The sequence below is a fragment of the Spermophilus citellus genome (assembly GCF_964194105.1).
Source record: "Spermophilus citellus genome assembly, chromosome: 1".
NCBI lineage: Eukaryota > Metazoa > Chordata > Mammalia > Rodentia > Sciuridae > Spermophilus > Spermophilus citellus.
Genome location: NC_138182.1, coordinates 163260797 through 163837512, shown reverse-complemented (window position 1 = coordinate 163837512; position 576716 = coordinate 163260797). Strand labels below are relative to the sequence as shown.

The window sequence follows — 576716 nt, the reverse complement described above, 5'->3', positions numbered from 1 at the left end:
ACATCTGGTTCTTTCAGAGTCCATTATGTGCAATAATTTATGGCAAATAATTCATATCCCAGCTCAAAAGTGTGTACCCTTGCCTTGTTCCAAGAATATCCCTGTACCAAAAATACACAGAAATAAATTGTCTTTGGATTGTGCAACAACCTAATGATTTGGGATTCTGTTTCCAAAAACTTATGAATGACAGGGTTTTAGAATTAAATTTAAATGGGCACAAAACAAAGGACAAACTTCAATAGGAACTCATCAGTCAAAATTAAACAATTTTGAAATGTTCTGAAGAAATATAGAAATTTTGGAGTGAATATCTAATTCAGCTAAATCTCAATATGTTGTTCTACTGATTTCTTTGTTGAGGAAATATATTTCACAAGAGATCACAGAGAAAGGGAAGGGTGGAAACTAAGTAATGTGAGAGTCTATTGGTGTTAGTATGCAAGCAGGACATGCAAGCCTTCCCTCTGAATTTGCAGAGCATGCAATGGAAACATGATCAGAAATCATGCTACTATGTTTCCCACTTCTTAAAGTTTCAGTTTGTTTGAATGAGCAAGACTTTTTCCTCTACCATGCTTGGACTTCTAACCTACCACATCTGTGAGATAATGTATGGGTGTTGCTTAAATATTTAAGTTTGTGATAATTATTACACAGCAATGGAAAACTAACACTACCTAAAACCCAAGCATTTTATTTCATATTTAAATTATGTCAGTATGGAATGGGTCTAAAGAATTTTGTTTTATACAGCAAAATCCACAGATGGGATGTAAAATGTCAAGTGTAGAAAGGATCTTCTGAAGGTAGACCTAGGTATTGGTAGAGCAGAAAGTAATTGTGGGGTGGAGTTTGGGCAGTTCAAAGAAAGCAGAGGTGAAGGAAGAAATGTGTTATGGAAGGTAACTGGAGAAAACCTTGATTACTTAAACATACTTGCCCTATGCCTCTTGGTAGAGTTGAGTGTGTGAAAGCCAGTTTACAACTGCAAGTTCACTAACAAAATTCAGCATTCCTAACAAAAGTAGTAGTTAGCTCCAGGATTATATACAGAATCCAGAGTATGAACACACTCCAAGAAAACATAATATCTTGATGCCGATTTTGGTCTTTAGATAAAGTGGTTACATCAGGGTTGAAAGTTCCTGTTCTGTAGTACATCATTCTGAATTTAAGACAAAAATATTTTTATTGTGCTAGTTTATTTTTCATTTGATTCTCATCCTCCATTCTTCAACTTCATATTATAAACCAAGAGAGTAAATAACTTAAATTTCCTCCAGAATTAAATTCTTTGCAGCTAGAATTATTTAGGACGCTTTGGATCAATATACTCATTTAATTTTGATCATGATTTGGCCAACTCTGAACTTCATAATGTTCTTATATTATAAAATTTCTTCATATCATAAAATTTACATAACACTGTAGGATTTATCCTGTATTGTTGGATCACACAGACAGGAATTGGCAGATCCAAGCTTCCAATCTTAGTCTGGCTCTACTGCCATAGTACTCCCTTTTTATTCAAGGAATATGTTATATAATACATCTCCTTTAGCATCACTATGAAATTCTGGAAGGATCTTTATTTTAATTTTTTTTTAATTAAAGATACCATTTTGACAGTAATTTTCTCTCAAATAGAATTAGAAGACACACATCCATGTGGGTGTGATGGAATGCCCACTATAGTTAGAGGAAGACCACTCTGTGTAGGATCCCTTATTTAGATCACTAACCAGGCCAAAGAAGTAGTTATTCTCAAACTTTTAAAAATTTTTGGACAATAGCCCTTTGGGTGGTTCAGAATCTCCACCTATTATATCTAGTCCCTCTATCTAGTAAAAATTTTAAGATGTATTTCAAGTCCATTCGAAGGAAAATATACTACACTTTGGGAATCATTGTTTTAAGAGAAATCATTTAATCTTGTTAGAAAGAGGATACAGTACCAATGACAATCCTCACAGAACTAGGAAAAAAAATCAGTCCAAAATTCACTTGGAAGAATGAAAAAACAGAATAACCAAAGCATTTGTGAGCCAAAAAAGCAATGCTGGAGGCATCACAATACCTGACTCCAAATTATACTACAGAGCTACATAGAGTACCAGAAACTGCATGGTACTGGCTTAAAAACAGACACGTACACCAGTGGTACAGATTCGAAGGCACAGACAAACTCATCTACAGTCATTTGATTCCTGATAAAGGTACAAAAAACACACTGAGGAAAGACAGCCTTTTTAACAAATGGTGCTGGAACAAACTGGCTATTCATATTTAGAAGAATGTAACTATACCCTTGGCTCTCACTCTGCACAAAAATTGAATTCAAAATGGATCAGAAACCTAAGAATTAGACCAGAAACTATGCAATTCCTAGAAGAAAATGTAGGGTAAACACTCCAACATAGAGGCAGGTCAATGACTTCCTCAATGGGACCTTCCTCGGGAAATAATGCCAAGAGTTAATAAATGGGACAGCACCAAATTAAAAAGCTTCCGCATAGGAAAGGAAACGAGGATGTGAAGAGAGAACCCATAGAATGGGAGAAAATGTTTTCTAGCTACTTTTCTGACAGAGGATTAATATCTATTCTCTATAGAACTCAAAAAACTTAACGCCAAAAAACCCCCAATTAATAAATGAGCAAATGAATTAGACAACTTCTCAAAAGAGGAAATATAAAGTCCCAACAAGTATATGGAAAAAATGTTCATCATTGTTAGCAATTAGGGAAATGTAAATCAAAACTACACTGAGATTTCATCTCATACCAATCACAATGGCCATCATCAAGAATACAACAACAATAAATGCTGGAGAATAGGTGAGAGAAAAGGAAACACTGTTATACCATTATGGAAATCAATATGGAGGTTTCTCAAAAGACTAGGCATGAAACTACCATATGACAGTTCTAACACTCCTCAGTATTTATCCTAAAGAATTAAAGTCATCATAATACAGTGATTCATGCATATCCATATTTATAGCAGCATGATTCATAATACCTAAACCATGGAACCAGCCTAGGTGTCCATCAGTGGATGAATGGATAAAGAAAATGTGCTATGTATACACAATGGAGTTTTATTCAGCCATACAGAAAAATGAAATGATGCAATTTGTAAGAAAATAGATGAAACTAGAGAACATTATGTTAAGTGAATAAGCCAAACTCAGAATAACAAAGATTGTATGTTTTCTCTTATAAGTGAATGCTAGAGAGGAAAAAGGAAAAGAAAGGAGTGGGGGAGGGTAATCTCTTGAAAAGCATTGGGAGTTCCATAAAACAGAGGAAAGAGACCAGGGAGTGGGAAGTGCTGGGGAGTGATATTAGTCTAATTATCCAAATTATATTGATGTATTGTGTGCTTGTATGAATATGTAACAACAAATCCCACCATCACTTACAACTATAATGCACCAATAAAAAACCTGGAAAACAAAAGGGTAAGGATAATATAGTGGGTAGCATGCTAAGTCAATGCTGAATCAAACATATGTAAGATGGTCTACAATGCCACAGAAATGCATGTACAAGATTAAGAAAACTAGCCAAAAGTTAGGGTTCTGTACTATCATAGGACTTCTTAATATCTGCATAATTACTTGCCCAGCCTTGAGGTTGACTGAGTCATCTAATTTTGTCATTTCACTTTAGCAACTGGGTGTTGAACTAAAAAGTTCTTGTATTAAATTGGAGAGGTGATATGGCTTGAACATTGCTAAATACTATTCTTGTATGCCTTGTTCCTCAGTCATCTCTTATATAATTTCTAAGCAATGGAGTCCATCTAGGAAATCACAGCTCTGTGGCTCATAGACTATAATACTACCCCCACTTGGTTTCTGATATATCAAAGGCCATCTAGGAAAATCAACCATGACTGCCTTTTCTTGATATCTGCTTTGAACTGTCAGACCTGAAACACTTTTAATTGCTAGAACTTTTTGATCAATTACCAAGACCTAGGAATTATGTTTTCAGTACACTATCTAATTTTACCACAATTCTATTAGGGAGATACTATAATTACACTTTCCTGATAAGGAAATAAGATAAGGACATTTGTTGAGAATTACACTGCCAGAGAGAAGTGGAGCCAGAATTTTAAACCGAATCAGTCTCCATTACCCTGGACCTTACAAAGTATGCTGAATTGCTTCTCATTCTGGTAAATGTAGTGTTTCTCCATAGTAAGTTATTAATAGACCCTTTTAAAGGAGAAAGCAAGTCCCCTAAACTCCCAAGGTGTACTTAAATTATTTTTAGAATACTACTACTTAAACCAAACATAAAACTAGGAGTGAACTCTAGTTTATAGTACTTTTGCAGTTATCAAGCCAAATATGAAATTAATTTTAAAAATAACTCTAAAAACAATACAATTCAATAAGCAGTCTTAATTTAGTGTTAGAGAAAAAGTTGTCAATGCTGGGGATAATAGTAGATGAATATATATTTCTATTTGTTTTATTTGTATCCAAGTATACTTTTATTATTTTGAAAACAATATTTATTATAATTAATTCTGTTGATATTTTTTCTTCTAAATTATTAAGCTTCAGCCATTGATACATTGTTTTAAAATGCCAGAGTACATTCTAAAAACACCCTTTGCTGAGTTATTTCCCATTATTTCTATACTACTGTATTTTCTGATAATGACTTGTGGCGAGTGGCAGTAGTGAAGATGGGATCCATGTAACACGTCCCCTTGGGAGTGTGTGTGCTCTGTTGACTGTGAAAGGTGAGCTCTGCATGCCCTTATCTGCTGAGTACTCAATTTCTTGGTCTTTTTCTTTCAGAACAGCTAAGGCCCCTCTTTAAAATTACTTGCTGTGATGTTACTGTCCTTTTCTTGTGCTACTCTAATAGTGAACCCAAATGCAAATTCAGGAACTAAAACCAAACCTTTGAGGTCAGCTCTGTTACTTAAAATAATAATTCTAGACCAACACATGATGGCTCAGATTATGATCTAGCACTCTTGCTCAGTGTCAATTCACCCATGACAAAAAGTTTCTTTAGGTTTAATAAGTCATTGCACAGGGCTTTGAGGTCTATCATTCAGCAGTGACACCGAACACTTGGAAATAATGTACAGGGTTATTATCATACCTTGAGAAATAATAAAACACACACACACACACACACACACACACACACACACACACACATACACACCCTAGATCAACTTTACCTAGAGAGGATGTATGGAGGCTCCTTTGTCTGTTTTGAGGGATATAAGAAGAGCTTCTACCCCCCAAAAAGCTCCCCTCCCATTGCCTTGCAGATTCACCTTCTATAAGATCAGAATCCTCTCTTCTTGTTATATCTATCCCTAGCCTGGTGGATTTTATTTTAAAAGCAAATGCTCTTGGGCAGAAGGGGGATACCTCAGCCATAGTGCTACAGTAAAAAAGATTTTATGTTACAATTTGCCTCTTGTGGTGGAATCACAAGAAAACAAAACAAAAAAAAATGTTAGTTTTCTGGGTAGAAAAGCCCCCCTTCCCCACCCCCCCAAAAAAGAACAAGAGTAAACCATCTGGGAAAATTTTGTCCATTTGGCTATGTTTTTACTATTTTGCAGCCCATGCTGCAATCAAATGTGATCTTTGAGTGTCTGATAGTCTTGATTTTATTGAAATTTTAGTTATTCCCAGTAGCACTATAAAAACGGGAAGGAAGTAAAATCTCTAGTTTGAACAAGGTTATATGACTATCCAAAATTTTTAGAGGTGCTTCCTGAAACTCATGACTGCTGTTGGTCTTCGGTCTCTTTTATGACAGTGCCATTTGTTGACAAGGAAAGAGACAGAGGCTACTCTCTATTTCTTTGTGTTTCTTACCCAGCTCTCAGAACATTCGGGGGAGCTCTCAGGTACCAGCACTTGCTCTCTGTGATTCAGAGAAGATGAAGTTGGAAGGTAACAATTACTGCAGGGCCCCTTCTATGAACTTGGCTTCGTTCTGCTCCTCAGCCATTTACTGCAAGTCAGGAAACCTATCCTGTGTCCTGGGATTGAGTAACCCAGAAGCCTCCAAGTCATAATATTTTCTAGATCACACTCTGTCTTTACCATTTCTTCACTAGCATCTCAATCCTGATTCCTATGTAAGTGAAATAATCCAGAAACAGAAAAACTATTGAGATTTAGTCATCCCAATGGTGGCTTTTTTTTTTTAAAGAGAGAGTGAGAGAGAGAGAATTTTTTTAATATTTATTTTTTAGTATTTGGCAGACACAACATCTTTGTTTGTATGTAGTGCTGAGGATGGAACCCGGGCTGCACGCATGCCAGGCGAGCATGCTACCGCTTGAGCCACATCCCCAGCCCAATAGTGGCTTTCTAAAGACACTAGCCCACTAGTTCCTGCCTTATGGTTTCATGAAACTGATCTGGTTCCTGTCCTTAATGAGACTTTTCCCCTCATTTCTGTAAATGACTCTGTACTCTTCCAATCACTAAGAATTTTTTTTTAAAAAAACTTTCTCCATAACATCTCCTTATTATACTTTTTCAAGAAACTTTCAGTAAATAAATTCTTGCTTTTTCAGGGTTTGGAAAGTGACTTACATTTCTTTGGAAAGTTGTTTCTATGCTAGAAAGGATCTGAAAGTGGGAGCACATAGAAATAATTTAATTTGGACTACATTTCTTACTGTGAGTTGTTCTTTCTACTGGCACAAAGGTGGTTAGGAGGAAGAGTACCTGGGAGAGGTTAGAGTGGGGAAGATTCTCTTAATACATGCGGTACCTCTGCCCAGGACATTGCATTCTACTGAATATTGTAAACATGCTCCTACCTCATCTCAAATTATATTTGGTGTTAGGAATATTTCAGTTTTACTCATGTTGCATAGATTCAGCTGCCAACACAGGCCTAGGCAATTGTATCTTCATGCTCTAGGCTTCAGCCACTCTGTCTTGCAGTCACTTGGGGAACTAACTCAAGGATACCAGCACCCCAGGAGGGACACACAGCAGCGTCCATTGACAATACATATGGTTGTGAATTTAGTTAATCAGATTAATGTTCTTCTTCACAATTTAGGGATCATAGAGGAGAGTGTTTTGGAATTTGGAGCATTGGAATGCAGTATAAAGTCTCTGAGCATCTGGAGACATGGAGAGTGTGGTATTAGGAGACCCAGAGGATTCCCCTAGAGAACTAGCCCTGTGAAAGTTCCTTTTACATCATTGGCCTTGAATAGCAATGAGCCACAAAAGAGCTACATTTCTTTCTGTAAGTCTGCAAAGGGCAACCAGTGATTTCACTCGTTAGTGATGGTTTTCAGAAATGTGCATCTTGTAGTGATTAGCACATGAAATCATTAAACTCACTCATTCTTGTGGGCTAAACTTAGAAGTGGAAAAAAGAAACATACTCTTAAAATTTTTAAGGCTCAGAAAAGCTTCCCGAGAAGGCCATTTTCCATTTTAGTGAGGGGAAAAATTACAAAGGATGCCAGTTAAAAAATTCATAAAGTCTGCATTATTCTCAGTGGAAAAATTCCTCTGAAAAAGGGAAGAGGTTGGTATTCAAAAGTATAGTCACCAACATTTTTATAGAACCTTTCCAAGAAATGAGACCAGGCCTCTCCCAGAGTGGAAAATGTTTTGAAGAAACAAAAGGTTATTGGTTTTTATGATGTATATATAAGAATATGGATACCATTAGGATCAAAAGTAGGGGTGTTTTAGGTAAAAGGATGTGTTTTACCACTTACTTATATTGGTTATTTGAGAGCCTTCCACAGACATGATGAGAAATCCAATCTGTATGGGCAGTCATCCATTTAAGTGGTCTTGAGAACAGTCAAGACATAACTTCCTGGCCTTGGTATCTCGAGAATTGTGCAGAAATGATTATAATACTCTTTGGTTGTACATTATATCATGTGAAAAATAGCCACAATTATGGCTATTTGGTGTCATAAACTCAAGTTGAAATAGGGTAATAATTCCCCATGTAAACAGATCAAGACAGGTAAGACTGAGGGATTAACTCTTTCTTGCTTGAAGTCTTTCATTGAAAAATAACCATAGTACTTTCTGACATTCCCCTACCCCATATCAGTAGATAAGCCCTTTTTAGACCTTACTTGGCATGAGATCCAGTGGAGTATTTTATTAGTTATCACCTTATAAGGTCTTAGTGAAAATAAGTAAATATCTACCAAATCTAAGATCTGGACATATCTTCAGCAATAATTTGTGACATTGCCTTCTCTGTGATTATAAAAGATTTAAGACCCAGGGAGAGAAAAAGGCATACCCAAGGTCACATGATGCTAAATGGTAGAATTGGAGACTTGGGCTAGATCTTTATAGATTTTTTTTTTGCCATTTTGTCCTATGCATTGAATCTTAAACTATTTAATGCCACTTTTTACATGGAATCTGAAATTGATTTCAAGTATGATACAAAATTGGAATTGAAGGACACTCTGACATGGTCTTTTGCTGACTGAGTATCATCTATCAAACAAGAAGAGCTATATAATAGCTAATGACTCTTATCTTTGGAGAGCTTCATCCAGTGGAATATTACCAGTAACATCATGATTTTGTGATTACATGTTCCAAAGTAGTCCCTCCCACTGCTGTTGTGCAACAACAGGCCCTCTTGAGGGCCCTATCTAGAAAGTACTTTTGAAGGGGCTCCCTTTTTACAGCTAGCATTTTAAAATGTTACAGTGAGAGTAGAACTATTTTCCCTTCCTTTTATCCTAAGTCAAATATACTTATGGAGAAGTTAATTACATTAGCTTCAGAATGCATTAATATTTTTCTTTTATAAACATAAGCTCAGATCTACATGGAAAAATATTTGCTCCTTGTGAAAAATATAACAGTGTTGAGAAATGGATATAAACTAGGAATATCTTTTTACTCCTAGCTTTCTTTTTTTTTTTCTAAGATACAATCCCATCTAATCCTGACAGGCACTTGAGTGCTTTGACATGAACAGAATTATCATTCTTAGAGGTTTCTCTAGAGAGATATTTGAAGAGGTTTCTTTAATGCTAACTTCTAATTCCTCCCCTTGTATATCTACTCTATTGATTTATTCAGATCAGGGGTCAAATAGGTGGTTAGTTGCTTCTCCATCTGTTGCACCCACTCTTGTAACATCTTGGGAGAATGGGTTATGCCAAACGTTGGAGACAGACTAGGGAACAAAGCCAAGTGAGGTTTTTACTGTCCAAGACTTTATGTTCTATTATGACAACATAAATAATCAGGGACATTTTAAATAGTGATATGAGACCAGAGAAAATAAAACAGGGGCTTCTGTGAAACATTGCCACTGAGGCCAGAATGAAAAGAAGAAGATGACCAAAAAAAAAAAAAAAATCTGGGGTAAAAGGATTCTGGTGGAGGAAGTAGCAAGTGTAGAGACCCCTGGGTGACAGTGCTTCCTAAATTACAGTTATTGAAAAAGCTGCTGAGCACAGGGGAGTGTATCATAAGACAAGGATAAGTCAAGTCACACTAGGTGTAGACCATGGTAACAATTTTTAAAATATATTCTGAGAGCAGAGAGGCTGTTGGGAGGGTTCAGCAAAGTGGGCATTTTGGCATGTTAGAAAGTGAAGGCATGTGTTCCTTAGACACACCGGGAGGGTGGTTCTGCTTTCTCCCTTGGTACATGAGTTTTACTTTGTGGAACTGGGTTCAAGAACTGGGTAAGTTTGATGTCTGTCTATATTACTGTAAATAAAAATGTAGATAGTCCATAAGTTAGGCTGAAAAATAACACCCATAAAGATATCAGGTCTTAATTCCCTGTAAGTTTTAAATATTACCTTATTTGGTAAAGGAATCTTTGCAAATGGATTAAGTATCTGAAGAATGGAGAGATGATCCTGGATTATCTGGGTGGTACCTAAATGCCCTCCCAAGTGTCCTTATAAGAGAGGTTCAGAGAGATTTGACATGTGCTGAGGAAAAGGCAGTGGGAAGATGGAGCAGAGTGGAAGATGCTGGCCTTGGAGATAACAATGCAGCCACAAGCAAAAGGATGCTGGCAGCCACCAGGAGCTGCAAGAGACAAGGAACACATTTTCCCTAGAGACCTCAGAGAATTTAGATGTGCTGATGTGCTAATTCCAGTTCATTGATACTCACTCTGGCTATCTGGCTTCAAGAATCATGAGAGCATAAATTGTTTTTGTTCCAAGCCATTGCAGTTTGTGTTAACTTATTACAGTAGCCACAGGAAACTGATACAGATCATGTAAATATTTCTGGAATGGCGACTTAAGACCAAAGTATACATTGAGCTTTTCTGCTTTATTCAAACAGGACATGTGGTAGCTGTATGCAATTATCCTGTTGGGGATTCTGGAGACCAAAGAAAATCAATATAAGCAGGAAGCAATTGTCTCTGCCCTTCGGACACCTAAATTCCAATATGATTCTGCATTCTCTTCTACCTCTAATACACTAGACACATGAGGTATTGTTTCAAGTAAAGCATCTGACCCATGCATTTAAAAAAAGATCCCACTGATTGCTGTGTAGAAGGTTTTAAAAGAGAACAATAATGGAAGTACTTAAAAGGTTATATTGGGTTTTCCAGTGAGAAATACTGATGGCTTGGACCAAGGAGGTGGCACTGAAGGGAGAGAGGAATAGGTGGACTTAATATGTTTCTCATATTAACAGGAATTGCTGAAGATTGAATTTTTGGAGGCAGGGAAAGAAATGGATCAGATTTGACTCTTAGATTTTTGTATTACTATTGACTGAGGTAGAGAAAAGTGGGGGAGGGCAAGTGGAAGGGAAAATCGAGAGTTATGCTTGACAGAGTAGGATTGTGGCACCCGTGAGAAGCTGTTGCCGCTTTTCCTTTCAGCCGTATTTGACTAGCAAGTTCTGAAATCTCATGAGGGCTCTGGTTCTTTTTTTCTACCTGTCTCCATATACACTCCTTACCTTCAGGAATTCAGATAATGTCAAATATTCATTTCTTATAAACAAAGGTTACTGATCTCAGAGAGCTTTTTAACTAATACGTGGGGCTCACATGTTAATATTCAGGATCAAATCTGAAAAGAAAATGTATTAACCGGGAACAAGTAAAGTCTTTATGTTCTGAAGTTAAAGGAACAAACTCTACGCCCTTCAGAGTTTAGGGAAGACATAGTGTCTATAGGCTGAAACACTAGGAAAAACTTCCCAGAGAAACAAACTTGATTTTGGAACGAGAAGAGTTGGAATATATCCAATCCCTTACAACAAGATTAGCGTGATTATTGACACTATTTTCAGCAGGGTTTTGGTGATATTGCTTCAATTAGAAGTTAATCCCTCAAGTTCCATTTCAGGAAATTATTATATTTGAAAGCATTTAGGAAAAATTAAACTTCTTTTGAGCATCAGGTGTGTAGAGAAAGAATTAACCTATTTTTTCAAAGGCATCTTAAGATTTAAATTAGAATAATAATTAACATGACTTAAATTGACAAAGCTATGATGTATAGGAGGAATTTTTAAATTGTAGAAGGTGATATAATGAGTGAGGAAAAACTTGTGTTCATTCATGAATGATTGTATTTATGCATTTGAGGACCATATGAGAACATATGAAAACAGGCATGAAATAATAAGGTACAGAATGGATCAGGTTGAAACTGAAGTGAAATATATGAAATTGGAGATTTTTGAATTATACATGAATACATATGTGTATGTGTATGATGCACTAATTAAATAATAATAATGGAAGGAAGAGCAGTAAGGTAGAGGAAATAGATCAGAGAAAAGAAGAAGAGATTGAAAGGGAAGATACTGGGGAAGGAGATTGAGAAAATTATGTGTACGTAGAAATATGTCATAATGAATCCCACTATTATGTATAATTATACTGAACCAATAAATTTTTTTTAAAAAGCAATTTGCTCCAAACCTAAAGACAGACAAGAAAACATAAACCCAAAGAACAATGTAATAAAGTTTTGTTTTATTTCGGAACAAAAAGAAATATTTTAAAGGCATCAGCACAGGCTACCAAAGTCTTATGGAGAAACAGGAAAAAGCAAAGTGGACAGTTATGTACACTCATGAAGACCAAAACAAGGTGAGTCAAGGACACAGTTGTAGTTTAAGCCAATGAAGGCTGAACCTCTCCTATTTGTCCATGAACTAGGCCTCTCTTTTCATGAGAGTGACAATAAGAAAATTCACATGGAAATAAAGTAAACTCTAACGAGAGGCAAAGCCTCCTTCTTGGTGAAAATTCCAGGGTGGATATTTGGGGGAGATTGGGGTTACAAAGTTATCTTTTGGGTTGAGATGGTCTGTGTAGGGGATATACCTTTTATTTCCCCCACAGATGTTGCTCAAAGTCTTTGTAAATGATACATGTCTCCATTGTCTCACCTCTTCTGTCTGATCTTTATTTATCTTACCTCTAACTTACCTTTTCCCCACTATCTGGGAGGAGTTTTGGACTGGGAATTACAACCTGAGAGTATTAGGGTACACCCAGAGACAGGAGTGAATATAGGATAGGACAGGGAGCCAGAGTAATGATTATTACATTTATAACAAAAGGAAATTAGCCTGTCAATGGCCAAACTTCAAAGACTTGTTATTTCTCAGATCTGTCTTTCCAAACTTCCATGTTTCTCATGTCACCAGTGTTTCTCTGGTTCCAGAAGGATCAGGAAAATAAAACTTCAACATCAAATAGCACAGTCACATATTTCAAACTTGAAAGTGATCATCTTTATATCTGCAGGCATCCTATAGGTTAGCAGGTTGTTAACCTGATTGTTTTGTGTTTCTTCCTGATTTTTTTTTCCCAAAAGGAAAAGTTTAAACAAGGAGATCCTCAATCTCGACTAAAATTTAGCATTTCCTCACAGTTAAGAAAAGCAGAGAAATTCAGTCTTCTCAATATCCATTGGAAATCAAATTATTCGACTGAATTAATATTCCAGATCCTTGAGATCCGTTATCTGTGATAGACTCGTTACCTCATCTCAGTCTTTGAAGTCCTTTTAGGATCTCCATAGTGGGATTAATAGAAAGTCAGACTCTAAGGTTTACAAGTAAAAATTATATAAACCCGGTATGAATTCCTAAAACAAGTATTTATGTAAATACATACTGGGATTAAATAGGAAAAAAAGGCAATTTAGCACAATTTAAATACCCAGGAAAACACAGCTTACAGGTCAGTATAGCCAGACAACTGAGAAGTGCAACCATTCACGAAAGTCATCAGCACAGAATGGACTTTGGATAAAGACTAGCCCTTTGGTGCTTATCTATGGTCCCCAAGCTAACAGTGGTTTTTACATTTTAAGTGGTTGAAAGAAACAGAAAGAATACTATTTTGTGACACATTATAAATGATTTGAAATTCAAATTTCAGTGCCCACAAGTTTATTGGAACCCATCCACACTCTTTCATTTACGTATTGTCTGTGGCTGCTTTCACACCACAATGACAGAGTTGAGTGGTGGTGATAGAGACCATCTGTCCCCCCAACCAAAAATACTTACTTTCTGGCCCTTTACTGAAAATAAGCCTTATCATCGCATATCAAAGAGAAAGATAATAAACTGAAAAACACAACCTGAAGCAGAATTACTGGAACATACAGAACATGAATTTAAAATGGCTATAAGAAGTATCTGTTTAAGGAGATAAGGGAAGCTGTAAGCAATATGAAAAAGAACAATGAGTTATATTTTGAAATAATTAGAAATCTTCAGGATGGAATACATAATAGTTGAAATAAAGAGCATTAACACATGGTACTGTGGCACAGGTAGACAGAGCTTGAGAATCAATAAGTGAAGCTCACAATTTGGTTAACCAAGATAAGTATTTCTTTCATTTACTAATTTTAGAAAGAATACAATGATTTCCAGTTATCAACTGAATGTGACCAATTTGTTTATTTTAATAAGCATTTTGAACACATGAATTTAAAGGTATCAGTGTTTTTTAATCCATCACAATTATCATTCATATTAAAGTTCAAGTTTTCTCATCTTTTCCCAGTAGAAGCTCCTATATTTTGGCTCCCAAGTCTTTCAACATGATTCATATTATCTCTGGGTGCTTTCTCACTATCTTGTATGGCAAGATGTTTCAGGATCATCTCTGCCCATTTCCTGCTCTTGGCTTGGTATCGACTGTTCCCCAGGAAGTTCTGATTTCTCCTTGTGGGAACTATGATGTCAGGACTGTGATATGGGTACTAGGAATATTCAGTGCTATTGGGTTAGTCATTTTTTTCTATGCTTTCTCAGGAGTCAGAACTATAATGTTTTTGTGTGTGTGTGTGTTCACATATAAAACAGCTCATAAAGTGATATTTGATTCTCCCAATTCAAATTTAAGACTGTAGGATTCTGGTCTAATATCCTTTATGTTCCATGTGGATCTATTTGTTCTTCACTGAAAATATTCTAGAAATGCTCAATTGTTTTATCCCATATATACTGAGCTATCTCAGAATAACAATTATTACAACAATCAATATGACTAATGAAGATATATTCTCTCTCTCTCTCTCTCTCTCTCTCTCTCTCCTGGTTTTATTATATTTTATACAATTGTACTATATCTTCACTCTCAGAGAACATAGGTATTATATTACATACTTTCAAGATGGTATTTTTAGAGCAGTTTTAGGTTCATAGCAAAATTGAGAGGAAGGTATAGAGACCTCCCATATAATTTCTACTCTCACACATATAATATATTCTCCTTCATTGTCAACATTCACCAAAAGTGGAGCATTTGTTACAATTGATGAAGCTATTTTGACACATGATAATTACCCAAATCCCATAGTTTAACTGAAGGTTTATTCTTGGTTTTGGGAATTATATGGGTTTAGACAAATGTATAATGGCATGTGTCCATCATTATGTTTTACATGAAATATTTTCATTGCCTTAATTATCTTCTATGCTCAGCTTATTCATCTTTTTCTTCATATCTAACCCCTGATAACCTCTGATCATTTTCCTCCCCATTGTTTTACCTTTTCCATGACGTCTTCTAGTTGGAATCATACAGTACACACCTTTTAAGATTGGTTTCATTTACTTTCCAATATTCCTTCTAGGTCCCTTCATGCATTCCCAACCAGCAATGGATGAGAGTCCCCATTCACTTTTTCCCAGGTTTTGGGGGATGTCAGGAGTCCAGATTTTGGCCGTTCCACTACTGTGCAGTGGTACTGTGTTGTTTTGATTTGCATTTCTCTGATGACATACAATATGAAACATCTTTTCATATGCTTATTTGCCCCTTATATAACTTTTCTGAGGAGGTGTCTGTTAAAAAGACTTTTCCATTTTTAGATTTGGTAGGTAGAGTTTTTATTGTCGAACTTTGATAAATTCTTAGTATTTTCTGGGTAACAATCCCTTTTCAGTCGTATATTTTTCAAGTCTGTGTTTGTCATCTCAATCTCTTGACATTACGATTCACAGAACGGAAATTTTAAATTTTGGTAAATTCCAGCTTATCAATTATTTTTTCAGGGATCATGCTCTTTTTGTCAGATCTAAAAGTCATCATCATACCCCAGGCCCCCTAGGTTTTCTCCTTTGTTATGTCCTAGGAGTTTTATAATTTTTCATTTTAAATCCAGGTCTATAATTCTATTGAGTTAATTTTTGTGACGTGTTCAAGGTCTGTTTAGATTCATTTTTTGCATGTGTTGTAGGAAAGGCCCAAAATGGTTATAGTTAGGCTCCCTTGCCAAGACTTCTGGCAGGCTATGTTTTTAGCATGTAGTCAAGGTGATAAACACTCTGATTAAGTGTATGTAATCAAGGTCATAAACATTCTACTGATGTAACCTGTTGGCACTGCTCCTTATTTTGTCTGGCCTGCATATGAAAAAGGCCTATGGAAGGACTCAGAGGGCAAAACTAGAACTGGTCGGGGGCTAAAGCTGGAGTTGGGGGCTGGCTAGAAGATGCCGCTACCTCTGAATAAAGCATGACTACTCTCCCAACTTCGTCTCACAGTTTCTTCCACCTGCAGAGATCCTGAATCTGTTTCCCAGAGTCCGAGCCTCCACCCTGACATTTCTCTACTTGTTCTGGCATCATTAATTAAAAGGACTAACTTTGCTCTGTTGTATTGCTTTTGTTCCTCTGTTAAAAATCAGTTGACTCTATTTAAGGGGTCCTATTTCTGGCCTTCTTTACTTTGTTCCATTGATTTGTTTTTCCCTCCAATGTCATACTGTCTTGATTACTGTAACTTTATAGTATGTCTTGGCATTGGGTAATGTTGGTCATCTAACTTTGCTCTTCTTTCTCAATATTATCTTGGTTCTTTTGGGTCTTTTGCCTCTTCGTGTAAACTGTATGTCATAGTTTAGATCTGAAATATTCTCCAAAAACTCACATGTTGAAGGCTTTTTTCTCAAGACAACAATGTTCACAGGGAGGGACTTTGGAAAGTGATCATCCATTCTAACTTCAGCAATAGATTAATCCATTGAGGGACTTATAATTTAGTGGACTATTTGGATGTGGTGGAAATTTAGAAGGTGAGGTCTAGTTAGAGGAAGTAAGTCCTTGGGGACATGACCTTGACGGTACTTGCTTATGCTTCTTCTGTCTCCTCTCCCTCCCTTCTTTCTCCTTCTCCCCCTTCCTTCCTGGACACCATGAGGCTTTTCTCTGCCATGTCCTTCTATGTGTTTTTTCTTCCTTATTATAGATCCAGGTGATAATAGACTGGAACCCCTGTAAATAAGAGCAAAAAATAAAATTTTCTTCCTTCTAAGTTATTTTCTAAGTTATTTCCTTCTAAGTTTTTTCTTCCTTATTATAGATCCAGGTGATAATAGACTGGAACCCCTGTAAATAAGAGCAAAAAATAAAATTTTCTTCCTTCTAAGTTATTTTCTCAGGTATTTTGTCACAGCAATAGAAATCTGACTAATACACCTTAAAATCAGTTTGTTGATATCCACAGAATAACTTGCTAGGATATTGATTGAGATTGCATTGAATTTATATATCACATTGAGGAGAATTGACACCATGAATAGTACTCAGTCTTCTTATCTATAATCATGACTATCTCTATTTTTAAATTAGATTTATGATTTTCCTCATTGATCTTGTACATATTTTGTTAGATTTATGCTATTTTCACCCTCATTTATGATTAGTAATATATTTGATACTTACCTCCAGACTTTTTGTTCATGTCTCTAGATACTTAGATTATGCTCACTTCTTTCTATAGTCAATTCCTCAGGAAGGATTATTACAGAAATAGTATCATCTTAATGGGAATAGTACTACCTGGGTTCATGATGTTGATAGAGGATTACTATCAAATTCTGATGCTCATAAAAATTTCATTTTCATTTGAAACTCCTTGTTCTTTTAACCCAGTTAACAAAAGATTTTTAAAATCTTTTATTTGTTCTTATTAGTTATACATGATTGTAGAATATATTTTGACTTGCATATATGGAATATAACTTCTCGTTCTTCTGATTGTACATGATGTAGAATTGCATTGGTTGTGTAATCATATATGCACATTGGAAAGATAATAGAACAAATGATTTTATAAATACTTTTTCTTTAAATTCCATAGTTTTACAGTTAAATGTTTATCATTTTGAGTCTTTTGTTCTTTTGACTACCAAACTCATGTGTACACATATTTCAGAAAGTTTTCCCTTGAATTAAATTTTTATTTACTTAAAACATTTTTTAATTCACACACACTTTTATATATGTATGGGATACAATATGCTGCGTGTGTGTGTGTATGTGTGTAGTAGTAGTAGTAGTAGTAGTAGTGATCCAATTGCTGCTTAATTATTGATCTAATCACCTCAAACAGCCACCTCAATTATTGTTCCTTTGTGGTGAACAGTTTCCAAATTCTTATAGATATTTTATAATATACGGCACATTTGTGTCATCTTATTTTGTCATAGAACACCAGAACTTATTCCTGCTAATAGTACCTTCAAACCTGTCCTCCTCTCCCTCCCTAGCCTCTGTTAACCATCATTCTACTCTCAATGTCTATGAAAACAACTCTTTTAGATTCTACACATGAGTAGGATCCTGTGGTATTTGTCTTTCTGTGCCTGGCTTATTTCAGTTATCATTCTGTCTTACAGGTTCACCCACATTGTCACAAAAATACAGGCTCTTTTTCCTTTTTAAAAATGATTGAATAGAATATAAATACTGTGTAGATCATTTTGTGTAGGTACAATATTTTCTTTATGTATTCATATGTCAATAGGTTGGTTTTGCATCTTGGCTATTGTGTATAGGACTGCTGTAAACATGGTAGTGCAGGTGTCAATTTAACACTGTTTTCCTTTCCTCTGTGTGTATTCATTATGAGATTGCTGGATCATATGGTTGTTCTGTTGTTTCCATAATAGCTGTACTAATTTGCATTCCCACTAATGGGGTATAAAGGTTCTTATTGCTTCACATCCTTGGCAACACTTATTTTTTTTCCTCTTTGATAATTACCAATAAATTAAACTTTTTAGTATTCTGTTCCTTTACTTTTGTTTTCTTCTCCTTTAAGGACTTCTGTTATCTAGATGTTGTATCTTCTTTACCTATCTTTTGATATTTTCATTTTCTCTCAAATTCTTTTCCTTATTTCTTATTTTATACTTTACATTGTTTTCCTCATCTCTTATCTATCTTAAAACTTACCTATTATTTTAAATTTGCTGTTCTATTCATTCTACTTTATGCTTTATTTCTAAAATGCACTTTGCTTTTATTTTTTTCCTGTATTCTGTCATCTCAATTCTGAGTTTTACAAAATCAAATATATGTCCCATTTCATATCTTTTGTCATTGTCCTAATTTTAAAATAGTATGCTGGAATTTTATTTTTGCAAATGTTTTTGATGTGTATTTCAGTTGTAAGAATGCTACTGTGGTCTTTATTTCCTCCTCCTATGACCTACCCTGAAATTTATCTTAAGCTTCTCTTCTTGTTTTTCTAAAATTTTCTCCTTATTTCCTCCCATTTTGTGACTATTGGTAGTTACAAATTTTGTGACTATTGGTAGTAACCCCCATCCATTTGTATTTGTGGATTACTAGGGATACTGCATTTCTTAGTTTTGTTGTAAAAGTTTTTCACCAGTTTAACAATTTCATATTTGAACTTAATCTAACTTTAGAAGATAGGAAAGAATAGTAAAATAAAACACAAAGTAATCAATAAAAAGAAAGCATGAATTACAGAAAAAAGCCAAAAATATTAGGTAGATATAGCAAACCAATATTCTATTCTTTGGAAAAACCAATGAAGTTTTTTTTTTTTTTAATGTCATAAACACAGCATGATGAATTGGCTGGGCAACAACAGCATATTTAATTTGAAAGCCTAAGCAAAAGAGTATTTTCTGGTGAATATAAAACATAAAACCTATCTTGAAATCATAGAAAACTAAATAGACCAATGTGCAGAAGAGGATTAACAAAGGAGATCTGAAGCTTCCATCTTTAGAAGGATCTGTTTACAGCCTGGCTCTTGGCCAGTGTCTGAGATCTTGGCCCTTGACCCATTCATTCCCTGCACTAACACGAAACTTTTCTTTACTGATCAGGGTGGTTCACTATGCTTTACACTGTTAATGCAATCACTCTGATTTATGCTGGACACCTGCTCTCCTCCTGGGAATCTGGAATTTTGGAATGTGCTAGGGACAGGCACCAGGAATGTGATCAGGCCCCAGTAGAAACCTTGGGTGCTGAGCCTATAATGAGCTTCTTAGGAAGAAACACTGCACACTTGTCACTGCATATTTAATTTCTTAGTGCCCTTACAAGACACAGGGAAGCATGTGTGTGGATGTCTCCTGACTATCCCATGTCTTTTCCCCTTGCTGATGATCATTTGTTGTAATGAGCCTTAGCTATGGCCACAATTTTCCTTTGAGTTCTCTGAGTGAATTACACCACCAATAAGCTTAAAATACATTAAAAATATGTCAAATTTTTACACTGTTAATAATGTATCTCAAGCAGATAGTTTCAAGAGTATGCTCTGCCAAATCTTTAAAATACCAGGCTTATAAATTTTCTCATTGAAATCCTGTTGTCTTATTGTTTTGTTTCTTGATAGATGGATTTTTCAACAGTATATAGATTTGTCATATTGTTCTATGCTTTTATTTGTTTTTTTCTCTACTTCTGATTGTTGTTAAGCACAGGAGATTCATGACTCATAATTGGTATATCTTTTTATATTTTTTTTCCTCTCATGGTACTGGGTATTGAACCCAGGATCTTGCACATGCTAGGCAAGTACTCTGCCACTGAGCTACATTCTCAACCCATTTGAGCTACATCATCAATTCATTCTGGGAACTCACAATATCTCTTTATATAACACATGTGTCCAAATTAGGTTTTCCAGATTCGTATTTTCACATTTATAGTCTTGTGCAAATATTACTCAAATTTTTGAGTTTCAGTTATTTCATGTGCAAGTATTAAAATATGATAGAGTATTCCCAGGTAATACGATAGAGTATATAATATACTAAGAGTCATCTATAAGGATGATATGATGATTAAATTAAATAATGCACTTAAACTATACTGTCACCATGACTGGTATGTGGAATTCACACGAATGTTAGATAAAGCTATACAGTGCATATTTTAATCCAGTAGCAGTTATTTTGATGTCTGATATTTGGAATAATTTTGACCTTTTAAGAGTTACTCTGAAATTAATTCATTCAGGGCTGGGATTGTGTTTAGTGGTAGAGCACTTGCCTTGCACACGTGAGGCCCTGGGTTCAATCCTCAGCATCACATAAAAATAAATAAATAAAAATAAAGATATTGTGTCCATCAACAATTAAAAGAATTTTACAAAAGAAATCGATTTATTCAGATAAATGCAAACCAAAACTTCATTGATATTTCATCTCCAGATAGAATGACAATCATCAAGAATACAAATAATAATAAATGCTCATGAGGATACAAGGAAAAGAAACATTTATACATTTTTTGTGGAAATTTAAATTAGAACAACAACTATGGAAATCAGTTTGGAGGAGTCCATTCCTCAGAAGTCTAGGAATGGACCCACCATATGACCCAGTTATTCCTCTTGTTGATATTTATCCAAAAAGTGCTAAAATCAGCATTCTATAGCTATACATGCATATCAATGCTTATATCCATATAAGTCACAATAACCAAGTTATGGGCTAGCCAATGTGTCCATAACAGATGAATGGATAAAGAAAATATGATACACACACACACACACAATAGAGTTTTACTCAGTCATTTAAAAGAGAGTAAAATTATGTCATTTTCTGGTAAATGAATGGAACTGAAGAACTTCATGCTAAGTGAAATAAGCCAAACTCAGAAAATCAAGTATTAAAAGTTTTCTTTCATATGTGGAAGCTAGAAAGAAATAAGGAATAAAAAGGGAATCTTACAGAAATAGAAGGGAAACTAGTAGAATAGAAGAGGATCTAGGATGAGGGAAAAACCAAGATACTAGGGAATGAAATTGACCAAATTATGCTATGTGCATGTTCAAAATGAATACCAATTTATGTATAATTATAACATACTAATTTTAAAAAAAAGTAGACCAGTAGAGTAGGGAAATGGGGAGGGGGGAGGGCAGAGAAAGGGAAGGTATTGGGTAATTAAATGACCAAATTATATGTTTTTATGAATATGTCACAGTGAATACAACTGTTATATATGATTGTAGTCACAATTGAAAATATTCTAAAAAGGAGTTTCTCTGAAATTAATTTACTCATTCATTAATTCATATTGATTATCCATTTTAATCATTATAAATGCCACCGCCTCTTCTGGCCCACAAGTCTATAAAAAATTAGATAGGTGTGATTTAACTCTTGCAAAACGTGTGTTCTAGTAGTATTAAAGCACACATTAATAAACTTATATTTTTCTGGCAACACCTAAAATATTTCTTTACTTCAGCCAAGTCAAGACTTTCTCTTTTCCCTCTCTCCCCTTGCCCCTCTCTCTCTATTGTGGTACTAGGGATTGAACCCAGGAGATGCCCTACCATGAGGTACACCCTCAGCCCATATTTTGTATTTATATTTTGAGACAAAGCCTAACTAAGTTGCCCAGATTGGCTTTGAGCTTGTGATCCTCCTGTCTCGGCCTCCCCGGTTGCTGAAATTTCAGGTATGCACTACCCTACCGCACCTGGTAGCAGTTTTTGATTTTGTTTTAACATCTCTCCACTCATCTTTACCTTGTCCCCTCACCTTTGGCTCATTTTCCATGTTAACATACTTTGGAAATTTTGTTTCAGAGTGTGATTCTTCTTGTTTATAAATAAAATTTTTAGACTTAGCAGTACTGTAGCTTTTTTAAAGACATGTCCATCTTTTTTTTAATATTTATTTTTAAGTTTTATGTGGACACAATATCTTTATTTTACATTTATATGGTGCTGAGGATCGAACCCAGCGCCTGGTGCATGCTAGGCGAGTGCTCTACCACTGAGCCACAACCCCAGCCCCGATGTCCATCTTTAAACTCAGACAAATGAGTGGTTTCCGGTTGGGGACTACTATGAATAGCATTTGTTTATAATTCTTTCTCTGAATATACATTTTTATTTTTCTGGTATAAATTTTTAGAAGTATAATTATTAGATTTTATGATAAGGGTGTGTTTAGATTGTAAGAAACTGTTGTACTTTTCATTTTTTCTTTTTTTTTAAAGAATGGCTTTGCCATTTTACATTCCCACCAGCAATATACATTTCTTCACATTCTTTTTTTTTATGACAGCGGAATGCATTACAATTCTTATTACACACATAGAGCACAATTTTTCATATCTCTGGTTGTATACACAGTATATTCACACCAATTTGTGTCTTTATACCTGTACTTTGGATAATAATGATCATCACATTCCACCATTATTAATAACCCCATGCCCCCTCCCTTTGCCTCTAATAACTCTGCCTATCTAGAGTTTATCTATTCCTCCCATGCTCCCCATCCCTATCCCACTATGAATCAACCTCCTTATATCAAAGAAAACATTCGGCCTTTGGTTTTTGGGGATTGGCTAACTTCACTTAGCATTATCTTCTCTAATTCCAACCATTTACCTTCAAATGCCATGATTTTATTCTCTTTTATCACTGAGTAATATTCTACTGTGTATATATGCCACATTTTTTTATCCATTCATCTATTAAAGGGCATCTAGGTTGGTTCCACAGTTTAGCTATTGTAAATTGTGCTGCTATAAATTTTGATGAGGCTGTGTCCCTGTAGTATGCTGTTTTTAAGTCCTTTGGGTTTAGACTGAGGAGAGGGAAGCTGGGTCAAATGATGGCTCCATTCCCAATTTTCCAAGAAATCTCCATACTGCTTTCCATATTGGCTGCATCAATTTGCAGTCCCACCAGCAGTGTATGAGTGTGCCTTTTCCCCCACATCCTCGCTAACAATTATTGTTGTTTGTCTTCATAATAGCTGCCATTCTGACTGGAGTAATACAAAATCTTAGAGTGGTTTTGATGTGCATTTCTCTAATGGATACTTATGTTGAGCATTTTTTCATCATCATGTATTTGTTGATTGATTGTACATCATCTTCTGAGAAGTGTCTGTTCAGGTCCTTGGCCCATTTATTGATTGGGCTATTTGTTGTTTTTTTTTTTTTTTTGTGTGTGTGTGTGTGTTTCTTCACATTCTTGACAATATTTGTAGTTACTACTGTATTTTATTTTAGCTATTTCAATAGGTATATAGTAATGTATAATTTGGGTTACGATTTGCACTTCTTTAATGACAAACAATGTTGAACTTCTCTGCAATCCATCCTCTTCAATGAAATATCTATTTTACCCTTTTCCTAATTTGATTATATGGTTTTTACTGGAGAGTGCTGAGAGTCCTTTATTTTAGATACAAATCCTTTGTTGAGTATGTGGTTTGCAAATATTTCCTCAACTATTCATTACCTTGACTAAGTCCTTTGCAAAGTGTTGAGAGCCACAGCCAAAGGGGCCCCAGCAAACTTCCAGCTGATTGGCTCACTGTGGCCCCAGCAAACTTCCAACTGCCAGCTGATTGGCTCCTCTGTGGTGATGCTCATTGGGCTGTTTTCCCGCTCTTTCAGACCATGGAGCTGCTCATTGGGGGACTCTTTTGGCTCTGCCCACATGACCCAACCAATCGGTCCCAAGAGCAGGAGGAGTGGGGGTGTTGAGAGGCTTGTGGGAAGCCAGTGGTGGCAGTTGGGCTCTGAGGGAATTCCTGAAGAGCTCCTGTGGTGCAGCGTGTGTTCTAAAAATAAAGTTCGTTTCTGCTTGACAAGTGGAAATTTTCATGAGATCTACTTAGCAGTTTTTCCATTTATGAATTGTGTTTTTGGTCTCAAGTCTAAGAACTCTTTTTTAAAATCAATGTCCAGTTGTTAAATTTTTATACTTTTGGGGTATACAAAAAGTGTCCATAGTGTACAGCTTAATGAATTTTCACCAGCTGATATGTGCATATTAATAAGCACCCAGACCAAGAACTAGACTGTCCAGGCTCCCCTGTGTTCCCTTCATACTCCATCAATGGGGAAGTTTTCCTGTTTGGAGACTTTATGTTAAAAGAATTATGTGGGTTTGTACATGCATATATTTTTTAATGTCCTTCATTCAACTTTGCTTTTGAGAGCCACTTATACTTGTCTGTGTGTTTCTGAGTCATTGCATAACTATAATATAACTACACCTTGATTAATTGACCCAAATGTTGAAATACATGTGGGTTTTTTTCCAACTTGGGATGATTATGAATAGTGATGCTGTGATTATTTTGCAAATGCATTTTGATGAATAGATGTGATCATTTCTGTTGTTATCTATACCTAGTAATAGCATTGTTGGGTTTTACAATCAGCCTATACACTTAGCTTTAGTAGATACTACTACAGAGTTTTCCAAAAATGAAGTTCGAATTGCTTCACCTTCTGGTCTACACTCAGCATTTTCAACCTTTTTGCTTTTAGCCATTTCTATTGGAAATGTGTTTTATTGTTACTATTTAAAGTACTCTTAAACTTTAAATTTTAAAATAATTTCAAAATTCTCAGAAAAGTTCTAAACTTTGTAAAGAGAACTTCCTAGATTTTCTAACTATTAGATTTCCGATACACTATATACAGAAATATGTTGTTTTGACCCATTTGAGCATAGACTGCAGATGGCCCTTCTGTACCCTAAATCTGTCAGTTTTTATTTCCTAGAAACAACAACTTATGTAAACATAGTACAATGATAAGAACTCAAACATTAACATGAATACCTCTTTATTACCCCATCTAAAGCTGTCCTCAGATTGTGCGGATTGTCATACACTGGTTCTGTGTGTGCAGAACCTTTTCTCTGGCTTGGGAAGCTCCCCACTTGTCAATGTCTTGTTCCTGTTAGACTAGTCATCTTTCTGTTCCTGAAATATGTCAAGCCCACACCAATCTTAGGGCTGTATACTGGCTGGTCCTTCCCACTTAAGTCTTCTTATTTTCTCAATATCCCAGAGTTGTCACCTCCTAGTCACTTAAATCTGGACTTAATAATGTTGCCTCCACAGAGAAACCTTCCATAGTCACCTGAGAGACATCATTCTCTTATATTTTCCTGTCTTAATTCTCTGCATTGTGCTTTTCACTAGTTGATATGCTGTTAGTGTGTCATCTCCCTCCACTGAAGTGAAAAATCTGTGACAGGAGGAAATTCAGCATTCGTATCCTCGACTACATTTCATTGCTTAGGGCAATGACCAGAGCATAGTAGGTAATCAATATGATTGTGTCATGAAATGAATGAACTGATGGATATTATCCATAAATATCACATCCCAAACTTTTCTCATGTATCATTTTTCCTTTTGTAATAGTGTGCCTGAAATGCTTGAAATAGATTTACAAGATTTCATATTTTCAAGAACCACTAATAAAATGATCTTCAGATCAAGTAACTGCAATACAGAAGGTGGATATAATAGTGTGTAAAGGTATAGTATATTCAAGGCTGGACAGTGGGGATTGGTTCAACCTGCCAATTGATGGCAATGCTATAAAATTGCTATGCTGCAGAGCGTCCAGGTAAGGCAAGATAAAACCTGAATGCAGGGTAAATACAGCTTGCTCTCTGATCATAGATCATACTTCCTGCAAGTAATCCTCCTATTCTTAATATATAATTTGGCTACATAATTGGGTTTTAGAATTATAATCAGCAGCTTTAAAAAAAATTTTAATTTACTTATCTTCAGTCAACTCTTACCTTTCTTGTTTTGAACCTGTGTAGTTGATAAAATGTTCTAGAATATTCAATTTATTTGGATAATATCATGGTTAAATTTACTACTCAAATATAATTATGGAGAGACATTTTCAGGGTCATGTACAGTTATAATTGTGTTCACTGACAGATGTGCAGTACTATGATATTCATTTATTCAGACAGACTATGTTTTCAAGCACAGGTGATCCCTTCTTAGTCACTCTAGAAAAGTGCTAAGGGTTAAATGTTTTGCTCAGTTAATACAGCAGTCTGAAAGTCAAATCCATGGGGAGGTCACCTGGATTTGACTTTCAGCAAGGCTTCACTGGAAATTGCTAGAGTATTTTAGGTTATACTCTCGATTAGGACCTGGAGTCAAAGTTGCTCTAGTTAATGTATTTTCCCATTATTCACTTAGAGTGTAACATTTTCTGATCTACTAAACCCAGTCACCCTGTGAAAACTCTGCTCTATTTTTTTTTCCTTTAGAATATGAAGCTTTCCCCCAGCTTCGTTGTTCTCAATTCTTGTGTACAACAGAATCACCTAGAGAGAACCACACTATTGATGGGTCTGGAGTAAGACTTGAAATTTATATTTTTAACATACTCTCAGATGATTCTTAATAGTATTGAGAAATTTTCAGATCATAATCAGGGTTCAGGAGTGGCCAGATACACTCAGAGACAACTAAGAAATGTATTGGGGGGAAAGGATTCATCTCTCTATAAGCCCTGTTCAGAAGATTTGGGTTTCGGATTGGTACCTTGCCTGGGCTCATTAGCTCATGGTCCTGTCAGCCATTACAACTGCACTGAAGATTCTTTTAACTTACTCTGGGATCAAAAAGAGCCAAAGCTATTAAAAGGGATAAACAACTAGTAGACCCAAGAATCAACCAGAAGAACTATGATATTAAGAAAGGATGGCATTTCAGAAAGAGTTTCTTACAGTAAGCTCCCTGTTCTATATAATGCTCCCTGTTTAGAGAAGCTTGCAAAGGAGGCACTTGGGAGTAGCTTCCTTTGTGGGGGGAGAGAGACAGACAGACAGACAGATAGAAACAGAGAACTGTCACATCAGGGTTTAAGTTGCTGCACTTTTCTCTGTTTTTATTTCACCTACCAGATCTAACATTTTCTACTATCCATACCTTCTTCAGTATGGCTAATGTTTTCCTGTGAAACTTTAGTGAGCATAGGAGATGGATATTTATAAAAGGCTGTGAGAATCTCATAAGAAAATTACTGTACCAGACAGAGCTTGATGTAAAATGGAGTAATAAAAAGTATTTACTCTGAGCACTTTTGAGTCCCTGGGGTCTCATTGTGAAGGACTCAGGAACTAGGCTTTTTGGAAGCCTGGACTCCTTAAGTACTTTCCAGTGGGGAGAGGTGTGTGCTCACCTCCACTCTCCTCTCCCTAAGATTGCACACTGCCATAATTCTGTCAGCATCCTGCAGTTTCAGGAGGCAGGTTTTAAAGAGCCATAAGAAAATGGTGTGTGGATGAGATTATGGGTGTGTATCAAGCAAGGGCAGGAAGATGTGTCGAGGAGAGCCCTAGGAGTAAAACTACCTAGGTTCCAGCATCTGCCTACTGATAGTAGTGTTTGCTCTTTTGCTCATTTCCACATATGTGAAAACAGTAGGTTGATGACAGTGAAGGTAGAAGCTAGTCGTCCCAGGACATCTTTTATCTGGCTTCCATAATTTTTCCTTCATTTTCTTGTCTCTTCCCCAACTTTTAAATTGATTCTTCTTCTTCCTCCAGCAGATAAACTCAACTCTAAATATTGAGTTGTTCAAATTCTCTTAGGAACTGGAGGGTGATGGTAGTGCCAGACCTGGTTTCTACATGGTGCCTGCCTTCCATTAGGGACACGTCCTGCTCTGCACAATCTTCATTTCTCCCTGCTGGCTCCCAATACCAATAACCTACTCTCATTGCACTATTTTTTTGTTTTGTTTTGTATGGTGAAATACAATTTTCCACCCATGTCGTCTCTATAAAAAAGGTAGAAATAAAAGGTAAAAAAAAAAAAAAGGCAAGTTGAGGGAGAAGATATCAGAGTGGGTTACTGCTGGACTAAAAGCCTTTCAGGCTGCCCTCATCTCCACTAAATGAAACACTTCTGTTTTTCTCAAACAAATGTCACGAGCACGTCAAATTGGTCTTTTGCACATAGTGCATGATAGACATGTGCAGTGCCATTCTAAAGTATGAAATAAATCCTGTGGCTCAAAATTTATGAGCAAATTTGGTGTGATCTTCTCTGCCCATTACCATGCAGCAGGGCTCAACATCTCTCCTGCTGTGCTACTTTGTGTACTCTGAATGAAACATTCTTGGCATCTTCTTCTGTTCCTGTGTTCTTTGCCTTTGCTTCTATTCTTTCACTGAGTAGCAAAGTAATATGTGATAAGTTATTTAACTTTCAACTGAAACAAAATGTGAATGAATTTCTGATGGTACACTTAAAATCTACCAAGTTTCTTTGTTATATCAATTCAATTCTAGAGTAAGCAGTGACTTACCATCTATTATCTTCCAGGATTTGTGTTCAGTCCATATCATAGGGAAAGGAAGAGGGTAGCCCCTGATTCACAGGCTAGTGAGAATGAGAGGTAAGAAAACAGGTACTAGGTAGAGTGAAGTCCAAGGCCCTGTCAAGACCTGGAGTTATGAGCACTGAACATGTAGAGCTGGGTTATTAAACTTGCTGATCAAGGGGGAGCACCACCCTGAGAGAGCTTTAGGGCCTGACTCTCCAAGGGGAGATTTGGGGAAATCTCTTGGAAAAGTGCCATAGTAAGGGAGGAAGGGCATGGATTTGTCTTAGGGCACAAATTATTAAATGAAATCTGGATCAGTCTGGGGAGGTGGCCAGTGCCTGAATTTATTTATATTTCCCTACCAATCCATCAGAGACCATGAAGAAGTTACAGCCCTCTTTGGTTATTACACTTAATTTGTCAAGCATTCTCTTCTTTGATAAGTGGCAAATTTGGAGCAGTATCCAATTTTCTAATAATGGCTTGCAGATCTAATTAATTATTTTAATATAGTGTGCTGTTAGGAAGGTGTTTCCTGTGTAGCAATTTAGGTTCACTTTCAAAAGCCATTCCTCCACTTCTTTCCTGTTAGTACCCGTTCCCTGCACAATCGTGCATGTTAGCCACCCACATTTCCAGGGCCTGTACTTGAATCAGTAAAGCCAATCTCAGTGGTCCTTTTTTATTTTCAAATGATTGGTATAGACACAAACATAGATCAAAATTTAGACTGAGACCTAACTGGGAATCTGCTAGAAGCTTAGAAACATTTTGTTGCTGAAACAGTGAGACCCAAAGGACAGGGAAGAACTGGCACCTGTTTCTCTACTGTACAGCTTCATGAGGAGGGGACTTCTGGAGCTGCCACAGCATATGATAAGCAGGAAAAGAGCTTTTTGGAGGAACAGGTCCATTTGCTGTGTGGCGGGGGGTGGGGGGGGTGGGGGGGGGGCAGGAGACAGTGTGCAAAAACTGTAAAGAACTTGAATCCTGGATGGTATTTTTCACTTGCCCTATTTTGGAAAAATCTTCTAATTAGGGAGGAAAACGAATCCCATACTAATTCAGCGGAGTTGATGGTTCTCATTTTTGGAGGCCAAAAATCATCCTGTTATTCAGACACACTAGCCAGGTGGCCAGCACCTGTATTTATTTAGCCTTTGATAGCAGGATTTTGCTTCTTGTCTTAGAAGTCTTGTATTGACAACTATTTTTTTCTCATCTATTTTTTGAAAGAGAAAATTTAAGAGCTAAAAACAAATTTATAAGTCCAGCTTCTAATTTCAATTTCTTTTTGGGATCTGATGAGGCAGAAAACATAACTAAAAATCCTAATTATTGAAATTGTTTATTTTTTCACATTAACAAACTAGGACCCAAAGAGTTTCAGAGGGTTGTTCATGATCTCACCACAGTAGCAGACCTAGAGTTCAGTTTCCCGTGTTTTCTTCACTCTCTCCAGTGTCTATTTTATTTCATCCATAGTTTTCAGTATTAAGTCATCCTGCGACTAATGCTGCTTTAAGTCAGGAAGGTCCACTTGTTCACTCAACCAAGCTCTGCTCCTCTTTGTGTACCCACATATGGCCACTGTCAGTCTCCGTAATACTAGGAAAGCAAACATGTATTTGACCCTACACAAAGCCTTTTGGAATTTTGAAAAGTAACAGTTGAATCATTCTGAATAAGGGTCAAGTACTGACATCTCAGAGTCCAATGTTGACTGGTCTGTATTAGTAGCTGAAGTAGTACACCAGGAAATTATCCAAATAAGCCCCCCCCCCCCAAAAAAAAAAACCAAACTTGGCTTTCATATGTTTAATATTATAGATTTAGAGGTTTGTTTATTTTTTTTTTTTCAATGTCATGTATGATTAGAATCCTTGATGCAACCGTATGCTTTCATCTTCCTGGGAGAGCTGTTTTGTAGATTCTTCTAAAATGTCAAATAACATTTTAAATGTTATTTAAAATCTAAATGCCCAATAACACAAAGCAGGTTGGGCTCAGCTAGGACGCAGGAGGCAGGATTCCACTATGTGATTTCTGAGCTTCAGGCTCAACTCTGAAGTTGGGGCTATTCAGTTTCAGTCTGATTCATCACTGGTTCAAGTTTCATGGAGGTCCCAGCCAGCCCTTAGAAGCAGCTGCTGTACTCAGAAAGCAAAGAGGTTTTGCTTCTGACCTCTGTCATCTTTCCTGCTGATCTGCTGACTAATTGCTTCATCCACAAACCCATGTAACATTCCATCATTACCTCATTTGCTAGGGTTCAGTGTTTTTCAGAGGGGACTGGAGTAAAAAAGGTTATGGAGGACAATACGGGTGTGAGTTAATTGAATTGTGCACATATTTAACATTGAGATACTAGAGCAACCTAATTTAAGCCTTCATTTGTTCAAATGGATAAGATGTTCATTAAGTTTAAAGAGGTGCTTTGAATTTCACTGGAGGCTCAATTTCCTTGTCTAGAGATGTCTATTTGAATACCAACTTGCCAACTGTTGTGACAGCTTGATGACTGACCTAGTGTGTGTGTAGGACTGGGGGACAGGGGTAGGGTGCAGCACAAAGGGGTAGTTCTGGACTCAGAGGTTGCCACCTTTGGAACGTTTCTAGCTCAGAACTGCAATTTTTTTCCCCCATAAAATAATCATTCAGCAGTTTGTAATGGAACAAGCAACATGTGTTATTTGGTCAAAGTGGACCTTAAAACTTACAATTTAATTTGATGAAAAAATTTGAGTCTTATCACTGATGGATTCTCCACTTTCTTCCTTAGTCATCTGGCAAAGGCATTTGTAAGACAGAAGATGAGAAGGTGTCACATTTTACCTTTTCCTCCTTGTTTTCCAACATGGAATTACCTATTTTTTTTTTCTTTCTGGCTGTAAATGGTAGTGAGTGGTTTGCCTTTAAGAATTAAATCTTAAATTCTTTTCCTTCCCTATGCACAATAAACCACTGGTTTTCTACAGTTATGCTAATATTTATATAGAGACTATAAAATCAAAATTTGGGGGGTTTTGCCTTATTTTTATTTTAATTTTTTTTTTTTTTTGTCATACAGGTTCTGATACCCAGGGAGATAGTGGTGATGGTTGAAAGCAGTCAGCTTTTATCAAGTCTAAACCTTGTTCTAGAAATTCTGGGTTAAATACTATCTTTAAGGAAGAATAATGGGAAATTATTGTGAGTTAAGAGGAAAGAATAAGAGATATTTTTTCTGTGATATTCATGACATCCTAGCACCTTAAATGAATGCGATTGGGCTCAACAAACAGGGTTTTTATTTTACAAAATATATAATAAAGGATCACTTTTTTAATATTTATTTTTTAGTTTTCAGCAGACACAACACCTTTTTTTTTTTTGTATGTGGTGCTGAGGATGGAACCCGGGCCACACGCATGCCAGGCAAGCATGCTACCACTTGAGCCACATCCCCAGCCCCATGGCATCCTTGCACCTTAAATGAATGTGATTGGGCTCAACAAACAGGGTTTTTATTATACAAAATATATAATAAATAATCACTTTTTATAAATGATCATTGTCTGATCAATTTTTTCAAAGAGAAAAAAAATCTATCCTTATCTTCCTAATGACCCAAATATCCTACTGGGTACATTTCTCACCTTGTACAACATTCCCGTCTTACATTCCCATGTTTAGACAACATGTTTAGTTCTTTCAGGGAACTAGATGCTGTCAAACACATTACTGCATATTCGCTGTGTGCTTTTCGTCTCCTCCCTCCCTTCACTCTTCTTCCTTCCTTTCTTCCTTCTCATTAGTTCATTCATTGATTCACTCATCAGTATTGAGTATATTCTATTTTCAAGGTACCAGGCTACATGCTATTTGGAATAAATAAGCACAAGAAGACCAGGGTCTACTAAAGAAGGTGACATTTGTATTAGTATCATTATATGGCTCTTTGGAAAGTGGCATTGGCCATGAAATGTGTGGTATTGGCTATGGAGGGCCAACAGAAATCTGGAGGACAGAGAGGCCTCTTCCAGTGGAAATGATCAGGGAAGCATTTGTATCTTAGAAGTCTAAAAGTTTATGTTTGGAAAAATAAAATAAAATTGATCTGAATGAGAAACCCACAAGGGGCTGGACTTTCATATCCTGATGATCTGAGAGCAACTTGTCTTCTCCTTCCTTCTTGAATTCATAAAGGAATGTTTAACTTTCTGTTATCTTATTCAGATGGAACCTTGGTTGTCTTCATCTATATACAAAGAGATTTGTTTTGCTGCCCTCTTTTCTTCCATAGATAATTGAATGACTGCAAAACCAATCCCAGGAATTCTATAGAGAATCTTTTAAGAATTTTTTCATAACTATTGAAATTTCTGTTGACTGGAACAAAGAATCTGAGAGCCCCGGGGACTTGAGAGATTATTATCCAGGTTAACTACCCCACTTCACAGACGAAGAAACTGAGAACCAAATGGCAAAAGAAAGTGGATCTCTTGTAAATACCTGAATTACTGGCAGGGCATGGACTGGAACCAAGATTTGCTGTCTACCCTTTCCACCCTATGCATCAAAAAGTGATTTGGGCTAAGTTAGTATGAGCAATATATCATGTGCAAACTGGGAGGAAATCTGGTGGTAAGATCATTATAAAAGCAGTTATGCAGAAGGAGTAGACATTTTTTGGTGGAAGCCTTGTCCTTTTTAATATTTTCTTGATATCTATTCTTCCATATCATTGCCATGCTTGAGAAATGGAGGTGACTTCTGTCATGTAAGTGACACCCTTCCTTTTGGCTGCTGGACACACTTGCTTCTCAGTATCACTGGGTAATGACCACACTCATACTTCTCCTTTTATTCAAGGTCTAAATTTTGATTATGAAAACTTATTCTTTGGGGTTTATTTCAATAAGATCATGGTTAGATTCAGAGCAGCAATCTCTCACCTCTCTCTGTGAATATATGTATACACATATGTAATGTGAATGTGCTTTTAATGTTCAGAGCATAGTTGTTTCACTTGACAAAGAATTAATTAAGCAGCTATTTTCTAAAATGATTGCATTATTCAAAAACGTATTTCCATTCACAACACACAGTGAATGCTTGCTGTTGTGTGGTGATACAGAACAAAGAACGGGGGGTGAAAAAATAAAAATTAGAATATATATATTTTATATGGGACATATATTTTTGTTTCTGCTGGTCTGAAAATATATTGATTCTGGTTTGAGAACACATAGAGTAATTGTGTCCACTCTCATCATATCAAAAGAGGCCTTGGCCCAGAGAATGCATTGAGTATTTAGTACAGGAAATTAAGAGTAGTAAAATACAACAAAGAGACAATGAACTTAGCACCAAGTGAGTATCTAATATATGCGTGGAATTGTTGATAGGCACTACAGTAATTTTGCCAATTTAAATACAAAGTCTTCCTCAAAGATACAAATGTCTGTATAAAGTGGGAGAAAATATCAAACCAGTCTCTGACTTTTGGAAAATCTAAGTAAGACATAAAATTGCTCTGTACATAGTAAGTGCTTAGTAAATGCTTTTCTTTCTTTCTTTCTTTCTTTCTTTCTTTCTTTCTTTCTTTCTTAACTAAAATCTACTTTTTTTCTGGGTGATGTGATCTTAACTAGTCATTTCTTTACCCCAAATGGCCCATTCTAGTCACTATGACTGAGGATTCTAAAATTCTGACCCACCCTTTTTGGCTATGATCTGTGTAACTGCTGGAATCTCAGTTTTTCTATTTACTGAATTTTTTTCTCTTTCCCAGCTACCAGCTTAGCTTGGCTGCTATTTCTAATCTAATGTATTAATCCCATTTTAATTTATTCAACCTGTTGTTCTTCCCAAAACCCTTTTCTGTGCCTCTTAGAACACTGTCACTTCTAGTTTACCAAGCCCCATCTCTTTGTTTATAGATTTCTTTATAGCCTGCTTCTTTACCAAGTTGATTTTGCCTTTCCTACACATCTCTTCCTCTATTTGCCCCTGAGCATATGATATCTGCCCATAATGTAAAATAAAAGTTCCAATTAGTCAATTATTGTCATAGCTGATTATCACTATGGTGATTCCTCTATATTTTTATGCAGTTTCTAATAAAGTGGCTAGGGACAAGATTTAATGTTTCAGAAGTTTCAATTGTGTGGATAAGCAGAGGGAAATGAATAGTTTCCAAAGCAATTAGTGTGAATCATAGTAAGTTACTTAGAGGTCCTTACTGTGCATCTTGATTTCTATCTAATGTAAAATACCTTAAGTATGAAGGCCTGGATCAAACTCCATTCTCAGAAGGGTACAAGTGTTTCTGAGGCCAAAATTCCTTCTCAGAATAATTAGTGACCCCATATGGTATCAAACTCAGTCCCTATCTTAGAGTATTCTGGTTTATGAAGTTTTTGTACTATAATTCATAAATGACATATACAGCACTAACTATAAGTTGTTGGAAATTTTTCATGTTGTGCCTGTTCTAATAATCTTGGGATAGGAAAGTTTAGTCAAAGGCAGACCCCTTGATGAAAATACTGGTAAATTTTACCAGTATGATGTTTAATCTGATGAGAATTTTCCCTATGTATATTGCATAGAGAGATCCTACTGGAGTTAAGAAAAAGCAGAATTCTCTCTTAGTCATTGCCCTTTCATTCTCAGACTTACATCATCATTCTTAAAAGAACTTACGCTAAAGGTGAAGCAGTCCTGTTCAAGGGAATGTGTAATGCAGGGAGCTTTTCTCACTCTTGAGTCATCTGGATTACTGTGAAGGCCAATGCTCCTCATGGAGGAGTAAAGGAGGGAATGATAAAAGCCAGCATCATTGCCCAGGTGACCCTGGACCATAGCTTTGTCTTTAATTCTCCAGACTTCCAAAAAATCCATCTTTACAGAGTATTCTATTTCTGAATTGATTTTCAATAAGATTAAATCTTTATCAGCTCACATGCAGTTTTTATTTCTATGATTGCCTATTTTTCTTTTTCTTTCTTGTTCTTGCCTGCCTGCCCTCCCTTCCTTCTTCAGTTGTGGGCTAAGTCTTGAGATTGCTCAGACTCATTACTTTCATTGGTCTATGAAGATCCTCCTATCTTTATCCTCCTATGCTTTCAGTTGCAACCAACCTGTCAGTGTTTTTGGTATATCCTTTACTTGTACAAAATTATTTAAAAATAAATCTTTTGTTTGTGTATATAGGTCTGGTAGCCTTCAAACTGCTTCCCTGTTTTTAATTCAGGTTTGAGTGTTTATGATTCTAGTTCATTGCTTCTAATCAGTGCATAGTATCTCATAAAACGCCTCCACATAGTATCTACTCCCCGGTGACAAATACCTAAATTGCCTATAACTTTCTAATTACATAAATAATGCCACAAGGAATATTTTATACTATTGGCATGAATCACAGAAAGCATGTACTAGGAGCTGTAATACCTAAAGAAGAAAACCTGTCTTAATACAATAGTCTTAGGTTACAGGGCATAGATCTCAGAATGGGACAATTAATTTCAAGGGCCAGGTGTGGTGATGCACACTTGTAATCCTGGTGGCTTAAGAGGCTAAGGCAGGAGTATTTTTGAGTTCAAAGCCAGCCTCAGCAACTTAGCGAGGCACTAAGCAACTCAGTGAGACCCTGTCTCTAAATAAAATGCAAAATAGGGCTGGGATGTGGCTCAGTGGTTGCATGCCTCTGAGTTCAATCTCCAGTTCCAAAAAAAAAAAAAAACAAAAAAAAAAAAACAAAAAACAAATCTCATTCTGTGGAATCTATATTTCCTGTGTGTGGGGTCAGTGAAATCTCTGTTCATTTGTGATAAGGTAATGACTTAACAGATTTATTTAAAGAAATTTTCTTTATCTGTTTTTAAAAAAATATTTTTTAGTTGTCAATGTATCTTTATTTGTATGCGGTGTTGAGAGTCGAATCCTGTGCTTCACACATGCCAGGCAAGTGCTCTTCCACTGAGTCATGACCCTTGCCCGTTTTACTTTTTTTTTTTAAACTTCTTAATTTATTTGTTCTAATCAGTTATACATGACCACAGAATGCTCTTTCATTCATTATACACAAATAGAACACAATTTTTCACTTCTCTGGTTGTACACAAAGTAGGGTCACAGCATTAACTGATTTCTTTAAATCCCCTGAGCCAGCATGTCTTAGTCTTTGCCTAAGGGTTCTCTGAGTATGTTCAGGTGTATCTTCAATACTAAGGCAATTGCAAGTTTGTCCTCCTCTCCCTTCCTGCTTGTGCAGGCCCTTGCTGTCAGTTGGAAGATTGCTGGGTGCCTTCTTGGGTCTTTCCTGTTCATATGCATAGTTCTACAGGTGTATGTGGCCTTCTAGAACCTCTCAGAGTCCTAGACCATCCTTTTACATTTTGGTGAGGCTCTTGTTTGCCCAACTGGTATTATGTCCTTAGGAAGCTGCATTATTAACCAATTGTAGCTCATTGTTTCTCATAAACACCCCAGGGATGTATCTTCTCCCTCAGAGTAAGGTTCAAGTCAGGTCAAAACCGACTGGTGACCTGCAGATGGAGTTTATCCAGGGACAGGGGAGACATAACAAATAGTGACAATGCTCTAGCAATAGGTCTCTTTGAGAATCTACAAACCTATTTTGTCTCCTTCTGTTGGTAGCGAGGTGGTTGGCTTTTTACAACTGTGGCTTTGAGTTTGCTGGGGTTTGAGGTTGTCCAAACTGGGCGGAGAGGCAAAGCGAAAATGGCACAAACCACACCATTTTTTCTTTTACTGAGGTTTTGAAGTTGCAAGCCTTTGGTTAATTTCCAGAAGCTTGTAAATTTTCAAATATTTTCACTGATTTTATGCAAGAGTGCACTTACAGAGGCCTTCGTTCCATCTTCAAGACGTCCGAGCTCTTCCGTTTTTATCTTAACAATATAAATAACTTCATCGACTCCATGTTTCTTTCATATCAGAGACTGGAGCCAAATTCCAATAGGGAACCACATGATGACGCAAATGAGAAAGGTGAGCTTGTGACAGGGATCCAAGGAGTGGTGGTGGGTACCACAGGCCCATCTCAAGAAGCGTTCACTTCTCAAGTCTAGCCTCTTGACCTCCGTTGGGGAACAGGGACCAAATACTGGAAGATTTTTCCAGTTTATCAAAATAAGCAAGACTTCCAGGTTTCTTATTTTTTTTTTAAGGAAATATCTATTACTTTTTTACATTGCTGAAACCAAATACCACATTCCTGGGAGTTTGATTTCACAGCAGGTGCCTATTTTATTAGGAATTGTTTTCAGATTGTTTTTGTTTCCTATAGAAAATATTAAGCCACATAGTTTTCCTCATGATAATTGTCTGCATTTACTATGTGGGGAAGTTTTTTTTAAAAAAATAAACCTCATAGAAGTTTTATTCTTATATTGAATAAGGACAGGTCTCTTCTTCTGGAGATTTCTAACAGGGAGGTAGGAGTTGCTCCTAGGTAAATTTCCCTTCCCATCATTGCCTCCAAGTTCCTCAGTATGGCCTGAATGTGCAGACCTGAGCAAGATTAGGTGTGTCTCATCAACAAAGTCTTTACACAGTGTAAGTCTGGAAGGGGTCAGCAAATGAAAGATGCTTTGATTCGGAATGGGTCTTTTTTTTTTTTCCAAAATGTTTACTTGTTCTTTTTAGTTATACATGACAGTAGAGTCTATTTTGACATATTTATACAAACACAGAGTATATCTTATTATAACTAGGATCCCGGTCTTGCGGATGTACACAATGTTGAGATTCACTGTGGTGTATTCACATATGTACACGAGTGTACGCTTTTGACAATTATTTGCCAATTTCAGACAAAGCTCTGCCTGTTGAAATACTCAATGTTCAACGGCAGCCATAACCAAGGACCAGGCCTCTTGCAAAGAAAAATAGACTTGGCAGGGAGGATCAGCTTTCTTCGTCTTCCAGTAGGACTTCATTTGAACCATCTCAAACCTGACAGATTTTCTTGGGTCTCTCTCCATTGCTTTTTTCTGAGAAAAGAAAAACATAGTGCTTTGTTTGCCTAACTCTGAAATGTGACAGTTTCTCCCTGAAATTCATGAGTATTCTGCAAAGACACGCAGTTGATTTTCACTCTAGGAAAACTAACATGGATCATCTTCTGTCCTACTTTTCCTACATTAAGGAATTCCTCTGCATGAATCTTTATTAATCATGGTCAATACTGTTGCTCTTTGTCAAACCTTCTCCAGCACTCTACGGAGACATTGTAAAATAGGATTTGCTCCCAGTTTTCTTCCCTATCAGAGATTTATGCTTCTCTCTCCAGAATGCATAGCTTTAATGCTAAAGCAATATTTCTTTGTGACTGACCCAGAATTAAACTCTAAGAAAGAATCTTGCCAGAAAGTCAAATACAGCTGGGCAGCTTGGGGAAATCTGTACCTCTTTTCCTCTCCTAGTCCTCATTGGCAGTGATCAATTTACTGCTCAGCTTTAGCAAAGATCAGTTGGATGTTAAAGCCTGTTGATTTTGAAATGCATAAGAAGCATGAAATGACTGAGGAAGAAGAGAGTTTGAAGAACAACTATTTTATTTAATTTGTGAACAATAAGATTAAAGGTTGAATAAAGAATTTGCCATTCTGAATTGTGGAAAGAGCCAGAAAATAAAAATTATTGTAAAATTATAAATTGGATATCTGAAGCATAACTTTGAGAGAAATATTCTATTTTCTTAAATAAGCCCCCCCTCCTTAAAAGGAGAAATAAAAGTTATGTCCAGAGAACAAGAAGACCAACCAAAGACTGAGAGAAACTATTTCTAAATAGCATATTGATAAAGCACTGTTGCTACAGTTTGGATTTTTAAATGTCCTTCAAAGATCTTTCTGTAGAGGGCTGCATCCCCAGGATGACACTATTGGGAGCTGGTGGAGCCCAGTGGGAGGTTGTTGGGTGGTTGGAGGGATTGTGGGACTCTGCCCCTTCTCTCTCTTTCTGCTTCCTGGCGATGAGGTGAGTGGTTTTGCTCCACCATGTACTCCCACCATGAGGTGCTGCCTTGCCAAGAGCCCAAAGCAAGGGCAAAGTGATCATGGACTGGAACCTCAAAACTGAGCCAGAGTTAATGCTCTCTCTTTACAAGTTGATTATCTCAGGTATTTTACAGTGACAGAAAACTGACTAACATTATCCAGAATATAGAAAGAACTCTTAAAACTCAATAAGATATTGAACAACTGAATTAAAAATGGGCAAAAGATCTGAACAGACACCTCATCAAGGAAAACATACAGATGGAAAATAAACATTTAAGAAGATATGCAACATCTTTTGTCATTAGGGAAATGCAAATAAAACAGTGAGATACCACTACTATTTCAGAATGGCCAAAATTTGAAACACTGATATCTCTAAATGCTAGCAAGTATGTAGAACAACAGGAATTCCAATTCACTGATGGTAGGAATGCAAAATGTCACTCTGAAAGATAGTTTGGCAGTTTCTTAAAAACTAAAGGTACTCTTAACATTCAGTCCAGCAAGTGCACCCCTTGGTGTTTACCCAAAAGAGTCAAAAACTTCTATCCACATGAAAACCTTCACACAGATGTTTGTTCATGGCAAAACTTGGAAGCCATCAAGATGTCTTTGAGTGCATGAATTGATAAATTAAACTGTTGTTACCTACATAGGGAGTGTTATTCAGCATTAAAAAAGGAATAAAATATTAAGACATGAAAATACACGGATTAATCATAGAAGCATATTATTAACTGAAAGAAGATGATCTGAAAAATTGCATGCTGTATAATTCCAACTAGATAACATCCTGGAAAGGACAGTTCTCTGGACAGTAAAAGATCATGGGTTTCCAGGGTTTAGAGCAAAAGAGGGATTAATAGTCTGAGTGATGAGAATTTTTAGGGCAGTGAAACTATTCTGTATAATAATGTTATAGGTACAGGACATTTGAAATTTGACTAAACTCACAGAATCTATGATACTAGGAGTGAACCCTGATGTAAGCTGTGGACTTTAAGTGAGGATGATGTGTTAGTATGGGTTCATCAGCTAGAGCACAGGTACCAATCTGGTGGGGAATATTGACAGTGGGGAGGGATGAGTTGGAGGAAGGCAGGAGGGCTACAGAAACTCTGAACGTTCTGTTCAGTTTTTGCTATGCACCTAAAACTGCTCTAAAAAATAAGGGTTATTAAAAACAAACCTCAACATGTAGCCCTGAGCCATATTGTTATATTAGTTTTAAAAAAATGGGGAGAGCTATTATCAAGATTGCAATGATCATCTCAAAACTCACTTGTAGCTTTATCCTAAATTTGTTTGGGTTAAGGCTCAGTGAAAACTGAAATAGTAAACATAATGGAGCAAATGGTCAGGAAATGAGATAAGCACATTCTGAATGGGAAAGATACTAAGTCCTTCTCCCTTGTGGCATTTGAAAAGGTTCCTCTTCTCTCCTTTCCCTCTTTAAATGTGAGTGCATTCATCATTCTCTTTTATTTCTTCACATTTTCCACCCATGTATTTTTTATCAAGGTACTGGTGCCAAGAACAAAAGCATTAATCTATCGGTAGTCTGATGTGGGACAATTAATTAAAGCTTTTAAGTTAGGATCAATTTCTCAAAGCTCTACATTCAACAATGGACTCTTTACTGCAGTGATGTTTCCAAAGTCTAGAACTTTGTATTTAAAAAGGAAAAAAAAAATAATTACATGTCTAGCTTCTGATTATAATCTGGGGCTATCACAATGGGGGAATAACAATTCTAGATGAGGATAGACAAACCTCCTCTGTGAATGTTTCATTTTCCTCCTTTAGTGAGCACAAACCTGCAACTATATCCTTTTATATTTTATAACTTGGAAGCAGCAGCATTGTATGAAGTTTGAAACCCCCCCGGCCTGATTATTTTCAAAGTCAGAAGCATACCAGTGTGTTCTTTTGTGACCCCCGAGATGAAATGCATTTGCTGCTCCTCTTAGACTTGCCCTACCTGTCACTCTAGCTATACTTGAGGGCTGGGGTTCCAGGAAGTTCATTCCTGTCTCATTCAAAGTCAGCCAAACTATGACAAAAAAAAAAAAAAAAAAAAAATGAGATCAACTCCAGTGTCAAAATACCCAGGAGAGGACTGAGATTCCTTGATATATTTGCCTCTCTAGCATAAAGAACTTAAGACAGGTTTGGGGGTGTTCTAGTCACAGGGTTTTGTAGACTATAACCAGACTGGAAAGAGGTATCAATTTCATCATGTTTCCAGATGTTTGGGTGATTCGAGATATTTTTTGAAGTTTTATAATTATTTTTTGCTTTGTATTTAGGTAAGTTGTTGTACTCAGTCATAGTTGAGGACTTGGTTGCATTTGTCTCTCCAGTGGGCAGCTACCTTCTATGTTGCATTGGCAGTTTAAGAAAGCCTAAGTCTTCAGCTGTCAGCATTCAGCTGCTAATGCTTTCTCGAGGTTACTTTCGCCTATTCCCTGGGAGATGGCTCCCATGTTACAGCTAGTAAAAATGTCCAAATTTGCTTAACAAAATAAGTCTATAGAAAATCTTGGGTAAATGACTTCCTAGATGGGTTGAGTGTCTTTGTTTATCTATGACTGGATATATACCATTTCTGATGATCACTCATGGAATAGAAGAAAGCTTAAGAAAAATATGAAAATCCTTACCTAGTTCACAAAAGAAATATATATATATATATAATGTATAATTTGTCATTACTATAACAAGATATCTGCTCTGAATAATTTTGATAGAGAAAATAGGTTAATTTTGGCTCCTGGTTCTGATTTAAGCTTAAGGGGTCACTTCTGCTAACGGTCTTCCTGCTGGCAGAATCCCAAATAATGCAGGGCATTACATAGAAGAGACAGGGAGTACCGTATGTGTGTATCTCCACTTCCCTCTCTCCCACTTCTTATAAAGCCACCAGTATTCAACTATATGGGCTTCAGCCTGATGACATTATCTGATCCTAATTTCCTCCCAAAGATCACCTCTAACCACCACAGGTGGATTAAGTTGCCACCCTTTTAACACCTCATGATGGGAAATAAACACCAGTAGGAGTTTGGGAGGAAACATAACCATACTCAAACCACAGTATTAGACCTCCCTCACATTTTCCTAGCATCTAGTCCTACATCACTAAAACAATTTTAAAATAATATCATTACTAATATTTTAACAAAATATAAAATAAAAAATGAAGATCATATTATCAAGGGACCAGCTAGACGGAGGTCTATGAGATTTTTATAAGGAGGAGATACATTCTTGCTGGTGCTTTATTCTGTGACTAAATGATACTCTCTTTTAATATCTCATTTTCAGCAGTTGGAAAACCTTATCTCTTACCTTTTCACCCAATCTCCTACTGTGAATCTAGCACTTGGAGTACACAGGAAAAAAGTAATAAAGTAATGAGATAACATAACTCTGTGTCCTCACCCAGCCCTCAGTATTAGACTTTTTTTTTTTTTCTTGGTTCCTGGTAAGATTCTTGCCCACAGTGACTGAAATCCAGGGAAACTCCCATACTCATTCTGCTCAAATGTGTTTGCTGTTGGCCACCCACGGCAGTTGCTCCCCTTTCTTCTTGATGATATATGTGCTGCTGAATGGAAGAAAGAAATGAATTGGGTATTAGGATTGGAGCCATAGTTTTTACAAAGCTCCTAAGTCGCAAAATTAAAAGTGAAAACCATTTTCTTCAGTTTCTGAACTATGGAAAGAATCTTGATGCTTGAAAAAAAAAATGTGTGTTTGGAATAATGTTAGGAAAAATTGATTTGATTCCTTTTAAATCAGTAGTCTTTTCTCTCCCTACTTGCTCCTATGGAATATGTCTGTGAACCCAATGGGTTTCCCCATTCTTAGCCCACTTTCAAGAATAGAGGGCATTTGCATAATACTGAAGTATGGTCCTTTTTTGTTTTTTCTCTTTAGAACTCCCACTCTGTGCACTTTCTCTCTCTCTCCCCTCCTTTCCTGCCCTAAGAGGGTGGTCTTGATAGACAGATTGAAGAATCCCATGGGGTAACTCCCACAGCCTTGAGACTTGTTATAAAAAAGAACAGAAAAAGGAAGGAGTGGCTGATGGAGAAAATAACTTCATAGTAATAGGATCCTACTTTTTGCCAAATGTACTCATCCTCTATCTCAGCCCTCCTCAGGGAGCCTCCTTAACTGTTCTCACTCTGGATCTATCGGATACCGCTTTTTCTGAATGTACAAAATAGTTCAGAAACTGAAGAAAATATTTTTCACTTTTTCTGAATGTATAGAAAGAGTGGATTAAAACTAATAAAGGTGGACCAAACACAGCTCATTTGTCATCTCTTCAAGGAAACATTTCCCAAACTTTCAGACTGAAAACTCCACTGGACATCCTGGCCCTTGGCATGTACCTCTGATATACACAATCTCCATTGCACTAAAGTGACCTGATATGCCTGTCATTTTATATTGCTGTGCTCCCAGTCCCTAGGGCTTTGTGCACTTCAGGTACTGCTCAACTGTAGGCAACCTGTTCACATTTGCAGTCATCTTAGTGTTGCATATTCTTCTCATGCTTTTCAGGCAGGTGGCAATGAAACATTTCGAGGAAGGGGTAGCATTTTCTGTTTCCTAAAAAGATGGTATTAGTTCTGGTGTGACAGGGCTGATCTTTTTCATGGCTTGCCCTTAGAGACAGTACAGAATGTGACAATGAAATGAAATTTCAGCAAAAGGTTGTAGGATAAATACACGAATGAACATATGGTGCTCTCTGTAATGTTTTTCAAATCAGATTACGGTATCAAGGTTTTCTTAGCATTCCAAGTCAATGTTCTGCTCTTACTACTATTTCTTTTTCCCAGTGTCTGTGTGGACCTACCCCTTTGCAGTTTTATGCAGTTCTGAGGGTGGCTGAATATTGTCTCAAGCTTTGGTTCTTTTTCATCATCTTCATTTATCACCTTCCTGGACCAACCATGCATCCACAACCAAAGGCCATAAATCGAACTGGCTTTTGGCATTGTTAAAAACAGACCCAGTTTGGCCTTGAGTTTCCCTCTTAATTTTTTTTTTTAACTTGGAAGACAATATATTTATTTCACACATAAGGTTAACTCCATTTGAGAGAATACAAATCTCATTAAAAGTAAGAGTAATGGGGGCTGGGGCTGTAGCTCAGTGGTAGAGTCCCTGCCTCACATGTCTAAGGCACTGGGTTCCATCCTCAGCACCACATAAAAAATAAATAAAGATATTGTGTTCATCCACAACTAAAAAAATTTTTTTAAAGTAAGAGAAATGCCAAATGTAATCATCAATAAAATGTTTGTTTGTTAGAAGAAAATCAATTAAGGTTCCCTTGGACCCATTAAAGGTAGTGCTGTTTTAATTAGGTTCAGTCAACAGGATTGATTAGGAGTCAATGAGAAGCTTTGGTGGAGTGAATTCATGGGCAGTACATTTGGCTGTCTTTCAAAACTGTGTTATGAATTTGAATATAAACTTAACATTTTTTAAAAGTTATATTTTTTCATTGTATAACTGCAAATTGTGGCATTTAACAAAAACAATGTCTTTTTAAAGTACATACTAAATACTAAATAAGTATATATGATTACCAGTAAGTATATGTTCTCAATTAATTAAAATTTATTTTGCACAGAAAATTAAAAGTTAATATGACATGTCTTAAAGTAATAACTATGCTGTTTCTTGCTATTGGGAAGAAATTTCTTGTATTAGTTTTTTTAATGATAAAAGAAATATCTGGCTATTATGAGAAGTAAAGTAATATTAACAAGTATGAAGAATTAAATAACTGCTTTGACCTCCTTGAGATAATTGTGTTCCTTGTGCCGTTATTCTTACTCTTTCAGGCTTAAATCTAGACATAGGTTTGTTTATAAAAATGAGTTTCTATTGTGCATGTTATTCTATTTGCCATGTATAATAGAGAATGCTTAGAAATCCAACTTATTCTTTTTCTAAACCATTTTAAAATGATTCTAAATGTGATATATACATATGTTAAACTGCATACTTATAGGGTACCATGAGATATTTTGATATGTATATACACTGTGTAGTGCTTAAGTCAGGTTACACATACCCATTTCCTCAGGCATTTATCATTTCTTTATTATAACAAAACTCAGTGTCTTCTGGATTTTTGAAATATACAGCACATTAGCATTATCTAAAGTCACCCTACTGTGCAATAGCACACACCAGAACTCCCTGCTCCCATATAATTATGACATGCACCTATCGATCAACCTTTCTCCATCCTATTCTCCTTTGTCTTGTCTTTTTCCATGCCTGTCCTTCCCCTATAGAATTGGTATGTCATAATTCATGTAGCCATTTTCTTACTATTGTCTCCTCAGACTGCCAGTCTGAGTAATGATTTAGTGACTATTCTTCTTATATGTTGGTACTTTTTTTTTTCCTCCAAGAACCTCTACAGTAGAATGTCTGGGTAAAAAGAAAACAAAGTTATATTTAGATTTTTTTTAAATACCCCATAGAAATAATTTCTGGAAAGATTATAATAGTAGTTTTCAGACTGTTTCATTTCTTGACAGTATAGCCTAGATTACTTGAAAATAGAGGCCACTATTTTTAAAAAAATGTCTTTTACAACAGCACAAAATGTGAACCTAACCTCCATGGTGGGGTTCTTTACCAGTCTACATTTACTGTTGTTTTTATAAGGAACCACGTTATCTAGAAATGAAGAAATAATCTTAAGTTTTACCATCACGATTTAAGATACATAATTTTACCTCAATGCATGCCAAAAATAAGGCTCAGCATTTATAAGATTCAGAAAAATAGTTTAAAAATATTAGCCAGGTATACTGGCACATGCCTGCAATCCCAGTCACTCAAGAGGCTGAGACAGGAGGATCACAAGTTCAAGTCTGGCCTCAACAACTGAGGCTGTAACTAACTGAGTAAGACCCTGCATCAAAATAAATAAATACATAAAAAGGGCTGTGGATGTAACATAGTGGTATATCACCCTAGTTACCAAATAATAATAATAAAATAAAAATAGTAAACACTGTACCTGATTCCAAAACATAATGTATTACATCAGCATTCATCATCAGTAAGTAGTTCTGTCTGTAGGAACTCACCATGTGCCTCATGATTAATCTTACTAAACGTGAGCTCTTTGAGCCTTCTGTATAGCATCAGGGGCAGAATGCATTGGTGGATTGCATGATAAGTGAGTTATAGTTAAGTGGTGTTTCAGAAAGCACAATTCACTCACCTCTGGTTGTCTGCAAAATTATTTTGGCAGTAAAAACATATTCTTAATTTTAAATGTACTAGAATCTTATTTAATATAAACTAGAAAAAATTAACTAGAGTATCAAATTCATAATTGCAGATATAGTCATGTACCATATAACAATGTTTCAGTTAACATGGATTGCAAATACTGTGGTGGTCCCATTAGGTTCTATTGCCTAGTGAGATTATAGCTGTCTAAGTTTGTATAAATACATTCTGTGATGTTTGTGCACAGTGAAATCACTTAATGATGCATTTCCAAGACTGTATTCCTGTTGTTATGCAATGCATGACTACATATAAGTAGGTAGATGTATATTTGTGTATATATGTATATGTACACACAGGTACATATTCATGTACGTGTGTGTGTATATATATACACACACAAAATATTTTGCTTTATTCAGAATTAGTGATTTTTTAAGCTTAAAATTGAAAGTAAAATACGAAGTTATGTGTTAGTTTTTTTAATGATAAAAGAAATATCTGGCTCTTTGTGTGTGTGTGCGTGCGCGCGCACATAAAATTACTGGTAATATGCTTATTTTTTTTCAAATTTAGCAAATATTAAATCTTTATCATTATCCAGATGTTGTTCCAAGTGCTATAGATAAAATAATATCTCTAGTCTAGCAAAAGTTATGAAACTGTACATAAATACCTAAAGTCTGAGAAAAACTGTATGAAAATATACAGTCTTATTTTATTTTCAATTACAAAATTAAATCTAATTTCTAAGAACATTTTATTACTTATCAACTCTACCAAAGAAAACAGCAATCTTTTTGTTTTAATCTCTTTATTCCCAGTACAATACGTGATATAGTGTCCCACAATTGATCTCTTGTCCCCTAAACAATGTTAAGTGTATTTCTTGCTGTTGTCACAGGAATGGCTGGTGAACAGGCTGGCCGGTCACCCTCCTCCAGGCTTTCATTCAGGGACGCGGCTGGGGGAGCTCTGTGTCTTCCACACAGAACTTGCAGCCAGCCCTGGGAGTTGTCTTCCTTCCTGGCAACTGAGACAGGAAAGGGTGTGGTGCCAGAGTGGAGGTGGCTTTGCAATCCAAGCCTGACTCTGACATGTGGATCTTCCCCTTGGGAATGTGTACTCAGTCCTTGGGCAAGAACTCACCCAGGAGGCCTTGGCTAACTTCTAGAAAGCCTGCAACAGTAGGTGAGCAGTGGCCATGGGAGAAAGGGACAGCCAGCCGTTTCTGCCACTGTGGGTCCCAAATGTGAAGATAGCCTTCAGAGTCAGTCTATCACTCCCCAGTCCTGAAAGAGTTACCAAGGTCCCCCGGGGCTTACACATCTAAGAAATGACACAATACATGTAGCGTGGCCCAGGATGCTCTGGAAACACGTTATAATAAACACAAATGTATACTCCAAGTTGTCCTAGGGTCACTGTCCCATCTTTCCACAGCCAGACATCTCAAATGATGGTGCTCCATCTCTGCCTCTCTATGCTCCCCTTCTACACTCTTCTTTAACCTGTGCATACTGCTTTCTACTTCTACCACCTGTCCTCTTACTCCATTCTCAAACCCATGAGGATCTTCTCATCGTGAAATCTACTGGCTTCTTCCCAGCACTTTCATTCTTTTCTCTTTTTACATTATTGACTCTTCTTTCTCTTATTAGTTTTGTAGGAAATGCTGTTTTTGTTTCCATAATACCAAGAATAGCAAATAGAATGTAACACCACACACACTAAGGACTGTTCTCTGTATTACACAAATATTTATTCACCCAACTTTCATAACAACCTTATGGTGTAAACATATCAAGAACTTCATTTTATAAATGAACAAAACAAAGCATAGAGAGGTTAAGTGATATGTTCAAGGTCACGCAGCATACCTGAGGTTTGAACTCAGGCAGGCAGTCTTTGGATTCTGTGCTCTCATCCTCTGTGTTATGCTGATTCTGTACTTCATTTCTATTTTGAGCTAAAATCTGCTAAATCATGGAAATTTAAGCAGAGCTAATTTATAGTGTACTCATTTAGTTCCGATTTTCCTGGTGAAATCACAGTTCTCCGACTTCTCCTTCTCTAGATTTCACACAAGTTTCTATGGAGTCCTGCATAAATTTAAGCACAGAGGGAACGGTGAGCATCTGGTTCTCATGTTCACCAGTTCATGCTGATGCTGGACATTACTCTGAATGTCCACAGTCATGGTTATCCCTCCACACTGCTGTCTACATGGCATCTCTCTTCCTGGGCTGCCACTTCTCAGTATCCTGTCCATGGAACACACCCTGCAGATGCTCAGGGCTGTCTCTGTGCAGTTGGTTCAGACTGGCCTCTCTTGACCCACCTCCCTTTTAGGGTCCTGCACCACACAGTGCTTGGACAACTCTGCAGGGCTGGCTACCTTAGAGGACCTGCCACGCAGGCTTCCCTTCACAGATTCTGATTCTAACTGGAAGTTGGTTGGGTTTCCCATGACTTAGATGAAGCAGCACTGCATCTAAAACCCCATGGCATCCAGCTCTCCCAATCTGCCCCTTAGGAAGTTCTCTTCTCCTCCTCTGAACTTTTTCCCCCTTTTCTCTTTTGCCTTGTTTTTCATCCTGCACTTCCTATCCCAATCTTTGTTAGTGGATCCTCTCCTTTTTCCTTGACTACTTTTGCCCCTCCTCCCTCCTTTCCTAATGTGTGTCTGTCCTAATTTCTTCTCTTGTTTCGATGAATCTCTTATCGTCTCTGTTTCCATTTCAACTTTTATCTCTTTGTGACTCTAAGATTTGAAACCAACCTTCCTTCCTTCCTTCCTTCCTTCCTTCCTTCCTTCCTTCCTTCCTTCCTTCCTTCCCTCCTTTCTTTCTTTGGCTGTCCTGGGGATTGCATTCTATTACCAAGCTACACCCAGTCCTTTTTATATTTTATGTTGAGACAAGGTCTCACTACGTTGCCCTAGCTGGCCTTGAATTGCCATCCTTCTGCCTCAGCCTCCCAGTTAGCTGGAACTATAGGTGTGTGCCACCGTGTCTGGCTAAATCTCTATTCTTTATCTTTCTACAAGACTCCAATCCCAAGTCCTAATTGCATACTGGATGCCTTCACCTGGATTCCATTAATTGACATTAAATTGACATCAAACTGACCATCTTGTAAAAAATCGGAGACAAGTTCCAGTTCTTGTTCACTGATGTATTTTCAGGATAATAACTTATATTCTAGTTTCCATGCATCCTGTGTACTGGTTGAATAGACAAGCAAATGCTTTATGAAAAGCCTCATGACATCTGTGTTGCTCTTCTGTACCAGCACCCTATTATCCTGTAGCATCCACTTCTTGTCCCTCACCATTCAAAGTGACCATTACAGATAAAAGTAAGATTATATAGTTAGTCTGCTTTTGCTTGATTGATTTTCTGAATTTGGTCATTTCTATCTTATTAATTTTTCATTGCTAACTTATTTTCCCAATTGAATTTTTGTCAGGGATTATCTCACTAATTTTCAAGAAATCTACCTTCATAACTTCTTGGGGGATTATAAATTGGGTGCTTCCTGGTTTGTGCTCTCCCCCTACCGAAGGCTCAGAGCAACCTCCTTTTCTAGATAGTGATTTTGAAAAATTGCCCAGAAAATAGAACCATGACTGTGTGTATGTATACACATTCACACACACACACACACACACACACACACACACACACACTCACACTCAAACATACACACACACACAAGAAACTGTATCATGTGATTATTGAGCCTGAGAAGTCCCAAGAACTGCAGTTGACAAGCTAATGGTATAGTTTAAAGTCCAAGTACAAAGGCTTGAGAACCAGAAGAGCCAATGGTCCAAGTTCTAATAAGAATTCCAAGGCAGAAGAAGACTGCTGTTCTTCCTTGAAGATGGTCAGCGGGTAGTGGGGAGAGTGAAAATATGAATTAATTCTCCATTACTCATCCCTTTTGTTCTATTCAGCTACTCATCTGATTGGATGGGCTCACTTATATTATGGAAGGTATTTGCTTTACTTGGTCTATTGATCCAAATGTTGATCTCATCCACATCACTCATAGACACACCCAGAATGATATTTAACAAGATATATGAATCTCATGACCTAGTTAAATTGACACATAAAATTAACCATAACAGTAAGTAAATCTATGAATGCGTCATGATGCAAGGAAATAGCCCAATGTGTCATTGATTTAACATGGTGGTTGTATTTGGTTCATATTTATTCTTGTATTATGAGAAATGACACTTTTTGTTTATTCCTTATATTATTTATGGACATTTGGTTAGTTCCATTTTTAAAATATAAAATCATGAACAGGGCTACCACAATTAACCCTTGATAATCCTCTTGTCTAATTAAACACTTCAGTTCTTCCTATTGGAACATCCCAAAGAATCACAATTTGACTACTTGTATCTGCAGTATGGTGAGCAAGGTTGCTGAACTGCTTGTTCCCTGTGACGATTTTTCCTGAGGCAAAGCTCTGCCAAGTTCCTTGAATTAGAAGACCACATTCTTCTGGCCTGGTGAAGTGGAGTCTGAGGAAATAGAACTTCCTATGAAAGGAACCACAGGAAAGGGCAGTGTGAGGGGAGTGTGGTACTGTTTACAAGCCCAGTTCAAAAGAAAAGAATGAGTAGGAGAATCATAGAAAGAACCAGACTTTGTAGGAAAATTTACCTCATTTCTCTGAATCTCAGTTTCTCCATCTCCCAGGTGGTGATGATGATGTTCATTATTTGTGAGGATTATTGAAGGAATTTTTTTTTTTTTTTTGTCACACATCTGCCTTTATTTGAGCAGTAAGTGGGACACTTCTAGCAACAGTAAAAAAATTAATTTACAAAAGCAGGGATTTAGTGAAGCCACTTGACGGGTACCCTTGGGAGCTCACACGTAGATGCCGACCCAGAGAAGGAGGAAGAGGACTCCATAGCCCATAAAGAGTGAGGCCACCAAGGAGATGAGGAGCTCTTTGTAGATATCCCGTGTGTACTTGGTGGAGGTAACCTCGTAAACGAAGAACCAGGCGGTGAAGAACATGCCAATAGCCAGAAGCACCACAGTCAGATGGGGGAAGACAGCTGGATTTACTGGGCTGGTGTATCTGCTCATGGCCTCGAGCTCCATTTTGCCCGGCACACGGTAATCCGCCACTCTGCCACCGGAAGAACACGTCGGCAGGCGCAGGCGCCCGGCTCGGCCGGAAGGAAGGAATTAATTAATAAATATAGTGTTGTTGAATATAAAGGTGTTCCCATAAAATAGTCCATTTTTGTACCTTTGGGTCTATTTCCGAAAGAAACAATTTATGTTAAAACAACTTAGATTATGGTTAGAGTAAGGTAGAGTCATTCTCTATATGTATGGTCATATCTTGGTAAAAATAAGTTTTGTACAGAATTATAGTCACCACCCAGAATTTCTATAAGCAGAATTCAAATCATTTTCTTAGAGATGTTTGTGTCTGCTTGCTAGAAAGAATCCTAGATGCTATCTGTTTTATTGGGGTGGCAAGTTCACAACCATAAAAAGTTGAGGAAGTCATTAATAATCCTTCTTTATAAAACATCTCTGCCACAGTGGCTCCAGACTGGAGGAGTGATGGCCATATTTGCCCCTATAAAGAGGTTGTCAGAGTTAAATGGGCCACTTGCATTTAATCCTGTGCCCCTTTTTGCTTCCCTCAGTCTGACAGTGGGCATTATGTTTAATGGCTGAGTAAAGGATTGCTTTTCCTTCCAATCTGACTGGCAAAGAAAACACATGGAGTTAATGCTTTGTTATGCCAAGGGGACCACATATCAGGGAAACTGACACTTGGGACCTTTAAACTCTGATCTTTAAGCTTTTAATACTGTCTGATGAATATAGCTTTGTATTCTGGAAATTTTGTTCACTCAGAAGTCAGTACATTATTTCTTAAAACTAAAAAAATTATGTAATTGTATTTTCTCAATATGGTTTGAAACTGGTCACATTCCCCTTCCTATTCATAATGGCGGGAATTTATTTTGTCTTTTTTGCATCCTTTGGGTTCTTTTGAGGGTAAAAGAAATAAAGGAAAAGCATAGAAACACACACATGTACATATAGGCACACAGAAGAATTACATGGCATTATGGAAATGGAAAACTAGGTAACTGTGGACACCCCTCCCCATTGGCTATGCAATCTTGAATACATGAGTTAATTTGTGTCCATTCCCTTTTCTTTTACAGAAGGAATTCAGAAAATAAAATTAAAAGTAGATGCTATTTAATGTGTTGGTACTATGCATGGCACAAATAAGCATTTAATTAATAAAAATTATTAATACTGTGAAATTACTGAAAATTACACTGTAATGCTAACATATTTATAAAATCATGATTATTTTCACATAACAATTTGAAAATTTGGGTTAAAGCAACTTCTTTCTCTAGGTGGAAATTTGTAAATTAAATACTATATTCCTATTGGTTTACAGTAAAATTTTGTAGAATACCTTCTTTAATAATTGGTTAATATGTTGTTTTTTTCTTAGCACATCCTCATTTTTGAATTCCCCTTTTCAGTATAGGGCCTAATTATATATTGTATACCAGCACTTCAGTGAAGCAGGAAGTTTTAGTTAGAGCAGAAAATATTCTTGTAATGCATACTATCATCTTACATCTGCTACATTTACCTAAAGCAAGGCACACCGCAGCTTCTTGCAATCATTTTCTTTTACCCTCATTTATACTTAAAGCTATGGCATCAAACATGAATGTATTAAAGTATTTCTTGTAGTTTTTCTTAGCATACTATCATTCATGTAAGGGAGATACAGTTTTGCTTCCCTTAAAATGTCATTTTTCTCTCAAAGATTTTACAAGCTATTAAAATTTGGAGTGAGAAGGTGGGAAGTAAACAATGGAAGGAACCAAGTATATTTTTTTATTTAAAAGATAAATAAGCAGAATCTCTGATTGCTCTTCCTGTGAATGATCTAGAAGACATATTTCTAAAGATCTGAAAAAGTAATGTATATAAGTAAGCTCAGGATAATATGTAATTTGGAAAATAGTTTCACCTAAATATCATTTATGTCTTGTTTTTAATTAAGTGTAATAAGTGAGTCAACTACAAAGGAATATATGTTTTGTTAATACATTTTTATGTTTATTATTTTTACTAGCACAAAATAATTTAATAATTTTTAAATTTTGGGGTATATTAAAAAGATTTTCCAACCATCTATATTTATTCTGGCCTTGTGGAGAGTATAACAAAATAACCTAATTAAGATAAATGAGTTTTTTAAAAAGTAATCAAGGAGATTTCAATGCCTATGGGTCTTTAGTCTGATCATCATTACAAATTTTACTCTAATACATAAGAGTTTGGGCTAAAGATACTACACTTAATCCAAGAGATTAGATTCCTATCCTCAGAAGGGTCAAGTAAACTGAAGTGTTAGGAATGGTATTGCTAGTTTAATGGCTAGGAGAAACTTCAAAGTTTTTTTTTAAATTATGTAGTATCTGTAATAGTTCTGATAACATTAAAAATCAAAATATTATCTCTGTCTTTGGTTTACCACAAAAGGAGAAAGGTTGTAACGAAGGCATATTTCCATCAAGGTTCTTTGGCAAATAAAGTAATTGACATCAAAGCCTTGTAAAATATTAGTGTATACAGGAGTATTAATCCCTGTTTGAAAAGTTATTTGTACTTAGGTCTTCCATTCCCTGGGCCTCCATGACTTCATGTGAATCTTTATTATAGCATGTTTCACATTTCTATAACTGAATGGTCATTATTTGTGAGTTTATTTGTTAGATTCTCAGCTCTTTGAAAGAGATGTTTCATTTCTTTGTCTGTGAATATTCATCCTTCACTCTAAACCTCATTCCATCAGTATTAAATGAATGAATGACATTAGAAAATAAAGGATTTCTGGTGCACTATTTTTGTGCCTACTATGGTGATGAGATGTCATGGCACATTGAATACTTGTTCTTTTATATTCCCCATGCCCCTCAAAGGAATGGTGTAAGGTGTGTTGGTACTTGACCTTAATGACCGGAAGCAATAAGTTATCATCAGGGAGTTAGAGGATTTACATAGGAAATCAATCAAAAAAGGGTAAGGAGGCAGAAAATATTTTAAGACATCCTGGTCCAGGGTTCCATGGCAGCTGTGTATTTCCTGGTGAATTTCAAAAATTCATCCATTTTTGACAGAGCATTGTGAGTTTGTCATTCTTGACTTCACACATTCACGGATTGTTGAAAGGAGTCATGAAGGTTATTCAGCACAATCTAGTACAGAAGAAGAAATGGAGGCTGAGTGAGCTCATGTTTCATGTCAATCTAATAGTAGAACTTGACTCGATTACTTATCTGCTGTGCTCCAAGTTCATCTAACTTGACCTCATAGTTTCCGTATAATTGTTTTTATTTGCTAAGGTCAAATGATCACCTCTGAGGACCAGTGGATATTTCTCTAACACAGAAGAGCCTTGAAAGTTGACACTTTCTTTAGATAAACACACATTCCTTTCACCTTTCCCATGGATAAGAAAATAGGAAGAGGAGCAAGCGATGAGCCCCTGCTAGAGAGGCTCATCTCTGCTAGGCTGCTTCTTGCTAGAAAGGCATATGAGAGTAGGGATGCTTTATAAACCCAGCTCCTTAAATCAGAAATGGAGAATTCAAGATCCAGATGGGACATTAATATGTACTTGCTGGTACATTTCAGTGACATGATCATGGGATTCTCCTGAGCGTTATCAAAGGAACACAGTTCATAAAGCTTAAGAGAACTCTGGTAACTCTCCGATTCTGTTGTTTCATTTTTAGGGAAGAATGTTTCTGTCTGTACTCAAGGTTGTGTTCTATGGTTTCTGCGTCTGTCTCTGTTGCTTGTCTGCTTTGAAGTGGAAAGTGAGTGTTCTGTAATAGATATCAGAAGAAAAATTGGGCTTGCACTTAGCTCAGGGACTTCTCTACTTCGTTTATGTGCAATGAATGGATAGAATTAGTGTTCTCAGAAGAAATCATCACACAGTCTACCACTGAACTCTTATCTACTGGGCTCGAATGTTTTTCCCCCATAGCTTCAACTTATGATTAAGGTTCCTCTCACCTGATTCTGTGAAAGTCACTGCAGTATAAAGTGACAGGTAAACTTACCTTGCCAGCCCCGCACTGAGGAAGGTCTCAGCCATAGGCTTCTCAGACACAGGGGTGATTATTTGAAATTACAAAGTGCTGCAGTGGATTGCCTCCTCCCTGCGTCCAGGTCCTTTGCCATATGACTTGCTGGTATCCTTCTACCAAAGATGTGGGGTATGGTGTTTTTTGTTTGTTTGTTTGTTTGTTTACACCATGTGGTTTTCTTTTGTCATAGAAGGCCAATGGGCATGGCATGACCAAAAGCCTGGAAAATATCCATTTGGTCTTGTTTTGTGCCACCACCACAAGAAGCAGCATGAGAAGGAGCATGTGAGAGAGATGACACAGTCAACCAGCTTCAATTAGCTACCTACCTACCAGCCAATATGCAGACGTGTGAACTACACAAATACTTACTGTATGCAGCTGATGTGTGTAGTTGTTTATTATACAACATTATTATGGCTATAGTTAACTGCTAGAAAAGTGTTTCTTTAATTAGAATAACCATTAAATTTTTATCCAAAGTGGAAAGCTTTGAAAGTAAAAGAGCTACTATTAAGAATTACTTGGGAAAACACTTGTAAACCGGGGCTGTCCTATGTAAGTCACGATGTGTGACCTGAAGATCAATTCGACACCTGTAGATCTCCTAAGCCTCTGTTACTCCCGGAAGATAACTTGATATGTCAGAATTTAATAGAGCATGCTGATTTATTTTTAACCTATCTATTTTACCTAATTTGTTAAAATGAATGCAATGCTTGTTTAGGAACAAAGTTGACTTTAGGTGGTTTACACTTGATTAGGGAAGATAAGAGAGGGATAAAACTTTTGTCATGTGTGGATTTTATAATCACTGTTATGACTTGTTATGGCAACCATGTCCATGCATGTAGATATTTGAAATTCAACTAGGGTATATTAGTCCATGTTCCGATGCCAGTAATACAATACCACAGACTGGCTGAACTGGCCGAGTTATAAAGAAAGGAGGTTCTGGAGGCCCTAGGTCAAAGGGCCACAGCGGTGAAGACCTTATTGCTGGCAGAATCCCAAAGCAGTTCTGAGCATCACAATACAAATGGTGGGGTTAATCTCTCAGAAACAGCAAAGATCTACTCTTCTATGTAGTAGATGTACATAGACACATCTATGTGTGTATGTATCTTGTATGGTGAACTCCTGCTTTTGTTCCATTTTGGTGATCAGTAAAGTACTACATGGAGTTAAGAAAATTCAAGCCAGGATCTGCAGCCTGGCTAGTTGTCTTAAACTTTTTTAATTAAAGTAAATATATACATAGGAAATTATACAAACAAATGAACTATCACCAGGTGAACACACACATGCACACCACATGGTAAAAAAAAAAAAAAAAAATTCCCCACATCTTTGGTGGAAGGATCCAGCAAGTCTTATGACAAAGGACCTGGACACACTGCAGCACTTTGTAATTTCAAATAATCACCCCTGTGTCTGAGAAGCCTAAGGCTGAGATCTCTCTCAATGGAGGCTGCCAAAGTGGATTTTAGTGTTTGAATGGCCAAACTCGCCACACAGTCAGGCCACCACACACAGGTCTGACAAAAGCCTGACACTGATGAATTGCATCAGTATTAGGAAACAACCAAGAATGAGGACTTTCTGCTTGCTAGACATGCATACCCCTTCTTTTGTTAAATTGTAATTCAATGAACAGTTAGTTCTAACACTCTTTCAAGTAGGGTTAAGAACAACTGTGGGTCAGTATTTAAGATGGCAATCCCTGAGAACCCTCTTCTATCTTCAGGGCTGATGTCATAGGAAATAAATAGATTACCCACCATGCCCTTCTTATTAGTATACAATTCCTCCTGATAAGCACTGTCATGACTTCTATTCCCATGAATTATTTTTGAAGGCTATGTAAAAGAATAATACACTGCATGGTATTTTGTGGAGGGTCTCGGCATCAACTGTTTTGTAATCATCAGTGTTGTTGTATGTAGCTGTCTTTTAAAATTTTGGTAGTATATCATTGTATGGGTATACCATAATTTAACAATTCTATTGATTGACATTTGATTTGCTTCTGATTTTAAACTAGAATAAATAATATTGCTATGTGTATTCTTGCAAATATATTTTAGTACAGCTGTGTCTGTATTTCTGTTGAGTATATGCCTAGAAATGGAATTGCTTAGTCCTCGGGCACTATCATGTTTAAGTAGATACTGAGAAAAGTTTTTTCCAAAGTGTTTATATCAATTGCTATTCCCAAAGCTAGTGGGTGAGCATTCCACTGATGTGCATATTCTTCAGCATTTGGTGTTGTCAGTATTTTTATTATTGCCAATATTGTAAGTATATAGTAGTAACATTGCATTTTAAGTTTCTAGTTACTTGTTGAATCAGATGATTTAGGATCTTTTAAAAAATGTACTGTCCATTTGAATATGCTCTTTTGCAAAGTGTCTATTCATATGTTTTTATATTGCTATTGGAATCTCAATCTTATTCACTTGGAGGAAATCTTTATAAATTCAGTAAATGAACTCTTTGTTGTTTATAGATTACAGCAAATCCCCCTCTCCCTCCCTGCCTTTCTCCCTCCCTCCCTTTCTTCCTCCCTCCCCTTCTCCCTCCCTCCCCCTGCCCACTCGAGCGCGCTCTCTCTCTCTCTCTCTCTCTTGCCTTTTCACAGTCTTAATGATATCTTTTAATGAACAGAATTTTTAAATTTTAGTATAGTTCAGTATAGCAATTTTTTCCTTTATGGGTATAACTTTATTCTGTTTATGGGTTTTTGGTAATTTAGTTTGAGAATGTTCTCCAATATAATCTTCTATATGCTTCATTATTTTTTATTTCATTATTTAAAAAAATTGAAACCTGATAAACTAATTACTTCTTCAGTAGCATCTTGAATATTCTTGGACTTCTTTATTTGCACACAAACTTAAGAATTAGCTTGTCTCCAAAAATACCTGCTTGATTTTAACTGAGATTGCAATCACACTTTAGGCCATGTTGAGAGCAAGGGCTGACAATGACCCTTAAAGTCACAAGTTACCTAATTCATGGACAGGTCTCTCTCTCCAATTGTGAAAGTACTTTATTAGTTAAAGGTCTTATGTAAGTTTTTATGCACTTACTTTAGGTATTTGATGTTTGGGGTACTAGTATAAATTGTATGTAATTTTTTTAGTTGTAGATGGACACAATATCTTTATTTTATTTATTCATTTATTTTATATGGTGCTGAGGATTAAACCCAGTGCCTCACACATGCTAGACAAGCATTCAACCACTGAGCTACAACTGCAGCCCTAATTTTATGTATTTTAAATTTTTATTTTTTAATTATTTCTGGTATAGTGTATAATTAATTATTGATATATCCATCTTGTAATGAGAAATTCTGCTCAGTACACTTATTAATTTACTTATTTGTCAGCATTTTGAAAAATTGTGTATATATAATTATGTAATTTACAGAAAATGGAATGATTTTTCTCTGGTCTGATTCTTTTATCCTTCGTCTTCCTTTCTTGATTATTACAGGGAGCAGGACTCCAGTGCAAAGCTTAATGTGAATGGTATTAATGGGCATTCCTATATCATTCCCAATCTTACAAGAAAACTTTTTACTGTTTCTTATCAAGTCTGATTTTGGTATGGGTGTGTGTGTGTGTGTGTGTGTGTGTGTGTGCACGCATTTTGCCTTTTTCAAATCAAGAAATTTCCCTTTTGTTTCTAGATTGCTAGTATTCCTTTAAAAATTAATACCAATGGATGTTGAATTTTATCAAAGCTTCATTTGCATCAAGATATGTTTTTCCTCCTTTATTCTGTTAATGAGATGAATTACATTATTTTCAAATGTTGAACCACCTTTTGTATAAGCCCAAACTGTTCAAGACATAATACACTTTTTATAAACTACAGAACTTGATATTTTTATTTTAAAAAATCGCCTATAATTATTATTTCAACCTATACTTTTTCTTCCCTTGAGTATTTTTGTTAAGCTTTGGAATCAAGGTTATGCCACCCTCACAAGTACATTGGGAAGTTTTTCCTCTTTCTATTCTCTGGAAAGGTTTAACATTTGTGGTAACTTTTCTTTAAATACGTAGTGAATTAGCTGATAAATCCATCATGATCTGGAGCTCTCTTCAAGATTTTTTCTTGATAGTAGGTTCAATTCCCTAGGAATTATACAGCATTTAATTTTTCTGAATCTTCTCATGAAAGTTCAGTAAAAAATATTTCTAAAGAAGTTTCATTTAGTCTCAATTTTGATGTGTATTGGCAGAATCTTCCTAAGATTGCCTTATCTTTTTAATATTTGCAGTATCTGACCTGTAACCTCCTTTTAAAATTCTGTAATGTTGTTGATTTTTTTTCATTCTCTCATATTTTTTAGATAGTGTTCACCTTGGATTTGTCCATTGGATGTATTTTCAAAGAACCATTTTTCAACTTTGATTCTCTTGTGATTTTGGTGGCCCATTTCATTTCTTTCCACTCTTATTTATAACTCTTACTGCCTAAAATTGTCTTTAGGTTTAATTTGCATTGTTTTGTCTAACATCTTAAGTTGGATGCCAATAATATTGATTTTATAGTATTTTTCCCTTATAAAATATATTAATATATGAAAATTATGTCAGGTTATAAATGAGAAGTTCTAACTGCCTTTCTGAAATACCTTTAGTTATATAATCTAGATTTCACTCTTTTAAAAATCTTAATTCATTTCCCATGTTTTAGTTCCATTGTTACTACTTTTCTGATTCATGGTTTGTTTAGTAATGCTTTGATTAACCCCCAAATATTTGGAGATTTTTTTGCCAGTTACATTTTTAAAAAGTTATTGTTCTCTTAAATCCCCTGTGTTCAGAGAGCAATCATTTGCCACTTCTATATACTCTGTGAATAGCATAAGATCAATTTTTAATGTTCTGTGTATTCTTGCACATAATATCTATTTTTAAGTGGTTTAGATACTTGATTATGTCTTGTTTATTCATTGTATTGCTCAAATATTTTCTATCTTGATAGAATGGTTTTTCCTTTGTACTTGATTGCAGTATCTATTCAGGGAAATGTGTTCAAATATCTAAATATAAACAGAAATTTATTTTTCTGTTTTAACTCTGCCCAATTTTGTTTTATATATTTTGATGCTCTCTCTTTTTTTGGTATTTTTTTTTTGTTGTTGTTGTTCTAGTTGTAGAGGGACACAATACCTTTATTTAATTTATTTATTTTTTTTGTGGTGCTGAGGATCACATGTGCAAGGCAAATGCTCTGCCACTGAGCTACAACCTCAGCCCTTGATGCTCTCTTAATAAAGACATACAAACTTAGAAAGACTAAATCTTCCTGGTGAGTTGGCTCTTCTGTCATGATACATGTTCTCTATTAATGCTTTCCCCTTAACTGTACTTTGCATTACCTTTTTTGTTTAGTGTTCTTAATGGTATCTTTTCCCTTTAATTTCAAATGTTCTGTATCCTTGTATTTTTAAGTGGTTTTTTTTTTTTTGGTAGAAGCACAGAGCTGAGTTTACTGTTTTTAAACAATCTTTTGATCTTGTAAAAATTTGAGTATTTATTAATTTATATTTGATGTAATTACTGACGTGTGGTTTTGATTCTTCTTAATCACTCTGTATTTGACAATGTTTTCATCTTTGTTCTTTTCTCACCTTATCTAGATGAATTTTTCACTGTTCCTTTATCCTCTGTTCACTTATTATTTGTATGTGTTGTTTTTTTTCTTTTAAGAGCTATTCCTCTTATTATAATGGATGCCTTTGGTCAATGTTAATTGTAAATTCATAGTTTTATTTCTTCCCTGAGAATATAGGAATCCTAAAATTTCTAACTATCATTTTTTGACTTATACTATTGATCAGGTTTATGAATTAATTAAATGTATATTTTTAAACTCCATAGTATATTATTGCTAATGTTTTCTTCTGCCAGTATTTATTTATATTCCCCATGCATTCATCCTTTGGGTTGTTCTTCCTTTCTTTATCTCTGAGATTCTCTGTGGGATAATTTTTTTCTTCTAAGGAAATCCTTATGTTGTTTCTTTGATAATATTTTCTAGAGAAATAAAATTTGTTATCTTTTATATTTATTTAATGGGGAAAATGTCTGCCGGTTATGGAAAATCAGGTGTGCAGTTCGAGCTTCTCTGTTTCTATTGAAGTCAGCTCTTAATTCTACTTTTGTTGCTTTGAAGGCAATGTGTCTTTTATTCTTCCAGCTTTTTTAAATAATCTGTCAAAATTTTTATTTTGACACTTTATATTATGTGTTTTAGTAGGATTTTTTGTATGTATTAATCATGTTTGGAGTTCATAGTCTTCTTAAATTTATTAATCGAATCACATCGGTTACACATCCACATTTTTACATAAAGCCATATTAGTAACTGTTGTATTCTGCTACCTTTCCTAACCGATGTGATTCTGCAATCTTTGTAATGTTTTGAACAACCAATAAAAAAAAGAAAACATCGATTAATAAATTTATTTATTTTTCTTGGTTTTGAAACTTTTTTATATTTTTTATAAAATATATTGATATTTTACAATATTTATTCTGTTCCATTTTCTTTTCTCTTTTTGTCTGTGATTCTAAGTATATGTATATTATATTTTTTCACTGAATCTTTCTTACAGTCCTTGTCTCTAAATCTTTTTTTGTGTTATGTTCTTCTGTGTTTTCATCTTTTACTTACAAATTTTGATCCAACATATTTCTCTGACCTTTCTTCCAGTTCACTAAATCTCCCTTTTACAATGTCTAATCTGCTTTTAATTTTATTACTTGAATTCTTAATTTTCAGGTTTTAGGATTTTTAATTAGTTCTCTCCTTTCTGAAAAAAATCATCCTTCAATTTTTGAACATACATAGTTAATTTAAAATCTATATCTCATGCTACTATTATGAAGGTCTCATATGTTGTTCTTCTTAGCTTATAAAATGTTTAATTTTTAGATCAGGTTCAGTGTGTAATTCTAAGAAATTATTTAGAGACAAGATGGAGCCTAAGATTTTTGTTTTCTATTTTTTCATCTTTGCAGAAGGCTTACTTTTGTTTCTCACAGACATTAGATCATCTTAATCTAACAGGGATTAGAAATGATTACTCTGGGCTTTAGACTCTGAAACAGGGTTGATCTCTGGTTCATCCTCTCTTCCTTTGTATGCTCTGAACTCAAATTCACAGAATTCAGAGAGAATCTGAGCAAAAGCAAGCACAGTTATCTCGTTTTCCTTTCATATATGGACCTTTAGTTCTTAATCCTTTTTCTTTTTATAAAGCCCTGTGAGGCCTTAAAATTGGTGTTCAATGATACTCTTTTCTAGCTGCGGTTTCCTCCTCTACTATTACTGGCAATGAAACTCTGTGTCTAATCAGATTTGACGGAGAGGACATTGACCTGGATATGATGAAGAAGCAGGACTTGGTTCACTAATTTGTCTAAAATAAAACGCTCAGTCTGGGGAGAAAAAGGAAAAACAATGTCTATTAGAGCCAGATGATGGTGCACCCTCTGTAGACAGAAACTTGAACTTTGATGAATAGTGAAACTCTTAGGATTGTGGCATGGGGAATGAAATTATTTAAGTGGCATGTTAGAAAGATGAATCTGACAGGATACTTCCCTGCCTGTACTGATGTCACAGAATATTATATTTGATGTCAAGAAAAGACCTTAGCATCACAGAAAGAAGTACATTGTATTTTAGATACCACCTGTGTTGGTTCCTGCACAAATCTCATTTCCTTAGGCATCCGTTATTTTAGAATCAGAAATCAGAAATAATTTTGAGTGATGGGCTATTCTCAATATTTAGATGGTTTTGAAAGTAAAGTGGCCAATGGGGATAGGGGCCATTTTCTTCCTCACAAATTAGAAATCTAAAGGGTCCTAAATTGATTTTATACTTCAGCTGTAGATCTGATTCTTGGATTCCTGCAGATATCTGCAAAATGTTTACTTTTCGTATTTTTAAAAGTTGATTGAATTTGATGCTTAGTGCCTCTTCCTTATGGCAGATTGTAAAGTCATTATTTACATTGCACATATCCCTTTTTTCATCTGGGAAACTTCAGTGCTTTTGAACTAAGAATTCAGAGCCATAAGGAACTTTAGAAATCATCTTAGTTCAAACTCCTTAATTTACAGGTCTGGAACCAAAGCCCAGATTATTTATGGGAATCCTCCAAAGTCACACAGCTGGCTAGTGGCAAATCTGACCATATAACCAATGTAATTTGGATGCTAATCTTCTAGAGAATATTTTATTCCAAAAGAAATTTTAGTAGGCTTAGGTGAAATGCAACTCTAAATGTATATTTAGAAAGTTAAGTGGCAGATGACTAGTTTGCTGACAGGAAAATACTAATTTTCAAAATTCCTGTATTGAATTCTTAATATAGAGACCAGAGCTGTGTTCCAGGGTCCCCTGAAAATAAATATGTATAACATTGTTTTATGTTTCATTTGTTTCTGGTAATAACAGTTTTCTTTCAGTTCTCAAAGGAGTCTATGAATGAGAAAAGGTTAAGAACCACAACTTATCCATCTTAGTGGTTGGTTGGAATTAAAATCTAGTATTCATTAATTCAGTAGTGTTAATGCAATACCTGCTCATTGCTGGATACTCTGTTGGAGGCTATATGTGCAGAGGAAAAGTAATGTAGCTTCAGTCAAAAAGGGTCCCACTTTCTATTTGCAGAGGTATACATATGTGATGTGACAAATAATTGATAAATACTACTAGTTAGATTATCTGATTTCCAGTTCATTTATTTGTCAGATCAGTATCACTGTGAATGCCAGCATAGAAACCAGAGCAATTGTACAATTAATATCATTCTAAGGTTTCTACACAGATTTCAATTCATGCACATATATCTGACATTATCTAGATACATTTTACTTGAACTCTGGAATGGTTACTATATATGGGGCCATATCATATCTACATCTAGATTTGACATGCACCAGAATGTCAGACACAGGTAATTCCTAATGAATGATTGCCAACCTTTGTCAATATTTCCTTAATATGGACCCATGGATCCATGGATCTCATCACTTACTGAGTTAAATGGAAATTAGAAAATCAGATGATTTTTGCTAAGGGGTAATTGAATAATTTTTCTCTATATGTACTGTAGCAATAAAGAAGTTAATCCCTTTAATAGTTAATCACAAAATCAAATCATCATTTAGCAAACAACAAAAAAGTATTTTTAACTACACCAAATACATTTCTTAAATCAAATCTGCAGTGCCAGTAGCTGTCAACTTGTTTGGATTGCAAAGTATCCAAAATTACTAGCTTTATGAAGATAACAAAAATAACATTAAAACCCAAACACTTCTAAGGCTCTTCACTATTGACTGAGGAAAAAAAATAGAATGGAGGAATATACCAATAGTAAATATGGGTTTAATAACTAGAATCCATGAAATTGCAAATCAATTTCTCTGAATAAAAGTGACATTTTTCTTTATCCTTAAGGATAAAATGTATGTGGCAAAAAAAAAAAACATAAAATCTCTGCTGGTGCTTTTAGTGAAAATGTGTTCTCAAGAATGGCATTGGACTCATGATACTATAGTTTTTTTTTTTTTGAACAGAGTCTTCTGGCTTATTAAATCATCAAAGAGCAGGTATAACATAGGGAGAAAAAAATTGTGTGCTACCAAACCTCATAGCATTTTGTAGAACTAAAAACCAGTACCCTATTCCCTGGTTGTCATTTAACACCATAGAAATAAAGAGCAGCTGCTCTGATCTACCTTTATTTTGAGTTCAGTATGAGCCTGGCTCATATAACAAACCACCATTGGGTAGTACTGTGAATTCAAGGATGAAAAAGGCACAGACCACTCATTATTAAGGCTGAAAGTCTGGTAAAATCTCCACTGATACTGAACAAAAATAACATTAAAGCCCAGTGTCCAGTAGAGATAAATTTATTTCCTCAACCACATCATTGTATTAACTACAGCATCATTACATTTTCAAACATAAAATTTAATAAAGTGTAATTTGTAAAACAAATCCATTTAAGTATACAGTTTTATAAGTTGACATGTGTGTACACTTGTACAACCATTGCCCCAATGAAGATATAGAAAAATTCTATCACCCAAGTTTTTTTTTTCATATTCCTTTGCAGTTAGTACCTCTCCTTCCTCCCTGCCCCAGGCAACCATTGGTCTGGTTTTATCCATGTGGATTAATTTTGTCTCTTATTGATGGAGCTATAACATGGACTCTTTTGTGGCTGGCTTCTGTTGCTCAGCTCTGTGAACATTAATGTACAGATGTTTTATGGGCATATGTATTCACTTTTCTTGGATAAATACTTAGCAGTAGACCTTCTGGTCATTTGATAAGCACATGTTTATAAGAAAATATCAAGGCATTTTCCAAAGTTATTGTGTATATATATGTGTGTATATACAGGCATGCATACAGTATTTATGTCTATACACACATACATGTGTAAGTGTATATGTATACTCCTTCTAGTCTGTGACATCTTTTCCATTTTATTAATAATGTCTTGAATGCCAGAATTTTTTTATAAAGCCCAATTTACCATTTTTTAATTTCATATTTCATGCCTTTCAAGTTTTTTCAGGAAGTCTTTGCCTACCGTAAGGTTAGAAAGATTTATAATCTCTTCTAGCAGCTTTTTAGTTTCATTTCTGATGTTTGAGTATATGCTTCATCTCTGGTTAATGTACATGGTATGAAATAAGGGTCAATTTAATTATTAAATTTAATTATTTATTATTATTTTTATTATTATTTTTTAGTATGGATATCCACTTACTTGGCCACATTTGTTGAAAACATTATCCTTTCCTCATTTAATTATTGATATGAATGCATGTACACAGAGAATAAATATTCTCTGAACATTTATTTATTGTATGTATACCTAATATTTATGATCTATGTTCTGTGCCCTGTTGTATATATTTTGTACAAATAGTATAGTGATTTCAAGTGAGCCTTGAAATCAGGTACTTTGAGTCCTCCAGCTCTGTTCTTTTCAAGGTTGTTTTGGCTATACTAGGTTGTTGCATTTCCATGTACATTTTGTGTCAACTTATCCATTTCTACAAAATACCTGCTGGTATTTTGATGTGGTAGCATTGGATCTATAAATTAACATCATAAGAATTAACAGCACATTATTGAGTCGACCAATGCACGAACATAGTATGCTTGCAAAATTGGGAACTAGGAAAAATTGAGTGTCCTGAGCAGTTTCACATTCAGTTGATGACAGAGATGCAGGAAATCAAGCCCAGGAGACAACCAATGCATGGCTGCATCCAGTAGTCAGTCCAATGCCTGCAAATGTGAGTGTCCCATAATATGCCTTCCACTTAGTTTGTGTCTTATTAGATGTTTAGTCAGCTCCTGTCTTTCAAAGATCACTTGTCCTCCTCAGAGTATTTATCCTCACTTCCTTGAACCACCTACAAAAATACCTTTTTTCAATTACAATGAAAGTATGTCTCTCTATGCAGTCCTGTGCTATCTGATGTTTAAGTGAAGCAAATCTCCTACCAAATGGAAGGCTTCGGGCAATAGTGGGATCAGAATGTCTCCTCCATGATCTCAACTTGATCCCAAAATGGATCAACTGGAGAAAGTTGGTGAACAAATAGTAATGCTCCTGTGTATTATCATAGTGTGCCACAATCTATGTAGACTTTTCAGGCTTTGGTTCATTTGTTTCTCTTTTTGATGGAGGAGTCAGAGATGTAGGAAGAGAAGAAACATGGACTACAAACTCCATAATACAGAAAAGCAGTTTTCTTCTTTTTTCATGGCTAAACTTGACAATTTTCACTCAAATACTTTTTTTCTTTAATTCACCTTGTGAATTATTTCTTAGCATCCCAGAGGATCTTGCCTCTTCACCTTTAACTTCAGGAGGCTCTAGCTTAGCCAGGGAAGAAATTTATGTAACTTCTGTGACTTTGGAAGAGATTCAGTAAATCAAGTACTTCCCTCAGCCTCTGATTTAATATCTGAGAAGGTAATCCTTAAGTCTATCAAACACGAAAAATAAGTAAATATACTATCAAATTACCCAGAGCCTTAATGCTGTTACTCTACATAAAGAGACACTATGACATATTCCAAATAAACACAAATCTGACTCCTAAGACTTGGAGGATAAGGAGGCATGGAGTCTTCTGTAGGAAGTTGGGGGGTGGGCAGTGAAGCAGAAAATTTAATAATTCTGTATGCTGCAAAATTTCTTAAAAATTCTCTGGACCATGGTATTTCCCCAAGTCCCAGGTAGCACAGTAGATTCTCCTTTTTGTCTTCCATCTTTTAATTTCTCTCTTGACTTTTTCTTGTTCTCCAGATGCCCTTAATTCTTTTCTTAGAACAATCTGCTCCTTCTTTAAACTTGCTTCTTCATTCCTGTTTCTCCTCCTTGCTTTTGGAAATACATATATGGACCCACAGCCAGACTGTCCCTAGCACTCTTAGAAGGTGAAGAGAGAATATTGATATTTTGTTGCTATTGTCTCTGCCACAAATGTCCCATAAGTTAATTGATGTTTTATCTATGAAATCTTATAATGGAAGAATTCTGCTGCACATAGTGAAGAAGTTGAATAGGACAAAAGAAAGATGGCCCATCAGATCTGAGGCTTCTGGTATGCAGGGATCTGTGAGGAGCCTGGTCTTGGACTCAACTTAGGGTTGTTGCACCTCACAGGAACTGTACCCATAGATAAGCTTCAGCAGCTTCAAGACTGGCTTTGTCACCTGTAATGTGGCCATCATTTATCCAATGAGTACTTGCCCTGTCCTGCACTCCGGAAGATCATGCACTCAGAAATTTTTAAGATTGATGTCTGAGAAAGCTAGTGGTACGGTTGAGTAGAGGGATGTTTTATGAGCATAATTAGAATAGTTTCATCAACACTATTGTAAAGAAAAGAACAAAATGTCAGGGAGACCAGCCAATAGAGCAATATACCCTTCTTGGGTAGGCTGTGATGGGTTTTCAACTAGTAATGATTTTTTTTTCTTTAGATCATGAAAGGTACAGATGTAATTACCAGGAGGGAAATGCAGTTTCTGTTCAAGAGGCATAAATTCAAATGCCTTTAGGGGCAGATGAGTGATACAAATATGCAAAAATGAAGGGTGATATGCAGAATATTAAAAGGGCCTGTGGCAAATTGGAAAATATGTGCTTGTTTAAAGCCACTCAAGCTCAAAATAATGTCTTTTGAAACTCTTATGACCAAATAAACAAAAATATTCAGGTAGAATAGAATTTTGTTTTCAACCTGTAATAATAGTGAATTCTGCGAGGGTGGTATGGTGGAGGGTTAGGGAAAAGTCCAGGAGAGAATGCTTGGGGTGTAGGCTCAGGCAGCCTGCACAGGGAAAGGCCAGGGTGGAAAGGACTGTTGGGATTACCTGTGAAGGGCTTTCCCTGTTGGTTGGAGTGTGGAACGTGTCCAGTAGACAGAAGGTAGGCAATTGAGTTCTTCACGTAGGTCAAGTGACATTTTAAGGTTTATAGGGTAATTTTTCAGCCCTGAGAGAGCAAGGGGAGTAGATTTTTTGGGGGGCCAGGAGTTGAAAGACAAATTGCATAAAGCACAATGAGAGCCAGATGAGGCCCAAACCAAAATAATATCAAGGAAGAAGGGGAGGGTACCTGGTGAAAGAAGAGACTCAGGTGTAGGATGAAGCAGATCTCACTTCTGAGTGACTGAAAGCAACTTGTACCCGGTGCAATATGGGCAGATGTGATTGATGTGATATCGACCACAGTTGGGGTCAGCACTGGAGAACCTGGTACTCACATCTTCTGTTGTTACAGCCTCGTGCTCAGAAGATTGAGAAACCATGTGATTAGATATCTCTGTGGCTGATTTCTATTTTGCAGAGAACAGGGCCTGATCCAATCTCAGCCCAGCCATTTCATGTCCCTCTGAGTACACGAACTCCTGCTGCTGCATGGATGGCATCTTCTGAGGGCATTTAGTTTTCTTCACTAAGAGAAAAAATAAAAAAAGAGCACACATTTTTATCTGCAGAAATGTTACTCTGTTAAAAAAAAAAGAAAGAAAAAAAAGGAGGAGAAGAAGGAGAAGAAAACACTAATACGTCTTACAACTTCTAACAAGAATCTGTTAGGCTGCTGCTATGGCAACCTCCAAAGAACATATTCAAACCCCCCACCCTGAACCCAAATCTATATACCTGACAGTCACCCTCCTAGTGAGGCTGTCTCTCTTACATTACACCCACTAAGTGAAGATCCAAAGCAAAGAGACAGAAAATAACATCTTCTAACAATCTGCTTGTCATTTAGAAAAAGCTCACTGTATAAATGTCATGGAAACAAGCTGTTCTTGCAGAAAGAAAAGAAGAAAGCCCTGCCTCACTTGCTTCCCTTTCAATTTTAATCTTCCTAATAAAAGGGTAACACAAAGCAAATGTTAAGTGTTTGAAAGCAAATACCCCTGGAGCTTGGCCATGGTGTGGTTCAGCCGCATTCAGCTGCCTGGTAGACTGCAACAGCAGGCGCTTTGGATCCAGCTCTCTAAGGTGAAGATCAACTGACTGCTCAAGACATCCAGACGACACCAAGAACTCAAAACAGAGGCTGAGAAGAGACAATGAGGATTTTTCTTCTAGTCAGTGTCAAGGATCCTTGCTAAGAGACTGACTTCAAGGCCAAGAAATCTCTGTTCAATTAACAAACATTCAGGGGCATGTAAAATGTGCAGTTCAGTGTGTTTTAATTTTTTGAGGGATGCCCAGACAAAGAAGGCCCTGGTCTCTGTTATGGATGAGAGGTCTTGCATGGTCTCAGCTGAAGAAGGCAGGGTGTGTTAAGCCCTCAAATAGAGTGCTATCTATGCAAGCAGTCAGAGCACAGAGGAAGCAGCTTTTCTTTTTACCTGGGATTAACAGGGAAAGCTCCTGAGGAAGTGGCATTTGAACTGAGCCCCAGAGGAGAGAGAGGATCCTCACAACAGTGTTAGGAGAGGTGAAGGGAATTTCAGGGAATGCATTGAATAAAAAGAAAGATAAAGAATATTAAGGAAAATATTGGGGCAAAATCATTAAAAGACTCGAATAGCATAAGCCCAATCTTATTTGGACTGGAGTGGAGATTCAGATATATCTAGGTATATTTCCTGAACCAGTATCCATACTCCAGAATACGCTGATGCACTTGGGGATGAAGAGAGCTTCCTGGGGAAGAAACTCAAGTTGCTCATTTGCTTAGGGTTGACCCAGACAAATGTGTCTAGCCAAGGTGTGAGGCCAGAGAATCCACAAAGAAACTAAATTGTAGAAAGCAACTGGAAAGCCTCAGGAAGAGAAACTTGCAGAAAGTGAAAAATTGCACATGATGAGTTAGACTCAGCATGAAGGTCTGAGGAGCAGAGGCCAGTGAAAGATCGGAAGCCTCAGAGCTCCAACTGTAGCTTGCAACCCAAGGAACCCTAACTGACTCTTCTAAAAGTAACAGTAGAGCTGCCCATTTCCTGTTTACTACAAAAAATTAAGGCTCTATTTGTGGTCAAGAAGGGAGCTATCCCAAAACAACCAGCAAGAAGCTGGAAAAGGTGATAGTCCCCCCCCCCCCCGCCCCCAGGGGAGGAGGAAAGCTGTGCATGGTGGCATTGAAGCAAACAGCAACCAGCAAGAGACTCCTCCCAAGGGGACTAGAAGGCTGGGAAGGATCCTGAATGGAATCGCTTACTCTGACCTTATCGAGAGGGTAAATTGCATAAAACTGGAGAACTGTAGGCTCAACACATGGACACACAAGCTGATGGAATATAAGGAATATTTTGAGCTATGTAATGAATTTCTGGTGGATTCCAGGGACAGGTTTTCAGAGTATTCGGCAGCAGCCTCGTTCGGATGATGCTGGGACTTGAAAAGCGTTATCTTGGGATGGGGAGATATTGGAACAAGCAGATTAGTCGTGCTTTTGCCATAGAGTGGGGAAAACGTGAGGCCTTGGGCTAGGCAGGTTGGAGGCTATGGGCAAAGGAGGGAGGGAGCAACAGGAATCGGTTCACTGAAGAAGGAAAGACTAGGTACCAGTTTGGTTGGCTGACTGAGCATGGCTTTAAAAGAAACAAGGATGAGTTAAAATTTATTATGATCATTTAATAGTCAAGAAAACACAGCACTGAATGAATGGGTTTTGGAGTTGGCTGGATTTTATCCTGCCTGGGTCACTTTTCAGCAACAGACCTTGGATGTCTCTTAACTTTCCTGAGTATGTTTTCTAAACTGTAAATGGGAGAGAATAATGTTATACGTTAATGATGTCTATGTTAGGTTTAGTTCTTGCATTAAGTGATTTATTTTATGTAACAGTTAAAAAGACATTTTCCATGAAGAGGAACCAATCTGTAGACAAAACTGATGAACTTGTTTTAAACAAATAATAAAAATAAATTACTTTTTTGTATTGCAATAAGTACAGTTTTTGGAAGACAGGAAACTTTATGATAAGATTTGATTTTGATATAAGATGTGTGCCATGCTAATATTCTATTGTAGTATTTCTCATTGAGTAAGAACTGAATTTTTGAACTACCAGCAATATTTAATGAATTATTCTCATTTTAATGTCACTTCAATGTGTACAAGCATAAGCTAGAGATAAATTCCATGTGCTTATGGTTCTTTTGCAAATATGAAGCTAAAGCAAATTTGTAAATGACATATAATTAAAAATATAAAATCAGGAAACTCAAATTATAAACATGAAAGAAACATAACAAATGATGCTAAAGTTATATCACCAGTGTTAGATATAATAGTAAAAGTTTTAAGCCACTCATTTGCTTCTGTATTCAGTCTGCTTCTTGTTTTTACTTTCGACAAACCAATATCAGAGATAATAGTTCAATTATGTTTGGGCCTATTTGTAAAATTGTGTTACATCAAACAGTATGAAAAACTTCAACTAGTTGGCTAACTCAGGAAAATAAACTCACTTTAACATACTTTGCCAATGAGGAAACTTTAAATTCCAAATTTAATAAAATGTTATGAGTAACTGCAGACCTGTTCTTCTCCTCAAAGATAAGGATAAAATTGCAGTGGCATTGGAAATTGATATTTATATTTAATTCAATTGCTATTATGAGAAAGAACAAACTCCTCCATTGCTAATTTACTATTACTAATGAAATAGTACTTAAGATAAAATTTACCAAAAAAATACTGCATTCAACATGAATATTTATATATGATCTTTAAAGAAATTTTTTTTGGTATATTTATACTTTAGTTGGCCATGTGGTTGATCAATTCTGCTCTGCTCTATTGCAAACCTTTTACGTACTATGCTGAAATATCTTTTGGACTTTTTGGACAAGAATATAATTACAAACTTTCATGCAAATGTGGGCCTTGAAATTATTTCACAGTTTTATTTATAATTTTTAGTGATATTCTCCAGATGACATAGAAAAACTTTAGTGGTGAGTAAAAATTTCAGTCTGTAGAACTATAATTTCAGCTAAATTGAGGATTCCCAGTGCCTTAGTCCATTTGTTGTTGCTGTAACATAATACTTGAGGCTCAGAGACTTTTAAAGAAAAGAGGTTTATTCTGGCTCATAGTTTTAGAGTTGTGGAAGTCCAAGATCCAGGAGCCACATATATTGTAAGGCTCTTGAGCTTCTCTCAGAATGGCAGGAAAAATGGAGGGGTAATTCGGCTCCTGAGGAAGAAACATTGTTACTCTGTGTAAAGTGCTCTGTATCCTCTCTAATTTATAACCTTAAGGCCTTAAGTGTCCAAACTTTCAGAACCACGTCAATGTCTTTGTCATAGGGGAAACATACTACAGCTCTTAATCTGGCTTGGAAAGCTTTGCTTGGGTCTGGCACATAGATCATTGTGCTATTCCATTGCCAAAGTATGGTGTGAAGAACGCTGTGAGATTGTGTCAGGCTATATGCTTAGACATAACATGCAAACATTTTGTCTGTTTCTACACCATGACAGATGTGGAAGATTCTAGGGACTTACCATCACCCTGAGTTCTTCCTGGGATTGGGACACAAATCCATTTTACTCTCTGCGTTTCTCTCTGGGGTTACTGCTGTTAACTGCCTGGGTCTTGACTTGGGGAAGCAGCAGATCACAAGGTTCATTGTTCAGGAACTATGATTTTCTGCCCTTTGTTTCCACCTGATTTTTCTTCCATAAGTGTTACAGGGAACTTAAAAAAATATTATTTTAATTGGCTTAAGTAAAATTGCAGAGAGGAGGATAAGAATATAGCTCAACAAAAACTAAGATTGACAATTTTTCTTTTTGAATTTATAAAGTGGAGAGCTGTATTTGGCTTGGTCCAAGTGACCATTACACTGTGTCATTTATCCCTCTATTTGAATCATTTTTATCTTAAAAAAAGAATAAATTTATGTGTAAAAATAGTTTACATCTTCTATTAAATTTATTTTTATATTTGATATTTTAGTGCTATTGCAAATTATTTCTCCAATTATTTTAAGCCTATTTGTTGCTAATATGTAGAATAGATTTTTTTTTTTAATATTAGTCTCTATGCAGCAAACTTGTATTTCTCATTAATTTTATAATTGTGCTTATTTCAAGCTACTTATGTGCATAATCACATTGTCACAATATATTATTAAAACAATACTGTTTTTTTTTTAATTTGGATTTCCCTGATTGTTAATGATGGTGAACATTTTTTCATGTATTTGTTAGCCATTTGTATTTCTTTCTTTCTTTCTTTCTTTCTTTTTTTTTTTTTTTTTTGGAGAAGTGTCCGTTTAATTCATCTACCTGTTTATTAATTAGGTTATTTGATTTTTTTTGGTGTTTTTTGAGCTCTTTATATATTCTGGATATTAATCCTCTGTCAGAAGAGTAGCTAGTAAAGATTTCCTCCCATTCTGTGGGTTCTCCTATCACATTGTTAATTTTTTCTTTTGCTGTGCAGAAGAAGCTTTTTAATTTGTTGCTGTCCCATTAGTTCTTGAGCTTTAGGAAAGTTATTGAGAAAGTCATTGTCTGTGTCTATATGCTGGAGTGTTGATCCCAGATTTTCTTCTAGGAATTGCATAGTTTTTGGTCTAATTCCTAGTTCTTTAATTCACTTTGAGTTGATTTTTGCACAGGGTGAGAGCTAAGGGTCTCACCCAGAACCATTTGTTAAAAAGACTGTCTTTTCTCCAGTATATGTTTTGGGGTCAGATGACAGTAAATATGTAGGTTTGTCTCTGTGCCTTCTATTCTGTATCATTGATCTATGTGTCTGTTTTTATACTATTACTACGCAATTTTTGTTAGTATAGTTTTGTAGTATAATTTCAAGTCAGGTATTGTGATGCCTCCAGCATTGCTTTTTCAGCTTCAAATTGCTTTGGCTATTCTGGGTCTTTCATACTTCCAAATGAATTTTAGGACTGTTTTTTTTTTTCTAGTTCTGTGGAACATGTCATTGGTATTTTATGGGGATTGCATTGAACCTGTATATTGCTTTTGCTAGTATGCCCATTTAGCAATATTAATTCTGCCTATTTATGAACATGGAAAATATTTCCAGATTCTTTAGACCTTATTTCTCTCTTCAAAGTTCTATAGTTTCCATTGTAGTGCTCTTTCACCTCCTTGGTTAGATTTATTCCTAGGTATTTATTTATTTATTTGAGGCTATTGTGAATGAAATTGTTTTCCTGATTTCTTTCTTAGAAAAATTCATTGTTGGTGTATAGGAAAACTATTGGTTTTTGTATGTTGACTTTGTAAACTGCTACTTTGCCAAATTTGTTTATTTGTTTGGTGAAATTTTTTTGGATAGAATGAAGGTAATTTTATACAATATTTTAGTGCACCTGCCTTTTAGTATGACCTGTCACATGAGATCATGTGTAATATTTTCCACTTGTGGCATGATGTTGTCATTTGAAACACTTTGAAATTTTGAGCATTTTGAATTTTGGAGTTTCATATATGGATGTTCAGCTTTAGTGAGCATCTTATTTAATGGTAAGATGTTAAAATTTCACTAGATCCAAAGATGAACAAGGATATCTATTGTCATTACATCTAATGAGTTTTTTTCCTGCACTGAGATTTCATTTCACATCAGTCAAATGGTAGTCATTAGAATATAAATAATAATAAATGCCAGAGAGGATGTTGAGAAAAATGGACACTTTTACACTCTTGATGGTATTATAAATCAGTACAATCATTATAAAAATCATAATGGAGGCTCCTCAAAAGACTAGGCTGGAACCACCATAAACCCAGCTATACCACTCCTTGGTATTTACCCTAAAGAGTTAAAGTCATCCTCTGACAGTGACATGCATACCCATGTCCAGAGCAACAGAATTCACAATTGCCAAACTACGCAACCAGCCTAGGTTTCCCTCAACAGATGAATGGCTGAAGAAGATGTGGCTTGTATACAAAGTGGAGTTTCATTCAGTCATAAAGAAAAATGAAATCATGTCATTTGCAGGAACATGGATGGAACTGGAGACCAATATGTTAAATGAAATAAGCCAAACTCAGAAGGTCGTGTGTGTCTGCTCATATGTGGAAACTAGAGAGAAAAAAAGGAAAAGAAAGGTGTGTGTAGCGGGGGCAGATTTCACAAAAACCAAAGGTAGATCAGTGAAGGGAAGGGGCCAGGAGTGGGAGGAGAGAAGTGAGGGAGAGGGATGCTAGGGAGTGATATTGGCTGAAGTACATCATCACACTGTAGGTATGTATGAACATGACCATAAGTCCAATTACCACCATGTACGTCCACTAATGAAAAATGTGGGAGAAAACAGCTACCTTCGTGCTCTGTGTATGAAGTGTGTATGAAACAAATAATTTTGTATTTAGACTTGGATCCTATTCCCAAAATATCTCATTACATGTTTGCAAATATTAAAAAAATTAAAAATCCAAACCCCAAACACTCTTTTCCAAGCATTTTGGTTAAAGAATATTCAATCTCTAATTTTTTTGGTAGATTCCTTTTAGCCAATTAGGGAATACTTTTTTCTCCCTACCTTGTCAAAGTTATTTTAATAGATTGATGAATGAATGCTTAATTTCATTAAACTCTTTCTATGACTTCATTGAAATTATCATATATTCTTTATTCTGTTACTATGATGAATTACTTTGGTTGAATTTCCATTGTTAAACTAACCTTGGTAATTCTTAACAGGCCTAGGTAGATGAATGTATAGATAAGTACATACATGCATAATTTATTTACTGTTTCAACATACTGTTTTATAATTTTAGAGTCACACTGCAGCTGGTGACAATTTTGTATTTGTAAAATATAGGTAGATTGGTTTTTATATGGAGGGTTTGGTGTCATCAGCAAATGAATTGAAAAACATTTTTTATTTTTATTTTTTATATTACCTATTTAAATATTTGTTGAAAATTCATTGTTTATGTGACCCTGGAATTTTCTGTGCAGAGGTTTCTAATTATAAATTTAATTTCTTTAGTAATATTAAACGCTTCATCTTGCTCACTCTACTTTTTTCATTCTTGGTAAGTTATATTTTGTCCAGGAAATTTTCTATTTTATAAATTTTCAGATTTATTGCTTATATGTTACGCTAGTATCCCTTAGTGTCTTTTAATGTTTGTGGGTATCTTTCAGGATGTCTCTTTGACCACTAGTTTCATTAACCATTTTGTTTGGTCTTAGTCCTACTAAGGTTTTGTTAATTTTATAAATCTGTTCTAAGAACCAACTTTTGTCCCTGAGGACCCTCTATATTTTGTTTTCTGATTCATTTATGACATTTGACTCTTCTTGTATGCCCATTTAAAACCATGTATTTCCCTCTAGGCTTGGCATTACCCTCACACCACAGTGTTTCTAGGTCATTTCCAAGGAGTTGTATGAAGAGCAGGGTTCTATGGCCACAGAGGGAACCGCAGTCCCTGTGTAAAGACTCTGAGGGAGGAAAGAGCTCCATGAGGTCTAAGAAGTGAAAGAAGGCAATGAAGAAAAGGGTTGGAATGTCAGGTAAAGCACAGACTAAAAGGCAAGGAAAATTAGGGAACTCCAAGGTGATTTTAAAGAGAAGGCCCAGAAGGCTGTATGACATAAAGAATGGGAACTTCTGTTCTAAAAGTAATTGGATTCCAGCAGAGGCGAATGGAGAGATGAGGGAGGAATATTATTCAAGACTAAAGCATGAGTTTTTCAGAATTGCTGACATGTATGATTTCTTCAATTAGAAGAGGAGGGAGGGAGGAACTCTAGACAAATTATAATGACATTACAGATTATTTTCAACTCATAATTGAAAGCCAGTGAGAAAGGAAATCATTTAAAAAAAAACTAATGAAAATTTTCCTAATTATAAAAACATAAGACAGAAAGTAACAAACTTTTATTCAGCATGTATAAAGGAGTTTCTATAAATCAGTAGAAAAATAAGCAGTGCGTATCAAAGTTGCTAAAAGTACTGTTCAGAGAAATATAAATTAGAACTACATTGAGATACTTACCATCTACTATGATGGCTAATGATAAAAAGACCAATATTACTAAGCATTGCTGATGAAGTGGAGCAATTGGAACTCTGTGCACTAAGTGTGGGACTAGAAATACGTACAACTACATAATTACTTCAGTGACAATCTGAATATACTTGCCTGCCCTATTCCTCAATAATTTTACTCCTACATGAATATCTAAAGTACTGGGTGCATATGTTCTCTAAAACATATACATATAAAAGGATATTCATGGTTGCATTATTTTTACTAGTTGAACATTGAAAATAACCTAAATGGAGATTAACAGTAGAAAGGATAAATTGTGATTTAAGCATACAAAGAGGAAAAAGCAATAGATGATACAAAATGACAGATCTCACAGATGACATGCTATATGAAAAATGCAATACATATATACTACATGATTTTACTGACATAAAACTCAAAATGACCTAATCTCTTTGTTATTAGCAGTCAGAATAATGGTTACTTTTGGGGAAAAGAAGTATTAGTGTTTGTAATATTGTTACCTTTTTCTCGTTTGATGTGTATGTGCATATATATGAATATACATATTATGTGAATATATATAAAATACTAAAATATCAAATAAACATGAAAAATTGTTCCACTTCACAAAAACCATCACCAGGAGACACAACTTCACACCTATCAGATGGTCAGAGTGAAACAGCTTGTCATTACTAACAGTTGGCAATGACACAATGAGTGTGAACGGTTTTCTTCCATGGATAGGATGCAAATAGTTTCCATTACTTTGGAAAACAATTTCACCAAATGAATATATTTGAAGATATGCAAATTTTATCATACAGCATTTCAATCTTAGGTATATATAAATAATCTAGGACAATGATACTCAAAATGTGATATAGACATCATTCTGCAAACTGGTATGACCAGTCCATGAAGAAATGAGCAAAAATTGTGAGTAAGTGTTTAGAAACTTTGATAGTAACTTGACACTGCATGTTACCCGTTTAGCATTTTACAGGGATATCGGTGTATGGCCAATTGGAAAACAAACATTTGGTTCTTCCCCACAGTGGTTTTAGAAGCACTGCCCTAGACCAGTTCTCAGCCTTCTCATGTGAACACAGAGACACAGACAATGTTAATAGTTTAAGGCACAGCAGAATAAATGAGCATCGGTGCTCCTTGTGGTCTTAGTAACTCTGTAGACTCTCCCTTGCCTCAGTCCCTAGCTGGCCATCTTCAAGCCCAAGAGGGGTGACTCTCTTAAGTGGCAAAGTAGTTACAACATTGGTTGACAAAGTGCTCTCACAATCCCCACACATGTGCACGTGCCAAGATGATGTGCACAAGAATTTTCGTATGAGCATCATACACAACAATGAAAATACTGAAACTGTCTTAAATCTTTTGGAAAGATAACTGTATTATATAAACTATCTCAACTACACACACAAGTATTTTTAAATTTCACTTTTGAGTCAAAAAGGGCATTAACAGAAAATATATAAAGTGTTAAATTAATTTAGAAATAAAAATAGAGGATGTATATTATAAAAGTATAAAGGAAAGCATAATGAAGATAAATACTAAGAATAATGTTGGGCAGGGGAGGGAGATGGAATGAGGCGGAAATGCAATAACAGGGGAGTAAAAAGGATTTTGAATGTAGTTATGGAGTTTTACTTATTAAGGCGGCTTGTAGGTAGAGTATTGTTTTTAGATGTTTCAGTATTATGAAAAAGAGCAAAAAAGTTTTAAGAGTTCCAGAGTCCAATAATTTGGCTACAGGAGAGTCCTAGCAGAGCCTCCATCACTGAAGGTTTCAAATGCTTGGGTGATTGGAACACAAATGAGAGGCAGAGATGGAAAAATCCTGATTCTAACACCAGTGGGTCATTGCCTGTAAAGGAAACCCTTTCCATTGTTGGAAAGCTGTAATTTAGAGTAAAAATTTACCTTCTAGGTCCCTGACCACATTGATTGAAATCATTCTTCCTTCCATCACAGCCCCCCAGGTATTTGAAGACGATGATTTTGACTCCCATTAGTCTTCTTTTTCAGACTGCCTTTACTCTGAAAGCCTCCTCTGTAACTGATTGAGTGGGTTGAGTCACATTCTACTTCACAGAGAAACCTGCTGTTGGTTTTGAAATGAAGTGAGTTCCCCCCCACCCCTGCCACCACACTTGTCTGCCTCTGCACCCAGCCTCACAGCCCTCTTTCTGGATGTTAGCACAAACAATTTCTCTAACCAAGGCTAATCCTTTCTTTCATACTTTGAGTCCATCCTCTCTCATTTTCTCATTTGATACTTTTTTAGTATGTTTTGCCCTTTTTTAAAATTTTGTTTTCATTAATACCAGTAATACATGAACACATTTTCCTTAAAGAAAAACCAAATGATAAAGTGATGGTCTTCCTTGGCCACTATGACTATATTTTCACTTTTGCCCAGAAGTAAACAAGGTTACATTTTTTTATTATATTCTGTCAGATATTTCTGGGCACTTGTGCATATTTATATGGATGCATAAAATGTACTGTATTGTGTATTACGTTACATATGTGGGCTAATAAGTAATTAAAAAAACAACTCATGCCATGTCTTGGAGAGCTTTCCATGGTGATATATAAACGCAACCCACCCGTTGTTCATGTTTTTGCTGAAGAACTGTTCTCATTAAATGATGTATCCCTATGGATGGCCCTTTATTTGTTGGTGACTTTGTTTTGATATAATTTCAACTGTACAGAAATATTCTAGTTCAGATTGCCTTTCACCCCAACTCTCTAGTGGTTAACCTTTTTCTATATTGCCCCATCAGTTTCCCTCCTTCCCGCTCCCCTCTCCCCCTCCCTCCTTCTCTCCCTCTTTGTCTCTTTCCCACCCCCTCAGCCTGTGGCTTTTTCACAAACCATTTGAGGATGAGTTGAAGATGTTATGCTTCTTCATGATAAATTCTTGGTTGTGTATTTCTTATCTTTTATAATTATACTTTAGTTAGCAAAATAAAAAAAATTAAGATTGATATAGAACTATTACCTAGTCCATAGTCATATTCGAATTTTGCCAACTGCCCTTGTAATGTCCTTTATATGTGTATTTTCCTGGCCCAGGGTCTAAACCAGAAAGATGACTTGCATTTAGTTATCATATTTATTTAATCTCCTGTAATAGAGAATATTGCCTCAATTTCTCAATTTTTCTGTATCTTTTCTAGCACTGACATTTTGGAAGAGCATATGTTAGTTAGAAAACAAACTTACTGGGTTTTTTTTTTTTTTTGGTCTATCAATTGGATTATCTGATATTTCTTCCTTAGTAGATTTGAGTTGTTCATTTATTTATTTTAGGAGGCAGGAATATAACCTATGTGATGTGTCCTTACTGTAAGTATCAGGAGATGAATGATATTGGTCTACAACATTATTAGTGATATTATTTTTTTGTCCTTAGTTGAGGCTGTGCTCACTAAATTTCTCTTTTCCTTTTTTATAAAAAACAGTAAAATTGTCATTAACACTTTGTAATTGGTTTAAAATATATTGTGAGATCTTTCAAGATGATATTAATATCTATCCTGTTCCCCACAAAAGTTCACCACTGTGAAGGTTTTCCTTCTTTTATTGATCAAGAATGGATACATGGATTGTTTCATTCAGTGGGATATAAACTGGTAATATCATTATATTTTGATAACTCAGATCGTCTCATATTTGGCTGACGTGTTTTGAATGTCTTCACCATTCTTTAAATTTCTTTTGTTTCTGGCATAGGAAGATGTTCCCGGCTTGTGTTGAAAGTCCCTGTCCTTGTCCTAAACTCAGCAATTTATCCAAGGAGAAAGTTCACGAAGAATCCAAGATCTAAGCCCTAGATTTGGGATTTTCTTGCTTCTAGGGCTTCCTAGCAGACAGAATTGGAACACAAACACACACACGGATGTTCACATAAAACATTTGCCTTTATTTCTGTAAGTTCCTACTGATGCCCCCAGTTCCAACTTACCACCGCAGGGTCCTTCCTAATTCGTGCTCGTTCCACATTTCTAACTCCTTTTTCCAACAGAGGGAAACCTGTTTCCATTGTTTTCTTATATTTTTAATTTACTCAACCCTACCATGCACAGAAAGTCATTTCAGAACCACAGTACTGGGGGAAAAAACCAAACACTAGATCCTAATAAATTTCTTTAGATTGAAGGGTTATTTAAAGAAAGTTTTATAAACTAGGTCATGTTGTACTAATATTAATTTCTTGTCTTGATAATTATTCTGATAATATGATTTAAGCATTAGAAGTGAAGTAAGGGATGTAAGGAAACCCTTTGCAACTTTTCTCTGAGTCTATGATTAGCTCAAAATAAAAATGTGACAAAAGTTGCTGAAGTTGTTTCTACTTCTCTCCCTCCTTGCCAAACACAGATTTGATGTGGTTTAATTTTTCCCTTGAAACACAGTCATATTTGTTTAATTTTATTTTGTGTTTATTTTAGAGTCTCCCCATATTCTTATTGATATAATATTTTGAACATATAAAATATTAACATAAAAAGCAAATATATATATATATATATATATATATATGTATATACATATATATATACATATATATATATATATATATATATGTATATATATATATACATATATATATATATGTATATATATATATATATATATATATATATGTATATATATATATACATATATATATATATGTATATATATATATATACATATATATATATATATGTATATATATATATATACATATATATATATATACATATATATATATATGATTAAAACTACACTCAGAAAATGGTTACCTGCTGTCATAATTTTGATTTGGTCTCTCTGCCAAGAATTTATATGTCGAATACTTGGTGCTAAATGTGTCAGTATTAAGAGGTGGGGGGGGACATTTAAGAAGTGGAGTTTAGTGCAAGGTTCATGTGGGGACATTACCCTCAGAAGGGATTAAAGCTGGTCTCAGGAACTATCATGGGTCTCACAAGAATGACTTGTTATCAAAGAGCTTGACTCCTGAATCTCTCTCATCACATTGTTTCCCAAATTAAACAGATAGATTTTCTTCCCTTGTTTCTCCTTACTTTTACAAAAACCTATTTTTTTCCTTGTTTACATTTATCAATAAGTTCTAGAAGTCATTCCCTGATTGTGGAGTTCTTCTTTTTTGTTTTGTGTAGCCATGTAATATGCCATTTTAAACAAACTTTAAAAATACAGGCTTGATCCATTTTGAGTTGAGTTTTGTGCTTGGGGAGAGATAGGGGTTTAATTTCATTTTGTTGCATATGGATTTCCAGTTTTCCCAGCACCATTTGTTGAAGAAGCTATCTTTTCTCCAATGTATGTTTGGGGCACCTTTGTCTATTATAGGATAATTGTAATTTTGTGGGTTAGTCTCTGTGTCCTCTATTCTGTACCATTGGTCTACCAGTCTGTTTTGATGCCAATACCATGCTGTTTTTGTTACAATTGCTCTGTAGTATAATTTAAGGTCTAGTATAATAATGTCACCTGGTTTACTCTTCCTGCTAAGAATTGCTTTAGCTGTTCTGGGTCTCTTATTTTTCCAGATGAATTTCATGATTGCTTTTTCTATTTCTATGAGAAATGTCATTGGTATTTTGATCAGAATTGCATTAAATATTTATAATGCTTTTGGAAGTATGGTCATTTTGATAATATTGATTCTGCCTATCCATGAACAAGGTAGATCTTTCCATCTTCTAATGTCTTCTTTGACTTCTTTCTTTAGGGTTCTGTAATTTTCATTATATAGATCTTTCACCTCTTTTGTTAAATTGATTTCCAATTTTTTTGAGGCTATTGTAAATTGGGTAGTTTTTCTCATTTGCATTCTGAGGATTTATCACTGATAATGGATCAAGGGCTTATGAATAAAACCAGAGACCCTGTGTCTCCTGTGTCTAATAGAAGAAAAATTGGCCTTAATTTCCATCATGTGGGATTAGGTCCTCAACTTCCTTAATAAGACTCCTTTGGTGCAAGAATTAAAATTAAGAATCAATAAATGGGATGGACTCAAACTAAAAGGTTTATTCTCAGCAAAAGAAACAATCTGTGAGGTGAATAGAGAGCCTACATCTTGGGAGCAAATTTTTACCCCTCACACATCAGATAGAGCACTAATTTCTAGGGTATATAAAGAACTCAAAAAGTTAAACACCAAAAAAAAAACAAATAATCCAATCAGTAAGTGGGCTGAGGACCTGAACAGATACTTCTCAGATGATGATATACAATTAATCAACAAGTATATGAAAAAATGTTCATCATCGCTAGCAATTAGAGAAATGCAAATCAAAACTAAGATTTCATCTCACTCCAGTTAGAATGGCAGCTATTGTGAAGACAAACAACAATAAGTGTTGGTGAGGATGTGGGGAAAAAGGTACACTCATACACTGCTGGTAGGATTGCAAACTGGTGCAGCCAATATGGAAAGCAGTATGGAGGTTTCTTAGAAAATTGGAAATGGAACCACCATTTGACCCAGCTATCCCTCTCTTCAGTTTATACTCAAAGTATTTAAGAACAGTATACTACGGGGACACAGCCACATCAATGTTTATAGCAGCACAATTCACAATAGCTAAACTGTGGAACCAACCCTTCAATAGATGAATGAATAAAAAAATGTGACATATATACAAAATAGAATATTACTCAGCAGTAAAAGAGAATAAAATCATGGCATTTGCAGGTAAATGGATGGAGTTAGAGAAGATAATGCTAAGTGAAGTTAGCCAATCCCTCCCCCCAAAAAAACCAAATGCTGGATGTTTTCTTTGATATAAGGAGGCTGATTCATAGTGGGATAGGAAGAGGGAACATGGGAAGAATAGATGAACTCAAGATAGGGGAGAGGGAGGGGGTATGGGGTTATTAATGATGGTGGAACGTGATGATCATTATTATCCAAAGTACATGTATGAAGACACGAATTGGTGTGAATACACTTTGTATACAACCGGAGATATGAAAAAATTGTGCTCTATATGTGTAATAAGAATTGTAACACATTCCACTCTCATATATAAATAAAGAGTTTTTGTAGAAAAGGCAAAAAAATAGACGCATGTACATTGTATCTATTGATTTGCAGTTATAGGTAGTATTGTAATGAATGACCCTTTGTGTATATGCATTTATAATGTTGAAATTGTAACTTCAGAGTGAAATGTAGAGGAGAGATATCAGGGTTAAAAATGAATCTAATAATTTTCTTTCTTTCTTTCTTTCTGGTAGGGGGATCAAACTCAGGGGCACTCAACCACTGAGTCACATCCCCAGCCCTATTTTGTATTTTATTGATAGGCAGGCTCTCACTGAGTTGCTTAGCACCTCACTTTTGCCAAGACTGGCTTTGAACTTGTGATCCTCTTGCCTCAGTCTCCCATTTGCTGGGATTACAGACATGCACCACTGTGCCTTGCTCAATGTAGTTTTAATTTATATTCCTTGAGTTCTGAATAAATTTTTTTTGTATGTTTAAGAATTATTTTTGTGTAGATGGTGTAAATCATCTGATGTTTCACCATTTTCCTATTTTCTTTCAGGATTTTAGAATGTTTCCCTCTCAATTTTAAGAATTTTTTTAAATTTTAAGAATTTTAGTCCTTTATCTGTGATAAGCATGGCAAAAAATTTTCCCAGTTTACCAGCTGTTTCAAGCTTGGCTTATTGTACCTTCTTCTATTATTATTGTAAATGTTCTTTTATTTTTATGTACTCTGCCTTCCAGAAAGCCTCTCACTATCCCTGGGTTTCAGAGAAATTCACTCACATTCTCTTCTACTACTTGAGTAGTTTTAAATCTTCAAGTTTGAAGCTCTGGGCCATGTGGAATTTAATCTTTCTTATGGTGTGAAGCATGAGTCTCTTTTCAAATTGCTATCCAATTGTCCCAGCCCATTTATTATAAAGTACATCTGTGCCCCCAATTATTTGAAATGCCACCTGTATCATATTATAACTTTCCAGATGTACTTGGCTCTACTTCTAGACCTTTATTCTGCTCCGCTGATTGTTATATTATTGTGCTGGTACCACAATGTTTTAATTATGAGGGTTTTATATCCTATTTCAATTATTTTGCTGGCAAGAAGCCCATCACCCATAGTTTTTTAAAAAACTAAAAAAAAATATTATTGTTCTTTCCATATTCACTTTGGTTTAAACCTGCTTAACTTCATTTACAAAATTTAATTGGGATTATATTAAATTAATTAATCAACCAGGGAGAACTGATATTTTTCTGATGTTAATTTATCCAACCCAAGGGAAACAGATGTTGGAGTCTCCTTTTATGTCTTTTAGAGATGTTTTAAATTTTTACTTACACAGCCCATTTATTGTTAAGTTTATTCCTGACTTTAAAAGAAGAAAAATTGTAACTTGATTGTTTTTCACCATTGTGTGTCTTCCAGTTAGTTAGTGCTTGTGTACATAATAGGTATTGATCTGTGAATATTATTTTTAATTAAATTCATTAGTTTGTTGAATTTTTATGTTGTTTGAATTAATATTATCATTGATTCTATGGAACTTTCCAAGTATTCATTAATATGATTTTACAGTAGAGATATGATAGATTTACTTTTTATTCCAACTTTTATGCCTTTAATGAGCTCATCTCAGTGCATTGTTAATACTTCCTGTAGATGTTAGTGAGCATTTTTGCTTTATTACTGATCTTAATGATAAATCGCAATTTGTTCATTACTAACAAATAGGTCTTAAGAATATTTCTAGATGAGTAACATTAGCTGTTCCAAAATACTTTAAAATTGCTAATTAATTTATAACAACAAATTAATCAATTTCCTTATTTATGAACATTTATATTGTTCCCCCCCCTCCTTTTTCGTGGTCTTAATATTAAAAGCATGTCTGCACTGAAAATTCAACATGCCAGTGTGATTCCCAGTGTCGGTGTTACTCTAAAGCAGAGACTGAGGAATGCCATTCTGTGGATGTTTACTAGAGAAAAAAAAATTGTTATCTCCTCCCAGCTCCATGTATGTATTCATTTTTTCAGTTCCTCATACTATGGCCTGGGGCTCAGAAACACTTTGGCTCAGTGATGTCTCTCCTGAAATTCCAATTTGTTATTATACTTTTTGCTATTATACTTTATAAGAACTTTTAAAGAGAGTGAAATCAAGAGATATGCCCTGGAGGTTCACTGTGTGCAGTACACAGATCCCTCCAAAAGCCCTGGCTGAGAGCACTGTTCCTCTGGGATAGAGCTTTGACAGGAAGACTCCACAGAGGCCTTAAAGGGTTGTGGGAGATACTGGCCTGTCATTTAATATTGTCCATGGTTGTGAAATAATGCAGCAGGAGAGAAATACTTCCATTTGTCCAATCACCTTGTTGTCTGATGTTGTGGTTTACTTACCTACCTGTCTCTTCAAGCACCCAACATGTTCTTTTCTGATGTTTTCCTTTCCTCTTTTATCAGAGTCCTGGAACCTCCATTTGATGGTGAGCAGATACTGATCATCTGGGAGTGGACAGATACAGAGGGTTTCACGTGCCAACAGTTTGTGAGTTTTTTTTTTTTTCCTCCCAAGACAAGGAAGTACTATTATTTATTGTTTTTCAGGTTTGAAAAGAAATTTGAGAATTTTTCAGAGCAAATATATGCATGTAAATTTGAATGGGTTGCTCCAGATTGCTCTGAACCCTTCTTACTTTTCTGTTGTGTGTTTCTCTGATGATCAATACCACTGGCATCCTTCATGGATTCATTGCCTATTTATGTTACTTCTTTAGTGAGTTGCCTGTTGAAATCCTTTGCTATTTTTCTACCAGACTTTTTTTGTCTTTTACTTATATACGGGACAACATATGCATATGCAGTGAGTGAAATCAAGAGATATGCCCTTGAGGTTCACTATATGCAGTACACAGGGTCCCTGCAAAAGCCCTGCCTGATAGCACCGTTCCTCTTGCATAGAGATCTATGTAGATATTTCTATTACATATCTAAGTATAAACCTTATATCTAGCTATCTATACATATTCTGAATACAAAATGCCTTTCTGTTGTATATTATTTAAACATTTTTCTCCCACTTTTTAAATTTTATACTTTAAAAAATGTTTCTAATTTTGTCAAAAGCAAATGTTTCACTCTTTGCCCTTAGGACTTGCTTGGTCTACCTTTTCAAAAGAAGGTCTGTCATACTGAAGTCACAAAAAGAATCCTCCTAAGTATATGTGTGTGTGTGTGTGTGTGTGTGTGTGTGTGTGTGTGTAGCTTTGATTGTAACCTAACTGGGGCAATTATATTTCTAGTGTGAATTTTAAGCATGAAGTTGCATTACTCAGGGGCTCCACCACAGTGTTGAATAGTAGTAACAAAGGGGGCCATCCTCATTCTTATCATTAATGAGAAGGCATCCAATGTTTCCTTGTTGCTTATCATCTGGTAGACATGCTTTATCAAATAAGTTTCTCTTATAAGATTACTATAATTTTTTTTAATGAATGAGTGTTGAATTTTAAGGTATATATTTAGCCCCAATGACTGAGGCAGGGAGATTGCAAGTTCTGGGCCAGCCTTGGCAATTTAGTGAGACCCTTTCTCAATATATACAAAGGGGTGGGGATGTAGAGTAGGAGATCACCCCTGGGTTAAAGTGGCTATTGTATGGTTGGTTGTGTTGCCTCTCTTTATTCTGTTTATGAGGGGATATTATTTGCATTTAATATTTTTGTAATCCTGATTAAAACATTTTATTCATGATGTACTGTTATTTTAATATAGTGCTAGATGTAATTCTCAAATATTATATTGAATATTTGTTTTATGTAATTTTTAATATTGATTGGCCTATGTCTTTCTCATCAGCTTTCCTTGATCAGTTATGGTGTTAGGGTCATATTCCTGCTAAAATAAGTTGGTTTACCTTGTGTTATTTTAATGCTCAGGGAGAATTTATATAAATACAAATTATTTGTTCCTTCAATGCATCTGGTCTGAGCGCTTTTTGAATTTTTACGCCATTTCTATTTCCTTTATATTTGTTTCTCTACTTATGCTTCTTCTAGTTCTTGGGCCAATTTTAGAAACATTTATTTTTCTTGAAAAAAAAAACTTGATTTTTGCCTTGGTTGACCCTCTAAGTGGAAGAGGCCTTAAAGTTTCCCATAATAATTATGTGTTTCATTTTATTTCTGAAAGTTTTGATTTATATGCTTTGCTGTTTAGTGCATACAATTCACCCAGCTTTTTCTTCTATATAATTGAACTCTTATCAATCTATGCCAGTATTTTTGTGTCTTCCTGTTTTTCCCTTGAATTATATTAGTCTAAAATGAACATTGTAACTACTTCTGTGTTTAGTTTACCAGCCTAAATTCTCTCCTGTAATTTGAGTTTTAAATTGTCCTATCATTTTACTTTATAAGTCTTTTGTAAAAGTATATATAGATGTTGTATTTTTTAACCCAAATTTCTATTTTCTACCTTTAAAGGTATACCTTCAACAACTGATATTTATTTTTTAATGTTTTTTTTCTTAGTGTGTCATAGTTATAAATATGAGTGGAATTCATTTTGACATATTTATACAAGCATATAATATAATTGTCTCTAATTTAGTCCCCAGTGTTTCCCCTTTCCCTCTCTTCCTCCTTCCCCTTGAGACCCTTATTCTACTTTTTTGGACTTCCTTCTACTAATTTATTATTTTTTATTGGTGCATTATAAAGATATGCATAAAAGTGGAATTCATTATGATATATTCATATATACACATAGCATAGTTTGGTCAATTTCATTCTGAAGTTCTTCTCTTTTCTCACCCTTCCTTTATGGTTCACCCTTCTATTTTCATGGGATTACCTCACTTTTTCCCCCAGTGTTAGGGATCAAAACCAGGACCTCATACATGCCAGGCAAATGATCTGCCATTGAGTCTATCCCTAGCCCCTGCTCCCCTCCTCGCACTTAAAAAAAATTATTTGTTTCTCTCTACCTTCTGCATATGAGGACATTTGGCCCTCTGCTTTCTGAGTCTAGCTTATTTCACTTAGCATGATGTTCTCCAGTTCCATCCATTTGCTGAAAATGCCATAATTTCATTCTCCTTTATGGTTGAGTAGAAACTCCATTGTGTATATATACCATATTTTCTTTCTTTTTTAAAAATTTTATAGAATTTATTTTAACAGAGATTTATGAATTGGGCAATGTGAGATTATAAATGGTTCAGGGTTTCACCAAGAGGGTGCCAGGGGAAAATTTTATAAGGTGTTTGTGGAAGCAAGACAAAGAGTACTAATGAAAGTGGAAAGTCTTAGATAGAGGTTAGTTGGTGGTTTCTGGTTGATAGTTTCTATTTTAAGGTTAGTTGGAAGTTTCTGGTGGTTTAAGTTTAAGTTTTGTTTTATTGTTTACTCTGAGTTGAGTTTCAGTTTACTAATAGAAAACCAAGGAATGGGAGTCATTTCAGTCTAAAGGGATCCCAGTTAATTTTTAAAAAATACTTTAAGAAAGTATGCTTCAGTCAAGTCTTGAATTGATGAAGAGGTATGTTTGGAAATGGTCCTTAAAGTATTGAGATTCAGCTTCAATGATTATTTGTTGGGTCTGTTTAGCATATACAGAATTCTTTTTTTAAAAAAATTTATCATTTAATTCAATTATAGAGACTATAGGGGAATATGGCATGCATTCCATTTTGAATTAACTTGTACAGTGTGAGAGAGTAGGGTCTAGTTTTATTCTTCTACATATGGATATACAGTTTCTCCAGCACCATTTGTTAAAAAGATTGTCTTTTCTCCAGTGTACGTTTTTGGCATCTTTGTCAAGGATCAGGTGACTCTAGATATGTGGGTTTGTCTCTGTATCTTCTGTTGTTTCCCACTGGTTTTTGTGTTTGTTTTTATGCTAATAAAAGTTCCACTATCGCATTTTTTTTTCCTCAGAATTGCTTTGGCTATTCTGGGTTTTTTTCCAAATGAATTTAAGGACTGTTTTGTTTTTGTAGTTCTGTGAAGAATGTCATTGGTATTTTGAGGGTGATGGGTGCTGATGACATGATTTCATAGGTGATTAGCATACCAGAAGACTTCTAGAGCTAATAAACAAATTCAGCAAAGTAGCAGGATATGAGATCAACGTTATAAATCAATAGCTTTTTTATACTCCAACAACAAATCTGATAAGAAAGAAATAAGAAAAACCATTCTATTTGGGATAGCCTTAAAAACAAACAAACAAACAAAAAAAAAAAAACACAAAACCCCAAACTTGGAAATAGATGTAACCAATTAGGTGAAAGAAGTCTGTGATGAAAACTGTAGAACCCTGAAAAAAAGAAATTGAAGAAGATCTCATAATATAGAAAAACCTCCCATGTTTGGAAAGGCAAAATTAATATTTTGAAAATTGCCATATACCAGGAGCAATCAACCATTGTTATTTCTTATCAGCCCACTGTGTTTTAACTTATTTTAGAATTCTTGCTTTTTGCTTTCTTGTTTGATTTTATCCTTTCTTGTCAGAATTTGTCTTTAAAAAGTCATTTTTAGTTTTTTTAAGTCAAGAATAACACATTACTTCATTCTCCTCTTTTATGTATAAATAAGTTTTCATTAAATGCCTTTGCCAAGGGATTTTTCCTATAAAAAAAGGTGATCTAATTTTTTATGCAATATTCTGCTTTTTGCTATATTTTCAAGTCTTCTTTATTATCTATACAAAAGAAATATCCATTAATGTGACTGACTCTAGAAGAGCAGGGAGAGGAATCTCATAAACTTACACAGGAGCCACTTGGGCTGTTTCCCAGTCACTAGGAGCTGTCCACCTGATTTCCCCCATACCACCCGCTTTAACAGCCAGGTAAGACCTTTGTCACCAGCATTCTGTTAAGTCAACTTGAAATCCTCAGACTCCCTGAAATAAGTTAAGAACATGTATAAAAAACACAAAATGAAGCTTTCAAAGTCAAATTGAGAGGATGCCAATATGTCCTCATAATATATATTTTTGCCTTATAATCTAAAAAATATTGGTTCATATAAAGGCCTTTAATCTGCTCATTTAGCTTCCTCTCTGAGGCACTATGATCTTATTCAACAGCAAGATAGATTAATTTTGGACTTATATTCTCAGAGTCCAAAAAGATACAAACGTTCAACCTAATAATCCCATAAGGAGTAAACAAAAGTGAGAGTAAATGAAATAGAGGAAGAGGCTGCAGGATGACTGGGAATTGCACACAACCCCTTTATATATGTAAGACTCAGAGATAGGCATGTGGCTATGCTAGCCCACCCTTCAGGGATTGGTAGATAGGCAGCACAGAAAAAAATTCAGGTCTTTTAGACAGAATCATGTCATTTTAGAATAGTATGGCCAGAAGGATTTTTGGTGCACATTATACCAAATACCTTATACTAAAGTCATTTTGTTTCTTCCTTTGCAGCAAAGATGCAGTTGAGACAACTTTATTTTAGTATGTCCTATCATCCCTCATCCACAGTTAGAGGAGACCTAGTGGCTACAATGTCCTTAGTGAGTGAGGTGTGGGGCCTGGGTGGCTAAGGGTTCATCATCCCACCCAGCTTCAGCAGAGCAATCAAGTGGCATGAATTCAGTACGTGGTGGCAACCCACGGTTGTTCCATGACCTGTTGACTTGTGACTCCCACAGTATTCCGATACAGGTGCACTTTCCCTTTGAGTTCTCAAATGTTTCTTTCTTTTTCTTTTCCTTTTTTTTTTTAAACCCTAGCAGAGGGCACTAGGTGTACTGCCCTCAAACTTTTTAAAAAATATTTATTTTTTAGTTATAGGTGGACACAATATCTTTATTTTATTTTAATGTAGTACTGAGGATGGAACCCAGTGCCTCACGCATATTAGGTGAGTGCTCTACCTCTGAGCCACAACCCCAGCCCCCTCAATTTTTTTTTAAGTGATAAGATTGACTAACAAGAAATGTCTTGTTTATAGGTGTATGGTGGGGGTGGATAATAGGAAGCTCAAGGGAAATTATTTATTGGGTTCAAGAGACATGAACTTATTTCCTATGTCTAACAAAGGTCTCACTTCAGTGTCCTCATCTATAAAGTGAAAATAAACACAGGGACACAGGGTTTTTGACAGAATTTAAGAATTAAATGACACATTTCTCCAGCAGAATAGAAAAGAGTTGGGTTATGGAGAGAAGCTGAGCTGCCTTCCAGAGGAGGAGCAGGGGTTACCAGTGGTGGAAAAACTGGGGAGGTGTCCCTCTGTTCAGCTTTCTGCCTGGACACTACCTGACCACTATCTCCTTTATATTCACCTTTGTGCTGGATCCCAAAGTAAGAATGTTTCTAGTATATTACTCCTGGTACTGCTAAAAAAAAATAAGAGCAACCCAGTAATCTCTAACCAATTGTGAAGTACTTCTCCCTACTACACACATGACGTCTAGGGAGCACAAACACTGGGGCACAAACACTGAAGTTCTTCTCCCTACGACACACATGACCATCTGGGGAGCACAAACACATGGACAGAAGGGCATTTTGGGGATGGAGTGGGGAATTCTAAGCATTTCTAAAAGAGGAAATTGGGAGCGTCTGTGAAACTGTAATCTGTTTCCTGTTTCTGGGACCACTGCCTGACAGCAGAGCTGGAAGCATCCTCGACAGGGTGAGTTGTTTTGTTTTGTTTTGTTTTGTTCTCTTGCCTAGCCTAACAACTTGAAAAAGATCATGTTCCTCAGGAACTTCAGCAGGGACAGTGGGAAGAAGTTCTTCACTTCATGTTCCTTGTTCCATGATGCTCCAATCTTACATCTACTAGGATTTTGTTTGCCAAATGACCACTTCAACATTTTTTCTTAGTGGGTTGACTGGGTTATTTAGTTTAGGCACACAATTATCAGTGTGTGTTACATACACCCAGGAAGTTGGTGGCGGCCAGGATGTACAGAGTGGATTTGGAACCAAGTGGAAAAGGAACCAAGCCCTTTGGTCCAACTCTTAGGTGACTTTTCCAGCATTTCCATCCTGAGTCATGTTTGAACAGATTTTGTGGAATGGTAAGGAAGTAGAAGAGAGTCGGTCACAACCACAAGGATGAAGTACTGATACTCTAGGTTACATTAAGCAAAAAAGCACTGGTAGCACCAAGAAATGAATGAGCTAATCCAAAGTCCAGTAACTTGTTTCAACAATCAACTAGACAGGTGAAGGTGGAAATTTATACTGCTGGATGTGAAGAGTGATAAGACAAGCAGATAGTGGAAGTGTTGATGTGTGTGCTGCCTGACACTGAAATAGTAATGAAAAATAACTACCATCCTTTGGTAAGACAGACAGATGCTAGGCTTTGCAGAGCCCTGTGGTATCTGTGATTTTTTTTTTTTTTACACTCTTTATGGATACGGTGGAAAGGCTCGGATGGATTAATGTTGTTCACGTGCACAGAGCTGATGAGTGGCAGAGTGAAGTTCTATACCCTGGTCTGACTCTTTTTTTTTTTTTTTTTCATTTTGCCATGCTATTTGTCAAGACTAGGCAGAGTTAAAAGATAGAAGTCTAGAATTTTAATTCATCTCTTAAAGCTTCATATTAACCTTAGCCAATAGTTTTTGTCTCCCAATTCCCAACTCTGTCTCCCAACTCTGTTTACAAACAGGATGATTTGGTTATCACAGATATTTTGGTGGAGAGCCTCTTGGAAAAATAACCACAAAGACAGCAGAAAGTAGGGAAGAAAACACAAGAAGTTTCCGAAATTTAACACCCATTATACATCTGGTTTATCTTCTTTCAGAGCATGGGGCCTTCTTGCTACAGACTTAGACGCTGTGTATAAATAGGGAAATGAAGAAAGTTGTTGAGGAAGGGGGTACCATTGTAATTTAAAATGGTCTGTGAAAGCAATTTGGCTTGGGTTGGCTGTACAGGAACAGGTCAGGGTGTGGCAGGCCAACAGGAGACAAACAGAACTCAATTATTATTAGGTAGTTTGAAAAACAAATTGCTCATAAGAGAAAGGCATATACCACCACAAGTGAGCAGTCATCTAAGTAGCCCTCAGAGGACTCTGCCTAATGCTCAAGGCTATTTGGAAGACTTGATAACTTTAAAGTGGAGTTTATTCAGCAAATTGCTGACCAGAATTTCTATGTGATGATCTCTTCTTCCTTCTCTTTCAAATTGTATTATTTCACATTTTAAAAACAGAAATGAAAGGCGTATTTACAAGTCTTCATATGCTTATGCATAGAGAAACAGAAAAAGTAAGATAAATTGTGAAGGACAAAAGAATACCTTATCCTAAATGAGCTACAATTAAGAGGAAGAGAATAAATGCAAGGTAGTGAAATCTAAATAAAAAAAAATTCTTTTTTCTCTTGCTCAACAAGAAGAGGAACATATTATTCTTTGTTAGTGTCCTTGGGTGATAGTGCTAATTGATCAGTAAGATGATAATTAAGCTTACCTATGTATGCTTTGCTTTTTAGTCACAACAGAGACTGAATATGTAAGAATTAACTGCATCAATTATAACAACAAATTATTCCTTTCATAATTTCTCTCTTCTTTACCTCCAATGTTTGCACCAAATACTTGATATATTCTTATATGTGACCCAAAATATATAAAAGGAAAATTTCACTGTATAATAAAGTAGAAATTCTGATGAAGCAGGACTTGGATGTTCCTTTAACCCAGCGATATGAATCTATAAGCAGTGTTCTGATTATTTTTCTTTTACTTATTATTAAGAGACTTTCCAGGCCTTGTCCTTATCCAACACAAAGTGTTTGAATGAGCATGAGTTTCAGCCACTCTGGATACCTCGTAAATGGTAAGAACTTCTCATGCATTCAAAAGCAATTACAGTTTATATCCTTGATCTTGAAATGTTTGTTTGATTTGTACACCAGTTATGAGGAATAGTTGGGAAAATGATTTTCTCCATTAAACTGAGCAGAGTGAATTAAATATATCATTCATTTGTGCTAAAGAATAAAATACTTGATCATGCTAGCAGTTTGCACTGTTTTAAGATTGACAGCAAAAGGGTAAGTTATAAAATAGGGCAGAATACACAAGCTGCTTAAATGGGTTTTTCTGAACATGAAGGAGGAATAGTTCTTTAGGTTTAAACCAATGCAAGCTGGTTTCCCTAAGAGCTGCCCAAATGTTAGGATGCATTAACCTTAGCACAGTACCACAGATCAGCTCTTTCTGTAGACTCTGAAGAAACACCATAATGTTAGGAATTTCCACATGGCTCTCACCTCAACATGCTTCTCCCAAATTTACTGGATTCTTGAGTAAATTTGCAAAAGCAATAATGCCCCAGTTCCCTTTTACACCAACGAACCAACCATGACTAACCAAGTATGAAAACTTGTGAAATTTACCATATGCCACTTACTTGTACCAATATGTAAGTGCAGACCAAGAAGGAACCATATGCTAGAATGTGTTATGCTCATGTATGTTTATGATGCTGATGTATGCAAATATGTAAATATAAAGATCACATGTACCTCCAAGTACTTGGAGAGCATCCTGGGTCCTTTGTAATAAATGAATACATGGCAAGATATGCACTCATTAATTTAGACGTACAATTCAGTAACATGAATTCCAGATAGCAGTGTACTGATATTTCTTCATATAAATTTGCTGATAAACTAGGAATAAAATAATTATTGAAAGCATCTCTGCCCTTTGATTGAATATGTTCTGATAAAATGGCCTGACTTTCCATATCATTTGGATGAAAACTGTATTAAAAGTGAGACACTATAAACTCAAGAATAAGAAGAAAGAAGCTGGGTTGGGCCAAATGACTGTGGTTCTAATATGGAAAACTTTCATGAAGAAGATATGGAAAGGATTGAAAGTCCTTTTTCACCCCCTCAAACCAGCCCAACTTTTAGAAATATAAATTGTCAGCATGCATCAGAGATAATCATTTTACCTTCTAAATATGTGAAGCTTCAGAAATGTCAAGTGACCAAACAAGTATGTGCAGAAATTAACTTTTTTATTATATATCATATAATGTAGTAGTAAAGTTTGTTTGAAGTGCATGAATAAAAAGTTAGTGAAATTACAGGAGGAACAATCTATATAGCAATAATAGGTGCATTCCCTGTGCATCTGAAAGAAAAAAAAAAGAGTTTTCACTCATTTTGGCCTAAAACTTAGTGTTCAGGTTCCCAGGATTCTGACAACAGAACCCGGATAACGCTGATTAGAACCATAGGGGCTTTACAATAAAAGCTAAAATATTGACCATATGATGGCAAAAAGTCTTATTTTGTGGTTAACTTATTCTCTTCTAGCTACTCTCTGATGAAGTTGGTGGTGCTGTAGAGGAGGACCGCCGCCTCCTGGACGAGGACCGGGACCGCTCAGCGTTGTAGGTGACGTGCTTGTCGTAGTTCTCCATCTGAGCCTCAATGAAGTCTCTCTGCTGCTGTCTGATGGTCTGGCTGAGGAGCCCAGGGAGGGCGTGGATGCTGCCAATCAAAGTCTCTAATTTGGTTTCCAGGGTAACAATCCTCTTCTCAAAGTCTTCGCTCCTTTCATTTAAGTCGGAAATCATGTCATACATGATATTCTGGGTCTGAAAAACAGGATGGAAAAGAAATTAGAAACATAACTAAGAGGCTTATAGACTTGCCCTAGAAGTAATCTGCAAAGTCCTGGAGCTTTAGGGTTGGTCTCTTGGTGGTGACATCTGGTGTAACAAGGTGTCACTGAACTGAATGGTTACTTTGCAAAGAAAATTCCATATGTTGCTCAATGCTGAGATTTAGAAATTGATTAACATTGAAAACATTAATATTGAAATTTGTTAAATTAATTAGACAATTAATTTGGTTCAGTTTCAGAAAATGTAGTGCAGCTACAGACTATGATTTTAGGTGGTGTGAAGACAGATGAAGTTGTTTCAAATTTATGTGTGTGTTTTAAGGGTTGTCACAAAAGTTAGCACATCAAATGCATTTTGGCACATGTAATAATAAGGCAAGGCCAATCTTTCAAAAGACTAGCAGATTTAAGGAATAATAAAAGTACAGATGATTTGGAATGTAAAAAGATTTTGAGGGTGGAATATAGATAAAGCTCAGGATTTATCTGAAGAAGTGATTTAGTAAATTAAAGCAATAAATTCCTAAATACATTTTGTTGTCTCGCGGTCCAAATCATAGACCACTCTTCATTGATTCAAATAGATTTTTTTTTTTATTTACAGAAAAATTTAGAATAAATAATAAATTCTCAAAATAAAAGTTCAGGGAGATACTGAAGTTGCCAGTCTACCTGTGGGAATGTCTTAATTGGAGCTAAGTATTCAATTCATAAGTCTGATTCCTACTTATATTTTCTGATGTAGCCAAGAGATGGGACTCCAGGGTTGATCACCTCAGAGGGAAGGACAGAGATGTTAAACTTGTCTGTTAATCCTTTGTCCCAATCTTCCTTCCTTTTGCTTCATCTCACCTTACAATATATCTTCTTGTCTTGCTTAACAACCTCTTAAAGATGATAAGTGAACCCCATTAAATGGGGGAACTATTCAGAACACAGACACCTTGTTTAGTTCTGCTGTGGAGACAGCCTGCCTTAGCTGTATTTTCACTGCATACAACAAGTGAACACTATCCATTTGATCAAAAAATTCTGAATCCTATGGCATGTACAGTCCTGTCATCATAAGAATGGCACTAATGAAATAATTGGAAATGGCATCTTGCCTTATAGATGTACTCTTGAAGTCCAATTACTTCTCTACGTCACATTTCCGAAGGGTCTATTTTATTTATTTATTTAAAGAATACCCAGTTTTTATCATTTAACCTAGGAGTGATGCAAGAACCTGCCCCAAAGGATAATCAACGATGTCTTTCTACCTGCCACTCTGTGCCACCCAGCTTAATTACAAGCTTGCTCTCCCCAGGTAAGTTAAATACCTCACTTATGTTCACCTATTTATAGTAGGTGCTACTGATATACATGAAAAGGAATATAATTTAGATGCATTATTTAGTGACATGAGGCCAAAGGTGTAATTGTTATAGATTATACTTAAGGCTATAGAAAGAACATAGCTGATTGTCAAATGTAAAACAGAACATACAGATCTAATCGAAAGTTGCCTATTTCAAAGCATTTGTGGTAAAAGGCTAAAAATGCATATGTTATTCTATTATCTCTTTTAGAATTACCTCAAAAGGATACAGTGTATTGATTATTGATATTCATTTTTTTGAGAGTGGATTTTACTGGGGGAAGAACAATTAAAAATTCAGATAAATCTTTTAAATGGAATAGAAAGACTAGATAATTATTACCATACTTTTTAAAAAGTATGATTGATATAATGTGATGTAGAAAGACCCATAAAAAGGTCCATTTTTTAACTTTTAGGATGCAATTTTTGGGAGTCTTTTTAAAGTTTCAATTTTACATTCTTAGGAGTTTGTTTAAAATATATAAAATTTTATTGTTGAGTTCTATTTAACCCTGAACCTCATAGTCACATGTGAGATGAAATTCTGCTCTCACAGAGAAGAGGTTTAAGAATTACAGATGTATTCGTTTTCACTTGTGAAACTATGGTGCCTCTAAATTCACTACAAGTAGGAAAGACTTTAGAATGGGGGTTGAATAATGTATATGGAAAGACAGCATATTAAATAAAAGTTTTAGAAGAGTGCTTTTACGATGATGGACCTTCAATTCTGAGTGGTTTGTTGGTTTGATGAATTAATTAAATTTGTGGTAGGATCCTTGCAAAGTATAGTAGTCAAGAGATGGGACTGTGAGGGCCAAGTACCCTGAGGCTTACCTTTGCCAGATCCACCAAGGTATTTGCTTGGTCATTTAGCTTCCTCTGCTCCATTTTCACACTTCTTAATCTAAAAGACAGAATCTGAAGTCAGAAAAGTTCTCTTCTTTCTTGAGGTATCTTATGGCTTCCAAAGAGCATGCACAAAATTGACAAGAGCAAATAACTGCATGGATAATGCCTTGTATTTGGGGGTAAAGACCATACTGGTTATGTGTCTGGTACAATGAGAAGCATGCTTCCCCAACACGGCAAAAAAGAAAGGAGAGAGCAAGAGATGAGATGTCCTCAGGACAACTATTACCAGGTAAGTTGAATTCAGAAAGGCTCATAAGGATTTAACCATATGAGAAAAAGCCAAAACATTCCTTAAAGCCCCAGTATCGTGACAAATAGACATAGGAAGAAATATGCAAAGCAACTGGAATTTCATCAATGTTGGAGCAATGAGCACCTTCCTATGCCTACGTGACTAGATACAGGTATTAACCCTGTTTAGTCTGAAATGAATTGGGTTAGGTATTTGAACCTGATGAAAACACAGTGATAAGTGAGATTCTTATTAACAAAAATAAAACTTTTATTCAACCAGCAGCAAGATAACTCAAAACACATAATTCTCTTATTCTTCATTGTATTTCACTAGATGATTATCTTAAACTGCCATTGAATTTGAAGGGAGGCCAGACCATTTCCTTGGAAGAACCTCTCTTAATTTTTATTGTAGATAAAAAAGTTACAACAAAGTATCTGCTGGATAGACTCTCTATTTGTAAGGTTACTTTCAACTACTTTAAAATATCATTGTATGTATCAAGTCAAAAGGCCACTCTTTCAAAAAACTATCCTTCTCAACGAGAAATGACTATTCTTTATTTATTGTATTATAACAAAGACTTATTCTATGTTTACTATGTCCAAGAAATTAATATTCTTTTCCAAGAGGAAAAGTGATTTATTGTTCTTTAAGCAAACATTTCAAAGCCTTGCTCCAAAAAGGGAAATGGGTCCTTCTATGCTACTTCATGAAAATGGGGGCAGGGGGATCCACATCAGCCTTATTTTGCTTGATGATGGATCACTTTAAAAAGTAGAGTTTTAATGCTCAAGAAAGCATTTTGCTATTTTTCAATTTAAGGTATAGTAATTACATGGCAGGAATAAAAATTCACAGGGCAAGATTTTACTGCCAGGGAGATTTTTGTAGCACGTGTTCATCATACTCAGTGATTTTGTTCTGAAGCCTGGATACTCAATATGTCAGCAAATCTGCTTTGCAGTGAAGATTTGGTTCCTCTGCCAGCAAGTTTGACTGACACCTACCTCCAACACAATCTTTAACAATCTAAAACAGTTTAAATTTATAACTTGTCATTGAGACTGTGTTTATTAGAATGCTTGGAACAAAGTTCACTGGCTTTGTGCATTATAGACATGGAATAAAGTTCTAGTCTAAGAGAAATTTACAAATGTACTTAAATCCAATATATGATTGAGAAAGGTTTGATACAATTCTTGATGTAAACCTTTTAAAAGAAGCAGAAAAACAAAACCACTTTAAATATCTATGGGTCATTACAGAGAAGCTGGAGAAAGCAGCTATGTCAGATGGGGGCTCTGTCCTCACTGGCTCTAATTTGACTTCCAGTTTCTTCATGTATGAAATGAAATATGTTAGATGAGAATAGCGTTCCTGGAGTGTTGGATTTATACCAACAGAGTTGTTAATAGATGACTTTAAGTAACACTTAAACAATATTAAAACAGGGGGAGAGACAGTTATTCTCTTTAATTCTCTTCCAGGTCTTGATTGTGGCAAGACAAATGTCTGAGGCTGGTCCTGTCCTGTCTTAATGGCCTGATACCTGCTCAGAGATTTCTAGCCCATGGCTAGAAACTAATACAAGAATTTCAATTGCCAATTGATTATACCTTTACCTCTCTTTGCTCTGTGTGTGTGTGTGTGTGTGTGTGTGTGTGTGTGTGTGTGTTTAAATGAGAGATTTTGTGTGTGTGATGCTGAAGATTGAACCCAGGGCCTCATGCATGCCAGTTAGGTGCTCTACCACTGAGCTACATCACAGCCCTACAATAGGATTCATATCAAGTTTTCTTTCAAGTAATAGTACAGGTAGACTAGAGTTTGGGGCTTTAGACCAGATGCCTCCAGCAATTTGCCAATAGAAGTCATCTTGAACTCTGAAAATCAGGTGGGTGGTGGCTCCTTAGCTGAAGTGGGCATTTCGCCTTAAGTCAATGGAGCCTAATTTACTTCTCTTGCATTACTAAAGTATGTCTGACAGTAGAATTTTGCCCATTTTATTTTTTGCTAATCTGGAAAGCTGAAATAGAGTAGCCCTGTTTGATTGGAATTCCTTTAGCTTTCTGAACTTAAATTATCTTGTCTGCTTTTTATGCAGCCTGTAATGTAGGAGAGCAGTTGGAAAAAGACCTGCTTAAGCTGCAGCTGCCAGAATAAAAGGTAACATGCAGATATGTATTATACTTTTTGTCCCCACAAAAAAAAAGAATAAGAAACATGTTGATTTCTTCCTTGTGAACTTCACTTATCACAGGAAAATATCATGATTTTGGATCACATTTCCATAGCAGCAATCAGACTACTAAAATTCACAAATAAAGGATCCGCTGGGTGCATGCAGCCAGTAGAAAATTCTGCAAATGTTGAAAGGAGTGGCTCACACAACTTACTTCCGAGCTCTATTTTCATTTTGTTGAAATAAAAAGACAAAACAAAAGAAAAGAAACTGTAAAATATTCTGGAACAAAATAATACAATGAGGTGTTCAGTTGTGCACAGGGGGCTCGATTCATTAGCTGGAAGATCCTGTTATGATTCTGTAGGATTTGGACATACTGGCCAAAGAGAAAAACACTATTCAATTACATCACCATCCTTCTTCATCACTACCATAATTCCCCCACTTGAAAGTGCATGATTTCCTCTTGAATCAGAGTTCAGAAGGAAGAGCATGCATAAGGTCAGCTTGGCCTCTTGCTACTCGTTGTTCAAATAAGTGATAGAAAACATTTTTTGCCTAATAGGATAAGGTTAAAGGGACAATGACATTATAATGTGATTCCTTTTTCCCCAGAGGGGAATAGATCTTTTCCAAATTGGAGCCCCTCTGTTGTGTAAATCATGTACACTGGATTTTTTGGCTCCGAGACAAGTCCAAGTTGATGGATGGATCCATGGTCAAGGTAGAAGAATGAAAAATTTAAAGCTGCTACCAGAAAAAGGGTTAAAAGACAAAGAGAACATTTCATAGCACCAAGTGAAAAATCCAAGAGAGATACTGAAGAGTGATTAAAACAAGGGGAGGAACTGGGAGAGTTCATCATCCATCAGAGACAAGAGTGGTCATATGCTGGAGTAGAGAGGCCATAAAGTTTGGAAAAGAGAAAGAGTTGAGCTAGAGGGGAACAAGCAGAAGGTGGAAGAGCTTCTGAAAAAGCTCTCAGGGCAACTCAGAAACTAGGAGAGGCCAGGAGAGCTCCATCAAATGAATTTAATTTTTTTTTTTCTTCAACTAGTAAGATCTGATTTCACCCAGTGTGGACTGATGAGGCTGCAGGTCTCACTGGATCTGGACTGTGGGCAGTGAAGGCCACGCCCTGAGGAATCGAGCCCTGTGTGCTTTCCTTTGTGACTTCACTCCCCAACTTCTAATACAAAATTAAAATGAAAACTGATTATTTATGATTAGAATAAGGTAGCCAAACCCAACCCCTTTGTAAATGTACTTTTCCCCAAAGCATAGGAAAACCAATAACCACCAAGCTAATTCGCACAAATCAGAACATATTTGAATTGACTGAAGCTTATCTCTAGAACAGAAAGAATGAGAAATGCCTGCAGAAGCGGAATCACAGGGATTCCTCTATCACTCTACCCAAAGTATCTTGCTAAAGGGCTCCAAATAGCACAGCACCCTTAAGATAGGGTAGATGTGCTACTTCCTAAAATTAGCTTCCCCGAAGAACTTTTAAAAAAATCTTTTATTATAAAAAATTTTCAAACTTACACAAAGTTGAAAAAGAATTTTACAGTCAATATCCATATATTCTCAAGTTTTTGTGTGAAGAGTACTCAACATTCAAAGCCTATGACAATATATAACATTTTACAAAAACTGTTGCAGCAGTTTTTGTGGATTTGTTATTTGAAAATATCAACAGCATCAAAGCCAGATCACATTTAATAGGTTACACAACAGAAAGGAACACAAAATCCTGAAGAAAAGGGATTTTCACTTAACACACAGACCAACCACACATGTTTGATCCCATGTCATCTCACATCCCTGGACACATATCTTCTCATACATACAAAGATAAGTTGTTTTTTTTAAATGTACTCTAATAGGTGAGTATCAAGTAGTAAAAAGAAATCTCCATGTGAAGCCCTTGTGTGAATGCTGGGGTTACTGGGTTGTGTGGTTTTAGGTGGACATGACTAACAGTCGTGCCTGGTGAGTCCTTTGGGGAAGAGGTCTATCCTCTGACAGAGGAGGGAGCTCAGCATCTCTTGGGGGTTCCATCTCTTAGGTCTAGACTTCAAGGAGTCCAGATGTCTAGCTATGCACTGCTAGGTGGCGGTTCTAGCTTAGTAAGCAACTGAACCTGGGGAGCTCTCTTGTGAGCCAGATCTAATGTAAGTACTTCTCTGTGTTTTCCCTCTGACTTGAAGTCTTAAAATTCCAGCCCTGTTTTTTCCTTACAATAGGGGAAAGGCATAGTTGTGTGTCTAGTCAAGTCACAGAGCTGAAGGAGAAATATCATCCTCTTTTAGAAAGTGTGTTGGTGGCAATAAGGGAAGAAGCATGAGTGAGTAGCTGTGAATAGTAATGAGAACCAGCTACGCTACCATATGTGCAGTTCCCTCTACTTCAAATCTCAGATGAGTACTTCAGTTTTATGTTCATTAAGGCAGGCAGAATCTACAAAACAAGTACACACATGTGCATAACACAGACATAAGGATCACGATTTAAGCAGGACAGTTAGATGGATAGGTGAAAGGGTGGGAAATGAAAGCTTAGTGATTCTTCAGAGAATGTTATGTATGAATTAACTAAATATGTAAAATAAAAATGCCAGCTTTAGAGCTTTCTTGTCTGTTTCTCATGGTATATATAGCCAAAAGGCCTAGTATTTACCATCCTTTCCATGATTACCCTGGCGTAGGTTTCATGAGGAAGTCACTTTTTTGAGCCATAACTGTGACCCTGTGTGCACTTCCCCAAACAGAAAGGGCATTATGTTAACAGCAAGTCTGCAGAGCATCAGAGTCGGGCCCCACTGAGTCGTACTTACGGTGAAGATGCTGTCAGCCTGGAGGAGAGAGACCCTGGGTTTCCAAATTATCATCGAATCTTACGAGGTACAGAGTTTTGCCTTCAAAGTCTATCACAGCTATATGATATAGTAGTGAAATGGCATGAAGGACTTAAAGTGAATAATGGTATCCTGAATAAAGTCAGAATAATGATACAGAACCACAGAAACCATAGGAACTTTAAAGTCTCTAATGAACATGTAGCATATAAATAAATAATCCCCAAATTTCTGATTAAGAATTCGTTAAATATTCAAGTATTAAACAATTATCTACACTGTAGTGATATAAAGAGCTTTGACAATATGTTGAAAATCCAGATAGATCATATAATGTCTATTGCAGTAGACACAAGCTTAGCATCCTGCAGCAAATTGTATGAATAACTACATAAAATTAAGAAACACGTTTTAACAGAAATTATTGATTCTAAAGAGAAACTGAGAAGACATTTGAATGAGTGGATATTCTACTAATAAATTATTATTAATCATAAAAGGAACTAAAACTTTTTTCCCAGGATTTCAGTGATGGGATTATTAAAATGCCAGCAGATGTCTTTTGGGGGAAGAAACCTGACAATGTTTTATCATTCCTCATGAAAAAAGAATAACTAAGTGCAAGAATCATGCCAAAGATTAAAAAAAAAAAAGATGAAAGTGGTACTTACTGATGAATAGCTTGCAAGAATTTTCGTTGATGTTTTCTTACTTTTGCATGATCTATCTTTTTTACTAGCTTTGTATTTTTGTAAATTAGCCATGTTTCCCTGAGTACATTGGCAGCTGCGTTTTTCACCTGTTTAGAAAAACAAACGACAAAGAAGCAATTGATAAATCCCAGGGCAGAATTCTTTGCAACTTTGCTGAAGGTCATATTCTTCCTCTCGAGGATCATGGTAAGCTTTATTTAGTACTTAGTACTCAAAAGAGTACTTTTCTTGAATATGTGCCTTTTTAAAGCGTCTGTGTCAGGGAATAATACTTAAATATGAAGGAGAGACTACTGATCTTCTTCTATACTGAATTCTGTCCTGCTGCATCAAGAAACTTTTTTATTCAACTTTTTTTAAGTCGGAGGTGCTGATTCTCCCAGTCTGTATTGCAATTGTTCTATGTTCTTCATTTCCCTAGAGAGAAGGAAAATGCCAGAAGGCCAAGGTTAATCCTGCCCTTTGCAAGCTCACTTGGTATTTCTGGCTGCGTACTTTGGTAAGGGCACATTTCCACGGCTGAAATGTCTGTGTAGACTTGGAGTTTATAGCCTCCCAGAGTAACTGAGCAGTTTGTACGCTTGTTAGCACACTTCGATGAATTGACAAAGACCCTGTGCTGTCCTGATTGTGTTTGAAATTTAAGTATACTGCAATTCAAGTGGATGGCACAAACATAAAGGATGAAAGCATTGTAGTAACTGTGGAAACTGCAGCAGATAAATGGTGTATCCATTCACTTGCTTTCTTGATTAAAATCTTTAAAAAAAAAATCCTGGAAGCTGATAAAGGCCTGGTCAGGACAGACATTGTCCTCTTTCTTGCTCATACTGTAGGCTCTGGTGACCCAGAGCTTCCACTTGGGCTTATTGCTAATCAATCAGTTATTCTACAAGTTGCTTCATTTAATTCTTTTGAGTAACAGACAAAGGATATTTCACAGAGAAGCCATAGGCTAGTAAGGTGTGAAGGGGTAGAAAGAAATCTTCCAAGAAAGGCAATGAGGCGGACTGGAAATAGGAGTTAAGATTGAAAAATGGATCCTAAATTCTGGAGTTTGCACTATGTCAGGTTGCAGTTACTAGGGACCCTCTTTAGGACTTTCGATTTTTGTAACATGAGAAAGCTAGAAATAATGATTACAAAAGTCCTCTCATTCCTTTGATTTACAATAAGAAAAAATCTTAAAATTACACTAAACCTACGAGACCAACTTGATATACATTTTTACTTTTGCAAGGAAAGCATCAGGTTTTATGACTGACTGTACTGGTAAGTTTTCTTTTTGAGTGATGTTGCAGGGCTAAAACCCATCTCTTTCCAGTAAAACTCCTTTTAGGAGTGACTCTGGTTCATAATGCATTTCCTCTGAATATTTAGACTGTGCATGGAACACTTCCTCATTCCAATGGAAACATGCGGAGCACCATTAGTGCATAAAAGTAATGGCACCACTCTGCACGATAAAGTTAAAAGGACTGTGAGTAAATTCTTGGTTTCATCTTAGTGCTATGGAAACACCTTCATCAGCGTGGGAGCTGCCTTCCTGACAGCTCTTCAATCTGATGCTCATCCTCATCCTCATCAAAGGTAAGGGATGGGTGTAGCATGAGTCATTGAGGTTTGAGGATCTTGAATGTACAGAGCAAGAGGTGGGAAGAAACTGGACAGCAGTCCCTGGGTGGGGGACAGCTCTTCTAAGAAGCACAAGTTCCCAGCTCTTCAGAGCGGCTGTAGAAGGCTGGAAGATTGGTGAGGGCCCCTGATGGATGTTCCCTCCCTGATTTTACAAATTGGAGGAACAGAGAGGGAGTGTAGATCTCAGATTGGTCAGGCAGCAGGAAAACCAGGCAAAACACCTGGATTAAAACACAGCAGTTTGGGCTGGGGATGTGGCTCAAGTGGTAGTGCGCTCGCCTGGCATGCGTATGGCCCAGGTTTGATCCTCAGCACCACATACAAACAAAGATGTTGTGTCCGCTGATAACTAAAAAATAAATATAAAAAAAGAGATTCATTCTCATTCTCTCTCTCTCTCTTAAAAAAAAAAAAAAAAAACAGCAGTTAAATTTGGTTGGATTCCCATCTACAAATAGCAAATCTCAAATTACTTCTAAAGTCTGTAAACTTTTAAAAAGGTAAATCGCAGCTTATCTCTGATGCATTTTAAATAATTGATTCTTTCTCTTGGGATAGGGGTTCCTTTCAGCCATTCCCCACCATCTCACACCTGGGTGGGTGATGCCCTCAAGTCTCATATTGCAGGATTTGCATTTACTTAAGCACTCTAGTAGCTGACAAGCTTAAAAGAAAATGACTCCTCATCTAAAAACAAACAAACAAAAAAACACACACATCCCTACAGCTCCTTTTAAAAACTTTGAAATATGTGAATTTACTTTGAGATACCCCTTTTCTAACCCCCTAATAGGTTTTCAAATGCAGGAATGAAGCATCATGTTTAACTGCTACTTTTCAACAGAAAAGCCACAAAATGATGTGTGCCAGAATCAAAACAAACAAAACCACTCTGCCTGTTCCTAAGATGTGTTCCTAATGGTAGGTCTCCTTGTCTCAGAATTGAAAGGAACAGAGGGTAGTGAGAAGACAGGATTGAAAGCATCTCTAAGCTTTGCAGGTTTGAATAACAGCCAGTTGCTATGCAAAAGCATTATAGAAACTTCCAGGAAAAACTGAGAGAAAAGTAGGTCCTCGAATTCTGCATAAGAAGGAAGTTGATTTTGAGGGAAAGTTTCTTCTTTCTCAATTAAGAGCCCTGCCATAAAGTCATCTAATTATGTGACCCTGGGGCTTTTGTAAACTCTCAGAGGGCAGGGGTCAGGTGGCCTGAGTACAGTGTTTTCGGCATAGCTGGCATTAAATAAATGTCTAAGCTATGAATTGAGCATGATAGCAATATGTAATTTATATACAGAAACATCTAATCATGAATGACACACTTATTGGCCAGAGGATCCTTAGGATAAGAAGAGTAGTAGCTCAGTGGTAAAGCACTTGCCTCACATGTGTGAGGCACTGGGTTCGAACCTCAGCACCACATAAAAATAAATAAAAATACTGTGTGTTCATCTACAACGTAAAAAAAAAAAAAAAAAAAGATTTAACAATTTTGGAGAAGCCATCTAGGTTCAAAATGAATCAGTGAATTTTCATTATGAACTGAATAAGGGTATATTGAACCCCTATACCATGACAATTGGTATGAGGGGATTCAGAGATCTAAGAAAGTGTAGTATGTAGAAGGCAGATCAGTGTAGCAGGGGGAGAGAGGAAGGACAGGAAAAGGCAGGAATAGCACGATGGAATTACATTTATGAATATAATAGTGAATTTCACCTTTATTATAAAGCATTGATTTAAAAAAAAAAACAAAAACTACAACTAGAAGAAAGACTAGGAGAGTAGAGGAAAGGAACAGGAGGAGGGAAAGTAGAAGCACTAGGGATTGTAATGGAGCAAACTATATTCCATGTGTATATGATGTCAGAATGAACTCTACTACTACTATGTAACTATGATGCAGTAATGAAAACATTAAAATGCAGTGCAGAGCTAGTTTCAACAGTGCTTACCATGCTATGTCTTTATTGAGGAAATCTCACAATTCTAAAACAAATTAATTGGGCAAAACTATGTGAAATGAACTGAATTCATTCATATTTTTCAAAAAACAAGAAAAGTGAGGGTAAGGACCTTTGTTAGTAGGTCTCTCTTCTCTTTTGATGGATGGTCCTGTAAATATAAGAACATTTACTCTGCATCTCTAATACTCAACTCTAAATAAAATCTTCTACCAGAAAATTTCTGAAAGGCATATTAATGATAAGGTATTTGATAATAATTTGAAAAAAGAAAGGCTCTAAAAGAAATGATACTTCAGAATAATACTCACCCAGATACCTTAAAACAACTCTCATAAAGGCCATGAAATGTGGTTGCTTCACAGATAATTATAATAAAAACTATAACAGTAATTCATAAACCACCAAAGCACTTAGAGCAGGCAGACTTTAAACTGAAACTTTGATACAAAGCAATCTGATATAGGTAATGGAAGAAGCATTGTCAAAATCCTTTCCTTGTATTTTTCCTTGCTTTTCACTACTTAAAGTTTTCTAGCCAATCCCTAAAAAACAAATACCAAATGTCTTATTTGATATAATGAGAGCAACTAAGAACAGAGCAGGGAGGAAGAGCAGGAAGAAAAGATTAACATTAAACAGAGACATGAGGTGGTAGGGAAAGGGAGAGAAAAGGGAAATTGCATGGAAACGGAGGGAGACCCTCATTGTTATACAAAATTACATATAAGAAGTTGTGAGGGGAATGGGAAAATAAACAAGGAGAGAAATGAATTACAGTAGATGGGGTAGAGAGAGAAGATGGGAGGGGAGGGGGGATAGTAGAGGATAGGAAAGGTAGCAGAATACAACAGTTACTAATAGGGCATTATGTAAAAATGTGGATGTGTAACCGATGTAATTCTGCAATCTGTATTTGGGGTAAAAATGGGAGTTCATAACCCACTTGAATCTAATGTATGAAATATGATATGTCAAGAGGTTTGTAATGTTTTGAACAACCAATAAAAAAAAAGAAAAATAAATAAATAAAAATAGAATATTTCTTAAGATGGTTTCTGGTCAACCCCCCCCCCCCAAACAAAAAAAAGTTTTCTGTTTATTTTTCTTTCTCCTGCCTCTCTCCTCAGAGGCCTTTTCCACATAAGACTTGCACTCTTTGCAAGTTGGAAGGCAGTACACCGGGTGCCATCTGCCCTCTGTTATTTGCTCCCCTCCCCTGTCTCGGTTCTCCTTAGGAGCAGGTACCTGGAGCCTAAGGGAATGCTGTCACTGTGGAACAGGCAGAGCCCAAGGATCTGCTCTTTGCTTTTTCAACCCATTGGGCTGCAAAACCAAGGACAATAGAAAAGCTGCATAGAGTAAGTAGTGGAGAATTTGCTAAGAGACACTCAGGGAACAACAGGATGTAACTCTCATAGTGTTTGTATTATGGATCTTATGATTCTTCTTAACAAGATTGGAAACGTCCTCGGAGGATATTATTATGCATAGTTATCTTGCTGCTATGGGTCATCCAGCAACTTTAAAAATTATGTCAGCATTCTCAACTTGTTTTCAAGTTTCTTTTCAACAGAAGATATTCTGTTGGGACTAAAATTCCAAGATTTCCTCTTTGGTTCATACCTGAATGAGTAGTAATAATAATATAAAGATACAGCATGGTGAGCACTGCATCTGTAAAGTGATAAACTTTACTCAGTAGCTTGTCCTGTCTTTCTAAATGAGGTGACAAATTTTTGGAATCATGCTTTCATGTGAAATCTTTAGATTAATCTGGGTTTATGAACCTCTTGGCCATTTAAAAAAAAATTTAGTAGTAGATGGACACAACATTTTATTTACTTATTTTTATGTGGTGCTAAGGATCAAACACAATGCCTCATGCATGCAAGGCATGCGCTCTACTACTGAACTGCAATCTCAGCCCCTTCTTGACCATTTTTGAATTATAAAGTGTCATGTAAATTTTCAGAAATACACCATCTCCCTTAATGCTGGTGCATAATGAATAGTGTGTTTTACCTTCAAATGTAGTGTTTTATGTGGTTCGTGTCGTACAGAGAAATGATTTCTTTATAAAATTGTTCCCTTGAAAATTTGTGTACGGTAAATAATTTTTCATGGAAATTTTTCAAGCCTTCCTGTGTGTGCCCTTACTGAATTGAACAGTTACATTTGTTCCTGGGAAAGTAACTATTATTTTAATATTCATATATTTTCTTTATAGCATTACATTCAGATTTCAGAATATCTATTACTATTAGCCTGTTCAATTATGAAAAATATTATTTTAGGGAATATTTGTATTTTTAACCTCTCTGTAAACTATAAGTGGTTTGCCAGTCGTTATTTACTCTTGGATGTTCCTCAGAAATCATTCATAAATTATCATTCAATATTAGAATTTTTATTCAGAAAGTTAAAATTATAAATGGGTCTGTTTAGAATTTACATAAATAACCAAATGGAATTGAGTTCCAAGTAAATGATACTCATTAAGTTGATGACTTAGTATAAAAGAACGGAGAGGACTGTAAAAGGGCTTTTTCATATATTGTGTTGAGTGTCATAAACCAGAAATTTATCTTTGATTTCAGTGCTATTTCAACATTTATACTTATTGACATCTTGTCTATAAAAATTGATCTGTCAGCAAGCCTGCTTGCTAGAGAGATTTGAGTACTAAGAATTGCTGCTTCACTTTTAAGAAGTAATGAGATGCCAGGCATAGTGGCACATGCTTGTAATCTCAGTGGCTCAGGAGGCTGAGGCAGGAGGGTTATGAGTTCCAAGCCAGCCTCGGCAACTTAGTGAGATCTTGTCTCTAAATAAAATATAAAAAGGACTGAGGATGTGGCTCAGTGGTTAAGTGCCCCTGGATTCTATTCCTGGTTAAAAAAAAAAAAAAAAGTAATGAGATAACAGAAGTTTGAAAGAATGTGAGGTTTGAAGTTAGAATAGTACCTCTTGCTGAAAAAGCTTTCTACAGGCAATCTGACATCTGACACTCCATGCAACATTAAAGAAGTTTATCTAAAGTATACCAGAACTTACAACAAAACACTGTAACATCAGAAAACTGGTCAGTTTGTAGAAAGGAGTTTGTTCATTAAAACCTAAAGGAAGGTAATTTATATCCTGGATCCATAATCCTTTAGAGGAGGCCCACGAGCAACATGAAGAAAAGCCCAATTGCATTAATTCTCTGACTCCTAGAATATAATATCTTAGCTCCTCAATGTTGGCAGTGAACACAGAACCCCAACCATATTTTGTACACAGTATATTTTGACCACTGAATATGTAGTATTACAAAGGAGAAAAGTTATAATAAATTCATTGGATTCAAAGAATATTTGTTCAGAAATTTTGTCCCAGTCTCCTCTTTTGAGATGTCAGAGCCTTGGGGAATAACAAGTTGAGGTGACAGTTCTTAACTATAAGTGCTTTTGTCCCTTTAGGAAGGTCAGAGGTTAGAGGCAGTGCTACTGGCATCTAGTTAATGCCAGATGTGCTGATAAACATACAAAATGCATAGGATAGTTTTTGTTGAGAAGATTTACAGGATAAATGAATGGGCTATATGGTGTTTTTAGGTATTTTTCTGCCTAATATCTTAAATGTGGCATTAATTTTTGAGAAAATGCATAACCTTTATAATAACAATTTTATGGAGTACACAGGTACTTCAGTGAAGTGTTCTTTGGATATGGAAAAACTTATGACTCTTATGCAACATGTAGTACAGAACCCTATGGACCAAGCACATGATGAAATTTGGATTGGATGTGGACTAATAATCTCTTTCGTCCTCTATTCAGCCCCTCATTTACCTCTCTCCTTCCAGGTATTCTAGAAACGTTCATGAATTTTGAGAAAGGAATGAGAAATTGGAAGAAAATGAGAGGAAATCATGGGGTGGGGATACAATCTGAAGTGGTAAGTCTAAACTGAAACTACAGCATCTGCAATTTAGAGACTTTGATTGTTGAGTACAAATGTGAACCTACTACAATAAAGTCTCACACTAGTGTCTGAAAGGTAAGACTTAGCATTAGCAAAGCAATTGGAATTCATGTTTCCATTTCACAAATGTAAACTGTATAAATGAGTATTTACATGAAAATGACTGCTCTACTAGAAAGTATTTACCAAATGAAACAAGACCACTTTTTAAAAATTTGAGATGGGTTGGCCAGGTTGGCCTCCAGTTCCTGAGCTTAAGTAATCCTCTTGCCTCAGCCTCTCCAGTAGCTGGGACAACAGGTAACTGCCTTGTGCTCATTTAAACAAAGATTCCTTTTATATCTACAACTAAAATCGAGCATGAGTGAAACCCTGAAAGTTGGAACTGTGTTTGAAAAAGCTATTGATTCCTTTATGGATAAAGTTACAAAATGACAATGAATTTTGTTCTTTCAATGACAGTTGTTTTCCACTTTAGGCAATGATGACTACTATAAAATAATTTTATTTTTGACTTTGATGTTTCATGTGATTATTAAGAAAGGCTAAGAATTTACTCTAATAAAGTGTCCCCCCACAAAGCTTTCTAACTTGATGTAATCAGAGAGAGAGAGAAATAGTACCTCTCTCATAAGGCTGTTGTGTGGAGGAAAGAAATTCGCACTTGACTTAAAAAGAGGTTATTCTAAAATGTGAACAAATGGAATTGATTTCCAGAAATGCCTCAACTTTCAAAACATGTCATTTCAACCTCAGATGTCAAAAGCCATATTTCCCAACACTGAATCGGTGTGGTAATATTTCCTGGAAGGATAGGTGGGTGATAACTTACTCTTTTCGTCAGCTGAGTATCCATCATGAAATTGTGCACGTGCTTTTCTGCTTTGGTAAGTTCTAGCTTTCTTGCCACTACAGCTACCACCAGGGCTGTGCAACCCGCACCCTGAAAACAAGAAGAAAACCCGGAAGAGTTACTACAGCCTTAGCCACAGTGGAAAATGTTTTGTAGCAAATGTATTAAGTTCCTCAACATATTCTTTGGTGCCTTCTGTAAGTATCAGAGGAAAGTATGTGGTTAATGAATGGAAGTGAAACTTTAAATGGAGGGTTAAAAACCCAGTTCAGCTACTACCAGATGAAATTAATGGCCAAAAGGGAAACTGGCTACATTTTCAGATTTCTTTTCAAAAATATAGTAAATACATCATATCCTTAATAATAATGAGTTAAGTTAGCATAAATGCATGGAGTAGAAATAGATTTTTCCTTAAAGAACAATGCTCCATAATCATCTCCCAAGATGAGACCTGCAGGCTTGCGGCCAATCAACTGCAGTACAGCAGGAAGGAAAGAGACAGATGATCTCAGCGTGTACATAACCTCAGACTGCTCAAGTGTCAGTGATCTGAACCCGGACAATGGAGATATGTGAAGTCATGCAGGTAAGGGATAACCATCCTAATATTTTGGAGGTTTAACTAGTACCAGGAATAGCATGATTCACCTTCAGTTCGGAAAAAATCATCAGTGTTACTTTTCGAATTATAGGCCACTTAGCTGATCTCTTGAGGAAGGAGGCATGACACTGCATGGTACCCCACAGGTTATAGCCCTGCCTTTCTAGAGTCAAGGAGCACTTGTTGTGAGGGTCAGAGGTAAGGTAAAGATCATGGCGGCACCGCTATCTGACCACTCACTCTTGGCCCGGCCAACGGAGGGGCTACCTCAGAGGCCTGGGAAGTCATCCCTCCAGACAGAATCTTAACCCTGAGAAGACAACAGAGCAGTCGAGAGTGCCAAGACAGTCTCAGTGGACACAGAATAAAGGGCACAGGCAGGAGTGTGCAGGGGAGAAGCATTAGTAGCATGTTTCAATATTGAGGGATTTTTCAATAGACTCAAATCTCTTTAAACTGGTTTTTAATATTTGGCCACTTTATGTTGGCCAAAAGGGTAGAAAGGCAGCTAGGTAAGAGTCTCAAATTCCCAAAGATAACCTGGCTTTCCCAATTACCATTACATCTAATAATGATCATCATCATCACTAGTTCACATATCAACTCTGTGCCTTCACAATGCAGTGGTCAACATTCTAAATATCCAGTATTGAGAAATGGCTACATGAACTTACAGCCTACCCATAAAATATTATGGGTATTTAAACACAATGATGTATTTAACACAATGATGACTGTGTTAAATTTTTATTTCTAAAACATTTAATGTCTAAAAGGCAAGTTTGAAAATCATACATACAATACGCTACTGGTTTTGTTTTTTAAAAAAGACAATCCACACTGGAGACAGAAAAAAACTAGAAAGAAAGAAGCCCACCTTCGAAGAGGTTACCTCTAAGTAGTTGTGATACTTATTTTGTTCTTTTCTGGAGCTCATATCTTCTATAATCAACACATTATTTATGTAAGAATGTAATTATACACTTAAAAAGTGACAACCCTTTATGCTTTAGGAAAACTTTTAACTTAACCTTTGCATATCTTTATGTTAAAATTCAACCTAGAAAAACTATCTTTCTTCATGAATCATATTTTACATATACTTTTAATGTATAATAAGTTATGATATTTTCATTTGTATTTGAATATCTCTTCTCTTTCCATCTTATATGAAAAAATCTGTATCCTCAGAAATGAAATGCTACTAATCGTATGATCAGAGAAAGAGGCTAGAGGTATTTAGAAATTATCTGTTTAACCTTGTGATTTTAGAGATAATACAACTAAAGCAGAGTTAGTATTTATCCAGTTATTAGCCTTGATTTCTTACCTATCTCATGATATTTACAATATTATTGATGAGTAAATTTCCATATCCAGGATGCATTATGAGGCACTGTATTTCAAAACAAGATTCAAATTTACTTTATCTGATAAAATCTTAAAATATAAATATTTAAACATTGAGAAATAGGTTAGTTAACTGTCGCAACCTTTAAATCAATTGTTCTCAACTTTGTGAACTAGAGTCACTTAGAGTATTTGTAAGAATCGTATGGCCAAGAGTATGTGCACAGTGAATAAATCCCAGACATCTGTATTTTTTTTTAAGTGATTCCAACATAGAGTAACTCTTTAGATGAAGGAGGATATCTCTACAAACAGTATTCAAAGAAGAGAATGAAGTTCTTAGTGGGTATTTTACTTATGAAGACATTCAAAATGGGGAAAATAAAGGTAGGGTATGTGATAGTTATCCTAATATTTTGTGCTCTGGGCAGACAATAAAAGCGAGGTTATTTTTAAACATGTACCAAAATCTAGTCGTGGTACATGACTCAGTGGCCACCATGCTCACTTACTGTAGGGGGCAGCATTTGACAAATGCAGGATCATCACCTGTTGAGGCACGCTCCCAGACATTTCTCAGTGCAGCAGAGATTGTAAAAACCTGAGGGGGCTCCTAACTGCTAGAGAGATAGCTATGAGAGGGCAGTTGGCACAAGAAGTTGAATATTGTTCTCCCCTGGCAGGTGTCCACTGCTGAGATCCTTCTGGAAAGAAACCAAAATCCTAACAGGAGTGGAAAATCACTGGTACCAAGAGCCTTTGGAATTTAATTTTGTGTTTATTCTTGGGCTCTTGTTCTTCCCTTGCTGAGTCTTCTCTCACCCACCAGACGACTTATGCATTAAAATGATTACCTTTGGTGCAAATGGGAGATGAAAGCAAGTCCAACAATTTAGTAATTGTTAAAACAATTGCCTACATATTTCACTCCATTATCCTAACTGTACCCCTTTAAAAGTTGTGCCTCCAGAGACACTTAGAAACCTCTTTCTGTTCAAATGCAAAGCCCTTCACTCCTTATCTTTAAGCCTTACTTTAATTAAGGAAATCATAGACTTACATCTCTCTAGGTTCTTAATATATCATAAGAGGATTTGATATGTATAGAATTATGTCTCAAAAAAGGAACCTTTAGAGTTATGCAAAATGAAACTGGCTTACTTCCAAAAGCTTTCTAGGTTCAAGGTAAATTCCTGCCAACACATTAGTGGTTACAGTCATTTCAGTAATGGCATAATGTTATTGTCCACTCAGCATCTATTTCCAGGATCATTCTGTTTCATCAAGTGAATAAGAATGAAAGTAAGCAGGCTTTTACAACATTTTCTCCCAAGCTTGTCACCACCACAATCCATGTAGAAACAGTTGGGACTAACATATGTTACTCTTTGGAATGAAGAGCCCTGTATGCCTTTAGTAAGATGAGTCATATTCCTTTCACCAAAGTTAGAAAATATATCCTGGCAACTTTTCTCCCAGTTCATTTGTGTTCTTAAGGAAGACTAAAAGCAAGTCCCTAACCTGCCACTTTAAGATGCTTGGGTACCTAAAAACCAAGTGAAGGGAAGTGTTTATGTAGCCAGAATACGCAAAGCAAAGGTTTAGGGTTTCCTTCATTTATCATCTTTCCTTCCAACAAGGTAGATGTTAAAAGAAGGGGCAATACCTTGCTTTAGGAAAGGTAACTGATAACAAGTATTGGTACTGTTTGTGACCCTAAGTGAGGTCAGACAGATGACAGCCTAAGTTCTGGTTCAACCCCAACACCTGGAGAGTTCCAGATGCTGCCAAATTAAGATGTCTGTTTTTCTATGGTAAGAGCACAGAAAGTGCAAACCATGTTGATGCCTAGAATGAAAAAGAAGTGGCCTATTTATCCTTAAGATCATTTATCACCTAATGGTTGAAAAAATCCAATGGTGATATAGTTATATGGATCCTGCAACTACTTCCAAGAATCATTTTGAAGGAACATTTTTGGAATCAAGCTTTAATACCTTAAGAATATAAACTTATGAAAGATAAAAATTTCTTCAACAGTATGCTGGGGAAAGTTTTTTCTTTTAATTATTTTTAGTTGTAGATGGACACAATACCTTTATTTTGTTTGTTTATTCTTATCTGGTGCTGAGGATGGAACCCAGTGCCTCACATGAGCAAGGCAAGCGCTCTACCACTGGGCCACAACCCCAGCCCCTGGGGAAAAGTTTTGATTATTTCCTTATACAGATTCAAAGAATAAGGAAATTTATAATCTTTTGAAATTTCAGAATTCTATGTACCAGAGAGAAGGGCTCTGATAAAAACGATTTTCAAAATATTCAACCTAAATTATCTTTCTGATGGTTGTATAACAGCTCCTAAAAATTCAAACTGTAGTTCAGTAGTCAACTTCTTAGACTAAATAGACTATGAGAGAATTAAAATTTATAAAAAATAGTTAATTAATAAAACAGCTTTAATATAAATTTTCATTTTTACATATCAGTTCATCCTCCAAAAGGAGGATGAGTATTTCAAAACACTACCTATTTTTCTGTCCCAGGGGTTGACTGACTCAATATCCTAGAACCATAAATACATTTTTATTGCACTTGTCTGACATAAATAATTATACTTTCATAAAAATATGTAAAACAGTCAATTCTGGCAAATAGAATTCTATAAAACACTCAGCTTTAGTATTACCTCCCATTGGAGTTCTGCAAGGTTTCTTTTGGTCATGAAAACAATTGCCTCTATCAAAAATGTCCTTCCTTGAGTCCCTTCAAATAAAAACTGCTATTTGCTCCTGGAGGGCAGAGGTCAATTTCAAATGTCCTCATCCTAAGGAAGAAGGGAGGAAGTGTGTGGTGTTTGCCTGAAGGCCAGGGACCTACAAAACCCAAGTCTTCATGATGGTGATTTGCTGGTTCAGCTCATTGTTGAACTTTGGGGGCTGGAAAGAAGGAAGTACTGCATAAGACTGGTCATCAACAATGAGTCATCCTGGGTTTAAATCTCATTATTGGAAATGGTGCCAATGTGACTGCAGGTACTTTAGAGACAGGAAGGGCAGCTCTGCTAACTAAAAGTGCTGATGGCTTAGAAAAAGGAGATGGAACTGTGGAGTCATTGAGCTAATAAGCACTAGAGGGTCACAACCACTTCTAGCTATGCATGTTTGAACCTCCTTTCTTCTGAAAGGAGGTCCCAATAACGCACAGGTGGGGGATACTGTCTTCTACTCATCCATCCCACCTGCAGTGTTGCACAAAATAGAAAACTATTCTAAGAATATAAAGATATACTCTCCTCTGTGGGCCTTTAATTGAGGAGATTCAATGAAACACCAGAAAGAACCCCAAACCAAATATAAGGCCTCTTTAAAATTATTTGATATCAAATACCCTATGTAAAATGATACAACATGGGAAAAAGTGATCCTGCAGTATTTTTGTCATTCACATAAGTGCACTCTTAGTACTTCTCTGTCTAGAGGCAGGAGACAAAACCTTCAAATGGAAAGTGATACCTTAGGTTTAGCCCTCTTTAATTTACTGTCATTTCTCCTTATGACTTTTAGCTAATTCATTGCTGGTTCTGGACTAAGGGCTCAGTGCAACTAACCTTCAGGAGGAAAGCTACTAACCAACAACTGACTGAATCTCTGTACAACGTGAGGCCAAGATTCCTCAACAAGGGCAGATTTGCTGCTGATGAAATTATCATCAACTGTTTTTAAGGAAAAGACAAGGTTTTTGTCTGGAGTTGACTTTTTACTTCCTTAATAAAAATTTTTAAATTTATGCGATTCTCAAATTGTTATAAACTGGGAAACCTTTATACTTTGCTTTTGTTTATACAGAATTACTAGTAGGAGAGAAGAAATGTCTTTGAACTGACCTCACTTGTGCTGCTTTAGCAAAGTCTAGGGGTTTACAGATCATCATTAGAGAACTGCCTATCAGATAATAACCTGCATCCCCAGGAACAGAGATTACTCCATATTTAAAGACAATCATGCCCAAAAAATTACTAATTCAAACTCAAAAGAACCAACAAAAAAGTTGCCATAATTTACAGAAATAGAAAACCAAAAGTTACACATGAATGACTTTGCAATTTATAATACGAGGTAAGAAGTCCTTACCAAGGAGGTTCCATTTCCTGAAATAATCATCCATGTTCATAAGAAAGAGAAGACACATAGCTTTCAGAATGTGTTATATTTGTATAGATACAGAATGGCAGATTGGATAGATGCTAAATAAAACATTTACCTTCTCTATTGTAAAATTGGATATCCTGAGAAACTAGCACATATGACCTAGCAATGTTATTTGCTTACTGCCTTCAACCAAAAAAAGGAAGCCATTTAGTATTCATCCCACTGGTTATGAGACACCCACATCAGGAAATTCTCAGTCCTTTCTCCAATAGAGGAAGGGTAGGAGAAAATGTAATTTCAACCTGAATTGTTTTCTCTTGAAGGGTAATGAGTGATTTTTTTCTTCCTATTGGGCAATTCCTTGATTGTGTGTTTTTAAAATAATATCCAGGAGACAGGAAGAGATCTCTGTCTCTGAAGCTCTAATTCCTAAGTAAATCCTGGAAAAAGGAAATTTCTACTTGTTTGATCTATCACATTTCATTTGATTTTTTTTTTTTTTTCAGTGCTGGGGGCTGAACCCAGGGCTTTGCAAATGCTGCTAGGCAAGTGCTCTACCACTGAGCTTCACTCCCAGTCCCAACATTTGAATTCCTATTACAGTATTTCAATAACCAAGCTCCCCCAATTTTAGTAGTTTCAAATCATCTGTGTCTAACATTGTAAATACAATCTAAACATTGTAAGGAAACTGTGATTGTCTGAAATTGTGAATCTAAGATAATGAGAGGCTATTTTTTGATAATGCGATATTTTTTCCTCCCAGAAATATTATAGAAAACCATTTCTCCTCGTGGTTTAACAATATATTTCACAATATATTTCTGCCCAGGACACTGCAGATTAATCTTAATCTAATGTCCCAGAAATATGGCCCATGACAAAAATTTAGCTATTTAAAAACTTTTACAGTCTAATTTTGAATTTTAACCAATGAAATGTGAAGATCTAAGATGATGACATGCAATTATTCATCAATTTCAATTAGCTTTCTGAAGAAAGCAGGCATTGCTAATTTCCTTTTCTGTACATTTTTGAAATGGGAACTCTTATAGGTGTCAGTATTTAGTTAACTGTACTTCAAAACAAAAAACCACATAAAAAGATAAATGCAGAAAAAGAAAATTCAAACATGAAAGCATAAAAAGCATAGTACTTCAGAGATAATATACAAGATGATTTGGAGATGCCCCTGTGCTCTCAGAAATGTTGTAAATTGTATTCCTTTTTCACAGTTTATTAAAGGCCAGAGCTGAGAATGGGGAGAGAGACAGATGACTCAAGGGAAGTCTGACAATAAGTATTTGACTTAAATATGCACTGCAAATGTCTAAGGAGAACAGGAAAATAAACACTGAAGTAAGAACAAGTCATTTCTGGCTTAAGATAATGCAAAAGTGAATTTATACCTCCTAAAATGAAAAGAAAACAAAGGCAAAGCACAATTGTCTGAAAAAACAGAATCACATTTCAAATATTCAGGAAACTTCTATAAGTACTATGGGGAAAAAATGCCTTCTTTTAGGAATCTATATTGTCATCCAACATTTTCCATACTAGTGTCTAGCAGACTTCCATGCATCCCTCTCAATTCCTAGGGAATTTATGCAAGACATAATCAACTCTCAGAAGCTCATCCCAGAAGACTGCCCAGTAGCCTAACTCCATAGGGATTTGCTGTGTGCAGGGAAATAGATACACAATCCAACTCTACATACGTTTCAACTAGATTACTCAAAGACTAGTAGCTTTCTGTGTATGCAAGTAAACCACTTTTGATCAGGTCACTTAAGAAATAAGTCCATTCTTTATGAGGGAGAAGAAATGGACAGTTTTACTATAGGCCTCGAAAACAGAAAGAAAGTTCCTGTAAATTTCATTACATATAATAAAGAATGTTTATGATTCCTATTTTTAAAAGTAAAGATAAATAGTGAACCTAAGCAAGGAAGCAGTTCAAGGAGGTAAACAAAAGATTTTTGCTGTAGGATGAGACTTTGAAGGAACCATTCTTGAGTCTTTAGGGACAAAGAAATATTGAGGAAAGAAAAAAGGATCACAAGGTACTATATCCAGGCAAGATTAATCACAAATTTGGTGTTGATCCCAAAGTGAATAAGCCCATTTGCTTGAATCCTCAGACACATCTGATTCAAGAATAAAAGTGGGTACATCTTGTTAGAAAAAACTTCCTTAGTGGTCCTTTCTAAGAAGTACTATTACCAGTTTTTTTTTTTTAAATAAATAGCACTATTCATGTCCCCTATGGGCTTGTTATGGGGCCTTCCCAAAATATAGCTATGCACATTTTATTTCCCAAAGTGTTGTACTATATAAAAAATACCAGTATTTGAGAAAAAATGGGGAAGTAATACAAGAGTAAGCATCAAATGGAGCATACCAGGTATAATGAAAACAAATTAAAGTTCACTATAATTTACAAAACCACTGTTTTCTTTTATAAGATGAAAATATGAAATTATGCCCCTAAGTTATATTTTTCACAACTGGGACTTGAAATGGTCTTCTTGTTACTACAGGTGACTTTAATATTGGTCCTGGATTTTTATTTTCACAACTTGCTCCCTTATCCCTGTTGCCAATCTACCCGTGTCATGGGTCCTCGGCCCTTCCAGACAGCTATAAACTCTTGGAACACTCTTCCTGGGAAGGTGCTGTGAGGGTGTGCCCTCCACACTAGACACTTCCAATGATCCTCTTGTTCTCTCTTCCTTACCAGTGGATGGACACAGCACAGGTGGTGAGCAGGGGTGACAAAATTTGGGAATTCTGGTCATTTCCACCCTAGGGAGCTCATAGTTCTGCTTCATATTTTAATGTAGGTAGAACCCAAACAAGCATCAACCAATGACTCCTTGATGAAACCAAACTTTAAAAGGAGATGAGAAACAAAGAGAAACCTAGATTGGTGAAAATAATGCACTGCTCATTTGAAACTACCTGTAGCTTAAATATCTACGGACGCTCACACACGTTTATAATAACAACTTGCTAGCTCCCATTTCATGTACCTGAAACTAACAGAGCAAAGCAGCTGTGATTAACTGACAGTGTGTGAGGGTGGAGAATGGCTAGAGTTTGGTAGGCATCCCAGAAGAACAAGGGCATGATCCTTACTATCAGCACCGAGCCTTCCTCACCTGTTCTAGAGACCTGACTTGTCAAGACCCCATCCTTGTCCCCCAGTCTCCTAAACAGTTCAGGATTTTCTTCTTCGGATACTTGTCACATGTGTAAATAACAATTATTTGTCAATTATTTTTTAAAATATAGGGCTTCCCCTTTGAGCTCTATGAAAGCAGGTCAGGGACAGTTCATTTTCTTTTGCAGTATTCCCAGTATAGGTCCCTAGACCAGTGCCTGTCACTCAACAATATTTGTTAAAATAATAAATATTATAATTATATAATTCCTAACCCTTCAATGCATCCAAAGACAGTTATCGTGGTCCACATTATACAGATGAGTAAAGGTCAGTTCACATAGCTGGTAGGAAATGGCGGAACCCAGACTAAAGAAACTGCATACTCTGAAGCCAAAGGTTAAAGATAAGTTTGTTCATCAGTTCAGTGCTCAACCCACAGAGCAATCTAACAGCTCTATCTTCAACAGAAATCCATGAGAAGAATTAAGATGGAATCTACTGACTTTCTCTCCCTTCCAACACAAATCTGATTTAAATATACATATTTCCTGCTGTTTGGAAAAAGAGTAGCTCACGATGACTTAAGTACATGGACTAAATGGTTGAAGGGCCTTCTTGAGTGTAAATGAAGGAGACACGAAATAAAAACATACTTACCATAATTCCAGTAAGCAAACAGACTCCTTTTCCACAGTATGTGTTGGGTACCATGTCACCATAACCAATGGAGAGAAAAGTTATTGATATCAACCACATAGCTCCAAGGAAGTTGCTAGTAACATCCTGTTGATCATGGTACCTGAAACAGCAAACAAAATCAGTTCTTTATAATTCATCTATAGCCAAGGACAATTTGACTCAATTCGATGAAGTCACTGTATCTTCTACACACTACTCTATTTAGAAATTTTCAAAGCTGGTAATATAAATAAAATTGAGGTTCCATCTAAGCAATCTGAAAAACATCAGAAAGTGCTTCACCTTTAAAAATAATCTGAAAGAAAAATTACAAAATACAAAAACTGTTTTTCTTACCAGTGTAACATGATATATGCACATTAATCTTTGCACCCTCCTCTGGCCTCTGCCAACATCTCATTTCTCCTGGAGGCCTAGCTGATGTGCCAGACCCACATGGCAAAATGCAATCGCCCAATATCACACCACACCTTAGTAGCAAAGGGCACCATGCTGATCCCTTTGCTACCTTGATTTCCCTGACAGAGGCCAACTCCTCATCAGCCTACAAAATAAATACAGGTTTATTATTATAAATTCTCTATTATTATAGAGACTTTTCTGGCTATTCCTTTCCCAACCTCTCTTCTGTGCTCCCTCAGTATCCAGTGTTCCCCTTTATTACAATACTGTATGGTAAATGTCCATCCACCAGGAGGTCCTTCTTCACTGCCATCCTCGAAGACAGAAACTGAATCTCTGGTCATATAGCCCCTCCCCCACAAACAGAGCTAAATAGAAGTTATTGTGTTACCAGCGGCACACAAGAATTTATAGTGGAGAAAAAAGGGAGAGAGAGGGATACAATTTATCCTTACTCTGCTTTGAGGCATCAAGTTTTTCTGATGAAGAAAAAGGTTTTTATTATATAAGAAACAACCATCACACTTTGCTTGAAATCACATCATCAAACCTTATGCCTATCATACTGCTGTCCATCATGTGTACATAGAACAAGACAGGCCATGAAAGTGGTGGCTCTGGAAGAATCTTTTCTGGCTGCACATTATCTGTAGTCATGGGCCCCTGCAAACCCTCTTTGATTTCCATGACAATCAGACCCCAAACTTAAGTCAGGAGAGGAGATTTCTTGCTCTTCACTCACCTCCTCCTAAGAAAAACCCTTCCTTCCCCTCTCTCAGACACCACTTGGAAGGCTTTACTTTCCTTGCTCTACAAAAGTTGGTTGGTACTCATTTCCCCTGGCTTTATTCATTCAGTCCTGCCTTTTGACTCAAATATGTCTCTGCTGCCAAGATTGAGATAGCAAGGAAGCTGTTTCTGGCCAGGGCCTTAGGAATGATCCCATCTACAATTTCACTGGGCATGGCAATCTCTGTACACCCATTTTTCATCTTATGCTCCTGCTTCCATAACCCAAAGTACAGGAGGTTCATGAAGTATAAGCCTTCTTCCATGATATCAGTGGATCTTACTCTCTGACTTGGATACAAAGAAGACACATGCTGATCACTTTCCACTTTTTCCTTCTTCCACAGAGGGAAGAGAGAAGCTAAGAAATGCTGTTTCCTGTTACTCTGGACTAGAGAAAGAGAAGCTCCCAGCTGGTGCTAGTGGAGAGAGGGCAACCACTGTGTATCCTAAAATAAAAACTGTGCATGAACAGGCAACCAGCCCTTACTGAGGAACGTTCTACAAGTTTCTGTGGGCAGGAGGGTAGACACCTCAACTATTCTAAAGAACAGCCATGTTGACCTAGTTTCAGAGTACCCTTTTGCCCAGAACGTCTGGGAGGAGATGCCCACAAGGAGGCCACAATGTATTCATAGCATCCCAGCAGGATAGGCAAATGCACTTCCCGAGTATCTTTTCTGTATAATGTGCACATCGCGGTGAGCTGATGCTACTGGTGCTATGCTTAGCTGTAACATGAGCTAAGAAGCTTCTGTGGACTTCTATGCTTCAAAACAAGATCCTTAGAAGCAAGCTTTGAATGCTGTTATGGGGACTCTCAAATAAAGATTCCTTACCATGTGTGGCCTTAAACAGGGACTGTGTTACCCTAGCATTGGGATGGGTTTGACAGGAGAGGGGAGGCAACAGAGTTCATTTCCTATTCTCTTTTTGATTGTGAAATAAAGTTTCTTTTAAACAAGGCCACAATTAACAGACAGAGCTGATATACCTAAGAGAGCTCATTCCCTGAGACCTATTATGTACACATACATCATATTTATTGAGTGCTCACTAGGTGCTCAGCGCCTGGCTCATTTTTCCCTTTAACAGGTTACGTTTTACCACATGGACAATCTTAGGCTGAAACAGCTACATTCTTACCCTCCATTTATTGACAAACTGTCCTTAGATTCTCTCAACACGTACAAATGTGTTGAGAGAAATATTTATTTGGAGTTATTTTCACACTGCTGCTGGGAGTGACCAGAACACTACAACCTGATAGGCACGTGGTTTTCCTTAGGTAGAGTCACTAACAACAAAGAGGAAACCTCATTCTCATACTATAAACCAAGGTCTCTAGAGGATGGCTTCCTAAGTAGGCCTGCAAAGAAATCTCATCCTTGGAATGAAAATTCCATGCAACACTTTCACTAGAACCTTCAGCAAACTAACTCTTCTTCAGTTGTTCATCTTGAATAAATACACATCTTCAAGGTACAAGTAAATCTCTCCCATCCTCATTTGGCTCTCAGCCAAATGCTCTGAAGTATTCTTTCACTGTTTCGTTCAGTCAATATTTATGATATGCTAAGCACATTACAGTGTTTCACAAACTGTGATCCCACACTGAAGGGCCTAATTAGACACAAATATATTTCTAGGAGTTGGTATTTTATGGCTATATACAGGATAATTCCATGGTAAATTATCCTTTTTAAACTTATGAAATAATAAACCTCTTGGAAAAATTGCTCAAAATGGAAAAATAGCATCTCACACTAATGTTTATGTTACCTTCAGACATACTTTGTTGTGAATAGTTAAGATGAGGTAAGTAAGAACCAATTTAGATACTATTAGAATATTTACCTGATTTCTTTCTTGGGGATTCAGAAAGAAATATTAGACTTATCAACATGATGACATTATTGCTTAGCACATCTCCAGGTTTTGAGACAATGCCAGATTCACACCCTTGTGAATGATTAACATGTGCAATTTAAGGTTAAAGAACTTTCTTTTCTATTTAATTTTTTATTTGTTTTAATTATACATAACAGTATAATGTATTTATGCACTTTGATATATCATACAAAGATGGGATATAATTTCTCATTTTTCTGAGTGTACATGTTGTAATGACCAATGTGATTCTACAATATGTACACAAAGAACTTTCTAAACATTTCTCATAGTAGAAGTTCATGCCACAGAATTACTGAGACAATTCTAACCTTCTCTACAAGGAAACTGTTTTGAGAAGGACATGAAGAAATAATTCATGTGGCATGCTTTTAAAATAAAGACTTTGGGGTTTCAGCAGAAGACTACTTGAACTGTTTTCCAAAACTCAATGCTTTGGAAAAATCGTGAGATCAAAGCCAGGTATGGTGGCATACACCTGTAATCCCAGTGACTCTGGAGGCTAAGGCAGGAGGATCACAAGTTTGAGGCCAATCTCAGAAACTTCATGAGTCTCTAAGTAACTTAGCAAGACCTTGTTTCAGAAGAAAGAAAAAAAAAAAAAGGACTGGAGATTGGCTCAGTGGTAAAGCAACCCTGGTTCAATCCTTGGCACGGGAAAAAAAAGCAACCAAGATTGTAAGATCAGCTTTAACGTTTTAAAAAAGGAAAATGTTTCTTTTCTTAGTTTCTATTCCTTATTCATTTCTCCATTCACTGCTGACTGTGGGTCTAGCACTGTTTTTTTAGATCACAAATATGCCAACATAATGTTAAATACAACATTTGTGGAAGTTCGCAGGGGTTATCTTTCCAAGGCAGTCACTGTCTCTTTCCCTGTGCATGCTCTGCCCTGCACTCTTGCCTCCCCTCTGCAGCCCCCAGCATGATGGCTGGCAATCATGCTGGTCTCTTTCACAGATCTCCCCTGAACATGCATTTCCTTCTGCCTCAGCACCTTTTCCTGTCTTTCTAGCCCTAAATCTTACTTGGGTCCCCCTTTTCCAGACTGCACATAGATTCCGGTCAGCATGGTACTCTAGGCCTGTCCATTCCTTGTATCCCCAGAGCACCCTGCAGATAGCTATAGCACCGTTCAGTGAATGCTAATTTGTGTCATAAGATATGTAATATATAGTTTGATCATCAAACACGCACTGAGGATCAAAATTATGAAGAATTTGAAGACAAAGCTTGTGCCTTATTCAATGTTGTATCATCACACAGTGTTTAGAAAAATATTAAAGGGAGCTAGTGTTCATTAAACTAATTAGCATGACAATGTGAAGTGTATTCTTGATCTGATTTTTCCCTAGGCCACGTGCTTCAGGATCTATGTATAGGAATACAAAAAGCAGATTAAAAATGACTTGTCCATCAGTCAACATGAATTGCATTTGTCATGTATATCCTAAGATCTGTGTTCAATTTATATTTTTACAGTTGTAGAGAACATTTCAATAGTGGAGGTGACAAACTTTGTTCATTAATACTTCTTTATTAAACTTATTATTAACACTAGAAATGGCAAAATGTCTTATTTCAAAAGTCAACTCTGGTCTCAAATTTCATCCTTAATTATATAGTTAAAAGTATTATGGCTATTTAAATGCATGTGAGCAATCCACTATCAATTCCTTCCCAAATCCATCTCTCTCTCTCCTGAAATGTCAGTATAATTGTACTAAGATACTTTTAAGAAGTATAAAACTACAGCAACAAAGGGAAAGGAAAGGAGACATTGGAGAATGAGAAACACATATTTACATGAATGACAGTGCATCTTGCTTTCATCCAACATGGAGCAATAGGGGACTAGATTATACCTTCTCTTGAAACAACTTTAAGTAATAGAGAAAACATTTGGAATAATAGTTAATAAGATATTGATCATCTAGCAACAGAGGGCAATGATTCCCAAGAGATGGTAAACTAAAGTGAGCCACATCATTGTTCCAGGTTAATGCCTAAAGAGAATATACACAGTGCAGCTCAGTGAACCAAACCAGGTGAAACTCAGAAGTCTCCCTGTGTTGAAAGATAGATCTGGGAATCCAAGGAGGCCAAGAATTCATAGGCCAAAAAGCAGAGAAGAATAATCCCGGAGGGGACAGCGCACACTATATAGATCTGCAGAGGGGTGTCCTTTGTTATTCATCCAAGGATTGAAGGATTTGTATGTAAAACTACCCCAAACTGGAGAAGTGGAAATAATATACATAATGTGATACAGTACACTTGAATAGCAAATGGTATAATATCAAGTGAAAATAAGACTGTGTTAACTTAGGCAAAGTATGCCTAAGTGTATAGGCATGCTATAAACACTAAAGAGCCATTAAATTAAGACATCAAAAAATAATAACTGATAATACAATAAAAGATATTATCATATATTTTAAATGTCTGGTAAAACTGAAAATAGAAGAAATACAAGAAATTGAAGGGAAGACAAGAACAAAAGACAGAAGAGACAAATGAAGCAGAGAGCAAGAGGACCCCATGATGTATAATTGCATTAAATATAAATGGCTGAAATAACTCCCCAATAGAAGGCACAGATTGATAAAGAACCCCTGGAAGTTTCATTGTAGAAGCCATGCATTACATGATGAAAAAATTAGGTTCGAGGTTGAAAACAAGAGGACAGATTAAAGCCCAAGTATATGGAATAATGGATCCTCAGGTCTTCCCTAGTATTGCCAGACACGTAACAAGAGACAGAAGGCTAATTCTCTGGAGATGGGATGGAGATGCAGGATAAGGGCAGAAGAGATGTTTGAGGCTGAAAGCAGGGGATTTGAGTTCAGATTTCTAAACTAAGCAGCAGCAATCTTACATTTTTTTCCATGATACCATCTCTGACACTATATTAGAGAACTTGTTAATTCAGAGAAAGAATATTCTAAATAGCTTCAGAGGAAACACAATTTTGCATTAATAAGGATTATGCATTATCAAGGATACCCTAACAAAAATCTCAGCTTTTGCTCCTCATTGAGTTTTACCAGACATTAAGCTAGCCCTTCTCCCATTTAGAGGTTCCAAATGGCTTCCAATTTACCACTCTTGGATATGAAAGAACAACAAAGGACTGGCACACATTTTTGATTCCAATAGGAAAAAATAGAGACCATAAATAAATAGGAAAGAAAGAAGGAAAGAGAGGAGGGTGGAAATAGAAAAAAAAAAAACTTGAGATATGCATAGTGATGGGGTGTCACCTGAACTTTGAAAGCTATATCATGAAAGGTCTAAGGGAAAATGCCACATCCAGAAAACAGGATGGGGCTGGGGGAGGGGGGAACTGGAGTAAAACTCAAACTATCAGTGAAAACATAACCATAATACAATGAGATTATAAGTCATCAGAAATCTCCCAGGAAGTAGAACAAAAAGATAAAGAGAAGGGAAAAAGGAGAAGATATGTTTTCAGAGACTCAACACAGAGGACCCCAGCAACTGTCTTTCCAGAAGGAGAATATAGAAAGTGGAAGGAATAAAATGAAAATATTCTTTGATTTATTTGACAGGAAAACTGGAAAGCAGGTGTCTTCTCTAAAGGGAAGATTCTCAGAGAATCTGCACACGGAATAAGAAAAGACCTTGGGCTGGGGATGTGGCTCAAGTGGTAGCGTGCTCGCCTGGCGTGCATGTGGCCCAGGTTTGATCCTCAGCACCACATACAAACAAAGATGTTGTGTCTGGCAATAACTTAAAAAAAAATATTAAACTTCATTCTCTCTCTCTCTCTCAAAAAAAAAAAAAAAGACCTAAACCAGGATGAATCAATGTCAAATTTTAAATATCAGGAATATGGAGAGGATATTTAAAAAGTTTCAAAGAGGGAAAAATAGAGCAGAGCTAAATATTAAGATAATAACTTCTAACATATTTAACTAGGATGGGTGTTGAGGAGCGGGAAGCAGAGGCAATCAATATCTCCTAATTTTGTAGACGGGAGGGATGGAGAATATGGAAGGAAAACTGAACAGATGAACCTCACTCAGGTCCTCTCTTTGCTTGGCTTGCCCACAGGTGTAGTTGTTTTTCTATGTGGTAACCTTGCCTGAGACAGGGTAACTCCCCCAGGGAAGGAGGTACACCTATGACTCTCATCCCATGGTGAAGCATCACCACACCAGGCAGCCCTTTGGCTCTATACCAAGTGGCACTGTCTAAATCTGCTTAATGTCAGTAATGATGCTGAAATTCCATGTCCACCCAGTTGCAGACCTGAGATGGAAAAAGAGTACAATTGATCTCTTTCCAAATCATAACTATATGCATATAGTTTTGATTTAAAGTAAAAGCAAATAAAATAAGTGACTCAATGAAAACCTATAAGCATAAAAAGTAGTTCAAAGAAGGCACATATATGAGTTCAGAGGAGAAAAGTGCTGAGTGCCAATGACTCAGAAAGAAGAAGTAGTATAAATCTCTTACTTGCCACTTCTCTGTATCAAAGATGTTCACCTATAGCTATAACAATGTCATCCATAGTCCTGCCTGTAACCAATTAAGCAAGAACTCTACGGTGGTGTAATGATGTAGGGATTAAAAAAAATGTTTCCCAGGTGATTTCAATGTGCTATCAAGTTTCAAAAATCATCAGTTAGCTTTATTTTAGAAGTAACTTCTTATCTAATATGTTGCATATGTACCATCCCATATGTGCCTTTTTTTGGACTTCTTTTTATGCTTACAGATTTTAGTTCATTTAATAATATTTTATTTGCTTTTACTTTAAATCGACAGTTTATGTACATAATTATGATTTGGAAAGACATAATTTATTCTCACATCTCTGAGTCTGCAACTGGGTGGACATAGAATTTCAGCTTCATTACTAACATTAAGCAGATTTAGACAACACTACTCATTCAATAACATGTGGACTATTTGCCTATATAAAGGAAAATTTTGAGGCAATAAGAATACGTAGATAATATGAAATGGTAGGCATTCACAAGAAGCTTAAAAATCTAATAAGGAGAAAATTGATTGCAAGGAATAATAAGGTAATACTCAAGTTGTAATAAATGTAAAACAGATGTCAGGATATTGTGAGAAAAATATATGTAACATATTGAAACTAATGACATGAGCATCTAATAAAAATGATGCCTGAAACTAGTTTAAATTAAAACAAAACGTGCCAGATGTGGTGACACATGGCTGTAATTCCAGTGGCTCAGGAGGCTGAAGCAGGAGGATTGCAAGTTCAAAGCCAGCCTCAGCAACTTAGCGAGGCCATAACTTAGCAAGAACCTGACTCAAAAAAAAAAAAAAAAAAATGCTGGCTCAGTGGTTAAGTACTGCTGGGTTCAATCCTTGGTTCAAAATTAAAATAAAACAAAAAATAAACAAAATAAAAATGTAAAATCCAGTAATTCCAAAAAGCTTTAATAAAAACCTGAGTGAAGGTGCTCTAAATGTGAATGCTATAATCTTATGTATATAACCAACCCAGAAGGAAATAGCTTACTCAAAGTCCTTCAAACTAGAGAACAAGAACTTTCCCAATCCGCAGGACTTTCTCAATTTCCTCCTGGTATTTCCACTTCTCTGCTCATCACTGAATCAAGAAATATGCACTTGGCTTTAGGATCTTGAGGATGCTGATATAGCCTTTTGTTAGTAACAGTAAGTTACCAGGGAAAAGCAGCAGAGATAGACAGCATAATGTTACCTCTAAAGCCCAACTTTAATTTAGGTCTGAGCTGGTTTGAATTTTCATAAATTATGTAACTCTTTGTTAATCTAAAGTGAATTCTTTTCCTTTTATTTTGCTCTCTTGACTTTGCAAAAACCTTGGAATTCTTTTAATCTTCTCTTTTGATTTAGAAAAAAAGAAGCCACATTCTTTTTTCCTCTAGCTCCCTCTCTCCCTGTGTGTGGTGGGGCAGGGTTCTACAAAATGTCTGATTCCTTTCCTTGTGTTAACCTTGGCTAATGAGAGTTTCATTCATTCACACTTAGGGTAGAGGCCATCAGTGGATATGTGCTAAGAGAATAAGCTTTTAGTAAAGCTCAAACTTCCTAAGAGGAAGAGGGTGGAGACAGAACATATGGATATTCAAACTTGAAGAATTATATTTATGCTTCCCTGAAAAGATGACAAAGATGTTTTGTTGTCTGACTCTAATGTTCTTTTATATATTTTCATTTATATTGTAGTAGGTGATTTTGGCAATGACTACTTACCTGTCAATAAATTAACAGTCTTAGATCTTATATCTATATAATTTTTTGACTATGTTAAAAGTCTTTAGAAAGACAGATGGTATCACATTAACATCCTTTTAACAGACAGGAAAAGACAAGCCAAGGCTCACTGTCATTCAGATTCTCTTTGATTGAGGCATTTAGTGAAACATGATCAGCTCTGGGAGAGAGCTTCTGGGGCCAAGAGCCATGGTGGCGAGTCTGGCACCTCGCAGTGAAGATGGAGAAGGTAGTATACATATCCAACAGGACAGAGTTTTCTAGACTGAGAATGTCATTTAAGCAGTGGTTTTCAAGCCCTGCAGACTTAAAGCCCTCTTTAATGATCTTGAAAGGAAATTTAAATAGTACAATGTATGCTTTATAAAACGAAAAAATCAACTTAAAAAAATCAATATTATACCTTAACTGTACAATTATGAGGTAAAATTGAAGTAACTTATTTAATCATGTATTTCAATATCTAAACACTTCATCCAGCAAGACTAAACTTAAAAAAAAAAGCAGCAGTGAATTGCTTATACCCATATGTAGAAGCATTTTAATGTAATTAAGTCTGTGAAAGTATGTAATTCATATGCCACAGGGACTGATTTTTTTTTTAACTTCTGGGCTAATTCTAAATAGATCAAATGCTGATTTCCCCCAATTTACATACTAAAAACATTCAAATGTCTATTACTACTGAGAAAAAATAGTTTATGTTCATATTTAAAATGGATTGAGGTCTAAGGTAAGAATATTATAAACAAGTTTTTCATATTCAAAATACCTAGCAGATCATTACAAGGTCAAGTGAGCTACAGAACAGCTTGTTGGGTAAGAATGTCCCATGTATAACAGAACAGAGCTGCTGGGTGCATACTGGCATGCCTCTGATCCCAGCAGCTCAGGAGGCTGAGGCAGGAGGATTGTGAGTTCAAAGCCAGCCTCAGCAATTTAGTGACACCCTAAGCAATTCAGTGATACCCTAACAAAACAAAACAAAACAAAACAAAAAATGGGTTGGGGATGTGGCTCAGTGGTTAAGCACCACTGGGTTCAATCCCTGATACCAAGAAGGAAAAAAAAAAAAAAAGAAAGAAAGACAAACAGAACAGTGCATCTCTGGCCCTACCAAGCAACAATCAATCAATCAATCAATAATCAATCACAAATTTCCAAATGTCTCCTGAGAGCAGTACTACCCCCATTGAGAATTACAGGTCTAGCTGGATCAGAAAATCTGGAGCTAGTTTCATATAACACAGCTAGACAGCAGTGAAACTACAAATCCTTGAGATGCAGCAGAAATGCCTAATAGGAATTACGTTCTCAAGCCCCTTATGCTCTGTGAGCACTCAAGGAAATACCAAATTTCAGAGTAATGTTTTAACTAGGACAAGCATTTCTGACCAAGTTTTTCTTCCTTCCTATTTCTTTCCTACCTTCCACACCAGTACTTATTTTAATTTTTTGGGACAACCTCCATTTATTCAAGCTCCTACTCTGTGCCAGAGACCTTGCACATACTGTGACTCCTACAAGGGAACCTGTACCCAGGCAGAGATGAGCCCATAATTTGCATGGGCAATGATTTCCTTCCCCAAAGTGAGTTTTTTAAAAACACTTAATCTTGTTCATGTCTGCTACTTGTCAGGCTCTGCTGACAGCAGAAGGCGCATGTCCACAGGGGCCTGGTAGGTGCTATTTTTATTCCCACTGTGGATTTTCTATAATCCAGAAGAGAATTCTCCAACTCTCAGAGGTGAGGAGCAGCATTGTGGGCAGTCACTAGGTGGCAGTGCCACACCAGTTTATCCCCATTGTCACTGGAGTTCACTGACCAGTTCCAGGGCTGGGAGGGGACAGAGTGGGAATGTCCTGCAGTGAAAGCCCCCTTCCGGACACCCTGAAAACAGGTGGTGTTCCACAGGAGAAACCACAGTCAAAGCTGAAGCGAAACACGGGGGCCACACCTACACAGCAGCCTGGGGTATTACACAGAATCTGGGAGGCTCCTGTCTGTGTGTGTGGAGGGGTGTCTGTCTGGATGCTGAATCCCTTTTAGATCCACTCTAAGGTAGATCTGAAGGAGCAGCTTGCCTCCACATTTCACCCACATGGGATTTTCTAGGTCAAAGACCAGACTCTGTCTCCCAAATCTATAAGAAAAAAATTTTTTTTTTTTTTAATCCCTGTGGATGTTTCAAACTAGGCCATGTTGGAAATAAAGCAGCATTTGAGGATATACAAGTCAGGGTCTTGTTTGCTGACTCTAAGATAGGGCAAGGAAAGACAGAACTGAATTCAGAGGTGCTATTCTACCTCTTGGTGCTTGTGACCAGAACAATGAATATGAGTCTCTAGTCCTTACTTTCCTCTAAGATGCAAAACAGACCATCTACCTCAACAAGTGGCTGAACACTTAGATAACAAGTGTAATGTAAGTACCACTTCATCACTAGAGAAGAGAAACTGCATTTTTACTGAGCATATCCTTTTTGATTCTGCAAAAGTAAGCACAAAGAAAAGCCATAACGTTTGAGAGCATACCTTCTTGTACTCAGGTGAGCTGACATATCTGAGGGCTATTACCAAAATATTTACCATTATAGTCGGTGAGCAAGACGACTAGTACACCTAACATGTACAACAGCAAATGAGGAATGAGTGGGAGCTATCAGAGCAGGGCAAAGGCAGCACAAGGTGAGGGCAGATCAATCACAAAGTAAGCCAAATAGGAAGAACAAGGATGTCCACACAAGAAATCCAAATGGAACCAGCCTAGGTGCCCATCAACAGACAAATGGATAAAAAAAAATGTGCACACACAATGGAATTTTATTCAATCATAAAAAAAGAATGAAATTATGTCATTTGCTAGTAAATGGATGGAACTGGAGAACATCATGCTAAGTGAAATAAGCCAGACTCACAAAGTCAAGGATCATATGTTTTCTCTCATATGTGAATGCTAGAGAGAAAAAAAGGGAAAAATGTGTTGGGGGGGGTGGGGGACTCATGAAAATAGAAGGGAGGCTGGGCGCACATTGGTGTAAGGCTCTAATCCCAGTTGTTTTGGAGGTTACAGCAGGAAGATTACAAATTCAAAGCCAGCTTCAGCAACAGCGAGGCGCTAAGCAACTCACTGAGACTCTGTCTTTAACTAAAATGCAAAATACAGCTCAGGATGTGGCTCAGTGGCTCAGTGCCCCTGAGTTCAATCCCTGGTATCCAAAAATAAAGAAGAAAGAAAATAGAAGGGAGACTAGTACAGTGGAGGAAAGAGAGGGAAGAGGGGATGGAAAGGTAAATTACTAGGGAATGAAATAGGTCAAATGTATTATGTGTCTATGGGACTATATCACAATGGATTCTGGTATTGTGGATAATTATAATACACCAATGAAAAACTTAAAAAAGAAAAAGAAAGAAATGGCTCACAGCCTTTCTATGCTATCCTATTCTATCCTACTTCCTTCTCAGCTGCCTCCTCCCACCAACACCAGATTTCTATTCTTAAGGCGGCAGGAAAGGGAGAAAGATACAATTATGTATTCAGTATCATTAATTCCTGATACTAACTTTCTGACTAGGCTCTTAAATTTGGGGCTCACTGTCAAATGAAAAGAATATGCTCCACTTGTTGCCAAAAGATCGGTCCTTGACTTTTTGCTGACCCAATAATGAGGACACAGTTCTGAGAAAAAGAAAAAAAAGATGGTTTATTGCTTTGCTAGCAAAGGAGAAACACAGGGGACTCCGTGTCCCACAGGCTGTGATTCTGCCCATCAGCAGCAACAGGGGCCTTTCAAAGAGGTGATTCAAAGGCTACATGGCACCTGTTTTGTGTTGAAGTTGTAATTCACTTGTTAATTTGGTAAATAGTCATTTCTGAGATCTTCTGGTGCCATCCCCAAAGTCTGGATTATTTCCTTCCTAAAGTGGGTGAGTGCTCAAGGACAGATAACTCTGTGTAGGATGGGGAAGAAACGTAATCCAGTTTCCCCTGCGATTAGGGACAGGAGAGATTAGGGAGGAATCAGGAGACAAGAAGAGATAGAAACATGTCCATTTAAAAACCAAGGAGCAGCAGCAGAGCAGCAAGGGCTATATTCAAAGCCGAACGTGGACCACTGTTACACACTCATCCAATTCCACTCAGCTCTGAGGTGCCACTGTTACAGGAGGCAGTCATCATGAATTGATTCTAAATGTTTAATTTTCAAAATACAGCAAATGAAAGTTCCTATGTAGAATTGAGGATGACAAGAAGTTTTAGCCTGAAGCACTTCACAGCTTCAGGCATTGCTCCTAGGGAAGCAGAACATTCCTGAATGTCACTGCTTTGTTCCTCAGAGGGAGATAAGAAGCAGAGTCAGAAAACTGAGCCACCAAAAAGCCAGAGAGCTAAGAGTTGTCAGGGACACTTGGTTGAAGGTGACTCCAGCAGGGCTGAGGAGAAGGATCACAGATTTTCTGAGAAGGTCATTTTCAAGGTTTTCCAGTTAGATTTGCCTACTTCAATTCTGAAAATTAGATTTGGAGTGTCTGTTAATTGTACCTTGCTTGACTAGGCCCGGGCAACTAAAGTATAGATTGCAATGCCAAAATGTCATGAACCCAAAGAAAACACAGGAAGGTCCATGAAAGAGGAGCACAACAGTGAACAGACCCAGACTCAACCCACCACCACTGAGGACCCATAAATCCTTGCTCAATAAGTTACCCTTGCAGAAATCTGCAGTGCAAGGAATATGTTTTGTTAAATCCAGAAAAATATCTTTATAAGGCAGAAAAGAGCAGAGATGAAAGAAAGAGAACAGGCTAACCAGAGAGGAAGAGCAAGGGGCTAGAAGTTAAGGAGAGAATAAACAGACAATAGAACTAACTGCAAGTAAAAATTTTAAAAAAATACATAAATGATCAAAGAAAATGAACTATGAAAACTCAAAAAGCTTCTAATCTAGCCAGCCTACTCATTACTTAAAAAGTCAGCCTCATTTTCCAGCACCATGCACAAATGCTTCACATGGCTTTCACCAGTTCCAACTAACATTTCTGACTACTCCAGAAAAAGAAAAATGAGAAAGAAAAAAACAATTCAAATTTTTTTCATTATTCTTTAATTTTAAATATTTTGGGAATTTAAAATGGTAGTCAAAAATGTTTCCTGGTTGAAAGTCTTTACATGCAAGAATCGAGGAGTGTACACTTGGTAGAGTGGGCTACACACGCTCACCAAAGCACACTGGTAAGATGACTGCCAAGGTCAAACACAGCATCTATTTCCCCAAAAAGGATCACAATTATGGCTTGCCAACTGAGTGAGATCAACTTCTTTTGCACAGGAAATTCAGGAAACAATGCCAGGAGTATCTCAAAAGGAAGTTTGGATTTAGATTGCCCTCTACACTTTGACTGTTTTGCAGGTAACCCAAGGCCATCAAAGGTCAGTATTACAAAAATCAAGCAGTCAGTGAACCCAGAAGCTGGACCTCAGTTGTGCAATGCTCGTGGGTCATCTGCAGTACAAGCACACGGCAATGAGGATCTTAATTTCTACTCCTGTCCAACTATACTGCACAAATGTGAAGCCACCATGCCCAGAGACATTTTCTATTAAAATGACAAAATTAGGTGATGTCACTCAAAACCTTATCCAAACACAACAGCTGGATCTAAAAGCAGAGAATTCCATATGTGGTGAATTTTGATGATGAAGTCCTAGTTATGCAGGTTAAAGTCAAAAGGATCAGCATCAGTTTTCTCTTCCACTCTATCAAATCAGGCTAAGAATTATTATGTGCACAGCTTGGTAATCACAGGGGTACTCTAGGGGATATAAATAAGTATTTGTGTATTTCAGGCAGCTTATAGAAAATACATGACCTAGAAACATTAAAATTAGAATAGGAAGTATGAACTACATTACAGCACAGTCCAATAGAACTTTCCGAAAAAAAAAAAAAAATAAAAACACCCGGTATCTGTGATGTTTTACACTAGTAACATGTGTCTATTGAGCACTTGAAATGTTGCTAGTACAAATGAGGAAACAAATTTTTAAATTTTATTTCATTTAAATAAATTTAAAATTAAAAGTCCTATATAGTTATTGGCCATGTTGGACAGTGAGATCCGAGAGATCAAATCATGGCACAAGAGGTGCAGAACATATTATCAGCATATCCTAATAACATAGCGATTGTAATTCAGCTATAAGGTTCACTCTGGGCTGCCCTCTACCAAAGTGAGATGGAATAAAGGAATGTGATACATTCCCTGACTTCCAGGATATTTATTTATTTAGATACCAGAGATTGAACTCAGGGACACTCAACCACTGAGCCACATCCCCAGCCCTTTTTATTTTTTATTCTGAGGCAGGGTCTCACTAGGTTGCTTAAGGTCTAGCTAATTTGCTGGGGCTGGCTTCGAACCTACGATCTTCCTGCCTCAGCCTCCCGAGCCAGAGATCACAGGCATGCGCAACTATTGATATTTGACACAATATTTAGTGCTCTGGTGTCATATGATTGCTTATTTTGTTGTTATGCTTCTTGGATAAAGAAGAGAAAGCAAGTATTTTAAAGAAATGAATTTTGAGTCATTTTGTATATTAATTCAGTCAGAGATGCAGTAGTCCTGTGCTTCTTGGGAAAACTGTACCATTTGGTCCTGGGGCCAGAAGAGGCAGCCAAGTACTTTTATCCAAAGGTTCTGTCATCCACCAGAAGTGAGGGATTATCTTAAAGAGAGCAGGCATGCACAGCACCTCTGTTCCTCCTCTAGAGCCCATGTTGGTCACTTCCATACTGTGGGTGGATCCACAAACAGATTTTTTTGCAGACTGGGTTGCTATTGGGAAGAACACTTTCCAGACCAACCTGAAAACCAACTTCTCCCATTACCTAGTATTCACACTCTGCCCACCTGGCCTCTCCCTGAAAAACTAACTGCTGTGGTGCTTTAATTCACATATTTACAAGATAACATTACATATTATTCAGTTATAGGTCTATCAGTAGCAAAATACAGGGAAAAAGGCATGCAATGAGTAGAGATGATCTTTCTATTACTTTGTAGTTTTTGATTTATGTCAAAATTATTTCAAAGCACACGTTTCCATGGTGTAAAATTCATGTTTTAAAGTACAGTGTGAAGAGAAAAGCAGCCCACAATGTCCTACTTTTGCTGTTTGATTTAATTAACATGTTTGTTTTCTTAAGCTGTATAGCTGTATAATTTACTTAAAGTAATATTTTTACTAAGTCTCTTGCTGATGTAAAGGCAGGTGAACATTTATGAAAGGGTTGACTTCAAACACTGAAGTCAGATCTCAGTAATAATTGCCACATTTTTTTCCTTAGTAAATGCAGATAAGGTACAATAGATATTTTTGTTTTTAGTATATTAAAGATTTATTTCATTCCCAATTTAAATACACACATTATTAATATAAGGGGCACTTATCCTGGAATCATTTGGCAGATGTCTTTTTATAAAATTTTGTCCAGGACAGATCTTATAAACAAACACACATTATACACACACACACACACACACACACACACACACACACAACCTGTATTATGACTGTATGCAGAATTGTAATCTATCATATACAATCCACAAATGTCTGAACTTTGTTTTCTGAGAGACTATGAAGGACACTGGGTGGCCTTGATTTGGTGGCTTAGAAACAGAATAGAATGCATAAATAATGAAGACCTACACTGTGTAAGTCACTGTGTACTGTGGAATTTGGGCACAAGGAGGAAAATTATATCTGGGGCTCTTTGCGGGGTGGCTAAGAAGAACAGTGGCATTCCACAGTGGTGTCTGCTCTCCTGACTCACATGGAAAGACAGGAAGTGCAGTGTTCAGCAAGACAGTCAGGTGCACTCAGGGCTTGTGGGTGCAGAAGTCAGACCTCAGCATGTGCCCCATCTCTCATCAGCACCATTGATGTGGACCTTCCATATCTTCCCACTGGTGAAGCTGGTATCTCCGAGCATCAAGCAGCCTCAAATCAGACAAGCCACAGTCACATTTACCTATGTCTCATCCCTAAAATCAAGGCACTATGATGATCTGGGGCCTCCACTTTCAAACATTCAAGCTGAGCCACTCTTCTCAGTCTGGCTACTGCTTGATTCTTCAGTCTTAGCTCCAGCTGAAGTAATTTGGATCCATGGGGTGGGTGTTGCTCTCATTCCTATGGGGCTTTCGCTCACCCTTCTCTCACATAACTTAATCCATCCCCTTTTAGCCTGGCTTCTAGTTCTTGATATTCTACCTTTAAAGTCATTTCTTAACTCTTTCCCCCTCCTTCTTCGAAGAGTGGGGTAGCTGCTGTCTCACTCCACATGGATTGGAATTAGCCTTACTGCCACTGTCCTGAGGGGCAGCCTCTTTGTTTTACTCATTTGCTTCAGGCCACTGCTAGAGAGGACCATGACTATGACATGGTAGGTACTCCAAAAATAGAATTCTAGTGAATGTGTAGCTGAGGAAATTTCCATTTCCGATGTTTTATAACAGGGGGGAGATGATGGAGGTTGAGTCTGTTGCAAGAGATATCTTACCAGTTGACAGGCTTCCTTGTCTCTGGCCTGGGTCTACAACCTCCTCCTCCCTGTTCCCTAAGTCACTGTACCTTACAACCTTGAATAGGATCTCACTGCTTAGAAACAGGAGTCAATCTCTTTAGCATAAGACAGATAAGGTACAATGGATATGATCATTAACAATTTGGTTCTGGCCCAACTCTGCTGCTTTTGCCTGCTGGCTCCTAACTGTCCTTACTTACGTCTCCATCTTCAAAACTTTTCCCCTCTGAGAAGTATTCTCTATTCCCTTAAGCATGCATCCATAGTACTTCATAGCACTTATGTTAAATTATAATTTATTTTGTTATTTGTCTCTTCCAGTGGTCATTGAGCACACAAGGAGTAAACATCTCCAAAATCTCATTGACGGACTCAATATTTGGTTCCCAGTAGGAGCCTAGTAAATGTTTGTACAGTGAATTACCAGAAGTCAAAATCCTGTAAGGCTAATCAGTAAAGAAACCTCAATTTTGGAAGTTAATTGCTTTAAATAGGAACAGAAAAGCAGTATAAATCAAACTTAACACAGTTGTATTTTTGTCATGTAGCCAAATAGAAAGATAAATAAATTTCCTAGAATATTCATGCCCATGGTCTTATTTATAGATTTTTATTGTTTTGTACTGTCATATGTTCCAGTGTGGATTGCTTATGTGAGTCTCAACTGGAACAAATCAACAAATTCAAAATTTAAAATTCAAAGAAACCTGGATTTTATATTAATTTTAGCTCAATAACTCCAATCAAGTTGGTTCAAAATTATTTTTCTCCCTAAGACTAAAGAAAAATTTTCACAACCTGTAGGATATTCTTAAAGCATTTATTAATTTGCAGTTGTGTTGTTTTTGTTGTTGTTGTTTTGGGGTACCAGGGATTGAACTCAGGGGCACTCGACTACTGAGCCACATCTCCAGCCCTGTTTTGTATTTATTTAGAGACAGGGTCTCACTGAGTTGCTTAGCACTTCACCTTTGCTGAGGCTGGCTTTAAACTTGCCATCCTCTTGTCTCAGCCTCCTGAGCTGCTAGGATCACAGGTGTGCATCACCACACCCAGTTGTTCTTTTAAAATATTCCTCAGCTTTTGACTTTAGAAGAAATATATTTCTTTTATAATGTTAATGAAGTAGCACCTAAAAATTCTAAAGTTTTTTTCCTACATGTGACAATGAAAATTCTGTGACAAAATGTTGGAAACAATCTAAAAGACCTCTGCACTGAAATAGAAAGCAAACTTTAAAACCTCTGTTGTTACTGTATTAAATTCCCACGGTCACTGCCATGCATGTAGTCATAGACAGACAGGAACATTCCTCAACTCTAAAGGTTCTGATACTTTCAGTATCCACCAGACTAAAGATACACAGGGCTCTGCAGAAAGTGAAGACATTGCAAAGACTGAGATTATATGTTTACCTACTTTTAATGGCAATCAACAAAATAACCCATTATAGAAACCAGATGTATTGGCAAGATAAAGATAAATGGTAGAGACCCCCTGCCCCAACCCCCCCAAATAACAAATTCTAAAGCTAAATATCACTTTTCATGTCACTTTCAGTTTAGAGAACAAAAATTGGAATGCACTATGACTAAAACTTACATTTTTTTCCCCCGATGTTCTTTCTCTGAATAGTCATTGCTATTCCCTGAGACTTTTGACTAGCAAACGGATCTTAGAAGTCATCCAGTTCAAACTTCTCATTTAATAGCCAAAGAAACTTAAGCTTAGAAATGTGAATGGACTGTCCAAGGTTACAAGGCTTATCATGAGCAGACAGCAGTCAGAGCCCATGTCTTGACTTTGCAATGCATATTCAAGGTTTACCATCTTAGTAAATCTGAAGCTCACAGACTGGCATCTGGGTTTTAATATTTGCCACCCATGGATCTATTTCATGTGCCTTCACAGATTATTTCTACTATAAAATTTTTTAAAAGTTTCTAAAATCAGTACCCTTCATTAAACTGCTTTCCCGAGAGCCCTTGAGGGCAGAAAAATAATTTTAGCAAAATCCATTTATTCATAGAAAATTAAATATTTTATACAATGGATAATTTGAGATCCTTGTGTTCTTCTTCTTTTTTAACTCTTCAATCTGATTTAGACTCAGGAAGCAAGACATTCCTTACATAATCCCAATGAAGCAACTCCTAATGATTCTAAAGTTCTTTCTTCATGAGAACAATGAACATTGTGTGACCAAATGCCGAAAATAACCTACAAGACTTCCACTGAAGCAGAAGAATTTAAATCAACTGTTAGTACTGTATTAAAGACCCCTCGCCCCGCATTCTCAAGCATTTAAATAACCAGTCATTTCCTGCAGAAAACACCTTTGCAATCTTTTATGCTGGCATTCAGGACCCTCTAAATAAGGCTCTGATGCAGCCCTGTAACCTCATCTTGGCATGCTATGTTAACAAACAAGAATTACTGTGTCTTCTTTTCCACCCTCTTCACATCTGTCAGCTCACAATGTTTCATATTTAAGTGTTCAGAGACACTTATTTCATCCTGCCATGCATTTTCTGTCCCTCTCTGTGGACCTGTCAATACTAGAAAACATCTCTCATATCCCTCTAGACTGAAAATCCTCGAGGCAGGTCTATGGCCAGGTCTTTCATAATTTGCCATTCTTAAGCCCCAACAGCATGTGGCGACGTATGTGACAGAGACCAGGTGCTCACAGAGCTTTACTAAATGGCAGAGAAGAGACAACTGAATCCCAGGGCAGAAACTGGAGCACTTTGTTGTGTTACTGAGGAAACTGAGGTGCAGGTTGGAGAATGGACTTGTCACAGCTCAGCCCACATGTAGATTCCTGATAACGCAGTTCCAAAGAACCAGTCAACTGCATCAAACCAGTTTTCATTACTTATATTTTTTTCTTCCTAAAATTCACTATGTAAATGTCCTTGCCTTCCTAATTGGAGTGCATTGAAGATACTGTTTTCTAATACCAATGAACATTGCACATCCTCCCTCTCTCTAAACACACATGCACGTGTGCACACACACAGATACACACACACACTCTCATCCTGCTGTAATACTGACTGTGGTTTCTAATGAAGTCACTTTTTTACTGGTGGATTTATTCTATTGTCAGATTGTCACTAACTGCTGTTATCCTCACTCCAGTAGCTTTCTCCTCTTTTTAATTTGCAACTATTTGAGAAATGGGACTCTTGAGTCGCACTACAATAGTGTCTAATGACAAGCAGAAAGCGTTCACTGAGACCGCCAATTATTTTTTCTATGAAGACAGCAGATCAGCTTTAAAGCTGATATTTTTGGCTACTCATTCACAGCCTTGATTCGGTTTGAGTTGGGTCCCAGAGGGACAGACTATTGGATAATAGATTTCAGGGTGCAAATTGAGGTGACCCCAGGCCAACTGCCTTTTTTACTAAGTTCTTGTTTTAGATGTATGGTTATATTAGTAACTCATTATAGAGAGACACCTGTGTGTACTGCCACGGTAGCACATCTGGGACAACCTGCTGAGTTTAGGAAAAAGAAATTAAAAAAAAATTATGAGATCATAAGAATGATTCTACTTTTGTTTTGGAAAACATTTCTTTTATGTTGTTACACAGTTTGGAAAGATATAACCCCATGTTTTTAAGGAGTTTTCCTAGGAAGAGGGTGGTGATTGCTAGGGAGTATGAAAGGCTAACAAAGGGGTGTTTTGGGTTTAAATTTAGTTAACTCTGGAATTCTGATTTCTAACTTCTCTGTACTGCGGTGTGAGAAATGGACTACACACTGATGCTAATTCTATGGGATCTACTGAAAACTATTTTATGGTTATCACATAGGGTCAATTACTATAAAAAAATCTGTGCATGCTAGCACTTCTGGCTTGGAATATGCACAATAGATGAAGCTTGTGAACCATGTTTCAGATCATCTACTAATACTGCTAACAGTTTTGCCTGTATGATACATTAAATGAATGCTGAGTTGCATGGGTCTCTAATTATAATCATGTGTCCGTTTCTCTTTTTCTTTGCTCATTGTTTGATTTTATAAACTTTGAGGTTACATCATTACACACACACACACACACACACACACACACACAAGTTCACACTATCTTTTTGGTGAATTGAACTTTTACATTATGTAATGATCTATTTTATTTCTAATAAAATTTTTGCCTTAAAGACTGTTTTTATTTGGTATTAACAGTAGGAGCAACCTTCTCCTCCTCCTTCTTTCTTTTTTGTGGTTGCTGAGGATTGAACCCAAGGTCTCAACTGAGCAATACTCCCAGCCCAGCAACCTTCTTTTGATTAGTAGTTGCTTCTTGTATCTTTTCCCAATCTTCTATTTTCAACCCGTTCACGTACTTGTGTTTTAGATATATCTCTTGCAAACTTTCTACAGGTAGAATTTAAAATTAGTAACATCATTTATTGGGATCATTACTAACTGGGTTTATTTTTATCACGTCTTTGAAAATTTCTAATAGTTCTATTTCTTATATGCTCCTTCCCTACCACACATTTTCTCCTATCTTCTATACATTTGGATGTCATACATTCCACTTTTTGATATTTACTGATTATCCTTATAACTTTTACCAAGACATATTTTATACTTACAATTCAATCACCCCTCTTCCCTCCAAACAGTGTGTGGCCTTTAAGCAGGCTTTAAATTGAATCATACTGGCAACCTCACCTGTTACCCAACACTTTAGTTCAACCTTATTCATTGTCCAACACACTCACTGCTATTGTTTTGCACAACATGGTAGTGTGGTCTACATTTACCCACGAGGCTACATCTCTTTTGTCCTTGTATTGCAGATGTTGGAGATCCCTCCTGGGACCTTGTCCTACTCTCTGCAGGAAATCCTTCAGAAATCCCTGTTGGTAGCAAATACTCTCACCTTTTCCTTAATTAATGCCTCTATTTTATCCTTGTTTTAAAATGAAAGTTAGGCAGGTACAGAATCCTAGATTGAAAGCTAATTTCTCCCAGCAGTTTGAAGCTGTGCCACTGTATTTCACTTCTGCTAGTGTGTGTGTGTGTGTGTGTGTGTGTGTGTGTGTGTGTGTGGTGTGTGTATGTTGAGATGTTTACCTAAATAGAAAGAGCAAATAAGTTTATCTTTTACTCTTTCTGACTCCCTCTAAGTTCAAGTATCTACATGCAGATTTCTTTTGTTAGGCTTCTAGAATCACACTTATATCTCAGCAATTTAAAAAAAAAAAACTCCAAGACATACATCCACTTATTTTTGTTTGTTTGTTATTTTCTTCTTCTGGAAGTCCAATCTGAAGTACTTAATCCATCTCAATTTATTCATGAGTCTCTTTCTATTTTCTGCAGATAAGGAATTGTGACAAATAATAAATATTTCTTCTATCTTTCAGTTTACTATTTTTCTTGAAGTCTAATTTTTCTATGTGTCTAATGTGCTACTTAGCCTTTCCACTAAGATTCCTCTTCGCTTCTTTTAATTCCCCCCCCCCGTCCTTAATATATATTTCTGTTTCATGCTTTTCATTTGATCTTTCTATAATCATGTTAGGCATAAATGTTTTCCATATTTTGTATATTTCTGTGCTAAGAAGCACACTATTCAATTTTTTTTTAAAGAGAGAGTGAGAGAGGAGAGAGAAAGAGAGAAAGAGAAAGAGAGAGAGAGAGAGAGAGAGAGAGAGAGAGAGAGAGAGAGAGAGAGAGAGACACTATTCAATTTTTCCATTTGTTCCACTGCTTACTTTCATGTTGACTCGAATCCTCATGTACTTTGGGGTCCTGAATGGCTAGAGTGGGGGGGGAAGGCTTATGTCTTATGTCAAGAAAGATCAGACTGACTTGAGTTGACACATGTCCGTTCAGAGAGATCTGTGTTTGCTTCTTCCAAGTGATTCAGGTTGCTACCCATCAGGGATTTCAATGTTGATTTCTCAACTTGTAGTTATATAAATTCAAGACTATGTAGGAGTGGGCCTTTGCCACTCTCTACCTCTCAAACCCATTAAGCGCACACTTTACCCAGGCTGGGAGACAGGTGCAGTTTTGTTTGTTTCGTTGGTTTCCTTCTGTGCTCGTAGATTGTATATTTGAAGCTGTGTTTTTCAAACTGCTGTCAAGTCCCATTAGTAGTGAAATCAATTCGGTGCTATGGTTCTCAACCTTGGCTGTACATTAGAATCACCCAGGGAACTTTTACAACCCAAGATCAATTAAATCTGAATTGCTAAGGGTGGGGCACAGGCAAGTATACTTTTATAGTATCCAGGTGACCTGATGAACAGCCACAACTGAGAACCAGCATTTTACAGCAAGATGGAATGTAATATAATGAACCAAAGAGTAAGTTAACACGAATCCTGAGTAAGAACTGTGCACACTGCTATGAAACCTGCTAAACAATGGTATGTGTGACTAAATATCATGTTCAAATATAGATTGTGTTCTTTACTGGGGTGGGGGGGGAGTTAAGCCTCTTGGTTACCAAGATTAGCATCTGTTCTCAGAGTAGCGGAAAATTGGGAGCCAACTTATTACCTGCATCCCAGCTACCATACACACATGCATACTTTTACGGATGGAAGCTGTCTTTCTTGGATGTTCAGCTAGGCATTTCCATCTTATCCAGTAACTTTAGGGTTTTGTAAAAGGTTATCAGGCTACCAAGTCTACTATATCACTCAATATGGAATTCCGATTTCTTCAGGTACTTTTTTTCTTTGATTGTTACTAAAAACTACACCCTATAATGTCTAAGTTAATTTTACAACAAAAATGTGTTGGGATTATACTCTCCTGATACTAACATATTCTACAATGGCACCACAGAACAATGGCACCACAGAACATGACCTGTGCCATTACCAACACATCACTGTGGCATCTGGACTGCTTTCTCTTATTTCCCTTTCTGAAAACTTCTATTGCTTTCATGAACTGGGCAACCAAAACTACAAAGTCCTGATCCTAGACTATTATATGTATCTGAGAAAGAGATTCTTCAAGATTAGGACTTTGAAATTTTGGTTGCCCAGTTCATGAAAGTAATAGGAGTTTTCAGAAAGGGAAATAAGAGAAAACAGCCAAAATTCAAAAAGAAGAACCAAGACTGAATTTCTTTGTGACCAGGTGGTAAAATCTGATGATTGGTGGATACAATGATTACATGCTAGGACCTGACATTCGATGACACTACCATTCCTCCCAATAATCTGGGACAGGAGTCTGCATCATAGAGAGTGTTTGTAGTTGTTGCTGTTGTAGGCATGGCTAAACTTCCCCTGGGAACTAGGGGGCACCTTCCCAAAGATCTTCTAGATAAATATATATATTTTTTAAAGCAAGGAAAGAGATTAGGGAATCTAGTTGTTAAGCCCTTTCTTATCCTGTCCTCAGGACATCAAAAGATGTAACAGAAATATGTTTTTCTATTTCTGCCATGTCCCATCTCTGGAATCCTACACTTTCTCCTATCTTAATCCTCCTAAATGCCACCGACCCACCCAAAATTCCATCCAGCCACATGGAATGAGGGGAATTAGTCCATAGAGCAGTTCATCTAAACCAGACTGGTTCTAAGCATCCATGTAAAACATTCACCCTCCCTTTATGTTACCGTTGGGGCACTTGTACATTTTCAACCATAAATACAGTAAATGTTTTCTATTGGGATCATTATGTCACACGCAGACCACAACATTCACATGTGGCAGATTGCTGGCAATCTGTTTTCTCTCTCCAAGGAAGTAAACAGCTGCACAGTCACTTCAGTAAGACTGAAAAGGAGACAAAGGTGAAAGGAAAATATATTAATGGATTTATTGAGGTAAGATGAGGCTTTGTGTTTAATGTGGTCTAACTGGTCAAAACATTTAAATACATTATTATGCTCTAAAAGTAGATGTAAATTTTTTACAATAGGTAAAAAAGCAAAGATAACTACTAAAAAAGAAATGTGTAAGAAAAAAAAGAAGAAAGACAGAAAACTAAAAAAAAAAAACCAAACAAGTAAGCTTAAGAGAGCCAAACTTTTTCTGACCACTCAGGAAAAGCCTTATCAGAAGGCACCGGAATTATATAGCATTTTCAGAGGCCCCCAAACCTGTAAACACAATATGGTTTTCTTTTCCACTTTTAGCTCTTTCCATATTTAATCTGAAAGGTTCACTGTTTTGAAGGAATAAGCGGATGTTTTAGAAGAGTTATTTAACTGTAATTCACATGCCTTCCCTACATAAAGCCAGTATGGTAACAGCATATCAGTGAGGATTTTTAAAATTTCACTAAGTAATTCCTACCTTCATCCCTGCCCTCTCTACCTCGGTCTCCTCTCTCCATACTATCCCCTTCACTTTTTCCCTCTACAGCAGACACTGTTTTAAGTTTATACTGTCTCTCCATTGTTCTGGGAAGACGTCCATTTAATTCTATGTACCAAATTTACTATGTTGTAAATGATCTCTTGGATAATTCTGATGCTATATAGATCTAATTCTATTGTGTCTGTGCCAGTTTTTCTTCTTGATAGCTTTCCATGGATAAAAGACTTATATTTAAAGCTGAACTTTTCTTATAACACATGCACATATAGACATATAACCGTTTGAGCTGTGCAATGTAGGATACTTGTTGAAAATGGTTACTTCCATTCAACTAAAATAATAATAATAACAACAACAATAACATTAACAATTATTATCATTGGTACTGGGGATTGAACCCAGGGGTGCTTAACCACTGAGCCACATCCCCAGTCCTATTTTGTATTTTATTTTAGAGACAGGATCTCTCTGAGATGCTCAGTGCCTTGCTTTTTGCTGAGGCTGGCTTTGAACTTGCAGTTCTCCTGTCTCAATATCCCAAGCCACTGGGATTACAGGCATGTGCCACCATGCCAGGCCTAACTAAAATTAAATAAAATAAAAAAATTAAATTCTTTGATAACAGTAGCTGCATTTCAAATGCTCAATAACCATATATGGCTAGTGGAAAACAGATTGGACAGTCCAAAAGAACACTGTCATGGCTACAGAAAGTTCTGTAGCATACATGCAAGTAAAGCCAAGATTGTTCAATTTAAATTGTTCTCTGTCCTCCTAATTTTATAATAGTTTGATGGCTTCATTAAGGGAAAGAAGAGAATCACGGTAGCAGTTATTATCACATCCATATACACTAGAGTCTAAAACAGTGTTACAGACGATTCTCAAAGGTGATAAAAATATTTCCTAAGTCTACTACTCCGATGAAACAACTAAAATCTAAGAAATACTATAAAAGCCAATGTGAAGTATTATATCCACTTTGATAGCTATAACCCAAAGCTGACAGAGGCTATGCTTAAGGGCAATTTCTTATTTTAGTTAGAGGATGATAAGCTGCAGGGCATCGTTTCATATTTCAAGTATAAAGCAGTGACCTTGACCGCTCCCTTAGAGTAGGAAGGGTGAAAAACAGCTCTGCAGGGCAAAGGTGAAAGGATGAAGCATCAAGCTACACTGCTGGCCAGTTCCAGGTCTTCAGAGATAAGAACCCAAACTAGGGAAAACAGGGACTAGCTGAACCTAAGGAAATTCTTATAAAGAAGTTTAATAACCAAAATAATAGGTTCAATGCTCATTAACCAGTCTAGTGGGATGAATTGTACCATCTTGAAGATAACCCAAAATAAAGACAATTTCTTCAGCGAAGAAGGACTAAGTCTTTATGTTCATTTAAAAATTTTTAAATGAAAACACCTTACAACGATTTTGTGAAATATGAAATATCATCCACTGCTGAAAGTGTGGAAAAGAAGGCTTAAGTGAGAGTCTATAAAGCATAACTACCTAAATAAAATTACAAGTATCTAACATGAGTTTCTGGGGTAAAATAAAAAAGCAGAGAAGTCAATGATGCTTATACTTGGGTTTGATCAAACTAGACTTTATTCTTGCAAAAGAAATTGCCAAAAGTTAAACATATAACACATGATGGAACGCTATACGATAATTAAAAGCAATGTCTCTAGACTTGGAGTTTGGAAGTCATCACTCCCATTCTCACAATAAAAAAAAAAAAGGATGCAAAACTGAAAGTCAACAATTTTTAGATTGAGCAGAGACTTCTGCCAAAACCAGAGACATAGTTAGACACGGAAAACCATAGCTCACCTGGAGAGAAAACCACCCAGAAGCCAGCCTCAGGTAGTAACACCTGAGAGCCTGAGGAGGAACTAGCTTGAGGGGAAAAGTCCTAGGACCTGGGCCTGGAGTGAGGGCTGGCATCATGCTTCTGAGTTTTAGGTCCAAAGCCTCATTAAGATCTCAGGATAAAGATCATAGAAAAATCTCCTCTTGCTAGCAGAGAGAAGAGTAACCATTTTAGGATAAGCCCAGAACATTTTGTTCTGTTTGAGAAAAGCCTGCCTCAAAGGAAATCATTTTATCCAAGCCGAAGGGGGGTTTTACAGAGTCTAACCAACAGAGGAGAGGGAAATACAGGGATCCAGGCACCTATCCCCACTCTCTCCTAGATCTGCCAGGAGGAGGAAGGCAAGCACCCAGCTCCTGTCCCCTCTAGCCTTCAGGCTTCACTAAAAGGAGGGGAGAAAGCTGAGAAGTACCAGGAAAGGTTACAGCCCAGGGCAAGTGTGTTTACTAAAAGCTGAGACTGATCCCAGGCCTAGAGGAGGTGTCCCCTCCACCCCTACTTTCCACAGGGCTCCAATATAACACCAGGGGATCACAACAGACTCATCACTGAGAGGGAAAAACCCAGGAGTCTTTAATTCTGTATCCAACAAAAGTATCCTTCAAAAATGTACAAGTAACTTTCTCAGGTAAACACAAGCTGAGGGAATTTGTTATCAATTTGTTCCTCACAAGACATCCAAAGAAAGGTTTTCAAAAAAAGAAAAGCTATAGGTCAGAATCTTTGATCCACAAAAAGGAGAGCATTAGAGAAAGGATGAGTGAAAGTTGAACTTCAAAAGGTCCATTTTTCTTATTCTTAATTGATCTAAATAGTAAAAATTTGTTCAAAATGATAGTAGTAACAATATACTTGGTGGTTATAGGTTATGGATAAAGTAACCACAGAAGTGATAGAAGGAATGAGAGGGAAGAACTAGGAACACAATTTACAGTTATCTGTATTACCCAGTGAACCAATATAATGTTACTTGAAAGTGGATTTGAATGAATTATAAATGTATATTTCAAATTCTAAGATAACAATTAAAAAATCATTAGAGGAATTGGTATACTAAAAAGAGAAAAAAAAGAGAAAAAGTATAAGATTTGAAAAAAGATAAAGAGGCCATGAATAGAAAACAAAGACAAATAAGACGGAGAATAATCCAACTATATTCACTTTAAATGGCAATAGTCTAACACACCAGTTAAATGATAGAGACTGTCAAAGTGGATCAAAAGCACAGGCCAAACTATATGTTATCCACAAAAGGCCCACTTTAAATATATATATATATATATATATATATATATATATATATATATATATATATATGGAAAGAGAGAGAGAGAGAGAGAGAGAGAGAGAGAGAGAGAGAGAGAGAGAGAGATATTAAGAGTAAGGGAATGAAGAACAAGAATGAGAACAATAATCTTAAGAAACAATTTCAGACAGATCAGACCTCAGAGGAAGGAAAATTATCGGGTATGAACAAAGGCATTACATATTGATAAAAGGGTAAGTATTCCAAGAAGACACCAAGTTTTTATTGTGTATGGGCATAACCACAGAGCATCAAATAGGTGAGGCAAAAACTGATGTGCCTGCAAGGAGAGTGGACAAATCCACTGTTACAGCTCAAGAATTCATGCCTCTCTATCAGGTGACTGGCAAGTCCAGCAGGCAGAAAATCAGCAACAACATAGTTAATAGAACAGTACCATTAATCAACTGGATTTAATTAACATTTATAGAATACTTTACATAGCCACAGCAGAATACATTATCTTCTTATGGTAACTCAGACTGTTCATCAAGATAGACCTGGGCCATTAAACACATCTTAAAAATTTAAACAAATGTTTGCACTCAGTCCACAATGGAATTTCTGAAATCAAGCACACAAATATATCTGTTAAATCCAATTCTTTTGATATGGATATTAAATAAATAACTTCAAAATAGTGTGGGTCATAGAAAAGTATCAAGAGAAATTTTAAAATATTTTGAGCTAAGTGAAAATGAAACCTAAACTTATCAAAATCTGTGATATGCAGTGAAAGCAATACTTAGAGGAAAATTTTTAGCACTGAATGCAAATATTAGAAAAGAAGAAAGTTCTAAAATCAATCTCCTAAAATTTTACCTTAGTAAAGTATAAGAAGAGGAGCAAGTTTAGTCCAAAGAAAGAAAGGACAAAAAATTAGAGCAGAAATCAATGAAATTGTCTAATCCATTAATCTTCTATTTCCACTCCTCTTGTGTGTTAGCATCTGCATATCAGAAAGAAGTTTCAATCTTTGGTTTTTTTTGTATTGGCTTATTTCACTTAGCATGATAGTCTCTAGATCCATCCATTTACCAGAAAATGTCATGAAGTCATTCGTCTTTATGGTGAGTAATACTCCTTTGTGTATATATATACCACATTTTCTTTATCTATTCATCTGTTAAGGGCATCTAGGTTGGTTCCATAGTCTAGCTATTGTGAATTGAGCTGCTAAAAACATTGATGTGATTGCATCACTGTAGTATGCGGACTTTAAGTCTTTGGGTATATACCAAGGAGTGGTATACTTGGGTCAAATGGTGGTTCCATATCTAGTTTTCTGAGGAATCTTCATATTGATTTCCAGAGTGGTTGCACCAATTTGTAGTCCCACTAGCAATGTATGAGTGTACAAATGTCAACAGAGAAAATCAACAAAACCAAAAGTTGCCCTTTGAAAAGATCAATAAAACTGATAAATCTCACACCAGGAAAATAAAGGGGAAAAGAGGGAAAACAAGAACTATGAACCTCAGAAATAAATGAGGAGTGATCACCACTGATTCAATAGACATTAAAAAGAACAATAAAGACAAAATTTGAATAAAACTATGTTCCCAAATTTGAAAACTTAGGTGAAATGATCACTCCTTGAATATAATCTGCCAAAAACAATACAAGAAAAAATATATTATGTAAATTGGGTTGTATCTACTAAAGAAATTCAAAAAATGAGTACAAACCATCCAAAACAGAAAGCACCAAGTTTGCTGATGAATTTTCTTAAAAATTAAGGAAAAGATCATACCAATTTTCTGTTCTGTCCTCTAAAGATAGAAGCAGATGAAGCTCATTCTGTGAGGCGAGAATGACCCTAGTACTGAACCCAAAGAAAGTGAAACTACTTGTGAATATGATTCCAAAAATTCAAAAAACCAAACAAAACAAGCACCACAACCAATACCACATATAACATCATACCTTCCTGCTATGATAAGAAACAAATCAAAGATGTTCCTTCCCTCTCACTTCTCCCATTCAGCAACACATTAGATATTCTAGCTAATACAATAAGAAAAGAAAAATAAATAAAAGCTAAACAGATTGGGAAGAAAAAACAAATCATAGAAGGCATGGTTTTCTACATAGAAGAATTCCTCTAAATAAATAAAAGCACTAGACTAATAAGTCATAATGAAAAAGTGCAGGATACCAAGTTAATATGCAAAAGTCAATTTTTTTCCTACATACCATCCATGATCAAGTAGAATGTGAAATTAAAAACATAATATTGACAGTGTGGTGATGGTGAAAGAATAGACAAATAGATCAATGGAACAGAATGGACAGGGAAGAAAATAGACTGAAATGAGTATATCAACTGATCTTTGACAAAGGAGTAGAGTCAAATCAATATTGAAAGGAATAGTCTTTTAAACAAAAGATGCTGGAACATCTCCATGGAAAAAATGTAGATACAGACTTTACATCTTTAATACACATAAAATTCCAAATGGAGGGCTGGGGTTGTGGCTTATTGGTACAGTGCTTGCCTCACATGTGCGAGACTCTGGGTTCGATCCTCAGCACCACATAAAAATAAATAAATAAAATAAAGGTATTGTGTCCAACTACAACTAAAAAAAATTCCAAATGGATCATAGACCTTAATGTAAAATGCAAAAGCATAAAACTCCTAGAAAATATCATAGATATCACATTAAGTTTAGAAAGAAAAATCACATGATCATATTAGTAGATGCAGGAAAGTGACCTAAAAAACAAACAAACCAAAAAGAAAAGAAAAGAAAAAAACAAGGTCTTGACAAAGCCTCTTTAGGTACAATTGCAAAGGCACAGTACACAAAAGTGTCAAAAACCTATGCTGGACTTCATTAAAATTAAAAATTGTGCTCTGTTAAAGACACTGTTCAGGGAATGAAAATACAAGCCATAACTGGGAGAAAATATTTACAAGACATATATATTTGATAAAGAACTGCTCAAAATCTGAAATATTGACACCACCAAATGCTGGCAAGGAAATAGAGTCACATCTCCCACACTGATGGTGAAAGTGCAAAATGGTTCAGCCACTATGAAAGATAAGGTTTGTCCCTTTCTTACAAAAGAAAATCTACACTTACCATACGACCCACAAATCATGCTCTCACGTTTTACCCAAATGAGTTGAAAACTTACATTCATATAAAACCTACATATGAATGTTTATAGGTGCTCTGTTCATAACTGCCAAAACTCAGAAGCAACCAAGATATCCTTCACTAGGTGAATGACTAATGTTCCATTGTACCAGATCTTCTTTCATCAAAAAGTCATCAGCTATCAAGTCATCATAAATGGAAGAACCTTAAATGGATATTACAAGTGAAGGAAGCCAATCCAAACAGGCTGTGTACTGTATGATTCTAACTATGACATTCAAGAACAGGCAAAACTATGACGAACAGTAAAAAGATCAGTGGTTGCCAGGGGTTTGGGAAAAGAAAGGGAAGGATGAATAGGTAGCTTATGGAATTTTTAGAGAGCTTATGCTTTTTTGCATTATACTATAACAGTGTATATATGTCATTGTAACATTATCAAAATGCACAAAATGTATAACAGTGAAAATGAGTCCTAAGAACACTATGGTTTCACTTGATAATGATGTGTTAGTGTTGTTTCACTGCCTTTAACAAGTGTACCACAAGGATCTGGTTTGAAAGTGGGGGAAACCTGTGGGGGGAGAGGGGGAGGGATGGAAGGTACATGTTGGAATTCTAATTTCTGCTACTTTGCTCTGAACCTAAGAGTACTCTAAAAATGAAATCTGTTAAATATAGAAATAGGGCTGAGGGTGTAGCTCAGTGGCAAAGTGTTTGCCTAGCATGTGCAAGGCCCTGGGTTCAATTCTCAATACCACACACACAAAATGAACACACAAACAAAAAAATCTTTAAATATAGAAATAATGCTTCTATGATACAGGTAATAAAAATATCATGAACTCAATGAAGGAAAGGCATTACGTTAAGCAGTGGGAAGGAATGATATGATGAACTAAATGGGTACAGTCCATAACTCAAAGAGCTTACAGTCTTGTAAGCTCTTGTTTTGATGAGAAAGGCAGTCACCAAAACAAAATGCCATGCAAATCAACATACAGCTGTAAACCATAACCAGTATTTTCAAGAAATGTCTCATGAAGAATAATTTAGATAGGGAATAAGAGTAGGTGACAGTAAAGACCTGGCAATGTGACTTAAGGAAGCAGCATTAAGTCTGGGACCTAAAGGAGGAGTGGGGCTTAACTTTGAGAAGATGGATGAAAGACTGTATGAAGATGCTCAACATGGCACAGCCCCATCCTGGGGAAAAGAAAAGTATGGTCAATGCAGGTAGTGGAATATTCCAGAACCACAGTTAGTAGGCTGTAAATAGCAACACAGATGAATTTCAACATAGTGTTGGAAAGAAACTGAATGAGATCTATTACACAATACCATTAATGGAACCTAAAAACACATGCACTCACAAAAATGCCATATATCTTTCAAAGACAGACAAATCTCAACGCATATGCAAGTTCAGTAGCTACATTCATAGGAAAAGGCAGGGGGAGAGTAGGTAAGGGATTTTAAGAGAAAAATATAAAAACTAATGAGGACTAATAAAGATGGTCTGAACTCAGTTTACAAATGAGATACAGAAAAAAAAAAGAAAAAGATAATACAGGAAGGGCAATGGTCTACCAACAGAAACTGAGGCACCAAAACAAAAAAGGCCTTTTGGGGGGTCCTTAAGGAGCTAAATCCAGCCAAAGACTGTGGAGGCAGATGAAGTTGTGGAGGGGAAGAGAGTGGCCAAAGACTAGAGAGGTGAGGAAAGCAAAGGCCAGCCCAGTGTCTCCCCAAGACTCACTAAGGGCTGTTGATTGTGTCCCAGGTACAAAATGTTGGCAAATAAAAAGAATAACAAACAGAAGTATTTTTTTAATTTCAACAAGTCAGTAGTATTAACATTGATTTATATCCTGCTAAAATACTTTTAGTGATCTTGTGAAGATTTACATGTGTCTTAAAAATACTTTTATAATCAATATGTTCTACTTTTATAGACATAAAATTAAGTTATTCTTAAAACATGTTTTCCTTACAATGTTGAAGACTAGTATTTTCTAGTATCAACAGAATTATACTTCAGGCATAACTATTCTACTAGTATAATAGCATGTTACAAATATGTTTGAAAGAACTAGAATTTCCATTTAAAAGATGGAACAAATTCATTTAGTGCTTGTCCCTTTAAAGCATTTATTACATTTTATATTCGTTATTAAAGCACATAGTTTCATTATTCTAATATAAAAATTCTCATAAAGCTGAGAGTAAAATGAAAAACCCCAGTCTAACAAAAATTGCTTTGTGATATTGAGACTGAATACAGATTAAAGTGCTATCACCTTTTCATTGAATAAATATGAAAGATATAAAGAAACAGGAAGAGAATAATCATTGACCCTTGAATGAAATGAAATGAGTATGGCTTACTCCTAACTTGAGACAGAAATAGGCCTGAGGTGTTACCTTCATTTTTATCTTCTCATGCATATATTGCTCTTTCCTAAGAGCAAACACCCATTACGATGTGTTTCAATTTCCCCAAAGATAAAGGCACATAAAATCTAAAGTCTGAAATAGCACCTTTAAATGAATGTTACCAGTTTATCTACACATCTATATGATGGATTGACTCTGTCACTAGGCTATGCTAAGCAGGCAAAGAAGCATCACAAAAAGATTTAACAGGATAAAATGCTTACAATCCGGGTCATTGAGTCCATCTTCCACCTTATCAATAAGTATCCCAAACCCAATTTTCCATGATTTTCTAAGAAAGAGTCTTCTTTAACTGGAGAAGACCCCATTTCCTGAAAGCTGTGAGATTATTTCAGGAGAAATCAGCATGTACATACGTGAGAAATCAGCATGCTCATACATGAGAAGTGCCTTTCTATAGTTCTTTTATTATCAATTGGAGTAAATACTTCAGAGTAGAGATTTTGTAAACCCAGAGACTTTAATAAACAAGACTGGGACTGTTTTGATGGGGATTTACCAGCCAGGAAATACCTACATATCCACCTGGGCTCTCACTATCATCTGAGATCCACCAGCTCAGGAGGACCTACCCTCACACTGGCCAGTCCCCAAATGAGCCCCATATTATTTCTCTCTCTTCTCTTCATCCTCCCCTGCAGTGTGAGCACCCATATTGCCTCCACATTTCCAATGCTTTTTGTCAATGTTAAAATTAGGACATACTTCAAAGCAATGCCAAGTTTCTGAAAGTACCTGGTAAGCAGAAAAGAGAAAACTTGGTGAGTCAGAGGTTGGGGAAGTTCCAGGTTTGCTCTCGGAAGGGGAAAAGGAACAGGTGAGGAGGGAAGGAGTCAGGGAAATACCGTGTGTGCAATAGGGACAGAAATGACTACTGGTGTTGCATGACAGAAGGTGGGTATGTCCCCACTGGGTCATCTAGAAGGAATCATTAAAGTTTCCTGTCCTACAATGAGCAAACATTCTTATGCGTCTGTGAAATGTGACACTTTCTACTTCTCTACGTCTTGTTATGCTTCGTCACATGGAAATATTAAAGGTTAATTTTATATGCTTCCATTAGAGAATCTGCCTAAAAAGTAAGGAAATGATTGGAAAGATAAAACTACAAACTCAAAAATCCCCCACTACTGGACATGACATGCTGCCAATATGCAGCTGACTCCGCCGCCTATGTAATAACACTGAATACACAGGTCTAAACAAATTTATTTGGGTACTGTTCATCATTTTCTAACAGCAGGAAAAATGAGTAAATTTTTTAAAACTTCATTCAAATAAATGAACTCAGATCTTAGATGACCACATAGATTTTAGATATTTACATTCAGCACAAATTTTTTAAAAAATCGGGAGAGATAGAAAGCCAGACAAGAAGCCTAAGAAGACATCAATGAATTCTACCAAGCATTTCAAGAAGAATTAATACCAATTCCAATTAATACAAACACTTCCAAAAAAGACAAGAGGAGTATTTCCTAATTCATTCTATGAGCCAATATCATGCCCAAATCAAAGATATCACTGAAAAAAAATACAGACCAATATTTCTCATGAATATGGACATACAAACTTAGAAACTAGCTACCTAACCCAACAACAAATAGAAGGAATCCCACCTGACCAATGGGATCTCTCATATGAACATCTTGACAGAAACAAAAACTATTTGACAAAATCCAATACCCTTTCATAATAGAAATACTCCATAAACCAAGAATGTAGGGGAACTTCCAAAAACCTGAAAAAGGCCAACTATGAAAACTCACAGCAAACATTACAGTAAAAGACTGAATATACTCCCTCTTGAGATCTGCAACAAGACAAGGTTGTTTACTCTTGCCACTTCTAATCAACACAGCTTAAGTTTTAGCCATACAAATTGGTCAAAAATGAATAAGTAAAAGGCATTCATATTAGAAAGGAAGAAATGAAAATGTCTATTTTCACACATTTTCATATATAAAAAAATCTTAAAATGGCCACTAAAAAATTAGAATTAGTAAAGAATTTGAACAAGGTGAAAGGATTCAAGATTAATATGTGAAAAATAGATCGTATATTTAGAATGAAAAATCTGAAAATAAAATTAAGAAAACAATTCCACTTAAAAATAGCATTATGACTTTCTCTTGTCTATTTGCCCTAAGACATCCAGTACTATGTTGAACAAGAGTGGTGAGAGTGACACCTTGTCTCATTCAAGATCTTAGAAGAAATTCTTTCAGGTTTCTCCCATGCATTAGGTGTTGGTTGTGGCTTTGTTATAACTTTTATTCTGTTCAAGTATGTCCCTTTAATACCTGATTTGTTCAGTTGTTATCATGAAGGGATGGTGACTTCTATTAAATATTTTTTCTCCCCAAATAGATTTACCATACATATCCAACTTTTGCACTTCTTGGTATATATCCAAAGGAAATGAATTCAGAATATAAAAGAGATACCTGCACACCACTTATTGTATGTATTCATGATTGCTAAATTTCCCATCAAGCAATGAATGCAGAAATGTGGTGTGTGTGTGTGTTTGTGTGTGTGTGTGTGTGTAAACTTTTATAACACACAGTGAAATATTATTTGGCCTTAAAAAGGATATCCTATAAGTTTCAGCAAAATTAATGGAACTGGAGAACATTATGTTAGGTGAGATAAGTCAGACACAGAAAAACAAATACCCCATGTTCTCTCTCATTCATGGAAGCTACAGAAAGTCTATCTGTATGTACAATGGTGACTATTAGAGGTTGAAAAGTGGGAAGAGGGGAAGCAGACAGAAGAAGGCAGGATAACAGTACCAAAACACAAAGTATTAAGTTCTAGTGTTCTATAGCACAGTGGGGTGACTATAGTTCAGAGTAACCTATTTTATATTTTATGAATGACTAGAGAAAAGCCCAAAGACTCCAAACATAAACTAATGAAAAGGAAATGAAAATGTTAATTATCCTGATTTGATCATTACATATTATAAACATGCAGATTATCACACTGCATTCATCAATATGTACAATTAAAGTAACAATGAAATAATTAAAATAGCATCATGATAAATGCTTGAGTAGATAACAGGCTTCTCTGATTTAAATATTATACATAATGTGTGTGTGAGTGTGTGTGTGTGTGTGTATGTATAAACATCATATGGTACCCATAAATATGTACAATTTTTATGTGTCAACTAATAAAATAAAATAACTAATTTTAAGGTAGCATCAAAGATAATAAAATATTCAAGAATAAATTTTAAAAGAGAAGCAAAAAACAGACTCTGAAAAGTAGAAACACTGATTTTAAAAATTCAGATCTAAATAATTTGAAAGACACACAATGTTTGTGAATCAGAAGATTAACATTGTTTAAAGGGCGATATTACCCAAATCAGTCTGCAGACTTAATGCAATTCTTATCAAAATCTCAGCTGTCCTTTGTAGAAACAAGTTGACCCTAAAATTCATACGGAACTGCAAGTGTACCAGAATGGCCAAAAACAATCTTGAAACAAAGAATAAAATTGTAGACTTACACCTCCCAATTTCAAAACTTACTACAAAGCAACAATAATTAAGACAAAGTGTTACAATACTGGCCTAAGGACAGATATAGAGATCAATGGAACAGAATCGAGAATCCAGTAATAAACCCATAGATCTATGGCCAATTAATTTTTGCTGAGGGTACCCAAACCATTCAAATGGGAAAAAAGATTCCTTTAACACATGGTGCTGAGACCACTGGATAGCCACTTAAAAAAGAATGCATTTAGAACCTTATCTCACATGATATCTAAAAACCAATTCAAAATGGATGAAAGAAACAGGTGTGGTGGCTTGGAAGGCTGAGGCAGGAGGATCACAGCTCCAAAGCCAGCTTCAGCAATTTAGCAAGACTATAAGCAACCTAGTGAGACCCTGTGTCAAAAGAAAAAATAAAAAGGGCTAGGATGTGGCTCAGTAGTTAAGTACCCTTGGGTTCAATCCCTAGTTAAAAAAAAAAAAAAGGAAAAGAAAAGACAAAGACATAATGGAAGAACTAAAACAAAAAAGTCGGGGATCCAACATGGCCGCCGGCAAGGAAGCAGCAATTCCAATGTCTCCACATCAACGGGATCAGAAAGACCCATTGGAACAGCTGCAGTCTACCTACTGAGGAACTTCTAGCAAAATTCCGTTAAGAGGGGACCTGCCAGGAATTGGTAGGTTTATTAGAAGTGTCAGTTTGTCCCAGACAAGTGGATCTTGGCCGGCCACGCGGGCGCAGAGGTCCAGTCCCGCAGCCACCAGCTGCTTCTGCAAGCGGCCGGCGGCCCAGAGCGGCACGGCCTGCCCGAACCCGCAGAGGGCACCCGCCATCCCGCCGTCCCGGGGAGGCCCTGCTCTCGCTCTGCGAACGGCCACCCTGCCTGCCAGGCTCTTAGCCATGCGGCTGCAGCTGCCCGGCTCTACAGGTGGCCCCCTGGCGGGTGCAGAGGTCCAATCCCGCAGCCACCAGCCGCTTCTGCAAGTGGCCGGCGGCCCGGAGCGGCGCGGCCCGCGCGAACCGGCAGACGGCACCCGCCAGCCCGGCCCTCCCCGGAGGCCCCGCTCTCGCTCAGCGAATGGCCACCCCGCCTGCCCGGATCTTAGCCACGCGGCCGCAGCTGCCCAGCTCTACAGGCAGCCCCCGGCGGCCCGACGCAGAGAGAAGTGTCCCCGCCTGGCCCAGCAGACAGCCCGTGCCCTCCCGGCTCTACTAACAGCCCCGCCCACCCGGTGAACGGCTCCCCCCACCCCGGCCCCAGAGACAGCGTGAAGGGAATCTAACTAACTCTTTACGAAATAGCGAACTGGGAACTAAAACCAGAGATTGTGTCAGACCAGAGACAAGCCAGTTCCACCCCTCCCTTCGGACACTCCGGCAAGGAGCCAGGGGCCCGCCATAGCAGAGAGGGGAAGTCACCAAAGTTCGGCCAAAGAGATTCCTTCCCAGCGGAATCTACTTTAGCAGGTGTGTGACTCCCACCCACATCAGATACAAACAACCAGGAAACTTCAAAATCTCTCCATGGGCGTGACCATAAGGGCCAAAGGACTCTCGACCCCCAACTCCCCCTACTGCCAGTGACGTGGGCGTGACTGTAGGGGCAGAGGGAAGCAGAGAAGACTCCTCACCCCCAACTCCCCCAACCGCGAACTGAGAGGGTGTGACGGTAGGGGCGGAGGGAAACAGAGGACACTCCAGGCCCCCAACTCCTCCTACCGCCAGCAGAGTGTTTGTGACTATAGGGGCTGAGGGAAGTAGAGAGGATCCTCGACCCCCAACTCCTATTACCACCAGCAGCGACACCAATGGTCTTAGCTGCCAGATTCCGAAGGTGTGCCCACCAAAGGGGTCTGGAAAAATTAAACAATTGACTCCCAGACCACAGCTCCACAGCACTGGGGCTTAGATGAATGACAGAGAGAGTGCTCAGTAGTTAGGGAAATAGAGCACTCGGTGGGGCTAAAAGTGTAACCAAATCCTTGGGGAACTGCCTCCGGTGAGCAGGACCTGGCTGGCTGGCAGGAGGAAGGGGAGGAGGGGCCGTAGAAGTGAAACGGCTCTGGACCAACAGGATTGAGAGACTCCCAGGAACCGCCTTACAGGGATTGCTGTTGACACATTGAGGGCAAAACTCAGCCCAGAGGCTTTGCCTACAAGAAGAGAAGAAAATGGATCTCTAAGACCTAATTTTATTTCCTATTTCATTTTATTTTTTTCTCTCCCTTTTCCCTCTCTCTCTCCCCTTCCAAGTTTTACTGCTCTTTCCATTCTCCTCTATGCTATCTATCTCCCTCTCCTTCTTTCTTTTCAAGAGCACCTACCTTCTCCTTCCCCACAACTTTCATCCCAAGCATTACGTCCTCCATTTCGCGTAACTGTCTAAATGCAAATAGGTGTGCGCCCTCCCCCCGCGCCTGCAAGGTAGGCGGACCTGCAACCCACCAGCAGGTCAGGCCCAGCAACCTGGGAGTGGCAGAGCCGCCCCACGCGCCTGCAAGGTAGGCGGACCTGCGACCCACCAGCAGACCAGGCCCAGCGGCCTGTGGAGGGGCAGAGCTGCCCCCTCCCCCCACGCCAACAAGGTAGGTGGAACTGTGACAACCAACAGAACAGACTCGGTGGCCTGCGGAGGGACAGAGCTGCCAACCACGCCTGTAAAGTAGGCGGAACTGCGACCCACCAGCAGAATAGGCCCAGCAACCCGCGGAGGGGCAGAGTAGCCCCACGCGCCTGCAAGGTAGGCGGACCTGCGACCCACCAGCAGATCAGGCCCAGCGGCCTGCTGAGGGGCAGAGCCGCGCCCTCCACCCGCACCTGCAAGGTAGGTGGACCTGCGACCCACTGGCAGGTCAGGCCCAGCCACCTGCGGAGTGGCAGAGCCACCCCACGTGCCTGCAAGGTAGGCAGACCTGCGACCCACCAGCAGACCAGGCCCAGCGGTCTGCTGAGGGGCAGAGCTACCCCCTCCCCCCACACCAGCAAGGTAGGTGGAACTGTGACCACCAACAGAACAGGCTCAGTGGCCTGCGGAGGGGCAGAGCTGCCAACAACTCCTACAAAGTAGGCGGACCTGCGACCCACCAGCAGAGTAGGCCCAGCAACCCACGAAGGGACAGAGCCACCCCACGCACCTGCAAGGTAGGCGGATCTGCGACCCACCAGCAGAGCAGGCCCAGCGGCCTGCTGAGGGGCAGAGCTGCCGCCTCCCCCTGCGCCAGCAAGGTAAGCGGAACTGTGACCATCAACAGAACAGGCCCAGTGGCCCACGGAGGGGCAGAGCTGCCAACCACGCCTGCAAGGTAGGCGGACCTGCGACCCACCGGCAGAATAGGCCCAGGAACCCGCAGAGGGGCAGAAACACCCCACTTGCCTGCAAGGTAGGCGAACCAGCGACCCACCAACAGAACAGTCCCAGTGGCCTGCAGAAGGGCAGAGCCGCCTCCCGCGCCTGCAAGATAGGCGGACCTGTGACCCACCAGCAGAACAGGCCCAGTGGCGTGCGGAGGGGCAGAGCTGCCCACCCCCCCGCGCCTGCAAGGTAGGCGGAACTGTGACCACTGACAGAACAGGCCCAGCGACCCGCAGAGGGGCAGAGCCGCCGCCCGCGCCTGCAAGGTAGGTGGACCTGCGACCCACTGGCAGAACAGGCCCAGTGGCCTTCGGAGGGGCAGAGCCGCTGCCCGCGACTGCAAACGAGGCGGAACTGCGACCACCGACAGGAGAGGCCTAGCGGCCCGCAGAGGGGCAGAGCCACCACCTGCGCCTGCAAGGTAGGCGCACCTGCTACCAACCAGCAGAACAGGCCCAGCGGCCTGCCGATGTGGTAGGCACATTGCCCCAATTGGAGGAGGAGCAGAGCCCCTGCCCGCACCTGCGCGGGAGACTTTGCAACTATACAAGAGTAATACAAATATATAGGGGGAAAATTCAATAACACAACAGTCTCAGTAAGCAGAAAGAAACGGGAAGAGTATGAAGAGACAAGGAAAGAAAGCACCACAAGCAATGCAAGTCAACTCAACGTTAGAAGAGGTAATATCTGCAGCAGATAAAATGTCAGATAAAGAATTCAGGAGATACATGCTTCAGATGATCTGGAGTCTCAAGGAAGACATTAGACAGCAAAATCAGACAATGAGAGATCTCTTTAACAATGAATTACATAAACAAATCCAGGAAGCAAAAGATCAACTATACAGGGAGATAGAGGTTATAAAAAACAAACAGAAATCCTAGAAATGCAGGAAGCAATAAACCAACGTAAAAACTCAACTGAGAATACTACCAGCAGAGTAGAACACTTAGAAGATAGAACATCAGACAATGAAGACAAAGTATTTCAACTTGAAAAGAACATAGACAGCTAAGCAAGACTGTTAAGAAACTATGAGCAGAACATCCAAGAAATATGGGATAACATTAAAAGACCAAACTTAAGAGTCATTGGGATACAGGAAGGCACAGAGCTCCAAACCAAAGGAATGAGCAATCTATTCAATGAAATAATTTGAGAAAACTTCCCAGACTTGAAGAACGAGACAGAATCCAAAAACCTAGAAGCCTACAGGACGCCGAATGTGCAAAATCACAAGAGATCCACACCTAGACACATTATAACGAAGATGCCCAACATACAGAATAAGGAGAGAATTTTAAAAGCTACAAGAGAAAGGAAGCAGATTACATTTAGGGGTAAACCAATCAGGATAACAGCTGATCTTTCAACACAGACTCTGAAAGCTAGAAGATCCTGGAATAACATATTTCAAACACTGAAAGAAAATGGGTTCCAACCAAGAATCGTGTATCCGGCGAAAGTAAGCTTCAGGATGGAAGATGAAATTAAAACCTTCCACGATAAACAAAAGTTAAAAGAATTTGCAGCTAGAAAACCATCTCTTCAAAAAAATCCTTGGCAAAACATTACAGGAAGAGGAAATGAAAAATAACAATGAAAACCAACAGTGGGAGGTAGGACAGTAAAGGGGGGAAAATAATCAAAGAGGAAAACAAATCAGGTTTAGTAACATTAATAAACAAATATGGCTGGAAGAACAAACCATATCTCAATAATAACCCTAAATGTTAATGGCTTAAACTCACCAATTAAGAGACACAGGCTAGTTGAATGGATCACAAAACAAGACCCAACAATATCCTTCCTACAGGAGACGCATTTGATAGGAAAAGATATACATAGACTGAAGGTGAAAGGTTGGGAAAAATCATATCATTCATATGTACTGCGGAAACAAGCAGGAATGTCCATACTCATATCAAATAAAATAGATTTCAAGCCAAAGTTAATCAAAAGGGATAAAGAGGGACACTACATACTGCTTTGTTGATTGGGATATTTGTTATCTTATTGTCTAATTTTTTGAGTTCTTTGTATACTCTGGATATTAGGGCTCTATCTGAAGTGTGAGGAGTAAAAATTTGTTCCCAGGATGTAGGCTCCCTATTTACCTCTCTTATTGTTTCTCTTGCTGAGAAAAAACTTTTTAGTTTAAGTAAGTCCCATTTTTTGATTCTTGTTATTAACTCTTGTGCTATGGGTGTCCTATTAAGGAATTTGGAGCCCGACCCCACAATATGTAGATCGGAGCCAACTTTTTCTTCTATCAGACGCAGAGTCTCTGATTTGATATCAAGCTCCTTGATCCATTTTGAGTTAACTTTTGTGCATGGCGAGAGAAAGGGATTCAGTTTCATTTTGTTGCATATGGATTTCCAGTTTTCCCAACACCATTTGTTGAAGATGCTATCCTTCCTCCATTGCATGCTTTTAGCCCCTTTATCAAATATAAGATAGTTGTAACTTTGTGGATTAGTCTCTGTGTCCTCTATTCTATACCATTGGTCCACCCGCCTGTTTTGGTACCAGTACCATGCTGTTTTTGTCACTATTGCTCTGTAATATAGTTTGAAATCTGGTATCGCTATACCACCCGATTCAAACTTCCTGCTTAGAATTGCTTTTGCTATTCTGGGTCTTTTATTTTTCCATATGAATTTCATGATTGCTTTATCTATTTCTACAAGAAATGCCGTTGGAATTTTGATTGGCATTGCATTAAACCTATAGAGAACTTGTGGTTATATCGCTATTTTGATGATGTTAGTTCTGCCTATCCATGAACAGGGTATATTTTTCCATCTTCTAAGATCTTCTTCTACTTCTCTCTTTAGGGTTCTGTAGTTTTCATTGTATAAATCTTTCACCTCTTTTGTTAGGCTGATTCCCAAGTATTTTATTTTTTTTTTTTGAGGATATTGTGAATGGAGTGTTTTTCCCCATTTCCGTTTCAGAAGTTTTGTTGCTGATATACAGAAATGCCTTTGATTTATGCGTGCTGATTTTATATCCTGCCACTTTGCTGAATTCATTTATTAACTCTAATAGTTTCTTTGTAGACCCTTTTGGGTCTTCTAGGTATAGAATCATGTCATCTGCAAATAGTGATAATTTAAGTTCTTCTTTTCCAATTTTTATGCCTTTAATTTCTTTCGTCTGTCTAATTGCTCTGGCCAGTGTTTCGAGAACTATATTGAATAGAAGTGGTGATAGAGGGCATCCCTGTCTTGTTCCGGACTTTAGAGGGAATGCCTTCAACTTTTGTCCATTCAGAATGATGCTAGCCTGAGGCTTAGCATAGAGAGCTTTTACAATGTCAAGGTAAGTTCCTGTTATCCCTAGTTTTTCTAATGTTTTGAACATAAAGGGATGCTGTACTTTGTCGAATGCTTTCTCTGCATCTATCGAGATGATCATATGGTTCTTATCTTTAAGTCTATTGATGTGGTGAATAACATTTATTGATTTCTGTATGTTGAACCATCCTTGCATCCCAGGGATGAATCCTACTTGATCATGGTGCACAATTTTTTTCATGTGGTTTTGTATTCGATTCGCCAGAATTTTATTGAGGATTTTTGCATCTAGGTTCATTAGAGATATTGGTCTGTAGTTTTCTTTCTTTGAGGTGTCTTTGTCTTGTTTCGGAATCAGGGTGATGTTGGCCTCATAGAATAAATTTGGAAGAGCTCCCTCTTTTTCTATTTCCTGAAATAACTTGAAAAGTATTGGTATTAATTCTTCTTTAAAGGTTTTGTAAAACTCCGTTGTATACCCATCCGGTCCTGGGCTTTTCTTGGTTGGTAGTCTTTTGATGGCTCTTCAATTTCATCCATTGATATTGGTCTGTTCAAATTGTGTGTATCCTCCTGACTCAGTCTGGGCAAATCATATGACTTAAGAAATTTATCGATGTCTTCACTATCTTCTATTTTATTGGAATATAGGTTTTCAAAATAATTTCTAATTGTCTTCTGTATTTCTGTAGCATCTGTTGTGATATTGCCTTTTTCATCCCGTATGTCAGTAATTTGAGTTCTCTCTCTTCTTCTCTTCATTAGCATGGCTAAAGGTCTGTCGATCTTATTTATTTTTTCAAAGAACCAACTTTTAGTTTTGTTAATTTTTCAATAGTTTCTTTTGTTTCAATTTCATTGATTTCCACTCTGATTTTAATTATTTCTTGCCTTCTGCTACATTTTCTGTTGTTTTGCTCTTCCTTTTCTAGGGCTTTGAGATGAAGTGTGAGCTCATTTATTTGTTGGTTTTTTCTTTTTTTGAGGAATGACCACCAGGCGATGAATTTTCCTCTTAAAACTGCTTTCATTGTGTCCCATAGATTCCGATATGTTGTGTCTGTATTTTCATTTATCTCTAAGAATTTTTTTATTTCTTCCTTTATGTCTTCTGTAACCCATTGATCATTCAGTAACATATTGTTCATTTTCCATGTGATGTAGGATTTTTCCTTCCTTCTTTTATCATTGATTTCCAGTTTCATTCCATTATGATCAGATAAAATTCATGGTATTATCTCCACCCCTTTATATTTACTGAGGGTTGCCCTATGGCATAATATATGGTCTATTTTTGAGAAGGATCCATGTGCTGCTGAGAAAAAAGTATATCCATTTGATGATGGTTGATATATTCTATATATGTCAGTTAAGTCTAGGTTATTGATTGTGGTATTGAGTTCTATAGTTTCTTTATTCAACTTTTGTTTGGAGGATCTGTCCAATGGTGAGAGAGGTGTGTTGAAGTCACCCATAATTATTGTGTTGTGGTGTATTTGATTCTTGAACTTGAGGAGAATTTGTTTTATGAATGTTGCAGCACCATTATTTGGTGCATAAATATTGATAATTGTTATGTCTTGTTGGTGAATGGTTTCTTTTAACAGTATATAATGACCTTCTTTATCCCTTTTGATTAACTTAGTATTGAAGTCGATTTTATTTGATATGAGGATGGACACCCCTGCTTGCTTACGAGGACCGTGTGCGTGGTATATTTTTTCCCATCCTTTCACCTTCAGCCTGTGTATGTCTTTTCCAATCAGATGTGTCTCCTAGAGGCGGCATATTGTTGGATTTGTTTTTTAATCCATGATACCAGCCTATGTCGCTTTATTGGAGAGTTTAAGCCATTAATATTCAGAGTTACTATTGATATATGGTTTGTACTTCCATCCATGTTTAAGCGTTTATCCTTTTTTTAAAAAATTTAGTTTGTTTCTCCATGATTATCTTTCCCCTCGCCCTCTGTCTTTACTGAGGCACTTCCCACTGATGGTTTTGGTTATTGTTTTTCATTTCTTCCTCGTGTAGTGTTTTGCTCAAAATGCTTTGCAATGCTGGTTTTCTGGCTGCAAATTCTTTTAACTTGTGTTTATCTTGAAAGATTTTTATTTCGTTGTCATACCTGAAGCTTAATTTTGCTGGATACAGAATTCTTGGTTGGCATCCATTGTCTTTCAGTGTTTGAAATACATTGTTCCATGACCTTCTTGCTTTCAGTGTCTGTGATGAAAAATCCGTTGTTAACCTTATTGGTTTACCCCTGAATGTAATCTGTCTCCTTTCTCTTATAGCTTTTAATATTTTCTCTTTGTTCTGTATATTGGATATCTTCATAACAGTGTGTCTTGGCGTTAAGGTTTCCCCGATGTGTAGAGAGGGAAGGCTAGGGGATTACACACCTGTAGCCGCAGGTTTCAATGAAGTTATCTCCTCCGCGGCAGTCTGATGACGTCAGTTCTCTGCCATGGTGGTGTCTCTTGCAAATGGTGACAGTTCGTTTCCCTTTGCTGGGCGACCAATGCAACGGGTGGGTCCTTACTGTCTCTCCAAAGCCCCGTTTCAAACCTGTGGCCACTACTTATGAAGGCTCGGTAGGCATTTACCTCCGTAGGATGAGAAGGGCTGACCAGTTGTTTCAGCCGGATGGATTAGTGCTGAGTCACAGCTGTTTGTCTGCGGGAAGCAGGCGAATGGGAGCTTGAATTCAGCCGATCCGGGCTCAGTGTGTGTTCTGAGAGGCCCAGACTCTTCGCCCCAGATCCACGTCAGCTCAGCATTGCCTAGTGATCCTGAGCAAACAGATTTAGGTTGTTTACGACTCCCTATGCCCACACAGCTGAAGAGGTCAGAGACTTGATCTCTCCGCACCCGCCGCCATGTTGGAATCGAGCTTAAATTCTTGAGGGAAACAAGAATTTTAAATACATAATACTAAATATACTTATATAAAATAAATAACATACTTTTCAGCAAAATAGTAATGTACTTTTTTCATGCACAAAAGGCCCAACTCAGTCTTTCATAAAAATACAAATCTTTACCTAAATCTCCTTAAATCACAAAATGGTGCTTTTAGATATAGAGAGTAAAACCTGCAGAATTCATCCATTGAGTAAAATGTTTTGGAGCGTTTACAAGCTGTCAAGCAGTATTCTAGGAACTAGGGATACGGCAATCACTACAACCATGTCCTGTCCCTTATGGAGCTTGCATACTGCTGGGAGACAGACAATAACACACACATATAATGTATTAGATCCTCTTTCTAAAAATACTACAGAATTATGTGATCTCCATGAGTGATTTATGCTCTTAGGGCCTAAAGTCTTTTATTTGTAAAATGGGGATAATCACAGAGCTAGGCCTTAGGGTTTGTTTTAGTCAGCTTTTTTGTTACTGTGACGAAAAGACCTGACCAGAACCAAATTAGGGGAGGAAACATATATTCAAGGGCTCATGGTTTCAGAGGCCTCAGTCTTATATACAGCCAGCTCCATCATGGTGGAAGAGTATAGCAGAGGGAAGCAGCTCACATTATGTATCAGAAAACAGAATCTCCAACTCTCCAGATTCAAAATATATACTTCACAGTTGTGCCCACAATGAACCATTTCCTCCAGCCACGCCCACCTGCCCCCAGCCACCACTCAATTAATCCCATCAGGAATTCATTTGCTGATTAGATTAAGGCTGTAATCTAATAATTTCTCTGCCAAATCTTCTTGCATTGTCTCACTTGTGAGCTGTGGAGGACACCATGCATCTAAACCATACAGGGTTATTACAAAGTTAATAAATTAATATTTGTACAACACTAGAACAATATTTTTAAAATACTAGAACAATGCCTGGCATACAGCATGATGGGCATTTTGTTATAGTAAATGTCAGGTAATAATTGCTACAAAGGAAAATACTGCAAAGTAAGGGGGACAGACACAAGATGCATTCAGGAAGGGGGAGGAAGGAACTTAAATAGTGGAAGCATTTGATCCAGGAGCTGGGTTGAGAGAAAGGGCCTAACTGGGGTGGCCATTACAGGTGAGGGATACACAAAGGTCTTAAGGCTGGGGCAGGATTGACAGGCATGAAGAAAGGAGGAGGTCATCAGTGAGAAGCAGCCAGAGAAAACTCCAGTAACAGAAGTCACAAGAGTGTTCTGATTAGGAAAACATTTTTAAAGGATCTCTCACTGTTGGGTGGGGATCTGAGCATAGAAGAAGGGTGGTCACAGGATGCCTAGGAAGAAGGCAATTATAAGAATAATTATTTACAACTTATTTCACCTTAAGAATAAGAAATGGTGATGACTTGGACAAGTCTGGCAGCCAAGGAGGTATTGATAAGTGGTTGGGTTCAGGCTATAATTCTGTAGGACAACCAAAAGAATTTGCAATGAATAAAAATTCAAAGTAAGCCCTGTTGGCATGTTTACGTGTTTTTCCTCCAGCTATCATGTAAGGTTTAGGTACACCAGAGGACGTAGAGAATTTGATTTAAAACAAAGCTGTTTTTCTTTTTCTTTTTTTTTTCCAGGTAGGTAGGTAGGTATGATGAAAAGAAGGGGTGCAAATGTGTTGAGGATGTGTGCAAGAGAGAGATTATCACTGTAGACCATGGAAATTCATTGGGAAAGTCAATCGACTGGAGCTTCCCATCAGGATGGAAATATTTTTAAAATAGCAGGAGGTGGCCAGAAATTAGGATGCTTGAGATAGAGATTTTGATAGTCTGGAGAATTATTACTCAAACTATGGTCCCTGAACCAGCAGTCTCAGTATTATCTAAGAGCCTGTAAGAAATGCAGAATCTTGGGCCCCACCCAGGACCTACTAAATTGAAATGGCATTTTAACAAGTGCCCCAGGAGGTCTCTATGCACAGAAAAGGTGTGAAGCACTAATCTAGAGTGGCTGGTGGAGTAGAGGACAAGCAGTGAGTATTGTAAGTGGGTACTGAAAATATCCACTATGATGACCACAGCAGTAAGATGCATACAGTAAATGTGCAACATATAAGGTGAAGTGGTCTGGAGGAAAGCAGAGAATTGTAATAGGAGGAGCATCTAAACTAAATGTTGCAAAAGGGCTGGGGTCTTTGAGTAGGGAGAGAGGATCATGAGTCTGGAACCCATGAAATGAGGAAAAGAAAGTATACCAGCAGCATCTGCAACAAAGTTGTAAGTGAGGTGCACAGGGAAAAAGAGTTGCCACCTGAGAAACCTTCTGGAAAAGCAGTGTCCTCAGAGGCAGCCAGTGTGGGTTACAGAGTGTAACACTAACACACCACCCGACCCACAGTTGTCAAGGTGCCAAAAACATCATAGAGGGCAGGTTTTGTTTCTTTGGGTTCTCTTGACAGTTCAAACATGCTTTGCAAATATCTGAGTCTCTAAATGTGGAATGCTTTAAATGTATGCAAAGGTTTATCTAAATCATTTTCTTGTGGTTGAGAGATAGCAATATATGTTTACAGCTTCAAAGACACTAGTAAAAGTCTTTTCAAGTCGTTAAATAAAGATGACACAAATCTTTACATAATGTCTTCAAAAGATCATATTTTAATAAGTCCTTATAGAGCATGTTAAAAATATTAACTTACTGAATTTTTATAATACCTTCAGAGGGCAGGTGCTATTTTACCGCCCACTTCACAGAAGAGTAAAGAGAGGCACAGGGAAGTCTGAGTAAGTTTCTCAAGACCCCACAACTGGTAGACAGAAGAGCTGGTATCCAAAGCTAGGCTGCTGCTCCAGGATTGGATCTGTGCTCTGTACCACTGACTGCCTCTCTTCTACTCAATATATAAAAGATGCTTTATGGAAAAAAAAAACTTTCATATCACTCAGAGATTCAAGGGCTTAAAAAACCTTAAGCAAATTGTATTTTCTTTCATGGTAAACTTAATGTCATTCCAGACAGATGAGAAGTCAATCTTATTTTTGAAAACACTTAGAGAAGACAGTGCCATGACTACCCTTGATAATTAATTTCACCATCAGATGCTTCCAACTGCCACCAGGCTCTTCTTCACACTAAGATAAGCCTGAAACTTTGCTATTGCAATTGAAGCCCACTCTCCTTTTGCAATTGTCTGAAGACAAGCCTGCTAGGCTCTGAAATTTTAAATCTGTTCCACTTCAGGACACTTTCCTCCCTCTTTTTTCCTTCATATCCTAGAATTTTCCTGTGCTGAATCATCACATTCCAAAATAACCTAACTAATGGTCTCCTAATCCTTACTTAACCAGAGTATCATTGTCAGGAACATCAAAAGGTATTGAGGTGGGAGCATCGTTAGGTGACTTGAATGGAAAATTCAGGTGAGCCTTTGAGGACAAGTGCCAAGGAGATGTCCTGTTCTTGGGTCTCAGTCTCAGGAAACAGAATCCAGAGTTTCAGGCTAAATATACATGAAGGACCTGAAACTGCTAGACTGTTCTTAGAAATTGCCTCCACCTGTGTCATTAACCATCAATGACATGAACCTGTACAGTGAGCACAATAATTCAATGATTTGAATTTTGAAATTTGGCAGCTCCTACCTTTGGGGCTTGGGTGCTGAGACACTAATGAATTATCATAGGAAAGCAAATGGATATGATAATCTGTCCATAGGGAGTTGGCTTATGCCTATGCCATATGCTAAAAGGGTGTGCAAGGGTCTTAAATTTATAATTGAATATCTTTTCTAATCCCTGAAATTCCTTTAATTTTTTTTAAAGCTCACCTTGCCTATCATAAAAGTAAGCAAAATTAATTTCACACATGTGCCATTATAGAACACATCTCTACAACAAAATGGGCTGCTTAGAAGCCTTGCAAATGTACCTCTCTACCTCTCCAGTGCCTCCATCGATGTTTGGCTAAAATTTATAAACATGGCATATCACCCAAAGACCTAGAGCCTGTACAGATGACCCCCACCAGGTCAACCCAAAGGTTAATAATCCCATTATGTCCCCACATCCCATGTATAGGCCACCTATCAAAACTTAGAGTAACAAAGTTAGCATAAGTGGCGTATCTGATGCTCAGTGTAAGTTTAAAAAAAAACTTTTTTAGTTGTAGTTGGACACAATACCTTTATTTTATGTATTTTTATGTGGTGCTGAGGATTGAACCCAGCATTTTGCACATGCTAGGCGAGCGCTGTACTACTGAGCCAAAACCCCAGCCCCTCAATTTAAGTTTTGATAGGTGTCCTCAATACAGGATACCAGGATATACAGGTTTTAACAATGCATTGTGGTCTCTGGGGTCACTCAAGCATGGGTCTACCAAGTAAGCAAACTCCAGGCAGCCCCAACACTTCCAACCTCAGACTCTGCAGCTGAAGCCCTAGGATAGTCTGTACTTCTCAACCTCCTTTTCATTTTCACCCCACTGAAGAGCCTTTTTAGATATTTGTTTTCCTTATCACCCTCATTATTTCAATACTATAGGATACTACAGATCCAATGTCATAATTTATGTCTAATGATGGCTTATAGATCAAGAATAAAATTTGTTCACCACCCCAAATACCAATGTTTTCCCACTAGGAAATGATATTATCACTGTCAAGAACACATGAGAAAATTATGTCTATTTTTTGGAGCAGTTTGGTCAAGAGTTAGTAAGTACTATCAGGCTGTGGACACAGTCAAGATCTTTCCTCTCAACAGGAAGATATTTGAGTGGCTTCTAAAAACTCATGCATTCATGTATGTCTGAGAACATGGGCTATGGTGTGGATCTCAATGTCCACCAAAGGCCCATTTGTTAAAGGCTTAGTCTCTAGCTCAATGCTATTGGGAGGTGGTGGAAACTTTAAAAGGTGGGCCTAATGGGAAGTATTAGGTTATTGGGGTATGCTCTTGAACAGGATGTTGGGACCTCAGCCCTTTTGGGCTCTTTACTTCTTGATTGCCATGAGGTGAACAGGATGTTCCACCATGTACTCTTGGCCATGACATGCTGCCTCACCACAGGTCCCAAAGCAATGAGCTAACTAGCCATGGACTAAAACCTCCACAAACTGGGATCCAAAAGAAAACTCTTCTTTTTTTAAGGTGATTGTTTCAGTTATTTTATTACAATAACAGACAGCTGACTAACACACATGGGAACTTTTATCCTTACTAGTAATGCCTCATTATGCTACACATGACTCAGTTGTGCAAACTAGTATTCACATGTGAACAAAACTTGATGAATATACTAATCATACATCTCTAGAGTGCCTTCTAAAAGCCTCCAAATCATCAAAGAACCACAAAGGCACAAAAATCTAAGCTGGGAGGGACTAAACTGCATAGTCTACCTCCTTCATTTTGAAAATTAGTAATATAAGCCCATATATATATTTATATTTCAGTACTCAGAAAAGAGGCCCCAATGGAGCTCTGAGCATATTTAAGATACTGATGGCAAATATCTCCAGCTAAACTCCTCATAAACATGTTTAGATGATTTTTAATTTGTGAAACTTTAATGAAGGAAAACCACAAAATTCAACTGTGTTTTACCTGATAACATATAATTCAAGGTTGATTCTTAAACATTGTTATTTAAAGCAAAGGAGACACATTTAGCAATGTCTAGGAAACAGGCTTTATTCATTTTGACATTTCTTCCTATTTCTGAACTTCTCAATGAAATTATGCAACCACAAAATCTAAAGAGACAAAAACTCACGTATAGTCACATCATTCATTTCACATTCATAACTGAAGGGTCGTCACCCTCTCTTTTCTTCCCCTTGCATGTCAAACATTACAGTTAGTTCCTCTTGACTGGTGATGATAATCGAATCCTCATTCTCCACTGCTTTTTAAGGGAAAAGGGTGCTTTTACAATTTTTATCTAAGCTGAATGAATACTTGAGACCTATCCTTGAAGCACTGCAAGTCTTTTCTTCCAAAAGTGACATAAAGCAAAAGTGCCTCAAGAAGCCAACAGACAGAACCCGTCACTCCTAAGGCAATGAGCAGCAAAGGCAGCACGGGGTAGGGAAGGGACCTTGTGCAGAGCAGGCCCAGGTGCTGTGTTAATAGTCCAGCTCTAGGATTTGTCTCTTCGAGCTGCTGAGGATATGTAAGCAGCAGGGGTAGGAAGAAATGACAAATGCTCAGGGACTGTGATAGGTCATTTAGTGACACGTTTCAGTTTTCCCAGTGTCACAGGAAGGAGGGAGAAAGGCACTGAAGGAGAGAAAGTCCAACCATAGCACATATTCACACACACTCCCCAAGTTCTGCTGTCCCTTCAAACATTTGAAACTAGTTTTTCTTCCTAGTAGAATTAACTGTGTTGCCTGTTGAGGCTCCTCCAGCTGAAATCACACTCTCACAAGACAAAACAAAAAGGACAAATTGCTCTTAAGGAGTATGGAGAAAAGCCCTAGGCATGTACCATTTCCGTTCTGCTCTCTTGGACACCTACACATCTCTGTTGCTCTCATCTCCCCTAGGCGAGGTACAGGGTACAGTCTTTAGGATATTTGTTTCTCAATGCATTTCTTAAAGCCCCAAAACCAGTGAGGAATGAGATGTGAATTAGGGATGCAGCATCTGCCTCAGTCTCTTACACAGCAGTAAACAGTTATCAATCTCAAACCCATTCAATCCAGCACATTTCAGGAACTTCTTGGCTGTTTCCAGAGCAGTTACCATGTGCATGGCACTGACTTATCTACTGAGGAGCAGTAGAATGTAACCTGTCACTCTTCTCTCCCAGAATCTAGAATAGAGCCTAATGTGGAACAGGCACTCGGTGGACTGGTGATGGATGAATGAAGCAATGCATGAATGAGGAATGCACTGGACCTCAGGAGCTTATGCTCTGGTGGATCCAACACAAACAGCCATAGGAATAGAATTCTAGGTAGACACTGAAGAGAAATGCTTAAGTAGGTTAGAGAGGAGTGTTTTTGAAGCTTTACAAAGACAAGCACAATGCCTTTTAAAATCTGTGTTCAGAGAGCTGCCCCACGCGCCTGCAGGGTAGGCGGACCTGTGACCCACCAGCAGAAAAGGTCCAGCAGCCTGCTGAGGGGCAGGCCCGCCCCCTCCCCTAGTGCCTGCAAGGCAGGCGGAACTGTGACCACCAGCAGATCAGGCCAAGCGGCCTGCTGAGGGGTGGAGCCGCCCCCTCCCCCCACACCTGCAAGGTAGGCGAACCTGCAACCCACTGGCAGGTCAGGCCCAGCAACCTGCAGAGTGACAGAGCTGCCCCATGCACCTGCAGGGTAGGGGTACCTGCGACCAACCGGCAGAGCAGACCTAGCGGTCCGCCAGCGTGGTAGACAGATCACCCCAATTGGAGGAGGATCACAGCCACTACCTGCCCTGCAAGGGAGATTTTCAACTATACAAGAGCAATATAAATAAATAGAGGGAAAATTTCAAAAACACAACAGTTTCACCAAGCAGAAAGGAACGCGAGCAGTATGAAAAGACAAGGAAAGAAAGGACCACAAACAATGCAGGTCAACTCAACTCTGGAAGAGGTAATGGCTGCAACAGATGGAATGTCAGATAAAGAATTCAGGATATACATGCTTCAGATGATCTGGAGTCTCAAGGAAGACATTAGACAGCAAAATCAGACAATGAGAGATCTCTTCAACAATGAATTACATAAACAAATCCAGGAAGCAAAAGATCAACTATACAGGGAGAGAGAGGTTATAAAAAACAAACAAACAGAAATCCTAGAGATGCAGGAAGCAATAAACCAACGTAAAAACTCAATTGAGAATACTACCAGCAGAGTAGAACACTTAGAAGATAGAACATCAGACAATGAAGACAAAGTATTTCAACTTGAAAAGAACATAGACAGCTAAGCAAGACTTTAAGAAACCATGAGCAGAACATCCAAGAAATATGGGATAACATTAAAAGACCAAACTTAAGAGTCATTGGGATACAGGAAGGCACAGAGCTCCAAACCAAAGGAATGAGCAATCTATTCAATGAAATAATTCGAGAAAACTTCCCAGACTTGAAGAACGAGACAGAATCCCAAAACCTAGAAGCCTACAGGACGCCGAATGTGCAAAATCATAAGAGATCCACACCTAGACACATTATAATGAAGATGCCCAACATACAGAATAAGGAGAGAATTTTAAAAGCTACAAGAGAAAGGAAGCAGATTACATTTAGGGGTAAACCAATCAGGATAACAGCTGATCTTTCAACACAGACTCTGAAAGCTAGAAGATCCTGGAATAACATATTTCAAACACTGAAAGAAAATGGGTTCCAACCAAGAATCGTGTATCCGGCGAAAGTAAGCTTCAGGATGGAAGATGAAATTAAAACCTTCCACGATAAACAAAAGTTAAAAGAATTTGCAGCTAGAAAACCATCTCTTCAAAAAATCCTTGGCAAAACATTATAGGAAGAGGAAATGGAAAATAACAATGAAAACCAACAGTGGGAGGTAGGACAGTAAAGGGGGGAAAATAATCAAAGAGGAAAACAAATCAGGTTTAGTAACATTAATAAACAAATATGGCTGGAAGAACAAACCATATCTCAATAATAACCCTAAATGTTAATGGCTTAAACTCACCAATTAAGAGACACAGGCTAGGTGAATGGATCACAAAACAAGACCCAACAATATGCTGCCTACAGGAGACACATTTGATAGGAAAAGATATACATAGACTGAAGGTGAAAGGTTGGGAAAAATCATATCACTCATATGTACTGCAGAAACAAGCAGGAGTGTCCATACTCATATCAAATAAAATAGATTTCAAGCCAAAGTTAATCAAAAGGGATAAAGAGGGACACTACATACTGCTCAAGGGAACCATACACCAACAAGACATAACAATCATAAATATATATGCCCCAAACAATGGTGCTGCTATATTCATCAAGCAAACTCTTCTCAAGTTCAAGAGTCTAATAGACCACCATACAATAATCATGGGAGACTTCAACACACCTCTCTCACCACTGGACAGATCTTCCAAACAAAAGTTGAATAAGGAAATTATAGAACTCAATAACACAATTAACAACCTAGACTTAATTGACATATATAGAATATACCACCCAACATCCAGCAGTTACACTTTTTTCTCAGCAGCACATGGATCCTTCTCAAAAATAGATCATATATTATGTCACAGGGCAACTCTTAGACAATATAAAGGAATAGAGGTAATACCATGCATCTTATCTGATCATAATGGAATGAAACTGAAAATCAACAATAAAAGAAGGAAGGAAAAATCATGCATCACTTGGAGAATGAACAATAGGTTACTGAATGATCAATGGGTTTTAGAAGACATCAAGGAGGAAATTAAAAAATTCTTAGAGTTAAATGAAAACACAGACACAACATATCGGAACCTATGGGACACATTGAAAGCAGTTCTAAGAGGAAAATTCATTGCTTGGAGTTCATTCCTTAAAAAAAGAAAAAACCAACAAATAAATGATCTCATACTTCATCTCAAAATCCTAGAAAAAGAAGAGCAAAACAACAGCAAAAGAAGTAGAAGGCAAGAAATAATTAAAATCAGAGCTGAAATTAATGAAATCGAAACAAAAGAAACAATTGAAAAAATTGACAAAACTAAAAGTTGGTTCTTTGAAAAAATAAATAAAATCAACAGACCCTTAGCCATGCTAATGAAGAGAAGAAGAGAGAGAACTCAAATTACTAGCATACAGGATGAAAAAGGCAATATCACAACAGACACTTCAGAAATACAGAAGATAATCAGAAATTATTTTGAATCCTTATACTCCAATAAAATAGAAGATAGTGAAGGCATTGATAAATTTCTTAAGTCATATAATCTGCTCAGATTGAGTCAGGAGGATATAGACAACCTAAACAGACCAATATCAATTGAGGAAATAGAAGAAACCATCAAAAGATTACCATCTAAGAAAAGCCCAGGACCGGATGGGTATACAGCAGAGTTTTGCAAAACCTTTAAAGAGGAACTAATACCAATACTTTTCAAGCTATTTCAGGAAATAGAAAAAGAGGGAGAACTTCCAAATTCATTCTACGAGGCCAACATCACCCTGATTCCGAAACCAGACAAAGACACTTCAATGAAAGAAAACTACAGACCAATATCTCCAATGAACCTAGATGCAAAAGTCCTCAATAAAATTCTGGCGAATCGGATACAAAAACATATCAAAAAAATTGTGCACCATGATCAAGTAGGATTCATCCCAGGTATGCAAGGCTGGTTCAATATACGGAAATCAATAAATGTTATTCACCGCATCAATAGACTTAAAAATAAGAACCATATGATCATCTCGATAGATGAGGAAAAAGCATTTGACAAAGTACAGCATCCCTTTATGTTCAAAACATTAGAAAAACTAGGGATAACAGGAACATACCTCAACATTGTAAAAGCAATCTATGCTAAGCCTCAGGCTAGCATCATTCTGAATGGAGAAAAATTGAAGGCATTCCCTCTAAAATCTGGAACAAGACAGGGATGCCCTCTCTCACCACTTCTGTTCAACACAGTTCTCGAAACACTGGCCAGAGCAATTAGACAGATGAAAGAAATTAAAGGCATAAAAATAGGAAAAGAAGAACTTAAATTATCACTATTTGCAGATGACATGATTCTATACCTAGAAGACCCAAAAGGGTCTACAAAGAAACTATTAGAGTTAATAAATGAATTCAGCAAAGTGGCAGGATATAAAATCAACACGCATAAATCAAAGGCATTCCTGTATATCAGCGACAAATCCTCTGAAATGGAAATGAGGACAACTACTCCATTCACAATATCCTCAAAAATAATAAAATACTTGGGAATCAACCTAACAAAAGAGGTGAAAGACTTATACAATGAAAACTACAGAACCCTAAAGAGAGAAATTGAAGATGATCTTAGAAGATGGAAAAATATACCCTGTTCATGGATAGGCAGAACTAACATCATCAAAATGGCGATATTACCAAAAGTTCTCTATAGGTTTAATGCAATGCCAATCAAAATCCCAACGGCATTTCTTGTAGAAATAGAGAAAGCAATCATGAAATTCATATGGAAGAATAAAAGACCCAGAATAGCAAAAACAATGCTAAGCAGGAAGTGTGAATCAGGTGGTATAGCGATACCAGACTTCAAACTATACTACAGAGCAATAGTAACAAAAACAGCATGGTACTGGTACCAAAACAGGCGGGTGGACCAATGGTACAGAATAGAGGGCACAGTAACCAACCCACGAAACTACAACTTTCTTATATTTGATAAAGGGGCTAAAAGCATGAAATGGAGGAAGGATAGTATCTTCAACAAATGGTTCTGGGAAAACTGGAAATCCATATGCAACAAAATGAAACTGAATCTCTTTCTCTCGCCATTCACAAAAGTTAACTCAAAATGGATCAAGGAGCTTGATATCAAATCAGAGACACGGCATCTGATAGAAGAAAAAGTTGGCTCCGACCTACATACTGTGGGGTTGGGCTCCAAATTCCTCAATAGGACACCCATAGCACAAGAGTTAACATCTAGAATCAACAAATGGGACTTACTCAAACTAAAAAGTTTTTTCTCAGCAAAAGAAACAATAAGAGAGGTAAATAGGGAGCCTACATCATGGGAACAAATCTTTACTCCTCACACTTCAGATAGAGCCCTAATATCCAGAGTATATAAAGAACTCAAAAAAATTAGACAATAAGAAATAACCCAATCAACAAATGGGCCAAGGACCTGAACAGACACTTCTCAGAGGAGGACATACAATCAATCAACAAGTACATGGAAAAATGCTCACCATCTCTAGCAGTCAGAGAAATGCAAATCAAAACCACCCTAAGATACCATCTCACTCCAGTAAGATTGGCAGCCATTATGAAGTCAAACAACAACAAGTGCTGGCGAGGATGTGGGGAAAAGGGTACACTTGTACATTGTTGGTGGGACTGCAAATTGGTGCAGCCAATTTGGAAAGCAGTATTGAGATTTCTTGGAAAGTTGGGAATGGAACCACCGTTTGACCCAGCTATTCCCCTTCTGGGTCTATTCCCTAAAGACCTAAAAAGAGCATGCTACAGGGACACTGCTACATCGATGTTCATAGCACCACAATTCACAATAGCAAGACTGTGGAACCAACCTAGATGCCCTTCAATAGACAAATGGATAAAAAAAATGTGGCATTTATACACAATGGAGTATTACTCTGCACTAAAAAATGACAACATCATAGAATTTGGAGGGAAATGGATGGCATTAGAGCAGATTATGCTAAGTGAAGCTAGCCAAGCCCTAAAAAACAAATGCCAAATGTCTTCTTTGATATAAGGAGAGTAACTAAGTACAGCCTAGGGAAGAAGAGCTCGAGAAGAAGACCAACATTAAACAAGGATGAGAGGTGGGAGGGAAAGGGACAGAGAAGGGAAATTGCATGGAAATGGAAGGAGACCCTCAGGGTTATACAAAATTACATACAAGAGGAAGTGAGGGGAAAGGGAAAAATAATACAAGGGGGAGGAATGAATTACAGTTGAAGGGGTAGAGAGAGAAGAGGGGAGGGGAGGGGAGGGGAGGGGAGGGGGGATAGTAGAGGATAGGAAAGGCAGCAGAATACAACAGACATGAGTATGTCAATATGTAAATCAATGGAAGCATAACTGATGTGATTCTGCAATCTGTATACGGGGTAAAAATGGGAGTTCATAACCCACTTGAATCAAAGTGTGAAATATGATATATCAAGAACTATGTAATGTTTTGAACAACCAACAATAAAAAAATAAAAAAATAAAGAAAAAAAATAAAATAAAATCTGTGTTCAGTCTTCCACTGTAAACATTTAATTATACTCCTCCAAACATCATCAAACAGAAGGAACCCCATATTTGCATCAAGTAAACTCTGGTGTTGTTAACCAAAGTGTCAGCATGATTCTTCTTGTTTGATTAGACTCAGTAGAGGGTGCAGGTTAGATAACAAAACACTCAGGTTGAGCCAGTCAGTGAAGGCACGGATGTTTTTTATTTACTCTAACGAAATCTGAGTATATTTAAAAATAGAATAAATTGGGTCAAGGGTAGAGAAGTTTTTTTTTTTTTTTTCAGGAGTTAGTAAGAGCATCCTTTGAGATTTCAAACATGGCTGCATAACACTTTTGGTGGCTGATAGGATTCAAGAAGTAAGTGAATAGTTGGCAGTGGGGTTCATCCCAGAAAATTGGAAGGTTGCGGCAGGAAGATCACAAGTTTGAGGCCAGTCTCCAGGACTTAGTGAGACCCTGTCTCAAAATACAAAAGGCTGGGGATGTAGCTGAGTGAGAAAGCACTCCTGAGTTCAATCCCTAGTACTACATTTGAAAATCTCTCCCATCCCTCCAAGATTCTATAACTACTGCACAGAGATAAGTGCACATTGTGGCTGCAGGTCTAGGATCCATGGAACTAGGAATGTGGAGCTCTTCAGACATGCACAGGAACCAGAGTATATTAGTACCTGGCTGAATGTCCCTAGCCATTGCCATGTGAATCTGGAGTTGCAACACTTTTGAGATTTATGCAATCCTTATTACTTACAAACATGATTCTTAAGCCACTTATTTATACCAGGACCGTGGGTAGATTGCTACATCTTTCATTTATTGAATTTAGAAATACTGTCATTTTTTCATTAGGTTTGCTTTCCACACATGGCTTCATCTTCCATTTCAGTGACACCATAGTGCATTCTCTTCACCTGCTTTTCTTTGAATCGAGCCTTAGCATATTTTTCTCCTCTTCCTCTTTTATCATCACCCATTTCTTTAGATGTACCCAGGTGTGGCCAGGTTTACCTTAACCATGTTTCTTTTTCAAATTCTCATTGACATCTCCAACATAGATCCCATCATTGCCCCTCTTCAGCTCTCTCCTCCTGCATTCAATACTATACCTTCTAAGCACCCACAACACTTACCACTTCACACAAGTTAGACACCTTACATTCCCCCTTGAAGCCATGTCCTGACCTTTCAGGTCACTGGTACTGCTTACGGAAGGATCCATCCCTTGACACAAACCCCTAACTCCCAGGCTAGAATGGAAGAGCCCCGCAAGCTGGTTTTCCTGATTTGCAGTGCCAGGCCTCTCATTCAGCTGTCCTTGATGCTGCCATGGTTCCCCTTCTGAAGTCTGAGCCGTATTTATGTTATTTCAAGACATAAAATACTCCAAGGCCCTCTCCAAACAGAGTTTCTGAAGGTATAGGACATAGACAGTTGCAAAGGCCAAATGTTTAGGAGGTGTTTCAGATGAATTTTAGTAACACACACACACACACACACACACACACACACACACACGCATAAATCAGGATTGAAAAATATTATGTTTCTTAGTAATTTATTGTAATTTTGATCCTCTTCTGATCTTTCTGGTACAGCTAAGAATAAGCGTCAGGTGAGTACTAGCAGGATCATGCCTCTGATGTGTGCTGATCTCCATTTGTAACAAGCTTAGCTCACAACAGCGCTGAAGGAACAGGGGTCAAATTAGAATTTAATGAGGGTTTGGATTTCAGAATTTACTTAGAAAAGTGATAGAGGTTTATTATTTCCCAAAACCAGTTTTGGGGAAACTTACCAAAAGTACGTTTCCTTTTAATGTAAATGTATGTAAGAAAAATGTCAATATAATGAATGGTCTAATAAATAATGGTGACACAAATAATACTAACGAGACAGTAAAATCAGACATATGGGCTAAGATCCAGACTCTTTATTTTCCCAGACATCAGCCCCAATTTAGCTTAGTCTCTGATGTGATCTAGATATGAGGTACTCCCCAAAGCCCATGTGTTCATGCAGGAATGTTCAGAGCATTCCTTCACCCCTCTCACTCGGCTTCCTTGCCATTTCAAGAGGAGCACCACTCTTTTCCCACACCCTTCCACCATGATGTTCTGCCTCAGTTTGGGCCAGAGCAATGAGTTGGCTGACCATAGACTAAACCTATGGAACTGTGGGACAAAATAAACTTTTCCTCCTGTTCTTGTCAGGTACTTTGTAAAGTGGTGTCCTTTCAGTCTGGGCTGCACTGTCTCACTTTTTGGCCCTTTGAAATGCTATTTATTTTGAAGTCCCAAATAAAATCTTTTCTTCTCTAGGAAGTCGTCCTCTAAGTTTTTAAATGATAATTTAATAATCTGTGAGCTTTCCCTTGGTTAGGTCTCTTCTTTTATTCTCTTCCATATTATAGTTTAACAAATTTGCCCTATGGAGTTGCAAATTCCTAGAGAAAAAAGACCAGGCCATTTTGACACTTATACTCTCTCCCCACAATCGACTAGGAATATGTCTAGGTGTACATGACACACATGTGCACGCACGCACACACATATATTTGTGAATGAGATAATGGGTAGGGATATTCTATCTCATTTCCTGTCCCAGAATCTATTTGTAGAAATTTTTTTTAATCTTAATAAATGAGTACCCTTAGAAATCAGTCTTAATACAAGCCAAGGCAGTTCTAATTTATTGAGTCGAAAACATTATGAAATACTTCCCAAGTCTCTGAAAAAGGTGTTTTTATTAACCTCCTTATTTTACAGACATAAATCATTCATTTTTTGGTTTATCTGTGCCTTGTCTTTGGTTGGGGAGCAGGATAGAGGAGCTATATTCCAATCCAATTAGGTCTGAGGGCATAGCTTAAAAAGAACATTAAAATTAGCCAAACTGATAGAGAGAAAGGATGGGAGAGGAGGGGAGGAGTAGGGAGGATAGGAAGGGCAGCAGAATAGAATAGACAATATGACTGATGTATGTTCGTTCCATGTATGTATTATATGTCAAAATAGATTCTGCTGTCATGTATGACTAAAAAAAATAAATAAATAAATCATATGGTAAAAATAAAAATAAAAAAATATTAAAAAATAAAATTAGCCAAACTGTTCATAATTAGACAGTGATTCTTTCATCCAACTGTTATTTGTTGGTCACTGGCTTTGCTCTAGGTTTTACACAGAGCACAGAGAAAGTAAAATCCTCTATTCCTGTCTGCAAGCAGTCAAGGCAGGAAGCCCTTATATATAACTCCATGAAAAGTGTGGGGGAACATGCTTTGCTGTTTTGTTTCAGGTGACTCTCCCCGACAAGGTGTTTGTTCAGTGTCAGCTTTGACAGTTCATGTGCTGGGTACTGGAGACCTACACATCTCTGTTCTACATTTTCTGCCACATAACATGATTCCTGACTTTCACCTTCAGAGACAGTATCTCACCAACCAATAGTAGCCCCAATGCTCACAAAACTGTGTATTTAAACGATTAGAAAAGTGCTAATAAAATCTTAATAGGATGTACTTCCTAAGATATTTCAGTCAGATTTGAGCCAGTCATCTATGAGTCTCTAACAATTGTCTGTCCACATTTGCTTAAAGAAAACAGCCTATGGCTGTACACAAAGCCAATACCAAGAGACAACATGGTCAGAATTCCTAAAGGACATTTAAAAGAGGACAGTGAAATGATACATGACCTTTTTGTTTTGTTTTGTTTTCTTTTGAATATCTAGTCATTTCTAGTCCTTAAACAAACTTGTACAGTCACTTTTGCTAATTCTATGGAAATGCAAGTGTCTTAGTTCATTTGGGCTGCTAGAATAGCTAGAATAGCTTAATGGTGACCACAATCAACAGACATTAATTTCTCACAGTTGTGGAAGATGTGAAGTCTGAGATCAAGTTTGGGTATTTGGTGTCTGCTGTGGACCTGTTTCTTGGTTCACAGCCAACCATCCTCTCTGCATTCTCACATGGTAGAAGGGACCAGGGAACTCTCTAGAGTCTCTTTTTATAAGGAAACTAATCCCATACAAAGGTACTTTCTCCTCAAGTTCTAATCACCTTCCAAAAATGCCCCCGCTCCTGAGACCATCACACTGGGGCATAGATTTCAGCATATGAGGTTTGGAGGGACATAAATGTTCAATTTATAGAGGTAAGAATGTCTGAAACAATCTTATTTAATTTGGAGGTCCTCCATTCCAGCCTAAGCTCTTTTTCAGATGGATTTTTACATTCTCCCTTTGTGCCCAGCAGTGATTTTTATAAAAGGTTAACTAGCAAAATTGTTTTAGTAGAATACCAGAGACTAAATACTGATAATGAATAACATAAAGGTGGTTCAAATGCTGTGCTTTCTTTCAAAACAAGCAAAAAACCAAGAAAATAACTTTCACATTGAATCAAGGCAGGTAAATTACAGACTCTGTTTTTTTTTTTTTTTTTTTAAGAATTTAATTCACTTTAAGTACACTTAACCCACATGTTGTTTGTTGTTGTGTTTTATTTTTCTTAACTTCACCTAAATAAGTTGGTTCACTAGTTACCATACCTGAGGATTTCTGCCTTGCCAACAAAGAAAATCTATAAAAAGGAAATATATGCTCAGATCAAGAATATCCAGGGCTATGTGCCAAATAGATTGAAAAGTAAGTAAGACAACCTAAAGCTATATTGGAAAAGAACAAAAATCTGCAGCATTAAAAAAATTCAACTTGTTATGAGAAAAAGGCAAGTTGCAGTTTTTACTCACATCCAAACTATCTTTCTTGATTATGAAAAATGTGTCCATATAAATCAACAAGGAAAGAAGGGGAAACTTATTCTTATCTAGCTTGAACACTGCTATGAAACAAATATCTTGGGGCCAGAGTAGGCATAATCAGAAAAGCTACATCTACAGCCTATCTAATGATCAAATGGAATGGAGGAGGAGGAGGAGGAGGATATAATCCAACCATAATATGAAATTCTTATGCAAATATGGCATTAAAATTCTATCTCTCCTATAAAACCTGCTCTGTGAGTGCTTTCTTCATTCAATGTAAACATGTCATCTTAACCATGATAATTGTCCAGATATCTGGTATCTTAGCCAAATCACTGCTGCTTCTTTCTTCTAAGGAATGAATATCACATTTGTGGAAAAGGCAGCAATGCTTTAGAGATTTTGAAAGCAAACATTGTGAGAGGTCTTAGTAGGGATGCTTATAAGAAACTCAATGAGGGATAATTCTAATCTGTTGCTGGTCAATTTCTCCCACATTAAGTAACATATGCTTCACTAGGTAGAAGAAGCCCTACATTTGGAAGTAGAGCTCAAAAAGAAAAGATACTCATAGTATTTTATTATAATACTCCAATAAATAGCAATAAAGATTGTTTTGCCTTCACAATTGCCCCCAAGGATAAGTAGCACATAGCCACTGCTTTATGTGCTCAGTTTACATACTGCAGAGAGTGATCCTGCAAGAAGAGCCGAGATCATTTTCCCAGGGAAAGGAAAAGTATTCTGACAATATTCAATGATTACGTTTTGGTGGCTTCAGTTCCAAGTCCATCCTGAGACCTGGTCCTCTACAACTTCCAGATTAGAATTCTTAATGACTCGATGTTTGTACTGATGTTATTCAAGGTCAATGAAGTTAAAACCTAGGAGACTAGAATCTTCAATAGATTGGAGCAATTAATTCATATCTCACTGCATTATATTTGGATGGACAGAAAAGATAGATTTGTTTGGCATACATAAAAAAATGAATTATGCAGGCATCTAGTTACCACTAGTCAAAATAGCTCAGGTTACTAACATTGGTACGATATTTGTACCTATCACCACTTCGACCAATGTCAATGTTTGATCATTTGTTATGAAACATTTATATTTAGTCCTAAAAATATTCTGATTATAGGGCTAGGGATGTGGCTCAGTGGCAGTGTGTCTGCCTGTCATGCTTGAGGCCTGATCCTCAGCATTGGAAAAGAAAAAAGATGTTCTGATTATCTGGGTATAGGGTATTACCTCTGATTTAACCTGTGATAAATTATAAGCCCATTGTCTGACCCCCAAAGGAAAATGAGAAAATTCTTTGGGATTTATAATATCATATTGTGCTTAAAACATACTGGAGACAAAAATGATGCTACTTGAGACCCAGGGCAGCAAACCTGCTTCACACAGGCTAAGTAATAAACATCTGATGCTTTGCTGGCTACATATGGTCTCTACCTCACATTTATTTTCCTATCAACACTTAAAGTACGTAAAGATTGTTCTTAGATCATGGGCTCTGCAAATCAAGCAGTGGTCCAGGTTTGGCCCATGAGCTACAGTTTGCCAACCCCTGGTTTATTTAGCCCAGAACATGAAAAAAATGTTTCCTCAATTCTTGCTGTTTGTCCTTACAAAAAATGATCCCCTCTAAGCACAAATTGAGACAAAAACCAAACCTGATAAAATTTCTAATAAAAAGTAAAATTGGATAAAGGAACATGAAAGAAAATTCTAATCTTTCAAATACCTTGCAACTATTTCATGATGCAGTTACTTAAAAGATTTTTTTTTGGTCTGAGGAAGTTATACCTGGTGGTTTAACACTCATGATGTTTTTATTCCTGAGGCTGTGGTGGGTATTTTACATGAGCCATGCTAGATTGCCTGTTTGTTGCTATTAATGAGGCTTCCGGGAAGTGTCCAGAAATTAAACGTGATCAGGGTCCAAGCTGAATGGTGAGAGGGATACCAGCAGTAATCTTACAACATGGGCAGTTTCATGAAAGGAGAGATGGAATGCTGCCTTAAGGGGCACTTACTTCTGTCTGAAGAGTTCTCTTCACATTGGGGTTCTGTCACTAATGTCACCTCAGAACAGGGTCCCCTGTGCCCTCCCTTTGCAAATCCCAGCAATGACTGCAGCCACGCCTTTCCTGGGAGCCTGTGAAGCAATGCCCAAGATAAAAGGCTGAGAAACTGTCTGAAGTCCGTGTGCTCCAGCAGAGTAAATGGAAATACTTCCAAGCTGAACACAGAGAAAGCCGTGCAAACAGCGCTGTACCATGCCTGTCACGTTTCCATGGGGCCTTTTGCCTGGTGTTCCAGCACATAAGGGAGGTTTCAGATTTCCAAGACCAATGTGTCTGCAGTCTTCAAATATTCAGCAAGTGCTATTTTTGCCACTGCTTCACAGAAATTTTAAATTAACACAGAGCTCCTCATTAACCTGTGTTAACTTACTAAATCATAAAACTCTAATTGCTTGCAAATGAAACCAGTTTCTAGGAGAGGATAAAAATGTTCAAATGTTCCCCACATTTAACATAGATTATGCCCATTAGCATTACTCTTCATAACAAATTCTTCACAATAAGAGTTAAATTTTAATAGATTAAGGCACTCATTAAGAGTTGGTAATCAGCCTTCTATTGTTTTACCTGATGCGATCACTACTGTGCAGAAATACCCACCCCACAAGCCCTCAGAGAACAACAGTAGTCAGTCTTGCTCTTGGCCTGACAGATGACTTATAAGGCTTTCTGAACACGATATGAAAGGACTCTGGGCTCTTTGGGGATCAAGGTGGTACCAATATGGATTTGACCACTGAGGAGCTTGAGTGAGGTAGAACTTTGGTACCTGCATTTACACAAGGTGTGGAACACCACACACACACACACTCAAAGAATATCTAACCCACACATAAGAGTTCTGGATACATACCACCACTAATTCCATTAGTGATCCTGGTTCTAGAGATGACATCAAACCTTCCTTCCATGATGCTCTCGTTCCTTTGGCTATTCAACCATCCATCATCACACAACTACCTGAAACAGCCGCCCCATCAAGACAATGACCTTGGCAGGGTTGAAAGGACGGAGATCCAGATGGAAATTAAGTTGAGTGGTGGGTGAGAGGAGGAATAAAAGGTATTACAAAAATGGATCATCTGAAGATAGAAATCGAAACTGGGCAATGTGGCTTCTCACTTCCCAGACGCCTCTGAATCCTTTTGGGGGAGGGTATCAGTGATTGAATTCAGGGGCACTCAGCCACTGAGGCATATCCCAGCCCTATTTTATATTTTACTTTAGAGACAGGGTCTCATTGAGTTGCTTAGCGCCTCCCTGTTGCTGTAGCTGGCTTTGAACTCCCAATTCTCCTGTCTCAGCCACCTCCTCATCCACTGGGATTACAGGTATGCACCACCACACCTGGCAGACCTATTTTTTAAAAAAGAGTATCAAGTATCGTTCTTTTTATGGATGAATGGTATTTCATTGTATGTATATACCACTTTTTTTTAATCAATTCACCCATTGATCGGCATCTAAGTTGATGCCATATCTTAGCTATTGTGACAGTAGAGCAATAAACATGGGCATGCAGGTATCTCTTTGATATGCTGGAGGTCATTGTAATAAGAGAAATAAGTGAGACACAGAAAGACAAGGACCACATCTTCTTTCTTGTTTGTGGAAGCTAAAAAAGAGTCAATCTGGAAAGAGAATAGTGATTATTAGAGGCTAGGCGTAGGAGGAATAGAGAAAGGTTGGATAATGGATACCAAAACACAGAATGTGTTTTGGTATATGTTCTATAGCACAGTGGGGTGACTATAGTTCACAAAATCCTATTACATATTTTATGAATAGCTAGAAGAGAGGAGCTTGAGAACTCCAAACACAAAGTAATGATAAAGAGATAGAAATATTAATGACTCTGATTTGATCAGTATTATTGCATCCATGTATTGAAAATATCACACTGTATCTCATAAATATGTACAATTATGTGCTAATCAAAAAACTCAGAAACAAATGTCTAGTGAAATGGAAATGTTAAGTACCCTGATTTGATCATTACATAGTACAAACATGGATCAAATTGTCATAATATCACATAAATGTGTATAATTAAATAATAATTTTTAAAAACATCTTACTAAATTGTAGTAGGCAGACTACCATAATAAATATAAGAATACTCACCCACTTTCAGACACAGAGTAACCCAGAAATTCTGGTACAGAACTGCTTGACACCTTCTCTGTGTTCCATTGAGACAAAACAATATCAAGTAGACTTTCAGAATGACATTCCATAGATGCCTAGCACCGATGACTAGTATGCTCAGTTACATGAAATTTTGGAAACCATTTCTTTGAAACCAGAAAGTCACTAAATTTAAATTTTGATCATGATTACTAACACAAAAGATATTCTCTGATCATCAAATTGGATCTGAATACCTTGTGCTTTACTGTATCCCTTTCATATTTACAAACCATGATTCTTACATGACATTTCAAAGGAAGTTCTCAAGCTACAATATTAGATACCAAAAGTCTGAAAATCTTTTTTTTTATATTTATTTTTTAGTTTTTGGTGGACCCATCATCTTTATTTTATTTTTATATGGTGCTGAGGATAGAACCCAGCCCCCCCCCCCCACAAGCCAGGTGAGCGCGCTACCACTTGAGCTACATTCCCAGCCCTGAAAATCTCTTTTTAATTGGATTTTTTCCTGTAAGAATATTACATATGCCTCGGTAAGCTAAAACATTTAAATTACCTTTCATATAACACAGAAAGTTTTTAGAAGTCTACTTCATGTGGGGAAACCTGAAAGTAAAGATATTAGGCAGCAGTCACTCAAACATCATTTGCCACCTCAGCTACTGTGGATTCAATACAGTTGCTACATCCCTGTGAGTTGTATGATATACTGTCACTATAATACAAAGCATGCTAAGAAAAACAGTCAAACAGCGGTCATCTGGTTGGGCAGCCTGTGGTTAGCACTTCACACTTTCAGAGTCATGACAGTGGACTGTCATGAAATCCAGCAAGGTCACACACAGGGGAAGCATGAGATTTGTTTTTCAGTTTTATCCCTAAAACTGGGCCAGATACATAACAAATGTTTGCCATTATTCATGAAGAAAGCTGGGGATTAGTAGGAAAAAAAATCTTGCTTCATCTTGGGAAGCAAACTAAAAAAAAAAATCTTAAATATACCAATTGGAAGCAGTGGGTACATATTTTCACTGAAAGTGAAAATGACAAATTGTTTTCTGTTATTTACTTTTTATAGCTACTACAATTATCAAAGAAATGAAAGAACTAGAAAAGACTTTTAAGCAGGATTGAAAAAATAATCTCCATTGTTCCTTCTCTTTCTTGTTACTACCAGGTAGTGGTTACTAGAAAAAAATGACTTCAGGGTGATAAAAGAGTAGCCAGGAGAGGCATTACAGCATGAACCTGAATAAGGGATTTGGCTTTCCAAAGATCCCCATCTGCAAGCTACGCACTGCTGGATATTATTCCTGTATGTTTTTGGGAGGCAAGACGAGACTGGTTTAGAGAAAGGGAAGTCTGAATGGCTGCAACACATTGAAAAATCACTGTATGGAAATCAAAATGCAGGCCACAGAAAATATTTGCAAGTCATATATCTGATAAAGGACTAGTAACTAGAATACATAAAGAACTCTTAAAATGCAATAACAAATGACCCAATTTTAAAATGGACAAAAAATGAGAATTTTTTTAACTAAAACTATTTCACCAAGAAGATAAAGAAAAGCTAATGATCACATGAAAGGGAGTTCATGATTATTATACATTAAAGGATTGCACATTATAACCAAAGTAATGTACCACATTACATGTACTAGAATGGCTATGAAATTATAAAAATAAATGTATTTATTTATGTGTACATATACACATATACATTCTCATATATATGACTCACAATGCCATATGTCCATATCCAGATATACATATGGATGTGACAAAGGTATATATGTGTATTTATATGAGAGTGTGTATATGTGTATAAAAACATATATGTATTCATACATACACACACACACACACACACACGTCTCTATGAATGACAATATTGTCAAGGATGTGATGAAAGTGGAACCCTCATGCATCCTCATACATTGCTGATTGCTGTGGAAATGTAAAATAACACACTCTTAGATGTCTACCTAAGAGAGAAGAAAAAAATCCCAAACATATGTTCACTCAGAGAGTTATGTGCAAAAATTCACAGCAACCCTATCCATAGTACAAAAATAGGAAACCATCTAAATGTGCATCATTTGATGAATGGTTGAACAAAATGTAGCATATCCTTACAACAGAATACTGTTCATCAATAAAAAGGAACAAACTGTGACACATACTACAACATAGACAAACATCAAAAATTTTAAGCTAAGTAAAAGAAACCAGATGCAAAAGAATATGCAGTTGTCCCGTGGTATCTGTGGAGGTATTGGTTTTAGGACACTTTGGATATCAAAATCCACAGATGCTGAAGTCCCTTACATAAATGATATTATGTATTTTGTGCAAATACTATGTACATGCACATCCTCCCATATACTTTAAATCATCTCTAGATTACCTTTTCTTTTTCATTTTATTTTGATTATGTATTATATAACACACTGCATGCTACATAATATATCAAAAAACCTCCTAGCAGGGTAGATGACCATAACAAGTTTTTTTCCATCAATCAGGAAAATGCTTCCTTAATCAATATTCTCCAAACCCTTTGATTTATAATGATGATTAACTCAGGATATGCATCGATCTCTTTCCATCAAATTCCACTGATACGAAAAATGGGCAACCCTTTTTTCCTTGCCCCTGTTAGTGAACCTGTGGATGTAGGCAGTGGCCACTCCCAGGATAACCAAGCACATGCTCATGATACTGAGTGCTGGAAGAATTTTGAACCACACTTTGGCAAGGTTATCTAAATCAAATCCCTACTCCTTAGCTCCTTACAGGTGAAGAGATTCGGCTCCTTTCCCAATAAACCCCATACTCAAGATTACTTTTATCACATAATACAATGTACATGCTTTGAAATAAAGACCAAAAAAAAAAAGTCTGTACATGCTTGGGACAGATGAAATTTTTCCAAGTAGTTTCAATCCATAGTTGGTTAAGAAACCTGCAAGTACAGAGGGGCTGCAATATTATATGGTCACCTGTACATGAAGGGCTTAGAAAGCAAATCTGTAGAGACATAGCGGTTAGATAGTGGTTATCTAGAACTGAAGAAAGAAGCAAGGATTTAAGGCACATGGGCACTGGGAATCTTTCTGAGGTGACTGGAGTGTTTTAAAACTGAATTTGTGGTGATAGTAGCATAGTTCTGTCACACCATACACTTTAAATAGGTGAATTTTATGATATAAAAGTATGTCTCACTAAAGTTTGTTTTTTTTTTTTACAAAAATTAAACAATTCTCTTTTTAGATCTTAGTCAACAATTATGATGTAAATCTGCATGAAATATTTTAATTTTCTATATTTATTTACTAAATATGTACAGAATAATGCCCAGGAACTCAAAATGCCTTTGACTTCAGCACCAAGCTACATTTAAATATCTGATGACTGGGTCTTTTCCAGTGTCCCTAGGAATTTGGCAGTGATCAGACTATTTATTAATCCAGGGGATTTGAGATTCAGGTGCCAAACTGCATTGAACTGGCAGAATAGAAGAGTTCAAGGACGGATGCTCCCCTCCACCAGGCCTCAGGAAATGACCACAGACTAGACACTGTTCTGCCAGGCCAGCAAGTAGTTCAGAGGCAGCTCATGGAGTCCCCCTAGAGCAAGCCAAGTGGTCTCTTGACAAACAGTAGGGGCTCTGTTTCTCAAAACCAGCTCTGGGACAACAATACTCAAGTCTGCCTCATTCCCTGTCTAATTCTAATAACAGTAAGCGAACCCATCAACACAGACTCATGTCATAAAAGTTTAACTCTGCAACAGAAGGCAAATTTTTCCAAACACAATAGATGTCCAAAATTTGTATATTTTATTCTATGTGAAGGCACTTGTCTTGAATCTCTTTTGTCATTTTAATACAGTTTGCATTAAGGACACATTAAAAATGAAAGGTATGGGGCTAGGGTTAGGGCTCAGTGGTAGAGTGCTTGCCTAGCATGTGTGAAGCACTGCTTTCGATGTAAACAGATGAAGTTCCATCAACAACTAATAAATATTTTTTTTTTAATGAAAGGTATAAAATTCAAAAAGAAATAGAATGCAGAAAATCCTGTTACCTGTAGGAAACACTTGAGTTTTCTCCAATCAAGCCCTACTTGGGTCCAAGAAATGTATTCATTTTCTTCAAGACAAAAAGGCTTGGATAGCAGGACATTTGTATTAAGATTTTATGTTCTTTCTTTTTATCTGGCAGGTGGTTCTAAAGTTGAATTTCATGAGCATGCTGCTCAGAACTGCATGCACACATCCTGGTTTATGAAACAAGTAGGTGATTCCAGGGATTTCCTGAGGTTAGAAGACACTCGACTTGACACTCATATTTCATAAAATCTGGACATCAGCATGGAGGCACAATGGTAGACTGTCATGAACTATGATATCAGGCCAGATTCCACTGAGGTTAGATTCTTAACTGTTCAGTTTTTAGGTTTTTACTACTTGAGAATAATCGCTGCTATTATTTTCAACCTACACCTTTGGACCAGAATCTCAAAGCCGCTTTCCACAAATATTATTCCCCATTGTTCTATCTGGAGGCAGAACAAAAACAAAAACAAAAACAAAAACAAATTATATCTGCATAGGAATCAAGAGAAAATTGAGCTAAAGGGAGTACTGGCTTTTCTTTCTGTAAGAGTTTAATGACCAATTTATTTGGGAAACATTACACTGAGCATTGATGCTTTGCAAGTCACAGATGCATGAGGAAAGCTTCCAAACTGCTGACTTTTATAACTTGAAAGGGCCCATTTTAAAATTGTGACTCATTTATGAGCCTGAAAATGTTATATCCGTGTGTATGAATCAGACCCTGGAAGTATAAGTTTACAAAGTATTACATTTCCATCAACCACAAATTACAAATCCATTGATGAAATGCTGAGTTTACTTAGCAACAGCTGAAACTCAAAGTGGTAAGAAATAATCTAATTATCCAGTATACTATAATAAATCAAGGTGCCAGCAGGGTACCTTTGCCTAGCATTGCAATGCATATTTTATGACTACTTTTATAACTATTGAGGAAACTTGATCATAAGTGACATGTTTCAAATTTAAGTAAATCAACAGGAAAGAGGTATTGCTAATGTCAGGGCTAGAAAGGGAACAGGCCTCTGGGTGAGTCTCCTGATAATATAAAATGAAACGATGGTTGGCAGACCTGGAAAATGAGCCAGCATTCTAAAAGGTGGTTCCCCATTTCACATTCTCCTACATTTGGTCCTATATCAATAATAAAAACCATAAACAGACAAAGTGAGACTTCCAGAAACCATTGCCCAAACCCTTGAAAAAATGGCTTATGGCATATAAAAAGTAAAAAAAAAAACAACAACTAAAACTTGTTTGAAATGACAAATGTGAAAATTAGAACCCAGATCATTTAAGCATTCAAAATAAAGTTTATCTTATATTAAAATGTAAGTTCAGTTTTGTTTAAAAAGCATGCTATAGTTAGAGAAAGTACTAAATATATATGATCTTAAAGGAATAGACTAATAATACCAAGCCACCAAAATGCTGTATCCACTATAATGCTGAGTTAATTTATCAGATGTAACTAACTATCATTCTATTTTTGGTTTTGTTGGTTCTCTGGAACAAAGGAGAACAAGTTTTCATTTGGTGTTTATAAAACTGACATGATTTTAAGGGGTCATACTCCACAGAAAGTAGAACCCCAAATCATACATCTTCTATGAGCTGGCTCTAAGAGGATGAAAACCTGTCTAGTTACAGAATAGGATATTCTTATTATATAGGAGGTTTTCTTAATAACTAATTCATAATACTAATCTGAAACTTATGTGAAGATGGGGCATGATTTGACTGGACTATTTCACAATATATTACATAATAATAAAATGTGTTTCAACTGCATTTCAGAAATCATCCTCCAGGTAACTAAAAACAAAAAATACAATGTAAAATACTATTAGTGATAGAGTTTAAAAAAAAGTAGGATGGAATCTAAATCAGATTGCTAGTAGAAATGAAACATACTTTAAAGACACTGAATAATAGATTCTAAACACAACTGAAATTGAAGTCTCTAAACTTCAGGTTATCTTTGGTAATTAAAAAAAATCACATTTATTTTCATCTACAATGTTTTAGTAATAAAATTTATTCTTAACCCATCTAAAATGCAGTTTGGAGAGTAGAAACTATTCAAAACAAATCCATTGAAAGTTATTTTCCAAAAATCTTCCCTCTTAACTAATGCATACTATACTAGTTAGTGCATATTTAAATGTCTTTAGAGATAAAACAATGGAATAAATAAAAACAATCAGTTGACCACTAATGCTTTAAATAAATGAATCTTTTCAAGCGACACAAATACCACCTGGCATCTCCATTTCATTAGAGTCTCAAAGTGTCTCTTTTCCACTTACCAAAATTCATAGCTCAACTTGGTTCCCTTCCCCATCCTGATTCCATCCCTCCCCTACATTACAAACCCTGTGGCATAAAGGAAAAGAAGATATGGAACACAGAAACATTTTTTTTTTTTTAATTCTCAAACTGCAGAAAGTTTCAATTCTATTCTCTTTCTGAAACTTCAGTATTGATATACAGCCAAATATCACTTTCATCACTTGGAAATTCCTAATGTACACTCACATATTAATGTTCTTAGAATACTTCAGACAAAAAAGAAAGATAACCCTTTGTGTTACACAGTCCAGGCCCACAACATGCAGTCCTGCCTCCTGCAAAAGAGTCACTAACTCCCTTAAACAGCTTCCACTGAAACAAACTGGATTGATGATTGCTCAGCCACCTTCACAAAACCAGGGAAGTCACAGAAGGTGTGGGCCAGAATCAGATAATTCCAGTTTTCAGAACCCTAAGTTCTGGGGTTCAGGTTTCTTCAGAAACATAAGTATTCATAGTTTCTCCCAATACAAACTGATTGAATGCCTTGGTCTGGGCCCTATGAACATAAGAGCACCTATCAGAGCAGGGCCAAACTTATTGGACAGAGGGGAGTCTTCTTTGTAGGCCTGAGGTCCACCTTATCATTAAGCTGATCAGAACCAGAAAGTGTATGGTCCTATGGATCACTTTGATCTTGTTGGGACAGTCACAAAAAATGGAGGTCACAGAAAGAATGTAAGATTCCTGCTACTCTGCTTCTTTCTACCATTCACCAAAAATCAATTAATTGATCAATCAATCAATCACAGGTAAATAAATCAGAGATACATGATGTGATAGGGTGAAAAAGTACCACAAAGAACAGCTGCATCCTAATAGGATGCCTCCCTATTAGTAGAAAAAATTTCCAAGAAACCTCTAGAATTTTATGCTTGGTAGAAGGACGGGGAGAGAGTTGTAACACAAACTTCTCCAGAAAGCTGCATCTTTTTCAAGCTTAAAATATTCTTTGAATTATTGTAATTAACTAAAAAGAATTTCTATCAAGTATAAATTTCCCTCCTATAACATGGAGAGGATGCTGAGATGGAACAAAGACGAAACGGGTCCATTCGAATCCAAAGACCAAAATCTCCAACAAAATAATAGGGAAAGTTGTGTATCATATTGTGAACTTCAAACCCTATTATTCTGGGGGTGGGGGGGTGCTGGGTATTGAACCCAGGGCCTTGTGACTGCAAGGCAAGCACTCTACCAACTGAGCTATATCCCCAGCCCTCATACTGTGAACTTCACAGATACAAAAAGAAAGACTAATGGAAGAAGTGAAGGGAAGGGAGAGAGGGAGAGAGGAGAGTGTGTAAGAAAGGAAGGCAGACTGGTCAGAAAATAGATATTCACGGAAGTTTAAGAGGCTGGTGACATCATGTTCAAAACTAAAACTTTGTGAAAAGACATTTTTTAAAAAACATCTTTACATTTTAAAACCACAGTATGGGGATTGGGTGCAGCAGAATGTGGACTTTAATGAAAAAAATCAAATATAGAAAATCTTATGCTATCACAGGACTGAGTAATGTTTTTTTTTTCTTTGACACATTTGTGTAATTATCAAAGATCATCTTTGAAAGAGGAAAGCTTATGCAGATATTTGGTTTGTGAATGAAGAAACTAAGGCAAGAAGAAGTGAAATGGTGGGTCTGAGGTTACATAGCCCTGAAACTGCAAAACTGAAACTAAATCTCCAGCCTCTGTCCTTTCCTCACTCCATCAGGGACTTGTTGATTTTTTTCCTATGTTACTGTTGGCTACAGTCTCTCAATCTTCACATGAAATGGACAATTTTCACTTTTTATTGCCTCTTTATAGGAAAACAGGAATGACCATTCTCAAAAAAACCAAGCATGTTAAAAACATCCTCTGGGCTACAAAAAGTTGGCAAAGCTTGAATTAAGACTTTCTGTTTTCAGTGACCATGGGTTAAACCAACTAAGATGAGACATTTTAAAAAGAAATGTATAGAATGTGCATAATTCTGAGTCTATTTTTATTGGCCCTTGGGAGTAGATACACTTATACATGCATAGATTGTTAAATTATGCTTTTACCCCCATTGGTATGTTATACTGCTATGTATATATTTTAATTTAGGCAAATCTTTGCAAAATAAATATGTCAACTAAGGTTTTCCATATTTATTCTTCTTTTAGATACATCTTATTCAACTTTTGGGTACAGCTGCTCCAGAAAATATCATAGACCTGTAAATATCATGATTGCTAGGAAACAAAGCATTACCATAAGGAGTCTACCTTTCTTTAAAAAGAAAACTTTAATCTCTCAAATGCCATATTTATGTAGAAAAGTTCTAAAACAGGTTCACATACATGATATTAAAAACTAATCACTAAACTGGTTGCAATGGCACACATCTACATAATTCTAGTGGCTCCAGAGGCTGAAGCAGAAGGATTTTGAGTTCAAAGCCAGCCTCAGCAAAGGCGAGGTGCTATAAGCAACCCAGTGAGACCCTGTCTCTAGATAAAATATAGAATAGGGCGGAGGATGTGGCTCAGTGGTCGAGTGCCCCTGAGTTCAATCCCCAGTACTCCACTCCAAAATTAAAAACTAGTCAATGCACAATTCTTGGCACTAGCAGGTGGACTCAACTGCTGATCTAAGACATGTTGGTCTTTGATCCTTCCCTTAACCCCCTTAAAATGACTATGAATATTTTTTAACAAACAAAAAAGTATAAATCCATAAAGATGACAAGAATGAATAAGACAGTAGTAAAAGAAGCCAGAAAGCCAATTATTCACTGACTTACCTGACTTGAGAAAGTAGAATTTTAGAGCAGCAATGTTGAAAAATCAAAAAGTAATCACATGGGTACTGAGAGCCAACCCCTCACCCATGACTCCAGACTGTTGGCACTAGTTCCGCTGCAGGGGGGATAACATGGGAGGACAGGCTCAGAGACTGCACAGAAGCCAGACACCTGCATTCCTTCTGCTCAGGGTGAATACCAACTGTTCTTTGCCAACCTGGAAAAAGTGTGTATTTACTATTTGGAGAGGAAAAACAGATCTGTGGACTGGCTGCAGGGCATCAAACATCGGGGAGAGAAGAGCTAATGCACTGGAACCAGGAAAGTAAGTAAATGCTTGCAAGTTAACTATTGAGACCTCTCCCTCCCACCCCGCCCTGTTTTTCAAATTCCAGAAAGTTGACACCTAGGCTTTTGCCTTCATGGCAGTAACAGCAAAGAATTCCACTGGGCTGGTTAAATTTTCAGAGACAACAAAAAATATGGAAAACTACCAAAATTGGTGCTGTATGCCCACCATGCAAATCACCCCTTAGTGAGGCCCACAATTAGCAAGTTCTAGATATACCCAGAGAGCTTCCAATCAGTTATGGAATGGCTCATTGAAGAGGGTGAACAAGTTTCTAAACATTTAAGGAAAGCTTCTAAAGCAGAAGCCAAACAAAGAGAAAAATGCATCTTTGGGGAAACAATAACATATACAAAGAGAAACAGTTTCAATAAGTATCAATGAAGTCTCCAGAGACCTAAAGTAGTACTAGCTACCAAAGAAAAGCATGATGTTATCTGAAATAAATTAGCATCCAGGGATCAAAAATTACACATTAGAAATTAATAATGTAGTACAGAATAAATAAAATCCAAGCACAAGGTTTAAAAGATAAACTTGAGGTTATCTTCCAATATAAAGAGAAAAAAACAGAGCTAGAAAACGACAGAGAAGAAAATAAGAAAGTTTGAGAACTAATATAGGAAGGTTGCTATCTGTACAAAAAATGTCAGAAACATTAAGTATTTTTTTAAATTCTAAGAAGTAAAGAACATAAATTCTAAGACTGAACAGGACTACTAGGTTCCCAGTACCATGGATTAAAACAGATTCACATTAAGATACATCCTTTTAGAATGTATCTAAATGTATTCTAAGTTTTAGAATACCAATTCTTAAGGATTCGGGGGGGGGGGGAATGAAAGATAAAAAATGAGCACAGTATTAGACTGCTGGACTTTGTCCACTTCAATATTTTGAAGGAAAATAATTTCCTACCGAAAATTTTGTAACCAGCTAGATTATCAATTAAGCACAAGAAAAGAATGAAGATTGCCATATCATCAAAGTCTCAATATCTTTCACACACAATACCTTTTCTTAGAAACCACCAGAAAACGGATCTGCCAAAATAAAGAAGTAAATGAAGAAAGGCAGAAATTTCATTCAAGGAAGAGATTACTCAATATACAGACAAGGTAAAGAAACCTCCAACATGATGGAGAAGCAGGCCAAGAGAGCCCAAGGATCATGTATTTCCCCAAGTTAAATCATATATTGCTTAATATGTTTGAGTGGAGAAAAATAAGACATAATACAGGAGAATTTAGAGACTTTTTTTAGTGTTAAGTATAAATAAAACTCAGCAAATAAAAAAATAAGACAAAGCAAATAAAAATGAGATGATTATTGATTGCAGAGAAAATAAAAAGATGTGCAGGAAGAAAAATTATACTGCAATGTTCAGCTTCAATTGCAGGTTACACAGTTGTAATGTGTAAATGCAAGCATGGGCTCTGGATTCTTGGGGTTTATATTTACTGGGAGGATGTAAAATTATTTGGGGGTGACACAGTTATAAAAGGGGTGTGCATGTGTAAGGGAAATAAAACTAAAACCCCAACTTCTGTAATAGGAAGTCAATAGGTTGCTCTAAAACAGAAACATCTGAATGTAGCAGTATTATCAATTTTACTCAGAAATATAAAAAGCAATCACCAAAGGAATGATTAAAAAATTTAAAGTGATTGCTTCCAAAAAGCAGGAATGGGGTAAAGGGTAGTGTGGGTTTGCCATTTCATTTTTGTGGTAATTCTCATGTAGATTTTTTTTCTTCCTTAAACCATGTGAGTATATAATATGATTTTCAAAAACCAAATTTTAACAAAACTCTATTTTCTACAATGACCAACATCTGAACATCCAACAGTCCTAGAAACTTCTAAACCATTCCTTTTGCTCTAATGCCAATTTCAACTTGAATGGTCTTTAACGAAGATCATAAAAGGGTGCATCACTCCATTATGATATAGCTCTTCCTTGTTTATGTCATCATAAAGCTCATTCATAAATCTATTTTGCTTGTTAAATGGTAAAGTGAACATTATTGACACTATAACTGCTTGAGACTCCTAAAGCAGCTCATGAAATCTGACGTGTGTCCAGCTGCAGATCACCAGAGCTCTTTAGACAGGAAAACACACACACACTGCCTCTTTATACTAGTTCTTGACCATTCAGTAAAGACTAATGGATACACTTCTAAGTTCCTTGCCTGATAATCATGTCAATGCTATTATAAATAGGGAACTCAAATCCACATGCCACACTAATATATTCTCTAAAGTTCAGACACATCAGCACTTTTCTGCTGGATTTCTGTCTCCACAACAATCAATGATTATAACCAATCAGGCCCAGGAATGACTCAATAAACCAATATTTCCAATAGAATCTCTAGGACGATTCTTTTGATACAGATTAGGAAGCCAATGCTTTGTTGTAAACTGATTGAATTAGAAAGAAAAATACATGATCATGAAGGCATTTGCTCTATTCCAGAATCTCTGGGAAAGCTTTGTCACAGTCATTTGAAAAGAGTGGGTGACAGAATCCAAGAGTAAGGCACATAGTCTTTCTCCCAGTTTTGAAGACACCATAGGACAAATTACGTTTTCAGGAAAAGAAACAAGCTTACCTTTCACAAGCTCGGACAGTCCATGCGGCAATTATCCATAATGAGATACTAAAAACCAAGAGCACAGTTCCTGGGCAAATAGTCATTAAAGTCTTCATAACAAAACGCGTATTGAAGTTTATCTTATTAAGTGCTCCAATGCTTCTAGAGGAGGCATCTGTGAAAAGTTTGCTATGTAAAAGCATGACTCTGGCAATCAGATAGAGTCTTAAGAACATTGGTATAGATAAAATAATATCCACATCAGCGGTGGTTGTGGATGGGGCATAGGAGAAGGCAAGCCGGGCCGTCCATGTGAACGTATAATTCCCAGGTATGGGATGAATAGCACACACCAGTATTTCCAAGCAGATGAAGAAAATACGCTCATAAGTCATGGCTATTCTCCAGTCATCTGCTCCATTGTCCACCATGAATAACTGAAAAAATAAAGTAGAAAATCAGCTTCAGTATGGCATGAATGGTCCACAAGTGTTAGTGCAGATCTTACTTAACAAGGCATAACAGATGACTCTTAGAGATTGTGGCAGGCTAAGGGTTACAGCTTTCAAATGCTAGCCAGATACGTTATTTTTAGCAAAGGGCACTGGTCCCAAAGGGGAACTTCATTTTAAAAAAATTAAAACTAAAACTTGCTACCCTAGAGCAAAACATATTTTGGAGTCTATGTTCCTACACAATCATATAAGTAACATCATTTTAAAATAAGGGGCTTAGGCCTATCAGTAATGACACCCCCTCAGATAAAAATGGACTTGCCTTAGAACCAGCTGTTCTTCTCTTTAAGAGACTAGACTGAAACCCTTACATAATTCTATTTAGGGTGATTAGGGTGCTGCTGCAATCAGGTATACCCTATAATGCAACAATGCGTGAGCATTCTTATAGGAAATCTTATTCTTGGTTTCAGAGGAAATCACAAGAGAACACAGTTACATGCAGTAGAAACATTTCTTCCCGCTTCCTCACTACTATTTCATTTTCTATCTTTTCTTCTATTCTGCATTGCTTTGCTTTACATTACTAACTTTTCAATCTTTCTTTAATAAAGTTTATTTTTACCTGTTTGTCATTTTCACAGTACAATTAAAAAAAATAAACCAAAAAAACACGTGTGTGCATGCACGCACGCACACACACACACACACACACACACACATATATCACATATCACGGGTATGGGAGAGAAAGAGAAAGCAAAAAAAAAAAAAACAGAAAAGAATGTCTCTCTCTTCCTTGGCTGTCTATAAACAGTCAGGCCCTGGCAGTCCATAAATAACCAGAGGATTTGGAAGTGTGTGGTGGCTTTTCTGGCTGCCACAGTGACTTTGGGGGCTAGTGGCATTTAGAGCCAGGAAGCCACAGGTGCCAACCATGCGGCAGTGCTGGAATCCCATCATAGGAAGATCTGTCTGCCCAGAATGCCAATGTGCTCCCCCACTGAGAAAGATGCCATGTTCTCTGTCTTCTGCTAAGTAGCCAACTCAAGTGGGAAGCAGGAGATGAAAATGATCCAAATGTGAACAGCGAATTCTCAGGTGAGTGAGTTGCAAAGAGGTTGGAGGGGCATTGCTTATGGTTGTATTCTGTGTGCATTGCTATTCTAGAGTTAGGAAAATTATTTCCTCCCATTTAGATGTTGACAAATCTCCACTCTGGCTTAATGATTCTGTACTTCCCCTGTTATTATTCAAACTGGTCACTACCTTCTTGTTAACTTTGCAAAAAAAAAAAATAGGAATTTGAGAACAAAAACTGCCACTTCCTTCTAGCACCTCAAGGAGTTGGAAAAACAGCACACTCTCTTATCAAAAGCATACCAGAATTTTGATTGTCTGCTTTTTCCACCAAACTTGACTCTGAGTGACTTAGCAGTTTGTAAAGGGCACCTCCGAAAGGGCTAAGAATTACCAAAATTGCAAATGATCAAAAGCTGTACAGCAGGTTCTGATTTCAAGAGAGGCTTTCCCCATGCCATCCTGGGCAGGTGCAGTGTAAATGCAGGATGAACACCTTCAGGGTAAGTGGGAAGGAAGTGTCCACTTACATGTATACTTCTGACAGGATTTTTTATAAGTAGTCTCCTACCTTCCCAGGATTTCCCTCCCTCTGCCACTTGTAAGGGACCTGCTCCCCTACCCTGACTATCTCTTTTCTCAGGAATCTTTACACCCACCCTCTGTTCACTTCTCCAACCAGGCTATTTCTTCTAGTGAGTCTAATCCCTAATCTCATGGCCATCCTCAGCAGCTCCACCCTTCATCTTCAGGTGGGCCTGCCCAGGTAACTCTCAACCTGAAAACTGATGTCCAGGCTACTGGTGGACTGGGACTTCACACCACGCCTTCCAGCTCAGCTGAACCATCAACATCATTCTGTGATCATTCCCTATCCCCATAATATTTGCCCCCTTCCAGCACATACTTCTCTACCCCCAACATCACAGGAAATACCCTGTATCTCATACTTTAGCCACAAACTTGCCTACATCTGCACTTTTTCCTCTGTCTTTCCCTTTCTCCACACATACTATAATATATATAATATATATAAGTCATACTATATCCAAATCCAGTTTCCCTGTATGGAGAGCCTCTTTTCTGGGCCTCCTCTAGCTCAACAAAGTACGCACACAAGGCCAAACTGCTACCATGTACTAAACAAAAACAACAAAACCAGTTGAGAACCATGGCTGGCTCTGTCTGCCCTCGCCTGTGTTGTCTCCTCATTTCTCCTTCATCCACGAATACCCTGGAGGTGGAATTTGCCACCAGCAGCCCATTAATACTAGTCCTGGGAAGATCACTGAATATACCTTCATTATGAAATCCAGCCCTCCTGTCCTAATTTTTATTTCACCTGACTTGTCATTCCTTTCTTCCTGGAAAACCTCTCTTCCCTTGGTTTCTGTGATATGTTAGGTTTTCTATCTGCTACAAGCTCGAGGTTCTCAGTCTCCTTCCCAATTTTAGTGTCACGACTCTACTGGGTCCACTGCCAACTCTTCTCTGACTCCACACCTAACTGGGCTAGCTCATCCCTCTCATCTTCCATCATCTAAAGACCTCTTTAAAATGTAAATTATATTATTATATAATGCCATTACTGTCAAGATCAAAACCATCCAAAAATCTCTCCACCGCTTGATGGGTAGAGTCTAACCTACCTTCCACAGCAGACACAGCTTTCTGCAGTCTGGATTTACCTATCTCTCACACTTCACTGCCTATTACTCTGCCCACATCTCCTTATGGCTGCAGATTCCAGAACACACCAACCTAATCCTGCTTCTTTGTCTTATATAGTATGTCCTATGGCCTGCAAAAGAGTCTCCATCTAGCAAATTCTTATTCCTTCATGACCAGACTTTAAAGAAAAAAAATGTTTGTATGTATACATGTGTGTGCGCATGCATGCCCCATCCAAAACTGAGGTCACCCCTTTGTTCCAATAGGATTGCTATAAGTGACCCTTACTGATGCTAACACAGAGGACAATACAAATTCTTTAAATATTTTTACCCCTGATTGCCTCTGAGGTTCCTTGAGGATGGGAACCACATTTACCTAGCAGAGTATAACAAATGCTTGTTACAGGAATAGTCTTGATATTTCAAACTTAATACTGGCTCTCCTAATCTCTGGATAGGTCCTAATGTTGATTAAATATGCTCATGAAGATGAGAATTCTAAAGCATAATGCAAGTGAAATCTGCAACATTTAAAAAATCCATGGCAAATACATTCTACCAAATAATAAGCTGTGGCAGCGGCGTAATTTTGTAATTATACAGAAAGTCAAAATAACGTTGTTCTTCGGTAGTTTCCCCAGATTAAAAAAAAAAAAAATGTTTTATTTCATACTTTCTTTTTACCAGGAATATTAACACCTGAAATGACTTCATTTTTGGTTTTGGTCTTCTCATGAACATTTAAATGTTAAGATGATGAAGAAAGTTTCTTCTACTCATCATATAATTCCCATCCTCAACATTGCTTATTTGTATATTCGATTGTTTAACAAATATCCAGAGTACTAAATACTATATACCAATGCTGCGATATTTACTAGCCATAAAATGGGACTTATATTAATGAGTTCTGTCCATTGTCACTGATTTTCAGTAGGAAAGAAAGCCGACTTGAAGGAATTTGATAAAATAATTACGTTTTTGGATGTTGCTATGAAGGAAACAAACAAAATGAAATAAAAAAAAATAAATTAGAGATGAGAGCAGATGTGGTGATCAGGGAAGATTTCTGAAAGAGTACCACCAAAGATGAGTCCTGGATAAGGAAAAGCTATTCACATAAAGAGAGGAAGAATTTTGCAGGCAGGGAAAGCAGCATGTGTAAGGCCCGAGCTTTGCAAAAGCTTGGCGTGCTCAAGAAGTAAACAGACACCATGAACTATAGTGAAAGAGGGGCAGGAAGAAAGAGGAGTAATTTGAAGATACAATTAGAATCAGATGTGCAGGACCTTGTTAGCTATGGCATCAAGACTGGATTTCATTCCAAGTACAGCAGGAGCCACAGAAGGATATTAAGGAGAAGAATGAGGGATGTGTTCTGATTTACTGATTAAAGAGCTTTTCCTATTATGAGGTAAGCAGAGCAGAAAGAGGCAAGTATGAAAGAAAGAATATAAGTTAGGAAGTTCTACTGAATTTGGTGGCAGTGTCCCTGTGACCTGGGTGAGGGGTTGTCATAGAAATGAACAGAGGGGCTGCACTGGTCATATGCCTTGGCAATCTTGCTAGAATTTGCTGACAGGCTGAATGCAAGAGCAGTAAAAGACAAGACTCAACAGCACTGAGTTTCTACCCTGAAAAACAGAGTAGATGGTGGTGTCAATTCCTGAGAACCTTTCCTGGGCCCTGGGGACGGGGAGAAAAGTATGCAATGAAAGGCTCTATTTGGCCACTGGAATCTGAGTATAGATGCCAAGTAGGCAGTAAGATGTACAAGTCCCAGTGAGAAGTCTGGAGCACTGGAATAAATCTGGGAGGCAACAGTATTTAAGTAACTTTATGGGATCAAAGGAAAAATTGAATAGGAGAGAGTAATACTCAAAGCCAAGTCCTGTGGAATCCCAAACATGGAGAACAGTTGGAAGGTCAGATCTAAGAGGATCTGAAATGCAGCAGTCTATGAAGCAGGAAGAATAGAAAGCATTATCTTGGAAGTCAAGTGTGCCAGCTGTCAATTACACACTGGATAAGAGTAGATTCCAGGTTTCAAGATGTACTAATGTACTCATATCCTATGTAGAAGATAAAAACATTCTAAACATCCATCTTCAACAACTCAATCAATGTTAAATATTAAAAATCAGCAATGACAATGGAACAGTATCCACATTTCCTGTATAATAGCAATCATTTGTGCATATAATACAGAGATTTTGTAATTGTTGATGCTGGAGGGAGGAGAAACTGTGGAAGGGCTGGAGCATCAAATGGGGGAGGTCAAAGTGCTCCTTGGATTCTGCCATGCTTGCCTATATTGTAGTGGAAAGACCACAGGATGGGATGCCTGGCATGCCTTTTTTTTTTTTTTTTTTTTTTTTTTTTTAATCCTTGCTGTGCTACCTACTTACTAGAGGAGCTTGAATATTTGTTAGACCTCCTGGCTTCTCTTAAGTTTCCTCATCTGCAACATCAGGAGAGTGACAGCAACCCTGGGGAGTGATTGTGAAGATAAAATGAGAGAATAGAACCTGGCACAGAATGAGGACCTGGCACCTAGAATAAAAGTAAAATTCACATGCCTCTATTGCTTTAGAACATTATTCTTCAATCTCCTTCTACTTTTACAAATCAAGTGGAGGCTAACAGAGGACAAGGGACATAGTCAGCTTGGGGTCCTCAGGCTTTGGTGGGGGTGAAGAGGCCTCCCTCCCACTGCACACACTAGGAAGTAGGCCTATTTCCTGCAGCCTTTGGGAGACCTTTGATAAGCACCTACCCAGTCTACTGGATTAGGCAAATGCAGTCCCCAGTTTGCAAAAGAGCCCATCTGTCAGGGCTTGTTGCATGAAATGTTTGTGGGGACTTTTGTTAACCCTTGAGACTGCAATGCCCTGGCATGGACACTTCTCAATTATGGATCAACCTGAAGGACAGGATTAATTCTGTTCTTGTGCTCCTTCTTAGCTTCTTAGGGCTGGGTGACTCCTTTGAATAAACTGGAGTTTCAAGGAAAAAAAAAAACCAACTGTGGAAATATACTACTACATTCCATATAATCTTTGCAATATGTATGGTCTCTTTTAAGTTTGTTTGCAGGAGATTTAAAGTAATCAGAAGAACTGATATTAAAACAGATCCATGTTCATTTTTTATTCTGATGTTCTTAACAGAAGACTTGATGGCAAAAGCGTGATAGTTCAACCTACTTTTTAACTCTACCACGTTGGATGTGGGTCTTCACAGGAGGGCTTAAGACACTTGCAGGCCTAACGCAGAATATGCCCTCAAAATATATATATCTCAACACAAGCTTCAGCTTTCCAATATCATTGTTTTCCATTTGCTAAATAACCCCAAACATGATATATTTGAAGATCACCATCTAAGATTAATTGGGAATAAGACTCCTCAGAGAAAGAGGGCCCACAGTTTTGTGGGAGGGACACAGTCAGATCACCTGCAGGAAGTGAGGAGTTCAGAGGCAGAAGTCCCACCTGCCTTGTATCTGTGCCTCCTTCTCAATGACTTTGGAAGCTCTTGGGATCTGGGACAGGGTCTTACATATCCTGGGTTTCCTTTCTAGAAAATTATTCAGGGCACTGCTCAGTAAAAAACTGGGACTTAAAAAATACACACCAAATAAATTATTTAAGCCATGTATTTGTTTTAAAACTTACATATAAGTAGACTAGGAAATTTTTGAAAAGGAAGAGTAACAAGGGAAAAGCAGCTGTGATCGATTTTTAAAACAGATTAATAATTAAAGCCATGTGGTTCTAGCACATAAAACAACTTAAATGGAACTGAAAGTCCAAAATACACCGATATGCTAGGAGTTTCATAATGTTTTAAAGGTAGACTATTAGTGGGAAAATAGTTCACTGAAAAATGATTTGCAGACAACTAATAAGCGATGTCAAGAAAAGCAAAGTTGAACCCAGGCCTCAGACCTAATATACCAAGAAAAATTCCAAGTGTATGAAAGAGCTAGATATGATAATGAACTTATTAAACTATTAAAAGTATCCGTGTAAGGATTACTCTGTAACCTCAGAGAAATGAAGGACTTTTAACTTTGAGGCAAACCTCAGGGCTTTAAAAGAAACACTGATACATTTGACCCCATTAAACTTTAGTTTCTGTACCTAGCCATAGACACACTGAAGAGAATAAAAAGACTAAAAACAAACCATGGGGAAAATGTTCACAACTCCTGTCACAAAGGATAATTTACCTAATAGAAAAAGTTCCTATGTATTCTTAAAATATAAGCAGTACAATAGGAAAATGAATGAATGATACAAATATCAGGTCATGGAAAGGAAGTAAAAATGGTCTTGGGGCTGGGGGCTGTAGCTCAGTGGTAGAGCGCTTGCCTCACACTTGGGAGGACCAAGTTCAATCCTCAACACCACATAAAAATAAATAAATAAATAAGGTGCTGTGTCCATCCACAACTAAAAATATTTTTAAAAAATGGTTATTAAATCTATTTTATAAATGCCTAAACTCAGAAACTCAGTCATAAAAGGAAAATGAGACACCAGTTTTGTTTTGTTTTTTTTTTAACTTAGATTGACATAAGCCTGAAAGTGTTATAACATGCTATGCTATTGGAGAAGTGAAGGAATAACATTCACATGTTTTGCAGGTGGAAGTGCAATAACATTCGCATGTTTTGCAGGCCAACCCCCAAGTAGAACAGTTTATCAGGTTATAAATGCACATGCTCTTTGCCTCTGCAATACTATTTCCTTAGAATAAATTTTTTTATATCTATATACTTGCATGTGTGACAAATGGTAGAGGTATATGATTATTTGTTGTAGCTTTGCTTTCATAATTAGCCAAAGACTAGAAATAATCTGAATAATAGTAATAATAATAATAAATAATAATAATAATAAATAATCTGAAATAATCTGAAATGGGTTAAAGATATCATAGATGTTCACCAAATGGAATAGTATGGAACCAAAAAAATATGAGGAAACTTTAATATTAAATAGAGCAGCCTAGTATATACTGAGTTAAAAAAAAAAAGCAATGTATATGCTACTATTTGTACAGTTCTGTTAAAAGGGAAGTGTATATTTGTTTTTTATGTGCATGAAACACACCTCTGAAAGAAATCTCCAGAAATTAATAATAAGAGCCATTTAAGGGAGGTGAACTGAGGAACTGGGGACCAGAAATGGAAGGGAGACTGTTAAATAATGTTTAATACTTTTTAATTTGGGAATTGTATAAACAAATAAACTGCATTATTAATAATAACTAGGAAACATTATTTAAAAAGAGAGGAAGGAAGAATGACAATAAAGTCCTTAGATAAATAGTTCTTAACAAACAGTTTTCATGTGCAAAACTGCAAAACTAACAGGTAATAACTGATGTTACGAAGGACAATATGCAGAACCAAACACACATATCCAATTTATAGCTACAAATATTCTGCTTACCAAGGCAAAACCAAGAACCACTGTGTTACATAACTGTTTTAATAGTATGAACAAAAATAAATAAATAAAATTTCTTAGTTAAACTTTAAACCAAATATTCAATAAAGCCAAGTTCTTGCATTCTTATTTACTCACTGAATGCTTCTATCTGTAAACTTCTGTGGACAGGGAGATTAAAAGTGTCTCTTAGCATTTGAATGAGGAAGAGCAATGTAAAAGAAACATTTTTAATTAAATGTGTGCCATATTTAAATGAAAAGTGCCACAGAAGGAGGAATGCTATAGAGGAAGGGTCAGAGAAGGATATATCATGGAATATTCCATGGTGCTAGCTCACCTTCTACACTGGCTGTTTGCAATCTTCATGTAATTCATTGCTATGAACTTCCAAGGTGAGTTTTAAGACATTTTGGGGATAATGACCTAAAACAAAAAATGCACAGTAATGTGTTCATCCAAAACAAGCCCTCTTCCTTAGAAATTAGCTTTTGGATGAAATGGGATGAAAACCCCACTACAGAGACAAACTAAATATAAGGAGTTTTTTTTTTTTTTTTTTTTCTCATTAAGGCATTGCCAAGACTCAGCCAACAAGGAAGTTAGATCATAATTAGCAGTCACAGACAAGGTCAAAAGAAAAAACAGACAAGGAGAGAAGACTTTCCAATGATATTGCCGAGATTCCCTCCAAGACCCTTGGCCCAGAACTTCCTAAGGTGGGAGGACTAAATCTACAAAAGCTATATTCAGAATTCATTAGTCCTGAGCAAAACACAGAGAAATGAGCAAACTGGATGATTCTCACTCCTTATGTAGCCTTTCCTCTCTATTGTCACTTCATGCTGCCCTGAAATTTTTCCACATTCAAGGAGAAAGATTTGAAAATGAGTACAATGAAGTATGAATGGCTGCAATGCCAACTTCTCTCTGGGAGAAAAGTACAGAGAAAAAAACTTATTTGACTAGAGGGGAAAAAATGTGGGGGGTGGATCTCAGGAAGACAGAAGGAAGCTCAGTGGAGCAGAAGAAAAAGACTGAGAGTGAGGGAAGAAGAACAGAAAAAAGGAGAGTGAATGACAAATGCAGAATGAATTTGACAAAATTATGCTATGTACATGTATGAATATGCCACAGTGAATTCTACCTCTATGTATATAAACCACCAATAAATAAATAGACAGAAGACCAATAGAATAGAGGAAGAAGAATACAGAGAGGGAGGAGGGGAGGGAAAGAGGAAATACTGGGGACTGAAATGGAGCACATTAAATCCCACGCATGTATGATTATGTCAAAATGAACTCCATTATTATGTATAGCTATAATGCACTAATAAAAGCATTTTTTTTAAAAAAGCCAAACTTGAATGCAGAAAACCAAGCTCAGATTCTATATAAACTACAAACTTCTTACATGACCCATTAAAACTTTGCAGACATTATCTCCATCCTCTGTAAACTGAAGACAATGTTATTCGCTATCTCTAAAAGTAGTCATAATGATGAAATGAACACATATCTTCTACTGTGGGCAATACTATTAAGAGGATAACCCAAATCCAATACGTTCCAACCATTCTTTCCTGCCCACCTCCATCACAGAAATATTCAGGTTCCCAGACTCCTTTACAGCTATATATTGCCACGTGATGCAGTTTTGACCTGAAGTAATAAGCAAAAGCTTGTCAGGGGGCTTAGCAGAACATCTTTGCTTTTTGGGGGGATAAAAATGACACAGGTAGCTAGCATTGCCCTCTTTCTCTCCTTCCTCCAGCCCAGATCTACAGCAACCATCTTGTGACTATGAGTTAAAGGTTAAAGGAAACACAGAGAAATTTCAACCCTGACATCTTAAGCCACTGAGCCAACAGTAACTTATGCTCTGTGTTTAAGCCAAAAACAGTTGGATTTTCTGTTATTTGAGCAGCTGAAAATACACTTGTGTTGGGCTGAGCATACATTAAAGTGCTATGTAAAGATCTATGAAAGATAAAGAAAACTTATTAATTAAAACATTTTAAGTTTTCATTAAGTCAACAATTGAAAATGAATGCATCTCAAATGTTGGAATTTAAAGTACAATAACCATTGAGTGGCACAGTTATTTCTGGGTGGGTGGTTCAAGTCTTTCAAATATCAACCAACTGCTCTAAATATCTGTTAATGTGACTCATAGGAAACACACACACACATATTGGAGCCAGAGAAGCTTGGATTTAATATCTAGCTTAACCATTTTTGAGCTGGATGATTTGGGGCAATATACCTAATCTCTCTAAACTTCAGCATGCTAATCTACAAAAAATAAAAATAATATCAACTTTATAGGCTTATTATAAGGCAACATGCACTCTGCTAACCCTAATAAAAGTGGATCCCCATGAATGAAAATACTCTGTGGACCCTCAAGAGTCATTACGTGATAAATGGAATTAAATGATAATTGAATTAAATAAGTTCTAATACGAAAATGGGAAAATTAGCCATGGTATGACAGAAAGGGCTGCTGATAGGAATAAAGTCACTATTGGAAAGAGTTCTAGAAGCTTCAACTGTACTAATTTTTTACAGAATTCTTATAATTTGTTCAAACAATGAGTTTACAAATTCTCCATCTCTGACCTATACAAGAACTATATCTACAGATCAAAATCTTAAGAATTATCTACTGGGATCCAGAGCTACATAAGGTTACCACAAATTCCTGTTCTGCCGCTATTAAGACCTAAGTGAAGTCTTAACCCCTTTCACACAGATTCCTGCAACTGAGTGGAACCCCTTTGTTGGCATTTTATACATGTTGATATATTATTAGGTAATTGTTCTCACATTGCTTTGGAATTTATGGAAGTTGCCTCTAAAATTACTTTGAACTTTCCCAGAAAAATGGACTATCATGTTTTACCCTTTGGGTTGTCTCAAAAGAACTGATACCACAGAAATCACTGCGGTATATGGTTTATAGTCTGTGTTTAGAATCTGGGGTCAGGCAGACCTAGGTCTAATTCTTATATCCCTTGATGTGCTCCTGACTCCAGAAAAAAAACTAAACTTTCTGAGCCCAAGTTTCATCACATGTTAAGGGAGACCTGGAAAGAGTTCCTTTCATAGGACTTAAAGAGACAGTAATCAACAAATGTTAGTTTCCTTCATAATAGTTCATTTCACAATTGTGTCAATGGTTGGTCTCCAAAAAAAAAATACAATCTTAATTTAAAAAAAAGAAAAAGGTATAATAAAAAAGGGAAGGATACAGAAACCAACATCACTGACTGTAGTTAATGGAATGGATGAAAATCAGGATTAGAGATAATGAAAAACTCAGAATTCTTCCCTGATCAGTTTTTATTACTAATTCTTCATGGATTAGCTTATTTTAATTATCTGTAAATTTTGGTAAACATCTTCAAATCATTTTTAGAACTGAAGTGAGAATAAATCATAAATAAGCCTAGTGAGTCTCAAAGTCATAATTAAATAAGAGCCAACTCATTTGATTCCAAAAATTTAATCTTAAATGATAAAACTGTATATTTTATTTGAAGCATTTTAGTAATATTGCTTCACAGCTAAAGTATATTATCAACACTTTAGTAATTTTAAGTACTTAAAAAGCTAGCTAAAAGCAAGTTCACATTTATTAGCACACTTGCCCTTATAAGAGTCTAATTAAAGTACAAGCAATTGAAAGAATTTGGTCATTTGGTCATGGTCAGCACATGAGTCACTGAAAAACCTGAAGCTAAAGTTCAAGTCTTCCAACATTCACATCATTTGATGGGGGCATGAGGCTGCGCTGAAAAGGTGGAGGCAAATCAACTATTTATAAAGCAAATAAGTGCTTACCCACTAATTTATGTTATGATTTTTACAATGTCACATCTTAATCTCTGATGAACTCCTGCTTCCTGGTAAAAGCAAATACTAAAATAAACTTGCCCGTGCAAACAGAAATAGACTACATCCTAGTTTAGACTTCCTCCAAGTTAGCTCTTCATCCTGAAAACTCTTTTAAACTTCAATTGGATCGCACCTCACATCCGACACAGTATTTGAGATGAAATTTTGAAAGCTGTTTTAAAAATGTGCTTAAATTGCCACATGTTAAAAGTGCTAGATACTGCTTTACCCTATTATATATAACAACAGGGTAGGAAACAGCTGATGAATGAGGAGAGTTATTACATCTCGTAAATCAGTTACCGCAAGAAGTAATGACAGAGAAAAGAGACACCCACCCCCCCATACACACACTAGGTCTTGAGAACCCGAATGAGCCCTAACTCATTTAATGAGGGGTCAGCCTCACATACCTCAAACCCTAAAGGACATCAATGCACATCACAATACAATGCAATCTCCATGTTCCAAACAACAGTACTGCCCTTAACCAGACTGTGAGATTTAACTGATCCTCTTCTTGAAGGCAAGAGAGATGCAGAATTATTATACCTATGCTTAAACTTTAGAAATACTTTTTACCCAGCATGTTAAAATAAAAATTGATATGGAACAATTGATTAAAATCTTCAAAGTACTAAAAAAAAAAATCACAGTTAGCCTAGAGGTCTACAGAAGTAAACTATGGAGGGGTGAAGACATTTTCAACACACAGGACAGAGAACAGAAGTAAAGGAAAGTGAGATAAAGAAAAACCAGAAGGAAGGAGGGTGAGGGAAAAGGAAACATGCTAGTGAGTCTAAATAAAAACTGACTGCAAATTATAACATCAACGTACTCATGGTGACTAATTTCGAGGAAGTTAAAAGCAAAATATAAACAAAATAGTACTGGACAACAATATATAGATGGAAATAGGAAGGAACATCAGATGAAAACCTTCAAGTGTTGTCATAAGGTATGCAAGCAGGAGAGATTCTGATTAGGTTTAAACACTGTTAAAGAGCCACATATGCTTGTAATGTAACAGTTGTTGCTAAAAGAGGGATATCAGAAGGATAGCATCTCAACTGTTAGAGAATTAAATGAATTTTTAAAAAGTCTTCACGTCCCCCGAATTAAGGGGGAAAAAGAGAAAGATAAAAGGAGTGGTGGGAAAAAAAAAGCTTTATGCACTCAAAATAGTGTCAGAAATAAGTATAAAAATAACAGCTGCCATAAAAATGTAAAGGAACTAAACTATACATCCAAAATATTAATGCTTGGTGGAAAAAAAAGCAAGAAAGCCAGTTGTAAAAGAGTAGGTACAGCATAGCATCTATACATAATTGAAGAGTACAAATGCCATATATTGTTTATAAATATAGTTTTTTTATTGAGTGAACATAGAAAAGTGTGGACTAGAAGGATACACACTAATTTCTTAATGTCAGTGATCTCTATGGACAGGAGGAGGTAATTAAGACTTAGAAGAAAATGAAAGCTCTCTTAATGTTAGCCATAACACCCTTTTTCTCCTCTTATAAATTAGATATGGGGGAAGAAAGGAAAAACCTCCACTACTAACAGGCAAGAAGCTTGACAGCTTCTGAGAAGGAACACTTCTGACATGCGGCGTGGTGGGGGGGTCTCGTCTCACAGTCTCCCTTATGGCTGCAGGCTGTTGAGCTTTTCTTCTTTCCTTTCTCATGTACAACAAAAAGGCTCTGTTGGAGCTGAAGCCAGGGGAGAAGTTGTGCAAGAAATCAGCAGAATGATTCTTCAAGCACAACTGCTCAGCCTTGGCAACTGGGAACAATTCCCAGAAGTGTGTATGGTACAGGGCCCAAAGTCTAAGAACAAACCACAAGGATTTTTTTTTCTCCTTTTTAGCTGTTTTTAACATTTCCTTCCAAGCTAAGCCCTCAAAATTAGCCATTAGAGTGCAGCATTATGAAACACACGATGCCCAGTTCAGTGACAGCAAAGGTTGAACAAAGTGCAATTACAGCTTACTGTTTAATTCCAGAGCTTCCCTTTTAAAGCATCCTACTTTACTATGTAGTGGCTGCCATGTGTTGTAATATTAAGTTACTCCCTTGATTTCAAAACGACAGAATAGATGTGAAGTGGCAAGTCTGCCACAATGGAAAATGCCTGTAATTAAGTCCAAGATACATTGGGACTGGTTCTGAAAAGCCACCTGGGAAGACAGATTAGTCAAGGCCAATGGTGGTGATCTTTAATAAATATTATCAATTTGTATTACTTGGATTCAAAATTTAAAAAAAAAAATCTCTCTCAGTGCTCCATTAAAGAAGAAACTATTGGAAGAGCCAAAAAGAAGTTTGGTTTTTTCTAGAACATATATTAGGCTCCATTTTTCAACCCTAATGCTATAAGAAATGACAAATTCAGGAAGCATTCTGTTATTACCAAAATGGCCTCACATAAAAGTACTTAATCCTAAAGGTGTGAAGTACTGACCTTAAAAAAAGAAAGGAAAAAAAAAACTATATACTTTTGTAGGAGAGTCATCTATCAAAAAGAACCACCAACCTTGCTGGTACACCAGTGGTAATAAATGGAATCCAGGAATTCTAGAGAAAGGAATTCCAGAGGAGTCAGAATAATATATTGACATTTTAACTAACTATTCCCTGAACTAACATACAGCCTTGTTCTCCCTTCCTTATATTCCATAGGTAATTATATTATAGAAACATAGATTGAGAATGAGAGAAACATACTAGCTCACTTTTTCAGATGGCAAAAATTTTAAAATTGTATGCTTCTTTTGAATACATTAAATTCAAAACCAAGTCTACTGTCAAAAAAAAGTGAGATCTGAGAATACATGATTTTTAAATTGGCAAACAATATACAAAAATCTGAGGGAAAATTAAACAAAGGAAGAAAACCAGTTTACTATATATTTCTATACTCCTAAATTTGAAGATAGAAAGAGTAGATAAGCCTATTAATAAATAAGACTTTAATCATATTTAATTGAATAATCATTTTGAGCCTATATCAAATGCTAGCCCCAAGTGGAGACACAGAAATAAATGAAATAGTCCAAGACATCAAAGTGTTCCCAAGACAGGGGTGGGGGGGAATCTGTATAAATCAATAATCAAAATTCCATTTGAAAAAGCTCTCTCTTAAGGGGTGTGACTTTGAGGAAGTCTCTTACCCTCTCTATATTTCCCTTTGTTCTCTCTGCGTAATACCTATTTCATTAAGCTGTTTATGATGATAAGATAATCCAAGCACAACTCTTAGCCTGAAAGCACTAAGCAAAAATTATCCATATGCATCAACATCATCATTATCATACACTGCATTAGAATTAGTATAATTATGGGATGCTAATAAAGAACAACTATATCAGCATGTTCAGTCATCTGGGAAAAACCTGTCAGAAGAGGTATACTTTGAACTGTCCAAGGGAGATGGGTGAAAGCCATATATTCCAGAATAAAGATATGGCCTGTACGAAGGTGCCCCAAACCCAGAGCATGGCACAGCTTTGCCTTTACAAACAGGATACTATGGTTTCAATACTATGTGTGACCCTGCATGTGCTGCTCTCAATGAACATAAGGCCAACATAATGGCAGAGATGAAATTGCTAAGAACCTTATAGGCCACGAAAAGGAATCTGGTTTTTTTTTTCCACAGCAGCTAATGCCCCATACCATTGAAGATGATGCCCGTAGGTGATGCTGTTTATGTAAATTATGTTGAATGTGCATTCAGATATGTTGAATATGCAACAGTACAACAAAAAAATTAAGGTTTTAGTGACTGGGTATTCACTTTTTTTGACATTATGAAGGAAGTCAGAAAGGGAAAGAGAAAAAACAAGAGGGAAGGAAGAAAGCATAGGAAAAAAATAGGAAGATAGAAGAAAATGAAGGAAGAAAGCATCCACAAAGAGGAAAGGGGGAAGATCTGTGGCCTGAGAGCTTATCAAATCTTCAGAGGCGCTGTTTAACAAAAGTAAAATGGGCTAATCCACCTGCATACCTTTGATGTTAAAAGATCACATCACTGCCCAAAATTCTTGACAATTTATTAAAATAAACTTTCAGACATAGGTAGATCTGTATGTATAGAAAACACAATTAAAACCATTTTCTTAAACTTCTTCACTTAAGGATTTGTGATTTACTTGAACAGAGAAGTGGACATAAATTGCACATTTAAGATGGCAGAAAAGGGGTGGCAAGTCTGTTATGGGCTGCCCCCTCCAGTAGTCATGGCAGACATGATTAATCAATCAGGTCCTCTCCACTGCAGCTCTTCTGTGGCCTAAAGAATCACTCTCAATACTGTGCTCCACACAGATTCAATCAATTGATAGTAAAGATGTTGAGTGGTATGTGAGAGAATACTTACTGGCTACATGCAACTAGAATACTTCGCTTGATATTATTAGAGATCCTTCCCTGAACTACCAGGTCATTTAGTTTGGCTGGGTGCATGGCCACACTTGAGAAGTTGTCAAAGAAAGAGCTACTAGTCTGAATTAGGGAATTGGGATAGGCACTCCAGAGTGGGACCCAGCTATGGCATGGACTCAGATACACTCAGATTTTATTACAGTCCTCAGCATTCTTTCCTATCCTCCACTTCACTTTCATGGATAATTGAGCATTGGCTTCTATCCCATCACTGTGGCTCTTTCTGAACAACCCCCAGAGACAGATGAAAAAGACTAAATAAGACATATTTTATGGAACAATTAATTATGGATAAAGATTGTTCTACCACAGTCTCCTTGAATCAACTGTGAGGAACTGAAGGTAACAAAATGAAAAATTCAGAGGAAATTACCTCCCTCATCTATATTAAAGAAAACCAAATGCTTGAACATGAGTTTTCCAGAGGTAGTTACTCTATTTTATGGTCATAACTAAAGTGGAAAATGGCACAACTTTTCGGATATATTCCAGATAAAAATCATCCCTAACAATAAAAGTCCTTACAAAAAGGGCCTCTGAAGTTGCAGTTCTGAATTTGATGCTTAGTTTTGTTACTCTCTAGGTGAGGAAAAATTACAACTTAAATGAAACAATGTACTTAGCATAATGCTTGCTCACAGAAGGGACTTGATGCATATTATTTTGATACACATTAGTTACATTGCTTTTCCACAGAATAGCCATAAGGGATAAAAATTTTAAAACCCAGGATTTTCTTTTCTACTGAACAACAATTTTCTACGTTAGTCACGTTGATGGTCTTCTGTCCCTATGATACAGCCACTCAAAAGCATTAAGTAGAAGTTTATTAAGACTTTGTCTCACTTTCCCTTCTTAGACCATATTTATCCTCTGACAATATTTTAACATATTCCTTAATCACTATCCTCATCACTATCTTTGCCATCACAACTAGTATTTGTAAGGATCACCAAATGCTACATGAAGGAGTGATCAACAAGAAAACACAGGTTGCACAGGTATGGACTCCATTGCAGATAAGAGGATCAAACTGAAGAGCAGGGAAAGACTATGAAAACCTATGCAGACTCTTCAGGTAACTGCATAAAACACAACTAAACTGTTCTGCCATTATATGTTGCAGACTGGTTACATTTTTATAGTTGAACACCTGGGCAAATTGGAAAACACTTTTCACAGATACTCATCTGCTCTATTTACCTCATCCGCCTGTTCTCAAGAAGGCTCACACATTGATAGCATGTTCACTCCAACAATTTTATAAACCAGGGACATGATGTTAAATACAAACAGCCCAGGGAGAAATTCTGAGCATGAACAGGCCCAATTATATGAGTTTAGCAGGAAGCATACTGCTTATCCCTGGAGTGGCCAATTTCCAGGGGTGGACATCTGACCAGATGCTTGTTTTGTGGTGGAAAACTGCCTGAATGGGCCAGGGGAATAAAGATCTCTTGTAAAACAAGAGAACTACAAACTCCAAAGAGGAACGAAATACTGTCCTTAAATGGCTTTTCTCCATCAGCTTTCTTACTCTGTCTCTGAAACAGGGGCATCTATGTCAAGTACCTCAAAGTAGAGTCACCTGAACCTCCTAATGTAATCACACAGGTGTAGAGAACATACATGCCAATGACAGAACATAAATGCCCCAAAGATAACAGAGTTACTATTTTCCCCAAAGGAGCAATAGTCTCATAGATACCTACACATTACACAGTTCTGAGTCACGTGCAGGCTGGAGAATATCAGCTACAGACAGGCAAGTATTCAGTAAGCCTCTCCAACAGCTGAATATCATAGAAAGGATCAGAAGGAGCAAATGACCTGGGAGTTAGAGATTATAGACGGCTGGGACAGTCACCTTTCAGACTAACTACAAAGCTGAAACAATCATGGAAGGCAATATTTGCACTACAGAATACTATGGAGAGAAAACAAAAAGGAAATATGTTCCAGGGTCTTCTAATTCACCATCTTCTGTGCAACCATTTTCCATGCCTCTTTCTGAACTATGTTGAAAATATGGGAAATATTATATACAGGAGAAAACAATAACTTCATGGCTGCCTATTAATAGGATTTTAATCTGTCATTCTCTTGCAAGTACAGTCGTCCAGATCCATGAACATGATCGTATTATTCCAGGTTAAAAAGGAATGTGAACCAGCAATAGATAGGTAACCCTGCCTTCCCTGAAAACACTGCCTAGCACTGTCCTGGCATTGTCAGAAGGAGGAGATGAATAACAGATGAGAATCAACTTCTGTCCTGCCTCCCCCACACCAGTGTAGTTCCAAAACAGCACTGGCTGGTAGCACATGATGGTATAGCATATGGAGCAGCTTGGGAGTTGAAAAGATACACATTAGCTGCCCTTGGGACTGTAAAGTCTATTCCCAGAAACTTATTCAAGGAGGCTTAACCATTCAGTTATACAGAACCAGTAACAAACACACACACACACACACACACACACACACACACACACACACACACACATGTTGCTCAGGAAAGGAAGAAAATAAAATGCCCAAAATAATTGGATGAGGCTTCAGAGGAGGTGGCATTTAAGATGTGTTGAAAAAGTCAGAGGTATTTTGTAAAGATCAAGAAGTAGAAAGGGACAGCCACAGTAGGAGACACCATGTTCCCAAACATCATCTTGCAGGGGAAGAGGGAAGCCCACAGGAGAGGTCTCTGCCTTGTAATATCAGCAGAAATATCTAAAGCTGTCTGTCACTAATTAGACCCCATGGATTCACATGGTCCTCCTAAATGACCAGAGTTTCACGAGAACAGCACATCTAGGCAATTCCACATTTCTCTTGGTCAAATCTTATATCAAAACTACAAAACTTGTCTCTTTAATACAGCTATAAGCAACAGAAACAAATTCACAGCAATAGCTTGAATGAATGTCACCTAACGATAGAACATCCACTCATTTTCATAATTTAAAGCGAAATGGAACACAAATAGTTTTGAAAGTTAAATTTCTTTAGTGATACCAAACATTATGACAGGAAAAAAAATACAAAAGAGTAGAGAGAGTTTATGCTAAAAAAAGGCATACTAATTAACTATTATTAGAATATTAGACTGCAATGCCACCTCCTCTAAAGAAAGTTGTTTTACATATATTCTCAAAGAGCCTTTGGTAAGCTAAGAAGAGCAGGAGTGGCCACCTCCACTTTAGAGATGAAGTCAGAGACAGTTTAGGTGGCTACAATGCAGCAACATGAGGAACTGTCAATGCAGCCACCTCCAAATCACTCACAGCAATGCTCAGTCCTGAGAATGTACAGCAGAATCAAAGATGTCACCTGTCCTCATGGAGCTGACCATGCCATCTTAATAATGGGTTCCACTAGTAGAACCTGAGGGCCACATGTTATACCAGACACTTCACTACTCTCTCCAATCCTGACTATCCCCCAATTCTATCATGAGATTCCAAATAAAACCCCCTGTGACATATGAGAAACAAGAATCACAGTGGTCATGATTAATGAAGGTGAAGACAATACTAAGCTAGTTTGAATGATTATTATGTGTCCAGCACTGGACGGGACCACAGTTTAACTCCCACAGTAGCTCCATGAGACAGACCCTATTAACCCCATTTTATAAATGAGGAACTGAGTGAGGCTCAGAGATTTCTGACAGGTTATAAGAAATCACTGGTAAGAAGTTAGGAAAAGGTGAGTTTAAGTCATGTTCCATTTTACTTTGGTGCTTTTTATCTTTGTGTTTAACTTCAGGGGGAGGTTTTTCTTTTTTTTTCTTTTTAAGACGGCATCTAAATCATGGTGGTGGGATTAGTCAGAGGGGCTTCCCAAGAGAAAAGATTCTTGAGATGAATTCTGATGTAGCAACAGAACTGGAGGAAATGTAGGAGGAAAGGCACTCCAGATTCAGAAGCAGTGGAACAGTCTGGGAACTACCAGTAATTCAGCATTGCTAGAGCAGAAGTGGTATACTTGGGAGAGGAGAACAGGGGAAGAGAGGGTTTGACAGCTAGACAGGGCCAGACCATGTGAAGCCCTGAGAGGAATCTACATGACAGACCAGCACCCCTGAAATAACAGAGGGCAGAGGAATCATTTCAAAACTGTTGTGACAACATCAGGTTTATGTTTGGGGTAGACTAATTTGCAGCAACAGGGAGGAGGAACCACCAGAATGAAGTGGGGGAGAGGAGGAGCCATCAAAGCAGAAGCACAGAGAGACGATGTTAATTCACATAAAAAATGTTAAGGGCAACAACTAAGGTAGAAATTCCCAAAAGGAGCTGTACATATTCCTCCGAGATGTGTCTAGGCTACATGCTGTTTATTTACAGTTGTACTTTACTGCATATTAGAAAACATAGGCAATGGTGTTATGATTCCTAATTTCATGGATGTCATTACTTAAGATGAGGCTCAAAGAAATGAGTTGATTTCAAGAAAATACTAATCTACTATAAATATAAAATAAAACAAAAATATATAGTAAAAATACATGACACATGTAATACACAATTCTATATATTTTATACATTTTATATGTAAATATATGTTATACATTATATATGCAACATTAATATATATATATATATATACACACTGTGTTAAACATATCATTATATGTTCCTTTGTCATACTATAACATATGATATATAATGTGGTATATGATATAAATAACAGTATAACACCATGTGACTCTGCCAGAGATTAGGGTGGGGGTCAGGGAGATGAGCTAGAGGGACAGGAAAATAGGTCAAGAGCCTCACAGAGACCCACAGTGGGTGTGGTACCCTTCCCTAAGGGGAAATTAAGAGGCATGGAGGAGGCCTGGGGGGGCACACCAAGGTTGGTTGGAACACGCTGACCTGAGACCCTGTGAAACCTCCCAGGAGAGATGTCTTAATAGGCAGTGGAGACTGGAAAAGATTATCTCCATGACATACAACTTTAATCACTAGGAACAGAAATAAGCAAATTAATAAATTATACATACTGCCAGAACTCTAGACCAAGAGGAGGGGAAAAAAACCCTATTTTCCTAATTTCCACTTTAATTTGTGATTTTTTTATGATAAAGTACAAAGTAAGAGAACAATCGACTATAAAAAAAATTTCTTCAAAATATAAACAACCGGGGCTGGGGTTTGTGGCTTAGTGATAAAGCACTTGCCTAGCATGTGTGAGGCACTAGGTTCGATTCTAAATACCACATATACATAAATGAATAAAATAAATGTCTACCAACATATTAAAAAAAAAAAAACCTCTATTATAAACAACTAAGTCTCACATCCTGATAGAGGCAAGCCACATCAACAGTGTCACCAAATAACATAAACCACAGCCTGAGATGTTCGGCTTTTCCAAGACCAGTTGCATAGCATGGATTCTCAGATAGGACTGGTCTCTCCTCATTGGCCTCCCTGAAAATGACTCCGAATACCCAAGGCTCCAGAAGCTTCTGCCATAGCCATTCTACTCATGTTTGATGTAAATCCAACTCAATGCAATTTCACCTCCATCTCAGGAGTGCCAGGTTCCACAGAAGCCTGAAAACGTGGGCCACAGCAGAGACTTTGCACATACGGAAATCTGCATGTCGCAGGTAGTTACCACCTGACCCTTATAAACACACATCACAGGGAAGAATAAAATAACTTTTGAAGCAAAGAGAAAAACACTTTGGATATGTTCTCCTCACCTTTGTTGACCATCCTGCTCTCTAACACAAAGATTAGCAAGCATTTCTTTATTTTTAAACACCAGACAGTAAATGTTTTATTTTACCTGTGATGTAGTCTCTGTTGCAACTACTCACTTCTTCCTCTGAAGCTCAAATACAGAGATATATGATACCCATTATATATGCATGGCTGTAATAAAATTTTATTTTTAAATACAAGTAGACTGGATTTGTTCAGGGGAACGAGTTTGGTTCACGGGCTCTCTAGTCTGACAATTCCTGCTCTAATTAATCAAATATTTGCCATCTCTGCTCCATGTTCCTCTTATCAGAACTTGGTTCAGCTATACCTTTAAAATATAGCAATTAGCCCTCCTTACCTTCACCTCGAGAACCTCCTAGACTCTAAGCTCTGCTTCATTGGTAGGGCCATAGCATTTGCTTAATAATAAAAGCCTCAGAATAATAAGAGGAGTTAACATTTATTGAGGACTTACTAAGTGCCAGGTATCAGGTGAGGTTCTTCATGAACACTGTCTCACTGACTCCTCAATACAATCTAATGAGAGTTATGACTATCATTTCCATTTTATAGTTGAGGAAATGAGGGTGACAGAAGTGACATTATTTTCTTCACAGAGTGAAGCTGAGTTCTAACCCAAATCTGCCTGGATCCAGAGCCAGATTCCTCACTGTTGCTGGGCTGCTTTCCAGAAACACATGCAACTGTCTAGATGCAAGGTGTGCACTGTCCTCTCCTCCTCCACATTCTTCTGGGGGTCTACACCTGTGTTGCTACCATACCTGCTGGACAGCGACAGATCCAGCCAGTGGCATCTATCACTTCCACACAGTGACTCTCTGGCTTCTCACAAGGTTTTAACATTCAACATAAACAGTAGTTCAAGTAATGATGCAGTCTACAATGCCTGGAAAATGTTATGTTTCTGCCTTCTCATCATGGTGATGTACCCACAAGTATTAGAGATCATCCCATATCCTCAATAAGCCCCTTAGGAACAGAGGCAGATCAGGAATCCTGACATGGTTGGTAGTCTCAAAACACAGCATGTGTTTCCCCAGAATATTCCCAAGTGCAAACCAGGCCAGGGAAGCTAAAACCCAGGTGAGTTATGTAAACACTCAGCAGGCGTCTCAGAGAGCTAATAAGGGAGGGCTCTTCTCAAAAGCATCTGCTGAACAAATCCAACATAAAGTCCATGAGATGATTTTAAAAACCTGTTCTTTTTATCTGTTCAGTAAAGAGGACTAGCACTTTGAGATAATTAATAAAAAGGGTAAAAATCCTCAGCTGCTTGGACCCCGCGCCCCCCCGCCCCGGGAATGTACAGGTCAGCATCCATGCCAACAGAAGAAAGAGGAAATGTGAACAAATTAACAAAAATTTCCACTCGGCCTGGGAATGCAGCTTGAGCACACAGCACTTGGGTATGTGAGCCCGTCACTTCCACCCTACCAGGCTCCCCATCTGATTGCTTCTCATTTGCTGAACTTTCTTCCCATATGGCAACACATCCTACTCTGGGCCTTGAAGAAGAGCTGCCTCTTGCCTTCCTGCAGCAACACAGTGCTCTTGCCCCTGATGCAAGAAGACCACTTGCTGCTGGGTGACTACTGCAGAGCACAGGCCACCCACTGACTGCTCTCTGAACAGGATATTCCTACATGGGTTTGAGGGATTAAGTCTGTGGCTAGCTGTATAAAGCTGGGATGAGACATACTTGATGGATAAATTATTTCTAAATAGCTGCCACGGAAGCAATTCGTGTACACAGTATCAGACTAAGCGAGGCAGTAAACATGACAGGGAGCAAGTTGGGTCCTCATCCCTCAATGTAAGAAACACCAAGAGGCAGCCAGAACGAGGCCAAAGCTCAACCAGGAAGAGGAGGAAGAATTGTGACAAGGGATGAAAAACTGACATGCTGAGGGAAGGGAAGAAAAAAATGCGGAAGAGTGACCCTTTTTCAACTGTTATATATAAAAAAAAAATCTATACAAACTGGTGAATACCAAATCAAAGAAATGAAAATAGCTTTCATCCATGAATATGTGTTGATACTCCCCTGTCCCAAACCAAGTATATTAGAGATTTCTCTTTATATGACCACTGTTTAAAAGTCTGCTCAAACACATATTCATGAAATATCCTCTTTGATACTGACATATAAGAATAAAGAGTGAGGTTCTTGACTAAAAGACCAGGGAGAAAGAAAGAAAATTCTAATTCAAAGTGTTTTTCAAAAAAGCATTAAAATTTGCAATATTACCAATAGGTTCAGGGAGTAAGCTAGATTTAAACCTCAAAAGACTGGTAGGAATTTTTGCTCTTTGATATCAGAACTTTTTCCAAGTATGGAGTGATTTAACTACATGAAAACTGGCCCATGGTAAGTTTCTAAAAGTCCACCTTTCAGTCTTAAAATTCTATGGCTATTTCCACATAAATAGAATTACACTTTCAATTAGTAATTTTGCCTGGGTACATATCTAAAAGCACTAAGTATGTTTTTTTTAAGCCTTAGACAATTATTATAAATCCTATAACCATTGTTGGTAAATGACATATGCATACAATTTCAATAAACATCAGTCTAATTATTATTTTTCAACATCTTAAATAATCTGTGTTCATTAAAATAAATCTAATCCTAGGATATAATTTCCCTCAGCTGTTCAGTAAAAAAATTAAATAGCTTAAGGATTAGGACCCACATAGTTGTTTATCCCTCATGACAACAGACAATATTCTAAGTAAAGGGCTATTCAAGGTCGAAACCAGGATGAGTCCACTATACTACTTTATGCCTTTTCTCAAAACTTCAGTATGTTTGTGTCAAAACTAATGTGCAAACATTTGCATAGGATTTCCTTGGATTATGAAAGCTTGCTGATAGAAGACGAATATCTCAGCGACCAAACAGTAAAAACTACATACTCACATCCAAATAATCAAATCATTTGGAAGCAAGCTCATTTTAATATAGGACAGCTGTGGTGGATAAACACATAACCAGGTACAAATGGTCAGTATATTTAAGCAAGCAAAGGAGAAATTATTGATTTAGAACTTTGGCTCTTAGAACTTGTCTGCATGGTGAAGTTTAAAAGTGTACAAGGTGTAAATCCTAATGTGTTCTATGAATTCGAAAAGCAAAGTCCCAAACTACCCTAATATTAATGCATGATTCCAACCCAAAAGCTGGTATAATATATGTCTATTTGAAATGAAACATAAAATGCAAGCTCCTTGATTAAAAAAAAAATTCTCCACCATACCAAGAATATTTTGAGATATCACTTGTCACGTTGACACACAAAAATTCTTCCCAATTCTTATAGAACACTGCATAGTAAGCCCTGTGGCATAGTAAGCCTAATGCTTGCCAGAAGAAAGCCCAGCCCCAGAAAAAGGAAAGTGTTTTATTTAAATAAACTGTAGACCTGAAGAGGACACAGACGAAAGTGCTGCCCACTACAGCAGTTTCCGCACACACCTTTCACTATTAACCACCTCACATCCTTTCTAGCAACAGTTTAATACCAGAATTTTCCATTATCCAAATTATTCCCTTTGCTTACTTTCCAGAGAGACTCCCTTAACTCTTTTTTAAGTCACCAGGGTCCTAATTAGTGATGCAGAGATGCAGTCAGCTGTGAAGCCTGAAGGAGTTAATATCCCTCTGAAGGGGCCTAATCAAGTCCATGGTAGGTTAAGGGCGGAAAATGGCCATTTTGGCACAAACAGACATCACATCACAGTATCTGAACAATCTTTTATAGATGTGAAACCCAGTGACCAAAATGATCCCTTCCCTGCTAAGACAGCCAACTTTCTCACAGGAAGAATCTGAACTCATTCTATTTGGAGGGAGAGGGGGAGGTTGACTTCAATGGAGATCAAAGTTTTCACTATAAATATGCAAGGGTGCACCCACAGGCACATGGAGAGGAACACACCCACACCCCAAGTGCTGTTGATAAACTAATGGGCACTGTTCCAATGCCCACCTTTTTCTGTTCCCTCTCATAAATTTGATAAGAAAAACAACTATCACTGTTTCCCAAAGGCCAGAGTGGCTGGGCTCCAATTCCTCCCCTTCCATCCCAAATCAGCTAACAATAACTAGCTGCTGACCTGTAAGCAGCCCTTACCACATTCTCGGTAGTGTTCTAAGTGCTTTAAGTATATTAACTCAATCTCTGTAATAATCTGATGAGAGAGGTATTCTGTAATCTCCATTTTCCTGACAAGGAAACTGATGTTCAGAGAGACTACCTAAATTGTCCAAGGTCACATGTCTAATTAGTGGCAGAACTGGGAAGGAGCTCAGACAGACTAGCCCCAGAGGCAATGCACAAAGCCAGGAGACTATGTTGCAAAAACAGTAAACAACCAAAGGAGAGACTGATCACTCTTCCCTGAAGGCACATTTACAGAGAAAATTTTCAGAAAGTATAGGTTTTATAGCTTTCCAAAATGAATTGAGAACATTTGAGGACAGAGTTATCTTTCAATAATGCTTTCATGGTATTTCTATATAAACTCTAATTATTAAACAGGGACACCCTTTTTCTAAAACTCTTATTCAATATTTAAAAGCCAAGATCATGAAGAAATAGCAAGGCAAAAGAAACTATAGAGAGGTAATTTCCCAGATTCACACAGCAAAGTCCTAGCTGTGTACATTGGTCACATACTCAAGGTCCTAGCAGGTACATGAGTCCTAGACACTCCAGAATATAGCCACATTAGTTATTTAATGAAGTAGTTTGTAAATACTTCAGTAATAAAAGGAGCAACATAAACATTTAAGGAGACAATTTACAAACTATCAATTGCTTTCAATAATTTCATTTAACTCAATAATCTGTCATCACAGTTTATCCTTAGGAAATCATCAGAAATGCTCAGAAAAGTTAGTTTCCAGGGGTATTCCTTATAAAAAATTATTTTAAGTACACTAATATTCACTTTTCCTAAGGGTTCAAAATAAGAAAAATAATTGATCTCTACATGGTAAAAACATTGTGACTATCCAGAATACTTAATGGTAGAGTAAAAGCAATATAAAGTTACATAGAATATACAGAATTTCTTTATAACTCTAGATAGCAAATATCATGTCCTTCTACTCCATATAAGTACATTCTAACATAAATAATCTTCATTTCTGGGTGGTGATATTAGTATAATTTATATATTTTATGTATTTTCCTATGTTTTACAAATTTTCTAACATGAATAGTTATTAATTTTATAACCTGAGGGAAATAAGCATAAGCTTTTTAAGAGAGGAGGCATTAGGTCATAAAGCTTATATTAGAATTTCTAAAATTATAAGCAAATCACTTGTGTGTCCTTCTTGGACATCATTAATGGGCTGGGAGATCGTGACATTGCGGTTCACTCAGAGTATGTGGCTTTCAGGAAAGGAAGAGACAGTCATGACATTCTCATAGAAAGACTAGAGAAATGGGGGCTGGCTAAGAGGGTTCATGGAGTGGTATTGGAAAGGCCATCCCAAGCATCATTAATGAGCAGAAGGTGAGCAACAAAGAGAGGGCCTAATTCTGAGCTCTGACCCTGGCTCACTCATGCTATGGACACATTTTTCAAATCTGCAGCCCACAGAAAACTAAGAAAGAAGCGTTATATGTGTCAATGGCAGGTGTGAAGACTGATTAAGAGCTACTAGTATTGACCATGATTCAGGAACAGAATCTAGCACCAATGTGGAACCTACAGTCTTGCCAGTTCCATAGACTGTCCATACACAGGACTTTCCAAATTTAAACAAGTGTTTGTCAAATAAACATCATAACTATGATTCAAACAATTCTATCAGGCTGAAAACACTGCTCTGAAATGAAAATGCTATATAACAGGGTTAGTAAATGTAAGATTGTACATTTAGCTCAATAACAATTTTACAAGTGTCACTTGGCACCGGTGTGAAGCAATGACCCTTTTAGAACAATAGCTATTATAATGCAGCATTTTTGATGAAGGCAGATAATAACCTCCCTGGGCAGATCCTATCTAAAAGTACTAGGTGCATTTTCCGACCTTCTCATTTTGAAGAGGAAATTCAACAAAATGGAGTAAGTGCAGATGAAAGTGATCATGGATAAAGGCTGATTGAGAATATTCAAAGAAACTGGGACTATTTAATTAGGAGGGCATTTAAAGGGACATAACCAATGTTTGCTCTGTGATCCCGAGAAAGGAAGAATCAATTTATACTGTTATACTAGAAATTACAGTTTTTCTTCTTTCTCTACCACTCCACAGAAACCACTTGTCAAGGTCAGCAATGACCTTCAACTTGCTAAATCCAAAAAGTGCTCTGTACCCCAATTAACAGGCTTTGGCAGCATTCAAGACAGAGCACAATGTCCTTCTCCTTGAAATACTCCTATCTCTTGGCCTCCTCTACCTCAGGGGCAAATCATTCTGGCCTCTTTTTTTTCCTGTTCCTTCTTTACTCAACCTCTAGATGTCAGAGGACAATCCACTCTCCACCTTCTCATTTTTCTTTTCTCTCTCAGTGATTTGATTAACTCATATGAGCTTAAATACTATGTTGGAAACTCCCAAATTTAAATTTCCAGTACAGACCTTCCCTCCCAGCTTCAGATTCGAATTATACAATCAGCAGCATTTCAATCACATTATTCAGAAACTAGTCCCTCATTCCATATCCTACACTACAATTTGTGCCTTCCCTTTTCTGTACCATACACTCAACTGCTCCAACCAGAACCCTGTGGACCATGTTTGCATTGCCCCTTGTCCTTACCTGACATATCCAATCTATGAATAAATCCATTCAATCTCCAATGCAGATCTCATACCATCCCAGTTCTCACCTCCATTGCTGGTACCCAAGTCTAGTGACCATCATCTCTATTGACACCACTTGTCAAGAGCCTCCAGACCACCTGAGCAATCTCCTCAGAGTATTTTTTTAAAAATCCCTTTTCATACATTAAGTTGGCTCAGTAGTCTCCCTATTTAAAACTCTTCAATGATTTCCCCACTGCACTTTGAAAAAAAAAAAAAAGTTCAAAATCCTTACCATAGCCTCATGATCATCTGTTGTCAGGCCCCTGAGTACCCTCTGACCTGTGTGGTATTGTCACTGCTTGAGCCATACTGGTTTAATCATAGTAAACTCCTTTTAGTGATAAGACCCTTGCCCAGATTGTTCCCACAGACTCTGCCAATACTGGATACTGCTTTTCCTCCAAGTTTCAGTTGTCAATGTCACTTCCTTGAAGTCCTCCCCTGATCTTCCTGTCTGATGTATACAACACTCAGTCCAAACTTTCTATCTCAGCCCTTTTGACATTTTCATGTTACTTATTTCCAAGGATTTTCTTTTACTCTCTCCTTAATCCCACCTCCTTATAGGGTCAGCTCCAAGAGATGAGGGACCTAACCATATTATTCCTCTTTGTATGGGTTGAGCTCAACAACTCATAAAATGTTGAATATACAGTGAATAAAACTAGACCTAACTTCAACATAAAGAAAGTCTTAGTAAAAACAAGAACTGTCTAAGAATAGAACAGACAGTCTTATAGGAAAAGGTTTCAAGAGGCAACTGGGTGATGATTACTTTTATCAAAGACAACATGAAGAGCATTCGCATGGTAGATGGGATACTGGACCAGATGATGATTAAGGTCTGTCCCCTCTATGCAGTTTCTAGTTTTAAAAACAGAACTCATAAGAAGTTTCATGTTGAAATAGACTCCCCAAATAGCACATATTCTAGTATTTCCTAAAAAGCAGAAACCTTCTCAAATACAATCCCACAAAACCACAACTTTATATCCTGGCCAAATTAACTCCCCTAAAGTTAAATCAATGTAGGCTTCCTCCATCCACCTGCCAGGTGTGGTTTGGAATGATGACAGCCCTCAGTGCCCTTCTTTTCCAGCTGTACAAAACATGGTTCAGAAATGGGATGGAAGCTCTAGCAAACTCACTCGAAGTAAACTTAAAGTTCCACTCTCCATTCATTTCTGATGCTGCTCTGTAAGCACACCAGGATCACTTTATTTAGTGTCACTCCCATTAATAATGCAGAGATCTTTACACAGGCAGGCAGAGAAAATTAGTCCTGAGTGATTTCGTTACTATAGTGTATACATGAAGTCAAAAGGCGTGAGAGTCTCATTACTCCTGATGTAGAGCTGCTGGCAATATAGATATCAATTTTTAAGCTAAAAGCCACACAAAAAGCACTTCTGGGGAGCTTTCCCCCTCACTAACTTCCAGAATCTCAGTCAACCTGTAACCATAATTTTCATCAACCTCATAGATATAGCATAAACCTAAAGCCAATTTTCTTCTAATTTGTAGCCTCCTTTATCTTCCCCAGCCTCCTCCAAATTTCCTAAACTAAAAATAACAAAAATCTGGCAAAGATTTACTTCTGATCACATGTTTAAAAGGATTATTCAATTTCTCAGATTTGATAATGCACCACAAGATATCACAAAACAGATGCAAAAAAGCCAATGGGGGCCTAATTTTTAATCCCTAGACAATTTTTCTCCAAATATATTTATTCCAAGAAGGTAAACTTCTTAGACCTTAAAAGGACAGAGATAATAAAAATTTCCTTTTTGTAATTTCCATAGTAAACAATACTGTGAAGAAAACATGTCGAAATGCTGTGGAGGAATAAAGTGTTGAGAAGCAGAGAATATAAACTCTGACCTTTCCAACAGGCTAGTGTTCAGTGTGTATGTGTAATTTTCTCATTTTTGTGGTGCTAGGCATTGAACCCATGACCTATTTCACGCATACTAGATAACTGCTTTACCCCTGAGCAATGCCCCCAGTCCTAATGTTTATTTAGCAATCTTACTGCTGGAAGTTTATCATATATATTCAAATTTGTAGATTAAAAACAAATACACAAAGATGTCCATGTTAGTATTGCTTGTGAGAGCAAAACCCAAGAAAACTCCAAACTGCCTATTTACTTTCAGCGATATAATTCATAGTATACCCATAAAATAGCATAATACACAACTGCTAAAGAAGAATGAGCTAGGTCCGTAGGTGCTCAAAGGCAAAAACACACATAAGACATATTCAGGAATGAAAGCAAAGTGTTTATGCATATAGATACTTTTAAACATCTGCTTTTGAAACTCCGGACAGACATGTAAGAAACTTAAAAAAGTGGTTCCCTCTGAGAAACAAGACTGAGAGTATACAGAAGGTGACTTTCGCTTTTTATTTTAAACTCTTCTGTACTGTTTGAATTACTTTTAATTGTTATTTTATTAACAAGAATACTAAGTGCATGCAGTATTTTATGCATTGTCTGGAAGCATGTGCTTGCTCCCTGTAGGAGTGGGAATGTGAACATTCTTCCCCAGGGTGCAAAGTAGAGGTGAAGCCCACTAAGTGGTGAGCAGACATCCCTCTCCAGCCAATCAAGATTTCATAGTTCACTAAGCCCGCTGCTCTCACTCACTCCTTTCTCCTCTGTGTGATCCTTTCATACAAGTGAAGTGAAATCTTAATTTCTATTCTTCCAGTTAGAGTTCTACATAGTCCATCTCTGAAAAGCTAACTTGAAAGAGACACACAGCTATTCCATTGCCAAGGATACCAAAGGGGAAAAAAAAAGAGTGTTTCCCCTAATGCCATTTATTATATAATTATATTGTTACCAAAACCAAACCGCTTTCCAATTTAAAGTACAGTACCTATCATTCCTATAAGTTCCATGAGAATCAAAAATAATCAACTACCAATCTAAGGATGTTTTTCCCTCCAGTTTAGAATTCCACATTTGTCAATCAAAAAACTAAACTCTATTAAAATTGCTTCTAGCTGGGCGTGGTGGCACACGTTTATAATCCCGGCAGTTCTGGAGACTCAGGCAGGAGGATCGCTAGTTCAAAGCCAGCCTCATCAAAAGAAAAGCGCTAAGTAACTCAGTGAGACCCTGTTTCTAAATAAAATACAAAATAGGGCTGGAGATGTGGCTCAGTGGTTGAGCACCCCTGAATTCAATACTCGGTATCCTCCTCCCAAAAAAATTGCTTCCACAAGAAAAATGATAGTACAATAAAGCTGAAATGATGAAGTAAAATCTACATTAGAATTTTCTGATTTTGAAGACCTTAATGAGTATTTGAACTTTATTTTACACCTACTCTGTCAAGAAATAACTTCAATCTCACTGCAGGGGTGGGGACAAAAGAAAAATCATCAGAAATCCTACTTTTGTTTTTCCTGTAATTTAAAATTGAGACTTGAGGTAGGAATGCTCTTTATTTAGTATCAAATTATGTAAAAACCACCCCTACAGCATGTTTTTCTTTATTGGAAGGTCAAGATACAAAGGCATTTATTAAAGTTCACTCATTTTTCTTGCTTTATTGATGGATATGGAAAGCAAGGCCAAATGTCTATTTTAAAAGTCTAATATCTATTTAGCTAAAATTTTGCTCTTACTCAATCTAATTTTATATAAGCAACAACAAAAAAAAAAGATTTTCACTTTTGGCTGTGGTGAGTAAAGGTAATTAGTGAAATCAACAAACTATGTAGCCGAGTACATTGAGCTGTCTGTGGTACTGAAAAATGACACCAAAGCTGAAATTTAGTGAGCTGTGTTCTTGCAGAGCCTCCCCATCTCACTATTTTAATCCAAGCACTTCCTCCCATGACTCACCTGAACCATTTTATTTTGCCAGAGTGTATATAAACATTTTATAAAAGGTCACACTGAGTTGCTTTCCAAGGTTCTCCATGAAAATGTCAGGGCCTCCCCAAGCTTCATTAAGCAATTCCACTAGACAGACAGCTTGAACATCAGCTAAAACACCTTCTTTTCCTGAATGTAATGGACAATGGTATCATGTGCCAGAAACTCACACTAGCTACCTATCATTATCCAATCATCACACCGATATTCTAAGACTGTTTTTGTAAATGACAGTCTCTGAATGGCAGCATGACTCCTGCATTTAGTTCCTTAACTCAAAGCTAAATCAATATATTTGAAGCTTTTTATAATAAACTGAGAAGTGCCCATTAGCTTAAAACATCTATGAAAGAAATACAGCATCGACATCAATAAATTAAAAAGGACACAATTCATCATTTTTCATCAATACACATAAAACTGCACTTGACTTTCAGAGTTAAAAACTATTCTGGCAGCATTGTTTACTGTTCTTTGGACTAATTAGAACCTCCTTCTTTTTTGTTTTTCTCAGGGTCTTCAAATTTATTTAGTCCTTGTACATTTTATTATTTAGCTTTTAAAAGCATTTCAGATGAGAATTTTGAGCTTCATCTAGAGGAAGAAATCCCTCTAGATGAAATAGTAAGTATCAGAGCTGCATCAAAATAACTAAATGATACTACTCTATTTTGAAAAGATATCTCAAGTGTAGCAGGTTTAATAGTTTGCATATCTTATAAAATTAATCAAATTTTTAAAACCTAACACTCCATGATATTTTTGTTACCCTACACTAAGGAAGTCCACTGTGTTTATTCGCAGATAATCCTGTCCTTATTTTTCTTACCCAGGCTATATATACTCTAATCAACATAGATATCTAGGTATTTGCATGTCAGAAAGAGTCCAAATTAGCCACTGAAAGGAATATCCTTAGACATAAAATAATCTATAAAAATGTAACTTCCTGTATTAGTTTTTGAATGTTTCAAGAATTCTACTATGGTATTTATTTTTAATTTTTTTAGGACACGTAATTCATTTTTGGAAGCTCCTCTTAGACTTAACACATTATTTAAAAAAAAAATCTTCCAATAACCCTTGAACAGTCAGTGTTTTCAAGAAGACACCTTGTTGGAAATATCACTGGTAAATGTCCTCCCCATGAATGTGGTTTTAGTTATGTGCTTTTCAGAAGAACAGGTAATACAAGGAAAGCTAATAATTTAAAGCAGCAAGGTCTCTCATTCCAAGACAGATTAAGTAAAGCATTTTAAAGTTACTTGATTTTTTAAAATACATAAGAATGTTGTAGAATAATATTTTAAACTTAATCTTATTCATATACCAAACTTTGGGATGTAGTGGGAACCTGCAGATAAAGCAATGTCCGTGTTTAGGAACTTTAGGTAAGCAGCAGCAGAACTCAGCAGGAAGCATTCTGAACTAGAACCAGGAGGAAAGGGCCTGCTCTTGCTTTGCACTGTCTCCGCTTGATCTGGAAAGCTACACATATCCTCCGACTTATCTGCAAACTGAGTCAAAGGGCCATTTTTGTTCCTTTTAGTTCTAAGTATTTACTCTTTATGTCAAAATTAAAAGATACATCCATAATGTTTAAGCTACATTGAAGTATCATTTAAAAACATTTGGCTGGGCACGATGGTGCACGCCTATAATCCCAGCAGCTCAGGAGGCTGAGACAGGAGGATCACGAATTCTAAAGTAAATTTTTTAAATGGAAAAAAAATTCAAATGTGTGTTTGTCCTGTTTTGCCACTACAATTTTACTATTTATTTCTAAACACTCTTTCAATTTCTATTCACTAACTTCATGCCTTCAAAAACATACTTTTCAAAGTTTTAGCAAATATAAAGTAAAATGAAGTCATTCCTCTCTCATTTGGGATTACGTGCCATCTTTGTTTGGACAATCATTACAATTGTTTTTTCTATATTTAGTGTGTTTGCTGGTTACTAACTTGAAATTAATTTAACTTAATACTAAGCTTTCTATGGAGCAAGTTGTATAAAATGTTTTATTTTCAAAGACACCCTACTTTGGAAGTTTTCATAGTCCCACCAAATACCTAACAATGGATCAGAAAATACATGTGTGTGTAAATTCTAAGCAGGGTTCCAATCTAATTTTTGAAAAAAATGACCAGTAAGTTTTACAAAATATTCTGGTATTGTTAGTAGCAACCAATATTGTCAGTGCTCCTGGATGTATTTAAATAAAACAAAACATTTTCCTGTCAAGACAGTTCACAATGGCAATGGCTTTAACAACTTTAGAAAAAAAATAACTTAATGACTTTAGCTAAGAATGTACTAAAGTACTAGATATATGAATTTATATACTAAACTTAAACAAAAACATTTCAGGTTAAGGAACCGTTTAGGTAAAGAAACGTTTTAGGAAAAGGTTAGAATTTTCCCCACATTTATGTTAGCTAACACCATCAGGAACCTATTTATTTTCTTCTTTATGCTACTTAGTAGAAGACAATGTAGATGGACAAGACCTTCCATAATGACTTACTCATCAGGAAAAGTATCTCCAACAAGAACACATATTTACTGTAAAGATTAAGGATAGGACGTAATTAGCTTAATGAAAACAAGTGTAGTGACTGATGTCTAGAGGTTGATCTACCTGCAGAAGACAGGTGAAAGTGTTAAGAATTTAACCCACACATATCGGAAACTACTGCCTGTTTACATGCTGCACTGCCTTCTTTTGTTTTTAACTTCTTGAAAGAACAGGTCAGGTGCAGCCATAAGACACAGCGTGTATCTTCTGTAACCTTAGGCAAGGACATGACTGCTTGGCAAAAGCCCTGCTGCCTTGCTTTCCCCCAGGCTTTCTACATTCATAAACAGCAGAACCTAAGTTACCTGTATTTCCCTGGCGTGGTACACGATGATCAGACCGAGCAGGATAATCGTGGAGAGACTGATAAGGCATTTCAGAGCTAAGGAATACAGCGACGCCTGCAATACAGACCGAAGACTTTTAAGAAAGAAGCACGTTTAACCCCCTTCCAGGCCTCGAGGGTCCCTCAGTCCCCCGCAAATTGACCAGAACTCACAGTAAGGGGCACGGGGATGGGGAGGGGGTGCTGTCTTATATCTGCGATGTCAGATTACTCTGCTTCAAAACCAAGCGGGAGGACAGCAGACCTGGAAAGAATAGCGGCTTGGCTGCAAGATCCTCACTATCAAGGTCTGAAATGCTTCACCTGATCGCTAAACCCGAGAGGAAGTTATTCCTGAGTTTAAACGCTGAGGGTTGAAAGTGGCCTCCTAAACAGGAGCACCGGAGAGGAATACACATGCTTTCCCTCACCGATTCCCAAAACCACTTATTTAATGTGCTTGAAAGCGCTAGGCATTCTAGTGCCTCGAGAACTTTGGCCGCACGCGGAAAGGTTTCCTTTCGGAGTTGCCTAGCCATCTAGGTGTGCGCGTCCTAGCCGCACTAGCTGTTCCCGCAGGCACTTCGGTTCGCACCGGGAAGACTGGTAAAGAGTTCCCGCCAGTGCCCATCCCAACCACCTGGCGCCCCTCTCTGGGAGGGTGGGCAAGGATTCAAGCCTGTACCTTGTCGTAGGCGCCCCACGACAGCTCGGTCTCGATGACCATGACCACGATGCCGAACATGCCGAAGATGAGCGCGTAGTCGCTGAGCCGCTTGCGCTTCTCGAACAGGGCGCGCCGGTGGCCCAGCTTATAGCCGATGTTCTGGTTCTTCTTTTTGCTGGACTTAGTGCCACTACTGCTGCCATGCCCGCTGCCACCGCCGCCACCGCCTCCAGTGCTGCCTCCGCCGCCGGCTCCGTAGAGCGCCAGGTTGTTGGAGTTGTTGTGCTCCGGTTTAGACACCACGATCTCCGGGGCTGAGGACGAGGCGGCAGCAGCAGCGGCTGCAGACGGGGAGGACGCGCCGCCACCTCCTCCGACGGACGGAGGGGGCTGCAGGGGCTGCGCCTCCGAGTCCATCTCGTGCAGGTTCCGGCGGGACGCGCTCAAGTTGCTGAGCGGCCGCATGACGCCCCCGTTGTACCTGCAGCTGCTCATGGCTATTTCGGTGAAGGGGTTGCTCTCGCGGCGCGCCTGGGACTGGTGGTGCTGGTGGTGCGCCGTGTGCGGATGGTGGTGGTGGTGAGAGATCGGGGGCCCGGAGCCCAGGCTACCGAGGCTGCCCGTGGGGCTGGCGGCGGGCTGCAGGCTGTGGCACTGGTGGTACTGGGAGGCGGACGCGGGCTGCTGCGCGTACTGCTGCCGGAGCGCACTGGCATGGCTGGACGGCGTCAGCTCGCTCACATTGAGCTGGCTGCCCCGGCGCGACGAGCAGCAGCAGCAGCACGAAGAGCCCGACAGCGGCGAGGAGGTGCGGGTCCGGAAGGCGCCGCCGGGCGAGGAGGTGCGGAGCAGCAGGGACAGGTTATCCCCCGCCCCCGCCCCCGCCGCCGGGGCACCGGAGGAGGCGCAGCTGTTGCACCGGAGGCATGGGCTGCTCCCGCCGCTGCCCGGCTGCTGGTGAGCGAGGTGAGGGTGGTGGTGAGGGTGCGGGAGGGGCGCGAAGGGCGGGCACGGCTTGTCCTGGCTCTGTTGCTGCTGCTGGCAATGCAGGTGTGAGGAGCGCGGTGGCGGTGGCGGCTGCTCTGGGAAGAAGCCGCGCTGGAACTGCAATGGGGTTTCCATGTCAGGGCTGTTAAAGCTGCAGGGAGACCAGGCGGTGGTGCACCCTGCGCAATGCGTTATGGTCGGGAGCGGGGACTCCTGCTGCTGGTGCGAGGAAGGGCCCATGCCGGCTCCGGTAGAATCCAGGCGGCGAGTCCGATTGGTTGGGCGCACCAAAACAATGGGCATGACATCACCTGCGGGGACCGAGACTGAGTTTGCGGCGCGCGCGGCTTAGGGCTGTGTGTGTGTGTGTGTGTGTGTAGTGGGGAGGGGAATCTGCAGAATGAAAACCCCGGTGGTCAGAGGCCAGGGCTAGGGCGCTAGAGGGCGTGGATTCCACCTGCTGAATCTGGGAGCACCCCTGAGCACTATCCGGGATCTAGAACACCCACACAGTGCAGCCGGGTTATGGGGGATAAGAGGTGTCTCTCGCGTGCCGCCGCCGCCCCACCGAGTGATGCCGAATGCGATGTCCGAATCACCTGCCCCGGGCACTGCAGCACATGGGACCACTCAGGCTATAGGGCAGGCACCAGTACAGCGCGAAACCCGAACCACTCCTCCATTCTCACTCTTTGTAGGGCTCCAAAACAGCACCCCTCTCGCCCTACACCAGCCTCTCCCCCAACGTCCCGCTGAGAGTGGGCTGCAGGCTGCCCGCCAAGTGACTGCGGGGGCACTGGCTCTGGAAAGGAAAAAGTTTGGCTATTGGCTAAGCTACTGCAGCAATGTCTGGGGAAAACTCCTGGGCATGAGCCCTGGTTTGGCCACAGAGGATCAGAGGAGACCCAGCGCCTGGTTGTTTCACTAGCTCCAGGCTCCAGAGTCGTAGAGTACAGATAGTTAGCGCTGCGCTCTCGCCAGAGCGCGCTGTGGCGCTGGTAGGGTTAACTGCATCCGCGCCCGGGCCGGGGGAGGTGGGGGCGGGGCCGGAGGAGGGGATCCCCGCCGTCCCCGGGAAGAGCCCGCTCGGGCTTCCCTGGTCCCCCTGGCGGGGGCGGAGGGCTTTCCCCGCTACCGCCCGCTCACATTTTCGCCTTCTGCGGAACATGAGGGGCTGGCGCCCCCGGTCGCCGAGTCCCGGGCTCCGGCTCTCAGGCCCTCCGGCAGCTTGAAAGAGTAGGTCTGAAAGCTTCTTCTCCTCCGTGGAGATGCTCCTTGCTAGAGGGTCTGAGGGCTGCTCGGTGACCGCCGGCCGCCAGCTTCTCTTCTTTCCTCCTCCTCACCTGCAGACACAAAGCAAAGGCGAGTCACAAATGCGCAAACACTGAACATCTTCTTTGCCAAGCCCAGACTGCAGCAGCGGGTGGGAGAGGGGCCTGGCGCCGGCTGATTCACTGGCAATTTCAGCCAGGTTGGGAAATTATTAATACTGTAATGATAACCTAGGCTGAATAATCGCTGTCCAGGGGTAAAGCTGGAGTTTTGCTGTACTTTGGTATAGTGGTTATTTATTTACTCTTTAATACACCAATAAAAATTGAATTTTGTGTAAAATTTGCCGTAATGTCTTATTCACTGGGCGGTAGACTAACAAAGAGGTAGGGGATCTTTGAGGGTTCTTTGTTTCTGCTCCATCTTAAGTCTTCACAGTTTTCTTTGTGAATTGAACTTTTCCTCCCCTCTACAAAAAAAAAAAAAAAAAAAAAAAATCAGAAAAATGGCCAATTGAATATTTGTTTCGCTTTTAAATTGTGATTTTTAAAGCATTTATGATAGTAATTAATGAAGTAGACCAACGAATTAGAGTGAAAGTGGATCACTCTCATTAGGTAATTGAAATTCTCAGCTGGATCCAATTTCTTGACATTCTATTCAGCAGCTGCCCTAAAGTTGCTTACCTTTTCTCTATTCCTGTGTGTGTGTGTGTGTGTGTGTGTGTGTGTGTTTCAATGCCATGGAGTGAATAATTTATTTTAGGATATTTGGATGTGTTAAACAATTTTTATTTTTTGATCATGAGAGTAAATAGATTCAGGAGGAAAAATCAGGAGGGTTTTACTCCCATAGTTCTTGATTTGAGATAATGAATACTGTCAGGATTTGAATTTATCAATGATCTTGGCTAATGATAGAATTTTAATAGTTAAAAATCACACAACCCTTATGATTTTTGTTTTGTATTTCCACAGTGTGAAATTAATAAAACTTGTTTAGAATAATGAAGTTTACTGAATGGGGGGCGCAACTGTGAAGATATTGAGTGCATGGTGTGGTGAGCAGGACTATTAAAAACAATTGTAACAAGTAAGTTGAATCAAAGTTTCCAAATTAAAACTTATTCATCTTTGGTCTGAAAAATAATTTCAACTAAAGCATAAAATCTATCAAACATGTCTTAGTACTCTTCCCAACAAATTACATAGCCTTTCTCTGGTTGTTCCATGTAGCTGAATGAGTGAAAATATTTGATCCATCCTCATAAATCTAAATACTTCAAAGAAGCTTTGGTAAATTAGTAGTTTCATTAACTATTCATAGGTTTAGATGAAAGATTATAAAGACCACTCCCCCCTAAATATCACAACAGTTGTCACCAGCATTTTAAATTAGATGTAAGTTTCTAGTCACTAAAATGTCATAAGGAACATAATAGCTCCTTCACCTTATATGAAACTGACATTCTCAAATAGCAAACTCAAGGCTTAAAACAGAAGGAAAAAAATATGTTAGTGTTCCATTAACAGAAGAAAAAAAACATATATTTGCTGCACATACTTCTATGCCTTAGTATAGGATTACTTATAATGTCGGAATCATGTAGAAAATAGAAATGAATGCTCACTGAGATTTAAGATGGTACTATGATGTGGAGTTCTTACTTCTCTCAAGGAGGGTATGGGGAAGGATGGAATGTACAAATTACACAAGAAAAGAGAAATTTGGTGCACAGCATGAGAGACCGTCAGAAAATTTCAAACTCAGATTAATAGTACTTTAGCCTAGCTAATACTTTGAAAAATTTAATAATGTGAAGCTCACTGTGACTACAGAGAGAAAAACACAAGGCAGATATTTATTGAATTTCCATTAAAGATTCAATTGATTGCACACATTCAAAACAGCATCTCCCTAATGCCCATATTTTGAGAGTGTGATGTGTGATTGATAAAACTCTATCAGCATGATGATGAAAAACTTCAAGGGAAAACCCAAAACTTTGTGCTTCATTTTTTCATTTTTTGGTCTGAATCATCATGACTTTATTGTTTAGGGCATTTTACACTATTGGGTCATGACAAGAGCACATTTAAGATTTTATTTTTGTGACTTCTTATGTTAAAAACTAAAATTAATATAGAATGATTCTTAAGCTTATGTGTAGACTTTTAAAATATGTATGCCATAACTTTGTGGAGGTTTTTATCCTACTTAGGGTTGTAGAGAGAAACATATAACATGTCAAGTTAAGCTTTCACAGCAACAAAGACAATATTCTTCCACATGGGTAGTGCTTTGCATGTGACAGTTTCGAATTTGTGAGAGAAAGAAGGGAACAGGAAGAAATGAAGAAAGAAGGGACACAAAACAAATGCCAGTGACTTCTGGTGATAAGCTTTCAGAAAATTACCATTTGTTTCTCTGACTGCCATGAAGACATTTAAATGCTAAAATTTCCCTAAATTAACACCAGAGGTCATACTTACCCACAAAATGCATTTGAAATCTAATAATTAAACATCTTTATTTCCAGCATCATTTTCTGCTAAAATTCTCTATTATTTTTTGATATGACTTAACAGCAGTTGCTTTCCTATATTTTTTGTATGCCAAGCTTGTGAACACGCACACACATATAATACCCACCCCCCAACACACACACATACATTCTTAGAAGAATAGTTTTCTCAAACCACAGGGGCATGGAAAAAAACCTTCAGGTTGCTTGCACCCCGCTTATTCAGATTTATATTATGCCATTTTTTGCACTTCTTTTCTTCAGAGACATTATTTGTTTATGCTACCTCTCTGTCTTGTGCTTGAAAATCAGGTCTCCAATTTGGATGTTCTGAATTTATTTACAAAGACAGAGCAAGTGTCCCTGTCATCTGTTTCCCACATTGAGTTGTCTGAGGGAAAACTTCAACTGACCTACAAAGTAAAAAATTTTCTGAGATTCATTTTTTCTTTACCTGAGTGAATCTATTATAGTACCAAACATAGAGACTGTGATAAGATGATGCAACCTCTCTGAACTTATTTTACTTAATGTTTATCCAAGTGTGAAATCAGGATAGTATCAGCTGTTTCCTTAGCACAATTTCATGTTTCCTGAAGCATAACATTCAAAAGACCTTGCAAAGAGCATTATTTTTAAATCATATATTATCCTAATGTCAACGGAAGTAAAACATTGACATAATAATTATATGTATTATTTATACTTTTGCATTATGGTTATAAAGTATCAAGACCTGAATGAGCCTATTGATAGTCTTATTAATTTTTAGCAATATTTCCATTTTTGTTTTGGAAGTAGGTATGTTGGGACCTGCCCATAAACTTCATGAACTTTTCAGAATTATTTTCTGCTCTTGCCTTTATCTTTCACAATTTATCAGCTAATTAGCATAACTGCATATGTCTCAGCAATGTCAGCAAAACATAGATAAAATCATATTAATTTTGTTAATGAAATCGAACTTGTGTTATTTAAATGAGAGAACAAACTGAAATTATTGAGGATTGTGAATCTTTAAAAAAAAAAAATCTTGATTTTGCCAGGTATGATGGTGCACTCCTGTAATCCCAGCAATTTAGGAGACTTGAGATAGGAGGATTGAATGTTTGAGGCCAGTCTCAGCAACTTAGTAGGACACTAAGAACTTAGCAAGACCCTGCCTCAAAATGAAAAATAAACAGATCTAGGGTGGCAGCTCAGTGGTAAAGTACCCTTGGGTTCAATCCCCCAGTACAGAAGAAGAAAAAAAATTCAGAGGGAGAAGAGGAGAAGAAAAAGAAATTGTCAGTGGATTTTATGAACAAATATCCCTTAGCAGCTGTACACACACACATACACAGAGACCTTGAAAATTAATAAGAAGGTAGAATGGGGGGATCTTAGTGGACAACAACACATTCTAGTTATAAAGCAGTTTCTCAAGTATTATTTTATTTGCATCCTATAACAACCCATGTGGAAGGCAGGAACCGCTTCATTATATAGGTAAGAAAAATACCCTGAGGCAGGGTACCTGCCCTACCTATGATGGCAGGAGGTTAGGATCAAGGAGAAGCCAGATCTCATAGTCTTCAGAGTCTGTATGGTGTAGTGGTTTCACACTCTCGCAGCGTTTCTCCACAGCCAAAAAACAACCTATTGATTGCATACCCTCAAACAGGGACAGATAGCAGTGGCCTATCGTTACCAGAAGCTGCCTGTCAGTGGCCATCTGGACATTTCCTCTTGGGCTTCTGTGGTTTCTGTGATCTCTAACAATTGTCCTCTTGTGGATTTCATTTGCTCAACAGAATAATTTGCGAGAACATAATATTATTGTGGACCAGAAATGGCAGTACTGTATACCTGCAGGCCTAATTAAAGTATAAATATGTTTTTAAAAAGAATAAACGGGTCTTGATGTATTCAGACACACTCTTCTGCCTAGTTTGCTGCCAGCCTGGGCATTCTTCATTTTTGGCAATGTCTATAATAAAAGTGGAAGACCACAAAGGAGTACTTATTGATGCTAGTGAAGGTCATTTCTGTCTTTTTATATGAGGACTGAGGAGGAGCAGGTCTCAAGCTCTTGGGTTCTGGGGGCTCAGAGGACCTTGTCTTCAGTCCTGCAAGGACTCAGCCTGGTTCCCGGGCAGCATTCTGCTCACATTGCCTCTCCTTTCATGTTACAGACTGAGGGAACCAGAGAAAGGAAGCAAGGCTGTGTGACACAGGAGAAACCGGTGTGTCTCACAGCTCAGACAGTCAGCAAAAGTGGGACCAAGGATTAAAAAAAAAAAAAAAAAAAAAGCTCAAATATTAAGCCCAAAGCATCAATTTGATGATACCAAAAATTCTAAGGGTTTTTGGTGCCCAAACATAAGGGGCTATCTAAGTTCTCAAAAGTTTATTTTCCCTTTGAAACCCAGTGAATTCTTTTCTTATCATGATATCTCCTGCACAGGGTTAGGTTGTACCATGAATTAGCTCTATTTACTCTTTTTTTTTTTTTTTTTTTTTTATCACAGCCTTGTCAATTAGGTCCCCGAGTGTTATTCATCAATCTTCTACATTTCCGTTTTCCTGTTTCTTATCTACATCTTACCAAACAGGCTCATAAAACCTACCACCCTTTTTCTACCTTTATCTTTTTTTTCATTATTTTATTCTAATTTGTTATATATGACAGCAGAATGCGTTATAATTCATATTATACACATACAGCACAATTTTTCACATCTCTAATTATAAACATAGTAGAGTCACACCATTCATGTCTTCAGACATGTACTTAGGATAATTATGTCCATCTCATTCCACCGTCTTTCCTACCCCCATGCCTCCCTCCCTTTCTCTCCCTCCCCTTTCCCCCTTTGCCCTATCTAGAGTTCATCTAATCCATACCACCCCCCTCTATCTTTATCTTATCTCTCTTTCTGGGACTATTTTAAAATTTCCATCACCTAATAACTGTCTCAGTAATGGAGAGATTTGGTGCCCAAGCATATAAAGGGAAAGAACGTGATGGGCTAAACTGAATGAAATGGAACAATATCATCAGCAAAGAACATTCTAAATGCTAATATATTGTGAAGGTTTACATATTCATCCTCACCTAAAAATCTTTTTTTTTAAAGAGAGAGTGAATGAGAGAGAGAGAGAGAGAGAGAGAGAGAGAGAGAGAGAGAGAGAGAGAGTTTTTAATATTTATTTTTTAGTTCCCGGCAGACACAACATCTTTGTTGGTATGTGGTGCTGAGGTTCGAACCCGGGCCGCACGCATGCCAGTCGAGCGCGCTACCGCTTGAGCCACATCCCCAGCCACAAAATCTTTTTTTTTTAAGAAAGATTTTTAGTCATCATTATTTCTGTTTTGTTCTATAGCTGTTAAGTTCATCAATCTTACTGTCTTAATTATGAACACATAATAATCGTCCATATGATACAAAATAACATAGATACTATGCAATATGTCAGGAAAAAAGCCCAACAGCTATATATGACAGATAAATAGAATGACAAGATTCAATCTTTGACAGTGATTTTTTTCCTTTCCACTGAGGGTGAGTCCTCCTTAAAAATGTTTTAATTAGTTAAAACTCTTGGGCACTTCTTTGATAAGTCAAATTCTCTTAACAAGCATTTTTTCTTGGCCCATATCACTGATAATATAATTAGGTAAGACATCAATATGATCTTAGTCAGAGGCATAGACACCATCATTAGTGTTCTAGTTACTTCCCTCAGATATTTGGTCATTTTTCTCCTTCATATATATTGGCTTAATCCTCATTTTTGGTAACAAAATCACTTAGTAACAAAAATGACTACCCCAGTTTTAAAACTTATATCCACACCCACATAATTCAGAGGAAAGCAGATCCTATTCTGTCCCAGCATTCCAAACAATTCTCTTGGTAAATCCAATAGACCCAGTGTAATTCACATGCCCAGCTCTGAACTATACTTCAAGAATGGCTAAAGGGAAGGATACTGAGAATGATTCATCAACAGAGAATATGGGTGAATAGAAATTACTAAAAATAACCAAACCAAAATTCTGGAGTTAAAAACTACAATATCCACAATGAAAAACTCATGAGAAGGGCTCAGGAATAAATTTGAGCTAGCAGAAAAAAGAATCAATAAACATGAAGATTGACTGATGAAAATTATATGATCTGAAGAATAGAGAGAAGAAATAATAAAGAAAATGAACAGAGCCTCAGAAAATCATAGCACACCTTAAATTATACACATGAAATGTGAGACTAGAAAAGGAAAGAGAAACGGGAGCATAAAAAATATTCAAAGAAATAAGGGCCAAAAAAAAATTCCAGATTTGAGGAAACACATTAATTCAGACAAACACCAACCAGGATAAACGGACAGCAATCCAAACCCAGATGCATAATAGTCTGACATTGAAGGTCAAGAAAGAAAATCTTGAAGTTGGCAAGACAAAAACTGGCATCCTTATGATCAGAGAGCCCAGTAAGAATAACAGCTGACTCAGCATCATCAAGAATGTGACAGAGGACAGTGGGATGATCTAGAGAAGCACCAAAAGAGGAAAACCTGTCAACAAAGAATGTAATATCTAGTAACACTGACAAACATGAAGTAAGAAAGCGATTCCCAGAGAAACAACAATGGAGAGAATTAGTTGCTAACAGACCTGGCTTACAAGAAGGAGTAAAGAAAGTTTTCAGGCTGAAAGCAATACCAGATGACAGTGTGAAACAACATGAAAAACAGAGTGCCAATGAAGGTAGGTGTGTCAGTAACTATAACAAACAGCATAATTTCATAATTTTTCTTTCTCTTAATTTATTGAAAAATAAATTTCATAAAGTAATATTTGTAAATGATGCTATAAAATCTTGAATATAAAATTGTTTCTATATTTGACAATGGCAGCCCAGAGGACACAGGTGTGAGCAGAGCTGTAGTGGAGTACAGAATTATACCAGATGGGAACTTGAACTCACAGGAAGAAGTCAGAACAAAACAAAACAAAACAGAAATGGTAAGTACAACATTTAACATAATAAACTGTGCAAAAACACATAATAGTTTTATTTTCTCAATATTTTTAAAATAATAAAAAGTTTTTTAGTAATTATTATAATGTATTAGTAGTGTTGTAATATACATACAGATGTATATGTGCAACATTAATAGCATAAAAAGGAGAAGATAGACTTAATCTGTGCAGAAATAACATCTGTATATTTTACTGACATTAAGTCAATATAAATCAGAAGTAAGTTCTGGCAAATTACAACATACAAGGCCTAGAGAAACCATTAAGAAAACCAAAAATTTGTGAATAACACCAAAGGATTAAAATGTTACAATGAAAATATTGACAATGCAAGTAAGAAATAAAGGGAGTTACACAAAGACATGAAACAAAAAGTAAAATCATAAACATAAATAAAATCACAGAAATAACAACAATAAATGTTAATGGATTAAGTAATCCAAACAAAAGGCAGAGTTGGTCAGACAGAATGTTTCAAAATACAATAGACGCTGGAGGCTGAGGCAGGAGGATCATGAGTTCAAAGATAGCTTCAGCAAAAGCAAGAGGCTAGGCAACTCAGTGAGAAACTGTCTCTAAATAAATACAGAATAGGACTGGGGATATAGCTTAGTGGTAGAGTGCCCCTGAGTTCAATCTCTGGTACCAAACAAACAACAACAACAACAAAAACAATCATATGCTATCTTTAGGAAATAAGCCTTAGATACAAAGATACAAATAGGTCAAAAGTTAAAAGATATACCATGTTCAACAACAACCATAAGCAAGTGAGCTGTAGTGGCTCTCTTGACTAGTATATGTCAAAATAGATTTTAGGAAAGAAGTTATAACTGGAGATGATGAAGCTAACTTTATAATGACAAACTATAAATCAGTCAGGAAAATATAACAATTATAAATACACATGCATGTAATTCCAGAACCCCAAAATAAATGAAGGAAAACTGACAGAACTGAAGGCACAATTAGATAATTCAACAATAAAATAGACTTTATACCCCACTCTCAATTATGGCTAGATGAGTGATACAGAAGATCAATAAGGATGTAGAAGACTTTGACAACTACAAATCAACAGATATATGCAGAATACTCTACCTTACAACAACAAAAAGCACATTCTTCTCAAGTACCCAAGAAACATGTTCCAGGAAAGACCACATATTAGGCCTTAAGATAAACCTCAATAAATTAAGAAAATTAAAATTATACTATGTTATCTGACCCTAATGGAATGATTAGAAATCAAAATCAAAATGAAATTTGGGAAATTCACAAATGTGTAGAAAAAAATTAACATACTCCTAAAATAAATAAGAGTCAAAAAGAAGAAACTGCAGTGAAAATATTTACAGATGAATAAAAACAAAAATCAGAGCACACCAAAACCTACACAATGCATCCAAAGTCATACTTAGAATAAAATTTATAGTTATATGTGCCTAAATTGAAAGAAAAAGAAAATACCTGAAACCATTTAGCTAATTATTTCTAAAAAAAGAAGATCAAATTAAGCCAAGTAGAAGGAATCATAATTATTGGACTAGAAATTAATTAAATAAATGAATTGAAAAACAGCAGAGAAAGTCATGAAAACAAAACATTTTTAAAAAGATCAACAATATTGACAAACTTTTAGTTCGACTAATAAGGGAAAACACATTGCTAAAATCCAGAAACAGATAAAGGGACATCAGTGACAACTTTACAAATAATGAAAATGATTATGATAGAATGATATGAAAAACTATAGGTCAACATATTAATTATTTAGCTGAGATACATAGATGCTAGAGAGAGAAAGATTACCAAAACTGACTGAATATTAACTTTAAAATGTATATAGTCTGTAAAAACTAGTGATTAGGTTTGAAGACTTTAGAGTTCCCATGAAGAAATGACCATGCCCAGATGGCTTTACTGGTGAATCCACAGTACATATAAAGAGTAATTAACATTATTCCTCACAACCTCTTCCAAAATATAGAAGAGGAAGAAACACTTCTCAACTTGTTTTTTGAGACTTGTATTACTCTGATAGAAAACCAAAGACATCACAAGAAAAGAAAAATACCAACTGGCATCATCTGGAAATGCAAATGGCTAAAACTGCAACAAAATCCAATCAATCTGAACACAGCAATATACAAAGATTAGTACATGCCAAGTGGGATGTGTCCTAGGAATGCAAGGTTAGTTGAACATTGGAAAACCAATCAGTGTGATGCAGCATATTAATAAAATAAAGGACAAAAACCACAACAATTATAGTAGACAGAATAACAGCATTTGGAAAAATCCAAAACCTTTTTATGACAAATACACTTGACAAAGTAGGATCAGTAAGAAGTTGAGGACTAGGTACCTTCAACCTGATAAGAGGCATTCATTAAAAAAAAAAATTGAGATATCCTGAGTGGAAAGATTGTGTTTTTTCTTTAAGATCAGAAATAAGACATCACTGTTCTTTCCACTTTTATTAATTATTTTATTGGAAGTTCTAGCCACTGCAATTAGGCAAGAAAATGAAACAAAATGTAACCAGATAGAAACAAAGAACTCAAACTACTTATTCACATATGACACATTTGCATATGTAGAAAATCCTAAGGAATTAAGAAATAGACTCCTAGATAAAAGGTCAATATGCAAAAATCAATTGCATTTGTATATACTAGTAATGAAAAATCTAAAAATCAATGAAAAATGATTCCAAATGCAATATCATCAAAAAGAATAAAATGACTAGAAATGTAACAACAAATGTACAAAACCTGGCTTTTCTGTTACCCTGCATTAAGAGCTAAAGCAGATCACATTTATAAGATCTATAATGGGGCAATGCTATCTGGGTTTTGGAAAGGAATTAAAAGTGAAGCTCTAATTATTTGTTTATTTTTATAATTTTTAGTTGTAGATGTTTAGTTATCTTTGTTTATTAATTTATTTTTATTTGATACTGAGGATTGAACCCAGTGCCTCACACATGAGAGGCAAACGCTCTACCACTGAGCCTAAAGCCCTATTTATGTGGGAGCCTATCTTTAGAATTTTTTCTCAATCATACCTATGAACATTTTTACTTTTACCATCTCATTGTGTGTTGTGTCTTTTTATATCATACCAAAGTGTGATCCTGTAGACATTCTCAAGAGTTTACAAAGACTAAGTGACATTTGTATTTATATAACTTAATTGAGAAGACTAAGAAATGAAATGTCATACCAATTTTTATTTACTATTTTTTTGCTTCAAATAATAAAGATGTTTTTCCTAAAAAAATAAAAACCTATACTCTGAAGCTAAAAAGATTATTGAAAGAAATTAAAGACATAATTAATGGAGAGATTATCCATGCTCACAAAGCAGAGAGCCAAATCCCCATCCCTATTTTGTATTTTATTAGAGACAGGGTCTCACTGAGCTGCTTAGTACCTTGCTTTTGCTGAGGCTGGCTTTGAACTCATGAACCTCCTGCCTCAGCCTCCTCATCCACTGGGATTACAGGCATGCACCACTGTGCCTGGCTGGAAGCACACACCTTAAAGGACCCAGCACCCAAGAAAACAGCACAGGCAGGTGGCAGAGGTATTGATTGACATTGATTGATATTGATAGGTGGCTGTAGCACCAGGAGCAGACTCTCTTAAGTGCTTGCATCAGAAAAGGAATTGAGGGAGAGAGGGGCCCTCAGGAAAGCTGAGCCAGGGGCTGCACATTGTCTCAGGATGGTTATGAAGGGATTCTCACAGGTGAGTGTGACTTTGGATCAGCATATACACCATACTCTATTTAGTAAAATAGGGAATTACCTCATGCATTTGAAAAAGAGTTACCTCCCAAAAGTTTAAAACAAAAATCCTGGGACCATACCCTTTATCTCAGAATTTTTATTTATCCATGTAAATTCTGGGTTTCTTTTTTCTTTTTAGATATACATGACAGTATAGTAAATTTTGACATACCTACATTGAGTATTCTAATTAGTCAATTATGGATTTTTAAGAATGTACTGTATAGTTGAGTTTGTTAAGGCTTTACTATAGAGAGCCTCCTTTCAGGTCACATACCTGGCCACCTGAAATCTAAGAAAAAAATATCTCTGGAGGGAATCCATTCTCTACATTCCACAAATTATCATTACCCCCACCTCTGACACCTATGCCACATACCTTATAAGACATTTTCTATAATTCTTGATATTCTGGGTATCTACATCAGTTCACTATGCATTTAAGGGTAAGTTGTACATGTCTATTTAACTTGCTTTACATACGTCTCCCTATACCATCTCTTCTAAGGGGATATTTTAATATAATATATGATAAATGATTAAGAAGATTAGAAAAATACAATTCTGGTGATATAATATTTATAATATTAGGACAACTTTTTAGTTTCTATTTTATGTCCTGTTTTAATCAACAGCATCTTTGTGTCATTATCAGGTAAAAATGAAAAAGACTTAAAGTCTTTTAATGTCTATAATTTAGTTGTAAAATCAAGCCTAAGAATAGAAAAATATAAATCTTCCTTATAGGTATTTTATGAGTAAAATCTCTAATGATATATTTTTATTGAAATTGCTTTTGATTTTTTTCCCATAGCATCTTATTATATAGTCAGGAATATTTTCTCCTCTAATTACTCTGGCTCCAGAAATACTGAGATCATATCCTGAATATTTCAGTTTTGGACTTCACCATACATTACAATGACATCAAGGCAGGCATTCCTAAAGATCATGTTGTGATATGCTAAGAAGCTGGCCAGCACCTGACAACCCTCATCCCAGCCACTATCTACTTTATTTACAATCCCATTTCTAGCATTCATCCCCATTCATCTTCATCTTACTTTTAGCTTCTGAAAAACCTTCTTTTTATATCTCCACCTTTACTTTCAGAACTGAACACCAGATCCACATCCATCTTGCCACCTGAATTTAGCATCTGTAACAATTTCCCTCCTTGAGAGCATACTTAACAACTTTCCCATTCGTGTGGATGACATTTCACATGCTCGAGATTTAGAGAACTTTTTTTTTTTTTTTTACAGCAGCCTATAACCTCAAGTTTTTCTTATTGGAAGGTTTTTTTTTCCCCAAGGTTTATTGACACATTATTCACAATAGTGAGATATAGAAGCAACATAGGTATTGATGGATGAATGGATAAAGAAAATGGGGTATATACATATATACAATGAGATATTATTCAGTGTTTAAAAAGAAATCAATCCTGCATTTTGTACTAGGATGAACCTGGCGGACGTTACACTAAGTGAAATAAGGCAATGATGGAAGGACAAATACTGTGTGATCTTACTGGTATGTGTGATCTAAAAAGGACTCATAAAAGCAGAAACTAGGATGATGCTTGTCAGGTGCTAAAGGGTGAGGGAAATGGGGAGATGGTTATGAAAGAGTCACAGGATGAGTGAGTTCTGGAAAGCTGATGTAGAGCACAGTGACTGCAGTCAATAACACTGTGCTACATCCTTGAAACTTGCTAATTAAGTGGATTGTACGTATTCACACACACACACATCGATTCTAACTATGTGAGGTGATGAATAATGTTAATTAGCTTGATTGTGTTAACTATTTCACTTTGTATACATATATTAAATCACCATGTTGCTTACTTTAAAAATATGTAATTTTAATTTTTTGAAATCTATATTATATTCTGGCTATTTATCACTTTAATAAAAGACAAATGCTGCTTGAGAAAGCAAATTAACCACAGGAAATGTGCATGTATATGTACAACTACATCTTAGAGAGAGAGAGAAAGACAAGGAAGGAGAGAGAGCATGCACAATGGCAATCTTCTGACCACAGTTATTTGGCACATTAATGATTATAAACTTTTGAAAATATTATTTACAATGAATTATAATTTTGGTAGTCAATAGGAGGTTGGGCAACTTAAAAAGGACATAATAAATATTTGAAAATATGATCAATCTTTTAGCAAGTGATCATTTGAATTTCTGTTTTCATAGGTGAAAAGTATTGAGGGATAGAATCAGTAAGATCATTTTAGGAACTCTTTGGGTGCACTCCTGTAATCTTAGTGACTTGGGAGGCTAACGCAGGAGGATCACAAGTTTGAGGCTAGCCTAAGCAACTTAGTGATATCCTGTCTCAAAATAAAAAGTAAAAAGAGCTGGGGATGTAATGCAGTGGTAGAGTGTCCCTGGGTTTCCATCTCCAGTGCCTCAAAACAAACAAACGAACAACAACAACAAAAAGCATTGACTTCATTTGGATTTTGAAGACAGAAATCCTGCATTCAAATTCTGAGTGAATTAAATCTAAATGCATATTCATAGTTGAGCTTTTCATCTTTTCCAAGCTAAAGTTCTGCTGTACATGGTGAATATGTGAAAAACTAACTTGGGTGCTATTTTCTGTCTTCTGTTACCTTCTCAAGAGGGACCCAGGATTTTGCATCCCAAACTGGGTCTCTCTTTATCCGACAGTGGATGGATAATGAACTGGGATTTCTGGTTTTGAGGTCTAGGTAAAGGATGTTGGCATCTACTGGGGCCTAACCTGAAACAAAACTGTAAAGTCTTTTGGGTATAAAAGACAATAGGGACTGGTAAAGCTTGTGGTAACTTGGAAGCATTTGCTGAACCTAAAGGAACTTGACCCAGTTCAGCTGCCTCTGACTTTCAATGAGGGTGTGTGAGCCCAACATTGCCAGATTCCCTGCATTTTAAAGAGAAGCATGAAATCCAGCATCTAACCTTAACTCTTCTCATTTGTAATACCTTGCAGCTTTTGATTTATTTATTTATTTTAAGATGTGGAGCACATCTGCTGCTCAGAGTGATCTAAAACTACTAGTTCACATATTCTGGAACTGAAAGCTCATTATCTAAAGTTCATTATCTGAAGTATGGAACTAACCAAAAAGAAAGCCTGGGAAGGGGGCCTAGGCTTTCTGGGTGGATAAGACCAGTCTTCACAAGCACTTTTATTAGAAGGTGGTTAGACCTCAGCAGGAGTTATTTTGGTGACCACCAGAAGTCATATTGTTGACATATTTATGATGATTCTCCTTACTTGGGTTTGGCAGAGGAGAACTACCTGTGGAAATGCCCACCTTTTACTAGCTCAAGAAGCTGAAGCACAGAGCAAAAATGAAATCTGCAAACAAGATTGACCACAAAAGTCCTGGGTTTTTCAATGGTTCAAGGCCAAGAAGACCCTCCTTGTTTCCTAGAATTTATATTTTCTTCTTTCTGTATTTCCTCCCTCGTTTTGCTGGAACACATCCTTTAGTATCTTCTAAGAAAATGTGTCTGAAAATCTCCAGATAACTATTTCATTAACTTCTTTCATTTCTCTACCTTTAATCCCAGTAGGGGCAGAGGTCATCAACAGGACCAAGAAACAAGGAAATACCAGATCCCATTTCCACAGGGAAATCCTAAACCCCCAAATAATGATGGATTTTCTAAAGCTGTAATTGCAGTATTATTCTTTATCCTCCCCAAGGGTTATAAACACAAAGCTGATTCAAATGCCTTATCTCCCCTTACAATGATGCAGAGTAGTAGTAAAAGCTACAAAGGAAGAACTATCTGGATTTAAATCTTGCTCCAGCCATTTTCGTGGGAGATTAGTTTCAGTATTTTCTTGTATAAAATTATTATAGTGCCCACGTCTCTTGAGTGTCAAGTGAATGATTCATATTTGGTACTTACTAAAGGGTATTAAAATTATAGTTAGAACGTAAGCTAGACATGACCTATAGTATTCAAATTATTTTACATGTACAAGCATATTGTGTTTCCTTGTCCCTAGATATGTGTGCATATTTGAAAGAGATTAGTGGCAGTTTAAATTTACTTTATCATCACCTTCCTGTACTTATTATTAATTCATGAAAGTCCTTTTAGCTCCAACCAGTTTTCAATATTAGGATTTAAGATGGAAATGGCATTGGAATGATTCATGCTCACCTACAGAATTGTGCATGAAAAATAAAAAGAAAAGCACAACTTAAAATATAGATGTAAAAGTACAATGTTGGCTTAATGGACCTTAAAAAAAACTACTCATAAAAAGTCCTGTGAAAGGTACTCAAAGTGCATAGTTGGTTGATTTTGTTCAAGGAAATGACTTTAAAGCTTTTGAGAAAAATGAAAACATAACCAGCCTCTCTAGCTGAGACATATTCAATGTGTTTTATCTTTTATTCCCAGTGAATAGCTTTATCAAAGGCATAGTTCAGACATGTACACTTAATTTTTCTGTCTAATATCCAAAACCAAGCTGAAGGTTAGAAAAACTTTTAATATGTGAGCTTATTTGTCCCAGAAAGAAAAATTTTAGTTGGACCTGAAATTACAAATTCATGCTGGGCTCTACATGTTAAAATTCAACACAAGCTAAGAGTGGAAATTTTTTTTCTTTGATAAAAACTGGTTTGTTCACCAAGGGCAATTTGAAACTATTGCAAATCATCTATAGCCTTGTGGTAGTAATGAGACCTCTGACTACATTTTTGAACTTTGTGAATTCATTCAAAGTAGCCACTAACTATATTGCCATAGATCATGAAAGGTGAGAAAACTTTCCTGATTAATTTCAGGACAGGTTAAGTCTGTGAGTTCCTGTTAACTTACAAAGGTAGTGTCTAGTTTTTCACCTGTTGTTGTGTTTTCTACAAGCAACTGCAAGTTGCTTCATTACTGCAAGTCAATGTTCTTTAACTGCATAGCACACTGGTTTGATATCACTTGCATATCTTCTAGGCACCAAGACACTGCAATTTCAATGTCTTCAAGTACTGATTCATCCTACACCTCTCTTAGTCTTTAGTCATCTCCAGAATTTTCTCTGTTTATGACATCCAGTTGCCCATGGTATAAAATCATTTTCTTGCCCACCATATCCAGTATTTCATGGGGTCCTGTGAATTTTGTCTTCTGAACCCCCCATCTTTGTTTCAGAGGCCACCCTCTCTTGCCTTGACCACAGCAACAAGTGTCTTGGACTCTTGCTTCCACTTGGACCTCGCTCCAGAGTATTCCCTCTGCATTGCCTGTCTCTATGCCTGTGTTCTTGTGTCTCTCTTTCCCTTGCTCTGCACGCCTTCACCACTTTAAAAACACTAACTTCATTCAGGATCATTGTCTGAGCTGCTTTCTTTGCAAGGAAAGCATTTCTTATCATCTTTTTCAATGACTGTTACTTCTTTTTTTTTAAAAAAAATATTTATTAGTTGTTTATGGACCTTTATTTTATTTATTGTATAGGTGGTACTGAGAATTTGACCCAGTGCCTCACACATGCTAGGCAAATGCTGTACCATTGAGCCACAAACCCAGCCCCTTGACTTCTTTAACTTTTATGTCTGGGTTTTAATATCCCATCCTCTAAGGAACATAGTTAAAGATCTTGCCAAAGCAGCCTGTTCAGATGTGTTGCACTGTTGTCCCTTATTTGCTTTCTTCATAATGACTAATGAATTATAATTATTTTTTTCATAAATGTCTCATGTTTTTCTTGCTTGTCTCTTCCATAAGAATGCACAATCCATGAGTGTTGGTATAGTGTGTGTCAATGATTCATCCTTACCACCAGGTATGTCTGCACATAAACATTGGTGTGAAGGATTGCATATCCAGAGCTTATAAAAAGATGGCTAATATTACTTAGGCACGCTCCATGTTCTAGGAATTTTAGTTGGTATTTTGAGTACAATATTCAATTCCTTTATGAGTAAGAATTCATACCAGACTTTTTTGTCATTCATTTTATTAATTAGTGCTCTTATAATTCATTATAATTATATATAATAGCTGGGTTCATTTTGACATCATACATGGATGGAATTTAATTTGCTTCTTTTCAGTCCCTGGGGCCTCCTCTTTCTATTACCTAATCCCCCATTTTCTTTTATCTACTCTACTGGTCTTCTATTTATTTTTTAAATTGATGCTTTAAAAATATACATAAAGGCGAAATTCATTGTGGTATATTTATACAGTCCATAGTGTAATTTTGTCAAATTCATTCCCTATTTCCTCCCTTTTTCTATCTTTCCTTCCTTCCCTTTTCTCTCTCTTCCTCCCCCTTAATATCCTTTTTTTCTCCTACTCCACTTATACTTCCTCTATCCTTATGAGATATGACCCCCTCTGTTTTCCTGTTACTTTGCTCTAGCTTCCACATCTGAGAGAAAACTTGACTTTCTGAGTTGGGTTTATTTCACTTAGCATGATGTTCTCAGTTCTATCCATTTACCATCAAATGCAATCATTTCATTCTTCTTTATGGCTGAGTAAAACTCCATTGTCTACATAGAATTTCAGTGTTTCTGGTGTGATTCCTAAGTCTTAATCCATTATCTCTTGATGAGCATTGGGGCTGGTTCCATAACTTGGCTATTGTGAATTGTGCTGCTATAAATATTGATGTGCCTGTATCACTATAGTATGCTGATTTTAATTCTTTTGGATAAATACCAAGGAACGGCTCATATGGTGGCTCTGTTCCTAGCCTTTTGAGGAATCTCCATACTGCTTATAAAAGTGGTTGCACCAATTTGCCAGCTCATAAACAATGCATGAGTGTACCTCCCCCTTCTATTCTTGCCAGCATTTGTTATTATTTATATCTTGATCATTACCATTCTAACTGGGTGGAATCAAAATGTAGTTTTGACTTACATTTCCCTGATTTCCAGAGTCATTGAACAATTTTTCATATATTTGTTGGCCATTCACATTTATTCTTTTCAGAGATCTCTGTTTACTTCCTTTGCCCGTTTATTTTTTGGGTTATTTGTTTATTTATTTAGCTAGCTAGTTACTTTTTAGTGTTAAAACTTTTTGAGTTCTTTATATATTTTGGATATTAATCCCCAGTTGGAGGAGCACCTGGCAAAGACTTTCTTTCATTCTGTAGGCTCTCTCTTCATGCTTTTAATCATTTCCTTTGCTGTGTAGAAGCTTTGTAATCTGATGCTGTCCTACTTGCTGACTCTTGGTTTTATTTCTTGAGCTTTAGGGATCTTGTTAAAGAAGTCAATGCCTGCATTAACAAGATGGGCTGTTGGCCCTGAGTTTTCTTTCAGCAGTTTCAGTGTTTCTGATGTAATTCCTAATCTTTGATCCACTTTGATTTGACTTCTGTGTAGGATGTGAGATGGGAATCTAGATTCATTCTTTTAAATATGGATATCCAGTTTCCCCAGTACCATTTTTTAAAAAGGTTATCTTTTCTCCAACATGTATTTTTGGCACCTTTATCATGTATCAGATGGCCGTGACTGTGTGGGTTCATCTCTGTGTCTTCTATTCCATTCCATTAGTTTTCAGGTCTAGTTTGATGCCAAATACCATAATGTTTTTGTTTCAATAGCTCTGTAGCATAATTTGAGATCACATTCTAAGGCTTTTTAAAGAGTTAATATATCCTTTGACTTTTCTGCTCTCCTGAGCTGATCTTATAGACATACAACCTATGTTTATAATGACTTCCTATGTTCTTCTTAAAGATAACTAAGGCCAAAACTCTAAGAAATTCCCCAGATCTTCTTCTTTATGGCTAATTGTTATCTCTTATGTGAATATGCTTTACACTTATCTGCTTTCATTAACAACTCTGCAAAACATGGTAAACAACTGATCATTTTTGCACCTATACTCACAATCAATTATGACCATTCTCCAGCCTTAAACAACATCAGTTACTTCAAAATGCCTGCAAAAGGTCAATTTCATTTTTATCAATTAGTTTTACATTATACTTAAGAAGATGACCACCATGCCACTAGTTCCCTTCCAATAACTCTGCGGACTTTTTATTTCACTCCTAATCTCACATGACCTCTAGATTCTTTGATGCTATGTTATTCTCCATTCTTGAAGTTCTTTCCATTCCTTCACCTATATTTTCAACCATTCTTTCTATTTCTTCTACCTTTCCTCTCCCTTGACCCCAAGTTTGGCAACATTCAACGTTCTACAATTTCTTCTGCTTATTTCTATGTGCTCTCATTTCTATAGATAAAGTTTTTTATGAACATTTTGTGAAGACTTGCTTTCCTCAGCAATCTTGCTCTAGATTTGTCAGTAGAACAGTATTTTAGTTTAAAAATGCAGTCTCTCTATGTTGGTTAAGCTGGTCTCACATTCCTGGCTTTGACTGATCCTCTTGCCTCAGTCTTCTGAGTGCTGAGACTATAGGCAAGTACAACTGTGCCTGGCTAGTACTGTATTCTTGAGATTGCTGAGTCAGATGATGGTACATGGAATACACCAGAGGACGTCATTAATATTCTTAGAATTAGGGGCCTAGCCAGTTAGAGAAGATGTGGAAAAAATATGAAAAAAAATAGAGAATTTAGGAGGTATTTAAAAGGTTTTCAAAGCAATTAGCTGTCATCACACAAAGAGTACAGGCTTCCCTCTGTAAAGGAATGGGAACTATTAAATGACCTTTTTTTTTTTTTTTTATAATATTTTATTGTTGGTTGTTCAAAACATTACATAGTTCTTAATATACCATATTTCACAGATTGATTCAAGTGGGTTATGAACTCCCATTTTTACCCCGTATACAGATTGCTGTGTAACATCAGTTACATTTCCATTGATTTATAAATTGCCTTTCTAGTGACTGATGTATTCTGCTGTCTATCCCATTCTCCACTATCCCCCCTCCCCTCCCCTCCCCTCCCCTCCCCTTCTCTCTCTCCACCCCCTCTACTAAAAATCGTTTCTTCCACTTATATAATTTTTATCCTACTCCTCCTTTCCTCTTATATGTAATTGTGTATAACCCTGAGGCTCACCTTCCAATTCCATGCAATTTCCCTTAACTCTCCCTTTCCCTCCCGCCTATCATCCCTGTTTAATGTTAATCTTCTACTCCAGCTCTTCCTCTCTACCCTGTCCTTGGTTACTCCCCTTATATCAAAGAAGACATTTGGCATTTGTTTTTTAAGGATTGGCTAGCTTCACTTAGCATAATCTGCTCTAATGCCATCCATTTCCCTCCAAATTCTATGATTTTGTCATTTCTTAATGCAGAGTAATACTCCATTGTGTATAGATGCCACATTTTTTTAATCCATTCATCTATTGAAGGGCTTCTAGGTTGGTTCCACAATCTTGCTATCGTGAATTGTGCTGCTATGAACATCGATGTAGCAGTATCCCTGTAGCATGCTCTTGTTAGGTCTTTAGGGAATAGACCGAGAAGGGGAATAGCTGGGTCAAATGGTGGTTCCATTCCCAGCTTTCCAAGAAATCTCCACACTGCTTTCCAAATTGGCTGCACCATTTTGCAGTCCCACCAACAATGAACAAGTGTACCCATTTCCCCGCATCCTCGCCAGCACTTGTTGTTGTTGGACTTCTTAATGGCTGCCAATCTTACTGGAGTGAGATGGTATCTTAGGGTGGTTTTGATTTGCATTTCTCTGACTGCTAGCGATGGTGAGCATTTTTTCATGTACTTGTTGATTGATTGTATGTCCTCCTCTGAGAAGTGTCTGTTCAGGTCCTTGGCCCATTTGTTGATTGGGTTATTTGTTATCTTATTATCTAATTTTTTGAGTTCTTTGTATATTCTGGATATTAGGGCTCTATCTGAAGTGTGTGGGGTAAAGATTTGTTCCCAGGATGTAGGCTCCCTGTTTATCTCTCTTATTGTTTCTTTTGTTGAGAAAAAACTTTTTAGTTTGAGTAAGTCCCATTTGTTGATTCTGGTTGTTAACTCTTGCGCTATGGGTGTCCTATTGAGGAATTTGGAGCCCGACCCCACAGTATGTAGATCATAGCCAACTTTTTCTTCTATCAGACGCCGTGTCTCTGATTTAATATCGAGCTCCTTAATCCATTTTGAGTTAACTTTTGTGCATGGCGAGAGAAAGGGATTCAGTTTCATTTTGATGCAAATGGATTTCCAGTTTTCCCAGCACCATTTGTTGAAGATGCTATCCTTCCTCCATTGCATGCTTTTAGCCCCTTTATCAAATATAAGATAGTTGTAGTTTTGTGGATTGGTTACTGTGTCTTCTATTCTGTACCATTGGTCCACTCGCCTGTTTTGGTACCAGTACCATGCTGTTTTTGCGACTATTGCTCTGTAGTATAGTTTGAAGTCTGGTATCGCTATACCACCTGATTCACACTTCCTGCTTAGCATTGTTTTTGCTATTCTGGGTCTTTTATTATTCCATATGAATTTCCTGATTGTTTTATCTATTTCTACAAGAAATGCTGTTGGGATTCTGATTGGGATAGCATTGAACTTATAGAGAACTTTTGGTAATATCGCCATTTTGATGATGTTAGTTCTGCCTATCCATGAACAGGGTATATTTTTCCATCTTCTGAGGTCTTCTTCTATGTCTCTTTTTAGGGTTCTGTAGTTTTCCTTGTATAGGTCTTTCACCTCTTTTGTTAGGTTGATTCCCAGGTATTTTATTTTTGGGGGGGATATTGTGAATGGAGTAGTTGTCCTCATTTCCGTTTCAGAGGATTTGTCGCTGATATACAGGAATGCATTTGATTTATGCGTGTTGATTTTATATCCTGCCACTTTGCTGAATTCATTTATTAACTCTAATAGTTTCTTTGTAGACCCTTTTGGGTCTGTTAGGTATAGAATCATATCATCTGCAAATAGTGATAATTTAAGTTCTTCTTTTCCTATTTTTATGCCTTTAATTTCTTTAGTCTGTCTAATTGCTCTGGCCAGTGTTTCGAGGACTATGTTGAACAGAAGTGGTGAGAGAGGGCATCCCTGTCTTGTACCAGATCTTTAAATGACCTTTAAATGCCCTGAAAGCTAAAGACAAGTAGAGTGTAATCTAGCTGTGAAGGATGTCTGCTATAACCTTTGTAGGAATGCAAATTGATGTAAAGGGAATTGGAATCTAGGAGAAACCCCAGGCTTGGCTGAAGAGGAAGGAATCTGAGTCCCCAGTAGTGAAACTGATCATAAAAATCACACAATGTGCCCATGGGGCACAAGTAGAATCACCTCAAAAACACAGGAAATTTAGTTCAACTATTCTATTCAAATATCATTAGTTAATAATCAACCTTACATAATTTACATGAATCAAATTATCATTTAAGTGGGTAAGTAGTTTTTACCCATGGGAAAATTTAGAATTAAGTATAGATATAAAATAAATCAAATGCATAGTATTTTAGTGTGAAGGCCAAGATAATTCCTCTGATTTTTAAATGCTCGTAATGTGTGAGAAAAGTTGGCAATGTTATAAATTCTGAAAGATTGCCATGAAATCAGTTTAAAATGTAAAATTGATTCTAAGCTTTGATTTTAAGTTGAAAGTCATGATAGATGCATAACTATGGTATGAATTAGATTTCACACAGTGGGTTAGTTATCTGAGGACATCTCCAGAAGGTGAGAAGCCTTCTTAATTGGACAAAGGAAATGATAAAATTATAATTAACCTGCTATGGGTAGATAAGAAAATTGGACCAGAATTAGCAGATTATTTTCTAATTAAAGTGAGACGTAGGGAAAGCTTTAAACATGGCAGAATTTTTGGAAATGGAAAAAAAGGATTGAATCCATAAAACATTTAAGAAAAATTAACAACTGACAACCCATGTGTAAGAAGATCAGTAGAGTGACACCAATTAGGAATCCAGGTTATCCACCTTGAATGATTGGTGTAAAATTAGTAATTTAAAGAAGCTGACAGTGAGAGCCAGCCTTTGGAGAAAAAAGATACATTTAGTTTTTGGTGTGTCGTTGGTGCATTACAAGCAGGAAGTTCAACACAATGTCATTTTTATATGTAAGGGGACTTCTTGTGTACAGAAGAACATTTCATTTTGATTTTAAAATTGATGTTCAACTCATTAAACAAGACATTTTTAAATACAGTTTTCCTTAAGCTCTTAAACTTATAAATACTTGTATATATAAGTCTGGGAGAACATATAAAAGAAGAACCATTCTTTTCCAGAGATTCTTCAATTTTTGGTGAATTCATATTTTTAAAACATCTGGCAATTATGAATGTCATCTACAAAAATACAGAACTACAGCAGTTGATAACTCCGTGTTTAAAGCTGCCTGCATGAAAGACATTGGAAGTAAACTCCTGTGACATCTAGACTCCATGATACCCGGACACATCCAGTAGGCTTTGCTTATACATAATAGATTGCCAGAAGAACAAAGAATGCCTGCGTTATAATCATTTTTACAAGACACATTAGTTCGAAAAGGAAACATTAGTCTAGGAGAACCTTCAATATAAACAAGAGGAAACAGGTCAGAATGAAATGCAAAGCATAAATCAGGCAGAAACAAGCAAAAGAATAAAGGAAGCTCATTTGTTTTCATATCAATCTTTAGCCCCCGCTTAACACTTTCATTTGCTCCATTCCTATGTTCATTTGGTGGCAGGTTTGCCAGGCTTCTCCTCCATGCTTTATCTTCACTTCCCATTCCTTTTTTTTTTTCTATTTTCCTACTCAGTTTAAAATAAACTCCACTCCTTAAGGTGGCCTCTTTATTCTTATTCATATCAGCATTTGTTCTTTCAGACTGTAAACTTTTACAGGACATGAATCACCACATGTTGTCAATTAAATGTGATTTTTATGGGTAGAGAAGTATCCACTAAGGTTAACAAGGCTCATATTACTGTGAGTAAGACCGGGTATTGTATAAATCTAGGCAGGGAGAAACTGAATTTTCCCAAGGAGGAGTCAGGTGAATCTGACGTGCACTCCTTCTCCCTGTCCTTTCTCATATTTGGGATGAAGACCAGTGAAAGCAGGCATAAAGAGTAACATCTGAAAGTGCAGAGAGAAATGTAGGGAAGAATGGGTGAATAGATTCTGTGAAATTTAATTCAATGTATCAAAGCTGTTAAAACATCCCTCCCATGTGCCCATGACTTACTGGGTATAGACAGTTTTCGTTGTAACTGGGAGATGGCTGGGCAGGATCCCAGGACCACTCAATCTTATTTTCCTCTGACTTGGTTGAATAAGAGCCCAAAATGAATCACATACTTCTTATCATGACAATTACATCATTTCCTAATCTATTGCCAGCCTTGCTAGAGAAATCACCACTTGATATTTTTTCCTATCACTTAAACTTTTCAACTACTAGAATTTTCTAGAATCTTCTATGCTATATTCTTTTGCTTATTTTTTTTCTTTGTATGGGTTGGGTGCAATAGAGAGAAGTTCTTCCTTACCTGTTAGATTCCACCCCACCCCACCCCACCCCCACCCCCATTTGTTGTTGCTGAACGCACTGGTCCACACTATGCAAAACATGGGGAGACATCAGTTTCTGTACTAATTGCCAGTTTCTGTCACACACTTTCAGCTTTTTCTAATCAACCCTGCTCCTGACTATAAACTTCTTGAACGTAAGAGAATATTTTACATTTTAAATTAACACAGCCTCTGAAATTAAATCCTAAAAGTAAAAAAAATGAATGAATGTAATTTTTGCTTCCTCTAAAGTCCTCAATGTGCCCATCTCCCATGGGAATATTTTGTCAATGACCTTTTATATTATTGATATTTTGGCAACTATCAAAACTCCCAGCTAAATTCTCAGCAACATGAGGGAAGATCTGAACTTGTTCTTTTGTAGCATCAACTGGTGGCACAAGTCTTGGAGTTGAGTAGGGGCTCAAAATACATAAAAACAATGAATGAATGGGCTAAATTTGCCAATTGGTGATCTGAATACCAGATCATTTTGCATTTGAGGGAAAAAATGAATATTTTTCAAGACATTCAGTCCTGCGACTTAGAGATACACTCATAATTTAGCCAACTGTAGAGTGGTAGATATTTATGGAGAATATACTTGGTCACTTGTTAAAGAGGAAAATTAATCATTGTTTTTATGTAATGAGTGTTTCAAAAGTACTTTAAGGTACTTGAAAGCAGTTGGTTTTTCTTAAGTAGATTAATTATTTATAGGATAAATTTGCAAAACAAATTCTGCAAAGAGCATAACACTACATTTTATCATATCCCCCTAATGGTACCAATTCTATATTAGTAGACTCCATATTTTCAGGTTTCTGTATTTCCTGATGGTTGGTTCATGTTAATAAAATACTAATACAGTTCTGTGGACCTCACGTGGGTGACCTACCACTGTGTGAGGTTTATCCCATGCCACACGGCCACACTTTCAGAGAGTGGCCCCATTTCCATCACTCAGCATCCCCTTTCCTGGGACCCCCATGGCTTCCCCTCCAAGCTCTTGTACTATTCTTTCTTCTTGCATCTCCAAACTGTGAGCTCTTCTGGTTCTTTGTTCCTCTTAAACTTTTCCTTCATTCATTTTTCATTTTCTTCCTTTCAAACCTTCATTTGGTTGTTATTCATGGTTAAAAATTCTGCCTTGTTTATGATCTGCTTACACTCAGAACCTGGACTACTCCTTCAACTGCTGCAGCCCTGCCGAGCCGTCAGGCTTCCTGTTGGCTCTGCAGCCCTTCAACCAGTGATAGAATGAGAACAAATAAAGTATTAGAGTGTCAGGAAGTCTAGAGGGGAGTTAATTCAGGATAAGATGGGTCTGTTTTGTAAATAAAGATGCATGCATAGTAGTCCTCAGCACTCTGCCTTCCATTTAATATTCTCTATATCCAATGGAGATACAAAGTTAAGTCAAGGTCATTCCATCTGCTAGGGAGCTATGGTTTTAATGAGAAAGATTCTGCTCACTGGTAATTACCACATGAGTAGCAAGTCCTCCAGTGCCCACAGTAATCAGAGGAGGAAGTAACTACAGCTGTTGGAGAACCTTCTGCAAAGAAGGGGCTTTTAAACTGCACGCTGATGGCTGAGTGGGAATTAGTCAAATAGACAGATTGAGAACAGTCTGCTCCAAGAAAGGGGACAGCTTTTGTAGAAGGTTGGAGGTATGACAAGCATACTCTGTTGACAGAGACACAATTAGCCCATTATCTAGAGAGTACAGCATTTAAGGGCAACAGGAAATGAGGCACAAAAACTTCTGTTCAGAATCATAGGATCCATCCTAACACTTCTGAATATCATGTTGTATATAATGGAAAGTCTTTAAAATAGGAAGTTCACACAATTCAATGTTTAGACATTTACTGAGTACCTAAATTAAGCCTGGATATTTCTGGGCATTAAAACTTGGTCTGAGAGATAAGTGAGAATAATACAGAGTATTCCATTGGGGTGTTGTGTGTATTATGAGCACATGCATAAATGATGGAGGTTGGTGACACCGAGAACCTTAGGAGAGAACTTGTCCAAAAAGGAGCAGTCTAAATGGTTGTCACAATGGCCACTCCTTAGTCAGTGTGCATTCTGAGTACAATATTAGCATTGTAGTTCATACTGAAATGTGTTTCTCTTCTAGGAAACTAGATAAAAGCCAAGGTTGTAATAGGAGAATGAGCACTACAAAGTAACCAAATGGGCTGTTTCAAAATACCATAATACCCTGGAGTCCTGGTTTCAAAGAGAGTGGGACCCAGAAGAAGAGGAAGAAAAGCTTTTCCTTCTCCCTTGCAAGCCTCAGCACAGGGTGGTGCTCACATGTAGGTTCAGGATTGTGGGCTGCAGAGAAAGGCTGCCCAGCAGAGCAGCAGAAAGAGTTAATGTCAACCTTAGGGCCGAAGACAGCAGCACCAGGACCCCACCATGCTCAGCAGAGAGAGGGTAATGTTCAGGGATGCAAGGGGAAAGCACGTGGAAGACCACTGGGGGTTCCAAATTCTTGAGGGTGTTGGATTTGGCAGGGAACTGTGAGCTGGAGCATCAGCAGACAAGTGTCATGTGCCAGGGACATTCAAGGATGATACCATTTATATCCACCAAGAGGAGAGTCGTAAGGGAAATTCAGCCTACAGAAAGGACATTTAGCTGGCAATGCAGAGAAGGAGATAAAGACATCAAGATTATTAGTGAGACTGTTGGAACATCTGAAGTAAAGAGCAAAGAGGGCAGACATGAACTGAGAACAGGGATGTGGGAACACAATTCCGGATCATATAAGACAGAAATACATATTGGTTTTGGACAGCTGAAGGGAACTCTGATGAATATATTTTGGCTTTTACAATCATCCGGCTGGCAACGTGAGAAGCAAGATGTGACCCCTGGTTTTCATTGGTTGCCTAAACAATGATCTAGCTGAAAAGAGTCAAGGGGGAGGAAATTCTCCCCAGGGGAAGGGCTGCTCAAAATCTCAGTTTTCCACAAGAACAGTGGCTCCTTCCCTGAAGAAGGGGGCTATGGTTCCCTCAGGACCCAAAGTTGACCAGGCACTGGGTAGTTGATTGTCAGATCTTATCTATAAACCTCTGTTGTTCGAACAAACTGCTTGCCACCAAGATCTCCATCCTCCACTCACCAAAAAGCTGCTACTCAGACTTGCAGTAGCAAGATGAGAGGGGTGTCTGTGGGGCTATGTCATATCTTTTCATGCTACTTCATAACTTCATTTCTCCTGTCCTCTGTAAAGTCTATTTCTTATCCTATCAGATGTGTCCTGCTATAGAAGCTGCCCCAGACTATGGGGTATGCCATATGATGGCCATTAGGATATCCATCTAGCATGACCCAGAGCAGAGCAGCCTTATGAATGACTCAGCTGCAGTTGGCAATGCTAGTGATAAAAATTGTAGTAATAGCACACAACATGATTAAGACTGTGGTTAGACCAAGACCTCATGGAAAGACTAAAAGCCACCCACAAATTGACTATTGCATGGATAGTGTTGTAAAATAAAAGGCTCCAAGAGTTCCCACAGGAATCAGGATGAGTCTTGATAAAGTACACCATATTGATTAAGATGCCAAAGTCCGCGGGATCTATATCTATATAAAAGGCCATTTGCCTCTTCAATTAGTAATAACCATAGGTTTTTTTGGTGAAAGCAGAATCAGAAGTCAAGCAAATAGATTGGCTGACTCAGGTAGTAATATTTCTAAAAGGAAATTTAAATTATGAATATTAATAGCTTGTCATGTCCTTATTGTATTGTCATATTTCTCTTTGATTTACTGAGTTGGAAGTGAGTAGGAAAGATGTCTTAGCCCAAGATCTGCCTCATCTGCTAGAAAAGAGAATGTAGCACTGAAAGAGAAAACACAGATTGAAACACTTCAAATGGTAATGATAACTGATTCACTGCCAATATCAGAAAATTGTGCCTTTGTTTCTACAAATTCAGTTTGATCTTTATTTTAATAATTTATCTAACTCCAAGCTTCTGTGTCCTGTGCGATATTTTTCTGGCCAGTTATCCCTCAGCTCTCATAGTACAGTTAACCTCAACTCAGAGAGTTTTCATAATAGACTTGTGACTTTTGCCTGTGCTTTAAAGTGATGTAATTATGGCATTTGTGTTAACAGATCAAGAAGGATGCGTCAGAAGTGCTGTCTGACTCCTATTGTGAAGCAATTGGGCAGCCCAGAGCTGGGAAGCTGTGACCTTCTGCTCCAGCATAGACCCATCTGAATAAGACTTAACTTTGAATTTAATATATTTCTCATTTGAATTGTACACACACACACACACACACACACACACACACACACACAATTATGCTTTAATGCCCACCAAGACTTTACTTGTTTCAGTTGACTGTTTACAATTTGTCTTGCAGGGTAAATCCTTGGATCCTTTCTCTACTTCTCATAGGAGCAAAACTAGGAATTACTTTAGTTTGGGCTTAGGGAATATATGACATTTTATTGACAGTAAAACACATTGTTTTCTTTCTGCTTTCATCCCATTTCACCTCATTGTCTGTGATTTGCTCTTAGCTCCTTTAATCTGTCTACTTTTTGAACAGTACGTGGAGGAGGGAAAAGACCTCCTTTTTTGCTGTATATTACCTTTAGCCTTTAAACAGCATCTTCTCTGTGTTCCAAGTCAGAGTCTATTGCTGTTAACAGACCAGAATTTGGTATATCCTGGAAAAACAGTAGTTGCTATGCAGTGTTTCCATATAATAAATGGAAAATCAAGAATAGGACCAATGACATAGAATACACAATAGATTGAAACAAACAACATTAAGAAAACAAACAAAAAAGGAATCTCCATGAGAATCCTTTATTGGGAAGCCCAGTGTGGTGAGAAGTCTATGTAGGCAACAAGTTGTTGTACCAAGAGAGTTGAACTGGTATCAGGGTCCATGCAGAGAATTCTGAAACGTCTGGTCTCTCACCCACCTACAGACAAATCACAGAGAAGCCCACATTCTACATGCACCCACCTCCTAACACAGGGCTGTAGGCACGACCAGCTATGGCCCTCCCTATCTGGAAGCCTGTGCACATGTTGGTACAGAATGAAGTCCACACTCATCTGCTTTCTCAGTCCACCAAAGCTCCATCTCTCACTCTCCCCTGAGAATGGTTCACTTCTTCATCTGTCTGTCTCAGATTGCTGTCCCCAATTTCAGTCTTGCACTACTGTTTTGTTTCCTCTGCTTGGAAAGTTCATAACTTCTCTGTAAAACTACACTCATGACTGTGGGAATGCCTCAGACTCACCTAGCCATGATTAATCTGTCCCTCCAAAATATTCTCACCCTCTAATCTGTATCCATCTCCCTCCCTCCTCCTCCTTTTCTTCCCCCATCTTTCTCCATACACACAATATTTAAGTGTAATATATCAATAAAGTATTTGACCACAGGATGCTGTCCCAGATACCCCTGGGAGTATTAGGTAATATTTGGTGTCTCTAGGGGCTACTGGAAATGTCCTACGCACTGCCCTTGGGTGTGCAGACCCAGAGAGGCAACCAGGGCACAGACCTGATGTAAGTTCTTGCTCTTGATTTCTCCTCTGAAGACGGGGGAGATCCACCACATGGTCCAAGGATGACTGTGGGTCACAGAGGTTAAACTCAATTTGATAAGAAGCTTTTCTCCCCATCTTTCCTACATAATCCCATTGCTGTTTTTGGCTTTTGCTGAGAGGGCTAAAGGTCAAGGAGCAAGATACTCCTTGGTTTGATGGAGGATATTATAAGTCACACTCTTGATATACTCAAAGGGCCTTCTGCACAACTGAATACTCCCACTCTGAATGTTTTCTTTCATATTAGCAAAAGCATGTACAACCATACCCTTGACTGCTTCTCTATAGCACAGTGCTCTGATGATAAATATCCCAACTTTAGTGTCTTTTATGATCTGGATGGGCTGAAAATTTCCCAAAACATAGCATCATGGTTCCTTTTATGCCCTCAATTTACATATCTCTCCTTTAATTTTATCACAAGCATCAAGAACACACTTTAACACAGAATATCTGAAATCATCACTTCCTGGCTCCTTTTTCTTTTCCCATTTCTTTCTGCTTACACTTTTTTACTCTAAGTAGTAAGGAGAAGTCAGGCTATATTCAACACTGCATTTTGAAATCTCCTCAGTTAAATATCCAACTTCATCATTTACAAGTTCCTCACTTCTAGCTGAACTATCACCAACAGTGTCTTTAACATTCATATTTCTACTGTTCACAATGATCTGTCTGTTCACAATGATTTAGACAATTTATGTTTCCTCTACTTTGCACCTCACTTACTTTTCAGTCCTCTCTAGCAAGTAATTCATATTTCTAATAACAACCTGTTAAAGACAATCTAGATTTTTCTATCATGCTCCTCCAAAGTCTTCCTATGGTTTTTTTTCTATGGCCCAACTCCAAAACCATTTCCACACTTCAGTGCTTGTTACAGCAGTGTTCCAGTTCCAGGTACTGAAATCTCTATTAGTGTCTATTGCTGCTATAACAAATTATCACAAACTTAGTGGCTTAAAAAAATCTACTTTTTTTTTTGTAGGGGGCACTGGGGATTGGACCCAGGGGTACTCAATCTCTGAAACACATTCCCAGCCCTTTTTATATTTTATTTTGAAACAAGATCTTGCTACGTTGCTTAGGATGTCACTAGTTGCTGATGCTGGTTTTGAACTTGCTTCCTGCCTCTGCCTCCCTAGCCACTTGTATTATAGGTGTGCACCACCATGCCTAGCCAAATCCACTTGCTTACAGTAACATTTTGTAGGTTAGAAGTGCAACATAAGTTTCACTGGGTTAGAATCAAGATGCTCCTTTCTGGAAACCCTGGGGGAGAATGTGTTTCCCTGTCTTTCTCCACCTTCTGGAGGCCACCTATTTTCCTTGGCTCTGTCCCACGTCCTCCATTTTCAAAGCCAACAACATTGCACCCCCACCCCCTGCTACATTCCCCCACCTCTGTCTTCCATTGTCATAGCTGCCTCTGACTCAAACCACACTTCATATGGTTCTCCCTGTTTAAGGACTCCTGATTAGGGAAAGTCTCCCCCAGGTAATCCATCCTAATCTCCACGTCTCAATATTCTTAATGTTAAATCACTTCTGTTCAGGTTCTTCCCAAATAAAGTAACAGACATGTTCCAGGGATTAGGACAATGAGGGAGTTATTGTTCCTCCTGCCACAGTACTACTTCTTTCAGATTTCATACAATTTGGTCCAAGATATGAAGACTACATTATAATGAAAGTTATTCTTTAATGATGGTGAAAAAAAGATGGCAAATTTAACTGTGATGTTCATGCATTACTTTTTACCTCGTATTTTGTGAATACCTGTTAAACTGGGCTTATAATAATTATAATATTTTATATCTTATAGGACTTTATATAGTTCATATATCATGGCACTCATTTCCTATGTTCAATATGTTTTCTGTCATGTTTTTCCAGATAGGAAAAACAAATCATACCCTATCTTGCAGGGAATGTGAAGTTAATGTTTATTAAATTAACATGATTTATACTATAAATGACAAAGTGAATATTTTGATCATTCAGTTAACTTTTAGTGTTGTCATCCCTAAATATTTAAGCTATGTGATTAAACTTTGAACCTAAGTTCAAGACAAATGCAGTACTTGGTGTTTATGGTGACACCAAAGTTATGTGATACTCTTATATCTGATTCATACATGAGAAAACTCTGGCATGCAGATCTCTCTTGTTTTTTGAGAGAGAGAGAGAGAGAGAGAGAGAGAGAGAGAGAGAGAGAGAGAGAATTTTAATATTTATTTTTTAGTTTTCGGCGGACACAATATTTGTTTGTATGTGGTGCTGAGGATCGAACCCGGGTCGCACGCATGCCAGGCGAGCGCGCTACCACTTGAGCCACATCCCCAGCCCATGGCATGCAGATCTCAACCAACTTTGCTGAAATTTTATTTTAGTTAGTAACAAAGACAGGTTTAAATGAAGGACTACAACTCCAGAGTGTATACCTTTAATTACTGTACTTTGCAACTTCCCTAATGAAGAGCTTTACAGTTGATGATAGTTTTATAATAGGTGACCGAAATATAAGCTGGGGCTCTGCACTGTCTAGTCTGAGCATGCCACACTTGAAAGGAGCATAGTAATTTTATGATTTTATTGTATTTAAACATATTGCTATCAAATATAAAGTTATATTTGGTCTCTCAAAGAAAGAAAGAGATTGATTGCATAAGATCACAAAGCATCTCTTGAGACCAGTCTCTCCACTGTCAAACCATTTCACATGCTCAGCTGTAGCATCTATAAAAATACTCTGCTATTCTGAGGTCCTGGAATCATGTGCATGCATGTAATATATCCCAAGTCCAGTGAAAAGAGAAATAGGAATAAAATATTTGGTTTATGATCTTTGAATTATAATTAGCATCTTAACTTGTAAAACAAATGGATATGACTACACGAGATTTAGGTCTCCATTAGGTACCAAAAATTTAATTTCTGAGTAGAATGTGGAAAATTCATTAAGAAAAATCCTGATTTTTCATTGAAAGACCATTAAAAATAGTACTAAATGCTCCCTCTGCCTCTCTTTTAACCTTCTAATAAGCTACCTATAATATCTGGTTTTCAGTTATGTTAACTGACAAGATAAAGTCATGGATCTGCGAATACTGCAAAGTTCCATCAAGCTCCAACATTATGTCATTCTCTGGTTAAGGAACTCTTAATACAGTGGATTCTATAAATACACTAATTTTGAAATATATCCAAGAAATGTGAAATTGAAACTGTCTTCATGTTATTTGCAATTTAATTGTGGGTTTTACTGTAACAGAATTTAGAATGGGATTTCCTGTTGTCTTAGAATGTTATTTAATACTTCTAAGCTAAGGAAACTGAGTTACAAAGTCTATCATGTTCTGAAGAAACTAAATACATCTCCCCAGGCTTCTGTGAAATGTGCAGAGTCCATTACACCTCAGAGCTGATGCAAGAGAAGGCAAGAGATCCACTACAGAGAGGGAACTTCATGAAGGAAGTTTCATAGTTGAGAACACTTGGACTTTACTCTTTCGTCCTTGGGCTTTCAATTACCTGCCACCAAGTCAAGGAGGTGAGGGCCCAAGAGAGCTATTCATGGAAAGAAGAGCAGTTTTCCAAAAGAGGAGACCTCTACCTCATCCCCACTCCATGTCATAGTTCCTAAGCTGTTGGAACATGGGGGCTGCTACTAGAGAGGAGTATAAGAGAGTTTTTGACAGAGTTTGGGGTTCCTGGAGAAGATGATGGTAGGAATATGATTAGAACAAACCCTCAGTATAAGATAAGAAGGGAAAACTATACTTCTTTGTCTGGAAAAGCAAGGGTTTCCCAGCAATCAACTCAATGACAAACAAGATATCCAGGTGTAGACCAGTGAAAGGACCTCTGCCCAGAGATGTGGGAAATGTGGAGATACACCAAGCAGGACAGGAGAAGCTGGGGGAGGATCTTTCAGTCTAGTTGGAGCCATCTGATCCCACCAGGGACTTAGTGGTGTGGTTGACCCTGTGGACAGGATGTACCATCTGGTAAGTCTCATAAAATAGCTCGCATTTCAATACTTTCAGTGACAGAGGATACTTGAGGACTGAGAGTTGAGAAACAGCATCAGCAAAAAGCAAAATCAAAACAACCAAACCAAAAAAACCCCCACAGTTCCTTCCCCTGTCACTGTCTCCACCTATGTCTTTTTTTGAATAAATGGAGGAGGAGGATAGAGAGGAATAGACCACTCCCTCAACCCTCTCAACTCCAAGCCCCAGCTGTGACATCAGATCTGGTGGAGAAGCCTCTTAGGAACTAATAAATGCTTTATAACATCCTATGTAGGGCCGAGGATATAGTTCAGTTGATAGAGTGCTTATCTTGCATGAGGTACCAGATTTAATCCCCAGCAACAAACAAACAAAACACACACACACACACACACACACACACACACACACACACATAAACACACACACACACACACAAAATCCACTTCGTATGTAAATTAGACTTTGTTTTTTTAACACTCACTCATATGATACTATTGAGTACTGAAAAAACATTTTGGAACTATGCAAGATAACATCCAGACCCAAGGAAGAACAGGGCATGTGTAAAGAATGCAGAAGGAAAATAAGCTATGATACCTGATTTCACCCTATGAGGTTCACTCTCAGTACATCTGTCATCATGAATCTTCCTCTCTTATGGTTATACATTCACTATTTTGGGAGCAGAGTTACCAGGGATTGAACTCAGGGGCACTTGAACACTGAGCCACATCCCCAGCCCTATTTTGTATTTTATTTAGAGACAGGTCTCACTGAGTTGCTTAGCACCTCGCTCTTGCCAAGGCTAGCTGTGAACTCTTGATCCTTCTCCCTCAGCCTCCCCAGCCACTGGGATTACAAGTGTGCACCATCATGCCCAGCTCATTCACTTTTGAGGGTACGGGGAAAAGGGAGATCTGTTTCAATAGATGTGTTAAAACTTCCATTTAAGAAGACAAAGGAGCATCAATGGGTGAATATTTCCTCCATGATTCCCATGAGCTTTGAGAAAAGGAGGCAGGCTGGATTGGAAGCACTGTGTGTCAGTGGCTACACTTGATTCCTTCTCTGAACAACAATCAGTAGGATGACAGACTGTTTCTGTAAGTAGATCATATATGTCACACTTAGCATGTTAGACACTGGGCATGGTGGCACATGCCTGTATTACCAGCTACTCTGGAGGCTGAGACAGGAGGATCACAAGTTCAAAACCAGCCTCAGCAACTTAGCAAGGCCCTAAGCAACTTAGTGAGACCCTGTCTCAACATAAAATACTACTAATAATTTTTAAAAAGGGCTGATTAAGTGCACCTGTGTTCAATCTGTAGTAACAACAACAACAAAAAAGACATTGCAGAACAAGACAGAGCATGCAACCATACAAAGCATTTTTGGTTTTAAATTTATTTCAACAAAAGAAAACAATTGGCATGTTGGTGTGATAGTGGAACATTGTAAAACATTATGCTTTATAGTACTTGATTTAGAAGTAATTATGTTATGTCACATTCTGCTTAACCTGGACATAACTCAAGTCAGACTTTTGTCTGAATGTATAAAAATTTATGTATAACAACCATGACAAAAGAGTAGAGATTTTCCTATGAAAACAATGAGTTTCTACCTAGCATCCCACTTCACTTTTTAATATATCTTTGGCTACAAAATCATTCACCCTCCTATCTTTGAGTTCCAGGTGTATTCTAAGTCGCTACACATGAGAAAGTTTCTTTCTATGATGAATTTTCACTGTGGTAAGGGCGAACACCCAATTGATGGTAGCAGAGCAGCACTCGCAGCTGAGTCTGAACTGTGTGAAGATGTACCTATGCGGCTTCTACCTACTTTGCTCCATGAGACTCTGCAGGGAAACACCTCATCCCCTTAGGGAACCTTGCTGCAGAAAGACTCATGGTGGACATGACAATGGAGAGACCTGGAATCCCCAGTCCACAGAGAAGAACATGAGTAGATTGACTGTGGAAGGGGCCAGTGGGCTTAGCTGCTTTCCCACCCAGAATATAGTCTTGCTTGTGAAGGTCACTCTTAATCTACATTACTGCCCCGACTCTTACCCAGTCTCTGGGTAGGAATAAAGTAATTCTGAATACATCCCTTTAGCTTCAGTATTTTTACACCAAGTTTTGGATATGTTGAAGACACTTAGGAAAGAAGAATAGAATGATAAAAATATAGAATGATGCCTCACAATATCTTTAAGCCTCAGTTTACTCATAGTTAAATTCTCCTCCTCGAATGTCTCTTTCAGCTTTAACATTTAAATTGTTCAATGAGAATGGTTAAAAGGCACAAAATGTTAGAATAACAAATGCTTATATAGGAAACAAAATTTTCCAAGGAGCATGGTGCAGGGATTATGGAATAGCATTGATAAAGGAAGAGAATTTAAACTGTAACTATAATTTATATCTGTGGTGTACAAATTCAGTCAGTGAATCCCTAGTAAATTCAGATTATAAAAATAATGTTATTATAGTGCCTGTCAGCCAGAAAACAATAATTTAGTGTAACAACATAGATAATATGAATCATATATAATTGCATATGAATGATCATATGTAATTATGTGTTCTTATATAATGCAGCATTATAATTGCTATTATATGTTTACGTATAGTGGTATGATAATATAGTATAATATAGCTGTGTTTTATGTAATGTTAGAAGTTTCAACTCTTTCACTTTTGGGTTTATAAATGAAGTAACATATATAGTTTTAGCACCTATACAAGTGGACTTTCTTCAGATTTTACTAGGAAGTAAAAGATGCTACATAAGAATATCTAACCAAAAACCAATGAGTGGTGATAAGGATTTGACAAAAGACCTCAAATATTCTGAAACTAATTCTGGCAAAATCTGAAGATAGGGCATTTAGATAACCCATGTTAAACTGTATTACCTTTCCCTCAAAACACAGCTTTATCCTGCCTAGGCATAAAGGAAGCTAATCTAATCAGCATTTCCAGAAAGTAGAAATATAATAAGTCCAACTGAATGAGCAAGCCATTGTCAGATGAAGGACAGGCAACCGGTAGAATCTTGATCAGAACACCAACCAGGCTGCCTGCTGCACCCATACGCAGCTGAATCTAAAAACCACTGGGGAACACACTGATTTCTACTTGGACTACTCAGGGCCAACATCAAAGTGCACTGTTGCTCTGTTTCTTTGCTCTGCCTATTGCTCTGCCTCATCCTGGTACCTTTTCTCTTGTCCCTTCAGTGCCTTGCATCCTGTCAAAGTCACACTCAGACTGCCCTGAGGCTCAGCAGGCACACTGCCTAGGGTAGGCAATGTGAAGACACATATCTTGCCTACATTGCTCGATGTAGAAGTGCTGTGCAACTGAGGATTACAGCTGAAATGTAAGGTGTTTTTATTTTTGCTGGCGTTTCTCTTCTTTGTTCTGAACTGTCACCTCGGTTCTCCTCTGACATTGGATCTGCTTCCTGCTGTCACTCCTACTACATCAACAGTTTACTCTTGCTCCCACCAACAAACTCCTGACTCTGTATAAGGCACTTATCTTCTCAAGCTACTATTTATTAATTGAAAAACAAAATTTGTAGTTCGTCTCCAAAATTCCTGCTCACTCTAAGACTTGCTGTTATATCTAACTCATGGGGGCGGGGGGTGATGACTCTTAGAATGATCAATGCCACCACAGGAGAGCTAAAACCAAAAGTGGAGCTGGTGAGGTCAGATGTAAAAGTAGGGAGGATGAACGTTAGAAAGAAGTAAACTTCAAGACACAGCTAGTTTGAACCCAATGATTATAGTCTCAGGGAGAATGGATGCTTTTTGCTGTCATTACATACTTCAAACATGAATAACAAAATCAATATGTGCTAATTGGGATATTTTGATTAAGGTTCTCTGAAGCCAAAATTACCATGGAGGCAATTATCAAGAATACAAACAACAATAAAGTTGGTGAGGATGTGGGGGAAAAGGTACACTAACACATTACTGGTGGAAATGCAAATTAAGGCAATCATTGTGGAAAGCAGTACAGAGATTTCCTCAGACAACTTGAAATAGAACCACCATTTGACCCAGCTACCCTATTTCTTGGTTTATACCGAAAAGACTTAAAATCAGCATATTACAGTGAAGCAGCCACATCAATGTTTACTGCAGCTCAATTCACAATAGCTAAACTATGGAATCAACGTAGGTGCCCTTCAACAGATGAATGGATAAAGAAAATGTGGTGCATCTATACAATGGAATATTTCTCAGCCTAAAAGAAGAATGAAATTATGGCATTTGCCAGTAAAGGGATGGAGCTGGAGACTATAATGATAAGTGAAATAAACCAGTCCCCCAAACCCAAAAGCCAAAAGCCTAATTTTTTTTTTCTGATACGTGGATGCCAATTCACAATGGGGGTGGCTAGGGAAGACTAGAGTTACTTTAGACTAGGTAGAGGGTAGTGAAGGGAGGGAAAGGTATATGGGGGTAGGAAGAATAGTAGAATGAATCAGACATTATTACCTTCTGTGCATAAATAACTATACGACTGGTGGGATTCTACATCATGTATAACCAGAAGAATGAGAAATTATACTCCATTATATATGATGTATCAAAGTACATTCTACTGTCATGTATAACTAAATTAAGACAAATTTTAAAAAGTTTTAAAAATTTACCCTGGATGGGGGTCACCTAACTGAAAGTGAACTGAAAAGAATGGTATAAACTTTGTAAAGTGTTTTTCTTCCAATTAGTGTGGGGCATTGCACAGATGGTTTCCTTAAAAAAGAAAAAAAAAAGAAAAAAAATCAGATTAATAAGCTTACAAATTTCTACAGCCCAAACTCCTATTTTCTTTTTTATTTCTCTAAGAGTTCAGGGTTATATAGCTCAGAAACAAAGTTATGATAGAACCATAAGGTTGGTAAAAGTTTACTAGGAAGAAAGATACAAGAATTGAAGTAAGTGGAAGAACAAAAGTTTTAAAAAAGATGAGAAGTTGAAAGGATGTTACTCTGCTGAGAAGCCCCTTCTGGAAGGCATTTGCTGGTCTTAAAGGGCTTTAGTATGAGTCCAGAATCTGGAATTTATTCCATAAACATTTACTGAACAACTGTAGTGTTTCAAACCACACCCTGTACTGCTCCTTTCCTTGCCTTCTCATGCACTTGTGTGCGTTTATGTGTGTGTGCATATGTGTGTGTACTCAGCTGTGACCATCCACACCCATGTGTCATAGTCACACACACATGCACATGCTTTAGAATGATAACAACTTCACTGTAGCATGTTTTAAATAGTTGGACTAGATAGTACTATACTGCATTAAATATTTAGACATGTGGTTTTTAAACACGACGGGTTGTGTACATTTCCCACATGGATTTATTTATAGGCTCATATTAACAGTTTATCATACACTATAATTCCTGAGTGTGTTGGACTTCCAAATCCATAACAATATGGGATCCAAGTGAAACTGCCAATCAGTAACTCCTACTGCTGGAAAAGTGCTCAATTGTGGATCTGCAGGTTTACATCCCTATAGCTGGGCGATCTTAAGTAGAATACTTAACCTCTCTGCACCTAGATTTTGGTATCTATAAATCAAGGGGGATAAGAGAGTACAGTGGTTTCCAAATCTTGTTTTCTGAAGTCCAAAGTTTCCTCCAAGCCTTAGGTGCCACTTTGGGGACCAGGACCTCTGATTCCAGAAAAGTCATTCTGCTTTTAACTGTCATATATATGGGGATTCTGCGTGGGATGTCATGAGGAATAAAGAAGGTTATTATTTTTTAAAAATTCGCAATAATCCAAACTTCAAGTTCTTTAGAGTACTGTGTTGTACCTTGTATAATTCAGAAGATCTCCTGGCCCCTTCCATTTTCAGGGTTTATATTAGACAAAGTAATGCTAAAATCTATTACAAAAACAACAAGCCCTCTAAGGCACGTGCTGGACATCTGTCCATGTTGTCAGTGTTTCTTACTGCCATACACGTAAACTTACTTGGAGACAACCTTTCAATTTGAGATCCTCAGTCAATGGAAGGTCTAGGCCAAATGGTTTTCTTGTCTCCTTACAGGGTGATATCTAGTTCCTGCAAGCTTCCCCACTTTATCTATCTGTGTCATAAAGAACACTTGCTTCTAGGATTAAAATGTCCCAATAAAGTCACTCCATAGAAAGGCTCTTCTATCAGAGGTCCAGAGAACCCTGAACATTTTTAATCTATTTTTACTACATATTCATATTCTATTTTTACTACAACCTTAATTAGTGTGCTGACAGGTTTATTTTATTTCAATGAATACATCATTACTAGTCAAAATATTTGATTAACATAAACCAATAAAAAAATATGCCCAGTTCTCTGAATTTTCAGTAAGTCAGACAACTATTGTAGCCTCTGATCAATGCTGCTTGTTTTATTAAAGGTGAAAGTATAGTAAAATGTTTCATTTGAAAACTACATAAGTACTAAAAGGATCAATAAATATGAATGACAAATAATGAAAATATTTTCATTTTAAACATATAAGTTTAAAAAGGGGATTGCTTCTGTTGGACTCACCATTACCTCTTGTTTAGTTCCATTGGTTTAGAAGCCTGCCAATCAAGCCAGTGTTTTCATAAACAGAACAGCAATCAAATCTGTGTGATCTTGCTGGAGACACCAGCCTCAGTTTCATGCCCAAGTATAATAACTTCAGTTCATTTTTTGGCTCTTGTGGATTTAACACTCATGGCTTCAAGAATCCTCAAAAGCACCTGAAAATCCATGTGATGTGGCAATGGATAATTTTGGAAAGGAATAATTTTTGAATCTTATGCTTCAAAGCATAATATGCAAGAGGCAGTCACTTAGTGAGTGAGTAGGCTGAGGTTATCTCTAGACACCTACACTTCAGGCTGGCTATTATTATTCTATCCTTTTTATGCCTTTACAATAACTCTTTGGTGGTAATCTATATTCTTCTTGAAAGAAAATCCGTTAATTCAGTGATGAAAATGAAAAGAAAATAACATGTCAGAGACATGGTTCTTAGCCAGAAAGTAGAAAAGTTTGAAGAGTGAAAAGTTGTATTAGAAATGACTAAACTCTAGAGAGGGTCAAAGATCAGTGGTTGCCAGGGAACTGGGATGGGGCAGCAGAAAGAGAAATGATGAATAGGCAAAGCACAGGGTATCTTTAGGGCAGTGAAACTATTCTATATGACACCACAAGGGTGGATATAGAACATTTTATGTACTTGTCAAAAGCCATAGAACTACATGACACAGAGAGAGAATGCTAATTAAACTACAGACTCTGGTTAATAAATAATGCATCAATATTGGTTCATCAATTGTAACAAATGTTCTGGGCCAATGTAAGATGGTTATAGGAAAACTGTGTGCAAGGGGAGAAGAGGTACATGGGAACTTTGTATTTTCTGCCCCAGTTTTCTACATAGACACATAAAATTGTCAAAATCTAATCTACAAATTAAGCCTATTATTATGTTTTAAAAGTTGTATTAGAAAATGGCTTATTGCTCATATCCATGCCTCATACAACATGAACAACCCCACAAAGTACTGAAGAAACAGGAAAATAACTGTTAAACCATTTCAGTGAGTGCTACTCCCTGGACAAAAGCTTCTCATCAATGAGTTATGAAACATTCCTTGAAGTTGAATAAACAGTTACCTCACTATATGAAAAACACCTTTCAACTGAAAAAGTGATTTTTGGAACAAGCCAGAAGCCTATACACGTTTCTGTGAAGAACCAGGGAGACCACTGGAGTTACCCCTTCATGGGTAAATTTAGGAAGTATTTGAGCAAGTGCTCTATGATATGAAATTAATGTGGTATATATACTCAATGGAATATTACTCAGCTTTAAAGAAGAGTAAAATTATGGCTTTTACCAGTAAATGGTTGGAGTTGGAAAATATCATACTAAGTGAAATAAGCCAATCCCATAAGACCAAAAGCCGAATATTTTCTCTAATATGTGGATGCTAATTCACAATAAGGCAGTGGGGGGGGGGGGCACTAGAAAAGAATAGTGTTACCTTAGATTAGGTAGAGGGAAGAGATGGGAGGGAAGGGGTGGTGATGTGGGGGTAGGAAAGATAGTAGAATGAAACAGACATTATTACTGTATGTATATATATATATGACTACATGACCAATATGATTCTGCAACATGTACACTCACAAAAATGTGAAATTATATCCCATCTATGTATGATATATCAAAGTGCATAAATGCATCTTACTAATTAAAGCAAATTAAAAAATTTAAAAAACATAATTTAAGTGGCTGGAAAAAAGCACATAAAATTTTCATGATAATTATCTCTGGGAAATAAAAAGAGGAGAGGGTCACTTAAATGCAGGAACATGTGTTTGGAGTTGAAGACAGAGAATGGAGATATATATATATATATATATATATATATATATATATATATATATATATATAAGCTTTCGGTTATACTTGTTGAGGGAAAGCGAGGAACGAGAGAAGGGTAAGCAAGAAATGAACGATAGGGACCAGACAGAGATATACATGAGAGTTTATTTGTCAGAGCTGACAAATAAAGACCACCTCTCTATAGTGAAGAGAGGAAAAACAGGCTGAGTTCTGAGACTTTTATGGGGCAGGCTCAGGAATTAGAGCCAGGCGGGTTCTAATGCTGGTTAGGGGTTGGGTTGGTATGAGGGAGTGGTGAGCCTTTCTCAGAAATGCCCTTGGGTGGGAAAGCCAAACTTTTTCCTTAAAATGGCAGCTGTCACTTAAGATGGCTGTCACTTAAGATGCTAAAGCAAGGACCTTATACTTGAGCCTATCCAAGAAGGAAAAGGAAGATTTAGAATCTAAAGAGGCTGAGAGGAGACCATCTCCTCCGATATATTGCGGATAGTGTAACCAAAACCTCAGTCCCTGTCCCCAATGCCAATCAACGCCAATTTAATAATGAGGACACGGGTTTGAGAAAAAGGTAAAGAAAGTTTATTGCTTTGCTAGCAAAGGAGAAACACTGGGGACTCCTGTCCCAAAGGCTGTGACTCTCCTGTTAGTAAGGATGGGGGGGTGGTAGTTTGAATGAACATCAAAGGTTACAAGGTGTGATCTGGTAAGGGGCTTGTTAATTTGGGAGATATTCACTTCCCAGATCCTCATAGGCATCTCCTTTCTGCAGTGGGTGTGTTCAAGGGCAGTTAACTAGGGGAAGAAAAGATAACACCGTCTCCCTAACCTTGTTAGGGACTGGGCGAGGGGAGAAGAGAGGAAAAAACTTAAAAAACAAAACAAAACAAAAAACCTTAGAGCAATGAGGTCTCCATCCAGAAGGTGAAGGGACCACTTTTACAATAGGTCTAGATCTCAGGGTCACCTTCCCAAACTGCTTTGCCCAAACTTTGTGTTTCTGTAAACCGTATTTCATCTTCATCTTCCTCTGTTTGTACATCAGCACATAAAAATCATCAGCGTAGTGTCTTTGCTGATTTAGGTTACTAGCAAAATAAATATAATATAGGGTTGAATTTCTTTTAGTGGTTGGCTTCTTTTTCATAGCATGACTTTCAGCTCCTATATCTGAAATTGTTGAGGGTCTGAAGAATTGAGTTAACATTTTCAGCTACAGCTACCTCTTTTGTGGAAAGGGGAAATTAAGTGTTCCTTGGAGATAATCGTCTGAGGATTCTTAAAGGCCCAGGGAAAGTTCCCTTCTGAGTGGGAAGGTCTACTTTAATTAAAGGAGGCGATTGAAAGGAAAGTGACCACGACACTCAGAGTGGCCAAGAGATCTTTATTGCGGCAGTGTCTGATTAACAGAGAAAAAGAGAGAGAAAGAGAGCAGAGAAAGAGAAGAAAGAGAGAGGGAGAGAGCAAAGAGAGAGAGAGAGAGAGAAAGAGAGAGAGAGAGAGAGAGAGAGAAAAGAGAGAAGAATGAGAGAGAGAGAGAGAGAGCAAAAGTGAGAGAAGAAAGAGAGAGAGAGTGAGAGGAAGAGTGAGAGAGAGAGAGAGAGCAAAAGTGAGAGAAGAAAGAAAGAGGGAGAGGAGGGCCCGGTAAGAGAGAGTTTTTATAGCCAAATCTAATGGGGTCTCTGGGTCTGCAGGCTGCCTTGTTGGTGTACAGTGATTGGATCATACAGTAGTTGCTAAGGGTGTCATCTGGGGCAGGGGTCAGACGTGAGTTTCCATTGCACCAGATGGGTGGGTGTCAAGTATTCAGCCTTGAGTGGGGTTGAGTGTTCAGACTTAAGTGGAGTTCAGTTCAGCCCACCCTGCAGCTAACATTTATTTAGCCTGCCCTGCACCTATCTAACAGTGATAATACTCAATGTTCCAGTGGAGGGAGAGAGAAAATTCTAGTTTTTCAGAATACATATCTGAACAATGAAGCTAAATGTACAAGGAGTGATGGAAGCCAAGTGAACAGAAACAAGGGAGAAATGTAGTATCAACTCAGGCTAATATCCTCTTTTCTACAGAAATCAAAACAAGATTCCAGAGAGGCAGGGTAGCTTAAAAATATAATAGCAGTACAGCAAATGAGAAAAAACATGTTTCTAGCTTAAAATGTAATTAACCAGGCACTATGCAATTACTGACAACTTGTGTTTTATAGTCTTATCCTAGATCTTCCTTGGGCTACATATGTTAGGGAGAAAATTAGCTATGTTCCATAGCGATAACATTAAAAGGATCATTTTGAAAAACACTACATAAAATAAACATTGCCTTAAAAACTGGGTGGTTGCTAGGAAATTATGTCAAATGCAGTCCTCTCCAGTTAGATCTGATTTTTCCATTTTATATCTTCCTCAATCATTAGGGCTTAACCCCTACAGGAATTTACATGAGCATAGCTTGCATACCACCATAAATATAAATTTTCCAGGGGTTCCATTCAGTCCTTAGAAGGCTTTTGGCATTAGTGCTATGGCTTAGGCATTGTGTAGGGTTGGGTTTTCTGGGAAAGGGCAGCACTGGATTCTTGACCATATGGGGGCTTATACAGGACAGGGGAAAATGGAAGTAGGCTGGGTCCATGTGGAAATTAATATTTTCTTCTATTTCAACAGGATGGATCAAAGGAGAAAAGGTTTAGGGTCAAGCCAAATCAAGTGGTTTGAGTTATTTTAAGAAGAAGCAATTCATTGCATTAGTTGCCAAACTGAAAATGCCTGGACAGCCTGTTCAAAGAGCCAGCAGCAGGAAGAGAGGAGGCCTTGCCAGAAACTCTTGCCAAAAGGCCCAGAGAGCTAGTACAGCTCCCCTCCTGTGAATTAGCATTTCAATGGTGCTACTCACAGGGGGGCTGAGAAGCCAGTGAGACTTCTCCCACAGTAGGTTCCTAAGATTTCCTTCCCATTCATTCTATCCACTCACTAGCCTTGAGTCCCTGAATCCCAATACCAAAAGGAGGAGATAATTCAGAGTAGGTTTGGATTCTTGCCTTCTCGCAATATTAAAGGCTACTGCGTGCACGGTATTTTAAAGAAAATATTACCATCATCTTATTAAACCTCCTGGCAGCTTGTGAGATTCTATAATTTTTCCCATTTACAGATGAGAAACTGAACCTCGGAGAAATTATCACAATATGTTCAACAAAATAAGTAACAGAACAAGAAATTGAAAATCCTAGTCACGTGTGTTGAAAATGAAATCAGAGGTACATCTCTGTGTAGAAAAGCCTGATTAGATATTATAGTAATGAATTGTGAACCCATGAAAGGGCCCTGTGCTAGGTATTCTGCATAGAAATCTTGATCAAACAAAGTTAAAAAAAAAATAACAAACTTCAGCTCAGTGTAAGGTACAAAGAGCTTAGACATGAAAATGAATTGCCAAGCAATAGAAAATCTGCCAAGAACAGTGAGAATAAACTTTTTAAAGGAAAATTTTAATTTCATTCAACTATAAATGAAAAAGTCTCTGCCAAGGGGCAGTAGCCAAATTCAGCCTCTCATTGGACAGGTTCCACGTTCATGGTCGGGGCTATTCAACGGCCAAGATTCTTATTTTATAAACCAGTCACTGCTAATAGAATCACTTTAATTTCTGGAATTTAAAGAGTACCTTCATCAACTATAAATGAGAAGGTGAATGAAAAGCTATTTTGTTTACATTTTTACCTTTTATTTCAAGTACCAAAAATATATCTGGACTAAGTCATTTTGAGTCAGTGCCATTATGCTTTTAGAAGGCAATTTACCAATGCCTAACATAAATAATAATAATAATAATAATAATGTGTTTGATACAATGAGACACATGGTCATTTTAAATGAAGTCCACTTAGGCTCAATGTGATTATGAACCTTTTTCAGCTAGTACCTGCAAGTGTGCAGAAAAGCAAACTCCCCATGAGAAAGTTTTCCGGTTTCTAGGCTTGTGTGACACAGGAAATGGGCAAGGGGCAGGAAAGAGGACGGACTTTGATTGATGCATAAACTCAAATACCGTGATATGTTGTACCTTAGTGCTGCACCTCATTTCCTGGTGCACCCTTGCCTTCAGGCAAAGGGAGATGAGTTTTGCTTTTAAAAATGGAACATTTTATTAGACACAGGCAACACGGTTGATGAACACAGAAGCCTGTTTCCAACATCCCACTCAGTTCTCTGCTTCCAACTGTGAGTAATAAACAGGTACCTGCAATTGTATCTGTCCATTTTCACACTTGGTATCATCTCTTTAAGAACTTATAATTTATGAAGGTGTCCATGTCCAATACAGTCATAGTTGTTTTTATGTCCTATCTCTTTTCGTAATTTTCCAATTGTTTTAGTAAATGGTCATTTGAAAAAAAAAAAGTTTAACCTTTGGATGATTCTAGTCAGAATCCAGCACAACCCCCTGACAGCGAGTTTCTAAGATAATGACATTATCTACAAATGTTTGTTACTGAAGTAACAAACACATTTAGCTTTTTATCTGGTCCTCACTTTAATGTGTTTACATTTTATTTCAGTAGAGAAAAGAAAATTAAGCAATTTCTACATCACTAAAGACTTCTTCCACAAAAGCATCTTTGAAAGGTAGCCTCATGCCTGGTGTTCGCACAGGTTGCTGTCCATCAGTTGGAGTGCCCTGGCTGGAACACTGTGGTTCTGTGGATTAAGGTGGTTCTTTCTCCTTCCTCTTCTTTTTCTCTCTTAGGTTTAGTTTGCAATCATGGGAAGGACATTACCAAAGAGCACAAAGGCAGATTTTACAGGTGAGAAAATCTCAGTAGGTGAATAGAATAAGAATTGCCAAATAAGACCAAGACAAAGGCTGCTAGCTGTGCTCTTCATTGCCTCGTTCATACATTGATTTTATGGAATACTGACTTTATCTGCAGCACTGTGCTAGACACTGATGCTCCACAAGTCCAACAGGAATCCAGCTTTCAAGCTCCTTCACTCTGGTGGAGACACTATGACATGCATGGAACAGTAATCTAAAATAATACATTGTAAGTGCTAGAGAAGAGGTACAAAATGGCTTGAGAGGAGGTGATCCTGGAACTTGAGAAACTTAAGGAAAATCTTTGTGAACGAAATTGCCTTTTTTTTTTTTTTGAGCCTTAAAGGAGAGTAGAAATAACTCTCCACCTGGATGCCATTCCACCTTCAATTTTACCTTTCAAAATGCAATTCATTCCTTCAAGGTAGTCTGGACTCTTGCCCATCTGTAAAGCCATCCTGATGCCACACCAGCACCTGTTCATGTTTTCTTTTCATTCTTTGAACCAGGTTAGGACAGCATATCTCACAGGTGAACCCTCTGCATTTCTCTTGCACTGTCAATCACATTCTTACTTGCAGTACAGTCATCCGTGTGGTTTCTGGTTGGCTCTTTTGGACAGCTGTTTTCCTGACAGGCTCATATCATAAGCCACCAGTGGGTCTCAATGATAAATGAATAAATGAGTTCATCTGCCTTTCTGTTCATTATGCTCGCAGTCCTGTAAAGTCACTTGCCTGCCTTTCCTACAAAGGAATAATCCAAGCAATGCTTGTCTTTCCTAATAGATGGGGAACATACATTAAGAAGCTTCACCTTATACACAATGACTCTTGGGCTCAGAGTGTAGCCTGTACTTTGCATGCTTACAGGATTGTATGTAACTCAGGAGGAAAATCTAGGCTAAAAATGCTGTTGTTGTGTTATTACATTGCTTCCCATGAGCAATAAAGGTGAAAACTGGACTTGGCCTTGATGATTAAGCTTACTTATGTTACAGAACTTGATTTTAAGTTTGAATTACTATTTACCTCTGAGATGTGCTGTCCTAATTCTGTTTGCTTTAGATAAAACTGTTGGATGCTGTGAAGTATTTTAAAGATAACCTGCAGGCTCTCAAATAGTCAAAAGTGAATGAGTATATTGTGGACATTCCCCAAATTAAATATAAATGCAACTACCTCACTAGTGGTAAGGATATAAATTTAAAAAGTAAGATTAACTTAATTTTCTACTTTTTAGGCATAAAGTATTAGAATTAAATATGTTATAGTTTCTTTAATAATTTTGAATCCTGGAGTAAATAACCAATTCCTCTGTTCAATAACAATTCCTCTGACAGAGAATTGTGAAAACACAAAAACAAGGTATCATGAAATATAATTAATTATTAGAAAAAAAGTACATCTTCTCCTTTGGAATACTATAACATCAGGTGAGAACTGTAAATCAAGACTTGAAACAGAGAAACAGGGATTCATTTATTTTTTGTTTAGTTCTAATCATCCATCCATGCTGTGGCACCTTAGTGTGTGGCACCTTAGTGACATGGACAGCTATTGCATAGAACCTCACATCCTTTCAGTACCATCTGAATGTATCCATTATCATTATCACCCATTCCTTACTGGCTTTGGCCAGTTTCACACGTGCTACGACTCTGCCTCAACTTGGAAAGTATGTTCTCACTTCCTATTAAGGGGACCCTTGGAAAATGGTTGTGGTACATTTATGGGAACACACTTGAGACACAAATATAACTTAGAACTTTAGAGGAGTCAATGACCATGAGGCTAGTCTGGAAAAAAAGAAAGTGTGGCCAACTTAATATTACAATGTTGTATTATCAGTCTTTGTTTCATTTTCTGCTTTACTTGTCAAGTCCTTCATCCCCTTTCTCTAGGATTACTTCCCAAATAAACTACCTGCATACCTAAAATTAGGATTTCAAGGGGAGGAAGGATAAAATGGTTGGTACCAGGATTGGCTTTAGGAAGATGTTATGATGGGATTTCGAGCTGGATCACTTAATAGTCAAATAGCAATGAGGAGCCCATTGTCTATGGTAAGTGGGGTAGTAGTAATCCCTAACATGAGTAGGGCATGGTGGTGAATGCCTATAATCCCAGCGAGGTTGAGACAGGAGGACCATAAGTTCAAGGCCAACTTCAACAACTTAGTGAGGCGCTAAGCAACATAGTGAGACCCTGACTCAGAATAAAAAATAAAAAGGGCTGGGGATATAGCATGTAGCTCAGTGGTTATGTGCCCCTGGGTTCAATCTCCTGTTTCAAAAAAAAAAAAAAAAAAAAAAGTAAACTCTAGCGGTGCAGCAATATCACAATTATACTCAGCTATGGGGAAAACAAAACAAAACAAAACATAATTGAGTAGCATATATATGGGAATGGCCTGGAGAGGAACAAAGTAGAAAAGGGACTATGAGAAGGAATAAAGCTGATGGTCAATGTCCTGACAGGCACCCATGGACTGTCCTAATGTTATCCTGGGATGGTTCCACTCTGGGCTCAATAATGGACAACATTAAATGAGGTGGAGATGATGAAAGTATATTGGCAAAATATCAAGGTTAGGAGGCTTGAGGAGGTAGGAAAGTTAGAATGGATGTATTAGATACAACCAGAAAATTCATTCCTTATTTTTCCAGAAGGTTCCAGAAAACAGTTCTTTTATTAAGGTAACAAGGAACACACTGGTAAAGAACAGAACAACTTTGAGAACAACCGTGGTGACTATCCCCTATATGTCAGGGTTTACAGTAATAGATGATGCTACCATGGTATTGGGTTCCAATCATATTGAAGATGATTTACATCTATAAGAGCAGAAGTCAGGTGGGTAGAATTTAACAATAATTATCATAATGTACCACAAGTCAAGCCCAGCCAAGAGGGGCAACTGGACCACAGGAATGAGTATTATTAGGAGAAATAAGCATATTAACAATAACTAGCCAGTTATCATTTTAAAAATCAAGAATTGGCAAGTAGAATTCTGATGTCAGATGCTGCATTGGAATAAATTAAGATTCCTCATTCAGTCTCCAGATCTATTTCAGTTCAGGAAGCAGGGAAAACTTTAGAGAATCCTGCAATGATACCACAAAGTGTGTGTGTGTGTGTGTGTGTGTGTGTGTGTACATTTTTTTTTCTCATTATCCTTATCTCTTCCAAAGGGCACCTAGACCATTAACTTGGCATTGGGCAGAAGAACACTCAAAATTTCGCAAGGACTTGTTGGATACAGTCTAACACTGATACTAGAGGAACCAAAACATTGTCATATCCTTTTTATTGAAGTGTGGATTGATGGAAGAAAGACAGTAAATGTACTTCTGCCCCAAGCACATTTCCATTAGGTCCTCGGACCCATCCTGTGGATATTTTCCTGATCCCTCTGTCTATAATTGGGCTACATATGATTAGTAGACAGCAGAGTTCTTACTCTGGCCAGTGAAATATAAACCACTCCTTTTTTTTTAGAGAGAGAGAGAGAAAGAGAAAGAGAGAGAGAGAGAGAGAGAGAGAGAGAGAGAGAGAGAGAGAGAGAGAGAGATTTTTTAATATTTATTTTTTAGTTCTCGGCGGACACAACATCTTTGTTGGTATGTGGTGCTGAGGATCGAACCCAGGCTGCACGCATGCCAGGCGAGCGCGCTACCACTTGAGCCACATCCCCAGCCCCCAAAACCACTATTTTTGAAAGGGCCATTGTCAGTCTCATAAACTGTCCCCCATTAAAATAGTAAATTAGAAATAAACTCCAGAGATTAGTACTACTATCAAGGACTTAAAGGATGAAAGACGCTCCCCATCATATTTCCACCCAATTAATCTATTTGGCTGCTGCAAAAGCAGTTAAAGCATGATGGATGGCTGTGAGCACCCATAAAGTTAACCAAACAGCAGCCTTAATCATGGCTGCTATGCCAAATGTGGAATCCTCCTGAGAAAGATCAACGTAGACTTTGGTACTTGGCATGCAGCCATAGATCTGGTGAATGCTGAGGAGCTGGTGAATGTGTCCTTTTTAATCCCCATTAATAAGGAAAATGAAGAGCACTTTGCTTTTATTTGGTAAAGATACCAGTTCACATTCACTGTCTTGTGCTTGGGGCTATGACAACTATACTGCTCTGTCACATAGAATCTATGGAGACCTTGATCACCTTGGTATGCTGAAAAATGCCCTGCCACATTGATGATGTCTTGTTATGAGACGTGATGATCAGTAAATACCCTAGTAAGAAACATGCATGCCACAGGGTAGGGTTTGAATCTCTCTGCCACTTAATGCTTCAGCTCAAAACCTAACCTTCATAACCTATTTTGTGGAAATGGACTGGAAACCTTTAACCATCTCTCCTTTGCAGGGAGTATAATGTTCATCTTTGTCAACAGAGGGCACTGGAGGGACACTGCAGGAAAAAGAGGCATCTGATTTGGTCCCGCTGCTGTTTTGCTGCTTCTTGCTCCTATTTTTTTTTTTAAAGGTGATATATCTTTGTTTCCATCTGGATTTTTTTATTGGTTGTTCAAAACATTACATAGTTCTTGATATATCATATTTCATACTTTGATTCAAGTGGGTTATGAACTCCCATTTTTACCCCGTATACAGATTGCAGAGTCACATCAGTTACACTTCCACTGATTTACATATTGACATACTCATGTCTGTTGTATTCTGCTGCCTTTCCTATCCTCTACTATCCCCCCTCCCCTCCCCTCCCCTCCCCTCTTCTCTCTCTACCCCCTCTACTGTAATTCATTTCTCCCCCTTGTATTCTTTTTCCCTTTCCCCTCACTTCCTCTTGTATGTAATTCTTGCTCCTATTGTGCAACCAGCAGAAGTGTTTGTGTGTCAGAAAGAGGGAAAGAACAAGGGAGGGAGGGATGGAGAGAGCAAGGGAGTGAAGAAAAGATGGGGAGATAGAGAGAGAACATCCACTGGTGCTTTGCCATAGCTGTGCCACCCAGAGCACACAATCCCTTGGAGAACTTGAAGCCCCAGCCCTGGTCTAGTGACCACTTTGCTGAGGCCCTCTGAATATGGACACCAGGACAGCAGGCCTTGTGCTACTCTTGGTGAGCAAATTCCTGGTGTCCTGACTCCCTGTGTTCCCATCCCCTTTCCCTCTACTATACTTATCTTTCTGCTATTTTTTTGTCTTTAAAAAAAAATTTTGGTGTATTGATAATGAGATTCACTGTGGGATATTCATATATGTATATAGGAAGTTAGATTAGATTCATTCCACTGTTCTTCCCTTACCTAATTGACTCTTCTCTTTCCCTTCATCTATTCTACCAATCTTTCTTCTATTTTTGTAGAATCAATCACACCCCTACCCCTCTTTGGATTAGCTTCCTCATATCATAGAAAACATTCAACCTTTGACTCTCTCAGTCTGGCTGATTTAACTTAGCAGGATAGTCTCCAGTTCTAGCCAGGTACCAGAAAATGCCATAATTTCATTCTTCATTATGGCTGAGTAATGCTTCATTGTGTCTACATACCACATTTCTTTATTCATTAATCTTAAAGGGCAACTAGGTTGGTTCCATAGCTTGGCTATTGTAAGTTGTGCTGCTATAAACACTGATGTGAATATCCCTGTAGGATGTGCTAATTTTAGATCTTGTAGATACATACCAATAAATGGGTGAGATAACTGGATAATATGGTTGTTTTATTCCTAGTTTTTTAAGGACTCTCCATACTGCTTTCCAGAGTGGTTGCATTAATTTGAAGTCCCACCAACAATGTGTGAGTGTACCTTTTCTCCCACATCTTTGCCAACACTTATTATTTTTATTCTTGATAACTGCCATTCTGACTGGAATGAAATGAGATGTCAGTGTGGTTTTGATTTGCATTTCCCTAATCACTAGAGCTATCGAATATTTTTTTTCATATATTTGTGGTCCATTTTTCTTTTTTCCTGCATTCCAGCTAGAATGCACAAATCCATAATCAAAGGACTTGCCCAAACTCAGTATTACTTCCAGTAACCTATGTTGCAAGTATGTGCTTCACATCCAGCAAGCTTCAGTTGTGTGGATTAGAGTCATGATTCCCTGTAAGGGTATGGTAATGCTTTCATCAAGGAACATAGTAAGGATTCACTGAAATTGAAATTATGACTAATATGTCATTACTCTGCCTTCCTAATACCAGTGGGTCCATGGGCAAAGAAGCGAATTACTCTGCTGGTGGGGTAATTTTCCCTGCTTATGTTGGAGCTAGAATTGCTGCCACACAGCAAAGGCAAAGAAGGTCTAGCTGGAACTCAGAAGATTCAATGAGGTATTGCTTCTTTCTTTTATATGTAGATATTAGATGGCCAGTTGTAGCAACTACAGCCTGATGATGGCAAAGCAACCCAGGGCTTGGACACCTTGGGGGAAAAAAACTATGTGCTATCTCAGGAAAGGGATGAGTAGTATCAATTACAGCTTTAGGATGACTTGCTCTGTTTCATTAACTCTAAGGTCTGATGTGCTTGCAGAGATTGAGGCTGGCTATCACCTCAGATAAGGTTCTGTGACAGCTCTTATGGAGCACTTAGTAAAGGGCATGCAAAGATCTGAGGGAAAAAAGGAATGAAGTGTATCAAAGGCTTCTTATGTGCCACTTCACATTCTCAAGTCTCACAAATGAAAAATAGCTCCAAACAGACTTTGAATATCTTTGCAGAGGTATTTTATGACAGCACCTTGCCTCATCGATGCCTTCTTACATCCTGCTCTGGAGCTTCTCTAATACCAAGCAGTGGAAACCCAATCAATAATTGCACATATGCAAACATTAGGTGCTGGGGAGTTAATATGCATGAGGCCAACTTTTGAACAAGGCGAGTTGTTATTATATGACTTCATAAAACTCCTAGGAGGTACCCAGCAAGAATGAACAGATACAGACAACTGAACCATGCATCTTTATATCTGCCTCTTCTTTTATGTCTTACCACCACCCACTATTTATTCTTGGGTTCCCATTCCAAATAATACACCAGCACACAACTTTTGCCTGCACCTCTGTTGTCAGTGGGGAAATTGCCCAAGACACTTGGCTTTCTTATTTCCCATCTCAAACTTTCTTAATGCTGCAATGCATATTACACCTTATATTTTCTCAAGCCCACAGTTCTGTCTCATGCCTAAGATTAAGTTTCTCATTTGTATTTTCATTATTTTATATTTGTATTTATCCCATAACCTCCCATCTCCCTCAAGAACTTGCTTCATCAAGTATCTATTCTGTTTTTATATCTTCAGTTCCTCTAATCCATGTGACTCAACCCTATAGACTACATTCTCAGGTCTCCCCTGTACACCAGACTTTACTTGAACTCTAGATTCTTGACCTTTAATTTATCTTTACACCTCACACTTGGGAAGGATCAGTGTACACTGGTGGTCCCCTCTTCCTCATAACTGCTCATCCATTAACTCCTTAACCTCTGGATATATGGCCTTCTTAGTCATCATTCTACATTACCTTGTTTGCTAAACATACTGGTAACTCTTTTTCCAATAAATTGTTAAATAGCTTTCACTCTAAGTTTTTGTGAGCTCTCTGAAATTCTGATTTTATTTCTGGGATATGTTCTCCTTTTTTTGCTCTGACAGTGTTCTCTTCCATTTCTTTCCTCAAATTAAAACTTCTTGGGATCCACTGTGTTAATATGAATGTAAATAGAAGTTTAGTCCTGTGACCAACACTATTTTCCAACTATACTTTCCTTAAATAATTTTATTTCAAAATGAAGCACCTAACAATTCTAGCACAGTTTCTTACTACTTTATTTTTATGTACATGACCTCCAAGTCATATCTCAATCAAGCCTTTTTCAAGGGCAAGTCACAGATTTCCATTGACCAGAAGAATCTCTGCTAATATAATTGATATCTCAAATTCGAAATGTTGGAAATATAATGTATCATTGTTGCTCTTATATCTTGCTTGTTTATAGTTTTATAGTGGCTTCCAAATTTCCTTAATAACAATTCTTTCATCATAATGTCCTCTTTTTCTGGTCCTCTAGATCCAACCAATTCCCAATTTCTGTTGGCTTGTCATTTACCTCTCTTTTTTCTGGTTTATTCTACTAATTTGCACTGCAATCTTGGCAAGTTGTTTATTCTCATTTGACCTATTGTAAAAGGATTTTAAATGGTCTCCCTGACACTGTGCATGTGACTATAAGGTCAATTTTCTTAAAGCACAAATAAGGTAGTATCACTCTCTTTCTCCCAATGAATCAGTGGTTCCTTGCTGTGAAGTTCATGCTCCTTAGTTTAGTATTCAAGGTCTGGCCTCTGCCTTTATAAACCTATTTCCAGCAGTTTCCCTTTATAAACTACACTTCAGTGTAAAAACTTAGGCTGTGTACTGAAGTAAAAACTACAGGGTGTTAGAGCCAAGCATAATCTGTATTCCAATCACAGGCTTTCAGCTAAGTGACAGTGAGATCTTAGGCCAAATCCTAATGCTAACTGTGAGGTCCCATTTCTCTCATATGAAATATAGTACAGTTAATACCCACCATAAAGTCTTGCTAAAGACTTTATGGTAGGTATTGAAAAAAGATAAGATAGTAAAATGACCAAGCAGTGTCTGATACCTAGTAGGAGAGTAATAAAGACTGGTTTATTCCTCTCACCTTCCTTTTTAATGTATGTCCCAAGATTTCCAGAAGCAGGCCAACTTGCCAAAAATCAACTTGCCCAATGGCTAGCATGCCAAATTGAAATGACTATTTGGCAAACTATTTTCAGTGCATTGACATATATCCAGATTTACTGCCTCTGTGTGTTGCTAAGCTTGTTCTATCTGTCCGCATGTCTTTGTCTAACATGCAAGCTCTTCTGCTCCTTTCCATCCCAATGTCTTCTCTCTTGCATATGAACTTCTGTAATGGCTTGCTTGTATTATCTATCACCTCCTGAGTTCACCTAATGTGGCCATAAAATTCAGAAGAACACATACTCAGGAAACTTACCTAACTTTCTTATAGCCTCTATATTATTGAGATGCTTCAGAGACACCTTGTTCTAAATCTATGCTTGGTGGTATATTATCTGCAATGACCTCATGCCAGAATGCACCAAACCCTCCAGGATGCTCTGCTTCAGCCTAATTGCCACAGAACATTCAGACACAAGAGTAGAATCACAAGATCTGGAAAAACCTCCTTTCATTTTCCTTTCTTTAAACATAAGATAAAATAAAATTCTATTCACATGCTGTCAATTTTTTTTGCCTTCCTTTCTTCTGCCAGCCATCCATTATCATTTTTCTAATTACTTCCAAATCAATACCTATCATCTCTTTCTATTTATTCTGTGATAGCTGTTAGTTCAGTTGTCTTAGCTCCTCTACTAGATGAAGAATGTCCTTATGATTTGGGACCTTACGTTTTTTACATTTTGTCTAATATAGAACCTTGACTGAAACCGTTTCTAAATAGTTTTTTTTGGAATTAAGACATGTTCATTGCATTGTGCTAGATATGGTAGGAAATGTAAAACACACACACACACACACACACACACACACATACACACAACACACACAACCTCAATTCCCAAGGAATTTCCTTTTAGGTGAAGACATATGTTATTTACAAATGAATTGCTAATAACCATGCAAAGTCAAGCATGATTGACCATAAATGTTTGATCATAAAGTGTAGGGAGGCTGAGTTCTGTGGATGGTTACACAACAAACCCCATTCTTGGATGAACTACCACCGGGCTTTCTGAGGTATAGCCAAGGAAGCTTAAGTCTTTTAGCAGTGGCTATTTTCCAACATGGTGCTATGTATAGACCATGAATGAGGCGTGGTGGATGACTGTCTAGAGGAAGCTTCATAAAGTCCCACCCAAACTATGTTTGTTGCCATGGTATCCTCAAAGAAATGGTGGCACAGAAATGGCTGAGAATAAACTGGAAGACTCAAAGGAGCTGAGGTTAAAATGAAGTATAAGGACCTCATGGGGGTATGGGGTAAGGCTACAGACATCGACAAAGATGACCAGGGCACAGTCCTGGGACTAGATGAGACAGCTATGTCTGGGTGGAAGACAGTGAGGACAGAAGACACAGACGTTACATTCTCTCCAGAGGATACACATTAGTACCCGCCTCTAAGAATTTAACAAAATGCCAAGGGAGAGTCCTAGGAGAGAAGGAGAATGACAGAAGTCTAAGAAATTAATTTAAGTTTTTATCTTAACATTTTCAAAAACTATCAAAATGGGAGTTTCTTAAATAATCAAATTTTGACTATGCCCTAAACCAACTGTGATAATCCTATCTGCTTCAGCTGATAAACAGATTTAGGAATGAGCCTGAATCTAGGACTGAAGACAAATAGTATAAAGCATTCTCTGAATTTAAATGATTGGTTCAGGAAAGATCACATGGCCTACACTCAGGAGGTTGATTTATGTACAAAAGGTGTGGCCTGTAGTCTTCGTTTCAGAAGACAAATATTGAGGGAGCAGCCTCAGGAAGTCAATCTCAGAGGGAGGGAAAGAGAAAGGAAGGTGAAAACTAGACAAAGAATGAAAGAATGAGAGGGCAGGAGAATCTTGGTGACATTATCAAGCCATGGAATTAACCTTCACTCTGAAAGCAGTTCCACCTCCGGATTAGCAAATAATAATTTCCCTGTATTTGTTATTTAGATTTAATCAGGTATTTCTGATATTTTCCACTGAAAGTATCTAAATTCATCCTGACAGTGCTCAAATTTGGCTTGTGAACACCTTACCAACCAATTATAACACCAAACAGGACCGATTTCCTCCATGAAAAGCATTGTAGGCCTGATAAACAAATCCACAAAAGAGAAACATGACACATGATAAAAGAACTCTTTACTATCATTCTTTCCTTCTAGTTTACATTTCCATTTATAAAACAGTACATCTAAGTTATAGTATTTTGTAAAACAAAATTTGAAAGAGAGTAAAATAAGTCACGCATGATCTTGGCACTCAAAAGTATCTTCTGAATATTTTCTGCTTTCTTTGAGTTATGTTGTTTATTCAAAGTTCTCCTTTCTTCTTCCTTTCTTCCTTCCCTCTCCTCTCCCCTTCCCTTTTCTCCCTTCCCCTCCCCTCTCCTTCTCTCTCTCTCTCTCTCTCTCTCTCTCTCTCTCTCTCCTCGCATCTTACCCCCTTTCTTTCTTTTTTTTTTTTTGCTTCTTTTTTTTTTTACTGTTGGTTGTTCAAAACATTACATAGCTCTTGATATATCATATTTCACACTTTGATTCAAGTGGGTTATGAACTCCCATTTTTACCCCGTATACAGATTGCAGAGTCACATCAGTTACACTTCCATTGATTCACATATTGACATACTCATGTCTGAGCAGAGCCTTTCTTTCTTTTCTTTGTGCTTGGGATTGAACCCAGAGCATTATGCATGCTAAGTACACACTCTACTACTGAATTGCACTCCCAAGCCCCAGGATTATTTCTTATAGCAAATGTGTGATTATATTATTATAATGTAATTTTGGACCTTGTTGATTTCCACATAACATGCAACTGTGAGAATAGACTTCAAAACCATTAAGCCAAGATCTGCCATTGGGACACTGCACTTAAAAACTTGGCCCAAATTCAGCATTTTATCTCTAGGCGGTCATTTAGGGGGGTTCTGGGATTTCTATTACTGGTTTGCTGGTGGGGAGCCAGCAGGTATTGGTATCAGTTGTCACAAGAGTGGGGAGGCCAGGAGGGCATATCAGGTTGCTGAATGACCCTTTGGTTCTTCACACTGGTCCTGTGGCATCAATGGAGTGGGGTGCCCATGTGGAGGTAGAAGGCAGGAGAAGTTTGGTCCTGTGATGGGGAGTACTTCTATGTGTCTTTCCCCAAAAGGCCATTTCTGTGTACTAAGTACTTCATTCAAGAACTTCTATTCTTTATTAAAGGACTTACATGCTTTTCCAGTGTCTGCTGACTCCTTTCCTTGAATCTATTGTGACAACTCTATAGTGAAGTATGATAGTAACAGCAGCTAGCATCTACAGAGCACTTGCTCCATACCATAAAAGGATACACACTGGCTCCTAATTTTCTTGACAACTATATGAAGGAGATAGTATCATTTTACATTTCTCTCATTCCCATTTTTCACATTGGGAAACTGAGAGAGATGTTACGTAACTTGCCCCAGTACATAATAACTAAGGGTCTATGGTTTCACCATTGGTACACACCTCATTTGTTATATACTTCATAATTACTTGAACATTTTCCATGTGATTACAAACTTTTAATACATATTACTTTAATGACCAAAATAAATACTACATTCTTCACCCTCCTATGATCTAATATTTGGATTACCCTTTCTTTAATTTCATAAATAATCCTGTGGCGAATATATCTGCATAGAAAGATTTTCTGCACTTAGGATTTAGGATTTTTAGAGGGACACATTCTTGGAAGTAGAATTATGAAGTCTAGTGGTATGACTATTTTAAAGCTCTTGAGACATGTTGCAAATTAAATCCCAAAAGTGGCGTACCAATTTACACCCTCAACAGAAAAGGAGGAGAGATCCCTCTTTCACCAACTGTCATTATTGTGAGATTGTACTGTATTCTTTTGTTGATCTGTTATGCCTGGTAAAAAACAATGCTCAATCTTTTTTTTTCCTGAATTCTTTATATGCAAAGAATATTTTTGTAATAATTAACAAATTTACATAAAACAAACTACCTGGATAATAAAGATAATACCTAAACATTTAATACTTTATTTAAACTACTATCTTGTTACTGAAATAATAAATTAGTTACACTTAAAAAAAGATTCAAAGGCTGCACAACTACAAACATATTAACTCTTCCCTCAGCATAACACTGAGTGAGTAGCTAAGGAGCAAATGTTATTCACAGAGAGGCACTGAAATAAAATGACTACCGAACCTGAATGAAAACAGAATTATATCTAAAGTACTTATTTACATTTCTCAATTAAATGGAATATTGGTATTATATATGTGAGGGAAAAGAAAAAACTATATAATGTCCAAAAATGAAATGTTTTTCTCATAAATTAAAAACAAACAATGTTCACGAGTTCTTCCCATCGAGTTTCTCAGGGCTTAGCTTGACTTCCAAATGCCCTTTCCAGTTGATGACTGAAACAAAAGCCTTGGGAAGCTATAAATAGGTCCGTCCACTCTACCATTCTCCTGCCTCCCGACAGGCTTTATGGTCTCCCTCAGGAATGTACTTGGGCCAGATGGCCTTCAGCCCAATTTTCTGTAAATATTCATTTTTAATGATAATAATTTAAAATACTAATTTGCTCTTACCCAAGGCCATCTCTACAGAGACATTGTGGTGCTACTAATTAAGCCTCAGAAATATGGCTTTCTTTTCTAGTCTCACTAAATGCCTAAGGGTTTGTCCCCAAAGCCATTTCCTGAGCTTGAGCAACAACATCTTCAGCAGACCACAGTGTCAGCCTCTTCCTTCCATCAGAATGATGTTTGAGACACGGGGATGAAATCACACTGTGTGGTATCTATTTTGGCTGGAGATGCTCCCTGGAGACAATTTTAGTTCCCTTCTTCAGGTTGAAGATGACTCGTGGCAAGGAGCTATATGAAGGTGACTCCGTTTTCTAACTCCAGAAAGACTATCTGATGGCTTGGAGCAATGTTTTTCAAACGGAAGGATGAACCCAATAAATAACTGATTTTAACCTAGAGTCATTTAGCTTTCAGAGGGTTTAGAGAGAGAATTCAGTATGAATATCAGTTTGGGTGTGAAAAGGATGGCACCTTTACTTTCCTTAACCATCATCTAATATTTATCATTCCCTTTAACTATTAATATTACAGTAGTATTAGTAGTACTTATGTCATGGTCACCGACAGAAATCATAGATATTTTCAGATGCACCTTAGGTCACACAGGTATCTTTAAATATTGTTTATTCATATTACCACTTTCAGATTATGGTAATTTATTTCAAGTTTTAATTTAAAAGCCAGTATGCTGTTATTTTATGTAATTTAAATGTTTTAATAACTGTATCTCAATCTAAGAGTTTTCCTTTTTAATCCCATGCATTTTATTCAATGCATAAAATGTAATTCCAGTAGCTATAAATCAATAACAGACAGAAGAAGAAATACAGTTGGTCAACAAATACTGAAAAAATCTTCAATATTTCTAGCAATTAAAGAAATGCAAATTAAAACTACACCAAGATTTCAGAATGGCAATTACCAAAAATACAGCAATGATAAATGTTGGTGAGAATGTGGGGAAAAGGGTATACTCAAACATTTCTGTTGGGACTATAAATTGGTACCACCACTATGTAAAGCAGTAGGTCAATTCCTCAGAAAACTTGGATTAGAACCACCATTTGACCCAGTTATTCCACTCTCGGTTTATACCCAAAGGATTTAAAATCAACATACTAATGTGAAGCAGCCACATCAATGTTATTAGCAGTTCAATCACAATAGTTAAACTATGGAACCAACCTAGATGCCCTTCAACAGATGAGTGAATAAATAAAATGTGGTATATATATACAATGGAATATTACTCAGCCATAAAAAATAATGATATTATGGAATTTGCTGTTTAATGGATGGAACTGGAGACTATCATGCAAAATGAAATAAGTCAGTCCCCCCAAACCAAAGGCTGAATGCTTTCTCTGATATACAGATACTAATTCACAATAAGGGGAATGGTTAGGGAAGATTAAAAGTACTTTGGATTTGACAAAGGGGAATTAAGGGAAGGGAGGGAGAATGGGAATGGGAAAGACAGTAGAATAAATCAGACATTACTGTCCTACGTGAATATATGATTACATAACTGACATAATTCTACATCATGTACAACCAGAAAAATGAGCAGTTATACTCCATATATATAAAATATGTCAAAATACATTCTACTATTATGTATAACCAAAGAAAACAAAGAAATTTAAAAGTCTTGTTAAAATAAATTAATAATTAAAAATAATGAAAAGAAATCAATAACAGAGAGAAAACTGGAAAATTGACACAGGAATGTAAATTGCACACTCCAAGACAATGAGTGGGCAGAGAAGACACCACAAAGGAAATTACAAGCTATCCAGAGGAAAACAACAATGAAAACAATACCCAAACTTACAGGATGCAGCAAGACATTGCTCAGAGGCAATTTATAGCTGTGAATGCCTAAATCAACAAAGACAAACACTGAAAATCAATAACCTAACTTATACCTTAAGGAAGCAGAAAATGAAGAGCAAACTAAAGTCAAACTAACAGAAGGAAGGCAATAATAAAGATTAAAGTGGAGATAAAAGAAATAGTGAATGGAGGGCTGGGGATGTAGCTCAAGCGGTAGTGCGCTCGCCTGGCATGCTCGGGGAGCTGGGTTCGATCCTCAGCACCACATAAAAATAAAACAAAGATGTTGTGTCTACCGAAAACTAAAAAATAAATATTAAAAAATTCTCTCTCTCTCATTCTCTCTCTCTCTCTCTCACTCACTGTCACTCTAAAAAAAAAAAAGAAATAGTGAATGGAAAAATAATAGTATCTATAAAATCAGCAGTTGATTCTTTAAGAAAGAGAGTCAATGTGATCAAAAGATTTAATGGATGAATTTTTAGTCAGACTAGTTTAGAAAGAGAGACGATGGAAAAAACTAAGACCAGAAATGAAAGTGTGTGGGAAGTTGTACACCATGTATGTATTTCATGTCAAAATACATTCTATTGTCATGTACAACTATAAAGTACAAATAATAAAAAAAGAAATGAAAGTGGGTATATTTTTACAATTGGCCTTATAGAAATAAAAAGGTTATATATATAAGAAATTATATAACAACAAATTTGAAAACCTAGATGAATGGATTCCCAGAGATACAGATGATTACAACTGATGAGAAGAAATTGAAAATCTAAACACCTGTAACAAAGAAAGGTTTAAATATCAGTTAACCTGCCCAGAACAAAAATCCAGACACAAAACTTCACTAATGAACCATACCAAATATATAAAAAAAGAATTAACATTATTCTGAACTACTCCAGAATAATAGAATGGGAGAGAATATTTTAAGTTCTTTTATGAGGCCAATACATATTATCCTGATACCAAACCCAGATAAAGATATCACAAGAAAAGAAAACCACAGGCCAATATCACTTAAGAATAAATTCAGCAAAGTTTCAGGATGTAAGTTTATCACACAGTACAGTTGTATTGTACATACTAGCAACAAATAATCTAAAAATGAAATTAAAAAATCATTCTATTTACAACAGCCAAAAGAATAAAATATCTAGAAATAAATTTAAACAAGGAAGTGAAAGACTTTTATATAAAAACTTACATAAGACACTGCTGAAGGAAAATTTTAAGGGCCTAAACAAGTCAAAAATCATCCCATGTTTCCAGACTGGAAGATTTAATTTTGTTAAGATGGCAGTACTACTCAAAGTGGTTTACAGATTCAAGGCAATACTAATAAAATTCCATTAGCCCTTTTCAGATACTATGAAATTTATTCTTAAGTTTATACAGAATTTCAAGCCAAACAATCATGAAAGTGGTCAAATAGCCAATCACCCCCAAATTCAAACTTACTACAAAGCTATAATGTGGGGCTGGCCTAAGTCTAGAGATATGACAGTGAAACAGTATTGAGAGTCTTGAAATAAACCAATAACTCAACGGCTAATTTTGAACAATGGGGAGAAAGATTAGTGTGGATGCTGGGACAGCACCTACATGCAAAAGGAAGAAGTTGGACCTCAACTTCATATTGCACACAAAAATTAAACTAAAATGGATCAAATAAACAAATAGCACTAAGTAAAATCATAGAACTCTTAGGAAAAAAAAACAGGTAAATCTTTAGGGTCTTGGATTTTGCAATGGATTCTACTTAGACACGATACACGATGTATAAACAACAAAAGGGAAAAATAGACAAATCTGTCTTATCAAATGGAACCCCTTTTGTACATCAAGAACATTACAGAAAGATAAGGAAAATACAACCTATTAAAAATATTTGCAGCCAGGTGTGGTGGCACATGCCTAAACCCAGGGGCTTGGGAGGCCCAGGTAGGAGAATCGAAAGTTCAAAGCCAGCCTCAGCAAAAGTGGGGTTCTAGGACAAACAATCCAATTTTAAAATGAACAAAACACTTGAATAAAGACTTCTTCCCCAAAAGTATACAAATGGCCACACATGAAAAGATGTTCAACATCATTACTTTTAGGAAAATGCAGATCAAAACCACAGTGAGATACCATTTATTCCCATGAGGGTGGCTATCAGGAAAAAAAATATATAAGAAGTGTTGAAAAAGATGTCAGGATATTTGAACCCTCATATGTTATAAATGATAATGTAAAATGGTTCACTCTGGAAAACAGTTTAATGAGTCTTCCAAAAACTAAAGATAGAATTAACACATGACCCAGAAATTGCACCATGTGCATACTTGAAATAATTTGAAATAGTCAAATACATATTTTCAAAGCAATGCTACATGCAATAGCCAAAAGGTTGAAAGAACACAAATGTTTATCAACGGAAGAATGGATAATGTGGTAGAAAATATACAGAACTGGGACTGGGGTTGTGGCTCAGTGGTAGAGTGCTCACCTGGGATGTGCAAGGCCCTGGGTTCGATCCTCAGCACCACATAAAAATAAATAAGTAAAATACAGGTATAAAAAATACACAAAACTGAGTATCATTACATAATAAAAAATAGTCAGCGGCTGATACGTGCATTGTATGACTTTGATGCACCTCAGAGACATGCTGATTTAAAGAAGCCAGACTCAAACGAGCACAAGTTATATGACATCACTTGTAAGAAATTTCTAGAACAGATTGCAGAATCACGTCGGTTTGGGGTAAAATTGGGAGTTCATAACCCACTTCAATCTAATGTATGAAGTATGATATGTCAAGAGCTTTGTAATGTTGTGAACAACCAATAAAAAGAAAAAAGAAAAAAAAAGAAATTTCTAGAACAGATAAGTTCATAGAGACACAAAGCAGATTGGTGGTTGCCAGGGAATATGGGGAGAGGAGAATGGGCAGCAGTTGCTTTTAGGTTGTCTTTTCACCCTCTACAGTGTTGTTGCTTAGTATTCTCTGGGCTTCCATATGTAGTCATCTTTAGCATATGCACTCCTAATGGTTGTTCCCACTCTTAAAGCTCAGAATACCACTGATGGGTTGATGATTCTGAGCTACCATCTGCAGGCACACCAGTTACTATATAATCCTTAACAAATGATAGGACATTTTGGAATTTTTTTTTTCCTGTACTTTGGAAATTGAAGACAAAGATAACTTCTACCCACTAAACAGCGATTGATAGATCTTTTTCCAACAGACATTACTATCATGATATTCTGGAGGTACTTCAAATTAACCATTTTTTTTCTAAATTTACACTTCTACCATATGTCTTGTGTAAGCAAATGGCAATTTTACTACCTGCTATTTTATCCAAGCATCAGAAACTCAATTTATCAAAGCACTAGGAATCCATTGTCATCTTTACTTTTCCTTCATCCTGCCATAGGAAACTATTCTAGCCTTGGGTGCCATCTAAAGTAGGAGAAACAGCACCCTCCTCTCACCTCCCTCTGCCTCTGTGTGGTTTAGGCCTCTATAATCTATTACCTGAAGCATGCACATAAAACACTAACGGTTCTCACACCGAGCCTCCGCCTATGCTAAAATTTTAGTTTTCCTCAGAATTTCATACTTGCTTTTCTTCCTTTATCTTTCTTCTTATCTTCTCTGGATTTTCTGATTATTTTTCTTCATTTTAGGTTTTACTTATTCTTTGATCACTCCTACATTAACATGTTTATCCTTGAAGTTCAGATTTCAAAAGTCTCAGACTAATATGCTAAATATCGGTTCAAAGGATCCTAAGTGCTTCTGTGATGTCCACCTTGGCATGTCCAAAACGAAACCCACTGTCTTCCTTCCTAATCCTTCCCTTTCATTATGCTAGTTGCCTGAGCTGGTGGCACAAGATCTACTAACCTTAAAATCAGCCACTGGAGGTAGATGTATTATAAAGCTAACTTGGTGGGGGGGGGTGTGTCTAATGAGTTTATATAATTTTTTATTATTTTCTATGAACAGGTCCACCAAACTGTGTGTTTCAGAACCTTACATATCTAGATATATCTCTGCCTGAAAATAATCCCTTACATCTCTTCTCCTCTTAAATCTCACCTTAAGAAGAACATTGAGTTATAAATTGAGCTACAAAAGAAGTTTTCGATCCATTTCTTCCCCTTCCATCTTGGCATCTACAAGTAATGGTTTGAGCCTTCATCATTTTTTACCCCAAAGACTGAGGCAGCTTCCACAATTACTGAATAGGAATGATCTTTTAAAAACCTACAAGTATAATGTTGTGAATCTGAAACTTGATTCTCATTATTATTTTAGGAGAAAACCCGAGTTCCTTGGTATGGCATTCAAGGTCTTCTATGAAATGGCTTCATCTCTATATATTATTCTTACTACTGCCATTCTTCCTCATTTATCACAGTCCTGATTTTATGTTCTGGCAACACCAACCCTCTTGCACATACCCTCACAGGCCACACTCACTCTTTCCTCCCTGCATTTATGTACATCTTTTTATCTGGAGTTATCTATATCTTCTTGCCAACTGTCTTAGTCTGCCCAGGTTGCCATAATAAAATCCCATGGAATGGGCGGGTTAAACATGACAAGAAATTACTTTCCTCAAAGTTCCTCAAAGTGGCTACAAGTCACAGATCAAGGAACTGACCAATTTGGTTCATGGTGAAGGCTGTATATGGCCTTTCCCATATGTAGGTTCTCAAGAAGAGTGAGAAGGGGCACCTTGGTGTCTCTTCTTAGAAGGACACTAACCCTGTTGGGTAAGGGATCTACCTTACAGGTGTCATTTAATCCTAATTACTTTCTTAAAGGCCTCATCTCCAAGCACAGTCCTTTGGGAGTAACACTTCAACACTTGAATTTTAGACAGTATAATTCAGTCTGTAACATAAACTTCCTCAACCTCCTGCACACTACCTTCTAGCTAATATACATTTATCAAAATTCAACTTTGATACTTCTTATATGTCTTCAGCAGCCTGCAACTTCTTTGCCTCTGACCTAGATTGACTGACCACCTTCTTTGCTCTCTGTGTGTACCTCAATTTATATAGCAACTCCATGGTGTTAAGATTTTTTGTTTTTCTAATTCGTCAATGGAAGCCTCAGAACCTTTTATTGTCCCTAACATGTAGTTGGCTCTAAATAAATGTTGATATTTTTTAAATGAAAAATAAGCAAATATCTCAAGATGTTGTATATTGATACTGAGTTCTTTGGTTTCAAAGCCTTAGGGAAGATCATTGACATGAACAAGAAAATAAATTTCAGTAGTGTCTACTTTGTCATATTAATGATATCACATTGGTTCTAAAACAATTTCCATTAAGCATCACTACAACTGAAAAAAATGGAAAAGTTTTTTGATTATAATTGATCCCTGATGATTTCAAGGAAGTCATCTAAGATTAAAAAAAAAACAAACTGGTTGTCCAAATTGATTTCAATTATGTTTACATCTATTTGCCTTTTGTACAAAATATTATTTTCTATATACATATATATTTTTTCTGATAAAGAACAACAATATATCTCCGTTCAAAGTAAAGTCGATTTTTGAGTTTTGAGAGGACTTTTCATTATATTTCTTACAAATGTAATTTGAAAGTTTAATGAAGTAAATAATTTCTCATAGTAATATGCTTTCAATCCCCAGCACGAGAGAACTTCCTTGGCTGTTTGAGGAGTATTTATTCTTACTGCAATGTGCCTGTAATGTGTGAGTCAGGGATGTGTGTGGTTTTCCTGAATATAAATAAAGAACTGCTATATCTCTCCATTTGTTTAGGTGTTTTTAAATTTTCTCTTATTGTGTTACATAAGTTTTACCACAGAGGTACAGTAAACATTCTGCAAGATTTGGACTTAAGTATCATATTATATGGTGCTATTGTAAATATTTTTCCCCCCTGTGGTGCTGGGGATTGAACCCATGGCTTTAGTGCACACAAGGCAAGCACTCTACCAACTGAGCTATATTCCCAGCCCAATTGTAAATCTTTTTATTACAATTTTTAACTTTGTATTGCTAGCATATAGAAATATGATAGTTTTTCTCTGGTTGACTTGCTAACTTTACTTTCTAACTCCATAGCTTTTTTCCTAGATTCTTTGGAATGTTTTTTTTTTACATAAACTATTTTGTGATCTGCAATAAGAGATCATTTTAATTCTTCCTTTCCAAATGTGCATGTATTTTATTTCTTTTTCCTATCTAAGGTAGCCTTGGCTAAAATTTCCAATACAGCACTAAACAGACGTGTTTGCCTTATTCATGATCTTAGGGGAAGTTGTCAGTCCTTCACCATTAAATATGACATTAGGTATAGGCTCATCAGGTTGACGGAATTTCCTTCTCCTTTGCTATGAGGTGTTATTTATTTATTCACTTTTTAACAAGTGATGTTGAATTTTGTCAAATGCATTTTCTGCATCCACAGAGATCTTTTTCTTTAATTTGTTGATACAGCAGATTACAATGATCAATTTATAAATGCTAAACCAGCCTATATTTCCAGAACTAATTGTCCTTAGCCATGATATATTACTCTTTCTACATATCGTTGAATTTACCAGTATTTTATTGAGGACTTTTGCATTTGTTTTCATGAGAATATTGGTCTGGAGTTTTCTTTCTTTGTAATGTGGCTTTGGTATTTGCATAATGCTGGCACCAAATAATTACTTGGAAGGCACTCCCTCCTTTTCTATATTCTGGAAGTTCGTGTAGAATGGATATTTTTCTCCCTAAATGTTTTGATATGAATTGCATTGAAACCACATGAACCTGGGATTTTATTTGTTGGATAAATATTAATTACAAACTCAATTTTTAGACAAATAGCAGGCTATTCAAGGTATCCATTTTTGCTTACGTGAGCTTTGGCAGGTTTTTAAAATTTTACCCAAGGAATAAGTCCATTTAATCTAAGTTGTCAAATTTATCAGATTTTATTGATTTTTCCCCCAGAGGACCAGCATTTGATTTCTCATTTCTCTATCATTTTTCTCTCCTAAACGGCATTGATTTCTGCCTTATCCTTATTATTTCAGTACTTCTGTTTATTTCAGGGTGAACTTGCCCTTCCGTGTCTATCCTTTAAGGTAGAAAAAACCCTCAATGATTTGAGCATATTCTTTTTTTCCAATGTAAACATTTCACAGTATACATTTCCCTCTAAGCAATGCCTTACTTGCATGCCACAAAATCTGGTATGACATGTTTCCAATTTCATTCAATTAAAAACACTTTCTAATTTCTCTGGTGATTTTTTCCTTTACTCTGTGGTTCTTTTAATATGTTGTTTTATTTCCAAATAGTTGGTGGCTTTTATGATATCTTTCTGATATTTATACCCAATATAACATTGTTTGGCTCAAGGGAAAAAATATGTCTATTTTCAACTCTCTTTTCAATGGTGAAGAGTTCTTTGGGGCCTAGATCTTGCTCTTTGTGTACGTTGAATGTACACTTGAAAAGAAAGTATGCTCTACTCCTGTTAAACACATGCTGTGTACATGTGAACTACATTGAGGTGACTGAGAATGCTATTCAAGTGTTTTATATTTTAGTGATTTTTCTTTCTCCTTTTTCTATCAACTACTGAGGGAGGAGTAAAGGTTCTGATTATAATTATATTCACCTCTTTAATCTCTCAGTTCTGTTCTTGCCATGTCCATTCTGAAACATAGTTCTTAGGTACCACCACCTTTAGCACTGTTATGACTTCTTTGTGAACTGACCTCTTTAGCATTCAGTATTGATTTTTATTGCTGACCATGTTCTGTTCTGATGTCTACTTTATTTGCCATTCGAAGAGATACTCCATCTTTCTTTCAATTAATGTTTGCATGGTATCTCATATATAGAGGGGAGGAAGAGACTGTTTTCTAAAGTTACTTTCTTACAGAGAGCAGAGAGTTGTTTTTAATCTGATTATCTTTTAATGACTGTGTCTGGGCTTTATTAAATATGTTTAGCTTAATTATTAATATGATTTGATTAAGTCTTCCATGTTTGTTTTCTATTCTATATTTTATTTTTTTCTCTTGTGCCTTATCATTATTTATGATACGATTTATTTCCATAATAAATTAAATATTTATAGCTCTTTTTTTGGCATTTTTAGCTATTGACTTAGGACTTAAAATATTCACATTTAAAATTTCAGAATGTACCTTCAGATAACATATTGCTTCATAAGAGGCATATGATCCTTATTATTATTTCTCCCAATTCTCTTGTTTATGTTCAGAAATGTATGATACACTAATACTATTTTTGTCTTAGACAGTCAGTTAGCTTTGAAGGGCAAGGTCAGTAACAATATTCCTCAGGCCAAAGGTTTTACAAATAAAGTTCTTCTAGAATACAGCTATATCACAGAGATGTATAGTTGCAAAAGACATTGTATTTCAATATGCAATCCCTATAATTCCCTACCTACACCTCCCAACCTTAAAATACTTTAGTATTTGGTCCCTTAAGGTTTATCAACTCTCATTTTACAGCAATTAAAAACCGCAAAAGTGAATTTCATATTTACTCTCATTTATTTGATACTGTATTTGTGAAGTACCAAATTTTGTCTGGTATTATAGTTATTCCACAGAAAGAATTCCCATGGACATTTCTCTTAATGTACATTTATTGGTGAACAATTGCTCATTGTTTTTGTTTTAAGTTCTAAGAAAGTGTATATTCTTTCACTTTTGAGAAGTGTTATCACTGGATATAGAATTCTATTTGATAGTGTGTTAACTTTTCATTGCTGCTACCAAAATTCTTGACAAGAACAACTCAGAGGAGGAAAAATTTATTTTGAGCTCATGGTTTCAGAGGCTTCAGTCCATGGACCGCTGACTCCATTTCTCTTGGCCTGAGGTAAGGTTTCAAACAACGCGACAGATGGGAGTGGCAGAGCAAAGTTTTGTGGGCAGCCAGGAAGCAGCCAGGGACAAAATACAAAGTCTAAGGGCAGGTCCCCAGTGACAGATCTCCTCTAGCCATACCCCACCTACCTAGAATTACCACCTAGTACAATAGTACTTTCAAATTATTATGCCATCAAATGAATTCACCAACTGCTTAGGCTACAGATGTTATCATCTAATCATTGTAACTCTGAACATTGCTACATTGTCTCATGAGCTTTTGGGGACACCTCATGTTCAAACCATAACATATAGCTTTGTTTCCTTTTAGCTCTCTAAGGATTTGTTTTTTATTATATTGTATCCTGCATATCCTGCTGTAATCTGTCTTTGTTATTATGTATGTAATTTTTTCCCCTTTTTTTCTGGCATTTTGCAGTTTAAATATGATGTGTGTAGGTGCATGCAGGTGAGTGTTAGTGTCTGGTGGTCTCTGTGCTTTGGATCTAAGGTTTGGTTGTTATCTGTCATTAACTGGAAAATCCTTGGATTTTGTTTCCTCAAATATTTCTTCCATGTAGTTCTCTTTTATTTCTCTTTATAGAATTCCAATAGTATATATAATAGGTCATTTAGGTTCCCTTTTTTGAGTTTTTTAAAGTTATTCTTTTTCTACCTTTTCCTCTTTGTGTTTTGGTTTCATTGATGTCTATTACACATCTCTAATTTCTCCAATTCTTTCCTGAACTGTGCCAGGTATACTGATGAGTCCCTGTAAGCATTCTTCACTTCTATTAATGAGATTTTAATTCATAGCATTTCCATTTGATTCTCACACTCTACTGAAGTTATTCATCTGACTACACATATTGTCCACCTTTTCAGCTAGAGCTTGTAACATAAGAATCAGCTTAAAACTTAATAAGTCATTTAAAATTCTGAGGTTTCAGCATTCTATGGGAAGACAAGATAGTTGTTCTTAGCACAAATTATAGATTTTGACATAAATAACAAAATGGGTTTCTTTTGAACAGAAAACCTTCCAGTGCCAACTACCTAACTAATTAATAAAATTTTAACAACAAAGGCCAACAATAATGAAACTTGAAGAGAATATGAGAATACTGTGGAGTACAATAAATTGATGTGATGATAGTATAAATTAGAAGCAGACTTTTTTTATCCAGAAAGGTCTAAAATTGTGTGTTTATATTATTCTAACACTCCAAAGACCTTGAAGAAGTGAAAATATTCAGTTCTACTTTAGACAGTGACAAAGAAATTTTTTTAAATATATGTGTTAAAAGTTTGTATGTGGAGATAAAAATAGTGAATGTTTATTGAACCTTTACTATTGTATAGACCAGGAATTGTTCTAAGATGTTCTACACATATTAATTGTTCTACATTGTTCTACACATATTAATTCATTTATTTTTCTCAATAACTCAACTAGGTAGGTACTATTATTATCCTTACTACAAAAGTAGGAGACTGAAGTATAGGGAGAATAAGTTAGTTGGCCCAGATTATCCAATTAGCAAGTACCGAACAGGGAATTGAACTCAGGTGGTGCAGGTTTGGTGTGCACTCTTCTGTCTTCAAGGGCCTCTGGAAATTGTAAAATTAAAGGTGCTATATGGAGGAACATCAATTTACCTCTTAGAATGCCAATTAGTACCGAACATGGATAATATCCATCTCTTTGTGGACCTACTGCTATTACAACTATCCAGAGCTGGGGATGAGGGACATTCATAAACCCACATGGTCAATAAACTGTTTCAAGCTGGAGCAGACCTCTTTGCCTATTTTGATCCAGTACACACAGGAAGATTTCCATCAAAGCCAACAGAATTGGAAATGGAGACTTCTATCAGTTACCAGTACTCAAATATCTGGATTTGTTTTCAATATGAATGACCAATGAAACATTATCAGACAGGAGATTAAAAGTCAAAATTTAAAGAATAGTAAGTTGTGTAAGCTAAAGAAAAATCAAATGTCTCTCTCTCTCTCTCTCTCTCTCTCTCTCTCTCTCTCTCTCTCTCTCTCAATTGATAATGACAGACTAGATACTTTGCACTAGCTCTTTTGTTGAAGACCACCAAAAAACTTTATAAAAAAAAACAAGGAAAGGTCTTCATTAGTATCAAAGACAACAAAATATTAGGAAATTTATTGCTGAAGGGATGGATCAAAAGGAGATAAATTAGAGCCTTTCTTTCTAGGAAATATTTGCCTATACAGGAGAAGTGCCTGAGAGGTAGAATTTTTTATGGTGAGGTGGAGTGAGATTTCAGACCCTATGGGTTCTAGCAATAGAGCACCCAAGAACTATCCCCTTTTTGCTGGGTATGAAATTTACTGTGGTCAATCAATTTGCCTATTCTTGCGGAAAGGGCTTAAAGGCAAGTAGAGCTTTCAGGTAAATTTCAGGAGCTGGAAGAATGGATCTGAATTTAATATTTGCCAAAGGCAGAAACCCAATGTAATATACACTCCATTCTGTTAAAGGGGCTGGATTCTTAATTTGAGTTACCTTGCCAGGTCATCTGACAGCCCAGAAGACTCTCATACTTTTATTCAAGACTGCTTTCATTCCCAATTACTTGGCATTAAAAAATAAAATTCTGCTATGGAAGAAGTCATATTCCAAGTCTCAAGAATACTTTTTCATATAAATTTTCAGGCAAAAATAACAGATACATAAAAAAGAGCAGTAGTGAAAATCAACATAAACTATAGACAACAGACCTGAAACATGGAGAAAACCCATATTTGCAAACCATCATAAATGAGATATATAAACTTAAATTATTATAAGCAATTGGAAAAAGTAAAATGTGATGTTGATGATTTGAAAAAATATGAATGAGAAATAATAGCAGGGATCAAGATGGCAGAGTAGAGCAAGCAGCAAGTTCTAACCCCTCCATAACTAAGATTCAAGAAGCTGGGGAACAGCTAGCTACTCAGAAAGGTGGGTGACTGAGAGACTGTATTGAAGTTCAATGCTGGGTGGCCAGAGACCAGGAGAGACTCAAGAAATTCTGGTTGTTGGGACAGAGATCAAGAAAGAGTGCATAAGCATCCAGCTTGCACAGATGGTGCCAGGAATGGTAACAGGGAGGGGTGACTTAAAGGGAAAAAACAGTGGACAAAACCAGCACAGACAGAACTGCAGAAAAGAAAGGAAGCCTGAATGTAGGTGATCTGGTAGCTATATAGCAGCAGGCTGGTGCTTGAGAAATGGTCATGGTTTCTCAACTTATAAGTGCAGTGCTATGGCACAGAGCCATCTTGTGAGGTTGACCCTTGAGTTTGCTGCTTTGGGAAATCTAAGTGCCAGTATTTTTCTTTCTCCTGGAGATCACAACAAACATTGCTACATCATCCTAGCCAGTGTCTACCATGTGGCACAGTGTGGCCCTGGTGGAACACCACTGAAGAGAGCCCTTTGGAGAATATATAAGTGAGACCACTGCAAGCCAAAGACCACCTAGCCTGCCCTTGGAGCTGGGTGTCCTCCACTGCCCTGGTGAACCCTGGGCATACACACAGCTGCTATCTATACCAGGGATAAGTGGGAACACCCTTGTAACTCTGTGCTCTCAGGAAGTTCATCGTTACCCAGGCTGACTTCAAGATAGTGGAGCTGTGTTGGCTGCTAGGAAGGTGACCTTGTGAATGGGCTCCAGAGCCTGAGTACCAGTTAGTTTTTAGAAGCAGGATGCTGATCTATACATGGAAAAAAAGTAAACATCTGGTTCCTCATTCCAGCATGGATCTGGTTGGCTTGGTCATCTTCCCCATACTCAGAGACATTCAGAGGATACGCTGCCGTGACTTGGACGTTTGTCACCACCTTGGTACCTGCTGCTTTCTCAAATTAGTAGTCCCTGAAAAAAAAAATCTGTCTATCTTAAATACCTCATGGAGAAGAAATTTTAGTCTTTTTATGTGTTTGGTTTTGAATTTTCTTGTTTTGTATGTTGTTTTTCCCCCTCATTATTGAATTTTCATACTTTAATTTTAGGTATTTAAAATATTATTTAAGTGGATTTTTTTTACCTCTTTTCTTCTTTCTCTTATTTCCTTTCTTCCCTTTTTTCTTTCTTCATCTATTTCTTCTTTTGTATCTCTTCCCTACTGATTTTTAGTATTTTATATTAATTTTACTTTTACTAATGCCTAATTTTCTAGCCTATTCCATGTTATTACTACCCATTTCTTTTCTTTGCTTAGTGAAGTTGTAAAGATCACTTTCAGTAAGTTTTTTAAATTATACATTAATATCTAATTTCCTTTCAGGATTGAATGTAGCATGCCGAACATGTTGGGTGGGTGTTTTGATGTTGAACTACATCCCCAGCCTAGAACAAGAGAAAGATGCTCACCAAAAAGACCTTGCGTAATAGTGAAAGTGATATCCATCCCAACAGAAGCACAAACCACAACACAGAATCATAGGAAACATGAGAAAACAAAGCAATAAAATGCTGCCAAAAAAACATACATTGGGGAAAAAATAGCCTCTTTGACAAAAGGTGCTGGGAAAACTGGAAATCTATATGTACTAGAATGAAATTTAACCCGTATCTTCTTAACCTGCATAAAACTCAATTCATAGTGGACCAAAGACCTAGGTACTAGACCAGAAGCTCTGAACCTACTGGAAGAAAATGTAGGTCCAACTCTCCAGCATGTAGGCTTAGGAACTGACTTCCTCAGGACTCCTAAAGCACAAGAAGTAGAATTTAAAAAAATCAATAAATGAGATGGCATCAAACTTAAAAGCTTTTTCACAGCAAAGGAAACAATCAAGAACATGAAGAGAGAGTCTACAGGATTGGAGAAAATCTTTGCCACCTGCACCTCAGATAAGGCATTAATTTTGAGACCATACAAAGAACTCAAAAAGCCTAACACCAAACAAACAAACAAAACAAAACAAAAAACTAAATAACCCAATCAATAAATGAGCAATGAAACTGAACAGACACTTCACAGAAGAAGAAATATAAATAGTAAACAAATGTATTTTTTAAAATGTTCAATATCTCTAGCAATTAGAGAAATGCAAAATAAAACTACACTAAGATTTCACCTCACTCCAGTCTGAATGGCAATTATCAAGAATACAAGTAATAATAAATGTTGGTGAGGATGTGGGGGAAAAGCATGTACTCATATATCACTGGTGGACTGCAAGTTGGTGCAGCCACTCTGGAAAGCTCTATAAACATTAAAAAAGTAGATATGGAACTACCATTTGACCCAGATATACCACTCCTTGGCATATATCCAAACGATTTAAAATCAGCATACTCCAGTGATGCAGCCACATCAATGTTTATAGCAGTTTGATTCACAATAACTGAGATTAAGGCAACAAACTAAAAAGATATGGAACCAACATAGGTGCCCATCAACAGAAGAATGGATGAAGAAAATGTGGTATATATACACAATGGAATATTACTTAATGACATTTTCCAGAAAATGGATGAATCTGGAGACCATGATGCTAAGTATAATAAACCAATCCCCCCAAAGCCAAAAGTCAAATGGCGTCTCTGATTCTCTGATACATGGATGCTAGCACACAACAAGGAAGGCTGGGGGGAGATAGAAATTTAGTGGATTAGACAAAAGGGTGAGAAGGCAAGGGAGCAGTGATAGGAACAAGGAAGACAGTAGAATGAATCTGATATAACTTTCCCGGGCACCTATATGAATACACTATAGTGAACCTCAACATGGTGTACATCCAAAAGACTAGGATCCTAATTAGAATAAAATATATTCCATGTTTGTATAAATATGTCAAAATAGACTCTACTATCATGTATAACTAAAAAGAACAAATTTTAAAAATTAAAAAAATTTAAAGATACTGCCAAAAGATTATAACTCCCTAATAACTAAATCCATAGAAAATAAAGTGGATGAAATTCCAAAGAATTTTTTAAAAGTTGTTTTTAAAAATCAATGTACTCAAAGAAGATACAGATAAATGGTTGAATGAATTAGGGAAGATAATGCAGGATAGAAAAGAGCATTTCAGTAGAGATAGAAATAGTGAAAAAAAAGGAAATGTTGGAAATAAAAATTTCAAAAAGTCAAATAAATAACTCAATTAAAAGTCTCACCAATAGATTAAGCAGAAGAAAGAATTTCATTGCTTGGAGACAAGGTGGATTAACTAGAATATTTAGATAGTAGTAAAGAAAAAAAGACCCAGAAACTATAAAAAGAATAAACAAGATATCTGGTACAACATTAAAAGAACATCTTAAGAAACATAGGTCTTGAGGAAGGAGTAGAGATATGGGCTAATGGCATAGAACACCTATTCAATGAAATAATGACAGAAAATGTACCTAATCTTGGAAATGAGATGGACATTCAGGTACAGGACACATTTATAATTTCACATAGACATGACAAGAAAATAAACTCTCTGTGACACATTATAATTAAAGTGACAAAAATGCAAAACAAGGAAAAAATTTTAAAATCTGTAGAAGAAAAGCACCAAGTCATAATAGTAAACCTGTGATTGTTAATCTAGATTTTCAACTTCATTGGATTTGGAGATGCTGAGGAAATAGCTAGAAGTCAGAGGCTGCTGGGTATGTCTATGTGGGTGTTTCCAGAAACAGCTGGCATTTAGGACGCTGAGGGGGCTGGGGACCCAGATGAAACAAAAAGTGGAAGAAGGAAGAAGCCACAGTAGATGCTTCATTTTTCTTGAGTGTGTCTATCTGTTGGTGCTACTGTTGCATGGACATCACACTAGCTTCTTCAGTCTTCCAACATGAACTCTCACCAGAGATCCTCCAGGGAGTTTCCAAGTCTTCAGTGTTGGACTGGGGATGTATCATTATCACTCTTGTTCTGAGGTTTCCAGCTTCTTGCACTGAACATGTACTGGTTCCTCTGCCTTGTTACCATTCAGACAGCCATTGTGGGACCATCTGATTGTGTAAGCCAATCTAATAAATCCCCCATTATAATTATATGTATATACATATCCCATTGGTTCTATTCCTCTATATAATCATGACTAACATAAAACCCACTAGAAAAAATACCAGATTTCTCAGCAGAAACTCTAAAGGCCAGGTTATGTATTTTTAGCATTGAAAAAACAAAAGTTGCTAATGTAGATTACTATATCCAGCAGAGCTACCCTTCAGAATTGATGAAAAAGATTAAAGACTTTCCAAAATAAACAAAAGCTAAAGGAATCCATGACCCCTAAGCCAGCATTGTGTAAGATACTTAAAGGAATTCTACATATAGTAGAGGAGGATAAACAGAACCAAGAACTCAGAAAATAACAAAACTCATTAGTAGAGTAGATAAGCTAATAAAAAAATAGGAATGAATTAAATGTTAGAAAAACAACTAAATGACAGGAATTAGTGCATACCTTTCTATAATAACCACAAATTTAAATGGTCTTAATTCTTCAATTAAAAGGCTGGTGGGTGGATTAAATAAAACAAGACCTAACTATATGCTGTCTGCAAAAAACACTCCTCACCAGCAAAGATATACACAGACTGAAAATGAAAGAATGTAAAATGACATTTCATGCAAATGAAATCAGAAAGCCAACAGGTGTGGCTGAATTGATATATGAAAAAGCAGATGTCAATACAAAAGTAGTTAAAAGAGATAAAGGTCATTATGTATTGGTAACAGAAACAATCTACCCAGAAGATATAATGATTGTAAATTTATTTTCACCAAATATCAATGCACCCGATTTCATAAAACAAACACTGTTCAACATAAAGAGACAGTTAGGCCCTGATAAAATAATGGGAGACTACAATAACCCACTGACATTGTTAGATCACCCAGACAAAAATCAGTAAAGAAACATCAGAGTTAAACTACATTATAGATCAAATGGGCTTAATGGATATCTACAAAATATTTCATCCAACAAGAGTATGATATACATTCTTCCAGTGGCTCATGGAATTTTCTCTAAAATAGATCATATTTTAGGCCAGAAAGCAAGTTTTAACAAATAGAAAAAGTATTCAAAGACTTTCTTGTACCTTCCAGATCACAATGTAATGAAATCAGAAATTGAGAGAAAAACTTCCCAAACACACAGAGATTAAACAATATACATTAAAAAAATCATTAGATATTGATAGACCTTTATTTATATGTGGTGCTAAGAATCGAACCCTGTGCCTCACACATGCTAGGCAAGCACTTTACCACTGAGCCACAGAGCCCCTGACCAATAGACATTTGAATGATCAGTGGGCCACTGACAAAATCTCTGGGGAAATTAAAAACTTCTTAGAATTAAATGAAAATTGAAGCACAACAAACCAGAAACTATGGGATATAACAAAGACAACTCTAAAATGGAAGTTTATAGCTATGAGTGCCTACAGAAAAAAATTATCAAAGAGATCACACATAAATTACTTGATGCAATCACAGGTCTTAGAAAAATAAGGATAAATCAAGCCTCAAACCAGGAGAAAGAAACAAACAATAAAGATTAGAGCTGAAATTAATGAAATAGAGACTAAAAGAATAATACAAAGAATCAATGAAACAGAGTTCTTTGGAAAGATAAAAATATCAATAAACTCTTAACCAAACTAATCAAAATAAAAAGACCCAAATCAATTGAATTAGAGATGAAAAGGGGCTATTACAACAGACACATCTGAAATTTAGAAGATTATTAGGAGTTATTTTTAAAACTTATATTCTAATAAATTGAAAAATTTAGAAGAAATGGATAATTTTCTAATACATATAATTATTGAAATTGCACCAAGAGGATTAAATGTTTTATAGACCAAAATAAGCAGTGAGATTTAAGCAGCATTATACTCCATTTATATGATGTATCAAAGTTCATAAATGCATTCTACTATCATATATAATTAATTAGAACAAATAAAAATAAACTGGCAAACCTAAAAAACAGTCTCCCTTTATCAGACTTTTAAAGAACTAATGTGAAAGTTATTCAAACTATTCCATAAAATAGAAAGGGAAGGAATGCTTTCAAACTCATTCTGTGAAGCAAGTCTAATACTACTACCCAAACTAGATAAGGACATAAAAAGAAAAAGAAAACTAAATACCAATAACCCTGATGAACATAGGTGTAGAAATCCTCATTGAAATATTTTTAAACTGAATTCAACAACACATTAAAAAGATCACACTTAATGATCAGGTTGGTTTCTTCATTCCAGGAATGCAAGGATGGTTCAATATATCCATATCAATAAAATTAATGAGAAATAGATCAAGGATAAATCACATGATCATCCCTACAGATGCAAAAGAAGTCTGCATCTTCAAAATTCAATATCCCTTCATGATAAAGCCTTCAAAGAAACTAGATGTAAAAGGATCTTATCTCAACATAATGAAGGATGTCAATATAAAACTGAATGAAGAAAAACTGAAATCATTTCCTCTATATACAGGAACAAAACAAGGATGTCTACTCTCACCATGCCTATTAAAAATGGTACTAGAAATTTTTGTTAGCACAATTAGGCAAGAGAAGGAAATATAAAGGACACAAATAGGAACAGAGGAACTTGAATCATCCTACTTACAGGTGATGTGATTCTGTACTTAGAAGATTCTGAAGGCTCCACAAGAACATTTTTAGATCTGAGAAATGTATTTAGCAAAGTAGCATGATACAAAATCAGCGAACACAAATCAATGTAATGAATCCACTGAAAAAGAAATTAGAAAATAACTCCATTCACCATAGCTAAAAAAAAAAAAAAAAAAAAAAAAACTAAGAATAAACCTAACCACGGGAGTCAAAGAAGTCTATAATAAAAATTAAATTACAGGGCTGGGGTTGTGGCTCAGTGGTAGAGCACTTGTCTAGCATGTGTAAGGCACTGGGTTTCATTCTCAGCACAGCATATAAATAAATAAGTCAATTATTAACTAAAAAATGTTAAATAACACTGAAGAAATAAATTGAAGAAAATGCCAGGCTTGGTGGCACATGCCTGTAATCCTAGCTACTTGGGAAGCTGAGGCAGGAGGATTGTAAGTTCAAAGCCAACCTCAGCAACTTAGTGAGGACTTAAGCAACTTAGTAAGAATCTGTCTCAAAATATATATATATATAAACTGGGCTGGGGATGTGGCTCAGTGGTTACATGCCTCTGGGTTCAATCCCTTGTACCAAAAAACATTAAAGTAAACACACTAAGTTGGAAATATCTCTCATGTTCATGGATTAGTAGAATTAATATTGTTAAAACAACCTAAAGCTGAAAATGATCTACAGATTTAATGTAATCTCCATCAATATACTGATGCCATTCTTCAGAGTTCTAGAAAAATAAATTTTAAATTGGTATGAAAGCAAAAAAGACCCTGAATAGCCAAAACAATCTTAAGCAACAAGAGCAAAGCTGAAGGCATCCCAATGCCTGATTTCAAAATGTACTACAGAGCCTTGGTAACAAGAAACAGCATGGTAGTGGCATAAAAATGGAATAGAAAACAATAGAGACATAAACGCACACAACTATGGCCATTTGACAAAGGAGCTGAAAACATTCATGGGTAAACATGCACTTTAAGAAATGATGCTGGGAAAACTGGACCCCTCTCATAGAAGACAGAAACTAGATCCCTCTCACTCTACAAAAAATCAATTCAAACTGGATCAGACACCTAAGTAGAAATGAAAATTTGAAACTTCTGGAAGAAAACATAAAGGAAACGCTTCAAGATATAGGTAGAGGGGCTGGGGATGTGGCTCAAGCGGTAGCGCGCTCGCCTGGCATGCGTGCGGCCCGGGTTCGATCCTCAGCACCACATACCAACAAAGATGTTGTGTCCGCCAAGAACTAAAAAAAAAAAAAATAAATATTAAAAATTCTCTCTCTCTTTCTCTCCTCTCTCACTCTCTCTTTAAAAAAAAAATATAGGTAGAGGCAAGGGTTTCTGAATAGGACTTCTGTAGCTTAGGAAATAATAAAGAATAGACAAATGGGCTTGCATTCAGTTAAAATCTTCTGCATAGCAAAGGAAAGAGTTAACACAGTGAAGAGACAACCTACAGAATGGGAAGGAATCTTGGCCAGTTACTCTTCTGAGTGAGAATTAATATCCAGAATATATAGCAAATTGGAAAAAAATCTCACCAAATCCCAAAGAACCCAAACAATAAATAGGCAAATGAACTGAAAAGATACTTCTCAAAGAAGTAAAAATAGCCAATAATTATATGAAAAAATGTTCAACATCTTTAGCCATTAGAAAAAAAGCAAATCAAAACTATATTGAGATTCCATCTCACTTCAGTCAGAATGGCAATCATGAAGAATACAAATAGCAGACCCCCCAAAAAAAGAATATAAATAGCAATAAATTTTGACAAGGATGAGGCAGAGCAGGAAGCGGTGGGGGAAAAGATACCCTTATCCACTATTGGTGGGAATGTAAATTAGTATAGCTACTATGCAAACCCATATGGAGTTTCCTCACAAAACTAAAACCAGAACTATCTCAGAGTCTAGCTAAACAACTCCTCTGTATATATCCATAGGAATTAAAGCTAGCACACTATAGAAGTCCCTGCATACCCATGTTTATTGCAGCACAATTCACAATAGCCAAGGTGGTGTTTGTCAATAGATGAATACATAAACAAAATGTGCTATATGTATACACTGGAGTTTGATTCAGCCATAAAGGAGAACAAAATCATGTCATTTCCAAAAAAAGTAGATGGAACTGCAGATCAACACATTATGTGAATTAAGGTAGGCTCAGGTATCACACGTTGTTGTTGTTTTTTTTTTTTCACATGTGGAATATAGAAAAGAAAAAGATAATGTGAAAATGGAAGGGAGACTATTAGAGAAGAAGAAGGATAAGTGAGGATAATGGGGGTGGAAATAATCCAAATATGTTATAAGCATGTACAAATATGCCACTATATAACTCATTATTCTGTATAATTAATATGTGCTACCAATTTAAAAAGAAGCCCAGGATAGAATAGTGATTGCTAGAGCCCAGGAAGAATGTGGGAACAGAGACGGGGAGAAGATGATCATTGGTTATAAGGGTACAGGAGAATAAGAAGAACAACTTATGATGTTTAATAGCACTCTACAGTAACTATGGTTGAAAACAATTAATTGAACATTTCAAAATTGCTTATGGAGAGGATTCTGAATGTTCCCTGCACAAAAAAATTGATATGCACCTGAAGGGATAGATGTGCCAAATATCCTGATTTAATCTGATCATTGCAAATTGTATACACATTTAGAAATGTCACAGCTAACCCCATAAATATGTATAATTTCTATGGGTCAAATAAAAGTGTATTTTAAAAATAAATTAGAGACCTAAAAATATAATAATAAAAATGAAGAACTTAACAGATGGGCTTCATACTGAAGAAAAAAATAATGAACTAGAATAAAGAACAGAAAGAAATAATCTGAAATGAATCACAGAGAGACAAAAATATGGGGACATGCATAGGAGAGAATAAGAGGCATTAAGAGAGACAGTCTAACATATATCAAGTGTGAGTTCCAGAATGAGGGCCAACACAAAACAATGCCTGAAAAAAACCCCACTGATACTTCAATTCATATTACTGAAAGAAAAAACTTCCTATTCAATAGGTCTTAAAAAGCACATATAGGATAAATCAAAACAAATCCACATCTAGACACATCATAATGAAGCTGCAAGAAAGAAAAAAATACTTAAATGCAGCAGGGAAAGAGATTAAATCCATCAGAGCAGCACAGACAACTGGCTTCTCAGCAGCAATATTGGAAGCCAAAAACAAATATAAAAATTTCTTCAAGAGACTATAACGAGAAATTGAAGGGAGACACAGAAGAGTTCCTATAGACCAGTATTCTATAGAGTTTTACTAGCAATGCCTTGGGAAAAAAAGTTGACCATGCTCAAATAATTGCATGAAACTTGAAGGCCTAGGAGAAGGCTATACGAATTGCTTCTTCTCCCACTGGTCAATGTAAGTATGACTTTGTGTGAAGGACATTTGGCAACTATTGCAATCATTTATTTGTTCATCTCAAAAATAGTAAGTCTTGAGTATTTTCCATGTCTTGGGCACTAATAGAATCAGGGATAAAGCATTAAAAGACAGACTGTTACAGAGCTTACCTCCTAATGGCAGAAATCCAATAAAAATAAATGAATTGTTATATAATCGGATGTCAAGCAAGTCTTAGTTGTTAGGAAGTCAATTAAAACCTGAGTAAAAGGACAAAAAAAGCCATGGATGAAGTGGTGTTGTAGGTAAGTTGATGCAAAAAACCACTGCTGAGACAGAGGGCAAATGTAACTTGCCCAAGTTCACCCAGCAGGGAAGTAGCAAGAAAGGCCTTAGAATGAAAGCAGATGGAACCAGAGCCCAAGCTTCTAGCCACTATGCTATATGGACTGTAAAATAAGACTTATCTTATAAATCAAGTACACACTACAAAAAAATTATTCTGTAAGAATGCAGGAGTAAACAGAAAGATCATGTTGATATGAAAAAAAGCTTAAAGGACACAGCAGATGATTGATGTTGGAAATTCCTTTATCATGATGGAGATTAAGCCACTCTCTGGAGAGAAATCACTCTCATTATCTAAATGCCCTGGGGACAGGACAGGACAGGACTGCTTGTGCCTTTGTTTTCTGCTTTGCACTTTTCTGTTTCGAATTTTTAACAGTCTGTGAAATTTATTTAATAGCGAAACTATTACAAAGTGTTCTTGTGACTGATTTATCAGGTTCAGCAAAGATTAATTAACCAACTTTCAAATACTGATAGTGAAATATGATATACCGTATGAGATAATTTTTGATAAGTTAATCCCTAATAATTCCCATAGTTCTTCAGCTTCCTATGTATCAGCTTTGTTGTATTAATAGATTAAAAAATGTTAATAGGTAGAGAGAATGCTGATGATATGCGAAATAAATCAGAACTTATAGTATGTTTACACATTCATGTCCTGAATGCTGAGATTTGATGTAAATGTCAAGGTTTCAACATGTTATATAGCTGAAGCAAACTGTTCTGTACTAGCTGACTTACTTGAAGTTATTAGTAAAAGCATTTTGTAATTTGAGAGTTCTTATGATTACTTATTATGACCTTTACATAACTGGTAATTACTATAATATTCTTTTGTCTCAATAGAAATCAAATGTTGCTTGCAGAACCAAACTCTCTAGATCACATGCTTTTCAAAACAGCAGGAACTTTCCAAATATTAGGAAAATATTAGCTAATTGCTAGTAGATTAGCATATTCTTCAGCTTCCTTGTAGCTAGCTACATGGGGGAAAAGCTAGCTACAAGTAACCTGAGAAATAACTTTTGTATATGCCAGTCTGGTGATCCTCAATTTTATTCTTTTTCTTTCCACCATCAAATGTGGACATTCCTCTGAATCTTGAATCTAAACTGATTGAATATTAAGCACTATTACTTTCACTGTTACTACAGTGAGACGGGAAAAAAAAACTTTTTTTCCATCATGAAAATTTTTTATTTCTCTTTTTAGCATCTGATGGGCAGATTTTCATTATGGTTGGCAGGGAGACTTCAAGTCACCCAGATTCTAGCTATGGGCTGCTGGGGTGGATCTGGAGTTTACTGAAAGACATACCATGGGGATCTGGAATAATCTGCAACTAGTCAGACTATTTGCAAGCCAGATTATCTGAAGAGAGTCTATAACTATTTAGCAGGGCTAGAGAGGTCTCTGATCCTCACATCCCCCAAGGAGTTAAGAACCACTCAGAGAAACTCTGTGACTTTATGAATTAGCCAGGAAGTGAAGTCTGAGCAAAGAAGTTTAAAGAAATCTTTTCTACCTGTGCTCACACCAGACAAAGCCATGCACTAGTCTAGAAGTAGACAGTCAGTTTAAATGCTAGGAAATGGATTAGAAAAGTTAAGTGTAGCTTATATCGAAAGCAAGTGCCTTCAGAGAAACCCATGTGGTTGGCATAAACCTTTGTTTTAGGTGAAATAGTAAAGCAATTCAAAGTAACCTGAGTACATGAGAAGGAAACTGATCATGAGACCCATTTTATGTACTTATACAATATAGCTTCTGATTGCCTAGAGAAGTATGGCTTTTATAATGACACAAAGAGACATATTAAAGGGAAGTGGGTAGTCTGTATATACAGGTAGTTGTATAATTTTAAATTAGCTTAAGAAAGGACCTTATATGCTTTTCAAGGTATTCTGGGAAAGCTCATAATTTGGGAGCAAGCCTTATCAACTGGAGAAGGGTTCCTTGTATGCCAACACAGATGGTGAAGAGACCAGAGGGAGGGTGCCTGACTCACTTTTTTATTCTACTCTTGTTGCCTGATAACCAGAAGGTCCTTTTAGTCAATTGTATTTGTGAGTTGAAATTTCTCACCTTGAGCTCTGAAACAGTAGAAATGAAATACACCAGTGTTGTGTAGCTTGGCAGCACCATCTCCAACAGCCATCACATGAGGACTACATCAAATGGTTCTGTGGGCAGAAAAATGACCCTGAGACCTAGGTCAGAGTCCAGGCTGAGTTCTGGAGAGTGGCTGCAGCCTCCTAAGTTCACAGCACTCCAGAGACATCTGATCATGACCACTTCTTCGGCTATTTTGGTTCAGGTGCTACCTGCCCCCCAGACACTTCCTTCAGAAAAGCAAAATGAGGTGGGTTGGTTTTTGCAGAAAGGAGGCTTCATATTAACTGTGCAAGCGCAAACTTCAGAAATAAAAGTCTAATGAGGCAGAGCATGAGAGACACTATCTTAATTAGCTTTGTAGTTTTGCAGCCTGTTGTTTTTATATAAAATGTTGGGTAATATTGAGAACAGAGAACTTACACCCAATTCTAGAAATTCTGTACTGAACGGATAATAGTCATAAAAATGTTTATTAGTAATAAAGGCTGATGGCCAAGATCAGGAAAATGAAGGTAGAAAGGCAAGCTAATACATGATAAATGATTTGGTGCATTGGTCTAGACACTTTTCTCTATTCATCAGCACTCTGTTTTCTTCTAATATGGCTGAGACAGTTTGCCAAGAGGCTTAAGCTTTGGTGAGTGTTAGTGCATGTAAGTGTGCCTGTGGGCAGTTTAGGCAGACAAGGGAGTGATCTGGAAGCAAGAGGTAGTGTGGGGGAAAGGGAATCAGAAGGAAATGTTATTTGGGGTGGCATGGCATAGCTAGAAGTGAGTGCCTGTGCAAAAGACATAAAAATCTCCCAGAAAAAAAAACAATGGTCATAAAACCTTCTGAAGGGAGGAAAAAAAATACTGATTTGCACATTAGGAGAGAGCATTTAAATCTAACTAAAAATGTATGCATCTAGACTCGAATACCTGAATTAGCTACAATTAACCAAACTTAATTAAATTTATCTTTATTGTAAACATAACAGCACATGAAATTCCTCTGCAAGGGAAAAACCTTGAATCACTATTTGGGGAATATTGCTTCCTCAAGAAAAACAAAATATGTTTTAATCTAAAAGGACAAAATGAAACAAAGTAAGACTTGTTCTTTGCTTCATTAGGCAAAATTAGGTTTAAAGACACAGCACTATAGATTAATGAGAACTGGATTCCAAATATATTCTAATTGAAAACTCAGGGTCAACCATTACCTTTCTGTGACCCTGGTCCCCTGATGATTGCTATTATTTTTTCTTTGACATATATAAGTGACCTCATCTACTTGCACAGTGGCATGAAAAAAAAATGTCCTCACCAAGGGTGGTTTGATGAGCTGGAGGGATGCTCAGGTTGTAAAGAATGGGAACAGGTAGCAAATAGACCCACAGATGCTTATGGGATGCTGCCCAGCGAATCTCCATTAAGAAAGAAAGAGGCCAAGTGTTCATAAAGCATCTGTCAGCAACCAAATGGGACCAGAAGAGAGGTTAATAGGATATGAAATTCTGGCATTATCATAAGAATACAGTGTGAGAATGTATAAGACACCTTAAAAAAAACTGTAGATTTCTACTGAAAAGGGGGTGCTGTTGGGAACTGTTAGTGAAATATATGCATTTTATGCATTTGATGGGAATCAGTTAGCAAAATCCTATGACACTAGAGTATGTCTCCCACTGGCTGGGTTCCCAGAGAAGCCACTGATGTACAGTGTCCTGTAGCTCAAGCTTTTGTACATCAGCCTACACTTTCCCAGTCCCAGGGATTTCTCCTATAGCATGGAGTAGTAAGTGTGTCTGGGGAAGGAAGTGACGTGAATAATGCAAAGCAAGAAGTAGTTGCAGAAGCAGAGTTGACTCAGAATGAGTCTTTTCTGGTCCAAAAAGGAACAGATGGCCTTTGAATAATATAGTCCTGGCAATTTGTAGATGGAAGATGGAGAATACTTACTGATCATCTAGTTCTGATTTTCCTAGGGAGCTTATCCTGACAAATATTGCTTCCTTTTTCCTTGTTCTATCAAATCCTCTAAACAGGTGCTGTTTCCCCCACAAATCCTCCATTAGTTGGGTTTTAAAGCCCACAACACCATCAGATAAGATACCTAAGAGAGCATTCCACTTTAGGACACGTTAGGTTACACTGTCCACACAGCAACCACTGATCAGTGTTGAGAGCCACAGCCGAAATGGCCCCAGCAAACTTCCAGCTGCCAGCAAACTTCCAGCTGCCAGCTGATGATTGGCTCATAGTGGCCCCAGCAAACTTCTAGCTGCCAACTGATTGGCTCCTCTGCAGTGATGCTCATTGGGCTGTTTCCCCGCCCTTTCAGACCACAGAGCTGCTCATTGGAGGACTTTTTTGGCTCCACCCATGTGACCCAGCCAATAGGCTTCAAGAGCAGGAGGAGGTGGGAGGTGGAGAGGCTTGTGGGAAGCCAGTGGTGGCAGTTGGGCTCTGAAGGTTTTTCCTGAGGAGCTGTATGGTTTGGTGTGTGTGTTCTAAAAATAAAGTTCATTTCTTTTGACAAGTGGCTCCTGAATTGTGCCCAGCCAGACTGCAGCAGATCAGGTATGGCTACAGAATTCTGGAAAAGTAACTGGCCTGAACTGAGATGTACTGCATCAGCACAAAACATATTGATCTAAGACTTAGTACAAAACAGAGTGGAAAACATCTCGATAACTTTCATGTTGTTTACATGTTATAACGTTTTGAATATTAGGTTAAAATGCACTATTAAAGTTTACTTTTTAAAGTGTGTAGAGCTTGCCATTTGCAACTTCTACTTTATTTCCTAAGTTTATGTCAGTGCTTGAACATAGAGTCTTGCATATGTTAGGCAGGCTCTCTATCACTGAGCTATAGCTCAGACCCCTCAAATTTCCTTTTTAAAGTGTGGCTATAAGAAAATAAAAAATTATACATGTAGTTTGCATTTGTGACTTATCCTGTTTTCTGGTGAACAAGGTTACTCTAGAGGCAGCAAAGAACATGACCTCCTTAGAATGAGATCAGTCACATCTTCTTCAATTCCTCCAGGACAGATACATGGTGGTTTGCCTGGTTTAAATCTTTCCTGGGGCTTGGTAAGGAGTAGAGTAGAGGGTAAGTAGTCAACAAACACCAGCACCAATGTCCTAAAAATTGTGGAACATGTGTGGTGGATAATTTTGTGTCAATTGATCTGGGCTGTTGGGTGCTCAGACCTTTGGCCAAACATTATTCTGGGTGTGTCTGTGAGAGTGTTTTTGGAGGAGAGTCACATTTTAATCAGTAGATAAGGAAAGAAGATTGCTTTCCCTAATGTAGGTAGCCCTCGTCCAATCAGTTGAAGACTGAAAGAATGCAAAATCTGGGTAAGTGGGAACTCCTTCAGCCTATTGAGATGGTTCTCATAATTTGAATTAGACTGAACTACTGATTCTTCTTGGTTCTTAAGCCCGCCAGTATTCAGACTGGAACTTATACTGTCAGCTTTGCCCATTCTCCCGCTTTCTGACTGCAAGTCATAGGACTTCTCACCCTCCAAATGATATTAAGTTCATTTCTTATAATAAGTGTCATTATAAACATACACACAGCCATGTGTCACAAAGACGGGGAAACATGCTGAGAAATGCATCATTGGAGATCCTGTCATTGTGAGAATCTCACAGGGTATATTTACACAAACCTCCATGGTCTAGGTCAGTCATTCAATGGTGCCTCTTGATGCAGTCAAGATTCATAGTAAATGTGAGATGGACAACGCTGCAGCCGGCATATTATAGCATAACATTATACTGTGAAATTTTTTTTTTATAAATACGAGTATACTCTAAAATAATAGTAAAATTACAATAAATATATAAACCATTAGCAAGAATTTATTATCATTATCTTGTATCATGTGTCATAGTTTTATGTGATCTATTTTACTACGACTGGCAGTGAGATAGGTCTGTTTACACCAATACTACCATTGAACTGTGATCTTACAATGGCTACTGTGTCTCTAGGCAATAGAAATTTCCAGTTCATTATACTATTTTTAAAATATTTATTTTAATGGATCTATAATATTTGTACTTATCTATGGAGTACAGTATAATTATATATATATACATATATATATATATACATATATATAAAATATGTAATGATCAAGTCAGATGAATTAGTATTTCCATTATAATCTTATAGGATGAGTGTCATATACCGGTCTGTCACTAACTAAAATTTCACTATATGTCATGGTACTGTAAATATCTCCTATTAGTGATTCTTTTACCTGGGAAATATGATTTATACAACATGTATAAATTGGTTACTTTTATAATAGAATCTTCCACAATCTCAAAATTTCAAAAGTCAGTGAATAAGAGTTAAGTTGCCCGAAAATATTGTACAAATAACTCTAAGATGGGTTAATCTAATGATACTCTAAGTCTCAATTTGCCCATTGTAAAAATAATATCTCCCTCAAGGGGATACTGTGAGAGTTACAGAAGATGATGCCTAGGATAGTACTTGGTACCTATCAATTTTTACTCGAAAGTCATTTCATCTTTCATTCCTGTCTTGTTTCTCATGCAATAAGACTAGTAATCAAATGGTAGACACCACTGAGAAATATTTTCATTAGATAACTCATATGATGAGTTAGGTTTTGAAGCAGTAAGCAAAATTCATCTTACTTGCTTATATGCCTAAGGGCACTTGAACTTTTCATTATTGGGTCAGCACACTTTCAATGAAGGCAAGGTATACAAGCTACACAGCAACGAAACAGTTGGGGTTCCATCAGGGAGGGCTGCCCCAGGGTGGCGTTTGTGTGACAGGACTCATGCATGATAAGACTAGCGGCTCCCAATTCCAAGTCTACAGGGTTCTTTGCTTGGGTTGCCAACTCTTTGCAGTCTGAAAGCTCTTAATCTGCAATGTTCTAAACAATCACTAGAGTATTTTCTCTCTTTGGCAGGAGAACTGTGACAACGAGGACAGAGATATGCTGACACCAGAGAGAGGGAATTCCACTGTGTTGTCAACAGGCAAGCCGTTTTCTCTCTCTGGTGGCTTTTATTCAATAGCTTGTAGTTTTCTGACAAATATACTGTCTTTCTAATTTATATTTTATGAAATTCTGCTCTAAATAAAAGAGATGAGTTGATTTCTGTAGTTTACCTGAGGTTTCTCACTTGTACAAACTGAATGCCATGAAAAGTTAGGAAGTCCTGTGATTACAGATCATGAAAAGATGATAATGAAGAGCACAAATTGCAATTCACACACAGAAAAGGTCATAGAAATGAGTATCATTAATGATCATGTCTCAAGTCTGAAGGAAATGCATACGGTTATGGAAATGATGAAAAGGATGGAAAACTGGACGCTCTTGGGCAAACGATAAACTGTTTCCAACTATAAAGACAGAACGGATCATTAGGCATCTTTACCTGGAGCTTAAAATAATCACCTAATTGGAGGGATGTTTTCTTCTCTATAAATCAGGTTCACATACACTTCCTCATTAGACTGCACCACACAACTGTGTGACGGGGAAAGTACTCACCATGCCTTGACAGAACAGAGGCTGGGAGAGCCTGCTTGCCTTTAGGTCAGCTCCACATGAACCTGGAGTGGGGAGACCTGATTGAGCAGCTTCCTAGATCTCTGCACCTTGGCCGCTGTTTGGACGATGGTCCTTTTGCTGAGGAGAAGCCTCCCTGAACTTTCCAACTCCTCTTTGAGAAGTAAGGGAATGCATACAACCTATAAGGTGCTGTAAAGTTGGCTCTTTCATTGTTTAATCACTTAATATTTTAGCAAATGGAATCACTCCTCAGAAAAGGGAGGATCTCTCATCTGAGATAAAATTTGAGGACCGAGTTTTCTGTATTTTTTTTAATAAACAAAGATTTTAAGAACTGAAAACTGTTAAGAGTCATTTTCCTAGGAGAGGGAGAGTCTTGGTGTTAAATCATACCAGCCACTGAGGAACAGCCAGGTAGGAAAGGGGTTAAAGAAGAGACTGGGGTGAAGGAGGTAAAACAATCCACATGGCAGAGGGAGAGAAAGCTGTTTGTCATACATTAAATAGTTTGCCTAACTGTCTAAATGTGTTACATATTTTTAAATAAATAGGAACACAAGCAACCACCTCTCTTATCCAAGTCCCATAAGGTGCAAGCATTGCTCACTTTTTAGGTGAGACCACTGGCCTAACTTCAGGTTATTTCTTGCCGGACATTGAATTCCTCTCAGGTTTGAACAAGATGGATGCCTGCCCATATCCCCACCACATCCATACACAACAGCAAAAAAAAAAATCAAAGCTTTATTCCTCTTTCCTCTTCCAACTCATTTGCTTACTAAGAGCCAAAGCAGACCAAAAAGAGAGAAAAGTGAAGGGTGGAGTAGGTTTGGACCTAGCTATTCAAGTCTAAAGACTTTCAGAGCATGTTCATTAAACTTGGCATTGAGGGATAATATCACAGGATCATAACATTCTTGGAAATTATCTAGGGTAATTCCTTTTTAAAAAAAAACATGAGGACTGAAACCCAAAAGTGTCAAATAATTTTGCACAGGTTACAGAGCTGGTTGGAGGATCCAGACATTCTTTTTTCCATCACAACAAGCTTCCTATCTATGGAAGTTATGGTTAAGGATGACCTTGAAATTATTGGTAAGTTAATTAAAAAAAATTTTTTTTTAGTTGCAGTTGACACAATACCTTTATTTTATTTATATGTGGTACTGAGGATTGAACCCAGGGCCTCGCACATGCCAGGTGAGCACTCTACCGCTAGCCCCTGATCAGTTAATTTTTAAATCTACAAGTGACAGCTAGTATCCTAAGTAGTTCTCAGGCCTACAGAGTTTAATTTTAAATCAATCTCATGAAGAAGTTATTATTATTACAGTGGTTTTATATGTAGGGAAACTGTAGCAAACTTGAACAAATTTCTAAGATCATTCAGCTAGCCAAAACCAAGAGCTGGGATCCACTCCCAGGCAGTCTGGTCCAGGAACCCACATTTTCATCTGCTTAATTGACTCTCTTAAAAAAAAATGTTGTTAAGGTTTATGTAAGCCTTGGAAGTTTTATAACATTTTTGTATTTTAACTGCAATTTGCATTAATGATCAAAGTATTAATTTGCTAAATAGCTGATCTACAGATATACTTCTCCATTTTCAGAGCCTGAGGCTTAAAACTTACACTTTTTAGGATCAACTAGGAAGAAATCAAGTTAATGGAAGGAACCCACTAATGGAAGGAGGCTGCTTTCTTGAACAGACAAGTTCTAAAAATATTGCAATGAGAAAAGTCTGGCTGAGGAAAACTGGATACATACAGGAAAAAAAGTCAAGTTGGAAAATATAGATTGGCTTAAGCAAGTTGTGGATGCTAGGCAGTTATAAATTGAGACATAAATCTTCTTAGGTTTGAGGTATACATATTGCTCAAGCCATAAACTGAAATTTCTTTTAATAAAGTCCATGTCACCATGAGGATTTAAATGTATACACAGTGGTACACAGACAGTACTCTGTGCCCATGTTGAACTAGCCTTTTCTAATTTTCCCAAGTAAGGTTTCTAAATGGGCCAGTTTATCAGTGGTCAACCACAGCAATCAGTACGCGAGGCCTAATTCTTCTAGGCCTCTCTTTTTTTTTAATAATTTAGTTTTTATTTTTTTTTTAAGAATTTTAACATTTATTTTTTAGTTCTCGGCGGACACAACATCTTTGTTGGTATGTGGTGCTGAGGATCGAACCCGGGCCGCACGCATGCCAGGCGAGCGCGCTACCGCTTAAACCACATCCCCAGCCCCTCTAGGCCTCTCTTGAATGGAAACAGCCCTGCCTAATCCACACCATTAAACGGACAGGTGCCGGGATTTAAGATGTCTTTCTCTGGTTGCTGAGCACTTCTGTGAACTAACCTAATTTGCCACATACAGTAATGAGACTCAGTAAATGTAGATAGCTTCTTACAAGAACACAGGCCGACTTACCTGTTTTCTCACCTACAACCTCATGATATACTGCAATGAAAACAATTCTCAGAGAAAATTCTACAAGTTCCAATATTTCTTAGGTGGTGGGTACAAATATACATCTTTTTTTCCCTCACAAATGTGGGAAGCCCTGGCCCTCTGCCTTTTGGGGTACTTTGATTAGTACTTTGTTCAGCGACAATATTCTTCTTTTTTTTAATTAGAGCATAATAGTTACACATAGTAATTGAATTCATTCTGACAAATTCATACATACATGGAATTTGATTTACACAATTTCAGCCCTGGTTTCTTCTCTTTTCCCTTTTCTCCTCTCTCCCCCTATTTCCCTTCCTTTACTCCACTTATCTTCACCTTCCTTCTCAGAATCAAGTGCCCTTCACCTGACTAGGGAGGCGTGGCAATAAGAATAGGACATAACTGAGGAAGTGTCCACCTGGGATGCTAGATAGGTCTACAAGCTCACTGAAGCATTGTTCAGGAAAGGATTGATACTCGAGGTCCTTGCTTTCATCCTAAAAGGACAGAGGGGCTTTCTAGCCAAATGAATGTTTTGAACACTACTTGCTTCATCAATGAAAAAATATTTCTCTGCTGCAATTTAGTAATATTGGAATCATGGATAATGATTCCGATAGAGATCTAATAGAGGTCTCTGAATTTTGGATTCCTACAGGGGTACTTCAAGTATTAACAAGACACCTGAGAAAGTGTTATTACTTCACACAGCATACATTTATGAGAGGTTCATACTGAAGTGTTTAACAATAAATCATAGATAATATAACCACATTGGAAAAATCAATGATCCAGGGTACCGCAATAGTTTATACTCTTATGCCACGTGGTTCTGAAGACAGTCTCCCTCTCTCTCTCTCTCCCTTCCTTCTGCTCCCCAGCCTCACCTGGTAAGGCTCAGAGTAGATTTGTGGCTTGCCTGACTCCATGCAAACATCATAAACACAGGAAGGTGGGAGGACTGCCAGTTTTCCATTTGCAAACAAAAGCCACCTGCATCTAAGGGAGCACTTAGCTATAACAGGAGACTTCTGGCTGTAAGACAAAGGCAAATCAAACAAAGGAGGGAAAGAGATACCTCTAAATTGTTCTCAGGAGATAGGGAGCTAAAATGGAGTTATTTCATCTATTCATTCATTCTACAAAACATTTACTCTGTTCTACTATATTCCAGGTCCTGTGCTAAGTGCTGGGATCCAGCAGAGAAAAAGATATGCAAGGTCTTAGTACAGAATTATAAATTTATGTACACACAAAGAACTGTATCTACTGATTACCAGCATAATTTGAGATTTGCTTGATAAGAAGAGGCAAAACTATGAAAAGATCTGGAAACTATTTCAGAAAAAGGAAATGAAATAAAGCCAATAATACTGAGTTCTAGAGTGTTTAAAGACGAGGTTAAAGAGATTAAAAAGGTCTCTGCTTTAGAGACCAGGGAAAGGCCCTGGGATATAAAGTAATAAGCAGGGGAGTGAGATGGTTTGACTGACTTTTCAGAAAGATGACTCCACCTGTTGTATGGAGGCTAGACAGTTGTAGTACTAGAGGAAAGAGACAGCCAGGACCTATTGTAGCATTTAGACAAAATATGGTAACACCTTGGAGCAGGGTGCTGGAAGTAAAGATGGATGTTGGGTGATGTATTTAGGATAAGGTTTGATGTAGAAGTGAAAACACTTGCTGATGATAGGGATGTGGAATGGGAAAGGAAAAGAAAAAATAAGGACGATATCTAAATATTTTATCCTACTTTTCCCTCTCCTAAACCTTTGAACAACTATTGAATTGTGGTGCTGGAGGCCAAACTTGGCTCAGATACAACCTTCTAAATTAATGTGTACCCTCCTGAAACAGACTTGTTTTGAAATTAAGGGCAACTTTCTCATAACTTGCTTTTTTGCATCCACTTATTTCCTCATACTGAGAGTAAAGACTAAAGGGCCGTCTGCTTCCCCACCCTGATGGGTGGCAGAGAACCCCAGCCTGGCATGTTTTTGAGTGACACAGCCTAACTAAATTGGCATGTTTATTTCCTGCCTTTTTTTCCCCACTCTGTCTTCTCTTCTAAAACCTTCTCACATTCCTAATTCCCCTGAAGAATGGGGATTTGATACAGAAAACCTCTCCTCTAACTTCCTCAAAGCTGGCTTTGAATAAAAATTTTCCTTGTCAATTTTATTCCTAAATATTTGTGCCATGTAATGATCCATAGAGCCATTCCCTCCAGTAAGACTCTAGGCCTTTGGATGCTTCCATTTAATCTCTATCACCTCTGACCTGGCTTCTAAAAAAAATTCCAAACTACTCCCAATTTACCTTTTTTGTAATGTGTCTCTCATGCGGGTCATCATGCCATAGTAAAACCCTGATCATCATAGAGTGTTGCCTCTCTGCCTACAAGACAACATCCATTTTCTTGTAGTCTTATACAAGATCTGTCCCCTGTCCCTCTCTCCATTTCTGTCATCTTTTATCATGTGCTTCTCTCTCACCTCTCCTCTCTACATCTTTCACGAAGGCCATCTTGAGCTCTTTGGACTTCTCAGAACCTACCATGTTCTCCCTACATTGCTCTCTAACTTGGAAAGCCCTCCGAAGCATCTCATTCATCTGGAATGTTTTTCTGTTTGGGAGTCAAATGAGACGCCTCATACCCTGCCTTCTTCAGTCTCGCTTTAGCTGTCACCGTGACTTGTCTATACTTGAGCATTGCATTGTACTTGTAAGGTTCTGTTCACATAACTTCTCCCTCCCTAGATTATAAACTCCTTGAGAGAAAGCATCTGAAGTGCCCTTTTTGCATAGCCATGTGCTTTTCAAAAAGACTGGAACATATCAAATGGCCAATAAATATTAACTGAACAATTAAATGAACAACCTCTATATTATTTCCATCAAGCAATCATTGAGCCTCTGCATAAATCTTGTAGCTAATACACTACAAATTCAGTGCCTCTCATACACTTCTTCCATTTATTTTTGTCCATTTCTCATTGCCCACTAACCTTGGTCCTCTTTGGTTCTCTAGTTTTTCACATATTTATTATATTCCACAATTAAAGGAGTCAAGGAATGAGATAGGAACTTCTGCTTTGCTGATATCACACTCTAATGTGAAGCAGAAATGGAGAACGAGAAATAAAGAAATTAAGAGTGGCAAGTTTTATCAGGAAGTTATTAAAAAATTGATAAAGATAAAAGAGTTATTAAATTGGGCAGTCAGGGAATGCCTTTCTGAGGAGGTAACATTTAAATTGACATTTGAGTGTAAAAAAATAAATAAGAATCAGTCTTGGGAAGATTTGGGGAAGAGGATTCCAGACTGAATGAACACTTATTTCTGAAACAGACTGAATTGGGAGCCCCTCTAAAATTGAGAGCAATTTCCTTATGGTGACAGTAGAGGCTGACAGGGTTACAACCCCCTGACCTGTGCCCTGTGCCTTCATTAGGGATGGATGACAGCACCCCTAACCTATGGCACATCAATGAAGCTGAGAATGGAGGCTGCCCTTCCTCTGGCCTCACACAAGCTAACTCAAACTGCAGATGCATATTTCCTGTATTTTGTCTCACTTTACTGCATCTTATCTTTTAAAGTCCTTCCTTGCCTGACAGCCTCCTCAGATTATATCTTTGAAACAATGTTTCCTCTACCATCCTTCAAAGCTCGCTTTGAAGAAAACCTATTTTCCTACCAATTTAACTTTGAATATTTCTGGGGCAGGAGTGATGGAGCCTAGCTTCGTCCTCTGGCCAGGGAATCCCAAGCCAAGGAGAGAGTGGGAGAAGGTAGGCACAAAGGGGTGGGCAGAGCTGGATGACACAAAGTGCTGAAGGCATGATATGGAGTTTGGATATTAAGTACAATGGGATCCAACTGGAGGACTGTCATCAGGGTAGCGACATGACCTGAATTACACATAAAAAGGCACTTAAGCTACTGTGAAGAGATTGCGTTATAAGAAAGCAAAAAGTAGTAGTAATGGACAAAAGTGAAATTGAATGAATTCTGGTTATTTTTTTGGAGGTGCAGCCATATGAACAGAGGTGAAGAAATCTAGGAGGAGGCTTTCATATAGAAGAGTCATCTAACCGCAAAGCCAAATAGCCAGCTCTTCCTTACAAATTGCAATGCGATCTCCTACTGGCCCTAGTAGCCTTCCTTGACTAGATTTCCAAGACTATTCACTCCCTTAAACTGGGCAATGTTCTTCTGTTATGTAGCCATAACCACAGTAGCTCCTCTGGAAGCCACAGAATCCAGTCAATGCCTAGTAAACTATACTTGTGGTATTGATTTATTAAAGCTAAGAATAGGACTTCCCTTTTACCTATATTAAATTCTTCTCATTGAATTCACTCCATCTCCCAGGGGCGCTTTCTGCTTCCTTCCTCTTCTTATTTTTTTTCTTTCTCCTTCCCATCTATTCCCAAAGTGTCTATGTTTAAATTAACCATTGACTTCATTAAACAGCAACAGGCCCACAGGGGCAGCAATGGTTCAAAGTAGGACTGCTATTCTGAAGACAGAGGAAAACCAGGCCATTTAGATTTACAATTTTAAAAACAGAAAGGGTTTACTTTGACCTGGCTCCTGATGAATTAGAGTATTTCTGCATTTTAAAAGTCCATTTGAATATCAATTCTCCTCTTTCATCTAGGTAGTCATCTTAAGGAAATCATGGATGTGCTAATGAGAGACATAATAAGCCTAGGAAATGAGAGTATGGGGAAAAAATGGGTTTGGAATTTGCTACAGACACTTTCCAATTATGAGCAGGTAGCTTTAATTTCTATGAGCACAGAAACATGGAAACTATCCTTAGACTGGCATGTCTGAGACCTATGTCACAGAGCAGCCTGCCAGATCTTGCTGTCACTCTTAGGCCTTGGCACTCCCAATAGTTGTCTGCCTCCCTTCTAGACTCTGTCTGTATAGGAAAAAGATCTTTAAATACAACATGTCTCTGCCAGTTCTTCAGCAAGATCCTTCCACCTCTCTCTCTTCAACTTTACCATTCCTTTCCCTCACCCTATCCTCCCAACCGAGCAAAAAAACATCAGGCAAACTTAAAGCAGTTTGCCTTAAATAGAGCTCTGTCATTTAGCAAGCAAACCATTTTTTTTTGTTGTTGTTGTTGTTTCAAGCCAATGAGTTCTTATTGAATTATTAGAGATCCCACTTTCTAAATTTATCAGATTACCTATGGTTTTTCTCCATTAAAGCCAAGCCTACAGATAGTTGGATAGTAAGATTTTGTACCCAATTCTATTTTCTAAAGTTCACTGACAACATTTTCAATCAGGCTTCTCCAGGTAAAGGAACGGATTTCATTTAATCTTTTTAAATGCTACAGTTTTAGAAAATTAGGGGATATAAGGATGAGCATAAGTCATATTCTTAAAGGCAGAAAAAATTGTTTTAAGGCCTAGATATGATAAAGAAAAGGCTTAATCCAAGTGTTACATTAGAATACAGAAAAAAACACTATAAAAATATTTTTAATGAAATATTTGCTGTGATAATATCTCTGCAAGCCCCATTTTGCCAATAGTGGGGACTGCTTCAACTTAACTACTGTGCTGGACCAGAGTTTTTGAAGAATTTTCTACAGAAATTAGATGACCCAGTGAGTGTCTTTTAAATGAGTCTACCTGAATATCAGTTTCAAAAAAATGAAAACCATTTGTTATTTCAGATAAGCTGATATCTGCTTCCTATAATTTCAAGAAATAAGTGTGTCTACCTTATAGATATACAGGATTAAGACAATGCACTTCAGAAGATTTTTATCCCTTTACATAGAAACATTTAAAGGTCTTTTATAAAATATTTTGCTTATTCAAAAACATAAAGAGGGCTGGGATTGTGGCTCAGTGGCAGAGTGCTTGCCTGGCATGTGTGAGGTACCTGGTTTTAGCCTCAGTACCACATAACAAATAAAATAAAGGCATTCTGTCCATCTACAACTACAAAAAAAAAAATTTAAAAAGAATGGACAGTAATGCTGAGTATTTTCTATTTTTTTTTTTGTGTGTATGTGCTTTTCATTAAGATAGAGCCTCTCCTAAATAGTCTATAGCAAAACATTACAATAATTTTTCATGCTTTAATTTCTTTTCCAGAAGTATTTTCTTCAGATAAAACTGATTTTGGGTAGCAAATCTCAGAATAAAAGGCCATAAACTTCATTAAGTGAAAAACATGAGCTGTCAAGTTTCTCTGCTAAACGTCTTTAGCCCTTTCTTAATGACCACATTGATGAAGTACACTTGGCACATAAATCGGTTGATGAAATGAAGGTCCTTAATGCAGAGTGCAAACAAGACTCAGAGTAATTGCATAATAGAGGCCCAATAAAGATTTAACAAGCATCCAACAATCTAATACAACCATGAAACTCTGTCTGAAAAATAAATACAATATTTATTAATAACCTACAAATAGCCCATAGTGCAAATAGGGTAGAAATGGAATAGCTATAATAAAAAGAGACAATAATGAAAATGAGGAGAGATTTCCTCCTTCTTAAAGTATCACTTCCAAGTACTCCCAACAAATGAGGAAAAAAACAGTATCGCCAATGCTTAAATTCTGGGAGCTTTACGTGAGTGCTCCTGATAATAAGTCTCTCACTTATGTGTTGTGCTTCTTTCCTCTGCTTCCACTCTGCCCAGGTAGGACCCTTACCTCCGTCTCACTGTGGACTTCCCAACGTGCTCCACTCCTCCCATCTGACATACATTCCCATAAGGTAGCCTCCCCTCCCTTCAAATGATTAACTGCAGACCTTTCTTACTTAGGGTTTGAGGGCTCTGGGGGAAATATCTTGGTCCATTGGCCTCATAATACCTGCCAGGATGGCAGGCAGTCATCAGATTTTGCTCAGGCAAAATCAACAATGAAACCTCTACTTTTCGTCTATGAGCAAAAATACAAAGTGTCTTTTCAAATGCTTTAGATTTTCAGAAAGACTATTTAAGAAGAACGACCTCCTAGAAAGAAGTAGAGCTCTTTGGGATGAAAGCAGTTTCTACCAAGACAGGGGAAAGACGATGCTGTTTATAAGAGAGGTGTGTGACAGCCAAGCTGCTCGCTCAAGTAGTGAAACAGGTCAGGGAAAAGTCATCCAGACTGACAGCCCTGACTGCAGACTTCTCTTTTCAGTCTTTAGTCTTCTCTGTGTGGCTGACCACACATGCCCTCTCATCATCTCCCTGTCCATCTTCTCTCTCTTTTACACACACATACTACATAGAGTGCCATGAAAACATCAAACTTTTACAGAATGAGATGGTTCTGGCTACAAAAACTTAGGATGCATTATCTAGAATGTTAATGTCCATAAACTCATTGATTTTTCTTGTTTAGTTCTGCTCCTCTCTGATAGCTAAATAGAAATGAAATTGTCAAATCTGATACAACTGAGGACCTTAATGCCCCTTTCCCTGTATTACAGGGTCCCTGTAATGCAATGTTGCTTACTGTTGAAACAGGGATAGAATATATATAAATGCAAATTCTGAACCACCTATCCTTAACTTCTGGAACCTGTTAGGTATCTCCTCCCTGGTGAAGTTCTCTTATTGCCTCAGCTATGAGAAAATACAAGAAGAAATTCTGCCATCCCAAGCTTCACTTCATCTAAGGGAAGTGAATTTTCTATTGACTTCTCTGCATTCTCTTATGTTACCATATTTTTATTGCCTTGATTTTTCTTGATAATTCAATTTAGAAGTAGATAGGGTACAAAGAAATAAATGCTAATAGAAACACATTTCGAAGTATTCTAAGGAACAGAGAAAAACCATATAAACTGCAAATAATCTTTTTTCCAATACTATTCTATTTCTCTAGTTACATATAAGAAAGGGAACTCAAAATTAAGAAGAAGCAAAGAAACTATACTTTCTCGGGAAAAAAACAAAGCAACTAAGTAAGCACAATTTAATTGTGAGAAAATAGAAAATAAAACAGTTCAGGGGGCATGCATATGTCACCACAGCGAGTATAGTTTGTTTGAAGTTAAGAATTTACTGAATGTTATCTAAAGGAAAGACTTGGTGAAGTCATTTGTTCCATAAAACAATATGTAGAAAGAACCAAATAACAACTATTATAACAACACTAGAAATAAAGATAACTAGCATTTAATCAGTAATATTCTGCCATGTAACTACACTACATGTTTCCTAAAACAATTCTGCAAGGTAGGTATTGCTACTTTCATTTCACAAATTTGTAAACTGAGACTCAGAGCAGTTAAGTAACTTGTTCAAAATTATAATCTAATAAATAGCATAGTAAGATTCAAGCCAACCTGTATTTTGAAAGCCTTTGAATCTTCAATTAAACCAGTGATTTCCCACTAATCTAGATCAAGATTAGAAAATCAAATGCTCAGAAAGGCTAACCAGGCAGTAAAAATAGGAAAAGCAAGCTGGTTGCAAGGGCAATCAGCAACACAATTAGCACTGAAGAAAGGCTGTGGCAAACTGGAGAGCCCTTGCATCCCTTTTACAGAGGTTCAGCGCCACTCAGCTTTAAGTGGTTGCTACCATGATGCAATGTGGAATTATTATTATAGAAGCTTTCAATCATCTTGGGAATCCAGAAGTGCCTAGTTTTATGGAAACCATCTTGCTTTTAAATATTGGCATAAATGTGGCTTGCCAATCAAACCACATCATCAACCTGTGCACCATCTGGTCTAGACATGGTCTTAAAACATCAGTGTCAACCTTGCTTAGTTCTCACTGTTAGGCAGTCAAAATCTACTCAGCACCATGGGTGGGCAATGAATGGTCTTTGGATGGCTGGAGAGAAGTATTAAATGCTTTTCAATTAGAACCAGTCTCAGACTTAAGCAGTAGAAGTAACTCAGTCAGAACAAGTGGTTCTTAGTGTTGCCCAAAATAGACAATGGTGTGGTTCACACTGAATCCTGCTTGTGCGTTTCATAGACTTTTGCATGCATTCCTTCAAGGGCCATAGACTTCATTATACCATTTATAGGATCCAATTACTAGCCGTCTCTTGGATGCCATTTTCATCAGACTTACTGAGATGTGCCCTGTGCACTCTACCTTTTCATATTATCAGCTAACATTTCCATCCAAGTACTGGAAATGTCTCTAATTTTGTTCTGACACATCAAAGCCGACACAGCCAACTTTCATTTCTAAATTTCTGGTTGCAGAGAACCTTTGAAAATGAGCTCAACACTAGGCAAGTGCTCTTTCTGCTTCTCAGTAATAGGGACACTTCCAATTCTCCTGAGACCCTAAATGCGTAGACTTAGAAATCCAACAAGAGTACCATCATAAGGAAGACGCTCTGCCAAGTTCCCTAATTTTAAATGCACACCTGTAGGATAACTAAGAATCATGCTAACTTTGGACACAGGCATCAGTCATACAAAGTTATAGCTTGTTTATAATATAATGTTCCTGGCACTAAAGGTTTCTCCAAAATGCTCAAACTAGACTTCATATCTTCTATCTCTTTTTAAGATTATAGAAAAATAAAGATATACATTCATACTGTCATTAGAAGATTTCTTCCAGGTTTCTAGACTTTTAGCTGGATCTTATCTGGAATAGCTACCCTTAATTTTGTTTGTAAGTTGGGCCTACACTTTCACATATTCAAAAATCTACCACCTTTGGATCAAAAATATTTCAAAAATTTTGTGTTTGTATTGACCATGTACAGACTTACTTTGTTCTTATTATTCCCTAACAATATGGTATATAACCATTTGCATAACATTTACATTGTTTTAGATATTATAAGTGATCTAGAGATGTTTTAAAGTATACAAAGTATACAAGAGGATGTGCATATACAAGTATTATGCTTTTTATATAAGGGACTTGAGCATCTGTGGATTTTGGTATCCACAGAGGTCTTAGAGCCAGTGCCCAGTGGATATGGTTGGACAACTGCATAGCTCAATGGAAACTACAGGGAGGCAGGCAAGAATGCTGAGTTACTGGACAAACTCACATATGTGAACACTGGGTATATGGTAAGTCACCAAGATACTAAGCCATTCCCATAACACTTAAGATGGGGCCCCAAATTTCAGCATTTGTATTCTTACCTGCAAATCTTCTGCTCTTCATATTCAGATCTTTTTTTTTTTTTTTTTTTTTTTTTTTTTTTTTTTTTTTTGGTGCAAGGCATCAGCTTTGCATACCTCTTGCTGAAAAACAAAATAAATGCCTCCCATTTATTTTTTATGCTAGAATTTTTTTTAAAAATCCCTTTTTAAGTTTTTATATATTTAGTCTAACTCCAATTTATGCCTAATTTGAATAGCTGCATCTTTTTTGGCTTATTTTAATTTATTAAAATATTGTCAGTGAAAATTTCCTTCTAGAAACCTGAGAGCTTTTGAGATACCATATTCATGTCCTCCAAAATGTGGTCCATGGAGCTTTAAATAATGTCTTTAAAAAAAAGAAAGAAAAAATGTGGTTCACCTTCATGACTTAAGAATCATTAGAACTAAAAATGCCTTGTTATTTTGATTTTGATTGTCTATACTCTCCACATGCTTTTTTCTATGCAGAATATTGTTTCTATAGCACTTTACACCTGAAAATTTCCTACTGATATAAATCTGAATGGTATAGTATGGTGACATCCTGTTTCAGGGTGACCATACACTGAAGTTTTCACAAGGATAGTTCTGGTTTTCCTGTTGTCCTGGCATAAATGTCAAGTGTCCCTTTCTCACCCAGAGCTATTCCAGATTGATTCATTAAATGGTTACTATATGTCATGATTCTTTTCTTCAGAGTACTCTGTAAATTACAGGTTAATGGGAACAACTTAAATGAATTTGTTAATAATGTTCTCCTTGTAATAGAAGTGAGCCAGCAAAATTGTTTGAAACTGCTTGCTTTAGATATTGTTCGTGTATTTCTCCATGGTCAGAAATCCACATGATAAATAATCGCTTGAGTTTAGTTTCAAAATGTTTTCTTCTCTCTGAATAAATTTGATATCATTCTCTGCTTGTCAAATGAGACTATAAAAACTATGTGCAATTATTTTTTTTTTGCATTGGCTGCCAGGAAATAAAGCCTAACTTATTTTGAAATTAGTGCAATCTTTTTAAAAAAGTACCTGGAAACATCTATTCTCTCTGCATCCTTCAGACAGACCCTGTGTTCTTTGATCCAGAAATGCTTTGCCTTTGACTGTCATCCTTTTCATTTAGTCTTTTGGAAGTTGGTGAGGTATACATTTATATTAAGTATAAAATGCCCAAGATACCAAAATTTCTCAGTAGCCTTCCCAGTTTTAATTGAGATAAAATAGGCAGTGGTAGAACTAGCACTGGCCTGTTGTTCTACTGAGGATGATTTTTTTTAAGAGAGAGAGAGAGAGAGAGAGAGAGAGAGAGAGAGAGAGAGAGAGAGTTTTTTTTTTTAATATTGATTTTTTAGTTTTCGGTGGACACAGCATCTTTATTTGTTTGTGGTGCTGAGGATTGAACCCAGGGTCGTGCGCGTGCCAGGCGAGCGCGCTACCGCTTGAGCCACATCCCCACCCCTGAGGATGATGTTTTCTTGCTATAATTAGGAAGATAATACCATTCTCAAGCTGGAATCCTGTGTGTGAGGTATCCTAAACCCTCAATATTCATATTGTCCTTTCCCATCCATGTAAAAATCTGGAGGAAACAAAGAAAATTGTTATGTAAGAAGGCCTTGGAGTGGGGTCCCCAGATCAAACACCATGACCAATCCAGACTGCGAAGGATCGTGTGCACAACCTTGCCCACACCATCACCCAAGTGGTAAAAAAAATCTAGAGTCTGCTATGTCAGGATAGAAAGCAGGAGAGGGAAAGGCCAACATCTCAGGTGCAAAACATAAAAACAGTTGAGGCTGGTTTCTGAAAATAGCTGAACTGGGATGCAGAAGGAGGACTTTGGGCCAAACTTGGAAGAGGTGAACATCATCAAAGACAGAGAACTAACTGAAACATAATCCCTCCTCTGAAAACAAAAACAAAAGTAAAATGATCAGTAATAGCTACCTTTTTGAGTGCTTGCTATGAAAAAGACATTAGTGTTAGAAATTTCCAAGGATTAAATAATTTATAATAGTTCATTAAATTTAAGCTTTTACCAGTTTAAGAAGCATTATCATATTGTGTACCACTAAGAAAGAAAGAAACATGCCATCAGTTATTCTACAATCCCTGTTGACTCTAATATCAGAAATGTTGAAATTTTTAAAACTGTGCTTTTTATTTTTTTACCTGGGAAAGCAATTCTTACAACTCTATTATAGAAGTATGTGCTATCTGCTATCTTTGATTTACAAATGAGGAAACTAAATCTTCATCACTTTCTCAAGGTTAGAGAACTAATAAGTGTAAAAGTCAGTATTCCAATTGGGGTGATCTAAGTTTAGAATTGTGTGCTCTCTAGACTTATCCATATTCCATTTCCCACAACACTGATATCAGCACCTTCAAAGACAGTTCATTCCACTGTCAGTGCTTCAGCTTGGAATATCTTTTTTTTATTGAACTGGATAATAATAAAATAATATCAGCATCAATAGCTACCATTTATATACCAGATGGGATGCCAGGTGCATTATAGTAGTCTAGAAGTAGTCTCCAAATGCTGGTCAAGCAACCCATGTTAGACTGATTACACAAAAGTCCCACTTATGCTGGTTTTACTTTCCAGGTCCTTTACCATAAGTGAACTTCAGATTCTGTGGGTCTAAGTTTGGGTGATAAAATTTTTGGCCAGGCATGGTGGTACATGCCTGTAATACCAGCGCCTTAGGAGGCTGAGGCAGGAGGATGGTAAGTTCAAAGCCAGCCTCAACAACTTAGTGAGGCCTTAAGCAATTTAGTGAGACCCCGTTTCCACCCCCCACGACCCCCCCCAAAAAAAAAGATAAAATAGGGCTGGGGATGTGTCTCAGTGGTTAACTGACCCTGGGTTCAATCCATGGTACCAACAATAAAATAAAATAAATCAGATATTTTGGGAGGCATTTGTAAGAAAATCTTACTTCAAAATCCTATAAATAGGTATAGGTATACAACTTTTTAAGCAGATCTTTCCACTGGATCACAGACTCCTGACTCTAGTGGGCTTTCCCATTTCAAAAACCAAACACCACGTTTTCAAAACACACAAATTGGCATTGTGTAGCAGTAGGTACCATTAAGTCTAACTGAGAAAATGATCAACTTTTAGCATCGGTATCTGATCTGCTCGTTACTGCCATGAGCATGGGGGAAGAGAGCACAGGTGTTTTAGTAGTTCCTCTGCGTATTTACACAGGGGCAGGAACCATTATTGCTCCACTATGGAGCTTGGCCTGGGGTTGGATGGAGAGAAGGGTGAGGTGGTACTATGAAAGCACACTGCCACAGAGAATCTTCCAGAGGGTGTGTTTGTGCTGGAATTTTCCATCCCTGAGATTAGTTATTGCCACTCTGTTTCTGGTGCAATGAAATTCTCTGACCCAAGCCTTATTGGGAATGGCTTACGCAAAACACAGAACAAAGCCACTCTGGCAGCTGGCACCAGAGTTTTGTTTTCTTTTCAAACCTGGCACATTGAATCTTTACGCAGTATCCTCCCGTTTCACTCAGTTGTCACCATCCCAGGAATGTAGCTGGCCTCTCTCAGACCCTCAGCTTCTGCAGCCTCAGAAGAAGAGACCCCAGCATGATGCCCATTTTCCCTTTGGGGCCATCCTAGCCTGACAGAGCATCACCCCAACTTAGCCACAGCCTATTTGTTATGGAGGGGAAGACACCCCTGTTAAGTTTATAAAGGTTTGCTCTGGTAGAGAAGCTTTAGGAAACTGGTACCACTGAAAAGGCACCAGCACTGCACAAGCTTTCTTTTAGGTAGTTGAATGTTAAGAAAGGTTATCAGAGCCAAAGAAAAGTGCTCACTTCTCTCCCCAAACACTTAGCTAATGGCAATCCTTCTACACTCTTAACCAGTTTATAAAACTACACTGCCATATTCATGAGGGTCCACAGTAGCAGACACTGAAGCAATTCTTGGACAAAGGATCTACATACATGTGAATAGAACCATCATATCTGTGACTATCACATTATTTACAGGCTAGACAGCTACATAATATCTCAACAGTCACTTAAATTCCTCTCTTGCAGTTGAAAACTCTCAAGAGTTAAAAGACCTTTTGGGACTCTCCAAAGACATCTTCTAAAATGCTTCTGGCGCAGTCTTTCAAGAACTGGTTTCATTTATGGCTCTTAAACACTCCCAAAGCAAAACCTCAAGCAATTAATCATATTTCTCAGGCTATCCCAGAAGAGGTGCAAAATTGGATTACGATTTGGGAAACTAGTTTTCTCTGGCTCTATCCCCAGTTGCCATCACAAATTCTTATTTTCAGACATAACTTCACAAGTGATCTACACACACTTGCTATTTTAGGATTTTCTCAGGAAACATCTCACCTGTGGTTCCAATGAGTACCCTCTCAGGTAACGCTTGCTGTTTGCAATTTTCCTCGTGTTCTCTGATTCCTTTCATTAAAATCTGTGCTGAATCAAATGCCAGGAGACATCTACCAAAAATGATGCTCTCTCACAGCTTTTCTTGCAGTCAGATGTGGCCTGGTCTGTCGGCTACATAAGCAGGTGTTCCTCTAAGGGATCTAATATGTTCCTGGTGCTTCTTGCTCTGCTTCCTTGTGTCATTATCGATCCCAATGTATTTGACAATCATTATAATATAAAACAAGCAGTCTTCTCTTTGCATGATTTAAATATGCATGAATTTTAGTTATTATAGTTAAACATTAAATAATACTAGGACCCAAACACAGTTGAAATTTCAGTTCCCACCATGTATTTCCTGAGAAATGCCACAAAGTACAAACGCTGCTGCTAGATCTTTAGCTCACACACAGACCTCATCTTTCTAAATCTAACACTGACTGGTCACTGCACATCTGCTATTCAGGTCACACACAGATGCCAAAGCATGTAGCTGTATTGCCTATTTGTCTCCCTAGTGATAAATCCACATGATGTTTTACAAAAATGATAATTGCAGAGGGAAATGATCAACAACAGTTGAGTTTGCAAACAAACAATGAAAAGTGATAATGCTGGAAGCCAAATTTTGAATTGAAAATGAATAGAGTTATAGAAGAAACAATGGACCATACTATGATGGCAGTGCCAGTCTTCAAGAGACTGATGTGCAGCAAAAGACACTTAGCAAAGGTGTATTTATAGATGAAAAGAGGAAGATGTTCCAGAGGTGACAACAGCAAAAAAAAAACAAAAAAACAAAAAACAAACAAACCTTCAAATTAAAGGAAATCTTAGAAAGATTTTATGGTGCTAAAAGTGCAAAGGACAAAATATTGGAAGTCAATCCATGTCTAGAAAGAAATGTGACAATTTGCCAAGGCATGGAAAAGGTGCTTGACTTGGCAAGGTAACTATTCTTTGTAGTTGATCTAACTATTCAATCGATCAATGGAAAATGAACCCTAAGTCTATTTCAATCCTTGTACTTTCCTTAAAAAAAGCCTTCAAGAATTGGGATACATTTTCAGCATGGAAATTATGAAATGAAATTTCCAAATCTAAATAATACTAAATCCAGACATAAAATATTAAGTTTAAATAATAAATAATTTTAAAGTGACTTGTTGAACTTTTTTGAATATAAATGGAACTTCTAGAATATTTATGGGCAGACAATGATTAGATTCATCCTCAAATGAGTGGTGAGAAGGTGCCAGCCTGTGTAGGAAAGTGTCCCTCACAGGATGGTCAGCAGAGACATTCCATAGCTCACTTACCCCAGGTCACTCTTTGATTCTGCTCAGGAGAGAGTGGTATAATCCTGCTACCTTCAAGTAACAAATCAGAGGAAGTACATCCCAATAAAAGTGTTATCTTCTCAATTAAAAACTTCCCAATGATTCATCAGTTTGAACTTTAGAAATTGCTATTGTTAAATAATAAAGGCATTATTTCATTGAGGTTTATAAATCAAGTAGGAGTAATATTGTGTTATTCATTTGAAAGTTAAAGGCCAATCACTTTTACAATTTTCCTTGAAATTATGACTCTCATAAATACTTGTTTAATCAGCCTTAAAATAAATGTAAAATAAGGCTACATCATATAATACAAAATATCAGAGTTTTTGCTTTTATATGCATATTAATGTCAGAATTAACTTGGCAAGTTTATTAGTCATTATAAAGCCTTTCTGGGCATTCAGTGATTTAGTCATTCTACTCTATGAACAACTCAGTTCACAGGCCAAAATATATCATCATAATAGGTAAACATGCAGTGACATGAAAAATGACTTTGACATTGTATCTTTCCTAAGATTTCAAAATCACACTGATTTCTCTACATAAATGTTTAGACTGCTCTTGTTGACTAAGGCAATTGCAAAATAAATTTCCCAATAAGATATATAATCACCCCAGATTACTTCTATTACGAATGTCTTGTAAGTACAAATAAACAAAAATGAAACGGAAACAGGTTATTTCTTGGCCTCCTCGGTATTACACACATTTTTATGTTAAAGAAGTACTTGAGCATCTATCGAAGCAGTTTCATAGAGCATAACTCCCATTCATGAAGGCAGGAATTGAATTCAACTAGTGGATCAGTGGAAAGCTTACATCCAAATCACGATTCTTGCTAACGTCAGAGGAACACACACTGATCCTTCAAGAAATAATTTCAATACTAGAAAATCTGTGTATCTATCTCATATCTCTGACGGGTTTGAGGCCAATTACTTTAACTGACCTCACATTAAATTCCCTGGGAGGTTTAGGTGGAGTGTCAAGGGGATGAGCAGGGTAGAAACAGCACAGGGGAGCAAAAAGAGCACCTTCCCATGGGCTTTGAGTTTAAGATACATGGATTCATTCCCAACTCTTCTCCAACTTACTAAATATCCTTGGGAAAGTTGCTTAGCCTTTCTGGACCTCACTTTGAAATGAAGGCCTTGAACTGGATAATCTCAGCAGTTCTCTCTCTCTCTCTCTCTCTCTCTCTCTCTCTCTCTCTCTCTCTTAAGAATATTGGAATTTGTCAAGAAAAATCACTTACATTGTCATTTTCACAGCCAGATAAATTGTTCTAGAGCAGACAGGCAAGCAGCTCATCTGAGCTGCTTTAAACAAAAAGACAGCTCCAGCATGGCTGAAGCATGCTGTGCAGGAAATTAGAAACTCTACTTTTGATGTAGTTGTTGCATAAACTTGGGCAATTCATCTTTCCTCTCCAAACTTTAGTTTCTTTTTCAGTCACAACAGTCTTGAAAAGATTAAGTGAAATAACATATGCAAAGGCATTTGGTGAAATATAAAGTGCTACACAAATGCAAGGTGTTTTATTATGTGCCTAAAGAGATATCACATCCATCAATAATCCTGCTAACACTCAGGCCATTTCACGTCTTGCCAACACCCAAATTCTCGCCTCCCTCACCCACATACCAGATGCAACTACAGTGACAACAGCACTCTGGATTTTGATTAAGGAAGAAAAATTTCCTGCCTTTACTATAGGAAATTTGTTCTTATCAACTTTGACACCTTAATCCTCTTTCATTATTTTAAGGATTTAAATATTTTACCAGTATCTGCTTTTGTCTGATGAATTTGTTTGCAAATGCCTGAGCAATTTAATTGACAATTCTTTTTAAATAGTTAATGCATTATAAACCCATTATTTCTTGTCTTTTATGCTGAGTAATTTGACAGCATTAACATTTTTGCTTTATTTTATGATAGGGTTTCACCTGCATAGTTATCATTGAGTTACAGAATAATTCAGAAGTACTATCAGGTCCTAAATAAAAGCACCATTCTAAATAATAAGCAAACCCACTATGAAAATGAACTTATCTTCATGACTTTAGAGACTCATGACCTCCATAGTAGGCTCAATGCATAAAGCTTCAGATTGCATGATGAATTGAAAGCACAAATACAAAGCCAAGAAGCTACTGCTGCTGTCACAAACTTCAGCAAGAAGATAGTTGGCCTAGTGTCTGGAGATGGCCTTAAACCTGTTTCTATTTCTTTCTCTTTTTAAACAAACAAGTAAAAAAAAAACTGTTACTATAGGATCAAAAATTCAACTAATGCTACTCTCAGTCATATGTTTATTTTCCTGCTCCGAGGACAAAATGGTGTAGTTACCTTAATTTCCTCTTTTTGTCTGGAATTCAGAGTCACTTCTAACTAGAGTGAATGAATGAAGCTTATTTGAAAGCTGCCTTTCAGTTCTGGATTTGAGGAAGCCCATCCTTCAGGAGCATTCTCACATGCCTTTTATAGTAGCTGACCAGTTATTGAGGTTAGTGTTTGCCAGGCATCTCTTAGGGCAGAAAATTGTTGGAACTTGCTGTCTTAAGTTACCTTCAGAAAACCCATCCTTTTGAGATCCAGTGCGTATGGTCTGCAGTAGTTGAAGACAAGAGGTGAAGAATCTTTTATATCTATAATGTACACTGGTGGCAGCTTGCTCATCCCATTTACTCCCATCCAAAGTGAAACCTACTTTTAATGCCTGTAACAGAAGTAAATATATTTATGACCTATAAAGTTATATGGCTGAGTTGGGATCAGATAATTATACGTTTTTTTTTTCTTTTTAACTCAAAACTTTAAAATTTCTTCTAAATCACAAATACAAATAACTTAGATGTTGTTTCGAGGGCGTTGTCTGCTATAAAATGTACTACGTACCAAGAATTTTTATAAATACATATGTTTATTTTTGTATTTTCTGACATCCCCACTAGAATATACATTCCATGAGAGCAGATTTTTTTTTAACCACAGTATTCCCAGTGTCTAAGCCATTTTCAACACAGAGAAAATATTCAATATTTGTTTAATGAACATATGAATATATGAGTGCCAATCAAGTCATGTTGAGACTCTTTTATTGTCAAGTAATAGCCAATTTAATTTTTCCCTTTTGTTTTTTAAATAATTTGTAATAGGGAAAATAATACAAAGATGAATAATATTTTTAGAAAGTTAATAATCTTTCTTGCATTGCTACTAAGAAAACCAATGGTAATATATTTTTCTATCCTTTTCTCCATGTTTACAAAAATATGCATAAAAATATAGAGCTAGATTTCCTTCCTTTCTTCCTTTCTCCCTCCCTTTTCTCTTTCTTTTTCTCTGCTTTTCTTCCCTTCCTCCTTCTCTTCCTATCATTTATTCTGAAGTTCCTTATTTTCACTTATTGTCATAATATGGCTTTCCCTGCAGTTGAATAGAAATAGCTCTAATGCTGGTCTTTCTTAGGAAAAAATTTAAAAAATTGAATAAATGTCATCTTTCTTCTTTTGATGGACATCCAAGTTGTGTCTCAACTGATGTCATACAAACAATGCTTATATAAATATCCTTGTAAATGAATATTTATGGTGAAATGGATTTAGGTCTGTTGGATTCACTCCCAACACAGAATTTCAGGGTCAAAAATATTCACACTTAACATATATGTACACATGTAATAAACTGTGGGTTTATTTATTATGTGTGCTAAAAGTATTCTCATGAATTTATTACTTCACCTTTCACTTGGTGCTCTTGGTGGAGGCAGCTTGCTAGGAATCTCTTGACATTCTGTTTGTCTACCCAGCCGATGAACTGACTGCTTTTGCTCTGTATTCTCTTTTTAAGGATGATTGCAGAGAGAACAGCCGTGGATAATAGAGACAGTGTCTCCTTTACAGTAAAGGGCAGGCATGCTGTTGTCCATTTCAAAACATTTGGCTTCCCTAAGCTTAGGGTACCTCTGCAAACCCAGTGTATTTGCAAGATGTTACTGAACACTCTCCACTTCACTACATGGAAATTAAGAAACAAGCACAAGAAAACGCTACTATTATAGCTACAGTTACTGCTGTAATAAAGTCTCTGATCTAGAAGTCATATCTGCTGCCTGTATCTATGAAATTGTGACAGGCTAAATTGTTAGCTTGCAAATAGATATAAAATCTTAGACACTTCATGGTTCCAGAAAACTCTATAAGAATAGTCTATCATACCTTTAAGTTTTCTGGGGATCATGTCCAATTTTCTTGATCTTATACTTTCAAGTTTCATAAGTATTCTGACAAATTTTCTTATGATATTTTTATCTTTTATACTTAAATTTTCAATATAGATTACATTATATACTGTGGATGTTATAGTTCTACGGACCTTAGTTTTTTCCCCTTCTTCATGACAGCAACATCTATTAAATAAACCATTCTTTAATCATCCAATTAAAAGTCAATTGTTCTTTACTAACCTGCCGTATGCAATTGAATCAATGTTGGAATATTTTAGGTTCCACCGGTCTATTTATTTAGATCTTGTATAAAAAGAATAGTGTTTTATATTATTATTGTTTTAGTACAGGGGATTGAACCCAGGAAGGCTCTACCGCTGAGTTACATACCCCTCAACCCTTTATTTTTTATTTTTGAGATGGTTTCTCACTAAGTTGCCCAGGCTGGCCTCAAACTTGCAATTTCTCTGCCTGAGTCTCCAGAGTCACTGGAGACTATAGGAATGCACCACCATGCCCAGCAGAACAATGTTTTGATATACTAATTTGGCACAAATTTTAACTTTTGTTGAAGTACAATCATCTTTCAGATCTTAATCAAGATGTTTGGCTACTCTTAAACACTTACTGTATTGTATAAATTGTTTGAAATAATTTTTACCTATTCCAAAAGAAACTCATTGGAATACTGAGTGAAATTATATGAAGCTATGTAATGCATTTTGGAATGATTGCTATTTTTGTGACAATAGAGTTTATCTATGGATTTACTTCATGCTTGAGTTTTATTTACGTACTTTTGTAATATCTTGTATTTTCTTATAAATTCCTATATCTAGGTGTATTATGATTAGTTTTACTTTGAATCAGAAGGTATGTGGACACACACATAAATTTATCTTACCTTAAATAATCTGTACTAACTAGATATTGTACTAACTAAATATTGCAAACTAGATAGTTTACACCAAAGATATATATATTCACACATATACACACGTGATTTTATTTTAATTCCTTTTTCTATTCCTTGGATAATTTATATAATATGTGTGCATGTGTGTTTTAAAGTTAGTCACATTACTAAATTTCTAACTTAGCCTAAGAGTTTTTAATAAAGCCTCTTGAGATGATAGGTATAATTACATTGTGAGCAAATAGTTATATTATTCTTTTCAACTATTTACACTGATTTTTGAAGGATTCATAAAAATATTTTGCCTAATTACATTAGTTAACATCTTTAAAATACTTTTGAGTAATAACAATTATAATCAGATATCTCTGAATCATTATTTTATTGAAAATACATTGGTTTGTATAATACAATATTAACAGAAGAAAATTATGTAACTAATTTTGTTATATTTGAGTAATTTCCTTCTAATTTTGTAAGATTTGATGAGAAATGACAGATGAATTTTATCAGCACCTATTTGGCATCTAACAATATAATTAAACAACTGCAGTTTAAACATTTTTGATAAAATTAATTTTGCATGCAATGTGCTAGAATAGACCGCTGCTTGTGTTCCTCTGTTCTCTCACCCCGGGTTATTATACTTTTAATACATGATTATATTAGATTAGCCATTTAACCCATAAAATGGATTTATATTTTATTTTGAATTTTTATATCAATATCAATAAGTAAAAATAATCTAGTTTTCTTCGGGGGTACTATTTCTATAAAGTTTGAAAAAGTTATACATGTTTCTCAAAATGGATTAGGAAGATTTTAATTTCTTTTTCTATTCCTTGGAAAACTTAAATAATATAGGAATTGCTTTTTAATGTCAAGTTAGAATTTAGCAATAAAATCACCTTAGTCTAATGCTTTAAGAATTTTACATTCTAATTATTCTTATGGTTATTGGTATTTGGTGTTCATAGTTGATAGTCAAAGCTTTAATAGCTGTGATATCAAATAAAGATCTCAGTAGTTTTCCTCAAGAAAATTTGTAAAATAAATGAGAGAGAAGCACAAAATCCCAAAGGAACATGCTTAGAAAGTTACCTCATTAACTCACACTGCAAAAAACCACTTTGGCACCTGGATGTGGGTAACCACTGCAAGCAGCAGGACAAACTGGAGGATCCAAATTGTCTGACACAGAAAAGCACCTGCACTTTATTCCTTCCCAGGTGCTCCTTCAAGGAACAGAGGTAGCAAGAATCAAATGGTCAGGCCCCATTTTCTTTGTCCTTATATCTGCTTCATCCGAGTTAGACTGACTCCATTTTAAAACAAGGTCAAGAAATAAGTCTTTTCTTTTATAAAAGTGATTTTAAAAAAGCATGCCAAGATTAACACTTAAAAATATTTCTTTAAATTTTTCAATAAACATATCTGTGGTCTCTTTTTTCTTTTTTTGTACTAGGAATTTCACCCAGGGGCACTTAATCACTGAGCCACATTCCCAACCTTTAAAAAAAATTATTTAGGGAAAGACTAAGTTGCTCAGGGCCTTGCCAAGTTGCTGAGGCTGGCTTTGAACCTGCAATCCTCTGCCTCAGCCTCCCATCTCTGTGATTTCTGTTCCACATACTAGTTAGCTTCTCTTTCCTCTCATAGTCTTTGGTTGCCTTAAGTGCATGCTCTCCCCCTAGTTTACAATCCCCATCCCCAGCTTCCCCCCCCTTTTTTTTTAAATCTGGTCATTGAAACATGTTCCCTAATGTCAGTCATTTCCTACATCACTGAGTTCAATAATTGTATCTCTGCTTCTCTAGCTGAACCATTTTTCCCAATTCTCCTTGCAGCAATCCACCCACGCCAGGCATGGGATTCTTTCCTTCATGTTCTCACTGTGACTTTGAGTCACCAGAATCATTGCTCAAAGAGCCCACTAACTCAGCAGTGGCCTCTTCCCAAAATGACTTAACTGCTTCTGATGCAATCTTTGAACCTCTCCCTATCATCATCAACATAAAAATTAAATCTGCTACTGTTTCGGAAAGTGAACCACATTGAACATGCTGTACTACCAAGAGCTGGGTTGCAGAACAGTAACTAGATAGTAAAGACATAATTGGTAAGTTCAAAGATAAATTAAGTCGTATTAAAGATTGTCAGGAACACTGTTTGAACTCAATGTTCTTCATCTCAGCCAAACTTAGAAAAATAGACACATACTTCATGTGAAAAGGGTCTTTGAGTAGGCTCTGGTGGATAAGCCCTGAGTTAGCAGAATTACATTCTAAGCTATATATCTATATCTACTGTCAATAGTAGAACCCTAGAAATTATTTTTATAAAAATACTGAATTTCAGTACAACAGAAACCAAGAATTTAATTTTTATATTTTATTTTTCTTTCTTAAACATAAGGCAATTTGTAGTTTTTATGGAAAAACTGCATAGTTTCCGGAAAATGAACAAAAAAACCATCTTTAAATCTTTTGAAAAGGATAACTTACAAGAGAATAACAAGGCATCTTTCTTATTAAGTCTTTGCTATTCAACTATATTTCACTTTTACTCTGATCACTCTGCCCTTTTATACTTGAATTATGTTTCTTGCACTTGGTAGATGTGCTAGAGAAACTCAATGTGTTCTGAACATTCAGTATGTTCACCCATATGTCCCAGCCTCCTTTGCAGTTGAGGGCATGTGGCTTGTCTTGACAAATGGGCTATGAGCTCAAGTGTCCCTTCTGGGCTAGGTCAATTAAAGACTGAATGCTTCCTACACCCATCTCTTCCTATGTTGCTACTACCTAAGAGGCCATGGGGTGAGAGCATAGCATTATGAAACTGAAGTCCTTGAGTACCTTGAAAGGAGGGAGCCACTGCCAACCCACATCAGGCCAGATGTGGGCTAGAAATAACTCTTTGTTGGAAACTCTACTGAGATTTAGGGGTTTATAAATTGCAGTTAGTAGCAGCTAGTCTTAATACAATTCCTAACCACATGATGTTAGAAAGGAACCTGAGAAAGCACCTGTTCCAGTGTTTCATACTTCTGACTGGGATTAACAAAGGCTTTCACCACATGAAATCAGGAAATACTTAGACATGAAAGTGAAGCTGGTCTGCTAGTAGTGTTGGTGGCTTTCCTCTAGTCTCTACCTGATCTCCTCTCCCCTTCTCTTATAAGGTACCAGATAATCTCCACTGTAGGTACACAGAGTGAGGACACAGTGTGAAGGACATTAATCTAGGCCAAATTCCTCGATTTGCAGAAGTTCCAAGAGCTTACATGTCTTGCCTAAGTTCTTTCTCACACACGCAGAGCAGAAAAAATGGACCTTCTCTCTCTCACACTCCCTCCCTCTATGTCTCTCTCACACAGTCTGTGTCTCTGCAAAAGAGAGAGAGAGAGAGAGAGAGAGAGAGAGAGAGGATTTTTCTCCACCCACATTGTGTAATAGAGATTTGAACCTACCAGATGTTAAGGCTTTTGTGAGAAAGTGTTGTGAACCTGGTTTGTTGGTTTTCTCCTAAGACAAAACACAAAGGCACCACCCAATTATTGATACTCATTGAATACTCACTGATTGGATATTGATCACAAATATTTGTAGCCATATAAGGAACTAAAAAACAATTCAAATGTGAATGAAAAGTCCTGCAGTCATATTGGAAATTTTCCCAGAGCTGGATAATCACCTACCTCTGTGACCCACACATTCCAAATGCTTAAGAATATATCTCCAAGATAAATACCTGCACATGTACAGTGGGGTTCACATTCAAGAATATTTTTAGCAGCACTGTTTGCTATATTTAGAACCTATTGTGAATATTACTCTTTTGTGGGAGGTTTAGAAATTAAAATCAACAAACTATAGTAATATGTAGGATCATAATAAGGTAATTCAATGTTAAGGTTTAGATATGAGGTCTCCTCCTGAAGCTCCTCTTAATGCAGTAATATTTAAAGGCAAATGATTGGATTATGAGAGATGTAACCTTATCAGCCTGTCCCAATTTGAATGGACTGAATGCCTGGTAACCTAAGACAGGTGGGGCATGGCTGGAGGAGGTAGGTTACTGGCAATGTACCTGGAAGAGTGCATCTTCCCTGTGGTCTCTCTGCTCCTCCTCTGGTTCCTGACCCCACCATGAGTTGAGCAACTTCCCTATGCTGGGCACTTGTTCCATAACATGCAGCCAAGCTTGGGCTCAGAGTAAAGGCTTGGCTTTCTGTGGACTAAGACTTCTGAAACTGTAAAATAAACATCTTCTCCTCTAAGTTGTTCTTGTCAGATATTTTGGACACAGTGATGCAAAAGCTAAATAAAACAGAAATTGATACCGAGAAGTGGGGTCAATACTTTGAGTAAACTGACCATCCGGTTCAGAAGCCTTCTGGTTGGTAGGAAGCTCTGAAGATCAGAATGCTAATAGGAATGTGAAGTAGGTCCGTAAGGTTTCCCAGGGAAATGAGAACTCTATTGGAAGTTGGACTAGAGAACACTTGTATTATATTCTAGCAAAGAACTAGACTAGATTTTCTCCATGTCTTGAGACTTTAGTTTTTTGTTGTTGGTTTATTTTTGTGTGCTAGGGTTTGAACCCATGGCCTTGTGTATGTGAGGCAAGCACTCTACCAACTGAGCTATATCCCCAGTCCACCATGTCTTGAGACTTTGTATGAGGCTGAATTTAAAAGTAATGGACTAATTAATCTGGTAGAGGTAATTTTGAGGCAGCACAGCTTTTAATCAGTGGCATGGATATTGCTGGAAACTTTTAGACAGGCTTACGTGAGAATCTGGAGTAGAAAACAGAGCTAAAGTATTTTTAAAACTTGAAAAAGTGAATATAAAGCTGGGGCCAAGGAAGCTGTGCCTGTTGAAGAGGTTATAGCCCCTAAAGGGATGCTAAGTACTTTGCACAGATGCAATAGGAAAGATGACTTGAGGGCTTCAGAGATTTGAAAGACTATACTTACTAAAGGCTCAAGAGGGTAAAAAGGCAAGTTCCTTTGAGAAGAGATCAAGTGGTTCCCTGCTTGCACAGGTGAGGCCTAGAAAGTTGTTTCACAAGGCTAAGTCACCTGGGCACTAAGAAGCCATTGCAGCCTTGATTTAAGGGCACCCAGCTATTATATGAGCTGGTGGCAGATTTGGAATCATCCACATGGTGCTGTTTCTTCAGGAATACAGGATGCTAAAGTTAAGGGGTCATCGAGGTCACTGAGATTTCAAAGAAAGACCTGGGGGAAGGCCAGGCAAAGTGTAGTAGGGTCAGAGTCCCCCTGGGCTGCCCCTGAGACGGTGATACATGAAGCTGTGAAGGTGAAGCCAAAGCTGGAACGAAGACCTGAGGAGTTAAGAAATGCCAGTAACGTGGACTGTGTACCAAGTAAAGCTGCTGGCTGTGGAGAAACCCAGGCTGTAAGAGAGCCCATGTACACTAAAACCAGCAAAGTCAAAGCGGGGCTGCCCAAACCCTCTGGAAGTAATGTCTTATATCCAAATGGCCTCGCTGCTGTATGCAGTGTTAAGGGCAGAGTTATCAAACCTGTTTGACCACTGGATTTAGGTATTGCTTTGGCTCTATCCCTTCTTTCAATGCCCCTTTTGGAATGGGAATGTTTACTCTCTGCCACTGTATATTGGATATATGTAACTAATGCTTTTGATGTTTATAGAGGCTCAAAGCAAAGAGTTTGCCTTGACTCTGAGAGGAGACTTTGAACTTGGACTGTTGGGCAATGCTGAAACTGTTAAGACTGGAACTCTTGGAAATAAACCTAATGCATTTTTCACTGTGAGATGGACATGAGCTTTTGGGAGCCAGGGATGGAATATTCTGGTTTGGATAGGAGGTGTCTCTTTAAAGCTTCTGTTCATGTAGCAATATCTGGGTTACGTAAAATGATTAGATAACGAGAGCTCTAATCTAATCAGTCCATCCCAGTTTGAATGGACCATGTGAGGGGTAACTGTAGGCAGGTGGGGCATGTCTGGAGGAGGTGGGTCACTGGGGGTATGCTCTGAAAGGGTGAGTTTTCCCTGTGGTCCTTCCTTCCCCTTCTCTTCTTCCTGAGCCCACCATGAGCAGAGCAGCTTTCCCATACTGGGTACCTTCCCCATGATGTGTCATGTTGGGCCCAGAGCAATGGAATCAGGCATTTATGAACTGAGACCTTTGAGACCATAAGCCCCAAATAAAGTTTTCCTCCCCTAAGTTCTTGTTAGGTATTTTGGTCACAGTGACGCAAAAGCTAACTAAAACATCCTATGAAAAATTTCTAAAAGATGACACATAGCATAATATCCTCCTTCCTGAAGTTAAATAAAACAAGTATATATTATATATATACATATAATATGTGTATAAATGGGTATTCATAATATATATATATATATATATATATATATATATATATATATACAAGCAGTGAATATATATTTCACATACAGAAAAAAAAACAGATTGATGATAAACACATAATTCAGAATGCTATTTGGCATGGATAAAAAGAAGCAGCAGGTTGGGAAGAAAAGCATATGGCTAAATGACAATCATTAGTTCCAAGATCTTAGTTCTTACTTCAGGATCTGGGTTCATGAGTATTTATTATTTTTAACATAGATGAACAGATAGAAGAATAGAAGACAGACAAACAGATGTAGTCAACAATAAACATGTGACTTGAAACTAAGATTATGATTAATTCAATTCTGGACCTGGGTTATAATGGGAAAGGTAATATTAAAAAACCCCAAATGAATTTTAAGACAAAAAAGAGGACAAATTGGCTTTCTTCTCCCTCCACAAGCACAGCAAATGTATACTTAGCTACTCTTGATTTAAATACTGCAGTGAAAACTAGCTGTTATCTAATATCATTAGTAGCTGTTTAAAAAATAATGAACTATTCTAGAAGAACTAAAGAGTACAAATGTAAATCTTGCCCAATTTAAGCATAATGACTAGACTACTGTGACCCTAGGAGAAGAAAAACATGTATGCCACAGTCAGTTACAGGCATTTGCACAAATGTATACTTACATACCCTCACACAAAGGGAAGGCTCTAATGGAACCAGGATAGTTTCAATTTATGTTGCTTTTACATGCATCCCATTTCTTACTTCACATCCCCTAAAGTATGCAAAATCCACAAAAGCTAGCACAGCATATTTTCACGGACCAGCTGGATGATCTTCAGCAAATCATCCAATTAGTTTTTATACTCAGTTTCCTCATGAGTTCTCTGAAGCATGAGGAGATGAATGAAAATATTAGAACAGGGTTTGATGCTTAATACTTATCCAGAAAGTATTAACAGAATTTTAATCTCAAATAGATAACAAGGAAAAAGAGATTGTTGTGATGCATAATGATGTTTCCAGAAAGCTATCCTGTGATAATAAAGATTTAAGCCCAATAAAAACAAATCATTAAAGCCAGCTCTATTGGCACATACCTAGAATTACCTAGTGGCACATACCTGGGATTACCCAGCAACTTGGGAGTCTGAGGAAGGAGGATTGAAAATTTGAAGCCCTAAAAAACTTAGTGAGACTCTGTCTCAAAACAAACAAAAAGGGGACGGGGGCTGGTGGTGTGGCTAAAGGGTAAAGAACCCTAGGTTCAATCCCCAGTACCAAAAACAAACAAAAAAACAACCAAATAGTTTAGTTTTACTCATATCCCTCTCCCTAAATTTGTTCAGCCAGAAACATCAAAAAATAAAATATATATACATTAGTAGTCTACATGTATAGTTTCCAAAAGAAATTGGATTAGTTTTGGGGAATCATACATATAGATTACCAATGAATATATCTTCTATTAAGTAATCATTGTCAATTTATATAATATTTTGAGATTTCATAGTAATTATTTTGTTCCATTTGGCACTGTTTTAATGAAGGTAATGAATTTCATCTTCATTTTTTTGTGCTAGGGTTCCATTAAAACATGTACTAAAATTAGGGAATTTTTAAACCATGAAAACTTAATTGCATTAATTATCCTTTCTCACCCTCAACAGTTTCATAATGAAACTAAATAATGTATGCAATAATGAAGCAAAGGACAAGTTGGATTTGCATATTTTATAAACATGCTCAGGAGAGTAACTGTGCTACTTTGCTCAGCTTGGTGGTTAGGTTAATCATCTGTTTATAAAAGAGAAAGCCCAATTTCCTTGGGGCAGGGAGGGGCCAGGGAAGGGTGACCTTGAAATGCTGTCCTGGGTGCCCTCCTTTGTGCTAAGGTGGTAAGAATGAGAAAACAAAGCTTTCAAAAGAATATTTGAGGTCACAGAAAGGTTCCCTGTGAAATTGTTAAAGTAGTTTTCCCATGACCCATTAAATAAGACATGAATGTTTAATTTGCTGAGTGCAAATAGAGACAGATTGAGAAAAATCCTTTTTCAGATTTAGTTTATGAAACATCCTGATCTCGCTTCACGAAATGAAGACTATCTCTAAAAAGAGTGGGGAAAAACGGGTTTCTCTTTCACCAACCTTTGTTCCCTCCCTAAGTCATTCCAGGGTGGCCTACTACCCACTAGATGGGCAGTCATGCTGCCTGCTCCTTATCAGGGTAAGCAGAATGCTGTCCTTGGTCACTCTTCCTCACTCCCCACTCCTCTACCTCTACCCTCCCACTTACACACACACACACACACACACACACACAGAGAGAGAGAGAGAGAGAGAGAGAGAGAGAGAGAGAGAGAGAGAGACTGTAGATCTGTAGATCTTGGGCAACTGTGAAGGAAGCAGCACAATGCCATTTTGGAGCAGTGTTTCTTCAAACAGTGTCTTATTGGATGAAAAAAAATCTATGAATAAAGAAATAATCCAATTCATCTTGAATCTATTTTGCTTGATATACTGCATTATTTCAATATAACAGGGATTCCAAGGCCCCAGGGAACAATGAAAAATGGCACTTGAGCAAAGCAGAATATATGTGAAATTCTAACAGAATCTTAGACATGGATACTGTGGATGTCTGTCTCTCAGTTCACTATGTGCTTCTGAGGAGAAAATTTCCCATATTGTACACATAGACAAAGAGCAAGACCAAGGTCGATCATACTCTGTGAGATCAGACCACTGCTCAGCTTACATTGAGAATGAGAGAGGAAAAAAATTAGATGGGACCTAGGGAAAGCATTGTCAAGTATGGGAAAGATTCAGAAGATAAATGACATGTCTCTAAATAATCTAGAATAGGATTCAGAGGAAAAATTCCAGGAACTATTTGACATTTTCAATAAAGGTCAAGAGACTGGGCTGCTATGAAATAAAAGTTAAAATGCTATAAATAACTGCTTGACAAAGAAGTCAAATGAATGAGATAAGAATGATTGCTACAAAACAAACCAAAAGAATGTTAAAATTTACTCTGTAGGCTGTGGCAATGTTATGGTTGGGGTGTAAGGCATTCCCCCAAAAGCTCCTGTGTTAATGTTTAGTGTTAATGTTTAGTGATTGGATTATAAGAGCTGGGACTTAATTAATCCATTTCAGTGGAATGACTGAATAATAACTGTAGGAAGGTGGAGTCTGGCTGGAGGAGGTGGTACTAGGGCATGCCTTGGAATGGTTGCTCTTCCTGTGGCCCTTCAACTCACCCCCCCCCCCCCATGGACTAAGCAATTTTCCTCCATCATGCCCTTCAGCCACATTGTTCTGCCTTCCCTCCCCTCCCCTCGGGCCCAGAGCTATGGAGTCCAATAACTGTGATCTGAACCTCTGAGACCATGAGCTAAAATGAACTTTTCGCCTTCTAAGTTCTTTCAGGTCTTGGCCACAGCAATGAAAAGCTGACTAAAACAAGCAAGAAAAGTCAAATATAAGAAGCCAGTGAAATATATGAAAGATTCATTTGAGAGCCTTCTCAGAACTAAGAATAATGGGGTGAAATTAAAATAGGTAAGAATAGATGAGTAATACAGAGAATGGAGAAGAGAATAAATATGCAAACAAGTAATTTTTTAAAGGTGAGAGAATCAGTAGCAAAACAATAAAAGATAAAGCAAACTCAATATTTTTGCACAAATTAAAGTCTCATTGTGCTTAATCATGACTGATTAAAATACTCTTATTGGTAAAATTCAAAACTATAAGAATGAAAAAAAAAACCCTCTGGTATTTTGAAACAATAAGAATAAAGTGGGAGGGTCTGGGGTTGTGGCTCAGCAGTGGAGTGTTCACCTACCACATGTGAGGCCCTGGGTTCAATCCTCAGCACCACATAAAAATAAATAAATAAATATTAAAATAATAAAGGGAAAAATCCACATCTCTTCAGGAAAAAGAATGTAGCCCACAAAAAGTTCAAAGCAGACTAGCTCCAGACTTTTTCACCATAAGCAGTAAAATCAGTTTTAAAGGGTCAGAGATTAACTTATTTTTGCATTTAGTAAGAAAACAAAATAGAATGTAAAAATCATTACCTCTAAAAATTGATAACATGCATTTTTTTTCCTTGAAAAGCACATTCCTGTTTTATGATTGGCACTATTACATAGCCATAGATTGATTTCTCTGCTGAGTTCTTATGAAGACTCAGAATTCTTTTGAACACAGTATTTGGGGGCATCATTATCAACGGATTGAAACTGACCTTTAAGATAAAACTATTTAAACACCATAAGATTAAAGAACAAGACTTTTTAACCTACAGAAAATAATTCGATGAGAATTCTTTAAAAATTCAACAAAAGTGATGACCTAAAGATGACTATAGAGGAGATTTGGAAAAGTTTTTGGTTAAGCCTGCTTTATAGTGAGATATTCATTATTATGAATACACCTATGCGTCCTCACAAATACATAAAAAAGTCTACTGTAGACATGAAGTCACAAGGCTGGATGGAGCACATGTGGACAGAGTGGAAGGTAATATGCACATTTTGAGAGATTATTGATGGTTACCAGTGACTCTTTAGTTTCCACATTTTAATGTTATTTTCAGAATTTGGAAGGGAGAAAAGGAAGTACTGCACAAGTTCACATGTCCCATTCATTTTTGTAATTTTCACAACACTAATTTGGAATTTAATTTAGTATAATAACTTGTAAATAGGATTGATGATGTCTTCTGGTTCTATTTCCAACTCAGACTAGACTATTAATTCTCTGTTCAATGGAGCCTCTTGTCTTAATTCTATTCCTATATGCCATGTTCTGTTTCAACTTAAAACAACAAAAAGTGTAGCCAACTCACAGATTCTTGAGACTAAAAGGCAGAGTATCATGATACTGAGATTGCTATAATTTTATATTATTTATCTTTGGATTATCAGTACATTATAAAAGTTTAAAAAATGAAATTGAAAGATTAAAAGGGCATATCTATTTAACATTTTAATCGACACAATAAAAGCATACATATTAATGGGGCATCATGTGGTTTAGATACATGTCATGCTCTAATCAAATTAAACATATCTATCTCCTGAAACATTTATAATCTCTCTGTGGTGAAAACATTCAAAATCCTTTCTTCTTGCTTTGTTTTTTAAATAAATGGTAGTACATAAATATTATTTATCATCACCTTACAGTGCAACAAAACATCAGAACTTATTTGTCGTATCTAACTCTGTGTATTGATCAATCATTCACCATCTCTCCTCCCTACTCTTATCATCCTCTGAAATCACAACTCTATTCTCAGTTTCTGAGATCAACTTTTTAAGATCCCATGTGAGTGAGATCACAAGATATTTGTCTTTCTGTGACTGACTTATTTCATTTCACATAATGACATCCAGTTCCATCCATGTTTCACAAATGACAGGATTTCATCCTTGGCTGAACAGTGTTCCACTGTGTACATGTACTACATTTTCTTTCTTCATTCACCAGCTGGTGGACGCTTATGGCGTTTCTATTTCTTGACTATTGTGAAGAGTGCAGTAATAAACATGGGAGTGCAGGTGTCTCTTCCACATACTGATTTCATTTCCTTTGACTATATGCCTGGTAGTGGGATTGCTGGATCATATGTTAGTTCTATTTTTTTTTTTGAGGAAACTCCATACTGTTTTTCATAATAGTTATGCCGACATTCCCACCAACAGTGTGTAAGGGTTCACTTTTCTCTCTGTCCTCATTAGCACTTGCTATTTTTTATATTTCTGATAATAGCCATTCTAAACAGAATAGCATACTATTGCTTAATATTGGTTTTAATTTTTACTTCCCTGATGATTAATGATGTGAGATATTTTTTTCATTTACCTTTTGGCCATTTGTATGTCTTTTGTGAATGCCTGCTTAAGTCTGGTGCCCACTTTTAAAATGGGATTTATTTTCAACTTTTTGCAATTGAGTTGTTTCAGCTTTTTATATATTCCAAATATCAACCCCAATCAGAATGACAGTTTGGAAATATAAAAGTGTATTTTTAACTCAATAGCTTGAAATGATTTAAACTGACTTTTGTCAAGTCAGGTGCTAAGAGCCTTGGATTCAATTGTTCTACAGACATAATTGTAGTGGCAAGATGCCAATGAAAAGGTTTTTAACAGAAAATAGGGCATTCCACGAGAAGACAGAAGCTGAAGAAGAGGGAAGTAATTAAGTCATCTGGTGATGAACATGGCTCTGGAGGATTCACCTTTCCTAATTATGTAAAATTGAACCAATTACTTTAGCCTAAATTCTTAGTTGTCAGTTTTTAAATCATAACTGGAAAATTTCATTTACACTTGGGTTAGAAAAGTTCTAGAGATTCAAGATGGTAGATTAGAGGAAGGCTGTGTTCCTAGATGCTCCATGGCTTTGGATTCAAGCTCTAGGAGTAGTGCTTCTCAGAAGGGTTCATTTTTTAAGAAATTGCTTAAAATTTACATGAATAATAAGTGCAAAACAAAAAAGAAAGAAAGAAGGAAAACAAAATCTTACAAGTAGAAGGCTAAAAAATATAACCATGGTGGCCACTCTCTACAAAACTGATCACAATGTCATCTACCATCAAATGAAGACACCTAAAAACAAAGAATAAAACAGTTTCCTCAGGTAACTTTTAAAAATAGGATATAGCTGCTCCTGAGTCAGTATATCTTAGAAATGAAGAATCTAAACTTACCCTTCACAATCCTTTTTCCTAAATAAATACAATTAAAGGACGAAATTAATTGCCAGTCTGTCTCAAAATAATGCAATTTCTTAGTTGCAAGTCAAACTCTTTAACTTCTATGAAGGTATTTGAACCATTTGTCACTTTTAAGTCTATCTATTGAAACAATTTGATGTATATAATATTCTTTTAGGCATATCTATCTAATTTGCTTGGCATTAAATCCAAGAAAAAAAAAAGGGCTTTGTTAGGTATGTTGCAGCTGGGAGGACAGTGTAGGCTTAAGTTCATTTCCAAGGGTCAGTCCTCTTTCTGCCTCTTCCCATACACTTGTCCCAGGCTCTAACATGAGTACTCATTTCACTCTATCTCATTCTCATCAGATTATTATGTTTTCAGAGATCCTATCACTTCTACATATCTTATTAGCACTATAAGACTAATCACATATATTTTTTCAATAATGAAACTTGGTTTAATTATTGAACAAAACATGGTTAATTTTGCTTTGCTTTTGCATTCATAAATATCACATATATGACTTATATATGAATTCGTTTCATAGGAATTAGTTGCTTACCTATATCTCTCCTGAATCAAATTGTCACAAATAGAATTTATTTTAAGTACTGAGAAGTGAACCCAGGAGCACTGTACCTCTTTGCTCCATTTCCAGCACCCTCCTTTTTAAAATTTTATTTTGGAATAAGGTCTTACTAAGTTGCCCAGGAAGGCCTCCAACTTGTGATCATCCTACCTCAGCCTCCCCCAAAGCTGGGATTACAGGTGTATATCAATGCACCTGGCAAAAATAGAATGTTTTAAGAAAAAAAAGCTTTAATAGTTTTTAAACACTTAAAAAAAAGATTTCATGAACTTACATAAGAAATACAGAGCAAACAAAACAGTTAACATAGAGATAAAAGTAAGAATATTTCAGGAAAAAGAAGAGATAACTATGCCAGTGACAATACAATTGCTTTATCTGAATACTAAATTAAATTGAGAGCTCTTAGACAACAAGTGCAAAAAAGTAAATGCAAAAAGAGATTTCAGAGAGTTTATTAAGTGATAAAAGAGAACAAGCTAGACACGTTTTCTAGAAATTAAAATTCTAGAGAGAAATTTAGCAGGGAATAATATATGAAAATGAGCAATGAATAATATAATGGAAAATATCTTCACCTAATGTTCTGAAAAAGGATCCAATTCATTTTCATAAATTTAATAATAGTAAGTTTTTAAAGGTTTATTCTATAATTTAATTTAACCTAATTAAATAATCAATATTGCTTAAATAATTGAGAAAATTAATTATTAATTTCTCTTGGAACTAGTTTATTTTATTGTTATATTAAAAAACAACCCATTCTAATGTTCTTAAAACATTAGGGGCACTATAAAATGTCATGAAATTGATAACTTGTTGCTGTTAGTCTTTTATATTTTAAAGCAAAAAAAAAAAAAACCAAAACACTAGCAAAGAGAAAACATAAATGACAAATTTTATGGGTAATAAAGAAACTCACAATATGAATCTTATATATAACTCCAAAATACATTTTAAAAAATGCATGTGCAATTGATAATGTTTTTTTACTTTCTGAACTCATAAAATAAATAAAGAAGGAAACACCAAAAATCATGAATATATAGATCCCAAATAATGAGCCAAGTGAAAAAAACTCCATTTATATACTAGGAATGGAGCAACTTCAAGAAGATCATTAATATTTCAATTTCAGACATCCAACTACCACCTGGTCTCTGTTTTGATTTAAAAACATGTTCTAACTATTGTCAATTATTAATAATACTACATTTTTCCTAGAAACAGGATACATCACAATTTTATTTTTTAAAATTAAATAGATGGTAAAAAGCTCTGCCTTTTAAATCGACTGGTCTTTAAATTTGTTTGGCTGACAACATTTGTAAATTGAAAAAAATATTTATATACAAACACAATACCTTATTTTATTTATTTATTTTCATGTGATTTTGAGGTTCAAACCCAAGTGCCTCACATGTGCTAGGCAAGCGCTCTACACTGAGCCACAACCCCAGCCCCATTTTAAATTTTGAAATACAATCAGTAAACTTGGTTTTATTAGTTCAGTAAATGTAATATTCAAATTTTTCTTTTGTACTCTATAAGCTTGACAGAAATCTATTCTGTTTACTTCACCTAATAGAACTTCAAAAGTAATTGAAGCATTTGTCAGCTTATTTTGAGGATTATTTTAAGAAGGGGCTTTGTATTTGCTTATTTTTCAATTGAAATAGAATTTGATTTAATAGATTAAAATGTTATCTCAAGACTTGAATTTTATTGTTCCAACAAAGTATATATCTGAATTCCAAACCACTTAAATGAACATGTATGTCCTTGTTTTTTTTTTATCTTTCCCAAATTATAAGCTTTATCAAGAAGAACTCTAAGGTTTGGGACTTCGTCATCATCATCATCATCATCATCAATATCTAGCACTTAGTAGGCACTCAAATCTCCACAGAATGAACTATTTACCTAATATGTTCCAAGAACTATGTGTCATAAAAACTCCTTATGTGTACTTCACATGTTTATGGGTCTATTAGGTTTCATGTTAATAATGTAATTTTTCAAATTAGGAATTATAATCCTTTAAAGGTAAGGAAAAGGGTGTGGGAGGTCAGATAAAAAATGATATTATACAGCTACGGGTGAAAGAACTAGGTTTCATACTTTCATTTTTCTTCCTCTGGTTCCACATTTCATTATTTCTCCACTAAGCCTGCTGCTCAAAGGATGAAAGTACATGTAATTATTCAATCAAGTTAAAAATTCTGTCAAGTGCATGGCACAATGATAGGTGCTCAGGGGGACAGAAAAAAATGAATGGACATGGGCTCTGTCTTTAAGGAGATTATCATCTACGGAGAAGAGAGTTGTGCAGACAGCTAATGATATAATTATGGCAGAGACCAGAACAGGGCAAGTTCAGAATATTATGGTACAGGGTATTGTAGAGGCTTGAATAAAGAAGAAACTCACTTCTGAGGGCAAGGGGATCAAGATCCAAGGGTGCTTCATGAAGTAACAGGAACTGGAACTTGGACTTAACGAGTAAATAAATACAAGATGGTAGGTAACATTTTTCAATAGAGGGCAAAACAGAAACAGAGGTATGGAGGTAGGAAGACACATGTTTATCACTCACTCTTGCATTCATTCGTTCAATAACATGTTTACTACTATAAATATTGGGCATAGAGTAGGTTAGACAAGATTCCTACCTAAAAGGCCTTATGTGCTAGAAGTGAGGAGAGTAAAATACCAGAGAAACAAATAAATAAACAGAAACTTTCAAAGAGTAATAAGTAAATTTTTAAAAAATTGTTTTGGAGTGAGTGCTCAGGAAAATAAATAGGTTAATGTGAAAGAAATGCAATAATGTTTGTTAAAGTTGCCTACTCACATATAACCCGAATCATCAAGGTTTTTATACATATGGATAGGTTTTCAACAACTTTTAACAACATGACAACAGAATGAGCATAATCTGAATAAATATAAGCCACTATGAAATATTATGCAACTATTTAAAAATGATGAGTTGGATATTCCTTTTTTTGATCTCAAGAGATAGACGCATCATTACAATAAACATCAAGTTGCAAAATTATGTGCATGATATGATCAGATTGAACAAAAAATTAATTTATTATATATCAAGTACTGTGAAGGTATGGGAAATGGGCATTTTTACAAACTGCTGTTATAAACTTGGAAACTCTGCTGCAGAAGATTTGACAGTATCTATCCATGCTAAGAATGTTCATAGTGTTTGGAGTTTTATATAGTCTGCATTGTAAGAACATTTAATCTGTTTCCCTTATGTTGAAGTACGTATCTATACACACACACACACACACACACACACACACACACACACATTCATTCTCTCTCTCTCTCTCTCTCTCTCTTATGGAACTTAGTTGTTCTTTCATCCTTAGCTGTGTAATATTGTTTTTGATGTAATTATGGCAGAGACCAGAACAGAGCAAGCTCAGAGTATTATGGTACAGGGTACCATAATACATTTTTCTTACCTTTAAGGGATTATAATTCCAAATGTGTAAAGTTGCAGTATAAACATAAATCATACACACAAGGTACTTTTATTGCACACACTTACACATGCTTTTGGAAAATTAAGTATATTTTTTATTCACCTACTAAAGAACACAAAATGCTTTCTCTTCTTCCCCCTGATGTTCCCCCCTCAACTCTTCCTCCATTCCTTGACTTATTATTTCTTCTGATGAGATCTTTGGGAACTAAAATCTCAGATTGTTATTTTTTAAATAAACAAAATAAACTACATGTTTTACTCATTTATTTTTATCCATTTATTTCTAAACAGTCTATGTTCCTCTCCAATTCATTTTGGTTTCATCAAACCACAAACTTAAATATTTTACAAAGTCTGTAGATAAATATAAATATGTTTCTTAGTTTCTTAGTCCTAACGTGTTTGTGGCTAACTATAAGAATTAAGTTTCAAAATCAATTTACCTCAGAATCTGATTTTTTTTTTTTTTTTTTTTTGGTACTGGGGATTGAACTCAGGGACACTCGACCACTGAGCCACATCCTCAGCCCTATTTTGCACATCCTCATCCTTATTTTGTACTTTATTAGAGACATGGTCTCACTGAGTTGCTTAATGCCTCACTTTTGCTGAGGCTGGCTTTGAATTCATGATCCTCCTTCCTCAGCCTCCAGAGCCACTGGGATTACAGGCGTGCACCACCTCACTGAGCAGAATCTGAAATTTTGACCCATTTAGTATTGATCTTAAAAAATTCTGAATTTAATTCCTGGTTTTTTTTTAATGTCTAGGTGGTACAGATTTTTCTCCTTACCCTTGGTGATCTCAAAATTTACCCTTTTATATTTTTATTCATTTAATATTTATTGAGTACCTTACTATGTGCCAAATATTGATCTGTATGCTGAGGATATATGAATATATATCTGATACAAAAGTATGCATCTTTTATTATTTAATCCACTGGCTATTTATAACTAGTGTTGTATTTCATGCCAAAAATATTTTATACATAGTTTCTGTAATTACTTCTTCTGTTCATCTTTTCTGTCCTGTGTACTTAAATGTTTAGAAGACAAATATACTTCACAGTCTCGACTCATCTTCTATACAACATAAATTTTCTTTCATTTTAATCTTTGTCTTGTTCTATGCCTGGGAGAAACCCTTGACTTGCTTCTCATTAGCTGTTTCTAACTTACATTAAGCTAACTAATGAGATCTTCAAATTTCTACCATCACATTTAATTACAAAGATATTATTTTTCTTTCCAAAATGGCCTGTTAAATAGATATCATACTCTCTCTTCAATATCAGTTCAAGTGTTAACATTTTGTTGTTGTTGTTTATTCAATGACTAAATTCTTCAGGCAGCCAGTCCTCTACTTTTGAACTTGGTGACTTTCTCATAGGAGTATGTTTTCTCATGTAATCCCTGGTTATCGGGTCATTGATGTTTCTGAGACAGTGCTTGACTATGTGGGATGCCTGTTCCTTTCTTGGACCACTACCTCAGGTACTTCAGGAAAAGGGCAGGGTGTGCTGCAAGCCAGATGTGTTGGTAGCTACTCTTCTGCTTCCCAGCTTCATGCTTCTTTTGGGTATCACCATCCTCCCAAGGGTCTGCCTCTCCTGGTCACACAACCTGCATGCATCACTTTATCTTGACAACAACTTACTACCAAGCACCACTGGGGGAAAAAAGAAGGGACTCACTGACTCTTGGCCTCAAAGAACAAATGACCTACATACAACTGAACCCAATGTTCCAGACACCTCACCCACTCCTTGATTCACTGACTTGCAGCTTGGAGCAACCTGGGGACTACTGCCACATGTGCATTGAACAATGCCACTCCCTTGCTTTCTTTTGCCTTGCACCTTATAACACTATTCTTCATCAATGAAATTCATCTGTTTCCCCCCAGTTGATTTATGTCATGAATTATTGTTTTATTATACAATTAAGATAAATTATTTAAAAATGCCTTTTAATCTACTTTTAAGAGATTTGTTGTCAGTGCAGTGTGAGTATTTATCCAGCTATCTTTTTATAACTGTTTTTTCTTTTCACATACCATTTAATTTAACAAGAAAAACATTGTGCAATAAATGGTTTCTTATAATCAGAATATGGAAAGACAAAAGTATTCAACATTACTTCATGAAATAATTTTATAGAAGGCAAGCAAACTAAGCAAGTTTTGTTTTGTTAGTCCCCCCCCTTTTTCTCCTATGCTTATTATTAAGCTACCATCATTTAGCTTCAAATTTGTTCTTTCTTACTTCACAGTTTCTGATTCTAGAACTGAAAAGCCGCAGTTCTCTTTGGCCAGTTGAATCTAGGAACTAGAGAGAGATTGGAAGGTAGAGGAGGGCAGGGATGTGGCTTGGTGGTAGAGCGCTTTCCCCTCATGCACAGTCCTTGGTGTGAGCCTGGCAGAGGGTGTGGGAGCTGTGGCGGCAAAGCTAGCTACCATAGGAGAAGGGGTATTCTCTTTTTAGGCTAATTCTGGTCCAGTTTTATTTCCAGTTCTCAGCATCACTGAATGCTGCTTCACCGGACAACTGCTGGACATTCCAATAGTGCAATTATTCCAGCCAGATTTTTCCAACACTAACAGAACCAGAATCTCTGTGCCCCCTCACCTGTAGCTCATTGGTGCCCTGGACTCAAAGGCCTGGGTCCCGCCCCAGGCACCACCTCATAGCATTCCTGAGACCCCAACTCAGCAGCATCCCTCCTCACAAGTTGGAGTCCAGACCCTTCATTTCCCTTATCCGGTCTCCTAAATGTTAAAAAGCCTAATCTCTTCCTTTTACTTCCCCAGTCCTATACGTGCTCTGTGAGAAACTTACGTTTATATTTCTTTAACTCTTGATCTTGATCTCTCTTTTTATTCCCCAGATTTTTAATTCCTGGCTGACACCTGTATTACATTTCTCTTTTAAAAACAATTGCTATGTTTTTTAAGTCCTAACTGGACTCTGTATGCATACTTCTATCAATAGTGACTGCCTTTGAGGGTCCAAAAACATTCCTGTCTTATTGTCTAAATGATATCAATAATTTTATTGCATGTAAAAATTATCATTACATTTTATTTATGTTATATATTGAAATATTTTGAAATATGGTTAAAGAAAAACAGGCATGAGTCCTCTCCTTTCTCTTAATTTCAAAGCAGTCAGTTCAAGATGACTTTGAAAAGGTAAATAAAACCATTCCATGAGACTTCACCAAATAAAATTTTGGACATTTCAAAATACCAGAAATTCCATCGTATGTCTTTGAAAATATTTTCATTCCTGTGGCATGAGTTATTTTTCTATCCAGGTCTACAAAACTGCTAATTTCAAACAGTGGATGCTATTAATGGAAGTATAATTATGCCCAGGTGTTTATATTTCTTTAATTCTTGATCTAAATGACACCTCCTTCTTTGTTTACATAGGTAACAAAATTGAGCAAAAATGACTGGATTTTTATTAGGTATTTTTTTTTAGAAAATCAATGCATAACATTGACTCTTAGGAGTCAGAGTGGTGGAAGACACAAAAGCAGAAGGAACTACTATCCAGATTACGAGCCCCAACATTCATCCTTAATGATTAAGTCTTTGACTCCACACCACCAGTTTTAATTATCAAAAACTACAGTTGAAATGGTAACACAAAAAACACATGACCTGAACTTTTTCATAGCTGACTTTGCAAGGAAGTACACAGTAAATACCAATTTTGAGAACAGGGCCACTTGTTTCACCAAACACTGATGTCTTACTAAGACATGACAACCGTGAGAATATGGTTAAGAAGCTCTGTCTTTCCAGCTTAATCAAAAAATTAAGTGAACAACCTTACACATTAGGGCCAGTATAACTGTACCCAATGGATGATTGGCAGGTTGGGTGTGGAGCAAAAGTGAAAGAGGATTATTACCCTTTCTCTGCCAAGATGATGAGTTGCCAGCAGGGTGGAGCAGCCGGGCCATCTCTGAGGCTGCTCTAAATAAATAAAAGGGCATCAGTACAGACTAGTCACAGAAAATGCTTGTAGGCTATATGTGTGGGGTTTAATATCTGTCTGCTCCATATAATAAATAACTAAGTGATATATCCTGAAAGAGTATTTAAGTAAGAACTTTACCTTTAAAAATATATGCATCTATACACAATGGAGTATTACTCTGCATTAAGAAATGACAAAATCATAGAATTTGGAGGGAAATGGATGGCATTAGAGCAGATTATGCTAAGTGAAGCTAGCCAATCCTTAAAAAACAAATGCCAAATGTCTTCTTTGATATAAGGGGAGTAACCAAGGACAGGGTAGAGAGGAAGAGCTGGAGAAGAAGATTAACATTAAACAGGGATGATAGGTGGGAGGGAAAGGGAGAGTTAAGGGAAATTGCATGGAATTGGAAGGTGAGCCTCAGGGTTATACACAATTACATATAAGAGGAAAGGAGGAGTAGGATAAAAATTATATAAGTGGAAGAAACGATTTTTAGTAGAGGGGGTGGAGAGAGAGAAGGGGAGGGGAGGGGAGGGGAGGGGAGGGGAGGGGGGATAGTGGAGAATGGGATAGACAGCAGAATACATCAGTCACTAGAAAGGCAATTTGTAAATCAATGGAAATGTAACTGATGTGACACAGCAATCTGTATACGGGGTAAAAATGGGAGTTCATAACCCACTTGAATCAATCTGTGAAATATGGTATATTAAGAACTATGTAATGTTTTGAACAACCAACAATAAAATATTATAAAAAAAAATATATGCTTCTCCTTTTCAACCATGAACCATTTTTTTTTGTTACCATTGTGTAGACAGAACCAAGAAGTCATTTTTTTAAAAAAAGATTTTTAATTGTAGATGGACACAATACCTTTATTTTTATTTATTTGTTTTTATGTGGTGCTGAGGATTGAACCCGGTGCCTCATGAGTGCTAGGCAAGTGCTCTGCCACTGAGCCACAACCCAGCCCAAGAAGTCATTTTTTAACCGAAGATTTCTTCAAGGACCTAACAGAGAAATCTACTGAAGACCATTCTCACACACACCACTGCCACCAAATTGTTCTTTGAATTTTGCCATGAGTTCTTTAAAAGGTAGATATGATAAACAAATTTTTAAATACAACTTTTTAAAAATCACTGTTCTCTGGTAAGAACATACATAAGATATGATTCTCCACATTGGAATTGGGCTAGGCCCATAAATTAATTTGGAAAGAATTAACATTCCCATCCAGGAAGACAGTATATCTCACAGTTTTTCAAAAGAACTTAATTTTTGCTTTATTTGCATGTTGAGATAGAAGGCAAATCAATTTTGTCATTTTTGAGCATTGTTGTTACCATTTCAACTCACTAATTACTGGATTCCTGATTTCATAATCAAATACAGCTCCAAAGCATTTCAAGTAGTCAGTTCCTGCTTGTCTGGGTGGCCCCTACTTGTCTGGTAGTTTTAAGTGACAAACATGTCATAAAAATGTTTTTGAGGATGCCTTTAGAACAGTGTGCCTAGCTAGATATACCACACAGATATTCTTTTTTAGAGACAGATTTCTGCTCTAAATCTAAGGCCTAGGTCATTAGATTTTCTCTAGTCTCTCTCATTTCCCCTTTCTGTTCCTTAGTTAAATTTTTGAAAGGAAATCCGGATTTGAAGAGGCTTTGCAAATTGTTTTTTTTTTTTTTTCATTTTTGTCTTGCATATATTTTCACTGAAGCATCAAATACTTATCTGGCACTGGATGGTAACAAATGTAAGGGAAAAAGAAATAAACATCTCAAACACACTGTACAATCCTGTATATTATCTTGTTTAACATTATCAAGATTTGTAACATCATTTTTGGTTTCAGATAAGAAAATTGAAGCTAAAGAAGCTGAAGAAGTATGTTTCAGAACAGAGATTGATGAAAGGCAGAAACAAAACTAAAACGTACTTTCTGATACTTGATCCCATCAAAATGCTGTCTCACTGGACCCAGTGGCATACACCTATAATTCCAGCAACTCAGGAGGCTGAGGCAGGAGGATCGCAAATTCAAAGCCAGCCTCAGCAACTTAGCAAGGCCCTGTCTCAAATTAAAAAATAAAAGCTGGGGATGTAGCTCAATGGTTTAACCCCTCTGGGTTTAATTCCTGGTACCAAAAAATGAAAAATAAAATGCTCTCATCAGAAACTATTCTAAAATTTATATGAGAAGACTTTTATTCACTTAGGAAAACTTTTTAAGCACCTATTACATTTTATTAATGTAGTGGTAGTTGACTATCATCTAAAAAGGCAGTTAATGGTTGAAAATAATCACTAAGGGGGCTAGGATTGTTTCTCAGTGGTAGTGTGCTTGCCTAGCATGTGTGAGGCACTGGGTTCATTTCTCAGCACCACATATAAAATAAATTAAAAAATTCTATCAACAACTAAAAAAATTTTTTTTTAATCACTAAGCTGAAAATAGTTGAAACCACAGGCAGAGGAGAGAGTTCAATTGAAGTAAATTGAGCTGATCTAACTTGAACATTTTTTTTCACTAAGATCACCTTTTATATTAGAATTAACTGCAAATATTTTTCTACTATTTTGTACTTACCACTACTGTTCATATCCCACTCCATTCCTTGGATTCACTTTTTCTTTTGCTGGAGTCCATCCTTTTGTATTTCTCTCAGCAAGAATCTGTAAGAGATAGATTTTACTAGTCTTTGTCCAAAATTTCTGCATTTTATTCTCACTCTTGAATGTCAATTTAGTCTTGTATAGAGTCTCAGGTTCAGTTGTTATTCCTCAGCATTTAACGTTTTAATCCCATTATCTTCTAGCATGTATATCATTAATTTAAAAAAATACAATCAGATTGTTGTTAGTGTGTAGATAATCTTTTATATATATACATATATATGTGTATATATATAAAAATAAAATATATATATATATACACTTCTCCTATTTTACCAGAGCTGTACCATGTATGGTTATATAATTCTTATCCTGTATGAAGGAATATGGCTAAGGAAGCAAGTAGAACCATAAAACCAGAACATGGACCCCTCACTTAGGTCCTGAAATTAAAGTACAACTGTGAGAGGACATCGATTTCTATCTCATGTAAAAATGCCATATGGGGTCATGGTGACACTGTAATCTAAGCACCACTGAATTTGTTTTTATTTCTAATATTTACCACCTAGATCACTAAGGATCCATGTCTTTTCTTAACTCAGAAGAAACTTCCCATTAATTCTTCAGATTTTTCCTCTTTTTCTTTCTCTCCTCTTCCCTTCCTTCTTTTCTTCTTTTATGAATATGTATTAGACATATATTGAAATTTTCAACTGATCTTATCTGGATCTTCACTTTCATATTTTAAAGTTTCTGTGCTGGATCTTCTTTGTTAATTTGTTATTTCTTTAACTGTACTTGGCTGGTAATTTAAAAGTGACCATAATTTTCAAAACCTGGATTTATAATTGGTTCTTTTTTGGTTTACTCTTATTTGTGTGTTTATATTTTGGTTTTCTTTTTTCTAGGAATGTTATTTATTCCTGTATCCCCTTTAGGATGTCCAAACTTTGTGATCATCTTCTTCTTCTTTTTCTTTTTATGGTACCAGGGATTGAACCCAGAGGAACTTACCCACTACACCACATCTCAGCCCTTTTTGGTTTTTTATTTTGAGATAGGGTCTTATTAAATTGCTGAAACTGGCTTTAACCTTATGGATCCTCCTGCCTGAGCTGTTAGGATTACAGGTATATACCACCCTGCCCAGCTCAAAACTTCTTAAGAATCCCTTTTGGAAGTCTGCTTTAATATTTGATTATCTTTGGATGATAATTCATCTGCTATTGAATTTGTTGGCCATTTTTATGAATTTTGTTTTCATCTTCTTTGGTAAGATTTTCTCTTTCTTCTTTTGCTCACTATCATAGTGAGAAGACATCTGGATATTTTAAATATTTATTTTAAAATATTTGGTCTATGTTTTAGGCAGCTTTTTCACTGCTGTGACTAAAATACCCAACCAGAACCACTGTAGAGGAGGAAAAGATTTTTTGAAGGCTCATGGTTTCAGAGGTCTTAGTCCAAAGAACGCCAGCTCCATTCCTTGCCCTAGGTGAGGCAGAACATCATGGTAGAAGAGTGTGGCAGAGGGAAGCAGCTCACAGGATGATCAGGAGAGAGAGATAGGGAGAGGGAGAGGGAGAGGGAGAGGGAGGGGGAGGGGGAGGGGGAGGGGGAGGGGGAGGGGGAGGGGGAGGGGGAGGGGGAGGGGGAGGGGGAGGGGGAGGGGGAGGGGGAGGGGGAGGGGGAGGGGGAGGAGGAGGAGGAGGAGGAGGAGGAGAAGGAGAAGGAGAAGGAGAAGGAGAAGAAGAAGAAGAAGAAGAAGAAGAAGAAGAAGAAGAAGAAGAAAAGAGAGAGACTCCACTCTCCAGATACAAAATATATTCCCCATAGCTGCACCCCCAATGAGCCACTTCCACCAACCACACCCTACCTGCTTCCAGTTGCCACCCAGTTAATCCCATCAATGATTAATTCATTTATTAGGTTAAGGCTCTAACTCAAACATTTTTCCTCCAAATCTTGCTTTGTCTCACTTGTGAGCTTTTTGGGGAGACCTCACATCCAAACCATAACAGTCCAGTATTTCTATGTTGGAGTGCTGAGGGATGTATTAGTGTGTCAATTTACAATACTAGTTTAATTAGAAGTTTCAAGTACACATTTTGAACGTATATTTGTGAAGCCAAGAAGTGCTCAAAATATATTATGGGTTTGGTTTGTAATGTTAGCATTCAGAACATTTTTTTTTCAAGATAAGTGTTTTCAACTATATAGATCCGTACCAGCAACTTCAGACTAATCCAACCTGCCACCAGCTTACTATAAGGGCCATTGGCTAAACATTCTTTTATATTTTGAAATAATTGTTAAAGAAAAAGAACAAGCAAAACAGACCATTTGTGTGCTTCAAAGCCTAACATATTTACTATTTGATCCTTTTCAGAAAAAGTTTATTGAACCTGACAGTCTATCTATGCATGCCTTTTCTCATATTTTTAATAGACTTTATTTTTTAGAGTAGTTTTAGATTCATAGGAAAACTGAGAGGCAGGTGGTCTCTGGCTCAACATATACATAGTCTTCCCCATTATCAACATCCCCCAACAGAGTGATATGCTTATTATGATTGTTGAACCGACACTGACTCAGCATTATCACCCAAATCCTTAGTTTACATTAGTATTTATTCTTGGTGTGGCACATCTTATGGGTTTGGACAAGACTTGTACCCATAATTACACTATCAAATAATTTCACTGCCCTGAAACTCTTCTGTGCTCTGCCTATTCTTTTATTTCTCCCTCCGACCCCGATGATCACTAATATTTTTAACCCTCTTCCTAGTTTTACCTTCTCCACAATACCATGTAGCTGGAATTCTAAGTAGACAGCCTTTTAAAATTGTTTTCTTTCATTTAATAATATGCATTTGTTTCCTCTGAGTCCTTTAATAACTTAATACTTTATTTCTTTGTGGTGCTGGATAATATTTCATTGTCTGGAGGTACCACAGTTTACTTACCCATTTACCTACTAAAAGACATCTTGGTTACTTCCAAGTTTTGGAAATTAAGACTACAACTGCCTAAAACATTTATCTTCAGGTTTTGTGTGGACATAAATTTTCAGCTTCTTTGGATAAATGCCAAGGAATATGATTGCTGAATCATATGGCAAGACTGTTTGATTTTATAAGAAACCACTAAATTTTCTCCTAAAGTTACTGAGCCATTCTGTATTCCCAGTAGCAATGAAAGAGCTTGTTATTCCATGTCTTTGACACTCTTTGGGGCTGTCAGCGTCCTAGATTTTATCCATTCTAATGGGTATGCAGTAGTATCTCATTGTTGTTTTAATTTGCATTTCCCTGATGAAATATGATGTGAAGCATTTTGAATAAGTTTATTTTCCATCTCAATTTTCATTGGTGAGGTATTGTTCAGACCTTCTGCCCATTTTTAAATTGGGTTGTTTTCTTACTGCTGAATGTTAAGTGGTTTTTCTTATATTTTTGAGAACAGTCCTTCAAAAAAATGTATCTTGAAAATATTTTCTACTAGTCTGTGGCTTAAATTTTTATTCTGAAAGTTTCTTTTGCAGAGCATAAATTTTAATTTTTAATGAAGTACAGCTTATTAGTTCTTTCCTTCATGGAGCATGTATTTAATATTGTATCTAAAAACTATCAACATACTAAAGGTTAATAAATTTTCTCCTATTATATTCTGCATTTTACATTTAGATTTGTGATTCATTGTAAGTTAATATTGGTAAAAGGCATAAGGTACATGTTTAGACTCATGGTTTTGCATGTTGATGTCCAATTTTTCAAACATATTTATTGAAAAGAGTATTTTTGCTACATTTTATTGCCTTTCCTCCTATGTGAAAGATCAGCTGACTATATTTATATGTGTCTGTGTTTAGGCTCTTTAGTCTGATCTATTGATTTGTTCACCTATTTATTGGCCAATACTACAGTGACTTTGTTACTGTAGCTTTACAAATGTCTTAAAATTGGGTAATGTCAGTCTTTCAACTTTGTTCTTCTTCAGTATTATCATGGAAATGGATTATTATTACAGAACTTGATTCTCTATATAAACTTTAGAATTAATTTGGTGGTGTCCGTAAAACTGGGATCACTAAACCAAGTTGATTGACATTTTAATAGTACTGTTTTCTCCTTCATGATTATTTAATATGTCCCCATTTATTTAGTTCTTTTTATTTCCTTTACTTTGTCGGGGGTGAGGGAGTACCAGGGATTAAACTCAGGACACTCATCCACTGAGCCACATCCCCAGCCATATTTTGAATTTTTATTTAGAGACAGGATCTCACTGAGTTGCTTAGTACCTTGCTTTTGCCGAGGCTGGGTTTGAACTCATGATCCTCCTGCCTCAGCCTCCCAAGCCGATGGGATTACAGGCATGGGCCACCATGCCTGGATAGTTCTTTTTATTTCTTTACTAGAATTGTACAGATTTCCTCATGTAGGTCTTATACATATTATGTTAAGTTTATACCTAATTATTTTATTTATTGGATAATAATGTAAATGATATTATATTTTAAATTTCATTTATTCATTGACGGTATGTAGGAAAGCAATTGGCTTTTGTACATTAACCTCATATGCTGGAATTCCCCTACAAGTGCTTATTAGTTCTGAGAGTTTTTTGTTTGTGTTTAACTAATTCTTTTGGATTTTCTGCATATATGATCATGTCATCAGTGAACAAAGAACATTTTACTTCTTCCTTCACAAACTATACACTTATTTCCTTTTCTTGTCTTATTGCATAAGCCAGTACTTACATCAAGAGGTTGAAGAGGAGTGGTGAGAGGAATGACCTTACCTTGTCTCTGATCTTAGTGGGAATGCTTACAATATGATTTTAGTTGTAGGACTTTTTTTGAATATTTAGTTTTTAGTTGTAGTTGGACACAACACCTTTATTTCACTTATTCATTTCTATGCGCTGCTGAGGATTGAACCCAGGATCCCACACATATGAGGCAAGCGCTCTACCACTGATCCAGAACCCCAATCCAGGTTTTTTTTTAAATATATATTTTATCACATTGAGAAAGCTTCTATGACTAAAGAGTTTTTACTAAGAATTTTTCCTTTGTAATGATATATGGGTATTATATTTTGTAAAATGTTGGTTTTGTACCAATAGATACCATCCCAATTATTTTAGTTAAAAAATTCTAATTTACATGTTTCAAAACCACATTGAGAGGCCCTGCTCAAGTGTATACTGTTTCAGGAACAACATTTTGAGATCCACCAACATGTTTTCTCAAGGTGTTAAAAACAGATTCAAATTGGTTGAGCACCTACATTTCTGACTGAATGCAGAACTCTGTGCTAATGTCAGTTATCTCCCATCAGAGCCCAACCTATATAATATATGAGTGCAGTTTCCACTCAGACCAAAACTGAGAAAATGAGTATTTTTTTGCTTTTCTTTTTCTTTTCCTCAAATTATTAAAATTATAAACCTTAAAAAAAAGTTCTGGATGTAGTAGTGTTGGACACATGGGAGAAATAAGAAAGCTTTGGTTAAAAAAACAAGTGAGTCATTATATTAAAAATATTTGAAAACTACTTAAAGAGGAGAATCCAAGCTAAAGTAAATTCATCAGACCAAACCTAACATTCTTTTCAAAGATATAGATGAATTATTTTTATTATTTTTTTTAAATGTTACATTTATCCCTGAGCAGAACTTAGATAACAGACTAGTTAATTCTAGTTAATTAAAAAAAATTACTTCTAAATTTAGGTGGTGGAGTTATAGAACTTATTTATCTTAATCATATTCTAGATACTAAAATTGCTGAAATTTTGGGGCCCAAGAAGGAACATTCAAAGGCAAACTTTCTAACATAAAAGTGCAACAATACCTTCTAGCTTCTAAACAGAGCTAGTTTCCAAATCATATGAAGGCTACAGTGACCTGCAGTTGGTGAGGAAAGAATAATCTATTCTTGCCCCCCTCGCCTCTGCCCAGAAGTAGAGGACCCAGGACATATCGATGCAGAAACATGTACAAGAAATTTTAATATACAGAGAGAGTGACACAAGGCAAAGGGAGGTCTGACTTGTGTCTTGGCTTCTGAACTGATTTGTTGACTTAACTGTAGCAAGAAGACTGGGCTATTTTTCAAAGCCAGGAGAGATGCATGGTTTCTTCCTGTCCCAGAGTGTTAGTCCATAATCATGCTGAAAGGGTTTTGTGTTACTGAGCATAAGGAATATGTTTCACAATGAAGAAAAGCAACTCTCTCTTGCTATTCTTTATCTAGCGATCGGTTTCTTTCTCCCAGCTGAATATAAAGTACATTTTCCACTTCAAAATCACCCTTTAGAAATTTTTGTTCTTATTCACTGTGGCAGGGAAGATAAAAAGTGATTATAGTGTCTATCCTGAGCCTCAGCTCCTGGTTACAGCTGACAAATCTACACCCTAGTAGGAATAAAATCTTAAATGATTGCTATCTTTCTGGCTTTCTATACAATACAAAGATAAACTGTGAAACAAGTCCTTTTGAAAAATGGAAATATTTCATTAAGTCTACCCAAGTTAGACTTTTGGCAAAGCAAAAATCTGTCACTGAACCAGTACATTCCTCTTCCTTCTTAAGCTCTTGCTTATGCGGAGGTGATAAGTAAATGTTTCTTCTGATCTTGGTTCCAGATGAAGAATACCCATATTATTCATGTGGAACCAAATATGCCATCTGCTTCTTGTTACCAAAACTGTGTGGCTGTGACATAAAACTTAGTTGTTGATGGCTTTACTTAATTATTCTTTTTGTGAACATGAAGGTTGCTTTCAGAATTTTCCCTCAGAGAAAGTTGTTGTTGTTTCTATTATGGAATGGGAGAATAAAAAGGTGTGCCAGTTATAGCTTCACCATGTCCAAATCACAAATGCTGGATTTTGGTGCCATTAATCCATTTTCATTATCTCATTCTTTAAAAGCAGACATCTGACCCATAGGAAGGAACCCAGAAGAGCAGAGTAATGAGCAGGGACGGAAGCAGCAGGAGCTGTGGGGAGTCTGCCATTTCTCTGAGCATAGGGGTTACTAGAATCTGCCAATATTGTGGTCAACTTTCTACTCTTCTTAGTCAATTTCCTAGATAGACAGCATTTGAGATTTAGAAATGTCTGTGCTTTTCTTGGGTATTTACTTAGTATCAGAGTTAATAATCTTTCTGACTGGATCAGAATTTAGCTTCAGGTTTTACTGTTTTTTTAATACTGCCTAAGGCAAATGTGGACAAAGTATGGCCCACAGGCCAAATCCAGACCATCATCTACTTTTGTAAACAAAATTTTACTGAAATGTAACCATGTTTGTTTTTTTTTTAGACACTGTTTTCAGCTTCAATGGCAGACCTGAGTAACTGCAACAGAGACTGTGCGGTCCAGAAAGCTTCAAATATTTACTAACCACCCCTTTGAAGGAAAGGTCTGCTGAACCCTGGTCTGGGGTCCTGACACTATTTGCTTAGAAGGTTCTCTTACTTTGTGCACTTTTCTTAGCTCAGCTTTCTCATCTGTAAACTGGGGACAGAAACAAAACCTGTCTTGCAAGGTTCTTGTGAGGATGAAATTAGATAAACCTGCAAAGTGCTTAGCACAGGGACTGGGTAAACGTTCCATCAAAGTTAGCACAGTTGAGACTTGCAGTGTTATTTGCAACTATCAATTTTAATTCTTCCTTGTGAAGCAGTTCAGTATTAAGAACAAGAGCATCAAACTTGGGCTCAATACATCTGGTACAGCTACTACCTGTGCTACCTTAAGACACTATTGTACTTCCATCGTATTCTCTCTATTCTGAGAATAATGAAAATTACTGTGGAGACAGAAGGAAATACTTAAAACTTTTAGAGAACAACAAGACCAACAGCAATAATAAGACAAATGATATACAACAGGTGAAAGATCACAACAGTAGAAAACCCAACTACTCCTGGGAGATAAAATGTAGTCAACATTTTCAGGAAAATGGATTTTCAACCAGCAGTCTCTACTTAGCTGAACTACCCAGTAAATGTGAGGGTGATATAAAGACATTTTAAAGATGCAAATTATAAATAATAAAAACAAATCAAAACCTCCCCCAAACTATTTCTTGGTAATATATTGGAGGATGTGCTGAATAAAAAGGGGGAAAAGACAGAAAAAAGTAAACTAAGAAAGAGAGCAATATTTTAGCTGGAGGAATTCTGGGAAGATGAGTTTGCAGTCTATAATGCAAATCCTGGAGTTCCCCTTGAAGAAGGAACAAGTGGGACAAAAACACATCGACCACATCTGCAGCAGACCTTCGTGATGATGCATCACCTGATGTCATAAAATATGAGTGAGTGGAAAGAGGAGAAGAACCACTGAGATGGGAAGACCTGAATCAAATCAATCATGGAGACAAAGGAATTTCTGATAGCTTTGAGAGCAGAGGACCAAAACAATAAGAAATTTTCAATTCTAAAATCAGTAATCTTTTCTTCTTTTCCCTCTTGTATCTGCCCAGAGTCTAATTAAATGAATATCCTTTAATCACTCAAACTGTCTCAAAGGCAATTATTATACATAACCCTACTTTTTGTAAACTTATCCAATTTGTGACCCTTATTAATTAGTTATATTGTATCTACATTGTTAGAACAAGTAGACTTTGTATATACTATTATGTGGACATGTATATAACTTGTCATCTAAATCAAGAAAGTTTTGATAGTGAAAGGATCCACTAGGATCAACTAGGCCAAGACCAAAGGGATCAACTGGAGCCCTTTGGAAAATTGGATCATATATTGGGTCATCTTCTTTATAACAATTATTTAGTATTACTAACAAAGTTAAACATGCACTTAATGGTTATCACTTGTCCTTATGTTGATGCCTCACCAGTCATTTTGATCTTCTGAAGCCTATTGTCTAATAGATTCTGCAAGAACTGCTTATGAAAGTAACATGCCTTCAGTCTTTGCATGAGCATATCTCATCCTCTTAGGCTTCATACTAAGAGATTAAGTAGACTGAAGATAAAGTGTTATCATATTTTTTAAAGTTAAAAGTTGTATAATTAGTTAGATTTATCCACTTAATTAGTTAATCACTGGTATACTCACAAGGTTTTTCGACAATCACCACAATCAACTTTAGAATATTTCATTGCCATAAAAAGGAACTCCAACCAAGCACAGTGGTTTATGCCTGTAATTCCAGCAGTTCAGGAGGCTAACACAGGAGGAACACAAGTTCAAAGCCAACCTAAGCAACTTATTGAGGCCCTGAGCAATTTAGCAAGACCCTGTCTTAAAATAAAAAAGAAACGAAGAGCTAGGGATGTGGCTCAGCCCCAGGCAGACACTAATTTACTTTCTGTCTCCAAAAATTTGCCTCCAAAAATGCCTATGGGAATTTTATATGAATGGAATTATATACTATTCAGTCTTTTGTGACTGATTTCTAAGACTGAGCATACTGTTTTCAAGTTTTGGCAGTATTATAGCATGTATCATGTTCCCCTCTTTTAATAGGATAAATAATATTCCATTACATACTTAGGATAAATTAAACACGATTGATATTTGAACAGAAATAAGAACTTTAAAATTTTCTAAAATGGTTTTACTATATTTTTTCATCATTAGAATTATAACTAATATAATTATCATGTTAAGTAAAAGATATATATATATATATTTAAAAACTTAATGAATACATAATATATTAATATAAGATTTATTTCAGATCTTAATAATGTAAGGTATTTTATATTTAAATATAAAATTAATGTTTAATACCTTTTTAATAAAAGTTTAACATTGAATTGAAATTAATTGAATTAAAAATTCAACATGAAGCCCAAATAAAATCAATATGGAGGAGTAATGTGCCCTGATAGCTGTCAGAAAATGTATAAAAGGGTAAAAATAGTTCATGGAATTATCTTCTGTCTACACAGAAAATAACACTCTGAATAAAGTCATCTATCAATGTCCCAATTATCTTTTTTTTTTGTATGAGGAATCTAATCCAGGGTTGCTTTACCACTGAGCTATATCCCCAGCCCTTTTTATTTTTTACTTTAAGACAAGGACTCACTAAGTTGCTGAAGCTGGTTTGATTACTTGCGATTTTCCTGTCTCAGCCTCCCAAGTCACTGGGATTATAGGCTTGCACCATTGTGTCTGGATGTCCCAATTAATGATGCCTTAAACACTCCATTTTTGCCAGAGCAAAAGGCTCGTGCATTTGGTGAACAAAGCATAGAGCTGCTAGGTGTCTAAGCGAGGACTCTTAAAGCTCTTGAGGTCAAGGGTGTATTAGAGAATACAATCCTGATAACTGAGGCATAAAATATTCACTTCTTTGCTCTTCTTAGTATCTGTAACAACTACAATTTGGTTTGTGGGTATTCAGAAAACCTCTCTAGAGTTTAAATTTAAGAATCACTTTAGCTTCAATAGATTCATTTTTTTTTCACTGTGGTTGTAGGAATAAAGTTCACTAAAGTCCATTATAGTCACAATGGTATGTACAGACACAAAGAAAAATGCTATACTGTGCTTCTTTCTAGTGTAAAGCTTAGCTTGTTATAACAATCGAGTTGACAAGCTTTTGTGTGCAGTCAGTTCTCATTACTCATGATAGTTACATTCTAGAATATAGCTATGAATACTGAATTCCCAGATATTGAAGCATTACTTCCATGGAGGAATATAGGGTTAGATTCCTACAAGCCTCTGGTTATAACATTTTTCCTTAATTGATCAAAACATACCTTGTGTTATATGTATTTCTTTTAAAGGTACTTTATTTACTACACATCATTGACTTACTAACATTGAACTCAGGGTCAATAGCACTGTAAGTCATGCCTAAATGATGCTTGGCCAACACATGCATTTTTTTCTGTGAGGCATAGTATAGCCTTTTTGTGGTTTGGAACACTAGCTAGCACTTCAACACTTCAGCACTGTCTGGAGATCATTTTAGATATAGAAAATACCCAACAAAAAGTACAGAAATGTAAGTAAATATAATCACTCCTCAAACTATTTGAACTTCAAGAATTTTCATAAATGCCCCATCCCCATTCCTCAGAAATCTTTTCCACTACAATATTTTTTTCCCAGTTTTCTTAGGTTTAATTATATGTGCCCTGTTCATAAACATGGTTTAAAACAGGGTTCCACAAGCCCACCAGAATTTATATGTCAACTTTTGTGTTTATATTCAAATTTGATTTCCATGGATTTCACTGTATTTTCGAAGGAGGTCTAGAACCAATGAAAAGGTCTTTCAAAGGAGGTGAAGAGTGATGAGAAAATAAATGAAAGTCAAGGGCTGGGCCTGTAGCTCAGTGGTAGAGTGCTTGCCTAGCATATGTGAGGCACTGGGTGTGATCCTCAGCACCACACACAAATAAATAAATAAAATAAAGGTATTGTGCCCATCTACAACTAAAAAAAAATTTAAAAGAAATTAAAGTCAAGGAATGGCAACATTTAAAGAGCTAGCAGAGGAAGGGGAAACAGTGAAGGAGAGCCTAGGAGGAAGCCAGTCCAGTGGTGACCCCGAAATTGAGGTAGCATGAAAGTCCTAAACAGCAGAAGCCATCAGCACTGTGTCAGATAGCCCAAGGTTAAGAAAAATAGGTGTTCCAGAGGTCAGTGGAGCTCAGGTGAGAGCATTCTTGGTGGAGTAGTAAGGGTGGAAGGAAACAAGAAAGCAAAGAAGGAAAGAAGGAAGAAAGACCATGAATGAAAGGAAAGATAGGATAATAGTTGAGAGAAGATGTTGTTGAAAGATCATGTGACTACTCTGAGGATAAAAGGGGTAAAGGAGGAAAGCTGGTGAAACAGACAAAAATACATATCAGGCATCTGCTCCAAGTCAGGTGCTCTGTAGAGTGTTGAAACAGAACAGTTTTTAAAACACACAGATACTTGCCCATGTGTAGGTTTAGGCTAAGGACTGCTTTACAAGCCAGGCTTCCCACAGAATCCCCTGGGAAGTTTTTGAAATTAAGACCCGAGTTTCAGCCTGCCAGATTCTGACTTCATTGGCCAAAGTGGACCTACGCATCAGTTTTGTAAGTCATTCTTTTATATGTGCAGGAATGAGTCACTGTTCTGAAGAGAGGGGCGGGTTCATCAATATATATCAGAGCCATGTAGCAGACCTGGCCCATCCTTGTCCATCTCAGCAGGAGTGAAAGATGTCAGCATGGAATTTAAGGAAGTTACTGCACAATGGCCTTGTTCTCTCTGTGAAGTTAAAAGTAAAATGATCTGCTGAGAGTGAGGAGTAGAGAGAAATTTAAGAAAGGGGCAAGAGTCTGAACTGATTACAACAGTACTGGAAGATGGAATTGACATACATACTGTCAATCAGCTTAGAGGACTCAGAAGAACCTGGAAAGCTTGAAACTGTAGCAACAATGATTTGCATTTATTCTTGATTTTCTGTCAGCATGAGAAAAATGTATTTGTCTTATCTTACCAAGAAAACTATTAATTTACTCTGATTTTTGTTTTAATTCTGCAGTTCATGGTATGATGCTGGCAATGCTAGTCTGTAAAGACTCAATAAACAACATAAAAAGAAGTGGAATCTAGCCCCTGTCCCAGCACAGAGTGTTCCAAGTGTGATATTTAGTTCTGACATGTGCTGCTTGCATAGCAGCCTCTTCTGGGCTTTAGATATAATTAAGTCACATGTGACTGCAATGGGACTTTTAGTTCAATGACTGAATTTGCTGTCACCTTGAGTCTCTGTGATGAGACATCCCCATTCTGTTCCCACAAGCCTCTCAGGGTTGGGCTGGACAACTTCATGATTTGGGTATCACTGGAGAGAGGAATATCATTTAAGAAAGAGCTTGATGTTTTCTTTCCAAAATTTCCCTCAGGAGGTACCCATAAGTAGAGTGAATGTGCCTGAAATTCATTCCAAGACAGATGCAGTGTTATTAGAAATGCTCCTGATTTGCCTTTCTTTCAAGGACAAGAAAAACTTTGGAAAATGATTTTAAAAGAGATGAAAGATTGACCATCCCTCAAACAAGATATAAAATATTTAGGATGTTGAGAATCAAGCAACACACATCTACTAACAATTTAAAGTCTTTCTGCAAATATCATACAACAGGTAGAGGTATACAAAGTTAGCCAACAGTGCATGGCCAAAGAAAATACATGTGCATTAACCAGAATTGTGGAATTTTCTCAGTGATACCATTTTCTACTCTTTCTTTTACAAATGAGAAGACTGTGTCATTGAAAAGGTAAAACTGTGTCAAAGGCACAGTTTATTCATCCAGAAAAATGCATTGGGCACCTATTTTATCTACACTGTGAAAGGAAAAGGAAATGAAGAACATGAGGTTCTCCATAGGTTCATGGAGCAGTTATCATGAAAGGGCGCCTCACAGTTGGGTCTTCTTTCCACTCCACCACAGAACAGGAACTAGTCATGAGGGAGTGAGGCACAAAGACACTTCTGTCAGCTCCCATCAAAGAGATAAGTTCCCATCAGCTGCAGAGGTAGGATCCATTGTAGATGCCAGGAAGCACATTTTGAATAAAAGAAGAGGAATGTAGTAAAAACACATCAAAATCGGTCTGAATGGGCTTGAAACAGGGAATTCTAAATATGAGGAACAGAAAAGAAAAGGCTCACCAGTCAGAAGAGAAAACTGCTCTTGATGGCTTGTGAACAGATTGACTTGGATAGAGAGAATTCTGATAAGAAGTTATACAAGGACTAGGGATGAAGCTGTGTGGTAGAAAGCTTGCCTAGCTTCTGTGCAGACCAAGGTTCAGTTCCCTGTATAAAACACACACACACACACACACACACACACACACACACACGATAATACAAGGTGAGAATAAAAACAGGAAGCTGTGACTATTTTACTCTGTGGGCAAAGACGAAATGCTATGGTATTATCCAGTTGAAAACCATCATGAAAAGAGTATTCTAGGAAAGCTGTAAGGAGGAAGAGCTGGAATCAGGAGATGGAAGGAAGGAGGAAAATCATGGTGTCATTAACCCAGTGTTGGGGAGTTTTTACAGGGGTCTGAAAAGGCTAAGGAAACAGAGTGGGGCTGAAGATTAAGAACTAATCCTGGAAGAAGAAGAAAAGGCATAAGAGCTCTGGAAATGGAAGCTCATTGTTGATTGTGTTGGATCTAAGAACTGAAGTCAAAGAAACAGGTAGCTTGGTTAGGGAGGTTACCAAATATATTGAGAAATTTTCTGTTTCAGCTTGAACTTAAGTAATCTTTCAGAGATGTTTTACTTTGTAATAATAAAAACAAACTCAAACAAATAAAAAAAAACACGTCAAAAGAACAAAAATGATCCTAGCTAATCAGCCTTTACAAAATTTAAATCAGTTTTTATAAACTTTGAACTGGAAGTCTTTTCTTGTTTGGAGCTGTGAAGAATAGATACTGGAAAGGGTTGAGGATATAGCTCTGAGGCACAGTACTTGCCTGGCATGCATGGACTGAGTTCAATCCCCAGTACCAAACAAACAACAAAAAAGACAGCCTCTATTGGGTCCCCTCTTCCTCTGTAGGAGCCATCTCTTCTCTTCTTACTTGAAAAAAATCGTACTGTTTTACTCTCAAAAAAAAAAAAAAAATACACACATGCACACACACACACCCATACTCCCACATACATAAGTGATTGGGAAATGACTATTTAATTCTATTTAGCATCTTAACTATCCTACTTAAACAAAAACAATAAATCTGTCTTTTTCACATCCTCTCCTATCTAATTACAATAGGATGCAGATGTCTTCAAAAAGGAATAATTTGGGTAATTTAAAAATGACTGGAAGTGTCATTGCTTATAGTTTTTAGTAAGCCATTGAGAGAAGTTAGGATCTAGACATTTTAAATCAGATGTAAACTGTTGAGAAAGAAGTGTTTGCAAAACAGAGACTAACTGTTTTGAAATTTAATTATTCACTCAATTTGGATTAAAATAAGCCCCTGTTGATTCTTTTTTTTGGGGGGGGGGAGTTCTTCCAAAAAATCTTTGAGAGTTCTTTATGCTGGTGGTATATCTGCTGAATATTTCATTTACATTTGTCCTGATTCTACTGTTTTGCTTTCCTATACCACCTATGGTGACTAAGGCTCATTTGTTAAAATTCACACTTCTATTCTTCTTTATAGGTTATTTAATACTGCATAATAAGGCAATTAGGCTGCAACCCAATGCACTCTAAGCAGCATGGGGATGATCCAAAAAAGACAAAATAAAGTTAATGTAACATAAAAATGACTACACAGCATATTAAAGAAATAAGATTACTTATAAATACTTTACTGTCATTAGGATCCACCGGAAAGTAGTTCAGGAAATTTAACATCCTCAGGGTCTTTCACAGAGTGTGATTTTACAAGACTATTTGTAAATAATTTTTATATATATTTTTGAAGATGAAACCTCAAGTTTAAATGTCTTTTGATCTCTTTAATGTGTTGCATGTCTTGTAATCTCTTTGTGTTGCACAGCTATTAGAATTCACTTAATTTGACCTATCACAATAGATGGTGTTTAACCAAGACCAAAAAGGAAATTACTTAAATGAAAAGGAAAAAATTGAATTAAAAGGAAACTACTGAAGAATTCTCCCAATGTTTTTGCCTTCATTTAAGCTTCTCCTTTTTGCTATGCATCAGCTGGCTGAGAGATTCACTGTCCTTAGTCCTCTTCATTAGCCAAGCATTCAGCATATCATTGGCAAAGTGAGTCTTTGATGCCGGAATCCCTTTACCTCTTTTCCTACTCAGTTTTGGAAGTTATATTAATAAGGACATGGTACATTATCCTGTGGTAACAAATTGACCCCCAAGTCTCAGTGGATGAACACAACAAAATATGTCTCTCAATCTGTCTAAATTTGTTCAGCCCAGAGCCCTGTTCCAGTCACTCAATTTTTAGTGGCTCCACCATAATGTAGCAATGCTATTTCATGAAAAGTGGCCACAGAGTATGCTAGGGGTACACAAGGAACATAGAACATGAAACACTCACGTTCTTTCATGTTCACTTTGTGTGCTTGGCAAGGGAGTGTAGAAAACCCAGGGAGATGAAAAGGGATGGTGAATCACAAACATTCTCTTTATGTCAGGGGAAGGTATTTCTCCTGGAAGGCAACACAACAATCTAGAATTTCAAGACAAGAGATGAGTCAGGCTTTGGAAAAACCACTTGTTTTTTCTGGATATGAATCTATAAAATGAGAAATTTAGGAGAGATTGTGGGAAGAGAAACATCAGGCCCTGAGAATCATGTCCTGTCACCTAAGGGTCCGTGGGCTTTAGATGGTGAGATTTAATATGTTGTTAAGAACTAAATTACATCAGTGAGCAAAAGAGGTCTAATATTAAAATAGAACAAGGCATTAAATGCAAAATTTCAAACTGTTCTCCCTCCCCAATTCACCACTCTGAGCATGTTCCATAAGCAAAATAACCTAAGTATCAGGGCAATTATACAATGGCTTTCCTTCCTCTTAAACTCAGATTATTGTGTTTTATAAGAAGATGATTGTAGAGTTTTGTGCCAATAAGAGCACAATGAAAATAAACAGGAAAGGTGAATAACATCTTTCCTATTTGATAAATAGCATCTAAATGTTTATGAATTTTAACACAGGCATTAAACCAGTAGTAACCTTCAATATTTTGTAGTCAAATCTGAATAAAGTAAATGCAAAGAACTCATAGTGACAGATTGATTTTATGGAACTCTCAAGATAAAAGGGAAAAGGTGCTCTATTATATACTTTTTCTCTGGGTTAGGTTTCTACCCCCAACTGCCATTCCTGTTGCCATTGTATGGGTCTGGAGAACGTGTTATATTGAAAGGGTTTGGAATGAATAAGAAAGTCTTTAAAAGTTTTCTTTTCTTCCCTGTCCCCCTCCCCCACTCCCTCTCTCCCCCTTCCTCCCTCTTCCCCTCCTATTCCTCTTCTGTCTTCTTCTAGTTATAGATGGAGACAACATCTTTGTTTTATTTATTTGCATAATTATTGTATGTGGTGCTGAGGATCGAACCCAGTGCCTCACACATACAAGGCAAGTGCTCAACCACTGAGCTGTTACAACCCCATCCCTGAAAGTTGTTTTGAGAGTTTATGACATAATTGAGAATACTTATTTCTGTGAAGCTGAATTAGCCTGGATACTACTTGACCCTTATGATATGGGTAAAGCTCTTGATAGAAGTCAGTTCTATCAAGCAAATGATTTCTACCTAAATTTGAGTTATATAAGGATCATAAAGGCCATGGATATTTGAGGGAAATATAATTGACTACAATTACAAAACTGCGTGCTGTATCTTGATTGAAGGTGATTCCTTAGCTGTAGTCTAAAACCCACTTAAGAACTAGAAATCAGTATTAGGTTTGGCCTGAAACTCAACAGCACAGTAATAAAACAATGCACACACATACCAAAGATGTGATATACAGTTCCAAGATTCGATCCCCAAAGAGATGAAGGAGTTTGTAGATGGTATATACCATGATTATATAGGAGTCAGAGGAGATTAAAGTGTCCTATTACCAAGATTTTTATCAGATTCAAACACAACATAAATTTCAATGAAGCCATCTGTGTTAATGGACTACCCGAGAAATGGCAGACAAAGATCCTACTGGTAGGAAACTATTTACTGAATGTACCTTCCTCAATGAAATGAGATGTTATAGAAATGAAATTATCTTCTTCATCTACTTATGAATATAAATAATTAAAATAAATCAAAGTGAGGAAAGAAATAGAAGGCAGCAAAAAACAAAGCCAAACAAAAAAACATTATATTTCCAAATCTTAAAAAGAAGAAGAAAAAAGATAAAGAGGTAGCAGGACTTTGGGAATAAAAGAGTTAGAGTCTTGGCAGAACTCTTCCCCAAAAAACAACAATTTCACTGAAGAAAATATTGTTTACAAAACAACCACTAACCACTCACATTTATATTCTCTGCAAATTGTCCTAAGTGCATACATCAAAATGTGAAAAAATTCATTCAAAAAAGCTTCTAAATCTCTTCTTGATTTAAATCTCTTCTTGAGCCATGACCCAGTCCATTATACCCACTTTCAATCTTCTGGGAAGCTCTACCCTAGACATGTTTAGTCAAGTAAATTGGCACTTCCTGTTCCTGAAGCTTCCTGTTACAAGCTACAATTTCACCCCAAGAGGGGAAAGCTGCTAGTGCTTCTTATCCTTCCCCTCTTCTGCCTCCCAGGCCCATGTTGTAGATAGAACATCTGACAGAAGATCAACGAGGAAATAGAAAATTTGAACAATTCTATAAATCAACTGGAACTAATAATATCCCTAGAACATTCTATCAAGTTACAATAGAATACCCCTTCTTCTCAAGTACACAAGGGACATTCCCCAATATGCTAAGCCATAAAACAAGACTCAAGATATTTAAAATAATTGAAATAATAGAAAGTATGCTTTCAGATGGGAATTAGCCAGAGATCAGTTACTGAAGGAAATTTGAGAAATTAACAAATATCTGAAAATTAATCATACTAGTAGCCAATTGATTTCAAAGAAGAAATCATAAGAGATATAAGAAGATATTTTGCAAATGAGTAAAAATTAAGATAAGGCATTAACAAAAAGTTATGGGATGCCGCTAAGTGCTCACAGTGAAATTTATAACTGTAAATGTTTCTATTAAAAATAAAGATCTCAAGACTATACTCAAAGGACTTAAAATCAGCATATTACAGTGACACAGCCATATCAATATTTACAGCAGCTCAATTCACAATAGCTAAACTGTGGAACCAACCTAGATGCCCTTCAGTAGATGAATGGATAAAGAAAATATGGTATATATATTCAATGGAATATATACTCAGCTTTAAAGAAGAATGAAATTGTGGCATTTGCTGGCAAATGGATGGAGTTGGAAAATATCATGCTAAGCCAAATAAGCCAATCCCAAAAAACCAAAGGCTGAATGTTTTCTCTGATATGAGGATGCTAATTCACAATAAGGCAGGGGGGGACTAGGGAAGAATAGTGTTACCTTAGATTAGGTAGAGACAAGTAAATGAAGGGGAGGGGAGGGGAAATGGGGATAAGAAGGATAGTAGAATGAAACAGACATTGTTACCTTATTTAGATATATGACAACATGACTGATGTGATTCTACAATATGTAAAATAAGAAAAATGAGAAGTTATACCTCATTATACATAAAAGTGAATAAATGCATTCTACTTCCATGTATAACTAATTAAAGCAAATTTAAAAATTTAAAAATGAAGATCTCAATCAATGACCTCACCTTTTGTCTTAAAGGACCAGAAGAAGTAGAGAGAAAAATAAACAAAAAGCAAGCACCAGGAAGAAATCAATACAGAGTAAAGCAGAAATATGTAAAAGAACATAAGAACACAATGGAGAACATCCACACAACTCAAAGTTGGTTCTTTAAAAAGGTCAACAAAATCGACACCAGGACCAAGTAGGAAGTATCCCAGTGGTGTACAGCTGGTTGAACATACAGAATCCCACTATGGTAATACACTATACCAATAGGAAAAAAGGCAAGAAGTAGATAGTCTTCACAATAGAGCAAGAAATAGCACTGAACAAAATCTAACACTCTGAAAAAAAACCCTAACAAATGAGGAACAGAAGAAAACCTGGAGTGATGTAGGTTATCTACAAAACAAAACAAAACAAAACAAAAAAACTACAACTGATATCATATTGGAAGAATAATTAATGAATGCTTGCTTTCCTGTTAAAATTAGGAACAAGGCAAATATGTCTATTCTCACAATTATAATTCAAGATCATACTAGAGGTTTTAGTCATAGTAGTTAGGAAATAAATATAAATAATAAGGCATGCAGACCAGAAAGGAAAAAGCAAAACTATATATGAGGTTATTCTTTATAGAGAGAATCCTAAGTAACATACTATAACTCTATTAGGATAAATTTTCAGGAAGGTTTTAGAATAAAAGATAAATATACAAAAGTAGGAAAACCTGAAAATTAAATCAAGAAAAGCATTCTAGTTACAATAACATAAGAAGAATAAAGTACTTAGATACAAATTTTACAAAACCAATACAAGATATAACTTTAAAACTATAAAACATTAGTAAAGTAAATTTTAAAATATATAAATAAATGGAAAGATTGTCTATGTTCATTAATCAGAAAATAAAATATTGTTGAATTGGCAAAACTCCTTGAATTAGTCTACAGATTCAATCATTATTAAAAAATCTAACAGGATACAGAAACAATAATTAATATAACTCAGCACTGGTAGAAGGTTAGATTTGAAGATCAGTGAATTCAAATTCAGTGTCCAAAGATATTTATGCTCAGCTTATTCTGTAGAAAGGAGCCAAGAAAACTCATGAGGAAAGAATAGTCTTCCAAAAAAGTATGCTAGGAGAACCCAAGAGCTATACACAAACAATTTAATCGGGCCCCTTCCTCACATCATACACAAAAATTTATTTAAAATTTGATCAGAGACCTAACTGAAAGAGGTAAAATTATTACAGTCTTGAAAAAAAAGAGAAAAAACAGTAAATCAACGTGACTGTGGTTAGGCAATGGTTTTCTGAGACGTACAAAGGAAAAAAAAAGATTTATTAGATTACACACATCAAAATTAAAAATGTTTCTGCCACAAATAATGGCAATGAGAAAAGAGAGTCCATTGAATAGGAGCAAACATTTTTAAAGAAGGTGTCTGATAAAAGATATTTATTCAGAGTATGTAAAGAACCCTATAGCTTAATAATAAAAAGAAAACCCCACTTAAAATTAGGCAAATAATATAAACAGACATTTCTCAAAAACAGACTAATAGTCATTTTTTTTGGCAGATGAAACAATGTTCAACATCATTAGCCATCAGAGGAATGCAAATTAACACTATAAAGAGTACTACTTTATTTGTTAGTGTGGCTATAAGAAAAACGACATTCAGAGTAAAAATGTGGAGAAACTGGAATGCTCCTACATTGCTGGTGAGAATGTAAAATGATACATTATACAATAAAATATACAATACCAACAAAGTATTGGTATATGCTGTAACATAGGTAAAACTGGAAAACATTATGCTAAGAGAAAGGAGCCAGTTACAAAAGGCCACATATTACACGATTCCACTTAACATAAAACATTTGGAATAGACATCTTCAGAGCCAGAAAGTAAATTAGTAGTTTCCTAGAGCAGGGGCAAGGGAGATGGAAGGGAGGGACTGCTAATGAATACATGTTTCTTTTAGGAGGGGTGAAAATGTACTGAAAGTATATTATAATAATGGTTGCACAACCTTATGAGCCTACCAAAACCCACTGAAATTTATACTATAAATGTGTAGACTGTTCAGCAAGTGAATGTTATCTCAATAGAGCTGTTTAAAGTTTAAGTGGGAAATAAAGATTCACAAATATACTGCACTCACCCCTAAAAAATCATCACATTTCTGTGTCTCTAGAGCTTTAATTGCAGGATGGGGCAGATCTGAAACAGAAAGGCCAGTTGCTGAAGAGGGAATTAAGTTTTCAACATTCAGGAACTGATGCAACTTTAATGGAATAAACTCATTTTCCTTCACTGCAGACAACAACAAATCAAAAATCCTTGACAGCAGCATACATTTCTGAAAAAAAAAAATTCCTTGTCTACAGCTTCCATTTGGAAGAACCTCAACCTATTTTATATAACTCTTTTTAATCAGCCTGGGGGAGCTGTTAGGAGGAATCTGAAGAGCACTCGCTGGCAGGATTGCCTTGTTAGCCTGGAACTCTGTCATCTGAAGGTATGGGCTCTCAGGCTGGGCAAAGGAGTGAGTTGAGAACTTTGGGGCAATAGAAAAATAAACATAAAGGAGTGAGCTTAGGTACTAAGTGTCTCTGTATTCAGAATGTGTCCTACATAACCTGTTTCTATTCACCCAGCAACAATTCGTGTTAGAGTAAAACATGAAAGCATAATTGGAGCAAAACAAATCCAATTCCTTCTTCCAGGGAATCAAAGGCCAGACACTAAACTGAGATGGAGTAGAATCTTAAAGAGGGAGCTAGTTGTGCAGGAGAAACATTTGGGGAACTGCATGAAGGGAAACAATCCAAAATAGGGTTGCCAGATAAAGCGGGTTATCCAGTTAAATCTGAATTTCAGAAAAACATTTTTTTTAACAAATAAGCATATCCCAAATTTGGAGCCCATTTTTATTTGCTAAATTTGTATCTTTATTGTTTTTGTAGTTCCTAACTACTGCAACTCTAATCCAATGGGTAAAGTTAGATAATGAAAAATCAGGACAATGAGTTGGTAATAAAAAGAGCTTGGCAGAGAAGCAGGCTCTTCAAGTGATGGAGATTGGAATGCAAGACCAGAAGAGGAAGGATGGGGCCAAGTTTAGAGAACCCATAGCAACGGCTTTGTAGAGAATTTTATAGCTCAGTTTTGTAGCCTCATTAATGAAATATATACACTCTGGGAAAAACACAGGATGATTTTAGTTTTATACATTTCATATATCATGACATAAACATTTACTAACCTCCCTGAGCCACATGAAGAATATTCCCTGGCTAACATAATTCCATGCATAATAGTTCCAAGAACAAATTCCCTTCAGGAACTCCCAAATAATGACATTTTTGGTGGGTCTTTCAGAGCATATGGTACAAAATTTCCACTCCTGAAGATCCCAAGTCATCTCTGATCCTGTTCCCACATAAAATCTTCTTCAATGGAGCAGAAAAGAAGCCGTACTTTCCTCTTCAGCTGAAGTTCTCAAGAGCAGCAGAAGAAAAGAAAAAGCTAATGTTGTCCATATATACAGACAGACTGAGTAGTTCCTATGAACTTGGAGATAAGAGTAGATGCCCTCAATTAAACGAGCAGAGTTTACTTTAATTCAGTGTGATTTGTCATTTGGGGATTAAAACAAAAGGTGGTTTGTAATATATCGCTGAAGCATTTGAGCAGTCAAAAAATTAAAAAAAAAGGAATGTGGGTAAGATGTCAAGGAGAGAGACATGGAATACAAGGGTCATTAGGGAAGAGGAACATGAAAGGATGCATCAAACATGGAGGCCTGAGTAAATAAACTCAGAAGGAAAAGTTGGCAATATCCATCCGAACAAGATGCACATCTTACCTAAGCAGACAGAAGCATTATGATCTGCTGGTGAGTCAATATCTCTCTTTGAGCCTTGAAAATAAGGTGGAAATGGGCTGGTCAACTAGAAGCCTACACCGTGCCTTGTGTTCATAAGCCCATAGAACATGTAGGGCCAGTTTCTGAGTGATGGTGCACAGCTCAAGGAACGCTTCCAGTGAGGCATCCTGGTGGCCTTTCCAATAGAGCACATCCAGGTTCATTGCACAACTTCTTCACACAGGAACACTGAGTTCCCAAGCCAGAATTATCCCCCAAGTTCATGAGATGGCCTTTATGTTGCTCTGCCTAATCGCCTCTAACCCCCTACCATTCTGATCAGCAGCATGTGCAGTGTGGACTTCCCTGCAGCTCCAGATCTAGAGCTCACATTCCTGTGTCCTGACTGCCAGCCCTGGCATTGGCATTCACCACAGATCATCCTCAGCCCCATCTGTGTTTCATTTGTAAATGCTCATGACCTAAACTGTAATCGTTTTTTAAAAATTAAACGATGCACTTCTTTCCATACACCTACATGACATCAAAGCTTCCCTCTGGTGGTAAGCAGACCTCCTTCTTACTTGTGAATGGCTTTTGTCAAAAACTCCCGAGTTGCAAGAGCAGAGCATCAGAGAAGAGTTAGACGAGTGTCTTTGATTTTCAGAGCTCGAGTTCCCCAGTTATTGAAGGCAGACACCGTGAAACATAAACAAGGTAGGGAATGCTTTGGATGAAAGAACAAATGCCTCTTCAGCCACAGATTGTTGCTGGCAGTTTGGCCAAACACCCTTAACAGCAGCTTCCAAGCTCCTCTAACTCTTGATTGCTACTCTTCACCCAAACTCCCAGGGTTTCTGGAAATTTATACCGTATACATATCACTGGAAAAAAAAGTTAAAATTTACCAATTAACCCCATAATAACAATAACCGTAATAATGTTAATTGCTAACGGTTAATGAGCCTTTACAGGGAGGCAGATACTCTACTGTGTTCTTTATGTCTTGACAGATTCATACTCAAAGACCTCAAGGACAGATGTGTTTGGAGCACTGCTCTGCTCTATAATTTCCACAAAAATGGTGCTCTTAATTCTGTTATCTCATCCTAAATTGGTCTAAAATAGTCTTCTTTGACTCAGTACCCCATGAGCATGGATGAGTTATGGAGTGTTACAGCTTGTTTGCTCTCCAGTCAGTTTCCATCAAAACCATCACAAGTATGGAAAAGTTCTATTCAACTCTGCATCTTGGGTACCCTTTCTTTCTTTACATTATGTCAATTACTATTAAATACTCCAAAACTACAAATAAATAAAGACAGCAATATCTTTATAAATCCATGTAACATTTGTCACTGAGAAGTTACAAATGATAACGTTTGAACACATTTAGTTTCATTATAAAAAGATAATACTGAATACACAGTAGATACTTGTAGACAGAGAATCCAGAGTATTTTATAGATAACAGAAATACTACATATTGTTTAAAAATTTATTACATATGCCTATCATTAAAAAAAACACATATAAACAATGTACTATTTTTTATATGTATCAATATGCAGACCTCTACAACTTTCTTTTGTTTGATCAATGTTATTTTAGGGCTATATCTATGCTCAGTCATATAGGTTAAGTTTATTGATTTAAAATATGTATAGTATTCCAACATATGAATATGCCTCTATTTATTTATCTATTCATTAGTTTGATTGCTATTGGGATATTGAGGTTGCTTTCAGTTTGAGGTTCTTACAAGCACAACAGCAGTGAGGATACACAAAAATTTCTCTTATGTAACTGAAGATGCAGGAGAATTTCCTTTATGTATCTATCTAGAAGAGTCAGTGGATCATGAAACACAAACCTCTTCACCTTGTTCAGTGAGGGTTAACTGACTTTATTAATAATGCTTGGCAGGAACTGGTGCCTGACAAACATTCATGGTGTGGTGACCATGGATAGTTTATATTGTGATGAAGTTGAATGATCAATCTTCTATTTTTTCACCTTCTTTTAGAGACATGCTTCCCTTCTATGGAGTCTTGAAAGATATTCTACATTATCTTTCTCTTTTGTTAAGTGTTTGAATTTCTACTTTTCCCTTTGGGATCTTTAATTTATCTGGAATTTATTTTTGCTTTATTCTATGCAGTAAGATGCTAACTTTTTAATATGTATGAACATTTGTCCCAACACCATCTTATCCCCAAATGACTGGCAATGCTATCTTGATCACATTCCAAGATCCTATGTATGTGTTGCTGTCTTCCTGGACTCTCTGTTCTGTACCAATGGCATTAGTCTTTAGATCCTTAATCTAACTGAACCTGTTTCAGTTATAAAATGGAGATGAAATCGTATTCACTTCATAAGTTCCTGTGAGCATGCAAAGTGCCTAGAACAGTGCCTGATCTATAGAAAGGAAAATATACATATGATCATGGTTAATTTTATGCAGTAATTTAACTAAACCCTAGGGCACTCAGGCATTTGGTAAGATATTATTCTGAATATGTCTGTGAGGGTGTTCCTGGATGAAATTCACATTTGAATCAGTAGACAAAGGAGAACAGATTGTCCTCCCTTGTGAGGGTGTGCCTCATCCAATCAGTTGAAGACTTGAATAGAACAAAAGGGTTGAGTAGGAGAAACTTCTTAAGTTCAGATGGCAATCATCTCCTATGTACACACCAGAACTTACACCATCAGCTCCCTTGGTTTTCAAGCCTTCAAACACAGAGGGGCTCTCCAACTCTTCAGTTTAGAGACTATAGATCCCAGAAATTCATGTGAGCCTATTCTTTCTAATAAATTTTCACACACACACACACATACACACACAAGCTCAAACACACACACACAAACTCACTCACTACTGGTTCTATTTTACTGGAGAATCTAACACAGTTATTATTATTATATGTCTATCTATTTTGCCAGCATAGCATATTCCAAAAATTAGAGTTTAGATTACTTCTAAATTTCTGAAACAAGTTTTTAATATTTTAAGAAATTTCTTCACTTCTATGAATCTTTGTTTCTTTCACATGATTTTTAGAATTAGCTTTTCAAACTCCTAAAAAAAAAGACTCTCAGTGGATTTGAATCAGAAATATACTGAATTCATGTATTTGGGGAAAATGAGATTTTTTAGTACCAAGTTTACAAGTGTACAGGCTATTTCCCCCTACTTTTTTCAATATTCTTTTTTTAATGATATATTTTAATCTCCATCATGATAAACTTATACAATTTCTGTAAGATTTTGCCATGCTTAGATAGTTTTGTCATTTTTATGAAATAAATTTTACTTTATATTTCATTTTCAATTTGTTATTGCATAGGAATTCTGTCAAATTTTATATATGGACCTTAAAAAGTTTTATATGTAGAATTTACATTCAATAAGCTTGCTGAATTTTTTTATTAGTGTTAATACTTGATTTTTATGGCACACTGAATCATCTCTAGACACATGGTTTAGACTGCAGATGACAGCAGCTCACCTTGGTTTTTCTTATCCCTAAACATTCCATTATTAGTGTCCTTTTTATTGTCTGAGACTTCTAGTAATGTTTTAATACTGGCTTACCTTGTGAGACAGAAAGCTATAAAATATAAAGGTAATATTTGTCATTGCTACCCTAGGAATTATGCCATAAGAAATAGAGCTATTTGTCTAGTATCTGGTTAATTATATTGATATGAAAAAGAAAAATATTTTTCTTACCTCTTCATGAGGGTCAAATGGTTACAGGTTGGACTAGATACCTAGGTTAAGCCCCAAAGTTTCCAAGAGACTGGAGTATTTTCTCCTAGGGAGTTTACTTTGCATTCATATAAAAGCCAGATCATGGAGACATTTCTAGGTCATGAAAGCCAGAGATAGCCCAGAAGGCCATCTATCCAGCCTAGGAAAGTTAGGCTAGGGGTTCAGGATATTTTCCATCAAATGAGCACAAATGGGAAGGGAGGGGGTCAGCTCTCTCTTATGTATAAAAGGAGACACTCCATGTTCATTCTTCACCCATGGAGTGTGAGTTTCCTCACCTGAGAAGTTTTTCTATCTTGTTTTAACATTGTTACACCAGAGTAAGGTCTGGGGCAAAAGTCCATGGGTGCATTTATTGTTTATGATAAGATAATTAACAATAAATTTTTCTTTCAGAATACCTCATGAGCTATTCAGGATAAAATTAATAAGCATGAATATTAAAAACTCACCATTTAAACAGATTTTTCTAATGTTCTACCACACATTTATTTCCTGATAAATCTTAATTTAGTGATGATATATTTAATATCGGGCATTTCTGGGGTGGATGTATTAACATTACATTCAGGATTTTCACCAATGTTCAGAGGTTGTCTTGTGATTTTGTTTCCATATTCTCTCAAGCTTGACATGTAGGGTATATTGGCATTGTACATGGTTGGGCGGCTTCAGTGTCTTTCTCTGTGACAGTTTGTGCCAAACAAATACAATCTCTCCCTTGAAGAACTGCTCTAATGTATTCTGAAACACCACCAGAGACATCAATTGAACTTTATTCCAGAAATGCCAGATTTACAGAACACTTAAGACTAAATCTTTGGTATTCATTAAATTAAGGTTATAAAGGATAAGAACTTTATGGAATTTCAATAAGTTCAACATCTCTTCATGATTAAATATAAAATACTCTCAACAAACCAAAAATAGTAAGGAAGTTCTTTGGTCTAATTAAGGAATCTATGAAAAACCTAAAATTAACATTATATTTAATAGTGGAATGTTCATGTTTTCCCTCTAAGTTATGGAACAAGGGAATAATATTCACTCTCAAAACTTCTATTCAACATTGTAGTGAACATTGTAGCCATTATAGTAAAAAGGAAAGTAATAAAAAGGTGTAACAATCAGGAAAAAGAAGTAAAACTACCAGTATGTGGAGGTGACATAATTGTTTACGTAGAAAATCTTACAGGATTTATAAGCTACTAGAAACTAGCAGAATTTGAAGATACAATACTAATATATAAAAATAATTTTTAGTTTTATTTAATAGTTGCTAATAGTTGGAAAATAATATTAGAAAAACAGTTTGACTTGCAACTATGTACATACACAAAATATTTAGAAATAAGTTTGAGGGCATTAAAATGCTCTACACTGAAAAATTACAAAATGTTGCTGAAAGAAATTAATATAAATGAAGAAATATTTGTTAATGGATTAGAAGGGTTAATTTGGTTGATATGCAATTCCCTCTTTATATAGTCAATGCAATCCCTATGATAATATTGCCATTATTTTTGTGAAATTAAAGATATAATTATAAATTTCAATATTGAACTATAAAGGACCATGACTATCATGGAAATATTTTTAAAAGAATAAAGTTTATTCTTATACTACCTGACTTTCAGGCTTACTGTAAAGTAGAATGATAAAGACAAATCAATTCGTGGAATCAACAACTAAACCAACAAACAAAGAAAAACACAGACCAGAGAACAGAGAACAGAGAAGCTGACCTATAACTTCTAAGGTTATTGGATTTTCAACAATGACTCCAAAGTAATTCAATGGGGGACAGAAATGTCTCTTGAGTAATGGATTATGAAATAAATGGCTACTTATGTTTTTAAAAATATATCAACCTCCACCATACAATGCACACAAATTAGTCTGAGGTACATCAGAGACTTAAACATAAAACTGTATAAATCATTTAAAAGAAAACACAGAAGAGTATATTTGCAAGACAGAGTTAGGCAACAATTGCTTAAACAGAAAGAAGAAAAAATAATTATAATATAAGAAGTAGATATACACTTCATCAAAATTTAAAACTTTGGTTTAACAAACGATATTAGGTAAATGAATATACACACCCGCGCATGGATCTGGGATATTAGGTAAATGAATATACACACCCGTGCATGGATCTGGGATGAATGTACAAGGGATGCTATACAAAATGTAAAAGAAATCTTACAACTCAATAATAAAAAGGTAATGTAACCAAAATGGGAAATTATTTGAAAATATTTTACAAAAGAAGTTATATGAATAGCCAATAAATATATTAAATAGCAATCAATATCTTTGCTGGGAAAATGCAAATTAAAACCACAAGGAAATACCAGAATGTGCAAAGCAGAACTCAACATCAAATGTAGGCAAGGAAGGGGGTCACCTGAAACTCATACAAATGGTACCAACCACTTTTGAGAAATGTTTGTATTCTAAAATGTACACTTACCCTCTGACCAAAAAAGTTTTAATATTATTTACCCCAGTGAAAAGAAAACCTGTGTACAAAAAGACTTGCACAAAAATACACACAAGAACTTTATTCATAAATTCACAAAATGGATGCAGCCAACATATCTTTTAATAAGAGAATGAATAAACTGATACATTTATTTACTCAGGAATAAAATGTAACCAACTACTGATACATATGTATTAAACTTAAAAACACCAGGCCTGAAAGAAGAATTACAAAAAAAAAAAAAAAAAACAGTAGATATTGCATAACTCCATTGACATGAAGCTTTAGAACAGGAAAAACTCATAGGACAAAACCAGGTGAGTGGCTGTCTCTGAGAGATTCATGGGAGTGCTGACTGGGAAGGGACACAAGAGAACTTTTTTGGGTCATGGTGATATTCTGTATCTTATGAAGGATTTAAGTAGCAGAGGTACATGTACTGTTGGAATTTATCTAATAGCACATTTTAACTATGTGCATTTGTTACCTTTAAGCTTTGTACATTTGATGTAAGTTTACATTGAGAATAAAATACCATAATAAGATATTGATATGCATACAAAGTTTGGCAGTGGTGTTGATGAGTATACTAATGCCTCTAATTTATAGTGAATCAAAAATACAATAGATTGATGAGTACATAGTAGTATAGATAGATGAGTAGCTATGAGATAAAGACAGTATAATGATAATTTTACAAGTCATATGTTATTTTTCACCAAAAAAGTTCTCAAATTTCTCTATGCTTGAAAAAATGTCAAAACAATGTTGGATAAAGGTAAGGGTAAATACATGCTTAAGATGTACTTAGGCACAGTGACAAGTTTGATAGATATTCAAGAACCCTTTCATCTCCTAGTATAATTTTTCTTCAAGAGACCTGGAATACAATTACTGAGATGTAAGCTTCCAGAATGCACAGATATTAGTTTCTATCTTTCAGCCATTTTTCCATATTTGATTTCCTTCATTTAAATTTCTTTTTTTTTTATTTTTTTTTTAAAGAGAGAGTGAGAGAGGAGAGAGTTAGAGAGGAGAGAGAGAGAGAGAATTTTTAATATTTATTTTTTAGTTCTCGGTGGACACAACATCTTTGTTGGTATGTGGTGCTGAGGATCGAACCCGGGCCGCCCGCATGCCAGGCGAGCACGCTACCGCTTGAGCCACATCCCCAGCCCCCTTCATTTAAATTTCAACAACAAATTTAAACAATCATTTAAATTTCAGTTGGCTAATCTGCATTAGCCATTTGATATCCAAATATTCTGAGATGATGTTGCAGAGTATAAGGTACTATGCTAGATGATAACCCATTGGCTTTGTTAGAGAACAACAATCATAATATGTCAACAATTCCCAATGACTTTATTCCAAGGAATGCAAAAGATGAAGCAGTTTAGAAAGCAGATAACTTGAAACAAAAACGAAATGGTAATCTTTCCAAAACACTTCCATTAAAGTTAAAAGTTTATAATTTCTGTACAAAAAAGGGGCCAACTGTTGAGAAGAAGGCAAATAATTTTTTTGGTGACAATGTAAACAGTACATCATCATGAGAAATTATAGGGTTTTTTTGTCATGGATTTTATTTATTTATTTATTTATTTATTTATTTTTGCATTATAATTCTTAATACACCTTGTAGGTTTATTTTGCATGGCAGTTAAGTAATTTTGGAATCAAGTTGAAGTTGGGTACCTGTATAAAAATATAATTAAAATAGTGATAACAATGAAGAGATCCTATCCCTATATGTATCACCATGCTATGGTTGAGTTATGTACAAAAGAACTTTCCAGAATTATGGTCATTTTTAGTTGATTTAAAATCAATAGACTGGACACAGTGGCACATGCCTGTAATCCCAGAGGCTCAGGAGGTTGAGGTAGGAGAATTGCAAGTTCAAGGCCAGCCTCAATAATTTAGTGAGGTTCTCAGTAATTTAGTGAGACCCTTCCTTAAAACAAAAAATAAAAAGGACTGCGTATGTAGCTCAGTGCTAAAGAATCTCTGGCTTCAATCCCTAGTACCAAGAATAAATAAATAGGAATTCAAGCTCCTGTTCGCCTGCTTCCCGCAGACAAACAGCTGTGACTCAGCACTAATCCATCCGGCTGAAACAACTGGTCAGCCCTTCTCATCCTACGGAGGTAAATGCCTACCGAGCCTTCATAAGTAGTGGCCACAGGTTTGAAACGGGGCTTGGGAGAGAAAGTAAGGACCCACCCGTTGCATTGGTCGCCTGGCAAAGGGAAACGAACTGTTGCCATTTGCAAGAGATACCACCATGGCAGAGAACTGACGTCATCAGACTGCGGTGGAAGAGATAACTTCATTAAAACCTGCGGCTACAGGTGTGTAATTCCCTAGCCTTCACTCTCCACACATCGGCGAAACCTTAAGGGCCGCTCCCAACTCTCCCGTAAGGGCCCCTCCCAGCTCTCCCGTGAGCACGATAGCCAGACCGAGAGAATCAGAGTTGGCGCGGGACCCACGGCGCGGAACTACCGCTCCCACCAGTGCTGACAGCTGAGGTCTCTTGCACCAGCTACCGGGGGCGTGGCTACCAGAGGGCAAGTAAAATTCGCTGAGGATTCTCAGCCCCAAGCTCTACAAACTTAGGGTCTGAGGGAATGGCAAACTGGAAGAGTGTGCCCAGTCGTTCATGAAAACAGGGCTCCCAGGAGCAGCAGACCTGGCGTGTAGCCAGTATAGTGGTGAGCGGCACCCATGAGAGGGGCCTGGCTAGAGGAGATGTGGGAAGTGACTAGTCACAAGAGGAGGCCCTAGGCATTCAGGATTGGAGACTCGCCCAGTCTGAAAGGAGCTGCTGCACAGTGATTGGTTCCCGAATATTGACAGGAGAAACTTGGCCTGGTGGGCACAGCGCCACCTACTGGAAGAGAAGTTAATCAAACTCTAAGACTGCATTTATTAGTTTTCTTTTTCTTTTTTTCTTTTCTCTTTTTTTTTGATTTGGGTTTTTCTTTCATTTTCATTTTTCTTTCTTGTTGTTTTTTAAAATTTTTTTAACACTTTTTTTAAATTTTTTTCTTCTAATTTTAATTTTAATTTTATTTATTTTTTTTATTTTTTTTTAAATTTTTTTTATTTCCTATTTTTTTCTTCTTTTGTCTTTTCATTTCTTTTCAATTATCTTATCCCCCCTTCCTTGAATTCTACCTGCTTACTCTCATTCTCTTTAGTGACTTCTTCCCTTCCCTTCTAATACCTTTCCTCCCAAGCATCAAATTAATTTATAGGAGTAAACAGTAACTCATCAGTCAAACAGAACAAGAAGTAACATGAGCAGCTTCAAAAAGCAAGGAAGAAAAGGAGTACAAACAATGCAGGACAGCCTAAATATTCAGGAGGACCTAGAGTCATCAGAAAAATGGTCATATAAAGAACTCAAGGAACACCTTAGACAGATGGAATGGAACCTTAAAGAGGATACAAGACAGCAAATTCAAGCAGCGAAAGAACACATTGAGAATGAATTCCATAAAAAGATAAAAGAAGAAGTTAAGCATCTTTATCAGGAGATAGAGATTATAAAAAATAATCAAACAATAATTCTAGAAATGAAGGAAATGATAAACCAAATTAAAAACTCAATTGAGAGTATCACTAACAGAGTGGAGCAAGTAGAAGCCAGAACGTCAGATAATGAAGACAAAATATATCATCTTGAAAAGAGTCTAGCCAACTCAGAAAGGCTGGTAAAAAATCACGAGAAAAACATCCAAGAGTTATGGGATAACATAAAAAAACCAAACTTACGAGTCATCGGGATAGAAGAAGGTACAGAGATTCAAACCAAGGGAATGAGTAACCTGCTGAATGAAATAATTACAGAAAACTTTCCAGAAATAAAAAAGGAAACAGATATACAAATTGAAGATGCATACAGGACACCGAGCACACAAAATCACAGTAGACCAACGCCAAGACACATTGTTATGAAGATATACAATATACAGAACAAAGAGAAAATATTAAAAGCTACAAGAGAAAGGAGACAGATTACATTCAGGGGTAAACCAATAATATTAACAACGGATTTTTCATCACAGACGCTGAAAGCAAGAAGGTCATGGAACAATGTATTTCAAACACTGAAAGACAATGGATGCCAACCAAGAATTCTGTATCCAGCAAAATTAAGCTTCAGGTATGACAACGAAATAAAAATCTTTCATGATAAACAAAAGTTAAAAGAATTTGCAGCCAGAAAACCATCATTGCAAACCATTTTGAGCAAAACACTACACAAGGAAGAAATGAAAAACAATAACCAAAACCATCAGTGGGAAGTGCCTCGGTAAAGACAGAGGGCGAAGGAAAAGATAATCCTGGAGAAACAAACTAATTTTTTTTAAAAAAGGATAAATAATCAAACATGGCTGGAAGTACAAACCATATATCAATAGTAACTCTGAATGTTAATGGCTTAAACTCTCCAATAAAGCGACATAGGCTGGTATCATGGATTAAAAAAACAAATCCAACAATATGCTGCCTCCAGGAGACACATCTGATTGGAAAAGACATACACAGGCTGAAGGTGAAAGGATGGGAAAAAAATATACCACGCACACGGTCCTCGTAAGCAAGCAGGGGTGGCCATCCTCATATGGAATAAAATCGACTTCAAGACTAAGTTAATCAAAAGGGATAAGGAAGGACATTATATACTGTTAAAAGGAACCATTCACCAACAAGACATAACAATTATCAATATTTATGCACCAAATAATGGTGCTGCGACATTCATAAAACAAATTCTCCTCAAGTTCAAGAATCAAATAGACCACAACACAATAATTATGGGTGACTTCAACACACCTCTCTCACCATTGGACAGATCCTCCAAACAAAAGTTGAATAAAGAAACTATAGAAGTCAATATCACAATCAATAACCTAGACTTAACTGACATATATAGAATATATCAACCATCATCAAATGGATATACTTTTTTCTCAGCAGCACATGGATCCTTCTCAAAAATAGACCATATATTATGCCATAGGGCAACCCTCAGTAAATATAAAGGGGTGGAGATAATACCATGCATTTTAGCTGATCATAATGGAATGAAACTGGAAATCAATGATAAAAGAAGGAAGGAAAAATCCTACATCACATGGAAAATGAACAATATGTTACTGAATGATCAATGGGTTACAGAAGACATAAAGGAGGAAATCAAAAAATACTTAGAGATAAATGAAAATACAGGCACAACATATCAGAATCGATGGGACACAATGAAAGCAGTTTTAAGAGGAAAATTCATCGCCTGGTGGTCACTCCTCAAAAAAAGAAAAAAACAACAAATAAATGAGCTCACACTTCATCTGAAAGCCCTAGAAAAGGAAGAGCAAAACAATAGCAAATGTAGCAGAAGGCAAGAAAAAATTAAAATCAGAGCGGAAATCAATGAAATGGAAACAAAAGAAACTATTGAAAAAATTTAAAAAACTAAAAGTTGGTTCTTCAAAAAAATAAATAAGATCGACAGATCTTTAGCCATGCTAACGAAGAGAAGAAGAGAGAGAACTCAAATTACTAACATACGGGATGAAAAAGGCAATATCACAACAGATGCTACAGAAATACAAAAGACAATTAGAAATTATTTTGAAAACCTATATTCAAATAAAATAGAAGATAGTGAAACATCGATAAATTTCTTAAGTCATATGATTTGCCCAGACTGAGTCAGGAGGATACACACAATTTGAACAGACCAATATCAATGGATGAAACTGAAGAAGCCATCAAAAGACTACCAACCAAGAAAAGCCCAGGACCGGATGGGTATACAGCGGAGTTTTACAAAACCTTTCAAGAAGAATTAATACCAATACTTTTCAAGTTATTTCAGGAAATAGAAAAAGAGGGAGCTCTTCCAAATTCATTCTATGAGGCCAACATCACCCTGATTCCAAAACCAGACAAAGACACCTCAAAGAAAGAAAACTACAGACCAATATCTCTAATGAATCTAGATGCAAAAATCCTCAATAAAATTCTGGCGAATCGAATACAAAAACACATCAAAAAAATTGTGCACCATGATCAAGTAGGATTCATCCCTGGGATGCAAGTATGCTTCAACATACGGAAATCAATAAATGTTATTCACCACATCAATAGACTTAAAGATAAGAACCATATGATCATCTCGATAGTTGCAGAGAAAGCATTCGACAAAGTACAGCATCCCTTTATGTTCAAAACATTAGAAAAACTAGGGATAAGAGGAACTTACCTTGACATTGTAAAAGCTATCTATGCTAAGCCTCAGGCTAGCATCATTCTGAATGGACAAAAGTTAAAGGCATTCCCTCTAAAATCCGGAACAATACAGGGATGCCCTCTATCACCACTTCTATTCAATATAGTTCTCTAAACACTGGCCAGAGCAATTAGACAGACGAAAGAAATTAAAGGCATAAAAATAGGAAAAGAAGAACTTAAATTATCACTATTTGCAGATGACATGATTCTATACCTAGAAGACCCAAAAGGGTCTACAAAGAAGCTACTAGAACTAATAAATGAATTCAGCAAAGTGGAAGGATATAAAATCAACACGCATAAATCAAAGGCATTTCTGTATATCAGCGACAAAACTTCTGAAATGGAAATGAGGAAAAACACTCCATTCACAATATCCTCAAAAAAAATAAAATACTTGGGAATCAACCTAACAAAAGAGGTGAAAGATTTATACAATGAAAACTACAGAACCCTAAAGAGAGAAGTAGAAGAAGATCTTAGAAGATGGAAAAATATACCCTGTTCATGGATAGGCAGAACTAACATCATCAAAATGGCGATATTACCAAAAGTTCTCTATAGGTTTAATGCAATGCCAATCAAAATCCCAACGGCATTTCTTGTAGAAATAGAGAAAGCAATCGTGAAATTCATATGGAAAAATAAAAGACCCAGAATAGCAAAAGCAATTCTAAGCAGGAAGTGTGAATCAGGCGGTATAGCGATACCAGATTTCAAACTATATTACAGAACAATAGTGACAAAAACAGCATGGTACTGGTACCAAAACAGGCGGGTGGACCAATGGTATAGAATAGAGGACACAGAGACTAATCCACAAAGTTACAACTATCTTATATTTGATAAAGGGGCTAAAAGCATGCAATGGAGGAAGGATAGCATCTTCAACAAATGGTGTTGGGAAAACTGGAAATCCATATGCAACAAAATGAAACTGAATCCCTTTCTCTCGCCATGCACAAAAGTTAACTCAAAATGGATCAAGGAGCTTGATATCATATCAGAGACTCTGCGTCTCATAGAAGAAAAAGTTGGCTCCGATCTACATATTGTGGGGTCGGGCTCCAAATTCCTTAATAGGACACCCATAGCACAAGAGTTAATAACAAGAATCAACAAATGGGACTTACTTAAACTAAAAAGTTTTTTCTCAGCAAGAGAAACAATAAGAGAAGTAAATAGGGAGCCTACATCCTGGGAACAACTTTTTACTCCTCACACTTCAGATAGAGCCCTAATATCCAGAGTATACAAGGAACTCAAAAAATTAGACAATAAGATAACAAATAACCCAATCAACAAATGGGCCAAGGACCTGAACAGACACTTCTCAGAGGAGGATATACAATCAACCAACAAGTACATGAAAAAATGCTCACCATCTCTAGCAGTCAGAGAAATGCAAATCAAAACCACCCTAAGATACCATCTCACTCCAGTAAGATTGGCAGCCACTATGAAGTCAAACAACAACAAGTGCTGGCGAGGATGTGGAGAAAAGGGTACTCTTGTACATTGCTCGTGGGACTGCAAATTGGTGCGGCCAATTTGGAAAGCAGTTTGGAGATTCCTGGGAAAGCTGGGAATGGAACCACCATTTGATCCTGCTATTGCCCTTCTCAGACTATTCCCTGAAGACCTTAAAAGAGCATGCTACAGGGATACTGCCACATCGATGTTCCTAGCAGCACAATTCACAATAGCTAGACTGTGGAACCAACCCAGATGCCCTTCAATAGATGAATGAATAAAAAAAATGTGGCATCTATACACAATGGAGTACTATGCAGCAATAAAAAATGACAAAATCATAGAATTTTCAGGGAAATGGATGGCAACCAATAAAAAAAATGTAAAAAAAATAAATAAATTAATAAATAAAAATTTATCCTATGCAAAAAAAAAAAGTCAAAAAAAGAAATTAATAAGCTCCCTCTTTTTTTTTATTGGTTGTTCACAACATTACAAAGCTCTTGACATATCATACTTCATACATTAGATTGAAGTGGGTTATGAACCCCCAATTTTACCCCAAATGCAGATTGCAGAATCACGTCGGTTACACATCCACAATTTTACATAATGCCCTATTAGTAACTGTTGTATTCTGCTACCTTTCCTATCCCCTACTATCCCCCCTCCCCTCCCCTCCCTTCTTCTCTCCCTACCCCATCTACTGTAATTCATTTCTCTCCTTGTTTATTTTCCCATTCCCCTCACAACCTCTTATATGTAATTTTGTATAGCTATGAGGGTCTCCCTTCATTTCCATGCAATTTCCCTCTTCTCTCCCTTTCCCTCCCATCTCATGTCACTGATTAATGTTACTCTTTTCTTCCTACTCTTCCTCCCTGCTCTGTTCATATTTGCTCTCATTATATCAAAGAAGACATTTGGTATTTGTTTTTTAAGGGATTGGCTAGCTTCACTAAGCATAATCTGCTCTAGTGCAGTCCATTTCCCTGCAAATTCTATGATTTTGTCATTTTTTATTGCTGCATAGTACTCCATTGTGTATAGATGCCACATTTTTTTTATCCATTCATCTATTGAGGGGCATCTGGGTTGGTTCCACAGTCTAGCTATTGTGAATTGTGCTGCTATGAACATCAATGTGGCAGTATCCCTGTAGCATGCTCTTTTAAGGTCTTCAGGGAATAGACTGAGAAGGGCAATAGCAGGGTCAAATGGTGGTTCCATTCAAAATATATACAGAGGGCAACCAGTATAAAAGTTGACAATAATCTTGAAATAAAAAACAAATCTGGAGGATTTACCCTGCTCAAAGATTTTTTCCTAAAGTGTCAGTAATTAAGAAGTCAAATACTAACAGCGGCAAACAGAAGAATGGAACAGGAGCATATAGCAGAAGACTCAGCCTTCATAGTAAACTGATTTCCACCAAAATGACAAAGCAAAGTCATTTTGATAAAAAAAAAATCCAGGAACAACTGGAATATACATGCAAAAGATTAAACTAACTTTGCTCTCCATTGCACATCATCACAAAATATCAATTCATGGTGTGTAATAGACTTACCTAAGAAAATTAAACTCACAGTATATAAATGAAAACTTAAGAGAATATTGTCTTAATCATAGGCTAAGATTTGTTCAAGATATAATGTAATAATTATAGAAGAAAAAATTTCCTAAATTATATTTTATCAACATTAAAGCCTTCTAAAGATGTCATTAAGACAAGGAACAAGACAAATTTATTCATTAAAATTGCATAGCTAATGTGTGTGGATTGGAAAAAAATACTTATAGAATGAAAATAAAAGCACAAATGTTGGAAAAGTGTCACTCACCCATGATTTTCTCAGAGAAAATCATAAATAAATATATATTATCCAACATTCTTTAACATTTGTTATTTCTCCTGTTCATTGTATTCACAGATATAAGGAAATGCATTTAACAAATACCATGGCACATTTTATTTACATTAATTTCTTTAGGGAAATATCAAAAACATTTTATAAATTAAAAAAATTGTTCTTTTTTTCACTGATCAAATAAAGCTCTTAAACATAATATTTCTATTATACTCTTGTTATTCCATGTCTGAATAACTGTATTACCAAGTATAAGAGTAGTGTTAAACTAAAGAGGAAGGAAACTTTTTAGGTTCTTTAAGAAAATTCAAGTATATAATAGTTATTTTAAGTCTAGAAGGAATACTCACTTGTCTCAAATATTTCCAAATATTTTGCAGTAGTTAAATTGTTTCAACATTAATTGCAAAATAGAGTTTAAAAAGGTTTTCACCAATCTATGAAAATCAAAAACCAAGAACTGGTAATTAAAATTTGTCATAATTTACCTTTTGACTGGAATAACCATAATTCAAATTCCTATGTTCTATAAGTAAAGTTATTTGCATTAACTTTAGTCTTATAATGATCAATTGTATCATGATTTACCCATTCATGTTTCCTTTACAATGAGGGGACACATTCTCATTATTACATATTTTCACAAAGATACTGCTGTATGTTTTTTTTTTAAATTTTATTGTTGGTTGTTCAAAACATTACAATTACATATAAGAGGAAAGGAGGGGTAGGAGAAAAATTATATAAGTGGAAGAAACGATTTATAGTAGAGGGGATGGAGAGAGAGAAGGGGAGGGGAGGGGAGGGGAGGGGAGGGGGGATAGTGGAGAATGGGATAGACAGCAGAATACATCAGTCACTGCTGTATGTTTATAGCTCAAAGCAAACTCTTTAAAACCTCCTTACCTTTAACTGAGAAATTATTCTTATGCATGATAATTTCATCTCTTTACCAATCCCTTACAAAGTTATTAAGCTTATAAAAGTTTAATTCAAAATAGATAAAAATTCTGACATCAACCATGATTGATAAATACAATAATTTTAAGGTGACAATTTTAACAATGATTTCCAATTATAGAAACTACAAACCAAGTTATCTAAATGTTACCCAATGAGAGAGATCTTTCTTACTATTCCTACATGCACATTTGAGTGGAGACCAAACTTCTCTCTGCTTCATCACAGACTGCCCAAAACATGAGCAGGTGGCCTCTGCCCCCCCCCCCGCCCACACACACACACACAAACACACACCGACCAATCTGGCTGTCACCCTCTTAGGTTTTTGGGAAAGCAAAGCTTAATGTTGCTCATCTGACATTTGTAAAAATAAGTTATGTTAATTTTTCTACTCTCCCATAGTGTTTTTTGAGTTCTAAAGACTGTTATGAAGAGAAGTGAACATCATTTATTCTAGGCAACAAGTCAACTCATTCTACTGATAATCTATATATGGAAAAGAAAATCACAACACTTGAAAGTCATTTAATTTTTAAAAAGCCAGGTGTCTATTTAGAAGGAAGCAGCGCAAATGCTGGAGAACTTTTTTTTTAAAGACCCAGAAAGACAACAAAACTCCTAGCCTAATCTTTCTCCCAGTTCAAACTCAATACTATTTTCTTCAGGAATGATTGATTATTGAACATGGATTCAAATGTAAGCACTGGAGGAACTATGTTTTCCTCAGATTTATCCTTTCAAACTTTGATGGAGTCTGTATAGAATGATGGAGTCCTATACTTCCAGTTTATAAAAAGCATTTTTCATATTAAACTTAGATTTAATTTGAAAAATTAGAATTATTAATATTAAATTAAATTTAAATAAATATTAAAAATATTTAAAATTCGAATTATTACATTTATCTAAGTTGTTATTAAAGTAATATTAAAATTGAGTTAAAAATAAAGCTCCCAAAATTCAATCATTTAATAGTGTTAATCATATAGATCGAAGCAACGAATTTAGATATCTGTTAAATAACACTGTGAAAAATGTATTGCCAGCTGTCATTGTGATAATAAAGGAAGAAGCTAACTTATAAACAGAGCAAAGTTTCAGTTATATACAAAATGAGAATTTGTAGTAATGAATGACTGAAGTTCTGTGGAGAGATCATGAGCTCAGACTGAGACTCAAAAGAAAAAAAAAAAATGTCCCTTGTGGACCTTGGGGGTGGAAAGGGAGGCAGAAGATGAATTTTCCAACTCAAAAATTGAGCAACTTTAACAAGCTCAACCACATAAAGAGTTTCTTCTGAAATATAACAGGATTACATAGTTGAGCTATGTATGAATTTATCCTCAGATGGACACATTCTACCACCAGATGAAGCAAATAAGACCAAAGTGGAAAGGAACTGCCAGATGGGAAACAGTTTATGGAACTGTCATTTGGCCTCCTTCCATCTATTTATTTTAATTTTTACTTATGGGAAAAGTTTAGCCTCTATGTAAGTCAGAAGACAACACACACCAAGAAGTCCATTTACTCCTTATATAAATATGGACAGAAATATACAAAAAAATTACTAGTTTACCTTAGCATGTTTATTATACTTTAATTTTCTTCCGTAGTGGAGAGGGATGATGAGTGAATAGGAAGAACACCAAAGAATTCATATTTAAGGTTAGATTTGTTGACTTTCATGACTGAATGTAAAATAATGTCATGCAGTAAAACTATAAAAGGTGTTTAAGTTTAGAATGGGCTTATCTACCATGGACAAAGTCCTGCATTTGGGTCATGACACTTCTAATTTATAAGACCTCAAGTCTATTTCTTTTTTATGTGATTTAATCCAAAATCTAGTTAATTAGGATTATTCCTTTCCTCTTCCTGTGATATCATTCCTCTTTCTGTAACTTTAGAAAAATATTTTAAATAAAATAGAAAAACAAAATGGTAGGGTTGTTATGTATTGATGAATTGCCTATTCTTTAATTTCAGGAATTAATTTGAGGTTTTCATATTCAGCTCAATTTTAATTAAAACACTATAAAATATGCTTTAATTACTATTGTTAATGTCTTATATTTATTAAATATCTATGTTTCAGAAGCTATATTAATACTTTGCAAGATACATTACATATAAACCAATTAACTCAACAAAATTTATTTTAAATCATCAACAACAGTATGCAATTACTGTTCAAATTCTCTAAGGCTGGTAAGAAAAATACAATACATGTTAATTTGCCTGTGTGATACAAAACTGTGTGTTAGCAGTGTTATTATCCAACATTTGATAACTGGTATTCAAAAATCCAAAGATACTGGAGACCTGATTTTAAGTAGAAAATATATGCACTTACTATAGATCATTCACTCAGTGAATTTTTCAGAGATGAGTAGAGTTATAGTTAACAAAAGAATCTATTTCTCCATCATGAATAAAGAAAAAAAAAGGAAATGTAGAGGCAAACATTGCACATTGGGAAGAGAGAGAGAGAGAGAGAGAGAGGAGATATGCCTGGAGGTGAAGCTATTTACCTTAGAAAGCATAAATATCTCCATTAACAACAGAGTTTTAAACCTATAAAGAATATCAATCAATGGTTCAAAACTTAGTGAAGTTCTATGTTAACTTGTAGATTTTTATCTCGTGGAAATGGATATAACTTTTGTTTGGCAGAAGATAAATCCTCAAAAGTTATTATTTATTGTCCTCACACAACATTAACCAGTTCTGTGTCTAATATTTCTTTACTAAATTGCCCATGAATACCTAGCTTCTCAAATGTTCTTTGGAACAGTTTACCAGTTTACCAGTCCCCTCATTAACTTAACTAATGTGTTGACTAAAATATTCTACATATGTGCATGACTCATGACTGAGAACTTCTGGTAATAAAAATGGCATGGCTTATTAATACATCATGAAAAACTGGGGATAAAACTCCAGGCCTTATATATGCTAAAAAAAAGCACCTGCCACTGAGCTACCCTCCCACCCTGTACTCTTTTTTAAAAAAAAAATATTTATTTTTTAGTTATAGTTGGAATAATACCATTATTTCACTTATTTATTTTTATGTGGTGCTGAGGATCAAACCCAGGATCTCGTGCATGCGACGCTCTACCACTGAGCCACAACCCCAGCCTCCACCCTATACTCTGAATGATTTTTATAATATAGTACATTTGAGGAACTGTGGTCCATGAGTAAAAGGTTTCATAAACCTAGGTGTTTAATCACAGAGGAAAAGTCTTTTGAGGCCTAGGAAATGTAACTTTCATAATTTTCTTTGACATGAATGAGTAGCAAATTATTTCCAAATGGGCAAGGAATTAAAAATGAAATACAAAAGACAAGTTAGAATTGAAAATGGTCTGCAGTGGTTCTCTATCAGTGTCAGTAATTTTTCCTCCAGGTGACAAATGTGTCAATGTCTAAAGACATTTTGGGTTGGTTCAAGGCAAGGGATGCTGCTAAAAATCCTATGTTGCCAAAAACACTCATAACAACAAAAAATTGTGCCACTTGAAATGTCAGTGGGGTTGAGTTCAAGTAACACTGGTCAACAATAGCAAAGAAAAGTGAGTTAAGGGAGTATCAGGAAAAATAAGGAGGAAAGACCATTGCAGATGAAAAGATATTCTCTCCAATAAAAAAATATGTATGTGAAGACTACATCAGGCTAAGAAATAATATTGCAATTTACCTTTGAAAGTTTCACTGTTTTTAGATAATGTAACTTGGGGTTCATTTCAGAATTGATGTAGAACATTAAGAATATCAGGTTCTTTCATTTTTCATAATAACTTCAGCAAAATGGCAAATTATATAGCAATTCAACTAAAGTGCAATTGCCACTAGTTTTATGGCCTATGTTAACTCTCAAAAGAAATAAAATATTTCATAGGTTTAATTTCATTTTTTGGTCATTTATTACCTGAAATTGGAACAAAGTATCTACTTTTTCCACACAAAATGTGTGCCCTTGCATATGTCTCTACATTATGTCTCCCATCATCATTTACTACTAGAATTTCAAAAATCATTTCATCTACACAACATAATTTTTTATTGCTTTCTTTGTAAAAAAGAATCCTATCAAGCCTTTCTCTATGACTACACCAACACAGTTCTCAGGCTTTCAAACTGATGTAGGTCCACTATATCAGATTATAAGTGTTATTCACTTTTGATATGTACACCTGAGGAAAATGAACTGTTCAGAGATTCATGAGAGCATTAAAGAGAGAAAACAAAAGTCTCTATATCTAGAAAAGTACAGCTTAACATTGCAGAGACTAAAATTCTGTGGAAGTAGTTATTAAGAGAAACAGAACTCCAAATTTCAGGATGAAAGTTTGTACTATGTATCAGTAGCAGGTTGTAGGATTTTCTTTGTGTTCAAAGAATATTAGATGTAAGAATTCCTCATAATCCTAGCCTAAAGAGATAGCAAGTTGTTAACATTACAGTATTAATTATTCAAGTCTTCTCAGAAAAACACTTCTTATCCCTCAGCTTTAAACTACTTCTTGCCAAACATGTCCAAGTTGACATTATGTACTGAGAAAAGAAAAGCAAAAGGCCCCAGCAAATAAATAGTTTTAGAGGTTAAAAGGAAGCAGCGTTAGAGGGAGCTGAGGATTTTAATTATCTCCCGAAGCGAGGATTCAACAAGACTCTCTTAGCTCATTGGCAGCTTTGATTTCACTGAGGGCTCAAATGATAACTTCCCATTCTCTGCCTTGCCTCAGACAGAGAATTAAGTTCAGTTAATTAATATTTGGCAGCTGTTAGGACATCCAAAACCATCCCAAGGATGGATTATCATCTTTTAATCCATAACTGGAGGAACCAGGCTCTTTGGAATTAATCAGGAGTTAAATTTCATGAACTGCTGTTTCAGTCTAAAGGGAAACAGATAAATTCAACTACAAGGGTATGCCAGGCACAGAGGTTTTCCATTCCAACCAAAGCAAACACAGTATGCCTGACGGTAGATGGAGTCTTTGAAATATACATCAAAGCACGTGCAACACAGAATCCTTCAAGTCTTGTGGGAGAGAGGCTCTTCCATTTCAAAGGAAGGTCAGATAGAAATGAAGTAGGCAATACCAGAGAACGAATGTTTTACAAAGTTAAAATGAGACAATGGACAAGACAGTTAAGGGCTTTTGTCTTGACTAATTCTAAACTCTACAGAGCAACAATTACACATGTGTGGAGGGTCTGTATGTCACTGCTCATCCAGAAAGCAAACTTACTGTGGGAGGCAATTCTTCAGGAATATTTTCTGTGCTGGTTTCTAAGGAGGCATAAAGTATCCAACAGAGTCCACATGCCCTGGGAAGCCAGGCCAGCCACTGGGAGGTTCTACTAACCTTAGGTTTTTAAAATTCACTTTCATCTCAACAGTTTTATTTCAATTTCCCTTAATGTTGAGCCACTTGAAAAGATTAAGAATCACATTTTCATTGTAAGAAATATTTTACTAAAAAGGCAATTTGGAGGAAAGTACCATTTAAAACTTGTTTGTGAAAATTAGATATGTAAAGGCATTTGTCATATTTTGTCATGGAGACATTTCAGAAGAGTTAGAATAACTCTTTTTTAGCTACACTGATGATTTTCATACATGGCTTTTTCTTTGCTACTTTTAGGCAGGGTCTTTGAAAGAAAATAATTTAATAAAAATACTCTGTAACATAAAATGTTTTTGTTGGAATTCTTTAAAGCTCCTCTTTTGAATTTGTGGTAAATTACATACTAAACACTGAAACTCTATGCTGTAATATTAGATTCTGGGTAGTTCAAAAATCAAAAGGACTTCATATGAAAGAGTACAGATGGGCCTTCAATTCTCTTATTCTACTTATGGGTCCTAGAGATGTTGTTGAACATGTTCATTAATGGAATATGTAAGTTGTTACTTGCAGTATTGTTTGCAACAGAAAAAATGGAAATAATCCAAATGGCAATTAATAAGAAAATATTATATCATAAACCAGAATAGTCACTGAAATACCTCCATGAAGGAGTGAAGTGAAGTTGCATGTTTCAACATGGAAAAATCTTACTAAGTACTAAAGTGAAATAACTAAGTAGAAAATAATATACATTTATCTAATATCCCATTCATACACACAATACATATTTGAATATACATATGTGTCAATCCTCTATATATTCTTGGCTAAAAGCTTCCATACTACAGTATGACTTTCCTTGGCAAGTATATTTTTCCTAATCTTCGGAAGGCCAAGGTCATTCTCTATTATGATCCTATAAACATCCCAGTGGCAGACAAGAGAAAGGTGAAGAAGTGCAATCCTATTATTTCTACTCTACAAAAGTCTACATAACTCATGGATTTTAATGAGTAGATATGGGCATTGGTAGAAATCAGCATTAGAATATGCTGGTGGTGGTGGTGAGTAGTTGGAGTGGTAGAAGATGTTGGCTTAATATTTAATGTTGTAAATCTCAAAACTTCAAAAATGAGAACCCAGAAAATGGAAAAATACATCCTTCTTCCTTTCTTAATATTTATTAAATATTTTGTATAATGCCTTGTCCATAATAGGTACTACATAAACAGTTGTTGAATTAATAAATGCAGTGGTAGTTCATTTGGAAGTGTAAATTGTTAACTGGAATGAAAATGAGGATATGCAGGATTGGGGATTGATTGAATAAACCATTATGATCATCACTATGGGCTAATCAACAACGTCTTTGTAAAAAGATCCCTTCCTTTGGTATGGAAAAGCATCAAATGGCCCATAAATTCTTCTAGGTTCCTAAAACCCAGACCACATTGTATCTTTTTCAAATTTATTGTTTCACCACAACTATAAGCCTCCAAACTGTAACCTGGTAAATTAGGATGATTATATTGATAAGTGCTCACTTCCTATCCATCTGTACTCAATTTAGCTCAGTTTGGGGCCATATGATTTGAAATAAGTCACAAAGATAGGGACCAGCAGCCATCAAATGACCTTCTCTAAGCCAAAGTGTACATTTATAATCACCATGTCTAATCATTAGTGTGTAGCTGCCAGGGTATTAATTCATAATTAAGGTTAAGTATCAAAGGGAGAGAGAGAACATGACTTACAAAAGAAGCAAATAAGAAGTCAAGCTCTGGAATTCCAAAGTTTTAGTTGAGTTTAAAATGAAGGAAGTCTGAAGGAGGTTACATTTGCAATGACAAGAATGATAGAGACATAAATGTACACTATAGATTTGTGCTCCATCTCCAAGGAGCAAGAGAATTAATGGAAAACTATTGTGCTTTTGATAGAACTTACTGAGTGATTAGTAAATCTTACTGAACATCTCTTTTCATTTTCCAGAATTTGTTTTAGTCTATGGAATAGTACTGTATTTTGAAAGACATTGTGAAACAAATTAAAATATCAACTCCTGGCATTTTTGCTCTTACTCAAAGAGCATTTCCCCGTGGGGTATTTGTCATACATATAGAGAGAACTGTGAAAGGGCTTTATTTTGTTGTTGATGATGTTACTCTTTAATATCTGATATAGCCTTCCAGCTGAGGTCAAAGCTACTAGAGGGCCTATTTCCTTCCTAAACATGGCTTTTGCTTCAGTACTTTTAGACATGGTCATTGAAGCATATAATACAAGAATATTAAATGAAAAAATAACAGAACATCAAAGTGGAAAAGCAGTCCGAATCAGTATTTAACAGTCCTACCAAAAGTCATTCAATGGTTAAAGCTGTATAATAAATATGCCTTTGAGATTCCAAGAATTAAGCAAAACAAGAAATATGCTGAGTTTCCATATGGTAAAAATAAATTAATTCTCAGGAAAAGTATAGTTTGAGATAATGTAGACATATTTTTTGTGGATAATTTTAATAGTATAGTCCAAATAAGAAGGTTCCTAATTTTGACTGAATACAAGAATAAAATTAGGACACTGAAATATATAAATTGGTAGGCAGAATTTGTGTATGTACTATCTGTATCTGGTAAGTAAAAATATGTTACTGAGAGAAGAGGCTAAGTTTCAACTTTCAGTGCATGGAAAGTTGGATATTGTTGGCCTCTTCTTTTGAAAACATACCCAAACCTACAGGAAAACTCAGCAACCTCAACTTCATGAGGGGGTGGAACACAAAGGCATCTGCAGAGAGGGTTAAATTTCCTACTGAAAATGCTGTGGTCTGCTCCAACATGTAGAGGAATGAGGCTTAGTGTTCCACACCATGGAGTTTGGCTAAAGTGATTTTTATCATGGAAAATAATTTAATATGGCCATTAATGTTATCCTGCTATCACCTCAAAAACTTTTCAATAAAATCCACATCTAATTTTATGCAAAGTAATTAACTGGTGAATTCTTCAAGATAAAGTAGTTAATAAAAAGGTATTACCAGGTAAATGAATCATTTGACCTGCTCTATAAGAGTGCTACACTGTTAATTAAGTGATGAAGAATGATTGCCAAAAATTACATTTTTTGGATTAGGATAGTGGAATTCCAGCCAAAGATTTTGACAATTATTAAATAACATAATCAATTATCTCTTGAGGTTGTCCCTGATAAGTGACAATATAATATACTAAATAGGAAAGAAAAATAATTATCTTTCTATTGACAATAGCAGGAAAATGTGCATCCAATTAATCAAAAAAATGATTCAAGTCATTCGTTAAGTCACTGGTCAATATGAAAGGAACCTAAACTATATTTCTGTTTCATGCTGATCAAAATTACCATCGTATCTGAAATAATTTCATCTATCTTTATCCTCTTTGACATATTAATTAATAGGTTCTGAAAGGAATATTTGTAACTTGGGATCTTATTAAATTTCTCTAACAGCCCAACTGTTCCCAGAACAGGAAAACATCTCTTTCCACCTCACTTCACATTAAGAGGGGTAAACAATAAACTGGTCAGATTCCAAACCAAATCCATACTGCAAGCAAGATTAGAGCATATTAAAAGTTGGAGCATGTGACAATGGCCATCCCACATTCCTCCTATCTTGTTCCAAGTTGCAGAAAGAAGAGACGCAGGGTTAAATTCCCAAAACATGTTCACTCAGTTCTCCAACTGTTTTCTGTTTTATCTTTTTTAGCCAAAATGTCTTTTCTCATAGGGGAAACATGATATATATATTATATATATATATATATATATATATATATATATATATATATATATCATATATATCATATATATCATATATATCATATATATCATATATATCATATATATCATATATTTATATTATAACTTGTGAGGGTCCAGGTTCTAGTGGTTGAATGCCCTGTACCATTCTTTCCCACTCTGGCTCTTATCTTTCCATGTGGTCTTAGAATTCTGTATGAGATAAGTATAGAGTTCCCAGTCCTTGCTTCTAAGATACCCGTCTTCTAACCTAAGTGATAGAAGTGCCAATGAGCAGTTCCCATTTGACACTGACCTTGTGACAATGTTCTTTGTAAATCTCTCCCCTTGGCATAAGAAGAAAGGATGTGATGTTGAAGGCCAGAAGACTTTGGTCACTGGCCACATATTAAAATCAGGCTCCAGATGGGAATATTTGGCAAACTTTTAGCGAGTGTGAAAGCAGGGACTAGTCTCTGTTACATACAGCATTAATACACTATAATGCATGGGCCAATTCATTAAAGCTAAGAACTATTGTTATCCTAAATTCTCTCTTTTTTTCCTCTCTTTTGCATTTGTCAAAGCCTCATGGCTGATGAGCCCAATGATTTGTTTTTCTTGATGTTTACTGCATAGCAATCAAGAACAGCTGGAGAAAGTCAATAGAGGTGATTTTTTATGTATATAAGGTAACAACTAGAGAAAGTCAATAGAGATGTTGTTCATACTGTATCTAAGGTATCACTAATTTCAAGTGTGTCTTACCCACTGGCCTGACAGACCTTCTCTGATAAACTCATATTCCCTATAGAGTGGCTTTTCCAAACTTTTTTAAAGCCAACTTTATCTTTCCAAAGATGGCCACAACAATATCCTACTTGCTGGTAAAATGAAGTAACTGCTCTCCTATTAGGGAGGCGAGGTCTATATTACCTTTCTTTTTAATCTAGGCAGGCACGTTATAAGGGTGGTGGGTTTCAAGGAGATCATAAAAGGTGGGACAGTTTTCACCTGGTTCTCTTGGAGGGCTTTCTTCTGTAACCCAGGTGCCATGTTGTGAGGAAGCCAAAGCAGCCTCTGGGAAAGCCTCTACATCACATTGAGTGTTACTATGGACTGCATGTTTGTGTTCTACAAGGTTAAGATTTTGAAAACCTAACACTAATTGTGATGGTGTTAGGAGATGGGGGCTTTAGAAGTTAATTAGGTCATGAAAGTAGACCCCTCAGAACGGGGATTAGTGTTTTTATAAACAGGGACACTGGAGTTTACACTCTGTCCCCTTGCACTCTTCCATGTGAGCATACAACTAGAAGATGGCCCCTGCAAACTAGGAAGTGGGTCCTCACCAGACACTGTATCTACCAGTAGCTTATCTTAGACCCCTCAGCTTCTCAAACCCTGAGAAATAAATTTCTGTTACGTAAGCCAGCCAGCCCTTTGTATTCTAACAGCCCAAACTGACTAAGATAATATTTCATCTCATAGTCCCAGGTGAGGTCCTAACAGCCAGTATCAGTTCCCAGGTTTGTGAGTGCATGCGCCTTTTGATGATTTCAGGCCCTACCCACAGAGTTACTTCCAACCTTCAAGTCTTCTCAGTTGAGACCCTAGATATTTTTTGAATAGAGACAAGACACCCTACTGTGCCCTAGCCACATAATTCTTGAGCACAGCAAATTGTTATTATTTGGTGCCACTAAGTTTGGTTTGTAATGCAGCAATAGAAACTAAGGTGCCTTCTGTATTATTTTTTAAACTCCCTTTCTTTTCTTTTCACTCTGAGCAGGTAACTTCATTACCAGCTTTGGCACAAGGAAATGATCAGGTGAGAATACCTTCTTATTGTTCACTGTCATTGTCTGCTTTGTGCTGTCATAAAAGAATACCATGGATTGGGCAATTTATAAAGAAAATGAATGTATTTCTTATAGTTCTGGAGGCTGGGAAATCTAGTAACTTGTGAGGGTCCAGGTTCTAGTGGTTGAATCTGGTGAGGTCTTTCTTGCTTTATTATCTTATGGCAGAAGGGCAGGGAGAGGGAAAGAAAGAAGAGGGAGGGATAGAGAGAGACAAACAGAGGCAGGCTGAACTCTTCCTTTATAAGAAACATGTTCCTGTGATAATGAACTCCCTCCCACATAGTGGCATTAATCCATTGAATCTATTCATAAGGGCACAGCCCTCATAGCCTAATCACCTCTTAAAGCACCCATCTCTGAATATTTTGCAATGGAAGTTAAATTTCAACATGTGTTTGGAAGGAAACAAACATTCAGACCACCAGCACTAACCAATATACAAATTTACCTGTATATACACTATTTCTCTTCTATTATTTTAAAGAGTATTTCTTCCTACTTTTGGTTAATTATTTCTACCTGTTCTGTTACCCATACCAGCTTGCCAAAATACTGATAGTTATTGTCTCTTCTATTATATTTTGAACCTCCTTCCTGTTAGCTCTATTCTATTTTTTCAAAATATTGAGGTATAAAGTATAATAAGCACACATCTCAAAAATGTGCAGGTTGATTAGTTTTGACTTATGCATTCACCTGAGAAACCATCATCAAAGTCAAGATAAGAAACATTTAACCCCCAAAGTTTCCTAATGCTCATTTGTAGTCCAGGTCAAATGCAACCCCAATTCCTGAGCAACGTTGGCCTTTCTATCACTAAAATTCATTTGCATGTCCTAGAGTTTTATGTAAATCAAACCATACAAGTATAATTTTGTCTGTGCTCTTTCATTTAGCATATTTATTTTGAGATTTCTTGTTTCAAAATATCAGTTCATTTTTACTTTCTAAGTCTGAGTAGTATGACATTATTTAGCTATTTCCTAATTTATATTCATTTGTTGCTGGACTTTTGGGGTGTGATCAGGCTTTAAAAATTTTGTAAGGTTATAAATTTAAAATTATAAATCACATTATATATGATTTTACATGTATGACTACACATACATGACATACATATATAATATATAAATGTACAATGTACATATATAATATGACATATATTTATGTATAATATAGGTAGTATTATAACTGCTTACAAACACACAAACACACACACACACACACACACACACACACACACTGTTCCCTTGTATTCATGAGTTTGATTTTAAGTTTTCTATTCAGTTTCAATAGCCTATTTATCACTCTGTGTCCTAATACCATATTTTCTTTAATGAGGCAAGTTTCTCATCCTTAATCATCTACTTCAAAATACTCTGGGCTATTTTTTCCTTAAACTTACTACTTCATTAAAATTGTAAACCTCCATTCAAGTAAACACTTGTTTCTTTGACTGGTCAGCTTTATCCTTGAGAAATCATAAGCTTGTTTCTCAGGCTAATATTCTTCATGAGGAATAGTCCTATGCTATATGAACGGTTACTGTTAGATTCCCCTGCCATAAAATTTATTGAGGACAACCTAAAAATATTTATCATTTTAATTCTATTTTATTTACATTTTATTCTGTAAACAGTAACATGATGGTGAGGTTCACTGTGACATATCCATACAGGTACATAGGAAAGTTAGGTCAGATTCATTCAACAATTCTTAGGAAAGAAAAATTTTAAATGAGTATTTGTATATTGTGAGGTAATACACAGGCTGCTTATTCTAATTATCTGCTGCCAAAGTTAAAGAAAAAGAAAAACACACATTGAGGAGAATTAGTACAAATATGTAACAGTGGTTCAGAGCACAGAGCCTAAAGCCAGGTTACCTAGATTTTTATCTGACCTTCCCTGTTTACATTCTGTATGATCTTAGGCAAGTGAATTAACCTTGCCATAGTGCCTGCTTCAGTTTTCAGAAGTTGGGTAAGTGTATCTTCTTTAAAAGATCATTAGGAACATTAATTATTACCTGTATCTCAAAGCAGTGCTCACTATAATTAGTAGTACAAAAGTAAAATTATTCTTGGCATGAAATGCCTTCCTCAGATACTATATTTTATTTCAATTTTAAAATTAGCTATGAAGCCTGTGCTTACTAATAAAAAGGAGGGGAGATTAAATTATTATACAACTTACAGGATCATTGTCTTATGAAATTCAAATATATATGTCTGCTTACAAACACAAACATGCACACACGCAAATGTGCATGTATAATCTCAGGTAACCTATTTCAGTAACAAAATTACAATTTTAATGAACACATCCTGGCCCTTCCTTAGAATTATTTGTGCTTGATTTTTTTTTAGAAAATGATATTAATATGGGATAATTTAATTTGGTAAATTGGCAAAGTTGTTCCTTCTTAATTTCATTCCATTTACATATCACCTCAACAGAGTGTCTAAAACAATGTTTAGCTTCCAACAGTCCTATTAAAAATTACCAACCACATATAAAGGATATATTTAGCTTATCAATAACCTTTTGATGGAAATGAATGCATATTTTTTAAAATTCTAATTTGTCAAATTATACTTATATACCCTTATGGGATACAATGATATACCTTTATGAGATACAATGTGATATTTTGGTGTCTATATCCTGGGATGACTGAATCAAGCTATTTTATGTATCCATTATCAGTTCTTTGTGGCAAGAACATTTAAAATCCATTTATTGGACATTTAGAAATATACATGATTAACTATAATCACCTGGATGAACAAGTTCTAACTGAAAATTTGTACCCTTTGCAAAATATCTCCCCCTTACCCCCCTTCTCCCCCCTCTCAGCCACTGGTAACCACCATTCCACCTCTGCTCCTATGATTTTGTCTCAGATTCCACATCTCGGTGAGACCATCTCTACCTGGCTTTTCTGATTTCTCATAAGGTCCTCTGGAATCATCCATATTGTACAAAATGAGAGAATTTCATCTTTTTTAAAAAAATAATAGTATTCTACTGTGTATATATACTATATATATATATATATATATATATATATATATATATATATATATATATATATTAAAATCTATTCTTCCTTGAGTGACACATAGACTCTTTCTGGAATTTGGCTATTATGAACAAAGCTGCAATGAACATGGGAGTGCAGATGTCTCCCCCACGTGTTGATTTCAATTCCCTTGGATAAATAAAAGTAGAATCTCATTTGATCATGTAGTAATTCTGTTTTCAGATTTTTGAGGAACTCCCAATGTTTTCCAAAATGGCTATAATAATTTATATCCCTACCAAGAGTGTGCAAAGTTCCTTTTCTCTACATCACTGCCAACATATGTTATCTTTGATCTTGTTATAACAGCCATTCTAACAGGTAGAGTGGATATTATCTTATGATTTCAATTTGCATTTCCTTGATAATTAGTGATGTTGAGCATTTCTGCATATAGTGGAAGAGAATTTTTATGTCTTTTTAAAAGAAACATTTATTCAAGTCTTTTGTCCATTTTTAAATAGATTATTTTCTTATTCTTGAGTAGTCTGAATTTCTTACATATCTTAGGTATGAGCCCCTCACCTGATATATGATTTACAAATATTTTCTCCCAGTGAGATGGTTGTTTCTTCATTCCATTAACCATTTCCTTTGCTGTGCATAAGCTTTTTAGTTTGATACAATCCCACTTGTCTGCTTTTGTAGTCTGTGCATTTGGACTCATATCCAAGAAACTATTGTTCAGAACAATGTCATGTGGCTTTTCCTTTAGGTTTCCTTGTAGTAGTTATACAGTTGCAAAGATTATGTTTAATAATTTAACCCATTTGAATTGATTCTTACATGTGTTATTACATGAAGATAAAATTTCATTCTTCTGCATTTGAATAGCCAGCTTCCTAACACCAATTATTGACAGTCCTTTTCTTCATTGTTCATTCTTGGCACCTTTGTCAAAAATCAATTGGTTATACCTGGGTAGGTTTATTCCTGGGCTCTTTTCCCATTCTGTTGGCTGGTATATTTGTTTTTATGCCAGTACTATGCTGTTTTAATTATTACAGCTTTGAAATATATTTTGGAACCAAGTTGTGTGGTACCTCTAACCTTCATTCTTTTTATTCAATATTACTTAAGATATGCAGGATATTTTAGAGTTCCATATGTTTTTGAATTTTTTTCTATTTCTGTGAAAAATGACATAGAAAGGGCTGGGGATGTGGCTCGGGTGGTAGCGCGCTCGCCTGGGATGCGTGCGGCCCGGGTTCGATCCTCAGCACCACATACCAACAAAGATGTTGTGTCCGCCGAGAACTAAAAAAAATAAATATTAAAAATTCTCTCTCTCTCTCTCTCTCTCTCTCTCTCTCTCTCTCCTCTCTCACTCTCTCTTTAAAAAAATGTTTAAAAAAATGACATAGAAATTTTAATAGGAATTATATTAAACCTATTGATAGCTTTAATGTACGCACATTTTAGTAATATTAATTTATCTAGTCCATGAACATGATATATCTTTCCATTTATGTGTCACCTTAATTTCTTTCACACATATTATATAATTTTCAGTATACAGATCTTTCATATTCTTGGTTAAATAAATTCCTATGTATTCTTTATACAATGGGATTGTTCTCTTAATTTATTTTAAAAATACTTCATTGTTAGTCTGTGGAAATGATACTAATTTTTGCATGCAGATGTTGTAACCTGCTGAACCTGTTTTCAGTTTTAAGTTTTTTAGAGGAGAAATTATCAGCATATCATCAGACAATCTCACAAACAATTTCACTTCTTCCTTTCCTATTTGTGTTCTTTTCATTTTTTTTTTTCTTACTCAATTGCTCTAGTTAAGACTTTGAGTATTTTGTTCAATAGAGGTGGTGGCATTGGGCATCCTTGTCTTGTCTCTGATCTTAAATAAAAACCCTTTAACTTTTTGCTATTATGTTGCGATCTGTGAACTTGTCATATACAACCTTTATTGTGCCAGGAACCTTTTTTTCTATATTGATTTCCTAGAGAGTTTTTATTCTGAAGAGGATGCTTAATTCTGTCATATGCTTTTTCTGCATCTATTTCCATGATCATATTGTTTTCACTCACTCTCTCAATAGGTGAATAATATTTATTGATTTGCATAGGTTGAAGTATCCTTGCACCACAGGGATAAATTCCACTTGATCATGGTGGAAGATCTTTTTGATGTACTATTTTTCCTTTGAAGAAGTTTGTGGGGTTTTTTTCAGCTTTACTGGGATATAACTGTACTGTTGAACAGAGTTATTAGTATTCTACTAAGGATTTTAAAATTTATGTTCATCAGGCATATTGTTTGTGGAGATTTTTTTCTTTTATTATCCTTTTTTAGATATGATATCAGGTAATGCTAGCCTCATACAATTAATTTGGAAGGATTTCTTCATCTTAATTTTTTTGCAAAAATTCCAGAAATATTGGTATTAATTCTTTAAATGTTTGCTAAAATTAAGCCATGAAGCCATCTGATCCTGGGCTTTTATTTTGATAGAAGTATTTGTATTGCTGATTCCATCTCCTTATTCATCACTAGTCTGTCCAGACTTTTTATTTCTTCATGATTCAATCTTGGCAGGTTATATGTTTAGTAATTTATCCATTGATTCTAGTCTAGCCAACATGCTGCTGGCATATAACTATTCTTAATAGTGTTTTATGATCCTTTGTACTTCTGTGTTATCTGTTGTAACATCTTCTATTTTATTTTAATTTTATTTGATACTTCTTTTTCTTTTACCTACAGGTCTATCAATTTTATTTAGCTTTTTGAAAAATACAAATCTTAGCTTTGTTGATCATTTCTATTGTTTTTCTTGTCTCTATTTCATCTCTGATCTTTGTGATTTCCTGCCTTCTGCTAACTTTGTATTTGGTTGATTTTTCTAGTTCCTTAAGGTATAACAAAAAGATCACTTTGTTGAAATCTTTCTCTTTTATGATGTAGGTATTTAGTACAAAAAAATTTAAACAATACTAGGAACTACTTTAGCTGTATTCCATAAGTTTTGTTATATTTCCATTTTCTTCTAATTTTCTTTTTGACCCAAGAGTTGCTCATTGGAATATTCTTTCACTTCCATGTATTTGTAAATTTTTCATATCTTCTTTTATTGATTTCTAGTTTTACAACACTGTGGTCTGAAAAGGTATTTAAGATAATTTCAATCTTCTTGAATTTGTTAATACTTGTTTTGTGATCTAACATATGATGTATTCTTCACAACATTCTATGTGCACTTGAGAAGAATGTGTATTCTGTTGCTATGGATGGGATGTTCTGCAAACATTTTTTAGGCTCATTTACTCTAACGTATTTCTCAAGTCCAGTGTTTAATCATTGATTTTATGTCTCGATGATTGTTTTGATATTTTAAGTGGGGTATTCAAACCCCAGGATTATTGTGTTGGAGTCTGTATCTTCATTCAGATTTCTTAATGTTTGCTTAATTAATTCAGGTACTCTGAGGTTAAGTGTATATATATTTACAAGTCTTAGTGAAGTTACCAGTCATCACTACTGGTAACTTCACTAAGACTTGTCACATAATGACATTTTTGTCTCTTTTTATCATTTTGACCTACAGTCTATTAAGTCTGATGTAAACTCAGCTTACTTATTTGCCTTCTTTTGGTGTCCATTTATGTGTAGTATCTGTTTCCAACCATTCACTCACAGCTTGTGTTTGTCTTTTAATGTGAATTGAGTCTCCTGTGGGCAGCAGATATTGAGTCTTATTTTTTTTTCTATTCAGATGCTCTATACTTTTTAATTGGATTAGAATCATTTTGTTAATTTATTTCTAATTGTTTTGTAAATCTCTTATTATTTTTTTTCTTTCTTCCTTTCTTCCTTTGTGATTTGACTATATTCTGTAGTGGTATGTTTTGAATCCTTTCTGTATATCTTTTATGAATCTACTATGGGCTTTTTGTATTGTCGTTATACTGAGGCCTATATGAAATTCTTTTTTTTTCTGAAATGATGGTAATATTTTATTTATTTTGATTGATTTTATTTTTTAAATACATGACAGCGGTATGCATTACAATTCTTATTACACATATAGAGCACAGTTTTTCATATCTTTGTATATAAAGTTTGTTCACACCAATTCATGTATTTATACATGCACTTTGGGGGTTCTTTGGGTTTATTTTTTTTATTACAATTCTTTTTTTTATTGTTGGTCGTTCGAAATATTACATAGTTCTTAATATATCATATTTCACAGTTTGATTCAAGTGGGTTATGAACTCCCATTTTTACCCCGTATACAGATTGCTGTATCACATCAGTTACACTTCCATTGATTTACATATTGCCATTCTAGTGTCTGATGTATTCTGCTGTCTATCCTATTCTCTATTATCCCCCTTCCCCTCCCCTCCCCTCCCCTCCCCTTTTCTCTCTCTACCCCCTCTACTGTAAATCATTTCTTCTACTTGTATTATTCTTCTTTTACCCCTCCTTTCCTCTTATATGTAATTTTGTATAACCCTGAGGATCACCTTCCATTTCCATGCGATTTCCCTTCTCACTCCCTTTCCCTCCTACCTCTCATCCCTGATTAATGTTAATCTTCTTCTCAAGCTCTCCGTCCCTACCCTGTCCTTGGTTACTCCCCTTATATCAAAGAAGTCATTTGGCATTTGTTTTTTAAGGATTGGCTAGCTTCACTTAGCATAATCTGCTCTAATGCCATCCATTTCCCTCCAAATTCTATGATTTTGTCATTTTTTAATGCAGAGTAATACTCCATTGTGTATAAATGCCACTTTTTTTTTATTCATTCATCTATTGAAGGGCATCTAGGTTGGTTCCACAATCTTGCTATCATGAATTGTGCTGCTATGAACATCGATGTTGCAGTGTCCCTGTAGCATGCTCTTATTAGGTCTTTAGGGAATAGACCAAGAAGGGGAATAGCTGGGTCAAATGGTGGTTCCATTCCCAGCTTTCCAAGAAATCTCCATACTGCTTTCCAAATTGGCTGCACCAATTTGCAGTCCCACCAACAATGAACAAGTGTACCCTTTTCCCCGCATCCTCTCCAGCACTTGTTGTTGTTGGACTTCATAATGGCTGCCAATCTTACTGGAGTGAGATGGTATCTTAGGGTGGTTTTGATATGCATTTCTCTGACTGCTAGAGATGGTGAGCATTTTTTCATGTACTTATTGATTGATTGTATGTCCTCCTCTGTGAAGTGTCTGTTCAGGTCCTTGGCCCATTTGTTGATTGGGTTATTTGTTATCTTATTGTCTAATTTTTTGAGTTCTTCGTATACTCTGGATATTAGGGCTCTATCTGAAGTGTGTGGAGTAAAGATTAGTTCCCAGGATGTAGGCTCCCTGTTTATCTCTCTTATTGTTTCTTTTGCTGAGAGAAAGCTTTTTAGTTTGAGTAAGTCCCATTTGTTGATTCTAGTTGTTAACTCTTGCGCTATGGGTGTCCTATTGAGGAATTTGGAGCCCGACCCCACAGTATGTAGATCATAGCCAACTTTTTCTTCTATCAGACGCCGTGTCTCTGATTTAATATCAAGCTCCTTGATCCATTTTGAGTTAACATTTGTGCATGGCGAGAGAAAGGGATTCAGTTTCATTTTGATGCAAATGGATTTTCAGTTTTCCCAGCACCATTTGTTGAAGATGCTATCCTTCCTCCATTGCATGCTTTTAGCCCCTTTATCAAATATAAGATAGTTGTAGTTTTGTGGATTGGTTACTGTGTCCTCTATTCTGTACCATTGGTCCACCCGCCTGTTTTGGTACCAGTACCATGCTGTTTTTGTTACTATTGCTCTGTAGTATAGGTTGAAGTCTGGTATCGCTATACCGCCTGATTCACACTTCCTGCTTAGCATTGTTTTTGCTATTCTGGGTCTTTTATTATTGCATATGAATTTCATGATTGTTTTATCTATTTCTACAAGAAATGCTGTTGGGATTTTGATTGGCATTGCATTGAACTTATAGAGAACTTTTGGTAATATCGCCATTTTGATGATGTTAGTTCTGCCTATCCATGAACAGGGTATATTTTTCCATCTTCTGAGGTCTTCTTCTATATCTCTCTTTAGGGTTCTGTAGTTTTCATTGTATAAGTCTTTCACCTCTTTTGTTAGGTTGATTCCCAAGTATTTTATTTTTTGGGGGGATATTGTGAATGGAGTAGTTGTCCTCATTTCCGTTTCGGAGGATTTGTCACTGATATACAGGAATGCATTTGATTTATGCATGTTGATTTTATATCCTGCCACTTTGCTGAATTCATTTATTAGCTCTAATAGTTTCTTTGTAGACCCTTTTGGGTCTGCTAGGTATAGAATCATATCATCTGCAAATAGTGATAATTTAAGTTCTTCTTTTCCTATTTTTATGCCTTTAATTTCTTTCGTCTGTCTAATTGCTCTGGCCAGTGTTTCGAGGACTATGTTGAACAGAAGTGGTGAGAGAGGGCATCCCTGTCTTGTACCAGATCTTAGAGGGAATGCCTTCAATTTTTCTCCATTCAGAATGATGCTGGCCTGTGGCTTATCATAGATTGCTTTTACAATGTTGAGGTATGATCCTGTTATCCCTAATTTTTCTAGAGTTTTGAACATAAAGGGATGCTGTACTTTGTCGAATGCTTTTTCTGCATCTATCGACATGATCATATGGTTCTTATTTTTAAGTCTATTGATGTTGTGAATAACATTTATTGATTTCCGTATATTGAACCAGCCTTGCATCCCAGGGATGAATCCTACTTGATCATGGTGTATAATTTTTTTGATATGTTTTTGAATCCGATTCGCCAGAATTTTATTGAGGATTTTTGCATCTAGGTTCATTAGAGACATTGGTCTGTATTTTTCTTTCTTTGAAGTGTCTCTGTGTGGTTTAGGCATCAGGGTGATGTTGGCCTCGTAGAATGTATTTGGAAGTTCTCCCTCTTTTTCTATTTCCTGAAATAGCTTGAAAAGTATTGGTGTTAGTTCCTCTTTAAAGGTTTTGTAAAACTCTGCTGTATACCCATCCGGTCCTGGGCTTTTCTTAGTTGGTAGTCTTTTGATGGTTTCTTCTATTTCCTCAATTGATATTGGTCTGTTTAGGTTGTCTATATCCTCCTGACTCAATCTGGGCAGATCATATGACTTATGAAATTTATCGATGCCTTCACTATCTTCTATTTTATTGGAGTATAAGGATTCAAAATAATTTCTGATTATCTTCTGTATTTCTGAAGTGTCTGTTGTGATGTTGCCTTTTTCATCCCGTATGCTAGTAATTTGGGTTCTCTCTCTTCTTCTCTTCGTTAGCATGGCTAAGGGTCTGTCGATTTTATTTATTTTTTCAAAGAACCAACTTTTAGTTTTGTCAATTTTTTCAATTGTTTCTTTTGTTTCGATTTCATTAATTTCAGCTCTGATTTTAATTATTTCTTGCCTTCTACTTCTTTTGCTGTTGTTTTGCTCTTCTTTTTCTAGGATTTTGAGATGAAGTATGAGATCATTTATTTGTTGTTTTTTTCTTTTTTTAAGGAATGAACTACAAGCAATGAATTTTCCTCTTAGAACTGCTTTCAATGTGTCCCATAGATTCCGATATGTTGTGTCTGTGTTTTCATTTAACTCTAAGAAGTTTTTAATTTCCTCCTTGATGTCTTCTAAAACCCATTGATCATTCAGTAACCTATTGTTCATTCTCCAAGTTATGCATGATTTTTCCTTCCTTCTTTTATCGTTGATTTTCAGTTTCATTCCATTATGATCAGATAAGATGCATGGTATTATCTCTACTCCTTTATATTGTCTAAGAGTTGCCCTGTGACATAATATATGATCTATTTTTGAGAAGGATCCATGTGCTGCTGAGAAAAAAGTGTAACTACTTGATGTTGGGTGGTATATTCTATATATGTCAATTAAGTCTAGGTTGGCCGCCCAAATCATGCATTACAATTCTTATTACACATATATACCACAATTTTTCATATCTCTTTGTATATAAAGTATGTTGACACCCAATTTGTGTCTTCATTCATATACTTTGGATAATGATGTCCATCACATTCCACCATCCTTGCTAATCCCATGCCCCCTCTCTTTCCCTCCCACCCCCTTCCCTATCTAGAATTCTTCTAATCCTCCCATGCTCCCCTTCTCCATCCCACTATGAGTCAGCCTCCTTATATTGGAGAAAACATTCAGCATTTGTTTTTGGGGGATTGGCTAACTTCACTTAGCATTATCTTCTCCAATGCCATCCATTTACCTTCAAATGCCATGATTTTATTCTCTTTTATTGCTGAGTAAAATTCCATTGTGTATATATGCCACATTTCTTTTATCCATTCATCCACCGACGGCATCTAGGTTGGATCCACAGTTACAGGCTATTTGAGGCTTGGACAACTTAGTTTGATCACATACACAAATTCTACCTTACTTTCCCTTCCCTCCCCTCATGTTTTTGATGTCACAATTGATATCCTTTTATAATTTGTATCCCTTAACAAATTATAATCATCTTTAAATAGTAGAGAGATAATTCATTTACCCACTGCCATTGCAGTATTCATGTTTTCAATTTAACAATGTACTTACTTTTACCAGTGAGTTTTATACTTTCATACATTTTCATGTTACTAATTAGAATCCTTTTCCTTCACCTTGAAGAACTCTCTTTATTGTAAGTCAAGTTCAGAGGTAATAAAATTCCTCAACTTTTGTTTAGTTGAGAGAGTCTTTATTTCCCCTATTTTATGGAAGACAGAGTATACTATTATTGGTTGGTAGTTTTCTTGTTTCAGATTTTTGAATATATAATCTCATGGCCTTCTGGTCTGCAAGACTACTCATGAAAAATCCAATTATATTCTTATTGAGTTTCCCTTGTATGTAATAAGCCTATTTTTTCCTAGCTGCTTTCATTTTTTTTTTTAACTTTCAAAAGTTTAATTACAATGTGTTATGGTACTATAGTTTGAATATCGCTTTCCCATTCTGAAAACTCATGCTGAAATTGAATCCCCATTCTGAGGTATAAAGAGAGTAGAAACTTGATATAGTTATGGCATTTGCCAGTGGCACCTTTGAGAGGTCCATATCTAGAAGGTCCATCTTTATCTAAGATTAATCCTAGTGGCTTAATAGTAAGTCTCTGTGGCCATGTGACACTGTGTGCACCTTAGAACTCTGCCAGCAAGAAGGCCATCACAAGATGTAACCTCTAAACCTTGAACAGGAACTATGAGATAACATAAACTTCTTTTCTTATGATCTACACAGTCTGTGATAATGTGTTATTAGCCACAGAAATTGAACTAAGACCCTTGGTATGGATCTCTTTGGATTCATCTTATATGATGCCCCTTGGGATTCCTGGGTCTGAACTTCTATTTCTTTTCACAGGGTTGGGGAGTTTTCTGCCAATAGTTCTTAGAATATGAATATTTTTTCTGTTTCTTTCTCTCTCTCTTCTTTTTCTGACACACGGATAATTACTGTTCCACTTGATAGTATTAATAGTGTCCCATAAGTTCCTTAAGCTATTCTTCCTCTGTTTCTTTTTTTCTTTATGCTTCTCCGATTGGATGATTTCCAGTGATCTGTATTCAAGTTCACCAGTCCTTTCTCAGCATAATCAAAGCTAGTGTCAAATCCCTCTATTGCATTTTTTTTCAAGTTCATGTATAGTATTCCTCAGCTATATGATTCCTGTTTGGTACATTTTAATGATTTTTATCACTTAAACTAAAATTCTCAGTTTGTTCTTATATTATTCTCGTGATCTTGATGAGCATTTTTGTGACAGTTTAAAAATCCCCAGTGGGGTAAATAACATATCCTTATATCACTAGTGTCAGTTTTCAGAGTTTTTTCTTTTTCTTTTTTTAATTTGGAACATATTTACTCATTTCCCTATTTCCTTTGATCACCTGTGTGTTAGATAAGACAACTTTTCCTCCTAGCTTTATCAGACTAGCTTTGTATAAAGGAAGATCTTAATCAACTCAGCCAGCCAGAGTGTGCCTCTCAGATCTTTGTGAGACTGCTATCTCAATCTTTAGTGGCCCCAGAAGATAAGGAAGTGCCCCATTCTGTCATACATAGACAGTGTGGAAGACAGTCCCTCTCAAATTAGCTGGAAAGTTTGGGGTATCAGATGTGTTTCAGTTTTCCATCCTCATGGTAAAACTGAGATAGGCATTTATTTCCCTCTCTCACTCATCCAGGAAGATGGTCTGCGCTCCTTTTCAGGCTGTATCCTCTAATCCTGGGGAAACAGTTGTTGCAGGTGTATGTCTACTCCTTTGTTGAAGTCTACTAAGTAAACTCAAGAATGCAGAGCCCTGTCAACTTCCCTGGTTAAGGAAGTAATCCCTTGGGAAGAAGAATGTAAAGGTTAGGTTGCTCAATGAATGAATGAAATCCTTCCAGGAGCAGAGATTAAACCTGGGGTTATCCCTGGATAAGCAGGGAAAGAAGGCTTCAAAAATGCTGAGTCACTACTGAGAATGCTGGTTGTCCATTGGCAGAAAAATGGGGACTGGAAGAATGTTTGAAAAAACCCCTCCAGGGAAAAAGAGCAAGCTGCTTTTTATTTTATTTTATTGGTTATTTTTAGTTATACATGACAATAAAGTCCATTTTGATAAAATTATACATGCATACAATATATCGTATTCTAATCAGGATCCCAGTCTTGTGGATGTATACAGTGGTGGGATTCACTGTGGTGTCCTCACATACATATACATAGGAAAGTTATGTCAGATTCTTTCCACTGTCTTTCCTATCTCTTTCCCCCATCCTTTCCCTTCACAGCAAGGAGAAAAGGGAAAGAACTGAAGGCAATCTGCTCTTTTTAACCCCCTTTCTGCACTGTTCATAGTAGGGAGCTCCTGGAAGTACTCTCATGACTATTTAAACCCATCTTTGTTCTGTGATCTAGGGAAACTCACATGCCCAGTACCCTCTGTTTTCACAGACAGGAGGTTTAGGGTACAGTCCCTTGGATGGGGATTGTAAAAGTTAGGTGTTTGATGTACAGATGAACTTAACACCAGGAGCTGGCAGACCTGTAGTTATCAGTAGGGAGATTGTGTTAGTCAGCTTTTTGTTGCTGTGACTGAAGTACCTGACAAGGACAACTTAGAGGAGGGAAGTTTATTTTGGGTTCACGGTTTCAGAGATTCTGTCGAAGGTCAGCCAACTCCAGTGCTCTGGGCCGGAGGTGAGGAGGTGAGGCAGAACATCAGAGCAGAAGGGCAGTGGAGGAAAGCTACTAAGCTTATTGCAGCCAGAGAGGAGACAGAAAGAGAGAGAGAGAGAGAGAGAGAGAGAGAGAGAGAGAGAGAGAGAGAGCGCACAAGGAGCCAGGAACAAAATGTAGCCTCCAAGGACATGCCCCCAAATGACCAACTTCCTCGAGCCATGCCCATCTGCCTGCAGTCACCACCAGTAATCCATTCAAATTATTAATCCATCAAGAGGATTAATACACTGATTAGGTCACATCTCTCATAATCTAATCATTTTGCCTCTGAACATAGTTACATTAGATATCATGTTTCCAATACATGAACTTTTCAGGAGATACCTCATACCAAATCATAACAGAGATGGTTCAAGAATTCCCGGACTCTTTCTCGGGCCAGAAGTTCACTGTCTATCAGCCCCGTTATTACTCTGATGTCACCCAGGAAGAAGCCAGACTGTCACAGCAACGTTTGGGAGAATATGATAATAAATTCCTTCCAGAGAAAGACAGGAATCTTTGATTCTAGCCCTTTCTCTGCCTTGGTTCCTGAGGATGGAGTCCCTGGGAAACCAAAGCTCCCCTGACCAAACACAGACACCTGTGGTCTAGAGCGAGATTCCAGGGAGATTCACCACTCCCAGGATTGGTGAATTAAGAGCCAAACTGTGAAACCTTAGAGTTGGGATACCATATGTATGGTCTGAAACTTGTTTTCCTCAGAGAGCAGATGGACATGGGGAATTTCTCCCCAGTCGGGGAGTTCAGTGTCCAGAGAAGGGCCTACATCTGAGTGTGCTTCTGCTTTTCCTGCCTGGTTGATTAGATGTTTTCTCATTGGCCTAGTACAGAGGAGTCTCTCGCATTTCTGACTTTTCCTGAAAGGGAACTAGTTGGCAAACAGTGGATAAACATCCACTGTTTATTCAGTGGATGTTATGTGATGAGGGAAAGCCTGTGGTCTCCTCTTCTGCTATATTGCACTTGGTTTTAATATTAAAATGGAAAGATAAGTCTAAAGTATTTATAACTATGGTAAAAATAAATGGCCTTAATCCAGTCTATGCTTGCATTAGTTCTTCTCTTAACAGTGTATGGTACAAATACTTCTTAACTTAATTTTCAGGTCATGCTGGTCCAGTGATGCACATTAAAAACCGATTTCCAATGATTTGGGAGCTATTAATATGTTCTAAGTGTATCTTACTTGCAAGTGGATTTATTGCATTATATTTCACTGGAGAGTAATGCCCAGGTATCCTGAGTACTTTTCTAATCCTTCTTGTAAGACAATACAATTCTTTGGCAATTAGCAATTCATTGATTCTAGAATCAGGTTCATTCTACAAATTGCACATTGTCCCACATTGAATAATGACAAGTCTTCTTTTGTTCTCAATATTGCACACCATATCTAACTTACAGCATACTAAATAAGAGACAGAAAAAAAAACTACTAACATCTAACTAATGTCACTCAGTAACATGACACCACATCTTCTAGTCACTTCATTAATAATAATAATAATAATAATAATAACAACAACAACAACAACCATTTGCTAACCACTTAGCTATGTAAAATATTTTATAAAGTATTTAATATGGCTCTTCACCTTCCACTCTCACACAAATTATCCCTTCACCATACTAAATTGTATGTATGAGGACACATATCCTGACTCCTACATCACCGGGGAATGAACACCAGCACACTAGAGAGGGCAAGAGGAAGTAAACACCCTCACACTCTGGTTAAAGTGAGAAGACAGGAAAATTATTGAAGAGTGGGATCCACACAAAATGAACATGTGAACAATGTTCAGGTAAATTCCCTAGAGCAAAATATTTCTATTTACACATGGAAGAAAAGTAGGAAGACAGCTCTAATCTGATCAATCACGGTAATGCATCTAAAGAAATTCTATGACAACCAGAGGTAAAGGTAATGAAGAAAAACCATATTTAAATAAAATCCAGAGAAGTAGAGATGGCTGGCTTAGGGGGGAAAAAAGCAACTTTTGGTGATCAAAAAACATGCTTACAAATAGTTGGTGCGAATTTACATAATCCACTAGGATGACAGTAGTATTTCTCACTAAATATAATTGGCATTTTCCGCATTTCTAGAAACAGAGGTTCTTCCGGTGTTCAGTCAAAGTCACATTTCTGCGCCTATAGTGTAGGTAACAAAATGAACCCAGGATTTCCAGGCTTCCTTCCTGTGGATTGTCCCCTAAGGCCTCCCACACACACTTCCCATCACACACACACACACACACAAACACACACACACAGACACACACACACACACAAAAAAAAAAAACAAAACAAAACAAAATAAACAAATAAAAAAAAAAAAAACGGCAGTGGCTTCAGTAAGGAAGAGTTTATCACAAAACCCTAAATCCAAATTTTTGTAGCCAGTAAAATCTCCTCTGTGGGTTCAAATTTCTCTGCCCATGGCTCAGTATCAGCGCTTCTCTGGGACTTCCCTGTGCTCTTTTCTTCTCACTTTTCAGGGACTCACATTACTCACACTGCAGCCAGGAAGGGGAGAGAGAGAGAGAGAGAGAGAGAGAGAGAGAGAGAGAGAGAGAGAGAGAGCGCGAGCTCACACAAGGAGCCAGGAACATTATGGTCTCATCATCTCCCACAACACAGAGACCTGGTATCATTCGGGATCCCAACAGGAAACAGATGGTACACTCAGTCGGGGCGAACCATGAAGGGGTGTCTAAAATGAGGCTGTTTACACAGAAGTAGATGAGATATGAGGGAACTTCTCATGAGAGTGCTATATATGGGGCTAGGACAAAGGAGGAGTTGTCACTCTCCCTTAACCCTCTGCACTAGGAGAGACTGTGTTGCCTGGAACTTAAGGAAAGAGTTGTGTAGAAACTAATTTTGACGGAATCAGTGACCCTCAGGTCAGGGACACAACCAGATCCAGGCAACTTCCAAAGGAGAGAAATAAATAAATTTGATTGCTTTCTCTTTAGTCCTATTGATCTATGGCTGAGAACTCTTGGGAGAAATTCTCCATGAGATTTTTGCATTTCTGTAGGCCTTGAGAGCTGAGATGCAGGAGGCTTTGTTTCCATCTTTGGGATGTTGATATAGCAAACAGTCTTGGAAGATACAGTATCCTCCACCTGAGCCAAGGACAGGGATGTTTACTTTCACTGTAAGATTCAGGCTCTTCTTCCAGCACAGGTGTCTCCTAGCCTTCTTCATGGTGCCCTTGAACACTAGGGTTTGTACAAGAGACCCAAAAAAGACCAATACTCCAGTTACTGCTGTTTCGGAATATGGACCCCATGTCATAGTCAGCTCTGAATATGGACCCCATGTCTTCTGTAGGATCAATGATACTGTGAGCTAAATCCTTTTCTTAAAGGTAAGATAAGCTTGGGCTGGGGTTGTAGCTCACTGGTAGAGTGTTCATTCAGCATGTGAGAGGCACTGGGTTCAACCTCAGCACCACATAAAAATAAATAAAATAAAGGTATGTGCCCATCTACAACTAAAAAAAAAACATTTTTAAAAAAATGTAGGGTAAGCTCTCAGGCCCTTCATGGTTCTCTCTCTCTCTCTCTCTCTCTCTCTCTCTCTCTCTCTCTCTCTCTCTCCCCCTCTCTCTCTCTCTCTCTAATATTGCTTTCTTTCTTTTTTTTTCTTTTTTCTTCTTTTTTTTTTTTTTAGCTATACATGAGAGTAGAATGTATTTTGGTACCTTCACTGTTCTTGACAGGATTCCTTATTGGCAGAACCTAATTTGAAGTCAGAGGTCAGGGAAGTCCACTGATTAACCTGCAGAGGTTGATCAGTCTTCTTGGAGTGAGGGCAAGGGTGGAGGAGGGTGAGAAGTGCACCTCAGGGGTAAGTGGAATCTATGTATCCGTCATGGAAATGTCAAAGAATACCTTCAGATCTGGTTTACTATATTATGAACTTCTAAGTCATATATGTGCTTACAAAATGACTGTCCCTGGGTGTCTCAGACCCCCAGGGTTTTCAATTTTTACTTGCCAACCTCTGTCTTCTTCTTCACTCCTGCCTTCTCCTTTCCCAAGTCTCATTTTGTCAACTCCAGGGCACTTCTACCTCGTCTATTTCTTCTCCTCAACCCTATTATCACTAGTCATGCTCAGGAGAGTTCCATCTCCCTTTGGATTACAATACCAGCCTCCTAATGCTTTCGCCTCATCCTGTCTTCCCTGGAGTTCTCTATATTTTAGCCACATTGATCTTTCAGTACCTTATAGCATTCTCTTTCCCATCACATACCTTTTTGCAGGCTTTCCTGTGCTTCAGGAATATGTTTTCCTGTCCTTTTTGTGTGGAAAACTCATGCTCATCCTTCCAATCTTTAATGCAATATTCTTCTTGAGATATACCTCCCAGAATGATCAAGCCAAGCCACGTCTCTCTTCCCCACAAGGTTGTGTTCTCTATGATGGTAGGAGCCAATTTATTTTTGTTAACTGTGATAATCCCAACTCCAAGAACACCAAACAACTATCACAGAATGAACTCCAATGAAGTTGTATCACGAGTGAGTCCAATGAAATATAATGGCCAAGTCCTAGTCAAATAAAGCACACTTCAAAAATGCCAAAATATGCAAAAAAAAAGAACCTCAACTAAGAATAATATTGTATCATGTGATCATTATTTGAGCTGCTTGTGAATTTTTAACAAGATGAGAAGATGACCAAAGAAATACTTTCAAGAATGGTATGGAATTAGAAAAATAACTACAGTGCTGATCATGCTGAAATGAAGATTTACTATCGAAATATTTTTCCTGATCTTATTCACATTTTTCTGATCCTAAAACATTACTTAAAAATGACATTTCTCCCTACAGCAATTTGAAGCTAAATTATTATAGCAGAAACAAAATGGTAATTGCAACTTTGACAGACACTTTCACCCCTGTTTCAAAGCATTTATTCTCATCCATAATGTTTGAGCTTTGACTTTCTAGTTAATTTATTAAATATTAGTAAATTAATATTTAAGAAGCATATTAACTCAAAATAGGTATTACCTCCAAATGATGAAAAATACAATAAAAGTTATCTGTCCCTATCTCACTGTTTTAAGAACAAGAACAGTGTAATTTCCTCACATTTATCTATGAAGGTGTAGTACTAACATTGCATGAGCACAAACATTTGTATTTTCATTTCCTATTTTAATTGAGAGAAATGATAAAGAGAAAGCATATTTCCTTTAGTATTGTGCAGAGATTTTATCATACTAAACAGTCCCACCAATTCCAAAGTCAAACATCTAGATAATGCATTGCAAATACACCCTATATCAAACTCTCAAGTCTGTGTCAGCAGCAGCTGAGATGGAGACTCTAGGGAATGCTTTCCACCAGTTGAGAAGTAAGCTTTTATTTGAAAGGAAAAGGTGTCTATGTATCATACATCATCAAATGCTCAGTTTGATTGGGTAGTTCACTGATTGACCAATTGTTTTGTTGTTGTTGTTTTTCAAAACATTTCTCTCTCTCTTAAATTCTTGGTCACAACTGAAACTCTTACAGATAGTAAGAACTGATAAGCAACACCACCAATCCAATAACTGACTTTCCCAACTCTTCTCCTGGCAACCCCCTTTACTGACCCATGCAGTGGAGAAGGGAGGTGAAGTGGCAGATTGAAATGTGAAAACATATTACATTAAAACAGGAGAGTACATGGTCCTTGAGCTTTGTCTTTGACCTATTACCATTTAACCTTTAACTCAGTTTCTAAAATTAAAAATTTAAAAATGAGTGACAAAATTAACTCCAAGATTCTTTAAGCTCTTTGATTTCTACTAGGAAGAGATGTCCAAAACAAGTGCCATTTTTCCCTTGACTCTACCCTTGTGTGACTCACTCAAAAATTTCTCATTAACATGTGATAACTATAACTTAAAACAATTTTTACCTGAAATTATTCTTGTTTTGCTTGTTTTCTATAAATGGCTGCCTGGGCCCTATGTTCCATAAAATACAGGTATTTGACCTTTGCTGTAGCTTCTATTTGACTTTATGTCATAGAAAGAAACAGATGGGTCTGATTTTGGAGCCCCAGTCTGAATTGGCCACATACAGGGTCTCTGGCTATTGGGCTGAAGGCTATGTGTAAGAAGACAAGGGTCAGCTCACACAATGTGGGCTGTGGGAAGGACCCTTTGGTCTTCCCTGTTAACATTTGAATTTTGGCCTTCTCTAGGCAAACAGATCATTTTATCTTTGTAAATGGAAAACACTTTTTGCTTTCCCCACTTTTCTTTTAAAAGCAAAAGAATGTAAGCAAATAAAGCTTTAATGATTTCTGAGACACTAAATAATAATAAGGAGGAGAAGGAGAAAGAAGATGGCAGTAATTTTACTACAGACTAATCTATGGGAATTAATAATAATATTTTTGTTTTATTTTTGGGTAGCCATTGAAAAGAACATAAGAAAATAATTCTAATACAAATATGCTCATAAATCTCTATCAATTTATATAGAATTTGAGTTTTTCACATAACTTTTTCCTCTGGAGTCATTTTATTATCAAACTAGGAATTCTATCTAAACTTAGGAGGTAAAATACTAAGTACTTTTATGCAGATGATGACTTAAATATTTGAATCAAATTATTCATAGCATCTTAGGGATAAATTATTCCAGTTCCAGACATTATTTTTTTTCTAAAGTATCTTTCCAAAGCGGATGAATGGAAAAAATATGTGAGCTCAGGCTGTGGAAGGCAATGCAACAAACCCACTCCTGGGTAAAGTCCACAGGAGATGAACAGGCCAGAACAGCCCTGAATGAAAGTTTGCCTGTTTGAAAATAACCTTCATACTGTATGCTGACAAATTTCAAAAATGTTAGTCTCAGGATTCCTTTATACTTTTAAAAATTACTAAAGAGCCCATGAAAGCCTTTGTACATATAGGTTATATCTCAGATACATACTATGTAGGAAATTAAAACTGAGAAATTATTTAAATATGTATTTTTTAAACTTTAATAAAAACACTTTACATGAATAAAAATGATATCTATATGAAAAATAATTTGGAGGATGTTGGTGACATAGCTCAGTGGTACACCATGATGCTCTCAGTTCAAACCCCAGCACTATAAAATAATAATTATTATTATTATTGTAAAACAAAAGGAGATAGAAGAATTCCATCATTTCACATGTTTTACAAATCTAATATTAGCTTAATACAAAATAACTATGTTCTGCATTTGATCTGTTAAAATATGTTGCTTCAAAGTATATGAAAAAAATATGGTTTCACCCCAAATATATACTGGAAAGCAGGAGTATTTTAATTGCCTTTCATTTCATTCTGAATATCCTATATAAAGAGCTCTATGAAATTATATAAAACAAAGTTTATAAAATACCATTAGATTTTCAAAAAGTAGACAATCAATATATAGTACCAGTTCTAAGTTTTGAACAAAGTGTCCAAATATATACATGAATATGTAGATATGAGTGTATAAGCATGTTTCATAAAGACAATACTAGATTATTTAGCTTCTACAATGTTTACTTATTAAATAATATATTATATGTAGATATAATTAATACAATGTCTATTTAGTCTCCATAATAAACTCTGGGGGGCATGTTTCCAAAAAATTGATGTATGAATCATGGTATATTGCCCATTCTTATAAGTTATGTGTATTTGCATGTGTACACACACGTGTGTGTATTTGGGATAGGGGATATGTGTGCATTTCTTTGCTTTTCTAAATTAAAAGAAACTTGGGGAAGGAATTCTGTATAATTTTAAATTCTTTTATGCAACACATAATGCCAAGAGACAATAAAAAATTCACAGGGTCCTTAGTAAAACTGCCTTACCTCAAATTTCATTTATATCAAATTATTTACTCCTATAAGAAAACAACAATACAAAACTCTAGCCAGAAAAGACACAGAAGTTAGGAACCAAATAACAGGCTGCCATGTAAAAAAGATTTGTTACTAAATATACTGCCCTTATTATGTGATGTACATTTCAACCAACAATAGAGCAGCTTGATTACTCAAATAAAGCACATAAAGGTAAAACTGGGGTAGGCATGACTTCTTATGTAGAAACGACAGTATTTACTTCCTTTGCTTTTGCAATGTGCCTTAGCAGAGTGGAACTGTCCTAAGGTGTGGCCAGAAAACAAATAAGTAGTACTTCTGACAAATCAAAATTCATAAAGGAAACTCCAAAACAAAACCTGAAAATTGGCAGCTTCTAACCAATGTTTTTTATCTATCTTTATTTTAGCCTCATCAACATAATCTTTCTCATCCCCTTCCTCACAGATGCCCAGAGAATCTGTTTTAGTGCATATACAGGAAAAATATGTATCTGCATATCTTAAAGTTTTCCATTTAGGTTTAAGAGAATTACCACTCTAGATGGAGGTAACTTATATGAACAGATAAGTTATTAATAGCATTACTGAATATTTTTTTTTAAAAAAGCACAAATTCTAGTTCAGAGAGAAACATATTTGGACTCCATATCTGGTTAACAAATTTATGATACCCCCACCCAAGTAAAACTTTTTAAAAAGAAGTACATACAACCTTAAGGAAAACTTCTCTGTTTTTTTTTAATAAAAAGTTCTATAGAAAGGATGGCAAGTAGAAAATGACATAACTCATTAATTTGCCCCAAAACACTGAATCCCCTATAGATATAAAAAACTATGCTTAAATGCTGGAGGTGTGAGGATGAATAAAATAGGCACCTCTGGAACATTCAGTGTATTCATTGTTGGTATGTATTTTTAAATAATAACAGCACAGTTTCAATAGGTGTTTTAAATTTTTCTCCACATGTGGTGAAAAATATTAACTAAATGAAACTAGAGGGATTATTGCAAAATTGACAACCTGATAAACATCTAAGGTAGAAGCAATAACTTAATTAATTTTCCTAGAATTCTACTTTGGGGAAGATTATCTTTAACTTAGTTTTATTATAAATATTACTTCATCTTTCAATATACCATCCAAAGCAACTAATTTAGAAACAAAAATTTAAGTGTATTGGTATTAGAATTATTCTTCCCATTATTTCACCCTTATTTTTCTTCCAATGTTTTAATTTTTCACATATTTTGTTTCTTTTTCATAACTATGTATCCAAGTAATTGTTAATTCTTTTCATCTTTTCATCTTTTTTCATTGCTATTTTCAGATTCTTTCTAGATTTCAAGAGCTAATGAGGTTGAGAACCTATGAAGACATTCCCTTTCTCCAACATTTAGAGAAGAATTGTTACTACCCTGTCCTATGCCATCTCATTTCTGTATATAAAACAAATTATCATATTTAGGCTTCAAAAGGCTTGGAAAAAGCCTTTCATCTACCCTTATCCTTTGGGCAACATATATATATATATATATATATATATGAATGAGTGTGTGTGTGTGTGTGTGTATTTTAGTTGTAGATGGACACAATACCTTTACTTTATTGATCTTTATTTATTTATTTATTTACTTTTACATGGTGCCAGGGAATGAACCCAGTGCCTCACGAATGCTAGGCAAGCGCTCTACCACTGAGCCACAACCCTGGCCCCAGACAACCTGTTTTTTACACATGATAATGTTTATAGCTTAATGTTTATGGATCATGTTTATTGGTTGATTTCAAGGGAACACAACATAAAATTATGTATCCAGTGTTTACTACTACTACGCAATGTATACATACATACATGTATCGCAAGCCACAACCGTTGGACTTGATTTTTCAACTCTATTATGGTGCAAAATTACATTCAGTAGAAACCATACTTAGATTTTGGAATTGTGATCTTTTCTCAAGCTAGCATTATGGATATGACCATCTCTTGTGATGCTGAGAGGAGCAGTGAGCCACAGTTCCCACTCTGCACACAGCCAGAATGGGAAGCAAGAGACGGTCTACCGTGTCCTGTGTTAGTAAGCTAGATGTTTGCAGGTGTATTAAATGTGCTTTCCACTTATAGTATTTTCAATTTAGGATGAGCTTATCAGGACATAACCCCACCATAGGGTGAGAAGCACCTGTACTCCCTTCTGGGCTGCATGTACACAAAGGCTAATGCGTGCTTGGGGAAGGAATGGAGGAATAGGGGTCTACCATTGTCTTATGATTTTAAGAAATATTTTTGGTATATATTTACAAATGGGTTGGGTTGATTATCACTTATGTAAAGAATAAAGGATATTGTAATATACATTGATGCATTTTTATCTCTCGTGTGTAAGTGAGCATCATGACCTGAGCATAATAAAGGAACCAATGATTAAATTGAGTGTAGGAGGAAACTGCTGGACCCACAGTCTAACAACCTAACAACAAGAGCGGGGCACTGTACTAAGTATTCAGATAAGGATGAGAGAAGCAGTTTCTACCTACAAGAAAATAAAGAAGAAGGAATCCATGATAGCTAAGTCAGATACAGCTCTTACTTTTATTTAGCCATTGTACTCTGAAAGTTATTAAACTCACTAACCCTAAACTTCCTTTTCAGATGCTTAGAAAACATATAAAGCTATTTTGATGCCTGTCACTCACTAGAGCTTATTAAGATTCCCATATACTATGTATAATTCATTACATGAACTCTCTCATTTATTCTTTTAACTGTGAAGAAAAGGAAACACAGCTTAACAGACTCATGACTGAAGCATAGTTTTATTTCCAATCCCATGTAGTTTGCTTTTATTTTTCAATCAGTGGTATACAGTTTTATGCATTAAATTGTTCAAAAAAGACTAATGTAAAATATTAGTCTTTCTAAATCGACCCTCTACCATTTCCAACTCCCCAGAGTTAACTGCCTGCAAGACTGATGTTTCTTTCTTTTAATATTGGCCTCCACAACACTAAATAGTCCTATTAAATAGTCCTATTTATAGTGATTTGGGAGATGATAAAAGGGGGTGAAACAAGGAGGTCAGGGGATTAACTATTGATCTTTTTGTAATGAAAGATGAGAATCAAGCACCATTTGACCATTTCTCCACTAAATTCACTTCCATACTTCCCTTCCATTTTATCCTTTCCAAATAGCAATATACTATATTCAGAGTTTACATTATAACTACTTCATATATCAAGCTAAGTATTACACTTAAAATTTTTGAGGCTTTGCATTTCTGAAATTGTTTTAGTGCTCCTTCATCTATAATTGATAGTTTTGTTGGGTACACAATTTCAGGTCAGCTATTGTTTGACTTAGAAATTGCAAACACATTATTTCATTCTGTCCCAGCTTCCAGTGTCCTGTGAAGAACTCTTGGAGAAGCTACTCTGATTTCTGATTATTTGTATTTTATAGTCACCACCCTAGCCCTACTGATCCTTTTAGGCATTTTTGTTTGCCTCCAGTCTTCTATTCCATGATGTTTTACTTTGACTTGAAGCTATATGCATCTTTTTTTCTAGGACCTCAATTAACACTTTCAACCTGAAAACTCCAATCTTTAATTGTGTAAATTTTTATTGAATTTTTATTTTTTATACCCCTCCATTTTCTCTATTCTCTTTTTCTATACTTATTCTTATTTATGTTTTTCTCTCCATTAGTGAATTTATAAATTTATTTTTCTCACCAATTTTCCTTAGTATATATTAATTTTCAACAACCTTTCCCTGAATACTCTTGTAAAAATCACATTGTGTTCCCACTTCACCGATCCAGCTTTTTTCTTATCTCTAAGAATAATAACCAATATTTTCAAGTTTTCATTTTTCCTATTAGCCTTTGTTTCTAACAAAATTTGATTTTATTTTTTATGTCAGATCCTTGTTTTATGTCAGATACATGTTTCTGATAATTATGGCCTATGTATTCATATTTAAAACTCTTATTGGAAATTCTGCATGCTGTTTGACAATGGGTTTCATTTAGGGGAATATGGCTACTCTTTTTCATTAGAAAAAAACCTGATATTGGCATCTTTAGCCTATTTTCTTTTAGGCTTATCAGAAAGCCCAGAAAATAATCTTCTACTCCCTTAAATCTGGGCATCCCAGTGGCACAGAGGACAGGGGGTGGGGGAGAAGCAAATGCTTAGATATGACTTCATTTAATATCCCTATATCCATCTGGTACTCTTCCCTCCTACGTGCCCAGTTCTGCAACACCTGTTTTATTTTCTACAGAGAAATATATGCTTTATTATAGAGAGAAAAATCTCGAGTTTACTGTCCAGTTGGAGTGGGGGCAATGTTGAATACGAGGGAGAAACCGCTTCCATTTGCTTTTAGCTGTATCTTCACCCTCATTCTCTGAGATATCTGTGGTTACCAATTCCTGAGCATTTTCAGGATCTTCTGTACAAATTGGGGTGCTTCCTATGTTTCTTCACACATGATGTAAGATTCAGCTCTCTCAGACCCACCAAAGGTCTTTTTCTTATTTCTGTAATGTCCCTACTGTTGTTGCCTATCCTCTGTTAACTCTATCTTTTGCCTTAAGAAAGAAACACACACTCACACCACACACACACACACACACACACACACACACACACACACACAATTTATTTATTATACTGAAGTTTCAAGAGTAGTTTGGGAGGTACGAATGTGTACTAGAGATTATATTCAGGCTTGATTTTTGTGCATGTGTGTGTGATGCTGGGGATTGAACCCATGCCTTTATACATGTGAGGCAAGCACTCTACCAACTGAGTTATATCCCCAGCCCCAGGACTGATTTTTAACCAGATTCCTCAATGTCCATGTTTTCCCCACTATTCCAAGATAATAAAGTTCCTGAGAGATCCATTAAGATAACAAAGTATTGTTCTTTACTTTTCTATATTTCTTTATCCTTGGCTTTTCCTCTGTTCAGCAAGAAATATTGATTACTATGAGGAAGATTAGAATCATTATGGCTTATAATGCAAAGGGAAAGTACTTCAAAACAGGCTGTTAAAGACCATTTCAGGAGAAGCTGTATGAAAGTCAAGACTTCAATTGCAATAGCTATAATACATAAGAAAAAAAAAAGTTCTCTAAGTCAAAAAGTTTTCTTCAAAACATTAAGGACCAAGGCTAAGGGATGTGAGCATATATGTTTTTTCCTATAATCTGTGGGTTATGAAATTCTTTCTATATACAATGGTAATAAAAATTACCTCCTAGGATGGTATAATTAGCCTGGAGAAAGAGGAACAGAGAGAAAAAAAATGGACCACAGCTCTGAGCCTCTCTCTGTCCTGGGTGTATAGGAAGCTGATAAGATAATATCTCAAGATAAACTTAGGAACAGGAATTCATGTTGCCAAATACACTTGCCATATGGAAATCTGATAAGTGTCCTCCTCCTGGGAAGTATCCAGCCAATACAAAGCAAAGGCATTAAAGTTGTATAATTAGGCAAATGTGGTCCTTAAATGGAATCAAAACAACCAAAATAGACAAACTGCCTTTGTAAAATAACAAACTAGAAATACATTGGCTGACTATCTGTAATATGAAAAAAATTTCAGAATCTATGCATTTTTAACCATTGGTAAAAATATCACCAGGCTCCTTACTTGATAAAGATGCATATAATGAAGATAAGCACTGATAACCAGAAGAAACGTGGTATCATATAACAAACATTTGCTTTTTCTAGAACTGTTAGGATCTTCACATTTTTATAACCTGGTTTGCCATATAGAAACACGAAACACTTTTAGCTAACCCTAAATCAGCTTTTGCAGGTCACAAAGTGACACCAGAGAAGTCATTCAAAGGGGTTCATAAGGGCCCTATGGAAGTTGTAGGGTTCTGATGTTCCAATAAACAAAAATCTGAGAGAACTGAGCCATTCAGGAAGCACTGCCTGGATTTTTCTGTGGCACAGGGTGGGAAGGGGACAGATTACATGTGGAGCTCTCCAACTTTTGTTCCCCAAACAGGTAATTACAAGGAACATCAGTAATGACACCAAAAATAGAGACTCAAACTCTGCTAGTGCCTAAGCATTGTAAAATTACTGTTTTACTATTCTAATGGTCAAGCTGGCAGGCTTTTAAAAAAATAATTAATTAATTTTAATTAGGTATATATGACAGCAGAATGCATTTTGATTCATTGTACGTAATTGCAGCACGACTTTGAATTTCTCTGGTTGCACACGATGTAGCAACACACCATATGTGCAGTCATACATGGACCTAGGGTAATTATGTTCATCTCATTCCACCATCTTTCCTGCCCCCATACACCCTCCCTCCTCTCCCTCCTCTTTGCCCAATCAAAGTTCCTCTATTTTTCCCATCACCCCTCACCCCATATGGATCAGCATCCACTTATCAGAGAGAACATTTGGTCTTTGGTTTTTTGGAAATGGCTTATTTCATCAAGCTGAAAGTTTTAAAGTAAAATGGCAGCTAAATCACCTGGTACAAAAAGAATCATAAAAATTAAATCCCTGCACTGTGTTAATTTATTCTCCATGGTATGTTATGTCTCTAGTGGCTCTGAAATAGTATGTTATGCCTCTAGTGGCTCCAACTTTTGTTTAGCTAACCCTAAATCAGCTTTTGCAGGTCACAAAGTGACACCAGAGAAGTCATTCAAAGGGGTTTATAAGGGCCCCTATGGAAGTTGTAGGATTCTGATGTCTCAATAAGCAAGAATCCAAGAGAACTGAGCCATGCAGCAAGCATTGCTTGGATTTTTCTGTGGCACAGGGTGGGAAGGGGACAGATTACATGTGGAATAAGAAATAGAGGAATTTATTCTGAAATAAGAATAGAGGAATTTATATCAGAAAGAAAAAAAGTCTGATTGAAATTTGAAACTATTATAGACTGATATAATTAATTAGCAAAGTAATGCCTAATGAGACAGAAATTCATTAATTATGTTTCTCAAATTTAGGCAAAGGCAGTAAAGCCAATAGATAGATAGATAGACAGACAGACAGATAGGGAGTAGGATTTGAAATAATGCTGAACAATATTAGGTTCTTTGAGAATATGAGAAAAGGAATCTCTGACTCTCTCTTCCCACTTGATGGGGCATATAAAAGGTCTCTTTCAACAAAGTATCAGTGCTAATGAGAGGAGGCATTTTCTAGAATAGTCTCACTGTAACTACATCTGATCTCCTGCAGTTATGTTCAAGTCTTAACTTTATTTCTTGTCAGTGCTTTATTATTGTACATAATGGTGGGATTAATTATTACATATTCATACATGCACACAATATATATAACAATACAATTTGACCAATATCATTCTGTAGTCTAACCCCTATTCTTGATGCAAAATGTTCTTATTTGTGTGAATTTCTTTAGAAAGCCATTTCTCCTGCCTAATATAATACAAAATAGACATTAAAAGAGACCTTATGGCAGGTTTTTATGCCATTTAATTTGATGCTTTTACCATTTGTAATTATGTTTTATTTATGATCCTTCCGTCATTTCAATCTTTGTTGCCAGGCTCCATGGAGACTATTTGAAATAATAATGAAGCATTAGGCCTATACTTCTCTAAAAGCTAAGATATTAGATTTTTTTTCAATTATACATATTCCCACCCATACCTATTTCCTTAATTTCATAAAGAACAAAGTAAAGTGATTCGATTTGAATTTGAATTTGTCATTTTGAGAATCCTTCCTGGGAAATCATAGTCTTTCCATTTACTTTTGGCTGTTCACATTTTATTTTGATCTAGAAAATTGTCTCCTCATTTTTCATAGTTTGAAGTTTATCCAGACTGAGACCCAACTCTCTGAACTCCTTGAGCAGCTACAGTAGCAAGAGTCATGAACTGAGTTTTTTTGATTGACCGTTATACATGGACTTATATGAAAACCCATGTCTCTACAGATCTAATAAACAGTGCTTGTCACATGTGCATACATACATGTTCTGAGGCTCTCTGAATTTATTCTTATTCATATATCTGAATGGACTGAACAGTGCTGGGCTATGAGAGAAAAATACTGCCAATTATATATGCTTTCTTACACAGTGAATGGAGATGAAGAAAAATCAAGATAGCTAAGGAGATCCAGAAAGACAGCAGGTACAGAAACAGATTAAATCTGTCTAACTCTGCAAGAAAGGAGTGGCCATTAAACTGCAAAGATGAGGTGGAAAACCAGCTAGGCATACAGTCAAAGAAGCAGAATTACAGAATTTTAATCCACTAGACTTTGGCAATATGTACATATTTTAGTAGACAAGAAAGAACCAGTTGGATCCTACTTGAGTAATTCCAGTAGAGAGATTCAAAACCCATATTTCTTCCCATGTTCTTCAATTTCCTAAATGAATGAAATGATGGCATGAGCCACATTTTCCACACTATGTAAGTTTTACTATTGCCTAAGAAACAAGGAAAGAAAGCTAAAGAAAACATACCACTCCATTCTTGGAGATCATAGGTTTGAATAAATCTATACCCAGTCAAGGATAAACAGAGAAACAGAAAAAGTAAGTACTCTTTAAAAGAAAACACAAATACATAGTCTGCAAAACAAATTTAAATATATTCATTAAATTTTATGTTTGAAAAACAAGAAATTGAAGACAGCAACTACTTTATTTTTCATTCTTAAATGATGGCAGGAGCTGGGACACTAGGGAACAAGGTCAAGATGATGTCCTATAGGAAGATGTGTATGTCTTAAATTAACAACCAATTTTTAGGGCTGTCTCCATTGTCAGAATAAATGTCTATAAATAAGAAGAAAGGTCAGAGTGATTCCTTTCCCAATTATACCTAAGAGAACTATTGGAAAAATTTGGAGTTTGATGTATTTGGAAGTTCTAGTGTCCACAGGAGAGATTCCACCAGGAATCAGTTATGTGCAAAAAAAAAAAAAAAATGGAACTAGAACATCTCCAGATTATCTTGTGTTTCTCAAATCACCAAGCCACTGATCTGAGAAGCAGATCTCCATACCAATCAAGGTTATTGACTCTGACAAAGAGGAAATCAGAACATTGCTTGTTAGTGGACGGCAGTGTGTAAAACCCAGATATTCACTGGGTCACCACCTAGTGTATGTCACACTCCCTCTCTACCTACCTCTATGTTCTGTCCTGAAAGTTTGATGTCTATGGACTGTATCAAAGGGCTCCCTATGTCCCACAATCAAAGATGATTGCTACTCTTGCTTTTAGCTCCCCCTACCCTACCATCTCCCTCGGTAAGATACAGAGTGTTAATGGTGCATTGCTGTCAGCACAGGATACCAAATACTCATATTTAAAAATTATCTTTTCATTAAATCATCCTTGAATTATCTTAATTTCAAAGTGCAATTCATTTTCTGTAAGGACTGTGATCAATACAAGTAATACAACGCAATCAAGGATACCTTTTAGTTACCTGAAATAACTACACTTTTACTTTACCTAGTAAAGAAATTGTTAATCTGAATTTGGAGTATGCTTTTGGGGAATTAATGAACATAAGAAATGTCAAATAACATTTATACTTATTGAAATTATCTTTCAGATTTTTAAAATTTTGATTCTCTGATTATACATACCAGTTAGTACATAAACCCACATATAGGAAATAGACTAATTTAGTACTTATGATTCCCTTAGGGGAAAGCAGGTGACCCTAAACATGGCATCAAGCTCTAAGCTTGGATAAAGAAAATGTGATATATATACACACAATGGAATATTACTCAGCCTTAAAGAAGAATGAAATTAGGCATTTGCCAGTAAATGGGTAGAACCAGAGAATATCATGCTAAATGAAATAAGCCAATCTCAAGAAACCAAAGGCCAAATGTTTTCTCTGATATGCAGATGCTAATTTACAATAAGTTGCAGGAGGGATAGGAAAGAATAAATGTACTTTGGATTGGGCAGAGGAGAGTGTAGGGAGGGGAAGTGGTATGGGAGTAGGAAGGAGAGTATGTGCATATATGATTACATGACCAGTGTGATTCTGCATCATGTAAAACCAGAAGAATGAGAAGTTATGCTCCATTTATGTATAATGTGTCAAATGCATTCTACTATCATGTATAACTAATTAGAACAAATTAAGACAAAAAATAAAAGATGAGTTCCAAAGATATCATGAATCAATATAATCACCATTATGTGTTGAACTGTGTCTCCCAGAGAGGATTTGTTGAAATTCTAACCCCCAGTACTTCAGAATGGGACCTTATTTGGAATTAGGGTCTTTACAGGGATAATCCATTAGTGTGCGTCCTAACCTATACAACTGGTGTCATATAAAGGGAAAACCTGGACACACAAACAGATACTCATGAGGGAAAACAATATAAGGAGGTACAGGGGGGCTAACGTGAAGATGCATAAATGGGGTGATACATGCAGAAGCCAAGGAACTTCAAAGGTTCCTGGAAAACCACCAGAACTTCGTGAGTTATAGGTTAAAGTACACCTCCCCCAAATCCATGTTGAACCTGGATGCCTCAGTACCTCATCATGTAAGTGCATTTGAAGATAGGGCCCTTAAAAAGGTAGTTCAATCAAAATAAGGCTTTAAAGTGGGTCTTGATCCAATATGACTGCTGGTCATGTAAGAAGAAGAAATTTGGACACAGACACCTTCAGATGGAAATCCAGGGAGCAGACAACTATAGGACAAGGAGAGAGACTGCAGAGGAAACCAAACCTCGACCTCAGACTTTCTGGCTCCCAAAATTATAAGAAAATAAATTTCTCCTGTGTAAGATACTGAATCCATGGTATGTTGTTGAGGCAACCTTAGAAAACGATACATTCCTACAGGTTTCAGAGGGAGCACGATTCTGCCAGCACCTTGACCTTAGACTTCTAGTCTCCAGAATTATGAGTGGATAAATATGTGTTGTTTTAAGACACCTCATTGGAGGTGCTCTGTTGTGGCAGCCGTGAGAAACTAATGCAATCACTTTTTCATTTTTCATGGTAGGAGTCATGGGGAAAAGTCCTGAACTTTAATTAATAAGCTAGCAAAAGCCATATCTGGATTATTCAGTCTATACATCAAACAGACATTTCTAATCTGCTTTGAACACACTTGAATTGTGACTTTTAGTCCAACTCCCATTAATAGATGCTGCTGATATCCTGAGAAGATGCACATAGCTGCTCAGATTCATAGACATAGATATATGCAGAAGTACAATCTGAACCAAAATTCACTGGAGTTTGGATTCCACATTGGCTCTACCACTTAATGACTCTGTAACTTGAACAAGTGACTTTTTTTGAATCTCAAAACCTTATTCTGATATTGGGCTAATAATATTTTCTAACTTACAATATTCCTGTGATGATTTCCTATTTATTATACAAGTGTTCACGACCAGGCCAGCATATGGTCATTGTTCAACAACTTCATGATTGTAAAATTACCACATGCTAAACCTGAACTGGCTGCAAAACCATGTTTCTGGCTGTGCTGCAGATTCACTGAAATGCAGAGAACCCCTCATATAAATTAGTCTGGCCCTCTATAATAAGGAATCTGTAGAATAGAAGACATAGGTCATAAAAATAAACCTCTTTCCTATTTGTTTTAGACTATATTAGGGAACATTCTTTATAATTTCATTTTCACTGTTTTAGTTAGTTTAATACCAGCGATGCCAATAAGAATAAATTTTTAAACTATGTCAATGCTAATGGAACAGGATTTAAAATGGAATATCTTACCTTGGTGTCAGCTGAGCCCCCAAGACCATGGGGAGAAGTAGTCTCCTCCTCCAAAGAAAGGTGCTAAATCATTTCAGCTAGACTTTTCAAGGTGGGGGCCAAAGGCTAGACTTTTTTTTTTCTAAGTTTTAGTCTAATGCCTACCATGAGGGTCTGAAAAGTTCATTATGTTTGGTAACCAGTCCTTAAATTTAACCTATCCTATTATATACAGGTCAGAGAAAAGTCCAGGAAACCAACTATTACTTTTAGTTGAGGCCTTATTTATTCATTCAACAAATACTTACTGTAGGCCTCCTATATCTTGGATGCTATTCTCATGCTAAGGATATAGCAGTGATCAGAACAGAAAAGAAAAAAAAAACCTTCATCCTCCAAAGTTTATATTTGATAGAGAAAGGAAGACTAAGAAAATAAACATTTATAGTGATAAATGTAATAATCCTGAGAAGAAAAATGAAGAGGGGAAGAAAGACAGAAAATGTGTGTATTGGAGTTATGTGCCAATTTTATATAATGTCACCAGGGACGAAAGGTCAAATGGAGCTGGAGAAATAGACTGAAAGGGAGAGGAGAGGCAAGCTATGCAGATTTCTGGAAGAAAGACATTTAGAGCACAAGAAACAGCCAACGCAGAATCCTGGGACCAGAATGTTTTCCAAAAACCAGGCAGTTTGATGAACTAGGGGATAAGGCAAAAGTAACTGCAGGAGGAGAAGGGATGTTAATAGAGGTGACAATTTTTCACCTGTATTAGATTCTCCAAAACCACACCCTAACGTCCCTTGTTCACTACCCACAGTAAATTCATGTTTGGGGGGGCTATAATTTCTACTGTTAATAATTTAGATTCTTCAAAAGTACACACAATGACTTTGCCTCCCACCCTCAGTGAATACCCATGACCTTCATTCTGTGATTTTCCTTATTAGATCTCTGAAGAAAAGTAACCGATATTCAAGAATTACTTGTGATATTGTGTGTGAGGGAGCACTTGTTTTATGAAGAATCACATGAAAGGTCTTTTCTCTTTATTTTATGCAAATATCTAATAACTTTTCAAGTTATTCCTTTGGTTATCTGAATTCACTTATCAAGCTTAGTAAGCATTTGGATTCATTAAACTAGGAAAAATTGAGAAAACTGGATGGATTATATACCCATTAAAAGTGTCTCATGCACTAAAACAAGTTTGAGACGTTCTAACACCTCGATTATCAAGAGTTAGTCATTTCAGTAGAAGAACATTCCTATGGCAACCATGAGAAAGGAAAGAGGGCAGTGAGGGCCAGATGGGATGGACCCACATTGACAAGACCTGGTATAGCTATTTATTCTCATTTGAAGAAACATAGGAAGAACACCAAGAAGACAGGGTGGGTTACTCAGGGAGCACTCCAGGGGACATAGTTTTACAGGCACAGATTTTTATTTATTTATTTATTTATTTATTTATTTATTTATTTTTTAAAGAGAGAGTGAGAGACGGGGGAGAGAGAGAGAGAGAGAATTTTTAATATTTATTTTTTAGTTCTCGGCGGACACAACATCTTTGTTGGTATGTGGTGCTGAGGATCGAACCCGGGCCACACGCATGTGAGGCGAGCGCGCTACCACTTGAGCCACATCCCCAGCCCCCAGGCACAGATTTTTAAAATGAAAAAGTATAGAGTCTAGGAAAAATATGACAGAGTGGCATGAATCTTTGCATGTCCAGAAGATTAAAATTTTAAAAATGGGCTGAGGTTTAAATTTAAAGACAACAAGAAGGGCCTTTTCACTTGATCTGGTAGAAGGCATTAAGAAAATGCACCTTAGGAGTATGAAGCTTTACTAAGTTTGCACCCGCTTGCTTTGAGTAAGTGCAAATTCCAGGCATAGAGAAAAAGGGGACATGATATCAGCAGGGGACATGATTTAAAAATTTTGTGGGGTTGGGCTCCAAATTCCTTAATAGGACACCCATAGCACAAGAGTTAATAACAAGAATCAACAAATGGGACTTAATTAAACTGAAAAGTTTTTTCTCAGCAAGAGAAACAATAAGAGAAGTAAATAGGGAGCCTATATCCTGGGAACAAATTTTTACTCCTCACACTTCAGATAGAGCCCTAATATCTAGAGTATACAAAGAACTCAAAAAATTAGACAATAAGATAACAAATTACCCAATCAACAAATGGGCCAAGGACCTGAACAGACACTTCTCAGAGGAGGACATACAATCAATCAACAAGTACGTGAAAAAATGCTCACCATCTCTAGCAGTCAGAGAAATGAAAATCAAAACCACCCTAAGATACCATCTCACTCCAGTAAGATTGGCAGCCATTAGGAAGTCAAACAACAACAAGTGCTGGCGAGGATGTGGGGAAAAGGGTACTCTTGTACATTGCTGGTGGGACTGCAAATTGGTGTGGCCAATTTGGAAAGCAGTTTGGAGATTCCTGGGAAAGCTGAGAATGGAACCACCATTTGACCCAGCTATTGCCCTTCTCGGACTATTCCCTGAAGACCTTAAAAGAGCGTACTACAGGGATACTGCCACATCGATGTTCATAGCAGCACAATTCACAATTGCTAGACTGTGGAACCAACCCAGATGCCCTTCAATAGATGAATGGATAAAAAAAATGTGGCATTTATACACCATGGAGTATTATGCAGCATTAAAAAATGACAAAATCATGGAATTTGCAGGGAAATGGATGGCACTAGAACAGATTATGCTTAGTGAAGCTAGCCAATCCCTAAAAAACAAATACCAAATGTCTTCTTTGATATAATGAGAGCAACTAAGAACAGAGCAGGGAGGAAGAGCAGGAAGAAAAGATTAACATTGAACAGAGACATGAGGTGGGAGGGAAAGAGAGAGAAAAGGGAAATTGCATGGAAATGAAGGGAGACCCTCATTGTTATACAAAATTACATATAAGAGGTTGTGAGGGGAATGGGGAAATAAACAAGGAGAGAAATGAATTACAGTAGATGGGGTAGAGAGAGAAGATGGGAGGGGAGGGGAGGGGGGATAGTAGAGGATAGGAAAGGTAGCAGAATACAACAGTTACTAATATGGCATTATGTAAAATTGTGGATGTGTAACCAACGTGATTCTGCAATCTGTATTTGGGGTAAAAATGGGAGTTCATTACCCACTTGAATCTAATGTATGAAATATGATATGTCAAGAGCTTTGTAATGTTTTGAACAACCAATAAAAAAAAATTAAATGGAAAATTACAGTGAATTATAGATATAACTGGGCAAAAAAAAAAAAAACCACACAGAACATTGCCTCAATAAGAGTAGGGTTTGCTTCACTTACAAGATGAACTTCCCTTTGCGGAGTATTGTCTGTTGTCTGACATTCTTTCACTCTCTCACATTGCCCTCTGTCACAAGTAACCCTCCTCTAGGATGGATGGACAGGTCTTGCTCCAAAAGCTATTAGTTATAAGTTGCAGAAATTGCTGAATTTGTGTCCCTAACTACATACCACATATATTTTTAAGTGTAGTTTTCATCTTCTACTTAAAAGAATTTGCTGCCCTCCTATGTTTTTAGCTACATATCTGCTGCCAATGTCTACTCCTGGGCAACCTCTATGTCCATAGCCCAGCAGGCTTCTCTTGCATGCGTCTCCCCCACTTCCTATCCCTCATCCCCTCCCTCCTTCATTTTCTCTCTCTGCTGAGAAGTAGGGTGCTTCATATTCCTGTCCTTTTTGATTGAAGATAGTAAACTCCAATTTTGAGTCTAAGCTCAGAATAAATCTTTCAATAGGGAGCACAGAGAGTCTCCTATTTCCTGAACATCACTTAGAAGCATACTTCCCAACAGGGCTATTACTAGCTGTGATAGGTCCTTGGCAAATAATTTTGCAGAGTCTTGACTAATAGTAGCAATTTGATCTTTAAAATGTAATATAGAATTCATGGGCTCATGTAAGGTATACTGATTTTTTTTGAGGAAGGGAGTGGGTAGAAAGGTGATAGATAGTGGTTTATTTTCCAATCAGTGCATGGGAAGATTCTTCTTAGGGTCCAAGTACCATCTCTTCCTGTCCAATTCAGGAATCTTAAATTCATGTTCTTACTGTCATATGCATCATTCCCAGCTATTTCATTCTGCCAACTGTGAGAATTGGGAGCAATACCATTATTACTCACAATGCCATGGCTCTTCAGAACCTTTTGGAATTTTTTTCTAATTATAGGTTTTCTTGCCTCTTCAGTTTCCCAGCTGCATTTATTTAATGCTGGTTACATCATTACTTCAGATACTACATCATCTGTCATGCTACCCATGAATCCTGGATTCCAATGACTCTCATAAAAGTTATTCATGTGCTTCATTGACAGTGCCTGCAAAACCACGTCTTACTAAGAGAACGCACAAAACTCAAATGTTAACTCATTTTCTGATTATGTTACATTTGCTGCTTGGAATTATACAGTGTAAAAAGAAAACAACACATCCTACAACTCCATATCTTCTTTGAACTCTTTAGAAGTTAACCCTGGCATTTCTGAAATGTGAATCCTTTAAGGGTTGACTGCACCCTTGCCTTCTACGGGCTGCCACTAGTGAGAAAGAAAAAAACGAATATTCCTATTAGGACAACCAATGTTTCTTCCTCATCCAGCCCACTTTAACACCAAGTTGGGAGAGCACGATACTGACCTATATGTTGAAGGCAAGAGAATACATCAGTTGGAATGGCTCACTGGCACTGCAGTGCAATGATCTGAAAATATTTGAGGAGACATAAGCACTGAAACTAACAGAGGTGACCCAATATGTGGTATTAAGCCCAAGAAGGGGACGGGGCAACTTTGCTGGGTGCAAAGCAGGGGTATCAAGGCTAAAGGACACTTGCATCCAATACTTGGGCCCTCAGGTTTTGCAGATTGGGGGTAACCAATATATGGTTCCATACATATAGTTCAATCACAGAGAGAGCAATCTACATTGGGTACCCCAGGGCCCAGAATTGGTGCTCTGGAAAATGTGTCTGAATGTTACCCAAGATTATCATGTGAGTACCATTCTGATAGATCAATCTTGTATGTATTCACAAAAGAAATACTTCAGGGGCTATCAGGAATAATCAGCTTATTAGTCTACCTTTCCAGAACGAGAGCACAGCATCGGAGCCCCAGGATGCTCCACATGGCCAAGTGGCACAGTTCCTTAGGACATCTCGTCAACCCATCACATAAGAGGGAGAGCAACCCAAATAGGAGAAAATGGGACAGAGACCCACACACGTCCCAGCCCAGGCTCAGGTAGATGATGCCACCAGCCCCTAGAAAATTCCAGGCATCAGAGGGGGATTTAGACATTTTCAAGAAAGGCACAGGGCACTTCTCTGCCTCACTTCCCAGGCGTAAGGATGGTACTGTTCCCTGGACACCGCAGTTCATACTTTTAAGCATGCCCTGTTCAGGTTCATGGTAGCAGCACTTACAAATAAACTGTATATCCCAGTTTACACAGTGAAATTAAATACCAGTATTTCTTGACCACAAAATGGCAAGGTGTTCTACAACCTAAATAAATGTGGAAATTTTTTGTCATTTATTCTAATTTATTATTTTATTATTAGTGAGACTGAAGTGGAGATGTAGCAGTCACTTGCCATTTCACCTCCCCAATACTCAGTCTATCCCTAATCAGAACCTCGAAGTATACACTTGGCTTCCCACTGTGTCTAGGGAAATGACACTCATTTCCTTAGCACAGTACAAGATATTGCTCACCATTTGGTGCTCAATCAATGTTTCCTAACAAATGACCCCAAGTCCTATCGCATGAGACTTCACTTAGCTCGACACTCCACAAAGCAATGACACAGAGCAGCTTATTATATTCTGGACATCATAAAATAGGTTTATAAACCAAAAGAAATCCGGACTAAGAGCCTCAGCACTGACCCCAATGATGAGACTAACAAACAGGCAGCTGTAATCGCCCCCAATGTAATCCTATTAATCACAACAGCCCCAGAATAAGATAGGAGACGACCAAGACTACTGCAGCAACAGTAAATTAACTTCCTCCACCACTGTCAGGCAGGAGGAAATGATTCATTATTTTGAAGCCTGAAGCTCATTTTCCACATGAAAAATGAACTTAAGTATAATTTAATAAAACCTCAGAAAACAGGTACATTTCCATAATGTTTTGGGATTTAAAAAAAAAAAAAAAAGAAAAAGTCAAGAGCTTTTTGGCCAAATGATAATCAAAGACTGCAGTACTTCCCTAAATAAAGGTCATTTTAAAAGAGCTATAGTTGACCTTTCTTGGCATAGATTTCTTACATGCCCTTTACTACATAAACAAACAGTCTGTGTGTGTATGTGTGTGTGTGTGTGTGTGTGTATTTTTGCTCTTGGTGATTTTCCATCTCTTAACGGCAGAACACTGATGATCTTCAGCATCTCAATAATCTCAAAACCTATACCAGACACTAAGACATGGCAAACCCGCCTCAGGCTCCCTCAATCAGCATGGTCGTCTAAACAGAACATTTGGGTTTACAGTCGTTTTGCTTAGTGATGACAGCTTTTTGGAGCTCCATGGATTTCAACACATCTTATTCTATTTTCAAAGGCCAGAGCCGGCAGAAAGGACTGGGGCCTATAGTAAGAGCTTGTTAGAACACAGATCTTAAGTGGAGCCTTAAAGAAAAGGGAGGATGTGATTAGACAGGAAAAAAGAGGAAAGTTCCAATAGCAGGAATTAGAATGTTTGGTCTGGGATGTAGCTCAGTGGTAAAGCACTTGCCTAGTATGCCCAAGGCCTTGGATTTGACTCCCAACATCAAAAAAGAGAAGACCCCATACACACATTAAAAAAAATGATCAAGACATAGAAATAAGAACTTCACAAGACATAGAAGAGGCCTGGGAGATGCGAAGCCTACCTGCATTGAATGGTATGTGAAACAAGAATGGTTAAAAAAATAACACTGGCTAGATATGGTAAAGACAAATTATAAAACGCAATGTGCAGGGGCTGGGGATGTGGCTCAAGTGGTAGCAGGCTAGCCTGGCATGCGGGGGGTGCTGGGTTCGATCTTCAGCACCACATAAAAATAAAATAAAGATGTTGTGTCCACCGAAAACTGAAAAATAAATATTAAAAAATTATCTCTCTCTCCTCTCTCTCTCTTTAAAGAAAAAAGAAAAAGAAAATGCGTGTGCATAAATTCCTGCTCTTTAAGTTAGAAAAAAAAAAAAGCCTATTTAAAGTAGCCAATGAATAATGCTTCAATTAAAGAATCCATAATTTTCCCCTCTAGGACCACTCCCAGACCACCCCACTGGATTTCTTTAATTAGAGCTGAAAAACAATCCTAACCAAACTTAGGAAGAAATTGTTTCTTCTGCCAGTATGATTTTCAGTAGTATCTACTGAGCACTTCGTAAGGCTCCAACACCTTTGAGCTTCTACTTGTTACTTATCACAACCACGCCATAAAATCAGCATCATTATTCTCATTTAAACCTAAAGAAACTGAGGCACTGGGATCAGAGCCAGGTCTGTCAGATTCCACGGCCTGTATGCTCACCCCCTCCACCACCTGTTTCCATTCCATGTCTAGAGTGCTCCCTCCTTCACACACTGCTGAGTGCAGGGATTTGAAAAAGACCCTGCAGCCTAGAGAACATAGTTTGGTTTTGCTTGACTGACCAAAGGCATCCAGAAGGTTTGTATGTGTGCTGGTTAATTCTATGTGTCCATTTGACTGGACCACAGGCTGCCCACATTAAACATTATTGGGGGGTATATGATGGTAAATTGCATGTGAATGGGTGGTGAATTCAGTAAAGCAGATTGTGCTGCTCTCCCCCGTAAGGGTGGGCACCATTCAGCCATTGAGAGCTTAAAGAGAACAGAAGCTGGATGAAAAGGAATTTGCATTCCCTTTTCTCTGACTGTGGTTGGCTTAGGACAATTCATCTTATTTACTCCTACCTTTGAACTAGAATTTACATAGACTCTGGTTTTCAGTTTGGTGGGTATAGACTGAATACCACTGGATTTCCTGGGTCTCCAGCTTGCAGATGGCCCACAGTGGGACTTTGTGGCCTGCATAATTGGAATGACCCAATATAAACACACCTGTACTCTGTTGGTTCTACTTCTCTGCAGTATGACTAATATAATATGGATTTCACCTTACGTATCAGGGTTCCTGGTGCAATAAGTGTGCATGCGTGTGTAAATGTGCATTCTACTGCTAATATGTTGAAGTTGCTATGATTTTGTTTTGTAAGGAGGGAGGTAAAAAATAAATTCCCAATGAGCAGCACAGAACTGTGACTCCTGGAAATAACGAGAGTCAAAGATTTGCCTTTTCGCCAGGCGAGGAGATGCCATAGAGAAACCCTTCCTTGCACAGCTCCAGTTCTCTGGCTGTATCATTGTACCAGCTAAAGGCTTTCGGTGCAGAGCAGCCCTCTATGACACACTCTCAGCCACAGCACGGCCAACCTCTCCTTCTCCGTGGATGTATCCTTCAGGTGCACTATGTTATAAGCTTTGTTGACTTTGGGCAAGCCAGCTCACTTCCCTGAGCTTCTTTCCTCAGCACTGAACAGAGCATAATTACCTAACTGTGGGCATTAAATGAGATAATGTGTGTCAAACTTGTGGCACGGTGCCTTGCATGACGTACGGGATGTTAACTATGATGTTATTCCCAGTTCTGTATTGGCTCATATGATTCTTTCTGTCCTAAGCTCCCTTTCCCTTTAATGTCCCTGCTACTTTCAGAACGGGCAGCATCTTATTCTTTCCTTGTCCATTGGTCTTGGGTCCACACATGACTAAAGAGTCCCAGGACTCAAGTACTTCGCTGTTCTCTAGTCATTTCGTAGGCAGACTGTCATCACCCAAGTGCATTTTGCCACTGACGAAGAAACGGTGCTCAAAGCACTTGTGCTGACTTCTCATAGGTGGCCCCTCAGCCGGCACCCCCCTCTCAGGAACTAAACGGTGACATCATGTTTACTAGGAAAATGAAGGCCGAGGCACAGAAAGGGTTATGGGAATAGTCAGAGGAGGCTAGGCAAGAGAACAGATAAGAAACAGGCTACCTTCCTCAAAACTGAGTGAACAGCTACTGAGATTCTCAGAATAGTCACACCCAGTGTAAGAAAACAAAAGTGGCCGGGTTAAAAAATCCCCAGATGGACCCACGGTCTGCAGCTATCGGGCCATTTATAAGCGAGTTTTGCCAATATGCTTAGTCATGTCCTGATCTCCCCTATAAAAGTTAAGCCAGAAATTAAATTCCCCTCTTGGCTTTATGTGCTATGTTTTCTCCTCTCATTGTTCCCATGGCTGACAGCCTACCATTGTGAAGGTCACAGAGCCTCCCAGCCCTCTCACAAGCACAGAAGGCAACAAAAGACCTCTATCAAACAAGGAATGTCTGCCTCTCTCCCCACATGACTTTTCCCACTTACAGAAGCAGATGTTCATTTTATGATGAATCAAAATGGGTAATTGTCCAGGGAAACAAAAGATGAAGATGTGTCCCCATCCCTAAAAGCCAAGAATAATTCTTAAAAAAAATTAATTTAAATTATCTGACAGTTGTTCAAAACCAAAGTCTTCTACAAACTTACTGGAGTATTGAAAAAGGATGCTGTAGTGGGCTGGGGTTGTATCTTGGTGATGGAGTACTTGCCAACCACGTATGAGGCACTGGGTTTGATCCTCAGCACCACAAATAAATTCAAGGTATTGTGTCCATCTACAACTATAAATATTTTAAAAGAAAAAAATGGATACATGTACAATTTCTTGTTAAAGCTCTTCTTTATACAGTATATGAGGCAAATAGTGTGAATGTGGTCAAATGATCACAAAATCAATACTAATGGAAATCAAGAAACCAGTAAAGGATTTTATGCCTTCTATTAAAAAACTTTTTAAAAATCTAAATTCGACAGTAATACCTCATATAACTTAGGGGTCACTTTTATCAGATAATCAGAAAACCATTCAGTTGTTTTAAATTCTCCCTTTGCTTCACTGAATACAGATGAAATCTGTTTCACTTTCCTGACATTGACTCTTTCCATCTCTGGCAATGACCCTCTGGGTTTCCTGAGGGATTCACCTCGCTCCTTCTCTGTGACTTGGGGAATTTTGCCTTCCCATCTTGGCTCCTGAGTAAGCATTTTACAACCATGTCAACTGGAAGGAACTAGAACCATCAAACTCCTCCTAATCTTTCCTCTTCTGTTCTCCACACTCTGCTTCATTCCACTCATTCTCTATAGATCTGCATCCTCCACTTATTTATTCACATGGCAGTATATGGTGCCCCAAAGACCCTAATCTTTCTTGTTACAGTCCTATTCTTATAGAAACGCTTGCCAAGTTGTCTATGCATCCTTATTCCAAAACCCCAAGGTCTCTAGCTGGATGATACCCCAAAGGTGGCCTGCCACGGTCTCCTTTCATTGTAATCACACCTTTTCCCCCTCAGTGTGCCAATACTCTGCACACCATCCAGAATGATGATTTCTCCAATGCAGAGAATCTACCATGATTCCAATAAGATGATAGAGCTTTGGAAGTATGGATCTTCAATAGCTGCTCAACAGAGAACCTGGCATTTCACATCTACATTGGCTTTGGTGTCATTGTCTAGGAAGGAGGGGAGAGTTGACTGAGTAATCAGGATCTTCTCAAAGCTCTATCATCAGCCTTCTATTTTCATGCAAGGTTTTCAGTAGTTAGCCCACAACAGAGAATGCCAATTTTTTATCTTTATAACTTGCACAATGTTTGCCATGCTCTGAGGACTAGTAAGAGCATTTTGCAAATGACAAATGGTTGGTATTCAGTATGATGCTCACAAGCAAGTTCATAAAGGAAAAAGTTATTCGCATAAATCAGAAAAATTTGAAGTTTTCTGGGACATTTACTGTCCATATTTTGCTATCAAATGCATATTTTAATAAACTTATGGGATAATCACCAGGTTTAATGAATTTAATAAAAGCCTGGCATCTTAATTGATTCAGAACAAAGAGATTTTCATAATGGAGAATTAGAACTTAGAGCTTCACACCATGTTACCAGAGATTTTATTAGTTGATAGATATGTAGGCAGACATAAAATCATTTTTACATAATGTTATTTCTACCAAATAACTGGGTGAAGGGGGGAAAAAACACTTTATAACATAATTGAGCAAATACCTCCTCAGATATCTTAGCATTGAACTAAGAGTCTGAACCAAGATGTTAATCCCTTTATGTTGCCTTGTAAAATCTTCTGAATACCTTAAGGGTGTCATGTAATGACCCATCTTTTTTTTTTTTTTTTTGGTGGGGGGTACCAGGGATTGAACTCAGGGGCACTAACCACTGAGCCACATTCCCATCCCAATTTTGTATTTCATTTAGAGACAGCGTCTCACCAAGTTGCTTAGCACCTCGCCTTTGCTGAGGCTGGCTGTGAACTCTCAATCCTCCTGTCTCAGCTTCCCGAGCTGCTGGAATTACAGGTGTGCACCATCGCCCCCAGCTATAACAAGCCATCTTGATTTCTTCTTCTGAGCTAGATGACTAGCTCCATGAGGGCCTAGAGAGTGCCTGCCTGTGTTGTGAATGTACACTTAATTCAGGTTGGTTGGATGATTGATAATAAACCAACACTGATGGTCAAGTGAAGTAGAGTAGCAAATAATAATTCAGTCTCCAGTTTCCAGAATAACCTGTGCAATCATTTTATTCATGATCCATGACAGGAGCCATACTTGGGTTACTGTATTTTCTCAGTTGTGTCCCTAGAACATTTGCCTTGAACAAACAAACTAGAGAGACTAGAGACACATTTGTTAAGTGAACAAGTGAATTCCATCAATACAGTCCAGGATAAAGAGCCTCAATTGAACTTTGCAGGCTTAGAAGCATTTGTCTACATATCTACTCCTGATTTAAATAGAAAAACTAGAAAAAGAATAATTCATTTTGAAGATTTGGAAAAGGGACTTACAAAAGAAGGGATGGTGGGCCACGAGCTGCAGTTGTTTCCCCTGCGGGCTGTCACTAGTCTGTTGTCTATGGTACCTCAAGGGATTGAAATATGCTGCTCTGGCGTGAGAATTGTTTTCAGCTGAAGGAATGTGAGATTCCACAGATGCAGAAAGAAGCCCTCCCAGAATTTACATCCCTCTACGACAAAAAGCAGAAACTCCTGAGAAATGACAACTGCTAGAGAGTCCCTCTCACAGGGATATTTTGTGGCCATGAAGAAGACAGGAAGCTGGCACTGAGATGAACCTGCACAAACAAACCGAACTAAAGTGACTCTCATCTTCCATTAGTTTCCTCCGCATATTTACTTTCTCATAATTTACCACCCCTGGAAGCTTAAAAGCCTTTCCTTTGTCTTGTCACATTTCCATAATTTATCACTCATTGTTCAAAATGGTCTATAAATCTCTGGTCTATCCACTTATTTGGGTCTTCACTCTTTTTTTTTTCCTCCCCCTCCCTAGGAAGGCTCCTGTGTCATGAGAAACAACATCAAATAGGATTTGCACACATTTACTCCTTTCAATCTCTCTATTTCGCAGAGCCTCGGCCAACAAACCTAAGAAAGTAAAAGGGAAAAGGATCTTTCTCCTCTGCATTCCTACATCACCTCTCACTTTGTTTCCTCTACAGTAAGTATGTAATTGCAAGCTGCCCCTGCACAGGGTGATTTTAACTTGGATGACAAGGTTGAGCCCCGGCTTCATTAATCACCTTACTGATGAAGAATCATTGTAGAAAAGGTTCTAAACAGCTGCCTGTCATTTGAAGGAAAAGAAATGGCCCTGAAGTGTAGCAAGAGAGACTGCCGAGACATGAGAAAATGTCATTCAGATTAGACACTGAAAAATCTCCCCCAAAACACTGATTAAATGGTAATATTTAGAAAACTTTAAAGTGAAGAAAACAAAACTTTTTTTGAGTTAAAAAAAAATCCTCCAAGGAGACTGTGCTTAATGGTTGCAGAAAGTTCCTGTCTGCTCTCAGAACCATGATTCACTATCCATCCTTAATAAGTGCATTCCTGTATCATTTTTTGAAGTCAAAACACGAAGCACTTCAGACTCCAGCTATTTGATTAAATTAATTTCTGCCTTTCAAGTTCCCAGGTAGAAAAAATATCATCCAATAGGATGAATTATTTTTTCTGAACCAGGAGGATGGAAAAAGATCCCATTACCATGTACAGATAGAACATATTTTGAAGTAATATGCCCTTGTTCCCATGTGCATAACAAGTGATATTCATTTTTTCAGAAATTATTTTAATTCAGTCTGGAAAACAAAACACAATTTAATATAGATACTTCCTTTTTCCCACCCACATACTTATTTGCATTTTCAGTTTTTAATTAGCTTTGTAATATAAAAAATGCTTTTTAAATTTACAGTCCTTTCAGATTAACTGCTTTTCTCAATTTATGTACTTGCTAGTTTATCCCAACAGAAAGATTTCAGGCCCAAACTCACCATAAATAATTAGTAAGGAAAATCGAAGGCTGGGGTTATGGCTCAGTGGTAGAGCACTTGCCTAGCCATGTGAGGCACTGGGTTCAAACCTCAGAACCACATTAAAAAATAAATAAATAAAATGAAAATATAAAAATTTAAAAAGAAAAGAAAATTGAGTTGGGTCACTATATTTTTGCCAAAGTTCACATGACTCTGCAGTCCTTTTTAAGGTAAATGTAGCATTGTGGTCTGTTTATTTCTCTTTATTGTTTCCCTTTATCTCTTATCCTGTGCCCTCTTCTGACTAACACCATACATGCACAGGAACTTCCAACTATTATCAGAACTATCTAGAGCCCAAAACTTTATTCTGAGTTTTAGCTGCACCTAGCAACTGCCCACCTGTCCCTTCTGGACATTTCAAACACCTCCTAACACCAACAGACCAAAATATAAACTCATGACCTGCCCTAAATTCTCCCTCCCCAAAATACGTATTCCTTTTACAGTTCAGTTTTTAAGTTTAGGGAGTGGAAAAACCATCTACACAGTTCTGTAAGCCTCACCTCATCAAGGCCTGCTGATTCTTACCTCCTTAATTGCCTTTAAAATCTATTTCCTATATTTCTAGTAGCACCACTCTAGTCCAGGCTCCTTTGTCTTTTTCTGTAAGATCTGCCTTACTGATCTTCCTGACTTCTTGATTTTTTTTTTTTTTTTTTTTTTTGGTAGCAGGGGTTGAACCCAGAGATGCTTAAGCCACATTCCAACCTTTTTTTTTTTTTTGCCAAGATCTCAATAAGTTGCTTAGGGCCTCACTCAGTAAGTTGTGGAGGCAGGCTTTGAACTCGCAATCCTCCTACCTCAGCCTCCTGAACCACTGGAATTATAGGCATGGGCCACCAGGCCCAGCCTCTTTGATCTATTCTTAACTGCAAAGGCAAAGTGATCTTTTAAATACCAGATGTGTCCCCTTCTATCCTGATAAAATTTTAAGAAAAACTATAAAATACTTAACCTGTCATAAAAGGTCCCTATGGCTAAAACCATTCTTTTCTGATGCCCCAGATGTCATGTGGCCTCACTTTCTAAGCCACAACTAAAGTTTTAACTTAAACAAGTATGTATAACTCATTCATAAGTCTAATACCACTAGGCTAAAAAAATCTTGAGGGGAAGAATAAAGTGAATTTTAAAAATTCTACTTTTATTACAGCACTAACAATATAGTTCATAGCAAGACTAGGATGCTCAAAAATAATTGTTCCATAAATGAAAGCATAGATGACCTTTTACTGAAGGCTAAGTAGATATATAGATAGATTTCAGGAAGACATAGAGAATATCACTTTCATATATAATTCTTATACCTCCCTCTCCTAGGGTACTTAAAATTCTAAGACTAAGATACAGGACTTTTAGTCCACTCTGAGAAAGGAGGTTAAAATAGAAATATCCGTAAGAGCTGGAGTATTGAGGCTCTCAACTGAGGCCCCAGAAAACAAAAACTTACAGGACCAGAAGCTAAAAGTCAGGCTGCTTCTCTTCCTATAGCTAGAGATTTAATTACACTCCAATTCCTAGAGTCAATCCCACCTGAGGCAAGAGCATTGAGTTAAGAACTTTAAGTATTCCTGGATTCATCTGAGCTGGTCTTGACCTTGTGCATTAGTCCTGAGATCTAGATTTCTTATTCCTAAGGCCTCTCCTGAAACTTTTGCCCTAGTTCCAGTAATTTACATGCTGAAGTTATTTTTTAGACCCTGCCTGTATTTTTTAATCTATCTGGTACCAGCTCTTTACTTGTCTATAGTTTTACTGGTGAAATGTAGAAATCTTTCCCTTTCAGCTTTCCCCTTATTAACACATATAAAATAAGTTTAAAGCCAATTCTATTCATTACAATTCTGGAAAGCCTACCTAAAAAAAGAAATAAAAGATAAAATGTTGGAAATGAAAACAGAACTGTCATTATTTTAAATAATATAACACAAAAATTAATCTTCAGCAAGGCCACTGGATACTCAACAATATATCAATATTAAAAAATAACACTTCAAAACAATATAATTACTAATAATTTTATCATCAAACACCTTGAAATAAATATAATGAAACACATGCAATAAAGCATTTTGCAGAATATCCCTAAGAAAAATTAAACAAATCAATATCTACACAAATAAATGTTAATATTATTTTATATTTAAGAACTGGAAGACAAAGTTGTAAATTTGTCAAATGATCCCAATTTAATACATAGATTTGATGCAATTCCTATCAAAATTCTGGCCATTTTATTTTGAATGGAAATTGACAGCCTCATCCTAACATGCAATGATAACAAAAAATGAATACTAAAGAAATCATTCTTACAGAAAAAGTTGCAATGTTTATACTATCATATATCAAATTTATTATAAAGATAACAAAATCACTGCTGTGTTCACATAAAAAGACAAATAGCTATAACAAAATAGAAATTCCTTAAAAGAGCGTACTATAGGGATACTGCTACATCGATGTTCATATCAGCACAATTCACAATAGCTAGACTGTGGAACCAACCTAGATGCCCTTCAATAGATGAATGGATTAAAAAATGTGGCATTTATACACAATGGAGTATTACTCAGCACTAAAAAATGACAAAATCATGGCATTTGCAGAGAAATGGATGGCACTAGAGCAGATTATGCTAAGTGAAGCTAGCCAATCCCTAAAAAACTAATGCCAAATGTCTTCTTTGATATAAGGAGAGCAACAAAGAACAGAGCAGGGAGGAAGAGCATGAGAAGAAGATTAACATTAAACAGGGACAAGAGGTGGGAGGGAAAGGGAGAGAGAAGGGAAATTGCATGGAAATGGAAGGAGACCCTCATCTTATACAAAATTACATATAAGAGGAAACGAGGGGAAAGGGGAAAAAAACAAGGGAGAGAAATGAATTACAGTAGAGGGGGTAGAGAGAGAAGATGGGAGGGGAGAGGAGAGGAGGGGGGATAGTAGAGGATAGGAAAGGCAGCAGAATACAACAGACACTAGTATGGCAGTATGTAAAAACGTGGATGTGTAACTAATGTGATTCTACAATCTGTATACAGGGTAGAAATGGGAGTTCATAACCCACTTGAATCAAATGTATGAAATATGACATGTCAAGAACTATGTAATGTTTTGAACAACCAATAATAATAAAAAAGAAGTACCCATGAAACAGGAAAAAAAAGAAATTTCTGAAGTAGGCTGATGCATGTCTGGTCACTTCTACTTTTTAACAAAGATGCTACTACAGTGCAGGAGGAAATCAGAGTTTTCTCAGTAAATGGTGTCAAATTAATAGGATAATTGTAAGGAGAAGGGACCTTGACCCTTAGACTTCATGCATAAAATCAGTTCCAGCTGGATTTACTTGAATGCGAAAAATAAGTCTATAAAGCATGTAAAAGATTACATAGAAGAATACCTTTGTGACCTTGAAATAACCAAAGATTTCTTAAACAAAACAGAAATAGCAATAAGCAAACTGGACTTCATTAAAATGTAAAACTTCCATTCGTAAGAAGTTACTATTAAGAAAATAAGAAAATAAACCGCTGAGTGAATAGGGTTTTAATATAGATAGATGATAGAAGACTCACAGAATAAAGACATTATGTAAATCAATAAGAAAAAGTAGACAATCTAATTGTTTTAAAAATTAGTGAAAGTATGGAACAGGAATTTCACTCACATAAGAAAAACATCCAAATGAAATGACCAATAAAAAATGGAAATATGCTCAATGTAATTATCCATCAGAGAGATCCAAATTAAAGCAACACAGATATGACACACACATAATAATATAGCTTAAGATTAACAAAACAAAAATTAACAATACCAAAAATACCCATACCAAGTATTAATGAGAACATGAAACAACTATAATTCTTACATAGTAATGTTGTGATTTTAAGTTAATACAGCCAAGGTAGAATTTCAGAATTTAAAAAAAACCACTCTGGAATCAATATAATCACTGTGGAAAACTCTTGGACAGTATATACCAAAGCTGTATTTGCATAATTCCTATCAGCCAGCAATTCTCCTTGCAGATACACACACTACAGTAATGAACACAAATGTACATACAACAAAAGGCTTATGCCAGTGTGTTTATCATAGTACTCTTTTATTTATTTATTTATTTATTTTTATTGGTTGTTCACAACATTACAAAGCTCTTGACATATCATATTTCATACATTAGATTTAAGTGGGTTATGAACTCCCAATTTTACCCCAAATGCAGATTGCAGAATCACGTAGGTTACACATCCACAATTTTACATAATGCCCTATTAGTAATTGTTGTATTCTGCTACCTTTCCTATCCTCTACTATCCCCCTCCCCTCCCCTCCCAACTTCTCTCTCTACCCCATCTACTGTAATTCATTTCTCTCCTTGTTTATTTCCCCATTCCCCTCACAACCTCTTATATGTAATTTTGTATAACAATGAGGGTCTCCCTTCATTTCCATGCAATTTCCCTTTTCTCTCTCTTTCCCTCCCATCTCATGTCTCTGTTTAAAGTTAATCTTTTCTTCCTGCTCTTTCTCCCTACTCTGTTCATAGTTGCTCTCATTATATCAAAGAAGACATTTGGGAAAACTGGAAATCCATATGCAACAAAATGAAACTGAATCCCTTTCTCTCGCCATGCACAAAAGTTAACTCAAAATGGATCAAGAAGCTTGATATCAAATCAGAGACTCTTCGTCTGATAGAAGAAAAAGTTGGCTCCGATCTACATATTGTGGGGTCGGGCTCCAAATTCCTTAATAGGACACCCATAGCACAAGAGTTAATAACAAGAATCAACAAATGGGACTTACTTAAACTGAAAAGTTTTTTCTCAGCAAGAGAAACAATAAGAGAAGTAAATAGGGAGCCTACATCCTGGGAACAAATTTTTACTCCTCACACTTCAGATAGAGCCCTAATATCCAGAGTATACAAAGAACTCAAAAAATTAGACAATAAGATAACAAATAACCCAACCAACAAATTGGCCAAGGACCTGAACAGACACTTCTCAGAGGAGGATATACAATCAATCAACAAGTACATGAAAAAATGCTCACCATTTCTAGCAGTCAGAGAAATGCAAATCAAAACCACCCTAAGATACCATCTCACTCCAGTAAGATTGGCAGCCATTATGAAGTCAAACAACAACAAGTGCTGGCGAGGATGTGGAGAAAAGGGTACACTTGTACATTGCTGGTGGGACTGCAAATTGGTGCAGCCAATTTGGAAAGCAGTTTGGAGATTCCTGGGAAAGCTGAGAATGGAACCACCATTTGACCCTGCTATTGCCCTTCTCAGACTATTCCCTGAAGACCTTAAAAGAGCATGCTACAGGGATACTGCCACATCGATGTTCATAGCAGCACAATTCACAATAGCTAGACTGTGGAACCAACCCAGATGCCCTTCAATAGATGAATGGATAAAAAAATGTGGCATTTATACATCATGGAATATTACACAGCACTAAAAAATGACAAAATCATGGATTTGCAGGGAAATGGATGGCACTAGAGCAGATTATGCTTAGTGAAGCTAGCCAATCCCTAAAAAACAAATATCATAGTACTCTTAATAGTAGACAAAACCCCCAAACTATCCAAACAGCACAAACTATAAATTAAATAGATTGTAAAATTCAAATAGTGGTGTGTTACCTAGCAATGAGAATAAACCCTTGAACATGAAGCAACAGGAGCAGATCTTGCAGTCATAAAATTTAGCTAACAGAGCTAAATACAAGAGAATCCACTTTCTGTCATTTCATTTATGCTAAGTTGAATAAAACAGACAAACTAATCCATGTTGGATTGTCAGTGGAATAATGCCCTCTTGGTAGGTTGCTGACTAGAGGGAACAGGAAAGAAACTTGTGGGGTGCTGGTGATGACCCTGTCTTGATCTGAGTACTGGTTACACTGATGTATACATGAGAACCTGTCTGCTACACTACTATTTTCCACATCAGATAAAATGTTCATCAGAAAAACAAAGTGAATCATCACAGAGGCCTGATGCAAAATCACTGATGTGCTATAAAATGACTGGGATCTTGGCAGAATCAACATTTTCAGGGAAGATTAATAATAGAATGACTACCTTGGAGAAAAAAATTGTCATTAAAGCAATTTCCATGATTACCTCCTCGTCTCAGATTTTATTGCAAGTTACTCCACAAATAGGCCAAATGGTCCCACCAGAAGGTTACCCCTGTTCTTGGTGATTGCACTGGTGAGCTTAGGAAATAATTTTTCATTTTTCACAAAATTGTGACTGATTTGGCTTCTTGTATCATTTTTCACTTTGCTATTGGTTATTAGGTTAGACTTAACTTCTAATGTGGAATCCTGACTTCAGATCTTTGATGCTCTGAAGCAAGGACCCACTACCCCAAGGTTTTAAAGGTGTGTTATATTGAGAGAACTAAGTTAAATACAGCAATTCAATTTCAACTCAAACTTTTAAAACATCTACTTGACAAAATAAAGGAATGTTCTCAACTATGGATTTGTGGTCCAAAGAAACGGATTCTATGTCTACTTTTTTTCTTTGTCTATTTATGTACATAGAGTGGTTATTTCTTTTCTTCTACCTTTGTTTTCATTCCCTGCCCACACATTCTGAGTTGCATTTTCTCTATACAAAAGTTTGGTATTGCAATGTCTGCCATATAATTTTTTAAAACATTTTTTAGTTGTCAAGGGACCTTTATTTTATTTATTTATATGCAGTTCTGAGAATTGAACCTAATGCCTCACCCATGCTAGGCAAGCGCTCTACCACTGAGCCACAACCACAGCCCCTCTGCCATATAAATTTGATGCCTTCCAGGACACTACAAATTATGTTTTTAATTCTGATAAGATTACTGTTTTAGAATGATGTTTTGCATATACTCTCCATAGGAATATGGAGAATAAATAGCTAGGCTTTACTAAGTAAGAATGAAAGACAGTCATCATCTTCTTCAACCCTGTGTGTGTGTGTATCTTTATATACAGAAATTCATATATGTGAGTGTTTATATATATATACATCTTGCATATATATGTCAGCATCACTGTAAGTACTACTGATATCATTAAGTAAAAGAACAGTTTAGAGCAAGATGTAAAAAAAGTAGAAACTTCTAAATATGACAACAATACAGGTTTAAATCAAACCATAGTCCTTTGACCAACTGATCAAAAACACCTGTGGAATGTATTAAGGATTCAAATGCTTGGGCTAGTCCAGGTCCACTGAATTATAACATCTGGAGATGAGCCCCAGGAACCAGAACCTCAACAATTTGTAAGGTGACTGCTGTTTTCACTACATTTTGGGAATTAGTGAGCTGGATCTTATCAAAATCTTTAAACACATACATGAGAAAAAAGAGTCAACATATAATTCACTAAGCAAGGTTCAACTGAACCACCAGCTGACTTCACACTAATCCTTACAGCGTGATTTCCGGAGGGGTACCATCAACGTCACCTAAAACTGGCAAGACCCTGTCTAGAACCAACTAAATCAGAGATTTAATAGCTTGAGGGAAGAGAAGTAGAATTTTTATTTAACAAACAATCAAGATGATTTTGATAAATGATAAAAGTTTAAAACCACTACAACAGCTCCTTGGTCCCCTATGTAACATATTGCATTACATTCATACATTACTCTTGCTATTACTCTCAAAATGAGAGGTATAGGCAAAAATAGCAAACTAGTTCAGAAATGATTCTGATAGGACTAAAGTTTCATAATGCTGATCCCACATATGTGGTCCCAATCATCATAGGGATTGACATTAAACCTCAACTGTTAATAATTTTTTATAAAGTAAATGCAATCTTTTCCCACAAACTTCAGTTTTTCTCTGTGAAAAACTTTCATCTGTTTAGGAAGAAATTATTTCTTTCCTTCTGAAGATAAAGGCTATATTTGATCTTCAGAGTGCTAAGTTTCTAGTTCCTCAGTGTTCACTCCCACATGATCAGAAGGTAGAGAGAGAAAGGGAATGACTTTTTGAGACTGCAAACTTCTATCATAGTTTCCTTTCACTTAGGAGAAGCATCCCTTGGCAACCACACCTCTAATCCACTCTGCCCCTTTGACCTACTGTGTACATAAACAAAGATAGCCACATAATTAGGCAATTAAATCTCTTGGGACCATCTTCACATATGTGGTCTGTTGTTTACCAAAATATTACTTGTTTCATAATGCATTACTACTTATAATATCAGAAAAAATAATACATATTTCTGTTCTTGTTATACAAATAGAAACAAACATATATGCTCTTAAGAGGCTATTTAAAACATACCACCAGTCCTCTTGTAAGGATACAGTATTTGTCCAGTGTAGAAGCAGATGGATCTTTCATTTTACAAATATTACAAATTAATAATAAAAAAGGAGACAGACCTACAGTAGAGATTTCAAGATTTAGAGAATTCTCTATGTAGCTCCACATGAAGAAATTTAAAATAAAAGTGAAATTATGAATTTCTATGAAAGCAAATTATTTCAAAATAAAAAAGAATTAACTTAGGAGTTTGCATCAACAAATTATTTAAAATCTTCAAGAAACAGATAACTCTCATGCATACAAATGTTTTAAGTCATAGACTGACAAATGATAAAAACAAGCATAATCTGTGTATGAGTATCTGGAAAACTCAACAAAAAGAAAACAAAATAAAATTACTAAAAAATTTTTGCTAAAATTGCAATGATTCCCAGTAAAATATGAGAAAAAAAAAACTCACTTGTTACCTTGATCTGATCATTTGTATCCCCATGAAATTTGAATGTTGAAATCCCAACACCCAAGGTGATGGCAGTAGGAGGCAGGGACTCTGGGAGGTAATTCAGTCACAGGAGTAGAGCTGTTATGAATGTATTAGTGTTTTGAAGAGGCCCAAGAAGAAGCCCCCACCCTTTTACCAAGGAGACACAGCAAGAAGGAGCCATGGTCAAGTCAGAAAGTGGGCCTTCACCAAACAACAAATCTGCCTTGACCAGACTTCCCAATCTCCAAGAACTATGAGAAATAAACTTCTGTTGTTTATAAGTTACCCAGTTTATACTATTTTGTTTATAGCAGCCCAAACATACTAAAACATCCACATCCTTAAAAATAAAATATTAATACCAAGTAAGTTTGTGTCATGAATGACAGGACATCTTAATGGTAGATCCCATTTTATCATAACTCACTACACCAACCCAACTAGATTATAATCCTTAAGAAGTTTCCTAACTTCTCAAGGACATTTGGGACATTTGGGGTGTTTTTTCACTATATGTTCAGTAAAACATCAGATTTTAATAGAATTAAAAATTAAAATTAAAAACATCAGATTTTAATAGAATTCCTTAAATGAATTAATCAACTAATTAGCAATCAGTTGATCAGCAAAATGAAAGGAGAAAAGCTGTGATTATCAATAAATGTACAAAGTTATCTACCCCACTGAAGACATTTTATACTTTGAGAACACTTCTTTAATGTGAAAAAGAGTATCAATGTCAAACCATCCTCAATATTGGTCAAAATTTTTTTCATGGGAACAAATCAATGATGGCTATTATTTTAAAATCATTTCTTAAATTAGCCAAGGATCAAGAGGTATAATATTGATAAATAGAGTAAAAATTGATTATTTACCTAGTACTTAGCTGTTTGTCTAGAAAATCCAAAAAAAATTAAGTAAAAATAAGAAATCAACTGAAAAGGATTAACAAGTAAACTGTTAATGTCAGAAACCAAATGTTGGGTACGCAGATGTTCCTTGAAAAATACTTTCAAGTTTTCAAAACATTTGAAAATTTTCATAGTAAAATATAGAGGAAAAGATTAGAACAATAATATAATTGAGCAAAATGGCCAGTTCAAAAGAAAAACCCGGATTGCTGTGTCTTAGCTTTCTGTTTCGATGCTCCCGGGTACAATGAGCTTCCTAAAGAGTTTCCCGCCGCCGGGGCAGGATGAGGGGCTTCGGCAACAGCAGCCAGATACAGAGGCCGTGCTGAACGGAAAGGGCCTCGGTAACGGCACTCTTTACATCGCGGAGAGCCGCCTGTCTTGGTTAGATGGTTCTGGATTAGGATTCTCACTGGAATACCCCACCATTAGTTTACATGCGGTGTCCAGGGACCTAAATGCTTATCCTCGAGAGCATTTGTATGTTATGGTGAATGCCAAATTTGGAGAAGAATCAAAAGAATCTCTTGCTGATGAAGAGGAGGAAGACAGTGATGATGATGTTGAACCTATTACTGAATTTAGATTTGTGCCTAGTGATAAATCAGCTTTGGAGGCGAGGTTCACTGCAATGTGTGAATGCCAGGCTTTGCATCCAGATCCTGAGGACGAAGACTCAGATGATTATGATGGAGAAGAATATGATGTGGAAGCACACGAACAAGGGCAAGGGGATATTCCTACATTTCATACCAATGAAGAAGGACTATCCCATTTAACAGCAGAAGGGCAAGCTACACTGGAGAGATTAGAAGGAATGCTTTCTCAGTCTGTGAGCAGCCAGTATAACATGGCTGGGGTCCGGAGGGAAGATTCAGTAAGAGATTATGAAGATGGCATGGAGGTGGAGACCACACCAACAGTTGCTGGACAGTTTGAGGATGCGGATGTTGATCACCGAAAATGATTTAAGCTGCTTTAGAGTTCTGCTTATAACTAGGAGAGAACCTGGTGCCTCTTCCACTTTGGAGTGGGGTTGATGAAAGTCTTTCCTTCTCCAAAACTCTTAAACTAGTTCTTTCTCAAAACAGACTATACTGAGACAGCAAGTTGTCACCAGCAGAAGGAACTACGAACTTTATTAACAAAGGTGAATTAATTCATCCAAGGGGGTACTTGTAGTTTATCATTTACCCCAAAACTTTGTGTTAGGTACCCTATGAGTAAGCCTATAATTCCTGCCTTTGCTGTATGAATCATCTGTATGGTAGCAGGCCTGTGGTAAAAATGCTCAGGAGCTTGGAGTGTGGGAAGAAAAGGCAAATATCTCAGAGGGATCAGCCTTTGTTATTCTCCACGGAGTCAAGAGTCTTTTACTGATTTGGGGGCCAAATTAATTAATTCAGGCCTCTGTAGTAGCCTCTTGGGAAATATCCTAGCGACAGATCCTGCCACTGACAAGAATGTTTCTAGCTACCTTCTGCTCCTTCTGCCCTCTTTTACCAGTCTACCCTGTATAGCCTCTTAGGTTATATCATTTAATTTCCACCCTCTTAGGTTAGTTTTCTGTAACAGAACAGTGAACTGAAATGAAAGTCCTCCAAGTACTTCTAATGATAATTGTTTTGTCTTTGTAATAACATAACAAATAAATCTACATTTTCTATAAAAAAAAGAAAAAAAAAAGAAAAACCCGGGGCTGAGGATATAGCTCAGTTGGTAGAGTGCTTACCTTGCATGTGCAAAGCCCTGAGTTCAATCCCCAGCACCACCAAAAAAAAAAAAAAAAAAGAAAGAAAGCAAAAAGAAAAAGAAAAACACAAAAGTTGAACCATTATACTACAACCTCCAATAACAAGTAATAAAAATATTGGGAAAGCTGAGTGCGGTGGTACATGCCTGTAATCCCAACAGTTTAGGAGGCTGAAGCAGGAGGCTCTTGAGTTCAAAGCCAGCCTAAGCAACTTAGCAAGGCCCTAAACAACTCAGTAAGACCCTGTCTCTAAATAAAGAAAAATAGGGTTGGGGATGTGGCTCAGTGGTTAAACACCCCTAGTTCAATCCCTGGTACAAAAAAAAAATTAAAAAAGAAAAGTATTGAGAAATAAAATAGAAATAACACAGATTTTCTCAAGATAACCATGACAAGAAATGATAATATAGATTAAAATCACAAATTTTGCTTTTAACCAACTTGAACAAAGGAACTAAGTATATATTGTCAAGCACAAATAGCTGAAAACTGAGGACAAATCACAGTCCACTACAGGCCTTCATGAACTCCCCTCAGGAGTAAATTTAACTCCTGAAAATTTCATGAATCTAACAAAAAACAAAAGCAAACATGATAATCCATTAGCCACAAATTACCCTGCTATTTTGACAGCCAAAATAATGAAATACATTAATTGATTACATGAATGTGGTGTTACATAAACATTATTATAAATGGGAACATAATATATCTTAATATATTTAACACTCTCAAGATTGACTCATGTCATTTTATCAATTTGATTTTGTTTGACGTAAGATGAGTTGAGTTGATTGCCACAAGAAGATTGCTAACAAGGAGCAAATGAGACTAGAAATAGGCCACCACTAAGAAAACGAGTATGCTTTCACACATAGCTTCTGACTAAAAAGATACCCTCAAACCAGGATGAAACATCTTTCTGGGTTATTTATACAGATGGTCCTAGACTTAACAATGGGGTTACGTTCCAATGAACTCAAGGTGAAAACGCATTTAATTCATCCAACTTACAGTATCATTTTATCAATACAACACATGGCAGAGTGTCAGTGGTCACCCCTATCATTGTATGGCTGGCGGACCTGCAGCTCACTGCCACTGCCCTCATTAGGAGAGAATGTCATACCACATATGGCCTACTGAAGAAAAAAATAAAAATCCGAAATATGGTTTCTATTAATATGTCTCACTTTTGCATCATTATGAAGATAAAAAAATATTAAGCGAAATGTTATAAGTCAAGGACCAGGACCACCTGTACCTCAGTTGTTTACATTGATGTGCGACCTCAACACCCAAAACATCTGTAAGGATGGCTATGTGCAAGTCAACAAGTAGGCGCTGTGGGATACGAAAAGATGAGCAGGACACAGGGGCTGCCACCTGAGAATCAGCAATCTCTAGCCTCGGATGAGAAAGCATCTGAGAGTAGTTAACTATAGCATAAATATCGACAGGGCTTTTCCAAGGGTATGTATTTATACTTGTGAATAAATATGCTATAATTTAACATGTTCATGAATGAATCAGGAGAGAAGGCAGTGACACTGGTCAAGTCACTAGTGTGACTTTACTAATTCTTTGTCTGCAACAGGACCACTTTCATTCCTGAGCACCATCCTCTTTCCCTTTACCTTGAAGAACTTTCAATAAATTCTGCCCAAACGTTCTTTGTCTCTCTTTCCTTCTTTTCCTTTCACCAGAATGTACTTTTCATTCAGACCTCGGCAAATATATAACTGATTTTCTCAGGAAATCTCTTCCATCCCCTAATCCCCTAAGTCTGAGGTGGGGTTCCCTTTCATGCACTCCTATAAGGACTGTCATGTTACTTTAATAACTGTTGTATATTTGCTTACTCATGTGTAGTTCTTTTCTCTAGACTGAAATGTTTCAGAGGCCTAGGACTTTGCCTTTTTCGCCATTGTATGTCCAGGAATCAGGTTGTTGAAACAAATAGGCTGCACTTTTACTTTGAAAACCACTATGCCAATGGCGCCCCCTAGAGATGTGTATAATACAAATGCACAACTTCCACTATAATCCTACATAGGACAAGCCCTCACATGTAAAAATCTAAATAATATTTGTGAAATGAATGACTGTTAATTCCCTAAACTCTTTGCTGATTTTAAAATTGTATGACTACTTATGTATTTTTAAAATAGGTCACAGTTGAGAATTAATTACAAAAACTGCCAAGCAAATTACATCCAGAAAAGTTACACATATACCAAATAATATTCAGTTTTGAATTTACAAATATGCATTGCTTTACAACATGACTATAGGAAATACAAGTTATAATAAGAGTGAAACTATTTAACAGTGTAAGTAGATACATATGCATACATATGTATCTATACACTGTAAATATAATATTACACAAACATTTTGAAAAAAGGTTGAGATTTATATACAGTATATATAAATTTCCATCATTGTGGACTCGCATTCCTTTTATAAAATATTTAATAATTCATTATTGTCACCATTCTTTCCAGTTCAAATGGTCCAGTTTGGGCCCTTTGATTTCCTTGGACAGAGAATGTACACAGACACACTCAAATATATACACAGATCCATCCTAATACGTGCAAGAAGGGGATTCTTCTTCATTCCATAGTTTATTTCCCTTCCATCACAGTGAGAACAGTGTTTTCTCAGAACATAAATTTAAAAATATAAATAAATTTAGAAAATAAAGCATAAATGAAAAATATAAATATAAAAATATTTACTCCTTTGTTTAATACTATAATACACAAATTCATTAATACCATACCTATATAATTTCCAACAAGAAATGTACAAAATTGACATTTCTTTGGTTTAATTTTGTTTTATAAGAACATTCCACTGAGAAGATAAAATTGAGTACCATATACAAAAAAATACTTGAACTACATTTTCTTTGTGGTTATAAATTTTAAATGTATTCGGACAATTTAACTTGGGAGTTTTCCCCATCCTTTTAGATTTATTTTTTTCTTTAGGAAATTGTAAAACATTAACATGGTTCAAAAGTCAAATCCACGTTAAGACGACACCCAGAAATGTCTCATTCCTTTCTAATCTATTTTCATCTACTGCTTATAGGTAATTGCATACATTTCTGATCTATAAGATTCAAATTAATGGGGATTTAAATATAAGATTAAATGACAGATTGTGATTTGTGAAATAATGTATGGGACATACATTGTTATGTAGTTAATATCAAAGAAGCACATTTCAAGTATAATATTTTAGGTTTTAAAATAGAAATATATTTTGTGATATACTTGATTATTTGTAACATTTTATAGATCAAAAATTTTAAAATACATATAGCTTTTGCTTGCTATTTTTTGTTTGGTGTGTGTTTGTGCTTCTGGGGTTCAGACTCATGCTAGCTCTAACACATACTCCCAGTCTTAAAACGTGTTATTTAAAGAAACTTTTTCTTTTTCTTTTTGTGAATAAGGACCTAACATCAATAATGGAAATCACTTTGAAATAATATTCATAGTCATTTTATTGACAGTCTTTTTGACCAAGACCCTTTTGAAAACTAGTGATTACTATATATCTAAAGAAAAGTTGTAATAGGGTCAAAAAAATTTTTTTCCAGAAGAAAAAAATAGCACCCCTGCCAATGAACTCTAAACATGAAATAAAGAGACTCACTGTTCTTTTAGTTCTACCTTGAAGTAGTTGTTGGATTTGGAGCAAGAAATTTTATTCCTTTAAGTCTTAGAAATCTTAGGAAATCTGTGAATATGGAAGTCGAAAAAGGGAGTAACTGGGATAAATCTTCCCAGTTTTAATAATGTATGCATTTTATAATGCTACAAGCTATAACCAGTTATATTTATTTTTCAGTAATTCTCAAATGTTGTTCAAATGATTCCCTTTGAGCCATTTAACATAAGCCAATCATCAGCCCTATAGTATAGGTGGGAGTTTGGAGACCAGAAATGTCCATTTTTAATAATGGTCCCAAGTGAAGCTAATGTAGATGATCTGTGGACCACTGGCTGTGAAACCTTGGCCTCCATATTCAGGTATGTGAGGCCACACATTGGACTAGCCTTCCAATGGAGGAAGAGCAAAGTTGCCTACATGTTGTGGTTCCAGTAGTTTTGAAGATGATTCTTTTCCTAAAGAAAATACTTCTTTCATCAAATGTGATAAATAATTACTTTTAATATAAAGTCAATTCTTTGGGGGAAAAAAAAGCTTAATCCCCACCAAAATTGCTCCAAGTCACTTATATGTCAATACAAATAAGCTTGTTAAGTTGTACAATTTTATAACTGTGAGGGATATTACTAAGTGAATCCAAAATCCCAACTGTACCATTCTCTCAGGAAGTGACATGCTTTATTCATGCTAACAACGAGTGTAATGTCAGGTTCAAGGCTGGAACCAAATTTCTTTTTTCTTTCATGTTCCTAATGTACTACAAAACCTTTCTTTTCCTTTAAACAGTCCTCCATAAGACAGATGTGTGACAGACTGAATTATGGCCTAAAGATATCCAAGTCCCAGTCCCCCAAATCTGTGAATGTTATTTCACATGGCTAAGAAACTTCTCAGATAGGATTAAGTTAAGGACCTTTAGATGGAGAGATTATCCAGGGAGTCCAGTGTAATCCCAAGGATTCTTAAAAGAGAAATGCAGGATGGTCAGATAGGGACAGCCATGGGAGAACAGAAACAAGGGAAAAAAGTGATAAATCAAGGAACAAGAACAGCCTGGAAAAGATAAGGAAAAGAATCTTACAGCCTCCTTCAGGGTGTCAGCCCTGCTGACACCTTGATTTTAGCCATGTAAAACTCACTTCAGACCTCTGACCTCAAATACCAGAAGATAATAAGCTTCTGTTGTTTTAATCCACTAAATGTGTGGTAGTTGTTTATAGAAGCAAAAGGAAACAAAGGAATATGGAAGAAACTCAGGTCACTGGAGACAAATTAGCAGAAACTGAGAGGCAGCACCAGAAGAGGAGGTAGAAAGTTGCTTAATAACTGCAGCTCCTTGGTAAGTCTGAGTAGTCTGGGTAGAGCTAGCAGACAGTCTGCAAGCCTAGGATGCAGCAGAAGTTCTAATCAGTTTGTACTCCAACACTTTAAATGGATGGAGAGTTTTATCTGCTGTGATTTCATCCTGAAGATAATAAGAGGGAAAGAAAACAAGAGATCAATTTGTGTTGAATTATTTGCTCCCTTTACCACTGGCAGGACTGCGCAGGGGGTGTAAAGGGCAGTACTCAAAAGGTGGACAAATTACAGTTGATAAAACTTATTGCAAGCTACTCCAGATCCATCATAATCCATGAGATATGAGTGGATACTAGACCTACATCTACGACACTAGCAACTCACCAGCTCTGGGACACAGAGCCAGTTTTTCCAGCATGGCTAATAAATTTGTAAAGCTATTACAACATTCTGCTTTAATTCTCTTCTTAAATACTGAACTCACTTGCAGTTCAGAGGGTTTATAATCTGAACAGACTGAAACTGAAAGACCTGTGTGATCACCTCTCCAACCATAACAACTTACTATCATGTGAAAACTAAGCTTGGACCTATATTTAATTTATAATGTCACCAGAAGAAAAGAAAACTTTCTTCAAAGCTTACTTCTAGAACAATGCCTATCAAGTGTAACCATTAAATAAGGCCTACTATTTGGCCTAGATTCTAAACAATAGGCCCTGACAAGAGATGCAGAAGAGGAATGATACCTCGATGGAATGATGTATGCACCACCAATATGTAACTTGGTTACAGGTTTCTTCACCATCTAGACAATTCAAGTAATAGAACTTGTAATTCTAGATTGTGTTACAAAATAAGCCCAGTATTCAGGGTGACATGGTCAAAGCTGGTACATAATTGTCTGTATTGCCTTTTAACCTATAAACCATGACTTCTCATGAACTTCCCATGGGAAGTTGCTGCCCTGATAATATGTATCACATACTTTATTTATATGCCTAAACTCATTTAAATATTACAACAACCCTCAGGAAAAAAAAACATGGTTGTGTGAGCGGTGGTGAAGATTCGCAATCAAGCTCACGGAACCAAGAGAGCTCAGAGTGACAGGTTTGAGCCCACGTACCTTTGATTTCTGAGCCTAGCTCTCTGCCATTAAGATACACTGTTACTACAAAGTGATGTCAACCTGTGGACTGTAAACCTTCGAGGACCACTGACTTATGGCAAAGAGTCTCCAAATCTATGAGTGCATTTTCTACAGGTCAGATACATGAAGAATCCTTTCAACTTTATATAATGAAAATGTGCTTAATAAAAAGACAGATTCACATACAAATATGCATTTAAATATCCTGGACAACTAGATTATTCTCAATATGATGTCCAGAGGATACACACACACAAACACACACACACACACACATACACACACACACACACACACCAATTTGAAAGTCAGGAAGGAATTACTGAGAACACAAGGAATTTGTAAGTGGAATATGTGAGGAAGAGATTTCCATCCTAGGAAAGAAGACCTAGGGAGAGTTAGGCAGACCGAGCCCTAGAAGAAGCCTGCTGTACTAACCAAGGTAACCAGGTAGAATATAGGTAAGAAATCAAGGCCAAATGAATGATGGGAAAGAGCATGGCCTCTGGAATAATCAGAAATGAATCTTAGTTCTGCCATTTGCTCTATGACCCTGGGCAATAGATCTTGCTAAATAAAATCTCTTATGATAGAATTTGGAATTATATTGTATTGCCATATCTACCCCAGAACCCAGTGCACTGAGGTCAAAATCTATGCCTCTGTTTAAGTCACCTTCCTCTTCTGAGGCTCACAGGGATGTTTGAGAATTAAATGAAATAATTGTGTAAAGCATTTAGCACACTGCCTGGCAAATCTTCCTCTAAGCCTTGTGAGGTTTCAATGAGACAAGGCACACCACCAGAAACCCCACACCTGGTCAGCAATAGGATAGTTGTAGATATTTGACCAAGTTCTACTTCTTTCTCTCTGAGATCCAGTCATACTTTGTGTCCAAGCCCAGCTGGGGACAAGATGTATAAGTGGAAGATATAAATATGTGGTTTAAGAGAAGATGGTGCTACAAGTCCTTCACTTTCTATACTGTAAGAGGGGGGTTGGTGACAGTCTCATGCTATGGGTGAAGTTAAGACAGAAGATTTAAAGCAAGAGCAGAAAACATACTAAGAGCCACAAGAAGGGCAATAGATGGATAAAACTTGCATTTAAAATACACAGGAAAACTAGCATTTTTAAAAACACATTAGAATCATAAACAAGCACAGAGTACCCCATTCTGTGACTTCCAGAACAATCAAGAGGAGGCCCTAAGTCTCTAAGGAAAGAGGTTATATTAGGAGAGCTCTGATTCACAGAGTAGAGTTGGGGAGTTTGCAGGAGATCTTATAAAGATTCCAACCTCATAATTGTCAAAATAGATTTTTATAAACAGTTTTTGGTGCATAAAGTGCTTCCTCAAAATTCACTTACAGAGCAGCTCTTTCTCCAACAAAGTCAAATTGGAAGGTGCTATCATATTTAACCTTTGAAGAATCACATTACTTGTTCCTTTTCTTTTCTTATTGTTCACAAACTGTGGAAGCATTTTTTTCTTTTTAATTTTAAATCCCTTTCTTTGACATTAGGTCTCACAGGAGGATAGGGGACTATCTAGGGACATATAGACCATCCAAGACATGTTTTTTAAAGGGGAGAATCTTCTCTCTTCAATGACCACCACATGGTAGATGTCTTTTGAAAGATTTTGCAATAGTGTAAGATGAGATGTCACCTTGGACCTAGACCTCTTGTTTTAGAGTCAGCTTTAAAATGATTCAAGTCGTGAACTACATTTCTACAGAGGGCCTGTTCTAAGCTCAACACCTACAGCATGGAAATCTGGCCTTGAGTAGGCTGGGCAGGTACAGCATCAGGAAAGGGCCAGGAAGCTCGACAAATATCCATCTGCAGGGACACAAGCAGAAAACATACTGTAGTCACATCTGCAAACTCCCTAGAGGGAAAAAAACAAGATTACTCACTAAAATTTAAGAAAAAAAAGCCAACAAAAACAAAATGAGGCATCATAGATATTTTGTCTTGATCCAAAAGGTAGCTGGCTGCAGAATGGTTAACTGAAATGAGAACAGGTTCTATTCAAGTCTCTCACCCTACAAATGGACATAGATTGGTTACTTAACCTTGTAGAAACTCATTTTTTTCACCTGCAAAATGAGACCAAAATGTCTACAATAGGGAGATTCTTTAGGTTGTGTCAGAGAAAATTCCATCTTCAATTAGCTTAAGGGTAAAGGAACTCATCAGCTCATGAAATAGTTCAAATACAGCTAGATCTAGGGGTTCAACCCACTGGAAAATTCTTATTTCTATTTCATCTATACTCACCTCAGCATGTTAACCTCATTCACTCCTGCTCTACACAACTTGTATATTCCATGCAGCTCCAAATTTACATCCACCTAGCAAAAGGACTCTAACAGCAAAAGGATATTTTCTCAACATTAATATCACAAGAAAATGTCACAGGGGGTTCTTACAGAGCCCACTGGAATCACATGCAATTTTTCAACAATCATTGTGACAAATTAAGGTTAGAGTGGTTATTTTGTCTCACCATCTGAAAAACAAGGCAAAACAAAAACAGGCAGAGGACAGTAAAAGACGGTGAGGACCAGTCCACTTGGAAACACATGATAGGGCAAATACAGCCTCAAAGGAAAGCTGGAAGGTGACTAATGGTAGAATGGTGGCTAATGGCAAAAGTGCAGAACAGAGATAACTTTAGGTATCACAGGCCTCTGTGACATTACCGACAGTAATAAGTGGTCTAAAATAATAAAGGAAAAAAAATATTTGTAAACCTTTAAACTCTATTCAAATGTCACTTCCTCACTTTATATGTGATATATGTACATTCAAAAACCATAAAGATACACCAAAAGTATATTGTGATGAACTTTTAGGTTTCTGGTTCTCAATCTTCCTTGAGATAGGGGCTCTGAAATGTTACAATACTTGTTCAAGTTTGAATATGAATTTTTTCTGAGAAGAAGTTGAAAAACAAGATAAATTTTAGACTCTCTCCTCTGATTAAATTTAATAAGAGGCACAAATATACATAATGATTATGGATGTGGTTGTTCCTGTAGAATTCATAAACCTGTGAAGACTTTATCCAAACTTCCAATTTGAGATAATTATTCATGCCTGCTCTTTGCAAAGGAACAAAACCACTTCTCCTAAGTTATAAATGTACTGATTTTTTTTTCTTGTATGCTTTGGCTCAGTTTTTATGATATCTTAATTTTCCATAGACAATAACCTTAAGAGAATCAAAATATCTTGATTTTTTTCCTTATCCCTAAGGCTTCCTGACTACTGTAAAAGTTATCTTGGGGAGTTTTCTTAACTCTTACTTGTCAATTCATATAGCATTATAGTCACACACTGCATAACAATGGACCACATGTATGACAGTGGTCCCATAAGATAATGACCACATGGCCATCTTAGTCTGTGTAAGTATACTCTATAAAGTTCACAAGAAGACAAAATTTTGTCTAGTGATGAACTTCTCAGAATGTCCCATTGTCAAAACAATACATAACTATGTAACCATTAAATGTTAAGTGATTAAAAATTTGTAAGATTGTCTTTGCTCTAAATACATGAAAAGATACCTGCAGTGACAACACAGAATAATTCATGTTCTAAAATTTGGCTTTTCTTATTTAATTAAGGAATATCTACTAATTCAAGACCTCTAGTTTTATTGAGGAATAGCCATGAGAATAGATATCCATTCAACCCCCAATCTCATAAATAAAATACTGTAAAACATTTATTGGAACAATAAAGATATTGAAAATCATTTTAAAGTAACATACTCAGATTCCTGATTTGTACTTAAATTATATAATATAGAATTCTGAAAATTCTGGAAGGTTTCTCAATCTTGAAGTCTTTTCCTACTCTATTACCCAGGGCACTGGTTTAACCTATATTATATCCCAATAAGTAAAATCTACAGATTAAAATAAAAAGAAGAAATATTGTTGCTTCAGCTTTCTGCCTGAAGCAATTTTCTGACCCCATTTCAGGAAGGGAAAATATAATAAGAGCAATTTCTCTAAGCCAAGAAGACAGAGGTTTAAATTTAAGAGAACACCTGCATCTGGAATTAGCAATTCGCAGAAAAAAAGTTCAAAAATCTGCATCAGGGTCCCCACAAATTCTTAATGTGACTATCAAGTGGCATATGTGTAGGACAGGATTCCACAAGGCCTACCAGAGAATAATTGTGTCTTCTTAAAAACCCAGGCTTCTGGGACGTACTCAAATCCTGGTGAGCTGGAGGGAAGAGGTCACTCTGAACACGTGGAGCATCATTTCAGGAATAGGACTAAACCAGGACTAAAATCAAACAGGTAAACCAGCCCTAGGGGAGGGACTAGTCTAGACCCACCTGGATAAAGTGTAAGGACAAGTCCCAGAAGGTTGTAGCTCATCCCCAAGTAGTTAGCTGCCATAACAAAACTCAGTAGTTATCAAAGGAAGATAACAAAATCCAGAGGCTAAGCACATTTCTATACTACCCCCTCATCAGTGGTTTTGCTTTCTGCTGTTTCAGTCACCCATGGTCAACCATGGTCAAAAAATATTAAATGAAAAATTTCATAAATAAATAATTCACAAAATTTACATCCATCAGGGCTAGGGTTGTGGCTCAGTGGCAAAGCATTTGCCTTGCACATGTGAGGCACTGGGTTTGATACTCAGCACCACATAAAAATAAATAAACAAAGATTAAAAAAGAATTTATATTCATGCTGTTGTGAATGGCATAATAAAATTTTGCCATTCCATGCCATTCCCTGCAAGACATTAATCCTTTCTTTGTCCCAGTGTATCCACATGGTATGTGCTACCTGCTTATTAGTCCTTAAAAAGGTGTATTGATATCATAATGCGTATGCTCAAGTAATCCTTATTTTACTTAAAAATAGCATCAATTTGCAAGAATGGCAATGCTGGAAATTCCAATATGCCAAAAGCCATAAACTGCTTCCCCTAAGTGAAAGGGTGAAAGTTCTAAATGTACTACAGAAACAAAAAAAAAAATCACATACTGAGCTTGCTAAAATCTATGGTAAGAACAAATCTGTCCATGAAATTTTGATGAAGGAAAAATAATTTTGAGCTAGCTTTGTTGCTGCACTTCAAACAGCAAAAGTTATGGCTACAGTAATTTGTGGGTGGGAGGCATGAAGAGAAAACATGGTCTGATTAACAGAAACATATTGCTCCAGAAAGTATCAATTGTATACAAAGAATTCACTCAGCAAGGGATCCCCTTAGATAAATGACATCCAGCCAAGTAGGGGTAGTTGGAAAAATTCAGGAATAAGTTTGACTGAAAATTATAAAAATTAATGGAGAGGCTGTGTCTGCCAACAAAGAAGCTTCAGTCACATTTTCAGTAGAGTTGAAGAAATTGATTAAACCAATTCAGTCCCAAATATTCAATTCTGAAAATATTTCAATGAAATTTATACAGGTGCATTAAAATAGCCTGGAAATCATAATCTAAAACTTAAATAATGTCAAATAATATAATTATGTTATAATTACTGTATTATATATTTTATTTAAGTTGTTATAGCTATTCACATCTGGAACAATGAGATAAAATAGATTAAGAAAAAAAACACCATCCAAAGCAAGTATTCAGTTATAATGGAATTGGACTCTTCCGAATAAATCCTAATAATACACTCATAAAAGTGCAAAGGAGGAACCAGAGAAGGACATATTTAACTCTTGTACTATATGAAAATGCTGAGAGGCATATGATAAAGCCAGATACAGAATCCACAGCTAGGAACCCATACACTCGCAAAAACAAAAACAAAAATTATTTTGTGACAGAGACTACATTCATATAACTTTTATTATAGTATACTGTTATAATTATTCTACTATTATTCTATTTCATTATTAGGTGTTATTTATCTCTTACTGTGCCAAATTTAATTTTATCACAGGTGTGTCCGTATGGGAAAAAACATGGAATATATAAGGTTTGGTGCTATTTGTGGTTTTAGGCATCCACTGGGGATCATAGAACACATCTCCTTTATATAAAGAATGATTACCACATTACAATGACTAGCATCCAATAAAAAATTATAAGATATGATAAGATGGAAACTGTCAATAATAACAGAAATCTTAAGTCAATAAAAATAGGCCTCAAAATGACAGATGATGAATTTGCAGACAAAACCTGCAAACGCATTCAAGGATTTATATGAAAATATAATGAGAAGAATAAAAAATTTACATTATAATACTTAAAATTTTTAAATGCTCTGAATTAGACTAACAGATTAAACAGTGAAGAATAAATAAGAATACTTGAGGACAACAGAGAATCATCAAGTATATTCAAAAAACAAAACACCAAAGCACTTCTGAGACAATGTAATTTAACTCAGAGCTAATTGGAGTCCCTGAAGAGCAGAACTGAGAAATCATGGCAGAAAAATACTTGGAAAATAACAATATTTTACAAATTTCGTTTAAAAAAATCTACAGCTCTAAGGAGTTCAATGAAACACAAGCAAAATAAGCACAAAGAAAGTTCATCATAACAAGATTGCTGAGAATAAATGATAAAGAAAATAATCTTAACATTATCCAGAGAAGCAAAACAAATTACTTTTATAGGACCAAAATAAGAACAATGGGCAACATCATTTCCGAAACAATTTAAGTCATAAGACAGTGAAAGTCTTTTTTTAAAAACTGAAAGACCAAAGCTATAAACTTGAGATTTCATATCCAGTGAAAAAATTCTTCAAAAATGAAGGTGAAATAAGTTTTTGTTTATATAGCTCTGAAATATTTTACTGCCGCTAGATTTATACTAAAAATAGATGAAACTTTTAACTGAAGAAAAATACAAGAAAGAATTTGCAAAGTATAAAAATTAACAATGTTAATAAACATGAGATGTCTAGCCTATGTAGAAAAAAATGTACTATAAAAATAGCACAAGAACTTAGCGGAAAATGAAAGCACATTATACAGTTCTTACCTCATATAAAAAGTAATATAAAACTATTGGAAGGCAGATTAAGCTAAGTTAAAGATAATATTATCTCTACAGCAAAACTAAAAATCAGGAAATACAGCCGATAAGCCAATAGAGGAGATAAAATGGAATACTAAATATATTCAGTCAATCCAGAAGAAGACAGTAGAGGAATGAAGAAAGAAACAGAAGTTAAATAAGATGAAATTTTTGAAAGTGAAGAGGTATGACTAAAGTTAACCGTATCAAAAATGACACAAATGGGAATGGACAAATCATTCCATGTAAAAATTAAAAATTTTTAGAAGGAGTCTAAAAGCAAAACTCAGCTATATATTGTCTATAGAAAATGCACTTTAAGTATAAACTTAGAGAAAGGTTAAAAGTGAAAAGGAAGGAAGGGAAAAAAGAAGTAAAAAAGGATATATAAGCAAATAATAACCCAAAATGGCTGTAGTTGTATATTAATATCATAATTCAGTATTATAAATATTACCAGAATTGATTGAGATATGACATTTGATAGTAAAAAACAAAAAGTATATTTATCAAAAACATACAAGAATTCTCAATATGAATGTTCCAGGTAACAGTGTTTTGAAATGTATGAAGCCCAATGGACATAACTGAAAGGAATGAAAGATAAATCAATACTTATTGCTAGAGTTTTCAACAATTCTTTTTCAATAATTAGTGGGGAAAATACAAAAAAAAATCAGTAAAGATAAAGAAGACATGAAGGAAAGAATATTATGACCCAACCTACTTGATTGACATTTACAGAACAATCACTGCAAGACAAAATCATTTTCCAATGCACTTGGAACATTGACCGTCTTAAACCTTATGCTAAGCCATAAAGTATGTCCCAATAAATTTAAAAGGATTGAAATTTCATAATGTGTTCCTTGATACAAAAAGAATTTAACTGGAAATCAATGTTTAACATCTGGAATCATAGTAGGGTTACAGGATAAAAGATTAACATTAAAAAGTCACTCATTTCTCTAGATACCAAAAGATGAGCAATTGGAATCTGAAATTAAAAAATACAATGCCAATGACAAAGTATCAAAAAATCACTTACTTATGAATCTAATAAAATATATAAATGATCTATCTGGAAAAATCTGTAGAACTCTGATGTAAACAATTAAAGACTTCTCTTAGTAGAGAGACTCATTATTGTAAATATTCCAGTTCTTCCCAACTTTCCCCAGAGATTCTAATTAATCAAAATTAAATTGATTCTAATTAATCAAAATTAAAATCCCCAAAAGCTATTTTGTAGAAGTCAACAAGCTGATGCTAGATTGGAAAGTCAAAAAACCCAGAATAGCCAAGACAGTTCTGAAGAATAAGAAAGCTGTGAACACTGTCCAACTTTGAAACTTACTATAAAGCCATAGTAATCAAGAGAGAATGGTCTGGCTAAAAAAAAGTCACATATCAATGAAACATAATATAAAGATCAGAAGTAGGAACACACAGATGTTATCAAGTGACTGTTGACAAAAAAAAAAAAAGGCAATTATATAGAGGAAAGATCATCTTTTCAAAAATGGTGCTAGAACAATTCAACATCCACATGCAAAATAAAATACACATTGTATATTTAAATAAGCACTAACTCAAAATGGATCCTAATCCCAAATATAAAACACAACGCTATAAAACTTTTAACAAAATAAGAGAAAATCTAGGTGACCCTAGGTTTGGTGGTGATTTTTTAGATAAACACAGAAGCATAATTCATGATAGACAAAACTTATCAGTAATACTCATTAAAATGAAAATTGCTCTGTGAATTAGAATGTTAAGATAATTAAAAGGTCAATCACATACTTGAAAAAAATATGCATCTAATAAATGACTTGTAACCAAAACAAAGAATTCATAAAATTCAATGCTAAGGAAACAAATGATCCAATTTAAAAATGGAAAAAAGATTTGAACAGATACTTCATGAAAGAAGACATACACAGATGGCAAATAAGCACAAAAAGCTAAATATCATATGCCATTGACAGAATTACATATTAAAGCAACAATGAGCTACTACCACCCACCTATTAGGCTAAAAAAACTGACACCACCACCGGTAGTCAGGATGTAGAGCACGGGAGCCTCTATTCATGCCTGTGTGAATGTAAAAGGATGCTCCCACTTTGAAAGACTGTTTAGCAGTTTTTTTCAAAGCTAAGTATACTTTTAATAAACCATTCAGCAATCATGCTCCTATTTTCCCAACTGATTTGAAAACATATGTCCACACAAACACTTTCACATGAATGTTTATGGCAGCTTTATTCATATTTGATAAAAAAAAAAGTAGCACAATATTCTTCAAAAAGCAACTGGGTGGGTAGACCCTGGTACATAACAACAATGGAATACTATTCAACCAAAAGAAGGAAGAAGAAGGGAGAAGAAGGAAGAAGGAGGAGGAGTGGGGGGAGGAGGAGGGGGAAGAGGAGGAGGAGGAATTAAGCCATAAAAAGATATTGTGGGATTTAAAACTCATATTGCTAAGTGAAAGAACCAACTCTGAAAAGGCTACAGGATATATGATTCTAACATTCAAAATAGACAAACTACAAGAAACAGTAGAAGGACAAAGGGTTTGAGGTGGGAACAGAGAAATGAGCAGGTGGAGCAAAGAAGCTTTGAAGATCTGTATAATACTCTAATGCCACAGATAAACAAAACATTTAACAAAACCCACAGAACTGTTCAACACAAAATTAAACTATGTATTTTATTAGTAATAATGTATCAGTATCAGTTCATTAATTGTAAAAAAATACAATGTGCTAAATAATAAGGGAATCCATGAGCAGGACAGAGAGGAGGAACACAACAATTCTTGAATCCTCTGCTCACTTTTCCATAAATCCAAAATTATTCTAAAAATATATCTATATATATATCTATATATATAGATATATATAGATATATAGATATATAGATATATTAAATTCTTCAAACACCACTTCAAAAACTCAGGCAAAAAAGAAATAAGGGAAATTATAAAATATTCTGGACTGACTGAAAATAAAGATAGAATTACAAAACTTATAAGATTCAACTAAAGCAGCACTTAAAAGTTTATAGTTTCAAACCCTTATTCAAGGAAGAAAAACATGTCTAAAATCAATTATCTGAACTTATGTTATAAAAAAGTAGCAGACAAATTAAATACATAATAGGTAGAAAGAAGAAATAATAAAATACAAGCAAAAATCAATGAAATCAATTTTTTTAAAAAAATAAAACTATACATAGATGAAGCAAGAATTTAAAAGGAGACATCACTAGAGATCTTATAGAATCAAATGGAAAACAAGAAAATATGTAATAATTTTTTCCAGTTTTTGAGTGTGGTAAATAGCCAACCAAATTTACTACCTTAAACATTTCTAAGTGTAAATCTCAGTGGAATTAAATATAATCATATTGTCATGCAACCATCACCACTATTACACATCTCCATTGGTATGACTATTCACTTTTCGAAACTGACATTCTAAACCCTTTCAGCAATAACTCCTCATTTTCTTCTTCATGAAGCCTATGACAAACACCATTCTACTTTCTGTCACTATGATTTTGACTGAGTAACTAATATATATATATATATATATATATATATATATATATATATATATATATAGAGAGAGAGAGAGAGAGAGAGAGAGAGAGAGAGAGAGAGAATCCCACAAGATTTGTCTTCTTCTGGTTGCTTATTTTACTTATGATAATGTCTAATGAAGACATTACTGTAATGTCTAATGTTATATAACATGAGTTAGGATTTTGATCCTTTTCAAGACTGAATAATTTTCTATTGTATGTTTATGCCACATTTTGCCTATCCACTCATCTACTGATTAATACTAAGATCGCCTCCATATTATTGTTTTTGTAAATAATGGTGCTATAAACATGGGTACACAAGTATCTTTTTAATATTTTGCCTTCACTTTGGTGGGGAATGTATCCATACATGGAATTGCTGGATTATGTGGTTTCTGTTTTTATTTTCAAAAAGAACTCTCATAATGTTTTCCACAGCATCTGTATCATTGTACATTCCCACCAGACTCTAATTTTTCTAAATCTTTGTCAATACTTGTTGTTTTGTTTTGTTTTGTTTTTCATCACAGTCATCCCAGCCATACTAACCTGTGTGAGGTAAGACCTTATTGATTTGCATTTCCCTAATGAATAGTGATGTGAAACATCTCTTCATACACTTATGACCATTTGTATATTTGATGATGAGTTTTATGGGTTCTCACCTTCTATCCTGTTTTATGCTACTATAAATGGAACAGATTCTTGTAATTTTTCTTTTCAGGTTGCTCAGTGTTAGTGTGTAGAAAAATGCAACTGATTTGGTGTGTTGACTTTGTATCCTATTTTGCTGGATTTATTAATTCCAACAGTTGAGTGTGTGTGTGTGTGTGTGTGTGTGTGTGTGTAATCTTAAGGTTTTCTATGTACAAGATATCATCTGTGAACAGCGATAACTTTATTTCTTCCTTTCTGATTTGGATCCTTGTTATTTCTTTTTCTTGCCCAATTACTCTGGTTAGCAATTATATTACTCTGTTGAAGAGAAGTGGCAAAGATGAGTTCGTTGTCTTGTACCTCATCTTAAAGGAAAAGCATTCAGCCTTTTTCATCATTAAGATATTCAGTATGGTTTTTATTATGTAATTTAATAAAATTACATAATAATAAATATTAGGTAATTTTTTACTATTCCTCAAGAATTGAGTGGTTTTTTTCTTTCATGAAAGGGCTTTGAATTTTGTTAAATGCTCTTTCTATGTTAATTCAGATGATATTACAAATAATTTTATACCAATAAATTTATGAAAAGAGGCAGAATGAGAAAATTCCTTGAAAGACTCAAAAGTTTCATTAAAAAGAAACATATTTTGAATAGTCCTCCATCTATTAAAGAAATTAAATGTAGAAATAACTTCCTCACCCCACCCTATCCTAAGCCAGGGAAACTTCACTGGAACTTCTATCAAACACTCCAACGTATTTTATGTAGTTATGTTTCCCTTGATAGCAAAATTAGAACCCGAATATACAATAAATTATCCTGTTAGTTACAGGCCTAAACTTGAACAAGTTGCTTTATCTCTCTAGTTTTCACGTTTCTCACTCCCAAACATTTGGTAGAATATTCTTACTTAGGTTCTGACACTGGAAAGAAGAGCCTGGAGGAGAGCCCAGCATCTGCATCACCTCCTGCCCAGCACTGCAAGGGCTATACCACCTGCTCCTTTCCGAGCAGTGGCAGGTGAGTGTGAATTCACTGGAGTTCCTTCTCGGTTTTCTCTTCACAAAATTTGTTAAATTGCAAGTTATGAAACACAGAAGAGCAAGAGGGATGCCAGCTGGAAACAGAGGCATGCATAGAGGAGAGAAAGTGGCCCTGGACCATGTCAGTTACATATGAATTTCCAGTTATTCATTCATATGTATCCCTCTCTCTCCTTCCCTCTTTCTCTCTCACCCCTATTGCTTATAAATTTGCTCTAGATCTGATGGCTGTGGCGAAATACATTTGGAACTGCTAAAAATGATGATCTTTAGGCTCCCTTCCTTCCCTAAATACTTACTGAGAGTGCCAGAGATCAAGTTAAGCAGTATCAAACGTGGTCTATGTCCTCCTAAAACACTGGTCTGTGCTCCAAGGTACAGCAGGATGGATTTGAAAAGGACAACTCTTCCTGAGTGGCCCTGGACACTAGTTATCATTATTCTTATCTTACAGCTGTGGTAGCTGAGATTCAGAGAATGAATCCATTGCTGAAGCTCCTAAAGCCAGAAGGTAAAACAGCAGGCGTTTGAGCCTAGATCTGTCCCATCCTAAAGCTCATGAGCTCATGGTATTTTCACACTGCCACCGTACTTCATTAAGAAAGAGCTTACTTAATCCTGATTATATTGTATATCTCAATAGTTGAGTAATTGGTCTATGCTATATATGACTGGTGATGTTGTATTATATTCACATCTGGCTTTGTTTCTGAACAACTAATTTTGCACTCAAAGTTTTAAAGATTTGAAATTTTGCCAGATTTTCTGATTTAAATTACAAAAGTCCTTCATATTCTTTATTCCTCAATTGATGAAGCAGAACATTATCATACTGACTTCAGCCTGAAATTTGATGAGTGGCTGCATCTGCATACATTTTAACATAGGCTATGAGGAGGGTGGGTGTATTTGAGGATGCAGTAGTAGAAAGTAGGAATGTACCTGGGTTATTAAAATCAAGCATCCTCACTACAAAGGGAATCTTCAACCTGAACTTTTTCTGTCAGGTCATGAGGTTGATAGACATATTTTTTAAAAAGATGACACATCCTTTCTTGCTTGTCATCCTGGTAAATAATCACATTAGCACACATTTTTCAGCAGGTGTTCTACACACAGAGGTAACAGAGTATAAAACATCAAGTCCAAATTCTTGACTTAGAATCACAAACCTCAAGCCAGTCTCAGGCCACAATGTCTTGCCTCACTTTCTGCCAACATGCCCTTCCTCTACCCGGCTATGTTTCAGCCATAACAGAAACAAACCGTTCTCCATATGCTCCTCTGAGCTTCCACATATTCTTCAGGCTGCCCCTAGAAGAGACATACCCATCTCTACCTTTTGGCAGCTTACAACAACTCAAACGACCTTCCCCGTGAGATTTCACTTCCTTGGGAGGAAATCTCTCCTTCCACTCCAGTCTCAGTGTCCTTTTCATTGTCTTTCCCCCTCAAGGGTCAGGGCATGGAAGAAAATGCCCAGATGCTGTTCTGTCTTCTCAGATTCCTGGTACCTAGCTCACTGCTGACACAGGAAGACATGGAGAAACACTGAATCCTTGAATTACTGTGTATAGTCAGGAAACTGAGCCGGTCAACAAAGCTCCACCAGATTGTATATCAGAAGGACCAGAACAAGACCACCTCCCATTCTCAATTTTTATCAAGGTCACTGTTTCATGGGTCACATGTGTTCTGTATTCTAATTTACCTTAAAAGTATTGATGTGCTTCTTAATTTGGGTTTCCTAATTTAAAGCGACACCCTCAAGGTATTTTTTTCATTATTTTTTGAACTCCTTGTAATCATTTTTAATACCCATCAGAAGCTTGAAATTGAAATGTTATGAGTAGACTGCCCTGATTTTTCTGTACTACATTTGCACAATGGGCAGTGTCCTCAGATCTACACTGCAGTTATACTGATCATTCTCAAGTAATATTTTTGCAGTATTATTCAGTCAATAATATAGAAGATACCCCAAAAGAAAAGCTTGGAAATATTTTTTAATATACCTAAGACAAATCATTTATCTAACTAAATTAAGTCGCTCCTGATCTCTGTTTACAATTGCACAAAGTGGCCAGATGAGGAGTGCCGGAAGCCATCGGTGAATTACATGAGGATCTTCTCCCGGGATGGTAGCCAGGGAGATTTAGATTGGCATTGCAAATTATCCCTGGCTCTCCCAGGGCAATAGATTGCCGAATGCACATGACCTTTGTCTCTGCTCTGCTAGGAAGATACCTCACAATAGCTCCGAAAATGGGTGTAACCCTCTGGGAACTGAACAGCCCACCTTTAACCTTTTTTGGTGAAGAACATTCTGTGGAAGGCCTTTGATGTTTCCTGATATAAATAAAGCAGGCACCAATTGGCTTGCCTGTCCTGCCCCTGCCTTTGAAACTACTTTCTGTGTCCTGAGGTTTTTTTTTTTTTTTTGGTGTTCTATTTTTCCTAGCTTTTATTTCTCAGCCAGCCCATTCCACCCAGGGGAACCCCATTTCTACCGCCCACGCGGGAGATGCGCGAAAGAGGAAAGGACCAAAGCTTTTCCTTCCTTTCTCTGACCCTCTGCCACAGTGAGGCCTCCACCACCTAGCTGGAGCTGAGAAATGTCCTCTGATTTTCACACACCTGCTTTGTCTCTGCCTTGAAATGATACCCTAATGTTCTGGTGCTGTACAAACATGGGGCCTTCTGCAAACTAGTCCTATACTCCTCCCTGAGGCAGCTCCATTCCCTATTTCTCTCCAACTTCCCAAGCATTGCTAATGAAAGCCAGTTATAATTATCTTACTGAAGGGGAAAAGAGGAGGGGCACCCTTAAAAGGGCGACCTATCACTTGACAGAAATATACAAAATAGGAGAGAAGAGCTGTAGCCCTCAAGATCTAGGGCAGTGACCTTTGCCTTTAGATGCTGGTATATGAGCACCCCTATTGTTAGTGCCTCCCCAGTATGTTCCACTATCCCTACAGTATCTTGAGGGTTCCATAGTACAGGCTCCCATGTATCAATTGTGATGTCTGTGCCCCAGGCATCTCTCTGCCACAGTGGGTCACAGCTCCACATAAGGGCTTAATAAAATGGGAGGGCTTTGAGGGTATCCCCACTATGCTCCAGCATAGTGTCTGAGCTAACAGTGGTCTAAGTTTCCATGGGGTGTACCACTAGAAATGCCAACTACCCTGCTTGGCTTGGAGAAGAGGATGCTCAAGTGTCCAAATGCTGCAAAACCTAACTAAGTGGAAGTTCCATCTCCAACACACTTTCCACCTGAGACAGCCATTTAAATATATATACACATATAAAAGAAGAAATTGGCATCTTTCTGCCATTGCATTCAAATTATTTTCTAAGAACAATTCATCACACCCCAGATTTTTAAAAATCTATCATTATTAAGTTTTCCCCCCAAATCTACATTTCTTTTTAGAAAATTCTAAGTGGCATATGAAAAAAAAAAAAAACCCACAATGGATTGGAAATAGTCCCTAAATTTGAAATGAGAAGATTGTGCTCTGATCCCAGAGCTGACACTCGTAGATCATGGGGCCTTGGGCCAGAAACATGCACTCTGTGCAAGGAGCCTCTTGTAAAACTGAGGAGCTGGAACAGACAATCTCAAAGGTCCCACCAGCTCTCAACTCATGTCTATTCTGGTTTTGTTCTTATGCCTCTTCCCACTCACTCCACACACCTCTCTCTCATTTTGTCCTAATTATGGTATCACAGAGGCCCCCAGCGTGATTTGGATTCTACATTACAACGTGGGCATTCCTGGTGGAAACTAGAAAGGGTGTCATCTCCAATATAACCAGAGCTGCACCTTTGGACAATGACAACTCCCAAAGACACCAGCAGCAAAGAACCTGAGCCAAAGAGAAAAAGAAAGGTTAAGTGAGGCATGGAGGCTTGGAGAACTACACCTCAGAGAACATGCATGACCGCCCGTGGAACTCCGAGAACTGCTGAGGAGAAATTTAAGGAAGAATGGAATTCCTGCACAAAGTGCCTGGTACGCTGCTTATCTACTGCTGCACAGCAAACCATTCCAAACCCAGTGGCTTAAAACAGCTCCTTGGCTTACAATTTGGACTGGGAACGGCTGGGTTTTTCTACTGCTGGCCTCTCATAGACTCAGTCCTGCATCCATGGTGAGCTGAGTGGTTCTACTTCTGGCTGTCAGCTGGGCTCTGGTGTCTAGTCCAAGCTTCTTCACACAGGAGCAGCAGCATGAGTCCCCAGATAAGCAAAAGACAAGCCCCCACATGCAGGCGGTTTTCAGGTCTCTGCCTGAGACATGTGTGCTGATGCCCTCTTGGCTAAAGCAAGTCACCTGGCCAAGCTAGATTCAAGGGCCAAGGACATGGGTGCTGCCCTCTCAATAAGAGGATTTTTATTGTCAGTTTATGAATTTAAGGGTGGGAAAGAGTTGGGGCTAATTTTGCAACTTACCTTACAGAGAAACAGATCTGAGCCTGTTGGTATAACTTTACTTTTTATTCCCAGGTTCGAAGTGCCACACAAACAGGTGAAATTAGTCCTGTACTTTATATAGCAGCATATTTTATAGTAAAATGTTAATAAGTTGATGAGTCCTCAAAAATAATTGGAACTTTCTTGAGCAAACTGTCAGTTTCATTTAAGCTTTAAGACTCTATGCAAAGTTACACATGGAAATGCAAATTTAAATTCTTCATAGAGGTTTGCCTGTGTGTGTGTGTGTGTGTGTGTGTGTGTGTGTGTGTGTAAACACATACACCAGGAACTGAACCCAGGAGGGCTTAATCACTGAGCAACATCCCCAGCCCTTTCTACTTTATTATTTTGAGACAGTGTCTCTCTAAGTTTCTCAGGGCCTCACTAAGTTGCTGAGGCTGGCTTTAAACTTGTGATCCTTCTGCCTCAGCCTCCCAAGTTGCTGTGTTTATATCTTTTATAAAACTCCAGCCCTTCTAAAATCTAACCCTGTGAGTTCTTTCTTGTGCATTCAGGCAGGTCACACCTTTATGTAATGCCATGTTTAAGAGATTCATGAGCATTCACAGTAGAATTTAGAACTCTGGAATATATTCAGATTTTCCCTAAATCCAATCTGTGTTTAGCAATTAAACTGAGTGTCATACCAAATCCTTTTAACTGTCACTCATTGAACTTACATATAAACCATCTGAGTACCGGGCACCATGCTAAGGGCTGTGACTATCACAGGAACAGAAGGAAGAAGGTGGGCAGGAGCTGAGCCTACCTTCTTGTATCTTGTGGTTCATGGGACATATACCAGTGACTTCTTAAAGAAATACAGTTCAAGAATTTCAATTCATTTTCAAAATTAAAGTGAATTTTGCATTTTTAAATATTCGCCCTTAGATCACTTTTAATTTTCATAAGGCCTCTCTCCTCTGAAGAAGGCTTAAAAGTAACTGACTTTCTTCTCTTCATCATGAAATTGTCACCAAGTTATTTTTAATTCTGACTGTCCTCAAGCTCCTTCTGAGGACATTAATCTCTCTGGGCAGTTGAAATAAATTCCAAGTCAATGTCCTCGTACACAGAACCAGGATTTCACTTAGACACCTCTTCAAAGAAAGCTGTTCCACTGAGCCAGGCTGGGGCAGGGTGAGAGCAGACAACATGGGCCACTGTCATTGCCCCTAACACTGTCCTTTAAAAATGCACAAAAGCTGGTCCTCAACAAATCTGAAAGGAGCAAGGTCCACTCTTGACACAGAACCACCTGTCCTTTCAAGTGCTCTTGGTATTTTTCTATTTTAGCTGCATAAGTTGTCCAGGGCTTGTTGTTTTCATGTTTTTAATAACTATTTGCAATAATTACCTTCTTATAGAGTTTTCATTTGAACATCAACATAGATGCCCAGAGTAAGACAGAGTTTTAGCTAGTTTGGCTAATCAGTTTAACATTCCTTCCTTAGATCCTCACAGAAAAAAGAAATAATGAATCCTAGCAGTTTGACTCCAAAGTCTATGTGCCTCATCAATGCACCTCACAACCTTACCTGGTATCCCCTGTGAGTGTGAACAGAAGAATGGATAGTGTGTCTCTGGTGCTGAGCAGAGAAAATGCTTTATCTAAAAGACAGAAAAGTAATCATATCAATATCACCACAGAGTGAGAGCTTTACACATGGCTCCATGTATACATTCATTCACTTTGGTTTTTCTGTATAGAGGAGGACTTTAGGTGATACACCAAAGAACTTTTTTTCAGTTTTTAATGCATGTGGAAGATACTGTATATTGACTTAACTGCTATGTCAAGTTAACACTGCCTCCAACATAGAGGCTGGAAATGCAAATCACCTTCCCTACCTTCCCCGAAGCAGCCATGTGACCTAAGTGTCTTTCAAAAAGATACATCCTCAAACATTTCAGCAGGGGAAGAAGCAATGTGATTTGGCAGGTAGAGTGGGGGTGTGGATTACAACTGTAGAGTGGTGACAGCCCCTCTGGGCCACTGCAGTGAGGTGCTACAGCCATTGCTGAGGTTTCCAGGACTTCCCCTGGCCTGTGCTTTGTGTGCTTCCTAGCTACCAGTGCTCCTGACTATGGTGTGCAAACCTGGGCCTCTGGACCTTTCAGACATTTGGGGCACCATCTAACATCCTTTAGTAAAAATGCTTCATGCTTAAATTAGCTACAGTGGATTGTATTATTTACAACTAATTATCTTTACTTAGATATGTATATGGCTAGCCCACTGAATCCTGTGATTTCACAAAAATCATTCCTTTGCATGTGCTCATGTTTAAAACATAGTCAATTGAAAGAAAACTATTTAACATAAGTGGCATATGAACATGCTGAAACTGTGAAGCCAGTGAGTGAATGACTCGAATCTAGAAAATGTTCCTCATTAATTAATGAAGTGTAATGTTTTCTTATTTTTCACTTTTTTATTTGTTATTTTTAGATATAGATGACAGTAGAGTGTATTTTGACATATTATACATATGTGGAGTATAATTTACTCTAATTAGGATCCCATTCTTGTGGTTGTATGTGACGTGGTTTCACTGGTGGTGTATTCGTATATGAACATAGGAAAGTTGATTTCCACAACCCTCCATACAAACAAACTGAAATTTAAAGAGGTTTGGTAATATGCCCAATTTCACATACCAGGGAGCAAGGACCTAGGTCCTCCTCCCTCATTTTTGCAGCACCCGCATTCCCTCATACTTACAGCTCACAAATAAAATTGATAAGCCAGGCATGGTGGCACATATCTATAATCCCATTGTCTCTGGAGGCTGAGGCAAGATGATCAGGAATTCAAAGCCAGCTTCAGCAACTTAGTAAGGCCCTAAATACCTTACTGAGATCCTGTCTCAAAATAAAAAATAAGAGCTGGGGATATGGTTCAGTAGTTAAGCACCATGGATTCAATTCCTAATACAAAAATAAATAAATAAATAAACCTGATAAAATACGATTCGATTTTAAACTTTGGTCTCTATGAGTTTGAATTGTGCTATATGAGATTTTCACCCCATCCCTGGAAAATAATATTCCTGGTGGATACATGTGGCCAGCTTGGAAACCCATAAGAATTTAGGAGCATGGAAAATAAGGGCAGCTTTAGAGTCTTCCTAGCAAGGAAAAAAAAAAAAAAAAAAAAAAACACTGTCATGACTCCCAAATGGCTTTAAAATCTTAGAAATCTATAGTTGAAGGTTTTTAGGCTTCAACAGTATTTAATTATAACTTCTAGAAAAGATGTTGGCACAGGTGTTTTTCAGAGGGCAAATCTCTAGTTTTTATTTTTATTTTTGGTGGAGGGTGAATGTGGATGTAACCCCAGAAAAAGAAGCAAGAGCCATTCCACCAGGGAAGGGGAGCAAATAAAAGGAACATGTAACTGAGCTGGCAGTACCTTCGCTGCAGACAAAGCCAGCTGCTCAATCTCCAGGCCCTCTGCAGACAGGCTGCCTGCACTCCTACAACTCAGGAAAGTCTGGAGGTGGGAGAAGAAATGCAAGTAATTTAAGCACTGTCTCTTCTTCTCCTATCTTTAACTTTAAGTGTCCACCCCTAGTGAATAAAGTCTCCTGCACCCTGGATGTTCCCAGGCTCTTCTGAGTAGTGGGAAGGCGGAGTCCCTGAAAGCAGGCAGATGCAGGCACAGCAGTCTCTCCTTGTCAATGGCTGCCATAAAGGACCCCAAAGTATATGTCAGCAGAGAGACAGCAGCCTGGGCTTTCACACATGGAAAGAGAGTCAACTGTCACACTGTGAATCTGAGGCCCAGGGGCTGGACAGGGCCAAGCTGGCCTGGAGCAGTGAATAAAAAGGGCCTGGGACAACTGCAGACCATGTGCTCATAAAATTTTTATGTGACCATAATCTTTCTGTTGAATTCATGCTTCTTCTATGTCTTTTAAGTTTCTGCCCAACTGTATTCTAAAAAGGGTGAAATATTTCTTTTCAGAAATTCATTGAACTGCTATCTTCCAAGGATATTGACCATATTATACCCTTGAGGCTAAGTATATCTGCTGTAGAAAAATGCATCTGTTCAACTATTTGATATAAAAATTAGATTTTTTTAAATTAACCTGTAAAACTATAAACTTAAAAACTACTTCAATAACAGGAAGTTCAACACTTTCTGACCTTGTGATAATTAACCATGACCCCTGTGACTTTGTTATAATATTTCTTTATTCAGAACGTGCCTAAGGGCCTGCCTCCTTGAATATTATCAATTTTTCAGTAAAATACAATATCTCTAGCAGGGAATGTAGCTCAGCACTTACTTAGCAAGCTCCAGGCCCTAAGTTCAATCCCGGCACCCCTCCCCACTCCCAAATTATAAAATACAACATATAATTTTTCCAGAGTTGTAAAAACCTACAAGCAATATATATGATTAATAATCTGTGGTGGTAAAAGTACAAATATGAAGTTCTAGAATAGCCGTTAACATCATGACAGGACTAAAGATATGGAGAGATGCTCTCAAATTACACTGGAGATTTGAAGCATGAATCAAATTCCGTCCCCACACACAAAAGATATGATTCTACACACAGAAATGATAAAACAAATCATGAATTTAGATGATTTTGCTTAATCCCTTCTATATCTCCATTCTTTCCAAATTTTCTATAAATATTTTTATTACTTTTTAATCAGAAGTTATATTTCAGATGAATCTAAAAAATGTTCTAAATTGAGAGCTTTGATAAGAATTTGAAAGCAAATTGTTTAATAATTTAAGCAGAAATCTAATCACTTGTATCCTGGACTGTGTGAACAAAGGGATTTGATTAGCTTAGACAAATAACTCTTATGCTACAGAGGCAAAGCCAAGAGAGCTTGTGGGAAATGCAAATTCATTTCATCAGTTCCAATTCTGTACATCTGGGTAAGAGCAGAAACCTGCATCTCATCAACATACAAGATGATTTTAACGTTGGTGGGGCCACACTTTGATCAACTCTGGCCAAAAGACAAGCCCAAGGCATCAAAATTTCAGAGACTCTCCATCCAGAAACAATGCTGTTCTGACCCAGGGAATTCCAGGGTTCTGGCCCCTGTTGTAGATGCTTCTGTAGACATGACACTATCTCCCCTGTGTTCATCCATGTTTTTTTTTAGCAGATTTCCTATGATTGGCTTTCCTTGTGGTTTTTCTAAAAGAAAATATTACTGCTTTGTCAATAGTGGCAGTTGGGTTTGTCTGTCTTCTCTGTAACACAATAAATTGGTACTCAGTTTATAGATCAGTCTCTCTGAGTTCAGTTAATGTGAATCTACTCCCCTGAAAATTTGGTCCATTTTCAGACAGGCATGTAAGCTACAATAGCTGGATTCTCTTAGCAAGGAGTTAGTGAGCCTCTTTCTCACAATAGTATATCCATTGTTATTGCCAACCTGTCAGCACTTTCCATGTTTCTGATACAGCATCTTGAATTTCCTTTGGGAATCACTCCAAGATTCTTCCAAAATCCAAAAATAGCCCCTTACTCCAGGCCCATCTATTTGAACTCAACCTTAAGAGTTTTGATTAAAATAAAGGTAAAGCTTAGATCCATTGGTCTTTGTCATGGAGCCACAAGGGGAAAAACATGCTTGAGAATGAAGCCACTATGAACAAAAGAACTAAGAAACAGAGATAAATTAGAGCTAGAGAAAGACAAAGAGAGAGGTGCTTTGATGGGGTCATTATTTGAATCTTGGATATAGTTGGTCCACCCATTATCTGTGCTCGTGAGCTGATGTGTTCCTTTTCTGGTTTCTGCCAGTTGGAATTAGGTTTCCTTCCTTTACTATGGTAAAAAAATCTAAACTAAAACAACACTGCTCTGTTTCCATGTACAGAGCATCCCTTCCATTGAACACGTAACCTTAGTTCCAAAGACCCTGCACTTATTTGGGGGACACTTAAAACAACCACACTCATGGGAAGTGTGGATTGCCAGACATTAACGGCAAGGCAAGTCAGCTTCATGTGCAACTCGGGAGAACCTAAGGCTAACTGTCACTAGAAAACAATGATAGCACAGGCTGGGGCTTTTTATTTCTAAGGATGGTTTCCACTTGGCATCATGACAAAGGAATAAAAACATGAGTTGCTCTGTGAATCTTGCTGTGTCACAGAGTATTTCCATGCTTATGTTTTAGGACTATCACTTATGAAATGGGAGGAAACCACCTTGTTCTCAGTGCCCCACAAAGGGGCAGGAGACTGACACCTGTACACCACCATAGTCAAGCACCTTAGTTCTGAGCTAGAAGAGGAAGGGGCCTAGTCTGCAGGAAAAACAGTGCCTGACTGCATTCACAGACTTCAGTTACACACAAAATTCCTTTTGCCTGCTCTTTCTAAGTTACATGAAACAATTAAAAGGAGAAAAAAATCTGATGTCTGGGGACACAAATACAAACAACTTTTCCAGAAAAATTAGGGTCTGAACAGGGACTTTTCCAATATGTCAAATGAACTTTCTTTCTTTTTCCTTCCTTCCTTCCTTCCTTCCTTCCTTCCTTCCTTCCTTCCTTCCTTCCTTCCTTCCTTTCTTGTACCTGGGATTGACACCAGGATTGCTTAACCACTGAGCCACATCCCCAGCCCTTTCTGAATTTTTGTGTGTGCGTGCGTGTGTGTGTGTGTGTGTGTGTGTGGTATATGTGTGTGTCGGGGGGGGGGGGGTGCTGGGATTGAACCCAGGGCCTTGTGCATGTGAGGCAAGCCCTCTACCAACTGAGTTATATCCCCAGCCCTCCTAGCCCTTTTTATGTTTCACTTTGCAACAGGGTCTTGCTAAGTTGCTGAGGGTGGCTTTGAACTTGCCATCCTCCTGCCTCAGCCTCCCAAATTGCTGGGATTATCAAGTAGACTTTGGATTATTTTATATTATGGCTACTACTTCAAGTTGGGATTGGATTGTAAAAAATATGATAGTCAGATAGAGCTACTGATATTTATGAACCACCCAGTTTCAGGAAATAACTAGACATGACATAATGTTTACACTCAAAGTTCTTTTTCCCATTCAAAAAAAAAAAAAACAAAAAAACCTGCCTAGGAAAAGAGTTAATGCTCATCAAAGAGATGGATATTCAGGAGTGCTAGCTTATTGGTGTTTGGCTTCTCTCTCAAGGCTATAGAACATGCATACCTCATTTTATATATTTATTTTTAAAAAGGCTTGGCTCTACAAAGCAGTAAAATGAGAATTAAATCCTAAAATGAGCTAAAGAAGGAAACAGGTGCTATAACTACTTTTGCAAATGTCCAGGGCGAGTGTTGTTTTTGATGTGATTACTGGAAGGGAAAAGACCAGTCAAGACTACTATTGCATTTATGCTGGAATTCATACTGAGCATATGGCAAAAGGTAAAATAAGAATCCATACTAATGAAATCATGGCATTTGCAGGTAAATGGATGGAGCTGGAGACTATCATGCTAAGTGAAATAAGCCAAACCAAGAAAAACAAAGGCCAAATGTTTTCTCTGATAAGCAGATGCTGATCTATAACAGGGGGAGGAGGGAAAGGAAGAATGAAGGAAATTTGGATTGTGCAAAGGGGAGTAAGGGGAGGGAAGAGGGTGTGGAAATGGGAAGGACGGTGGGATGATACAGATTTTATTACCCTATATACATGTATGATTACACAACCAGTGTGACTTTGCACCACGTTCAGCCAGAGGAAGGAGAAGTTGTGCTCCATTGTGTGCAATGTGTCAAAACACATTCTACTGACATGTATAACTATTAGAACAAAGTTTTAAAAATTAAAATTAACAAAAAGAATACATACTAATATATTCTCTCCATCTAAGATTTACTCTGCAATACCAGTATCAAAGTAAGCCATACCTCACAGTGTTAGTTATAGCAAAAAACTTATAATCAAATTAAACAAACAAACACCCATATGCACCGTCTTAGATTCCCTCAACCTCTTCCTACTATATGTTTGACTTGGTCAGGGCCCCTCCATGTTTGAACTGGAGTAAAACTAGCCATCTTACGGTAGGGTGCTTGGATCCGAGGCCAGAAGTTTGTGGAATTAGCGACCCTTGGGATACAACTTCATCAAGGAGAAATAAGAGGTTTGTTTCAAAGAACTCAAAAGAATTAACACCAGAAGAAAGAAGAAAAAGAAAAAAAAAGTCCCAATCAATAAATGGACTGAACGGACACTTCTCAAAATAAGAAATACAAATGGTCAACAAATATATTTAAAAATGTTCAACATCTCTAGCAGTTAGAGAAATGCAAATTAAATCTACACTGAGATTCCATCTCACTCCAGTTCTCCAAGGCATCATTCACATACATAATGTCTCGTTCCTACTTCACATAGCAGCTCTCCCCAAAGTATTTGAGTTACTTACATCGTGGACTCAGGCCAGTCAGACCTCTCACAGAGAGACTGGCTCCCAGAAGGAAGCAAAAGTTACCAGTCCTCAGAAGTCCAAATATCACTTTTACTAAATTTTATTGTTCAAATAAAGTCACACAGATAGTATTATTCAAAAGGAAACAGACCTTACTTTCTGATAGGATGAATGCCACATCAGCACAAAGTGGGACATTAATGGTTGCCATTTGGGGAGATTCCTAAATGTGTCTACAAATTAGGATCATCTGAGGATCTTCTTGAACCTACAACCACACAGGCCACAGCTGTAACCAAGTAATTCAGAGTCTCTGTGGGTAGATCATGGGCATTTATTTTAGTTTTTAAGCTCCCCAAGTGATTCCAATGTGCAGAAAAGTTTGGGGATCCTTGATCTATCATAACTTGTAAGGACAGAGATTTAGAAAAGCCAAAGACTCTAGTAACACCTCAGTTATATGCTGCTACATGTCATTTCACAGCATGCTCAGTGGCTCATCTTGAAATACACTGTGGGTTTAAAATTTAAGCTAAACACCAGTCTCTTTAAACACAACAAAGCTGCCATGATACGCCTGCTTAGTATGCCTTGAGGGGTGGCCAACTTTCCAGTTTGTCTGGGACTGAGTGGTTTCCTGGGATACAAAACTTTCAGTGCTGAAACCAGGCCGGTCTGTGTCAAACCAAAGCAGGTGGTCACCCCAGCCTCTCTCTATCTCCATCAGCTAAACTGGTCCCATTCTGGTGAGTTTTGTTTCTGAAACACCAATATCACCACCTGAGTCTCCTCAAAAGTGACCCCGTCGGTGCTGCATGAAATATGGCCCACAGTCCTGCAGCATAAACATCATATAAGAGATGTTACAAATGGATATTTGAATGTTCTGCCCTGGTCCCTGAGTCAGAATCTCTGGGGGCAAGACTCGGGGACTAGAGCATGGAAGACATGACTTGATGCATGCCAACCATTATTTCATCTTCATCTATCTCCACCATCCCACATCAGGCAAAATCAGATTTCTGTTTTGCAACAGAGGTATAACAAACAGCAAGAAGGGTCAGTCAATGCTAATTTTGACCAGAGATGCCTAGACAAAGGGCAGCCAGCAAGTTCAGACACATCCCTGACAAACATCATCTGGGGTTTAGTTTTGTCAGACATTTCTCTTAGAGACTGTAGGAAAATGTTTTAAATCCACAATAGGGTCTGGAGGGTGCAGTGAGGGACACACCAAGCAGAAATGTCTGCAGTGGGTAAGGCCTGTCTCTCCCAGAACACATCAAAACCATCAAGACAAGGCAGAGAGCAAATTTTTCTCTGAACTGGAAGAAAAAAAAAAAAAAACCCATATCTCCCTTAAAGTTAAGCAAAAACTCAAGCTTCAACTTTGACTGTTGGTCTTCATTGTGAATTTATAGTAAAAATTCATTTAGGTTTCATTTAGAAATGCAATACTCTTTTTAGCTAGCTTAGGCTGAAGCAATGGAAAGTTTCGCCAAGCAAATTTTACCTTAAAATTTTAAGTGCCTTAAAAGAAAAACATTTTACTTATCTGTTTATATTTGGTGGATGCTAATAACTCCCTGTGAGTCTTACCTATACAACTAATACAAAATGATCTTTGGGTACATAACTGCATCAATTGAATCAAACAAAATATTTCTTAAAAACACATGCATACACATTATAATTCAGACTTTTTATTAATTCAGATTGGTCTCTCTGTGCACTAGGAAAAGAATTAGTGAGGTTTCTGTGCCAATTAACATGTATGCCTTGATCCCTAATATGCTATGCGTTGAGGGGTGGCCAACTTTCCAGTTTGTCTGGGATTGATTGGTTTCCTGGGATACAAAACTTTCAGTGCTAAAAAATCCAGCCCAGTCTGTTTCAAACCAGAGCAGGTGGTCATCCCAACCTCTCTTTATCTCCATCTGCTAGACTGGTCCCATTCTGGTGAGTTTTGTTTCTGAAACACCATTATCACTACCTGAGTCTCCTCAAAAGTGATCCATACCAGTGCCTCATGAAATATGGCCCACAGTCCTGCAGCATAAGCATCACATGAGAGATGTTAGAAATGGATATTTGAGGGTTCTACCCTGGTCCCTGAGTCAGAATCTCTGGGGGCAAAGTTTTAAGGTAAATGAAAATTTAAAAACTCTTGTCAAAACTCACCTTTGATAAATTATGGCTCTTATTTCTTGTGTATTTCACAAACCCCACATCTATAAAGTCAAAGAAAATAGCCACTTAACTAACTTTCCCCCTACATAAGATAATCCAACCCAAGTTACTGTGGTCGAAGTTCCAGCTGCATAGAAAGAGGTGCTCCTTCAACACCACCAGAGTGCCTCAGGCAGGGCATCCTCTTGTCATACTGCAGGTCTGGCAGGAGGTATTGGAGCAACCCCCTCCCCCAGACATATTGTGGGCAGCAAAAATACAGTATCTTCTACAGATATAAAAATACAAACATAGATTTGAAATACACTTGTTGTTCTGGACAATGAACTCATTTTCCTATGTTCGAATCATACTACAAGTAAATCTGTGAGTTTTGCTTTCCCTGGTCAAATTTCGAAGGAGAAAAGAACCCATATTCTTTGTGTAGATAATTAATCGTCAGATTTTAATTACTAATGAATTACATATTGGAAGACTTCTAAATATGCCATAAATGACTGCTTGCAGTCAAAACATTCTCATTAAAGTGCAGATGGGTCATCCCATTTTTAAGAAGGATAAGTGACTCTTTCCTAGTCAAGAGAAACATCTGCATAAGCTTTTAAAACTAAGCAACCCAAATGTTCTTCTTCCAGTTCCTCCACTGGACAGCCCGGTTGGACAAGCATAGGAACCATCCTGATCCTCACCCAGGCTTCACCATCCAGCCAATTCCAAGAGTCTCAGGGATTGAAATGGTTGCACAAAGCCACCTGAAGAGTTGTCAGTGTAGGTGACAGAGCACAAACATCCCAATAGGGAGGCTAGCTACACTTGGCCATCAAATCTAAGGGTTGAGATCAGAAGCAGAACCAAACCCCACTCCACAAGAATAACAGTCGAGACAGATCCCCAAATGGGAATATTGTGCCACAGGGCTGGAAGGAAGATCACAACATTGTCCTGCATGAGACACTTTTGCTCTCTGCCTATCTCATACAATTGTGAAAATCAAGTGGAATAATTCAAAGTGAATATGATTTGTAAATTGTAAATCTATGTGCAAACACAAGGGCCCATCAGTATTACTATGTTCACACCACTCTCCCTAGCAGTATGGGGTGAGGGTTTCATGAGGTAGGGGTGCACCAGAGGGGGTCCCTTGAAAGTAGATAGTATCATTTTCCATTTGCTCGCCTGCCGCCTCACTGAACTGTGATTTCCTTGAAAGCAGAGACTGCACCTTAGTCATCACTGCATCTCCATTTACAAAGGAAGACATTCAATCACTGTTCATGGAATGCTGTATGAATAATTTCTGAATCCTCACTATTATTCAGGCTCCCAGCTAGCTGAGAATTGTGTGAAGACCATGCGGCATAATGTGAGAAATCAGACAGCGAATGCCCATGTGCCCAGGATTAGTTCCCCATCTGCCAAAAAGTGCTTACTACCCCACTTCCAGAGCCCTGGCTCCACTAGACAAGGAGCCCCAAATCTCAGAATTCAAAGCATTCGTTGAAGTTGCTCAACAAGAGTCACTGACATTGAAATGACTTGGAATACAATGATAGCTGAACCTTCCTCTAGGCCAGGCACTGCACCCCACGCTTTCCCTCCGTGATCCCATTTAAAACTCACAGCTATGCCATGTGGTAGGATTTGTTGCTATTCAGATGACAAAACTGAGTCCTGGAGAGATAAGTGACCTCCAACCAGGCTATGGGTGGTGGAGTCCGAGTGGAATTGTAGGTCTAGTGTAGGTCTCGTGTTTTCCAGAGCCCATATTCTTAATTCCTTGCTCAGACATTTCTGTCTGCAGAAAGAGGGTGCTTGTGCCTTTTTCATGAGTGAGGTTGGGATGGTCTCATCCCGATCAACTCAAAGTCAAGCAGAGAGGAGAACTCCTGCTTCCCCCTTGCTTTCCCCCTTCCTTTCTGCCTTTTACCATTACTGCCCATAAACTGCATGCCAGGCCCTGTACTGGTCATTAGAGATACACCCATGAGTGAGGGACCAGGGACATCCATTTGAGGAAAGGAGTGGGACAAGTCAATAGAAGTGAATGTCCGTGAGAGAGGCTGAGAACTAGATGTTACCAGGGTGGTAGGATGTGCTGGCAAGGGAGAGCCATGTCAGGCCCAAGGGTGGTAAGGCCCTGGTACCAGGAGGGTATTGTGAAGGCACTGGGCACCCACCTCAAGCCAAATGCCTCATACCTGGCCTAGCAGGGTGATGGGATGGGGATCTTCTGTGGGAAGGCCTCAGCAAAGATTCCGTAAATGAGATGTCACAAAACACAAGACACAGCCTGAGGCAGTGCCGGGGCTGCAGTGGCAGGGAACATGGCATGCATCCAGCCTGCAGCTGGCTACCTGGTGTCTATGGAAAACACCTGCAACACAATGGCCTCTAAGCCTCAAGGCTCCATTAGCACCAACTGTCCTGGATCCTTCTATTTGCCCTCGGTTCTGTCTCTTCCTGCTGGATGAACGCTCCCCAGATGCACCAGGGTTGCTGTATTCTTGGGTGTGTCCCTGTTTCTGGCTCAGTGTCCCCTGCTCTTCCTTACTGAACGCTCAGGGCTCTCCTGGCCACCCCGTCTTTCCTGGCTGAATAGCTCTGGGGCCCACATGGACACTAGCCCCCAGCCCACTGGTTCACATCCTCTTACCCATCAACCTACTTCAGCCTCATGAGGGACTGAAAACCACACAGCTTGAGGCTTCATTCAACAGTAGGTCAGAAACCTGGGGCACTTCCTCCACTTCCCTTTGTTTATATACCCTTCTGTCATCTATTCAACAGATAACCTATTTATTGATAACTTATTCTCCTTTACACCTTGCTAGGGATAAAAAAAAAAGACAAGTTTCCCTGCCCAACACAGTTCACAAGCTGACAATGACAACCAGGTGCAGAATCTTAACTACACCATAAATATACTCCACTTCCCACAGTTGTGCCTGACCCTGAAATCTCCCTCACGCTTTGGACTCATGTCTAACATCCAGATCTCTCTACTTGCATTTTTAAATCAATGTGTTCAAAATGTGTGATTTTTCCCCCCAGAATGTGAACCCTCCCTGTTCTTCCTCTTCTGTAAACACAGAATCAATATCTTTGCAGTCAAATAAACAAAAATTCCAGGAGTTAAAGATCTTTGATTTCGCTCTTTCTCTTACTAACCCCTATATCTAACTCACTACCAAGTCTCGTCCATTATACCTCCAGAATAGGTCCTGATCATCCACTTCTCTTCAAGTCCTCCCTCACAGCCCTGACCCTCCTTCAGGCTCCTGCGGGCCTACAGAGTCCTCTGTGCCATTTGAAAAACGTGCCCTTCCTCTAGCCCTTCACCGCCCGGCACTAGGACATTTGCTGATGGAGGAACACGGGCTGGGTTTTCAGTGACCTAACCCCCAGGCTGGGCACCCTGTGCAGTAAATAACCTGCAGAAACTCAGTCGGAGTCCTGCCAGCATCTTCTCCCCCCTCCTACTGCAGGAGCCTCCTGATAGCCACTCCCATTGTCCCTTCTTCCTGCAGCAGCCAGAGCAGTCTTTTAAAGCCTCAAGCCCAGTTAGGGCACTTTCCTCTTTAAAACCCTCCATTCTTCTGCGTGATCTGGTCCCAGTTCACCTCTGCTGGTCCATCCTTACTCTGGCTGCTTTTCTCCTCCTTATAACATTCAGCTCCCTTCCCCTGCCTGAAGCATCTACCTCCAGTATATTCCTTCCTTTCTACTCTCCACTTCAGACCACCATGCACAGAACTGAGTTAATCTTAATATTTAGTTCATCATATACTCTCATCATTAGTCCACATGTGGCCTGTCATACTACCAGTTGTTTTGAATAATGTAGTAGGAATACCTGGCCCTACCAACCAAAACTTGGCTCAGGCTTTGCCAACGGCTTGCCCCTAACCAACCATATAGTCCTCTAGCTTCTCCTCATTAAGCAAACCATAATCACAAATCTCATGATCATCATTCTCTTGCTTTCTTATTTATACAACATTATAGCATATATGTATGTGTGTATATATATTCCTAAATAGTTGGGCTTTTTATTTTAGTAGCTTTTAATATAAAACTACCATGCTTTATGCAATATTTTAGACTTTTAACTTAATATTACATTGTAAAGAACTAATTATATTGTTATATGTCACTTACTCTATTCATTTTTTATGGTTGTATAATAGTTCCCCCCCACCCACCCCGGGGCACCAATGCACTATTGCTTCCTCTCTCTGGTTAGAGGCATTGGGGTTCCTTCTATTACTGGGAACTGTAATGTTATGCATATTCATGTACATGTCTCCTGCTGAGAATGTGCAAGAAACAAGCTAAACAGTTGGATAACAGGTGCACCAATGATGGCATTAGGCTATAACGCCCACCTCTTTTCCAAAGTCACTGCTCTAATTCATACTTCCACCAGCAATGTTTGAAGATCCTTTAGATTCATAACCTCTTCAATGAAATGACATTGTCAAACTTTTATTTGGGAGCCAACTAAATGCATCTCACTGTGGCCTTGGTTTGCAATTCCATGATTACTAAAGGCAATCACCATCAGTTCTTGTGTTCATTGATTAATTTGTATTTTTTTCCTCCTAAATTCTTCAAGGTCCAGCCTGAATATCCATTACAAAGAGAACTTCTTTTGCCATTCTCCAGGTGGAGGTCATCCTTCCTAGTGCATTACTCTGTTCTCCTTCCTGATGTTATCTACACAGTTCATTAATGTATAATCGGTCGCCTTTAACTGGAATACAAGGATCTTGACTGCCTTGGTTCACTGTTCCATCTCCAAAGCCTAGAACAGCACCAAGCAGAGTGGGTAGATGCATATGTGAATGACAGAGATATGCAATGAACCGAATTATATTCTAGAGTCAGACACTGTGTTTCAATCTCAGCTCCCCCACTAACTATCATTATGAACAACTTACTTGATCATCTATTCCCAGATTGTCTCCCCTACAAAAGGAGAGATAACAGTCCTTATTTCATGGGGGTGCTTAAGAGGTTTCACATTTGAGTTAATATTTGTGATGTTCTTAGGATAACATCACAAACAGCAAGTGCTCAATAAGTGCCAGTTATTATTATTAAGATATCATAGTGTTATACTCAGTGACTTGAGCGCATAAACCAAGCCAGCCTGGACCTAATGAGCTCTCTCTCCTCAGGTTCTGCATCATTCTGTTGTTACAGATACACATTCCTATGGTCAAGAGAAAGACAGAGAAGCATGTTGGGGAGCAATTTATTTTCAAGAAATAGTCCCCTGACCCCAAACCTGAAGGCAGCTGAGCAGCAGCAAAGTAGGTACTCCACAATATGTGATAAATAAATGCTCATAAACCATCCATCCATGTGCCCTCTAACCCCAGCATTGCATTACACAAGAATCACAACACTCGCGACCTCTCTTTTTATTTTGATCCACATTTTCAAAGGAAAGGGAAGTTAGAAAGAGGGATGGCAAAGAATAAAAGTAGATCAGATACCGGAAGAGGAGCTGAGAAATAAGGCAAGGGACGATGGGGAGACTGGGAAACTTCAGGTCATGCTACAGCCTTGACCTTCAGTGTAGAACTTTACCATGATAAAAGTAAGAGCTTCAAGGGAATCCCACCCACTCCCGAATCTCTCTTTTTAAGGTAGGAGCCTGGGCGGGGGTGGGGGGAAAGGCAGCGCAGGAAGAGACTTTGCAGGGGACCAGAGGCCTAGCGTAGGGGGAGGGAAGCCCCAGGGCAAACTTCACCATCTTGCCTGGGGGAGACTTGTTCCCACTAAATCTGTAGCCCCCAGACAATGTCACCTTCGTCGTGAGCTTACCTTGTTCTGCAAACAGGAATCCCGTTCCATTTGAAGAATTCCTCGCCTCAAAGTGGTAAATGCGGCCTTGGTTAAATGCGCCAGGGGGCAAAGCCGAAGTGCGATTCCTTGGAGAATTCCGGTAGGTTCACTGGGAGAAAGTGTTTCCATTTGAGAAGGACAGGAGTCCTGGCCGGGACCAGCTGCCACTCGGGTGTCGAATTCCGTGACAGCTCGCTGCTAGGGAGCACCACACACCCCCTCCTCCCGGGTCCGAGGCGCGGAAAGCTGGAGGGGGTGCCCCCGGGTGCCGGCACCGGACTGGGGGCGCGGCTGGAACCAGCCAGGCCCCCGCTTCCCACTCGCGGTGATACAAGTAAATCTTCGGGGAACCCAGCTCCTACTTGCCTTGCTTCAGTACCGACCGTGCTAAAAACTGAACCTAGTCTCCGGACGCCCCGCCGGGACTAGGGACTCCCTCCTTCCGGAGTCCTTGGCTGGCTAGAAGGTACAGGGTCGGCTGGGGGCCCGCGAAGGCTCAGGGTATTGCCGACCTTGAGGCTACCGAGGGTGTGCATGCGCCAAAAATAAAACACGCGCGCGCGCACCCCCCCCCACACACACACCCCACACCATTTCCCCTAATAGTTCCCTTCTGAGAAAACTGTCCTCAAGCAGCATAAAACACAGGGGGGAGGGGGAACCCTGTGCCAACACTATGAAAGCCAACATTATTCCCAAGACCAAATTTGGGGATGATTTTGGTTTTAAGGTTTGGATTTAAGCTTCTAAAAAAATGGTATGGAATAAATTCCATCGTGTGTGTGTGTGTGTGTGTGTGTGTGTGTGTGTGTACACGCGCGCACATGTTAAGATTTTCCAGGTGTGTTAACCAGAGCTTCGGAGGACAGAAATCGCAGATCCTGGGTGTTGCAACACAAGGTTAGAAACCTGTCTGGATTCCCTTTTCCCGGTGTTATGCATCATGCCCTGACTGGTACTGCAGGGAGCTGCCCGGCGCTGCAAGGGTTAAGGCTGCGCGCCCGCCCGCCGGCTTCCCCAACCGAGAGCGCGCGGCGGCGGGGGCGGCGGAGGGGAGAGCCGGGAATCTCCCGCCCGCTCCCCCTCCGGAGGGCGCTTCCCTCCCCGCTCTATTTATAGCTCCACTTCCAGCTGCTGCAGGGAACGCGCGGGTTGCGCTGAGCATTTTGAGCTCGAGAGCCTTCCGGAGACAAGGGATTTTCATAAATTCTGTGAATGGCAGAAATGTCTCTAGCCTTTGGATTTTGAATGCCACTGTTCAGTCTGTCTTTCCAATATTCCATTTCCAAACTGAAAACACAAAAGATCGGGGAGCCAGGAGGAATTTGAGACTAGAGGTGAATGCAGGCAGGCAGTTTGTTATGCCGGGGACCCCTTTGTTTATTAGATGCCGGAAAAAGGGGAAACAACCCTCCATGGACTTACAAGCTTCTGGCTCATTTTATATTTTCTGCAACACTCGACCTGTCTGGGGCTTGCCCTACCAGTCACGTGGCCACAAAGAGTTATGAGGTGAATTTAAGAGCAATGAAAAACTGCATCCTCTGCCATCTGACTGCCTGCTTACCAGGCAATCTCAGCGCTGTCTCACTGCATAAGCACTGTTGGGCGGCTTCTGTCAAACTTCCACACCAAAACTGCCTGAGAAGAGGGCCCAGTCATGGTGCCACATAGGGGTTCCAAGCCCCAGTGGATCCTGATGACACCAAAACAAAACAAAATCTGCTTCCTGGAGTCCTGTGTTCCCCATAAAATGGAGCATACTGTACCTATCTAGAAGGTTCTAAACTGACACCTTGCTCTGAAGCCCCTTCCTACAATTAGTCTTTCCTAAAACATTATTGAGCCCCTATCATATGCTGAGCCCCTATCATATGCTGAGCCCCTGCAGCTTCCCTGAGTGCTCACAGAACACACCTAGGTCCCTGCTGTCCAAATCGGTGTGGGTGGAAGCTGAGAGACCAAGAGACAAGTGTCCCTGGAGGTCTTCCCTCCCCCCCTATCCTTTTCGTACCAGTCTCCTGGTTTTTCTCTTAGGGCTGACTTCAGTGTCCTGGAAGGGTATTATTTATTTAACTATTTAATCAGAATCAGCCTTCAGTGCAGCTTCTAATTAGTTTAACTTTCCAGTCATCTGTGGGTTAGGGAGAGGCCCCTTTTGTGTGGGTCCCTTGTTGCAGCATTTTCCCTTCATAAATTCACTTTTCTGCCCTAGTAAGAAGACAGTGCAGAACACAGTGTTTCTGGGATATGTCAAGCTGCAGATATCCATCTGGAGCTCTGTCCTACCCTCATCCTCCCCGTTTAAGTGATTTTGTCAATTTACTTTACTATGCATGCTTCATCTGTCAAATGTGAGTAATAGTGATACCACATGGAGTTCTTGTGAGATTAAATATGGACATGTGCTTGAATTGCTTAGACTAGTGCCTGGTCTGTGGTAAAGCTCAATAAACATCAAATATCATTGCTGCACAAATATGAACTGGAGTTGATTTAGATGAATTTGTACAAAGGGGCACTGAAATAAAATCTTTATCTATGTAAATCACACGATAAATTAGTTTCCTTTTCATTGTACTAAAGCAGATCCCCCAAGTCACTGCTTGTATAAGGGAGGCCCCTGGTCATCACTCTGCATTCTCTTCTTCCAGGGAAAGAAAACAGCTCCCCAAAAGGCCTTTAAGAAGTCCTATTGCTAATCCATATAAAATACTGCCGACACCCAGGGTAAAGAATCTCCCACTCATAGGGGTTCACAGCTGTCCTGAGGATAACACTTTGATATATGGAAAGTTCTTTAATCATAAAAACACTCAGAGAAGTTTTCCAAGGGACTATGAAGGGAAAGTATTTCTACTTTAGCTGAAAATGCAAAACTCAATACAGGTTAGTGTCTTATTTCCCTTCCTAAAAAATTAGACTGTAGAAGATAGGAACTGGATCCCGTAAGGAGGCAGAGAGGGCTATTTTTGTGCTCCAATCTTCATTCTTCCCTCTGTAGAAGAGAACCTCTGATTTTTTTTACCTTGTAGCCAGGTGTAATTATGTGATTTAGTTCTGACTTAGGAGCTATAAAAGGTGGTGGTGTTTTGGAGAAGATCCTAAGAAACCTTTCCAAAGATACTTAGCTGTGGAGGCTTTCTACTGTGTCCCCCTAACTTAATTGGAACGGCGACTCCCAGAATGATCTTCCCTGGATGGTTCTGAACTTTAGGCCACAAGAGAAGTGTACACAATATTGGAGCCACGTTTGTACTAGCAAGTTCCATGTAGAGTCAGCTGTTGTTGTGGCCACACACTCTGCACAGCCCTGTGGCTCAAGGAAACAGCAGAAGGTCTTTAGCATCTCCTTCTGGATTTCCTTCTTGACTTCTGCAACTTGTTGACAAGGAGTATATTAGCTCCATGACAGAGGGTGCCAGCCTCTCCTCCAGGTCCCCAACACCATTGAAATTGGAGGCTTGGAGAGAAATAGGGACTGATTGATGCAGGTTTCACTTTGTTCTTGTGGGTTCCAGGGTGTCCTTCCAAATAACATCATAGCTTACAAGTCAGTGTTGCACTAGAAGTGGTAGAGATATATAAATAGATGTGTGTGTGTGTGTGTGTGTGTGTGTGTGTGTGTGTGTGGTTGTATGAGCTGGCCAGGCAAGTGTAATTTTATCTGTAAGGAAGGCTGTCAGAAAAAGCAGGCTGGACTCTTGGGCATAAGCTGAAGCTGCTGTCCACAAGCAAAGATTCCTTGTTTTCTGGGAAGCCTCTGTTCTACCCTTAAGGTCTTTCAACTAATTGCATCAGGCCCACCCACATCATCTGGGGTAATTTTCCTTATTTAAAAGTCAATGGAGTATAGACTTGGATTACATCCACAAAATACCTTCACAGCAAACCCAGATTAGTTTAGACTTAATACCTGGGGACTATAACCTACCTGCATTGACTCACAAAACTCACCTTGACAAGGTCCATCTTTCCTTCGTGACTGCCTGCCCTGCTGTCTCAGCAGGATTTTATTGTATACAGAGCCAAAACAGCCGTTCAATAACCTTGTTCCCATAGTTCTGGAAGCTCCCTGAAATAAATGCCTTATTTTCTTTCACTCCTAGTGCAGCTGCCTCTCTGATCAGCCCTTATAGACACTAATACTGTGGCAACACACTTTGCCCCTTTTTTCCCATCCCACTACCAGGCTGTCTAGAACAAAGATATGATGGCTACAGGAGCCAACCTGGACATGAGAACAATGGCATATTCCAAGGATGGTGCAGAGTGAGCTGCAAGGGACTGCATCATGAATATTGTAGAGCTGCCATGCCATCCCAGACACCCATCTGCATGTTTCCTTCACATGAAAGAGAAATCAATGACTGCTGCATTGGTGTTTGCTGCCATTTAAACTAAACTCATTTCTAACTTATGTAAGTACTATGTTATATAAATAGAATCATAAATAAACTCAATTAGAGGACTCAACTACAAGATCATCATGAATTGAGGACTCAATTTTTACCCAATTTTTACAAGAAATCTATTATTGGTAAACATCTGCCAAAGGCAGCCATTCACTCTGAAATCTTAAGCCAAGTCCTCTTAATTTGGAAGGTCTCAATTGTCACAGTTACAGAATGAGAAATTTGAACCAGATGATTTCCAGAATACTTAGAGTTCTGAGGTATGTATTGACCCTGAATGTAGGGAGAGAAGAGGTGATTACTGACTGAAGGATAAAGTTTGTCACAAAGTAGAGACAAACTAATGAATTTTTTTTACCAGTCAAATTGGAAATTTTATTTACAAATATCTATATGTTACTTTACATGAATTGTCCATGTTCTCTGTGTCTTCCAAATAATGCAGTACATATGTTGCATGAGCACTGACATTTTCTCCTGTTTTGACCAGTGATAGATCTCAAGAATCTGCAGGGGTGCCCTGCACAAGGTGGGCCCTCAGTAAATATGTTTTGAGTGAATGAATGATGCAGGTGCTACACCGGTGTTTAGAATATAGGATGTCTTTGGACTTCTGTAGTAAAACCAGAGTAGAGTTGAGAGCTTCAAGTCTTGTCAACATCTAGGCTGGTAACCTCTGTCTTATTAGACATTTGTGTTAACTTTCAACTCAAAAAAATCAGATTCATGAACTGCTGTTTTTCAGTCCAAATGGTAATATATAAAATGTTTGAGAAAATGTCACTCTGAGGGGATTATAATTCACTCAGTGAGCGATCAAGTGTATCATCATACCCAGCACAGTGCCTGGCCTGGAGGCACTGAGTCATTTCACAGGTGACTAACTACCGAGGAGGATAGGTGTGTATAGTAGGGTAGCCACCACCTCTTATTATTTCCTGCCTGTGCTCACAGAGGGCAGGCAGCACACAGACACAGTCCTCCACTGTGTATCTTCCAGTGTTTTGGTGATCACTATATCTATGTGCAAGCTAAACCTACAGATAAATACAACAGTAGTATACATTTATTTCAACCACTGTTCTAAGCAGTCTTTGTGTATTAAGTTAGTCCTCTCAACAGCTCAGTGAGATAATTATAATCATTTCAGATGTAATTAAACTGAGCTCAGAGAAGCTGACAAGTTGCCTAAGTTCCAGTGATCAGTACGTGGGAAAGCTGAGACTGGAACTCAGATCATTCTAGTCAGAACACATGTCTAGTAACTTTCCTCTCTCTCTCTCTCTCTCTCTCTCTCTCTCTCAATTCTGGATTTGTAGTTTATTTATATTGATTGTTGAAAATATGGATTTTGTTGACTTTTTTCAAAAAGTTGGGTTTTGTTCTGATAGACAATACAGTTACCTGCTGCTCAGTTTGATCCTGGTAAGTCTTGTTTTTAAACTCTGTTAGGACAGGTCTAGAGTAGTCTTTATTCTTATTCTTAAGTATTCTTTATTCTTAAGTCTTACTATTCTTAAAGTAGTCTTTATTCTTTATTCTTAAGGATGTTTAGACTTACTACTTTGGGGATCTCTCCTGAGTGATTAGCCATGTTTCTGGGTGAGTTATGCCTTGAACTTCACAGAATTTTCTCCTATGCATGAGTAGATTATTACTTAGGTAACATGTCTAGGAAAATCATGCTCAAATATCTGGAGCTCTTTCCTGTTGCACTATTGCCTCTCTGGAACTCTTTCCTGTAATTTCAAACTTCCTGGCTATGATTCTGTTTGGCTCTTTCTCCATGTCACTGTCCCAAATGTGCTTCCAGGTAGAAAGGAAAACATCATCATCAAACTCATGTATATCCTTTTTCTCAATGACCAGAGTCCTGTGCTGCCTTTGTCCAATGTCCGTAACAAGCTGTTTTGTATATTTCTGCCAGTCTTCTAGTTGTTTAAAGCAGGAGGTTAAATTTGATCTGTGTCATAGCCTAAAGTGGAAGTCCTGCTAAAGAAACTTTTCAACTACAAAAAAGAAATGATGCAGAATTAAGAGAATAAGATACAACTGTTCTACCCAACACCAAAGCCAACAGGCTCAAAATGGGAACCTTGCCTCAAAAAGAATGAAGGCTGTGGCTAGTAGCATCATAACATGGTGTGGCTTTCATCAGACTATGATGAACAGATAGAGTTTTGCCAAACAACTTTTGCAGAGAGAGTTTGCTGGCACCAAATAGATAAGAATGCTTTCATATTTTTGAAAGAACTGTACTGATAAAAGAAACCAGGAGCCTTTGACTACTTAAGACCTAAAAATCAGTCTCAGTCACTCCAATACCTACAGACATGCAGGAAGTGAACTGAATAATTTATGTGGTCCTCAATAACAGCATATGTCACAATGCCCATTTCAGATTTGACCAGCAGTCTAGTAGAAAAGGAAGAACCTCTGGGTGGACAAAGGTAAGGGCCATGGAGGACAGTAAACACGAAATCTCTTCTGAGAAGATTTCAGGGCCCATTCAAAGAGCAGCCCTCACTCTTAGGGCTCACAACATCTGCCAGTGGATTTCACAAATGGTACATATCTGTGAATTCTGCATGCCCTCCATTCCCCCCATCACAGATGGGGTTGTTTATTGCTGTTACCTTGTCTTTTTCCTACATTATGCACCATGTGAATTGGGTAGAGGTAGAGAAAGAGAACTTACCTTTTTGTTTCAGAGTCATTGCGATAAACAGAAACTGCATCTGAATCTGGTAACCACTATTTATTATGCCTTAATCGAAAAAGCACTGGATTTTTATCTCAATGTCTGGTTATTTAAAGTTCTCTATTGGAGGGCTAAGCATGTAAAATGAGTGGGAAGAAGAATATACTGAATGTTTAATGATCAGATTTGTTTTCCAAGATAGATATTAACAGTGTTCATCAGTATTTTGCCCTCTTGTATTTGTACATGCCTAGAGGATAACATTTTTACATCCAACTAAAATTAAGAAATGTAAGTAGAAATGACATGTCACTTTGAGGCAGACACATTTAATTCCAGTGCAAGAATTTCTGAATCTTCCTTTACTGAGTTGAAACCTAAACAACCTCTAATTGAAATGATAGCATCATAACATGGTGTGGCTTCCATCAGACTATGATGAACAGATAGAGTTTTGCCAAACAACTTTGGATGTGGAGCATGAGAAATTCAGGTACTTGGTTCAGGTCACTAAGAACTGTGTTTATCCTTGTTATTAACTCATCATAACTTTGTTTATCCTGGTTAATATACCTGTATCTCAGTAAGCAACTTTGCAGAATGTGAGATTACTTAGAAACTCAAATACCAACCTAGAACTGTACCAAGTACAGAGCTAATACTTGTTCATTAACTGTTTTCCTTGATAGACTACAAATTTCAGGCAATTTCTCTCTGTCTTTCTGTAGTACCTGCCTTAGTACCTAATGCAGGACCTGAAATAAGGTCAGCTCTCAAAATATACTTTAAAAATGAATCAGTTCAGGAATGAGCATACTATTGTTCTGATAGTCCTCCAAGTAATTTTTAATAATTAAGGATGATTACTATTCTTTGCAGATCAAAATCATTCATATCTTAAAAAGAGAAAATATTCATGATGCAAATATTTTTCATTTTTTATATTGGGTCAATACTGCAAACTTCTTAATGTTTATAGAGAGTGAAATAAAACAATTTTCACCACTTACTAAAAGAAACAGCTACTTTCCCTGTGAAATGCATAGCATAGAGCAAAAGTCAAATGCTAATCCAAATAAAAATTATACTTTGTAGAAAGCATTGATTGATTCTGAAAGGCATTAGGGTTACAGTAAGACTTAGGCATGCTGCACTAACACGTGGAATGTTATTAATTTATAATTTAGTGACTGTTTCATCTAAAATGCACTCCTTGAAACATTGATTAAAATAATGAGATGGTACATATTTAATTTATACTTAGGGAATTTGATTTGACAAGGTGAAGTTTTATTAGCTTGTTGGTCAACTTTTATTTTGATAATTGAATTTAAATGTTGGAACTAGTCCAAGATCTGTTATGCCACAGCATCATAGTAAGCCAGACTTTGAATCCACAGTTCATAAAATATTATAATTTACCTGAAAATTTAAGAACGATTGATATGTTTTCTCTGAATGTACTTCAAACATGTATTCTTTTTTTTTTCTTTTACATAGTTCTGATGAAAGAAATAAAGACCATAAAGACTTATAATGAAGACAAATGAAAATCTCTAGCATATATAAATGAGTACTCATAGAAAAACTATAATCAAAGAATTTCTTAGAAGCATCTAAACCTCATATTTATTAGATGCATATATTTAACTAAACTTAAATACTGAATTGTTGTAATTCTATGCATAATTCAAAGTTCAAAATTTGGTCCCATACAATTAATTCCTTATAATGAGATAAAAGTGAGAGATATAAGATTTTTCTCATGTTCCATGGTCTCGAAGCTGTCAACAGTAATTCTTTTAAACAGCCACAGTGGTGTTGCAGCCCTAAACAATTCTAAGCCAAGGAAAGTTATTCTACCAAGATAAAAGTTTTAATGCTTGTCAGGAATTGATTTCCCAGCCACTGCAATGGAATCCAAATACAGAGTAAAATGAAGAGAGAGAATAGTTATCACACTAAAAGTTAAAATTGAATATTCATAAAAGTTACCTTTGAAGGTTGAAATGAATAAAGACATTTCCATTACCCTTCCTAAAGAAACCTATAAAGGAGGCTGGGGTGGTAGCTCAATGGTAGAGCACTTGCCTAGCATATATGAGGCACTGGGTTTCATTCTCACCACCACATATAAATAAATAAAATAAAGGTCCATTGACAATTAAAAATATTTAAAAAATTAAACCCATAAAGGGTGCTTCAGGGAAAGGACAAATATGAAAGGGAAAAGTGTAAAAAACAGTAAACATAAAAGTATGTCTCCCTATGGGAGCCTCTGCAGCATTTCCTGGGAGATGTGAATGGTTTTCTAAATTTCAAACCCCAAGAATAATCAGTTGAGAAATGGAGAAAATGGGGAAAGTATCATAATTCTTCTTTGAGGCTGATAGTTTATTCAACATAGTTACATCACCAGTTCAAAGGAATCCACAGGTCAATAGAAGTAAGGTCAGGAAGCACTCCTATGCCTGGAGTGTATAGGAGAGAAGTCATCACTGTCTAGAGTTCATGGGCCTTGGACCTGCTTCCGTGTTGCCTACCGGCATTTGTGGCCACATCTGCAGCCAGCAATGAGTCATTCTTACAAATAAAATTAAGACTCATAGAGTTGTGTGTGTGTGATATACTCCATACAAATCCTTTGAGTGGTGTTCTAAAAACTAACTAGTTTGGTGCAAAATAAGTCAAAAAATAAGTAGTTTGGTGAAAAAAGTCAGTAATGTTGGCACATAATTTTGTAATAAATCTTGCTAGGAGATTCAAATGTTACCTATTTTTTAAATTACCCAATAATGTCTGCTGACTTTTCTACTTTGAATATTCATTGTGGACTGCCACTAGAAGAAATGCAAAGCAGCCAGGCATAGTGGCACACTCCTGTAATCCCAGTGACTCTGGAGGCGCAGGCAGAAGGATCACAAGTTCAAAGCCAGCCTCAGCAACTTGGTGAGACTGTATCTCAAAATTTACAAAAGGGGGGGGGCAAGGTTTTGGCTCAGTTACTTAAAATATAAAAGCAAAGCAAAGAGACATAAATGTTTTCTGAGAAAAACTTACATATGAACTCAGAAACTGATTCAAAATTCAAATAATTAAAGCAGTATCAACCTGAACAGCAAATCTAAAACCAATGCAAGCAGATGTAATATTTTTAGCGTTATAAAGAGAAGTGAACTTATATGAAGGACATATACCCTAGTATTCAACTTAAAGAGCTTTTTAAATGTACTCTTAGCAATTTTTCCAGTATCAATGCAAATATAAGAAATTCTTCCATGACTGATGATATACTACATTTGCATACATAATGATTAATTGAACCATAAAACTGCTGGTTGCATATAGCTTATGAGTGTGTGTGTTTGTCTACATACACACACATGTGTATCTATATTGATTATAGATACACACACATATTTATACATATGCATATGTAAGAGAGTGAGAGAAGAGAAAAAGATCAAAAGAAAAAAGTATAAACATGTCAAAATGCTAAAATGTGCTTATGGGCTATATTTACATTATGACTAAGGTGATGTACAAAGGGAAATTTATACTTGTAATTTGTATTAGAAAAAATTATCCTATATACAATTAGAAAAAAAATTATATTAGAAAACATGGCAAAAGTTAGAGAAAAACATGAAAATTTTAAATAGAAGCAATAAAAGAAGATCATAAATAAAATATAAACATAAAATAGAATCATCAAAATCAAAACTGATACTTTGAAAAGCCTATTTAAAAAAAAAATCTCTGCCAAGATTGATCAAGGAAATAAAAGGAGGAGTCATAAATGAACAATATAAGAAATGAAAAAGGAGTTAGAACTACAGATGGAATATAAATTTGAAAGATAATGGCATATTATAAACAATTTTATATCCATATATTTGAAAACATACAGTGTACACATTCCTATAAAAATATAAATTACCCAAAGTGATTCAAGAGAAAATTTAAAAATATTAATCATTTGAGAAATTGAATCAACAGTTAATACTTATCTCATAGAAACAGAATCAGGCCCAAATAGTTTTTTGTCAAGTCAGCTAAATGTTCTACTCAATAAAAATAGTGATATATATATAGTAATAGTAGCAACAAGCTTAAACAATCACTTTCAAGAAAAAAATTTTCTTAATTTTATTAGATATGAATTTGATATTAAAATGTAACAGATATTATAAAAAGAAAATTATTGGTTATTTTTAATAAGATTTATACAAGTATTTCAAACAAAATATTTATTAACCAAGGTAGCAATATAAAAATGTATTAAAATGGGCTGGGGATGTGGCTCAAGCGGTAGCGCGTTCGTCTTGCATGCCTGCGGCCCGGGTTCAATCCTCAGCACCACGTACCAACAAAGATGTTGTGTCCGCCGATAACTAAAAAATAAATATTAAAAATTCTCTCTCTCTCTCTCTCCCTCTATCACTCTCTCTTTAAAAAAAATGTATTAAAATGACGTTGTGGGCTGGGGTTGTAGTTCAGTGGCAGAGTGCTTGCCTTGCATGAGTGAGGCACTGGGTTCGATACTCAGCACCACATAAAAATAAATAAATAAAATAAAAATATTATGTCCATCTACAACTAAAAAATATTTTTTTACAAAATGAAGTTGTGCTATCCCAGAAATGAAAAGACATTTAATTCTTTTACTTTCAATATCTTTTTTCTCTGTGTTCAGCTTAGTTATGTTCTTAGTTATATTCTATTTATCTTAGCTGAAAGTTTTGTTCTTTTTTTTTTTTTTTGGTACCAAGGATTGAACTCAGGGGCACTTAACCACTGAACCACACCCCCAACTCCCTTTTAAAAAATTATTTAAAATTATTTTTTAATTTTCAGACAGGGTCTCACTAAATTTATTAGGGCCTTGCTAAGTTGCTGAGGCTGGCTTTGAACTTGCAATCCTTCTGCCTCAGCCTCCTGAGCTGTTGGGATTACAGGCATGCTCCACTATGCCAGGCTTATTCTCATTTTTGAAGATTTGTATATAATTTGTAATTTCAAGTTTGATGGCCCCCTTGATGCAGAAGTTTTAATAATGTATTCTTGCTTTTCACATAGTTAAAATTCTGAGATTGGTCTTATTGAATTGTGATCAGAGAATACATATTAGAATTTATTAAGCTCTAATTGTCAAAGTCCACTGGCTTAAAAACAAAAAGTTCTATGAGCACAAGAAGACAAAGTATATTCCATTTGTAACGTACCAAGTTTTGTACAATGTTTATATCTTCCCATATAGTGATAACACACAGGTTTATGTTGGTTGTGTTATATAAATATGTATCTATGATTACTTTTCTATCTCTTTGATTCACTAAATTTGGGGGATGTTAAGGGATATCATTTTGTTTTCAACTTCATCTGTCTATGTTTTGAAGAAATTTTCTTTTATATGCTCAGTTGTTCTTAGTGATTTAAGTTTGTTTTTGTTGTATCTTCTTGGTGGATTGTAAGTTTTATCCCTGAGTATCATCTGTAATATCCCTCTTTGTTTCATTAAACACTTTTGTCTTTGTCTTTGAAGGTCCTTTTATCATATCAGATACATTACTGTTTTCTTGTAGTTTACCTTATGAATATTTGTTCATTCTTTTATTTTTGACATTTCTTTATCATTTTGTTTCAGATACATTTCTTACAAACACACCAAATTTTAAACCCAGTCTGATAGCCTCCATCTTTGATAGAAGAATTCATCTGGAGAGTTCAGCACTTTCATTTATGGCAGCAGTCACTGCATATGACTTTATGCACTCCATCTTATTCTCCTTCTACTTAATAAGCTTATGGGTTCCATCTTCTCTCCTTTCCTTACCACAACTGGATTAGTGAATTTCCTCTTCATTCCAGTTCCACTCCTCAAATGAAAGTCTTCCTTGCAGTTTTTCTCTGCTCTCCAAATCTATCCTCACTGACCAGAAAAAGCACTTAGGAGAGGATGCTTTTGCTTTTCCAATCCCCTTTCAAGCACTGAGCTTCCTCGAGATAACTTAGAAGCTAAGTGCCAAGCTAATGCATTAACCTCTACATTAACCCTCACCTTACAAATTTCAGTCATTTTCATCTACATTTAATCACTTATCATGAAAGGCTCCCTGCTCACCCCTGTTTCCTCTCTTCTTCTTCTCCTCTATGTTGAGATTTCTGCTTGACTTAATGAGTGCTTCATGGCATTACCTCCTTTGGGATTCCCTTAGAGTAGGGTGAGCATGTAGAATGCTTTCTGAAAACAAACATGTTTAAATTATTTTTGCCTCAGTTTTCTATTGCTGCATACCAAATTAATATAAACCTTATAATTAAAAATAATACTCATTTATTATCTCAAAATTGTATAGATCAAAAATCCAGGCAGACTGGGGTAGAATCTCAGCTCAAGTATATATAAGACTAAAATTAATGGGGGCTGGGGATGTGGCTCAAGCGGTAGCGCGCTTGCCTGGCATGCGTGCGGCCCGGGTTCGATCCTCAGCACCACATACCAACAAAGATGTTGTGTCCGCCGAGAACTAAAAAATAAATATTAAAAAATTCTCTCTCTCTCTCTCTCTCTCTCTCTCTCTCTCTCTCTCTCTCTCTCTCTCTCTCCCTCTCTCACAATCTCTCTTAAAAAAAAAAAAAGACTAAAATTAAGGTGTTGGCCAAGATGTACCATTTGTAGATTCTGGATACTAACTACTAACTAACCTATAGGATCTCATATAGGTTGGTGACCAAGTTCAATTCCTTGTACTGTGGAAATGAGGTCCTCAATTTTCTTGCTGGTCTTCATCAGCTTGAGGCTACTGTCAGCTCCCAAAAGCTGCCCACATGGTCCCCTCCATCATTAAAGCTCTGACTTCTTCCTCTACTATCAGCCAGAGAACTCTCTGCTTCTAAGTGCTTAGCAGACTAGGAAAGTCCCAGTGGAAAACCTCCAAATTTTAAAGTAAACTAATGCAGACCTTTAATTTTATCTAGAATATCCCTTCACACCAGCATCTAGATTAGTACTTAATTAAATAATCAAAAAACAAGAACATTGGGGGTCCATCTTGGAAAATTCTGCTTCTCATACTGTCCTTAAAGATGAATGATGTATATGGACTGGAAATTGAGTTATTATATCACAGTCCTTCTCTCTCAATGAATTTGTTCCATGTCTTCTAGTTTCCATTGTGACTAATAAGATATTCTTCAACTATTTGGATATTTTCTCATAAGAAAATAAGCATTATTTCTCCCCTGCTGGAATCTTTTAGCAATTTTTCTACATCTATATGTTGATGTAAAAATAATGACTCTGCTTTAAAGGAAAATAGTTTGTTTTGAGCCAAACATGAGTGACTATGGCACAGGCACACAGAATCAAGTAGTCCTGTAAAAGTACTGTGAAGAAACAGAGGTTGTAACCACATTTATAGGCAGAGGACAAAGGAAATCAGGTATCAATACATATAGTGAGTATACAAGTGGGGACATTACACAGGTGGGTTAACCTTAGGTGGGGAAAATCTGACCATTGGATTGAGCCGGTATGTTGGTTACATTCCTGGTGAGAAGATGGGTCAAATTAGTAGTCTATGCTTTGTCAAGCCATGAATAATTAATGAAGTCAAACATACATTCCAGAAAGTTTGCCTAATTTTCATGAGACTGTTAAGTCAGATGCAAAAGGTCAGAAGTGACAGCTTGTTTTCTAAAGGCTCAAAGTAGCCCTTACCTCACAGGCTTTCAGAGCTTGCCTGTCATTTTATCTCCCTTTGAGAAGAAGAAGTTGTCCATCTGGTACTTGCTTGAAGAGTTCTATTGTAATATAGTTTTTTTTTTTTTTTGGAAATGCTTAATTCCACACTAGGAATTCAGGATATCTGGCGACAGTTCTCCTGGATTTATCCCCCAAACCTTCTGTTTGCTTCATGATATCTACCTCTGTATTTTAGTTCTCTCTTGTCAGATCTTTCTTTCAAAGTACTAATTCTGTGCTCAGGAGAAATCATCCTCTTTTTAAATTCATCTATTGAATTTCAAATGCAGAAATCATGGTATTTTGTTCCCAAAGTATTTTTAATGCTCTAGTTTTATCTCCTTGAGAGTTCCCACAGGTTTTTATTTAAATTTCCTTCTATTAGTTCTAGTTCATTTGGAGCCATCTGTTCTGATCCACTAGGTCCTGTTCTTACAGGTGACAAAGTTCCCTAGAGTGGGTTGTAAGCTTCCTATGCCTGCTCATGAGCCTGTCTTCCTTCCACATTTGTGCAAGTCAAGCTGTTGGGCTTTTCTACTGTGGGAAATCTGTAGACACAGCACTTCCCACATGTGAAGGCCAAATATGTAAAAGGAGGCCTCTAATCTTCCTGTTGAGGTGCTGGAAGATGGGCTCCATTTTATGTTTCTCACAGTCATCAGCTCTATCCAAACCACAGCAAAGGCGAAGAATTTTATCCTCAAAGTCAGCCTGCCAGCCGTTCCACCAGGGTCAGAAGAATCAAGAGGCCCTTCAGTGTTCTCATGGAGGTAGCTCCCCTCAATGGAGTGTCACCTTATTTCTTTGCCCATGACCCTCTGGGACACTCAAATCTTCCATTTTTGCTCCATGCCCCAAATTGAGTCCAGTCTGAAAAGGAGAGTTTTAAGAAACACCATTAGAATACAGAGCAAGCTTGGTATTTCAGCTTAAATTAGAGAAGTAAGGCAAAAGCATTTTAATAAGCACAATTTCTTAATCCAACTGATAGCAAACAGAAAAAAAACTTTCTATCAAGAGCTCATGTAGGGTTGAGATAGGACAGTGTGGGGTCCTGAGTCTGAAACCATCCCTCTTTGGAAACTACTGGGCATTCAGGAGAGATCCCAGATGAGCTGCATTCTTGGCTCTAAGATGAAGCAAAGAGTAGCAGGTACAGAGACAGTTTACTTCATCAATAATTTTGAGGTGCAAATAAAACTCTCTGAGGGAAAAACTGGGGACATATGACAGTAGAGGATTGGGAGGAGGAGTATATGAAAATAGTCTTAGAGCAGGGCTCAGGGAAAGACAGCTTTCTCACCAAACCCTAGTCTCTAATTCTGGTTCAGGGTTTATATATCCTGAAGATGACCTTCATTAGATTTGTAAATATATTCTTCCAGTCTGTAGCTTCTTTTCCTACCCTCCAGCTATGTGAAGGTAAAATTGACAGGATCAAGCTCTTCACCCAAACCACACTTCCAATCAGGACACACACACACACACACACACACACACACACACACATAGAGATTTTTTTTTTCATATATGGAACAATGTACTTACAGCAATTATACTTTCTTCCCATTTTCTTTTTGGCTTTAATTAGTTTAATAATTAGTTTTACCAAAATATAATTGATACCCAATAAATAGCACACACTTAAAAAGTGCATTTTGATGCATTTTCATACACACCTGGGAAACTATCATCATCTTCTAGAGAGTGATCGTATCCAGCACTCCCAAAGGTTTTCTCCAGTTTGTGGCTGTTACAGGAAATCTGCTATGAACATTCTCATTCATGTTTTTGTATGAACCTTTAGTCCTCCTGGTAAATATTTGGGAAAGTTGTGGCTAGATGCTAATTCAAGTTTAACTATTCAAGAAACTGCCAAACTGTTTTCCAAAGCAGTCATTTTACACTGTCTCCAGAAGTGTGTGAATGTTGCAGTGTCTCTGCATACTGCCTATTACTTGGTGTACTCAGTCTGGTGACTGTGAATCCCAAATAGATATGTCATTGTGGCTTTTATTTTTATTTTTCTATGATTACTGAAGTTGAACACTTCTATTTTGTCATCCATATACCTTCTTTGGTGAAGTTTCTGTTCAAATTTCTTGCCCTTTTACCATGTTACTTATATTCTTGTTATAGATTTTAAGAGAAATTTAAATATCCTGAAGATGAACTTCATTAGATTTGTAAATATTTTCTTCCAGTCTGTGGCTGGTTTTCCCACCCTCCAGCTATGTTAAGGTAAAATTGACAGACTAAAACTGTGTTAATTTATAGTGTACGTATATATTTTGAAATGGTTAAATCAAGCTAATTAACACATCTAACCTCACATCTGTATCTTTTTTGGTGATGAGAATATTTAGTAAATTTCAAGTATATAATAAATTATTATTAACTATGATCACCTTGCCATACTATATATCTCTAGAACTTGTCTATCCTAACTGAGACTTTGTATACTTCAACCAACATCTCTTCAGCCCCCACCTTGACCCTCCACCATCTCCTACCACTGCCTTTGGTGAACATCACCATTCTACCTGGCTTCCATAAGTTCTGCTTTTTTAGATTTCACTTAGAATTGAGATCATGCAGTATTTGTCCTTCTGTGCTAGGCATATTTTACCTAGCATAATGTTTTCTAGGTTCATCCATGTTGTTGCAGATTGCCTTCATTTTAAAGGCTGAAGAATATTTCAGTGTGTGTGGGTATGCACATTTTCTTTATTCATTCATTCATCCACAGACATTAGGTTGATTTCAGATCTTGGCTACTAGGAATAGTGTGGCAGTGAACATGGGAGTTCAGATGTCTCTTTGACATATTGGTTTCACTTCCTTTATATATATGCCCAGGAGTGGGATTGCTGGCTCATATGGTTGTGCTAACTTATATTGCACCAACTGTGTGCATGGGTTCCTTTTTCCAAACGTCTTATCCAACATTTACTTTTCATCTTTCCTTCACCGTGTGGAAACTTTCTAGTTTGACACAATCCCATTTGTCTCTTTTTGCTTTTGTGTTTTCTATTTTTGAGGTCATTAAAGCCATCATCTTTAGTGCTGAAAAATTGTAGGTCATGATTACTCTCTACTTCAAAGCTTTTAAATTGTTTAAAACATATTTCATAAAGATAAACTCTTTTTATAATAAAATAATATTTTAGAAAATACTGTGGCTGCCACTTATTCTACTTTTTCTGAAGTATATGGAATATTTTAAGGCTCCTGGTGATACCGCTGGTTGCTGGTGATGAGTTCTGCTTCCTCGCGTGTTGAAGTATAACATTAGAGAAGCACACCAAGGCAAGCATAAAAAACAGGGTTTATTTTAAAAGGGTAACATAGACTTCTCCCAGGAAGGAGAAGGGGCCATAGCTGGTATCCTGGTATCCCAAGAAGTGAGAGCATTCTGCCTTTTTAATATGTCTTAGGCTTTCTTTGTTTTCCTGCTCTCTTCCCCATATCTCTCTCCTTCCTGCATAAGTGACTAGGCCCAGGAGATGCTCAGGTGGGATGGCCAAAAGGTGAGAAGCAGATTGACAGGGGGAAGGGTCGGATGGAGCAGCTCAGGACACATTAATTAACAACTTTCATAACTCCCTGTAGGGAGGGTTATTTCCTAAGACAGGTTACTTTAGCAACAGGTTGAAGCAGGGGCAGGTTATCTTGATAAGAGTGGAGAAAGGGCTCTGGAGGCATTTCAATCCATCAGGGGACAGTCTCCAACTTCCCAGACTCAAATTGGCCTCCTTGATCCAACCTGACTGGATTTACCTATCTATACTGCCTGCCTGCCTAATTCTGGCTTCATTAGGAGCATCTGTATGTGTTGGGAGGTGGGGATTGCTCTTCCATGCCATGAAGTTTTGACTGAAAGGATAATTTTGATTATAAAATGAAAAGGTCAAGGTACTTAGAACCACCAAAAATACAAGTAATTGGAAATATATAGATAGCTGCAATTTTTTGTTGTTAAAATATTTAGTGTTTTTGAATAAGTCTTTCTTAATTTATAACTCTTATCACATGAATTCAAAATATTAGTTCATAGGAAAATTGATTAGTTTACTACTAAATAAAATAACACAAAAATATATAACCTGATATATTAATATTTTGTCCTCCTTTACTCACCCATTCAAATTCAGGTACACAGTCATCCACAGATTCACTAAACCATCCATTATTCATCCATTATCTTTCCAACCGTTTATTAAACAAAGACCCTGAATACAAAGCACCATAATATGCACAATGTGGGGGAGTACCAGGACAATGCCCTTACTCTCAAGGGGATTCAAGTGGTATAAAATTAAGAATTACAAATAAAGCAAGCACAATAGATTCATTCTCCATCTTAATAAATTAATAATCAAAACAGTGATACAGCATGAAAAAAATTGAGAATATATGAGATCTGTTCAAACCATTCTTACATAAAATGAGCTGCAGCTGCATTGCTTTAAAAAAACCAGCATTTTTGGAAGGAGAGAGCAAAATAATTTGAGAAAATAGAAAATGAGCAAAACTCTGCAGCCAGGGGTGACTGCCCTCTGTAAGTGACACCCGCTGAGAACACTGCTTGCACCTGTCCTCTAGGTCATCAGGGCACAAAGCCTTCCCCCAAAGTGAGAGACTTTATAGTTGTCCCAAATTCACAGCAGTGGCACCTCACTGAGCAGAAAATCAATGTGGGGACAGTTTCCAGTTGATTGACTGTGAGGTGCTACCTGACTCATGTCTTCCAGCCAGTGTTCATTATGTATTCATGAACCGGGTTGGCTATCTTTCATTCTTTATTGTATTCAGGGATGAAAAAAAAAACCCACATAAAACCATTTTCCTGGCTGAATGGGTGAAATAATTTAAAAGCCAATATGTTAGCCTGGCAGCTTGTCTAACAACCATGAGACTCTCTTCAGAACAATAATGAAAGTAGCTTGCTCTTTATTATCTATATTATTCATTCCCTTGTTAACACCAGGTGAATGTTTATGTTTATAGGAAGTGAGTACAGAAGACAATTGTGCCATTTCCAAAGTCACCTCCCATTAGCTTGTCACACCTTCCTCGGGAAAAGAAGTTACTGCAGAGCTGCTTTCTTGTGGAATTAGTGCCTTTAACTGACATAAATATATTATTTTACAAAAAGACTAATGCCAACTTCGTGCCACTGGTTAACTAAAAGGCAGAAATGCACTCTAGGGGAACAAGAGGACCCTCAAAGTCAAGAAAGCATTTTGAGGATGTCTCCTCTAATACGTCCCAATCTTTGACTATGTGTCCTTGAGGTACAACTCATAGAGTCAAGATGAAAATGAAGTTCTCTAACAGTAACTGTAAGCAGTGAGTTAGGACTCCAAAAACAGTCTTTTGAGTCTTTTACCACATGGAGTCTCACCACTATTACTACCCACATGTGCTCACTTAAAATTTTACTAATAGTGAAAATCACTATTAGTTAGAATCACTATTTTGTATGTGTGTCTGTATGGTACTGGGGATCCAACCCAGGGCCTCATACATTCTAAGCAAGCACTATCGTTCATTTTGTTGGTGGGGGGTACTAGGGATTGGACTCAAGGGCACTCAACCAATGAGCCACATCCCCAACCCTATTTTGCATTTTGTTTAGAGACAGGGTCTCACTGAGTTGCTTAGCACCTTGATTTTCCTGAGGCTGATCCTTTGTGATCCTCCTGCCTCAGCCTCCTGAGCCGCTGGGATTACAGGCATGTGCCATGGCACCCAGCTTCAACCATTTTTAGTTTATTTTTCAGACAGCGTCTTGCTAAATTGCTGAGTCTGGCCTGAAATTTACAATCCTCCTGCATCACTGGGATTACAGGTGTGCACTAATACACCTAGTCATAATCGGTTCTCTGAAGAATTAGCCGGGATTACACTTCTTGGTACATATCCTTCTGCTTCCATGATGGTTCCACCAGGAAGGAGGAATGCTGTGTTCTCATGGTGACAGGCAGAAGGGGAAGAAGAGGTGATTGCTCTGGGAGACCTCTTTTGTAGGAACCCTAATCCTATTCACAGGGATAAGCCCTCATTATCTAATCAACTCATACAGGCCCCACCTCTTAACACTGTCACATAAGCAACACCTGAGATTTGGAAGGGACCTACTCAAACCATAGCAAATGGACTTTTCTTAACTTTAATTATGTTCAAGTTATGGTTTTGGTTTTTCTTTATGGTTAGAACTTTTTAATCTCCTGTTTAATTATTTGCCACATAAAATACTTTTTTCTTAACTGAGAAAATAGAAGCAACCAAAACCTCCCATATCCTGTCTACCAAAAATCCATCAACCTACCTGCCCTTATACCCATATCCTTCACCCTTCTTCCTATAACAATGGATGAGTTTTCCTTGCTTCTCATAAAGTCCAATTTGCCATTAGTTTCTATCACTGTCATGCACTTAAGACCTTCTCCCTTGAAAGTATTTTTTCTCTTTTGTATCATCAAATTGTCCCTGTCATTATGTCATTATGATAAACATACAAATATGCTGCAATATAACGCATGGCATCTAGCAGGGTACCATCAAGAAGCGATGGTACCAAATTAGAATCATTTGAAAGGGTTTATCAAAAGACCATTTACAAGACTAGAATAGGGAGTAGCAAAAAAATTAAAAGAAATGTAATACCACCCGGTTAGCAACAGCGACATTGTCACCAAGATTAGTGCTTAGTCAAGAAAGAGATTACCAGCAGTTGAAGTTGAGTCAGCTATGCAGAATGACTACTAAGAGAGGTGGTAAAAGAGAACTAGCTGACCAGAGACTCCCTCCTGCAGGGATGGACTAGGGGAATAAAGATCATGAAATTTCTTTTTCCCTCTTCCTCCTGTCTCCAGCTTGAGATCTGTTAACCCTAGAGATTAATAAGAAGGTTTATTTGTTCCTATGGCATAGAAAAGTGTGGGACGGAGAGACTTTGAAATGGCAAATGACAGGTATACAGTAAAGTGCAACGCCCTGCCCCGCCCACTTATCTATACTTATTCTTCAAACCAGTGAAAAGTTTATGGCCCTAACACCAGGCACACACATTTCCTTCAGCTCCTGTTTTAGTGCAAAGTCATGTCCAGGTGATACTCTACCTGAAAGCTAAACTATTAGTGTTATCAGTTTTCTTCTTATAAGGTAAGAAGATGGGCATAGGAAAAATATGTAATCAAAATCTCTCTCTCTGCAGTGAGTGCCAGTATCTAAGCTGGTAATTATGGCTCCCTTTCTCCTTATCACTCACTCCATGGTTTCCTACCTATGTCAGCACCTGGGCTGGGGATAGTTCTTTAGAGAGAGAAGAGATCTGAAACCTCATTCCTGCCTAATCTCTACACCCAGCAGTCACATCTTTATTGAGCTGCTAAATTTTTCCATGGACCTATACAACCTGTGCAAAGAAACGCACCAGAGGCTCTCCTGTTGTTCTTTTGAGTTCCAGTCTTGTTTACCCCTATTCTATAGCAGAAATATGATTTCCCTCTGGAAATTCAGATCAGTTACCCCAACATATACAGTAACTCATCTGTAGGTCTATAGGTTTATCAGAATGAAGATTCCAAAAGGACTATGAGGCAGTGTCCTTTTTCAGTTAATCAGAATGGTGGCTCTGTTTCCTTGTGGTAGCATTCTTCCTTTGGGCACCAGGACCTGCAGACTCACCAGTATTAGAAACAAACAAAAAAAAATTTAAGTGAATTATTAGGGATAATGGTGAACAGAATTACTCTCATGTCCCCCTTGCTTCTGGGACCCATGTATCTAACTATGGAGATCATACCAGTATCACATACTAGCCATTAGTTTAAGGCAAGAATCTAAGCCCTTCGGGTGTTTTGCCCAAACACATCACCACTGAGCCCCTGTCAGGCACTCCACGATTGTATTAAGTCACCGTCTACGGAGTGGTAGGGGGACACCAGAGTTTCATGAGGAGGAGTCCAGAGCCCATTTCCTTTGCAAACAACATGCTCCCTGGCCTGATGTGATGTTGCATAGGATACCTTTATGGTTTGAATATTTGTGTTTCCTTTAACATTCATGTTGAAACTTAATCCCCAATGCAATGCTATTAGAAAATGGGACCTTCAGGAAGTCATTATTAGGTCATAAGGGTTCCACCTTTGTGAATTGGATTAACATTTTATAGAAGAATCTTCACATGCATTCTCTGCTTCTCCTCTATTTGTTGTTTGATATAAGAGCAGTCCTCACCAAACAAATGAACCTACTGGTGCCTTGATCTTGGATTTTGCAGCCTCTATTCTATTATATTATATATAAATATTCTGTTATATATAAATCACCCAGACTCAGGTGTTATGTTATAGCAGCACAAACAGACTAACACAGAATTTGATAATGACTAAAAAGGACATATTGTGAGTTCACAAAATCTAGTGCTATCAGAAGTACTGCATGTGAAGCAGACATATCGCCTGTGAAATATGTGTCTGCCCTGTAAAGGACAAAGTGATGCACTCTGTACTTTGGGAGTGCTAAAATATAAGTTATCTGCCACTAGGAAACCAGCTTGACTCTTGGTAAGTGGTACCACACAGGTGCTCAGCATCAACCTTTGTTTTTGGAAAGTTGGGCACTCAGCAGCATCGCAATAGTGGATCAGCCTATATAAGGAAAAGACTGTATTTTTGAGACTACATGTAGCTACTATCCCAGCCTCCATGGCCACTTTGTACATAGATCCATGAAGTAAGTTGTAGGGTGGCTGGGAAAAGAGGATGAGTTCCCTGTGTCCACTTGATTGTGGGTGACCTCTGGTATGCATTTACATGGGACATAAATATCTCCACATTCTGTCCATTCACATCTCTTTCCCTCAGAACTCTTCAATAATTGTTCTAGTTTGTTCTTTCTTAGTCTGAGCAATAAAGAAATGTATTAGCCCCTGTCTGTGGTCAGTGTAGATTTGCACCTAAGGCATCTCTCTTTTCACCAAGTTGGCAGTTAGATGCACCATCCTGAGTTCTGCCCACTGGGAGAATTTCCCTTCACCCATGCCCCTCCCCAGCACACCTAGTAGGATTACAGTATAATGGCTATTTTTCCTAGTATGCAGGGCAGATATATCTGTAATTAGGCCTAAACTTTACCTTCTTTCTTTAATTTTTCAGAGAGAATCAGTCATAATATCATGGGTGTAGGTTGAAACAGAGGCAGTGAAGCATCAGGAGGGGTACCCTGGGAATCTGAGCCACCTGACCATGGAGATGGCTTCTGCCTTTTGGACTGCTCAAACCTGGTCTGGTCTCTATATTCAATTTCCACTTACAATGGAATGTTGCTGTACATGTCCAATTTTATGGGTCAATAGATTAGATAGCACTGTCTATGATTGGCAGCTCAGGTCACATACTTACTTGGTGACCCATAGTCATTCATTCAGTCTCCACCAGGGTCCAGTACCCAGCCAGGAGAAGTTTTTTAAATAGAGAACGGTCATTAGCAAAGGATGAAAAGTCTCTCCTAAAGCCATTTATTCTCCAACTATGGTTTATAGGGTATGTATTTTTAAAATTCACTGTATTTGTTTTTGTGCTGCAATATTTAATTAATAACATTTTGCTATTATACTTCTAAACATCTTAGTTTGCATCTCTAAAAATTAAAAATATTTTCCTACTTAGCCAAAGTAATATCATTGCATTTAACAAAATTAAAACTTCTTCATGTCATTTAATACTTAGTCCATACTTGAATTTGTTTAATTGTGCTAGAAATGTTCCTTTCACTTAACTTATTATACTTGCAATTTTTCTCTGGCCTTGGAATTTTAAAAATAATTTTTAAAGAAAGTGCAAAGTTAGGCAAAATTAAATCATACCATCCAAAATTGCATATATATGGGTGGTAAAACCTCAAAGAAAATCAGTAAAATTTAGGACAGCGGGTAGTGTTGGAGAGTATGATATCATTGAAATCAGATGCAAACCAAGAAACTTGGGATGCTAACAATGTACTATTTCTCTACCCAGGTAACAGTTACTTAAAAATTTCCTTTATTGAGTATTAATTAAACTATATCCATATGTTGATGCACTTAAAAACACAGGTTCAACATAACATATGAACAATACGTTAACATACATTTGGAAAGTGAAACTGTTATATAATTGCTAAGCATAATTATATTTAATTTAAAAACAGAAAGGAATAGAGCTTTAACAGTTTTTATTGGACTTAAGGTAATCAAATATAAATGTATAAGTTGTATACTTAAGTTTATCAAACAACATTGCTGATGATGTATTTTTGAGCATGATAATAATAACAACATTTTTTGTTTGTTTGTTTTGTGTTTTTTTTTTATGTGGGCAGGTGACTTGTATTTTAACTTATAACCACCAATTTATCATCTGTTCTGTCTGGTATTCTAAATAATTCCAATGCACTATATTATTTTCACACTTGTTTTATTTTTTCAGTACTCTAGCAAACGTTATTTAAAAACTTCACAAGAAGACTTCAGAAGGAAATTTTAGTTTTAAAATACTTTTATTGTCCAAGAACAATGCATTTCTTTTTTTAAATGAATAGCATTTTCTTTATTTATTTTTAATATATTTTTTATTTGTTCTAATTAGTTATACATGACAGTAGAATGCATTTTGTAGAATGCATTTTGACACATCATACATAAATGGAGTATAACTTTTCATCTGAGTATATATGATGTAGTTAAGCAGGTCATGTAACATATATATGCACATAGGGTAATAATGTGTTAGCCCCTGTCTGAATCATTCTACTATCATTCCTATGCCTACTTCCCCTCCCCTGCTTCATTCCCCTCTGTCTGGTCCAAAATACCTCTATTTTTCCCCACCCCATCCCTTATTGTGAATTAGCATCCACATATCAGAGAAAACATTCAGCTTGGTTCTTTGGGGTTGGCTTATTTTGCTTAGCATAATATTATCCAGTGTCACACTCACCTCAGATAGAGCATTAATCTCTAGGATGTATAAAGAACTTAAAAAACTTAACACCAAAAAAAATATAATAACCCAATCAAAAAATGGGCTTAGGAACTGAACAGAATCTTCACAGAAGAAATACAATCCATCAACTATTATATGAAAAAATGTTCAACATCTCTAGCAATTAGAGAAATGCAAATCAAAACTACACTGAAATTCCATCTCACTCCAGTCAGAATGGCAATTATCAAGAATATAAGCAGCAATAAATGTTGTTGAAGATGTAGGGGAAGAGGTACACTCATACATTGCTGGTGAGAGTGCAAATTGGTGCCACCACTCTGGAAAGCAGTATGAAGTTTCCTAAGAAAACTTGGAATGGAACCACCATTTAACCTAGTTATCCCACTCCTAGGTTTATACCCAAAGGACTTAAAATCAGCATACTACAGTGACACACCTACAATCAATGTTTATAGCAGCTCAATTCATAATAGCTAAACTATGGAACCAACCTAGGTGTCCTTCAACAGATTAATGGATAAAGAAACTGTGGTATATATACACAATGGAATATCACAATGCATTTCTTAATCCTTTGGTGGGAGGAAGGCCCTCTGGATCATCCCAGGCATAGAAAGTTGCAGTCAATAGATCATTCCAACATTCCCATTTCCTGGAGTCTTCAGACTCTCAGAGCTTCAGTATGCTAGGGAAGTTTCCATTTTTGTACTTTTAAAAACAAAGGCTACTGATGAGTTTACACTCAGGTTTGCCAATCCTAGACATGACACACATCATGTGAAAATGCTTAAACTAGTCCATTAATGCCTAACTCCTTGGTGGTATACCACAATGACAAGTTTGGCCCAACTGAGCCTTGTATTTCATGCCCCCTTTTCAAACATCCTTCTGATTGACCCCACCTGCTCCTCTGGATTCCATTAGTACCTTGTTGGTCTATAGGCTACTCTGATCATGCCTTCTATTTAGCCTTCTTATGTTAAATGAGTCTTATAAACTAAATCTTATACCTGCCTTGGAGGCAATAAGTAATAGTAGGGATAGATAGGTACAATTTGGGGGTTTATTACCAACTCCTTCCACAGGCAAAATAATTTAGGGGACATTCAGGACATTTTTGTCTTGACTAAGTCAGCCCAAATATCTCTATTCTATTTCTCAGCTTCCCCCGCCCCCCACCCCAGTGCCATGACATTGGTATAAGACACTTAGTGAAGTTATACTCTGACTCTGCAGATCATCCCTGGGACTAGTCCTTAGTCACATCTGCTCAAAGCATTCCTTAAAAACTCACATGGAGACTTTGGGGTTCTCCTTGTGTGTTCTCCAGTAACTACCCCTAGCCTTTGATTTCTCCTTTCTCCTAGGGCCATAATCACTTTGCTTTTATAGTGACTAATTTTCATTTCCCACTTAATACTATCCTACCCAGGATAACCCAAGTGACTGCAGTCAAATGTTATGAGGTTCTGTCCCGCTTCTTGTTGTCATAAGATGATGATGATACTACTTGAAAGAATGAAAAATCTCATTCAGAAATACCAGATTGAGAAACTGTTTCTTAGAACTACTTAATTTACATCCTCTTATAATTTCCATAAATTTGTGTTTGTGGTCATTTGTTACAGCAGCAATGGATAACTAATATATCAACTAACAACTATTCTTTCTAGACAACTATCTTCCTTCATTTCACTGACTAGCTATAGGCTAGTTATACAGCAGATCAATTTAACATTTTTGGTTTTGGTTTGTTTGGTGGAGCTATGGCAAATTTGGAGCTAAGGAACACTTGTTATCAGCCAGTTTCTTAGACTCTTATTGAATGCTTATTATGTACCCAACGCTCTGTATATGTGATTACTTTTAATTACAACCCTGGAAAATTATTGTTATGCATTTTAAAGCTGAAGAAACTACTATTTAGAGTGGTTAAATGCCTCGTTCATGGTTATATAGTTAACATTTATTGGAACAAGAAGTTAAATCCCAGAACCATTAGAATAAAAACACCACGTCCATCTCATGACACAACATGACATCCAATGCGTTGTTGGGGACAGGAGTGCCAGTGAGTAGCACTCCTGTTCAGACCCTTGGTTTCCAACTTATTCATCCCGGTCTGTTCTGCTAATGATAAACCTTTAAGGTACCAAACTTTGAAAAACACAGAATCCAATCTCTCCATCTCAGCACTGGATCATATTAAATCAGGCTGGATCCAATACTGGGGCTTCCAACCCTGCTTTATGAATTTTGGAAGGTCAGAGAATAAATGTGAGAAATTGCTTTGTGATTAACTCATGGCTGGAAGCGCAAAACATCACTTTCTACCTATTGACCATGGAACTAGAAAAGCATGTTCTGGAAACATCGGTGCAAGGTTTTATCAAAAGCATATCCCCAGATGAATATCATTAGTATCTGCATTGAGATCAACTCTCTTTTTTTAACATCCAGTTTCTCCCTGCCCCCAACTAAACTCTATAGCTAAAGTTTAAAGAATGGACTAAAGTATTGCCCCCTTCAGGGTCTTGTCATTGAGATTCTAGCAAAGTATGTTTTTTAGCACACAATGCATTTATTTCTCAATAGTGTGCTCTATATTTTGCTTCTGTAAGTTGGCCTTACCCAGATATGAAAATTAAGTTTGCGATCATTTCTCACCCCTTTAAAATTATATAGTTCTACTGCTATAAATAACCAGCATTGCATTGCTATCAATAGGAATCTACAAATGACTGATTCTGAATGGTCACCTGCATAAAGGGTTGTCAGAGTGATTTCTCCAAGCTGAGAAATGAGCTGGGCAACCCAGCTTGGCCGGGGTGACAGGGACACAAAGGCCCACATCCATCATATCCTTGTACTATTGCTCTTTCCTCTTCATGTCATTAACCCAAACAGCAGGATCCAAACTACCAACTCCAAATTGCTAAAGTGATGTCAAATGAGAAAGCTGGTTAAGATGCAACTATAATTGGAACTAGAAGCTATAAATCAGGCCTGGGATAGAGATCAAGTGGCCCTTTGTCTATGAAAACCTTTTTTTAAAATATTTTTAGTAACAAAAAAGAGCAAGAGTGACACTTGGTGGCCAGTTCAAGGCAGCACAAAGGACTGAGCCACAGGAAATCCCCAGAGCTTGGAGGATCAGAGAATCATTGCTGCTCATAGAGAAAGAAGACCTGTATTTGTGGAAGGAGTATTTCTCATGCTCTGGTTGGAAGCTTAATATCAGACATGATATAACATAACAAATGCTTTAAGTGAATATTAGTTAGTGTGTTCAAAGGATATTTCAGAAAAAATAAAGCATAGTTATTAGAATGCTAATTCAGATAGCCATTAAGAATCTGAGCATTTTGCTGCCTTTCCCAACAGACACTAGTATGGCAATCTGTATACGGGGTAAAAATAGGAGTTCATAACCATCTTGAATCAAATATATGAAATATGATATGTCAAGAGCACTGTAATGTTTTGAACAACTAATAAAAAAAACATGGTGAAAATGCTCAACCTAAAAAAAAATAAAATAAAATAAAAGAATCTGAGCAAAGCCTTGTGCAGGGAATTAAATGAAAAGATTACCAGCCATTGAACAGAACTTGGTCAGTTTTTCTCACACCTTACACTAATAATTCCTCCAGGGTAACTGCCTCTAAACCCTTGTTCAAATTAGCACAACTCATATGAAGACATTACACCACAGGCAGGTTAATTTCCAGCCAATGTGACTGCCATCTTAGTTATCTTTTATCAAGCAATGCCCAGGTCAAAAAAAGAGCCCATTTCAAAATACTTACTGAATAAATGAAAGAATACATAAATGAAGATGTGCAAATAGATGGAAAACAGAATGGTTTACAAAAACACTACCCCAAACAAGAGAGAACGGATCCTACTTAGAATAAGATATACTTCATGTTTGTATAAATATGTCAAAATAGACTCTACTCTCATGTATCTCTAAAAAGAATAAATACAAAATTAAAAAAAAACTTTTAAAATATGCCTTTCCAGAAGCAACAGGAAATAATAATTCCTGAGATCTGGTAACAAGTTGTAAGTCTACTACAGATGATGGACATGGAGATGACAAGCAAGGTGCTCTAGTAAGTTGTGGGCATTCATGCCTGCTGAGGGCCATTACCAAGTAGGAAATTTCCTTGCCAGCGTACCCCATGTTAATTTCGCTGTTGACATTGCATGTTAGGTGACCCTGCCCAAGGACGAGGGTGGATCCAGGATTAGGGTGTATCCTGCAGTTTGAGGAAGTATCCCAGTCCTTGGGTTTAGGGCGTTCCCGGTTTAAGACAAGTTTAAGGCGTTCCCAGTTTAAGACCTTGGATTTTAGGGAAGTTCGATGTTGAGGATTATTGCTGCTGGAATTAGGGCGTTCCTGCTGCCTGAGCTCTCATTGAGTTCTCGTGAGATTCAGAGAGGATTTTGGGAGAAAAGCCTCGTGGAGTAGGTGATTTGGGTGGCAGCAGAACTGGGATTGCCCCAGAACGTGTGTGGAGGCCGGTGTGAGTTCGGGAATAAAGAATTGCTGTTTGAATCTACAAAGCTGTGTGGTGGCTCGTGATTCTGTGCCCAGCCAAGACTGCGGCACATGCCCAAGGTAGTTATTGGGCACAATGGCCCTTCAGTGGCTCTCAACATTGTCTGCACAGTGGATTCACCAGAACAGGTTTTAAGATCCTGTTGTCCAGGCTCCAACCCAGGCCAATTAATTAGAACTTCTGGGAGTGGGCCTCAAGCAAGTGATTTGTGTAAAGGTCCCAGCTGATTGTAATGTGCAGCCATGGCTGAGAACCACTGTGTTAGAATGGTGTTCTCAACTGTTTTAGAGTCTACATCTCCTCATACTCTTAAGTTTTTGAGAACGCCAAGGAGCTTTTGTTTAATCAAAATCTATTTGTTAGCATTTTCTATGTTAGACAATAAAACCAAGTAATTTTTAAATAGTTATTAACTCAGTAAAAATAACAATAAATTCATAACACGTTAACATAAATGTGTTTTTATGAAGATACCATATTCTCCCTAAATAAAAATCTAATGAAAAAAGTGACATTGCTGCCGGGCATAGTGGCACATGCCTGTAATCCTAGCAGCTCAGGAGGCTTAGGCAGGAGGACTGGGAGTTTGAAGCTAGCCTTAGCAAAAGCTAGGCGCTAAACAACTCAGTCCATCTCTAAATAAAATACAAAATAGGGTTAGGGATGTGGCTCTATTTTGCAAATCCATGTAATGTCTGAGTTAACAGAAAAACATCTGGATACTTATATGAGCTTCTGTATTCAGCCTTAAAGTGCTACTTTAATTGAAGGGAGTAAAGAAAACCTGTACTTCCACCAATATGTAGTTGGAAAAGGAAGTGTTTTAATTACTTCTTCAGGTAATTATGGATATCCTTCCTTGATATTAAACTAAAATTGAGTTGATGATGTTTTCTCAGTGGATAGTTGCAATGTGGAAACTGAACCCACATCAAAGAACATTTTGTTAACTGATTACAAACTTAATGTGTGCAATGACTGCCATCTGACTGGTATGCCAGGCTGCATCAAGAATCTTGATGAAAAGAAATAAATTTCATAATGTAGGTTGTTTCAGCCATCACAAGCAGGTTTCAGGTGAATCACAACCTGCCTCTTTTATAGTTTTAGAGTTTGTTTGATAATACTGAATAGAACACCAATTTTTCAGAAGGATAGATTGTCTAGGTCAGACAAAATTTTATTTACACTGGGTTAGTATAGTTAAGATTTTTCAGCGTGGAAACGTTCCTTCCTCTTAAAAAAGAAAGGAAAAAACAAAACAAAACAAAATGTACAAGTAATCATGGTAGGACAAGCCAGTTCCTTAGAGGAAATCATTGTTATCTGACTATTTGGACACTAAAGGATCAGAGGTCTAAGATATGGAAATAAATTAAATTCTGTAATATGATCAATAGAGCGTCACAGTACACCACTCAGGTTCAAGTCCTCTTGTTTCCTAGTTACACTGATGGGGTGAAAGGGAAATGTAATTCTATACCTGCAGGATAGAACTAGCCTCTCACTGGCAGGGCAACCATGACACTCTTGTGGTATGCCACTCATTTACTATGTGAAACTAGAATAAATTACTTCATTTCTCTAGACCTCAATTTCTCTTTTATAAGATGAGCAGGTATTTGTGAACCTGAGCAGTAGTCTTCAGTCGGGCATATGAGAATGCTGGGGTTCTCAAAAGCCTTCCAAGTTATGGGCAGACAGGGAAAGTTTTAGGAAGAGTAATATTTTAAATATCTGATATGTTACATGTTTTCTTTCCTAAAACTCCTCTGGCTGAAAAGGTGCCTTTTCTCTCACCCTTCTATGTAGTTCTTAAAAACAAAAATGCAACTATTTCTCATTAGTCAGGAGTCTAATATAGTGGTCCAAATGATACAAATCTCCAGAGCCCCAAACCAAGGGATAAATCAACTCCTTCAATCAGCATATTCCATTCATTTTATTAAGAGATGTATTTCTAATAAAATTGTATTTCATGTTAGTAATTATTATCAGTTCTGTTTTTATTAAATGCATATGCATATTACTATAATTACAATCATTCAAGCAAAAAGTTTTTTTCTTATACCCTGATGGTAACAATATTTTGTAAAACTAAATATATGTGTGTATATGTGTGCATATATACAAAATAAATGTATATATTTGAAGAATGTATGAGAAGGTGATAAAAAGTAAAATTATACCATTCTATGATAAAATTCTATTGGAATTAAAATGCAATTTCAATAAAATATATAGATATTGAGAAATATCCAGCTGTTAGTGTTCATGTATATATACTTTAAAGAATCTTGAGTGTCAAATGTATGTGACATTTATATTCTGTTGAATACATAAAGAATGGTTTTTATTTTTAAATGCAGTATTTGCAACACTGGAAATTACACATTTAGAATTTGTGTAAACTTAGGACAAAAATTTATGACAAAAATATTCAGATGTCTAAAAAATGTGAATTTTTTTTTCTTTTTGGGTACCAGGAATTGAATTCAGGGGCACTCGACCACTGAGCCCTATTTTGTATTTTATTTAGAGATAGGGTCTCACTGAATTGTTTAGCTCCTTGCTTTGAACTCTCGATCTTTCTCCCTCAGCCTCCCAAACCACTGGCATTACAGGCATGTGCCCCTGTGCCTAACTTAAAAAATGTTAATTTCTTTGAAAATTCTTTTAATAGGGTTTGTGGGCATAAGCATTTGAACCTTATCTTTTCCTTTTCCTATCTTTCAGCTTTATGACTTTTAAAAATCATTCAATTGTTGGTGTATTTGTTTTGTTTTGAAGAACATTGTTGACAAAAACTTATGATCTCTAAAGGGGATGAAGAATTGTTGACAAAAACTTATGATCTCTAAAGGGGATGAAGACAACACAGAACTCTCTAAAGAACTCTACCAAATAGAACATTTCCAATTGCTGAGAGAGAGAGAGAGAGAGAGAGAGAGAGAGAGAGAGAGAGAGAGAGAGAGAAATCTGAGTCTGTTAGTTCAACCAGACCTCCACTGAAGTATATCACATAAGGACAGAACAAAAAATTACAATTTCACACACAAAAAACAGTAATAATAATTTTTTAAAAAAACCTATTCTGGGCTCCAAGCACAGGATACCCTATTCTTCAAATTCTGATCCCAATGCCTGAATGGCAACTTTTTCTCTTCTTTAGTCTTTACTTCTCTGTGCAGAAATAGATTGCTGTAGTTAGAAATAATCATAATAAACAAATTTTAAAGCAGTTTTACTAAAAAGTTTAGTTTTTAAAAGCCTAACAGACTCAGAGGACTAATAATTGACTTTCAACAAAAAGAGTCCTCAATTCTTTGTCCATTTTATTCAACTTTATCTTGACCCTCCTTAGAATCTAAAACACAGTTCATCTTTGAGGTAGCTGAACTATGGGGTCTATGGGAATGGGTTCTCCTTAGAATCAGAGTATTAAATGGCTTTTTGCCTTATGCCTGAGGGGATCAAACTTGCCACTGGTGTTATGATTTGGATGTGGAATCTTCTCCAAAGATTCACGTGTTGAAGGCTTGATCCCCACTGCAACAGTGTTCATAGGTGGGAGTTTGGGGGAGTGATTGGATCACAAGGACTCTAACCTCATCTGTGGATTGATCTGTGGATGGGTTTGAAATCTGACAACATTATTGGGATGTGATGGAGACTGTGGTAGGTGAAGCCTAGTTGTAGGAAGTGGGCTACTGGAGACAGTCCCTGGAAGGGTATGTCTTGTTCCCATCCTCCTCCTTGTTCTCTTTCTCTCTCTGCTTCCCAGCTTCCATGAGGTAAGCATCTTCCTTCTGGCACACCCTTCTGCCATAATATTTCTGCCTCACCTTAGGCCTAAATGCAATAGAGCCAGGAACCATGAACTGAAATCTCTGAAACCATGAGCCAAAACAAATCCTTCTGCTTCTTAAGTTGTTACATTCAGGTATTTTTTTTTTTCACAAAGATAGAAAGTTAATTAACATAATTGGAAACTAAATCTAGCACCTGAGACCCATAGGCATTTGTCAACCAGTTTCAGGAAAGTGTCCCAGACTTGCCTTCAAGCTCTCCAGGCTGCAGGCAGCAATAGGGAACATGGGGGCAATAAAATGGGCCAAAGGAGAAGGTGCATAGTTGTTCCAAAGCTCTAGGTAGCTTGGGAGTAGGGGGCTGATTGGATCATTGGGTGGAAATAGAGGGAACTATGGGGAGAGGGGAGGGATTAGACCTCAGTATTCATTAAGACAATAAGTTTAGGGTAAACTACATAATATGAGATTGGCTACTTTTCTCCCAGCCAGCTGAGCAACAGTCAAGAACTGTCCTACTTTATATCTGTGTGCACATTATTGAGTACACAGGTCAGCAGAGGGTCAGTGCCCAGTCAATTTCACTTATTTCTAACATACCTCCATAGCTTTGTGTCTCGTAGTCAAAGGACACCATCCAGATCTGAGAACTTTATTGGGATGGCTCTTAACTGAATATCTTGTAGGCATTTAAAAACTGCCCCAAAACTTTTTTTTAGAGAATGATTTAAAATTTAACGTATAATAAGAAATTAGACTTTGAGATTCCCTTACAGCATAAAAATTTGTTTTAGGTCTTTAATAGGACAGGAGAAAACAAATTTAAGTATAAGTTAAAAATGAAGATGAGCTCCCTAGGAATAAGTGGAATCTCCTTATGAAATGATATTTAATAATAGGATAATATTACAACTCCCTGGCTTAAGTGAAATAGATATTCTGCCTCTGGACAGTAATATCATCTACTAGTTATTGAGCATTCGTTACTTGTCTGGCACTGTGCTAAATATTTAATTTTTATGATAATCATATAAGTATTCATTATCCCCCTTTAAACTGGGGAAGACATAGAATTAGAGAGGTTAAATGCCTTGCCCAAGTTCAGAGAACTGGTAACTAGAAGAGCCAGAATTCAAACCTGGATGAGCCTAGATGGATTCCAGGAGACTCTTCAGCAGGGAAACTCAGTGATGTGCACCCATTTCCCAAGAGCCGTGAAAATGGCTTGCCCATAAATGGATGGGCAGCAATGAAAAAAGCTGGCATGAGCCATGTGGGTGTTAGCCACAGGCAGCTGAGACCTATACAGTTCTGTGTGAGACTGTACTACTTTACCATATTATGAAAAGTCAGCGTTTCAGTATGGGTGACTATTAGTAGAGGAACCATTTTGGCAGGCTTCCTGCTGTTCTGCCTCTCCACTCAGAGCAAGTATAACATAAATGAACCATGTTTTGAGTCCATCCATAATTTAACACCAGCCCAATTTGACCTGAAAGATTTTAAACTCTTCATTTTCTAGGTTTAAAATATATCATTTTAGGCAAAATCTAGAGTAGTACCACAATGAGTATCATTTATATGTAGGGGGAAACACCAAGCAGATTCTTGGGTAGGGAAAGACCAATTGGCAAATGACTGAATTGGAAAACACATTTGATATTCAAATGTCCTTGGCTATCACAAAGTCTTATCTTTTATCCTTTATCAAGCCAGACTTAGTGAGAGTCACCAAATAAACTAAGATTATTAGGTACAGCTAGCACCCTCTTTGAAGCAAAGTAAAACAGAAAGAAAACAAATTTCCTACAAAATTATGTAATTTATAAGTTTGCAATTGTCAACTGCCCTCTATTTCTTATATACAGTCAGGATTGTACATGATTTTGGCTTGTTCTTTTCACGAAATTCATCCTGGAAAATTGGCCCAAGACTTAGCATGTTATGACATATGACTCCAGAGCAAGGCTCTGAGGCAGTGTCACTTCCTGCCGGCATGACCATGTCACTTAACCTCTGCAAAGAAGTATTTATACATACTATGGGCAGTTCCTATGAGAATTATGTAGAATAGGATGCATGAAATACTTAGCCCCATGACTGGCACACATAAATGCTCAATAATGTACAATATTAACATATTGCTAGACTACATAGAAACTCATATATAATTTTAATCTGTGAACTACAAGTATGAACAGAAGTTCTCTGAAGAAGCCGCATCCACATTAAAAATCCTGCAGAATGTTGGATGTTGACAATCTAGAATATCATTATGTGGAGAGATGAAATGCTGTGGGTAGATGGCCAAAGTTATTTGAGCTATCTTAATCCCTTTGATAGCCATTCACTTTTAACCTCTGTATCTGATCTAACATACTCATGACTCTTCTGTAAAACTCTTATAATATATTCCTAAGTTCAGCAGACCTGTAGTCTCCAGCAACCCTAAAGTTAAGAATGCTATAAGATAGTCTCTGAAACTGTAGAAAAGATTACTCCATTTGGTTGTAGCTGCCTACCTAATGCCCCCACCAATGTTTTTGGTATTGATTTATGACTTTGTTTTGTGACTATGGAAGTTTTTATAACCTCACCTATAGCCGAACATGTCATTCTGAGAACTTTATTGGGATGGCTCTTAACTGAATATCTTGTGGGCATTTAAAAACTGCCCCAAAACTTGTTTTCAGAGAATGATTTAATTGATTGTGTTGCTGAGCCATGGTTACTCATATTTGGCTCAGAATAAACTATTTGCTTACTTCCTTTAAAACAGAATCATTATGTTGATAAACAATTGGTCATTGGAATCACATAATCTGCATTCTAATCTAAGTTCTATCATTTAATGGTTGTTTAAGAAATATCTTAATGTTTCAGATCTCAGTTTCAATACATAAACTGGGATAATTAAACATACACTTCAAGATGTCTGTAAAAAATTAGCAGATAAGAAAATGTCAAGTTCTAATATAGTAACAGCCACAGAGCAGGAACCCAAAAGTGGTCTGTGGTTAATTAAGGCAATGAGAATATTTAAAAAAAAATGATGAAAGTCTCTAGCTCTGAAGGGGCTTATATTCTTACAACCTTAGAGGAACACACACAAACACACACAAAAGGGAGACATAAGGAATATGAAACAAAGAAATACCAAAGCTCAGAAAAGAGATAAAAGAGAAAGGGGATAAAAAACAATAGTCAAAATGTGTGATAGTGAAACAGGGAAATTGCTCAGAGATGATGAGCTGAATCAGCTTCATTGACACACATCAACTTAACTAGCATAGCCTACAAAATGGGGGAGGTACAGTTTCTCAGCGAGCAATTGAGTTCTTTTTTAAATATCATATTAGAAATCCATATTACTTTTCATACCTATAAAAACAGTTGTCCATTGGCAAGCTGGAGGGGGAGAGCATTGATACTAGAACCCCCTGTCAAATCTATAGATGCTCAAGTTCTGCATACAACATAACACAGTATTTGCATATAACCCATGTGCATTCTCTGGTACACATTAATTCATCAATAGATGACTTACAGTATCTAATATAGTGTACATGCTATGGAAATAGTTGTTATGAATATTTTCCATCTGTAGTTGGTTAAATCTGCTGACTTTTAACCTGCAGACATAGAGAGCTGACTGTACTTAAGTACCCCTCAGTGTAGGTATTAATGATTAGATGACCTACTAAGTTGTGGTCTCTTAAGAATTTGCTAATTCAGAATTTCATGTTTGCCCTTATGGGAAGTGAGGGCTACATTTTGTTTGATTAGTAGATTTCTTTTTTCTTGTTTTTAAAAATAATCTCATGTATAATGTTCAAAGGTAGGTTTTTAAGCAGACTACTAAATATTACTAGTTTTTCTTATAAAGCAGTTATGAACTTTGTGTGGACATTGTGAGAACATTTTGTATAAGGATGAAGACATTAGAGACATGATGTGTCACAGCTTAACAAGACTGTCACCAAGAATCAGTCCAAAACAGTTTGCACTCTCAGACAACCAGTTGAGCATTTAATGACTGGGAAAAAAATCCCCTAGTTAATTTGTCAGTTGAAAACTTGATGGTTATGAACATTATATATCACCAGTAGCCTACTCAACAAACTGTCACCTAAAAATCCATGAAATGGCTAGTGTGTAGAAATGTTCTCCCTTCCTTTTTGAATACATGCTTCTTATGAAAACAGAATATTGCTGTCATTGCCTATTCACGATCCAGAGACAAAGATGACAGGCAATAGGCAAGAAAGACCAACAGCTCGCCATCTTGTTTGGATTCCTCAGAAAGCCCTGATGCAGTCTGGGAATATATGACTGCTGCCATGGTTGGGCATCTGCACAAGAGCGAGTAAATGGAAAACATGCCCCAGACAGAACCGACTCACTTGAATATTCTTACCTAATTCAAAGAGCCATAGAATCAAAGCACAATTTAGCCATGAAAACATTTCTAAGGAGTTAGAATGTGTGATATTAAATATTATCAAAGGGTCAAATCATTCCAGAGACTAGTAGATTTTCCAAGAGATCTTCAGAGGGTAACATGAGCCTAATGAAGAAGAAACAGAATGTCCCCACTGCTCAGAGCCCTAGGGTCTGGACTCACGGCTACAAATATCCAAACTTGCCTCAACTCCTCTGGTGCTAGGAGCAAAATGTGAAGGAAGGGGGGAAACAGACAAACAATGGATGGAAAGACAGGCAATTTGGCTACAAGATAATCTTTGTATTCACAACAGGAAAATACAGGAACCTGGCCATGAGAGTCACAAAATGCTAAAAAATATCTATTTAGTTGTAGATTTTGAATTCAGAGTATTTTATCTAAAAGCATTTTCTTCATGTGCCCGTTTTCTGGAAAAACTTTCTGAGAAATTTGATCAGACAGTAATATTAACCTCTGAGCCTTTTAGAAAAGTAGATTTGGAAGGGACTTAACAGAGCATCTACTCAAATATTTTCATTTTTTAAAAATGAAAAAACCTAAGGTCAGAACATTAAGATGCTTTCCCCAAGGTGACAAGTTAAATTAGACGCAGAGCTGAAAGTGGAAGCAAGTCCTTGACTCGTCACTCAATGACATTTTCTCTATGCTGTGCATGAGGCAAGGGACAGTGAAATATCCTGCTTTTATGTCTCAAAACCAGTTGTTTTGTCTACAAAATGACCCAGGAGTTTCTCTAAGGAGGGTTCCCCAGGATGAAACAGGGAAATAGAATATTTGCCTTTGTAACATTTTATTCTCCTAACTGCTCCCCTTTTCCCTGTAGAGGTTTGTCATAAAGGCCTGCACTGCTCCCCCATGGATTGTTCAGGGATTCTCAGGCTAACTTCATAATCTGAATTCTGCCTACCCAGCACTGCTCACAATCACACATGCTTATATTTAAACTCAGCTGTCCTGCAATCCACTATCTCGAAATCTTAACCAATAATCTCATAATTTGCCATATATATATATATATATATATATATATATATATATATATATATATATATATCAGAATCTTTCTAAACCTCTCCCCCTCAGCTGGCTCTCTGGATCAAGTGTCACTGTCCATCCTTTCTCATGCCCTCAGCATGCTGAGTGCTGCCAGTCAGGCTTTTGACACATGTGAGCAGCGTGTGGTATGTGTGTGCTTACAGCAGGAGACATGTGTGAGTGTGAGTGAATGCACTTGTATGTGGGTGCACAAGCCACCTTTTGAGAGCAAGTAGATACGGAGGTATTGAGGATTCCCATATCATCTTTCTGGTTCCATAGTAGTGGTCAGACCAAAATCATGAACACAAAGTGAAAACTCATTAAAAGACAAAACAAAATAAAAAAATTATTCCTTTCCCTTCATACTTTGTAAATTGCTACTACATGCTAAGACATTAG

The 576716-nt window shown here is 36.9% G+C and overlaps 3 protein-coding genes and 1 pseudogene across 8 annotated transcripts; 1 reads left to right on the top strand and 3 right to left on the bottom strand.

Annotated features, from left to right (window-relative positions):
• Positions 1–52005: 52005 nt before the first annotated feature.
• LOC308653454 (dolichyl-diphosphooligosaccharide--protein glycosyltransferase subunit TMEM258) lies at positions 52006–52412 on the bottom strand. Its single transcript, XM_081302015.1, has one exon. It carries the CDS (start codon positions 52344–52346, stop codon positions 52107–52109), a length of 240 nt encoding a protein of 79 aa, XP_081158141.1. The 5' UTR covers positions 52347–52412; the 3' UTR covers positions 52006–52106.
• A 45605-nt stretch (positions 52413–98017) lies between these two features.
• On the bottom strand, positions 98018–537093 carry KCNN2 (potassium calcium-activated channel subfamily N member 2). 5 transcript variants are annotated; one of them, XM_081304749.1, is made up of 14 exons: positions 536557–537093; positions 523556–523636; positions 387001–387086; positions 352279–352380; positions 246726–246922; positions 244611–245890; positions 243906–244001; positions 207561–207979; positions 150976–151047; positions 125268–125409; positions 115320–115430; positions 106875–107002; positions 100843–100912; positions 98018–98613 (listed from the first exon to the last, which is right to left on the bottom strand). In XM_081304749.1, the coding sequence occupies exons 5-14, from the start codon at positions 246745–246747 to the stop codon at positions 98326–98328; spliced, it is 2628 nt and encodes an 875-aa protein (XP_081160875.1). In that variant the 5' UTR covers positions 246748–246922; positions 352279–352380; positions 387001–387086; positions 523556–523636; positions 536557–537093; the 3' UTR covers positions 98018–98325. The 5 variants fall into 5 exon arrangements, with proteins under 5 accessions (XP_081160875.1, XP_081160874.1, XP_081160876.1 ...); XM_081304748.1 differs by lacking the exon at positions 523556–523636; XM_081304750.1 differs by lacking the exons at positions 523556–523636; positions 536557–537093 and adding an exon at positions 505084–505101.
• LOC308652425 (NADH dehydrogenase [ubiquinone] 1 alpha subcomplex subunit 1-like) lies at positions 197885–198389 on the bottom strand (annotated as a pseudogene). The gene is made up of 2 exons: positions 198350–198389; positions 197885–198096 (listed from the first exon to the last, which is right to left on the bottom strand). The product of its transcript is annotated as an NADH dehydrogenase [ubiquinone] 1 alpha subcomplex subunit 1-like (transcript).
• On the top strand, positions 495651–497088 carry LOC308650272 (methylosome subunit pICln-like). Its single transcript, XM_081296318.1, has one exon. It carries the CDS (start codon positions 495653–495655, stop codon positions 496385–496387), a length of 735 nt encoding a protein of 244 aa, XP_081152444.1. The 5' UTR covers positions 495651–495652; the 3' UTR covers positions 496388–497088.
• Positions 537094–576716: the final 39623 nt, after the last annotated feature.

Excerpts from the sequence above, each read along its gene's own strand:
- LOC308653454 (XM_081302015.1), bottom strand. The coding sequence starts at position 52,346 with ATGGAGCTCGAGGCCATGAGCAGATACACCAGCCCAGTAAATCCAGCT.
- KCNN2 (XM_081304749.1), bottom strand. The coding sequence starts at position 246,747 with ATGTTCCGCAGAAGGCGAAAAT. Across the intron at positions 125,410-150,975 it reads TTGCCAGCAATCTGCCACAT|GTACCATGATCAACAGGATG; the intron begins GTGAATGTTGTG and ends TTGCTGTTTCAG. Across the intron at positions 98,614-100,842 it reads CCTTGGTGGATCTGGCAAAG|ACCCAGAATATCATGTATGA; the intron begins GTAAGCCTCAGG and ends CCTGTTTTTCAG.
- LOC308650272 (XM_081296318.1), top strand. The coding sequence starts at position 495,653 with ATGCTCCCGGGTACAATGAGCTTCCTAAAGAGTTTCCCGCCGCCGGGG.